The 541,319-nt window shown below is 45.6% G+C and overlaps 7 protein-coding genes, 319 non-coding genes and 18 pseudogenes across 358 annotated transcripts; 269 read left to right on the top strand and 75 right to left on the bottom strand.

The window, feature by feature from the left end:
* Window positions 1-19,932: 19,932 nt before the first annotated feature.
* On the bottom strand, window positions 19,933-436,592 carry LOC125715668 (uncharacterized). The gene is made up of 2 exons (XM_048987478.1): window positions 436,474-436,592; window positions 19,933-22,564 (listed from the first exon to the last, which is right to left on the bottom strand). Exon 2 carries the CDS (start codon window positions 21,702-21,704, stop codon window positions 20,613-20,615), a length of 1,092 nt encoding a protein of 363 aa, XP_048843435.1. The 5' UTR covers window positions 21,705-22,564; window positions 436,474-436,592; the 3' UTR covers window positions 19,933-20,612.
* LOC125715635 (splicing factor U2AF 65 kDa subunit-like) lies at window positions 44,910-54,359 on the bottom strand. 2 transcript variants are annotated; one of them, XM_048987416.1, is made up of 11 exons: window positions 54,225-54,359; window positions 54,001-54,033; window positions 52,078-52,252; window positions 51,627-51,730; window positions 51,227-51,378; window positions 50,760-50,876; window positions 50,534-50,672; window positions 49,217-49,296; window positions 46,154-46,276; window positions 45,976-46,062; window positions 44,910-45,789 (listed from the first exon to the last, which is right to left on the bottom strand). In XM_048987416.1, the coding sequence occupies exons 1-11, from the start codon at window positions 54,271-54,273 to the stop codon at window positions 45,412-45,414; spliced, it is 1,437 nt and encodes a 478-aa protein (XP_048843373.1). In that variant the 5' UTR covers window positions 54,274-54,359; the 3' UTR covers window positions 44,910-45,411. The 2 variants fall into 2 exon arrangements, with proteins under 2 accessions (XP_048843373.1, XP_048843383.1); XM_048987426.1 differs by lacking the exon at window positions 54,001-54,033.
* Window positions 59,802-59,874, bottom strand: trnaf-gaa (transfer RNA phenylalanine (anticodon GAA)). The gene has a single exon. It is a non-coding gene; the product is annotated as a tRNA-Phe (tRNA).
* On the bottom strand, window positions 61,128-61,199 carry trnaq-cug (transfer RNA glutamine (anticodon CUG)). The gene has a single exon. It is a non-coding gene; the product is annotated as a tRNA-Gln (tRNA).
* LOC125715400 (uncharacterized) lies at window positions 66,079-79,258 on the top strand. Of its 7 annotated transcripts, XM_048986896.1 has the most exons (18): window positions 66,079-66,527; window positions 67,651-67,774; window positions 67,918-68,080; window positions 68,220-68,412; window positions 68,589-69,157; window positions 69,427-69,498; window positions 69,708-69,794; window positions 70,064-70,135; window positions 70,345-70,431; window positions 70,701-70,772; window positions 70,982-71,068; window positions 71,338-71,409; window positions 71,619-71,705; window positions 73,143-73,214; window positions 73,357-73,465; window positions 74,703-74,773; window positions 77,292-77,378; window positions 77,500-78,706. In XM_048986896.1, the coding sequence occupies exons 5-17, from the start codon at window positions 69,089-69,091 to the stop codon at window positions 77,304-77,306; spliced, it is 972 nt and encodes a 323-aa protein (XP_048842853.1). In that variant the 5' UTR covers window positions 66,079-66,527; window positions 67,651-67,774; window positions 67,918-68,080; window positions 68,220-68,412; window positions 68,589-69,088; the 3' UTR covers window positions 77,307-77,378; window positions 77,500-78,706. The 7 variants fall into 7 exon arrangements, with proteins under 7 accessions (XP_048842853.1, XP_048842790.1, XP_048842800.1 ...); XM_048986833.1 differs by lacking the exons at window positions 66,079-66,527; window positions 67,651-67,774; window positions 67,918-68,080; ... (6 more) ...; window positions 71,338-71,409; window positions 71,619-71,705 and adding exons at window positions 74,859-77,115; window positions 78,713-79,258 and having other exon boundaries at window positions 69,453-69,498; window positions 77,500-77,562; XM_048986843.1 differs by lacking the exons at window positions 66,079-66,527; window positions 67,651-67,774; window positions 67,918-68,080; ... (6 more) ...; window positions 71,338-71,409; window positions 71,619-71,705 and adding exons at window positions 74,859-77,115; window positions 78,713-79,258 and having other exon boundaries at window positions 69,471-69,498; window positions 77,500-77,562.
* On the top strand, window positions 83,231-83,301 carry trnag-acc (transfer RNA glycine (anticodon ACC)). The gene has a single exon. It is a non-coding gene; the product is annotated as a tRNA-Gly (tRNA).
* On the top strand, window positions 83,864-83,935 carry trnaq-uug (transfer RNA glutamine (anticodon UUG)). The gene has a single exon. It is a non-coding gene; the product is annotated as a tRNA-Gln (tRNA).
* trnag-gcc (transfer RNA glycine (anticodon GCC)) lies at window positions 84,616-84,686 on the top strand. The gene has a single exon. It is a non-coding gene; the product is annotated as a tRNA-Gly (tRNA).
* On the top strand, window positions 85,249-85,320 carry trnaq-uug (transfer RNA glutamine (anticodon UUG)). Its single transcript has one exon. It is a non-coding gene; the product is annotated as a tRNA-Gln (tRNA).
* On the top strand, window positions 86,007-86,077 carry trnag-gcc (transfer RNA glycine (anticodon GCC)). Its single transcript has one exon. It is a non-coding gene; the product is annotated as a tRNA-Gly (tRNA).
* Window positions 86,640-86,711, top strand: trnaq-uug (transfer RNA glutamine (anticodon UUG)). Its single transcript has one exon. It is a non-coding gene; the product is annotated as a tRNA-Gln (tRNA).
* Window positions 99,003-99,073, top strand: trnag-gcc (transfer RNA glycine (anticodon GCC)). Its single transcript has one exon. It is a non-coding gene; the product is annotated as a tRNA-Gly (tRNA).
* On the top strand, window positions 99,636-99,707 carry trnaq-uug (transfer RNA glutamine (anticodon UUG)). Its single transcript has one exon. It is a non-coding gene; the product is annotated as a tRNA-Gln (tRNA).
* On the top strand, window positions 111,999-112,069 carry trnag-gcc (transfer RNA glycine (anticodon GCC)). The gene has a single exon. It is a non-coding gene; the product is annotated as a tRNA-Gly (tRNA).
* Window positions 112,632-112,703, top strand: trnaq-uug (transfer RNA glutamine (anticodon UUG)). The gene has a single exon. It is a non-coding gene; the product is annotated as a tRNA-Gln (tRNA).
* Window positions 113,390-113,460, top strand: trnav-gac (transfer RNA valine (anticodon GAC)). The gene has a single exon. It is a non-coding gene; the product is annotated as a tRNA-Val (tRNA).
* trnaq-uug (transfer RNA glutamine (anticodon UUG)) lies at window positions 114,023-114,094 on the top strand. The gene has a single exon. It is a non-coding gene; the product is annotated as a tRNA-Gln (tRNA).
* Window positions 114,781-114,851, top strand: trnav-gac (transfer RNA valine (anticodon GAC)). The gene has a single exon. It is a non-coding gene; the product is annotated as a tRNA-Val (tRNA).
* On the top strand, window positions 115,414-115,485 carry trnaq-uug (transfer RNA glutamine (anticodon UUG)). Its single transcript has one exon. It is a non-coding gene; the product is annotated as a tRNA-Gln (tRNA).
* On the top strand, window positions 116,172-116,242 carry trnag-gcc (transfer RNA glycine (anticodon GCC)). Its single transcript has one exon. It is a non-coding gene; the product is annotated as a tRNA-Gly (tRNA).
* Window positions 116,805-116,876, top strand: trnaq-uug (transfer RNA glutamine (anticodon UUG)). The gene has a single exon. It is a non-coding gene; the product is annotated as a tRNA-Gln (tRNA).
* Window positions 117,563-117,633, top strand: trnag-gcc (transfer RNA glycine (anticodon GCC)). Its single transcript has one exon. It is a non-coding gene; the product is annotated as a tRNA-Gly (tRNA).
* On the top strand, window positions 118,196-118,267 carry trnaq-uug (transfer RNA glutamine (anticodon UUG)). The gene has a single exon. It is a non-coding gene; the product is annotated as a tRNA-Gln (tRNA).
* On the top strand, window positions 118,954-119,024 carry trnag-gcc (transfer RNA glycine (anticodon GCC)). Its single transcript has one exon. It is a non-coding gene; the product is annotated as a tRNA-Gly (tRNA).
* trnag-gcc (transfer RNA glycine (anticodon GCC)) lies at window positions 120,345-120,415 on the top strand. Its single transcript has one exon. It is a non-coding gene; the product is annotated as a tRNA-Gly (tRNA).
* Window positions 120,978-121,049, top strand: trnaq-uug (transfer RNA glutamine (anticodon UUG)). Its single transcript has one exon. It is a non-coding gene; the product is annotated as a tRNA-Gln (tRNA).
* trnag-gcc (transfer RNA glycine (anticodon GCC)) lies at window positions 121,736-121,806 on the top strand. Its single transcript has one exon. It is a non-coding gene; the product is annotated as a tRNA-Gly (tRNA).
* trnaq-uug (transfer RNA glutamine (anticodon UUG)) lies at window positions 122,369-122,440 on the top strand. The gene has a single exon. It is a non-coding gene; the product is annotated as a tRNA-Gln (tRNA).
* On the top strand, window positions 123,127-123,197 carry trnag-gcc (transfer RNA glycine (anticodon GCC)). Its single transcript has one exon. It is a non-coding gene; the product is annotated as a tRNA-Gly (tRNA).
* trnaq-uug (transfer RNA glutamine (anticodon UUG)) lies at window positions 123,760-123,831 on the top strand. The gene has a single exon. It is a non-coding gene; the product is annotated as a tRNA-Gln (tRNA).
* On the top strand, window positions 124,518-124,588 carry trnag-gcc (transfer RNA glycine (anticodon GCC)). The gene has a single exon. It is a non-coding gene; the product is annotated as a tRNA-Gly (tRNA).
* Window positions 125,909-125,979, top strand: trnag-gcc (transfer RNA glycine (anticodon GCC)). Its single transcript has one exon. It is a non-coding gene; the product is annotated as a tRNA-Gly (tRNA).
* Window positions 126,542-126,613, top strand: trnaq-uug (transfer RNA glutamine (anticodon UUG)). The gene has a single exon. It is a non-coding gene; the product is annotated as a tRNA-Gln (tRNA).
* trnag-gcc (transfer RNA glycine (anticodon GCC)) lies at window positions 127,300-127,370 on the top strand. Its single transcript has one exon. It is a non-coding gene; the product is annotated as a tRNA-Gly (tRNA).
* On the top strand, window positions 127,933-128,004 carry trnaq-uug (transfer RNA glutamine (anticodon UUG)). The gene has a single exon. It is a non-coding gene; the product is annotated as a tRNA-Gln (tRNA).
* On the top strand, window positions 128,691-128,761 carry trnag-gcc (transfer RNA glycine (anticodon GCC)). Its single transcript has one exon. It is a non-coding gene; the product is annotated as a tRNA-Gly (tRNA).
* Window positions 129,324-129,395, top strand: trnaq-uug (transfer RNA glutamine (anticodon UUG)). The gene has a single exon. It is a non-coding gene; the product is annotated as a tRNA-Gln (tRNA).
* trnag-gcc (transfer RNA glycine (anticodon GCC)) lies at window positions 130,082-130,152 on the top strand. The gene has a single exon. It is a non-coding gene; the product is annotated as a tRNA-Gly (tRNA).
* Window positions 130,715-130,786, top strand: trnaq-uug (transfer RNA glutamine (anticodon UUG)). The gene has a single exon. It is a non-coding gene; the product is annotated as a tRNA-Gln (tRNA).
* trnag-gcc (transfer RNA glycine (anticodon GCC)) lies at window positions 131,473-131,543 on the top strand. The gene has a single exon. It is a non-coding gene; the product is annotated as a tRNA-Gly (tRNA).
* Window positions 132,106-132,177, top strand: trnaq-uug (transfer RNA glutamine (anticodon UUG)). The gene has a single exon. It is a non-coding gene; the product is annotated as a tRNA-Gln (tRNA).
* On the top strand, window positions 132,864-132,934 carry trnag-gcc (transfer RNA glycine (anticodon GCC)). The gene has a single exon. It is a non-coding gene; the product is annotated as a tRNA-Gly (tRNA).
* On the top strand, window positions 133,497-133,568 carry trnaq-uug (transfer RNA glutamine (anticodon UUG)). Its single transcript has one exon. It is a non-coding gene; the product is annotated as a tRNA-Gln (tRNA).
* trnag-gcc (transfer RNA glycine (anticodon GCC)) lies at window positions 134,255-134,325 on the top strand. Its single transcript has one exon. It is a non-coding gene; the product is annotated as a tRNA-Gly (tRNA).
* On the top strand, window positions 134,888-134,959 carry trnaq-uug (transfer RNA glutamine (anticodon UUG)). The gene has a single exon. It is a non-coding gene; the product is annotated as a tRNA-Gln (tRNA).
* trnag-gcc (transfer RNA glycine (anticodon GCC)) lies at window positions 135,646-135,716 on the top strand. The gene has a single exon. It is a non-coding gene; the product is annotated as a tRNA-Gly (tRNA).
* Window positions 136,279-136,350, top strand: trnaq-uug (transfer RNA glutamine (anticodon UUG)). The gene has a single exon. It is a non-coding gene; the product is annotated as a tRNA-Gln (tRNA).
* trnag-gcc (transfer RNA glycine (anticodon GCC)) lies at window positions 137,037-137,107 on the top strand. The gene has a single exon. It is a non-coding gene; the product is annotated as a tRNA-Gly (tRNA).
* Window positions 138,428-138,498, top strand: trnag-gcc (transfer RNA glycine (anticodon GCC)). The gene has a single exon. It is a non-coding gene; the product is annotated as a tRNA-Gly (tRNA).
* On the top strand, window positions 139,819-139,889 carry trnag-gcc (transfer RNA glycine (anticodon GCC)). Its single transcript has one exon. It is a non-coding gene; the product is annotated as a tRNA-Gly (tRNA).
* Window positions 140,452-140,523, top strand: trnaq-uug (transfer RNA glutamine (anticodon UUG)). Its single transcript has one exon. It is a non-coding gene; the product is annotated as a tRNA-Gln (tRNA).
* trnag-gcc (transfer RNA glycine (anticodon GCC)) lies at window positions 141,210-141,280 on the top strand. Its single transcript has one exon. It is a non-coding gene; the product is annotated as a tRNA-Gly (tRNA).
* trnag-gcc (transfer RNA glycine (anticodon GCC)) lies at window positions 143,992-144,062 on the top strand. Its single transcript has one exon. It is a non-coding gene; the product is annotated as a tRNA-Gly (tRNA).
* On the top strand, window positions 144,625-144,696 carry trnaq-uug (transfer RNA glutamine (anticodon UUG)). Its single transcript has one exon. It is a non-coding gene; the product is annotated as a tRNA-Gln (tRNA).
* Window positions 146,774-146,844, top strand: trnag-gcc (transfer RNA glycine (anticodon GCC)). Its single transcript has one exon. It is a non-coding gene; the product is annotated as a tRNA-Gly (tRNA).
* Window positions 147,407-147,478, top strand: trnaq-uug (transfer RNA glutamine (anticodon UUG)). The gene has a single exon. It is a non-coding gene; the product is annotated as a tRNA-Gln (tRNA).
* On the top strand, window positions 148,165-148,235 carry trnag-gcc (transfer RNA glycine (anticodon GCC)). The gene has a single exon. It is a non-coding gene; the product is annotated as a tRNA-Gly (tRNA).
* On the top strand, window positions 148,798-148,869 carry trnaq-uug (transfer RNA glutamine (anticodon UUG)). The gene has a single exon. It is a non-coding gene; the product is annotated as a tRNA-Gln (tRNA).
* On the top strand, window positions 149,556-149,626 carry trnag-gcc (transfer RNA glycine (anticodon GCC)). The gene has a single exon. It is a non-coding gene; the product is annotated as a tRNA-Gly (tRNA).
* Window positions 152,338-152,408, top strand: trnag-gcc (transfer RNA glycine (anticodon GCC)). The gene has a single exon. It is a non-coding gene; the product is annotated as a tRNA-Gly (tRNA).
* Window positions 158,880-158,950, top strand: trnag-gcc (transfer RNA glycine (anticodon GCC)). Its single transcript has one exon. It is a non-coding gene; the product is annotated as a tRNA-Gly (tRNA).
* On the top strand, window positions 160,271-160,341 carry trnag-gcc (transfer RNA glycine (anticodon GCC)). The gene has a single exon. It is a non-coding gene; the product is annotated as a tRNA-Gly (tRNA).
* On the top strand, window positions 160,904-160,975 carry trnaq-uug (transfer RNA glutamine (anticodon UUG)). Its single transcript has one exon. It is a non-coding gene; the product is annotated as a tRNA-Gln (tRNA).
* Window positions 161,662-161,732, top strand: trnag-gcc (transfer RNA glycine (anticodon GCC)). Its single transcript has one exon. It is a non-coding gene; the product is annotated as a tRNA-Gly (tRNA).
* On the top strand, window positions 163,053-163,123 carry trnag-gcc (transfer RNA glycine (anticodon GCC)). Its single transcript has one exon. It is a non-coding gene; the product is annotated as a tRNA-Gly (tRNA).
* Window positions 164,444-164,514, top strand: trnag-gcc (transfer RNA glycine (anticodon GCC)). The gene has a single exon. It is a non-coding gene; the product is annotated as a tRNA-Gly (tRNA).
* trnag-gcc (transfer RNA glycine (anticodon GCC)) lies at window positions 165,835-165,905 on the top strand. The gene has a single exon. It is a non-coding gene; the product is annotated as a tRNA-Gly (tRNA).
* trnag-gcc (transfer RNA glycine (anticodon GCC)) lies at window positions 167,226-167,296 on the top strand. Its single transcript has one exon. It is a non-coding gene; the product is annotated as a tRNA-Gly (tRNA).
* trnag-gcc (transfer RNA glycine (anticodon GCC)) lies at window positions 168,617-168,687 on the top strand. The gene has a single exon. It is a non-coding gene; the product is annotated as a tRNA-Gly (tRNA).
* trnaq-uug (transfer RNA glutamine (anticodon UUG)) lies at window positions 169,250-169,321 on the top strand. Its single transcript has one exon. It is a non-coding gene; the product is annotated as a tRNA-Gln (tRNA).
* Window positions 170,641-170,712, top strand: trnaq-uug (transfer RNA glutamine (anticodon UUG)). The gene has a single exon. It is a non-coding gene; the product is annotated as a tRNA-Gln (tRNA).
* trnaq-uug (transfer RNA glutamine (anticodon UUG)) lies at window positions 172,032-172,103 on the top strand. The gene has a single exon. It is a non-coding gene; the product is annotated as a tRNA-Gln (tRNA).
* On the top strand, window positions 172,790-172,860 carry trnag-gcc (transfer RNA glycine (anticodon GCC)). Its single transcript has one exon. It is a non-coding gene; the product is annotated as a tRNA-Gly (tRNA).
* trnag-gcc (transfer RNA glycine (anticodon GCC)) lies at window positions 174,181-174,251 on the top strand. The gene has a single exon. It is a non-coding gene; the product is annotated as a tRNA-Gly (tRNA).
* Window positions 175,572-175,642, top strand: trnag-gcc (transfer RNA glycine (anticodon GCC)). Its single transcript has one exon. It is a non-coding gene; the product is annotated as a tRNA-Gly (tRNA).
* Window positions 176,205-176,276, top strand: trnaq-uug (transfer RNA glutamine (anticodon UUG)). The gene has a single exon. It is a non-coding gene; the product is annotated as a tRNA-Gln (tRNA).
* trnag-gcc (transfer RNA glycine (anticodon GCC)) lies at window positions 176,963-177,033 on the top strand. The gene has a single exon. It is a non-coding gene; the product is annotated as a tRNA-Gly (tRNA).
* Window positions 178,985-179,056, top strand: trnaq-uug (transfer RNA glutamine (anticodon UUG)). Its single transcript has one exon. It is a non-coding gene; the product is annotated as a tRNA-Gln (tRNA).
* trnaq-uug (transfer RNA glutamine (anticodon UUG)) lies at window positions 180,376-180,447 on the top strand. Its single transcript has one exon. It is a non-coding gene; the product is annotated as a tRNA-Gln (tRNA).
* trnag-gcc (transfer RNA glycine (anticodon GCC)) lies at window positions 181,134-181,204 on the top strand. The gene has a single exon. It is a non-coding gene; the product is annotated as a tRNA-Gly (tRNA).
* trnaq-uug (transfer RNA glutamine (anticodon UUG)) lies at window positions 183,156-183,227 on the top strand. The gene has a single exon. It is a non-coding gene; the product is annotated as a tRNA-Gln (tRNA).
* trnaq-uug (transfer RNA glutamine (anticodon UUG)) lies at window positions 184,547-184,618 on the top strand. The gene has a single exon. It is a non-coding gene; the product is annotated as a tRNA-Gln (tRNA).
* trnag-gcc (transfer RNA glycine (anticodon GCC)) lies at window positions 185,305-185,375 on the top strand. Its single transcript has one exon. It is a non-coding gene; the product is annotated as a tRNA-Gly (tRNA).
* On the top strand, window positions 186,694-186,764 carry trnag-gcc (transfer RNA glycine (anticodon GCC)). Its single transcript has one exon. It is a non-coding gene; the product is annotated as a tRNA-Gly (tRNA).
* trnaq-uug (transfer RNA glutamine (anticodon UUG)) lies at window positions 187,327-187,398 on the top strand. Its single transcript has one exon. It is a non-coding gene; the product is annotated as a tRNA-Gln (tRNA).
* Window positions 188,085-188,155, top strand: trnag-gcc (transfer RNA glycine (anticodon GCC)). Its single transcript has one exon. It is a non-coding gene; the product is annotated as a tRNA-Gly (tRNA).
* On the top strand, window positions 189,476-189,546 carry trnag-gcc (transfer RNA glycine (anticodon GCC)). Its single transcript has one exon. It is a non-coding gene; the product is annotated as a tRNA-Gly (tRNA).
* On the top strand, window positions 190,109-190,180 carry trnaq-uug (transfer RNA glutamine (anticodon UUG)). The gene has a single exon. It is a non-coding gene; the product is annotated as a tRNA-Gln (tRNA).
* Window positions 190,867-190,937, top strand: trnag-gcc (transfer RNA glycine (anticodon GCC)). The gene has a single exon. It is a non-coding gene; the product is annotated as a tRNA-Gly (tRNA).
* On the top strand, window positions 191,500-191,571 carry trnaq-uug (transfer RNA glutamine (anticodon UUG)). Its single transcript has one exon. It is a non-coding gene; the product is annotated as a tRNA-Gln (tRNA).
* Window positions 192,258-192,328, top strand: trnag-gcc (transfer RNA glycine (anticodon GCC)). Its single transcript has one exon. It is a non-coding gene; the product is annotated as a tRNA-Gly (tRNA).
* On the top strand, window positions 192,891-192,962 carry trnaq-uug (transfer RNA glutamine (anticodon UUG)). Its single transcript has one exon. It is a non-coding gene; the product is annotated as a tRNA-Gln (tRNA).
* On the top strand, window positions 195,040-195,110 carry trnag-gcc (transfer RNA glycine (anticodon GCC)). Its single transcript has one exon. It is a non-coding gene; the product is annotated as a tRNA-Gly (tRNA).
* trnaq-uug (transfer RNA glutamine (anticodon UUG)) lies at window positions 195,673-195,744 on the top strand. Its single transcript has one exon. It is a non-coding gene; the product is annotated as a tRNA-Gln (tRNA).
* trnag-gcc (transfer RNA glycine (anticodon GCC)) lies at window positions 196,431-196,501 on the top strand. Its single transcript has one exon. It is a non-coding gene; the product is annotated as a tRNA-Gly (tRNA).
* On the top strand, window positions 197,064-197,135 carry trnaq-uug (transfer RNA glutamine (anticodon UUG)). The gene has a single exon. It is a non-coding gene; the product is annotated as a tRNA-Gln (tRNA).
* Window positions 197,822-197,892, top strand: trnag-gcc (transfer RNA glycine (anticodon GCC)). The gene has a single exon. It is a non-coding gene; the product is annotated as a tRNA-Gly (tRNA).
* On the top strand, window positions 198,455-198,526 carry trnaq-uug (transfer RNA glutamine (anticodon UUG)). Its single transcript has one exon. It is a non-coding gene; the product is annotated as a tRNA-Gln (tRNA).
* On the top strand, window positions 199,213-199,283 carry trnag-gcc (transfer RNA glycine (anticodon GCC)). The gene has a single exon. It is a non-coding gene; the product is annotated as a tRNA-Gly (tRNA).
* Window positions 199,846-199,917, top strand: trnaq-uug (transfer RNA glutamine (anticodon UUG)). The gene has a single exon. It is a non-coding gene; the product is annotated as a tRNA-Gln (tRNA).
* On the top strand, window positions 200,604-200,674 carry trnag-gcc (transfer RNA glycine (anticodon GCC)). The gene has a single exon. It is a non-coding gene; the product is annotated as a tRNA-Gly (tRNA).
* On the top strand, window positions 201,995-202,065 carry trnag-gcc (transfer RNA glycine (anticodon GCC)). The gene has a single exon. It is a non-coding gene; the product is annotated as a tRNA-Gly (tRNA).
* On the top strand, window positions 202,628-202,699 carry trnaq-uug (transfer RNA glutamine (anticodon UUG)). The gene has a single exon. It is a non-coding gene; the product is annotated as a tRNA-Gln (tRNA).
* Window positions 203,386-203,456, top strand: trnag-gcc (transfer RNA glycine (anticodon GCC)). Its single transcript has one exon. It is a non-coding gene; the product is annotated as a tRNA-Gly (tRNA).
* On the top strand, window positions 204,777-204,847 carry trnag-gcc (transfer RNA glycine (anticodon GCC)). The gene has a single exon. It is a non-coding gene; the product is annotated as a tRNA-Gly (tRNA).
* trnag-gcc (transfer RNA glycine (anticodon GCC)) lies at window positions 206,167-206,237 on the top strand. Its single transcript has one exon. It is a non-coding gene; the product is annotated as a tRNA-Gly (tRNA).
* trnag-gcc (transfer RNA glycine (anticodon GCC)) lies at window positions 207,556-207,626 on the top strand. The gene has a single exon. It is a non-coding gene; the product is annotated as a tRNA-Gly (tRNA).
* Window positions 208,189-208,260, top strand: trnaq-uug (transfer RNA glutamine (anticodon UUG)). The gene has a single exon. It is a non-coding gene; the product is annotated as a tRNA-Gln (tRNA).
* Window positions 208,947-209,017, top strand: trnag-gcc (transfer RNA glycine (anticodon GCC)). The gene has a single exon. It is a non-coding gene; the product is annotated as a tRNA-Gly (tRNA).
* trnag-gcc (transfer RNA glycine (anticodon GCC)) lies at window positions 210,338-210,408 on the top strand. Its single transcript has one exon. It is a non-coding gene; the product is annotated as a tRNA-Gly (tRNA).
* trnaq-uug (transfer RNA glutamine (anticodon UUG)) lies at window positions 210,971-211,042 on the top strand. The gene has a single exon. It is a non-coding gene; the product is annotated as a tRNA-Gln (tRNA).
* Window positions 211,729-211,799, top strand: trnag-gcc (transfer RNA glycine (anticodon GCC)). The gene has a single exon. It is a non-coding gene; the product is annotated as a tRNA-Gly (tRNA).
* trnag-gcc (transfer RNA glycine (anticodon GCC)) lies at window positions 213,120-213,190 on the top strand. The gene has a single exon. It is a non-coding gene; the product is annotated as a tRNA-Gly (tRNA).
* On the top strand, window positions 214,509-214,579 carry trnag-gcc (transfer RNA glycine (anticodon GCC)). Its single transcript has one exon. It is a non-coding gene; the product is annotated as a tRNA-Gly (tRNA).
* trnag-gcc (transfer RNA glycine (anticodon GCC)) lies at window positions 215,898-215,968 on the top strand. The gene has a single exon. It is a non-coding gene; the product is annotated as a tRNA-Gly (tRNA).
* On the top strand, window positions 217,287-217,357 carry trnag-gcc (transfer RNA glycine (anticodon GCC)). Its single transcript has one exon. It is a non-coding gene; the product is annotated as a tRNA-Gly (tRNA).
* On the top strand, window positions 219,311-219,382 carry trnaq-uug (transfer RNA glutamine (anticodon UUG)). The gene has a single exon. It is a non-coding gene; the product is annotated as a tRNA-Gln (tRNA).
* On the top strand, window positions 220,069-220,139 carry trnag-gcc (transfer RNA glycine (anticodon GCC)). Its single transcript has one exon. It is a non-coding gene; the product is annotated as a tRNA-Gly (tRNA).
* trnaq-uug (transfer RNA glutamine (anticodon UUG)) lies at window positions 220,702-220,773 on the top strand. Its single transcript has one exon. It is a non-coding gene; the product is annotated as a tRNA-Gln (tRNA).
* Window positions 221,460-221,530, top strand: trnag-gcc (transfer RNA glycine (anticodon GCC)). The gene has a single exon. It is a non-coding gene; the product is annotated as a tRNA-Gly (tRNA).
* On the top strand, window positions 221,966-222,038 carry trnaf-gaa (transfer RNA phenylalanine (anticodon GAA)). Its single transcript has one exon. It is a non-coding gene; the product is annotated as a tRNA-Phe (tRNA).
* Window positions 222,093-222,164, top strand: trnaq-uug (transfer RNA glutamine (anticodon UUG)). Its single transcript has one exon. It is a non-coding gene; the product is annotated as a tRNA-Gln (tRNA).
* On the top strand, window positions 222,851-222,921 carry trnag-gcc (transfer RNA glycine (anticodon GCC)). Its single transcript has one exon. It is a non-coding gene; the product is annotated as a tRNA-Gly (tRNA).
* Window positions 223,357-223,429, top strand: trnaf-gaa (transfer RNA phenylalanine (anticodon GAA)). Its single transcript has one exon. It is a non-coding gene; the product is annotated as a tRNA-Phe (tRNA).
* On the top strand, window positions 223,484-223,555 carry trnaq-uug (transfer RNA glutamine (anticodon UUG)). Its single transcript has one exon. It is a non-coding gene; the product is annotated as a tRNA-Gln (tRNA).
* Window positions 224,875-224,946, top strand: trnaq-uug (transfer RNA glutamine (anticodon UUG)). The gene has a single exon. It is a non-coding gene; the product is annotated as a tRNA-Gln (tRNA).
* Window positions 226,266-226,337, top strand: trnaq-uug (transfer RNA glutamine (anticodon UUG)). The gene has a single exon. It is a non-coding gene; the product is annotated as a tRNA-Gln (tRNA).
* Window positions 227,024-227,094, top strand: trnag-gcc (transfer RNA glycine (anticodon GCC)). The gene has a single exon. It is a non-coding gene; the product is annotated as a tRNA-Gly (tRNA).
* Window positions 227,657-227,728, top strand: trnaq-uug (transfer RNA glutamine (anticodon UUG)). Its single transcript has one exon. It is a non-coding gene; the product is annotated as a tRNA-Gln (tRNA).
* Window positions 228,415-228,485, top strand: trnag-gcc (transfer RNA glycine (anticodon GCC)). Its single transcript has one exon. It is a non-coding gene; the product is annotated as a tRNA-Gly (tRNA).
* Window positions 229,048-229,119, top strand: trnaq-uug (transfer RNA glutamine (anticodon UUG)). The gene has a single exon. It is a non-coding gene; the product is annotated as a tRNA-Gln (tRNA).
* trnag-gcc (transfer RNA glycine (anticodon GCC)) lies at window positions 229,806-229,876 on the top strand. The gene has a single exon. It is a non-coding gene; the product is annotated as a tRNA-Gly (tRNA).
* Window positions 230,439-230,510, top strand: trnaq-uug (transfer RNA glutamine (anticodon UUG)). The gene has a single exon. It is a non-coding gene; the product is annotated as a tRNA-Gln (tRNA).
* On the top strand, window positions 231,197-231,267 carry trnag-gcc (transfer RNA glycine (anticodon GCC)). Its single transcript has one exon. It is a non-coding gene; the product is annotated as a tRNA-Gly (tRNA).
* trnaq-uug (transfer RNA glutamine (anticodon UUG)) lies at window positions 231,830-231,901 on the top strand. Its single transcript has one exon. It is a non-coding gene; the product is annotated as a tRNA-Gln (tRNA).
* Window positions 232,588-232,658, top strand: trnag-gcc (transfer RNA glycine (anticodon GCC)). The gene has a single exon. It is a non-coding gene; the product is annotated as a tRNA-Gly (tRNA).
* Window positions 233,221-233,292, top strand: trnaq-uug (transfer RNA glutamine (anticodon UUG)). The gene has a single exon. It is a non-coding gene; the product is annotated as a tRNA-Gln (tRNA).
* Window positions 233,979-234,049, top strand: trnag-gcc (transfer RNA glycine (anticodon GCC)). Its single transcript has one exon. It is a non-coding gene; the product is annotated as a tRNA-Gly (tRNA).
* On the top strand, window positions 234,612-234,683 carry trnaq-uug (transfer RNA glutamine (anticodon UUG)). The gene has a single exon. It is a non-coding gene; the product is annotated as a tRNA-Gln (tRNA).
* Window positions 235,370-235,440, top strand: trnag-gcc (transfer RNA glycine (anticodon GCC)). Its single transcript has one exon. It is a non-coding gene; the product is annotated as a tRNA-Gly (tRNA).
* Window positions 236,003-236,074, top strand: trnaq-uug (transfer RNA glutamine (anticodon UUG)). The gene has a single exon. It is a non-coding gene; the product is annotated as a tRNA-Gln (tRNA).
* Window positions 236,761-236,831, top strand: trnag-gcc (transfer RNA glycine (anticodon GCC)). Its single transcript has one exon. It is a non-coding gene; the product is annotated as a tRNA-Gly (tRNA).
* Window positions 238,152-238,222, top strand: trnag-gcc (transfer RNA glycine (anticodon GCC)). Its single transcript has one exon. It is a non-coding gene; the product is annotated as a tRNA-Gly (tRNA).
* On the top strand, window positions 238,785-238,856 carry trnaq-uug (transfer RNA glutamine (anticodon UUG)). Its single transcript has one exon. It is a non-coding gene; the product is annotated as a tRNA-Gln (tRNA).
* Window positions 239,543-239,613, top strand: trnag-gcc (transfer RNA glycine (anticodon GCC)). The gene has a single exon. It is a non-coding gene; the product is annotated as a tRNA-Gly (tRNA).
* trnaq-uug (transfer RNA glutamine (anticodon UUG)) lies at window positions 240,176-240,247 on the top strand. Its single transcript has one exon. It is a non-coding gene; the product is annotated as a tRNA-Gln (tRNA).
* Window positions 240,934-241,004, top strand: trnag-gcc (transfer RNA glycine (anticodon GCC)). The gene has a single exon. It is a non-coding gene; the product is annotated as a tRNA-Gly (tRNA).
* Window positions 241,566-241,637, top strand: trnaq-uug (transfer RNA glutamine (anticodon UUG)). Its single transcript has one exon. It is a non-coding gene; the product is annotated as a tRNA-Gln (tRNA).
* On the top strand, window positions 242,324-242,394 carry trnag-gcc (transfer RNA glycine (anticodon GCC)). Its single transcript has one exon. It is a non-coding gene; the product is annotated as a tRNA-Gly (tRNA).
* trnaq-uug (transfer RNA glutamine (anticodon UUG)) lies at window positions 242,957-243,028 on the top strand. The gene has a single exon. It is a non-coding gene; the product is annotated as a tRNA-Gln (tRNA).
* Window positions 243,715-243,785, top strand: trnag-gcc (transfer RNA glycine (anticodon GCC)). Its single transcript has one exon. It is a non-coding gene; the product is annotated as a tRNA-Gly (tRNA).
* Window positions 244,347-244,418, top strand: trnaq-uug (transfer RNA glutamine (anticodon UUG)). The gene has a single exon. It is a non-coding gene; the product is annotated as a tRNA-Gln (tRNA).
* trnag-gcc (transfer RNA glycine (anticodon GCC)) lies at window positions 245,105-245,175 on the top strand. Its single transcript has one exon. It is a non-coding gene; the product is annotated as a tRNA-Gly (tRNA).
* trnaq-uug (transfer RNA glutamine (anticodon UUG)) lies at window positions 245,738-245,809 on the top strand. Its single transcript has one exon. It is a non-coding gene; the product is annotated as a tRNA-Gln (tRNA).
* Window positions 246,496-246,566, top strand: trnag-gcc (transfer RNA glycine (anticodon GCC)). Its single transcript has one exon. It is a non-coding gene; the product is annotated as a tRNA-Gly (tRNA).
* trnaq-uug (transfer RNA glutamine (anticodon UUG)) lies at window positions 247,129-247,200 on the top strand. The gene has a single exon. It is a non-coding gene; the product is annotated as a tRNA-Gln (tRNA).
* Window positions 247,887-247,957, top strand: trnag-gcc (transfer RNA glycine (anticodon GCC)). The gene has a single exon. It is a non-coding gene; the product is annotated as a tRNA-Gly (tRNA).
* On the top strand, window positions 248,520-248,591 carry trnaq-uug (transfer RNA glutamine (anticodon UUG)). Its single transcript has one exon. It is a non-coding gene; the product is annotated as a tRNA-Gln (tRNA).
* Window positions 249,278-249,348, top strand: trnag-gcc (transfer RNA glycine (anticodon GCC)). Its single transcript has one exon. It is a non-coding gene; the product is annotated as a tRNA-Gly (tRNA).
* Window positions 249,910-249,981, top strand: trnaq-uug (transfer RNA glutamine (anticodon UUG)). Its single transcript has one exon. It is a non-coding gene; the product is annotated as a tRNA-Gln (tRNA).
* trnag-gcc (transfer RNA glycine (anticodon GCC)) lies at window positions 250,668-250,738 on the top strand. The gene has a single exon. It is a non-coding gene; the product is annotated as a tRNA-Gly (tRNA).
* trnaq-uug (transfer RNA glutamine (anticodon UUG)) lies at window positions 251,301-251,372 on the top strand. The gene has a single exon. It is a non-coding gene; the product is annotated as a tRNA-Gln (tRNA).
* On the top strand, window positions 252,059-252,129 carry trnag-gcc (transfer RNA glycine (anticodon GCC)). The gene has a single exon. It is a non-coding gene; the product is annotated as a tRNA-Gly (tRNA).
* Window positions 252,691-252,762, top strand: trnaq-uug (transfer RNA glutamine (anticodon UUG)). Its single transcript has one exon. It is a non-coding gene; the product is annotated as a tRNA-Gln (tRNA).
* Window positions 253,449-253,519, top strand: trnag-gcc (transfer RNA glycine (anticodon GCC)). Its single transcript has one exon. It is a non-coding gene; the product is annotated as a tRNA-Gly (tRNA).
* trnaq-uug (transfer RNA glutamine (anticodon UUG)) lies at window positions 254,082-254,153 on the top strand. The gene has a single exon. It is a non-coding gene; the product is annotated as a tRNA-Gln (tRNA).
* On the top strand, window positions 254,840-254,910 carry trnag-gcc (transfer RNA glycine (anticodon GCC)). The gene has a single exon. It is a non-coding gene; the product is annotated as a tRNA-Gly (tRNA).
* trnaq-uug (transfer RNA glutamine (anticodon UUG)) lies at window positions 255,473-255,544 on the top strand. Its single transcript has one exon. It is a non-coding gene; the product is annotated as a tRNA-Gln (tRNA).
* trnag-gcc (transfer RNA glycine (anticodon GCC)) lies at window positions 256,231-256,301 on the top strand. The gene has a single exon. It is a non-coding gene; the product is annotated as a tRNA-Gly (tRNA).
* Window positions 256,863-256,934, top strand: trnaq-uug (transfer RNA glutamine (anticodon UUG)). The gene has a single exon. It is a non-coding gene; the product is annotated as a tRNA-Gln (tRNA).
* On the top strand, window positions 257,621-257,691 carry trnag-gcc (transfer RNA glycine (anticodon GCC)). The gene has a single exon. It is a non-coding gene; the product is annotated as a tRNA-Gly (tRNA).
* trnaq-uug (transfer RNA glutamine (anticodon UUG)) lies at window positions 258,254-258,325 on the top strand. The gene has a single exon. It is a non-coding gene; the product is annotated as a tRNA-Gln (tRNA).
* On the top strand, window positions 259,012-259,082 carry trnag-gcc (transfer RNA glycine (anticodon GCC)). Its single transcript has one exon. It is a non-coding gene; the product is annotated as a tRNA-Gly (tRNA).
* Window positions 260,403-260,473, top strand: trnag-gcc (transfer RNA glycine (anticodon GCC)). Its single transcript has one exon. It is a non-coding gene; the product is annotated as a tRNA-Gly (tRNA).
* trnaq-uug (transfer RNA glutamine (anticodon UUG)) lies at window positions 261,036-261,107 on the top strand. Its single transcript has one exon. It is a non-coding gene; the product is annotated as a tRNA-Gln (tRNA).
* Window positions 261,794-261,864, top strand: trnag-gcc (transfer RNA glycine (anticodon GCC)). Its single transcript has one exon. It is a non-coding gene; the product is annotated as a tRNA-Gly (tRNA).
* Window positions 262,427-262,498, top strand: trnaq-uug (transfer RNA glutamine (anticodon UUG)). Its single transcript has one exon. It is a non-coding gene; the product is annotated as a tRNA-Gln (tRNA).
* On the top strand, window positions 263,185-263,255 carry trnag-gcc (transfer RNA glycine (anticodon GCC)). The gene has a single exon. It is a non-coding gene; the product is annotated as a tRNA-Gly (tRNA).
* On the top strand, window positions 263,817-263,888 carry trnaq-uug (transfer RNA glutamine (anticodon UUG)). Its single transcript has one exon. It is a non-coding gene; the product is annotated as a tRNA-Gln (tRNA).
* trnag-gcc (transfer RNA glycine (anticodon GCC)) lies at window positions 264,575-264,645 on the top strand. Its single transcript has one exon. It is a non-coding gene; the product is annotated as a tRNA-Gly (tRNA).
* trnaq-uug (transfer RNA glutamine (anticodon UUG)) lies at window positions 265,208-265,279 on the top strand. Its single transcript has one exon. It is a non-coding gene; the product is annotated as a tRNA-Gln (tRNA).
* Window positions 265,966-266,036, top strand: trnag-gcc (transfer RNA glycine (anticodon GCC)). Its single transcript has one exon. It is a non-coding gene; the product is annotated as a tRNA-Gly (tRNA).
* Window positions 266,599-266,670, top strand: trnaq-uug (transfer RNA glutamine (anticodon UUG)). Its single transcript has one exon. It is a non-coding gene; the product is annotated as a tRNA-Gln (tRNA).
* On the top strand, window positions 267,357-267,427 carry trnag-gcc (transfer RNA glycine (anticodon GCC)). Its single transcript has one exon. It is a non-coding gene; the product is annotated as a tRNA-Gly (tRNA).
* On the top strand, window positions 267,990-268,061 carry trnaq-uug (transfer RNA glutamine (anticodon UUG)). The gene has a single exon. It is a non-coding gene; the product is annotated as a tRNA-Gln (tRNA).
* Window positions 268,748-268,818, top strand: trnag-gcc (transfer RNA glycine (anticodon GCC)). The gene has a single exon. It is a non-coding gene; the product is annotated as a tRNA-Gly (tRNA).
* On the top strand, window positions 269,381-269,452 carry trnaq-uug (transfer RNA glutamine (anticodon UUG)). Its single transcript has one exon. It is a non-coding gene; the product is annotated as a tRNA-Gln (tRNA).
* trnag-gcc (transfer RNA glycine (anticodon GCC)) lies at window positions 270,139-270,209 on the top strand. The gene has a single exon. It is a non-coding gene; the product is annotated as a tRNA-Gly (tRNA).
* trnaq-uug (transfer RNA glutamine (anticodon UUG)) lies at window positions 270,771-270,842 on the top strand. Its single transcript has one exon. It is a non-coding gene; the product is annotated as a tRNA-Gln (tRNA).
* trnag-gcc (transfer RNA glycine (anticodon GCC)) lies at window positions 271,529-271,599 on the top strand. Its single transcript has one exon. It is a non-coding gene; the product is annotated as a tRNA-Gly (tRNA).
* trnaq-uug (transfer RNA glutamine (anticodon UUG)) lies at window positions 272,162-272,233 on the top strand. Its single transcript has one exon. It is a non-coding gene; the product is annotated as a tRNA-Gln (tRNA).
* trnag-gcc (transfer RNA glycine (anticodon GCC)) lies at window positions 272,920-272,990 on the top strand. Its single transcript has one exon. It is a non-coding gene; the product is annotated as a tRNA-Gly (tRNA).
* trnaq-uug (transfer RNA glutamine (anticodon UUG)) lies at window positions 273,553-273,624 on the top strand. The gene has a single exon. It is a non-coding gene; the product is annotated as a tRNA-Gln (tRNA).
* trnag-gcc (transfer RNA glycine (anticodon GCC)) lies at window positions 274,311-274,381 on the top strand. Its single transcript has one exon. It is a non-coding gene; the product is annotated as a tRNA-Gly (tRNA).
* trnaq-uug (transfer RNA glutamine (anticodon UUG)) lies at window positions 274,943-275,014 on the top strand. The gene has a single exon. It is a non-coding gene; the product is annotated as a tRNA-Gln (tRNA).
* trnag-gcc (transfer RNA glycine (anticodon GCC)) lies at window positions 275,701-275,771 on the top strand. Its single transcript has one exon. It is a non-coding gene; the product is annotated as a tRNA-Gly (tRNA).
* On the top strand, window positions 276,334-276,405 carry trnaq-uug (transfer RNA glutamine (anticodon UUG)). The gene has a single exon. It is a non-coding gene; the product is annotated as a tRNA-Gln (tRNA).
* Window positions 277,092-277,162, top strand: trnag-gcc (transfer RNA glycine (anticodon GCC)). The gene has a single exon. It is a non-coding gene; the product is annotated as a tRNA-Gly (tRNA).
* trnag-gcc (transfer RNA glycine (anticodon GCC)) lies at window positions 278,483-278,553 on the top strand. The gene has a single exon. It is a non-coding gene; the product is annotated as a tRNA-Gly (tRNA).
* trnaq-uug (transfer RNA glutamine (anticodon UUG)) lies at window positions 279,116-279,187 on the top strand. The gene has a single exon. It is a non-coding gene; the product is annotated as a tRNA-Gln (tRNA).
* trnag-gcc (transfer RNA glycine (anticodon GCC)) lies at window positions 279,874-279,944 on the top strand. The gene has a single exon. It is a non-coding gene; the product is annotated as a tRNA-Gly (tRNA).
* trnaq-uug (transfer RNA glutamine (anticodon UUG)) lies at window positions 280,507-280,578 on the top strand. Its single transcript has one exon. It is a non-coding gene; the product is annotated as a tRNA-Gln (tRNA).
* On the top strand, window positions 281,265-281,335 carry trnag-gcc (transfer RNA glycine (anticodon GCC)). The gene has a single exon. It is a non-coding gene; the product is annotated as a tRNA-Gly (tRNA).
* On the top strand, window positions 281,898-281,969 carry trnaq-uug (transfer RNA glutamine (anticodon UUG)). Its single transcript has one exon. It is a non-coding gene; the product is annotated as a tRNA-Gln (tRNA).
* trnag-gcc (transfer RNA glycine (anticodon GCC)) lies at window positions 282,656-282,726 on the top strand. Its single transcript has one exon. It is a non-coding gene; the product is annotated as a tRNA-Gly (tRNA).
* On the top strand, window positions 283,289-283,360 carry trnaq-uug (transfer RNA glutamine (anticodon UUG)). The gene has a single exon. It is a non-coding gene; the product is annotated as a tRNA-Gln (tRNA).
* On the top strand, window positions 284,401-284,471 carry trnag-gcc (transfer RNA glycine (anticodon GCC)). Its single transcript has one exon. It is a non-coding gene; the product is annotated as a tRNA-Gly (tRNA).
* Window positions 285,034-285,105, top strand: trnaq-uug (transfer RNA glutamine (anticodon UUG)). The gene has a single exon. It is a non-coding gene; the product is annotated as a tRNA-Gln (tRNA).
* trnag-gcc (transfer RNA glycine (anticodon GCC)) lies at window positions 285,792-285,862 on the top strand. The gene has a single exon. It is a non-coding gene; the product is annotated as a tRNA-Gly (tRNA).
* On the top strand, window positions 286,425-286,496 carry trnaq-uug (transfer RNA glutamine (anticodon UUG)). Its single transcript has one exon. It is a non-coding gene; the product is annotated as a tRNA-Gln (tRNA).
* Window positions 287,183-287,253, top strand: trnag-gcc (transfer RNA glycine (anticodon GCC)). The gene has a single exon. It is a non-coding gene; the product is annotated as a tRNA-Gly (tRNA).
* trnaq-uug (transfer RNA glutamine (anticodon UUG)) lies at window positions 287,816-287,887 on the top strand. The gene has a single exon. It is a non-coding gene; the product is annotated as a tRNA-Gln (tRNA).
* On the top strand, window positions 288,574-288,644 carry trnag-gcc (transfer RNA glycine (anticodon GCC)). The gene has a single exon. It is a non-coding gene; the product is annotated as a tRNA-Gly (tRNA).
* trnaq-uug (transfer RNA glutamine (anticodon UUG)) lies at window positions 289,207-289,278 on the top strand. The gene has a single exon. It is a non-coding gene; the product is annotated as a tRNA-Gln (tRNA).
* On the top strand, window positions 289,965-290,035 carry trnag-gcc (transfer RNA glycine (anticodon GCC)). Its single transcript has one exon. It is a non-coding gene; the product is annotated as a tRNA-Gly (tRNA).
* On the top strand, window positions 290,598-290,669 carry trnaq-uug (transfer RNA glutamine (anticodon UUG)). Its single transcript has one exon. It is a non-coding gene; the product is annotated as a tRNA-Gln (tRNA).
* Window positions 291,356-291,426, top strand: trnag-gcc (transfer RNA glycine (anticodon GCC)). Its single transcript has one exon. It is a non-coding gene; the product is annotated as a tRNA-Gly (tRNA).
* On the top strand, window positions 291,989-292,060 carry trnaq-uug (transfer RNA glutamine (anticodon UUG)). Its single transcript has one exon. It is a non-coding gene; the product is annotated as a tRNA-Gln (tRNA).
* trnag-gcc (transfer RNA glycine (anticodon GCC)) lies at window positions 292,747-292,817 on the top strand. The gene has a single exon. It is a non-coding gene; the product is annotated as a tRNA-Gly (tRNA).
* Window positions 293,380-293,451, top strand: trnaq-uug (transfer RNA glutamine (anticodon UUG)). The gene has a single exon. It is a non-coding gene; the product is annotated as a tRNA-Gln (tRNA).
* trnag-gcc (transfer RNA glycine (anticodon GCC)) lies at window positions 295,529-295,599 on the top strand. The gene has a single exon. It is a non-coding gene; the product is annotated as a tRNA-Gly (tRNA).
* trnaq-uug (transfer RNA glutamine (anticodon UUG)) lies at window positions 296,162-296,233 on the top strand. The gene has a single exon. It is a non-coding gene; the product is annotated as a tRNA-Gln (tRNA).
* On the top strand, window positions 297,553-297,624 carry trnaq-uug (transfer RNA glutamine (anticodon UUG)). The gene has a single exon. It is a non-coding gene; the product is annotated as a tRNA-Gln (tRNA).
* On the top strand, window positions 298,311-298,381 carry trnag-gcc (transfer RNA glycine (anticodon GCC)). The gene has a single exon. It is a non-coding gene; the product is annotated as a tRNA-Gly (tRNA).
* Window positions 298,944-299,015, top strand: trnaq-uug (transfer RNA glutamine (anticodon UUG)). Its single transcript has one exon. It is a non-coding gene; the product is annotated as a tRNA-Gln (tRNA).
* On the top strand, window positions 307,679-307,797 carry LOC125731850 (5S ribosomal RNA; annotated as a pseudogene).
* On the top strand, window positions 308,948-309,066 carry LOC125731641 (5S ribosomal RNA; annotated as a pseudogene).
* On the top strand, window positions 310,140-310,258 carry LOC125736985 (5S ribosomal RNA). The gene has a single exon (XR_007396252.1). It is a non-coding gene; the product is annotated as a 5S ribosomal RNA (ribosomal RNA).
* On the top strand, window positions 311,336-311,454 carry LOC125735689 (5S ribosomal RNA). The gene has a single exon (XR_007394981.1). It is a non-coding gene; the product is annotated as a 5S ribosomal RNA (ribosomal RNA).
* On the top strand, window positions 312,532-312,650 carry LOC125736144 (5S ribosomal RNA). Its single transcript, XR_007395427.1, has one exon. It is a non-coding gene; the product is annotated as a 5S ribosomal RNA (ribosomal RNA).
* LOC125729005 (5S ribosomal RNA) lies at window positions 313,733-313,851 on the top strand. Its single transcript, XR_007389547.1, has one exon. It is a non-coding gene; the product is annotated as a 5S ribosomal RNA (ribosomal RNA).
* On the top strand, window positions 314,933-315,051 carry LOC125733791 (5S ribosomal RNA). The gene has a single exon (XR_007393127.1). It is a non-coding gene; the product is annotated as a 5S ribosomal RNA (ribosomal RNA).
* LOC125731622 (5S ribosomal RNA) lies at window positions 316,125-316,243 on the top strand (annotated as a pseudogene).
* Window positions 317,323-317,441, top strand: LOC125734129 (5S ribosomal RNA). The gene has a single exon (XR_007393453.1). It is a non-coding gene; the product is annotated as a 5S ribosomal RNA (ribosomal RNA).
* Window positions 318,515-318,633, top strand: LOC125731485 (5S ribosomal RNA; annotated as a pseudogene).
* On the top strand, window positions 319,713-319,831 carry LOC125734130 (5S ribosomal RNA). Its single transcript, XR_007393454.1, has one exon. It is a non-coding gene; the product is annotated as a 5S ribosomal RNA (ribosomal RNA).
* LOC125736153 (5S ribosomal RNA) lies at window positions 320,908-321,026 on the top strand. Its single transcript, XR_007395435.1, has one exon. It is a non-coding gene; the product is annotated as a 5S ribosomal RNA (ribosomal RNA).
* On the top strand, window positions 322,100-322,218 carry LOC125731319 (5S ribosomal RNA). Its single transcript, XR_007391604.1, has one exon. It is a non-coding gene; the product is annotated as a 5S ribosomal RNA (ribosomal RNA).
* On the top strand, window positions 323,296-323,414 carry LOC125734118 (5S ribosomal RNA). The gene has a single exon (XR_007393443.1). It is a non-coding gene; the product is annotated as a 5S ribosomal RNA (ribosomal RNA).
* Window positions 324,491-324,609, top strand: LOC125734431 (5S ribosomal RNA). The gene has a single exon (XR_007393743.1). It is a non-coding gene; the product is annotated as a 5S ribosomal RNA (ribosomal RNA).
* LOC125731601 (5S ribosomal RNA) lies at window positions 325,687-325,805 on the top strand (annotated as a pseudogene).
* Window positions 326,883-327,001, top strand: LOC125728976 (5S ribosomal RNA). The gene has a single exon (XR_007389538.1). It is a non-coding gene; the product is annotated as a 5S ribosomal RNA (ribosomal RNA).
* On the top strand, window positions 328,077-328,195 carry LOC125733790 (5S ribosomal RNA). The gene has a single exon (XR_007393126.1). It is a non-coding gene; the product is annotated as a 5S ribosomal RNA (ribosomal RNA).
* On the top strand, window positions 329,276-329,394 carry LOC125734450 (5S ribosomal RNA). The gene has a single exon (XR_007393761.1). It is a non-coding gene; the product is annotated as a 5S ribosomal RNA (ribosomal RNA).
* LOC125737212 (5S ribosomal RNA) lies at window positions 330,472-330,590 on the top strand. Its single transcript, XR_007396479.1, has one exon. It is a non-coding gene; the product is annotated as a 5S ribosomal RNA (ribosomal RNA).
* Window positions 331,667-331,785, top strand: LOC125734634 (5S ribosomal RNA). The gene has a single exon (XR_007393937.1). It is a non-coding gene; the product is annotated as a 5S ribosomal RNA (ribosomal RNA).
* On the top strand, window positions 350,154-354,745 carry LOC125719060 (uncharacterized). The gene is made up of 9 exons (XM_048993510.1): window positions 350,154-350,379; window positions 350,742-350,844; window positions 351,057-351,156; window positions 351,245-351,297; window positions 351,553-351,637; window positions 352,764-352,818; window positions 354,033-354,223; window positions 354,366-354,495; window positions 354,583-354,745. Exons 1-9 carry the CDS (start codon window positions 350,357-350,359, stop codon window positions 354,743-354,745), a joined length of 903 nt encoding a protein of 300 aa, XP_048849467.1. The 5' UTR covers window positions 350,154-350,356.
* LOC125719067 (uncharacterized) lies at window positions 356,269-358,753 on the bottom strand. The gene is made up of 5 exons (XM_048993524.1): window positions 357,886-358,753; window positions 357,560-357,656; window positions 356,992-357,093; window positions 356,634-356,809; window positions 356,269-356,374 (listed from the first exon to the last, which is right to left on the bottom strand). The coding sequence occupies exons 1-5, from the start codon at window positions 358,470-358,472 to the stop codon at window positions 356,269-356,271; spliced, it is 1,068 nt and encodes a 355-aa protein (XP_048849481.1). The 5' UTR covers window positions 358,473-358,753.
* Window positions 360,884-361,002, top strand: LOC125731093 (5S ribosomal RNA). The gene has a single exon (XR_007391380.1). It is a non-coding gene; the product is annotated as a 5S ribosomal RNA (ribosomal RNA).
* On the top strand, window positions 362,082-362,200 carry LOC125734093 (5S ribosomal RNA). Its single transcript, XR_007393418.1, has one exon. It is a non-coding gene; the product is annotated as a 5S ribosomal RNA (ribosomal RNA).
* Window positions 363,280-363,398, top strand: LOC125730456 (5S ribosomal RNA). The gene has a single exon (XR_007390784.1). It is a non-coding gene; the product is annotated as a 5S ribosomal RNA (ribosomal RNA).
* On the top strand, window positions 364,476-364,594 carry LOC125730466 (5S ribosomal RNA). Its single transcript, XR_007390791.1, has one exon. It is a non-coding gene; the product is annotated as a 5S ribosomal RNA (ribosomal RNA).
* On the top strand, window positions 365,670-365,788 carry LOC125735586 (5S ribosomal RNA). The gene has a single exon (XR_007394880.1). It is a non-coding gene; the product is annotated as a 5S ribosomal RNA (ribosomal RNA).
* Window positions 366,863-366,981, top strand: LOC125736093 (5S ribosomal RNA). Its single transcript, XR_007395376.1, has one exon. It is a non-coding gene; the product is annotated as a 5S ribosomal RNA (ribosomal RNA).
* Window positions 368,058-368,176, top strand: LOC125732881 (5S ribosomal RNA). Its single transcript, XR_007392245.1, has one exon. It is a non-coding gene; the product is annotated as a 5S ribosomal RNA (ribosomal RNA).
* On the top strand, window positions 369,257-369,375 carry LOC125734432 (5S ribosomal RNA). The gene has a single exon (XR_007393744.1). It is a non-coding gene; the product is annotated as a 5S ribosomal RNA (ribosomal RNA).
* LOC125734104 (5S ribosomal RNA) lies at window positions 370,451-370,569 on the top strand. Its single transcript, XR_007393429.1, has one exon. It is a non-coding gene; the product is annotated as a 5S ribosomal RNA (ribosomal RNA).
* Window positions 372,826-372,934, top strand: LOC125732312 (5S ribosomal RNA; annotated as a pseudogene).
* On the top strand, window positions 374,013-374,131 carry LOC125731576 (5S ribosomal RNA; annotated as a pseudogene).
* LOC125731941 (5S ribosomal RNA) lies at window positions 375,207-375,325 on the top strand (annotated as a pseudogene).
* Window positions 376,399-376,517, top strand: LOC125734128 (5S ribosomal RNA). Its single transcript, XR_007393452.1, has one exon. It is a non-coding gene; the product is annotated as a 5S ribosomal RNA (ribosomal RNA).
* On the top strand, window positions 377,594-377,712 carry LOC125731982 (5S ribosomal RNA; annotated as a pseudogene).
* Window positions 395,715-395,823, top strand: LOC125732116 (5S ribosomal RNA; annotated as a pseudogene).
* LOC125731649 (5S ribosomal RNA) lies at window positions 396,902-397,010 on the top strand (annotated as a pseudogene).
* On the top strand, window positions 398,090-398,208 carry LOC125736704 (5S ribosomal RNA). The gene has a single exon (XR_007395978.1). It is a non-coding gene; the product is annotated as a 5S ribosomal RNA (ribosomal RNA).
* On the top strand, window positions 399,287-399,405 carry LOC125735404 (5S ribosomal RNA). The gene has a single exon (XR_007394700.1). It is a non-coding gene; the product is annotated as a 5S ribosomal RNA (ribosomal RNA).
* Window positions 402,093-402,211, top strand: LOC125736706 (5S ribosomal RNA). The gene has a single exon (XR_007395980.1). It is a non-coding gene; the product is annotated as a 5S ribosomal RNA (ribosomal RNA).
* Window positions 403,292-403,410, top strand: LOC125736404 (5S ribosomal RNA). Its single transcript, XR_007395683.1, has one exon. It is a non-coding gene; the product is annotated as a 5S ribosomal RNA (ribosomal RNA).
* LOC125736405 (5S ribosomal RNA) lies at window positions 405,681-405,799 on the top strand. The gene has a single exon (XR_007395684.1). It is a non-coding gene; the product is annotated as a 5S ribosomal RNA (ribosomal RNA).
* On the top strand, window positions 408,070-408,188 carry LOC125735479 (5S ribosomal RNA). The gene has a single exon (XR_007394774.1). It is a non-coding gene; the product is annotated as a 5S ribosomal RNA (ribosomal RNA).
* On the top strand, window positions 409,263-409,381 carry LOC125735696 (5S ribosomal RNA). The gene has a single exon (XR_007394988.1). It is a non-coding gene; the product is annotated as a 5S ribosomal RNA (ribosomal RNA).
* On the top strand, window positions 410,462-410,580 carry LOC125736406 (5S ribosomal RNA). The gene has a single exon (XR_007395685.1). It is a non-coding gene; the product is annotated as a 5S ribosomal RNA (ribosomal RNA).
* On the top strand, window positions 411,664-411,782 carry LOC125735221 (5S ribosomal RNA). Its single transcript, XR_007394519.1, has one exon. It is a non-coding gene; the product is annotated as a 5S ribosomal RNA (ribosomal RNA).
* On the top strand, window positions 412,860-412,978 carry LOC125730974 (5S ribosomal RNA). Its single transcript, XR_007391267.1, has one exon. It is a non-coding gene; the product is annotated as a 5S ribosomal RNA (ribosomal RNA).
* LOC125735172 (5S ribosomal RNA) lies at window positions 424,536-424,654 on the bottom strand. The gene has a single exon (XR_007394471.1). It is a non-coding gene; the product is annotated as a 5S ribosomal RNA (ribosomal RNA).
* On the bottom strand, window positions 425,739-425,857 carry LOC125733455 (5S ribosomal RNA). The gene has a single exon (XR_007392800.1). It is a non-coding gene; the product is annotated as a 5S ribosomal RNA (ribosomal RNA).
* On the bottom strand, window positions 426,941-427,059 carry LOC125735635 (5S ribosomal RNA). Its single transcript, XR_007394929.1, has one exon. It is a non-coding gene; the product is annotated as a 5S ribosomal RNA (ribosomal RNA).
* Window positions 428,135-428,253, bottom strand: LOC125732337 (5S ribosomal RNA). The gene has a single exon (XR_007391719.1). It is a non-coding gene; the product is annotated as a 5S ribosomal RNA (ribosomal RNA).
* On the bottom strand, window positions 428,557-436,613 carry LOC125715643 (uncharacterized). Its single transcript, XM_048987438.1, has 2 exons — window positions 436,488-436,613; window positions 428,557-430,695 (listed from the first exon to the last, which is right to left on the bottom strand). Exon 2 carries the CDS (start codon window positions 430,401-430,403, stop codon window positions 428,976-428,978), a length of 1,428 nt encoding a protein of 475 aa, XP_048843395.1. The 5' UTR covers window positions 430,404-430,695; window positions 436,488-436,613; the 3' UTR covers window positions 428,557-428,975.
* Window positions 436,614-437,319: 706 nt separating this feature from the next.
* Window positions 437,320-437,438, bottom strand: LOC125731049 (5S ribosomal RNA). Its single transcript, XR_007391338.1, has one exon. It is a non-coding gene; the product is annotated as a 5S ribosomal RNA (ribosomal RNA).
* Window positions 437,439-438,518: 1,080 nt separating this feature from the next.
* Window positions 438,519-438,637, bottom strand: LOC125736343 (5S ribosomal RNA). The gene has a single exon (XR_007395623.1). It is a non-coding gene; the product is annotated as a 5S ribosomal RNA (ribosomal RNA).
* A 1,080-nt stretch (window positions 438,638-439,717) lies between these two features.
* Window positions 439,718-439,836, bottom strand: LOC125736525 (5S ribosomal RNA). The gene has a single exon (XR_007395803.1). It is a non-coding gene; the product is annotated as a 5S ribosomal RNA (ribosomal RNA).
* Window positions 439,837-440,914: 1,078 nt separating this feature from the next.
* On the bottom strand, window positions 440,915-441,033 carry LOC125734390 (5S ribosomal RNA). The gene has a single exon (XR_007393704.1). It is a non-coding gene; the product is annotated as a 5S ribosomal RNA (ribosomal RNA).
* Window positions 441,034-442,109: 1,076 nt separating this feature from the next.
* Window positions 442,110-442,228, bottom strand: LOC125731071 (5S ribosomal RNA). Its single transcript, XR_007391360.1, has one exon. It is a non-coding gene; the product is annotated as a 5S ribosomal RNA (ribosomal RNA).
* A 1,077-nt stretch (window positions 442,229-443,305) lies between these two features.
* On the bottom strand, window positions 443,306-443,424 carry LOC125734962 (5S ribosomal RNA). The gene has a single exon (XR_007394263.1). It is a non-coding gene; the product is annotated as a 5S ribosomal RNA (ribosomal RNA).
* A 1,081-nt stretch (window positions 443,425-444,505) lies between these two features.
* On the bottom strand, window positions 444,506-444,624 carry LOC125736031 (5S ribosomal RNA). Its single transcript, XR_007395314.1, has one exon. It is a non-coding gene; the product is annotated as a 5S ribosomal RNA (ribosomal RNA).
* Window positions 444,625-445,701: 1,077 nt separating this feature from the next.
* Window positions 445,702-445,820, bottom strand: LOC125737245 (5S ribosomal RNA). The gene has a single exon (XR_007396511.1). It is a non-coding gene; the product is annotated as a 5S ribosomal RNA (ribosomal RNA).
* Window positions 445,821-446,986: 1,166 nt separating this feature from the next.
* Window positions 446,987-447,105, bottom strand: LOC125735147 (5S ribosomal RNA). Its single transcript, XR_007394445.1, has one exon. It is a non-coding gene; the product is annotated as a 5S ribosomal RNA (ribosomal RNA).
* Window positions 447,106-448,180: 1,075 nt separating this feature from the next.
* LOC125733578 (5S ribosomal RNA) lies at window positions 448,181-448,299 on the bottom strand. The gene has a single exon (XR_007392918.1). It is a non-coding gene; the product is annotated as a 5S ribosomal RNA (ribosomal RNA).
* Window positions 448,300-449,378: 1,079 nt separating this feature from the next.
* Window positions 449,379-449,497, bottom strand: LOC125736564 (5S ribosomal RNA). The gene has a single exon (XR_007395842.1). It is a non-coding gene; the product is annotated as a 5S ribosomal RNA (ribosomal RNA).
* A 904-nt stretch (window positions 449,498-450,401) lies between these two features.
* LOC125731812 (5S ribosomal RNA) lies at window positions 450,402-450,520 on the bottom strand (annotated as a pseudogene).
* A 1,075-nt stretch (window positions 450,521-451,595) lies between these two features.
* On the bottom strand, window positions 451,596-451,714 carry LOC125737090 (5S ribosomal RNA). The gene has a single exon (XR_007396356.1). It is a non-coding gene; the product is annotated as a 5S ribosomal RNA (ribosomal RNA).
* Window positions 451,715-452,796: 1,082 nt separating this feature from the next.
* On the bottom strand, window positions 452,797-452,915 carry LOC125736547 (5S ribosomal RNA). The gene has a single exon (XR_007395825.1). It is a non-coding gene; the product is annotated as a 5S ribosomal RNA (ribosomal RNA).
* Window positions 452,916-453,989: 1,074 nt separating this feature from the next.
* LOC125735965 (5S ribosomal RNA) lies at window positions 453,990-454,108 on the bottom strand. Its single transcript, XR_007395250.1, has one exon. It is a non-coding gene; the product is annotated as a 5S ribosomal RNA (ribosomal RNA).
* A 1,078-nt stretch (window positions 454,109-455,186) lies between these two features.
* On the bottom strand, window positions 455,187-455,305 carry LOC125733311 (5S ribosomal RNA). The gene has a single exon (XR_007392659.1). It is a non-coding gene; the product is annotated as a 5S ribosomal RNA (ribosomal RNA).
* Window positions 455,306-456,377: 1,072 nt separating this feature from the next.
* Window positions 456,378-456,496, bottom strand: LOC125733897 (5S ribosomal RNA). Its single transcript, XR_007393229.1, has one exon. It is a non-coding gene; the product is annotated as a 5S ribosomal RNA (ribosomal RNA).
* Window positions 456,497-457,576: 1,080 nt separating this feature from the next.
* LOC125731095 (5S ribosomal RNA) lies at window positions 457,577-457,695 on the bottom strand. Its single transcript, XR_007391382.1, has one exon. It is a non-coding gene; the product is annotated as a 5S ribosomal RNA (ribosomal RNA).
* A 1,080-nt stretch (window positions 457,696-458,775) lies between these two features.
* On the bottom strand, window positions 458,776-458,894 carry LOC125731096 (5S ribosomal RNA). The gene has a single exon (XR_007391383.1). It is a non-coding gene; the product is annotated as a 5S ribosomal RNA (ribosomal RNA).
* A 1,085-nt stretch (window positions 458,895-459,979) lies between these two features.
* On the bottom strand, window positions 459,980-460,098 carry LOC125734706 (5S ribosomal RNA). Its single transcript, XR_007394009.1, has one exon. It is a non-coding gene; the product is annotated as a 5S ribosomal RNA (ribosomal RNA).
* A 1,079-nt stretch (window positions 460,099-461,177) lies between these two features.
* Window positions 461,178-461,296, bottom strand: LOC125731097 (5S ribosomal RNA). Its single transcript, XR_007391384.1, has one exon. It is a non-coding gene; the product is annotated as a 5S ribosomal RNA (ribosomal RNA).
* A 1,080-nt stretch (window positions 461,297-462,376) lies between these two features.
* LOC125731098 (5S ribosomal RNA) lies at window positions 462,377-462,495 on the bottom strand. Its single transcript, XR_007391385.1, has one exon. It is a non-coding gene; the product is annotated as a 5S ribosomal RNA (ribosomal RNA).
* A 1,085-nt stretch (window positions 462,496-463,580) lies between these two features.
* On the bottom strand, window positions 463,581-463,699 carry LOC125731099 (5S ribosomal RNA). The gene has a single exon (XR_007391386.1). It is a non-coding gene; the product is annotated as a 5S ribosomal RNA (ribosomal RNA).
* Window positions 463,700-464,779: 1,080 nt separating this feature from the next.
* On the bottom strand, window positions 464,780-464,898 carry LOC125731100 (5S ribosomal RNA). The gene has a single exon (XR_007391387.1). It is a non-coding gene; the product is annotated as a 5S ribosomal RNA (ribosomal RNA).
* Window positions 464,899-465,973: 1,075 nt separating this feature from the next.
* On the bottom strand, window positions 465,974-466,092 carry LOC125735200 (5S ribosomal RNA). Its single transcript, XR_007394499.1, has one exon. It is a non-coding gene; the product is annotated as a 5S ribosomal RNA (ribosomal RNA).
* An 8,502-nt stretch (window positions 466,093-474,594) lies between these two features.
* LOC125715416 (uncharacterized) lies at window positions 474,595-488,141 on the bottom strand. Of its 26 annotated transcripts, XM_048986925.1 has the most exons (17): window positions 487,701-488,141; window positions 487,427-487,496; window positions 485,744-485,855; window positions 485,158-485,320; window positions 484,848-485,040; window positions 483,670-483,777; window positions 483,193-483,297; window positions 482,597-482,704; window positions 482,120-482,224; window positions 481,524-481,631; window positions 481,047-481,151; window positions 480,451-480,558; window positions 479,609-479,665; window positions 477,246-479,247; window positions 477,082-477,150; window positions 476,376-476,510; window positions 474,595-474,952 (listed from the first exon to the last, which is right to left on the bottom strand). In XM_048986925.1, exons 6-17 carry the CDS (start codon window positions 483,751-483,753, stop codon window positions 474,729-474,731), a joined length of 3,210 nt encoding a protein of 1,069 aa, XP_048842882.1. In that variant the 5' UTR covers window positions 483,754-483,777; window positions 484,848-485,040; window positions 485,158-485,320; window positions 485,744-485,855; window positions 487,427-487,496; window positions 487,701-488,141; the 3' UTR covers window positions 474,595-474,728. The 26 variants fall into 26 exon arrangements, with proteins under 26 accessions (XP_048842882.1, XP_048842873.1, XP_048842864.1 ...); XM_048986916.1 differs by having other exon boundaries at window positions 485,744-485,852; window positions 487,427-488,141; XM_048986907.1 differs by having other exon boundaries at window positions 487,427-488,141.
* Window positions 488,142-489,341: 1,200 nt separating this feature from the next.
* Window positions 489,342-489,460, bottom strand: LOC125734040 (5S ribosomal RNA). Its single transcript, XR_007393368.1, has one exon. It is a non-coding gene; the product is annotated as a 5S ribosomal RNA (ribosomal RNA).
* Window positions 489,461-490,540: 1,080 nt separating this feature from the next.
* LOC125731024 (5S ribosomal RNA) lies at window positions 490,541-490,659 on the bottom strand. Its single transcript, XR_007391314.1, has one exon. It is a non-coding gene; the product is annotated as a 5S ribosomal RNA (ribosomal RNA).
* Window positions 490,660-491,738: 1,079 nt separating this feature from the next.
* On the bottom strand, window positions 491,739-491,857 carry LOC125731625 (5S ribosomal RNA; annotated as a pseudogene).
* Window positions 491,858-492,932: 1,075 nt separating this feature from the next.
* Window positions 492,933-493,051, bottom strand: LOC125734041 (5S ribosomal RNA). The gene has a single exon (XR_007393369.1). It is a non-coding gene; the product is annotated as a 5S ribosomal RNA (ribosomal RNA).
* Window positions 493,052-494,131: 1,080 nt separating this feature from the next.
* LOC125731668 (5S ribosomal RNA) lies at window positions 494,132-494,250 on the bottom strand (annotated as a pseudogene).
* Window positions 494,251-495,325: 1,075 nt separating this feature from the next.
* Window positions 495,326-495,444, bottom strand: LOC125734042 (5S ribosomal RNA). Its single transcript, XR_007393370.1, has one exon. It is a non-coding gene; the product is annotated as a 5S ribosomal RNA (ribosomal RNA).
* A 1,077-nt stretch (window positions 495,445-496,521) lies between these two features.
* On the bottom strand, window positions 496,522-496,640 carry LOC125731025 (5S ribosomal RNA). Its single transcript, XR_007391315.1, has one exon. It is a non-coding gene; the product is annotated as a 5S ribosomal RNA (ribosomal RNA).
* A 1,079-nt stretch (window positions 496,641-497,719) lies between these two features.
* LOC125734536 (5S ribosomal RNA) lies at window positions 497,720-497,838 on the bottom strand. Its single transcript, XR_007393844.1, has one exon. It is a non-coding gene; the product is annotated as a 5S ribosomal RNA (ribosomal RNA).
* A 1,084-nt stretch (window positions 497,839-498,922) lies between these two features.
* On the bottom strand, window positions 498,923-499,041 carry LOC125734505 (5S ribosomal RNA). The gene has a single exon (XR_007393814.1). It is a non-coding gene; the product is annotated as a 5S ribosomal RNA (ribosomal RNA).
* A 1,084-nt stretch (window positions 499,042-500,125) lies between these two features.
* LOC125731356 (5S ribosomal RNA) lies at window positions 500,126-500,244 on the bottom strand (annotated as a pseudogene).
* A 1,075-nt stretch (window positions 500,245-501,319) lies between these two features.
* On the bottom strand, window positions 501,320-501,438 carry LOC125731433 (5S ribosomal RNA; annotated as a pseudogene).
* Window positions 501,439-502,509: 1,071 nt separating this feature from the next.
* Window positions 502,510-502,628, bottom strand: LOC125731175 (5S ribosomal RNA). The gene has a single exon (XR_007391458.1). It is a non-coding gene; the product is annotated as a 5S ribosomal RNA (ribosomal RNA).
* Window positions 502,629-503,705: 1,077 nt separating this feature from the next.
* On the bottom strand, window positions 503,706-503,824 carry LOC125734673 (5S ribosomal RNA). The gene has a single exon (XR_007393976.1). It is a non-coding gene; the product is annotated as a 5S ribosomal RNA (ribosomal RNA).
* A 2,061-nt stretch (window positions 503,825-505,885) lies between these two features.
* LOC125734506 (5S ribosomal RNA) lies at window positions 505,886-506,004 on the bottom strand. The gene has a single exon (XR_007393815.1). It is a non-coding gene; the product is annotated as a 5S ribosomal RNA (ribosomal RNA).
* A 1,084-nt stretch (window positions 506,005-507,088) lies between these two features.
* On the bottom strand, window positions 507,089-507,207 carry LOC125737007 (5S ribosomal RNA). Its single transcript, XR_007396274.1, has one exon. It is a non-coding gene; the product is annotated as a 5S ribosomal RNA (ribosomal RNA).
* Window positions 507,208-508,283: 1,076 nt separating this feature from the next.
* LOC125731434 (5S ribosomal RNA) lies at window positions 508,284-508,402 on the bottom strand (annotated as a pseudogene).
* Window positions 508,403-509,473: 1,071 nt separating this feature from the next.
* LOC125731177 (5S ribosomal RNA) lies at window positions 509,474-509,592 on the bottom strand. Its single transcript, XR_007391460.1, has one exon. It is a non-coding gene; the product is annotated as a 5S ribosomal RNA (ribosomal RNA).
* A 1,073-nt stretch (window positions 509,593-510,665) lies between these two features.
* Window positions 510,666-510,784, bottom strand: LOC125734168 (5S ribosomal RNA). The gene has a single exon (XR_007393492.1). It is a non-coding gene; the product is annotated as a 5S ribosomal RNA (ribosomal RNA).
* A 1,084-nt stretch (window positions 510,785-511,868) lies between these two features.
* Window positions 511,869-511,987, bottom strand: LOC125734728 (5S ribosomal RNA). Its single transcript, XR_007394031.1, has one exon. It is a non-coding gene; the product is annotated as a 5S ribosomal RNA (ribosomal RNA).
* A 1,078-nt stretch (window positions 511,988-513,065) lies between these two features.
* Window positions 513,066-513,184, bottom strand: LOC125733310 (5S ribosomal RNA). Its single transcript, XR_007392658.1, has one exon. It is a non-coding gene; the product is annotated as a 5S ribosomal RNA (ribosomal RNA).
* Window positions 513,185-514,747: 1,563 nt separating this feature from the next.
* Window positions 514,748-514,866, bottom strand: LOC125735677 (5S ribosomal RNA). The gene has a single exon (XR_007394970.1). It is a non-coding gene; the product is annotated as a 5S ribosomal RNA (ribosomal RNA).
* A 1,544-nt stretch (window positions 514,867-516,410) lies between these two features.
* On the bottom strand, window positions 516,411-516,529 carry LOC125733722 (5S ribosomal RNA). Its single transcript, XR_007393059.1, has one exon. It is a non-coding gene; the product is annotated as a 5S ribosomal RNA (ribosomal RNA).
* Window positions 516,530-517,609: 1,080 nt separating this feature from the next.
* Window positions 517,610-517,728, bottom strand: LOC125733723 (5S ribosomal RNA). The gene has a single exon (XR_007393060.1). It is a non-coding gene; the product is annotated as a 5S ribosomal RNA (ribosomal RNA).
* A 1,078-nt stretch (window positions 517,729-518,806) lies between these two features.
* LOC125735131 (5S ribosomal RNA) lies at window positions 518,807-518,925 on the bottom strand. The gene has a single exon (XR_007394430.1). It is a non-coding gene; the product is annotated as a 5S ribosomal RNA (ribosomal RNA).
* A 1,565-nt stretch (window positions 518,926-520,490) lies between these two features.
* Window positions 520,491-520,609, bottom strand: LOC125735678 (5S ribosomal RNA). Its single transcript, XR_007394971.1, has one exon. It is a non-coding gene; the product is annotated as a 5S ribosomal RNA (ribosomal RNA).
* Window positions 520,610-522,177: 1,568 nt separating this feature from the next.
* LOC125735679 (5S ribosomal RNA) lies at window positions 522,178-522,296 on the bottom strand. Its single transcript, XR_007394972.1, has one exon. It is a non-coding gene; the product is annotated as a 5S ribosomal RNA (ribosomal RNA).
* A 1,080-nt stretch (window positions 522,297-523,376) lies between these two features.
* LOC125733724 (5S ribosomal RNA) lies at window positions 523,377-523,495 on the bottom strand. The gene has a single exon (XR_007393061.1). It is a non-coding gene; the product is annotated as a 5S ribosomal RNA (ribosomal RNA).
* A 1,080-nt stretch (window positions 523,496-524,575) lies between these two features.
* Window positions 524,576-524,694, bottom strand: LOC125733725 (5S ribosomal RNA). Its single transcript, XR_007393062.1, has one exon. It is a non-coding gene; the product is annotated as a 5S ribosomal RNA (ribosomal RNA).
* A 1,078-nt stretch (window positions 524,695-525,772) lies between these two features.
* Window positions 525,773-525,891, bottom strand: LOC125736731 (5S ribosomal RNA). The gene has a single exon (XR_007396003.1). It is a non-coding gene; the product is annotated as a 5S ribosomal RNA (ribosomal RNA).
* Window positions 525,892-526,970: 1,079 nt separating this feature from the next.
* Window positions 526,971-527,089, bottom strand: LOC125734657 (5S ribosomal RNA). Its single transcript, XR_007393960.1, has one exon. It is a non-coding gene; the product is annotated as a 5S ribosomal RNA (ribosomal RNA).
* Window positions 527,090-528,166: 1,077 nt separating this feature from the next.
* LOC125736870 (5S ribosomal RNA) lies at window positions 528,167-528,285 on the bottom strand. The gene has a single exon (XR_007396138.1). It is a non-coding gene; the product is annotated as a 5S ribosomal RNA (ribosomal RNA).
* Window positions 528,286-529,362: 1,077 nt separating this feature from the next.
* LOC125731946 (5S ribosomal RNA) lies at window positions 529,363-529,471 on the bottom strand (annotated as a pseudogene).
* A 1,077-nt stretch (window positions 529,472-530,548) lies between these two features.
* Window positions 530,549-530,667, bottom strand: LOC125734584 (5S ribosomal RNA). The gene has a single exon (XR_007393891.1). It is a non-coding gene; the product is annotated as a 5S ribosomal RNA (ribosomal RNA).
* Window positions 530,668-531,734: 1,067 nt separating this feature from the next.
* Window positions 531,735-531,853, bottom strand: LOC125731277 (5S ribosomal RNA). Its single transcript, XR_007391563.1, has one exon. It is a non-coding gene; the product is annotated as a 5S ribosomal RNA (ribosomal RNA).
* A 1,094-nt stretch (window positions 531,854-532,947) lies between these two features.
* LOC125735680 (5S ribosomal RNA) lies at window positions 532,948-533,066 on the bottom strand. Its single transcript, XR_007394973.1, has one exon. It is a non-coding gene; the product is annotated as a 5S ribosomal RNA (ribosomal RNA).
* Window positions 533,067-534,143: 1,077 nt separating this feature from the next.
* On the bottom strand, window positions 534,144-534,262 carry LOC125733726 (5S ribosomal RNA). The gene has a single exon (XR_007393063.1). It is a non-coding gene; the product is annotated as a 5S ribosomal RNA (ribosomal RNA).
* Window positions 534,263-535,336: 1,074 nt separating this feature from the next.
* On the bottom strand, window positions 535,337-535,455 carry LOC125734586 (5S ribosomal RNA). The gene has a single exon (XR_007393892.1). It is a non-coding gene; the product is annotated as a 5S ribosomal RNA (ribosomal RNA).
* Window positions 535,456-536,534: 1,079 nt separating this feature from the next.
* LOC125729108 (5S ribosomal RNA) lies at window positions 536,535-536,653 on the bottom strand. Its single transcript, XR_007389593.1, has one exon. It is a non-coding gene; the product is annotated as a 5S ribosomal RNA (ribosomal RNA).
* A 3,625-nt stretch (window positions 536,654-540,278) lies between these two features.
* On the bottom strand, window positions 540,279-540,397 carry LOC125730888 (5S ribosomal RNA). Its single transcript, XR_007391180.1, has one exon. It is a non-coding gene; the product is annotated as a 5S ribosomal RNA (ribosomal RNA).
* Between the last annotated feature and the right edge of the window lie 922 nt (window positions 540,398-541,319).

Consider the following 541,319-nt stretch of genomic DNA (forward strand, 5'->3'; position numbering starts at 1 on the left):
GGTTTTTATTGCATGAATAGTCTATGTCTAGATTAAGTAATCTACGTGTATTTGTTGATGAGTGCCTCCCTTATGAAACCAGTTTGGTCAGGATGAATTATGAGAGGGGTTAACTTCTCTATTCTTTTTGAGAGAGCTTTGCAGATTATTTTAAGGTCAACGTTTATAAGGGATATTGGACGATAGCTGGTAGATACTGTAGGATCTTTGCCTGGTTTTAGCAAGAGACTAATGTTTGCAGAATTCATATTTGGTGGTAGCCGACCATTTTCCCTGGTTTCTTGCAACATTCTGCAGAATGTTGATGCCAGAATTGTCCAGAATTCTTTATAGAATTCTGCTGGAAATCCATCTGGACCTGGAGCCGTTTTATTGGGCATACCGTTCAGGGCTTCCTGGAGTTCACCTGGTGTCAGCGGAGAATCCAGTGCCATCGCTTGATTGTCTGATAATTTCGGAAGGGTTATACTATCAAGAAACTGATCAATTTCGTCTTTAGATGGGTTTATCTGTGGTGAATATAAAGATTTGTAAAAGTCCCTGAAAGTGCTGTTTTTTCTGTCAGGGTCATATACTGTATCCCCATTTCAGTCTTTAACAGCACATATAGTTGTTTTTGTCCATATTTATTTTTAACTGATCGTATCTAGCCTCGCTTGTCTCCCGTGTCTCCCTTTCCCGAATAAACCCCGATTACCCCGATTCTGCTCGTCAGCCTGGTTTTCTGAACCACCGCCCGCACGATCGCCTGTCCACCCGAACCTTCCCGTGACACATGGTTTCTTCTAAGTCCTGGATACACTTGTTTTCTCTTCTTTTTATGTGATGAGAATGAGATTATTTTACCTCTCATCACAGCTTTGCCTGCTTCCCAGAGAACAGATGCTGATGTTCCAGGCAGGTCATTATAGTCTAAATATAAAGCCCACTCTTTTTTTAAAATAGTTAATAAAATCTCCATCTTTAAGCAATGATGTATTAAATCTCCAGTTTCTACTTGGTGGAATGGCCTTCTTATTTATTAGGGTTAAAGATACAGGAGCATGATCGCTGACAGCTATAGGGTGTATCTCTGTGTCTGAAATGTCACTCAGCAGAGAGCTACTGACTAGGAAATAATCCAGATGAGAGTAAGAGTGATGGACATGTGAGAAGAAAGTATATTCCCTACGGGTGGGGTGAAGAGAACGCCATGCATCGCAAAGTCCATAGTCGCTCATGTGCTGTTTAACTATGTTTGTGGATTCCCAATTGCGCTGAGCAGCTGTACTGAGCCTGTCCATTTCTTTATTTAGTCCAAAGTTGAGGTCGCCCACAAGAACAAGTGCGCAGTCCTGGTGTTCAGAGAGTGCGGTAAAGAAAACGTGGAAGAATGAGGGGTTATCAACATTTGGACCATATATATTAACAATACATAACTTTTTGTTAAGTATAGATAATTTAATGATTATAAATCTACCCTGTGGATCTATAATTGTGTTGAGTACTGTGAAATTGACATTTTTATGTATTAGAATGGGGAGGCATGGTGATGCAGTGGTTAGCACTGTTGCTCCGGACCCCCTGCGGCCCAGTAGGATTAGCAGTTTGGAAAATGGATGGATGGATGGATATTTTTATTAATTTAATTTTGAGTATTATGGTGTTCCATGGGGGCGGCATGGTGGTGCAGTGGTTAGCACTGTTGCCTCACACCTGGGTGACCCAGGTTCGAGTCTCCGCCTGGGTCACGTGTGTGAAGTTTGAATGTTCTCCCCATGTCATCGTGGGGTTTCCTCCGGGTACTCCGGTTTCCCCCCAGTGTCCAAAAACATGCTGAGGCTAATTGGAGTTGCTAAATTGCCCTTAGGTGTGCGTGTGAGAGTGAATAGTGTGTGAGTGTGCCCTGCGATGGGCTGGCCCCCCATCCTGGGTTGTTCTCTGCCACTTGCCCATTGCTTCTGGGACAGGCTACGGACCCCCCACGACCCAGTAGGATAAGCGCTTTGAAAAATGGATGGGTGGATAGATGTATTAGAATTGCTACCCCTCTTTATTATAATAATAATAATAATAATAATAATAATAATAAATAAATAACTTAATTTCCCTACAGGGGATCAATAATCTTTACGCCTCCTCAACTTGCTCTTTGTGGAGTAAGTTGACCACGAAGGGCTGCCACTCATAGTGGCGCCCAGGGAGCTGGGGGTTAAGGGTCTTGCTCAAGGAGCCGCAGACGTGCTGAGGCTGGGTTCGAACCTGCGACCTTCTGATTACAAGGATACAGGCTTAGCCCACTGAGCCACACGCTGCCCCCTAGTGCCCACTTTGCCTAGAGTTATAGCAGGCTGAGAACACATTGGGAAACTCGGGTGTTTTAAGTTCATCCTTTGGCAGGTCTATGAGTCTCTTGTAATAAAACGTCTGCCTGTAGTTTAAGCTGGCTACCAGGGAGTGGTACTGGGGTCGCCGTACAGCTGCCCATCCACGTAGAGCTGGTCTACGGCGATGAGAGCTCGGGAACCCTTCTAAATAAAGTTGCGTCGGATTGGGAACAGAACTTTGCGTCGCTCCAGGATCTCTTTGGGGAACTGGTCGTTTACGACAAAGTCTGTTCCTTTCAGCTCCCAGGCTCTTCACCTGCTCCTTCTGCTTAAAATATCCAAATTTAACCACAATAGGATACGGTCTCAGTGCACCAGGCCTCTTGGCTCCCAGCCGATGGACTCTCTCAAAGCAGATGTTTTTCAGTGTCCTCTGAAAGCTTCAGGTGGTTCTTGATAAAGGTTTTGACGGTAATTCTGGGATGCCTGAAAACACCAGGTTATTTCTCATGCTACAGGCCTGTAGATCGACGACAGTCTCTTTTATTTTTTTATTTTCTTCATTTAGATGGGTCACATTTTCAGTTAGAGACTTAACCGAGTCCCATAGTGAGGTGTTTTCAGCAGCGAGTGTTTCCACCTGCTGCTGGTTGAATTCCAAAGATTCCCTCGGGGATTTGAATTCCTGATGTAGAATCTCGACGAGAGCCAACCTCTCGTCGAAGCTGGACAATCGTTTGTCGATTGAATCCAGGATGTCGGCAAAGTCTTTACCAGTCGGCGATGCTGTGCCAGGGGAGTCTGCCGGGCAACTTCTTTTGGAGGACGGTGTCTCGCTTTTGGCTGGAGAAGATGCATCTGCGTTCTTCTTCATGACTATAATGTTGAAGTACCAGTCGATATATTCCACAAGAGATTCCAAATTCCCCTCGCTGTTCATTCAGATTTTCCGCCAAGTCTCCGGCGTCTGACGTCACCTACAGCATTTCCGCCTCTGACGTGCCCTCCAACGTACTCATACTTGTACTTGCAAGATCTCAATTCTGTATTACAGTAGCGTACATTGTCCTGGAGGATATGGGTGTGAGGCAAGGAACAACCCAGCATGGGCCACCAGCATATCGCAGGGCACAGATACCAGTCACACCTACAGGCAATTTGGTAACTCCAATTAGCCTCAGTATGTTTTTGGACTGGGGGGGGGGGGGAAACCAGAGAACCTGGAGGAAACCCCACAACAACACAGGAAGAACATGCAAACTTTACACACATGGTGTTATGGCCGTGACACAAACCCAGCTCCCAGAAGTGTGAGGCAATAGTGCTAACCATTGCACCACCATGCTGGACCATAAGTGGAAATCCAACAAGTGAAACTGATTTATTAGGGTTAAGCTAACAGACACCCAGAAAAATTAAAATGTAAATCACTGCAGTGCCGTGCAAACCTGTGTGAACAGCCAATCAGATCAGCCTGCTCTGTAGCATGTACCTCCCTGTTTCCGGTCCCTTTGTCAGTTTCTCACTGGCTGATTCAAAACAAGTGGAACCACTATGATGTTCAAACCCTTTGCTCTTCTCATTTTCATTAGTAAGCTCCTGATCACCGTAACCAGTCTGCATTTAAGACATTTTTCCCACACCCCATTCTCACAATAAGCTGATAATAATACTAATAATACTACTGTAATAATAGTATTACAGTAGACTTACTCAGCCAGATGGCAGTGGTCACATACTGATGAATGGTTGGGTAGCCAAGTGCTAGAAAGCTAGAAAGCAAATAAACTGATTCACCATTTACTCTCATGTACATCAATTAAAACTGTTTGCTCCAAGATAAAAGATGAAAAATACAAAAGTCATTTTTTCCGTCTAACCTCTGATTACTGCATGACATTTCTGATAATTGATGAGTAGAAGTCTGTTGTCAAATGTCTGTTGCTTGGTGGTAAGATGTTTCCAAAAGGAGAACCACAAAGAGCACAGTCATTTTCAAGGTTATTTCTCACTGGTCAGTGTGAAAGGCTGCATCATTACTATAACGCCGGGCTCAGCACAGTGACTGCACCTGCGCTGCACTGTAGACCACAAGCCAGGCTGCAGACCATCAGCCCTGAAAGTTAAAATAGGACTCGTATGTGTGTCATGTGTTGTTTAATAAAAATTTACAGGACAGAACATAGTGGATTCAGTTTCCTTTGCTCTTACACTCCCAGTCCAAAGTGTGGCCACAACTGCTGTCAATGCATCTGTCTCTTTTTTCACTGTGTTATTCACCTTAATATCAAAAGGCTCCAAAGCAGTACAGTAATGCAGAACAAATAATGTAACTAACAAGGAAGTGGGGAGGTAATGGACAGAAGTGTTGGTTTTTGGTAACTCCACTCCTCTGACCTCCACTGTAATTTTAGGTTCCTTGGAACAATATTGTAAACCAGTCATCACACACCTAGGGGTTAAAGTCGACACCAACCTTAAGTTTGACACGCAGATAAGATCAGTTGTCAAGTCAAGCTTTTTACAATTGAGGCAGTTGGCCAAAATAAAGCCAATTCTTTCTAGGCAGCACTTTGAGACAGTAATCCACTCTTTTGTCGGTACTAGTTTGGACCACTGTAACGCCCTCTATGTTGGGGTTAGAGGCTCCACTATTGTTCACCTCCAGAAGGTTCAAAATACTGCCGCACATGGAAATATGAGCATGTCTCCCCCATTTTAGACTCACTCCACTGGCTGCCCGTACATTTTAGGATTCATTTTAAAATTCTGTTATTTGCTTTTAAAGCCCTCAAGGGTCTTGCTCCACCTGACCTCTGTGAGCTGCTTCACCCTTACACCCCCACCTGCTCTCTCAGGTCAGCTGATCAGCTGCTCCTGATGGTTCCTAAGACTCAGCGTGAGCTTAGAGGGGATCGAGCTTTTGCATTCGCAGCTCCTAAAATGTGGAATGATTTGCCTTTTCACATTAGAGAGGCCTCTTCTCTTTAAATCTTTAAATCTCTTTTTAAAACTCATCTCTTCTCCTTGGACACCTTGTGAGATATTAACTTTAATAGTAAATTTTATTTCAATCTTAGCCTTTTCTTTATTAATATAAATTTTTATATATTCATAAATAATTATTAATATAATATTTTTATTTTATTAATGGCCATTTACTTACATTTAATGTTTTGGTTTTTATTAAATTTATTTTAATTCGTTTTTAAGTTTGTGAATATTTTTATTTATTCCTTTGTGCAGCACTTTGGTCGATAAGGTTGTTTAAAGTGCTTTTTAAATAAAGCTGGATTGGATTAGATTGGAAGATGGCTCAACAAATCTCTCTCCCAGTATGTAAAATTCGATAGAGGGGCGCAAGGTGACATTCTGTCAGGGGCCCAGAATTTTTAGCTACACCTCTGTGCTACTGTGTTTTTATTTTTACTCTAGCCATCAACAACTCTGGAGCTGCTATATTGCCACCTGGTGGTGAAGAGATCAGACAAAATATGTACACATGTAACCAACAGTGGGGCGGCATGGTGGTGCAGCGGTTAGCACTGTTGCCTCACACTTCTGGGACCCCGGTTTGAGTCTCTGCCTGGGTCACATGTGTGTGGAGTTTGCATGTTCTCTCTTGCTAAATTGGCCGTAGGAGTGCATGTGTGTGTGAATGGTGTGTGAATGGTGTGTGAATGTGCCCTCCGATGGGCTGGCCCCCATCCTGGGTTGTTCCCTGCCTTGTGCCCATTGTTTGCAGGATAGGCTCCGGACCCCCCGCGACCCAGTAGGATAAACGGTTTGGACAATGGATGGATGGATGTATGAGGGTGAGTCACAATGACAACAGCTGCTCTGTTGACTTGGTCCCAGGAGTCGTCAGCGTTGGTCTGCCGGGGCCCCCGTCCTGTCTGTGGAAGCACCCCTCTTGTTGGCTGTTCTCTCTGCCTGGGCCCCCTCTCCTGCTGCCTCACCTTTGGGTTGAAGTGGCTCCCCATTGCCTCTGTAAAGCTCTTTGTGTATCTTAGAAAAGGGCTGTATACATGTAACATTCATTCATTTATTCGAGGTCCCAGCCAGAAGAGTGCAGTCCCACACTGTCCCAACAGCCTGAATCAGCTGGATGTTATAGGATTAAGACACTTCCTGCATTAGGCCATTTACCCTCAGTGTATTTCCACATACCCTGACAGGATGGATGACAATACTGTGGCCCTAATTTTCAATACACAGTTTTCACAGGAGTCTCACCCTCATCCACATTCTCTGCATTCCTTATCTCATGCTTTTTTGCCACCCGCATCTCCTCTGCCTGCTTTGTCTCATTTTCCCACAATTGAAACACCTTCCAATTTGTCTCCGTTTTAGTTCTACCACATTAATACCTGAGCAACCAGTCTGATCCTGTTCCTCTAATTTCAAACGCATCTGGCTTATCTGATTGGGACTGAAGCTGCTGTTTCTAGGAAAACCACATTCGTCCCACTGGGGCAGGTCTGACGCCGCGTCCTTCCCATATTTCTCCCATAATTGTTGTAGAGAATTTCAGCTGGAGATCTTTCCCAGAAGCAAGTCACTTCACTTTAGCACCTGTTATCAGTAAAAGTCAAGTCAAGTAGGTCTTTAATGTTATTTTTAACTTTACACAGTTGAGTATAGTACAGTTACAAAAGAAACTGTTTCCCTCGGACCAAGGTGCTACTTAAATTAACACAAGACTAACACATACCAACCTAGCAACATACTGTATGGTGCATAATGAGCAAAAACTGTGCAAACATTGCAGGACAGTGCAAAAAGAGAGGACAACTGACACCAACGAGCACAAACAGCACAGTAAACCCAATACTGATAAGGTGCAGTTTGGTTGTGCAATGAGGTAGCAATAAAAATAAATAAAAGTAACTGTAAACATGGCTACAATAAGATAAAAAAATAGTAGTTAAATAATAAAGTGTGTTAATGAGTGTATGTGTGTGTGGTATCAGATTAGTCCCTGAGAGTTCAGTAGTCTGACGGCATGGGGGATAAAGCTGTTTGAGTCTGGCTGTGAAGGCCCGAATGCTCCGGGACCTATTTCCAGAAGGCAGGAGGGTGAAACGATAATGTGAGGGGTGGGTGGGGTCATCCACAATGGTGGTGGCTTTGCGGATGCAGTGTGTGGTGTGAATATCCGTGATGGAGGGGAGAGATATGTTAGGGTTATCTTCTTCTGAAGATGCGCTGGAAACAAACCAGTCTCTGAACACAGAACAACACAGACAGCTGTGATGACGTTTTACTTGCTGCAAGGTGTAGGGAATCCACTTGCAGAGTCTCCGCAGTTTCAGCAAAATGATGGTTTATTGAACAGCAAAAATAATACAATGTAATACAGTGTAGAGACACACCGGGTACTGAAAGGCAGCTCAGACACAAATTGAAGACAGTTCTTCACCCCCCTTTATACCCAAAAAGGCCCTCCCCACCAAGGTGTTGTGTGTAGGTGTTGTGAGTGAATTTACATATAAAGAGTGACCCCCTGGAGTGTGAGGATCCTGAGACGGGGACAGGACAGAACAGGGTAGAGACTTTTATGATCATTGTAATTAAATTCTTATCACCTTATCTTATCCTTATCACCCTAGTGGTGCCAACTGGAACCCCCATTCTCTCCCTGGCTTCCCCCATGATCATAAATTCCTAACATTGTCTGCATTCAAATGATCAACCAAGAACCTTGGGGCATTTTTACCACTTTTCCTTACAAAGGGAAGCCCGGTCCTGACCTCGAGGTGTCAGCCTCTCAGTCGAACTCGGCCAACTTCGAAAAAGGAACTCCCCTCGCAGTGTCTTTTATTGAGGTACACAAACAGGATATGCAACTGACATTGAACATTGTTTGTCACCATATATGGGGTGGAAATATTCAAGCGACAGTTCTTGAGACGTGTTATTGCTCAATTAAGATCAAGCTGCGGCAGGGTGTTGTTTCCAAGCGTCTAGCAAAATGATAATAAAAAAAGTACATATTTCTCTAACAAGATACTTGTTGGAGAAAGCGTCAGGCTTTCCACTCCAACTCTGCACACAGGACCAAACTACAGTACAGTATATGTTGGAGAAAGCGACAGGCTTTCCACTCCAACTCTGTACACACCATTAATTACGAGACAACACACTTAGAGTTTTACTTGCACAAGGGTAACCACACTCTCTGCATGCTAGGCTACAAAGGAATGTGTTACCAAGGGTGGTTCCCCTTGGCACCTTTATTTATAGTCAATGGGGGGCAGGGGTCTTGGAGTGAGAACAAAGAAAAGACTGTGAGAGTAAGAAGAAGTTCTGGTTTTACTCAGGTGGACAACTATTTAAACACGTGCTCAGGATACGTGTAAACTAATATAATCTAAAGTATGAAGGTAAAGGAAAACAAAATAATGTATATACATATTTACACTCATTGCTGATTATACAGAAATGATAACAAATGATTACTAACAGTTTCTTCAACCTAACAGTCCCTCCTGTTTATCATGACAGTATGATCAGAAGCATCAGTATTGTACAAATTGCAAAAACACTTTCAGCACAACCGTCATTCAGATCACATCATCATCATTATTAAGAGGGCTAGACAAGGTTAGTAAATCCATTCGTTCTTCTGCAGTGTATAGCAGAAAAACAGAACTAAAAGTATGTTGTATCATGGAACGGAGGCAGGGTATAATACAAATGAAACAACAACATACAAATAATAATGTAACAAGAATGGGGAGTGAGAACTTTAGCAGTAACTGCCACCAGGACCCAGTAAGAAACCAATTCAACCATGAGGGGCCAGCATGAGGGTCTAAGGTCATGATCTTTTGAAGTTCTCGCAGACGGTCCAAGGCTGTAGTCATGTTGGGTGAGTGCACATTATCGGGAATATATGTACAGCAGGTATTATTTAAAAGCACGCACACACCACCTTGTGCAGCAGTAAGTATGTCTAAAACCATTCTATTCTGAATGACCATCTGTTTAATAGCATCTATCTCACCATTCTGTTGCTCATTTATTATGATGGAGTTATTTATGAACAGCCCCAAACGATAATCAATAGTTTCTAATCGTAACGTATTCTTTGCTGTTCCTACTCAGGGAAAAAGAGACATTAATACTTTCTGGTCTGTAGACCAATGTTTGAACTCCTGGGGAACATCTGAACCCCAGACACTGTCATGAGGACGGAGAGAAGCTGTAGTTATGATGGACCGGCGCCTGCGGTTCGCTGGTGTAGACGACAGTGACACCAGGAAAGTATGGTCTGACACAAAGATTGGAGCGCACACACCATACCAGTTATAGGGCAAAACGAAATATGCGCGGGGTCCACATAACCAAGCTACTCCTTGCACCCAGTAGGTGCCATTACTAAATCCACTTATGTTTACCGGGGCACCTTCTCCGTGTACTAGTATTTGGGCACAGTTGGTGGTGTTCCCCATATGATGGGTGCCGTTCATTTGGTCATAACACATTGAGTGATTAAATGTTTTAGGGTCCATGTTCAGGTGGACAGATAAAGGTAAGGATATATTTGACACTTTTATAGCAAAATCGATCCAAAACTGCTGTGCACATACGCCATTATCCAAACCAGCAGTATATGGATCTGTGTCATTTATTTTTATATTATCATGCTGATAGCCTACACCTGCAAAAGAGGCAGCACACTTTGCTTGTGACTTATTCATAGGTTTCCCATATATAGTTAATCCGTCGGCATGAGATGGCATGTGGGTACAGACATAACAATTAGTTAAATTGTCTTTCTTTGCTGAATCATAAACATAACGGTACCAGTAGTTTTGTAGGAAAGGATGGGTCTCATTTGTGGAGATAGGTCTCAGGTGGGAGCCGTCATGTGTCCATCTAGGTGGGCGAAACACCTGCTCTGGTGAGTGCAGAAGCAGACCAACAATTCCCATAAAGAGAATTACACCGAGAGTTACCTTACCACATCCCCACCCAATCAGAGCCATTCTAAATGGAGTGCAGATCAGCTGTTTTCTTCACCGGGTTGAGACGTCAGTATCCTATTGATTGCTGCGCCTTTGTAGCGGACTTCCACTGCTACTCCGAAGGTACAGAGGTCTCTGATAGGCTTGATGGGCTTACAGTGACTCTTATGTATCCAGGAAGGTCGCTCTGCTATTTTCACCGCTGTTGGTGTTGTGAGCAGGACTTGATAAGGTCCGTCCCACCGAGGTGTGCTCCAATCCTTTCGCAACAGGACCTTGACCAGGATCCAATCTCCTGGCTGCAGATTATCCTGTTGAACAGAAACAGAATTTACTGGCAGACTACTGGGGTTATGTTTTTGTTGTGATGATAATAGCTTACGCATCCAATCGGCTAACGTATTTTCTCTGTCTGCTTTTCCTATATCACTCATTTCGGTTGCTAAGGGAAACGGTCTACCATACACTATTTCAAATGGTGTCAATCCTGCAGGAGTGGGAGTTATTCTCATCCATAATTTTACTAGAGACAAACATTCTGGCCACGGTCTTTTTGTCTCTTCCACTGTCTTTCTGAGCCTTGTTTTAATGGTGCCGTTGGTCCTTTCCACCAAGCCTGCGCTCTGGGGGTGATAAGCACAATGATTTTTGATCGTAAACCCGAGTGCTTGTGAGCAAAGGGACATGGTTTGATTTACAAAATGAGTCCCATTGTCCGATCTTATAATATGAGGTATGCCATAGGTAGGGAAATAATGGCCTACCAATCATTTTGCAACGGTCATTGCATCACAGTGTTTTACAGGGTATATTTCTACCCACTTAGAAAAGGTGTCTATAATGACTAGACAGTACTTCTTCCCTTGTGACCAAGATAATTCAATGAAATCCATATGTACAATTTGAAATGGATACTCAGCTGCGGGAAACTGGCCACGTTTTGGCCTTATGTTGCCTTGTGCATTGTGTTTACAGCAAATTAAGCACGCTCGACAAAATTGTTTTGCATAATCAGAAAAATTTATAGTATAAAAGTATTGTTGAATAATATGTACCATCCCTCCTGTTGAGACATGGGTGTTTCCATGGCTCACTAAGGCAGCTGTCTTGTATAAATTTTTTGGTAGGATGGGCTTGTCATTCATATAATAAGTTTTCCCTTGCTGTATTGCTCCTCTCTTAATCCAGCTCTGTATTTCTGTTTTAGGTGCATGAGTCTGTGCATCACATAGTACATCACTATCTATCAACAAGACATCTGTAACATTTAAGGCAGGTTGTTTTTGTGCAGCACTTTTTGCCGTCATGTCCGCAAAACTGTTTCCTTTAGCTATTGTGGAAGCATCAGTTTGGTGTGCCTTACATTTGCATATCGCAAGGCAATTTGGTAATTGCACATGTAAGGGAGAGGATTCCCTTACTATTTTATTGTAATTGATAGTATGTTAGTGATACACTCTTTCTTTATTTTAATAAATAGTATTTTATTTAGCATGGTACTTTACCCAGGGATTTGCATAGGAGAACAGGGGCATACAGGGGTTTGCTGGTTTATTGGATCTTGAAGTCAGTTGGTGGCCTTGGTTTAGATCCTGCGCAGTGGCTCCTCATCAAGGAAGGTGGTGGGGTCTGTGAAAAGGAATGGTGATTGAGGGAGAATGAGTTTACCAGTAAGAACAATTGATGCAAAGAACTGATTGTAAGATGTGGTTACTCACCTTTCTTCTTGTGTTTCTCCAAGGTGTTTGGGCAAATATGTCCCCTGGGTCCAGACACCATTTAAAGGTTCCGGGAGAGACCAGGGCTTAAGGGAGAGTGGGGAATCTGTTGTGCTGGGGATTTTGGGTTTTATAATATGGGGTTTGTGTAAGATTAAAGAGGGAGATATGTATTAATATGAATGTTAAATGTAGTTAAGTATATATGTAGGTTGATGTGTTGTGTATTATGGTGGAAGGGGGGAATTTAAGAAACTACCTGTGAGTGGAAGAATGGTTTAGTCGGTGACAGCTGGAAGTATTTAAGGCTGCCAGTTGTCAGAGGGTTTCTTCTGTTCTTCTGTTGTGCTGTAAAGATGCTAGATGTGAAGTTCTTGTAGGAAAAGCTGCATGGAAAATAAAGATGTGTTGTTCCACTGCATTTGGGGAAGTCTTCTCACTGTAAATCCAGCCGCTGCAGGTCTCCATATGACAAGTGGTGTCAGAAGTGTGTCGTCCATGCCACAGTGAGAGGATGATGACAAGAGGTGGAAGAAAGCCAGGTCAAGAGGAGCAGCCTGATGAAGGAGGTGGAGCTTCATCTGAGCTAGAGGCCATAGCAGCAGCAAGCTCTGAAGACAAATGGGAGGAGCTGACGGGGATGGTGAAATCCCTGGTTAGGTCTCAAGCAGCCAGAGACCAGAGATGGGAGAAAGATTGGTCACGTCAGGAGCAAAGGTGGAAAAGTATACAGCACCAATTTCAGCAAATACAGCTACAAGTTAATGCGGTAATTGATAAGCCGGAGCCATCAGAGGTGCCAGTACCCTGTACAACGTCTGAAGAGCAGGAACAGGCAGTTAATAGTGAAGAGGTGCAAGTGGCCCACGGGTCTAGGTCTTCAATTAAACCTAAACTGTTCCCTCTGTCACCAGAAGAGGATATTGAACATTTTCTGACCACGTTTGAAAGGATGGCAAACGTGTGTCGATGGGCCAGAGATGAGTGGGCTATTCGTTTGGTCCCTTTGTTGACAGGCAAAGCTCGTACAGCTTACATTCTTATGGACTTAATAGATTCTGAGGACTATGATAAAGTGAAGGAAGCAATCTTGGCAAAATATGAGATCACTGCGGACACCTATAGACGCCGCTTCAGATCCCTGAAAGTTGAAGCAGGTGAGACGCCACGTGAACTGTATGTAAGGTTGAAAGACTTGTTTTTAAGATGGATTAAACCTGAAAAATTAACTGTAGAAGAAATATCTGAGCAGATAATTCTGGAGCAGTTTTTGAGAATGGTTAATCCAGAGCTGGAGATCTGGATACGTGAGCGTGACCCGAGGACGGCAAAGGAAGCAGCCAGCCTCGCGGAGGTTTTCACTGCAGCTAGAAAGGGAAGCAGGAGCATCCATTTCAGCCGGGAGACCCACTATGCCCAAACAAGTAAGTCCATTGGGGGTGAACAGGGGTCTGGTCAAATGCAGGCTAGGGATTTTTCTAGCTCTAGGCAGTTTCCTTCCAATAGACCTTATAATGTGAAGAAATCCTTTAAATCTTCAGTTCAGGATATTGAATGTTATCATTGTCATAATTTTGGTCATACACAACAATTTTGTCCGGCCCTTAAGTCAAAACCATCTCTTTTGTGTGCAGTTCCAAGGCCAGCTGTAGAGCCGGTAGGAAAGGAAGCTTGTACTGTCCCTGTGTTAATTAATGGGCGAAAAGAAGAAGCATTGCTTGACTCTGGCTGTTTTCAAACGTTAGTACATTCTAGCATAATTTCAGGAGAAAAGTTAAGTGGGGGGGGGACTACGATAAGGTGTGTGCATGGAGATGAATATAGGTATCCCACTGCGGAGGTGTACCTGACGGTGGGAGGGCAGACCTACTTGTTAGTGGTAGCTGTGGTTCCCAGTCTGCCATATTCAGTAATACTTGGTAATGACATTCCCACTCTTTTTGATCTGATATATCAGTCAGATTATGGCCCTCAGGGGAGTAGTGAGAAAGATATTCAAGGCTCAGGTGATGAAGCTGGAGGTTTACTTCCTCTAGAGGGGACAGTTGATTCACGGAAATCCTGTCATGTAGTCACAAGAGCACAAAGGGCAAAGGAAATGATGCGAGAGCTACCTTTTTTTGAGGACTCTCTGGAGATGGAGCCAGGAAAGATTAGGAAGTCGAGGGCTCAGAAGAGAAGGGAAAAGTTCAAAAGCTCAGGGGAGAAGGGTATAACATTGTTCCCTAAGCCAAATAATCAACTTGAGTTTGACGTTCCCTCAGATTTAGGTGCACTCCAAAGAAGCGACCCGACTCTAAAACCCTGGTATGAGAAGGTAACGGAGGTAGAGGGAGTTAGTCAAGGTCAGGTAAGCTGTCTTGCAGATACTATGTATTTGATTAAGGGAGGCATCTTGTATCAGAGGAAGGGGAAGTGTGAAGCAATGGCACTCCCTCAACAGTTTAGAAACAAAGTTATGGATTTGGGTCATTCAATTCCATGGGCAGGTCATATGGCTTTTTATAAAACACTGAATAGGATCAGTAGCCGGTTTGTTTGGCCAGGGATGTATGTACAGGTTTCTGAGTTCTGTCGTTCTTGTGAAAAATGTCAGTTGACCTCGGGCAAAGGAGTAGCGCCAGCCCAGTTGCAACCATTACCAATTATTGAAACACCTTTTGAGAGGCTAGGCATGGATATTGTGGGTCCTTTAGAGAGGAGTTCCACAGGCCATCGCTATATATTGGTTATATGTGACTATGCTACACGGTTTCCGGAGGCCTTTCCACTCAGATCAATTAAAGCTCGTCATGTTGCTAATTGTCTGCTGCAGCTTTTCTCGAGGGTAGGTATACCAAGAGAAATTTTGACGGATTGTGGCACGAACTTTCTATCCAAGTTGTTGCAGCAAGTTTATAAGCTGTTAGGGATAAAGGGACTTAAGACCACCCCTTATCACCCCCAAACGGACGGGCTAGTGGAGAGATACAACCAGACTCTCAAAAATATGCTGCGCAAGTTTGTTTCTGATACAGGTGCTGACTGGGATCAATGGCTGCCTTACCTTCTGTTTGCCTACCGAGAGGTCCCACAGGTTTCTACTGGCTTCTCACCTTTTGAACTGTTGTATGGTTATCAAGTGAGAGGCCCACTGGATCTGCTTAAGGACTGTTGGGAGGATTCTAAAGCAGAGGGTGAAAACATCGCTGCTTATGTCATCAACATGAGAGAGAGATTGAAGAGAATGGCATCGTTGGTGCAGGACAACATGAAAGCAGCACAAAAACATCAGAAGACATGGTATGATCAGAAGGCGAGGGATAGAGGCTTTGTTCCGGGCCAGAAAGTACTGTTGTTGCTTCCTACCAGTGATAACAAGTTGTTGACAAAATGGCATGGGCCATATGAAATTGTCAGGCAAGTAAGTAAAGTCACTTATGAATTGAATATGCCAGAAAGAGCTAAAAAATATCAGACATTTCATGTGAACTTGTTGAAAGAATTCCACAGCCGACAAGGGCCGGTCCATCAGTTACTGGTGCGTTCAGTTAGGGATGAGGAGGTGACGGAGAGGTTTTTTCCAACTAACACTGCAGATTGTACTTCGGTTGACCTTTCTCATTTGTCCCTTACGGAGCAGGTTGATATAAAACCACTCGTGGATCCACAGCTCTTTCGAGAGACGCCAGGGTTTACATCGCTGGTTCAACATAACATACGGGTGAAGGAGGACGCACCCGGTCGTCAAAATAGTTACAGGATTCCAGAACGGTTGGTGCCAGTGCTGAAGAAGGAGATAAAACTGATGTTGGATCTAGGAATTATTGAGGGGTCGAGTAGTGAGTGGTGCAGTCCGATTGTCTTGGTACCGAAAAAAGATGATACCTTGAGATTCTGTATTGATTTCAGATATTTGAATGCAGTATCCAGGTTTGATCCCTACCCAATGCCCAGGGTAGATGACCTGTTGGAGAGGGTTGGATCAGCAAGGTATATCACGACACTGGATCTGTGTAAGGGTTACTGGCAAGTGGCGTTGGCACCAGAAGCGAAAGAACTGACGGCCTTCAAAACTCCGTTTGGTATGTACCAATTTAAAGTCATGCCATTTGGGCTTCAAGGGGCACCAGCGACGTTCCAACGATTAATGGATCATGTACTGAGGGATGTGTCAGCATTTTCTGCAGCTTATCTGGACGACGTGGTGGTGTACAGTGAGTCCTGGGAAGAGCATGGTATGCATTTACAGAAGGTGCTACATTGCATCAGAATGGCTGGATTGACTATTAACCCCAAGAAGTGTTCCATAGCCCAGAGAGAAGTGGAGTACTTGGGCTTTGTGGTTGGCTCTGGGAAGATAAAGCCACAGGTTGGGAAGATCGAAGCAATCCAGGCTTTCCCTGTTCCGATGACGAAGAGGAAGGTGAGAGGTTTTCTGGGCCTGGTAGGCTGGTACAGGAAATTCATACCTTCTTTTGCAGAGCGATCTGCTGCACTGAATGACCTCACGAAGGGCTCAGCCCCCAACAAAGTACGGTGGACAGAAGAATGTGAGCAAGCATTTAGAGATCTCAAGGAAGCAGTTTGCACATATCCGGTCCTACACAGTCCAGACTTCAATAGGCCATTCATCTTGCAAACGGATGCTTCAGGAGTGGGCCTTGGAGCAGTTCTTCAGCAAGAGGTGGATGGTGAAAGAAGACCTGTGGTGTTTCTGAGTCGGAAACTACTGGACAGGGAGACGAGGTATTCGACGGTGGAGAAAGAGTGTTTGGCCATGAAATGGGCTGTTGAGGCCTTGAGGTATTATCTTCTGGGACGTCATTTCACCCTAGAGACGGATCATCGCGCTCTCCAGTGGTTTAACCGCATGAGGGATGCAAATGTTCGCATTGCAGGATGGTACCTGGCTTTGCAGCCTTATGACTTTACGGTCCAGTATAGGCCAGGGAAGTCAAATGTGGTTGCTGATTGTTTATCTAGGATGACAGAGGACTGAGGTGCTCGCGCTTAAGAGAGGGGGGAGGAAATGTAAGGGAGAGGATTCCCTTACTATTTTATTGTAATTGATAGTATGTTAGTGATACACTCTTTCTTTATTTTAATAAATAGTATTTTATTTAGCATGGTACTTTACCCAGGGATTTGCATAGGAGAACAGGGGCATACAGGGGTTTGCTGGTTTATTGGATCTTGAAGTCAGTTGGTGGCCTTGGTTTAGATCCTGCGCAGTGGCTCCTCATCAAGGAAGGTGGTGGGGTCTGTGAAAAGGAATGGTGATTGAGGGAGAATGAGTTTACCAGTAAGAACAATTGATGCAAAGAACTGATTGTAAGATGTGGTTACTCACCTTTCTTCTTGTGTTTCTCCAAGGTGTTTGGGCAAATATGTCCCCTGGGTCCAGACACCATTTAAAGGTTCCGGGAGAGACCAGGGCTTAAGGGAGAGTGGGGAATCTGTTGTGCTGGGGATTTTGGGTTTTATAATATGGGGTTTGTGTAAGATTAAAGAGGGAGATATGTATTAATATGAATGTTAAATGTAGTTAAGTATATATGTAGGTTGATGTGTTGTGTATTATGGTGGAAGGGGGGAATTTAAGAAACTACCTGTGAGTGGAAGAATGGTTTAGTCGGTGACAGCTGGAAGTATTTAAGGCTGCCAGTTGTCAGAGGGTTTCTTCTGTTCTTCTGTTGTGCTGTAAAGATGCTAGATGTGAAGTTCTTGTAGGAAAAGCTGCATGGAAAATAAAGATGTGTTGTTCCACTGCATTTGGGGAAGTCTTCTCACTGTAAATCCAGCCGCTGCAGGTCTCCATATGACAGCACAACATCTAACAACCTGAGTAATAGGTTCGTATGAGTTAAAGATGTTCCTTGCGATGTCTTGAATCCTCTATTTTTCCACACTCTTGCATGGTGATGAACAGCTCCAAACACATATTGACTATCAGTGTATATTGTAAGTGGCTTGTTTTTGAAGAGCTCGCATGCCCTAATTACAGCATAGAGTTCAGCCACTTGTGCTGAACAAGCAGGGGGAAGTGCATTGGCCTCCAACACTTCAGTAGATGTAACTACAGCATATCCGACCTTGTTCTTCCCCATGTCATTTTTTGATGCTGATCCATCTACAAAAACAACCGTTGAATCTGGTATTGGGGTCTGTAAAATATCTGCTCTTGGTTTGGTTTGTTCTTCCACAACTGCTTTGCACGAATGTGGCTCTCCATCTTCCGCTGTCGGAAGAAGAGTGCTAGGGTTGAGAGGACCACATCGCTGTATTGTGATGTTTGACTGTGAAAGCAGGAGTGAGACTAGGGTCAGATGTCTAACATGTGTGAGGAATGGCAGTGGCGTCTGCAGTAAAACTAAAGAAACTGAATGTGGCACCTTCAAAGTGAGTGGGTGACACAACACTAATTCTGCTGATAATTTCACTGCTTCTGCAGCAGCTGCACATGCCTGCAAACACTGCGGAAAACCAGCTGCCACTGCATCTAATCGTTTAGAATAGAACGCTAATGGCCTCTCTTTTGCGCCGAATGGCTGTGTTAATACTGCCTTCATATACCCTTGATTTGCATCAACACATAGGATAAATGGTTGTTGATAATCTGGCAGAGCAAGTGTCACATTAGTTTGTAACATCATTTTTAAGTTTGTGAATGCCAATTCTCCTTCTTTTGTCCACTGAATTTTATCTTTCAGTGCCATGTCCTTCCCATAAATCAGGGTTTGTAAAGGTTGAACGAGTGCAGCATAATCAGGTAACCATTCCCTGCAATAATTGCAAAGTCCTAAGAAGGACATCATTTGCTGTTTAGTCTTTGGCTTTGGTGCCTCTTGTATTGCCTGTTTTCTAGTTTCTAATAATGATCGACCTTGTTGGGAGAGTTTATGTCCAAGATATATAACTTCCTCTCTGCAATACTGTAATTTTTGTTTTGATGCTTTATGTCCTGTATCATACAAATGCTGTAACACTAACAGTGTGGCTTCTTTGCAATGCTGTTTTGTATCTGAAGCAATTAATATATCATCTACATACAGTAGCACTTGACTATGGGACGGTATTTTACAGGAACTCATTGAATACCGTAGTGCCATTGTATATACATGTGGACTTTCTGAAAACCCTTGAGGGAGTCTAGTGTATGTGTATTTATGTCCTTTATAAGTGAAACCAAATAAGTGTTGTGAATCAGGATGTAGTGGTACTGAGAAAAAGGCATTACTCAGATCCACTACTGAAAAATACTTCTTGTCAGGGGACAAGGAATTTAACAAAAGGTGTGGATTAGGCACATCTGGTGCAGCATGTTGTACTATTTCATTTACTGGCCTTAAATCCTGCACCATGCGCCATTTCCCTGTATGTCCCTTCTGGACGGGGAATATAGGAGTATTGCAAGTGGCCTCAGGAGCCTCTCGCAATATTCCTGATGCCAACATATCCTGCACTACAGGGGCTATACCTTTCTCTGCTTCAGGTTTTAACGGGTATTGTCTAACTACCGGGCGGTGTTCTGATTTCACAATTACTTTGTAAGGTGGAAACCCCTTTACCAGTCCTACATCAGTGGGGGAGGACGACCACAACCCTTCCGGGAGGTGATCTAGATCTGGACATGATCCCTCCTCCAGGGTTGGAAAAATTTGTCAGGTTGGGTCCTGCAAGTGTGTGGTGAGAGTGATTTGAACTCTCCATCCCAAAGGAAACCGCCACACATTGTGTTTTTTGTCATAGCTCCAAAAGGAGCCAGGTACGGGTTGGTAGTCATTGTAACTGTGCATGGAATCTCGTAAGAACATCTCTACGTCCCTCCACTGCATCTGAGGTGGTTTTGATAGAGATACGTGTGGTGTTTCCCCTCTGAACACAGCCTGTTGTTTATTAGATAAGATGACTGAAGCAGCAGAAAAGCCAGTAGTGGAGTTAGCATATATATGTTGTAAGGTGATACAAGTGTCTTGAAGGGCATGAAACGTTTTGTCATAGGCATAATCTGGTCCTGGGGTGCCTTTGTACCACATAGTGACGTGTAAGGCATCGCCAGGCATGAACTGGGTTTGTTTAGGGGACTGCTTTTCTCTAGTTTTTCTCAATATTTCACGTGTCTGTGCTGTCCCCCCCAGATCTAGGGACCAATAATACTGTGGAGCTGACATGCCATGTATCACGAAAGTTTGCTTTTCTACTATAGCCTTTATGCCAGTGGGTGTTGCAATCACACTAATACCCATTTGTATCATAAGATCCCTTCCTAACAGATTGACTGGACATGAATGGCTTATTAGCACTTGGGCATGACATTCTAACTCTGTTTCCTCATCTTTTATGCTAACTGGATTTGTCAATTGATGACTTTCAGCTTGGCCTCCTGCAGTTCGGATATTTATGGAGGACGAAGAAAAGGTGACCCTTGGAGGGCTAGTGGTTAACACTGTTCTACAGGCTCCGGTATCACATAGGCACTCATATATTTTCCCATTTATAATAAGCCTTCGTTTTGGTAGTTCTTCAAGTTGTTTTAGTGCTAGCAGCTGGCAAACTGCTTGCAAATCTATCTCTTCTGTCTCATCCTGTTTTTGCAGCTTATCTGGCTCTTTTGATAGTTCACAGGCTAATTGTCATTGATTCTCTGTGGAATTTGGGTTGTTTATAAACTTGGTTCTACATTGCCTAGCTAAGTGCCCAAGTTTTCCGCATGTCCAGCAAGTGTTATCTTGCTGTAATAAATTTCGCTGATTGCTCCTAAAAGCACCTCTCCCCCTTCCTCGGCCTCGTGACCTTCCTCTGAACCCTCCCCTCCCCGGAGGATTCATATGTATTATTGCAACAGTATCATTAGCAGCAAACACTGCGTCTGATTTCTGTTTTTGTGCTGTATGGGCGTGTTGGGCATATTCTAGGGCTTGCTGTACTGAACCAGTATTCTGATGTACCCAATGTTTATCTATGTATCTCTTCAGTTCAGGTTTTAGCCCTGTGATGAACGCACGTTTTAACTGTTGCTGATAAACTCCTCCATTTTCCTCATTATAAGGAATTCCTGAATTCCCTCTAAACACCACTCTCATCCTATCCATAAAATCCTCTGGCTCTTCTCCATCTTTTTGCTTGCATTGTGCAATTCTGCCATAATCTGCTCGTCTCATAAACACTGTCTCTATCCTTCCATGTAATTGCTGCATACTCTGTTGCAGAGCTTGTGAATTATGTGCAAGTGGTTGATTGTCTGGTCCATGACCAGTAAAGTCTCCTGCTACTTTTCCCCATTTATGATTGAACAGCTGTCTTAAACATTGGAACATTTCTCTACCATTCAGGTGGAAACTGCTCTGTAGTTCCAATATTGCTGTCCAAAATTCTGGTACCCCTTCATCAACAGGAGGTATTCCCTTTAATGCTGCCGTTCTATCTTCAGCTGTCCATGGTCTATAGACTAACATTGTTTCAGGTCGTCCATCTGGCTCTCTATTAGGGTTTGCCACCTCCACTAGGGGGCATTGTAATTCTATTTCTTCCTCTTCACTATCAATATCAATGCCTTCATTTCGCGGATGCCATCGAACCTTAGCAGTAGCTAGATCGCGCACAGGGTATAACGTAGGATCTCTACTCCTAGTTATAATGGGGGAAGAAGGAAGAGCTGATGGCTTCTTTGGTATTGTGCCCATAGCTGATGGTTGTTTTATTTCCCTTCTATCTACGGGTTGCATGGGGGCAGGCAATAGTGGTGGTGTTGGTGGTCTATTTTCTCTATGTTTTATTTTGGCCACCGTCTCATCATCTAAAGTGACTAGAGCGGCTGCAGTTAATTTATCCTTTCTATCATCCTTTTTCTGCTTTCTACGTACATCTCTTAACTTACTTTGTTCCAACCAATTATCTGAATACTTATATTATTTTTTCCTTTTCTCCAATTTTCCTTTCTTCAAGGTTTGTAACATTTCTAGTCTTAAATTTCCTTGTAATTTTAAGATATCTGGAGTGTGGAGTTTCCCTTCAAACCCATGTTTTTTCCTCCACCTCTGATTACTTATTTGTCCTGAACCTGGTTTATATCCTTCCATAAACTTCTCATCTCCCTCTAGTTCAATCCTCTTACTCTGATTCTTTCCCATTTTTTTTTCTTTCCCGTCTCCGCACTACACAGGTCCTGGGTGGAAATTCACTGGTACGAGATATATGGGAGGACACCAATACGGCCTTCTACTACACGCTGTTCGTGCAGCGGTATCGGTTTTCAGGGATGAAACCCGTCCTTGATCCTTCAATCACCAGTATTTCTTTCCCACCAGGCAAAATAAGAAATGGACTGACCAAAGCAACTCTAAGCCTCTATAATAGTCTTAGTCCAGTCATTCACACAATACATGCATGTTCATATTTCGCTTAATTACGGCTAAGCCTAACCCCTTTTCTGCTTAATTACGGCTAAGCCTAACCCCTTTTCTGCTTAATTACGGCTAAGCCTAACCCCTTTTCTGCTTAATTACGGCTAAGCCTAACCCCTTTTCTGCTTAATTACGGCTAAGCCTAACCCACGTCAATTGACCCGGTTATTTCGCTGAATAACCTTTGTTGTCTCACCTGTCCCGTGTGCCTGTGTTCCGCCACCGAGGTCCGTCAGACATCACCAGACGTCGAGCGCAGTTCTAACCACCGGCCTGATGACGAATTCACGTCACAGGTCTTTTTTGCACCCGTCTCCGAGTGGCTGCCGGCAGGCTTCAGTGTCGCTCCTCTCGGCGTGCTGGCGATGTCGTCAGGTGTCCTCGTATCCGGCTCGAAGGACCAAATTATATGTTGGAGAAAGCGTCAGGCTTTCCACTCCAACTCTGTACACACCATTAATTACGAGACAACACACTTAGAGTTTTACTTGCACAAGGGTAACCACACTCTCTGCATGCTAGGCTACAAAGGAATGTGTTACCAAGGGTGGTTCCCCTTGGCACCTTTATTTATAGTCAATGGGGGGCAGGGGTCTTGGAGTGAGAACAAAGAAAAGACTGTGAGAGTAAGAAGAAGTTCTGGTTTTACTCAGGTGGACAACTATTTAAACACGTGCTCAGGATACGTGTAAACTAATATAATCTAAAGTATGAAGGTAAAGGAAAACAAAATAATGTATATACATATTTACACTCATTGCTGATTATACAGAAATGATAACAAATGATTACTAACAGTTTCTTCAACCTAACAATACTCCAATGATTTTCTCACCTGTCATCACTATCTGTTGTAGGGACTTGCGATCTGAGGCGACATAGTTCCCAAAGCAGACTGTGATGCAGCTGCTCAGGGTGCTTTCAACAGTTCCCCAATAGAGTGTGAGGATGGGAGATGGGCTTTTCTGAGCTTCCGTGGAGAGTAGAGGTGCTGCTGTGCTTTCCTTACTATGGAGCTGATGTTGAAGGACCTGGTGAGATTCTCCGCCAGATGGACAACAAGGAATCTGGTACTCTCTACGATCTCCACAGATGAGCCATCGATGTGCAGCAGAGAGTGGTCACTCTGTGCTTTGTGTTCTTCTAAAGTCAACAACCATTTCTTTGGTCAACATTCAGAGACAGGTTGTTGGCTCTGCAGCAGTCCGATAGTCATCACACTTCCTCTTTGTATGCTGAGTCACCGTTTTTATTGACGAGACCCACAGTCTTGTCATCAGCCTGATGTTGATGATGTGATTCGAAATGTGCATTGCTGCTCAGTTGTGAGTCATCGGAGTTAACAGCAGTGGGCTGAGCATAAAGTCCTGGGTTCCTGCTACAGCGTCTGAGCAGCCGCCTTCGTCGCCCGTAGCTCCTGCGCAGCCCGAGCAGCCGCCTCCGCTGCCCCCTGCGGCCCTAGAACCCGAGGCGCTCCCTCTGCCTCAAATGACTGTGCCCCCTGGGGCTCTTGTTCCTGGCCCCACTCCTGTCCCTGACCCAGCTCCAGACTTTCCTGCCCTAGTCCCCGAGGAGGTCCCGGACAGTCCGACCACCGTGTGTGCCACGCCCCCTGATTATCCACGTGTGCTTCCCTGATCGTACCCAGCTGTGTCCGATTATTTTCAATCAGTCCTGTCTATTTGAGTCCATGTCTTACTAGAGTTCAGTGTCCGTCATTGAAGTCCGTCTGCGTGAGATGTTTCCTGCACCCCGTGTTCCTAATAAATCCCCGTATTTCCCCGTATCCTGCCTGCCTTGCCTGTTTCCTGCCCGTCCGCCGCTCCCGTTAAACGGCGATCGTGACACAAGGCACACGCACATCAACAAGTACCAATGCAGCAAATACAGATGAACAATTTAGGAGGAATACTAGTCAAAGGAAGGAAGAAAAGCAGCCCACCCTATCTCATGGTCACGGACACAAACATCAGGGAGTGTTATGAAGAAGACACCACATTTTGCACCATTGGTTTTACGCAGTGAATTACACCAGAGAGAGTTTTTACATTCTAGCTGTGTTACATAACATTCCTCAGCCTTCAGGTTTTTTCCACACAATGCAGGACACGCAGGGGTGCCAAACAAAACAGCGGAACTGCAGTGTAGCCAATTATTTGTTTCAGTAGTTTTAAGAAAACTAGAACATAAAATGTTTGTTTTACTTAGGTAAAAGTCCAGTTGAAACAGACTTTATTTTTAAAAAGTTAGATTGGCTTTAAGTGATGAAACATGTTACTTGTGTTAATATTGCTTAATGAAGTGTAGGTGACATAGAAGCATGCAGTTTGATGTTTGGGGGCTGTAGTTTTTAATGGGACTATTTGAATATGGAGTACTAGTGTTGTACTTTTTAAGGGTACAGCACACGAAAAAAATACAGAGTATTAAAAGTGCCTCTCTTTAAAGGAACTGAGTTATCTTAGTGTATTTTACATCACATACACTCTCGGTCCGCTGGGGGAGTCCATCCCGCTGTAGTTGGAGAATGCTGCCATCAGTCGCTCGGTGTAGCACTCGCAGGATTTACCAGGCTCCTGTTTAAACTGATGCATCATGCCCCAGTCCATGCGCAGGAGGACCAGTCTCTGAAGGGCTGTCGCATGGTGAGGTCTGTTCTGCCTGGGATCCAGCAGGTCACTGGCAATGTCCTTCAACTCCTTCATCTACAGTGTCAGATGAGCAAACCTCATCTCCCCCTTGAGGATTTGGACAAACCAACATAGGGGCAAGAATTTCTGCTACCTCGTCCTGCTGCCTGAGTGTTTCGCCACGGCACTTCATCACCGAGAAGGAGGTAGAGTCGGGTGCTGAATGGTTATGATCCTCGTCTGCAGGGGGGAGAGGGGAAGGGGCAGGGGAACCACTTGCTACTCCTCCCTCGGCGGCATAAGGAGGAAGCTGCTGTTTGGGCAGCAATGCTTGGGCAGGAGCCACACAGTTTATTTCTGGGTATCTAATTAGCGGACACCATTAGGTCCCTTCAGGGGCTCCACAGACAAACTCATTGACATAATAGAATTGTCACAGAAAAATTCTTTGTCACATTCTCAGTCGACATAGACTGTGTGCTGTTTACATATTTTTGGCACAAACGAAATCTCATATGCATATTGACATATCTTTGGCACAAGTGGACCTCCATCACTTTAAAGAGGGTAAACTCTGGTCAGGAAATTTACGACGTCAGAATAAACTGATTTTTAACAGAAGTAACTGACATGCCCTAATAAGGAAATGCATACAATCAGAATACAATATCTGTGGTTTTTAACAGTGGTAACAATCTGATAATGAAAGGAATCAGATCAACATTTCTATAGCATGTAACAGAGCTTGCTCCCCTCCAGAACTATATATATATATAGTATTGTAATAGGGGTGGCATGGTGGTGCAGTGGTTAGCACTGTTGCCTCACACCTCTGGGACCTGGGTTCGAGTCTCCGCCTGGGTCACATGTGTGTGGAGTTTGCATGTTCTCCCCGTGTCGTCGTGGGGTTTCCTCCGGGTACTCCGGTTTCCCCCCACAGTCCAAAAACATGCTGAGGCTAATTGGAATCACTGAATTGCCCATAGGTGTGCATGTGTGAGTGAATGGTGTGTGAGTGTGCCCTGCGATGGGCTGGCCCCCCATCCTGGGTTGTTCCCTGCCTCGTGCCCATTGCTTCCGGGATAGGCTCCGGACCCCCCGCGACCCAGTAGGATAAGCGGTTTGGAAAATGGATGGATGGATGGATGGATAGTATTGTAATACTTGAAACGAGAGGTACTGCCTGCCTTAGTGATCTTTACTATTGTGTAAGTGTATTCCCACCTGTAGGGGGCAGCAATGGTTGTTATTAGAGGTGCTGAGATTACGCGGCTCAGGGCTGAAGGTGCAAAGTGAAACAGTCATTGACCGTATTTGCCGTGTGTGATGGTGTCTGCATATCGACCCTTTCGAGCCAAACAAACCAGTTCAAAGTACTGTGCGTTAATATATCATATGAATAAATCCACTCAAGAACTAAACTCAATATCGTATCCTCATCATTCAACGCGTCTGACTTTTCCACCTCTTACCACAAGGCAGTGGATTACATGGGGAAATTACAAACAAGGAGAATTTAATCTGTTTTTCCTCTACATTGTCGTTATTCAGAATATTACAGACTATGAACAAAAACGGACAATGTAAGAAAATAAAAAAATGTGTATGAAAGCTAGAGTATTTTTGCAGTGGTGAACACTAGCTGGTTTATGTACTAGCTCACACTCAAGAAACAGCATAAATGCTACTCAAACACAGTTGGGGGGCAGGGGTCAGTCCTTGTGCCTGTAATGAGAAGGTCACCAGTTGAAACTAACCCAGCCACAGCACGTCTGTGGGTCCTTGAGCAAGGCCCTTAACCCCCAGCTCCCTGGGCGCCCCAACAGGCAGCTGCACTTCGCGGACAATTTACTCCACAAAGAGTAAGTTGAGGGAGACATAAAAAACAATTTCCCCACAGGGATTAATAAAGTCCATCCATCTATGGAATATTATTTAGCACTATCTAACGTAGAATATAAGAATTATGATTTTATAAAAAGTATGCCAAATATCCATGATATAATCATTACAATGTAAACATTGTAATGTAATCAACACAATGGAACCAACTGAGTATGTATTTGCACCTTTTGTTAGTCTAAGTTTCTGTTAGCTACTTTATGTTAGTCATGAATCTATGAATATTCACTTTTATTAGCGTATATTTCATCATTATGTAAAAGGACAAATATATTATCAACCTTTTAGTGAGACAATGTGTAAACGGCTGAAAATACCAAGGTTTACTACTGAAGGAAGGGATTCACCTGAGTTCACCAGAAGTTCATGGCTGAGTATTTTTAAAAAACCAAGTGGAGCTGCTCGCGCCACTATTATGTTCAACCGAGAGACCAAACGGTAAAAGAAATGACTATCAAACTTATCACCTAGAGGTGAACATAAATCTATACAAATATCACCTGCATGCACATTACTTCTTTTACAATAACCAACTCCTGATCCATACTGTTAGTCGTGAAAAAAATAACTATTGTGTACATAGAGGCCCTGTGTAAAAAGATAACTGCCAAGGAAAAGATCAAAAACATTTATTTCAAGGATTCAAAGTTTTTATGGTCATGTACAGTGTACAGTGCAGTTCTTATTTGATTAACTTGAATGTCTTCACAGACAAGACGATTAAACAAATAAAGCAGCGCAACATTACAGTAACTAACAACAAACAAACAAAGTTCACGAGTACTATTACAGTATTCATATCATTTATTTAAATTTAATTTTACCAAGTAAATTAATTGAAAAGCAGTTACCACTGCTTTACCTGCTTCTCGGGAGAAATAGCAGATATACAAACGTCATGTATGTAACTAAAATCTTAAGCCAATAAGGGCAAAGTTGTGTCGTAATGCCCACGCTCGCCTCTCCTGCTCCTGTTTCTCTCCCTCTTTTCTCCACTTTCCCCGTTGTAACACCCTCGCTTTCACTAGCTCGCGTCCTGCCTCGTCTTTCAGGCCGCTATGCTCCTTTACCTTACGCCATAAAAGTGCTCCTAATGATTGCCTATCCTCCGGTTTGTATCCTGCACATTTCACTGCAATCCCCATACGCTTCCACGCATCTGCCGTCTCTCTCTCTCGGCCCTTTTCCTGAGCTGTTTTTCCCACTGCTATTTTTAACAGCTGTATCTGTTCACACAGAGGCTTCCACCGCCCGCGCACTGGTGGACCCCAGCCCCCGTCATCCAATTCTCTATCAAATTCGTGATCCATGTTTTAGCTTATCTGACCTACACTTCTCCTGATCCAACAACCCCTGTGCCTCAGGGGATGGATTTATCCACCCACACTTAGTACACCTCTTAGTTGTCTCTGAGTGCCCCACTAACAAACACCACCAAAACCTAAACCCACACTCACACACAATCACCGAACCACGCAAAACAGTAAATAGTAAATGGTAAACCCACTCACACTGGAATAGTGAATAGTAAACACGCACTTACACACGCGAAATAGTAAATAGCGCTGTGTACACTTTTTGGTACCTTGGGACCCCACGTCTCGGGACTTTTTAGCCCGATGCTTTGAGTACTCTAATCTCGGGACTTTAACCCAATACTTTGAGGACTTTCACCTCGGGACTTCAACCCGTTTTAAGGAGGATGAACCTTACTCCTCCGACCAATTTAGCTGTTCGGGGGTCCTGAATTTCCCGGGACGCTCAATCCCAGCTGTCCTACTGCTCATCAGCAGTAGGTGGGTTGCCAAACCAAGGACACGACAGTGGACTTAAATCCTCCGCCAATAGGTTCTACTACGGGGTCCCGTACCCTCTGTTCACAGGCCGTCAGAGCTACGCACAACAGGCCCTCGCCACAATATTGGTCGACAGATCCTGAGACACTTCCAGCCACTTTATTTAGCAATCGCCAATATGCAGAATTCGATAAAACAGGCTCTGCTCACCTAATTGCTGGGCGCCCGTGGCTCTCTGCGTCCCCAAGACCTCGTCTCTGGTTCCAATCCAAACAACCTTCTCCTCATCCCGGACGAGCCCCCAAATTGTTGGAGTTAGACTCCACCGAGTCCGTTGATGAGGAAAAGATGCATTCGTGAGGCAAAGGATGGTTGTAAGTCAGCTCTCTTTATTTGTTGTACAGATCGATCCGGGAGCCACTCTCAGATGCACAAAAGTACACACCAAGGGAAGCTCAGCTCCCTGTTGTCTGTGTCTAACTTTTATACCCCGTTTAGGGCGTCTACTGTTCTTGTTGGTATCTTTCCAGTTGACGTAACATATAACTATTGTTTGGACATTGCTGGCGTTAGTCCCCACACCCGTTCCCTTTGATCTTATCTTGTTATGTTGCAATTTAGCAGCGTCAGCGACCCCCTCCCTTGTTATGTCCCCGCAGGTCAAGCGTAAGCTTAATGTCACCACGAGCCTGTCAATGTACCTTCTGCTTTCCGGAATTTACTTACACAACGAGGAGGGCTGGAGCCCCCCTTCTCTTCCTGCCTGTGTTCCAGTTTGTTCCCCTTTCTCAGTGTGACAAAGTTTAGCACGCAACCTAGCCCCCCTTCATTCGCCATTTATATTTTCCGCCGGGCACCCGAAATGCTGCCACACAAAAGATTTAAAAGTGTCTGGGGTATCTACTATAGTAATTTAGTCAGATGCCAACATATTCACAGCAGCTAATTTGCAGCGCATTCGTGAAACCGCTTTTCGCTCCAACGAGAAACTCATGTTGTAATATCGCGAGATCTCGTGACACGCGTTTCACTCCCACTTCTTAGTAACAGTCATGATTTGATAAAGTGACAACCTGCGTAATAATTGGTAATACATAGAGTTTGCTATTGTTCAGGCTAGCAGACTGTTATGGCTTGAGGTTAATGGTGCCTGTTACTTGTGAATTTTCACATTTGCAGGGATCTTCTGCCTCGTGAACGTGAAACGGATAATTATGCTAAAAGAAGAAAAAAGCAGAACTGCAATGTGTGTAAGGCTGGTGCTGATTTTTCAGTCTGAACACAGTAAAATTTATACAAATTACCTGTATTCAAACTTGTATTCTTTATATAGTTTGGTTAATTACTATTTAAAAGTTTTATCTGCGCTCCATTGTATAACTTGTACTGGAGATTTGTATGTACTTTTTGATTGGAAATGGTTAGTTGTATATACATTGAATATTTTTATGATTAATTTCTTTGTTTATTTAATTTGGCAACAGATTTGCACTTTTAGAAGTATTGCTGTTCATTTTTGTGAAAGTTGTTACTAAAAAAAACAAAAGAAGCAGACTTGTGTAAATCCTATATTGGCCGTGTATTCTTCCTGTAGCGTAGTGACAGCTTTTTGTACGGAAGCCGTGAACGGCTGTGCTTGCAAATATATTTTCTTCTGAATAATTAGAAGGATAAGCATATTTTGTCGCCGCCGCGAGATAGTCATGCCATACACAGCTCTGCTCGTTTTTGTACTGTTACTGTGTTACTTAATTTGCGCATCCATGAATTTAACGTTGACATTAAGTCAACATTGACATTGACAACGTTGACATTAAGTGTTGCACCTATCTAGTGTTTTACTGTGAAGGGCATGTTATATCTCGTCTCTAAGTCGCACTATGGTCCAGGGGAATGCTATGTCATATCAGAACATGTGTCGATTATGTGGCAATATAAATATTTTATATTACTGTCAGTTTTAGTTTCAGAAATCCATCATTTGAGAAAAAAGGCCAGTCACGACAAATATATATGGAATATAACAACAGAGTTTAGGCAGCTGTATTTGTTTAAGTGTAAAGATGCACATAGAAACATGCATGAGCTCATCTGAGAATAAACTGAATGCAATGAAGATTTGTGACTCCTGCTGGAAAATGCGAATAGTGGCAGGGTCTTCAAGTAGTACATTTGTCTGAGAGTCAATTAATATTAGGAAAGGCACAGTTTTTTTTCAATGGCGCTAATTATCAAGAAGGAAATGGAGTACCCCAGCACCTGGTTTACGGGCACTGGAAGCTCCAGTATCAGTCAGACTTTCATGTAAGTATATGTGTGTTTAATGACTTAGCAGTTGGTTAAAAAGTAGACTTGTGCATGTTTCATCTTTACCAGGGGCAGAGGGGAAACTCAATAAATAGCCTTCTCTCACACTTCCAGACCTGCAGAACTGAGCATGTCCCCTGGTTTTGTGCATATGTCTGTAGGCTTTGAGTTTTTCCTATGGGGGCTTCAATTTCCTCCCAGAGTACAAATACGTGCAGATCAGTTGCATTGGGGAGTCCATACTGTGATGCTGAGTGGGTGTAGGAGGAGATTGAGAGATGAAACTCCGGATGATTTACTCCCTCGGCTAACTAACCAGAACAGGATCGTACCAATACCAAAATGATAAGTTTATAAATGTTTTTCACTACCCTGATTCATTCAGTTATTTATGTTTGTTAATTCCACCTCCCAAGCAAATACATAAATAAACAAACAAACAAATATTCAGGGGGAATGTGTCATAGGTGATAGAATCAGTGGATGAATCTAAAGAAAAAAAGTTATGATTTCTTTCTCTCCAAAACACAATGCAAAAAACTCTTAAGTTAGGTAAGACATTGAAATTTTATGACAGTAGCATGATGCAGAGGAACAACAGAAGGAAAAATCTAACTAAACCTGAGTCAACTAGGACTAATTACACTAAATTAAGTGGAACACACAAAATACCTAAAACCACTTAATAAACAAGCAAGAAATATTACATTTGATTAACTATACTGATGCCTGAGGGAAGTTCTTGTGCTTAATGCAGCAAGTATGTACAGCTGCAGAGACACTACACATAGTGCAAATAAATTAAAAAGTATACAGTACACACACTGATTCCTGAAAAATCAAAATACCATGGAATACTAATGAAATACTTATCAGGATGATGATGACGATGATGATGATAATAATAGAAATAATAATGAATTAGTTTAGGGTATTATGCAATTGACATGTACAATTAAAAAAGAAATTGCACCAGACATTTCCTGTGGCAAAGAAGGGTTGCTTTGTGCCACGTTACTCAAGTCAATTCACTTTATTTTGTATAGTGCATTTTCACAGCCTTACATAGTCTCAAAGCACTTTACTTTGTCCCTGCCCAATTGTCCCAGTGAGCAATATCAAGCCTGAAAAATTATAAAGCCACATTGGCAAGGATAAACTCAGTCATAGTAAGAAACCTTTGGAGGAACCAGAGTGAAAGGGGGAGCCCATCCTCCACAGGGCAGAAGTCAGGTTAACAAAGTCCTGATCTATATGGTTCAATTAGTTAAGTCCGGATGTAAATACAGAATAACTGGCAGCAGGGCACACAGGAAAGACGTCACAGGCAGGAGGGCAGGCAGGAGGGTGGCACAGGCAGGACGTAATGGGCAGGAGGGCGGGCAGGCAGGGCAGCACAGGCAGAAGGGCTGGCGGGTAGCCAGAACTGTTTTGCCACTGCAGTCTGTTTTACAGTTTCATCTGCATTTGTTCCCACAAGGAATAACAACAGCTAATTTATGAACATGCTGCTTTTCAGAAAAGAAGTTTAATTTCTAGGAACATGACCAGTGCAAACATTTAGTGTTGACGGTTCTTTGTAAAATGGATGTTCTGTACTTTTATTGATCTGTCCGTCCATCCATCCATCCATCCATCCATCCATTTTCTAACTACTTCTGATGAAGTTCCGGGTTATGAGGTATCCTGAAGCCCAGGCAATATGGGACACACACACACACATAGGGTATACCTATCTTCATGGGGCCCGCTCATTCACTTCTATGGGATAAATGCTAACGCTAACTATGACAAGCTTAACCCCCACCCTGCCCTAACCATAACCATAAGTAACCCAGCAAAATACAAGAGGTTTTGCATTTTTAGTTTTTCCATAGCAGTCACAGATTTTTATAAAATAGAGTTTTCCTGGTTTTCGGTTTCGTGGTCCCCATAAGGGAAAAAAAACAGGTATTTATCACGTTATGGGGTAGGATAGGTATACCCGCTCGCACACACACACACACACACACACACATGCACACAAATGGATAGATCAACACAGTTACTATGGATGTCGATCCTGCAATAATGAGACAGAACTATCATACTTAATAGGATCATATCCCTAGTTCTACATATGCATAATTATATTTTAAAAAGATCCCACGCACCCAGCACATGAGATGTTTGAACTTCTGCTCTCTGGTAAACGTTACCGCAGTATGCATTGCAGAACAACCAGATTTAATAAGACCTTCTACCCCAAAGCCATCAGAATACTAAATGCTAATGAACATAAGTTTATGTGAAACCCTACTCTCTCTTCCTCTCTGTGCACTTTATTACCACAACTGGTATTAAGTTTACTTTTTATTTATACAGTATAGTGCAATAATATAATCACGAATGGTGTGTGAGTGTGCCCTGTGATGGGCTGGCCCCCCATCCTGGGTTGTTCCCTGCCTCGTGCCCATTCCACATTCCGGGATAGGCTCCGGACCACCCGCGACCCAGTAGGATAAGCAGTTTGGAAAATGGATGAATGGATATAACTAACATAAGACAGACATTACACCTAACAAACAATAAACACGAAATAAAGGAGTGGACACAAAAAAAATGTAATGCAATGACCAGATTTAACACCTGGATTATGTCCCCCCTTAGTCTCCTTTGCTTGAGGCTAAACAGATTCAGCTCAGCTAACCTCTCCTCATTAGACATTCCTCTAAGACCAGGAATCATTCTCCCAGCTAAGCAAGCCTGAGTCCGGCTTCCACTCCCCCGATTCCCAGCAATGTTAACTTGGAAGGGCGTGTTCTGTATGCACAACTGAGACAACCCAGGTGGAGCTCAGCTTATCGGCTGGCAAAATTGCCTTCAGGTATCACCCACCCTAGTGAGAGTCCAAGCTAGGGCCGTTCTCAGAACTCACCCTAAACGAGGTCCTGCTCAAAAGTTGTAATGACCGCCTGAGGTACCTGTGAGCCTTGCCCGTAATGAGTCAGTGGGTGTAGCCGAGCTGACACGCTTTTGGGCGTCCAATTGCTGAGAACTCCCCTTCGGTTTTGACAAACTGTACGATCGCAAGCAGTGACAGCAGAGCCACAGACAAGCTCAACCAGCAGAGAGCGAATGGTAAGCACCCAACACCCGAAGGGCTCAACTGATCACATCCAAACGACTTCCTGATGGGATTGTGTACGTAACTGGTTTACTGTTGTTAATAGTGGTTGAACTTCTATGCAAGTCCCCTTGTTGGGGGAGAGGGAATGAATGAAAGCATAAGGTGAAATAAAACCTAAAATAAATCAAAAAGGTTAAACAGAAATCAAACCAAATGAATTGTGTTTCTTCTTCAATTGTAAACATAAATTAGTTATGCAACAATAACCTAATTGGATGTTAATGTATTGTGATCAAATTGATTTAGTCCATGAAGTTAATTCCTGCTTTCAGGCAAGAACCTGTGTGTCCAATTATGCGTGTTGTATCACCGCAGTTGACCACCAGAGACCCAACTCAGATGTTGTTAACCTACTATGGCGGACCACTAGAGGTGCAATTTCAATGGAGTGGCACTGCTATGGCTTGCCACTAGAAGCGCAATTTCAAAATGGAGTGGTAGTTCTATGCCTGACCATCAGGGGAGCAATATCGAAATGGGGTCGTAGTTCTATGCCTGACCACTGGAGGCGCGATTTCGAAATGGAGTGGTAGTTCTATGCCTGACCACTAGAGGCGCAATTTCGAACTGGAGTGGTAGTTCTATGCCTGACCACCGGGGGCGCAATATCGAAATGGAGTGGTAGTTCTATGCCTGACCACTAGAGGCGCGATTTCGAAATGGAGTGTTAGTTCTATGCCTGACCACTAGAGGCGCAATTTCGAAATGGAGTGGTAGTTCTATGCCTGACCACCGGGGGCGCAATATCGAAATGGAGTGGTAGTTCTATGCCTGACCACCGGGGGCGCAATATCGAAATGGAGTGGTAGTTCTATGCCTGACCACCGGGGGCGCAATATCGAAATGGAGTGGTAGTTCTATGCCTGACCACCGGGGGCGCAATATCGAAATGGAGTGGTAGTTCTATGCCTGGCCACTGGAGGCGCAATTTCGAAATGGAGTGGAAGTTCTATGCCTGACCACTAGAGGTAACCAAACGGTTGCCGACGCAAGATGAGTGACACACACATTTAATGCATGCGCATGCCGCTTGCGGCCTTCTTCTGTGCCTTGCACAGTATAAACCCCCTTAAAACAATTACTGAAGCGAGACGGCGCTCGCGTTACGGCGACGGATTTAAATTGTGAGTGCACTATAATTTGTCGCAAATGGTGCTTAACCACGGTGGGTCTCAAGCACAGGAGACTCCCAATTTCTAAATGACACACTCACAGCGCAAAGTTGTGTTAAACTTGCTTTGTCTACAGCAGGCACACACATACGAGTATGATCCTGATAGGTAACTAAGCTATCGGTCTTATGTCCAAGCGCAACATAATTTAGGTTAGAACCTCGTAACAAGTATTCCCGTTTGCTAATAGAGAGATCTCTCCCAGGATATATAGAAACGGAGAAACTCCGAATCGAACCTGGAAACAAAGCGCTACATCTGAGAATTTCGTCAGACATATGGTTAAGGTTCACTGCAGTTTAATACGAAAGAACTACAATGAAATAACCGAAAATAAAACAAAATAATATAACTACTAATAATAGAAATAAAAATAACTATAATAAGCCCTTATGATCCCGCTTAAATGCCTTCAGATTGCCATGAGTGCGACTTTGGCAACCAGTTCACAGTAGCGCTTCTTCACTGCACGTTCGGTCATAAAAAATTTAAATTGTGTGCTCAGAATAAGTTTAAACCTTCTGCCTTGTGATTATTAACCAATTGTTATGCCGAATGGTCGGCTCCTCCAAACTCAATTGCGAAACACTGTGAGTCTGTTAATGTGTGACTTAAATGGAACTCATTAATAACCAGTATCGCGTAATAACCTGGGTTAGAATAGAAGGCTCATACAACAAGCTGCGTCACCAGGTAATGTAAACGATCGGTAGCGAAGCTCCCCTCACGGCCAACGAGAGAGAGTCTCGCGATATTTCAGGCGAATTTGAGGTTTCAGAGCGTAGATCGCACAGGCAGGGATTCTTGTGAGCACTCAATGAACAGAGGCTGAAGTTGTGTAAAAGACATGCATTTATTCCTATAACTAACATAAGACAGACATTACACCTAACAAACAATAAACACGAAATAACGGAGTGGACACAAACAATGTAATCATGAAAATGCAATGACCAGATTTAAAATGAGTAACCTTAAAAGGGAAAATACTGTTCTGCAATGCAAGCAATTTTGCAAAAAATCTTATCTAGCTCTGATTTAAAAGAACCCAGGGTTTTAGCTTGTGTTACAATAACAGGAAGACTATTCCATACTCTAACTACACGCTGTGTACAGAAATGCTTCATCAAATTCGTTTTAAAATGTTCTCCAGCTAATTTCCACTTATGGCCACGAGTTCTGGTATTTAAACTAACATTGAAATAGTCATTTGGCTGAAAAGCATCCAGACCTGTTAGAATCTTAAACACCTGGATTATGTCCCCCCTTAGTCTCCTTTGCTCGAGGCTAAACAGATTCAGCTCAGCTAACCTCTCCTCATTAGACATTCCTCTAAGACCAGGAATCATTCTCGTTGCCCTACGTTGCACCTTTTCCAAGGCAGCAATGTCCTTCTTAAGGTATGGTAACCAAACCCGCACACAATATTCTAGGTGGGGTCTTACCAAGGAATTATGTTATCGTAGCATCACTTGCCTTGTCTTAAACTCCACACACCTAGAGATGCAATGTGCCTTCTCGCGTGGTGTTCCTGCAGAGGGAGTCTGTGAGTGCTGGAGATTGGGGGAGGGGGCAGTGTGGCTATGTCTGCTCTGTGTTCCTCCAGACGAGCAAAGAAGCTGTTTAGCTCCTTTGCTAAAAGGGCGTTGCTGTTAACAGTGACGGTGTTGTTGCCTTTGAAGTTTGTAATGTGTTGTATTCCCTGCCACACCCACTGTGGGTTGTTGTATGTGAAGTAGACCTCTATTTTCTGTTTCTCTGCCTGCCTGGCAACCTTGATGTCCCTATTCAGGTTAGCTCTGGCTGCACTCTGTGTTCTTGACTGTCTTGCCTTGACTGTCTTGTCCTGTAGTATTGTATTGTTGCTCTTGTGTTTATCTTGCACTTTCTCCCTCTGTTTGTGCTCCTTTCACTCTGTATAGTTCTATCTTGCCCGCACTTGTGTCATCTTGTGTTGTTTCTGTTTTTCTTCTTTGTCTTGCACCGTGGTCCAGGAGGAACAATGTTTCCTTTCACTGTGTACTGTGTATATTGCTGAAATAACAATAAACCCACTTGACCACCTGCCTCGATTCATCCTGAAGAGTTTTCCAATGTTGTTCAAAGGTCTGTTTGTTTCGGGTGAAGGACACGCCCCTGGACGTGCTGGATAAGGGGACCACAGATCAGTGTCCTCAGTCCTGCTTCTCCCTTCAAAGCTGAGAGGAAGATGACCCGCCTGCTGGTTCTGGTTTTGGCTTATGGAGCTCTGCTTATCTCCACAGAGGCCCAGCAAGATTACCACAGTCTCCCTGCACTCTACAAGACGGCCATTAAACTCGCAGTCGAAAATGCTCATCAAGGAACCCGTCAGCACATGAATTTCTATAACATCCAGGGCCGTCCGAAGGTAACTGCTGAGAAAGTGTTTACAAAAGTGTGAAACTTTCATCATCTGCAAGCTGAACTAATGAGAATCACATTGATTTTGATGTTTTAATTTCAATGCATATGATGCTTAATGTCTCTTCACAATGAAAGTGATGGTTGTATATCTCAGCCCTGGTCAATTTTACCTTCTCACAGTTTCTCTCTGAATCTGCTGCAGTCAAGTCTGTGACAGTTTGCCATTTTTTGGGTGATTATTGTTTGTTATATTGCCTTTAAAACAGTTGTAGGCAATTTTGTATATAACGTGTTTATGTGATTTAGATCAGCAGTGAATACATTGACATTGAGATTCTCTTGAGAGCAACAAAATGTCCAAAGTCAACTGCAACAGACCATCGGGCTGACTGTATTTTCATGGACAAGAGGGTAAGTAAAGAGTCACTGTGACTGTGAGCATTGGACATATCAGTTAGCAAATTAATTTAGGTTCATGTTAACTTTTTTGATGCCCTGCGGAGGAAAGTTAGCCAACAATAAAGTAACAAATAGATAGGTGGCCTCAAACAGCCAGTTCCATCACCTTATTCTCAAATTTTAGTAGGTTTACAGGCTTAAAGGCTGGATTACCAGGCAGTTGAAATCAGCCTTAAATGGCAGTGTGGTGTTTTGTGGTGAAAGGGCAATTAAATCTGGTCAGAGCAGGGTAGATGCGCAGTGTGAATTACCCTTTAAATTTACCTCTTTAAATAGTGAACTACAGGACCACTTAGCTTGATCGGAGGACAGTATTTTAATACAGAGCAGTGTTCAGTTAAACGGGATTTGTTGTTCATACTTTTAGATGAACTTGCTTTGTATAATATAGCCTTAAGGTGACCCTGCTTTGGAAGCTCTTTCCTCTAAAATTGTTCTGTGTCATTAAACCCTGCAGTCCAGCAGCTCTGCCTTAAATCTTTAGATATATCTTTACTACACCTTCTCTCACTGTATTTATTGCCCACCACTCTTTAAATACTGTTTTTGTGTGTCTGTGTGTTTTTGCAGCCATTCATTAACTGTAGAGTTTGCAGCAGACGGTCTGGTAATAATCTTACACATCCATCAATTGACTGTGTACCAAACAAGAAAGTGGATGAAGTAAGTGTAGAGAGTCTTAGCATTATGGAAATGTAACAGGTGTGTGAATTGTGTCTAAACATGTGGTTAAACTTTGATTGTGTTTGTACATGCAAAAATTTGATCAGAGTACTGTTTATTAATGACAAGGTTACTTTTAATCTGAACAACAGTGGCAGCACCAGGGAAAAGCTTGGGGGGGGGGGCTCTAGCTCCTCCTCCAATGACCATAGTACCCCCACAGCACCCCCAAAATATTGGTTTCATTTTTTCTTTAACTATCTGTAAAATCTGTATATTGTGTAAGACATTTTTGCGGTTTTTATAGCATACTTGTAGTGTATTTTTTCTTCAAAGTACACATAGAGGCTCTGTGAGCTAGACGTTAGAATTTCATATTTTATCATATTTTATCCATGCTGTAGCTTATCGTGCTGTGTGCTTCTATACAGCATCTACATAAGCTGAAAAGCTAAAGCACCCGCTCTAAATAATCTCACTCCCCTATAGCACCTGTAGCATTAAGTCACTGGCGCTGCCACTGCTGAATAAACGACTCCAATCTGACTAAACCGCTTAACTTTTCCTCCCCATGTTACATTTCAGGACAAACGACGTAATATGTGTCCTTCTGATAAACCTCCTCTCAGATCTAAAACTGCCTTGGCTTCCAAGGACACTAAAGAAGCTGAAGGAGACTGTCTGGGCTGTTTCTGATGGCTGATGGTCCTGCAATGTGGACCAGAGGAGGAAACTGGAAGGGAAAATGCTTTGCTTTATATCATGCCCACCCAAAGCCCCCAGTGAGTAAGCCATAGGCGCCGATAGCATGGAAAAACTCCCAAGAAGGAAGAAACCTTGGGAGGGACCAAACTCAAAGGGGGAGCCCATCCTCCTGGGGCCGGCAAAGTGTAGGTGCAGGATCACAAAAAACTTAACGAGAGAATTCGACTGTCCCTCACAAAAACTGTAAAGTTTTAGTGGCTAAATTGCTTTTTCTATGCCTTTTCAAACAGGAGGAGATTTGTTTGGCTATATGTAGAAATTTTCTATACAATTTAGACAGCACAGAATCATTAACCTACTTTAATGAATTTATTTATACAACCACATATTTCACACATTTTGACATCAGTCATGCAGTGAAGATACAGTCTCTTTATTTCTTGACGCCAACCCTCCCCATTAATCCGGGCTTGGGACCGACACCTAGTTGAGCTGGCTTGCTCCCTTAAGTGGCTGGGTTAGGCTAAACTATGTACATATTTATAAAGACTACAATAAATTTATAAAGACCTCCCTAAATATGTAGTCTAACAAAACGCAGTTTAAAGAAGGTAGCCTACCTGGTAAACAAAGAAATTAAAAGGCCCACAGCATATAATCGGGCTATATTCCAAGCAGTTTTTAAGAACGTAACCTACATGGCGAAATTGAATTACTTTCTGGACCAACAAACGCAACCAGGCATGAACATTATGCACCTTCCTAGTCTTGATGTAAGTCGTCCTACAGATGAGGACGTTAGGCAGCCTTTAGATCCGACCCATCATGCACTGCAGTTTTTTGCAAATTCCTCAGACGGAAAACCATTAAATACCTCTTCTATTACCTTATATTACCTTATATTCATGTAATAAATATACAAATATCAATTAGTTGGAAATCAGCCAGACAGACGTAATTACTACAAATGGTTTCCACTGTATTTGTGACTCTGAGTGCCGCAGGCTTGGATGCAGTGCCGCACCATTTTGTAAGGCATGCACTGGCCAATCATGTAGCACTTCTCTCAGAAATATTAATGAGACATCACCTACCACCCTGCAAAAAAGAAATTTGCCGCTTGTCCCCCTGCACATGAGCCAACTTGGCTGCGTCAACCAGCGGAGCTCCGGAGCCTCTGGAGAAACACGCGGCAAAAAAGGCTCGCATGCGGTCTTCCAAAGTTTGGGAATACTTCAGTCATGACACCTTTTCTGCGCCTCTACTGTAGCTGGCGTTAATGATGCTGTTTCAGCCATTTTATATTTTCTGTTTACTTATTCTGTCATGTAAGACTGAGACAAATTATCGTTTACGACAATTCTTACACACTGTAGCCTGACTTGCTGACTTAAGTAAGTTTAACTATAAGCTACCTTTGCTAGTGTTTGTGAATAACATGTTTCTCTAGTTATGAAATTATTCCATGTTTTAGCATCTGTTTCAACATTAAAGTCAAATTGGTATACTGAAATATATAAAAACTATTGAACTATTAACTTAAGTCTAACATAGAAAATCCTACTGAATCTCTTAAGATTTTCCTTTTTTGTTAATGCACTAATGTTTAAGAAGTGTCTTAATAAATTGAATTTCAGATTTGTGTGTGGGTGGGAGTGGGTGAATTGTATTAAATTCATACATTCATTCTTTTGGCTCAGACATTACTGACCTAAAACAAATTGAGGCATTGGGTAAGTGCTTAAATTAGCTACTAAATGGCAAAAAATATTCTAAATATCACATTTTCCATTCTTCGGTATAATTTTAACGAATCACCTATGCTGCCAAACATTAACGCATAGATTGTCACAACACTCTATGTTTTAGTTCTTCTTTATGTGTATAGGACGGTGTGATGGTTCTGGTGGTGGGTGTGGCCAACGCTGCTCGCGATGTTTGGCTATGCTGCAGTCCCAGGGACCAAGTTGGAACACATTTCCACCTTCAAGCTTAGGTGGAAAAACGGCACCGAGACCCAGCAGCAGGACAACTTCACTTGTCCAGACAACCAGCCCTGCTTCATCATTGAAGTAAGCCCTGTGAACAGGAGCGAGATGTACTTCTGCAGTGGATGTTATAGCGGAAAGAACATCCCCATCCTCACGTCTGCCGGAGTGCCCCCTCAAGTGGGTGTGTGACTTAACTCGATGGATGAATTGGACAGAATGTACTGTTACTAGAGGTCGACCGATATGGGTTTTTCAATAGCCGATGCCGATATTTAGGAGTCAGGGTCAGGCGATGGCCGATATATGCTGCTGATTTTTTTTGGCCGATAATTGGACGTTTTCCCCTCTATTTGCATGGTAAAATATCACACTAATAATAACAAACGATACACAAAATTTCTCAATTTAGCATTTATTGAATACTCAACTTGGAAACAATAACACATTTATAAACAATAAAAATAGCAGCATCAGAATCTCTGTTAGTGCACAATATAGCAGCAAACTCCTCATGTTTGACGGAAGGAAATTTGTAAACAATACAAAAAGGAATAAGCATGTTATCTTCAGTTGTAATCCCACTTCCAGTCCCTGAGTCTTACTCACCACACTCATACTTCACAGCAATCAGACAGCAGTTAATTAACCAGAAGAGAAAAATGCAAAAACACAACAGAACTTGTAAATAATAACAAACTAATAGACAATAAAAATAGCAGCATCAGAATCTCTATTAGTGCCAAATATAGCAGCAAACTCCTCATGTCTGACGGAAGGAAAATTTGTAAATACACAAAGGAATGAGCACATCTTCAGTTTTAATCCCATTTCCAGTCCCTGAGTCTTCCTCATCCCACAAGCAGGCAAGGCATGTCACCCCGGTTGTGTGACACTTATTTTATATAATAAAATAAGTGCCCCCTGCGGCCCCAGAGCCCGAGCAGCCGTCTCCGCTGCCTGCAGCTACCGCGCCCACGTCCGAGGCGCTTTCCCTGCCTGCAGCTCCCGGGCAGGCGCCCCCTCTGCAGCCTGCAGCTCCAGTCCCTGGCCCCACTCCAGTCCCTTCTCCCCCTGTGACTCTGGTACCCTCACCCCGACGAGCCCGACCCCGGCCACGGGTCCTTATGTCTGTGTCCCATAAGGGGAGAGGACACAGACGCACGGCTGGGGTCCCACCCGCCCAGCCCCCTGGCTCGCCCTCCCTCGCCGGCGCTAGGGCTTGGTCGGCGCCTGCGGGTCCTGGCCCTCCGGGTCGGCTGTCGTCTGCGGGTCCCCCTCCGCGGCCTCGTCGCCCTGCCTCGGTCCCTCCTCCGGCGTCTTATCGGTTGCCTGCGGGCCCCCCGACGGCGGCTCCTCATTCGCCTGCTGGTCCTCCCGCTCTGGCGTGTCGGAGGACGTCGCCGTCTGCTGCGGCTCCCCCTCTCTCCTTGCCCTCGCCAGGGTCCCTTCCAGCTCCTTCGTCCCCTTCCCTGGTCTCCCCTCCGACTCCCTCCTTCGTCCCTGCGTCTGTCCCTCACCCCGTCTCCTCGGCCCCTCCGGCTCCGGCCTCCCGGCCGCCTGCAGCCCTTCCGGCTGCCTCCCGTCGCCCGCTGGGTCTCCCTCGGGCTCCTCTTGGTTCCCCCTCCTTCTCTCCCTGGCCTCCCGTCTTTGTCCCTCCTGCCTCTGCTCCCCCTCGCTTTGTTCCTCCTGTCTCTGTCCCTCCTCTCTTTGTCCCTCGTCCCTCTGGCTTCTGTTCCTTTTTCCCCGATGTTCCCTTCGTTCACTCCCGGTCCTTTTGTCCTGCCTGTTCCCTCCGTGTCCCCCTTTCTGATCTGTTTCTCTGCCTTTCCTGTCTTATGTCAAGTCTTGTCCTGGCTCCTTCCCCTGTGCCAGTTCTGTCTGTCCGTTCTGTTCCCTGTCCCTCATTAATGAGGTTTTATATAGATATACATATATGCCCGGCTTGTCCGCTCCTCGTGTGTGCCACGCCCCCTGATTACCCACGTGTGCTTCCCTGATCGTCTCCTGCTTTGCCCGATTACTTTGATTAGTCATGACCTATTTTAAGTCCTGGTCTTACCTGTTTGCCCTGTCCGTCATTGTAGTTTGTCAATGCCTGCGTTCCGTCCTGCTCTACCCGCTCCGTTTCCCCGATTAAAGACCCGTTTTCACAAACACAAAAAAAACTATATGTATACATATACATACACTGAACAAAAATATAAACGCAACACTTTTGTTTTTGCTCCCATTTTTCATGAGATGGACTTAAAGATCTACAATTCATTCCAGATACACAATATTACCATTTCTCTCAAACATTTCTCACAAATCAGTCTAAATGTGTGATAGTGAGCACTTCTGCTTTGCTGAGATAATCCATCCCACCTCACAGGTGTGCCACATCAAGATGCTGATCTGACATCATGGGTAGTGCACAGGTGTACCTTATACTGCCCACAATAAAAGGCCACCCTGGAATGTGCCATGAAAAATGGGAGCAGAAACAAGAGTGTTGCGTTTATATTTTTGTTCAGTATATATATTTATGGGTGTATCGAGACTAGATGGTCAGTATGGATAACTAAGGTGCACTAAAACTGGGTGAGCAGGCAAGGCATGTCACCCAGGTTGTGTGACAATCTATCTGAACCAATCAGATTGTCCGTCGCCTATCTGAACCAATCAGATTGTCCGTCGACTATCTGAACCAATCAGATTGTCCGTCGCCTATCTGAACCAATCAGATTGTCCGTCGCCTATCTGAACCAATCAGATTGTCCGTCGCCTATCTGAACCAATCAGATTGTCCGTCGCCTATCTGAACCAATCAGATTGTCCGTCGCCTATCTGAACCAATCAGATTGTCCGTCGCCTATCTGAACCAATCAGATTGTCCGTCGCCTATCTGAACCAATCAGATTGTCCGTCGCCTATCTGAACCAATCAGATTGTCCGTCGCCTATCTGAACCAATCAGATTGTCCGTCGCCTATCTGAACCAATCAGATTGTCCGTCGCCTATCTGAACCAATCAGATTGTCCGTCGCCTATCTGAGCCAATCAGATTGTCCGTCGCCTATCTGAACCAATCAGATTGTCCGTCGCCTATCTGAACCAATCAGATTGTCCGTCGCCTATCTGAACCAATCAGATTGTCCGTCGCCTATCTGAACCAATCAGATTGTCCGTCGCCTATCTGAACCAATCAGATTGTCCGTCGCCTATCTGAACCAATCAGATTGTCCGTCGTCTATCTGAACCAATCAGATTGTCCGTCGTCTATCTGAACCAATCAGATTGTCCGTCGCCTATCTGAACCAATCAGATTGTCCGTCGCCTATCTGAACCAATCAGATTGTCCGTCGTCTATCTGAACCAATCAGATTGTCCGTCGTCTATCTGAACCAATCAGATTGTCCGTCGTCTATCTGAACCAATCAGATTGTCCGTCGTCTATCTGAACCAATCAGATTGTCCGTCGTCTATCTGAACCAATCAGATTGTCCGTCGTCTATCTGAACCAATCAGATTGTCCGTCGTCTATCTGAACCAATCAGATTGTCCGTCGTCTATCTGAACCAATCAGATTGTCCGTCGTCTATCTGAACCAATCAGATTGTCCGTCGTCTATCTGAACCAATCAGATTGTCCGTCGTCTATCTGAACCAATCAGATTGTCCGTCGTCTATCTGAACCAATCAGATTGTCCGTCGTCTATCTGAACCAATCAGATTGTCCGTCGTCTATCTGAACCAATCAGATTGTCCGTCGTCTATCTGAACCAATCAGATTGTCCGTCGTCTATCTGAACCAATCAGATTGTCCGTCGTCTATCTGAACCAATCAGATTGTCTGTCTATCTGAACCAATCAGATTGTTTTTCTTACACAAAAAATTATTCCGTTTTCAAAACACTTTTGTGCAAGAAATGCTCCCATGAGCCTGTGTTTAGTGCCTACAGAGGTCTTCTTTTTGCCACTGGTACAGGAGAGTACGGGTCCCACCTTGCCACAGCCAGGCACCTCCACGCCATCGACGGGCCGCGGAATCTCGATGGAGCGCACGTTGCCGTACTTGCAACACTCCTCCCGGATGTCCTCCAGGATCTCCTCGTAGTCCTCGTCGTCCACCAGCTCCTCGGGCATGACCATGTTGAGGAGGCACAGCACCTCCGTGGGCATGCCGGAGCTCTGCAGCCGCTGCAGCCCTGGAACCTGCAGCGTCACCGGCGTCTCGATGATGGCCGTCTGTCCCGGGGGGCGACAAGAGTGTCAGATACCCCCTGATCGTCCAATCGTCTCGAGTAACAGCGAGAAATTTACATGGACCCAAATAAACCCAAGAAATAGGGGCATTAAGCTTCCTGGGAGGCACCCAGGAACCAAGTTGGGTTTAGGACATCAGAAAGGCGGCAGCCGAGGGCAAATACTCACAGCGTTGGCATTCTTAGCCCCCACGCTTGCCCGCTGGACGATGAGCTTCTTGTCTCCGAGCTGCATGCCATTGAGTCCAGCCACGGCCTGCGGGATGCATCCCACACAAGCGTCAGCAATTCCATCCGGAAGCCCCGAGTCACCCCAGACCTTCCAGCTGCTGCCCCACCTCACGCACCTGGTCAGTGGCACTGATGTCCACGTATTCACAGAAAGCATAACCCTTAGACAGTGACGTGGCACTGTCCTTCACAAGGTTGAAGGCCTTAAGAGGTCCGAACGACGTCAAGAGTTCCTTCACCTGGGCAAGAGGAGGAGACGCGGGGGGGCGATTAGCCCGACAGTCCAGGCACGGCGCCTCGCTAGAAATGCTAATCTTAACTGTGGGAGAAGCAGCATGTTAAACTTTGCAAAACGACATGAGGAAACAGTGAAGACATCAGGAAAATGGCTTTATGACAAGTGGCTCGACATTACGGTGCAACACTAGAGCTCAAAGCCCCCTGTGCCCTTTCTGCATGACTTACTTACTGGGAGCGTACAAAAGTAACTATTTTGATTCTTGTCAATGAATGATAACACAGATTCCCCCCCCCCATCCTACAGCATATACAACACAACTGAATTCCTAATCAAGTTCTCTGATAATTCCAACTACGAATTTTGAAATATGGACCGAGTTGCATCTGATTTTAAGGGCCACAATAATTAAGCTAGATGGTATATAAAAAAAAAACTAAATAAAAACAGCTAATTATATGTTAAGTGTTCCATGTATACAATGTGGAGGGGGGGGGGCGACTCGGCAGAACACAAACCCAGCCGAATCACTGACTTCCTGTTCTTAAAACCAAGAACCACATTGGTGCAGTTAATTAGAGGGACAAAGCCTACAGGAGATAAACTCACAGGTAAAGCTAAGAGCCGCCACAGGGTCCTGCTAAAGGGGCCACGGCTTGAAGCCAAACAGGACGAAATAGCTCTGCTAACATCATTCCTCACTTATTCTACAGGAATCTACTATAAAGCCGCATTAACCACTGACTTCAGAAAGGAGTCACCTGGGACACTGGCAGCCACAAGAGGGCGCTACCTCCTACCTTCTCTTAGGGGCAAAAAAAAAAAAAATCAAATTTATACCCTGTGATCAGCATAATAAGTCTCTCCCCAGCCTTCAACCCCCAAAAAAAGGACCCCATATGCTTAAGAGCACTCCAGGACAGAGCCCCCCCACAGGGGCAGGCCGTCGACAGGGAGGATATCCGTGCGAGGGACGGAATGTCTTACTTGCCTTGTGTTACATGTTGGCATGGCAGCAGTAGGTCAGTACTACTGAACAAATTATGAGCGAAGACTTAACGATCTTACAGGCCCCTAGCTGGGGACAAAGTGGGGAACAAAAATGAAAGAGCTGTAAGTATCAAAGCGGTAGCAGGGACTGCAAAAAAAATGTAAACACCAGGATACAAGCAGCGGTTTCCATTTCACCTGTCTATGGCACATTTACTGGCTTTGACGTGAAATACATTAACAGTTCTGCTGGATTCAAACTCTCTCCCCCCAGTGCTGCTTTGGTACAGCCTTCCTCTTGACTTGGATTACATGTGACTCACACTGGATAAGAAAGATTACGATGACAATCCGAAAAGGAGGAAAAAAATCAAAGAAAAACAAACTGACTGCACTTCTCACTTACCTTTCACTGAAACCGCGATCACTATCTTGTGGGCTGAGTCTTGCCATTTTTAACAGTTTAGGCTAAAGTGAGTGGGACACCGGAGCTCAAAATGTTACAATGCAGGGGTGGACGCAAAACGTTTTGCGATTAACTTTTGCAAAATAAATAGGTAAACTATTAAATGCCTGTATGGATTATGTCTATAATGGGCCGATTTCAGTGGGGTGGCGATATAGGAAGAAAAAAAAAAAATCATAAAAGATGCTAATGAGAAGTAGAAAATGTCTAAAATGTGACCCTTTCAACACTTTCAGAGTAAGACGACCTCATCTGTGCATGTTGTTATGGTAATATTATCCATCACTGACGTCATAACAGAATAGGGCATGGGGCACGATGTGAAAACTCCAGTGAAGCTGATAATCGTTCACCGGGAAAAAGGTCCGAAGTATTTTCTGCCTTTCGAGCGACACAGCAATGTAGGGAACGATTCTTCCGCAGCTCCCCATCGCTGTTAACGGGATGTGAAGTCATCGTTCTCAGTGTGCGGACATGGACGTGAGACACGGCACGTCTGCGAATACTGAAGCGTTTGGGGACTTGGTCGATCTCCCCCACATTTCAAGCACAGTCTATGGTAGTGTTTCCCAGCCCAGTCCTCGGGGGTACCCCCCCGGTCAGTCCACGTTTTTGCTTCCTCTCAGCACACCTGTACCAGGTATTCGGTGTTCCTGATTGGCTGGGAGCTAGGAGGGAGCGAAAATGTGGACAGTCGGCGGTTCCCCGAGGACTGGGATTGGGCAAACACAGGTGTACGGCAATGTGGAGGTATTCGTCAGTTAGGTGACGCGCAGATGACTCGATTTTAAATTTTCATGCAGCAAAACGACGCGGCTGATTCATCCGACTAACACTCAGCAATTAACCCGATATACAAATATTCCAGGGTACCCAGCAACAGGCAGCACAGGGACTGGCTACGTGACTGGTTTGGCAAGCCGCCAGCTGTAAGGCACATTTCCCAAAGCCTTTGTTGCTAATAAGGTTATTTGCTAACAACATTAGATAACAACTGAATGGTTCCAACTATGCAAGTCGATAACATGAGGTTTTGGGAAACGTACCTTTTACATTAGCGGGGTCTCAATATCTTCATAATTTACAGCTGGATAAACAATGAGCGTAATGTAACTGTCAACTCATTACCTACATGTCTAATAAATGTTTAATAAATCCCATGAATATCTTTAAAAAAAAAAAAAAAAAACCTCAAATGTGCGGCTATTTTCAGCAGCTAGCTTTAAACATGATGCTGACATTTGACCCCCCAGTATCTTGTAATGAATTTTAAGCGGTGAGGTAACTTTGACAGGCTTTCTTTTCCTACTAATCAGTTACACAGAGACGAGTGTTTATTTTATGTATGTATGTGCGTGCGCGTGCGTGCGTGCGTGCGTGTGCGTGTGTGTGCATGCCTGCTTGAGTTCCACGTGCAGCAGTGGGACAGAAACACAGGAGGGTTGTGGGTCGGCTCCCCGGCGACAGAGACTGAGGGCGGGGTACCTGATCGTCACTGAGATAGTTGGGCAGGCCTCCGACAAAGAGCTTGTGTGGCGAGTCTGGAACCACGGTGGAGACGACCCCTGCAGACAGAGCGGCACGGCGCCCAAAGCCGACCGATCACAGCAAACCGTCAACATGCCGGATAATGACCACGAGCAAACGGCGCGAGTGAAATAAGCCAACTTCAAATCAGTATGACGTCGTTATCTCCTATATAATATCAGATAAATGTAACTCCAGCAAAAAAATACCTAAATACTGGGGCAGTTTGACGACTGTTTTTTGTCTCTCCCATCTTGCTCTCCATGGGAGATGCTGACACATGCAGCACCAGTCAAAAGTATGGACACACCTGCTCTTAATGCATTTGTCTCTATTTTAGCTGTTATTCACCTTATAGTAAAAGGCCTTTGGGCATGGAAGTTATGCATATGAAGTACTGCAAAGACAAAATTTTTGTCTCTTCAAAATAGGAGCCATTGGCTTCGATGACAGCATTGCGGACTCAACCAGCTAACATATGTACCCACCTGGACCGTTTCTCCAACAGTCCTCGAGTTTCCACAAGTTCTGCGCGCAAGCTGGCTACCTTACTCTTACTCTCATCCAACTGATCCCAAACCAGCTCTATAGAGTTTAGGTTGGGGGGCTGTGGGGACCATCTCTTTCCTAGTTCACAAGGTAATAAGCTACTTGCATAACCTTCAAGGTGGGCTTTGGGTCATTATCTTGCTGAAAAACAAGTCATTTTCAGTAGGTGTGTCCAGAATTTTTAACTAGAATAGGAGCCAGCAACCCTAGAACAATTTGGGGGTTAGGGTCCTTGCTCAAGGGCCCAGTGGTGAAATCACTCTGCCAACCCTGGTATTTGAACCAGCAACCTTCTTTTCATGGGCAAACATCACAGAGCCACACAACACCCCTATGTTAACAGTAAGAAGTGAGTGACTGAGCTGTGTGTGTGTGTGTGTGGCTCAGCTGGTTAGGATGCCAGCGTTATCATCAGAAGATCACTGGTTCACATCACTGGTGATCACACCACTGGGCCGGCGAGTTTGCTCTAGGGACAGGCTGACCCTGATTTCTCAAAAAAAAAAAAAAAAAAAAAAAAAACATTCTTCACTTTGGATAAAACTGTCTGCTAAATATTTACAACATTAAGTAAATAAAAGTGAAAGTCTCCCTCTTTATATGACAAGACATCCGCAGCTTGCGAAGGACAGTCAGTCCGTAACGAGTACAAAAAACTGGCCTTGCCGATCGGCTCTTCAAAGGTAAATAAAGATTAAGGTTATGACGGCGACAAGCAAAACGGACCTGGTACGTGGAAGGCGGGCTGCTCTGAGATGCCAGGCAGGGGGCGATAGTCGTGGGGCCGCCTGATTTTTAACGACTGACCCTGGAAAATGATGCCGTCGAAGGCCATTGCCTGCGTGGTCTCATCCATGGACCGAAACTAGGGCAGAACGAAGAACGTCGTTAATCAGGGAAGGCTGCGGTCTCCGCCTGGACACAGCAGCCATTAGGCAGGAAAGACTCTTACTTCAAGGAAGGCAAAGTTCTTGTCCTGGTTTATCTGAACAGCGAGGACGGGATTGGTGGGACCTTGACATAAGCCAGCCAATCGCATCTGGGTATTGAAGAAATCCGCCATGGCCTCCTAAAAAGACAGGCAGACACACTGAATGAAGACAGGCAGACGTCTGAAGACATCAAAACAGGCAAACGAGAAAAAAAATGACTGACAAGTCTAGTACATTTATCTATTTATTTTGCGGACACTTTCATCCAAAGCAACATACATTTCATTGAAGAAGCAGGACCAGACAGTTCCTAGAGCAAATAGTGCTTAAGGGCTGCGCTCGGGGGCCCAATGGTGAAATCACTCTGCTGCCCAAGGGATTTGAACCAACAACCTTCTTGTGACCGGCTCAGTGTCCTAACTCACTGAGCTACACATGACACCAGTATGCATGACAGAAGGCAACGCGGGACTTTGCCTGGACTCACCTCCGTCAGGCCGAAGGGGATGTTGCCGACATAAAGCCGCCTGGCCTGCCGGGTCATCTGGCTGCCGACCATCGGCACCTGGGTGGGCGTCACTGCCACGCCGCTGGTGGTGGATGTTGCCAGTAAAGCTATCGTGGGGATCTGCCCTGCAGCTGTGGGGAGGAGAAAGGGCTTCAAGACCCCAACCAGGGACGGCCAGAACATCCGGATCGTCGCCTTCATTTGCTTCTAACCCCTAGGTTTAAGCTCTCTTCACACTGTCTGAAATCATCCCAAGTGTTATTCCCTCTTTGACCAGCAGGGGGGAGGAGGGCACTCCAGAATAAATGCTTTCATTGCAACCAATATACCATAACCTTGCAATACTGAACTAGCACACATGGAAGCGTCGCATCCAAACCTTGCATTGCCTTGTACTGCATGGGGGTGATGTGCTCGAATCCCGGAGGGGGAACATCCCAGTACTTGTATGTCCTTTTCTTACGGCTTCTCCGAGGAGAGTAGCTGCCCAAACACAAAACAGAAGGTTGTTTTCCCCAAACAATACAGTGTAAACACTCAGAATCTGGCAAAAACAAACAGATGGCAGAATGTTTACATTTAACTTTGGATCGCAGGCAGTTTAAGGTCATGAGGGTGTGACCATGCGCCACTTTTTAGGCTGGCTTTGAGGTCCCATCGCTATGGCGGGGGCTACTTATAAACGCCAGTTAAAATTTAATATGGGTACAGTCCCCCTTCCCACCACGAAGAAACCAATTGGTTGATTGTGAAAGAAACTTGTTAAGAGGCCTCAAACCATGCTAGATATCAGCTTCAGTGCCTGTAACCGGGACCGTGAGGGGGGGTACCTGTGCTTCTTGTGCTCGCGTGAGCTGCTCCGTCGGTCACGACCCTTGCGGTCGCGGCTGCTGCTGCGCTTCTCGTGACTCCGCCCCCTGGAGTCCTTGCTCCAGCGGCGGTGCTTCTCGCCACGGCTCAGAGACCGGCTGCGGCTACGCTTCTTGTGTCGCTCCTTCTCCCGCTCTGGGGGACGACACCGTGGTACCAGTGAGACGGTGGGCGGAGCGACATGACTGCCCCCCTACCATCCATTTCGATAAATCCAAGATGTGTAACTCAGAGGGATTATGAATGTGTGTCCGGATGGTTGTGGGTTTGAAGCCCATGAGTCACAGAGTAATCATATTACCAACTTCCCTGGGGTGCTGGATGCTGACTGACCCAGCGCTATGCCTTAAAAGTCACTTACGGAGACCAAGATGTGGTACGGGGTCTAACTCCCCAGTTTCCTCACCAGAATGAAGCACCTCCATTCAGTTCACATATTCAATCACACCCTCCTGAAACAAACACACCCATCTCTCAATGGCTAATAATTTCAAGGGCACAAGGACATCCCCTTGAATGTCAGTCTGTTGTGAAACAATAAAAACATAACCAGACTAATTAATGATATAGGAGCACAGTGGTGAGTACAGTTGCCTCACGCCTCCGAGTCTGGAGGCCTGAATTTTGCCTCTGCTCTCTGTATGGGGAATTTGCCTGGAATAGGCTCCAGGGGAGCCTGACTAAGATAACTGGTTGGACGATGGATGGGTAATTAATATCGTTTCAATCTGACAGACAGCACTTTATTAAACTAGCAATAAAATATCACCTTTCTATCCCAGCAGGTCCTTCATATAGAAGCTTAAATAAATCCCTGAAGGTGCAGTTTTCAGTGAAGCATTTAAACGCAGGTGCTGCTCGAGGAATCAGCTTCATGCATCAGTTATAACAGCGTTACGGTAATGCACCGCTGCAAAAGTACAGACACGGAGCGGCCAATGCATCTTACGTAAATCGGTAATAACCAATTACCGCAATCGCAGGCATAGTCAGAGCGCAGATATGAATGACTGGAACTGCTAGTTTATCAAACACGGCGGCACTTAGTGCTCGTCTAGCCGAATCAGGTCGTTTCGAATGACATTTTAGTGATTTAGTGATAAGGAGCTGATATGACAAGATTGCCATTTGATAGGTACATAAATCAATCCTACTTTCGACTCCGTTGTAACGCATGTTTTATATTTCATATTTCAGTTGCGTTAGTATGGCTTAAGTTTATTCAGTTTACTGGATTCTCTGCACTTTAATGAAGTTATATGTGTATTGTTATATAACTGTACATCATTGTTAGTTACTGCTATCCGCTGTAAAGGTAGATACAGGTGCAAGACTTTGCAATAACGACCTAAAAGCAGTTGTTATGATTCCAGGGAACGCGGCTGATTTTTAGAGTCTATACATCATGAAGAAACGGCGATCGTGTGAGAAAGACTTATTCTGTACGGATGACAGGGCCAGCATTTCGGACCCAAGGGAAAGGCTATTGTGCATCGGAAAGAGACAAAATCATATCATTATATAGAAAACTCGTCGTAGTATTTAAAAACCAAGTAACTAACACTGTTATTAAGTGCGGACTTTAAATCAAGTGGTCGCGGTCGTTTTTATTTGCATAAAACTTTAAACGTGATCTTGAAAATATAACGCTTGCAACAAACATCCATGCATAGTGTGTTACTGCGAATGAAAATACGCGGGTCGCAATTTATGATCCAAGTGTATAATGGTAAATAATTAAATAAATAAAACCGCAGGCTTTCACATCGAGTGCACCCCAATAACGTTTCATTGAAATGTCCATGTTATGTACGCCGGGCACTGATGGATGCAGGCCTAGCGATCTCTATAACAATGCCAAGCAAAGAATGTCACTGATTTACCAAAGCGGTCAGTTTTCGGGGATCCTGCGGCAGCTGGGAGAAGAAGAATCGGGCAGGTTTCAGAATCGGCGAGCGCTCGGATAAAAGGCACCGATTTCCCAGCCGCGCTTTTCTTTTCGGAACCAGCAGAAGTGCCCTCCGCACCATCCTCGGCGCTAGGACACGCCGGCCACTTTATTACCCTAAAACAGGGAGCATACACCGATCTTCAAAGCCAAACTTACCTTGCCGATTTTCGCTTAACTGCTTCTCAAACTCATCGAAATCGGACATTTTTCAGTCCGTACTAAAGACGTATTGCAAAATAAGCAGAGGTCCAACAGTAGGCCTTTGAATGGGCTACAGGCTGCATTGGGTTCTGCTGCTTTTTCTTCCGAGTCGCCTGCCCCTCCTCCCCCGAAGTAATCGGCTCTTCCTCGGTTGTATCACACACAGGTTCGGAAACATTCGATGCGCATTACCGTCCCCTCCTGCACTGGAAGGTTAAGGACAACGTGATTATATCGAACCAAAATTGAAATGTGCAAGTTGACTTTCCTAGTTATACGTCTTCATTTTTATTCTGGGTTTAACAACCATGAGTTTATGACGTATTTTACATGATTAGTTGGCGACTGGACCTTATTGTTTATATCTCTTATTAAGGATCCATCCATCCATACATCAATTATCAAAACCACACACTTACAATCCGAGTCTAGTTTCATATGCTGCGCTGCTGAGCGACCCGCAGAATATTATGCATGAGTACAAGTCACAAGCCCCGTTTCCACTAACACGGGGCCGGTTCTAGCTTGGTGCCTTTTGAGACCGAGGCAAAAAGATGCAGAAATGTGTTTTTCTTTGGAAAACAAAGAAATTTGCATGTGATCCCAAACTTTTGAGCGGTAATGTATATCTTGGGGGTGGCATGGTGGTGCAGTGGTTAGCACTGTTGCCTCACACCTCTGGGACCCAGGTTTGAGTCGCCGCCTGTGTCACATGTGTGTGGAGTTTGCATGTTCTCCCCATGTCGTCGTGGGGGGTACTCCGGTTTCCCCCCACAGTCCAAAAACATGCTGAGGCTAATTGGAGTTGCTAAATTGCCCATAGGTGTGCATGTGAGAGTGAATGGTGTGTGAGTGTGCCCTGCGATGGGCTGGCCCCCCATCCTGGGTTGTTCCCTGCCTCGTGCCCATTGCTTCCGGGATAGGCTCCGGACCCCCGTGACCCAGTAGAATAAGCGGTTTGGAAAATGGATGGATGGATGGATGTATATCTTATCATACCCCTGAGTATGAGAACCTGAGTACTTGTCTCTTTCTGTGTAAATAGACTCAATAAACAATACATTTTATTCATAACTGTCTATGTCTGTTTAATTACCACAGCGACATAAATAAATAAATAAATAAAATTGTAACCATAGTTTTAAGCTGTTTATTAAATACATCAATATCAAGAAAACGAAGAATAATGGATGAATGTGATTACAAGAAATGGAGAAATTTGTTCATGCTTTTTTGAAAACATGCCTCAAAATGATTAGCATTTCAATCTAACTTGAAATGTATCAGAAAAAAAATCATTAACGGAGATTTTGCAGCGCCGGGGAGGGTCTCTTCGCTTCGCAAAAAAAATCCTTCAATTTCATTGGCTGCCACTGTGTTATGGCTATACGCGACCGGCCCCCGCGCGGGCGGCGAGAATAGTTTAGCTTAACTTCCCTTAACTTTTCCCATTCATTTTCAATGGTAGTGCTTAACAGTACGGATGTAATATTCTTTCGGCCGCTGGTTGATGTTTTGTCGCTGTTTCGATGCCTCCAATGACGTTTTACCCTTATCACTACCGACAGTCGACACAACTGGATTTTGGAAAAGAGCAGCTACTGTGAGTAAAAGAAAAAGAAAAACCTAAAAGAAAAACCGCCCGGTCGAACGGAAAGGACGACTTTCCAAGGTAAACTGAACAGCAATCTCATATTTTCTTAAATATTCCGATGTATTTCACATTCCAAAATCGAACTGGATGCTGTACGTTTTACGGAGCCCCTCGCGAAGCTCTCTGTGTAATGCTGAAGTAGTTATTCACTCGCTCCATAGGTAGCATTGCTTTTGAAATATTTAATAATTAATATTCAATTTTTAATGCACAATTTAAATAAAAACATGTTTGACTTTGGAAATTAAGGCGGGTACCGTTTATAAGAATTCCACTCATCGTGAGGAATCCAAAAGTATCTTTTATTAGTGGCCCGGTAAAGCAGTACATTTATTAAGCTAGACAGTGTCCATTTATGGAAAACGAGTAATTTGCAGTAAAACGAGCATACACTGGTCAAGTAGAATGAGTCTAGGCAGATGAGACAGAATAAACTGGATTACCGTTTATAAACTAACCTTATATATATAGTGTATTATACATATACTAATTCTGCACGTTCCTATATGCAAGGTACTGTGACGGTAACTTTCCTGTAAGTCATTGATATTTAACTACAACTTTTTTTATGCATATTGTTTGCTGGCATTGCCGTTAACTTAGATATTAAAGAATTTCTCACATAATCGTTAAGTATTAAACCTACTAAAGTTGTTCAAACAAACCTTGTTTTAGGTTAAAGCAAGTCAGTTAGAAGCTATTACACTTACTTGTACACTTACCAAATGGCAAAGGTGTCAGATCACAGAATTCTTGTTTATAATTCCATGCCCTTCTGTGTTTCTTTACGCCTGTCAACTACCACCTGTCAAAAGTGAGGATGAGAATTTGGTTGGGTTTGGGGTCTGTGCTGGCAAGACCTGGAAGGATATTTGGGACAGTAGGGATGATGGGTATGCAGCTTTTATCCTCAAACAGCGATGCGTACCAGGCAGCAAAATGTACCGACTACAGCAGTACCTGAGGCTGAAGCACAGCAATCTTCAGATGACACTGGAGGCTTCTGCTCCCTCAAGACCAGCACTTCCAGACACTTCTACTAATCCTTCAGGTTGGCTGACAGTTTCATATATGTGGTTTTGTGCATTGATTATGTCTTTTATTCATATCTGTTTTGTTTTATAGAAATAGAGGAAGATGAGGAATTGGAGAGGTGTGAGGCGACAGTGCTAACCACTGCACCACCATGCCGCCCCCAGGTGGGTTACAATCAGATTGTAAAAATTGCCACTGTTAGGTAGGTTTTCTTAAAGAAGTGGCAAGCATAGTTTTTTTAAAACAAAAAAAGTAAAGATTGTTTTATATTCTTTATAGTTCAGTATTGTTTGAATATACACTTGCAGCATTTTAACATATGGTTAATATGTTCCTTGTTTGTTCCTGATTCTCTAAGGTCATAAATTATCCCTGAGCATCTCTCAAAGTGTGGGGCAGTTACCCCAATGGCAGATCTGGCCTATTAATCATTCCCTATCCACTGGCGAAATCACTCTTGTCTCATCACCACCTCAACCAGTGTGGTGAGTCTAAGAAAGTGTTACAGCGTCAGTCAGGAGTTTTGGGCACACCTACCTATAGAATTGTTTCTTTGTACTATTCTTTACATTTTATAATATTTTTAAAGACATCGTAACTATAAAGTAATACACATGGAATTATGCACTACTCAGAAAAGGTATTTAAAAAAAATAATTTGTTGGGAGGGACAATTCTGTTGGAACTCAGAAGGTTGCCGGTTCAAATCCCAGGGTTGGCCGAGTGATCCCACCATTGGGCCCTTGAGCAAGGCCCTTAACCCCAGCTGCTCCAGGGACTGACTGATCCTGCTTTCTACTTTCTACTAGTTTAATGAGATGGCCCCCTGGAATGCTTTTCCAGCTCTCCTGAAGGAGCCGTCTCATATATGCTGAGCACTCAGCTGATTTTCTTTAACTCTCTGGTCAGACTCCTTGAAAAACATTTCTACTGGGTTTAGCTCAAGTATCCAGGTAATATGATCCAGTCCCTTTGTAGGCAGAGTGGTGTGTCCAAATTACTGACTGGTACTGTATGTCTAACTATCTGACTGTTGTTAAAATGCTGCAGCATCACTGTTAGTATTGTCATAACAATGCTATTTTTAATTATGCTTTTTGTTTTGATTCAGGATTCAATGAGTCATTTGTTAACATGCTACAAAATGCATTAACACTGCTGTTTAACAAAATTAATCATTTCATCTATTTAATATTTGACATACACTACCGTTCAATTATATACCCTGTGACAAGACTTGATTGGGGTCAGTTTTATCCTACAAAAGGATAATGACCCAAACCAAACCTCCAAAATGTGTTAGCAATATTTAAAGAATAAGCAGTCAGACATACCAGGAGATTGATGCAGAGGACTGCCAGTTGCTGATAATAGGCCTCTATATGTAGATGTGGATAAAATTGTTTGTGAATTGCATGAAAATGTGTTTTTCTTTGGAAAACAAAGAAATTTGCATGTGATCCCAAACTTTTGAGCGGTAATGTATATCTTGGGGGCGGCATGGTGGTGCAGTGGTTAGCACTGTTGCCTCACACCTCTGGGACCCGGGTTCAAGTCTCCGCCTGGGTCACATGTGTGTGGAGTTTGCATGTTCTCCCCATGTCGTCGTGGGGTTTCCTTCGGGTACTCCGGTTTCCCCCCACAGTCCAAAAACATGCTGAGGCTAATTGGAGTTGCTAAATTGCCCGTAGGTGTGCATGTGAGAGTGAATGGTGTGTGAGTTTGCCCTGCTATGGGCTGGCCCCCCATCCTGGGTTGTTCCCTGCCTCGTGCCCATTGCTTCCGGGATAGGCTCCGGACCCCCGTGACCCAGTAGAATAAGCGGTTTGGAAAATGGATGGATAGATGGATGGATGTATATCTTATCATACCCCTGAGTATGAGAACCTGAGTACTTGTCTCTTTCTGTGTAAATAGACTCAATAAACAATACATTTTATTCATAACTGTCTATGTCTGTTTAATTAACATATTGATTTAAAAACCACAGCGAAATAAATAAATAAATAAATAAAATTGTAACCATAGTTTAAAGCTGTTTATTAAATACATCAATATCAAGAAAACGAAGAATAATGGATGAATGTGATTACAAGAAATGGAGAAATTTGTTCATGCTTTTTTGAAAACATGCCTCAAAATGATTAGCATTTCAATCTAACTTGAAATGTATCAGAAAAAAAATCATTCACGGAGATTTTGCAGCGCCGGGGAGGGTCTCTTCGCTTCGCAAAAAAAATCCTTCAATTTCATTGGCTGCCACTGTGTTATGGCTATACGCGACCGGCCTTTTACAGTGCGGGTTGGATTTTTCTTCAAGAACTACTACGCTCTTTGAGCAAATTGTGTATGTAGACGTACACTTTGCCAGTCCACTTGCTGCAGAATTGTCAGCCAAGAGAAATGCGTGTATCCTCCATTTCTTTTTCTCACCACGACGCAGGTGAATCTGGCACGACTGTGTTCTTATAATCACGTCGGACACTTTCATTTTCCTTACCACTGATCTCCAAGCACTCCGACCACCGGGAGAAAGAGAAAGCGTGGCCCGTATGGGGATCGAACCCATGACCTTGGCGTTATTAGCACCACGCTCTAACCAGCTGAGCTAACCGGCCAAGCGGCAAAAAACGGTCGGCTACACCACATGCAAAAAGTGCAAAAGAAACGTTTTTGGGCAAGAGTGCGCCTTGGGGCGCAAAACTGAGCCCATGACAGGTCCCACCGAGATTTGAACTCGGATCGCTAGATTCAGAGCCCAGAGCGCTAACCATTACACCATGGAACCAGCGGGTACATCGCAGCCCATGGCGGAGACGAGCTCCAAGACTCACGTCACGTGCTGCCAGAACCCGGGATTGAACCAGGGACCTTTAGATCTTCAGTCTAACGCTCTCCCAACTGAGCTATTCCGGCACAACCATGAGCTCCACTCTTGCCGTTTTCTGCCTCTTTCTTTGGAGCCCATCTCCCCACCTGAGCCACATGCAGTGAATGTCAACCTGGAGCAGCAGCAAGCTATGAGAAGTGTCCGATTTTAAGCCATAGTACGGTACACGAGTCAGGTGAGAGGCTCTTCTCAAGCTAACACGAGACTGTTGCTCAACAAAGACAATATGTCAGACAGTAGAATGTGTGAGAAAGTGCACAGATGCAAGGATGGGCAAGAAGGCGGTCAGAAGTGTGAAGCTGAGATGCCTCTGTGTAGTTTTTAGCTAGGGGAACTGTAATGAGCCAGCCTCAGGGCTCCGCTTGCCAGGGGTTGAGCGGAAATGTGGAGTACCTGTCTTGAGTACCTGTCCTAAATTTCTCATTCGTGGGATAATAAAGGTTTATTCTATTTATTCTATTGAGATAAGACTGAATTAGCTGGAGTTCAGCGCTGAGTGTACAGTTATTAAAAGAGCCGCTTTGCATTGGCCGGGAATCGAACCCGGGCCTCCCGCGTGGCAGGCGAGAATTCTACCACTGAACCACCCATGCAAACACACGAGACCGGCTTTCCGCCGAAAGAGCGGAAAAATTGCTAAAGCAAAAACGGAGTGATGACAGCTCATTTCACACAACTGTTAAGATCAACGGAGTATTTATAAATTGAAGTGCTTGAAGCACAAGAACTCTGGGACCTTCTAGTGGAAGTGCTGCTTCGGGATGCTTGACAACTCCGTCGACTTTTCCAATAAATGCCTCCAAAAAAGCTCGTTCCATCAGAAACTTGTAAACAACACCAGAAGGCAGCATGGTTTTACAGTGCGGGTTGGATTTTTCTTCAAGAACTACTACGCTCTTTGAGCAAATTGTGTATGTAGACGTACACTTTGCCAGTCCACTTGCTGCAGAATTGTCAGCTAAGAGAAATGCGTGTATCCTCCATTTCTTTTTCTCACCACGACGCAGGTGAATCTGGCACGACTGTGTTCTTATCATCACGTCGGACACTTTCATTTTCCTTACCTCTGATCTCCAAGCACTCCGACCACCGGGAGAAAGAGAAAGCGTGGCCCGTATGGGGATCGAACCCATGACCTTGGCGTTATTAGCACCACACTCTAACCAGCTGAGCTAACCAGCCAAGCGGCAGAAAAGGTCGGCTACACCACATGCAAAAAGTGCAAAAGAAACGTTTTTGGGCAAGAGTGCGCCTTGGGGCGCAAAACTGAGCCCATGACAGGTCCCACCGAGATTTGAACTCGGATCGCTGGATTCAGAGCCCAGAGTGCTAACCATTACACCATGGAACCAGCGGGTACATCGCAGCCCAAGGCGGAGACGAGCTCCAAGACTCACGGCACGTGCTGCCAGAACCCGGGATTGAACCCAGGACCTTTAGATCTTCAGTCTAACGCTCTCCCAACTGAGCTATTCCGGCACAACCGTGAGCTCCACTCTTGCCGTTTTCTGCCTCTTTCTTTGGAGCCCATCTCCCCACCTGAGCCACATGCATTAGAGAGAGGATGAATACCGCTTCCATCAAATTGACAGGTCGGGTCAAAAGGTCACTTGTGGGCGGGGCTTGTGTAGGCGGGGTTTGGTTGTGGTGGTACGATGTGACGTCACGGGAGTTGGATTTATTTATTATTTATTTCATTATTTATTTATTAAATTATTTATGTATTAAATGATTTATTATTTATTTTAAATTATTATTTTTAATTATTATTTATTATTATTATAAATTATTTTAAATGATTTATTTAATTATAATTTTATTTTAAAATTATATTGAGGAGAGTGCTATATTGAGGAGAGTGCTTATGAGTGTGTGTGTGTTATTTTAATAAGTTATTATTTTGTCGGGCACAGCCGTGGCCGAGCGGGGGTGGGTTACCTGATGGAGCGTGAGCGTACGGCGTGTCTGGTGTTACGGTACCGCGGTAAGGTCCCGGGCTTTGGAGAATCAGCAAAGGCCTTAGAACCCTGTGTCTGGTGCGGTACTGCGCTAAGGTCCCCGCGGGCTCGGATAATCCTCGGAGAGAGCGATGCCGGAGAGCTGAGAGCCGTGCCGCGGCGCGAGTCTGATGCCGGCGAGCTGAGAGCCGTGCCGCTGCGCGAGTCTGTGACAAACTCTGAGAGACTGAGACTCTGGGAGAAAATGATAAAGTTGGAGCAAAGAATGAGAGGAGGAGGAGGTGGAGGGTCTGTCGTCCAATAAAAACGCTTGGCGGTAGTTTTGACAATGTATGTGTGTTTCTTCCTCACGCAGGCGTTTGTATTACATCAGTGTATGGTGCCACACTTTTGAAGGCCGTCTCTAACGACTTGGGCCATACATCAAGTTGGACACCTTGTCTCCCAGTAAATCCTGTTTTCATACATGACAGTACAGATATGGGTTAACAGAGAAACGATATGACTGCACCTGGTTGATATTGCGGCGAGCGGGGGGGCCTATTCCTCCTAGGGCAGAGGCACAAGTATCTTCGAGGTCTTACCCTTCCTGCCAGCCAAAGAGGTTCATCCAGGCCTTACCCGCTGAGTATATTATTTCTTTTATTCGCGTGATAAAAATGCTAATTAATTAAATTAAATTAAATTAAATTAAAAATAACATTCTAATAATAGGTATTCTCTGTTTTTTCTATGTACAAGATAGAGACTGCGCTGACCGGTCAAGAGAAAATCTACAAGAGACCTGAATCAGCAGTGTTATAAAGCACATAGCCAACGCTAATTAATAAAGAATTTAAGCATAATAGCCCAGACGTACCATGGCCTATAGCTGGTAGAAATGGAGCTATCCTACGGCCTACAAGATAAAAGCATATGGCACCAAATTGGAATCAGTAGTCTTTAAAAGAATAAATGGACTAGCAACTGTCTCTGGGGGAGCAGCCCCGGTTAGGTACTATTAAGCAGCATTTAGTGACATGCATCAAAACACATTTTTTAAAACTTTGACAGAATAAAGTCTTAGTTATTTTAATAAATACGTTTTTCAGTAAATGTTTATTCACGCGCATGCGGACAAACACACACCCCGGAGGTCAAACTAAAAAAAAAGTTGATACAAACGACAGTTGTATCGGACACGCACACAAAAACACAAAAGAGTTTGCTCAATCAAAAAAACACCAAACATATATAGTTCACGTTTTTTATTAAAATGTATAAGGATTGTTTTGATTTAAATTAATATGAGTGGAATATAAGTCATTTAGGCAACAGGATTTGAGGAAGAACCTAAATAGCAGCTAGAAATGACCGACCAGGCAGGCAGAAGTCTGCTTTTCTTATCTCTCAAGTCATGGAAGGGTGGGAGGGGGGCCACATAAGTGTGGGGTAGGAACTGTGGAATCAGGCAGGGGTGTAAGAATTTAGGATATAATCTTGTTATTTTAACACTACGATCCCTGAAGTCAACGAAATTTTTCGGACGCACCTCGGGTGGAGCCCCCCCCTCACTCCCCACACAAGCTGCCCGCCCCCTCATCAGCGCCAATCAACACCTATTGTTTTGCAAATGAAAGTGGAGTTTCACGGTTTCAGCTTCGGGTCTGCACAGAAACGTTTCCTAACAGTGTGGTCTGAGGAATCGTAAAATACATGCGTTAATATATCCTAATTTGAAACACAGTTGAATCCCCATTTCTCTTGATTCGGTAATTTCAGTTTCAAGAAAGTATTTGATGGAATAAATACATGCATTTGCTTACTGCCTGTAGCAATCGGTAATCTGATTTTCAGTTTTAAAGTTCGATCAGGGCTAAATGACAAATTAATTAATGTATGTCATTAAAATTACCCTGGCATGATATTTGCATTCTTAAATGTACCGACAGACAAAGCATTTTTATAGGTAATGAAGAAAAACCTGCAACTTGCAATGTGCAAAGACCGTAATCCCCGTAAGAAGTGCATGCACACAAAAGACTGCTGATTACTATGTCCATTTGTTATGAGAGAGCACAATGCGCTTTGAATGTAAACACTGACGTTGCTACTTGCGAAAAAGATCGCGCAGTTATGAGCGCACAAAAGACTGTAAATTACTGCGGACGTGTGTGCATTTGTGCGTAGGATTATGAGATGCCACGGTGAACTTCACACGGAAACAATTCACATGTTACATGGGAAACATTGCGCAGTTATCAGCGCACAAAAGACTGTAAATTACTCCCGACGTGTGTGCATTTGTGTGTGGGATTATGAGATGCCGCAGTGCACACAAACACTTCGTGATGTACGTATGAAACAGGATGGGCAATTATGAGCACACAAAAGTGCTAATTATTCATAAACAGATTGTGGTCCAGATATATAATTACGGCATAATAAAAAAAAAGACTTTCGCGTGCGTGTGTGTTTCCGTATCACATTCAATCGGTTATTTTTGATATAATAAATACATACAGTTGATGTCTGCAACAATCTGTGTAACCTTATTCAGTTGTAAAAGTTAGCTAAAAGATAAATTGATTTACATATATCGGTAAAAGAACCCTGGCATAACATTAGCGCGATATATGCATTATAAATGAATCACTAAGTAAGAACTCAGGACACTGCAGCTGCGCTTTGCATGAAGGCTAAAGATGGCTCTGTTTGGGAAAAAGAAACTTCTGCGTCGATTTATGCAAGAAAAAGAGATTGAAAAAGAAATGAAGACACAGCTTAGACAAGCTTCTGTTCCTCAGCTTGCCACTGGAAAGAGGACTCAGTGTCAGGTGCTCCGTCACTGTAATAGGAACCACAGTACAGAGAGATGTGTGCAGTGTGACAGGTACACCTGTCGCAAGTGTAGGAAGGAGGGTCCTTGGGTGTGTGATGACTGTTAGTGGATAGAAAAGGTTTTGTATCTTTAGTGTATGTGCTTATTTTGTATAATAAATGTGTATCTTCCACTTGAATGACACAGACTCTCTCTATCATACACACACATGCTCTTTATCTTTATACCATCTGATACTTGAAATTTACACATTCTTTGTCAAAATTCCTGCAGCTTGTACTCATGAATCAATGATGCAACTTTTTCCCATGTGGCACATGAAGTGTTTACATCAGAAATGCACATGCGTGCACATGTATGACATGTTATTTCATCATACATTTACACATATAGTTGTAGACACAGAACATACATCAAAATATATGTATTTGCTATATCAAAATATATTTGTGTAATTGACACCACGGTTACCGTAGTAGATTTGGGGGTTCCACTGTATTTCAAATTATTATGTATCAAAGCATGTGAATCCTTACAATACATCACTAGATAAACTCTTTAGTGCAGACCTGAGTTGAAGAAGTGACTTCAGGCTGGGGGATGACTTCAGCTGAGTGACTGTGATTCATTTGCAAAACAAAAGGTGTTAATGGTGCTGGAGAGGGGGCGGGCAGCTTGTGAGGGGAGTAAGAGGGGGGGCTCCTTGTGAGGAGAGCCTCATTTTTCCAGGAATTCTAGTGTTAAAGAAGGTGTACATCTTACTTTGAAAAACTTTCATGTCACATTTTAAAACATTTGTTCATCTTACTTTGAAAAACTTTCATGTTACATTTTAAAACATCTGTTTATCTGAAAAACGTTCATGTTACGTCTTAAAACATTTGTACATCTTACTTTGAAAAACTTTCATGTCAAATTTTAAAACATTTGTACATCTTACTTTGAAAAACTTTTATGTTACGTTTTAAAACATTTGTACATCTTACTTTGAAAAACTTTCATGTTACATTTTAAAATACTTGTACATCTTACTTTGAAAAACTTTCATGTCACATTTTAAAACATTTGTACATCTTACTTTGAAAAACGTTCATGTTACGTCTTAAAATATTTGTGTAACTAAAAACTATGGTCAAGTTATATTACCATTCTTTAAAGTTTTAAAGTGTATTTGCATTTAATGTGTAAATGCAGCTTACTGGTTGCTATTAAATGTAATTAAATAATCATGTACACCTTCTTTAAAATAACAAGACTATATCCTAAATTCTTACACCCTTGCCTGATTCCACAGTTCCTACCCCTCACTTATATGGCCCCCCTCCCACCCTTCCATGACTTGTGAGATAAGGAAAGCACACTTCCCAACCTTTGGTTGTGCGCTTGTGCGCATGCTTGGGGTTTTGCTGTGTGTGTGTGTGTGTGTGTGTGTGTGTGTGTGTGTCTGTGTGTGTGCGTTGGTTTTTATGATTTATCAGGACTTTTCACCTGATTACGTGCCGACATTATCGGGACATTTGGGATTATGAGGACAGGGACGGTGTCCTCATAATTCCTGTAATACAGATGCATTTATCTAAGTTAGAAAACCCCCCCTGCAAACTTTGGGGCCAAGTCCTCTTACACCACAAAACCACGAAAACCAGTTCACACAGTGTAAACTCTGCATTCAGCATCGCGCCCTCTGTAGGCTGGAGCCGGAGAAACACCAGAATAACACTTGCGTTAAGATTTACGGCTGCTGATTGGCTAGTTCTGGACTAGCCATCTAAGGTTGTGATTGGCTGAGAGGTATGTCATTCACTGCGAATCCTCGTTTCTATCGGTGGACTTCAGCAGGAGACTAAGAGGACACTACAATATCCTGTAATATCCAAGTCGTGGAACAGACTGTAATCAGGTAAGAAAATTGTTTTTATAATAGAATAATAGACTAAGTTTTCTTTTCAAATTGCTGGAGTTAAATGCAAATTCCAAGGGGTGTACCCATACATAAAATGCACGGTTCGATACAAACTTCGGTTTTGGATTCATGGTTCGGTGAAATTTCGGTACAGCAGGGAAAACAGAATATGTTTTTAAATTATTTATTTTTAATACTGAGACCACCAACTCATTTATAAGATTAAAATCTGTCGACGTGTCTGATTAACAAAACCCAAGAGACTTTTATTCGCACATTGTAAAAATAAATATGTAAAATAAATAAAAACATCTAAAATAAAACATCATAACTATAATGAAAAACTTCGGTTTTGGATTCGTGGTTCGGTGCAATTTCTTTACAGCAGGGAAAACACAATCCAATTGTCGCCTACTTCCGAGTATGGCCGCAGTTACGTAGCGATAATTTTTATGCCAGGTTAGAATTTTCTGGCAGAGCTGCTTAAATGCCATACGGAGAATAACTTGCGGAGGTTGTTTCTGCCTTTCTCTGGTCGCACATACACTTGGATGATGTCGTCTCAAATCAGTTAGCATGTCGGATATGTTTCCAGCAACCGAGTTGGGTATAACGGAGCCGGGAGACTGTCTTGGTCTCGCCGATTATACACTCTCCAGTGCTGGTGTACCGAAGTGATGTACCGAACTCTACGTGACGAATACGTGCACCGGCACTGCCTACACATTCCTAATCCCTGTTAATACGGAAGCATTATCTGCATTGCTTCGAAATTTACAATAAATACCAGATTGTCGATCGTATTCTGTTTCAAAGGTGAACACTATGTAGTCATTAAGTGCAGATAAAGCGATTTCATTGTGTAAATATTGCACCGAGGATGATTCGGTGTCGTGCGATAAGTCCTTAGGATAGTATGGCTGTATCTGTGCTCTTTAGGTTAGCTCATATCCAGAATTCATTTGGTAAATTCGATTTCCCAACAAACTTTATTAGTCATTCGTTCTTACTGAATTACATTTGTAGAATAAAAGGGATGTCATGCATTAAATATCTGCTTAAAACATAAACTAAATAATATAAACTGAATATATGAATAAACATCAATCATTCTTCACAGGAGGAGATGGCTTCTTCGAAGTTGAGAAGTAGAAAACTTTCTCCAAAACAAGAGGCTGCATATTTTATATCTGCATGTAAAGACAAAGATGGACTTTATGTGAAATATATAAATTCATATAAAGGTAAATTTAAAGTTTGTGTACGAATATTTGATTTTATCTAGGGTTTTTTTGTGTATTAATGTTATGGTGCTTATTGTTAACAGGGATCATCGTGCAGGAGCATTCGAGGCTGATCTTAATCTAGTGTTTGCTATCTCTTGTAGGCCGTGGGGTATACAGCAGATTCCATTTTGAGAGGGGAGATTTTCTTCTGGAATACAGAGGGCAACTCATCAGCAGGCATGAATGTGAAAGTAGACAGAAAATATATCATGATGCCCTCAAAGTGTTCATGTTTGAATTTTATTTCAATGGAAAATTGTTTTGGTATGTATGACATTGCATGTTCTTTAACATAATATAAGCCTTTGGTGACTGCTGACATACTCATTTTTAAATGTCTTTAGTGCTCTGATATTTACTAGAATATGGTAGTTTTTCTGACTTTTCACTTTATGTGATACAGCATTGATGCTGCCCGAGACGATGGCTCCCTTGGGAGACTGGTGAATGATGACCATGTTAGCCCAAACAGCAAAATGAAAAAAATCACCATATCAGGAAAGCCCCATCTATGTTTATTCGCAACCAGAAGCATTAGTCCTGGAGAAGAAATTACATATAACTACGGTGACTCTGACTGGCCATGGAGATGCAAGGTATTTAGACATGAAAGAACCATTTAGAAATAATCATCCTTCTGCAAAAGAAGGGTGAAATCCAGATATGTTACTTAAGTGATTAAAAGTATTTTCATTAGTTTATATTCTTTTTCTCAAGCCTTTCTCATTGACAATGATTATCGTATATCATAATATATAACTAATATTTACAGGTGGCTACTGAAAAAGACCAACTGCACCCAAAAGAGCAGAGCACATCAAGTGAGGTAGGGAGGACAGGGAAAGTAATTCAGTTAAACTCTTGTATGTGTGATTATTAGGTTTAAGTAGTTGGAGATATAGATGTGTGTTGAATGAGGATATGCAGAGAGAATGCTGGTAATTCTCTGTCCCTGCAAAAGGGAGATCAGCGTGTGAAAGTGTGCTTGACAAAAGCATTGTCTGTGAGGATATGGTGTTGATGAGAACTGCAGAGATTACTGGGATTTTGTGTTTGAACATTGTGTGAAACAATGCTTAGATATTAGAAATGCAGTTCTGTCAATGATAGTTTTATGTAATTTTTTTTGTACTGATTTAGTTGTATAGTTTTGCTTATGTGTGGTAGGAGCATTTAATTGACTGTTAACATTCTGCTCTCTCCAGCATTCCTACCATGTGCAGTATGGAATTATATTTTTATTTGTGTTTCTAGAACATAACCGATGTGGGAATGACTACGAATGTCCAGTTGTTGCCAGAAGGACAGCATGCAGATGTCCTAAGAGAAGAGACAGAAGAGGTAAGTGTGTAAACACAAACCTAGTTTGGCGGTACACTAGGTTTTAAGAGGACCCTGCAAATGTGTTTCGGCGTAGAGTTTTATCAGTTGTGTGTGTATATAGTGTTTGACAGAAACATGGACTCGGGGGTCTTCTTAATATGAAGCTGTAATTTATGTCATAGATGGCCTTTTGCTGTGTTTTTGAGTGGGTTCACCACACTGGAACATAGACCACTTATAGCAAGCAGTGTTTTGCATGAAATATTGTTCTGAAAACTATTTTGTAGGCTGTTTCTGAGGGAGACCCCTGTGCCAATACTCTGATGGATACCTCATCACTTAGCAAAGAAATGGAACAGGTAATTTGCATTATGTGCCATGCATTAGGAGCTTAGATATTAGAAATGCAGTTCTGTCAATGATAGTTTTATGTAATTTTTTTGTACTGATTTAGTTGTATAGTTTTGCTTATGTGTGGTAGGAGCATTTAATTGACTGTTAACATTCTGCTCTCTCCAGCATAACTACTTTGTGCAGTATGGAATTATATTTTTATTTGTGTTTCTAGAACATAACCGATGTGGGAATGACTACGAATGTCCAGTTGTTGCCAGAAGGACAGCATGCAGATGTCCTAAGAGAAGAGACAGAAGAGGTAAGTGTGTAAACACAAACCTAGTTTGGCGGTACACTAGGTTTTAAGAGGACCCTGCAAATGTGTTTCGGCGTAGAGTTTTATCAGCTGTGTGTGTATATAGTGTTTGACAGAAACATGGACTCGGGGGTCTTCTTAATATGAAGCTGTAATTTATGTCATAGATGGCCTTTTGCTGTGTTTTTGAGCGGGTTCACCACACTGGAACATAGACCACTTATAGCAAGCAGTGTTTTGCATGAAATATTGTTCTGAAAACTATTTTGTAGGCTGTTTCTGAGGGAGACCCCTGTGCCAATACTCTGATGGATACCTCATCACTTAGCAAAGAAATGGAACAGGTAATTTGCATTATGTGCCATGCATTAGGAGCTTAGATATTAGAAATGCAGTTCTGTCAATGATAGTTTTATGTAATTTTTTTGTACTGATTTAGTTGTATAGTTTTGCTTATGTGTGGTAGGAGCATTTCATTTACTGTTAACATTCTGCTCTCTCCAGCATAACTACTATGTGCAGTATGGAATTATATTTTTATTTGTGTTTCTAGAACATAACCGATGTGGGAATGACTACGAATGTCCAGTTGTTGCCAGAAGGACAGCATGCAGATGTCCTAAGAGAAGAGACAGAAGAGGTAAGTGTGTAAACACAAACCTAGTTTGGCGGTACACTAGGTTTTAAGAGGACCCTGCAAATGTGTTTCGGCGTAGAGTTTTATCAGCTGTGTGTGTATATAGTGTTTGACAGAAACATGGACTCGGGGGACTTCTTAATATGAAGCTGTAATTTATGTCATAGATGGCCTTTTGCTGTGTTTTTGAGCGGGTTCACCACACTGGAACATAGACCACTTATAGCAAGCAGTGTTTTGCATGAAATATTGTTCTGAAAACTATTTTGTAGGCTGTTTCTGAGGGAGACCCCTGTGCCAATACTCTGATGGATAACTCATCACTTAGCAAAGAAATGGAACAGGTAATTTGCATTATGTGCCATGCATTAGGAGCTTAGATATTAGAAATGCAGTTCTGTCAATGATAGTTTTATGTAATTTTTTTGTACTGATTTAGTTGTATAGTTTTGCTTATGTGTGGTAGGAGCATTTCATTTACTGTTAACATTCTGCTCTCTCCAGCATAACTACTTTGTGCAGTATGGAATTATATTTTTATTTGTGTTTCTAGAACATAACCGATGTGGGAATGACTACGAATGTCCAGTTGTTGCCAGAAGGACAGCATGCAGATGTCCTAAGAGAAGAGACAGAAGAGGTAAGTGTGTAAACACAAACCTAGTTTGGCGGTACACTAGGTTTTAAGAGGACCCTGCAAATGTGTTTCGGCGTAGAGTTTTATCAGCTGTGTGTGTATATAGTGTTTGACAGAAACATGGACTCGGGGGTCTTCTTAATATGAAGCTGTAATTTATGTCATAGATGGCCTTTTGCTGTGTTTTTGAGCGGGTTCACCACACTGGAACATAGACCACTTATAGCAAGCAGTGTTTTGCATGAAATATTGTTCTGAAAACTATTTTGTAGGCTGTTTCTGAGGGAGACCCCTGTGCCAATACTCTGATGGATAACTCATCACTTAGCAAAGAAATGGAACAGGTAATTTGCATTATGTGCCATGCATTAGGAGCTTAGATATTAGAAATGCAGTTCTGTCAATGATAGTTTTATGTAATTTTTTTGTACTGATTTAGTTGTATAGTTTTGCTTATGTGTGGTAGGAGCATTTCATTTACTGTTAACATTCTGCTCTCTCCAGCATAACTACTATGTGCAGTATGGAATTATATTTTTATTTGTGTTTCTAGAACATAACCGATGTGGGAATGACTACGAATGTCCAGTTGTTGCCAGAAGGACAGCATGCAGATGTCCTAAGAGAAGAGACAGAAGAGGTAAGTGTGTAAACACAAACCTAGTTTTGCGGTACACTAGGTTTTAAGAGGACCCTGCAAATGTGTTTCGGCGTAGAGTTTTATCAGTTGTGTGTGTATATAGTGTTTGACAGAAACATGGACTCGGGGGTCTTCTTTATATGAAGCTGTAATTTATGTCATAGATGGCCTTTTGCTGTGTTTTTGAGCGGGTTCACCACACTGGAGCATATACTACTTATAGAAAGTAGTGTTTTGCATGTACATTAGGTTTTAAGAGCATCGTGCAAATGTTTCAGCATGTCATAAATGGTCTTGTACAGTGGTTTTAAATAAGTTCGCAACAATAATGCCATAAGGATGCACTGGATGGTCATGGAGAATACTAGATTACTGATGAGTGACTTTAATTATTAATTCCACTAGTTGCTACTTAGAATATATATAATATTCCTTAGTTTTCTGTAATTAAAATAGCTTTTGATGAGTGGCACAAATTTAAAAATAGAAATAGATCTGCAAGACCTAAGTCTTACAGTACTATTGTTCAACTGATTCAATCACGTGAACTTCAGCTGATTATCTATGGGTCACCAGATCAGCAACCATAAGCATCTACTGTGTTTAGGAATAAGCATCTACTGTGTTTAGCTTATTTAGTTTATTTTAGTTTATTTTGCACTTTGTGTATTGTAGGAGCACAAAACGCCAAACTGATTCTCAGTTGAATTGGGACAGTGGGGAGGTACAGACACCATTTAATTGAAGCTGTTGAACTGTATGTTACATGTTATAGTTTTCTAGTTTTTGTAAACGATTTCATGACCTCTCTATATCTCCTTAATGATTCACTAAGTTTATTTATTCATATACTCCAATGAGTAGAAATATTACTTCAAGAAGCTGGCACATGGGGCGGTATGGTGGTGCAGTGGTTAGCACTGTTGCCTCACACCTCTGGGACCCAGGTTTGAATCTCCACCTGGGTCACATGTGTGCGGAGTTTGCATGTTCTCCCCATGTCGTCGTGGGGTTTCCTCCGGGTACTCCGGTTTCCCCCCACAGTCCAAAAACATACTGAGGCTAATTGGAGTTGCTAAATTGCCCATAGGTGAGCATGAGTGAATGGTGTGTGAATGTGCGCTGCGATGGGCTGGCCCCCCATCCTGGGTTGTTCCCTGCCTCGTGCCCATTGATTCTGGGATAGGCTCCGGGCGACCCAGTAGGATAAGTGGTTTGGAAAATGGATGGAAGCTGGCACAAATAATTGCAAGAGTTGTTTCTGTTCCCATAAGCATGTGTTTTATGCATTGACATTGTCTGAGAGGTCAGTGATCTTGGTCCTAAGCCTGCCCAAATTATGAATTATGACAATGATTCTAGCAGTTTTTATTGACTGCTGGTCTAGATATTATTTTTTGTGTTTATCTGAACTTCTTCATTTAATCTGTTTTGAAGGTAGCCACCAAACTTGATTTTTGCAAGACAGGGGGTCACAGATCATCATTTCCAAATGAGAATGTTGAGAAGGTAATGCAAGGTTTTAATTATACTTGACATGTAGGTGTGCCATCTACAGAATTATAGAGAGATATTGTGATTTTTAGTGTCATTTTTAAAAAGCCTTTAAGAATTCCCACTCAGAATGTAATTTCCTTTTTGTTTTGTTCAGCAGCCCTGTAAGCATGAGGTCATCCATGCAAATTTTTCAAGCATGGACAAATGTTCTGCATGTTTTGGACCTGTGGCGCCACTCAAGTGGATTGGTCTGAGGTGTAAAGGTCAGTAACAGTCCTTGCAAGTATTTAAGATAGTAAGTAATATTATGCAGGTTTTTTTAAAGTGTTTCTTATGCAGTATTTGTCAAATTGTTACTTTGCTAGATTAGTGTCATTGAAGGTGATTTTGGATTGGTGGAGAAAAACTGGAAGGTGTAATTCAGGTAGTAAAGGTAGCATTTGCCCTGTGTTCTCTGACTTTGAATTGGGAATGTTAACACTAAATTAATTAATGATTGCCAAAGTTCAGATTGTCTGATCACCAGTCTCAGTTAGATGATTCATTTCCCATAAACACAAAGTGATATGAAGAGGTTTTATCATTCAAGCCAGGAATGTTTTTACTTGTGTATATGAAGGCACAGTAGTAGGAATATACCACAAGAATGCACCATAATAATACACAGAAACACCTCCAACAATGAAAAAAGGAATGCTGCTTTATCTGACAGTTATGCCATGCATTGCAAAATGTGCAGTGCAGAGTAACATTTGTATGGGTTAATGAGCCCTCAAATACAAGCATAAACAATGTGTTGTTTATATACTTAACTAATTTAACACCATAAACCAGTATACCTTTTCTATCACAAATAATGAAAAACCCCATATCTGAAGTCTCTCTACAGGCTTTTTATATAACCCAGGTTACTGCCAGTTATCTTCTTTGCAGTGCACTTTGTCTTGTAGAGTAGTTGAGTACAAACTTCCCATTCAAATATTTGTTACTTCACAGCATCCTAAAGATAACTCACTATTTGCAAACATGATTGCTGTTAAGACCTGGCATTAGCTATTCATCAAAAAACTTTACTTTTCTGTCTCAAAATTACTTGGTAATATTGAGACAATGTATTGAGAGGTAATATTGAGAGGTAATATTACTTGTGTTTCATGAATCCTAATTGTGAGGAAGTGTATAAGCCCTGGAATCATCGCTTATGACTAAACTGTTTTATATTGTTACATATGTAATTATCATCCATAGACCCAATGTTAAACTGGCACTTTTTTAGCTAGGGCATTCTTTGTTTTTACATTTTTATTTATATAGTGCTTTTACATAAACTCAAAGACGCTTTGGTATTTTGTGTGTGTGTTTTTGTTATGCCTATCAGTTAAGGGTTTATCTAATCATGGCCTAATAGGGGTTGATTGTGGATTAAAGGAATTAGCCACAATTTGTGTCCCTATTTTAAATACATTTGAAATATGAGTACAATTTATTTCTCTCTTATAGTGTGCTCTAAATTTTGGCACAAGAACTGCTTTGCAAAATTTGAAAAGAATGATGAAGAACCACTTTCATGGGTGAGTACAGTATATTTACAGTTTTACTTATGAACCATCTCTCTTCACAAATGCTACATAGTGATTTTCTCTTTTCTGATACTAGGATATAGGATTTTCAAGTTCTGATGAGGAAGTGTCACTCTCAGATGAGGAATATGTCCCAGACTCAGACAGTGAATCGTGCAGTTCAGTGGAGTTAGCAGCAGGATATGTAAACAATGTCCAAAACAAATGTTCCTCAAATGAACAGAACGTGAAAGTTGCCACCTCAGAGTGCACCAAATCTCAGAAAACAAAGTTGAACCAGGAAGGTGTAAGCAAAGGTTCACAGTATTTGAAGGCCAGGAAAGTGTCTTGTTTAAATGAGGATGATTTATTTTGTTGTCTGGAGGAGTTGACAAGTGGAGAATCAGACAATGAGTCAGACAGTTCTGCAGAAGGGACAGATTTACTTTCAAGCACCAGTCAAGTTAAACGCCTTTCAGAGATCAAAAGATCATCAAAAGTTGACGCTTTAATTAATAGATCAGATCGTGTTTCTTTGCCCAGAAAAGACCATAAAACACCTACAAGTGAACAGCAGTTGGAAATAATAGGTGGTACTAGTGCACTTGATTTGCCTGGAGATTATAAGGATGTATCAGTGGCAGGAGCAAAGGGTAACATGGCTGGAGCTGAGAAATGTCTTCAATCATCAGACATTTCTTGTTCTGAAAATAAGAATTACTGTTACATTTGTGGGAAACCACAGTCAAAAATATCTCGTCATTTAAAAACCCATTTGACTGAAGTTGAAGTTGCAGAAGCACTGTCATTTCCAAAACGCTCAAAAGAACGCAAAAGACTACTAGAAAAAATTCGGAACAAGGGGAACTATCGGCATAATTCCAATGTATTAGAGAAAGGAAATGGGTTGCTTAAAGTAAAACGAAGGCCAAACAAAGATTGTGATTCAAAACAGTTTGTGCATTGTATGTACTGCAAAGCAATGTTTGGGCGTAAAGAACTATGGCGACATGTGAGAAGATGTTCCTCAAAGCCAGGTTCAGTAAGTGAACATCAGGGACGGACCAGAGTGTTGGGTTTGGCTGCCATGGCAGAGTCTACATCTTTGCAGCAGATATCTGGAGGAGTTTGGAAGCTCTTGAGTGCAATGAAGCAAGATGACATATCTTCTGTTGTACGCAATGACTTCTGCATTCTTCAGCTAGCGCAGTCATTCTTCAACAAACATGGAAATGACCCTACCAAGTTTGAATATATTCGTCAGAAGCTTCGAGAAATTGGGAGGTTTTTGATAACATTGCGCAGTGAGTCCTCTATATACAGCCTTGAGGAAGCTATAAAACCAGCTAATTTCCAGCATGTTATTGAAGCTGTGAAGAAAGTGTCAGGTCATGACGAAGAAAAAAACTACTACCAAAGGCCAAGCCTAGCATTGAAATTGGGCCACACATTGCAAAAGGTCTGCGAGCTCATCCACTGCAGAGGTCTAATGGCAGAAGATGAAGAGTTAATTAAGTCAACTGAGACATTCAGAAAGCTATATACCACCAAGTGGTCTGAGCTAATATCACACAGGGCTTTAAGCACAATGAATGAAGCAAAATTCAATAAACCGTCAACACTGCCTTTCACTCATGATGTTCAGCTCCTTCATAAACACCTGGAAACTACTGCCAATGCAGCATCTGAAAACCTGAAAAAAACATCATCATCACAAAGTTATGCAGAACTTGCAAAAGCTACCCTTGCAAGGGTAATTATTTTCAATCGTAGGCGTGCCGGTGAAGTATCTAAAATGCAGCTCAAAAGCTTCCAGGAAAGAGAGAACACACTACTTCACGCAGATGTTGCAGTAGGTCTTTCCAAATTTGAGCAGAAACTCTGTAGTCATTTTAGTAGAGTTGAAATCAGAGGTAAAAGAGGTCGAAAGGTTGCTGTCCTCCTCACACCAGATATGGTAGATGCCCTAACACTTCTGGTGAATAAAAGAACAGAGTGTGCGGTTCAGGATAACTGCTTCTTGTTTGCTAGACCCAAATGCCAGAGTCATTACAGAGGTCAAGATTGCTTGCGGCTCTATGCAACTCAGTGTGGTGCTCAAAATCCACAACATCTCAGGTCAACACATTTGCGCAAACACGTGGCCACTCTATCACAAATTCTTAATTTGAAAAACAATGAATTAGATCAAGTTGCTGACTTCTTGGGGCACGATATTCGTGTACACCGTGAGTATTACAGGCTTCCAGAAGCGACAACTCAGCTGGCAAAAATATCCAAACTTCTGCTTGCTATGGAAAAAGGGTGTCTCCCTAACTTTCAAGGCAAATCACTCGATGAAATTGAAATTGAAGGTACGCTTTTGTACAGTATCTACTTCTATGTCCTTTTCATGATAAATATGTGAAATCTGAGCACATTCATCTGGATTGGTTAACTATATGCACCTCAGATACTTTTAAAACATGAGCATAATATGTTTTGTAGCATCATTGTCCCAGTTTAGTTCAATTTGATTTCTTTGTTTAAGATGAGATCAACTTAACTGATGGCAGTGATGGAACTGAACCTGACAGTGATACAGAGGATGCTACCTTGGGCACACCAAGACTGAATGGTATTTTTAAAGTATTTTCATGCATTCTGCAGTGTTAGCAGCATATTCAGTTTATTTTTCTTCCATGTTCTACTAGAATTGTTTGCATGTATACTGACTGAGCAGTTCCATATTCTTACAGAAAGTCAAAGCATTCAGCCAGCTACAGAAGATAATGCTGGAGGCTCAACAGATTCCATCAGTGGTAACTTTCAGTATAATTCCGATTTTTTTATGGAAAGAAGCTTGATTACCGAGACAATAAGTTTGTCCACTGCTAAGTGGTATATTTGGCTGGCGTTGTGGCACATCTTACACGTTGCCATAGATTCTGATGCTTTTGGGACTTGTGGCAACATGAATGGTGTTCCCCAAAGCCATTTGTAGTAAAGGAGTGAGGAAGGGTCTGGGTTTTTGGTTTGCCTGCCAGAATCTCACAGGAGATGTCTCAAGGGGTTCGTATAGCTAGAGAAGACAATGCAACAGTTGTGACGTGTAGGATGGAGACTGGCAGTGGTGAACTCTTGTCTGTAAGATTCTCATCCTTCCTCCAAGGTTTATAGCTGGTATCAGCATCTATATATTAAAGACCAATTTAACTATGCCCAAGTTCTTGTTCAGGCATGCCCTACTAGGAAGTGAATCTATGTTGGGATTTTTTGGCAGGTGATCAGTGGCAAGAAAACCTTGTAGTCTGTACAATCATCATAAGAGTAAAGCAACACAACTGAGTCAGGACTTTTGTCACAGGTCTCTAGGGAGGTCATTTTTCTCAGTGAGTTTTAGTGGTGGGGGACCTTTGCTGAAAAAGAGCCATATGGAGAGCTACTCTGGATCAATCTGGATTTCCCTCTGTCTCCCATCAAGTAACATTCATGTAGTGACATTCATGCTGTTTCTCTTATTTGCAATATTCTATGTGTTGAATTCTTGCCTTATTTAGCCAGTTAATATGTGTAATTAATTTGGGTATGACCTGGGTATGAATCCATCTTTAAACCATTGTGAAGCTCAGCTTTCTAAACCTTGGATAACATAACTTTTAAATGTCTGTGTGCTAATTAAATGGAATAATGTTAAGTTTAACATTACTACAGATTATAGCACAGGAATTCTGGTGTCATTCTTCATAAATGACTATTTTTATATCCTTTGTAATTAATACACAAATTTAGCTTTTCGATACAGGTTGTATGCATTCTTTACTGAAAGAACTGCCCTACACATGCAACTGTAGTAAATTATATCCCAGCTCAACATTATCATTCTCAGCAATCTCATGTATAACTACTTCAGTTATTTGTATGTGTTTGCATCTAAATAATACTGACTGATTTGTTTTTTTTCTGTGACAGTGGGCCAGGTTTTTATAGCAGCAATTAAAACCTCAAAGAAGAAGTCGCGAACACAGTGGTCAAAACAGGAGGTGACAGCTGTATTGAAACATTTTAAAGATCATATAACCAAAGGAAAACTGGCAACAATGGCAGAGTGTCAGCAGTGCAAGTCAGCTGAGGACCCTGTTCTGGCAGGGCGCACTGTACAAAATATAAGAGATTTTGTTAGAAATAGAGGGATCACACTAAAAAGGAAAACCATGTCTAATTGAATATATATTATTTTCTATAGAGGCAAAAATGCCAAGGAGAAAAATATTGTTTATTTCTAATTTTTGGGGAGTAAAGAATTTGCCCTCGTGTCATGCACTCTTAAGTTGCAGAAAGTCTTTTGTTACAAGTTATAATAAAAAATTAATTATTTTAATATTAATATTTTAATTTCACGTTAGTACTTGTGCATAAGTAATCTGCATTTCATTAATCAGGAAAAAAGTCATTTTTGTTTTTGTGCATATTCGAGGTCCAATAAAACATCACTGACCTTCTAGCACAGTGAATGGACATGTTTGTGTGTGTGTTCATTTGATGTCCTGGAAAATCATGTATGACCTCACAAACAATGTTCTCGTCGTAGGAGGGAGTTTCTTGGGAGGTTCCCATATGCTACCATAGTGTCAGGTGGTAATGTAAAGAGCTTCATTTACTTTAGAATTAATATGAAGTGATATTTGTGTTGTGCAAAGCAAAATAATTTTTTTGATGTTTACAGCACTTCTCTAGAGCAAAGGGAAAGGTGGGTCCCCTAAAACCATGTTTCAACTGGTTTGGGAGGCAAAGTCCTCTTAAGACTTAAAAACCCGTATGTGTGTGTGTGTCTGTCTGTGTTTGTGTCTGTGTAGGTTGTTCATCTTGCGTCCAAAGTTAAGGTTATATTTTATACTACTTTAAAATAACACATTTTTGTTTGACTGTTTAACAAACACATCTAAAGTTTTTATACATTTAAACATTAACAAAAGCTGTTAATGTTGTTTTCTTTAAAATTTACAAGTCTATTTTGTGTGGTTTTTCACAATAAGACTCATGAACGACTAAGTTAGTATGTTTTGGGGTCTGTAAACACATGGCGGTCCTATACTTTCACAGACCTAAAGTTAAACTCTATAGCCCCTGACCACCGGTGTGTGTGTGTGTGTGTGTGTGTGTGTGTGTGTGTGTGTTTGTGCACATGAGCATGAATATACATTTACTGAAAAAACATATTTATTAAAATAACTAAGGCTTTATTCTGTCAAAAACAATTTTTAAATAATTCTAGCAGATAAATGGGGTCGTTATAGTGAATCTGTAGTCTCCCTGCATAGTGGATGACTGCTGACACTGTTGAATTTGAACTATGTTTCATTAACTATCAAACAGTCTGCAGCTCCGTTACCGTTGTCAACTTAGCATTGTACTCCAGCAAGCATCTCAGATCAAGCTTGTAGATTATATAAGCTGGGGCCGTGGGCACCTTGTAGGATGTCTTTATTAAAATAACTAAGACCTTATTCTTTAAAGATTTTAATGTGTATTTGCAGCATGGTGCTAAATGCAGCTTACTGGTTCCTATTAAATATAATTAAATAATCATGTACACCTTCTTTAAATATAATTAAATAATCATGTACACCTTCTTTAAAATAACAAGACTATATCCTAAATTCTTACACCCCTGCCTGATTCCACAGTTCCTACCCCACACTTATGTGGCCCCCCTCCCACCCTTCCATGACTTGAGAGATAAGAAAAGCAGACTTCTGCCTGCCTGGTCGGTCATTTCTAGCTGCTATTTAGGTTCTTCCTCAAATCCTGTTGCCTAAATGACTTATATTCCACTCATATTAATTTAAATCAAAACAATCCTTATACATTTTAATAAAAAACGTGAACTATATATGTTTGGTGTTTTTTTGATTGAGCAAACTCTTTTGTGTTTTTGTGTGCGTGTCCGATACAACTGTCGTTTGTATCAACTTTTTTTTTAGTTTGACCTCCGGGGTGTGTGTTTGTCCGCATGCGCGTGAATAAACATTTACTGAAAAACGTATTTATTAAAATAACTAAGACTTTATTCTGTCAAAGTTTTAAAAAATGTGTTTTGATGCATGTCACTAAATGCTGCTTAATAGTACCTAACCGGGGCTGCTCCCCCAGAGACAGTTGCTAGTCCATTTATTCTTTTAAAGACTACTGATTCCAATTTGGTGCCATATGCTTTTATCTTGTAGGCCGTAGGATAGCTCCATTTCTACCAGCTATAGGCCATGGTACGTCTGGGCTATTATGCTTAAATTCTTTATTAATTAGCGTTGGCTATGTGCTTTATAACACTGCTGATTCAGGTCTCTTGTAGATTTTCTCTTGACCGGTCAGCGCAGTCTCTCTCTTGTACATAGAAAAAACAGAGAATACCTATTATTAGAATGTTATTTTTAATTTAATTTAATTTAATTTAATTAATTAGCATTTTTATCACGCGAATAAAAGAAATAATATACTCAGCGGGTAAGGCCTGGATGAACCTCTTTGGCTGGCAGGAAGGGTAAGACCTCGAAGATACTTGTGCCTCTGCCCTAGGAGGAATAGGCCCCCCCGCTCGCCGCAATATCAACCAGGTGCAGTCATATCGTTTCTCTGTTAACCCATATCTGTACTGTCATGTATGAAAACAGGATTTACTGGGAGACAAGGTGTCCAACTTGATGTATGGCCCAAGTCGTTAGAGACGGCCTTCAAAAGTGTGGCACCATACGCTGATGTAATACAAACGCCTGCGTGAGGAAGAAACACACATACATTGTCAAAACTACCGCCAAGCGTTTTTATTGGACGACAGACCCTCCACCTCCTCCTCCTCTCATTCTTTGCTCCAACTTTATCATTTTCTCCCAGAGTCTCAGTCTCTCAGAGTTTGTCACAGACTCGCGCAGCGGCACGGCTCTCAGCTCGCCGGCATCAGACTCGCGCCGCGGCACGGCTCTCAGCTCTCCGGCATCGCTCTCTCCGAGGATTATCCGAGCCCGCGGGGACCTTAGCGCAGTACCGCACCAGACACAGGGTTCTAAGGCCTTTGCTGATTCTCCAAAGCCCGGGACCTTACCGCGGTACCGTAACACCAGACACGCCGTACGCTCACGCTCCATCAGGTAACCCACCCCCGCTCGGCCACGGCTGTGCCCGACAAAATAATAACTTATTAAAATAACACACACACACTCATAAGCACTCTCCTCAATATAGCACTCTCCTCAATATAATTTTAAAATAAAATTATAATTAAATAAATCATTTAAAATAATTTATAATAATAATAAATAATAATTAAAAATAATAATTTAAAATAAATAATAAATCATTTAATACATAAATAATTTAATAAATAAATAATGAAATAAATAATAAATAAATCCAACTCCCGTGACGTCACATCGTACCACCACAACCAAACCCCGCCTACACAAGCCCCGCCCACAAGTGACCTTTTGACCCGACCTGTCAATTTGATGGAAGCGGCATTCATCCTCTCTCTAATGCATGTGGCTCAGGTGGGGAGATGGGCTCCAAAGAAAGAGGCAGAAAACGGCAAGAGTGGAGCTCACGGTTGTGCCGGAATAGCTCAGTTGGGAGAGCGTTAGACTGAAGATCTAAAGGTCCTGGGTTCAATCCCGGGTTCTGGCAGCACGTGCCGTGAGTCTTGGAGCTCGTCTCCGCCTTTGGCTGCGATGTACCCGCTGGTTCCATGGTGTAATGGTTAGCACTCTGGGCTCTGAATCCAGCGATCCGAGTTCAAATCTCGGTGGGACCTGTCATGGGCTCAGTTTTGCGCCCCAAGGCGCACTCTTGCCCAAAAACGTTTCTTTTGCACTTTTTGCATGTGGTGTAGCCGACCTTTTCTGCCGCTTGGCCGGTTAGCTCAGCTGGTTAGAGCGTGGTGCTAATAACGCCAAGGTCATGGGTTCGATCCCCATACGGGCCACGCTTTCTCTTTCTCCCGGTGGTCGGAGTGCTTGGAGATCAGAGGTAAGGAAAATGAAAGTGTCCGACGTGATGATAAGAACACAGTCGTGCCAGATTCACCTGCGTCGTGGTGAGAAAAAGAAATGGAGGATACACGCATTTCTCTTAGCTGACAATTCTGCAGCAAGTGGACTGGCAAAGTGTACGTCTACATACACAATTTGCTCAAAGAGCGTAGTAGTTCTTGAAGAAAAATCCAACCCGCACTGTAAAACCATGCTGCCTTCTGGTGTTGTTTACAAGTTTCTGATGGAACGAGCTTTTTTGGAGGCATTTATTAGAAAAGTCGACGGAGTTGTCAAGCATCCCGAAGCAGCACTTCCACTAGAAGGTCCCAGAGTTCTTGTGCTTCAAGCACTTCAATTTATAAATTCTCCGTTGATCTTAACAGTTGTGTGAAATGAGCTGTCATCACTCCGTTTTTGCTTTAGCAATTTTTCCGCTCTTTCGGCGGAAAGCCGGTCTCGTGTGTTTGCATGGGTGGTTCAGTGGTAGAATTCTCGCCTACCACGCGGGAGGCCCGGGTTCGATTCCCGGCCAATGCAAAGCGGCTCTTTTAATAACTGTACACTCAGCGCTGAACTCCAGCTAATTCAGTCTTATCTCAAGACAAGTACTCCACATTTCCGCTCAACCCCGGGCAAGTGGAGCCCTGAGGCTGGCTCATTACAGTTCCCCTAGCTAAAAACTACACAGAGGCATCTCAGCTTCACACTTCTGACCGCCTTCTTGCCCATCCTTGCATCTCTGCACTTTCTCACACATTCCACTGTCTGACATATTGTCTTTGTTGAGCAACAGTCTCGCGTTAGCTTGAGAAGAGCCTCTCACCTGACTCGTGTACCGTACTATGGCTTAAAATCGGACACTTCTCATAGCTTGCTGCTGCTTAAGGTCGACATTCACTGCATGTGGCTCAGGTGGGGAGATGGGCTCCAAAGAAAGAGGCAGAAAACGGCAAGAGTGGAGCTCACGAATGTGCCGGAATAGCTCAGTTGGGAGAGCGTTAGACTGAAGATCTAAAGGTCCCTGGTTCAATCCCGGGTTTTGGCAGCACGTGACATGCGTTTTGGAGCTCGTCTCCGCCTGGGCTGCAGTGCACCAGCTGGTTCCATGGTGTAATGGTTAGCACTCTGGGCTTTGAATCCAGCGATCCGAGTTCAAATCTCGGTGGGACCTATCATGGGCTCAGTTTTGCGCCCCATGGCGCACTCTGGCTCAAAAACATTTCTTTTGCACTTTTTGCATGTGATGTAGCCGACCATTTCTGCCACTTGGCCAGTTAGCTCAGCTGGTTAGAGCGTGGTGCTAATCACGCCAAGGTCATGGGTTCGATCCCCGTACGGGCCATGCTTTCTCTTTCTCCCGGTGGTGGGAGTGCTTGGAAATCAGAGGTAATGAAAGTGTCAGACGTGATTATAAGAACACAGATATGCCACATTCACCTGTGTCGTGGTGAGCGAAAGAAATGGAGGATACACGCATTTCTCTTAGCTGACAATTCTGCAGCAATTGGACTGGCAAAGTATACGTTGACATACACAATTTGCTCAAAGAGCGTAGTAGTTCTTGAAGAAAAATCCAACCCGCGTTGTAAAACCGTGCTGCCTTCTGATGCTCTTTACAACTTTCTGATGGAACTAGCTTTTTTTGAGGCATTTATTGGAAAAGTCGACGGAGTTGTCAAGTATCCCGAAGCAGCACTTCCACTAGAAGGTCCCAGAGTTCTTGTGCTTCAAGCATTTCAATTTATAAATATTCCGTTGATCTTAACAGTTGTGTGAAATGAGCTGTCATCACTCCGTTTCTGCTTTAGGAATTTTTCCGGTCTTTCGGCGGAAAGTCGGTCTCGTGTGTTTGCATTGGTGGTTCAGTGGTAGAATTCTCGCCTGCCACGCGGGAGGCCTGGGTTCGATTCCCGGCCAATGCAAAGCTGCTCTTTTAACGACTGTACACTCAGCGCTGAACTCCAGCTAATTCAGTCTTATCTCAAGACAGGTACTCCACATTTCCGCTCAACCCCTGGCAAGCGGAGCCCTGAGGCTGGCTCATTACAGTTCCCCTAGCTAAAAACTACACAGAGGCATCTCAGCTTCACACTTCTGACCACCTTCTTGCCCATCCTTGCATCTCTGCACTTTCTCACACATTCCACTGTCTGACATATTGTCTTTGTTGAGCAACAGTCTCGCGTTAGCTTGAGAAGAGCCTCTCACCTGACTCGTGTACCGTACTATGGCTTAAAATCGGACACTTTTCATAGCTTGCTGCTGCTTAAGGTCGACGTTCACGGCATGTGGCTCAGGTGGGGAGATGGGCTCCAAAGAAAGAGGCAGAAAACGGCAAGAGTGGAGCTCACGAATGTGCCGGAATAGCTCAGTTGGGAGAGCGTTAGACTGAAAATCTAAAGGTCCCTGGTTCAATCCGGGGTTTTGGCAGCACGTGACATGCGTTTTGGAGCTCGTCTCCGCCTGGGCTGCAATGCACCAGCTGGTTCCATGGTGTAATGGTTAGCACTCTGGGCTTTGAATCCAGCGATCCGAGTTCAAATCTCGGTGGGACCTATCATGGGCTCAGTTTTGCGCCCCATGGCGCACTCTGGCTCAAAAACATTTCTTTTGCACTTTTTGCATGTGATGTAGCCGACCTTTTCTGCCACTTGGCCGGTTAGCTCAGCTGGTTAGAGCGTGGTGCTAATCACGCCAAGGTCATGGGTTCGATCCCCGTACGGGCCATGCTTTCTCTTTCTCCCGGTGGTGGGAGTGCTTGGAGATCAGAGGTAAAGAAAATGAAAGTGTCAGACGTGATTATAAGAACACAGATATGCCACATTCACCTGTGTCGTGGTGAGCGAAAGAAATGGAGGATACACGCATTTCTCTTAGCTGACAATTCTGCAGCAATTGGACTGGCAAAGTATACGTTGACATACACAATTTGCTCAAAGAGCGTAGTAGTTCTTGAAGAAAAATCCAACCCGCGTTGTAAAACCGTGCTGCCTTCTGATGCTCTTTACAACTTTCTGATGGAACTAGCTTTTTTCGAGGCATTTATTGGAAAAGTCGACGGAGTTGTCAAGTATCCCGAAGCAGCACTTCCACTAGAAGGTCCCAGAGTTCTTGTGCTTCAAGCATTTCAATTTATAAATATTCCGTTGATCTTAACAGTTGTGTGAAATGAGCTGTCATCACTCCGTTTCTGCTTTAGGAATTTTTCCGGTCTTTCGGCGGAAAGTCGGTCTCGTGTGTTTGCATTGGTGGTTCAGTGGTAGAATTCTCGCCTGCCACGCGGGAGGCCCGGGTTCGATTCCCGGCCAATGCAAAGCTGCTCTTTTAACGACTGTACACTCAGCGCTGAACTCCAGCTAATTCAGTCTTATCTCAAGACAGGTACTCCACATTTCCGCTCAACCCCTGGCAAGCGGAGCCCTGAGGCTGGCTCATTACAGTTCCCCTAGCTAAAAACTACACAGAGGCATCTCAGCTTCACACTTCTGACCACCTTCTTGCCCATCCTTGCATCTCTGCACTTTCTCACACATTCCACTGTCTGACATATTGTCTTTGTTGAGCAACAGTCTCGTGTTAGCTTGAGAAGAGCCTCTCACCTGACTCGTGTACCGTACTATGGCTTAAAATCGGACACTTTTCATAGCTTGCTGCTGCTTAAGGTCGACGTTCACGGCATGTGGCTCAGGTGGGGAGATGGGCTCCAAAGAAAGAGGCAGAAAACGGCAAGAGTGGAGCTCACGAATGTGCCGGGATAGCTCAGTTGGGAGAGCGTTAGACTGAAGATCTAAAGGTCCCTGGTTCAATCCCGGGTTTTGGCAGCACGTGACATGCGTTTTGGAGCTCGTCTCCGCCTGGGCTGCAGTGCACCAGCTGGTTCCATGGTGTAATGGTTAGCACTCTGGGCTTTGAATCCAGCGATCCGAGTTCAAATCTCGGTGGGACCTATCATGGGCTCAGTTTTGCGCCCCATGGCGCACTCTGGCTCAAAAACATTTCTTTTGCACTTTTTGCATGTGATGTAGCCGACCTTTTCTGCCACTTGGCCGGTTAGCTCAGCTGGTTAGAGCGTGGTGCTAATCACGCCAAGGTCATGGGTTCGATCCCCGTACGGGCCATGCTTTCTCTTTCTCCCGGTGGTGGGAGTGCTTGGAGATCAGAGGTAAAGAAAATGAAAGTGTCAGACGTGATTATAAGAACACAGATATGCCACATTCACCTGTGTCGTGGTGAGCGAAAGAAATGGAGGATACACGTGTAGGAATTATTAGCTCAGGTAAATTTTTATATCTCCACCAATATGTTTTGAAATTAATTAACTTTTAATTAATTATTAATTAATGCTGATTATTAACCAATTGTTATGCCGAATGGTCGGCTCCTCCAAACTCAATTGCGAATCCCCGATATCTGTTAATGTGAGACTTAAATGGGATTCATTAATAACCAGTATCGCTTAATAACCTGGGTTAGGAGGCTCGTCCAGCGAGCTGCGTCACCAGGTAATGTAAACGATCGGTAGCGAAGCTCCCCTCACGGCCGATGAAAGAGAGTCTCGCGATATTTCAGGCGAGTTTAGAGGTTTCAGAGCGTAGTAGCCAGATCGCACAGAGGCAGGGACTATTGTGAGCACTCAATGAAGGAGGCTGAAGTTGTGTAAAAAGACATGCATTTATTCCTACAACTAACATAAGACAGACATTACACCTAACAAACAATAAACATGAAATAACGGAATAGACACAAACGATGTAATCATGAAAATGCAATGACCAGATTTAAAATGATTAACCTGAAAAGGGAAAAACTGTTCTGCAAAGCAAGCAGTTTGTAAGGATTATAAACCTAAAGGAATATAGCAGGTGAATAGGACAGTTTAGGTTGTTAGAAAGGAAAGGAAGTTGGTTTACTTGGATGCAGGAAAGAAGGAGGTCTTTGCAGTTGGTTGCAGTGGCTGATGAGCTGATGGGTGATGGCTCTCAGGGAGGCGCGGTGTTTGCAGCAGTTGTTGGAGTGGAGTCCTTGGATGCAGGAAAGAAGGAGGTCTTTGCAGTTGGTTGCAGTGGCTGATGAGCTGATGGGTGATGGCTCTCAGGGAGGCGCGGTGTTTGCAGCAGTTGTTGGAGTGGAGTCCCTCCGGTTCTTTCTTCTGGTGAAGCTTGGGCTGAGTTGCAGTTCTTTGGGTCTTCACCGACGGGCTTTAAGAACGCTGCTTGTTTCTCCTTTTTCTTCTCTTTTTCTCCCGATTTTCTCCTTTCGCCTCTTCACCGCTGATTTTCTCCGCCCTTTGTTCTGAGGTGCCAGGTTTTATAGCATAAGGTTCGTGATTAGGAGTGACCAGGAATTTGAGTCCTGGACCAATGGCTGACCATCCATTTGGCGGGCTTCGGAAGGGGGTCGGTATCAGTCTTTTTGGGATTTATGACCAGACTGACTTCTCTGGTAATGGTGATTTTCATTAGGCTGGTGTAACTTTTGATACGTCCACTTTTGTGGTAACCACTGACCAGATTTGGAAACTGGAGTGATTTTCCTTCGGTTTGATACCAAACATGCCGTACCAGCCTAGCGGTTCACACCAAATACCATCTGTGATGATTAATTAATGATTTCTTATATTATGCTATTATGTTATGTTCTATTACTCACACCAGTATATGGTACAGGTGGTTTAGGTTGTACCTCAACAGATATTACCCTTTATACAGACATTATATGACATATTCTCATGTCATAAGCACATCTTACCCTTAGATAGGCATGGTAGAATACAAAGATCAGATAAGGGTTGCCGAGGAATGTGGCAAAGAAAAGGGGGGGAGAAGGTTTGTCAAACAAAGAAAAAGAATCTCCAAAAGTTAAGACACATTCGAACATAACCTGTACATATCTGTATATTAAGACTAGTAGTCAAGAGTAAATACATATACAGATATACAAAAGCCAAACTTAAAAGAAACTTTCTGTGGGGTGCTGGGTGAGTGGTATGTAAGGCAGGACGTCGGGGGATGGGGTTGTGTGCCAAGTCGAGGGGCCCCTGTCCCTGGGGATCCACTCTGCTATCTGTAGGTTGTTAAAGCTTTGGGCAATAAAAGTTGGAGTGCTGGCCTCCCTGGTTATCTATGTGTGTGGGGTCACAAACCCCCCTTTGGGGCCTAGGTCGATGTGTGCCTTCTCGTACCAGGGTAGGCCTTGTCTCAGGCCACCTGGAATTTAAGCTTTGTGATATGTGCATGTGTGATCCTACATATCCCCCCTTTCGGCTGATGATGGCATTGCCATCATTCAGGCGACGGAAGTTGAAACAGGATCATCCACATGCAACGAGGCACATGAAAGTTCCCGTTGTTCGGCACTCTGGGTGGTACAGTGACTGGATGGACAGGGAGGAGGCGCAAGGGCTGGCCCCTGGCTTCTGGGACAGCAAGAAGTGGTGAACTCTCTGTTGAACAGGGTGCTGCAGCTCCCAGCAAGGCGTCCAGGCAGTCGATTGGACTCAGCTTGGTTCACGGTCATTGGGTAACTGCTCCAGCATGTGGGTAGTGTCCACGGCAGCATGATGCATGGCATCCTGGGTCCATCGGACACCTGTCCCACTAGTTTGGCGTCTCTCATGGAGGTAATGGGCTCGGTCGACATCGTCAGACGAATACTCACTGTATGTGGGTACAACAGTTAGTAATCAAGAGACCGGGCTGTTCCCGGAAGACAATGCCTGACGGAGGCCCAGGGAATGCCCTCTTGGACTGGGGCCTCACCCCTCCTGGCTGAGTAACGCTAGTAGCAGGGCAGCGTCATCCTAGTGGTAAGGGGATAGAAAATAAGGACCGGATTAGGAGTGAGGGGGTGAGTCAAGACCGATTCGGAGTGTGGTGCACCCTTGTGCAAAGGGGACAGGAAAAAGATATAGTGGCAACAATTCTCGGCCAGAGGACAATTGTAAAGAAACAAACGTGACAAGAAAATGCAAAACCGGATCCTCTTCAGTAATTCCCCGGGCACGCGTGAGCCACCCCAGGTCCTTACCAAAAACAACAACCAAAGAAAATGAGTTATCAAAACAAACAAACAGATAAACAAAAACATCAAGATCACCCAGATATCAGTAGTCAAGCCCACCACATTGGTCTACCCTATCTGTGACCTTCTCTCCTTCCCTTCCTCTTTGTTCTTCTCTCTTGGGGGTTTTGGGGAGATTTGAACTGGAAAAGTTGTCCTTCTTTTGGTTGGAATTGGCAGCAGACCAGACATCCTTTCACATATTCCGTCACATCCTGTCGCATGTTAGGCCAGTAGGCTACTTGACTAAGTGCCTCATAGGTTGTTTTGGCATTGCGGTGGCCTGCACAGGGTGCGTCGTGGGCGTACAGTAGCATGACCCCCCTTTGTGCCTGAGGGACCACGAGCCGTGGTGAAGTGTGGGCATCAGGGACATGAAGAGGTACGCCCTCGGCAAGATGAAAAGAGGATAAAGCTGTCATCAGGTGATGGAGGTCAGGAAGGGATTCTTGGTCAGTTGTGGAGATCGAGTTCGCAGCAGGGTCGCGGAGGTGATCGCAGACCGTGCTGAGCACAGAATCAGTGGGCTGGAGGGAGACGATGTCAGAGTTGGAAACCTGAGGGGAAAGTTCCAACAGTGAAATCGTTGGCGGTGGGGCAGATGCTCGGCTGTGACTGCGGGTGACGATCTGGACAGCGTGGGTGGGTGGGAGGGGACAAAACTCCCATGAATCACCGTGCAGTGCTCCTGCTTTGGCAAGTGCATCCGTGTGGTCATGGTGTTTGACTGGCTTGTTCCCTGATGTCTTGAAGCCATTCTGTGTCCAGTGAGGGAGATAGCACATGAAGCTGAGACGTGTATAGCTGGAGTCTTTGCAGATCAGCAGGTTCTCTACTCCATGTTCGGAGGCCACCTCCCGGGCGATTAAGATTGTTGCCAGCTTCGCATACTGCGATGTGTGAGGACAGAGCTTGAGCTGTTGTGGTGGGACGAGGTCGTTGTTGAGCCCCAGAATGCTTGCTCTAGCTTTCAGGGTCCCCTTTTGTTTGAATGCGCATCCATCTACATAAATGGTGATCATGTCTTGAGAGACATTCTCATCAACGTAGTGGTGTTGCGATGGTTCCATTGGCGTCGGCGTGTCCAAAATGCTGGGTGCTGCTGGTCCCTCCTGAGAATAGTAGTGGCAGCTGGGTGACTGTACTGTGTCAGGCTGGGCAGTTATAGCATGGATTGTCAGGTGTTGGTCACCAGCAAGCTCCATGTCACATACAGTCCCTTTTGTCACTGGATATTTTTCTATCCCCATGGTCATTGCCACATCTGTGACTTCCATGCCTTGGAGCCATATGCCTTTCCTGATCTTGGGGCTGAAGGATCCTGAGGTAGGGTCCAGCCTACACAGGAAGGAGTCATGGTGCTGGCGTGGGTCTCTCGTGTCACGATTCTGATCTCCAGCTGGGTACTCTCCATGGTGTGGAGTGAGGTCTGAGGATGCAGCCAGGGTTTGACATTCCTGTGTGGCTGCGTCAGGTTTCCACAGTGGCAGTGGTTCTATAACTTGAGCCCAAATTTTCAGACGTTGGAAGTCTAACATTGGCTCGAACCGGTTCAGCAAATCTTTCCCAATGAGGAGAGGAATGGACTCAAGTTGGGAAATGTATACTGGGTGCATTACATTCATGGAACCGATGGACCAATTGAGGGGTATCATGTGATCCATCCTGGTGCCCACTGGTGAATACGCCTGCACGTCCAAAGAGCATTTCCTCGGCTGGAGGGTTTTGTTCTTCTGGGCGGCTAGGTGCTGCACTTGGCAGAAAAGACTGGCTGACATGAGGGTGATGTCTGCTGCAGTGTCGATGAGGGCCTCCAGGGTGAGAACATCTTCCAGGGTGATGGAGAGGTAGAATTTCTTGGCTACCCCCCTTTCCACCAGATCTCCCAGGAGCTGTGGCACAAGGGCCTGGCCAGGAATTGGTGCTGCATCACCACAGTAGGGGTGGTGCTCTTCTGAGCCACGGCACACAACTAGGACAGCGTTGTCAGGTGCTGGTGGGGGCTCATCCTCTTGATCGAGCTCTGTGTTGGTGACGGCAACATCAGGTGCTCTTACCAGACCTGAGTCGGCAGCTCTTTCTAGTTGAGGTGGGACTTCTTCAGTTGTTCCAGTATCTCTGGTAGGGAACGCCGGTGGCTGTTGAGTGTCGCTTGGGGATGACGTCCCAGGGAGTCCGTGGGCATTGTTTGACTTGGATTCTGGTGAGGATGGTGGGGTCTTGCGTGGTTTGTGCTCCCGTCCTAGTCATTTTGGATCTTTCTTCCGAAAGTCCTCTTGACCCTTGAGGGGATGCTGAGCAAAGAAATCACGCAGCAACTGGAGTAGAACCCACTCATCTTTCTCCGTGGTTTGTCCAGGCTTCGAGTCTGGTTCATAACTTTTCCTCCTGTCTTTCCAGTTCCGCGGTTGATTCCGTCGGGAACTTAGTGGAGAGCTTGGATTAGAGAACTGGCTTCCTAGCTGATCTCCCCGCTTATTCCAAGGCTCTGTGGGTCTTGGTTTCCCTTGGTTAAGAGAGCGCTGTGCCTCCCACCGGTCTGGCCGGGTCTTCAACTGCTGTGGAGGCGGACCAGGGTAACGCTCACTGTGGCTTGCTGCACTCCAACCTCGGTCATGGATTGGTGGTTGCGGATGAGGGTGGCCACCTTCCAATGCCAGGTTGGAGTCTGTAATGTCAAGATTTAGCACTGCCGTCGCTTTAGTTGCTTTCTCGGCTGCTGCTCTTTGTTTGTGGTATGCCTTGATTGCAAGGTCTCGTAGTTGTTGACTTGTCATGGTGTGGGGACAAGCCATGAGCCCAAGGTAGTGATTTAAGGTTGGGTGGAGATTCCGAAGGAAGAGAGCCTTGAAGGTTGCATCTTCTTCCATGTCTGCCTCATTTTTGGACCCAAAATATGCCCGACGAAGGCGATTGTAGTAGGCTTGGGGAGTCTCTTGTCTGCTCTGTTTGACATCCAAGGCGACACTGATACTTTGTTCCGACTCAGGATCAGCAAACTCTTGAATCAGTGCTTCGTGTAGCAGCTTGGAGTTGGCCTTGATTCGACTGGGCTGTCGATCCAGGAAGCTGCGGACCTCCAGGCTGGATGTGATCCTGATGAGGTAGACTCTGTCCTCATTGGTCACACTGTCCAGTCTTTGGAGGTGAAAGTCAATGTCTTGGAGGTAGGCATGAATGTCGTGGCCCCCCATGGGGTTAGGTGTAAACATGTCGATATTCCGAGCTACTTTATCAAGCTCCTTTGTGGTAACCCGGTGTTGGTATCGCTTCAGTAGACCTGTTTCATCTGGGGTGCCTTCTTTGAGAGAGACCTTCCAGGCGCTTGGTTCCTCAAGGTCCGGTGATGGGCACGGAGGTACCTTGTCCCGATGAGAGGTCCCTTGAACGCGGTCTGAGTGCCTTGGGGGAAACAGCACTGTTGGAGAGGAAGTCGGTGCCATCACTGAATTGTAGGAGGCTCCAAATTCTGACTTCACCTCATATGCCTGTATTAGTTCTTGTCTCATCCGGTCAATCTCTTCTGTGTCAGCTCGATGTTTCGTTCTGGTATCGGTGAGCTGTTCTTGGGAGCTGATTAGCTGGTGAGTCAGCTTGTGCAGGCTTCTCTGTGCCTCAGCCAGATGGTTTTCCAGGGCCTGGATCCGAGCATCCTTGTTCTTGAGCTCTGTGTGGGCTCTGTCCAACAGTGTTTCGGCCTGGTCCAGTCTGGCTTCGAGGTTCTCTTTGGTGGCTCTGGCTTGCTGTTCTTGCTGGTCAGCTTCAGCTCTGAGCTCTTCCAAAGCCTGTTGAAGCTTTTTGCTTGTTTGAGGAATCGTGTCTTCTTCTGTCTCCTCTTCCTCATGGGACGGAGACCTTCTTTGTTGGAGTTCTTGCTCGAAGTTCTCAATGCGATGTTGGGCCTGGACTGCATCTCTCTGTGTCTCAGCCAGAAGTTGTTGGGTGTCTCTCTCCTGCTGTTGGAGTGCTTGCACCCTTTGCTGGAGACAGGAAGTTTCCTTTTCATTTATCTTCAGCCTGGCTAGAAGTTTGTGTGTGAGGGAGCCGAGTACTTTGGTTAGCCTTTTACTCCCGCATTTCTGAGTGGGTGGCATGGCCATTAGTTCAGCGATGTCGTCCTCAATTTGGTCAGCTGCTTTGGACCGTATGAGATCGGCATGACTGGGCAGGAAGTCGGAAGTCACAACATCAGGCCAGGTACCCAAATCTTTCCACTGGTTGAGGGGGCTTTCCATGTGGATCATTGTGACTCGGTCAACTGCAGGGTGGCCGCAGAAATCTGTTACACTCAGACTGGGGGTTGTCTAGGTGGGTGACCTGACACCTAAATCTGGGTGAACAAATAAAACCAACAAAATAAAATTAAGTAGAACTGGGGCCTGTCACTGGGTAACTGGAAGGGTGTAGTGAACCACGGGAATAGTTACCCACGACAAAATAAACAAACAAAAATTGCTCCCTGGGAGAAGTTGTTGCAGGTTAGAACAGTGTGAGTTACTCTAGGGCTTGAGAGATGCCCTAGTCAGGGGTAAAGAATAAAACCTTATCCTGGAAATTGTCGGTCTGTGACTACTGACAGTGTCAGAAGATGACAGGAGAAGTTGGGAATAGAAAGTGGGAAACAAGAGCTTCAAAAGCAATGGGACTGCATTCAAACTTAGCTTGCTGTTGCAGATCAGCTTACCCCTTGGTTGGGCTCTGTTGAACAACTCCGCTTTGACCAGAAGGGGGACCACTAGCAGGTTCTGCTTTACTTGTCCCTATCCGAATTGTTGCGGTGTTAAGCTAGTGATGCAGGTAGAGAGGTTTGAACACTGTCAGGTGTCCCTCCTGAACAGGGCACGTCCCACAAGCTCAATCCCAGCCAAGCAGGCCTGAGTCCGGCTCCCACTTCCCCGATCCCCAGCAATGTCAACTTGGAAGGGGGTGTTCTGTACGCACAACTGAGACAACCCAGGTGGGGCTCAGATTATCGGCTGCACTACCTGAGACCTGACTCGACCAAGGCTGGCAAAATAGCCTTCAGGTATCACCCACCCTAGTGAGAGTCCAAGCTAGGGCCGTTCTCCGAACTCACCCTAGACGAGGTCCTGCTCAAAAGTTGTAATGACCGCCTGAGGTACCTGTCAGCCTTGCCCTTAATGAGTCAGTGGGTGCAGCCGGGCTGGCACGCTTTTGGGCGTCCAATTGCTGAGAACTCCCCTTCGGTTCTGACAAACTGTATGATCGTAAGCAGTGACAGCAGAGTCACAGACAAGCTCAACCAACAGAGAGCGAATGGTAGGCACCTAGCACAGGAAGAGCTCAACTGATCAGAACCAAACAACTCTCCGATGTGATTGTGTATGTTGACTGTTGTTAATAATGGTTGAACTTCTATGCAAGTACCCTTGTTGGGGGAGAGGGAGTGAATAAAAGCCTAAAGTGAAATAAGACCTAAAATAAATCAAAAAGATAAAACAGAAATCAAACCCAATGAGTTGTGATTCTTATTCAATTGAAAACATCAATTAGTTATGCAGCAATAACCTAATTAGATGTTAATGTGTTGTAATCAAGTTAATTAAAAAGTTGATTAAGGCTTTCAGGCAAGAACCTGTGTGTCCAATTATGCGTGTTGGTATTACCGCAGATGACCACCAGAGGCCCAACTCAGATGTTAACCTACTATGGCTGACCACTAGAGGTGCAATTTCAATGGAGTGGCACTGCTATGGCTTGCCACTAGAAGCGCAATTTCAAAATTGAGTGGTAATTCTATGCCTGACCACTAGAGGCGCAATTTCAAAATTGAGTGGTAGTTCTATGCCTGACCACTAGAGGCGCAATTTCGAAATGGAGTGGTAGTTCTATGACTGACCACTAGAGGCTCAATGGGGCGTTGCTCCCTTTGTGGGGGGTCCCAGGCAAGTGAGCCTAAGGGGTAGGGTCACTGGTGACCAAAAAAAAAACGGCGTCAGGCAGGCCTTCGGGGCTCTGATCTCTAAGTGGTTAGAGTGGCGTTCGCGGACTGCACTCGTAACCAAAGAGATAGCTAGGCGGTTGCCGACGATCAATGAGTGTCACACACGTTTAATGCATGCACATGCCGCTTGCGGCCTTCTGCGCCTTGCGCAGTTTAACCCCTTACAACTATTACTGGAGCGAGGAAGCGCTCGCGTTACGGCGACGGATCTAAATAGTGAGTGCACTATATCACGTCGCAAATGATGCTGAAACCACGGCGGGTCTCAAGAACTGGAGACTCCCAATTTCCAAATTACACACGCACTTGGCTCGCAGCGCAAAGTGGTGTTAAACTTGCTTTGTCTAAAGCAGGCACACACATATGAGTAAGATCCTGATAGGTAGCTAAGCTATCGGTCTTATCTCAGGGAGTCCAAGCGCAACAGAATTCAGGTTAGAACCTCGTAACAAGAATTCCTGTTCGCTAATAGAGAGATCTCTGCCAGGATATATGGAAACGGAGAAACTCGTCCGAATCGATCCTGGAAACAACGCGCTATATCTGAGAATCTCGTCAGACATAGGGTTAAGGTTTACTGCAGTTTTAAAGAAATAAACTAAAATAAAATAACCAAAAATAAAACAAAATAATATAACTACTAATAACAGAAATAAAAATAACTATATTAAGCCCGTATGTTCCCGCTTATATGCCTTCAGATTGCCCTGAGTGCGATTAATCCTCAACTTTTCCAACCAGTTCACTGTAGCGCTTATTCAACTGTACGTTCAGTCGTAAAAAGTTTAAATTGTGTGCTCACAATAAGTTTAAACCTTGTGCCCGCATTCTCCACCAATTATGTAGGAATTATTAGCTCAGGTAAATTTTTATATCTCCACCAATATGTTTTGAAATTAATTAACTTTTAATTAATTATTAATTAATGCTGATTATTAACCAATTGTTATGCCGAATGGTCGGCTCCTCCAAACTCAATTGCGAATCCCCGATATCTGTTAATGTGAGACTTAAATGGGATTCATTAATAACCAGTATCGCTTAATAACCTGGGTTAGGAGGCTCGTCCAGCGAGCTGCGTCACCAGGTAATGTAAACGATCGGTAGCGAAGCTCCCCTCACGGCCGATGAAAGAGAGTCTCGCGATATTTCAGGCGAGTTTAGAGGTTTCAGAGCGTAGTAGCCAGATCGCACAGAGGCAGGGACTATTGTGAGCACTCAATGACGGAGGCTGAAGTTGTGTAAAAAGACATGCATTTATTCCTACAACTAACATAAGACAGACATTACACCTAACAAACAATAAACATGAAATAACGGAATAGACACAAACGATGTAATCATGAAAATGCAATGACCAGATTTAAAATGATTAACCTGAAAAGGGAAAAACTGTTCTGCAAAGCAAGCAGTTTGTAAGGATTATAAACCTAAAGGAATATAGCAGGTGAATAGGACAGTTTAGGTTGTTAGAAAGGAAAGGAAGTTGGTTTACTTGGATGCAGGAAAGAAGGAGGTCTTTGCAGTTGGTTGCAGTGGCTGATGAGCTGATGGGTGATGGCTCTCAGGGAGGCGCGGTGTTTGCAGCAGTTGTTGGAGTGGAGTCCTTGGATGCAGGAAAGAAGGAGGTCTTTGCAGTTGGTTGCAGTGGCTGATGAGCTGATGGGTGATGGCTCTCAGGGAGGCGCGGTGTTTGCAGCAGTTGTTGGAGTGGAGTCCCTCCGGTTCTTTCTTCTGGTGAAGCTTGGGCTGAGTTGCAGTTCTTTGGGTCTTCCCCGACGGGCTTTAAGAACGCTGCTTGTTTCTCCTTTTTCTTCTCTTTTTCTCCCGATTTTCTCCTTTCGCCTCTTCACCGCTGATTTTCTCCGCCCTTTGTTCTGAGGTGCCAGGTTTTATAGCATAAGGTTCGTGATTAGGAGTGACCAGGAATTTGAGTCCTGGACCAATGGCTGACCATCCATTTGGCGGGCTTCGGAAGGGGGTCGGTATCAGTCTTTTTGGGATTTATGACCAGACTGACTTCTCTGGTAATGGTGATTTTCATTAGGCTGGTGTAACTTTTGATACGTCCACTTTTGTGGTAACCACTGACCAGATTTGGAAACTGGAGTGATTTTCCTTCGGTTTGATACCAAACATGCCGTACCAGCCTAGCGGTTCACACCAAATACCATCTGTGATGATTAATTAATGATTTCTTATATTATGCTATTATGTTATGTTCTATTACTCACACCAGTATATGGTACAGGTGGTTTAGGTTGTACCTCAACAGATATTACCCTTTATACAGACATTATATGACATATTCTCATGTCATAAGCACATCTTACCCTTAGATAGGCATGGTAGAATACAAAGATCAGATAAGGGTTGCCGAGGAATGTGGCAAAGAAAAGGGGGGGAGAAGGTTTGTCAAACAAAGAAAAAGAATCTCCAAAAGTTAAGACACATTCGAACATAACCTGTACATATCTGTATATTAAGACTAGTAGTCAAGAGTAAATACATATACAGATATACAAAAGCCAAACTTAAAAGAAACTTTCTGTGGGGTGCTGGGTGAGTGGTATGTAAGGCAGGACGTCGGGGGATGGGGTTGTGTGCCAAGTCGAGGGGCCCCTGTCCCTGGGGATCCACTCTGCTATCTGTAGGTTGTTAAAGCTTTGGGCAATAAAAGTTGGAGTGCTGGCCTCCCTGGTTATCTATGTGTGTGGGGTCACAAACCCCCCTTTGGGGCCTAGGTCGATGTGTGCCTTCTCGTACCAGGGTAGGCCTTGTCTCAGGCCACCTGGAATTTAAGCTTTGTGATATGTGCATGTGTGATCCTACACACGCATTTCTCTTAGCTGACAATTCTGCAGCAATTGGACTGGCAAAGTATACGTTGACATACACAATTTGCTCAAAGAGCGTAGTAGTTCTTGAAGAAAAATCCAACCCGCGTTGTAAAACCGTGCTGCCTTCTGATGCTCTTTACAACTTTCTGATGGAACTAGCTTTTTTCGAGGCATTTATTGGAAAAGTCGACGGAGTTGTCAAGTATCCCGAAGCAGCACTTCCACTAGAAGGTCCCAGAGTTCTTGTGCTTCAAGCATTTCAATTTATAAATATTCCGTTGATCTTAACAGTTGTGTGAAATGAGCTGTCATCACTCCGTTTCTGCTTTAGGAATTTTTCCGGTCTTTCGGCGGAAAGTCGGTCTCGTGTGTTTGCATTGGTGGTTCAGTGGTAGAATTCTCGCCTGCCACGCGGGAGGCCCGGGTTCGATTCCCGGCCAATGCAAAGCTGCTCTTTTAACGACTGTACACTCAGCGCTGAACTCCAGCTAATTCAGTCTTATCTCAAGACAGGTACTCCACATTTCCGCTCAACCCCTGGCAAGCGGAGCCCTGAGGCTGGCTCATTACAGTTCCCCTAGCTAAAAACTACACAGAGGCATCTCAGCTTCACACTTCTGACCACCTTCTTGCCCATCCTTGCATCTCTGCACTTTCTCACACATTCCACTGTCTGACATATTGTCTTTGTTGAGCAACAGTCTCGTGTTAGCTTGAGAAGAGCCTCTCACCTGACTCGTGTACCGTACTATGGCTTAAAATCGGACACTTTTCATAGCTTGCTGCTGCTTAAGGTCGACGTTCACGGCATGTGGCTCAGGTGGGGAGATGGGCTCCAAAGAAAGAGGCAGAAAACGGCAAGAGTGGAGCTCACGAATGTGCCGGGATAGCTCAGTTGGGAGAGCGTTAGACTGAAGATCTAAAGGTCCCTGGTTCAATCCCGGGTTTTGGCAGCACGTGACATGCGTTTTGGAGCTCGTCTCCGCCTGGGCTGCAGTGCACCAGCTGGTTCCATGGTGTAATGGTTAGCACTCTGGGCTTTGAATCCAGCGATCCGAGTTCAAATCTCGGTGGGACCTATCATGGGCTCAGTTTTGCGCCCCATGGCGCACTCTGGCTCAAAAACATTTCTTTTGCACTTTTTGCATGTGATGTAGCCGACCTTTTCTGCCACTTGGCCGGTTAGCTCAGCTGGTTAGAGCGTGGTGCTAATCACGCCAAGGTCATGGGTTCGATCCCCGTACGGGCCATGCTTTCTCTTTCTCCCGGTGGTGGGAGTGCTTGGAGATCAGAGGTAAAGAAAATGAAAGTGTCAGACGTGATTATAAGAACACAGATATGCCACATTCACCTGTGTCGTGGTGAGCGAAAGAAATGGAGGATACACGTGTAGGAATTATTAGCTCAGGTAAATTTTTATATCTCCACCAATATGTTTTGAAATTAATTAACTTTTAATTAATTATTAATTAATGCTGATTATTAACCAATTGTTATGCCGAATGGTCGGCTCCTCCAAACTCAATTGCGAATCCCCGATATCTGTTAATGTGAGACTTAAATGGGATTCATTAATAACCAGTATCGCTTAATAACCTGGGTTAGGAGGCTCGTCCAGCGAGCTGCGTCACCAGGTAATGTAAACGATCGGTAGCGAAGCTCCCCTCACGGCCGATGAAAGAGAGTCTCGCGATATTTCAGGCGAGTTTAGAGGTTTCAGAGCGTAGTAGCCAGATCGCACAGAGGCAGGGACTATTGTGAGCACTCAATGAAGGAGGCTGAAGTTGTGTAAAAAGACATGCATTTATTCCTACAACTAACATAAGACAGACATTACACCTAACAAACAATAAACATGAAATAACGGAATAGACACAAACGATGTAATCATGAAAATGCAATGACCAGATTTAAAATGATTAACCTGAAAAGGGAAAAACTGTTCTGCAAAGCAAGCAGTTTGTAAGGATTATAAACCTAAAGGAATATAGCAGGTGAATAGGACAGTTTAGGTTGTTAGAAAGGAAAGGAAGTTGGTTTACTTGGATGCAGGAAAGAAGGAGGTCTTTGCAGTTGGTTGCAGTGGCTGATGAGCTGATGGGTGATGGCTCTCAGGGAGGCGCGGTGTTTGCAGCAGTTGTTGGAGTGGAGTCCTTGGATGCAGGAAAGAAGGAGGTCTTTGCAGTTGGTTGCAGTGGCTGATGAGCTGATGGGTGATGGCTCTCAGGGAGGCGCGGTGTTTGCAGCAGTTGTTGGAGTGGAGTCCCTCCGGTTCTTTCTTCTGGTGAAGCTTGGGCTGAGTTGCAGTTCTTTGGGTCTTCACCGACGGGCTTTAAGAACGCTGCTTGTTTCTCCTTTTTCTTCTCTTTTTCTCCCGATTTTCTCCTTTCGCCTCTTCACCGCTGATTTTCTCCGCCCTTTGTTCTGAGGTGCCAGGTTTTATAGCATAAGGTTCGTGATTAGGAGTGACCAGGAATTTGAGTCCTGGACCAATGGCTGACCATCCATTTGGCGGGCTTCGGAAGGGGGTCGGTATCAGTCTTTTTGGGATTTATGACCAGACTGACTTCTCTGGTAATGGTGATTTTCATTAGGCTGGTGTAACTTTTGATACGTCCACTTTTGTGGTAACCACTGACCAGATTTGGAAACTGGAGTGATTTTCCTTCGGTTTGATACCAAACATGCCGTACCAGCCTAGCGGTTCACACCAAATACCATCTGTGATGATTAATTAATGATTTCTTATATTATGCTATTATGTTATGTTCTATTACTCACACCAGTATATGGTACAGGTGGTTTAGGTTGTACCTCAACAGATATTACCCTTTATACAGACATTATATGACATATTCTCATGTCATAAGCACATCTTACCCTTAGATAGGCATGGTAGAATACAAAGATCAGATAAGGGTTGCCGAGGAATGTGGCAAAGAAAAGGGGGGGAGAAGGTTTGTCAAACAAAGAAAAAGAATCTCCAAAAGTTAAGACACATTCGAACATAACCTGTACATATCTGTATATTAAGACTAGTAGTCAAGAGTAAATACATATACAGATATACAAAAGCCAAACTTAAAAGAAACTTTCTGTGGGGTGCTGGGTGAGTGGTATGTAAGGCAGGACGTCGGGGGATGGGGTTGTGTGCCAAGTCGAGGGGCCCCTGTCCCTGGGGATCCACTCTGCTATCTGTAGGTTGTTAAAGCTTTGGGCAATAAAAGTTGGAGTGCTGGCCTCCCTGGTTATCTATGTGTGTGGGGTCACAAACCCCCCTTTGGGGCCTAGGTCGATGTGTGCCTTCTCGTACCAGGGTAGGCCTTGTCTCAGGCCACCTGGAATTTAAGCTTTGTGATATGTGCATGTGTGATCCTACATATCCCCCCTTTCGGCTGATGATGGCATTGCCATCATTCAGGCGACGGAAGTTGAAACAGGATCATCCACATGCAACGAGGCACATGAAAGTTCCCGTTGTTCGGCACTCTGGGTGGTACAGTGACTGGATGGACAGGGAGGAGGCGCAAGGGCTGGCCCCTGGCTTCTGGGACAGCAAGAAGTGGTGAACTCTCTGTTGAACAGGGTGCTGCAGCTCCCAGCAAGGCGTCCAGGCAGTCGATTGGACTCAGCTTGGTTCACGGTCATTGGGTAACTGCTCCAGCATGTGGGTAGTGTCCACGGCAGCATGATGCATGGCATCCTGGGTCCATCGGACACCTGTCCCACTAGTTTGGCGTCTCTCATGGAGGTAATGGGCTCGGTCGACATCGTCAGACGAATACTCACTGTATGTGGGTACAACAGTTAGTAATCAAGAGACCGGGCTGTTCCCGGAAGACAATGCCTGACGGAGGCCCAGGGAATGCCCTCTTGGACTGGGGCCTCACCCCTCCTGGCTGAGTAACGCTAGTAGCAGGGCAGCGTCATCCTAGTGGTAAGGGGATAGAAAATAAGGACCGGATTAGGAGTGAGGGGGTGAGTCAAGACCGATTCGGAGTGTGGTGCACCCTTGTGCAAAGGGGACAGGAAAAAGATATAGTGGCAACAATTCTCGGCCAGAGGACAATTGTAAAGAAACAAACGTGACAAGAAAATGCAAAACCGGATCCTCTTCAGTAATTCCCCGGGCACGCGTGAGCCACCCCAGGTCCTTACCAAAAACAACAACCAAAGAAAATGAGTTATCAAAACAAACAAACAGATAAACAAAAACATCAAGATCACCCAGATATCAGTAGTCAAGCCCACCACATTGGTCTACCCTATCTGTGACCTTCTCTCCTTCCCTTCCTCTTTGTTCTTCTCTCTTGGGGGTTTTGGGGAGATTTGAACTGGAAAAGTTGTCCTTCTTTTGGTTGGAATTGGCAGCAGACCAGACATCCTTTCACATATTCCGTCACATCCTGTCGCATGTTAGGCCAGTAGGCTACTTGACTAAGTGCCTCATAGGTTGTTTTGGCATTGCGGTGGCCTGCACAGGGTGCGTCGTGGGCGTACAGTAGCATGACCCCCCTTTGTGCCTGAGGGACCACGAGCCGTGGTGAAGTGTGGGCATCAGGGACATGAAGAGGTACGCCCTCGGCAAGATGAAAAGAGGATAAAGCTGTCATCAGGTGATGGAGGTCAGGAAGGGATTCTTGGTCAGTTGTGGAGATCGAGTTCGCAGCAGGGTCGCGGAGGTGATCGCAGACCGTGCTGAGCACAGAATCAGTGGGCTGGAGGGAGACGATGTCAGAGTTGGAAACCTGAGGGGAAAGTTCCAACAGTGAAATCGTTGGCGGTGGGGCAGATGCTCGGCTGTGACTGCGGGTGACGATCTGGACAGCGTGGGTGGGTGGGAGGGGACAAAACTCCCATGAATCACCGTGCAGTGCTCCTGCTTTGGCAAGTGCATCCGTGTGGTCATGGTGTTTGACTGGCTTGTTCCCTGATGTCTTGAAGCCATTCTGTGTCCAGTGAGGGAGATAGCACATGAAGCTGAGACGTGTATAGCTGGAGTCTTTGCAGATCAGCAGGTTCTCTACTCCATGTTCGGAGGCCACCTCCCGGGCGATTAAGATTGTTGCCAGCTTCGCATACTGCGATGTGTGAGGACAGAGCTTGAGCTGTTGTGGTGGGACGAGGTCGTTGTTGAGCCCCAGAATGCTTGCTCTAGCTTTCAGGGTCCCCTTTTGTTTGAATGCGCATCCATCTACATAAATGGTGATCATGTCTTGAGAGACATTCTCATCAACGTAGTGGTGTTGCGATGGTTCCATTGGCGTCGGCGTGTCCAAAATGCTGGGTGCTGCTGGTCCCTCCTGAGAATAGTAGTGGCAGCTGGGTGACTGTACTGTGTCAGGCTGGGCAGTTATAGCATGGATTGTCAGGTGTTGGTCACCAGCAAGCTCCATGTCACATACAGTCCCTTTTGTCACTGGATATTTTTCTATCCCCATGGTCATTGCCACATCTGTGACTTCCATGCCTTGGAGCCATATGCCTTTCCTGATCTTGGGGCTGAAGGATCCTGAGGTAGGGTCCAGCCTACACAGGAAGGAGTCATGGTGCTGGCGTGGGTCTCTCGTGTCACGATTCTGATCTCCAGCTGGGTACTCTCCATGGTGTGGAGTGAGGTCTGAGGATGCAGCCAGGGTTTGACATTCCTGTGTGGCTGCGTCAGGTTTCCACAGTGGCAGTGGTTCTATAACTTGAGCCCAAATTTTCAGACGTTGGAAGTCTAACATTGGCTCGAACCGGTTCAGCAAATCTTTCCCAATGAGGAGAGGAATGGACTCAAGTTGGGAAATGTATACTGGGTGCATTACATTCATGGAACCGATGGACCAATTGAGGGGTATCATGTGATCCATCCTGGTGCCCACTGGTGAATACGCCTGCACGTCCAAAGAGCATTTCCTCGGCTGGAGGGTTTTGTTCTTCTGGGCGGCTAGGTGCTGCACTTGGCAGAAAAGACTGGCTGACATGAGGGTGATGTCTGCTGCAGTGTCGATGAGGGCCTCCAGGGTGAGAACATCTTCCAGGGTGATGGAGAGGTAGAATTTCTTGGCTACCCCCCTTTCCACCAGATCTCCCAGGAGCTGTGGCACAAGGGCCTGGCCAGGAATTGGTGCTGCATCACCACAGTAGGGGTGGTGCTCTTCTGAGCCACGGCACACAACTAGGACAGCGTTGTCAGGTGCTGGTGGGGGCTCATCCTCTTGATCGAGCTCTGTGTTGGTGACGGCAACATCAGGTGCTCTTACCAGACCTGAGTCGGCAGCTCTTTCTAGTTGAGGTGGGACTTCTTCAGTTGTTCCAGTATCTCTGGTAGGGAACGCCGGTGGCTGTTGAGTGTCGCTTGGGGATGACGTCCCAGGGAGTCCGTGGGCATTGTTTGACTTGGATTCTGGTGAGGATGGTGGGGTCTTGCGTGGTTTGTGCTCCCGTCCTAGTCATTTTGGATCTTTCTTCCGAAAGTCCTCTTGACCCTTGAGGGGATGCTGAGCAAAGAAATCACGCAGCAACTGGAGTAGAACCCACTCATCTTTCTCCGTGGTTTGTCCAGGCTTCGAGTCTGGTTCATAACTTTTCCTCCTGTCTTTCCAGTTCCGCGGTTGATTCCGTCGGGAACTTAGTGGAGAGCTTGGATTAGAGAACTGGCTTCCTAGCTGATCTCCCCGCTTATTCCAAGGCTCTGTGGGTCTTGGTTTCCCTTGGTTAAGAGAGCGCTGTGCCTCCCACCGGTCTGGCCGGGTCTTCAACTGCTGTGGAGGCGGACCAGGGTAACGCTCACTGTGGCTTGCTGCACTCCAACCTCGGTCATGGATTGGTGGTTGCGGATGAGGGTGGCCGCCTTCCAATGCCAGGTTGGAGTCTGTAATGTCAAGATTTAGCACTGCCGTCGCTTTAGTTGCTTTCTCGGCTGCTGCTCTTTGTTTGTGGTATGCCTTGATTGCAAGGTCTCGTAGTTGTTGACTTGTCATGGTGTGGGGACAAGCCATGAGCCCAAGGTAGTGATTTAAGGTTGGGTGGAGATTCCGAAGGAAGAGAGCCTTGAAGGTTGCATCTTCTTCCATGTCTGCCTCATTTTTGGACCCAAAATATGCCCGACGAAGGCGATTGTAGTAGGCTTGGGGAGTCTCTTGTCTGCTCTGTTTGACATCCAAGGCGACACTGATACTTTGTTCCGACTCAGGATCAGCAAACTCTTGAATCAGTGCTTCGTGTAGCAGCTTGGAGTTGGCCTTGATTCGACTGGGCTGTCGATCCAGGAAGCTGCGGACCTCCAGGCTGGATGTGATCCTGATGAGGTAGACTCTGTCCTCATTGGTCACACTGTCCAGTCTTTGGAGGTGAAAGTCAATGTCTTGGAGGTAGGCATGAATGTCGTGGCCCCCCATGGGGTTAGGTGTAAACATGTCGATATTCCGAGCTACTTTATCAAGCTCCTTTGTGGTAACCCGGTGTTGGTATCGCTTCAGTAGACCTGTTTCATCTGGGGTGCCTTCTTTGAGAGAGACCTTCCAGGCGCTTGGTTCCTCAAGGTCCGGTGATGGGCACGGAGGTACCTTGTCCCGATGAGAGGTCCCTTGAACGCGGTCTGAGTGCCTTGGGGGAAACAGCACTGTTGGAGAGGAAGTCGGTGCCATCACTGAATTGTAGGAGGCTCCAAATTCTGACTTCACCTCATATGCCTGTATTAGTTCTTGTCTCATCCGGTCAATCTCTTCTGTGTCAGCTCGATGTTTCGTTCTGGTATCGGTGAGCTGTTCTTGGGAGCTGATTAGCTGGTGAGTCAGCTTGTGCAGGCTTCTCTGTGCCTCAGCCAGATGGTTTTCCAGGGCCTGGATCCGAGCATCCTTGTTCTTGAGCTCTGTGTGGGCTCTGTCCAACAGTGTTTCGGCCTGGTCCAGTCTGGCTTCGAGGTTCTCTTTGGTGGCTCTGGCTTGCTGTTCTTGCTGGTCAGCTTCAGCTCTGAGCTCTTCCAAAGCCTGTTGAAGCTTTTTGCTTGTTTGAGGAATCGTGTCTTCTTCTGTCTCCTCTTCCTCATGGGACGGAGACCTTCTTTGTTGGAGTTCTTGCTCGAAGTTCTCAATGCGATGTTGGGCCTGGACTGCATCTCTCTGTGTCTCAGCCAGAAGTTGTTGGGTGTCTCTCTCCTGCTGTTGGAGTGCTTGCACCCTTTGCTGGAGACAGGAAGTTTCCTTTTCATTTATCTTCAGCCTGGCTAGAAGTTTGTGTGTGAGGGAGCCGAGTACTTTGGTTAGCCTTTTACTCCCGCATTTCTGAGTGGGTGGCATGGCCATTAGTTCAGCGATGTCGTCCTCAATTTGGTCAGCTGCTTTGGACCGTATGAGATCGGCATGACTGGGCAGGAAGTCGGAAGTCACAACATCAGGCCAGGTACCCAAATCTTTCCACTGGTTGAGGGGGCTTTCCATGTGGATCATTGTGACTCGGTCAACTGCAGGGTGGCCGCAGAAATCTGTTACACTCAGACTGGGGGTTGTCTAGGTGGGTGACCTGACACCTAAATCTGGGTGAACAAATAAAACCAACAAAATAAAATTAAGTAGAACTGGGGCCTGTCACTGGGTAACTGGAAGGGTGTAGTGAACCACGGGAATAGTTACCCACGACAAAATAAACAAACAAAAATTGCTCCCTGGGAGAAGTTGTTGCAGGTTAGAACAGTGTGAGTTACTCTAGGGCTTGAGAGATGCCCTAGTCAGGGGTAAAGAATAAAACCTTATCCTGGAAATTGTCGGTCTGTGACTACTGACAGTGTCAGAAGATGACAGGAGAAGTTGGGAATAGAAAGTGGGAAACAAGAGCTTCAAAAGCAATGGGACTGCATTCAAACTTAGCTTGCTGTTGCAGATCAGCTTACCCCTTGGTTGGGCTCTGTTGAACAACTCCGCTTTGACCAGAAGGGGGACCACTAGCAGGTTCTGCTTTACTTGTCCCTATCCGAATTGTTGCGGTGTTAAGCTAGTGATGCAGGTAGAGAGGTTTGAACACTGTCAGGTGTCCCTCCTGAACAGGGCACGTCCCACAAGCTCAATCCCAGCCAAGCAGGCCTGAGTCCGGCTCCCACTTCCCCGATCCCCAGCAATGTCAACTTGGAAGGGGGTGTTCTGTACGCACAACTGAGACAACCCAGGTGGGGCTCAGATTATCGGCTGCACTACCTGAGACCTGACTCGACCAAGGCTGGCAAAATAGCCTTCAGGTATCACCCACCCTAGTGAGAGTCCAAGCTAGGGCCGTTCTCCGAACTCACCCTAGACGAGGTCCTGCTCAAAAGTTGTAATGACCGCCTGAGGTACCTGTCAGCCTTGCCCTTAATGAGTCAGTGGGTGCAGCCGGGCTGGCACGCTTTTGGGCGTCCAATTGCTGAGAACTCCCCTTCGGTTCTGACAAACTGTATGATCGTAAGCAGTGACAGCAGAGTCACAGACAAGCTCAACCAACAGAGAGCGAATGGTAGGCACCTAGCACAGGAAGAGCTCAACTGATCAGAACCAAACAACTCTCCGATGTGATTGTGTATGTTGACTGTTGTTAATAATGGTTGAACTTCTATGCAAGTACCCTTGTTGGGGGAGAGGGAGTGAATAAAAGCCTAAAGTGAAATAAGACCTAAAATAAATCAAAAAGATAAAACAGAAATCAAACCCAATGAGTTGTGATTCTTATTCAATTGAAAACATCAATTAGTTATGCAGCAATAACCTAATTAGATGTTAATGTGTTGTAATCAAGTTAATTAAAAAGTTGATTAAGGCTTTCAGGCAAGAACCTGTGTGTCCAATTATGCGTGTTGGTATTACCGCAGATGACCACCAGAGGCCCAACTCAGATGTTAACCTACTATGGCTGACCACTAGAGGTGCAATTTCAATGGAGTGGCACTGCTATGGCTTGCCACTAGAAGCGCAATTTCAAAATTGAGTGGTAATTCTATGCCTGACCACTAGAGGCGCAATTTCAAAATTGAGTGGTAGTTCTATGCCTGACCACTAGAGGCGCAATTTCGAAATGGAGTGGTAGTTCTATGACTGACCACTAGAGGCTCAATGGGGCGTTGCTCCCTTTGTGGGGGGTCCCAGGCAAGTGAGCCTAAGGGGTAGGGTCACTGGTGACCAAAAAAAAAACGGCGTCAGGCAGGCCTTCGGGGCTCTGATCTCTAAGTGGTTAGAGTGGCGTTCGCGGACTGCACTCGTAACCAAAGAGATAGCTAGGCGGTTGCCGACGATCAATGAGTGTCACACACGTTTAATGCATGCACATGCCGCTTGCGGCCTTCTGCGCCTTGCGCAGTTTAACCCCTTACAACTATTACTGGAGCGAGGAAGCGCTCGCGTTACGGCGACGGATCTAAATAGTGAGTGCACTATATCACGTCGCAAATGATGCTGAAACCACGGCGGGTCTCAAGAACTGGAGACTCCCAATTTCCAAATTACACACGCACTTGGCTCGCAGCGCAAAGTGGTGTTAAACTTGCTTTGTCTAAAGCAGGCACACACATATGAGTAAGATCCTGATAGGTAGCTAAGCTATCGGTCTTATCTCAGGGAGTCCAAGCGCAACAGAATTCAGGTTAGAACCTCGTAACAAGAATTCCTGTTCGCTAATAGAGAGATCTCTGCCAGGATATATGGAAACGGAGAAACTCGTCCGAATCGATCCTGGAAACAACGCGCTATATCTGAGAATCTCGTCAGACATAGGGTTAAGGTTTACTGCAGTTTTAAAGAAATAAACTAAAATAAAATAACCAAAAATAAAACAAAATAATATAACTACTAATAACAGAAATAAAAATAACTATATTAAGCCCGTATGTTCCCGCTTATATGCCTTCAGATTGCCCTGAGTGCGATTAATCCTCAACTTTTCCAACCAGTTCACTGTAGCGCTTATTCAACTGTACGTTCAGTCGTAAAAAGTTTAAATTGTGTGCTCACAATAAGTTTAAACCTTGTGCCCGCATTCTCCACCAATTATGTAGGAATTATTAGCTCAGGTAAATTTTTATATCTCCACCAATATGTTTTGAAATTAATTAACTTTTAATTAATTATTAATTAATGCTGATTATTAACCAATTGTTATGCCGAATGGTCGGCTCCTCCAAACTCAATTGCGAATCCCCGATATCTGTTAATGTGAGACTTAAATGGGATTCATTAATAACCAGTATCGCTTAATAACCTGGGTTAGGAGGCTCGTCCAGCGAGCTGCGTCACCAGGTAATGTAAACGATCGGTAGCGAAGCTCCCCTCACGGCCGATGAAAGAGAGTCTCGCGATATTTCAGGCGAGTTTAGAGGTTTCAGAGCGTAGTAGCCAGATCGCACAGAGGCAGGGACTATTGTGAGCACTCAATGACGGAGGCTGAAGTTGTGTAAAAAGACATGCATTTATTCCTACAACTAACATAAGACAGACATTACACCTAACAAACAATAAACATGAAATAACGGAATAGACACAAACGATGTAATCATGAAAATGCAATGACCAGATTTAAAATGATTAACCTGAAAAGGGAAAAACTGTTCTGCAAAGCAAGCAGTTTGTAAGGATTATAAACCTAAAGGAATATAGCAGGTGAATAGGACAGTTTAGGTTGTTAGAAAGGAAAGGAAGTTGGTTTACTTGGATGCAGGAAAGAAGGAGGTCTTTGCAGTTGGTTGCAGTGGCTGATGAGCTGATGGGTGATGGCTCTCAGGGAGGCGCGGTGTTTGCAGCAGTTGTTGGAGTGGAGTCCTTGGATGCAGGAAAGAAGGAGGTCTTTGCAGTTGGTTGCAGTGGCTGATGAGCTGATGGGTGATGGCTCTCAGGGAGGCGCGGTGTTTGCAGCAGTTGTTGGAGTGGAGTCCCTCCGGTTCTTTCTTCTGGTGAAGCTTGGGCTGAGTTGCAGTTCTTTGGGTCTTCCCCGACGGGCTTTAAGAACGCTGCTTGTTTCTCCTTTTTCTTCTCTTTTTCTCCCGATTTTCTCCTTTCGCCTCTTCACCGCTGATTTTCTCCGCCCTTTGTTCTGAGGTGCCAGGTTTTATAGCATAAGGTTCGTGATTAGGAGTGACCAGGAATTTGAGTCCTGGACCAATGGCTGACCATCCATTTGGCGGGCTTCGGAAGGGGGTCGGTATCAGTCTTTTTGGGATTTATGACCAGACTGACTTCTCTGGTAATGGTGATTTTCATTAGGCTGGTGTAACTTTTGATACGTCCACTTTTGTGGTAACCACTGACCAGATTTGGAAACTGGAGTGATTTTCCTTCGGTTTGATACCAAACATGCCGTACCAGCCTAGCGGTTCACACCAAATACCATCTGTGATGATTAATTAATGATTTCTTATATTATGCTATTATGTTATGTTCTATTACTCACACCAGTATATGGTACAGGTGGTTTAGGTTGTACCTCAACAGATATTACCCTTTATACAGACATTATATGACATATTCTCATGTCATAAGCACATCTTACCCTTAGATAGGCATGGTAGAATACAAAGATCAGATAAGGGTTGCCGAGGAATGTGGCAAAGAAAAGGGGGGGAGAAGGTTTGTCAAACAAAGAAAAAGAATCTCCAAAAGTTAAGACACATTCGAACATAACCTGTACATATCTGTATATTAAGACTAGTAGTCAAGAGTAAATACATATACAGATATACAAAAGCCAAACTTAAAAGAAACTTTCTGTGGGGTGCTGGGTGAGTGGTATGTAAGGCAGGACGTCGGGGGATGGGGTTGTGTGCCAAGTCGAGGGGCCCCTGTCCCTGGGGATCCACTCTGCTATCTGTAGGTTGTTAAAGCTTTGGGCAATAAAAGTTGGAGTGCTGGCCTCCCTGGTTATCTATGTGTGTGGGGTCACAAACCCCCCTTTGGGGCCTAGGTCGATGTGTGCCTTCTCGTACCAGGGTAGGCCTTGTCTCAGGCCACCTGGAATTTAAGCTTTGTGATATGTGCATGTGTGATCCTACACACGCATTTCTCTTAGCTGACAATTCTGCAGCAATTGGACTGGCAAAGTATACGTTGACATACACAATTTGCTCAAAGAGCGTAGTAGTTCTTGAAGAAAAATCCAACCCGCGTTGTAAAACCGTGCTGCCTTCTGATGCTCTTTACAACTTTCTGATGGAACTAGCTTTTTTCGAGGCATTTATTGGAAAAGTCGACGGAGTTGTCAAGTATCCCGAAGCAGCACTTCCACTAGAAGGTCCCAAAGTTCTTGTGCTTCAAGCATTTCAATTTATAAATATTCCGTTGATCTTAACAGTTGTGTGAAATGAGCTGTCATCACTCCGTTTCTGCTTTAGGAATTTTTCCGGTCTTTCGGCGGAAAGCCGGTCTCGTGTGTTTGCATTGGTGGTTCAGTGGTAGAATTCTCGCCTGCCACGCGGGAGGCCCGGGTTCGATTCCCGGCCAATGCAAAGCTGCTCTTTTAACGACTGTACACTCAGCGCTGAACTCCAGCTAATTCAGTCTTATCTCAAGACAGGTACTCCACATTTCCGCTCAACCCCTGGCAAGCGGAGCCCTGAGGCTGGCTCATTACAGTTCCCCTAGCTAAAAACTACACAGAGGCATCTCAGCTTCACACTTCTGACCACCTTCTTGCCCATCCTTGCATCTCTGCACTTTCTCACACATTCCACTGTCTGACATATTGTCTTTGTTGAGCAACAGTCTCGCGTTAGCTTGAGAAGAGCCTCTCACCTGACTCGTGTACCGTACTATGACTTAAAATCGGACACTTTTCATAGCTTGCTGCTGCTTAAGGTCGACGTTCACGGCATGTGGCTCAGGTGGGGAGATGGGCTCCAAAGAAAGAGGCAGAAAACGGCAAGAGTGGAGCTCACGAATGTGCCGGAATAGCTCAGTTGGGAGAGCGTTAGACTGAAGATCTAAAGGTCCCTGGTTCAATCCTGGGTTTTGGCAGCACGTGACATGCGTTTTGGAGCTCGTCTCCGCCTGGGCTGCAACGCACCAGCTGGTTCCATGGTGTAATGGTTAGCACTCTGGGCTTTGAATCCAGCGATCCGAGTTCAAATCTCGGTGGGACCTATCATGGGCTCAGTTTTGCGCCCCATGGCGCACTCTGGCTCAAAAACATTTCTTTTGCACTTTTTGCATGTGATGTAGCCGACCTTTTCTGCCACTTGGCCGGTTAGCTCAGCTGGTTAGAGCGTGGTGCTAATCACGCCAAGGTCATGGGTTCGATCCCCGTACGGGCCATGCTTTCTCTTTCTCCCGGTGGTGGGAGTGCTTGGAGATCAGAGGTAAAGAAAATGAAAGTGTCAGACGTGATTATAAGAACACAGATATGCCACATTCACCTGTGTCGTGGTGAGCGAAAGAAATGGTGGATACACGCATTTCTCTTAGCTGACAATTCTGCAGCAATTGGACTGGCAAAGTATACGTTGACATACACAATTTGCTCAAAGAGCGTAGTAGTTCTTGAAGAAAAATCCAACCCGCGTTGTAAAACCGTGCTGCCTTCTGATGCTCTTTACAACTTTCTGATGGAACTAGCTTTTTTCGAGGCATTTATTGGAAAAGTCGACGGAGTTGTCAAGTATCCCGAAGCAGCACTTCCACTAGAAGGTCCCAGAGTTCTTGTGCTTCAAGCATTTCAATTTATAAATATTCCGTTGATCTTAACAGTTGTGTGAAATGAGCTGTCATCACTCCGTTTCTGCTTTAGGAATTTTTCCGGTCTTTCGGCGGAAAGTCGGTCTCGTGTGTTTGCATTGGTGGTTCAGTGGTAGAATTCTCGCCTGACACGCGGGAGGCCCGGGTTCGATTCCCGGCCAATGCAAAGCTGCTCTTTTAACGACTGTACACTCAGCGCTGAACTCCAGCTAATTCAGTCTTATCTCAAGACAGGTACTCCACATTTCCGCTCAACCCCTGGCAAGCGGAGCCCTGAGGCTGGCTCATTACAGTTCCCCTAGCTAAAAACTACACAGAGGCATCTCAGCTTCACACTTCTGACCACCTTCTTGCCCATCCTTGCATCTCTGCACTTTCTCACACATTCCACTGTCTGACATATTGTCTTTGTTGAGCAACAGTCTCGCGTTAGCTTGAGAAGAGCCTCTCACCTGACTCGTGTACCGTACTATGGCTTAAAATCGGACACTTTTCATAGCTTGCTGCTGCTTAAGGTCGACGTTCACGGCATGTGGCTCAGGTGGGGAGATGGGCTCCAAAGAAAGAGGCAGAAAACGGCAAGAGTGGAGCTCACGAATGTGCCGGAATAGCTCAGTTGGGAGAGCGTTAGACTGAAGATCTAAAGGTCCCTGGTTCAATCCCGGGTTTTGGCAGCACGTGACATGCGTTTTGGAGCTCATCTCCGCCTGGGCTGCAACGCACCAGCTGGTTCCATGGTGTAATGGTTAGCACTCTGGGCTTTGAATCCAGCGATCCGAGTTCAAATCTCGGTGGGACCTATCATGGGCTCAGTTTTGCGCCCCATGGCGCACTCTGGCTCAAAAACATTTCTTTTGCACTTTTTGCATGTGATGTAGCCGACCTTTTCTGCCACTTGGCCGGTTAGCTCAGCTGGTTAGAGCGTGGTGCTAATCACGCCAAGGTCATGGGTTCGATCCCCGTACGGGCCATGCTTTCTCTTTCTCCCGGTGGTGGGAGTGCTTGGAGATCAGAGGTAAAGAAAATGAAAGTGTCAGACGTGATTATAAGAACACAGATATGCCACATTCACCTGTGTCGTGGTGAGCGAAAGAAATGGTGGATACACGCATTTCTCTTAGCTGACAATTCTGCAGCAATTGGACTGGCAAAGTATACGTTGACATACACAATTTGCTCAAAGAGCGTAGTAGTTCTTGAAGAAAAATCCAACCCGCGTTGTAAAACCGTGCTGCCTTCTGATGCTCTTTACAACTTTCTGATGGAACTAGCTTTTTTCGAGGCATTTATTGGAAAAGTCGACGGAGTTGTCAAGTATCCCGAAGCAGCACTTCCACTAGAAGGTCCCAGAGTTCTTGTGCTTCAAGCATTTCAATTTATAAATATTCCGTTGATCTTAACAGTTGTGTGAAATGAGCTGTCATCACTCCGTTTCTGCTTTAGGAATTTTTCCGGTCTTTCGGCGGAAAGTCGGTCTCGTGTGTTTGCATTGGTGGTTCAGTGGTAGAATTCTCGCCTGACACGCGGGAGGCCCGGGTTCGATTCCCGGCCAATGCAAAGCTGCTCTTTTAACGACTGTACACTCAGCGCTGAACTCCAGCTAATTCAGTCTTATCTCAAGACAGGTACTCCACATTTCCGCTCAACCCCTGGCAAGCGGAGCCCTGAGGCTGGCTCATTACAGTTCCCCTAGCTAAAAACTACACAGAGGCATCTCAGCTTCACACTTCTGACCACCTTCTTGCCCATCCTTGCATCTCTGCACTTTCTCACACATTCCACTGTCTGACATATTGTCTTTGTTGAGCAACAGTCTCGCGTTAGCTTGAGAAGAGCCTCTCACCTGACTCGTGTACCGTACTATGGCTTAAAATCGGACACTTTTCATAGCTTGCTGCTGCTTAAGGTCGACGTTCACGGCATGTGGCTCAGGTGGGGAGATGGGCTCCAAAGAAAGAGGCAGAAAAAGGCAAGAGTGGAGCTCACGAATGTGCCGGAATAGCTCAGTTGGGAGAGCGTTAGACTGAAGATCTAAAGGTCCCTGGTTCAATCCCGGGTTTTGGCAGCACGTGACATGCGTTTTGGAGCTCGTCTCCGCCTGGGCTGCAATGCACCAGCTGGTTCCATGGTGTAATGGTTAGCACTCTGGGCTTTGAATCCAGCGATCCGAGTTCAAATCTCGGTGGGACCTATCATGGGCTCAGTTTTGCGCCCCATGGCGCACTCTGGCTCAAAAACATTTCTTTTGCACTTTTTGCATGTGATGTAGCCGACCTTTTCTGCCACTTGGCCGGTTAGCTCAGCTGGTTAGAGCGTGGTGCTAATCACGCCAAGGTCATGGGTTCGATCCCCGTACGGGCCATGCTTTCTCTTTCTCCCGGTGGTGGGAGTGCTTGGAGATCAGAGGTAAAGAAAATGAAAGTGTCAGACGTGATTATAAGAACACAGATATGCCACATTCACCTGTGTCGTGGTGAGCGAAAGAAATGGAGGATACACGCATTTCTCTTAGCTGACAATTCTGCAGCAATTGGACTGGCAAAGTATACGTTGACATACACAATTTGCTCAAAGAGCGTAGTAGTTCTTGAAGAAAAATCCAACCCGCGTTGTAAAACCGTGCTGCCTTCTGATGCTCTTTACAACTTTCTGATGGAACTAGCTTTTTTCGAGGCATTTATTGGAAAAGTCGACGGAGTTGTCAAGTATCCCGAAGCAGCACTTCCACTAGAAGGTCCCAGAGTTCTTGTGCTTCAAGCATTTCAATTTATAAATATTCCGTTGATCTTAACAGTTGTGTGAAATGAGCTGTCATCACTCCGTTTCTGCTTTAGGAATTTTTCCGGTCTTTCGACGGAAAGGCGGTCTCGTGTGTTTGCATTGGTGGTTCAGTGGTAGAATTCTCGCCTGCCACGCGGGAGGCCCGGGTTCGATTCCCGGCCAATGCAAAGCTGCTCTTTTAACGACTGTACACTCAGCGCTGAACTCCAGCTAATTCAGTCTTATCTCAAGACAGGTACTCCACATTTCCGCTCAACCCCTGGCAAGCGGAGCCCTGAGGCTGGCTCATTACAGTTCCCCTAGCTAAAAACTACACAGAGGCATCTCAGCTTCACACTTCTGACCACCTTCTTGCCCATCCTTGCATCTCTGCACTTTCTCACACATTCCACTGTCTGACATATTGTCTTTGTTGAGCAACAGTCTCGCGTTAGCTTGAGAAGAGCCTCTCACCTGACTCGTGTACCGTACTATGGCTTAAAATCGGACACTTTTCATAGCTTGCTGCTGCTTAAGGTCGACGTTCACGGCATGTGGCTCAGGTGGGGAGATGGGCTCCAAAGAAAGAGGCAGAAAACGGCAAGAGTGGAGCTCACGAATGTGCCGGAATAGCTCAGTTGGGAGAGCGTTAGACTGAAGATCTAAAGGTCCCTGGTTCAATCCCGGGTTTTGGCAGCACGTGACATGCGTTTTGGAGCTCGTCTCCGCCTGGGCTGCAACGCACCAGCTGGTTCCATGGTGTAATGGTTAGCACTCTGGGCTTTGAATCCAGCGATCCGAGTTCAAATCTCGGTGGGACCTATCATGGGCTCAGTTTTGCGCCCCATGGCGCACTCTGGCTCAAAAACATTTCTTTTGCACTTTTTGCATGTGATGTAGCCGACCTTTTCTGCCACTTGGCCGGTTAGCTCAGCTGGTTAGAGCGTGGTGCTAATCACGCCAAGGTCATGGGTTCGATCCCCGTACGGGCCATGCTTTCTCTTTCTCCCGGTGGTGGGAGTGCTTGGAGATCAGAGGTAAAGAAAATGAAAGTGTCCGACGTGATTATAAGAACACAGATATGCCACATTCACCTGTGTCGTGGTGAGCGAAAGAAATGGAGGATACACGCATTTCTCTTAGCTGACAATTCTGCAGCAATTGGACTGGCAAAGTATACGTTGACATACACAATTTGCTCAAAGAGCGTAGTAGTTCTTGAAGAAAAATCCAACCCGCGTTGTAAAACCGTGCTGCCTTCTGATGCTCTTTACAACTTTCTGATGGAACTAGCTTTTTTCGAGGCATTTATTGGAAAAGTCGACGGAGTTGTCAAGTATCCCGAAGCAGCACTTCCACTAGAAGGTCCCAGAGTTCTTGTGCTTCAAGCATTTCAATTTATAAATATTCCGTTGATCTTAACAGTTGTGTGAAATGAGCTGTCATCACTCCGTTTCTGCTTTAGGAATTTTTCCGGTCTTTCGGCGGAAAGCCGGTCTCGTGTGTTTGCATTGGTGGTTCAGTGGTAGAATTCTCGCCTGCCACGCGGGAGGCCCGGGTTCGATTCCCGGCCAATGCAAAGCTGCTCTTTTAACGACTGTACACTCAGCGCTGAACTCCAGCTAATTCAGTCTTATCTCAAGACAGGTACTCCACATTTCCGCTCAACCCCTGGCAAGCGGAGCCCTGAGGCTGGCTCATTACAGTTCCCCTAGCTAAAAACTACACAGAGGCATCTCAGCTTCACACTTCTGACCACCTTCTTGCCCATCCTTGCATCTCTGCACTTTCTCACACATTCCACTGTCTGACATATTGTCTTTGTTGAGCAACAGTCTCGCGTTAGCTTGAGAAGAGCCTCTCACCTGACTCGTGTACCGTACTATGGCTTAAAATCGGACACTTTTCATAGCTTGCTGCTGCTTAAGGTCGACGTTCACGGCATGTGGCTCAGGTGGGGAGATGGGCTCCAAAGAAAGAGGCAGAAAACGGCAAGAGTGGAGCTCACGAATGTGCCGGAATAGCTCAGTTGGGAGAGCGTTAAACTGAAGATCTAAAGGTCCCTGGTTCAATCCCGGGTTTTGGCAGCACGTGACATGCGTTTTGGAGCTCGTCTCCGCCTGGGCTGCAACGCACCAGCTGGTTCCATGGTGTAATGGTTAGCACTCTGGGCTTTGAATCCAGCGATCCGAGTTCAAATCTCGGTGGGACCTATCATGGGCTCAGTTTTGCGCCCCATGGCGCACTCTGGCTCAAAAACATTTCTTTTGCACTTTTTGCATGTGATGTAGCCGACCTTTTCTGCCACTTGGCCGGTTAGCTCAGCTGGTTAGAGCGTGGTGCTAATCACGCCAAGGTCATGGGTTCGATCCCCGTACGGGCCATGCTTTCTCTTTCTCCCGGTGGTGGGAGTGCTTGGAGATCAGAGGTAAAGAAAATGAAAGTGTCAGACGTGATTATAAGAACACAGATATGCCACATTCACCTGTGTCATGGTGAGCGAAAGAAATGGAGGATACACGCATTTCTCTTAGCTGACAATTCTGCAGCAATTGGACTGGCAAAGTATACGTTGACATACACAATTTGCTCAAAGAGCGTAGTAGTTCTTGAAGAAAAATCCAACCCGCGTTGTAAAACCGTGCTGCCTTCTGATGCTCTTTACAACTTTCTGATGGAACTAGCTTTTTTCGAGGCATTTATTGGAAAAGTCGACGGAGTTGTCAAGTATCCCGAAGCAGCACTTCCACTAGAAGGTCCCAGAGTTCTTGTGCTTCAAGCATTTCAATTTATAAATATTCCGTTGATCTTAACAGTTGTGTGAAATGAGCTGTCATCACTCCGTTTCTGCTTTAGGAATTTTTCCGGTCTTTCGGCGGAAAGCCGGTCTCGTGTGTTTGCATTGGTGGTTCAGTGGTAGAATTCTCGCCTGCCACGCGGGAGGCCCGGGTTCGATTCCCGGCCAATGCAAAGCTGCTCTTTTAACGACTGTACACTCAGCGCTGAACTCCAGCTAATTCAGTCTTATCTCAAGACAGGTACTCCACATTTCCGCTCAACCCCTGGCAAGCGGAGCCCTGAGGCTGGCTCATTACAGTTCCCCTAGCTAAAAACTACACAGAGGCATCTCAGCTTCACACTTCTGACCACCTTCTTGCCCATCCTTGCATCTCTGCACTTTCTCACACATTCCACTGTCTGACATATTGTCTTTGTTGAGCAACAGTCTCGCGTTAGCTTGAGAAGAGCCTCTCACCTGACTCGTGTACCGTACTATGGCTTAAAATCAGACACTTTTCATAGCTTGCTGCTGCTTAAGGTCGACGTTCACGGCATGTGGCTCAGGTGGGGAGATGGGCTCCAAAGAAAGAGGCAGAAAACGGCAAGAGTGGAGCTCACGAATGTGCCGGAATAGCTCAGTTGGGAGAGCGTTAGACTGAAGATCTAAAGGTCCCTGGTTCAATCCCGGGTTTTGGCAGCACGTGACATGCGTTTTGGAGCTCGTCTCCGCCTGGGCTGCAACGCACCAGCTGGTTCCATGGTGTAATGGTTAGCACTCTGGGCTTTGAATCCAGCGATCCGAGTTAAAATCTCGGTGGGACCTATCATGGGCTCAGTTTTGCGCCCCATGGCGCACTCTGGCTCAAAAACATTTCTTTTGCACTTTTTGCATGTGATGTAGCCGACCTTTTCTGCCACTTGGCCGGTTAGCTCAGCTGGTTAGAGCGTGGTGCTAATCACGCCAAGGTCATGGGTTCGATCCCCGTACGGGCCATGCTTTCTCTTTCTCCCGGTGGTGGGAGTGCTTGGAGATCAGAGGTAAAGAAAATGAAAGTGTCAGACGTGATTATAAGAACACAGATATGCCACATTCACCTGTGTCATGGTGAGCGAAAGAAATGGAGGATACACGCATTTCTCTTAGCTGACAATTCTGCAGCAATTGGACTGGCAAAGTATACGTTGACATACACAATTTGCTCAAAGAGCGTAGTAGTTCTTGAAGAAAAATCCAACCCGCGTTGTAAAACCGTGCTGCCTTCTGATGCTCTTTACAACTTTCTGATGGAACTAGCTTTTTTCGAGGCATTTATTGGAAAAGTCGACGGAGTTGTCAAGTATCCCGAAGCAGCACTTCCACTAGAAGGTCCCAGAGTTCTTGTGCTTCAAGCATTTCAATTTATAAATATTCCGTTGATCTTAACAGTTGTGTGAAATGAGCTGTCATCACTCCGTTTCTGCTTTAGGAATTTTTCCGGTCTTTCGGCGGAAAGCCGGTCTCGTGTGTTTGCATTGGTGGTTCAGTGGTAGAATTCTCGCCTGCCACGCGGGAGGCCCGGGTTCGATTCCCGGCCAATGCAAAGCTGCTCTTTTAACGACTGTACACTCAGCGCTGAACTCCAGCTAATTCAGTCTTATCTCAAGACAGGTACTCCACATTTCCGCTCAACCCCTGGCAAGCGGAGCCCTGAGGCTGGCTCATTACAGTTCCCCTAGCTAAAAACTACACAGAGGCATCTCAGCTTCACACTTCTGACCACCTTCTTGCCCATCCTTGCATCTCTGCACTTTCTCACACATTCCACTGTCTGACATATTGTCTTTGTTGAGCAACAGTCTCGCGTTAGCTTGAGAAGAGCCTCTCACCTGACTCGTGTACCGTACTATGGCTTAAAATCGGACACTTTTCATAGCTTGCTGCTGCTTAAGGTCGACGTTCACGGCATGTGGCTCAGGTGGGGAGATGGGCTCCAAAGAAAGAGGCAGAAAACGGCAAGAGTGGAGCTCACGAATGTGCCGGAATAGCTCAGTTGGGAGAGCGTTAGACTGAAGATCTAAAGGTCCCTGGTTCAATCCCGGGTTTTGGCAGCACGTGACATGCGTTTTGGAGCTCGTCTCCGCCTGGGCTGCAACGCACCAGCTGGTTCCATGGTGTAATGGTTAGCACTCTGGGCTTTGAATCCAGCGATCCGAGTTCAAATCTCGGTGGGACCTATCATGGGCTCAGTTTTGCGCCCCATGGCGCACTCTGGCTCAAAAACATTTCTTTTGCACTTTTTGCATGTGATGTAGCCGACCTTTTCTGCCACTTGGCCGGTTAGCTCAGCTGGTTAGAGCGTGGTGCTAATCACGCCAAGGTCATGGGTTCGATCCCCGTACGGGCCATGCTTTCTCTTTCTCCCGGTGGTGGGAGTGCTTGGAGATCAGAGGTAAAGAAAATGAAAGTGTCAGACGTGATTATAAGAACACAGATATGCCACATTCACCTGTGTCGTGGTGAGCGAAAGAAATGGAGGATACACGCATTTCTCTTAGCTGACAATTCTGCAGCAATTGGACTGGCAAAGTATACGTTGACATACACAATTTGCTCAAAGAGCGTAGTAGTTCTTGAAGAAAAATCCAACCCGCGTTGTAAAACCGTGCTGCCTTCTGATGCTCTTTACAACTTTCTGATGGAACTAGCTTTTTTCGAGGCATTTATTGGAAAAGTCGACGGAGTTGTCAAGTATCCCGAAGCAGCACTTCCACTAGAAGGTCCCAGAGTTCTTGTGCTTCAAGCATTTCAATTTATAAATATTCCGTTGATCTTAACAGTTGTGTGAAATGAGCTGTCATCACTCCGTTTCTGCTTTAGGAATTTTTCCGGTCTTTCGGCGGAAAGTCGGTCTCGTGTGTTTGCATTGGTGGTTCAGTGGTAGAATTCTCGCCTGCCACGCGGGAGGCCCGGGTTCGATTCCCGGCCAATGCAAAGCTGCTCTTTTAACGACTGTACACTCAGCGCTGAACTCCAGCTAATTCAGTCTTATCTCAAGACAGGTACTCCACATTTCCGCTCAACCCCTGGCAAGCGGAGCCCTGAGGCTGGCTCATTACAGTTCCCCTAGCTAAAAACTACACAGAGGCATCTCAGCTTCACACTTCTGACCACCTTCTTGCCCATCCTTGCATCTCTGCACTTTCTCACACATTCCACTGTCTGACATATTGTCTTTGTTGAGCAACAGTCTCGCGTTAGCTTGAGAAGAGCCTCTCACCTGACTCGTGTACCGTACTATGGCTTAAAATCGGACACTTTTCATAGCTTGCTGCTGCTTAAGGTCGACGTTCACGGCATGTGGCTCAGGTGGGGAGATGGGCTCCAAAGAAAGAGGCAGAAAACGGCAAGAGTGGAGCTCACGAATGTGCCGGAATAGCTCAGTTGGGAGAGCGTTAGACTGAAGATCTAAAGGTCCCTGGTTCAATCCGGGGTTTTGGCAGCACGTGACATGCGTTTTGGAGCTCGTCTCCGCCTGGGCTGCAGTGCACCAGCTGGTTCCATGGTGTAATGGTTAGCACTCTGGGCTTTGAATCCAGCGATCCGAGTTCAAATCTCGGTGGGACCTATCATGGGCTCAGTTTTGCGCCCCATGGCGCGCTCTGGCTCAAAAACATTTCTTTTGCACTTTTTGCATGTGATGTAGCCGACCTTTTCTGCCACTTGGCCGGTTAGCTCAGCTGGTTAGAGCGTGGTGCTAATCACGCCAAGGTCATGGGTTCGATCCCCGTACGGGCCATGCTTTCTCTTTCTCCCGGTGGTGGGAGTGCTTGGAGATCAGAGGTAAAGAAAATGAAAGTGTCAGACGTGATTATAAGAACACAGATATGCCACATTCACCTGTGTCGTGGTGAGCGAAAGAAATGGAGGATACACGCATTTCTCTTAGCTGACAATTCTGCAGCAATTGGACTGGCAAAGTATACGTTGACATACACAATTTGCTCAAAGAGCGTAGTAGTTCTTGAAGAAAAATCCAACCCGCGTTGTAAAACCGTGCTGCCTTCTGATGCTCTTTACAACTTTCTGATGGAACTAGCTTTTTTCGAGGCATTTATTGGAAAAGTCGACGGAGTTGTCAAGTATCCCGAAGCAGCACTTCCACTAGAAGGTCCCAGAGTTCTTGTGCTTCAAGCATTTCAATTTATAAATATTCCGTTGATCTTAACAGTTGTGTGAAATGAGCTGTCATCACTCCGTTTCTGCTTTAGGAATTTTTCCGGTCTTTCGGCGGAAAGCCGGTCTCGTGTGTTTGCATTGGTGGTTCAGTGGTAGAATTCTCGCCTGCCACGCGGGAGGCCCGGGTTCGATTCCCGGCCAATGCAAAGCTGCTCTTTTAACGACTGTACACTCAGCGCTGAACTCCAGCTAATTCAGTCTTATCTCAAGACAGGTACTCCACATTTCCGCTCAACCCCTGGCAAGCGGAGCCCTGAGGCTGGCTCATTACAGTTCCCCTAGCTAAAAACTACACAGAGGCATCTCAGCTTCACACTTCTGACCACCTTCTTGCCCATCCTTGCATCTCTGCACTTTCTCACACATTCCACTGTCTGACATATTGTCTTTGTTGAGCAACAGTCTCGCGTTAGCTTGAGAAGAGCCTCTCACCTGACTCGTGTACCGTACTATGGCTTAAAATCGGACACTTTTCATAGCTTGCTGCTGCTTAAGGTCGACGTTCACGGCATGTGGCTCAGGTGGGGAGATGGGCTCCAAAGAAAGAGGCAGAAAACGGCAAGAGTGGAGCTCACGAATGTGCCGGAATAGCTCAGTTGGGAGAGCGTTAGACTGAAGATCTAAAGGTCCCTGGTTCAATCCCGGGTTTTGGCAGCACGTGACATGCGTTTTGGAGCTCGTCTCCGCCTGGGCTGCAACGCACCAGCTGGTTCCATGGTGTAATGGTTAGCACTCTGGGCTTTGAATCCAGCGATCCGAGTTCAAATCTCGGTGGGACCTATCATGGGCTCAGTTTTGCGCCCCATGGCGCACTCTGGCTCAAAAACATTTCTTTTGCACTTTTTGCATGTGATGTAGCCGACCTTTTCTGCCACTTGGCCGGTTAGCTCAGCTGGTTAGAGCGTGGTGCTAATCACGCCAAGGTCATGGGTTCGATCCCCGTACGGGCCATGCTTTCTCTTTCTCCCGGTGGTGGGAGTGCTTGGAGATCAGAGGTAAAGAAAATGAAAGTGTCAGACGTGATTATAAGAACACAGATATGCCACATTCACCTGTGTCATGGTGAGCGAAAGAAATGGAGGATACACGCATTTCTCTTAGCTGACAATTCTGCAGCAATTGGACTGGCAAAGTATACGTTGACATACACAATTTGCTCAAAGAGCGTAGTAGTTCTTGAAGAAAAATCCAACCCGCGTTGTAAAACCGTGCTGCCTTCTGATGCTCTTTACAACTTTCTGATGGAACTAGCTTTTTTCGAGGCATTTATTGGAAAAGTCGACGGAGTTGTCAAGTATCCCGAAGCAGCACTTCCACTAGAAGGTCCCAGAGTTCTTGTGCTTCAAGCATTTCAATTTATAAATATTCCGTTGATCTTAACAGTTGTGTGAAATGAGCTGTCATCACTCCGTTTCTGCTTTAGGAATTTTTCCGGTCTTTCGGCGGAAAGCCGGTCTCGTGTGTTTGCATTGGTGGTTCAGTGGTAGAATTCTCGCCTGCCACGCGGGAGGCCCGGGTTCGATTCCCGGCCAATGCAAAGCTGCTCTTTTAACGACTGTACACTCAGCGCTGAACTCCAGCTAATTCAGTCTTATCTCAAGACAGGTACTCCACATTTCCGCTCAACCCCTGGCAAGCGGAGCCCTGAGGCTGGCTCATTACAGTTCCCCTAGCTAAAAACTACACAGAGGCATCTCAGCTTCACACTTCTGACCACCTTCTTGCCCATCCTTGCATCTCTGCACTTTCTCACACATTCCACTGTCTGACATATTGTCTTTGTAGAGCAACAGTCTCGCGTTAGCTTGAGAAGAGCCTCTCACCTGACTCGTGTACCGTACTATGGCTTAAAATCGGACACTTTTCATAGCTTGCTGCTGCTTAAGGTCGACGTTCACGGCATGTGGCTCAGGTGGGGAGATGGGCTCCAAAGAAAGAGGCAGAAAACGGCAAGAGTGGAGCTCACGAATGTGCCGGAATAGCTCAGTTGGGAGAGCGTTAGACTGAAGATCTAAAGGTCCCTGGTTCAATCCCGGGTTTTGGCAGCACGTGACATGCGTTTTGGAGCTCGTCTCCGCCTGGGCTGCAACGCACCAGCTGGTTCCATGGTGTAATGGTTAGCACTCTGGGCTTTGAATCCAGCGATCCGAGTTCAAATCTCGGTGAGACCTATCATGGGCTCAGTTTTGCGCCCCATGGCGCACTCTGGCTCAAAAACATTTCTTTTGCACTTTTTGCATGTGATGTAGCCGACCTTTTCTGCCACTTGGCCGGTTAGCTCAGCTGGTTAGAGCGTGGTGCTAATCACGCCAAGGTCATGGGTTCGATCCCCGTACGGGCCATGCTTTCTCTTTCTCCCGGTGGTGGGAGTGCTTGGAGATCAGAGGTAAAGAAAATGAAAGTGTCAGACGTGATTATAAGAACACAGATATGCCACATTCACCTGTGTCATGGTGAGCGAAAGAAATGGAGGATACACGCATTTCTCTTAGCTGACAATTCTGCAGCAATTGGACTGGCAAAGTATACGTTGACATACACAATTTGCTCAAAGAGCGTAGTAGTTCTTGAAGAAAAATCCAACCCGCGTTGTAAAACCGTGCTGCCTTCTGATGCTCTTTACAACTTTCTGATGGAACTAGCTTTTTTCGAGGCATTTATTGGAAAAGTCGACGGAGTTGTCAAGTATCCCGAAGCAGCACTTCCACTAGAAGGTCCCAGAGTTCTTGTGCTTCAAGCATTTCAATTTATAAATATTCCGTTGATCTTAACAGTTGTGTGAAATGAGCTGTCATCACTCCGTTTCTGCTTTAGGAATTTTTCCGGTCTTTCGGCGGAAAGCCGGTCTCGTGTGTTTGCATTGGTGGTTCAGTGGTAGAATTCTCGCCTGCCACGCGGGAGGCCCGGGTTCGATTCCCGGCCAATGCAAAGCTGCTCTTTTAACGACTGTACACTCAGCGCTGAACTCCAGCTAATTCAGTCTTATCTCAAGACAGGTACTCCACATTTCCGCTCAACCCCTGGCAAGCGGAGCCCTGAGGCTGGCTCATTACAGTTCCCCTAGCTAAAAACTACACAGAGGCATCTCAGCTTCACACTTCTGACCACCTTCTTGCCCATCCTTGCATCTCTGCACTTTCTCACACATTCCACTGTCTGACATATTGTCTTTGTTGAGCAACAGTCTCGCGTTAGCTTGAGAAGAGCCTCTCACCTGACTCGTGTACCGTACTATGGCTTAAAATCGGACACTTTTCATAGCTTGCTGCTGCTTAAGGTCGACGTTCACGGCATGTGGCTCAGGTGGGGAGATGGGCTCCAAAGAAAGAGGCAGAAAACGGCAAGAGTGGAGCTCACGAATGTGCCGGAATAGCTCAGTTGGGAGAGCGTTAGACTGAAGATCTAAAGGTCCCTGGTTCAATCCCGGGTTTTGGCAGCACGTGACATGCGTTTTGGAGCTCGTCTCCGCCTGGGCTGCAACGCACCAGCTGGTTCCATGGTGTAATGGTTAGCACTCTGGGCTTTGAATCCAGCGATCCGAGTTCAAATCTCGGTGGGACCTATCATGGGCTCAGTTTTGCGCCCCATGGCGCACTCTGGCTCAAAAACATTTCTTTTGCACTTTTTGCATGTGATGTAGCCGACCTTTTCTGCCACTTGGCCGGTTAGCTCAGCTGGTTAGAGCGTGGTGCTAATCACGCCAAGGTCATGGGTTCGATCCCCGTACGGGCCATGCTTTCTCTTTCTCCCGGTGGTGGGAGTGCTTGGAGATCAGAGGTAAAGAAAATGAAAGTGTCAGACGTGATTATAAGAACACAGATATGCCACATTCACCTGTGTCATGGTGAGCGAAAGAAATGGAGGATACACGCATTTCTCTTAGCTGACAATTCTGCAGCAATTGGACTGGCAAAGTATACGTTGACATACACAATTTGCTCAAAGAGCGTAGTAGTTCTTGAAGAAAAATCCAACCCGCGTTGTAAAACCGTGCTGCCTTCTGATGCTCTTTACAACTTTCTGATGGAACTAGCTTTTTTCGAGGCATTTATTGGAAAAGTCGACGGAGTTGTCAAGTATCCCGAAGCAGCACTTCCACTAGAAGGTCCCAGAGTTCTTGTGCTTCAAGCATTTCAATTTATAAATATTCCGTTGATCTTAACAGTTGTGTGAAATGAGCTGTCATCACTCCGTTTCTGCTTTAGGAATTTTTCCGGTCTTTCGGCGGAAAGCCGGTCTCGTGTGTTTGCATTGGTGGTTCAGTGGTAGAATTCTCGCCTGCCACGCGGGAGGCCCGGGTTCGATTCCCGGCCAATGCAAAGCTGCTCTTTTAACGACTGTACACTCAGCGCTGAACTCCAGCTAATTCAGTCTTATCTCAAGACAGGTACTCCACATTTCCGCTCAACCCCTGGCAAGCGGAGCCCTGAGGCTGGCTCATTACAGTTCCCCTAGCTAAAAACTACACAGAGGCATCTCAGCTTCACACTTCTGACCACCTTCTTGCCCATCCTTGCATCTCTGCACTTTCTCACACATTCCACTGTCTGACATATTGTCTTTGTTGAGCAACAGTCTCGCGTTAGCTTGAGAAGAGCCTCTCACCTGACTCGTGTACCGTACTATGGCTTAAAATCGGACACTTTTCATAGCTTGCTGCTGCTTAAGGTCGACGTTCACGGCATGTGGCTCAGGTGGGGAGATGGGCTCCAAAGAAAGAGGCAGAAAACGGCAAGAGTGGAGCTCACGAATGTGCCGGAATAGCTCAGTTGGGAGAGCGTTAGACTGAAGATCTAAAGGTCCCTGGTTCAATCCGGGGTTTTGGCAGCACGTGACATGCGTTTTGGAGCTCGTCTCCGCCTGGGCTGCAGTGCACCAGCTGGTTCCATGGTGTAATGGTTAGCACTCTGGGCTTTGAATCCAGCGATCCGAGTTCAAATCTCGGTGGGACCTATCATGGGCTCAGTTTTGCGCCCCATGGCGCGCTCTGGCTCAAAAACATTTCTTTTGCACTTTTTGCATGTGATGTAGCCGACCTTTTCTGCCACTTGGCCGGTTAGCTCAGCTGGTTAGAGCGTGGTGCTAATCACGCCAAGGTCATGGGTTCGATCCCCGTACGGGCCATGCTTTCTCTTTCTCCCGGTGGTGGGAGTGCTTGGAGATCAGAGGTAAAGAAAATGAAAGTGTCAGACGTGATTATAAGAACACAGATATGCCACATTCACCTGTGTCGTGGTGAGCGAAAGAAATGGAGGATACACGCATTTCTCTTAGCTGACAATTCTGCAGCAATTGGACTGGCAAAGTATACGTTGACATACACAATTTGCTCAAAGAGCGTAGTAGTTCTTGAAGAAAAATCCAACCCGCGTTGTAAAACCGTGCTGCCTTCTGATGCTCTTTACAACTTTCTGATGGAACTAGCTTTTTTCGAGGCATTTATTGGAAAAGTCGACGGAGTTGTCAAGTATCCCGAAGCAGCACTTCCACTAGAAGGTCCCAGAGTTCTTGTGCTTCAAGCATTTCAATTTATAAATATTCCGTTGATCTTAACAGTTGTGTGAAATGAGCTGTCATCACTCCGTTTCTGCTTTAGGAATTTTTCCGGTCTTTCGGCGGAAAGTCGGTCTCGTGTGTTTGCATTGGTGGTTCAGTGGTAGAATTCTCGCCTGCCACGCGGGAGGCCCGGGTTCGATTCCCGGCCAATGCAAAGCTGCTCTTTTAACGACTGTACATTCAGCGCTGAACTCCAGCTAATTCAGTCTTATCTCAAGACAGGTACTCCACATTTCCGCTCAACCCCTGGCAAGCGGAGCCCTGAGGCTGGCTCATTACAGTTCCCCTAGCTAAAAACTACACAGAGGCATCTCAGCTTCACACTTCTGACCACCTTCTTGCCCATCCTTGCATCTCTGCACTTTCTCACACATTCCACTGTCTGACATATTGTCTTTGTTGAGCAACAGTCTCGTGTTAGCTTGAGAAGAGCCTCTCACCTGACTCGTGTACCGTACTATGGCTTAAAATCGGACACTTTTCATAGCTTGCTGCTGCTTAAGGTCGACGTTCACGGCATGTGGCTCAGGTGGGGAGATGGGCTCCAAAGAAAGAGGCAGAAAACGGCAAGAGTGGAGCTCACGAATGTGCCGGAATAGCTCAGTTGGGAGAGCGTTAGACTGAAGATCTAAAGGTCCCTGGTTCAATCCCGGGTTTTGGCAGCACGTGACATGCGTTTTGGAGCTCGTCTCCGCCTGGGCTGCAATGCACCAGCTGGTTCCATGGTGTAATGGTTAGCACTCTGGGCTTTGAATCCAGCGATCCGAGTTCAAATCTCGGTGGGACCTATCATGGGCTCAGTTTTGCGCCCCATGGCGCACTCTGGCTCAAAAACATTTCTTTTGCACTTTTTGCATGTGATGTAGCCGACCTTTTCTGCCACTTGGCCGGTTAGCTCAGCTGGTTAGAGCGTGGTGCTAATCACGCCAAGGTCATGGGTTCGATCCCCGTACGGGCCATGCTTTCTCTTTCTCCCGGTGGTGGGAGTGCTTGGAGATCAGAGGTAAAGAAAATGAAAGTGTCAGACGTGATTATAAGAACACAGATATGCCACATTCACCTGTGTCGTGGTGAGCGAAAGAAATGGAGGATACACGCATTTCTCTTAGCTGACAATTCTGCAGCAATTGGACTGGCAAAGTATACGTTGACATACACAATTTGCTCAAAGAGCGTAGTAGTTCTTGAAGAAAAATCCAACCCGCGTTGTAAAACCGTGCTGCCTTCTGATGCTCTTTACAACTTTCTGATGGAACTAGCTTTTTTCGAGGCATTTATTGGAAAAGTCGACGGAGTTGTCAAGTATCCCGAAGCAGCACTTCCACTAGAAGGTCCCAGAGTTCTTGTGCTTCAAGCATTTCAATTTATAAATATTCCGTTGATCTTAACAGTTGTGTGAAATGAGCTGTCATCACTCCGTTTCTGCTTTAGGAATTTTTCCGGTCTTTCGGCGGAAAGGCGGTCTCGTGTGTTTGCATTGGTGGTTCAGTGGTAGAATTCTCGCCTGCCACGCGGGAGGCCCGGGTTCGATTCCCGGCCAATGCAAAGCTGCTCTTTTAACGACTGTACACTCAGCGCTGAACTCCAGCTAATTCAGTCTTATCTCAAGACAGGTACTCCACATTTCCGCTCAACCCCTGGCAAGCGGAGCCCTGAGGCTGGCTCATTACAGTTCCCCTAGCTAAAAACTACACAGAGGCATCTCAGCTTCACACTTCTGACCACCTTCTTGCCCATCCTTGCATCTCTGCACTTTCTCACACATTCCACTGTCTGACATATTGTCTTTGTTGAGCAACAGTCTCGCGTTAGCTTGAGAAGAGCCTCTCACCTGACTCGTGTACCGTACTATGGCTTAAAATCGGACACTTTTCATAGCTTGCTGCTGCTTAAGGTCGACGTTCACGGCATGTGGCTCAGGTGGGGAGATGGGCTCCAAAGAAAGAGGCAGAAAACGGCAAGAGTGGAGCTCACGAATGTGCCGGAATAGCTCAGTTGGGAGAGCGTTAGACTGAAGATCTAAAGGTCCCTGGTTCAATCCGGGGTTTTGGCAGCACGTGACATGCGTTTTGGAGCTCGTCTCCGCCTGGGCTGCAGTGCACCAGCTGGTTCCATGGTGTAATGGTTAGCACTCTGGGCTTTGAATCCAGCGATCCGAGTTCAAATCTCGGTGGGACCTATCATGGGCTCAGTTTTGCGCCCCATGGCGCGCTCTGGCTCAAAAACATTTCTTTTGCACTTTTTGCATGTGATGTAGCCGACCTTTTCTGCCACTTGGCCGGTTAGCTCAGCTGGTTAGAGCGTGGTGCTAATCACGCCAAGGTCATGGGTTCGATCCCCGTACGGGCCATGCTTTCTCTTTCTCCCGGTGGTGGGAGTGCTTGGAGATCAGAGGTAAAGAAAAGGAAAGTGTCAGACGTGATTATAAGAACACAGATATGCCACATTCACCTGTGTCGTGGTGAGCGAAAGAAATGGAGGATACACGCATTTCTCTTAGCTGACAATTCTGCAGCAATTGGACTGGCAAAGTATACGTTGACATACACAATTTGCTCAAAGAGCGTAGTAGTTCTTGAAGAAAAATCCAACCCGCGTTGTAAAACCGTGCTGCCTTCTGATGCTCTTTACAACTTTCTGATGGAACTAGCTTTTTTCGAGGCATTTATTGGAAAAGTCGACGGAGTTGTCAAGTATCCCGAAGCAGCACTTCCACTAGAAGGTCCCAGAGTTCTTGTGCTTCAAGCATTTCAATTTATAAATATTCCGTTGATCTTAACAGTTGTGTGAAATGAGCTGTCATCACTCCGTTTCTGCTTTAGGAATTTTTCCGGTCTTTCGGCGGAAAGTCGGTCTCGTGTGTTTGCATTGGTGGTTCAGTGGTAGAATTCTCGCCTGCCACGCGGGAGGCCCGGGTTCGATTCCCGGCCAATGCAAAGCTGCTCTTTTAACGACTGTACACTCAGCGCTGAACTCCAGCTAATTCAGTCTTATCTCAAGACAGGTACTCCACATTTCCGCTCAACCCCTGGCAAGCGGAGCCCTGAGGCTGGCTCATTACAGTTCCCCTAGCTAAAAACTACACAGAGGCATCTCAGCTTCACACTTCTGACCACCTTCTTGCCCATCCTTGCATCTCTGCACTTTCTCACACATTCCACTGTCTGACATATTGTCTTTGTTGAGCAACAGTCTCGCGTTAGCTTGAGAAGAGCCTCTCACCTGACTCGTGTACCGTACTATGGCTTAAAATCGGACACTTTTCATAGCTTGCTGCTGCTTAAGGTCGACGTTCACGGCATGTGGCTCAGGTGGGGAGATGGGCTCCAAAGAAAGAGGCAGAAAACGGCAAGAGTGGAGCTCACGAATGTGCCGGAATAGCTCAGTTGGGAGAGCGTTAGACTGAAGATCTAAAGGTCCCTGGTTCAATCCGGGGTTTTGGCAGCACGTGACATGCGTTTTGGAGCTCGTCTCCGCCTGGGCTGCAGTGCACCAGCTGGTTCCATGGTGTAATGGTTAGCACTCTGGGCTTTGAATCCAGCGATCCGAGTTCAAATCTCGGTGGGACCTATCATGGGCTCAGTTTTGCGCCCCATGGCGCGCTCTGGCTCAAAAACATTTCTTTTGCACTTTTTGCATGTGATGTAGCCGACCTTTTCTGCCACTTGGCCGGTTAGCTCAGCTGGTTAGAGCGTGGTGCTAATCACGCCAAGGTCATGGGTTCGATCCCCGTACGGGCCATGCTTTCTCTTTCTCCCGGTGGTGGGAGTGCTTGGAGATCAGAGGTAAAGAAAATGAAAGTGTCAGACGTGATTATAAGAACACAGATATGCCACATTCACCTGTGTCGTGGTGAGCGAAAGAAATGGAGGATACACGCATTTCTCTTAGCTGACAATTCTGCAGCAATTGGACTGGCAAAGTATACGTTGACATACACAATTTGCTCAAAGAGCGTAGTAGTTCTTGAAGAAAAATCCAACCCGCGTTGTAAAACCGTGCTGCCTTCTGATGCTCTTTACAACTTTCTGATGGAACTAGCTTTTTTCGAGGCATTTATTGGAAAAGTCGACGGAGTTGTCAAGTATCCCGAAGCAGCACTTCCACTAGAAGGTCCCAGAGTTCTTGTGCTTCAAGCATTTCAATTTATAAATATTCCGTTGATCTTAACAGTTGTGTGAAATGAGCTGTCATCACTCCGTTTCTGCTTTAGGAATTTTTCCGGTCTTTCGGCGGAAAGCCGGTCTCGTGTGTTTGCATTGGTGGTTCAGTGGTAGAATTCTCGCCTGCCACGCGGGAGGCCCGGGTTCGATTCCCGGCCAATGCAAAGCTGCTCTTTTAACGACTGTACACTCAGCGCTGAACTCCAGCTAATTCAGTCTTATCTCAAGACAGGTACTCCACATTTCCGCTCAACCCCTGGCAAGCGGAGCCCTGAGGCTGGCTCATTACAGTTCCCCTAGCTAAAAACTACACAGAGGCATCTCAGCTTCACACTTCTGACCACCTTCTTGCCCATCCTTGCATCTCTGCACTTTCTCACACATTCCACTGTCTGACATATTGTCTTTGTTGAGCAACAGTCTCGCGTTAGCTTGAGAAGAGCCTCTCACCTGACTCGTGTACCGTACTATGGCTTAAAATCGGACACTTTTCATAGCTTGCTGCTGCTTAAGGTCGACGTTCACGGCATGTGGCTCAGGTGGGGAGATGGGCTCCAAAGAAAGAGGCAGAAAACGGCAAGAGTGGAGCTCACGAATGTGCCGGAATAGCTCAGTTGGGAGAGCGTTAGACTGAAGATCTAAAGGTCCCTGGTTCAATCCCGGGTTTTGGCAGCACGTGACATGCGTTTTGGAGCTCGTCTCCGCCTGGGCTGCAACGCACCAGCTGGTTCCATGGTGTAATGGTTAGCACTCTGGGCTTTGAATCCAGCGATCCGAGTTCAAATCTCGGTGGGACCTATCATGGGCTCAGTTTTGCGCCCCATGGCGCACTCTGGCTCAAAAACATTTCTTTTGCACTTTTTGCATGTGATGTAGCCGACCTTTTCTGCCACTTGGCCGGTTAGCTCAGCTGGTTAGAGCGTGGTGCTAATCACGCCAAGGTCATGGGTTCGATCCCCGTACGGGCCATGCTTTCTCTTTCTCCCGGTGGTGGGAGTGCTTGGAGATCAGAGGTAAAGAAAATGAAAGTGTCAGACGTGATTATAAGAACACAGATATGCCACATTCACCTGTGTCATGGTGAGCGAAAGAAATGGAGGATACACGCATTTCTCTTAGCTGACAATTCTGCAGCAATTGGACTGGCAAAGTATACGTTGACATACACAATTTGCTCAAAGAGCGTAGTAGTTCTTGAAGAAAAATCCAACCCGCGTTGTAAAACCGTGCTGCCTTCTGATGCTCTTTACAACTTTCTGATGGAACTAGCTTTTTTCGAGGCATTTATTGGAAAAGTCGACGGAGTTGTCAAGTATCCCGAAGCAGCACTTCCACTAGAAGGTCCCAGAGTTCTTGTGCTTCAAGCATTTCAATTTATAAATATTCCGTTGATCTTAACAGTTGTGTGAAATGAGCTGTCATCACTCCGTTTCTGCTTTAGGAATTTTTCCGGTCTTTCGGCGGAAAGCCGGTCTCGTGTGTTTGCATTGGTGGTTCAGTGGTAGAATTCTCGCCTGCCACGCGGGAGGCCCGGGTTCGATTCCCGGCCAATGCAAAGCTGCTCTTTTAACGACTGTACACTCAGCGCTGAACTCCAGCTAATTCAGTCTTATCTCAAGACAGGTACTCCACATTTCCGCTCAACCCCTGGCAAGCGGAGCCCTGAGGCTGGCTCATTACAGTTCCCCTAGCTAAAAACTACACAGAGGCATCTCAGCTTCACACTTCTGACCACCTTCTTGCCCATCCTTGCATCTCTGCACTTTCTCACACATTCCACTGTCTGACATATTGTCTTTGTTGAGCAACAGTCTCGTGTTAGCTTGAGAAGAGCCTCTCACCTGACTCGTGTACCGTACTATGGCTTAAAATCGGACACTTTTCATAGCTTGCTGCTGCTTAAGGTCGACGTTCACGGCATGTGGCTCAGGTGGGGAGATGGGCTCCAAAGAAAGAGGCAGAAAACGGCAAGAGTGGAGCTCACGAATGTGCCGGAATAGCTCAGTTGGGAGAGCGTTAGACTGAAGATCTAAAGGTCCCTGGTTCAATCCCGGGTTTTGGCAGCACGTGACATGCGTTTTGGAGCTCGTCTCCGCCTGGGCTGCAACGCACCAGCTGGTTCCATGGTGTAATGGTTAGCACTCTGGGCTTTGAATCCAGCGATCCGAGTTCAAATCTCGGTGGGACCTATCATGGGCTCAGTTTTGCGCCCCATGGCGCACTCTGGCTCAAAAACATTTCTTTTGCACTTTTTGCATGTGATGTAGCCGACCTTTTCTGCCACTTGGCCGGTTAGCTCAGCTGGTTAGAGCGTGGTGCTAATCACGCCAAGGTCATGGGTTCGATCCCCGTACGGGCCATGCTTTCTCTTTCTCCCGGTGGTGGGAGTGCTTGGAGATCAGAGGTAAAGAAAATGAAAGTGTCAGACGTGATTATAAGAACACAGATATGCCACATTCACCTGTGTCGTGGTGAGCGAAAGAAATGGAGGATACACGCATTTCTCTTAGCTGACAATTCTGCAGCAATTGGACTGGCAAAGTATACGTTGACATACACAATTTGCTCAAAGAGCGTAGTAGTTCTTGAAGAAAAATCCAACCCGCGTTGTAAAACCGTGCTGCCTTCTGATGCTCTTTACAACTTTCTGATGGAACTAGCTTTTTTCGAGGCATTTATTGGAAAAGTCGACGGAGTTGTCAAGTATCCCGAAGCAGCACTTCCACTAGAAGGTCCCAGAGTTCTTGTGCTTCAAGCATTTCAATTTATAAATATTCCGTTGATCTTAACAGTTGTGTGAAATGAGCTGTCATCACTCCGTTTCTGCTTTAGGAATTTTTCCGGTCTTTCGGCGGAAAGCCGGTCTCGTGTGTTTGCATTGGTGGTTCAGTGGTAGAATTCTCGCCTGCCACGCGGGAGGCCCGGGTTCGATTCCCGGCCAATGCAAAGCTGCTCTTTTAACGACTGTACACTCAGCGCTGAACTCCAGCTAATTCAGTCTTATCTCAAGACAGGTACTCCACATTTCCGCTCAACCCCTGGCAAGCGGAGCCCTGAGGCTGGCTCATTACAGTTCCCCTAGCTAAAAACTACACAGAGGCATCTCAGCTTCACACTTCTGACCACCTTCTTGCCCATCCTTGCATCTCTGCACTTTCTCACACATTCCACTGTCTGACATATTGTCTTTGTTGAGCAACAGTCTCGCGTTAGCTTGAGAAGAGCCTCTCACCTGACTCGTGTACCGTACTATGGCTTAAAATCGGACACTTTTCATAGCTTGCTGCTGCTTAAGGTCGACGTTCACGGCATGTGGCTCAGGTGGGGAGATGGGCTCCAAAGAAAGAGGCAGAAAACGGCAAGAGTGGAGCTCACGAATGTGCCGGAATAGCTCAGTTGGGAGAGCGTTAGACTGAAGATCTAAAGGTCCCTGGTTCAATCCGGGGTTTTGGCAGCACGTGACATGCGTTTTGGAGCTCGTCTCCGCCTGGGCTGCAGTGCACCAGCTGGTTCCATGGTGTAATGGTTAGCACTCTGGGCTTTGAATCCAGCGATCCGAGTTCAAATCTCGGTGGGACCTATCATGGGCTCAGTTTTGCGCCCCATGGCGCGCTCTGGCTCAAAAACATTTCTTTTGCACTTTTTGCATGTGATGTAGCCGACCTTTTCTGCCACTTGGCCGGTTAGCTCAGCTGGTTAGAGCGTGGTGCTAATCACGCCAAGGTCATGGGTTCGATCCCCGTACGGGCCATGCTTTCTCTTTCTCCCGGTGGTGGGAGTGCTTGGAGATCAGAGGTAAAGAAAATGAAAGTGTCAGACGTGATTATAAGAACACAGATATGCCACATTCACCTGTGTCGTGGTGAGCGAAAGAAATGGAGGATACACGCATTTCTCTTAGCTGACAATTCTGCAGCAATTGGACTGGCAAAGTATACGTTGACATACACAATTTGCTCAAAGAGCGTAGTAGTTCTTGAAGAAAAATCCAACCCGCGTTGTAAAACCGTGCTGCCTTCTGATGCTCTTTACAACTTTCTGATGGAACTAGCTTTTTTCGAGGCATTTATTGGAAAAGTCGACGGAGTTGTCAAGTATCCCGAAGCAGCACTTCCACTAGAAGGTCCCAGAGTTCTTGTGCTTCAAGCATTTCAATTTATAAATATTCCGTTGATCTTAACAGTTGTGTGAAATGAGCTGTCATCACTCCGTTTCTGCTTTAGGAATTTTTCCGGTCTTTCGGCGGAAAGCCGGTCTCGTGTGTTTGCATTGGTGGTTCAGTGGTAGAATTCTCGCCTGCCACGCGGGAGGCCCGGGTTCGATTCCCGGCCAATGCAAAGCTGCTCTTTTAACGACTGTACACTCAGCGCTGAACTCCAGCTAATTCAGTCTTATCTCAAGACAGGTACTCCACATTTCCGCTCAACCCCTGGCAAGCGGAGCCCTGAGGCTGGCTCATTACAGTTCCCCTAGCTAAAAACTACACAGAGGCATCTCAGCTTCACACTTCTGACCACCTTCTTGCCCATCCTTGCATCTCTGCACTTTCTCACACATTCCACTGTCTGACATATTGTCTTTGTTGAGCAACAGTCTCGCGTTAGCTTGAGAAGAGCCTCTCACCTGACTCGTGTACCGTACTATGGCTTAAAATCGGACACTTTTCATAGCTTGCTGCTGCTTAAGGTCGACGTTCACGGCATGTGGCTCAGGTGGGGAGATGGGCTCCAAAGAAAGAGGCAGAAAACGGCAAGAGTGGAGCTCACGAATGTGCCGGAATAGCTCAGTTGGGAGAGCGTTAGACTGAAGATCTAAAGGTCCCTGGTTCAATCACGGGTTTTGGCAGCACGTGACATGCGTTTTGGAGCTCGTCTCCGCCTGGGCTGCAACGCACCAGCTGGTTCCATGGTGTAATGGTTAGCACTCTGGGCTTTGAATCCAGCGATCCGAATTCAAATCTCGGTGGGACCTATCATGGGCTCAGTTTTGCGCCCCATGGCGCACTCTGGCTCAAAAACATTTCTTTTGCACTTTTTGCATGTGATGTAGCCGACCTTTTCTGCCACTTGGCCGGTTAGCTCAGCTGGTTAGAGCGTGGTGCTAATCACGCCAAGGTCATGGGTTCGATCCCCGTACGGGCCATGCTTTCTCTTTCTCCCAGTGGTGGGAGTGCTTGGAGATCAGAGGTAAAGAAAATGAAAGTGTCAGACGTGATTATAAGAACACAGATATGCCACATTCACCTGTGTCGTGGTGAGCGAAAGAAATGGTGGATACACGCATTTCTCTTAGCTGACAATTCTGCAGCAATTGGACTGGCAAAGTATACGTTGACATACACAATTTGCTCAAAGAGCGTAGTAGTTCTTGAAGAAAAATCCAACCCGGGTTGTAAAACCGTGCTGCCTTCTGATGCTCTTTACAACTTTCTGATGGAACTAGCTTTTTTCGAGGCATTTATTGGAAAAGTCGACGGAGTTGTCAAGTATCCCGAAGCAGCACTTCCACTAGAAGGTCCCAGAGTTCTTGTGCTTCAAGCATTTCAATTTATAAATATTCCGTTGATCTTAACAGTTGTGTGAAATGAGCTGTCATCACTCCGTTTCTGCTTTAGGAATTTTTCCGGTCTTTCGGCGGAAAGCCGGTCTCGTGTGTTTGCATTGGTGGTTCAGTGGTAGAATTCTCGCCTGCCACGCGGGAGGCCCGGGTTCGATTCCCGGCCAATGCAAAGCTGCTCTTTTAACAACTGTACACTCAGCGCTGAACTCCAGCTAATTCAGTCTTATCTCAAGACAGGTACTCCACATTTCCGCTCAACCCCTGGCAAGCGGAGCCCTGAGGCTGGCTCATTACAGTTCCCCTAGCTAAAAACTACACAGAGGCATCTCAGCTTCACACTTCTGACCACCTTCTTGCCCATCCTTGCATCTCTGCACTTTCTCACACATTCCACTGTCTGACATATTGTCTTTGTTGAGCAACAGTCTCGCGTTAGCTTGAGAAGAGCCTCTCACCTGACTCGTGTACCGTACTATGGCTTAAAATCGGACACTTTTCATAGCTTGCTGCTGCTTAAGGTCGACGTTCACGGCATGTGGCTCAGGTGGGGAGATGGGCTCCAAAGAAAGAGGCAGAAAACGGCAAGAGTGGAGCTCACGAATGTGCCGGAATAGCTCAGTTGGGAGAGCGTTAGACTGAAGATCTAAAGGTCCCTGGTTCAATCCCGGGTTTTGGCAGCACGTGACATGCGTTTTGGAGCTCGTCTCCGCCTGGGCTGCAGTGCACCAGCTGGTTCCATGGTGTAATGGTTAGCACTCTAGGCTTTGAATCCAGCGATCTGAGTTCAAATCTCGGTGGGACCTATCATGGGCTCAGTTTTGCGCCCCATGGCGCACTCTGGCTCAAAAACATTTCTTTTGCACTTTTTGCATGTGATGTAGCCGACATTTTCTGCCACTTGGCCGGTTAGCTCAGCTGGTTAGAGCGTGGTGCTAATCACGCCAAGGTCATGGGTTCGATCCCCGTACGGGCCATGCTTTCTCTTTCTCCCGGTGGTGGGAGTGCTTGGAGATCAGAGGTAAAGAAAATGAAAGTGTCAGACGTGATTATAAGAACACAGATATGTCACATTCACCTGTGTCGTGGTGAGCGAAAGAAATGGAGGATACACGCATTTCTCTTAGCTGACAATTCTGCAGCAATTGGACTGGCAAAGTATACGTTGACATACACAATTTGCTCAAAGAGCGTAGTAGTTCTTGAAGAAAAATCCAACCCGCGTTGTAAAACCGTGCTGCCTTCTGATGCTCTTTACAACTTTCTGATGGAACTAGCTTTTTTCGAGGCATTTATTGGAAAAGTCGACGGAGTTGTCAAGTATCCCGAAGCAGCACTTCCACTAGAAGGTCCCAGAGTTCTTGTGCTTCAAGCATTTCAATTTATAAATATTCCGTTGATCTTAACAGTTGTGTGAAATGAGCTGTCATCACTCCGTTTCTGCTTTAGGAATTTTTCCGGTCTTTCGGCGGAAAGTCGGTCTCGTGTGTTTGCATTGGTGGTTCAGTGGTAGAGTTCTCGCCTGCCACGCGGGAGGCCCGGGTTCGATTCCCGGCCAATGCAAAGCTGCTCTTTTAACAACTGTACACTCAGCGCTGAACTCCAGCTAATTCAGTCTTATCTCAAGACAGGTACTCCACATTTCCGCTCAACCCCTGGCAAGCGGAGCCCTGAGGCTGGCTCATTACAGTTCCCCTAGCTAAAAACTACACAGAGGCATCTCAGCTTCACACTTCTGACCACCTTCTTGCCCATCCTTGCATCTCTGCACTTTCTCACACATTCCACTGTCTGACATATTGTCTTTGTTGAGCAACAGTCTCGTGTTAGCTTGAGAAGAGCCTCTCACCTGACTCGTGTACCGTACTATGGCTTAAAATCGGACACTTTTCATAGCTTGCTGCTGCTTAAGGTCGACGTTCACGGCATGTGGCTCAGGTGGGGAGATGGGCTCCAAAGAAAGAGGCAGAAAACGGCAAGAGTGGAGCTCACGAATGTGCCGGAATAGCTCAGTTGGGAGAGCGTTAGACTGAAGATCTAAAGGTCCCTGGTTCAATCCCGGGTTTTGGCAGCACGTGACATGCGTTTTGGAGCTCGTCTCTGCCTGGGCTGCAACGCGCCAGCTGGTTCCATGGTGTAATGGTTAGCACTCTGGGCTTTGAATCCAGCGATCCGAGTTCAAATCTCGGTGGGACCTATCATGGGCTCAGTTTTGCGCCCCATGGCGCACTCTGGCTCAAAAACATTTCTTTTGCACTTTTTGCATGTGATGTAGCCGACCTTTTCTGCCGCTTGGCCGGTTAGCTCAGCTGGTTAGAGCGTGGTGCTAATCACGCCAAGGTCATGGGTTCGATCCCCGTACGGGCCATGCTTTCTCTTTCTCCCGGTGGTGGGAGTGCTTGGAGATCAGAGGTAAAGAAAATGAAAGTGTCAGACGTGATTATAAGAACACGGATATGCCACATTCACCTGTGTCGTGGTGAGCGAAAGAAATGGAGGATACACGCATTTCTCTTAGCTGACAATTCTGCAGCAATTGGACTGGCAAAGTATACGTTGACATACACAATTTGCTCAAAGAGCGTAGTAGTTCTTGAAGAAAAATCCAACCCGCGTTGTAAAACCGTGCTGCCTTCTGATGCTCTTTACAACTTTCTGATGGAACTAGCTTTTTTCGAGGCATTTATTGGAAAAGTCGACGGAGTTGTCAAGTATCCCGAAGCAGCACTTCCACTAGAAGGTCCCAGAGTTCTTGTGCTTCAAGCATTTCAATTTATAAATATTCCGTTGATCTTAACAGTTGTGTGAAATGAGCTGTCATCACTCCGTTTCTGCTTTAGGAATTTTTCCGGTCTTTCGGCGGAAAGTCGGTCTCGTGTCTTTGCATTGGTGGTTCAGTGGTAGAATTCTCGCCTGCCACGCGGGAGGCCCGGGTTCGATTCCCGGCCAATGCAAAGCTGCTCTTTTAACAACTGTACACTCAGCGCTGAACTCCAGCTAATTCAGTCTTATCTCAAGACAGGTACTCCACATTTCCGCTCAACCCCTGGCAAGCGGAGCCCTGAGGCTGGCTCATTACAGTTCCCCTAGCTAAAAACTACACAGAGGCATCTCAGTTTCACACTTCTGACCACCTTCTTGCCCATCCTTGCATCTCTGCACTTTCTCACACATTCCACTGTCTGACATATTGTCTTTGTTGAGCAACAGTCTCGTGTTAGCTTGAGAAGAGCCTCTCACCTGACTCGTGTACCGTACTATGGCTTAAAATCGGACACTTTTCATAGCTTGCTGCTGCTTAAGGTCGACGTTCACGGCATGTGGCTCAGGTGGGGAGATGGGCTCCAAAGAAAGAGGCAGAAAACGGCAAGAGTGGAGCTCACGAATGTGCCGGAATAGCTCAGTTGGGAGAGCGTTAGACTGAAGATCTAAAGGTCCCTGGTTCAATCCCGGGTTTTGGCAGCACGTGACATGCGTTTTGGAGCTCGTCGCCACCTGGGCTGCAATGCACTAGCTGGTTCCATGGTGTAATGGTTAGCACTCCGGGCTTTGAATCCAGCGATCCGAGTTCAAATCTCGGTGGGACCTATCATGGGCTCAGTTTTGCGCCCCATGGCGCACTCTGGCTCAAAAACATTTCTTTTGCACTTTTTGCATGTGATGTAGCCGAACTTTTCTGCCGCTTGGCCGGTTAGCTCAGCTGGTTAGAGCGTGGTGCTAATCACGCCAAGGTCATGGGTTCGATCCCCGTACGGGCCATGCTTTCTCTTTCTCCCGGTGGTGGGAGTGCTTGGAGATCAGAGGTAAAGAAAATGAAAGTGTCAGACGTGATTATAAGAACACAGATATGCCACATTCACCTGTGTCGTGGTGAGCGAAAGAAATGGAGGATACACGCATTTCTCTTAGCTGACAATTCTGCAGCAATTGGACTGGCAAAGTATACGTTGACATACACAATTTGCTCAAAGAGCGTAGTAGTTCTTGAAGAAAAATCCAACCCGCGTTGTAAAACCGTGTTGCCTTCTGATGCTCTTTACAACTTTCTGATGGAACTAGCTTTTTTCGAGGCATTTATTGGAAAAGTCGACGGAGTTGTTAAGTATCCCGAAGCAGCACTTCCACTAGAAGGTCCCAGAGTTCTTGTGCTTCAAGCATTTCAATTTATAAATATTCCGTTGATCTTAACAGTTGTGTGAAATGAGCTGTCATCACTCCGTTTCTGCTTTAGGAATTTTTCCGGTCTTTCGGCGGAAAGTCGGTCTCGTGTCTTTGCATTGGTGGTTCAGTGGTAGAATTCTTGCCTGCCCCGCGGGAGGCCCGGGTTCGATTCCCGGCCAATGCAAAGCTGCTCTTTTAACAACTGTACACTCAGCGCTGAACTCCAGCTAATTCAGTCTTATCTCAAGACAGGTACTCCACATTTCCGCTCAACCCCTGGCAAGCGGAGCCCTGAGGCTGGCTCATTACAGTTCCCCTAGCTAAAAACTACACAGAGGCATCTCAGCTTCACACTTCTGACCACCTTCTTGCCCATCCTTGCATCTCTGCACTTTCTCACACATTCCACTGTCTGACATATTGTCTTTGTTGAGCAACAGTCTCGTGTTAGCTTGAGAAGAGCCTCTCACCTGACTCGTGTACCGTACTATGGCTTAAAATCGGACACTTTTCATAGCTTGCTGCTGCTTAAGGTCGACGTTCACGGCATGTGGCTCAGGTGGGGAGATGGGCTCCAAAGAAAGAGGCAGAAAACGGCAAGAGTGGAGCTCACGAATGTGCCGGAATAGCTCAGTTGGGAGAGCGTTAGACTGAAGATCTAAAGGTCCCTGGTTCAATCCCGGGTTTTGGCAGCACGTGACATGCGTTTTGGAGCTCGTATCCGCCTGGGCTGCAATGCACCAGCTGGTTCCATGGTGTAATGGTTAGCACTCTGGGCTTTGAATCCAGCGATCCGAGTTCAAATCTCGGTGAGACCTATCATGGGCTCAGTTTTGCGGCCCATGGCGCACTCTGGCTCAAAAACATTTCTTTTGCACTTTTTGCATGTGATGTAGCCGACCTTTTCTGCCGCTTGGCCGGTTAGCTCAGCTGGTTAGAGCGTGGTGCTAATCACGCCAAGGTCATGGGTTCGATCCCCGTACGGGCCATGCTTTCTCTTTCTCCCGGTGGTGGGAGTGCTTGGAGATCAGAGGTAAAGAAAATGAAAGTGTCAGACGTGATTATAAGAACACGGATATGCCACATTCACCTGTGTCGTGGTGAGCGAAAGAAATGGAGGATACACGCATTTCTCTTAGCTGACAATTCTGCAGCAATTGGACTGGCAAAGTATACGTTGACATACACAATTTGCTCAAAGAGCGTAGTAGTTCTTGAAGAAAAATCCAACCCGCGTTGTAAAACCGTGCTGCCTTCTGATGCTCTTTACAACTTTCTGATGGAACTAGCTTTTTTCGAGGCATTTATTGGAAAAGTCGACGGAGTTGTCAAGTATCCCGAAGCAGCACTTCCACTAGAAGGTCCCAGAGTTCTTGTGCTTCAAGCATTTCAATTTATAAATATTCCGTTGATCTTAACAGTTGTGTGAAATGAGCTGTCATCACTCCGTTTCTGCTTTAGGAATTTTTCCGGTCTTTCGGCGGAAAGTCGGTCTCGTGTCTTTGCATTGGTGGTTCAGTGGTAGAATTCTCGCCTGCCACGCGGGAGGCCCGGGTTCGATTCCCGGCCAATGCAAAGCTGCTCTTTTAACAACTGTACACTCAGCGCTGAACTCCAGCTAATTCAGTCTTATCTCAAGACAGGTACTCCACATTTCCGCTCAACCCCTGGCAAGCGGAGCCCTGAGGCTGGCTCATTACAGTTCCCCTAGCTAAAAACTACACAGAGGCATCTCAGTTTCACACTTCTGACCACCTTCTTGCCCATCCTTGCATCTCTGCACTTTCTCACACATTCCACTGTCTGACATATTGTCTTTGTTGAGCAACAGTCTCGTGTTAGCTTGAGAAGAGCCTCTCACCTGACTCGTGTACCGTACTATGGCTTAAAATCGGACACTTTTCATAGCTTGCTGCTGCTTAAGGTCGACGTTCACGGCATGTGGCTCAGGTGGGGAGATGGGCTCCAAAGAAAGAGGCAGAAAACGGCAAGAGTGGAGCTCACGAATGTGCTGGAATAGCTCAGTTGGGAGAGCGTTAGACTGAAGATCTAAAGGTCCCTGGTTCAATCCCGGGATTTGGCAGCACGTGACATGCGTTTTGGAGCTCGTCTCCGCCTGGGCTGCAATGCACCAGCTGGTTCCATGGTGTAATGGTTAGCACTCTGGGCTTTGAATCCAGCGATCCGAGTTCAAATCTCGGTGGGACCTATCATGGGCTCAGTTTTGCGCCCCATGGCGCACTCTGGCTCAAAAACATTTCTTTTGCACTTTTTGCATGTGATGTAGCCGACCTTTTCTGCCACTTGGCCGGTTAGCTCAGCTGGTTAGAGCGTGGTGCTAATCACGCCAAGGTCATGGGTTCGATCCCCGTACGGGCCATGCTTTCTCTTTCTCCCGGTGGTGGGAGTGCTTGGAGATCAGAGGTAAAGAAAATGAAAGTGTCAGACGTGATTATAAGAACACAGATATGCCACATTCACCTGTGTCGTGGTGAGCGAAAGAAATGGAGGATACACGCATTTCTCTTAGCTGACAATTCTGCAGCAATTGGACTGGCAAAGTATACGTTGACATACACAATTTGCTCAAAGAGCGTAGTAGTTCTTGAAGAAAAATCCAACCCGCGTTGTAAAACCGTGTTGCCTTCTGATGCTCTTTACAACTTTCTGATGGAACTAGCTTTTTTCGAGGCATTTATTGGAAAAGTCGACGGAGTTGTCAAGTATCCCGAAGCAGCACTTCCACTAGAAGGTCCCAGAGTTCTTGTGCTTCAAGCATTTCAATTTATAAATATTCCGTTGATCTTAACAGTTGTGTGAAATGAGCTGTCATCACTCCGTTTCTGCTTTAGGAATTTTTCCGGTCTTTCGGCGGAAAGTCGGTCTCGTGTCTTTGCATTGGTGGTTCAGTGGTAGAATTCTTGCCTGCCCCGCGGGAGGCCCGGGTTCGATTCCCGGCCAATGCAAAGCTGCTCTTTTAACAACTGTACACTCAGCGCTGAACTCCAGCTAATTCAGTCTTATCTCAAGACAGGTACTCCACATTTCCGCTCAACCCCTGGCAAGCGGAGCCCTGAGGCTGGCTCATTACAGTTCCCCTAGCTAAAAACTACACAGAGGCATCTCAGCTTCACACTTCTGACCACCTTCTTGCCCATCCTTGCATCTCTGCACTTTCTCACACATTCCACTGTCTGACATATTGTCTTTGTTGAGCAACAGTCTCGTGTTAGCTTGAGAAGAGCCTCTCACCTGACTCGTGTACCGTACTATGGCTTAAAATCGGACACTTTTCATAGCTTGCTGCTGCTTAAGGTCGACGTTCACGGCATGTGGCTCAGGTGGGGAGATGGGCTCCAAAGAAAGAGGCAGAAAACGGCAAGAGTGGAGCTCACGAATGTGCCGGAATAGCTCAGTTGGGAGAGCGTTAGACTGAAGATCTAAAGGTCCCTGGTTCAATCCCGGGTTTTGGCAGCACGTGACATGCGTTTTGGAGCTCGTCGCCACCTGGGCTGCAATGCACTAGCTGGTTCCATGGTGTAATGGTTAGCACTCCGGGCTTTGAATCCAGCGATCCGAGTTCAAATCTCGGTGGGACCTATCATGGGCTCAGTTTTGCGCCCCATGGCGCACTCTGGCTCAAAAACATTTCTTTTGCACTTTTTGCATGTGATGTAGCCGAACTTTTCTGCCGCTTGGCCGGTTAGCTCAGCTGGTTAGAGCGTGGTGCTAATCACGCCAAGGTCATGGGTTCGATCCCCGTACGGGCCATGCTTTCTCTTTCTCCCGGTGGTGGGAGTGCTTGGAGATCAGAGGTAAAGAAAATGAAAGTGTCAGACGTGATTATAAGAACACAGATATGCCACATTCACCTGTGTCGTGGTGAGCGAAAGAAATGGAGGATACACGCATTTCTCTTAGCTGACAATTCTGCAGCAATTGGACTGGCAAAGTATACGTTGACATACACAATTTGCTCAAAGAGCGTAGTAGTTCTTGAAGAAAAATCCAACCCGCGTTGTAAAACCGTGCTGCCTTCTGATGCTCTTTACAACTTTCTGATGGAACTAGCTTTTTTCGAGGCATTTATTGGAAAAGTCGACGGAGTTGTCAAGTATCCCGAAGCAGCACTTCCACTAGAAGGTCCCAGAGTTCTTGTGCTTCAAGCATTTCAATTTATAAATATTCCGTTGATCTTAACAGTTGTGTGAAATGAGCTGTCATCACTCCGTTTCTGCTTTAGGAATTTTTCCGGTCTTTCGGCGGAAAGTCGGTCTCGTGTGTTTGCATTGGTGATTCAGTGGTAGAATTCTCGCCTGCCGCGCGGGAGGCCCGGGTTCGATTCCCGGCCAATGCAAAGCTGCTCTTTTAACAACTGTACACTCAGCGCTGAACTCCAGCTAATTCAGTCTTATCTCAAGACAGGTACTCCACATTTCCGCTCAACCCCTGGCAAGCGGAGCCCTGAGGCTGGCTCATTACAGTTCCCCTAGCTAAAAACTACACAGAGGCATCTCAGCTTCACACTTCTGACCACCTTCTTGCCCATCCTTGCATCTCTGCACTTTCTCACACATTCCACTGTCTGACATATTGTCTTTGTTGAGCAACAGTCTCGTGTTAGCTTGAGAAGAGCCTCTCACCTGACTCGTGTACCGTACTATGGCTTAAAATCGGACACTTTTCATAGCTTGTTGCTGCTTAAGGTCGACGTTCACGGCATGTGGCTCAGGTGGGGAGATAGGCTCCAAAGAAAGAGGCAGAAAACGGCAAGAGTGGAGCTCACGAATGTGCCGGAATAGCTCAGTTGGGAGAGCGTTAGACTGAAGATCTAAAGGTCCCTGGTTCAATCCCGGGTTTTGGCAGCACGTGACATGCGTTTTGGAGCTCGTCTCCGCCTGGGCTGCAATGCACCAGCTGGTTCCATGGTGTAATGGTTAGCACTCTGGGCTTTGAATCCAGCGATCCGAGTTCAAATCTCGGTGGGACCTATCATGGGCTCAGTTTTGCGCCCCATGGCGCACTCTGGCTCAAAAACATTTCTTTTGCACTTTTTGCATGTGATGTAGCCGACCTTTTCTGCCACTTGGCCGGTTAGCTCAGCTGGTTAGAGCGTGGTGCTAATCACGCCAAGGTCATGGGTTCGATCCCCGTACGGGCCATGCTTTCTCTTTCTCCCAGTGGTGGGAGTGCTTGGAGATCAGAGGTAAAGAAAATGAAAGTGTCAGACGTGATTATAAGAACACAGATATGCCACATTCACCTGTGTCGTGGTGAGCGAAAGAAACGGTGGATACACGCATTTCTCTTAGCTGACAATTCTGCAGCAATTGGACTGGCAAAGTATACGTTGACATACACAATTTGCTCAAAGAGCGTAGTAGTTCTTGAAGAAAAATCCAACCCGCGTTGTAAAACCGTGCTGCCTTCTGATGCTCTTTACAACTTTCTGATGGAACTAGCTTTTTTCGAGGCATTTATTGGAAAAGTCGACGGAGTTGTCAAGTATCCCGAAGCAGCACTTCCACTAGAAGGTCCCAGAGTTCTTGTGCTTCAAGCATTTCAATTTATAAATATTCCGTTGATCTTAACAGTTGTGTGAAATGAGCTGTCATCACTCCGTTTCTGCTTTAGGAATTTTTCCGGTCTTTCGGCGGAAAGCCGGTCTCGTGTGTTTGCATTGGTGGTTCAGTGGTAGAATTCTCGCCTGCCACGCGGGAGGCCCGGGTTCGATTCCCGGCCAATGCAAAGCTGCTCTTTTAACAACTGTACACTCAGCGCTGAACTCCAGCTAATTCAGTCTTATCTCAAGACAGGTACTCCACATTTCCGCTCAACCCCTGGCAAGCGGAGCCCTGAGGCTGGCTCATTACAGTTCCCCTAGCTAAAAACTACACAGAGGCATCTCAGCTTCACACTTCTGACCACCTTCTTGCCCATCCTTGCATCTCTGCACTTTCTCACACATTCCACTGTCTGACATATTGTCTTTGTTGAGCAACAGTCTCGCGTTAGCTTGAGAAGAGCCTCTCACCTGACTCGTGTACCGTACTATGGCTTAAAATCGGACACTTTTCATAGCTTGCTGCTGCTTAAGGTCGACGTTCACGGCATGTGGCTCAGGTGGGGAGATGGGCTCCAAAGAAAGAGGCAGAAAACGGCAAGAGTGGAGCTCACGAATGTGCCGGAATAGCTCAGTTGGGAGAGCGTGAGACTGAAGATCTAAAGGTCCCTGGTTCAATCCCGGGTTTTGGCAGCACGTGACATGCGTTTTGGAGCTCGTCTCCGCCTGGGCTGTAATGCACCAGCTGGTTCCATGGTGTAATGGTTAGCACTCTGGGCTTTGAATCCAGCGATCCGAGTTCAAATCTCGGTGGGACCTATCATGGGCTCAGTTTTGCGCCCCATGGCGCACTCTGGCTCAAAAACATTTCTTTTGCACTTTTTGCATGTGATGTAGCCGACCTTTTCTGCCACTTGGCCGGTTAGCTCAGCTGGTTAGAGCGTGGTGCTAATCACGCCAAGGTCATGGGTTCGATCCCCGTACGGGCCATGCTTTCTCTTTCTCCCAGTGGTGGGAGTGCTTGGAGATCAGAGGTAAAGAAAATGAAAGTGTCAGACGTGATTATAAGAACACAGATATGCCACATTCACCTGTGTCGTGGTGAGCGAAAGAAACGGTGGATACACGCATTTCTCTTAGCTGACAATTCTGCAGCAATTGGACTGGCAAAGTATACGTTGACATACACAATTTGCTCAAAGAGCGTAGTAGTTCTTGAAGAAAAATCCAACCCGCGTTGTAAAACCGTGCTGCCTTCTGATGCTCTTTACAACTTTCTGATGGAACTAGCTTTTTTCGAGGCATTTATTGGAAAAGTCGACGGAGTTGTCAAGTATCCCGAAGCAGCACTTCCACTAGAAGGTCCCAGAGTTCTTGTGCTTCAAGCATTTCAATTTATAAATATTCCGTTGATCTTAACAGTTGTGTGAAATGAGCTGTCATCACTCCGTTTCTGCTTTAGGAATTTTTCCGGTCTTTCGGCGGAAAGCCGGTCTCGTGTGTTTGCATTGGTGGTTCAGTGGTAGAATTCTCGCCTGCCACGCGGGAGGCCCGGGTTCGATTCCCGGCCAATGCAAAGCTGCTCTTTTAACAACTGTACACTCAGCGCTGAACTCCAGCTAATTCAGTCTTATCTCAAGACAGGTACTCCACATTTCCGCTCAACCCCTGGCAAGCGGAGCCCTGAGGCTGGCTCATTACAGTTCCCCTAGCTAAAAACTACACAGAGGCATCTCAGCTTCACACTTCTGACCACCTTCTTGCCCATCCTTGCATCTCTGCACTTTCTCACACATTCCACTGTCTGACATATTGTCTTTGTTGAGCAACAGTCTCGCGTTAGCTTGAGAAGAGCCTCTCACCTGACTCGTGTACCGTACTATGGCTTAAAATCGGACACTTTTCATAGCTTGCTGCTGCTTAAGGTCGACGTTCACGGCATGTGGCTCAGGTGGGGAGATGGGCTCCAAAGAAAGAGGCAGAAAACGGCAAGAGTGGAGCTCACGAATGTGCCGGAATAGCTCAGTTGGGAGAGCGTTAGACTGAAGATCTAAAGGTCCCTGGTTCAATCCCGGGTTTTGGCAGCACGTGACATGCGTTTTGGAGCTCGTCTCCGCCTGGGCTGCAGTGCACCAGCTGGTTCCATGGTGTAATGGTTAGCACTCTAGGCTTTGAATCCAGCGATCTGAGTTCAAATCTCGGTGGGACCTATCATGGGCTCAGTTTTGCGCCCCATGGCGCACTCTGGCTCAAAAACATTTCTTTTGCACTTTTTGCATGTGATGTAGCCGACATTTTCTGCCACTTGGCCGGTTAGCTCAGCTGGTTAGAGCGTGGTGCTAATCACGCCAAGGTCATGGGTTCGATCCCCGTACGGGCCATGCTTTCTCTTTCTCCCGGTGGTGGGAGTGCTTGGAGATCAGAGGTAAAGAAAATGAAAGTGTCAGACGTGATTATAAGAACACAGATATGTCACATTCACCTGTGTCGTGGTGAGCGAAAGAAATGGAGGATACACGCATTTCTCTTAGCTGACAATTCTGCAGCAATTGGACTGGCAAAGTATACGTTGACATACACAATTTGCTCAAAGAGCGTAGTAGTTCTTGAAGAAAAATCCAACCCGCGTTGTAAAACCGTGCTGCCTTCTGATGCTCTTTACAACTTTCTGATGGAACTAGCTTTTTTCGAGGCATTTATTGGAAAAGTCGACGGAGTTGTCAAGTATCCCGAAGCAGCACTTCCACTAGAAGGTCCCAGAGTTCTTGTGCTTCAAGCATTTCAATTTATAAATATTCCGTTGATCTTAACAGTTGTGTGAAATGAGCTGTCATCACTCCGTTTCTGCTTTAGGAATTTTTCCGGTCTTTCGGCGGAAAGTCGGTCTCGTGTGTTTGCATTGGTGGTTCAGTGGTAGAATTCTCACCTGCCACGCGGGAGGCCCGGGTTCGATTCCCGGCCAATGCAAAGCTGCTCTTTTAACAACTGTACACTCAGCGCTGAACTCCAGCTAATTCAGTCTTATCTCAAGACAGGTACTCCACATTTCCGCTCAACCCCTGGCAAGCGGAGCCCTGAGGCTGGCTCATTACAGTTCCCCTAGCTAAAAACTACACAGAGGCATCTCAGCTTCACACTTCTGACCACCTTCTTGCCCATCCTTGCATCTCTGCACTTTCTCACACATTCCACTGTCTGACATATTGTCTTTGTTGAGCAACAGTCTCGTGTTAGCTTGAGAAGAGCCTCTCACCTGACTCGTGTACCGTACTATGGCTTAAAATCGGACACTTTTCATAGCTTGCTGCTGCTTAAGGTCGACGTTCACGGCATGTGGCTCAGGTGGGGAGATGGGCTCCAAAGAAAGAGGCAGAAAACGGCAAGAGTGGAGCTCACGAATGTGCCGGAATAGCTCAGTTGGGAGAGCGTTAGACTGAAGATCTAAAGGTCCCTGGTTCAATCCCGGGTTTTGGCAGCACGTGACATGCGTTTTGGAGCTCGTCTCCGCCTGGGCTGCAGTGCACCAGCTGGTTCCATGGTGTAATGGTTAGCACTCTGGGCTTTGAATCCAGCGATCCGAGTTCACATCTCGGTGGGACCTATCATGGGCTCAGTTTTGCGCCCCATGGCGCACTCTGGCTCAAAAACATTTCTTTTGCACTTTTTGCATGTGATGTAGCCGACCTTTTCTGCCACTTGGCCGGTTAGCTCAGCTGGTTAGAGCGTGGTGCTAATCACGCCAAGGTCATGGGTTCGATCCCCGTACGGGCCATGCTTTCTCTTTCTCCCGGTGGTGGGAGTGCTTGGAGATCAGAGGTAAAGAAAATGAAAGTGTCAGACGTGATTATAAGAACACAGATATGCCACATTCACCTGTGTCGTGGTGAGCGAAAGAAATGGAGGATACACGCATATCTCTTAGCTGACAATTCTGCAGCAATTGGACTGGCAAAGTATACGTTGACATACACAATTTGCTCAAAGAGCGTAGTAGTTCTTGAAGAAAAATCCAACCCGCGTTGTAAAACCGTGCTGCCTTCTGATGCTCTTTACAACTTTCTGATGGAACTAGCTTTTTTCGAGGCATTTATTGGAAAAGTCGACGGAGTTGTCAAGTATCCCGAAGCAGCACTTCCACTAGAAGGTCCCAGAGTTCTTGTGCTTCAAGCATTTCAATTTATAAATATTCCGTTGATCTTAACAGTTGTGTGAAATGAGCTGTCATCACTCCGTTTCTGCTTTAGGAATTTTTCCGGTCTTTCGGCGGAAAGCCGGTCTCGTGTGTTTGCATTGGTGGTTCAGTGGTAGAATTCTCGCCTGCCACGCGGGAGGCCCGGGTTCGATTCCCGGCCAATGCAAAGCTGCTCTTTTAACAACTGTACACTCAGCGCTGAACTCCAGCTAATTCAGTCTTATCTCAAGACAGGTACTCCACATTTCCGCTCAACCCCTGGCAAGCGGAGCCCTGAGGCTGGCTCATTACAGTTCCCCTAGCTAAAAACTACACAGAGGCATCTCAGCTTCACACTTCTGACCACCTTCTTGCCCATCCTTGCATCTCTGCACTTTCTCACACATTCCACTGTCTGACATATTGTCTTTGTTGAGCAACAGTCTCGCGTTAGCTTGAGAAGAGCCTCTCACCTGACTCGTGTACCGTACTATGGCTTAAAATCGGACACTTTTCATAGCTTGCTGCTGCTTAAGGTCGACGTTCACGGCATGTGGCTCAGGTGGGGAGATGGGCTCCAAAGAAAGAGGCAGAAAACGGCAAGAGTGGAGCTCACGAATGTGCCGGAATAGCTCAGTTGGGAGAGCGTTAGACTGAAGATCTAAAGGTCCCTGGTTCAATCCCGGGTTTTGGCAGCACGTGACATGCGTTTTGGAGCTCGTCTCCGCCTGGGCTGCAGTGCACCAGCTGGTTCCATGGTGTAATGGTTAGCACTCTAGGCTTTGAATCCAGCGATCTGAGTTCAAATCTCGGTGGGACCTATCATGGGCTCAGTTTTGCGCCCCATGGCGCACTCTGGCTCAAAAACATTTCTTTTGCACTTTTTGCATGTGATGTAGCCGACATTTTCTGCCACTTGGCCGGTTAGCTCAGCTGGTTAGAGCGTGGTGCTAATCACGCCAAGGTCATGGGTTCGATCCCCGTACGGGCCATGCTTTCTCTTTCTCCCGGTGGTGGGAGTGCTTGGAGATCAGAGGTAAAGAAAATGAAAGTGTCAGACGTGATTATAAGAACACAGATATGTCACATTCACCTGTGTCGTGGTGAGCGAAAGAAATGGAGGATACACGCATTTCTCTTAGCTGACAATTCTGCAGCAATTGGACTGGCAAAGTATACGTTGACATACACAATTTGCTCAAAGAGCGTAGTAGTTCTTGAAGAAAAATCCAACCCGCGTTGTAAAACCGTGCTGCCTTCTGATGCTCTTTACAACTTTCTGATGGAACTAGCTTTTTTCGAGGCATTTATTGGAAAAGTCGACGGAGTTGTCAAGTATCCCGAAGCAGCACTTCCACTAGAAGGTCCCAGAGTTCTTGTGCTTCAAGCATTTCAATTTATAAATATTCCGTTGATCTTAACAGTTGTGTGAAATGAGCTGTCATCACTCCGTTTCTGCTTTAGGAATTTTTCCGGTCTTTCGGCGGAAAGTCGGTCTCGTGTGTTTGCATTGGTGGTTCAGTGGTAGAATTCTCACCTGCCACGCGGGAGGCCCGGGTTCGATTCCCGGCCAATGCAAAGCTGCTCTTTTAACAACTGTACACTCAGCGCTGAACTCCAGCTAATTCAGTCTTATCTCAAGACAGGTACTCCACATTTCCGCTCAACCCCTGGCAAGCGGAGCCCTGAGGCTGGCTCATTACAGTTCCCCTAGCTAAAAACTACACAGAGGCATCTCAGCTTCACACTTCTGACCACCTTCTTGCCCATCCTTGCATCTCTGCACTTTCTCACACATTCCACTGTCTGACATATTGTCTTTGTTGAGCAACAGTCTCGTGTTAGCTTGAGAAGAGCCTCTCACCTGACTCGTGTACCGTACTATGGCTTAAAATCGGACACTTTTCATAGCTTGCTGCTGCTTAACACTAGAACTGCCAAATCTACGCAAATTTGCGTAAATTCCCTGGGCCTAACACCTACTAGCATCCCTGCTGAGAGTTTCTTGGGCCATTGTCCTCCTGCTTTTGTTGTGCAAACACACCCATTACCTGTGAGGCCTGGCACATTTGCATTTTTTTACTCAGAGCAGCTAAAATCCAAGGCAGGCTGTGTGACATGGAAACCTTCACAAAAGTCTGCCATATCTATACCAAATATCCCACATGCTGACTGACCTGCAAATATGAAAGACACACATTCACAAAATATATGGAAGCACAAGTCTGTTTTATTTATAAAAAAAATTGAGTGTTTCAAACTTTGCAGTGTTTGCAGACCCAGTGACCATCATCCCTGCATTTGGCGCAAGTGAATTTGTAACACTTTGCACTGGTAAACCTGCTGCGGTTTCTGTTGCAGTTCTCCTGTACCTGACACTGAGTTGTCCATACAAGTCCTGGCACAGCAGCAGCCTTCCTCTGTCCCCATAGCCTTTTGTGGCATAAATTGGCAATGGAGTTCCTTGGCTAGATGACTCAAAAATAATCTTCTTTTGCCTTCCCACCCTGTACATGCCTTGTACAGAACGTAGGAATTTGCCACCACCAGGTCCAGCATGTTGTAAAATACAGCTACTGGCCACCTGCATGTTGCTGCTCTTACGGAATACATGCGCGCCATTTGGTCCAACACATTTACACCACACTATAACAGCAGAGAGAGAGAGAGTCATGAGTGTATTTGCTTTTTTTCTACCTTCTTTCTATATAGGCCTGTATAGTACATATCAGAAAACATTGTAGCACTGATGTAAAATTATACACACATTCACATACCTTCATGTGGTTATAGTCTGTTATCGTGTTGGGTTTCCTCTTTCTGCCTTCACAGATCGCCACATCTTGGTCCAAGGAACTCAGAACACACACAATCTTGTTTTTTTAGGTGCATAAATTGTCAAGGAGACACTGCCACTTCTAAGCACTGACGCGGAGAATTCCTCTTGCTGTGCAGTGTCCTTTGAAATTGGAGGAAGTTCATACCAAACTTTATTCCCTGTGCTCAGTAGTGTTGTTTTGCGCTGAAGCAGTCTGTGTGACAGTGCCAGTGAGGTGAAGAAATTGTCCGTTGTGACATTTCTCCCGTCATCCAGAAATGGCTCCATCAGACTCATGACCATGTTCTCTGCCAGCCTCTCCCTTTTCTGGTGACTGGGGTCCTTTCCCAAGTTAGGGGACACGTTGCAGACGTATTTGGTCTCCAAATCCGTGGCCATCCAGAACTTGATCCCAAATTTGTCCTGCTTGGATGCGATATACCAAGTGACATGGAATGGATCCACATCTACTCCACGTTGTCTTTCCACCGGTGTCCCTCAGGGCTCGGTTCTTGGCCCTCTCCTATTCTCCCTCTACACTAAATCTCTTGGCGAAGTTATATCCTCACATGGCTTCTCCTACCACTGCTATGCCGATGACACTCAACTCATCCTCTCCTTCCCTCCCTCAGACACTCATGTCTCCACTAAGATCTCTACATGCTTGGCAGACATCTCATCTTGGATGACCACTCACCAGCTAAAACTCAAAACTAGTAAAACTGAGTTGCTTTACATCCCGGCTGACTCATCCCCCCTCCAGGACCTTGCGATCTCCTTTGACAACTCCCTGATCCGTCCTTCGGTTTCTGCTAGAAACCTTGGAGTTACCATAGATGATCGGTTGTCATTTTCCTCACATATCACCAGTCTTTCTCGCTCTTGTCGGTTTCTCCTCTTTAACATCAGGAGGATACGTCCATTTCTTTCCACCCAGGCTACCCAGATACTCGTCCAGTCCCTCGTCATCTCACGCCTTGACTACTGCAACTCGCTTCTAGCGGGTTTACCACTGAGCGCCATCCGTCCCCTCCAACTGATTCAGAATGCAGCTGCTCGTCTTGTTTTCATCCTTCCCAAGTTCTCCCACACCACTCCTTTGCTGCGCTCCCTCCACTGGCTTCCTGTAGCTGCACGCATCAGATTCAAAACACTGATGCTCGCATACAAAGCCAAAAATTCTCTGGCACCATCCTACCTAAAGGACCTCATCACACCCCGCTCTGCACCACGATCTCTCCGATCCTCCAGCACTGCTCGACTGGTCCCACCTCCCCTCAAGGCACAAGGAAGACACGCATCTCGGCTCTTCTCTGTCCTGGCACCTAATTGATGGAATGAACTCCCCCTAGATGTCCGAACAGCTGAATCCTTGAATGTCTTCAAGCGACGACTCAAAACTTTTCTTTTTCAGAAATACCTGACGTAGAACTTCTATATTCTTACTCGACTCTTTTTCTGGTGTGTGTTTTAAAAAAATAAAATAAAATAAAAATTCTGCACTACTCAATGGCGTTCTCAGAGATAGTATTCGTAGCTGGGGTCCTTATTGAGCTAGCATCGGAAATTCATTGCAGAGTCTCAAAGCACTTATGTAAGTCGCTCTGGCTAAGGGCGTCTGCCAAATCCTGTAAATGTAAATGTAAATATACTGCATGGACAATGAACCTTGGTCGAGAACAGCTGTACATCTATGTTCATGTGTTCTCCTGGAGTGAAACTTTCAGCACAGTTCTTGGTGAAGGCTGGCAGAGAACGTGGTCATGAGTCTGATGGAGTCATTTCTGGATGACGGGAGAAATGTCACAATGGACAATTTCTTCACCTCACTGTCACTGTCACACAGACTGCTTCACTTTACTGGGCATGGTGAATAACGTTTGCCGTGAACTTCCTCCATTGGCAAAGGACACTGCACAGGGAGAGGAATTCTCCACGTCAGTGTTTAGAATGGCGCGCATGTATTCAGTACGAGCAGCAACATGCAAGTGGCCAGTAGCTGTGTTTTACAACATGCTGGACTTGGTGGCGGTGAATGCCTACGTTCTGTACAAAGCATCTACAGGGTGGAAAGGAAAAAGAAGATTGTTTCCGATTCTTCTAGCCAAGGAACTCCATTGCCAAATACAGGGATGATGGTCACTGGGTTTTCAAACGCTGCAAACACAGACTTTGAAAGATAGACAGACTGTGTGGGACAGTAACCACTGAGACAAAAGGCAGAAAGATGACGAAGAGATGAACCTGGAACTGAGGCACGGATACATCAATTTTTACATGAACAGCCAAACATGCAAAGCTGGAGAGATCACACAAAAACAAAATTCACTTTTGGTGTTATAATTCAGTGATGGCCAATGAAAATGAAATGACATTTTATTCTGTATGTGTATGAGCATGTCAAAAACCATGGACCATGACTTCACTCAGCTTATGACATTTATATACAAACATGCATTGGAGACTGAAGTGTTAGCATGTTTTCATTTTATTCATTTCATTCTATTAGCAACTTTTCATTCTATTTTCACTCAATTTGTTTTATAAATAACACAGACTTGTGTTTCCATATATTTTGTGAATGTGCGTCTTTCATATTTGCAGGTCAGTCAGCGTGTGGGATATTTGGTATAGATATGGCAGACTTTTGTGAAGGTTTCCATGTCACACACAGAGGTTTAGCCTGCCTTGGATTTGAGCTGCTCTGAGTAAAAAATGCAAATGCGCCAGGCCTCACAGGTAATGGGTGTGTTTGCACAACAAAAGCAGGAGGAGGATGGGGCTGAAGACCTGCGAAAATCACAGCAGGGGTGACAAACACCTTGGGACTCTCAGCAGAGAATAAAAACTCGGTAAATCTAGTGTTAAGGTCGACGTTCACGGCATGTGGCTCAGGTGGGGAGATGGGCTCCAAAGAAAGAGGCAGAAAACGGCAAGAGTGGAGCTCACGAATGTGCCGGAATAGCTCAGTTGGGAGAGCGTTAGACTGAAGATCTAAAGGTCCCTGGTTCAATCCCGGGTTTTGGCAGCACGTGACATGCGTTTTGGAGCTCGTCTCCGCCTGGGCTGCAGTGCACCAGCTGGTTCCATGGTGTAATGGTTAGCACTCTGGGCTTTGAATCCAGCGATCCGAGTTCACATCTCGGTGGGACCTATCATGGGCTCAGTTTTGCGCCCCATGGCGCACTCTGGCTCAAAAACATTTCTTTTGCACTTTTTGCATGTGATGTAGCCGACCTTTTCTGCCACTTGGCCGGTTAGCTCAGCTGGTTAGAGCGTGGTGCTAATCACGCCAAGGTCATGGGTTCGATCCCCGTACGGGCCATGCTTTCTCTTTCTCCCGGTGGTGGGAGTGCTTGGAGATCAGAGGTAAAGAAAATGAAAGTGTCAGACGTGATTATAAGAACACAGATATGCCACATTCACCTGTGTCGTGGTGAGCGAAAGAAATGGAGGATACACGCATATCTCTTAGCTGACAATTCTGCAGCAATTGGACTGGCAAAGTATACGTTGACATACACAATTTGCTCAAAGAGCGTAGTAGTTCTTGAAGAAAAATCCAACCCGCGTTGTAAAACCGTGCTGCCTTCTGATGCTCTTTACAACTTTCTGATGGAACTAGCTTTTTTCGAGGCATTTATTGGAAAAGTCGACGGAGTTGTCAAGTATCCCGAAGCAGCACTTCCACTAGAAGGTCCCAGAGTTCTTGTGCTTCAAGCATTTCAATTTATAAATATTCCGTTGATCTTAACAGTTGTGTGAAATGAGCTGTCATCACTCCGTTTCTGCTTTAGGAATTTTTCCGGTCTTTCGGCGGAAAGTCGGTCTCGTGTGTTTGCATTGGTGGTTCAGTGGTAGAATTCTCGCCTGCCATGCGGGAGGCCCGGGTTCGATTCCCGGCCAATGCAAAGCTGCTCTTTTAACAACTGTACACTCAGCGCTGAACTCCAGCTAATTCAGTCTTATCTCAAGACAGGTACTCCACATTTCCGCTCAACCCCTGGCAAGCGGAGCCCTGAGGCTGGCTCATTACAGTTCCCCTAGCTAAAAACTACACAGAGGCATCTCAGCTTCACACTTCTGACCACCTTCTTGCCCATCCTTGCATCTCTGCACTTTCTCACACATTCCACTGTCTGACATATTGTCTTTGTTGAGCAACAGTCTCGTGTTAGCTTGAGAAGAGCCTCTCACCTGACTCGTGTACCGTACTATGGCTTAAAATCGGACACTTTTCATAGCTTGCTGCTGCTTAAGGTCGACGTTCACGGCATGTGGCTCAGGTGGGGAGATGGGCTCCAAAGAAAGAGGCAGAAAACGGCAAGAGTGGAGCTCACGAATGTGCCGGAATAGCTCAGTTGGGAGAGCGTTAGACTGAAGATCTAAAGGTCCCTGGTTCAATCCCGGGTTTTGGCAGCACGTGACATGCGTTTTGGAGCTCGTCTCCGCCTGGGCTGCAGTGCACCAGCTGGTTCCATGGTGTAATGGTTAGCACTCTGGGCTTTGAATCCAGCGATCCGAGTTCACATCTCGGTGGGACCTATCATGGGCTCAGTTTTGCGCCCCATGGCGCACTCTGGCTCAAAAACATTTCTTTTGCACTTTTTGCATGTGATGTAGCCGACCTTTTCTGCCACTTGGCCGGTTAGCTCAGCTGGTTAGAGCGTGGTGCTAATCACGCCAAGGTCATGGGTTCGATCCCCGTACGGGCCATGCTTTCTCTTTCTCCCGGTGGTGGGAGTGCTTGGAGATCAGAGGTAAAGAAAATGAAAGTGTCAGACGTGATTATAAGAACACAGATATGCCACATTCACCTGTGTCGTGGTGAGCGAAAGAAATGGAGGATACACGCATATCTCTTAGCTGACAATTCTGCAGCAATTGGACTGGCAAAGTATACGTTGACATACACAATTTGCTCAAAGAGCGTAGTAGTTCTTGAAGAAAAATCCAACCCGCGTTGTAAAACCGTGCTGCCTTCTGATGCTCTTTACAACTTTCTGATGGAACTAGCTTTTTTCGAGGCATTTATTGGAAAAGTCGACGGAGTTGTCAAGTATCCCGAAGCAGCACTTCCACTAGAAGGTCCCAGAGTTCTTGTGCTTCAAGCATTTCAATTTATAAATATTCCGTTGATCTTAACAGTTGTGTGAAATGAGCTGTCATCACTCCGTTTCTGCTTTAGGAATTTTTCCGGTCTTTCGGCGGAAAGTCGGTCTCGTGTGTTTGCATTGGTGGTTCAGTGGTAGAATTCTCGCCTGCCACGCGGGAGGCCCGGGTTCGATTCCCGGCCAATGCAAAGCTGCTCTTTTAACAACTGTACACTCAGCGCTGAACTCCAGCTAATTCAGTCTTATCTCAAGACAGGTACTCCACATTTCCGCTCAACCCCTGGCAAGCGGAGCCCTGAGGCTGGCTCATTACAGTTCCCCTAGCTAAAAACTACACAGAGGCATCTCAGCTTCACACTTCTGACCACCTTCTTGCCCATCCTTGCATCTCTGCACTTTCTCACACATTCCACTGTCTGACATATTGTCTTTGTTGAGCAACAGTCTCGTGTTAGCTTGAGAAGAGCCTCTCACCTGACTCGTGTACCGTACTATGGCTTAAAATCGGACACTTTTCATAGCTTGCTGCTGCTTAAGGTCGACGTTCACGGCATGTGGCTCAGGTGGGGAGATGGGCTCCAAAGAAAGAGGCAGAAAACGGCAAGAGTGGAGCTCACGAATGTGCCGGAATAGCTCAGTTGGGAGAGCGTTAGACTGAAGATCTAAAGGTCCCTGGTTCAATCCCGGGTTTTGGCAGCACGTGACATGCGTTTTGGAGCTCGTCTCCGCCTGGGCTGCAGTGCACCAGCTGGTTCCATGGTGTAATGGTTAGCACTCTGGGCTTTGAATCCAGCGATCCGAGTTCAAATCTCGGTGGGACCTATCATGGGCTCAGTTTTGCGCCCCATGGCGCACTCTGGCTCAAAAACATTTCTTTTGCACTTTTTGCATGTGATGTAGCTGACCTTTTCTGCCACTTGGCCGGTTAGCTCAGCTGGTTAGAGCGTGGTGCTAATCACGCCAAGGTCATGGGTTCGATCCACGTACGGGCCATGCTTTCTCTTTCTCCCGGTGGTGGGAGTGCTTGGAGATCAGAGGTAAAGAAAATGAAAGTGTCAGACGTGATTATAAGAACACAGATATGCCACATTCACCTGTGTCGTGGTGAGCGAAAGAAATGGAGGATACACGCATTTCTCTTAGCTGACAATTCTGCAGCAATTGGACTGGCAAAGTATACGTTGACATACACAATTTGCTCAAAGAGCGTAGTAGTTCTTGAAGAAAAATCCAACCCGCGTTGTAAAACCGTGCTGCCTTCTGATGCTCTTTACAACTTTCTGATGGAACTAGCTTTTTTCGAGGCATTTATTGGAAAAGTCGACGGAGTTGTCAAGTATCCCGAAGCAGCACTTCCACTAAAAGGTCCCAGAGTTCTTGTGCTTCCAGCATTTCAATTTATAAATATTCTGTTGATCTTAATAGTTGTGTGAAATGAGCTGTCATCACTCCGTTTCTGCTTTAGGAATTTTTCCGGTCTTTCGGCGGAAAGTCGGTCTCGTGTCTTTGCGTTGGTGGTTCAGTGGTAGAATTCTCGCCTGCCGCGCGGGAGGCCCGGGTTCGATTCCCGGCCAATGCAAAGCTGCTCTTTTAACAACTGTACACTCAGCGCTGAACTCCAGCTAATTCAGTCTTATCTCAAGACAGGTACTCCACATTTCCGCTCAACCCCTGGCAAGCGGAGCCCTGAGGCTGGCTCATTACAGTTCCCCTAGCTAAAAACTACACAGAGGCATCTCAGCTTCACACTTCTGACCACCTTCTTGCCCATCCTTGCATCTCTGCACTTTCTCACACATTCCACTGTCTGACATATTGTCTTTGTTGAGCAACAGTCTCGTGTTAGCTTGAGAAGAGCCTCTCACCTGACTCGTGTACCGTACTATGGCTTAAAATCGGACACTTTTCATAGCTTGCTGCTGCTTAAGGTCGACGTTCACGGCATGTGGCTCAGGTGGGGAGATGGGCTCCAAAGAAAGAGGCAGAAAACGGCAAGAGTGGAGCTCACGAATGTGCCGGAATAGCTCAGTTGGGAGAGCGTTAGACTGAAGATCTAAAGGTCCCTGGTTCAATCCCGGGTTTTGGCAGCACGTGACATGCGTTTTGGAGCTCGTATCCGCCTGGGCTGCAATGCACCAGCTGGTTCCATGGTGTAATGGTTAGCACTCTGGGCTTTGAATCCAGCGATCCGAGTTCAAATCTCGGTGAGACCTATCATGGGCTCAGTTTTGCGCCCCATGGCGCACTCTGGCTCAAAAACATTTCTTTTGCACTTTTTGCATGTGATGTAGCCGACCTTTTCTGCCGCTTGGCCGGTTAGCTCAGCTGGTTAGAGCGTGGTGCTAATCACGCCAAGGTCATGGGTTCGATCCCCGTACGGGCCATGCTTTCTCTTTCTCCCGGTGGTGGGAGTGCTTGGAGATCAGAGGTAAAGAAAATGAAAGTGTCAGACGTGATTATAAGAACACGGATATGCCACATTCACCTGTGTCGTGGTGAGCGAAAGAAATGGAGGATACACGCATTTCTCTTAGCTGACAATTCTGCAGCAATTGGACTGGCAAAGTATACGTTGACATACACAATTTGCTCAAAGAGCGTAGTAGTTCTTGAAGAAAAATCCAACCCGCGTTGTAAAACCGTGCTGCCTTCTGATGCTCTTTACAACTTTCTGATGGAACTAGCTGTTTTCGAGGCATTTATTGGAAAAGTCGACGGAGTTGTCAAGTATCCCGAAGCAGCACTTCCACTAGAAGGTCCCAGAGTTCTTGTGCTTCAAGCATTTCAATTTATAAATATTCCGTTGATCTTAACAGTTGTGTGAAATGAGCTGTCATCACTCCGTTTCTGCTTTAGGAATTTTTCCGGTCTTTCGGCGGAAAGTCGGTCTCGTGTGTTTGCATTGGTGGTTCAGTGGTAGAGTTCTCGCCTGCCACGCGGGAGGCCCGGGTTCGATTCCCGGCCAATGCAAAGCTGCTCTTTTAACAACTGTACACTCAGCGCTGAACTCCAGCTAATTCAGTCTTATCTCAAGACAGGTACTCCACATTTCCGCTCAACCCCTGGCAAGCGGAGCCCTGAGGCTGGCTCATTACAGTTCCCCTAGCTAAAAACTACACAGAGGCATCTCAGCTTCACACTTCTGACCACCTTCTTGCCCATCCTTGCATCTCTGCACTTTCTCACACATTCCACTGTCTGACATATTGTCTTTGTTGAGCAACAGTCTCGTGTTAGCTTGAGAAGAGCCTCTCACCTGACTCGTGTACCGTACTATGGCTTAAAATCGGACACTTTTCATAGCTTGCTGCTGCTTAAGGTCGACGTTCACGGCATGTGGCTCAGGTGGGGAGATGGGCTCCAAAGAAAGAGGCAGAAAACGGCAAGAGTGGAGCTCACGAATGTGCCGGAATAGCTCAGTTGGGAGAGCGTTAGACTGAAGATCTAAAGGTCCCTGGTTCAATCCCGGGTTTTGGCAGCACGTGACATGCGTTTTGGAGCTCGTCTCCGCCTGGGCTGCAGTGCACCAGCTGGTTCCATGGTGTAATGGTTAGCACTCTGGGCTTTGAATCCAGCGATCCGAGTTCACATCTCGGTGGGACCTATCATGGGCTCAGTTTTGCGCCCCATGGCGCACTCTGGCTCAAAAACATTTCTTTTGCACTTTTTGCATGTGATGTAGCCGACCTTTTCTGCCACTTGGCCGGTTAGCTCAGCTGGTTAGAGCGTGGTGCTAATCACGCCAAGGTCATGGGTTCGATCCCCGTACGGGCCATGCTTTCTCTTTCTCCCGGTGGTGGGAGTGCTTGGAGATCAGAGGTAAAGAAAATGAAAGTGTCAGACGTGATTATAAGAACACAGATATGCCACATTCACCTGTGTCGTGGTGAGCGAAAGAAATGGAGGATACACGCATTTCTCTTAGCTGACAATTCTGCAGCAATTGGACTGGCAAAGTATACGTTGACATACACAATTTGCTCAAAGAGCGTAGTAGTTCTTGAAGAAAAATCCAACCCGCGTTGTAAAACCGTGCTGCCTTCTGATGCTCTTTACAACTTTCTGATGGAACTAGCTTTTTTCGAGGCATTTATTGGAAAAGTCGACGGAGTTGTCAAGTATCCCGAAGCAGCACTTCCACTAGAAGGTCCCAGAGTTCTTGTGCTTCAAGCATTTCAATTTATAAATATTCCGTTGATCTTAACAGTTGTGTGAAATGAGCTGTCATCACTCCGTTTCTGCTTTAGGAATTTTTCCGGTCTTTCGGCGGAAAGTCGGTCTCGTGTGTTTGCATTGGTGGTTCAGTGGTAGAATTCTCGCCTGCCACGCGGGAGGCCCGGGTTCGATTCCCGGCCAATGCAAAGCTGCTCTTTTAACAACTGTACACTCAGCGCTGAACTCCAGCTAATTCAGTCTTATCTCAAGACAGGTACTCCACATTTCCGCTCAACCCCTGGCAAGCGGAGCCCTGAGGCTGGCTCATTACAGTTCCCCTAGCTAAAAACTACACAGAGGCATCTCAGCTTCACACTTCTGACCACCTTCTTGCCCATCCTTGCATCTCTGCACTTTCTCACACATTCCACTGTCTGACATATTGTCTTTGTTGAGCAACAGTCTCGTGTTAGCTTGAGAAGAGCCTCTCACCTGACTCGTGTACCGTACTATGGCTTAAAATCGGACACTTTTCATAGCTTGCTGCTGCTTAAGGTCGACGTTCACGGCATGTGGCTCAGGTGGGGAGATGGGCTCCAAAGAAAGAGGCAGAAAACGGCAAGAGTGGAGCTCACGAATGTGCCGGAATAGCTCAGTTGGGAGAGCGTTAGACTGAAGATCTAAAGGTCCCTGGTTCAATCCCGGGTTTTGGCAGCACATGACATGCGTTTTGGAGCTCGTATCCGCCTGGGCTGCAATGCACCAGCTGGTTCCATGGTGTAATGGTTAGCACTCTGGGCTTTGAATCCAGCGATCCGAGTTCAAATCTCGGTGAGACCTATCATGGGCTCAGTTTTGCGCCCCATGGCGCACTCTGGCTCAAAAACATTTCTTTTGCACTTTTTGCATGTGATGTAGCCGACCTTTTCTGCCGCTTGGCCGGTTAGCTCAGCTGGTTAGAGCGTGGTGCTAATCACGCCAAGGTCATGGGTTCGATCCCCGTACGGGCCATGCTTTCTCTTTCTCCCGGTGGTGGGAGTGCTTGGAGATCAGAGGTAAAGAAAATGAAAGTGTCAGACGTGATTATAAGAACACGGATATGCCACATTCACCTGTGTCGTGGTGAGCGAAAGAAATGGAGGATACACGCATTTCTCTTAGCTGACAATTCTGCAGCAATTGGACTGGCAAAGTATACGTTGACATACACAATTTGCTCAAAGAGCGTAGTAGTTCTTGAAGAAAAATCCAACCCGCGTTGTAAAACCGTGCTGCCTTCTGATGCTCTTTACAACTTTCTGATGGAACTAGCTTTTTTCGAGGCATTTATTGGAAAAGTCGACGGAGTTGTCAAGTATCCCGAAGCAGCACTTCCACTAGAAGGTCCCAGAGTTCTTGTGCTTCAAGCATTTCAATTTATAAATATTCCGTTGATCTTAACAGTTGTGTGAAATGAGCTGTCATCACTCCGTTTCTGCTTTAGGAATTTTTCCGGTCTTTCGGCGGAAAGTCGGTCTCGTGTGTTTGCATTGGTGGTTCAGTGGTAGAATTCTCGCCTGCCACGCGGGAGGCCCGGGTTCGATTCCCGGCCAATGCAAAGCTGCTCTTTTAACAACTGTACACTCAGCGCTGAACTCCAGCTAATTCAGTCTTATCTCAAGACAGGTACTCCACATTTCCGCTCAACCCCTGGCAAGCGGAGCCCTGAGGCTGGCTCATTACAGTTCCCCTAGCTAAAAACTACACAGAGGCATCTCAGCTTCACACTTCTGACCACCTTCTTGCCCATCCTTGCATCTCTGCACTTTCTCACACATTCCACTGTCTGACATATTGTCTTTGTTGAGCAACAGTCTCGTGTTAGCTTGAGAAGAGCCTCTCACCTGACTCGTGTACCGTACTATGGCTTAAAATCGGACACTTTTCATAGCTTGCTGCTGCTTAAGGTCGACGTTCACGGCATGTGGCTCAGGTGGGGAGATGGGCTCCAAAGAAAGAGGCAGAAAACGGCAAGAGTGGAGCTCACGAATGTGCCGGAATAGCTCAGTTGGGAGAGCGTTAGACTGAAGATCTAAAGGTCCCTGGTTCAATCCCGGGTTTTGGCAGCACGTGACATGCGTTTTGGAGCTCGTATCCGCCTGGGCTGCAATGCACCAGCTGGTTCCATGGTGTAATGGTTAGCACTCTGGGCTTTGAATCCAGCGATCCGAGTTCAAATCTCGGTGAGACCTATCATGGGCTCAGTTTTGCGCCCCATGGCGCACTCTGGCTCAAAAACATTTCTTTTGCACTTTTTGCATGTGATGTAGCCGACCTTTTCTGCCGCTTGGCCGGTTAGCTCAGCTGGTTAGAGCGTGGTGCTAATCACGCCAAGGTCATGGGTTCGATCCCCGTACGGGCCATGCTTTCTCTTTCTCCCGGTGGTGGGAGTGCTTGGAGATCAGAGGTAAAGAAAATGAAAGTGTCAGACGTGATTATAAGAACACGGATATGCCACATTCACCTGTGTCGTGGTGAGCGAAAGAAATGGAGGATACACGCATTTCTCTTAGCTGACAATTCTGCAGCAATTGGACTGGCAAAGTATACGTTGACATACACAATTTGCTCAAAGAGCGTAGTAGTTCTTGAAGAAAAATCCAACCCGCGTTGTAAAACCGTGCTGCCTTCTGATGCTCTTTACAACTTTCTGATGGAACTAGCTTTTTTCGAGGCATTTATTGGAAAAGTCGACGGAGTTGTCAAGTATCCCGAAGCAGCACTTCCACTAGAAGGTCCCAGAGTTCTTGTGCTTCAAGCATTTCAATTTATAAATATTCCGTTGATCTTAACAGTTGTGTGAAATGAGCTGTCATCACTCCGTTTCTGCTTTAGGAATTTTTCCGGTCTTTCGGCGGAAAGTCGGTCTCGTGTCTTTGCATTGGTGGTTCAGTGGTAGAATTCTCGCCTGCCACGCGGGAGGCCCGGGTTCGATTCCCGGCCAATGCAAAGCTGCTCTTTTAACAACTGTACACTCAGCGCTGAACTCCAGCTAATTCAGTCTTATCTCAAGACAGGTACTCCACATTTCCGCTCAACCCCTGGCAAGCGGAGCCCTGAGGCTGGCTCATTACAGTTCCCCTAGCTAAAAACTACACAGAGGCATCTCAGCTTCACACTTCTGACCACCTTCTTGCCCATCCTTGCATCTCTGCACTTTCTCACACATTCCACTGTCTGACATATTGTCTTTGTTGAGCAACAGTCTCGTGTTAGCTTGAGAAGAGCCTCTCACCTGACTCGTGTACCGTACTATGGCTTAAAATCGGACACTTTTCATAGCTTGCTGCTGCTTAAGGTCGACGTTCACGGCATGTGGCTCAGGTGGGGAGATGGGCTCCAAAGAAAGAGGCAGAAAACGGCAAGAGTGGAGCTCACGAATGTGCCGGAATAGCTCAGTTGGGAGAGCGTTAGACTGAAGATCTAAAGGTCCCTGGTTCAATCCCGGGTTTTGGCAGCACGTGACATGCGTTTTGGAGCTCGTCTCCGCCTGGGCTGCAGTGCACCAGCTGGTTCCATGGTGTAATGGTTAGCACTCTGGGCTTTGAATCCAGCGATCCGAGTTCACATCTCGGTGGGACCTATCATGGGCTCAGTTTTGCGCCCCATGGCGCACTCTGGCTCAAAAACATTTCTTTTGCACTTTTTGCATGTGATGTAGCCGACCTTTTCTGCCACTTGGCCGGTTAGCTCAGCTGGTTAGAGCGTGGTGCTAATCACGCCAAGGTCATGGGTTCGATCCCCGTACGGGCCATGCTTTCTCTTTCTCCCGGTGGTGGGAGTGCTTGGAGATCAGAGGTAAAGAAAATGAAAGTGTCAGACGTGATTATAAGAACACAGATATGCCACATTCACCTGTGTCGTGGTGAGCGAAAGAAATGGAGGATACACGCATTTCTCTTAGCTGACAATTCTGCAGCAATTGGACTGGCAAAGTATACGTTGACATACACAATTTGCTCAAAGAGCGTAGTAGTTCTTGAAGAAAAATCCAACCCGCGTTGTAAAACCGTGCTGCCTTCTGATGCTCTTTACAACTTTCTGATGGAACTAGCTTTTTTCGAGGCATTTATTGGAAAAGTCGACGGAGTTGTCAAGTATCCCGAAGCAGCACTTCCACTAGAAGGTCCCAGAGTTCTTGTGCTTCAAGCATTTCAATTTATAAATATTCCGTTGATCTTAACAGTTGTGTGAAATGAGCTGTCATCACTCCGTTTCTGCTTTAGGAATTTTTCCGGTCTTTCGGCGGAAAGTCGGTCTCGTGTGTTTGCATTGGTGGTTCAGTGGTAGAATTCTCGCCTGCCACGCGGGAGGCCCGGGTTCGATTCCCGGCCAATGCAAAGCTGCTCTTTTAACAACTGTACACTCAGCGCTGAACTCCAGCTAATTCAGTCTTATCTCAAGACAGGTACTCCACATTTCCGCTCAACCCCTGGCAAGCGGAGCCCTGAGGCTGGCTCATTACAGTTCCCCTAGCTAAAAACTACACAGAGGCATCTCAGCTTCACACTTCTGACCACCTTCTTGCCCATCCTTGCGTCTCTGCACTTTCTCACACATTCCACTGTCTGACATATTGTCTTTGTTGAGCAACAGTCTCGTGTTAGCTTGAGAAGAGCCTCTCACCTGACTCGTGTACCGTACTATGGCTTAAAATCGGACACTTTTCATAGCTTGCTGCTGCTTAAGGTCGACGTTCACGGCATGTGGCTCAGGTGGGGAGATGGGCTCCAAAGAAAGAGGCAGAAAACGGCAAGAGTGGAGCTCACGAATGTGCCGGAATAGCTCAGTTGGGAGAGCGTTAGACTGAAGATCTAAAGGTCCCTGGTTCAATCCCGGGTTTTGGCAGCACGTGACATGCGTTTTGGAGCTCGTCTCCGCCTGGGCTGCAGTGCACCAGCTGGTTCCATGGTGTAATGGTTAGCACTCTGGGCTTTGAATCCAGCGATCCGAGTTCAAATCTCGGTGGGACCTATCATGGGCTCAGTTTTGCGCCCCATGGCGCACTCTGGCTCAAAAACATTTCTTTTGCACTTTTTGCATGTGATGTAGCCGACCTTTTCTGCCACTTGGCCGGTTAGCTCAGCTGGTTAGAGCGTGGTGCTAATCACGCCAAGGTCATGGGTTCGATCCCCGTACGGGCCATGCTTTCTCTTTCTCCCGGTGGTGGGAGTGCTTGGAGATCAGAGGTAAAGAAAATGAAAGTGTCAGACGTGATTATAAGAACACAGATATGCCACATTCACCTGTGTCGTGGTGAGCGAAAGAAATGGAGGATACACGCATTTCTCTTAGCTGACAATTCTGCAGCAATTGGACTGGCAAAGTATACGTTGACATACACAATTTGCTCAAAGAGCGTAGTAGTTCTTGAAGAAAAATCCAACCCGCGTTGTAAAACCGTGCTGCCTTCTGATGCTCTTTACAACTTTCTGATGGAACTAGCTTTTTTCGAGGCATTTATTGGAAAAGTCGACGGAGTTGTCAAGTATCCCGAAGCAGCACTTCCACTAGAAGGTCCCAGAGTTCTTGTGCTTCAAGCATTTCAATTTATAAATATTCCGTTGATCTTAACAGTTGTGTGAAATGAGCTGTCATCACTCCGTTTCTGCTTTAGGAATTTTTCCGGTCTTTCGGCGGAAAGTCGGTCTCGTGTCTTTGCATTGGTGGTTCAGTGGTAGAATTCTTGCCTGCCCCGCGGGAGGCCCGGGTTCGATTCCCGGCCAATGCAAAGCTGCTCTTTTAACAACTGTACACTCAGCGCTGAACTCCAGCTAATTCAGTCTTATCTCAAGACAGGTACTCCACATTTCCGCTCAACCCCTGGCAAGCGGAGCCCTGAGGCTGGCTCATTACAGTTCCCCTAGCTAAAAACTACACAGAGGCATCTCAGCTTCACACTTCTGACCACCTTCTTGCCCATCCTTGCATCTCTGCACTTTCTCACACATTCCACTGTCTGACATATTGTCTTTGTTGAGCAACAGTCTCGTGTTAGCTTGAGAAGAGCCTCTCACCTGACTCGTGTACCGTACTATGGCTTAAAATCGGACACTTTTCATAGCTTGCTGCTGCTTAAGGTCGACGTTCACGGCATGTGGCTCAGGTGGGGAGATGGGCTCCAAAGAAAGAGGCAGAAAACGGCAAGAGTGGAGCTCACGAATGTGCCGGAATAGCTCAGTTGGGAGAGCGTTAGACTGAAGATCTAAAGGTCCCTGGTTCAATCCCGGGATTTGGCAGCACGTGACATGCGTTTTGGAGCTCGTCTCCGCCTGGGCTGCAATGCACCAGCTGGTTCCATGGTGTAATGGTTAGCACTCTGGGCTTTGAATCCAGCGATCCGAGTTCAAATCTCGGTGGGACCTATCATGGGCTCAGTTTTGCGCCCCATGGCGCACTCTGGCTCAAAAACATTTCTTTTGCACTTTTTGCATGTGATGTAGCCGACCTTTTCTGCCACTTGGCCGGTTAGCTCAGCTGGTTAGAGCGTGGTGCTAATCACGCCAAGGTCATGGGTTCGATCCCCGTACGGGCCATGCTTTCTCTTTCTCCCGGTGGTGGGAGTGCTTGGAGATCAGAGGTAAAGAAAATGAAAGTGTCAGACGTGATTATAAGAACACAGATATGCCACATTCACCTGTGTCGTGGTGAGCGAAAGAAATGGAGGATACACGCATTTCTCTTAGCTGACAATTCTGCAGCAATTGGACTGGCAAAGTATACGTTGACATACACAATTTGCTCAAAGAGCGTAGTAGTTCTTGAAGAAAAATCCAACCCGCGTTGTAAAACCGTGCTGCCTTCTGATGCTCTTTACAACTTTCTGATGGAACTAGCTTTTTTCGAGGCATTTATTGGAAAAGTCGACGGAGTTGTCAAGTATCCCGAAGCAGCACTTCCACTAGAAGGTCCCAGAGTTCTTGTGCTTCAAGCATTTCAATTTATAAATATTCCGTTGATCTTAACAGTTGTGTGAAATGAGCTGTCATCACTCCGTTTCTGCTTTAGGAATTTTTCCGGTCTTTCGGCGGAAAGTCGGTCTCGTGTCTTTGCATTGGTGGTTCAGTGGTAGAATTCTTGCCTGCCCCGCGGGAGGCCCGGGTTCGATTCCCGGCCAATGCAAAGCTGCTCTTTTAACAACTGTACACTCAGCGCTGAACTCCAGCTAATTCAGTCTTATCTCAAGACAGGTACTCCACATTTCCGCTCAACCCCTGGCAAGCGGAGCCCTGAGGCTGGCTCATTACAGTTCCCCTAGCTAAAAACTACACAGAGGCATCTCAGCTTCACACTTCTGACCACCTTCTTGCCCATCCTTGCATCTCTGCACTTTCTCACACATTCCACTGTCTGACATATTGTCTTTGTTGAGCAACAGTCTCGTGTTAGCTTGAGAAGAGCCTCTCACCTGACTCGTGTACCGTACTATGGCTTAAAATCGGACACTTTTCATAGCTTGCTGCTGCTTAAGGTCGACGTTCACGGCATGTGGCTCAGGTGGGGAGATAGGCTCCAAAGAAAGAGGCAGAAAACGGCAAGAGTGGAGCTCACGAATGTGCCGGAATAGCTCAGTTGGGAGAGCGTTAGACTGAAGATCTAAAGGTCCCTGGTTCAATCCCGGGTTTTGGCAGCACGTGACATGCGTTTTGGAGCTCGTCTCCGCCTGGGCTGCAATGCACCAGCTGGTTCCATGGTGTAATGGTTAGCACTCTGGGCTTTGAATCCAGCGATCCGAGTTCAAATCTCGGTGGGACCTATCATGGGCTCAGTTTTGCGCCCCATGGCGCACTCTGGCTCAAAAACATTTCTTTTGCACTTTTTGCATGTGATGTAGCCGACCTTTTCTGCCACTTGGCCGGTTAGCTCAGCTGGTTAGAGCGTGGTGCTAATCACGCCAAGGTCATGGGTTCGATCCCCGTACGGGCCATGCTTTCTCTTTCTCCCAGTGGTGGGAGTGCTTGGAGATCAGAGGTAAAGAAAATGAAAGTGTCAGACGTGATTATAAGAACACAGATATGCCACATTCACCTGTGTCGTGGTGAGCGAAAGAAATGGTGGATACACGCATTTCTCTTAGCTGACAATTCTGCAGCAATTGGACTGGCAAAGTATACGTTGACATACACAATTTGCTCAAAGAGCGTAGTAGTTCTTGAAGAAAAATCCAACCCGCGTTGTAAAACCGTGCTGCCTTCTGATGCTCTTTACAACTTTCTGATGGAACTAGCTTTTTTCGAGGCATTTATTGGAAAAGTCGACGGAGTTGTCAAGTATCCCGAAGCAGCACTTCCACTAGAAGGTCCCAGAGTTCTTGTGCTTCAAGCATTTCAATTTATAAATATTCCGTTGATCTTAACAGTTGTGTGAAATGAGCTGTCATCACTCCGTTTCTGCTTTAGGAATTTTTCCGGTCTTTCGGCGGAAAGCCGGTCTCGTGTGTTTGCATTGGTGGTTCAGTGGTAGAATTCTCGCCTGCCACGCGGGAGGCCCGGGTTCGATTCCCGGCCAATGCAAAGCTGCTCTTTTAACAACTGTACACTCAGCGCTGAACTCCAGCTAATTCAGTCTTATCTCAAGACAGGTACTCCACATTTCCGCTCAACCCCTGGCAAGCGGAGCCCTGAGGCTGGCTCATTACAGTTCCCCTAGCTAAAAACTACACAGAGGCATCTCAGCTTCACACTTCTGACCACCTTCTTGCCCATCCTTGCATCTCTGCACTTTATCACACATTCCACTGTCTGACATATTGTCTTTGTTGAGCAACAGTCTCGCGTTAGCTTGAGAAGAGCCTCTCACCTGACTCGTGTACCGTACTATGGCTTAAAATCGGACACTTTTCATAGCTTGCTGCTGCTTAAGGTCGACGTTCACGGCATGTGGCTCAGGTGGGGAGATGGGCTCCAAAGAAAGAGGCAGAAAACGGCAAGAGTGGAGCTCACGAATGTGCCGGAATAGCTCAGTTGGGAGAGCCTTAGACTGAAGATCTAAAGGTCCCTGGTTCAATCCCGGGTTTTGGCAGCACGTGACATGCGTTTTGGAGCTCGTCTCCGCCTGGGCTGCAGTGCACCAGCTGGTTCCATGGTGTAATGGTTAGCACTCTAGGCTTTGAATCCAGCGATCTGAGTTCAAATCTCGGTGGGACCTATCATGGGCTCAGTTTTGCGCCCCATGGCGCACTCTGGCTCAAAAACATTTCTTTTGCACTTTTTGCATGTGATGTAGCCGACATTTTCTGCCACTTGGCCGGTTAGCTCAGCTGGTTAGAGCGTGGTGCTAATCACGCCAAGGTCATGGGTTCGATCCCCGTACGGGCCATGCTTTCTCTTTCTCCCGGTGGTGGGAGTGCTTGGAGATCAGAGGTAAAGAAAATGAAAGTGTCAGACGTGATTATAAGAACACAGATATGTCACATTCACCTGTGTCGTGGTGAGCGAAAGAAATGGAGGATACACGCATTTCTCTTAGCTGACAATTCTGCAGCAATTGGACTGGCAAAGTATACGTTGACATACACAATTTGCTCAAAGAGCGTAGTAGTTCTTGAAGAAAAATCCAACCCGCGTTGTAAAACCGTGCTGCCTTCTGATGCTCTTTACAACTTTCTGATGGAACTAGCTTTTTTCGAGGCATTTATTGGAAAAGTCGACGGAGTTGTCAAGTATCCCGAAGCAGCACTTCCACTAGAAGGTCCCAGAGTTCTTGTGCTTCAAGCATTTCAATTTATAAATATTCCGTTGATCTTAACAGTTGTGTGAAATGAGCTGTCATCACTCCGTTTCTGCTTTAGGAATTTTTCCGGTCTTTCGGCGGAAAGTCGGTCTCGTGTGTTTGCATTGGTGGTTCAGTGGTAGAATTCTCGCCTGCCACGCGGGAGGCCCGGGTTCGATTCCCGGCCAATGCAAAGCTGCTCTTTTAACAACTGTACACTCAGCGCTGAACTCCAGCTAATTCAGTCTTATCTCAAGACAGGTACTCCACATTTCCGCTCAACCCCTGGCAAGCGGAGCCCTGAGGCTGGCTCATTACAGTTCCCCTAGCTAAAAACTACACAGAGGCATCTCAGCTTCACACTTCTGACCACCTTCTTGCCCATCCTTGCATCTCTGCACTTTCTCACACATTCCACTGTCTGACATATTGTCTTTGTTGAGCAACAGTCTCGTGTTAGCTTGAGAAGAGCCTCTCACCTGACTCGTGTACCGTACTATGGCTTAAAATCGGACACTTTTCATAGCTTGCTGCTGCTTAAGGTCGACGTTCACGGCATGTGGCTCAGGTGGGGAGATGGGCTCCAAAGAAAGAGGCAGAAAACGGCAAGAGTGGAGCTCACGAATGTGCCGGAATAGCTCAGTTGGGAGAGCGTTAGACTGAAGATCTAAAGGTCCCTGGTTCAATCCCGGGTTTTGGCAGCACGTGACATGCGTTTTGGAGCTCGTCTCCGCCTGGGCTGCAGTGCACCAGCTGGTTCCATGGTGTAATGGTTAGCACTCTGGGCTTTGAATCCAGCGATCCGAGTTCACATCTCGGTGGGACCTATCATGGGCTCAGTTTTGCGCCCCATGGCGCACTCTGGCTCAAAAACATTTCTTTTGCACTTTTTGCATGTGATGTAGCCGACCTTTTCTGCCACTTGGCCGGTTAGCTCAGCTGGTTAGAGCGTGGTGCTAATCACGCCAAGGTCATGGGTTCGATCCCCGTACGGGCCATGCTTTCTCTTTCTCCCGGTGGTGGGAGTGCTTGGAGATCAGAGGTAAAGAAAATGAAAGTGTCAGACGTGATTATAAGAACACAGATATGCCACATTCACCTGTGTCGTGGTGAGCGAAAGAAATGGAGGATACACGCATTTCTCTTAGCTGACAATTCTGCAGCAATTGGACTGGCAAAGTATACGTTGACATACACAATTTGCTCAAAGAGCGTAGTAGTTCTTGAAGAAAAATCCAACCCGCGTTGTAAAACCGTGCTGCCTTCTGATGCTCTTTACAACTTTCTGATGGAACTAGCTTTTTTCGAGGCATTTATTGGAAAAGTCGACGGAGTTGTCAAGTATCCCGAAGCAGCACTTCCACTAGAAGGTCCCAGAGTTCTTGTGCTTCAAGCATTTCAATTTATAAATATTCCGTTGATCTTAACAGTTGTGTGAAATGAGCTGTCATCACTCCGTTTCTGCTTTAGGAATTTTTCCGGTCTTTCGGCGGAAAGTCGGTCTCGTGTGTTTGCATTGGTGGTTCAGTGGTAGAATTCTCGCCTGCCACGTGGGAGGCCCGGGTTCGATTCCCGGCCAATGCAAAGCTGCTCTTTTAACAACTGTACACTCAGCGCTGAACTCCAGCTAATTCAGTCTTATCTCAAGACAGGTACTCCACATTTCCGCTCAACCCCTGGCAAGCGGAGCCCTGAGGCTGGCTCATTACAGTTCCCCTAGCTAAAAACTACACAGATGCATCTCAGCTTCACACTTCTGACCACCTTCTTGCCCATCCTTGCATCTCTGCACTTTCTCACACATTCCACTGTCTGACATATTGTCTTTGTTGAGCAACAGTCTCGTGTTAGCTTGAGAAGAGCCTCTCACCTGACTCGTGTACCGTACTATGGCTTAAAATCGGACACTTTTCATAGCTTGCTGCTGCTTAAGGTCGACGTTCACGGCATGTGGCTCAGGTGGGGAGATGGGCTCCAAAGAAAGAGGCAGAAAACGGCAAGAGTGGAGCTCACGAATGTGCCGGAATAGCTCAGTTGGGAGAGCGTTAGACTGAAGATCTAAAGGTCCCTGGTTCAATCCCGGGTTTTGGCAGCACGTGACATGCGTTTTGGAGCTCGTCTCCGCCTGGGCTGCAGTGCACCAGCTGGTTCCATGGTGTAATGGTTAGCACTCTGGGCTTTGAATCCAGCGATCCGAGTTCAAATCTCGGTGGGACCTATCATGGGCTCAGTTTTGCGCCCCATGGCGCACTCTGGCTCAAAAACATTTCTTTTGCACTTTTTGCATGTGATGTAGCCGACCTTTTCTGCCACTTGGCCGGTTAGCTCAGCTGGTTAGAGCGTGGTGCTAATCACGCCAAGGTCATGGGTTCGATCCACGTACGGGCCATGCTTTCTCTTTCTCCCGGTGGTGGGAGTGCTTGGAGATCAGAGGTAAAGAAAATGAAAGTGTCAGACGTGATTATAAGAACACAGATATGCCACATTCACCTGTGTCGTGGTGAGCGAAAGAAATGGAGGATACACGCATTTCTCTTAGCTGACAATTCTGCAGCAATTGGACTGGCAAAGTATACGTTGACATACACAATTTGCTCAAAGAGCGTAGTAGTTCTTGAAGAAAAATCCAACCCGCGTTGTAAAACCGTGCTGCCTTCTGATGCTCTTTACAACTTTCTGATGGAACTAGCTTTTTTCGAGGCATTTATTGGAAAAGTCGACGGAGTTGTCAAGTATCCCGAAGCAGCACTTCCACTAAAAGGTCCCAGAGTTCTTGTGCTTCCAGCATTTCAATTTATAAATATTCTGTTGATCTTAATAGTTGTGTGAAATGAGCTGTCATCACTCCGTTTCTGCTTTAGGAATTTTTCCGGTCTTTCGGCGGAAAGTCGGTCTCGTGTCTTTGCGTTGGTGGTTCAGTGGTAGAATTCTCGCCTGCCGCGCGGGAGGCCCGGGTTCGATTCCCGGCCAATGCAAAGCTGCTCTTTTAACAACTGTACACTCAGCGCTGAACTCCAGCTAATTCAGTCTTATCTCAAGACAGGTACTCCACATTTCCGCTCAACCCCTGGCAAGCGGAGCCCTGAGGCTGGCTCATTACAGTTCCCCTAGCTAAAAACTACACAGAGGCATCTCAGCTTCACACTTCTGACCACCTTCTTGCCCATCCTTGCATCTCTGCACTTTCTCACACATTCCACTGTCTGACATATTGTCTTTGTTGAGCAACAGTCTCGTGTTAGCTTGAGAAGAGCCTCTCACCTGACTCGTGTACCGTACTATGGCTTAAAATCGGACACTTTTCATAGCTTGCTGCTGCTTAAGGTCGACGTTCACGGCATGTGGCTCAGGTGGGGAGATGGGCTCCAAAGAAAGAGGCAGAAAACGGCGAGTGGAGCTCACGAATGTGCCGGAATAGCTCAGTTGGGAGAGCGTTAGACTGAAGATCTAAAGGTCCCTGGTTCAATCCCGGGTTTTGGCAGCACGTGACATGCGTTTTGGAGCTCGTATCCGCCTGGGCTGCAATGCACCAGCTGGTTCCATGGTGTAATGGTTAGCACTCTGGGCTTTGAATCCAGCGATCCGAGTTCAAATCTCGGTGAGACCTATCATGGGCTCAGTTTTGCGCCCCATGGCGCACTCTGGCTCAAAAACATTTCTTTTGCACTTTTTGCATGTGATGTAGCCGACCTTTTCTGCCGCTTGGCCGGTTAGCTCAGCTGGTTAGAGCGTGGTGCTAATCACGCCAAGGTCATGGGTTCGATCCCCGTACGGGCCATGCTTTCTCTTTCTCCCGGTGGTGGGAGTGCTTGGAGATCAGAGGTAAAGAAAATGAAAGTGTCAGACGTGATTATAAGAACACGGATATGCCACATTCACCTGTGTCGTGGTGAGCGAAAGAAATGGAGGATACACACATTTCTCTTAGCTGACAATTCTGCAGCAATTGGACTGGCAAAGTATACGTTGACATACACAATTTGCTCAAAGAGCGTAGTAGTTCTTGAAGAAAAATCCAACCCGCGTTGTAAAACCGTGCTGCCTTCTGATGCTCTTTACAACTTTCTGATGGAACTAGCTTTTTTCGAGGCATTTATTGGAAAAGTCGACGGAGTTGTCAAGTATCCCGAAGCAGCACTTCCACTAGAAGGTCCCAGAGTTCTTGTGCTTCAAGCATTTCAATTTATAAATATTCCGTTGATCTTAACAGTTGTGTGAAATGAGCTGTCATCACTCCGTTTCTGCTTTAGGAATTTTTCCGGTCTTTCGGCGGAAAGTCGGTCTCGTGTCTTTGCATTGGTGGTTGAGTGGTAGAATTCTCGCCTGCCACGCGGGAGGCCCGGGTTCGATTCCCGGCCAATGCAAAGCTGCTCTTTTAACAACTGTACACTCAGCGCTGAACTCCAGCTAATTCAGTCTTATCTCAAGACAGGTACTCCACATTTCCGCTCAACCCCTGGCAAGCGGAGCCCTGAGGCTGGCTCATTACAGTTCCCCTAGCTAAAAACTACACAGAGGCATCTCAGCTTCACACTTCTGACCACCTTCTTGCCCATCCTTGCATCTCTGCACTTTCTCACACATTCCACTGTCTGACATATTGTCTTTGTTGAGCAACAGTCTCGTGTTAGCTTGAGAAGAGCCTCTCACCTGACTCGTGTACCGTACTATGGCTTAAAATCGGACACTTTTCATAGCTTGCTGCTGCTTAAGGTCGACGTTCACGGCATGTGGCTCAGGTGGGGAGATGGGCTCCAAAGAAAGAGGCAGAAAACGGCAAGAGTGGAGCTCACGAATGTGCCGGAATAGCTCAGTTGGGAGCGCGTTAGACTGAAGATCTAAAGGTCCCTGGTTCAATCCCGGGATTTGGCAGCACGTGACATGCGTTTTGGAGCTCGTCTCCGCCTGGGCTGCAATGCACCAGCTGGTTCCATGGTGTAATGGTTAGCACTCTGGGCTTTGAATCCAGCGATCCGAGTTCAAATCTCGGTGGGACCTATCATGGGCTCAGTTTTGCGCCCCATGGCGCACTCTGGCTCAAAAACATTTCTTTTGCACTTTTTGCATGTGATGTAGCCGACCTTTTCTGCCACTTGGCCGGTTAGCTCAGCTGGTTAGAGCGTGGTGCTAATCACGCCAAGGTCATGGGTTCGATCCCCGTACGGGCCATGCTTTCTCTTTCTCCCGGTGGTGGGAGTGCTTGGAGATCAGAGGTAAAGAAAATGAAAGTGTCAGACGTGATTATAAGAACACAGATATGCCACATTCACCTGTGTCGTGGTGAGCGAAAGAAATGGAGGATACACGCATTTCTCTTAGCTGACAATTCTGCAGCAATTGGACTGGCAAAGTATACGTTGACATACACAATTTGCTCAAAGAGCGTAGTAGTTCTTGAAGAAAAATCCAACCCGCGTTGTAAAACCGTGCTGCCTTCTGATGCTCTTTACAACTTTCTGATGGAACTAGCTTTTTTCGAGGCATTTATTGGAAAAGTCGACGGAGTTGTCAAGTATCCCGAAGCAGCACTTCCACTAGAAGGTCCCAGAGTTCTTGTGCTTCAAGCATTTCAATTTATAAATATTCCGTTGATCTTAACAGTTGTGTGAAATGAGCTGTCATCACTCCGTTTCTGCTTTAGGAATTTTTCCGGTCTTTCGGCGGAAAGTCGGTCTCGTGTCTTTGCATTGGTGGTTCAGTGGTAGAATTCTTGCCTGCCCCGCGGGAGGCCCGGGTTCGATTCCCGGCCAATGCAAAGCTGCTCTTTTAACAACTGTACACTCAGCGCTGAACTCCAGCTAATTCAGTCTTATCTCAAGACAGGTACTCCACATTTCCGCTCAACCCCTGGCAAGCGGAGCCCTGAGGCTGGCTCATTACAGTTCCCCTAGCTAAAAACTACACAGAGGCATCTCAGCTTCACACTTCTGACCACCTTCTTGCCCATCCTTGCATCTCTGCACTTTCTCACACATTCCACTGTCTGACATATTGTCTTTGTTGAGCAACAGTCTCGTGTTAGCTTGAGAAGAGCCTCTCACCTGACTCGTGTACCGTACTATGGCTTAAAATCGGACACTTTTCATAGCTTGCTGCTGCTTAAGGTCGACGTTCACGGCATGTGGCTCAGGTGGGGAGATGGGCTCCAAAGAAAGAGGCAGAAAACGGCAAGAGTGGAGCTCACGAATGTGCCGGAATAGCTCAGTTGGGAGAGCGTTAGACTGAAGATCTAAAGGTCCCTGGTTCAATCCCGGGTTTTGGCAGCACGTGACATGCGTTTTGGAGCTCGTCGCCACCTGGGCTGCAATGCACCAGCTGGTTCCATGGTGTAATGGTTAGCACTCTGGGCTTTGAATCCAGCGATCCGAGTTCAAATCTCGGTGGGACCTATCATGGGCTCAGTTTTGCGCCCCATGGCGCACTCTGGCTCAAAAACATTTCTTTTGCACTTTTTGCATGTGATGTAGCCGAACTTTTCTGCCGCTTGGCCGGTTAGCTCAGCTGGTTAGAGCGTGGTGCTAATCACGCCAAGGTCATGGGTTCGATCCCCGTACGGGCCATGCTTTCTCTTTCTCCCGGTGGTGGGAGTGCTTGGAGATCAGAGGTAAAGAAAATGAAAGTGTCATACGTGATTATAAGAACACAGATATGCCACATTCACCTGTGTCGTGGTGAGCGAAAGAAATGGAGGATACACGCATTTCTCTTAGCTGACAATTCTGCAGCAATTGGACTGGCAAAGTATACGTTGACATACACAATTTGCTCAAAGAGCGTAGTAGTTCTTGAAGAAAAATCCAACCCGCGTTGTAAAACCGTGCTGCCTTCTGATGCTCTTTACAACTTTCTGATGGAACTAGCTTTTTTCGAGGCATTTATTGGAAAAGTCGACGGAGTTGTCAAGTATCCCGAAGCAGCACTTCCACTAGAAGGTCCCAGAGTTCTTGTGCTTCAAGCATTTCAATTTATAAATATTCCGTTGATCTTAACAGTTGTGTGAAATGAGCTGTCATCACTCCGTTTCTGCTTTAGGAATTTTTCCGGTCTTTCGGCGGAAAGTCGGTCTCGTGTGTTTGCATTGGTGATTCAGTGGTAGAATTCTCGCCTGCCGCGCGGGAGGCCCGGGTTCGATTCCCGGCCAATGCAAAGCTGCTCTTTTAACAACTGTACACTCAGCGCTGAACTCCAGCTAATTCAGTCTTATCTCAAGACAGGTACTCCACATTTCCGCTCAACCCCAGGCAAGCGGAGCCCTGAGGCTGGCTCATTACAGTTCCCCTAGCTAAAAACTACACAGAGGCATCTCAGCTTCACACTTCTGACCACCTTCTTGCCCATCCTTGCATCTCTGCACTTTCTCACACATTCCACTGTCTGACATATTGTCTTTGTTGAGCAACAGTCTCGTGTTAGCTTGAGAAGAGCCTCTCACCTGACTCGTGTACCGTACTATGGCTTAAAATCGGACACTTTTCATAGCTTGCTGCTGCTTAAGGTCGACGTTCACGGCATGTGGCTCAGGTGGGGAGATGGGCTCCAAAGAAAGAGGCAGAAAACGGCGAGTGGAGCTCACGAATGTGCCGGAATAGCTCAGTTGGGAGAGCGTTAGACTGAAGATCTAAAGGTCCCTGGTTCAATCCCGGGTTTTGGCAGCACGTGACATGCGTTTTGGAGCTCGTATCCGCCTGGGCTGCAATGCACCAGCTGGTTCCATGGTGTAATGGTTAGCACTCTGGGCTTTGAATCCAGCGATCCGAGTTCAAATCTCGGTGAGACCTATCATGGGCTCAGTTTTGCGCCCCATGGCGCACTCTGGCTCAAAAACATTTCTTTTGCACTTTTTGCATGTGATGTAGCCGACCTTTTCTGCCGCTTGGCCGGTTAGCTCAGCTGGTTAGAGCGTGGTGCTAATCACGCCAAGGTCATGGGTTCGATCCCCGTACGGGCCATGCTTTCTCTTTCTCCCGGTGGTGGGAGTGCTTGGAGATCAGAGGTAAAGAAAATGAAAGTGTCAGACGTGATTATAAGAACACGGATATGCCACATTCACCTGTGTCGTGGTGAGCGAAAGAAATGGAGGATACACGCATTTCTCTTAGCTGACAATTCTGCAGCAATTGGACTGGCAAAGTATACGTTGACATACACAATTTGCTCAAAGAGCGTAGTAGTTCTTGAAGAAAAATCCAACCCGCGTTGTAAAACCGTGCTGCCTTCTGATGCTCTTTACAACTTTCTGATGGAACTAGCTTTTTTCGAGGCATTTATTGGAAAAGTCGACGGAGTTGTCAAGTATCCCGAAGCAGCACTTCCACTAGAAGGTCCCAGAGTTCTTGTGCTTCAAGCATTTCAATTTATAAATATTCCGTTGATCTTAACAGTTGTGTGAAATGAGCTGTCATCACTCCGTTTCTGCTTTAGGAATTTTTCCGGTCTTTCGGCGGAAAGTCGGTCTCGTGTCTTTGCATTGGTGGTTGAGTGGTAGAATTCTCGCCTGCCACGCGGGAGGCCCGGGTTCGATTCCCGGCCAATGCAAAGCTGCTCTTTTAACAACTGTACACTCAGCGCTGAACTCCAGCTAATTCAGTCTTATCTCAAGACAGGTACTCCACATTTCCGCTCAACCCCTGGCAAGCGGAGCCCTGAGGCTGGCTCATTACAGTTCCCCTAGCTAAAAACTACACAGAGGCATCTCAGCTTCACACTTCTGACCACCTTCTTGCCCATCCTTGCATCTCTGCACTTTCTCACACATTCCACTGTCTGACATATTGTCTTTGTTGAGCAACAGTCTCGTGTTAGCTTGAGAAGAGCCTCTCACCTGACTCGTGTACCGTACTATGGCTTAAAATCGGACACTTTTCATAGCTTGCTGCTGCTTAAGGTCGACGTTCACGGCATGTGGCTCAGGTGGGGAGATGGGCTCCAAAGAAAGAGGCAGAAAACGGCAAGAGTGGAGCTCACGAATGTGCCGGAATAGCTCAGTTGGGAGCGCGTTAGACTGAAGATCTAAAGGTCCCTGGTTCAATCCCGGGATTTGGCAGCACGTGACATGCGTTTTGGAGCTCGTCTCCGCCTGGGCTGCAATGCACCAGCTGGTTCCATGGTGTAATGGTTAGCACTCTGGGCTTTGAATCCAGCGATCCGAGTTCAAATCTCGGTGGGACCTATCATGGGCTCAGTTTTGCGCCCCATGGCGCACTCTGGCTCAAAAACATTTCTTTTGCACTTTTTGCATGTGATGTAGCCGACCTTTTCTGCCACTTGGCCGGTTAGCTCAGCTGGTTAGAGCGTGGTGCTAATCACGCCAAGGTCATGGGTTCGATCCCCGTACGGGCCATGCTTTCTCTTTCTCCCGGTGGTGGGAGTGCTTGGAGATCAGAGGTAAAGAAAATGAAAGTGTCAGACGTGATTATAAGAACACAGATATGCCACATTCACCTGTGTCGTGGTGAGCGAAAGAAATGGAGGATACACGCATTTCTCTTAGCTGACAATTCTGCAGCAATTGGACTGGCAAAGTATACGTTGACATACACAATTTGCTCAAAGAGCGTAGTAGTTCTTGAAGAAAAATCCAACCCGCGTTGTAAAACCGTGCTGCCTTCTGATGCTCTTTACAACTTTCTGATGGAACTAGCTTTTTTCGAGGCATTTATTGGAAAAGTCGACGGAGTTGTCAAGTATCCCGAAGCAGCACTTCCACTAGAAGGTCCCAGAGTTCTTGTGCTTCAAGCATTTCAATTTATAAATATTCCGTTGATCTTAACAGTTGTGTGAAATGAGCTGTCATCACTCCGTTTCTGCTTTAGGAATTTTTCCGGTCTTTCGGCGGAAAGTCGGTCTCGTGTCTTTGCATTGGTGGTTCAGTGGTAGAATTCTTGCCTGCCCCGCGGGAGGCCCGGGTTCGATTCCCGGCCAATGCAAAGCTGCTCTTTTAACAACTGTACACTCAGCGCTGAACTCCAGCTAATTCAGTCTTATCTCAAGACAGGTACTCCACATTTCCGCTCAACCCCTGGCAAGCGGAGCCCTGAGGCTGGCTCATTACAGTTCCCCTAGCTAAAAACTACACAGAGGCATCTCAGCTTCACACTTCTGACCACCTTCTTGCCCATCCTTGCATCTCTGCACTTTCTCACACATTCCACTGTCTGACATATTGTCTTTGTTGAGCAACAGTCTCGTGTTAGCTTGAGAAGAGCCTCTCACCTGACTCGTGTACCGTACTATGGCTTAAAATCGGACACTTTTCATAGCTTGCTGCTGCTTAAGGTCGACGTTCACGGCATGTGGCTCAGGTGGGGAGATGGGCTCCAAAGAAAGAGGCAGAAAACGGCAAGAGTGGAGCTCACGAATGTGCCGGAATAGCTCAGTTGGGAGAGCGTTAGACTGAAGATCTAAAGGTCCCTGGTTCAATCCCGGGTTTTGGCAGCACGTGACATGCGTTTTGGAGCTCGTCGCCACCTGGGCTGCAATGCACCAGCTGGTTCCATGGTGTAATGGTTAGCACTCTGGGCTTTGAATCCAGCGATCCGAGTTCAAATCTCGGTGGGACCTATCATGGGCTCAGTTTTGCGCCCCATGGCGCACTCTGGCTCAAAAACATTTCTTTTGCACTTTTTGCATGTGATGTAGCCGAACTTTTCTGCCGCTTGGCCGGTTAGCTCAGCTGGTTAGAGCGTGGTGCTAATCACGCCAAGGTCATGGGTTCGATCCCCGTACGGGCCATGCTTTCTCTTTCTCCCGGTGGTGGGAGTGCTTGGAGATCAGAGGTAAAGAAAATGAAAGTGTCATACGTGATTATAAGAACACAGATATGCCACATTCACCTGTGTCGTGGTGAGCGAAAGAAATGGAGGATACACGCATTTCTCTTAGCTGACAATTCTGCAGCAATTGGACTGGCAAAGTATACGTTGACATACACAATTTGCTCAAAGAGCGTAGTAGTTCTTGAAGAAAAATCCAACACGCGTTGTAAAACCGTGCTGCCTTCTGATGCTCTTTACAACTTTCTGATGGAACTAGCTTTTTTCGAGGCATTTATTGGAAAAGTCGACGGAGTTGTCAAGTATCCCGAAGCAGCACTTCCACTAGAAGGTCCCAGAGTTCTTGTGCTTCAAGCATTTCAATTTATAAATATTCCGTTGATCTTAACAGTTGTGTGAAATGAGCTGTCATCACTCCGTTTCTGCTTTAGGAATTTTTCCGGTCTTTCGGCGGAAAGTCGGTCTCGTGTGTTTGCATTGGTGATTCAGTGGTAGAATTCTCGCCTGCCGCGCGGGAGGCCCGGGTTCGATTCCCGGCCAATGCAAAGCTGCTCTTTTAACAACTGTACACTCAGCGCTGAACTCCAGCTAATTCAGTCTTATCTCAAGACAGGTACTCCACATTTCCGCTCAACCCCTGGCAAGCGGAGCCCTGAGGCTGGCTCATTACAGTTCCCCTAGCTAAAAACTACACAGAGGCATCTCAGCTTCACACTTCTGACCACCTTCTTGCCCATCCTTGCATCTCTGCACTTTCTCACACATTCCACTGTCTGACATATTGTCTTTGTTGAGCAACAGTCTCGTGTTAGCTTGAGAAGAGCCTCTCACCTGACTCGTGTACCGTACTATGGCTTAAAATCGGACACTTTTCATAGCTTGCTGCTGCTTAAGGTCGACGTTCACGGCATGTGGCTCAGGTGGGGAGATGGGCTCCAAAGAAAGAGGCAGAAAACGGCGAGTGGAGCTCACGAATGTGCCGGAATAGCTCAGTTGGGAGAGCGTTAGACTGAAGATCTAAAGGTCCCTGGTTCAATCCCGGGTTTTGGCAGCACGTGACATGCGTTTTGGAGCTCGTATCCGCCTGGGCTGCAATGCACCAGCTGGTTCCATGGTGTAATGGTTAGCACTCTGGGCTTTGAATCCAGCGATCCGAGTTCAAATCTCGGTGAGACCTATCATGGGCTCAGTTTTGCGCCACATGGCGCACTCTGGCTCAAAAACATTTCTTTTGCACTTTTTGCATGTGATGTAGCCGACCTTTTCTGCCGCTTGGCCGGTTAGCTCAGCTGGTTAGAGCGTGGTGCTAATCACGCCAAGGTCATGGGTTCGATCCCCGTACGGGCCATGCTTTCTCTTTCTCCCGGTGGTGGGAGTGCTTGGAGATCAGAGGTAAAGAAAATGAAAGTGTCAGACGTGATTATAAGAACACGGATATGCCACATTCACCTGTGTCGTGGTGAGCGAAAGAAATGGAGGATACACGCATTTCTCTTAGCTGACAATTCTGCAGCAATTGGACTGGCAAAGTATACGTTGACATACACAATTTGCTCAAAGAGCGTAGTAGTTCTTGAAGAAAAATCCAACCCGCGTTGTAAAACCGTGCTGCCTTCTGATGCTCTTTACAACTTTCTGATGGAACTAGCTTTTTTCGAGGCATTTATTGGAAAAGTCGACGGAGTTGTCAAGTATCCCGAAGCAGCACTTCCACTAGAAGGTCCCAGAGTTCTTGTGCTTCAAGCATTTCAATTTATAAATATTCCGTTGATCTTAACAGTTGTGTGAAATGAGCTGTCATCACTCCGTTTCTGCTTTAGGAATTTTTCCGGTCTTTCGGCGGAAAGTCGGTCTCGTGTCTTTGCATTGGTGGTTCAGTGGTAGAATTCTCGCCTGCCACGCGGGAGGCCCGGGTTCGATTCCCGGCCAATGCAAAGCTGCTCTTTTAACAACTGTACACTCAGCGCTGAACTCCAGCTAATTCAGTCTTATCTCAAGACAGGTACTCCACATTTCCGCTCAACCCCTGGCAAGCGGAGCCCTGAGGCTGGCTCATTACAGTTCCCCTAGCTAAAAACTACACAGAGGCATCTCAGCTTCACACTTCTGACCACCTTCTTGCCCATCCTTGCATCTCTGCACTTTCTCACACATTCAACTGTCTGACATATTGTCTTTGTTGAGCAACAGTCTCGTGTTAGCTTGAGAAGAGCCTCTCACCTGACTCGTGTACCGTACTATGGCTTAAAATCGGACACTTTTCATAGCTTGCTGCTGCTTAAGGTCGACGTTCACGGCATGTGGCTCAGGTGGGGAGATGGGCTCCAAAGAAAGAGGCAGAAAACGGCAAGAGTGGAGCTCACGAATGTGCCGGAATAGCTCAGTTGGGAGCGCGTTAGACTGAAGATCTAAAGGTCCCTGGTTCAATCCCGGGATTTGGCAGCACGTGACATGCGTTTTGGAGCTCGTCTCCGCCTGGGCTGCAATGCACCAGCTGGTTCCATGGTGTAATGGTTAGCACTCTGGGCTTTGAATCCAGCGATCCGAGTTCAAATCTCGGTGGGACCTATCATGGGCTCAGTTTTGCGCCCCATGGCGCACTCTGGCTCAAAAACATTTCTTTTGCACTTTTTGCATGTGATGTAGCCGACCTTTTCTGCCACTTGGCCGGTTAGCTCAGCTGGTTAGAGCGTGGTGCTAATCACGCCAAGGTCATGGGTTAGATCCCCGTACGGGCCATGCTTTCTCTTTCTCCCGGTGGTGGGAGTGCTTGGAGATCAGAGGTAAAGAAAATGAAAGTGTCAGACGTGATTATAAGAACACAGATATGCCACATTCACCTGTGTCGTGGTGAGCGAAAGAAATGGAGGATACACGCATTTCTCTTAGCTGACAATTCTGCAGCAATTGGACTGGCAAAGTATACGTTGACATACACAATTTGCTCAAAGAGCGTAGTAGTTCTTGAAGAAAAATCCAACCCGCGTTGTAAAACCGTGCTGCCTTCTGATGCTCTTTACAACTTTCTGATGGAACTAGCTTTTTTCGAGGCATTTATTGGAAAAGTCGACGGAGTTGTCAAGTATCCCGAAGCAGCACTTCCACTAGAAGGTCCCAGAGTTCTTGTGCTTCAAGCATTTCAATTTATAAATATTCCGTTGATCTTAACAGTTGTGTGAAATGAGCTGTCATCACTCCGTTTCTGCTTTAGGAATTTTTCCGGTCTTTCGGCGGAAAGTCGGTCTCGTGTGTTTGCATTGGTGGTTCAGTGGTAGAATTCTCGCCTGCCACGCGGGAGGCCCGGGTTCGATTCCCGGCCAATGCAAAGCTGCTCTTTTAACAACTGTACACTCAGCGCTGAACTCCAGCTAATTCAGTCTTATCTCAAGACAGGTACTCCACATTTCCGCTCAACCCCTGGCAAGCGGAGCCCTGAGGCTGGCTCATTACAGTTCCCCTAGCTAAAAACTACACAGAGGCATCTCAGCTTCACACTTCTGACCACCTTCTTGCCCATCCTTGCATCTCTGCACTTTCTCACACATTCCACTGTCTGACATATTGTCTTTGTTGAGCAACAGTCTCGTGTTAGCTTGAGAAGAGCCTCTCACCTGACTCGTGTACCGTACTATGGCTTAAAATCGGACACTTTTCATAGCTTGCTGCTGCTTAAGGTCGACGTTCACGGCATGTGGCTCAGGTGGGGAGATGGGCTCCAAAGAAAGAGGCAGAAAACGGCAAGAGTGGAGCTCACGAATGTGCCGGAATAGCTCAGTTGGGAGAGCGTTAGACTGAAGATCTAAAGGTCCCTGGTTCAATCCCGGGTTTTGGCAGCACGTGACATGCGTTTTGGAGCTCGTCGCCACCTGGGCTGCAATGCACCAGCTGGTTCCATGGTGTAATGGTTAGCACTCTGGGCTTTGAATCCAGCGATCCGAGTTAAAATCTCGGTGGGACCTATCATGGGCTCAGTTTTGCGCCCCATGGCGCACTCTGGCTCAAAAACATTTCTTTTGCACTTTTTGCATGTGATGTAGCCGAACTTTTCTGCCGCTTGGCCGGTTAGCTCAGCTGGTTAGAGCGTGGTGCTAATCACGCCAAGGTCATGGGTTCGATCCCCGTACGGGCCATGCTTTCTCTTTCTCCCGGTGGTGGGAGTGCTTGGAGATCAGAGGTAAAGAAAATGAAAGTGTCAGACGTGATTATAAGAACACAGATATGCCACATTCACCTGTGTCGTGGTGAGCGAAAGAAATGGAGGATACACGCATTTCTCTTAGCTGACAATTCTGCAGCAATTGGACTGGCAAAGTATACGTTGACATACACAATTTGCTCAAAGAGCGTAGTAGTTCTTGAAGAAAAATCCAACCCGCGTTGTAAAACCGTGCTGCCTTCTGATGCTCTTTACAACTTTCTGATGGAACTAGCTTTTTTCGAGGCATTTATTGGAAAAGTCGACGGAGTTGTCAAGTATCCCGAAGCAGCACTTCCACTAGAAGGTCCCAGAGTTCTTGTGCTTCAAGCATTTCAATTTATAAATATTCCGTTGATCTTAACAGTTGTGTGAAATGAGCTGTCATCACTCCGTTTCTGCTTTAGGAATTTTTCCGGTCTTTCGGCGGAAAGTCGGTCTCGTGTGTTTGCATTGGTGATTCAGTGGTAGAATTCTCGCCTGCCGCGCGGGAGGCCCGGGTTCGATTCCCGGCCAATGCAAAGCTGCTCTTTTAACAACTGTACACTCAGCGCTGAACTCCAGCTAATTCAGTCTTATCTCAAGACAGGTACTCCACATTTCCGCTCAACCCCTGGCAAGCGGAGCCCTGAGGCTGGCTCATTACAGTTCCCCTAGCTAAAAACTACACAGAGGCATCTCAGCTTCACACTTCTGACCACCTTCTTGCCCATCCTTGCATCTCTGCACTTTCTCACACATTCCACTGTCTGACATATTGTCTTTGTTGAGCAACAGTCTCGTGTTAGCTTGAGAAGAGCCTCTCACCTGACTCGTGTACCGTACTATGGCTTAAAATCGGACACTTTTCATAGCTTGCTGCTGCTTAAGGTCGACGTTCACGGCATGTGGCTCAGGTGGGGAGATAGGCTCCAAAGAAAGAGGCAGAAAACGGCAAGAGTGGAGCTCACGAATGTGCCGTAATAGCTCAGTTGGGAGAGCGTTAGACTGAAGATCTAAAGGTCCCTGGTTCAATCCCGGGTTTTGGCAGCACGTGACATGCGTTTTGGAGCTCGTCTCCGCCTGGGCTGCAATGCACCAGCTGGTTCCATGGTGTAATGGTTAGCACTCTGGGCTTTGAATCCAGCGATCCGAGTTCAAATCTCGGTGGGACCTATCATGGGCTCAGTTTTGCGCCCCATGGCGCACTCTGGCTCAAAAACATTTCTTTTGCACTTTTTGCATGTGATGTAGCCGACCTTTTCTGCCGCTTGGCCGGTTAGCTCAGCTGGTTAGAGCGTGGTGCTAATCACGCCAAGGTCATGGGTTCGATCCCCGTACGGGCCATGCTTTCTCTTTCTCCCGGTGGTGGGAGTGCTTGGAGATCAGAGGTAAAGAAAATGAAAGTGTCAGACGTGATTATAAGAACACAGATATGCCACATTCACCTGTGTCGTGGTGAGCGAAAGAAATGGAGGATACACGCATTTCTCTTAGCTGACAATTCTGCAGCAATTGGACTGGCAAAGTATACGTTGACATAAACAATTTGCTCAAAGAGCGTAGTAGTTCTTGAAGAAAAATCCAACCCGCGTTGTAAAACCGTGCTGCCTTCTGATGCTCTTTACAACTTTCTGATGGAACTAGCTTTTTTCGAGGCATTTATTGGAAAAGTCGACGGAGTTGTCAAGTATCCCGAAGCAGCACTTCCACTAGAAGGTCCCAGAGTTCTTGTGCTTCAAGCATTTCAATTTATAAATATTCCGTTGATCTTAACAGTTGTGTGAAATGAGCTGTCATCACTCCGTTTCTGCTTTAGGAATTTTTCCGGTCTTTCGGCGGAAAGTCGGTCTCGTGTCTTTGCATTGGTGGTTCAGTGGTAGAATTCTCGCCTGCCACGCGGGAGGCCCGGGTTCGATTCCCGGCCAATGCAAAGCTGCTCTTTTAACAACTGTACACTCAGCGCTGAACTCCAGCTAATTCAGTCTTATCTCAAGACAGGTACTCCACATTTCCGCTCAACCCCTGGCAAGCGGAGCCCTGAGGCTGGCTCATTACAGTTCCCCTAGCTAAAAACTACACAGAGGCATCTCAGCTTCACACTTCTGACCACCTTCTTGCCCATCCTTGCATCTCTGCACTTTCTCACACATTCCACTGTCTGACATATTGTCTTTGTTGAGCAACAGTCTCGTGTTAGCTTGAGAAGAGCCTCTCACCTGACTCGTGTACCGTACTATGGCTTAAAATCGGACACTTTTCATAGCTTGCTGCTGCTTAAGGTCGACGTTCACGGCATGTGGCTCAGGTGGGGAGATGGGCTCCAAAGAAAGAGGCAGAAAACGGCAAGAGTGGAGCTCACGAATGTGCCGGAATAGCTCAGTTGGGAGAGCGTTAGACTGAAGATCTAAAGGTCCCTGGTTCAATCCCGGGTTTTGGCAGCACGTGACATGCGTTTTGGAGCTCGTCTCCGCCTGGGCTGCAATGCACCAGCTGGTTCCATGGTGTAATGGTTAGCACTCTGGGCTTTGAATCCAGCGATCCGAGTTCAAATCTCGGTGGGACCTATCATGGGCTCAGTTTTGCGCCCCATGGCGCACTCTGGCTCAAAAACATTTCTTTTGCACTTTTTGCATGTGATGTAGCCGACCTTTTCTGCCGCTTGGCCGGTTAGCTCAGCTGGTTAGAGCGTGGTGCTAATCACGCCAAGGTCATGGGTTCGATCCCCGTACGGGCCATGCTTTCTCTTTCTCCCGGTGGTGGGAGTGCTTGGAGATCAGAGGTAAAGAAAATGAAAGTGTCAGACGTGATTATAAGAACACAGATATGCCACATTCACCTGTGTCATGGTGAGCGAAAGAAATGGAGGATACATGCATTTCTCTTAGCTGACAATTCTGCAGCAATTGGACTGGCAAAGTATACGTTGACATACACAATTTGCTCAAAGAGCGTAGTAGTTCTTGAAGAAAAATCCAACCCGCGTTGTAAAACCGTGCTGCCTTCTGATGCTCTTTACAACTTTCTGATGGAACTAGCTTTTTTCGAGGCATTTATTGGAAAAGTCGACGGAGTTGTCAAGTATCCCGAAGCAGCACTTCCACTAGAAGGTCCCAGAGTTCTTGTGCTTCAAGCATTTCAATTTATAAATATTCCGTTGATCTTAACAGTTGTGTGAAATGAGCTGTCATCACTCCGTTTCTGCTTTAGGAATTTTTCCGGTCTTTCGGCGGAAAGTCGGTCTCGTGTCTTTGCATTGGTGGTTCAGTGGTAGAATTCTCGCCTGCCACGCGGGAGGCCCGGGTTCGATTCCCGGCCAATGCAAAGCTGCTCTTTTAACAACTGTACACTCAGCGCTGAACTCCAGCTAATTCAGTCTTATCTCAAGACAGGTACTCCACATTTCCGCTCAACCCCTGGCAAGCGGAGCCCTGAGGCTGGCTCATTACAGTTCCCCTAGCTAAAAACTACACAGAGGCATCTCAGCTTCACACTTCTGACCACCTTCTTGCCCATCCTTGCATCTCTGCACTTTCTCACACATTCCACTGTCTGACATATTGTCTTTGTTGAGCAACAGTCTCGTGTTAGCTTGAGAAGAGCCTCTCACCTGACTCGTGTACCGTACTATGGCTTAAAATCGGACACTTTTCATAGCTTGCTGCTGCTTAAGGTCGACGTTCACGGCATGTGGCTCAGGTGGGGAGATGGGCTCCAAAGAAAGAGGCAGAAAACGGCAAGAGTGGAGCTCACGAATGTGCCGGAATAGCTCAGTTGGGAGCGCGTTAGACTGAAGATCTAAAGGTCCCTGGTTCAATCCCGGGATTTGGCAGCACGTGACATGCGTTTTGGAGCTCGTCTCCGCCTGGGCTGCAATGCACCAGCTGGTTCCATGGTGTAATGGTTAGCACTCTGGGCTTTGAATCCAGCGATCCGAGTTCAAATCTCGGTGGGACCTATCATGGGCTCAGTTTTGCGCCCCATGGCGCACTCTGGCTCAAAAACATTTCTTTTGCACTTTTTGCATGTGATGTAGCCGACCTTTTCTGCCACTTGGCCGGTTAGCTCAGCTGGTTAGAGCGTGGTGCTAATCACGCCAAGGTCATGGGTTAGATCCCCGTACGGGCCATGCTTTCTCTTTCTCCCGGTGGTGGGAGTGCTTGGAGATCAGAGGTAAAGAAAATGAAAGTGTCAGACGTGATTATAAGAACACAGATATGCCACATTCACCTGTGTCGTGGTGAGCGAAAGAAATGGAGGATACACGCATTTCTCTTAGCTGACAATTCTGCAGCAATTGGACTGGCAAAGTATACGTTGACATACACAATTTGCTCAAAGAGCGTAGTAGTTCTTGAAGAAAAATCCAACCCGCGTTGTAAAACCGTGCTGCCTTCTGATGCTCTTTACAACTTTCTGATGGAACTAGCTTTTTTCGAGGCATTTATTGGAAAAGTCGACGGAGTTGTCAAGTATCCCGAAGCAGCACTTCCACTAGAAGGTCCCAGAGTTCTTGTGCTTCAAGCATTTCAATTTATAAATATTCCGTTGATCTTAACAGTTGTGTGAAATGAGCTGTCATCACTCCGTTTCTGCTTTAGGAATTTTTCCGGTCTTTCGGCGGAAAGTCGGTCTCGTGTCTTTGCATTGGTGGTTCAGTGGTAGAATTCTTGCCTGCCCCGCGGGAGGCCCGGGTTCGATTCCCGGCCAATGCAAAGCTGCTCTTTTAACAACTGTACACTCAGCGCTGAACTCCAGCTAATTCAGTCTTATCTCAAGACAGGTACTCCACATTTCCGCTCAACCCCTGGCAAGCGGAGCCCTGAGGCTGGCTCATTACAGTTCCCCTAGCTAAAAACTACACAGAGGCATCTCAGCTTCACACTTCTGACCACCTTCTTGCCCATCCTTGCATCTCTGCACTTTCTCACACATTCCACTGTCTGACATATTGTCTTTGTTGAGCAACAGTCTCGTGTTAGCTTGAGAAGAGCCTCTCACCTGACTCGTGTACCGTACTATGGCTTAAAATCGGACACTTTTCATAGCTTGCTGCTGCTTAAGGTCGACGTTCACGGCATGTGGCTCAGGTGGGGAGATGGGCTCCAAAGAAAGAGGCAGAAAACGGCAAGAGTGGAGCTCACGAATGTGCCGGAATAGCTCAGTTGGGAGAGCGTTAGACTGAAGATCTAAAGGTCCCTGGTTCAATCCCGGGTTTTGGCAGCACGTGACATGCGTTTTGGAGCTCGTCGCCACCTGGGCTGCAATGCACCAGCTGGTTCCATGGTGTAATGGTTAGCACTCTGGGCTTTGAATCCAGCGATCCGAGTTAAAATCTCGGTGGGACCTATCATGGGCTCAGTTTTGCGCCCCATGGCGCACTCTGGCTCAAAAACATTTCTTTTGCACTTTTTGCATGTGATGTAGCCGAACTTTTCTGCCGCTTGGCCGGTTAGCTCAGCTGGTTAGAGCGTGGTGCTAATCACGCCAAGGTCATGGGTTCGATCCCCGTACGGGCCATGCTTTCTCTTTCTCCCGGTGGTGGGAGTGCTTGGAGATCAGAGGTAAAGAAAATGAAAGTGTCAGACGTGATTATAAGAACACAGATATGCCACATTCACCTGTGTCGTGGTGAGCGAAAGAAATGGAGGATACACGCATTTCTCTTAGCTGACAATTCTGCAGCAATTGGACTGGCAAAGTATACGTTGACATACACAATTTGCTCAAAGAGCGTAGTAGTTCTTGAAGAAAAATCCAACCCGCGTTGTAAAACCGTGCTGCCTTCTGATGCTCTTTACAACTTTCTGATGGAACTAGCTTTTTTCGAGGCATTTATTGGAAAAGTCGACGGAGTTGTCAAGTATCCCGAAGCAGCACTTCCACTAGAAGGTCCCAGAGTTCTTGTGCTTCAAGCATTTCAATTTATAAATATTCCGTTGATCTTAACAGTTGTGTGAAATGAGCTGTCATCACTCCGTTTCTGCTTTAGGAATTTTTCCGGTCTTTCGGCGGAAAGTCGGTCTCGTGTGTTTGCATTGGTGATTCAGTGGTAGAATTCTCGCCTGCCGCGCGGGAGGCCCGGGTTCGATTCCCGGCCAATGCAAAGCTGCTCTTTTAACAACTGTACACTCAGCGCTGAACTCCAGCTAATTCAGTCTTATCTCAAGACAGGTACTCCACATTTCCGCTCAACCCCTGGCAAGCGGAGCCCTGAGGCTGGCTCATTACAGTTCCCCTAGCTAAAAACTACACAGAGGCATCTCAGCTTCACACTTCTGACCACCTTCTTGCCCATCCTTGCATCTCTGCACTTTCTCACACATTCCACTGTCTGACATATTGTCTTTGTTGAGCAACAGTCTCGTGTTAGCTTGAGAAGAGCCTCTCACCTGACTCGTGTACCGTACTATGGCTTAAAATCGGACACTTTTCATAGCTTGCTGCTGCTTAAGGTCGACGTTCACGGCATGTGGCTCAGGTGGGGAGATAGGCTCCAAAGAAAGAGGCAGAAAACGGCAAGAGTGGAGCTCACGAATGTGCCGTAATAGCTCAGTTGGGAGAGCGTTAGACTGAAGATCTAAAGGTCCCTGGTTCAATCCCGGGTTTTGGCAGCACGTGACATGCGTTTTGGAGCTCGTCTCCGCCTGGGCTGCAATGCACCAGCTGGTTCCATGGTGTAATGGTTAGCACTCTGGGCTTTGAATCCAGCGATCCGAGTTCAAATCTCGGTGGGACCTATCATGGGCTCAGTTTTGCGCCCCATGGCGCACTCTGGCTCAAAAACATTTCTTTTGCACTTTTTGCATGTGATGTAGCCGACCTTTTCTGCCGCTTGGCCGGTTAGCTCAGCTGGTTAGAGCGTGGTGCTAATCACGCCAAGGTCATGGGTTCGATCCCCGTACGGGCCATGCTTTCTCTTTCTCCCGGTGGTGGGAGTGCTTGGAGATCAGAGGTAAAGAAAATGAAAGTGTCAGACGTGATTATAAGAACACAGATATGCCACATTCACCTGTGTCGTGGTGAGCGAAAGAAATGGAGGATACACGCATTTCTCTTAGCTGACAATTCTGCAGCAATTGGACTGGCAAAGTATACGTTGACATAAACAATTTGCTCAAAGAGCGTAGTAGTTCTTGAAGAAAAATCCAACCCGCGTTGTAAAACCGTGCTGCCTTCTGATGCTCTTTACAACTTTCTGATGGAACTAGCTTTTTTCGAGGCATTTATTGGAAAAGTCGACGGAGTTGTCAAGTATCCCGAAGCAGCACTTCCACTAGAAGGTCCCAGAGTTCTTGTGCTTCAAGCATTTCAATTTATAAATATTCCGTTGATCTTAACAGTTGTGTGAAATGAGCTGTCATCACTCCGTTTCTGCTTTAGGAATTTTTCCGGTCTTTCGGCGGAAAGTCGGTCTCGTGTCGTTGCATTGGTGGTTCAGTGGTAGAATTCTCGCCTGCCACGCGGGAGGCCCGGGTTCGATTCCCGGCCAATGCAAAGCTGCTCTTTTAACAACTGTACACTCAGCGCTGAACTCCAGCTAATTCAGTCTTATCTCAAGACAGGTACTCCACATTTCCGCTCAACCCCTGGCAAGCGGAGCCCTGAGGCTGGCTCATTACAGTTCCCCTAGCTAAAAACTACACAGAGGCATCTCAGCTTCACACTTCTGACCACCTTCTTGCCCATCCTTGCATCTCTGCACTTTCTCACACATTCCACTGTCTGACATATTGTCTTTGTTGAGCAACAGTCTCGTGTTAGCTTGAGAAGAGCCTCTCACCTGACTCGTGTACCGTACTATGGCTTAAAATCGGACACTTTTCATAGCTTGCTGCTGCTTAAGGTCGACGTTCACGGCATGTGGCTCAGGTGGGGAGATGGGCTCCAAAGAAAGAGGCAGAAAACGGCAAGAGTGGAGCTCACGAATGTGCCGGAATAGCTCAGTTGGGAGAGCGTTAGACTGAAGATCTAAAGGTCCCTGGTTCAATCCCGGGTTTTGGCAGCACGTGACATGCGTTTTGGAGCTCGTCTCCGCCTGGGCTGCAATGCACCAGCTGGTTCCATGGTGTAATGGTTAGCACTCTGGGCTTTGAATCCAGCGATCCGAGTTCAAATCTCGGTGGGACCTATCATGGGCTCAGTTTTGCGCCCCATGGCGCACTCTGGCTCAAAAACATTTCTTTTGCACTTTTTGCATGTGATGTAGCCGACCTTTTCTGCCGCTTGGCCGGTTAGCTCAGCTGGTTAGAGCGTGGTGCTAATCACGCCAAGGTCATGGGTTCGATCCCCGTACGGGCCATGCTTTCTCTTTCTCCCGGTGGTGGGAGTGCTTGGAGATCAGAGGTAAAGAAAATGAAAGTGTCAGACGTGATTATAAGAACACAGATATGCCACATTCACCTGTGTCATGGTGAGCGAAAGAAATGGAGGATACATGCATTTCTCTTAGCTGACAATTCTGCAGCAATTGGACTGGCAAAGTATACGTTGACATACACAATTTGCTCAAAGAGCGTAGTAGTTCTTGAAGAAAAATCCAACCCGCGTTGTAAAACCGTGCTGCCTTCTGATGCTCTTTACAACTTTCTGATGGAACTAGCTTTTTTCGAGGCATTTATTGGAAAAGTCGACGGAGTTGTCAAGTATCCCGAAGCAGCACTTCCACTAGAAGGTCCCAGAGTTCTTGTGCTTCAAGCATTTCAATTTATAAATATTCCGTTGATCTTAACAGTTGTGTGAAATGAGCTGTCATCACTCCGTTTCTGCTTTAGGAATTTTTCCGGTCTTTCGGCGGAAAGTCGGTCTCGTGTCTTTGCATTGGTGGTTCAGTGGTAGAATTCTCGCCTGCCACGCGGGAGGCCCGGGTTCGATTCCCGGCCAATGCAAAGCTGCTCTTTTAACAACTGTACACTCAGCGCTGAACTCCAGCTAATTCAGTCTTATCTCAAGACAGGTACTCCACATTTCCGCTCAACCCCTGGCAAGCGGAGCCCTGAGGCTGGCTCATTACAGTTCCCCTAGCTAAAAACTACACAGAGGCATCTCAGCTTCACACTTCTGACCACCTTCTTGCCCATCCTTGCATCTCTGCACTTTCTCACACATTCCACTGTCTGACATATTGTCTTTGTTGAGCAACAGTCTCGTGTTAGCTTGAGAAGAGCCTCTCACCTGACTCGTGTACCGTACTATGGCTTAAAATCGGACACTTTTCATAGCTTGCTGCTGCTTAAGGTCGACGTTCACGGCATGTGGCTCAGGTGGGGAGATGGGCTCCAAAGAAAGAGGCAGAAAACGGCAAGAGTGGAGCTCACGAATGTGCCGGAATAGCTCAGTTGGGAGCGCGTTAGACTGAAGATCTAAAGGTCCCTGGTTCAATCCCGGGATTTGGCAGCACGTGACATGCGTTTTGGAGCTCGTCTCCGCCTGGGCTGCAATGCACCAGCTGGTTCCATGGTGTAATGGTTAGCACTCTGGGCTTTGAATCCAGCGATCCGAGTTCAAATCTCGGTGGGACCTATCATGGGCTCAGTTTTGCGCCCCATGGCGCACTCTGGCTCAAAAACATTTCTTTTGCACTTTTTGCATGTGATGTAGCCGACCTTTTCTGCCACTTGGCCGGTTAGCTCAGCTGGTTAGAGCGTGGTGCTAATCACGCCAAGGTCATGGGTTCGATCCCCGTACGGGCCATGCTTTCTCTTTCTCCCGGTGGTGGGAGTGCTTGGAGATCAGAGGTAAAGAAAATGAAAGTGTCAGACGTGATTATAAGAACACAGATATGCCACATTCACCTGTGTCGTGGTGAGCGAAAGAAATGGAGGATACACGCATTTCTCTTAGCTGACAATTCTGCAGCAATTGGACTGGCAAAGTATACGTTGACATACACAATTTGCTCAAAGAGCGTAGTAGTTCTTGAAGAAAAATCCAACCCGCGTTGTAAAACCGTGCTGCCTTCTGATGCTCTTTACAACTTTCTGATGGAACTAGCTTTTTTCGAGGCATTTATTGGAAAAGTCGACGGAGTTGTCAAGTATCCCGAAGCAGCACTTCCACTAGAAGGTCCCAGAGTTCTTGTGCTTCAAGCATTTCAATTTATAAATATTCCGTTGATCTTAACAGTTGTGTGAAATGAGCTGTCATCACTCCGTTTCTGCTTTAGGAATTTTTCCGGTCTTTCGGCGGAAAGTCGGTCTCGTGTCTTTGCATTGGTGGTTCAGTGGTAGAATTCTCGCCTGCCACGCGGGAGGCCCGGGTTCGATTCCCGGCCAATGCAAAGCTGCTCTTTTAACAACTGTACACTCAGCGCTGAACTCCAGCTAATTCAGTCTTATCTCAAGACAGGTACTCCACATTTCCGCTCAACCCCTGGCAAGCGGAGCCCTGAGGCTGGCTCATTACAGTTCCCCTAGCTAAAAACTACACAGAGGCATCTCAGCTTCACACTTCTGACCACCTTCTTGCCCATCCTTGCATCTCTGCACTTTCTCACACATTCCACTGTCTGACATATTGTCTTTGTTGAGCAACAGTCTCGTGTTAGCTTGAGAAGAGCCTCTCACCTGACTCGTGTACCGTACTATGGCTTAAAATCGGACACTTTTCATAGCTTGCTGCTGCTTAAGGTCGACGTTCACGGCATGTGGCTCAGGTGGGGAGATGGGCTCCAAAGAAAGAGGCAGAAAACGGCAAGAGTGGAGCTCACGAATGTGCCGGAATAGCTCAGTTGGGAGAGCGTTAGACTGAAGATCTAAAGGTCCCTGGTTCAATCCCGGGTTTTGGCAGCACGTGACATGCGTTTTGGAGCTCGTCTCCGCCTGGGCTGCAGTGCACCAGCTGGTTCCATGGTGTAATGGTTAGCACTCTGGGCTTTGAATCCAGCGATCCGAGTTCAAATCTCGGTGGGACCTATCATGGGCTCAGTTTTGCGCCCCATGGCGCACTCTGGCTCAAAAACATTTCTTTTGCACTTTTTGCATGTGATGTAGCCGACCTTTTCTGCCACTTGGCCGGTTAGCTCAGCTGGTTAGAGCGTGGTGCTAATCACGCCAAGGTCATGGGTTCGATCCCCGTACGGGCCATGCTTTCTCTTTCTCCCGGTGGTGGGAGTGCTTGGAGATCAGAGGTAAAGAAAATGAAAGTGTCAGACGTGATTATAAGAACACAGATATGCCACATTCACCTGTGTCGTGGTGAGCGAAAGAAATGGAGGATACACGCATTTCTCTTAGCTGACAATTCTGCAGCAATTGGACTGGCAAAGTATACGTTGACATACACAATTTGCTCAAAGAGCGTAGTAGTTCTTGAAGAAAAATCCAACCCGCGTTGTAAAACCGTGCTGCCTTCTGATGCTCTTTACAACTTTCTGATGGAACTAGTTTTTTTCGAGGCATTTATTGGAAAAGTCGACGGAGTTGTCAAGTATCCCGAAGCAGCACTTCCACTAGAAGGTCCCAGAGTTCTTGTGCTTCAAGCATTTCAATTTATAAATATTCCGTTGATCTTAACAGTTGTGTGAAATGAGCTGTCATCACTCCGTTTCTGCTTTAGGAATTTTTCCGGTCTTTCGGCGGAAAGTCGGTCTCGTGTCTTTGCATTGGTGGTTCAGTGGTAGAATTCTCGCCTGCCGCGCGGGAGGCCCGGGTTCGATTCCCGGCCAATGCAAAGCTGCTCTTTTAACAACTGTACACTCAGCGCTGAACTCCAGCTAATTCAGTCTTATCTCAAGACAGGTACTCCACATTTCCGCTCAACCCCTGGCAAGCGGAGCCCTGAGGCTGGCTCATTACAGTTCCCCTAGCTAAAAACTACACAGAGGCATCTCAGCTTCACACTTCTGACCACCTTCTTGCCCATCCTTGCATCTCTGCACTTTCTCACACATTCCACTGTCTGACATATTGTCTTTGTTGAGCAACAGTCTCGTGTTAGCTTGAGAAGAGCCTCTCACCTGACTCGTGTACCGTACTATGGCTTAAAATCGGACACTTTTCATAGCTTGCTGCTGCTTAAGGTCGACGTTCACGGCATGTGGCTCAGGTGGGGAGATGGGCTCCAAAGAAAGAGGCAGAAAACGGCAAGAGTGGAGCTCACGAATGTGCCGGAATAGCTCAGTTGGGAGAGCGTTAGACTGAAGATCTAAAGGTCCCTGGTTCAATCCCGGGTTTTGGCAGCACGTGACATGCGTTTTGGAGCTCGTCTCCGCCTGTGCTGCAATGCACCAGCTGGTTCCATGGTGTAATGGTTAGCACTCTGGGCTTTGAATCCAGCGATCCGAGTTAAAATCTCGGTGGGACCTATCATGGGCTCAGTTTTGCGCCCCATGGCGCACTCTGGCTCAAAAACATTTCTTTTGCACTTTTTGCATGTGATGTAGCCGACCTTTTCTGCCGCTTGGCCGGTTAACTCAGCTGGTTAGAGCGTGGTGCTAATCACGCCAAGGTCATGGGTTCGATCCCCGTACGGGCCATGCTTTCTCTTTCTCCCGGTGGTGGGAGTGCTTGGAGATCAGAGGTAAAGAAAATGAAAGTGTCAGACGTGATTATAAGAACACAGATATGCCACATTCACCTGTGTCGTGGTGAGCGAAAGAAATGGAGGATACACGCATTTCTCTTAGCTGACAATTCTGCAGCAATTGGACTGGCAAAGTATACGTTGACATACACAATTTGCTCAAAGAGCGTAGTAGTTCTTGAAGAAAAATCCAACCCGCGTTGTAAAACCGTGCTGCCTTCTGATGCTCTTTACAACTTTCTGATGGAACTAGCTTTTTTCGAGGCATTTATTGGAAAAGTCGACGGAGTTGTCAAGTATCCCGAAGCAGCACTTCCACTAGAAGGTCCCAGAGTTCTTGTGCTTCAAGCATTTCAATTTATAAATATTCCGTTGATCTTAACAGTTGTGTGAAATGAGCTGTCATCACTCCGTTTCTGCTTTAGGAATTTTTCCGGTCTTTCGGCGGAAAGTCGGTCTCGTGTCTTTGCATTGGTGGTTCAGTGGTAGAATTCTCGCCTGCCACGCGGGAGGCCCGGGTTCGATTCCCGGCCAATGCAAAGCTGCTCTTTTAACAACTGTACACTCAGCGCTGAACTCCAGCTAATTCAGTCTTATCTCAAGACAGGTACTCCACATTTCCGCTCAACCCCTGGCAAGCGGAGCCCTGAGGCTGGCTCATTACAGTTCCCCTAGCTAAAAACTACACAGAGGCATCTCAGCTTCACACTTCTGACCACCTTCTTGCCCATCCTTGCATCTCTGCACTTTCTCACACATTCCACTGTCTGACATATTGTCTTTGTTGAGCAACAGTCTCGTGTTAGCTTGAGAAGAGCCTCTCACCTGACTCGTGTACCGTACTATGGCTTAAAATCGGACACTTTTCATAGCTTGCTGCTGCTTAAGGTCGACGTTCACGGCATGTGGCTCAGGTGGGGAGATGGGCTCCAAAGAAAGAGGCAGAAAACGGCAAGAGTGGAGCTCACGAATGTGCCGGAATAGCTCAGTTGGGAGAGCGTTAGACTGAAGATCTAAAGGTCCCTGGTTCAATCCCGGGTTTTGGCAGCACGTGACATGCGTTTTGGAGCTCGTCTCCGCCTGGGCTGCAGTGCACCAGCTGGTTCCATGGTGTAATGGTTAGCACTCTGGGCTTTGAATCCAGCGATCCGAGTTCAAATCTCGGTGGGACCTATCATGGGCTCAGTTTTGCGCCCCATGGCGCACTCTGGCTCAAAAACATTTCTTTTGCACTTTTTGCATGTGATGTAGCCGACCTTTTCTGCCACTTGGCCGGTTAGCTCAGCTGGTTAGAGCGTGGTGCTAATCACGCCAAGGTCATGGGTTCGATCCCCGTACGGGCCATGCTTTCTCTTTCTCCCGGTGGTGGGAGTGCTTGGAGATCAGAGGTAAAGAAAATGAAAGTGTCAGACGTGATTATAAGAACACAGATATGCCACATTCACCTGTGTCGTGGTGAGCGAAAGAAATGGAGGATACACGCATTTCTCTTAGCTGACAATTCTGCAGCAATTGGACTGGCAAAGTATACGTTGACATACACAATTTGCTCAAAGAGCGTAGTAGTTCTTGAAGAAAAATCCAACCCGCGTTGTAAAACCGTGCTGCCTTCTGATGCTCTTTACAACTTTCTGATGGAACTAGCTTTTTTCGAGGCATTTATTGGAAAAGTCGACGGAGTTGTCAAGTATCCCGAAGCAGCACTTCCACTAGAAGGTCCCAGAGTTCTTGTGCTTCAAGCATTTCAATTTATAAATATTCCGTTGATCTTAACAGTTGTGTGAAATGAGCTGTCATCACTCCGTTTCTGCTTTAGGAATTTTTCCGGTCTTTCGGCGGAAAGTCGGTCTCGTGTCTTTGCATTGGTGGTTCAGTGGTAGAATTCTCGCCTGCCGCGCGGGAGGCCCGGGTTCGATTCCCGGCCAATGCAAAGCTGCTCTTTTAACAACTGTACACTCAGCGCTGAACTCCAGCTAATTCAGTCTTATCTCAAGACAGGTACTCCACATTTCCGCTCAACCCCTGGCAAGCGGAGCCCTGAGGCTGGCTCATTACAGTTCCCCTAGCTAAAAACTACACAGAGGCATCTCAGCTTCACACTTCTGACCACCTTCTTGCCCATCCTTGCATCTCTGCACTTTCTCACACATTCCACTGTCTGACATATTGTCTTTGTTGAGCAACAGTCTCGTGTTAGCTTGAGAAGAGCCTCTCACCTGACTCGTGTACCGTACTATGGCTTAAAATCGGACACTTTTCATAGCTTGCTGCTGCTTAAGGTCGACGTTCACGGCATGTGGCTCAGGTGGGGAGATGGGCTCCAAAGAAAGAGGCAAAAAACGGCAAGAGTGGAGCTCACGAATGTGCCGGAATAGCTCAGTTGGGAGAGCGTTAGACTGAAGATCTAAAGGTCCCTGGTTCAATCCCGGGTTTTGGCAGCACGTGACATGCGTTTTGGAGCTCGTCTCCGCCTGTGCTGCAATGCACCAGCTGGTTCCATGGTGTAATGGTTAGCACTCTGGGCTTTGAATCCAGCGATCCGAGTTAAAATCTCGGTGGGACCTATCATGGGCTCAGTTTTGCGCCCCATGGCGCACTCTGGCTCAAAAACATTTCTTTTGCACTTTTTGCATGTGATGTAGCCGACCTTTTCTGCCACTTGGCCGGTTAGCTCAGCTGGTTAGAGCGTGGTGCTAATCACGCCAAGGTCATGGGTTCGATCCCCGTACGGGCCATGCTTTCTCTTTCTCCCGGTGGTGGGAGTGCTTGGAGATCAGAGGTAAAGAAAATGAAAGTGTCAGACGTGATTATAAGAACACAGATATGCCACATTCACCTGTGTCGTGGTGAGCGAAAGAAATGGAGGATACACGCATTTCTCTTAGCTGACAATTCTGCAGCAATTGGACTGGCAAAGTATACGTTGACATACACAATTTGCTCAAAGAGCGTAGTAGTTCTTGAAGAAAAATCCAACCCGCGTTGTAAAACCGTGCTGCCTTCTGATGCTCTTTACAACTTTCTGATGGAACTAGTTTTTTTCGAGGCATTTATTGGAAAAGTCGACGGAGTTGTCAAGTATCCCGAAGCAGCACTTCCACTAGAAGGTCCCAGAGTTCTTGTGCTTCAAGCATTTCAATTTATAAATATTCCGTTGATCTTAACAGTTGTGTGAAATGAGCTGTCATCACTCCGTTTCTGCTTTAGGAATTTTTCCGGTCTTTCGGCGGAAAGTCGGTCTCGTGTCTTTGCATTGGTGGTTCAGTGGTAGAATTCTCGCCTGCCGCGCGGGAGGCCCGGGTTCGATTCCCGGCCAATGCAAAGCTGCTCTTTTAACAACTGTACACTCAGCGCTGAACTCCAGCTAATTCAGTCTTATCTCAAGACAGGTACTCCACATTTCCGCTCAACCCCTGGCAAGCGGAGCCCTGAGGCTGGCTCATTACAGTTCCCCTAGCTAAAAACTACACAGAGGCATCTCAGCTTCACACTTCTGACCACCTTCTTGCCCATCCTTGCATCTCTGCACTTTCTCACACATTCCACTGTCTGACATATTGTCTTTGTTGAGCAACAGTCTCGTGTTAGCTTGAGAAGAGCCTCTCACCTGACTCGTGTACCGTACTATGGCTTAAAATCGGACACTTTTCATAGCTTGCTGCTGCTTAAGGTCGACGTTCACGGCATGTGGCTCAGGTGGGGAGATGGGCTCCAAAGAAAGAGGCAGAAAACGGCAAGAGTGGAGCTCACGAATGTGCCGGAATAGCTCAGTTGGGAGAGCGTTAGACTGAAGATCTAAAGGTCCCTGGTTCAATCCCGGGTTTTGGCAGCACGTGACATGCGTTTTGGAGCTCGTCTCCGCCTGTGCTGCAATGCACCAGCTGGTTCCATGGTGTAATGGTTAGCACTCTGGGCTTTGAATCCAGCGATCCGAGTTAAAATCTCGGTGGGACCTATCATGGGCTCAGTTTTTGCCCCATGGCGCACTCTGGCTCAAAAACATTTCTTTTGCACTTTTTGCATGTGATGTAGCCGACCTTTTCTGCCGCTTGGCCGGTTAACTCAGCTGGTTAGAGCGTGGTGCTAATCACGCCAAGGTCATGGGTTCGATCCCCGTACGGGCCATGCTTTCTCTTTCTCCCGGTGGTGGGAGTGCTTGGAGATCAGAGGTAAAGAAAATGAAAGTGTCAGACGTGATTATAAGAACACAGATATGCCACATTCACCTGTGTCGTGGTGAGCGAAAGAAATGGAGGATACACGCATTTCTCCTAGCTGACAATTCTGCAGCAATTGGACTGGCAAAGTATACGTTGACATACACAATTTGCTCAAAGAGCGTAGTAGTTCTTGAAGAAAAATCCAACCCGCGTTGTAAAACCGTGCTGCCTTCTGATGCTCTTTACAACTTTCTGATGGAACTAGCTTTTTTCGAGGCATTTATTGGAAAAGTCGACGGAGTTGTCAAGTATCCCGAAGCAGCATTTCCACTAGAAGGTCCCAGAGTTCTTGTGCTTCAAGCATTTCAATTTATAAATATTCCGTTGATCTTAACAGTTGTGTGAAATGAGCTGTCATCACTCCGTTTCTGCTTTAGGAATTTTTCCGGTCTTTCGGCGGAAAGTCGGTCTCGTGTCTTTGCATTGGTGGTTCAGTGGTAGAATTCTCGCCTGCCACGCGGGAGGCCCGGGTTCGATTCCCGGCCAATGCAAAGCTGCTCTTTTAACAACTGTACACTCAGCGCTGAACTCCAGCTAATTCAGTCTTATCTCAAGACAGGTACTCCACATTTCCGCTCAACCCCTGGCAAGCGGAGCCCTGAGGCTGGCTCATTACAGTTCCCCTAGCTAAAAACTACACAGAGGCATCTCAGCTTCACACTTCTGACCACCTTCTTGCCCATCCTTGCATCTCTGCACTTTCTCACACATTCCACTGTCTGACATATTGTCTTTGTTGAGCAACAGTCTCGTGTTAGCTTGAGAAGAGCCTCTCACCTGACTCGTGTACCGTACTATGGCTTAAAATCTGACACTTTTCATAGCTTGCTGCTGCTTAAGGTCGACGTTCATGGCATGTGGCTCAGGTGGGGAGATGGGCTCCAAAGAAAGAGGCAGAAAACGGCGAGTGGAGCTCACGAATGTGCCGGAATAGCTCAGTTGGGAGAGCGTTAGAATGAAGATCTAAAGGTCCCTGGTTCAATCCCGGGTTTTGGCAGCACGTGACATGCGTTTTGGAGCTCGTATCCGCCTGGGCTGCAATGCACCAGCTGGTTCCATGGTGTAATGGTTAGCACTCTGGGCTTTGAATCCAGCGATCCGAGTTAAAATCTCGGTGGGACCTATCATGGGCTCAGTTTTGCGCCCCATGGCGCACTCTGGCTCAAAAACATTTCTTTTGCACTTTTTGCATGTGATGTAGCCGACCTTTTCTGCCGCTTGGCAGGTTAGCTCAGCTGGTTAGAGCGTGGTGCTAATCACGCCAAGGTCATGGGTTCGATCCCCGTACGGGCCATGCTTTCTCTTTCTCCCGGTGGTGGGAGTGCTTGGAGATCAGAGGTAAAGAAAATGAAAGTGTCAGACGTGATTATAAGAACACGGATATGCCACATTCACCTGTGTCGTGGTGAGCGAAAGAAATGGAGGATACACGCATTTCTCTTAGCTGACAATTCTGCAGCAATTGGACTGGCAAAGTATACGTTGACATACACAATTTGCTCAAAGAGCGTAGTAGTTCTTGAAGAAAAATCCAACCCGCGTTGTAAAACCGTGCTGCCTTCTGATGCTCTTTACAACTTTCTGATGGAACTAGCTTTTTTCGAGGCATTTATTGGAAAAGTCGACGGAGTTGTCAAGTATCCCGAAGCAGCACTTCCACTAGAAGGTCCCAGAGTTCTTGTGCTTCAAGCATTTCAATTTATAAATATTCCGTTGATCTTAACAGTTGTGTGAAATGAGCTGTCATCACTCCGTTTCTGCTTTAGGAATTTTTCCGGTCTTTCGGCGGAAAGTCGGTCTCGTGTCTTTGCATTGGTGGTTCAGTGGTAGAATTCTCGCCTGCCACGCGGGAGGCCCGGGTTCGATTCCCGGCCAATGCAAAGCTGCTCTTTTAACAACTGTACACTCAGCGCTGAACTCCAGCTAATTCAGTCTTATCTCAAGACAGGTACTCCACATTTCCGCTCAACCCCTGGCAAGCGGAGCCCTGAGGCTGGCTCATTACAGTTCCCCTAGCTAAAAACTACACAGAGGCATCTCAGCTTCACACTTCTGACCACCTTCTTGCCCATCCTTGCATCTCTGCACTTTCTCACACATTCCACTGTCTGACATATTGTCTTTGTTGAGCAACAGTCTCGTGTTAGCTTGAGAAGAGCCTCTCACCTGACTCGTGTACCGTACTATGGCTTAAAATCGGACACTTTTCATAGCTTGCTGCTGCTTAAGGTCGACGTTCACGGCATGTGGCTCAGGTGGGGAGATGGGCTCCAAAGAAAGAGGCAGAAAACGGCAAGAGTGGAGCTCACGAATGTGCCGGAATAGCTCAGTTGGGAGAGCGTTAGACTGAAGATCTAAAGGTCCCTGGTTCAATCCCGGGTTTTGGCAGCACGTGACATGCGTTTTGGAGCTCGTCTCCGCCTGGGCTGCAGTGCACCAGCTGGTTCCATGGTGTAATGGTTAGCACTCTGGGCTTTGAATCCAGCGATCCGAGTTCAAATCTCGGTGGGACCTATCATGGGCTCAGTTTTGCGCCCCATGGCGCACTCTGGCTCAAAAACATTTCTTTTGCACTTTTTGCATGTGATGTAGCCGACCTTTTCTGCCACTTGGCCGGTTAGCTCAGCTGGTTAGAGCGTGGTGCTAATCACGCCAAGGTCATGGGTTCGATCCCCGTACGGGCCATGCTTTCTCTTTCTCCCGGTGGTGGGAGTGCTTGGAGATCAGAGGTAAAGAAAATGAAAGTGTCAGACGTGATTATAAGAACACAGATATGCCACATTCACCTGTGTCGTGGTGAGCGAAAGAAATGGAGGATACACGCATTTCTCTTAGCTGACAATTCTGCAGCAATTGGACTGGCAAAGTATACGTTGACATACACAATTTGCTCAAAGAGCGTAGTAGTTCTTGAAGAAAAATCCAACCCGCGTTGTAAAACCGTGCTGCCTTCTGATGCTCTTTACAACTTTCTGATGGAACTAGTTTTTTTCGAGGCATTTATTGGAAAAGTCGACGGAGTTGTCAAGTATCCCGAAGCAGCACTTCCACTAGAAGGTCCCAGAGTTCTTGTGCTTCAAGCATTTCAATTTATAAATATTCCGTTGATCTTAACAGTTGTGTGAAATGAGCTGTCATCACTCCGTTTCTGCTTTAGGAATTTTTCCGGTCTTTCGGCGGAAAGTCGGTCTCGTGTCTTTGCATTGGTGGTTCAGTGGTAGAATTCTCGCCTGCCGCGCGGGAGGCCCGGGTTCGATTCCCGGCCAATGCAAAGCTGCTCTTTTAACAACTGTACACTCAGCGCTGAACTCCAGCTAATTCAGTCTTATCTCAAGACAGGTACTCCACATTTCCGCTCAACCCCTGGCAAGCGGAGCCCTGAGGCTGGCTCATTACAGTTCCCCTAGCTAAAAACTACACAGAGGCATCTCAGCTTCACACTTCTGACCACCTTCTTGCCCATCCTTGCATCTCTGCACTTTCTCACACATTCCACTGTCTGACATATTGTCTTTGTTGAGCAACAGTCTCGTGTTAGCTTGAGAAGAGCCTCTCACCTGACTCGTGTACCGTACTATGGCTTAAAATCGGACACTTTTCATAGCTTGCTGCTGCTTAAGGTCGACGTTCACGGCATGTGGCTCAGGTGGGGAGATGGGCTCCAAAGAAAGAGGCAGAAAACGGCAAGAGTGGAGCTCACGAATGTGCCGGAATAGCTCAGTTGGGAGAGCGTTAGACTGAAGATCTAAAGGTCCCTGGTTCAATCCCGGGTTTTGGCAGCACGTGACATGCGTTTTGGAGCTCGTCTCCGCCTGTGCTGCAATGCACCAGCTGGTTCCATGGTGTAATGGTTAGCACTCTGGGCTTTGAATCCAGCGATCCGAGTTAAAATCTCGGTGGGACCTATCATGGGCTCAGTTTTGCGCCCCATGGCGCACTCTGGCTCAAAAACATTTCTTTTGCACTTTTTGCATGTGATGTAGCCGACCTTTTCTGCCGCTTGGCCGGTTAACTCAGCTGGTTAGAGCGTGGTGCTAATCACGCCAAGGTCATGGGTTCGATCCCCGTACGGGCCATGCTTTCTCTTTCTCCCGGTGGTGGGAGTGCTTGGAGATCAGAGGTAAAGAAAATGAAAGTGTCAGACGTGATTATAAGAACACAGATATGCCACATTCACCTGTGTCGTGGTGAGCGAAAGAAATGGAGGATACACGCATTTCTCTTAGCTGACAATTCTGCAGCAATTGGACTGGCAAAGTATACGTTGACATACACAATTTGCTCAAAGAGCGTAGTAGTTCTTGAAGAAAAATCCAACCCGCGTTGTAAAACCGTGCTGCCTTCTGATGCTCTTTACAACTTTCTGATGGAACTAGCTTTTTTCGAGGCATTTATTGGAAAAGTCGACGGAGTTGTCAAGTATCCCGAAGCAGCACTTCCACTAGAAGGTCCCAGAGTTCTTGTGCTTCAAGCATTTCAATTTATAAATATTCCGTTGATCTTAACAGTTGTGTGAAATGAGCTGTCATCACTCCGTTTCTGCTTTAGGAATTTTTCCGGTCTTTCGGCGGAAAGTCGGTCTCGTGTCTTTGCATTGGTGGTTCAGTGGTAGAATTCTCGCCTGCCACGCGGGAGGCCCGGGTTCGATTCCCGGCCAATGCAAAGCTGCTCTTTTAACAACTGTACACTCAGCGCTGAACTCCAGCTAATTCAGTCTTATCTCAAGACAGGTACTCCACATTTCCGCTCAACCCCTGGCAAGCGGAGCCCTGAGGCTGGCTCATTACAGTTCCCCTAGCTAAAAACTACACAGAGGCATCTCAGCTTCACACTTCTGACCACCTTCTTGCCCATCCTTGCATCTCTGCACTTTCTCACACATTCCACTGTCTGACATATTGTCTTTGTTGAGCAACAGTCTCGTGTTAGCTTGAGAAGAGCCTCTCACCTGACTCGTGTACCGTACTATGGCTTAAAATCGGACACTTTTCATAGCTTGCTGCTGCTTAAGGTCGACGTTCACGGCATGTGGCTCAGGTGGGGAGATGGGCTCCAAAGAAAGAGGCAGAAAACGGCAAGAGTGGAGCTCACGAATGTGCCGGAATAGCTCAGTTGGGAGAGCGTTAGACTGAAGATCTAAAGGTCCCTGGTTCAATCCCGGGTTTTGGCAGCACGTGACATGCGTTTTGGAGCTCGTCTCCGCCTGGGCTGCAGTGCACCAGCTGGTTCCATGGTGTAATGGTTAGCACTCTGGGCTTTGAATCCAGCGATCCGAGTTCAAATCTCGGTGGGACCTATCATGGGCTCAGTTTTGCGCCCCATGGCGCACTCTGGCTCAAAAACATTTCTTTTGCACTTTTTGCATGTGATGTAGCCGACCTTTTCTGCCACTTGGCCGGTTAGCTCAGCTGGTTAGAGCGTGGTGCTAATCACGCCAAGGTCATGGGTTCGATCCCCGTACGGGCCATGCTTTCTCTTTCTCCCGGTGGTGGGAGTGCTTGGAGATCAGAGGTAAAGAAAATGAAAGTGTCAGACGTGATTATAAGAACACAGATATGCCACATTCACCTGTGTCGTGGTGAGCGAAAGAAATGGAGGATACACGCATTTCTCTTAGCTGACAATTCTGCAGCAATTGGACTGGCAAAGTATACGTTGACATACACAATTTGCTCAAAGAGCGTAGTAGTTCTTGAAGAAAAATCCAACCCGCGTTGTAAAACCGTGCTGCCTTCTGATGCTCTTTACAACTTTCTGATGGAACTAGTTTTTTTCGAGGCATTTATTGGAAAAGTCGACGGAGTTGTCAAGTATCCCGAAGCAGCACTTCCACTAGAAGGTCCCAGAGTTCTTGTGCTTCAAGCATTTCAATTTATAAATATTCCGTTGATCTTAACAGTTGTGTGAAATGAGCTGTCATCACTCCGTTTCTGCTTTAGGAATTTTTCCGGTCTTTCGGCGGAAAGTCGGTCTCGTGTCTTTGCATTGGTGGTTCAGTGGTAGAATTCTCGCCTGCCGCGCGGGAGGCCCGGGTTCGATTCCCGGCCAATGCAAAGCTGCTCTTTTAACAACTGTACACTCAGCGCTGAACTCCAGCTAATTCAGTCTTATCTCAAGACAGGTACTCCACATTTCCGCTCAACCCCTGGCAAGCGGAGCCCTGAGGCTGGCTCATTACAGTTCCCCTAGCTAAAAACTACACAGAGGCATCTCAGCTTCACACTTCTGACCACCTTCTTGCCCATCCTTGCATCTCTGCACTTTCTCACACATTCCACTGTCTGACATATTGTCTTTGTTGAGCAACAGTCTCGTGTTAGCTTGAGAAGAGCCTCTCACCTGACTCGTGTACCGTACTATGGCTTAAAATCGGACACTTTTCATAGCTTGCTGCTGCTTAAGGTCGACGTTCACGGCATGTGGCTCAGGTGGGGAGATGGGCTCCAAAGAAAGAGGCAGAAAACGGCAAGAGTGGAGCTCACGAATGTGCCGGAATAGCTCAGTTGGGAGAGCGTTAGACTGAAGATCTAAAGGTCCCTGGTTCAATCCCGGGTTTTGGCAGCACGTGACATGCGTTTTGGAGCTCGTCTCCGCCTGTGCTGCAATGCACCAGCTGGTTCCATGGTGTAATGGTTAGCACTCTGGGCTTTGAATCCAGCGATCCGAGTTAAAATCTCGGTGGGACCTATCATGGGCTCAGTTTTGCGCCCCATGGCGCACTCTGGCTCAAAAACATTTCTTTTGCACTTTTTGCATGTGATGTAGCCGACCTTTTCTGCCGCTTGGCCGGTTAACTCAGCTGGTTAGAGCGTGGTGCTAATCACGCCAAGGTCATGGGTTCGATCCCCGTACGGGCCATGCTTTCTCTTTCTCCCGGTGGTGGGAGTGCTTGGAGATCAGAGGTAAAGAAAATGAAAGTGTCAGACGTGATTATAAGAACACAGATATGCCACATTCACCTGTGTCGTGGTGAGCGAAAGAAATGGAGGATACACGCATTTCTCCTAGCTGACAATTCTGCAGCAATTGGACTGGCAAAGTATACGTTGACATACACAATTTGCTCAAAGAGCGTAGTAGTTCTTGAAGAAAAATCCAACCCGCGTTGTAAAACCGTGCTGCCTTCTGATGCTCTTTACAACTTTCTGATGGAACTAGCTTTTTTCGAGGCATTTATTGGAAAAGTCGACGGAGTTGTCAAGTATCCCGAAGCAGCATTTCCACTAGAAGGTCCCAGAGTTCTTGTGCTTCAAGCATTTCAATTTATAAATATTCCGTTGATCTTAACAGTTGTGTGAAATGAGCTGTCATCACTCCGTTTCTGCTTTAGGAATTTTTCCGGTCTTTCGGCGGAAAGTCGGTCTCGTGTCTTTGCATTGGTGGTTCAGTGGTAGAATTCTCGCCTGCCACGCGGGAGGCCCGGGTTCGATTCCCGGCCAATGCAAAGCTGCTCTTTTAACAACTGTACACTCAGCGCTGAACTCCAGCTAATTCAGTCTTATCTCAAGACAGGTACTCCACATTTCCGCTCAACCCCTGGCAAGCGGAGCCCTGAGGCTGGCTCATTACAGTTCCCCTAGCTAAAAACTACACAGAGGCATCTCAGCTTCACACTTCTGACCACCTTCTTGCCCATCCTTGCATCTCTGCACTTTCTCACACATTCCACTGTCTGACATATTGTCTTTGTTGAGCAACAGTCTCGTGTTAGCTTGAGAAGAGCCTCTCACCTGACTCGTGTACCGTACTATGGCTTAAAATCGGACACTTTTCATAGCTTGCTGCTGCTTAAGGTCGACGTTCATGGCATGTGGCTCAGGTGGGGAGATGGGCTCCAAAGAAAGAGGCAGAAAACGGCGAGTGGAGCTCACGAATGTGCCGGAATAGCTCAGTTGGGAGAGCGTTAGAATGAAGATCTAAAGGTCCCTGGTTCAATCCCGGGTTTTGGCAGCACGTGACATGCGTTTTGGAGCTCGTATCCGCCTGGGCTGCAATGCACCAGCTGGTTCCATGGTGTAATGGTTAGCACTCTGGGCTTTGAATCCAGCGATCCGAGTTAAAATCTCGGTGGGACCTATCATGGGCTCAGTTTTGCGCCCCATGGCGCACTCTGGCTCAAAAACATTTCTTTTGCACTTTTTGCATGTGATGTAGCCGACCTTTTCTGCCGCTTGGCAGGTTAGCTCAGCTGGTTAGAGCGTGGTGCTAATCACGCCAAGGTCATGGGTTCGATCCCCGTACGGGCCATGCTTTCTCTTTCTCCCGGTGGTGGGAGTGCTTGGAGATCAGAGGTAAAGAAAATGAAAGTGTCAGACGTGATTATAAGAACACGGATATGCCACATTCACCTGTGTTGTGGTGAGCGAAAGAAATGGAGGATACACGCATTTCTCTTAGCTGACAATTCTGCAGCAATTGGACTGGCAAAGTATACGTTGACATACACAATTTGCTCAAAGAGCGTAGTAGTTCTTGAAGAAAAATCCAACCCGCGTTGTAAAACCGTGCTGCCTTCTGATGCTCTTTACAACTTTCTGATGGAACTAGCTTTTTTCGAGGCATTTATTGGAAAAGTCGACGGAGTTGTCAAGTATCCCGAAGCAGCACTTCCACTAGAAGGTCCCAGAGTTCTTGTGCTTCAAGCATTTCAATTTATAAATATTCCGTTGATCTTAACAGTTGTGTGAAATGAGCTGTCATCACTCCGTTTCTGCTTTAGGAATTTTTCCGGTCTTTCGGCGGAAAGTCGGTCTCGTGTCTTTGCATTGGTGGTTCAGTGGTAGAATTCTCGCCTGCCACGCGGGAGGCCCGGGTTCGATTCCCGGCCAATGCAAAGCTGCTCTTTTAACAACTGTACACTCAGCGCTGAACTCCAGCTAATTCAGTCTTATCTCAAGACAGGTACTCCACATTTCCGCTCAACCCCTGGCAAGCGGAGCCCTGAGGCTGGCTCATTACAGTTCCCCTAGCTAAAAACTACACAGAGGCATCTCAGCTTCACACTTCTGACCACCTTCTTGCCCATCCTTGCATCTCTGCACTTTCTCACACATTCCACTGTCTGACATATTGTCTTTGTTGAGCAACAGTCTCGTGTTAGCTTGAGAAGAGCCTCTCACCTGACTCGTGTACCGTACTATGGCTTAAAATCGGACACTTTTCATAGCTTGCTGCTGCTTAAGGTCGACGTTCATGGCATGTGGCTCAGGTGGGGAGATGGGCTCCAAAGAAAGAGGCAGAAAACGGCGAGTGGAGCTCACGAATGTGCCGGAATAGCTCAGTTGGGAGAGCGTTAGAATGAAGATCTAAAGGTCCCTGGTTCAATCCCGGGTTTTGGCAGCACGTGACATGCGTTTTGGAGCTCGTATCCGCCTGGGCTGCAATGCACCAGCTGGTTCCATGGTGTAATGGTTAGCACTCTGGGCTTTGAATCCAGCGATCCGAGTTAAAATCTCGGTGGGACCTATCATGGGCTCAGTTTTGCGCCCCATGGCGCACTCTGGCTCAAAAACATTTCTTTTGCACTTTTTGAATGTGATGTAGCCGACCTTTTCTGCCGCTTGGCAGGTTAGCTCAGCTGGTTAGAGCGTGGTGCTAATCACGCCAAGGTCATGGGTTCGATCCCCGTACGGGCCATGCTTTCTCTTTCTCCCGGTGGTGGGAGTGCTTGGAGATCAGAGGTAAAGAAAATGAAAGTGTCAGACGTGATTATAAGAACACGGATATGCCACATTCACCTGTGTCGTGGTGAGCGAAAGAAATGGAGGATACACGCATTTCTCTTAGCTGACAATTCTGCAGCAATTGGACTGGCAAAGTATACGTTGACATACACAATTTGCTCAAAGAGCGTAGTAGTTCTTGAAGAAAAATCCAACCCGCGTTGTAAAACCGTGCTGCCTTCTGATGCTCTTTACAACTTTCTGATGGAACTAGCTTTTTTCGAGGCATTTATTGGAAAAGTCGACGGAGTTGTCAAGTATCCCGAAGCAGCACTTCCACTAGAAGGTCCCAGAGTTCTTGTGCTTCAAGCATTTCAATTTATAAATATTCCGTTGATCTTAACAGTTGTGTGAAATGAGCTGTCATCACTCCGTTTCTGCTTTAGGAATTTTTCCGGTCTTTCGGCGGAAAGTCGGTCTCGTGTCTTTGCATTGGTGGTTCAGTGGTAGAATTCTCGCCTGCCACGCGGGAGGCCCGGGTTCGATTCCCGGCCAATGCAAAGCTGCTCTTTTAACAACTGTACACTCAGCGCTGAACTCCAGCTAATTCAGTCTTATCTCAAGACAGGTACTCCACATTTCCGCTCAACCCCTGGCAAGCGGAGCCCTGAGGCTGGCTCATTACAGTTCCCCTAGCTAAAAACTACACAGAGGCATCTCAGCTTCACACTTCTGACCACCTTCTTGCCCATCCTTGCATCTCTGCACTTTCTCACACATTCCACTGTCTGACATATTGTCTTTGTTGAGCAACAGTCTCGTGTTAGCTTGAGAAGAGCCTCTCACCTGACTCGTGTACCGTACTATGGCTTAAAATCGGACACTTTTCATAGCTTGCTGCTGCTTAAGGTCGACGTTCACGGCATGTGGCTCAGGTGGGGAGATGGGCTCCAAAGAAAGAGGCAGAAAACGGCGAGTGGAGCACACGAATGTGCCGGAATAGCTCAGTTGGGAGAGCGTTAGACTGAAGATCTAAAGGTCCCTGGTTCAATCCCGGGTTTTGGCAGCACGTGACATGCGTTTTGGAGCTCGTATCCGCCTGGGCTGCAATGCACCAGCTGGTTCCATGCTGTAATGGTTAGCACTCTGGGCTTTGAATCCAGCGATCCGAGTTCAAATCTCGGTGGGACCTATCATGGGCTCAGTTCTGCGCCCCATGGCGCACTCTGGCTCAAAAACATTTCTTTTGCACTTTTTGCATGTGATGTAGCCGACCTTTTCTGCCGCTTGGCCGGTTAGCTCAGCTGGTTAGAGCGTGGTGCTAATCACGCCAAGGTCATGGGTTCGATCCCCGTACGGGCCATGCTTTCTCTTTCTCCCGGTGGTGGGAGTGCTTGGAGATCAGAGGTAAAGAAAATGAAAGTGTCAGACGTGATTATAAGAACACGGATATGCCACATTCACCTGTGTCGTGGTGAGCGAAAGAAATGGAGGATACACGCATTTCTCTTAGCTGACAATTCTGCAGCAATTGGACTGGCAAAGTATACGTTGACATACACAATTTGCTCAAAGAGCGTAGTAGTTCTTGAAGAAAAATCCAACCCGCGTTGTAAAACCGTGCTGCCTTCTGATGCTCTTTACAACTTTCTGATGGAACTAGCTTTTTTCGAGGCATTTATTGGAAAAGTCGACGGAGTTGTCAAGTATCCCGAAGCAGCACTTCCACTAGAAGGTCCCAGAGTTCTTGTGCTTCAAGCATTTCAATTTATAAATATTCCGTTGATCTTAACAGTTGTGTGAAATGAGCTGTCATCACTCCGTTTCTGCTTTAGGAATTTTTCCGGTCTTTCGGCGGAAAGTCGGTCTCGTGTCTTTGCATTGGTGGTTCAGTGGTAGAATTCTCGCCTGCCACGCGGGAGGCCCGGGTTCGATTCCCGGCCAATGCAAAGCTGCTCTTTTAACAACTGTACACTCAGCGCTGAACTCCAGCTAATTCAGTCTTATCTCAAGACAGGTACTCCACATTTCCGCTCAACCCCTGGCAAGCGGAGCCCTGAGGCTGGCTCATTACAGTTCCCCTAGCTAAAAACTACACAGAGGCATCTCAGCTTCACACTTCTGACCACCTTCTTGCCCATCCTTGCATCTCTGCACTTTCTCACACATTCCACTGTCTGACATATTGTCTTTGTTGAGCAACAGTCTCGTGTTAGCTTGAGAAGAGCCTCTCACCTGACTCGTGTACCGTACTATGGCTTAAAATCGGACACTTTTCATAGCTTGCTGCTGCTTAAGGTCGACGTTCACGGCATGTGGCTCAGGTGGGGAGATGGGCTCCAAAGAAAGAGGCAGAAAACGGCAAGAGTGGAGCTCACGAATGTGCCGGAATAGCTCAGTTGGGAGAGCGTTAGACTGAACATCTAAAGGTCCCTGGTTCAATCCCGGGTTTTGGCAGCACGTGACATGCGTTTTGGAGCTCGTCTCCGCCTGGGCTGCAATGCACCAGCTGGTTCCATGGTGTAATGGTTAGCACTCTGGGCTTTGAATCCAGCGATCCGAGTTAAAATCTCGGTGGGACCTATCATGGGCTCAGTTTTGCGCCCCATGGCGCACTCTGGCTCAAAAACATTTCTTTTGCACTTTTTGCATGTGATGTAGCCGACCTTTTCTGCCGCTTGGCCGGTTAGCTCAGCTGGTTAGAGCGTGGTGCTAATCACGCCAAGGTCATGGGTTCGATCCCCGTACGGGCCATGCTTTCTCTTTCTCCCGGTGGTGGGAGTGCTTGGAGATCAGAGGTAAAGAAAATGAAAGTGTCAGACGTGATTATAAGAACACAGATATGCCACATTCACCTGTGTCGTGGTGAGCGAAAGAAATGGAGGATACACGCATTTCTCCTAGCTGACAATTCTGCAGCAATTGGACTGTCAAAGTATACATTGGCATACACAATTTGCTCAAAGAGCGTAGTAGTTCTTGAAGAAAAATCCAACCCGCGTTGTAAAACCGTGCTGCCTTCTGATGCTCTTTACAACTTTCTGATGGAACTAGCTTTTTTCGAGGCATTTATTGGAAAAGTCGACGGAGTTGTCAAGTATCCCGAAGCAGCACTTCCACTAGAATGTCCCAGAGTTCTTGTGCTTCAAGCATTTCAATTTATAAATATTCCGTTGATCTTAACAGTTGTGTGAAATGAGCTGTCATCACTCCGTTTCTGCTTTAGGAATTTTTCCGGTCTTTCGGCGGAAAGTCGGTCTCGTGTCTTTGCAGTGGTGGTTCAGTGGTAGAATTCTCGCCTGCCACGCGGGAGACCCGGGTTCGATTCCCGGCCAATGCAAAGCTGCTCTTTTAACAACTGTACACTCAGCGCTGAACTCCAGCTAATTCAGTCTTATCTCAAGACAGGTACTCCACATTTCCGCTCAACCCCTGGCAAGCGGAGCCCTGAGGCTGGCTCATTACAGTTCCCCTAGCTAAAAACTACACAGAGGCATCTCAGCTTCACACTTCTGACCACCTTCTTGCCCATCCTTGCATCTCTGCACTTTCTCACACATTCCACTGTCTGACATATTGTCTTTGTTGAGCAACAGTCTCGTGTTAGCTTGAGAAGAGCCTCTCACCTGACTCGTGTACCGTACTATGGCTTAAAATCGGACACTTTTCATAGCTTGCTGCTGCTTAAGGTCGACGTTCACGGCATGTGGCTCAGGTGGGGAGATGGGCTCCAAAGAAAGAGGCAGAAAACGGCAAGAGTGGAGCTCACGAATGTGCCGGAATAGCTCAGTTGGGAGAGCGTTAGACTGAAGATCTAAAGGTCCCTGGTTCAATCTCGGGTTTTGGCAGCACGTGACATGCTTTTTGGAGCTCGTCTCCGCCTGGGCTGCAATGCACCAGCTGGTTCCATGGTGTAATGGTTAGCACTCTGGGCTTTGAATCCAGCGATCCGAGTTCAAATCTCGGTGGGACCTATCATGGGCTCAGTTTTGCGCCCCATGGCGCACTCTGGCTCAAAAACATTTCTTTTGCACTTTTTGCATGTGATGTAGCCGACCTTTTCTGCCGCTTGGCCGGTTAGCTCAGCTGGTTAGAGCGTGGTGCTAATCACGCCAAGGTCATGGGTTCGATCCCCGTACGGGCTGTGCTTTCTCTTTCTCCCGGTGGTGGGAGTGCTTGGAGATCAGAGGTAAAGAAAATGAAAGTGTCAGACGTGATTATAAGAACACAGATATGCCACATTCACCTGTGTCGTGGTGAGCGAAAGAAATGGAGGATACACGCATTTCTCTTAGCTGACAATTCTGCAGCAATTGGACTGGCAAAGTATACGTTGACATACACAATTTGCTCAAAGAGCGTAGTAGTTCTTGAAGAAAAATCCAACCCGCGTTGTAAAACCGTGCTGCCTTCTGATGCTCTTTACAACTTTCTGATGGAACTAGCTTTTTTCGAGGCATTTATTGGAAAAGTCGACGGAGTTGTCAAGTATCCCGAAGCAGCACTTCCACTAGAAGGTCCCAGAGTTCTTGTGCTTCAAGCATTTCAATTTATAAATATTCCGTTGATCTTAACAGTTGTGTGAAATGAGCTGTCATCACTCCGTTTCTGCTTTAGGAATTTTTCCGGTCTTTCGGCGGAAAGTCGGTCTCGTGTCTTTGCATTGGTGGTTCAGTGGTAGAATTCTCGCCTGCCACGCGGGAAGCCCGGGTTCGATTCCCGGCCAATGCAAAGCTGCTCTTTTAACAACTGTACACTCAGCGCTGAACTCCAGCTAATTCAGTCTTATCTCAAGACAGGTACTCCACATTTCCGCTCAACCCCTGGCAAGCGGAGCCCTGAGGCTGGCTCATTACAGTTCCCCTAGCTAAAAACTACACAGAGGCATCTCAGCTTCACACTTCTGACCACCTTCTTGCCCATCCTTGCATCTCTGCACTTTCTCACACATTCCACTGTCTGACATATTGTCTTTGTTGAGCACCAGTCTCGTGTTAGCTTGAGAAGAGCCTCTCACCTGACTCGTGTACCGTACTATGGCTTAAAATCGGACACTTTTCATAGCTTGCTGCTGCTTAAGGTCGACGTTCACGGCATGTGGCTCAGGTGGGGAGATGGGCTCCAAAGAAAGAGGCAGAAAACGGCAAGAGTGGAGCTCACGAATGTGCCGGAATAACTCAGTTGGGAGAGCGTTCGACTGAAGATCTAAAGGTCCCTGGTTCAATCCCGGATTTTGGCAGCACGTGACATGCGTTTTGGAGCTCGTCTCCGCCTGGGTTGCAATGCACCAGCTGGTTCCATGGTGTAATGGTTAGCACTCTGGGCTTTGAATCCAGCGATCCGAGTTCAAATCTCGGTGGGACCTATCATGGGCTCAGTTTTGCGCCCCATGGCGCACTCTGGCTCAAAAACATTTCTTTTGCACATTTTGCATGTGATGTAGCCGACCTTTTCTGCCGCTTGGCCGGTTAGCTCAGCTGGTTAGAGCGTGGTGCTAATCACGCCAAGGTCATGGGTTCGATCCCCGTACGGGCCATGCTTTCTCTTTCTCCCGGTGGTGGGAGTGCTTGGAGATCAGAGGTAAAGAAAATGAAAGTGTCAGACATGATTATAAGAACACAGATATGCCACATTCACCTGTGTCGTGGTGAGCGAAAGAAATGGAGGATACACGCATTTCTCCTAGCTGACAATTCTGCAGCAATTGGACTGGCAAAGTATACGTTGACATACACAATTTGCTCAAAGAGCGTAGTAGTTCTTGAAGAAAAATCCAACCCGCGTTGTAAAACCGTGCTGCCTTCTGATGCTCTTTACAACTTTCTGATGGAACTAGCTTTTTTCGAGGCATTTATTGGAAAAGTCGACGGAGTTGTCAAGTATCCCGAAGCAGCACTTCCACTAGAAGGTCCCAGAGTTCTTGTGCTTCAAGCATTTCAATTTATAAATATTCCGTTGATCTTAACAGTTGTGTGAAATGAACTGTCATCACTCCGTTTCTGCTTTAGGAATTTTTCCGGTCTTTCGGCGGAAAGTCGGTCTCGTGTCTTTGCATTGGTGGTTCAGTGGTAGAATTCTCGCCTGCCACGCGGGAAGCCCGGGTTCGATTCCCGGCCAATGCAAAGCTGCTCTTTTAACAACTGTACACTCAGCGCTGAACTCCAGCTAATTCAGTCTTATCTCAAGACAGGTACTCCACATTTCCGCTCAACCCCTGGCAAGCGGAGCCCTGAGGCTGGCTCATTACAGTTCCCCTAGCTAAAAACTACACAGAGGCATCTCAGCTTCACACTTCTGACCACCTTCTTGCCCATCCTTGCATCTCTGCACTTTCTCACACATTCCACTGTCTGACATATTGTCTTTGTTGAGCAACAGTCTCGTGTTAGCTTGAGAAGAGCCTCTCACCTGACTCGTGTACCGTACTATGGCTTAAAATCGGACACTTTTCATAGCTTGCTGCTGCTTAAGGTCGACGTTCACGGCATGTGGCTCAGGTGGGGAGATGGGCTCCAAAGAAAGAGGCAGAAAACGGCAAGAGTGGAGCTCACGAATGTGCCGGAATAGCTCAGTTGGGAGAGCGTTAGACTGAAAATCTAAAGGTCCCTGGTTCAATCCCGGGTTTTGGCAGCACGTGACATGCGTTTTGGAGCTCGTCTCCGCCTGGGCTGCAATTCACCAGCTGGTTCCATGGTGTAATGGTTAGCACTCTGGGCTTTGAATCCAGCGATCCGAGTTCAAATCTCGGTGGGACCTATCATGGGCTCAGTTTTGCGCCCCATGGCGCACTCTGGCTCAAAAACATTTCTTTTGCACATTTTGCATGTGATGTAGCCGACCTTTTCTGCCGCTTGGCCGGTTAGCTCAGCTGGTTAGAGCGTGGTGCTAATCACGCCAAGGTCATGGGTTCGATCCCCGTACGGGCCATGCTTTCTCTTTCTCCCGGTGGTGGGAGTGCTTGGAGATCAGAGGTAAAGAAAATGAAAGTGTCAGACGTGATTATAAGAACACAGATATGCCACATTCACCTGTGTCGTGGTGAGCGAAAGAAATGGAGGATACACGCATTTCTCTTAGCTGACAATTCTGCAGCAATTGGACTGGCAAAGTATACGTTGACATACACAATTTGCTCAAAGAGCGTAGTAGTTCTTGAAGAAAAATCCAACCCGCGTTGTAAAACCGTGCTGCCTTCTGATGCTCTTTACAACTTTCTCATGGAACTAGCTTTTTTCGAGGCATTTATTGGAAAAGTCGACGGAGTTGTCAAGTATCCCGAAGCAGCACTTCCACTAGAAGGTCCCAGAGTTCTTGTGCTTCAAGCATTTCAATTTATAAATATTCCGTTGATCTTAACAGTTGTGTGAAATGAACTGTCATCACTCCGTTTCTGCTTTAGGAATTTTTCCGGTCTTTCGGCGGAAAGTCGGTCTCGTGTCTTTGCATTGGTGGTTCAGTGGTAGAATTCTCGCCTGCCACGCGGGAAGCCCGGGTTCGATTCCCGGCCAATGCAAAGCTGCTCTTTTAACAACTGTACACTCAGCGCTGAACTCCAGCTAATTCAGTCTTATCTCAAGACAGGTACTCCACATTTCCGCTCAACCCCTGGCAAGCGGAGCCCTGAGGCTGGCTCATTACAGTTCCCCTAGCTAAAAACTACACAGAGGCATCTCAGCTTCACACTTCTGACCACCTTCTTGCCCATCCTTGCATCTCTGCACTTTCTCACACATTCCACTGTCTGACATATTGTCTTTGTTGAGCAACAGTCTCGTGTTAGCTTGAGAAGAGCCTCTCACCTGACTCGTGTACCGTACTATGGCTTAAAATCGGACACTTTTCATAGCTTGCTGCTGCTTAAGGTCGACGTTCACGGCATGTGGCTCAGGTGGGGAGATGGGCTCCAAAGAAAGAGGCAGAAAACGGCAAGAGTGGAGCTCACGAATGTGCCGGAATAGCTCAGTTGGGAGAGCGTTAGACTGAAAATCTAAAGGTCCCTGGTTCAATCCCGGGTTTTGGCAGCACGTGACATGCGTTTTGGAGCTCGTCTCCGCCTGGGCTGCAATGCACCAGCTGGTTCCATGGTGTAATGGTTAGCACTCTGGGCTTTGAATCCAGCGATCCGAGTTCAAATCTCGGTGGGACCTATCATGGGCTCAGTTTTGCGCCCCATGGCGCACTCTGGCTCAAAAACATTTCTTTTGCACTTTTTGCATGTGATGTAGCCGACCTTTTCTGCCGCTTGGCCGGTTAGCTCAGCTGGTTAGAGCGTGGTGCTAATCACGCCAAGGTCATGGGTTCGATCCCCGTACGGGCCATGCTTTCTCTTTCTCCCGGTGGTGGGAGTGCTTGGAGATCAGAGGTAAAGAAAATGAAAGTGTCAGACGTGATTATAAGAACACAGATATGCCACATTCACCTGTGTCGTGGTGAGCGAAAGAAATGGAGGATACACGCATTTCTCTTAGCTGACAATTCTGCAGCAATTGGACTGGCAAAGTATACGTTGACATACACAATTTGCTCAAAGAGTGTAGTAGTTCTTGAAGAAAAATCCAACCCGCGTTGTAAAACCGTGCTGCCTTCTGATGCTCTTTACAACTTTCTCATGGAACTAGCTTTTTTCGAGGCATTTATTGGAAAAGTCGACGGAGTTGTCAAGTATCCCGAAGCAGCACTTCCACTAGAAGGTCCCAGAGTTCTTGTGCTTCAAGCATTTCAATTTATAAATATTCCGTTGATCTTAACAGTTGTGTGAAATGAGCTGTCATCACTCCGTTTCTGCTTTAGGAATTTTTCCGGTCTTTCGGCGGAAAGTCGGTCTCGTGTGTTTGCATTGGTGGTTCAGTGGTAGAATTCTCACCTGCCACGCGGGAGGCCCGGGTTCGATTCCCGGCCAATGCAAAGCTGCTCTTTTAACCACTGTACACTCAGCGCTGAACTCCAGCTAATTCAGTCTTATCTCAAGACAGGTACTCCACATTTCCGCTCAACCCCTGGCAAGCGGAGCCCTGAGGCTGGCTCATTACAGTTCCCCTAGCTAAAAACTACACAGAGGCATCTCAGCTTCACACTTCTGACCACCTTCTTGCCCATCCTTGCATCTCTGCACTTTCTCACACATTCCACTGTCTGACATATTGTCTTTGTTGAGCAACAGTCTCGTGTTAGCTTGAGAAGAGCCTCTCACCTGACTCGTGTTCCGTACTATGGCTTAAAATCGGACACTTTTCATAGCTTGCTGCTGCTTAAGGTCGACGTTCACGGCATGTGGCTCAGGTGGGGAGATGGGCTCCAAAGAAAGAGGCAGAAAACGGCAAGAGTGGAGCTCACGAATGTGCCGGAATAGCTCAGTTGGGAGAGCGTTAGACTGAAGATCTAAAGGTCCCTGGTTCAATCCTGGGTTTTGGCAGCACGTGACATGCGTTTTGGAGCTCGTCTCCGCCTGGGCTGCAATGCACCAGCTGGTTCCATGGTGTAATGGTTAGCACTCTGGGCTTTGAATCCAGCGATCCGAGTTCAAATCTCGGTGGGACCTATCATGGGCTCAGTTTTGCGCCCCATGGCGCACTCTGGCTCAAAAACATTTCTTTTGCACTTTTTGCATGTGATGTAGCCGACCTTTTCTGCCGCTTGGCCGGTTAGCTCAGCTGGTTAGAGCGTGGTGCTAATCACGCCAAGGTCATGGGTTCGATCCCCGTACGGGCCATGCTTTCTCTTTCTCCCGGTGGTGGGAGTGCTTGGAGATCAGAGGTAAAGAAAATGAAAGTGTCAGACGTGATTATAAGAACACAGATATGCCACATTCACCTGTGTCGTGGTGAGCGAAAGAAATGGAGGATACACGCATTTCTCTTAGCTGACAATTCTGCAGCAATTGGACTGGCAAAGTATACGTTGACATACACAATTTGCTCAAAGAGCGTAGTAGTTCTTGAAGAAAAATCCAACCCGCGTTGTAAAACCGTGCTGCCTTCTGATGCTCTTTACAACTTTCTGATGGAACTAGCTTTTTTCAAGGCATTTATTGGAAAAGTCGACGGAGTTGTCAAGTATCCCGAAGCAGCACTTCCACTAGAAGGTCCCAGAGTTCTTGTGCTTCAAGCATTTCAATTTATAAATATTCCGTTGATCTTAACAGTTGTGTGAAATGAGCTGTCATCACTCCGTTTCTGCTTTAGGAATTTTTCCGGTCTTTCGGCGGAAAGTCGGTCTCGTGTGTTTGCATTGGTGGTTCAGTGGTAGAATTCTCACCTGCCACGCGGGAGGCCCGGGTTCGATTCCCGGCAAATGCAAAGCTGCTCTTTTAACCACTGTACACTCAGCGCTGAACTCCAGCTAATTCAGTCTTATCTCAAGACAGGTACTCCACATTTCCGCTCAACCCCTGGCAAGCGGAGCCCTGAGGCTGGCTCATTACAGTTCCCCTAGCTAAAAACTACACAGAGGCATCTCAGCTTCACACTTCTGACCACCTTCTTGCCCATCCTTGCATCTCTGCACTTTCTCACACATTCCACTGTCTGACATATTGTCTTTGTTGAGCAGCAGTCTCGTGTTAGCTTGAGAAGAGCCTCTCACCTGACTCGTGTACCGTACTATGGCTTAAAATCGGACACTTTTCATAGCTTGCTGCTGCTTAAGGTCGACGTTCACGGCATGTGGCTCAGGTGGGGAGATGGGCTCCAAAGAAAGAGGCAGAAAACGGCAAGAGTGGAGCTCACGAATGTGCCGGAATAGCTCAGTTGGGAGAGCGTTAGACTGAAGATCTAAAGGTCCCTGGTTCAATCCCGGGTTTTGGCAGCACGTGACATGCGTTTTGGAGCTCGTCTCCGCCTGGGCTGCAATGCACCAGCTGGTTCCATGGTGTAATGGTTAGCACTCTGGGCTTTGAATCCAGCGATCCGAGTTCAAATCTCGGTGGGACCTATCATGGGCTCAGTTTTGCGCCCCATGGCGCACTCTGGCTCAAAAACATTTCTTTTGCACTTTTTGCATGTGATGTAGCCGACCTTTTCTGCCGCTTGGCCGGTTAGCTCAGCTGGTTAGAGCGTGGTGCTAATCACGCCAAGGTCATGGGTTCGATCCCCGTACGGGCCGTGCTTTCTCTTTCTCCCGGTGGTGGGAGTGCTTGGAGATCAGAGGTAAAGAAAATGAAAGTGTCAGACGTGATTATAAGAACACAGATATGCCACATTCACCTGTGTCGTGGTGAGCGAAAGAAATGGAGGATACACGCATTTCTCTTAGCTGACAATTCTGCAGCAATTGGACTGGCAAAGTATACGTTGACATACACAATTTGCTCAAAGAGCGTAGTAGTTCTTGAAGAAAAATCCAACCCGCGTTGTAAAACCGTGCTGCCTTCTGATGCTCTTTACAACTTTCTGATGGAACTAGTTTTTTTCGAGGCATTTATTGGAAAAGTCGACGGAGTTGTCAAGTATCCCGAAGCAGCACTTCCACTAGAAGGTCCCAGAGTTCTTGTGCTTCAAGCATTTCAATTTATAAATATTCCGTTGATCTTAACAGTTGTGTGAAATGAGCTGTCATCACTCCGTTTCTGCTTTAGGAATTTTTCCGGTCTTTCGGCGGAAAGTCGGTCTCGTGTGTTTGCATTGGTGGTTCAGTGGTAGAATTCTCGCCTGCCACGCGGGAGGCCCGGGTTCGATTCCCGGCCAATGCAAAGCTGCTCTTTTAACCACTGTACACTCAGCGCTGAACTCCAGCTAATTCAGTCTTATCTCAAGACAGGTACTCCACATTTCCGCTCAACCCCTGGCAAGCGGAGCCCTGAGGCTGGCTCATTACAGTTCCCCTAGCTAAAAACTACACAGAGGCATCTCAGCTTCACACTTCTGACCACCTTCTTGCCCATCCTTGCATCTCTGCACTTTCTCACACATTCCACTGTCTGACATATTGTCTTTGTTGAGCAACAGTCTCGTGTTAGCTTGAGAAGAGCCTCTCACCTGACTCGTGTACCGTACTATGGCTTAAAATCGGACACTTTTCATAGCTTGCTGCTGCTTAAGGTCGACGTTCACGGCATGTGGCTCAGGTGGGGAGATGGGCTCCAAAGAAAGAGGCAGAAAACGGCAAGAGTGGAGCTCACGAATGTGCCGGAATAGCTCAGTTGGGAGAGCGTTAGACTGAAGATCTAAAGGTCCCTGGTTCAATCCCGGGTTTTGGCAGCACGTGACATGCGTTTTGGAGCTCGTCTCCGCCTGGGCTGCAATGCACCAGCTGGTTCCATGGTGTAATGGTTAGCACTCTGGGCTTTGAATCCAGCGATCCGAGTTCAAATCTCGGTGGGACCTATCATGGGCTCAGTTTTGCGCCCCATGGCGCACTCTGGCTCAAAAACATTTCTTTTGCACTTTTTGCATGTGATGTAGCCGACCTTTTCTGCCGCTTGGCCGGTTAGCTCAGCTGGTTAGAGCGTGGTGCTAATCACGCCAAGGTCATGGGTTCGATCCCCGTACGGGCCGTGCTTTCTCTTTCTCCCGGTGGTGGGAGTGCTTGGAGATCAGAGGTAAAGAAAATGAAAGTGTCAGACGTGATTATAAGAACACAGATATGCCACATTCACCTGTGTCGTGGTGAGCGAAAGAAATGGAGGATACACGCATTTCTCTTAGCTGACAATTCTGCAGCAATTGGACTGGCAAAGTATACGTTGACATACACAATTTGCTCAAAGAGCGTAGTAGTTCTTGAAGAAAAATCCAACCCGCGTTGTAAAACCGTGCTGCCTTCTGATGCTCTTTACAACTTTCTGATGGAACTAGCTTTTTTCGAGGCATTTATTGGAAAAGTCGACGGAGTTGTCAAGTATCCCGAAGCAGCACTTCCACTAGAAGGTCCCAGAGTTCTTGTGCTTCAAGCATTTCAATTTATAAATATTCCGTTGATCTTAACAGTTGTGTGAAATGAGCTGTCATCACTCCGTTTCTGCTTTAGGAATTTTTCCGGTCTTTCGGCGGAAAGTCGGTCTCGTGTGTTTGCATTGGTGGTTCAGTGGTAGAATTCTCGCCTGCCACGCGGGAGGCCCGGGTTCGATTCCCGGCCAATGCAAAGCTGCTCTTTTAACCACTGTACACTCAGCGCTGAACTCCAGCTAATTCAGTCTTATCTCAAGACAGGTACTCCACATTTCCGCTCAACCCCTGGCAAGCGGAGCCCTGAGGCTGGCTCATTACAGTTCCCCTAGCTAAAAACTACACAGAGGCATCTCAGCTTCACACTTCTGACCACCTTCTTGCCCATCCTTGCATCTCTGCACTTTCTCACACATTCCACTGTCTGACATATTGTCTTTGTTGAGCAACAGTCTCGTGTTAGCTTGAGAAGAGCCTCTCACCTGACTCGTGTACCGTACTATGGCTTAAAATCGGACACTTTTCATAGCTTGCTGCTGCTTAAGGTCGACGTTCACGGCATGTGGCTCAGGTGGGGAGATGGGCTCCAAAGAAAGAGGCAGAAAACGGCAAGAGTGGAGCTCACGAATGTGCCGGAATAGCTCAGTTGGGAGAGCGTTAGACTGAAGATCTAAAGGTCCCTGGTTCAATCCCGGGTTTTGGCAGCACGTGACATGCGTTTTGGAGCTCGTCTCCGCCTGGGCTGCAATGCACCAGCTGGTTCCATGGTGTAATGGTTAGCACTCTGGGCTTTGAATCCAGCGATCCGAGTTCAAATCTCGGTGGGACCTATCATGGGCTCAGTTTTGCGCCCCATGGCGCACTCTGGCTCAAAAACATTTCTTTTGCACTTTTTGCATGTGATGTAGCCGACCTTTTCTGCCGCTTGGCCGGATAGCTCAGCTGGTTAGAGCGTGGTGCTAATCACGCCAAGGTCATGGGTTCGATCCCCGTACGGGCCGTGCTTTCTCTTTCTCCCGGTGGTGGGAGTGCTTGGAGATCAGAGGTAAAGAAAATGAAAGTGTCAGACGTGATTATAAGAACACAGATATGCCACATTCACCTGTGTCGTGGTGAGCGAAAGAAATGGAGGATACACACATTTCTCTTAGTTGACAATTCTGCAGCAATTGGACTGGCAAAGTATACGTTGACATACACAATTTGCTCAAAGAGCGTAGTAGTTCTTGAAGAAAAATCCAACCCGCGTTGTAAAACCGTGCTGCCTTCTGATGCTCTTTACAACTTTCTGATGGAACTAGCTTTTTTCGAGGCATTTATTGGAAAAGTCGACGGAGTTGTCAAGTATCCCGAAGCAGCACTTCCACTAGAAGGTCCCAGAGTTCTTGTGCTTCAAGCATTTCAATTTATAAATATTCCGTTGATCTTAACAGTTGTGTGAAATGAGCTGTCATCACTCCGTTTCTGCTTTAGGAATTTTTCCGGTCTTTCGGCGGAAAGTCGGTCTCGTGTGTTTGCATTGGTGGTTCAGTGGTAGAATTCTCGCCTGCCACGCGGGAGGCCCGGGTTCGATTCCCGGCCAATGCAAAGCTGCTCTTTTAACCACTGTACACTCAGCGCTGAACTCCAGCTAATTCAGTCTTATCTCAAGACAGGTACTCCACATTTCCGCTCAACCCCTGGCAAGCGGAGCCCTGAGGCTGGCTCATTACAGTTCCCCTAGCTAAAAACTACACAGAGGCATCTCAGCTTCACACTTCTGACCACCTTCTTGCCCATCCTTGCATCTCTGCACTTTCTCACACATTCCACTGTCTGACATATTGTCTTTGTTGAGCAACAGTCTCGTGTTAGCTTGAGAAGAGCCTCTCACCTGACTCGTGTACCGTACTATGGCTTAAAATCGGACACTTTTCATAGCTTGCTGCTGCTTAAGGTCGACGTTCACGGCATGTGGCTCAGGTGGGGAGATGGGCTCCAAAGAAAGAGGCAGAAAACGGCAAGAGTGGAGCTCACGAATGTGCCGGAATAGCTCAGTTGGGAGAGCGTTAGACTGAAGATCTAAAGGTCCCTGGTTCAATCCCGGGTTTTGGCAGCACGTGACATGCGTTTTGGAGCTCGTCTCCGCCTGGGTTGCAATGCACCAGCTGGTTCCATGGTGTAATGGTTAGCACTCTGGGCTTTGAATCCAGCGATCCGAGTTCAAATCTCGGTGGGACCTATCATGGGCTCAGTTTTGCGCCCCATGGCGCACTCTGGCTCAAAAACATTTCTTTTGCACTTTTTGCATGTGATGTAGCCGACCTTTTCTGCCGCTTGGCCGGTTAGCTCAGCTGGTTAGAGCGTGGTGCTAATCACGCCAAGGTCATGGGTTCGATCCCCGTACGGGCCGTGCTTTCTCTTTCTCCCGGTGGTGGGAGTGCTTGGAGATCAGAGGTAAAGAAAATGAAAGTGTCAGACGTGATTATAAGAACACAGATATGCCACATTCACCTGTGTCGTGGTGAGCGAAAGAAATGGAGGATACACGCATTTCTCTTAGCTGACAATTCTGCAGCAATTGGACTGGCAAAGTATACGTTGACATACACAATTTGCTCAAAGAGCGTAGTAGTTCTTGAAGAAAAATCCAACCCGCGTTGTAAAACCGTGCTGCCTTCTGATGCTCTTTACAACTTTCTGATGGAACTAGCTTTTTTCGAGGCATTTATTGGAAAAGTCGACGGAGTTGTCAAGTATCCCGAAGCAGCACTTCCACTAGAAGGTCCCAGAGTTCTTGTGCTTCAAGCATTTCAATTCATAAATATTCCGTTGATCTTAACAGTTGTGTGAAATGAGCTGTCATCACTCCGTTTCTGCTTTAGGAATTTTTCCGGTCTTTCGGCGGAAAGTCGGTCTCGTGTGTTTGCATTGGTGGTTCAGTGGTAGAATTCTCGCCTGCCACGCGGGAGGCCCGGGTTCGATTCCCGGCCAATGCAAAGCTGCTCTTTTAACGACTGTACACTCAGCGCTGAACTCCAGCTAATTCAGTCTTATCTCAAGACAGGTACTCCACATTTCCGCTCAACCCCTGGCAAGCGGAGCCCTGAGGCTGGCTCATTACAGTTCCCCTAGCTAAAAACTACACAGAGGCATCTCAGCTTCACACTTCTGACCACCTTCTTGCCCATCCTTGCATCTCTGCACGTTCTCACACATTCCACTGTCTGACATATTGTCTTTGTTGAGCAACAGTCTCGTGTTAGCTTGAGAAGAGCCTCTCACCTGACTCGTGTACCGTACTATGGCTTAAAATCGGACACTTTTCATAGCTTGCTGCTGCTTAAGGTCGACGTTCACGGCATGTGGCTCAGGTGGGGAGATGGGCTCCAAAGAAAGAGGCAGAAAACGGCAAGAGTGGAGCTCACGAATGTGCCGGAATAGCTCAGTTGGGAGAGCGTTAGACTGAAGATCTAAAGGTCCCTGGTTCAATCCCGGGTTTTGGCAGCACGTGACATGCGTTTTGGAGCTCGTCTCCGCCTGGGCTGCAATGCACCAGCTGGTTCCATGGTGTAATGGTTAGCACTCTGGGCTTTGAATCCAGCGATCCGAGTTCAAATCTCGGTGGGACCTATCATGGGCTCAGTTTTGCGCCCCATGGCGCACTCTGGCTCAAAAACATTTCTTTTGCACTTTTTGCATGTGATGTAGCCGACCTTTTCTGCCGCTTGGCCGGTTAGCCCAGCTGGTTAGAGCGTGGTGCTAATCACGCCAAGGTCATGGGTTCGATCCCCGTACGGGCCGTGCTTTCTCTTTCTCCCGGTGGTGGGAGTGCTTGGAGATCAGAGGTAAAGAAAATGAAAGTGTCAGACGTGATTATAAGAACACAGATATGCCACATTCACCTGTGTCGTGGTGAGCGAAAGAAATGGAGGATACACGCATTTCTCTTAGCTGACAATTCTGCAGCAATTGGACTGGCAAAGTATACGTTGACATACACAATTTGCTCAAAGAGCGTAGTAGTTCTTGAAGAAAAATCCAACCCGCGTTGTAAAACCGTGCTGCCTTCTGATGCTCTTTACAACTTTCTGATGGAACTAGCTTTTTTCGAGGCATTTATTGGAAAAGTCGACGGAGTTGTCAAGTATCCCGAAGCAGCACTTCCACTAGAAGGTCCCAGAGTTCTTGTGCTTCAAGCATTTCAATTTATAAATATTCCGTTGATCTTAACAGTTGTGTGAAATGAGCTGTCATCACTCCGTTTCTGCTTTAGGAATTTTTCCGGTCTTTCGGCGGAAAGTCGGTCTCGTGTGTTTGCATTGGTGGTTCAGTGGTAGAATTCTCGCCTGCCACGCGGGAGGCCCGGGTTCGATTCCCGGCCAATGCAAAGCTGCTCTTTTAACCACTGTACACTCAGCGCTGAACTCCAGCTAATTCAGTCTTATCTCAAGACAGGTACTCCACATTTCCGCTCAACCCCTGGCAAGCGGAGCCCTGAGGCTGGCTCATTACAGTTCCCCTAGCTAAAAACTACACAGAGGCATCTCAGCTTCACACTTCTGACCACCTTCTTGCCCATCCTTGCATCTCTGCACTTTCTCACACATTCCACTGTCTGACATATTGTCTTTGTTGAGCAACAGTCTCGTGTTAGCTTGAGAAGAGCCTCTCACCTGACTCGTGTACCGTACTATGGCTTAAAATCGGACACTTTTCATAGCTTGCTGCTGCTTAAGGTCGACGTTCACGGCATGTGGCTCAGGTGGGGAGATGGGCTCCAAAGAAAGAGGCAGAAAACGGCAAGAGTGGAGCTCACGAATGTGCCGGAATAGCTCAGTTGGGAGAGCGTTAGACTGAAGATCTAAAGGTCCCTGGTTCAATCCCGGGTTTTGGCAGCACGTGACATGCGTTTTGGAGCTCGTCTCCGCCTGGGCTGCAATGCACCAGCTGGTTCCATGGTGTAATGGTTAGCACTCTGGGCTTTGAATCCAGCGATCCGAGTTCAAATCTCGGTGGGACCTATCATGGGCTCAGTTTTGCGCCCCATGGCGCACTCTGGCTCAAAAACATTTCTTTTGCACTTTTTGCATGTGATGTAGCCGACCTTTTCTGCCGCTTGGCCGGATAGCTCAGCTGGTTAGAGCGTGGTGCTAATCACGCCAAGGTCATGGGTTCGATCCCCGTACGGGCCGTGCTTTCTCTTTCTCCCGGTGGTGGGAGTGCTTGGAGATCAGAGGTAAAGAAAATGAAAGTGTCAGACGTGATTATAAGAACACAGATATGCCACATTCACCTGTGTCGTGGTGAGCGAAAGAAATGGAGGATACACACATTTCTCTTAGCTGACAATTCTGCAGCAATTGGACTGGCAAAGTATACGTTGACATACACAATTTGCTCAAAGAGCGTAGTAGTTCTTGAAGAAAAATCCAACCCGCGTTGTAAAACCGTGCTGCCTTCTGATGCTCTTTACAACTTTCTGATGGAACTAGCTTTTTTCGAGGCATTTATTGGAAAAGTCGACGGAGTTGTCAAGTATCCCGAAGCAGCACTTCCACTAGAAGGTCCCAGAGTTCTTGTGCTTCAAGCATTTCAATTTATAAATATTCCGTTGATCTTAACAGTTGTGTGAAATGAGCTGTCATCACTCCGTTTCTGCTTTAGGAATTTTTCCGGTCTTTCGGCGGAAAGTCGGTCTCGTGTCTTTGCATTGGTGGTTCAGTGGTAGAATTCTCGCCTGCCACGCGGGAGGCCCGGGTTCGATTCCCGGCCAATGCAAAGCTGCTCTTTTAACCACTGTACACTCAGCGCTGAACTCCAGCTAATTCAGTCTTATCTCAAGACAGGTACTCCACATTTCCGCTCAACCCCTGGCAAGCGGAGCCCTGAGGCTGGCTCATTACAGTTCCCCTAGCTAAAAACTACACAGAGGCATCTCAGCTTCACACTTCTGACCACCTTCTTGCCCATCCTTGCATCTCTGCACTTTCTCACACATTCCACTGTCTGACATATTGTCTTTGTTGAGCAACAGTCTCGTGTTAGCTTGAGAAGAGCCTCTCACCTGACTCGTGTACCGTACTATGGCTTAAAATCGGACACTTTTCATAGCTTGCTGCTGCTTAAGGTCGACGTTCACGGCATGTGGCTCAGGTGGGGAGATGGGCTCCAAAGAAAGAGGCAGAAAACGGCAAGAGTGGAGCTCACGAATGTGCCGGAATAGCTCAGTTGGGAGAGCGTTAGACTGAAGATCTAAAGGTCCCTGGTTCAATCCCGGGTTTTGGCAGCACGTGACATGCGTTTTGGAGCTCGTCTCCGCCTGGGTTGCAATGCACCAGCTGGTTCCATGGTGTAATGGTTAGCACTCTGGGCTTTGAATCCAGCGATCCGAGTTCAAATCTCGGTGGGACCTATCATGGGCTCAGTTTTGCGCCCCATGGCGCACTCTGGCTCAAAAACATTTCTTTTGCACTTTTTGCATGTGATGTAGCCGACCTTTTCTGCCGCTTGGCCGGTTAGCTCAGCTGGTTAGAGCGTGGTGCTAATCACGCCAAGGTCATGGGTTCGATCCCCGTACGGGCCGTGCTTTCTCTTTCTCCCGGTGGTGGGAGTGCTTGGAGATCAGAGGTAAAGAAAATGAAAGTGTCAGACGTGATTATAAGAACACAGATATGCCACATTCACCTGTGTCGTGGTGAGCGAAAGAAATGGAGGATACACGCATTTCTCTTAGCTGACAATTCTGCAGCAATTGGACTGGCAAAGTATACGTTGACATACACAATTTGCTCAAAGAGCGTAGTAGTTCTTGAAGAAAAATCCAACCCGCGTTGTAAAACCGTGCTGCCTTCTGATGCTCGTTACAACTTTCTGATGGAACTAGCTTTTTTCGAGGCATTTATTGGAAAAGTCGACGGAGTTGTCAAGTATCCCGAAGCAGCACTTCCACTAGAAGGTCCCAGAGTTCTTGTGCTTCAAGCATTTCAATTCATAAATATTCCGTTGATCTTAACAGTTGTGTGAAATGAGCTGTCATCACTCCGTTTCTGCTTTAGGAATTTTTCCGGTCTTTCGGCGGAAAGTCGGTCTCGTGTGTTTGCATTGGTGGTTCAGTGGTAGAATTCTCGCCTGCCACGCGGGAGGCCCGGGTTCGATTCCCGGCCAATGCAAATCTGCTCTTTTAACGACTGTACACTCAGCGCTGAACTCCAGCTAATTCAGTCTTATCTCAAGACAGGTACTCCACATTTCCGCTCAACCCCTGGCAAGCGGAGCTCTGAGGCTGGCTCATTACAGTTCCCCTAGCTAAAAACTACACAGAGGCATCTCAGCTTCACACTTCTGACCACCTTCTTGCCCATCCTTGCATCTCTGCACTTTCTCACACATTCCACTGTCTGACATATTGTCTTTGTTGAGCAACAGTCTCGTGTTAGCTTGAGAATAGCCTCTCACCTGACTCGTGTACCGTACTATGGCTTAAAATCGGACACTTTTCATAGCTTGCTGCTGCTTAAGGTCGACGTTCACGGCATGTGGCTCAGGTGGGGAGATGGGCTCCAAAGAAAGAGGCAGAAAACGGCAAGAGTGGAGCTCACGAATGTGCCGGAATAGCTCAGTTGGGAGAGCGTTAGACTGAAGATCTAAAGGTCCCTGGTTCAATCCCGGGTTTTGGCAGCACGTGACATGCGTTTTGGAGCTCGTCTCCGCCTGGGCTGCAATGCACCAGCTGGTTCCATGGTGTAATGGTTAGCACTCTGGGCTTTGAATCCAGCGATCCGAGTTCAAATCTCGGTGGGACCTATCATGGGCTCAGTTTTGCGCCCCATGGCGCACTCTGGCTCAAAAACATTTCTTTTGCACTTTTTGCATGTGATGTAGCCGACCTTTTCTGCCGCTTGGCCGGTTAGCCCAGCTGGTTAGAGCGTGGTGCTAATCACGCCAAGGTCATGGGTTCGATCCCCGTACGGGCCGTGCTTTCTCTTTCTCCCGGTGGTGGGAGTGCTTGGAGATCAGAGGTAAAGAAAATGAAAGTGTCAGACGTGATTATAAGAACACAGATATGCCACATTCACCTGTGTCGTGGTGAGCGAAAGAAATGGAGGATACACGCATTTCTCTTAGCTGACAATTCTGCAGCAATTGGACTGGCAAAGTATACGTTGACATACACAATTTGCTCAAAGAGCGTAGTAGTTCTTGAAGAAAAATCCAACCCGCGTTGTAAAACCGTGCTGCCTTCTGATGCTCTTTACAACTTTCTGATGGAACTAGCTTTTTTCGAGGCATTTATTGGAAAAGTCGACGGAGTTGTCAAGTATCCCGAAGCAGCACTTCCACTAGAAGGTCCCAGAGTTCTTGTGCTTCAAGCATTTCAATACATAAATATTCCGTTGATCTTAACAGTTGTGTGAAATGAGCTGTCATCACTCCGTTTCTGCTTTAGGAATTTTTCCGGTCTTTCGGCGGAATGTCGGTCTCGTGTGTTTGCATTGGTGGTTCAGTGGTAGAATTCTCGCCTGCCACGCGGGAGGCCCGGGTTCGATTCCCGGCCAATGCAAAGCTGCTCTTTTAACGACTGTACACTCAGCGCTGAACTCCAGCTAATTCAGTCTTATCTCAAGACAGGTACTCCACATTTCCGCTCAACCCCTGGCAAGCGGAGCCCTGAGGCTGGCTCATTACAGTTCCCCTAGCTAAAAACTACACAGAGGCATCTCAGCTTCACACTTCTGACCACCTTCTTGCCCATCCTTGCATCTCTGCACTTTCTCACACATTCCACTGTCTGACATATTGTCTTTGTTGAGCAACAGTCTCGTGTTAGCTTGAGAAGAGCCTCTCACCTGACTCGTGTACCGTACTATGGCTTAAAATCGGACACTTTTCATAGCTTGCTGCTGCTTAAGGTCGACATTCACGGCATGTGGCTCAGGTGGGGAGATGGGCTCCAAAGAAAGAGGCAGAAAACGGCAAGAGTGGAGCTCACGAATGTGCCGGAATAGCTCAGTTGGGAGAGCGTTAGACTGAAGATCTAAAGGTCCCTGGTTCAATCCCGGGTTTTGGCAGCACGTGACATGCGTTTTGGAGCTCGTCTCCGCCTGGGCTGCAATGCACCAGCTGGTTCCATGGTGTAATGGTTAGCACTCTGGGCTTTGAATCCAGCGATCCGAGTTAAAATCTCGGTGGGACCTATCATGGGCTCAGTTTTGCGCCCCATGGCGCACTCTGGCTCAAAAACATTTCTTTTGCACTTTTTGCATGTGATGTAGCCGACCTTTTCTGCCGCTTGGCCGGTTAGCCCAGCTGGTTAGAGCGTGGTGCTAATCACGCCAAGGTCATGGGTTCGATCCCCGTACGGGCCGTGCTTTCTCTTTCTCCCGGTGGTGGGAGTGCTTGGAGATCAGAGGTAAAGAAAATGAAAGTGTCAGACGTGATTATAAGAACACAGATATGCCACATTCACCTGTGTCGTGGTGAGCGAAAGAAATGGAGGATACACGCATTTCTCTTAGCTGACAATTCTGCAGCAATTGGACTGGCAAAGTATACGTTGACATACACAATTTGCTCAAAGAGCGTAGTAGTTCTTGAAGAAAAATCCAACCCGCGTTGTAAAACCGTGCTGCCTTCTGATGCTCTTTACAACTTTCTGATGGAACTAGCTTTTTTCGAGGCATTTATTGGAAAAGTCGACGGAGTTGTCAAGTATCCCGAAGCAGCACTTCCACTAGAAGGTCCCAGAGTTCTTGTGCTTCAAGCATTTCAATTCATAAATATTCCGTTGATCTTAACAGTTGTGTGAAATGAGCTGTCATCACTCCGTTTCTGCTTTAGGAATTTTTCCGGTCTTTCGGCGGAAAGTCGGTCTCGTGTGTTTGCATTGGTGGTTCAGTGGTAGAATTCTCGCCTGCCACGCGGGAGGCCCGGGTTCGATTCCCGGCCAATGCAAAGCTGCTCTTTTAACGACTGTACACTCAGCGCTGAACTCCAGCTAATTCAGTCTTATCTCAAGACAGGTACTCCACATTTCCGCTCAACCCCTGGCAAGCGGAGCCCTGAGGCTGGCTCATTACAGTTCCCCTAGCTAAAAACTACACAGAGGCATCTGAGCTTCACACTTCTGACCACCTTCTTGCCCATCCTTGCATCTCTGCACTTTCTCACACATTCCACTGTCTGACATATTGTCTTTGTTGAGCAACAGTCTCGTGTTAGCTTGAGAAGAGCCTCTCACCTGACTCGTGTACCGTACTATGGCTTAAAATCGGACACTTTTCATAGCTTGCTGCTGCTTAAGGTCGACATTCACGGCATGTGGCTCAGGTGGGGAGATGGGCTCCAAAGAAAGAGGCAGAAAACGGCAAGAGTGGAGCTCACGAATGTGCCGGAATAGCTCAGTTGGGAGAGCGTTAGACTGAAGATCTAAAGGTCCCTGGTTCAATCCCGGGTTTTGGCAGCACGTGACATGCGTTTTGGAGCTCGTCTCCGCCTGGGCTGCAATGCACCAGCTGGTTCCATGGTGTAATGGTTAGCACTCTGGGCTTTGAATCCAGCGATCCGAGTTCAAATCTCGGTGGGACCTATCATGGGCTCAGTTTTGCGCCCCATGGTGCACTCTGGCTCAAAAACATTTCTTTTGCACTTTTTGCATGTGATGTAGCCGACCTTTTCTGCCGCTTGGCCGGTTAGCCCAGCTGGTTAGAGCGTGGTGCTAATCACGCCAAGGTCATGGGTTCGATCCCCGTACGGGCCGTGCTTTCTCTTTCTCCCGGTGGTGGGAGTGCTTGGAGATCAGAGGTAAAGAAAATGAAAGTGTCAGACGTGATTATAAGAACACAGATATGCCACATTCACCTGTGTCGTGGTGAGCGAAAGAAATGGAGGATACACGCATTTCTCTTAGCTGACAATTCTGCAGCAATTGGACTGGCAAAGTATACGTTGACATACACAATTTGCTCAAAGAGCGTAGTAGTTCTTGAAGAAAAATCCAACCCGCGTTGTAAAACCGTGCTGCCTTCTGATGCTCTTTACAACTTTCTGATGGAACTAGCTTTTTTCGAGGCATTTATTGGAAAAGTCGACGGAGTTGTCAAGTATCCCGAAGCAGCACTTCCACTAGAAGGTCCCAGAGTTCTTGTGCTTCAAGCATTTCAATTCATAAATATTCCGTTGATCTTAACAGTTGTGTGAAATGAGCTGTCATCACTCCGTTTCTGCTTTAGGAATTTTTCCGGTCTTTCGGCGGAAAGTCGGTCTCGTGTGTTTGCATTGGTGGTTCAGTGGTAGAATTCTCGCCTGCCACGCGGGAGGCCCGGGTTCGATTCCCGGCCAATGCAAAGCTGCTCTTTTAACGACTGTACACTCAGCGCTGAACTCCAGCTAATTCAGTCTTATCTCAAGACAGGTACTCCACATTTCCGCTCAACCCCTGGCAAGCGGAGCCCTGAGGCTGGCTCATTACAGTTCCCCTAGCTAAAAACTACACAGAGGCATCTCAGCTTCACACTTCTGACCACCTTCTTGCCCATCCTTGCATCTCTGCACTTTCTCACACATTCCACTGTCTGACATATTGTCTTTGTTGAGCAACAGTCTCGTGTTAGCTTGAGAAGAGCCTCTCACCTGACTCGTGTACCGTACTATGGCTTAAAATCGGACACTTTTCATAGCTTGCTGCTGCTTAAGGTCGACATTCACGGCATGTGGCTCAGGTGGGGAGATGGGCTCCAAAGAAAGAGGCAGAAAACGGCAAGAGTGGAGCTCACGAATGTGCCGGAATAGCTCAGTTGGGAGAGCGTTAGACTGAAGATCTAAAGGTCCCTGGTTCAATCCCGGGTTTTGGCAGCACGTGACATGCGTTTTGGAGCTCGTCTCCGCCTGGGCTGCAATGCACCAGCTGGTTCCATGGTGTAATGGTTAGCACTCTGGGCTTTGAATCCAGCGATCCGAGTTCAAATCTCGGTGGGACCTATCATGGGCTCAGTTTTGCGCCCCATGGCGCACTCTGGCTCAAAAACATTTCTTTTGCACTTTTTGCATGTGATGTAGCCGACCTTTTCTGCCGCTTGGCCGGTTAGCCCAGCTGGTTAGAGCGTGGTGCTAATCACGCCAAGGTCATGGGTTCGATCCCCGTACGGGCCGTGCTTTCTCTTTCTCCCGGTGGTGGGAGTGCTTGGAGATCAGAGGTAAAGAAAATGAAAGTGTCAGACGTGATTATAAGAACACAGATATGCCACATTCACCTGTGTCGTGGTGAGCGAAAGAAATGGAGGATACACGCATTTCTCTTAGCTGACAATTCTGCAGCAATTGGACTGGCAAAGTATACGTTGACATACACAATTTGCTCAAAGAGCGTAGTAGTTCTTGAAGAAAAATCCAACCCGCGTTGTAAAACCGTGCTGCCTTCTGATGCTCTTTACAACTTTCTGATGGAACTAGCTTTTTTCGAGGCATTTATTGGAAAAGTCGACGGAGTTGTCAAGTATCCCGAAGCAGCACTTCCACTAGAAGGTCCCAGAGTTCTTGTGCTTCAAGCATTTCAATTTATAAATATTCCGTTGATCTTAACAGTTGTGTGAAATGAGGTGTCATCACTCCGTTTCTGCTTTAGGAATTTTTCCGGTCTTTCGGCGGAAAGTCGGTCTCGTGTGTTTGCATTGGTGGTTCAGTGGTAGAGTTCTCGCCTGCCACGCGGGAGGCCCGGGTTCGATTCCCGGCCAATGCAAAGCTGCTCTTTTAACCACTGTACACTCAGCGCTGAACTCCAGCTAATTCAGTCTTATCTCAAGACAGGTACTCCACATTTCCGCTCAAACCCTGGCAAGCGGAGCCCTGAGGCTGGCTCATTACAGTTCCCCTAGCTAAAAACTACACAGAGGCATCTCAGCTTCACACTTCTGACCACCTTCTTGCCCATCCTTGCATCTCTGCACTTTCTCACACATTCCACTGTCTGACATATTGTCTTTGTTGAGCAACAGTCTCGTGTTAGCTTGAGAAGAGCCTCTCACCTGACTCGTGTACCGTACTATGGCTTAAAATCGGACACTTTTCATAGCTTGCTGCTGCTTAAGGTCGACGTTCACGGCATGTGGCTCAGGTGGGGAGATGGGCTCCAAAGAAAGAGGCAGAAAACGGCAAGAGTGGAGCTCACGAATGTGCCGGAATAGCTCAGTTGGGAGAGCGTTAGACTGAAGATCTAAAGGTCCCTGGTTCAATCCCGGTTTTGGCAGCACGTGACATGCGTTTTGGAGCTCGTCTCCGCCTGGGTTGCAATGCACCAGCTGGTTCCATGGTGTAATGGTTAGCACTCTGGGCTTTGAATCCAGCGATCCGAGTTCAAATCTCGGTGGGACCTATCATGGGCTCAGTTTTGCGCCCCATGGCGCACTCTGGCTCAAAAACATTTCTTTTGCACTTTTTGCATGTGATGTAGCCGACCTTTTCTGCCGCTTGGCCGGTTAGCCCTGCTGGTTAGAGCGTGGTGCTAATCACGCCAAGGTCATGGGTTCGATCCCCGTACGGGCCGTGCTTTCTCTTTCTCCCGGTGGTGGGAGTGCTTGGAGATCAGAGGTAAAGAAAATGAAAGTGTCAGACGTGATTATAAGAACACAGATATGCCACATTCACCTGTGTCGTGGTGAGCGAAAGAAATGGAGGATACACGCATTTCTCTTAGCTGACAATTCTGCAGCAATTGGACTGGCAAAGTATATGTTGACATACACAATTTGCTCAAAGAGCGTAGTAGTTCTTGAAGAAAAATCCAACCCACGTTGTAAAACCGTGCTGCCTTCTGATGCTCTTTACAACTTTCTGATGGAACTAGCTTTTTTCGAGGCATTTATTGGAAAAGTCGACGGAGTTGTCAAGTATCCCGAAGCAGCACTTCCACTAGAAGGTCCCAGAGTTCTTGTGCTTCAAGCATTTCAATTTATAAATATTCCGTTGATCTTAACAGTTGTGTGAAATGAGCTGTCATCACTCCGTTTCTGCTTTAGGAATTTTTCCGGTCTTTCGGCGGAAAGTCGGTCTCGTGTGTTTGCATTGGTGGTTCAGTGGTAGAATTCTCGCCTGCCACGCGGGAGGCCCGGGTTCGATTCCCGGCCAATGCAAAGCTGCTCTTTTAACGACTGTACACTCAGCGCTGAACTCCAGCTAATTCAGTCTTATCTCAAGACAGGTACTCCACATTTCCGCTCAACCCCTGGCAAGCGGAGCCCTGAGGCTGGCTCATTACAGTTCCCCTAGCTAAAAACTACACAGAGGCATCTCAGCTTCACACTTCTGACCACCTTCTTGCCCATCCTTGCATCTCTGCACTTTCTCACACATTCCACTGTCTGACATATTGTCTTTGTTGAGCAACAGTCTCGTGTTAGCTTGAGAAGAGCCTCTCACCTGACTCGTGTACCGTACTATGGCTTAAAATCGGACACTTTTCATAGCTTGCTGCTGCTTAAGGTCGACATTCACGGCATGTGGCTCAGGTGGGGAGATGGGCTCCAAAGAAAGAGGCAGAAAACGGCAAGAGTGGAGCTCACGAATGTGCTGGAATAGCTCAGTTGGGAGAGCGTTAGACTGAAGATCTAAAGGTCCCTGGTTCAATCCCGGGTTTTGGCAGCACGTGACATGCGTTTTGGAGCTCGTCTCCGCCTGGGCTGCAATGCACCAGCTGGTTCCATGGTGTAATGGTTAGCACTCTGGGCTTTGAATCCAGCGATCCGAGTTCAAATCTCGGTGGGACCTATCATGGGCTCAGTTTTGCGCCCCATGGCGCACTCTGGCTCAAAAACATTTCTTTTGCACTTTTTGCATGTGATGTAGCCGACCTTTTCTGCCGCTTGGCCGGTTAGCCCAGCTGGTTAGAGCGTGGTGCTAATCACGCCAAGGTCATGGGTTCGATCCCCGTACGGGCCGTGCTTTCTCTTTCTCCCGGTGGTGGGAGTGCTTGGAGATCAGAGGTAAAGAAAATGAAAGTGTCAGACGTGATTATAAGAACACAGATATGCCACATTCACCTGTGTCGTGGTGAGCGAAAGAAATGGAGGATACACGCATTTCTCTTAGCTGACAATTCTGCAGCAATTGGACTGGCAAAGTATACGTTGACATACACAATTTGCTCAAAGAGCGTAGTAGTTCTTGAAGAAAAATCCAACCCGCGTTGTAAAACCGTGCTGCCTTCTGATGCTCTTTACAACTTTCTGATGGAACTAGCTTTTTTCGAGGCATTTATTGGAAAAGTCGACGGAGTTGTCAAGTATCCCGAAGCAGCACTTCCACTAGAAGGTCCCAGAGTTCTTGTGCTTCAAGCATTTCAATTTATAAATATTCCGTTGATCTTAACAGTTGTGTGAAATGAGGTGTCATCACTCCGTTTCTGCTTTAGGAATTTTTCCGGTCTTTCGGCGGAAAGTCGGTCTCGTGTGTTTGCATTGGTGGTTCAGTGGTAGAATTCTCGCCTGCCACGCGGGAGGCCCGGGTTCGATTCCCGGCCAATGCAAAGCTGCTCTTTTAACCACTGTACACTCAGCGCTGAACTCCAGCTAATTCAGTCTTATCTCAAGACAGGTACTCCACATTTCCGCTCAAACCCTGGCAAGCGGAGCCCTGAGGCTGGCTCATTACAGTTCCCCTAGCTAAAAACTACACAGAGGCATCTCAGCTTCACACTTCTGACCACCTTCTTGCCCATCCTTGCATCTCTGCACTTTCTCACACATTCCACTGTCTGACATATTGTCTTTGTTGAGCAACAGTCTCGTGTTAGCTTGAGAAGAGCCTCTCACCTGACTCGTGTACCGTACTATGGCTTAAAATCGGACACTTTTCATAGCTTGCTGCTGCTTAAGGTCGACGTTCACGGCATGTGGCTCAGGTGGGGAGATGGGCTCCAAAGAAAGAGGCAGAAAACGGCAAGAGTGGAGCTCACGAATGTGCCGGAATAGCTCAGTTGGGAGAGCGTTAGACTGAAGATCTAAAGGTCCCTGGTTCAATCCCGGTTTTGGCAGCACGTGACATGCGTTTTGGAGCTCGTCTCCGCCTGGGTTGCAATGCACCAGCTGGTTCCATGGTGTAATGGTTAGCACTCTGGGCTTTGAATCCAGCGATCCGAGTTCAAATCTCGGTGGGACCTATCATGGGCTCAGTTTTGCGCCCCATGGCGCACTCTGGCTCAAAAACATTTCTTTTGCACTTTTTGCATGTGATGTAGCCGACCTTTTCTGCCGCTTGGCCGGTTAGCCCTGCTGGTTAGAGCGTGGTGCTAATCACGCCAAGGTCATGGGTTCGATCCCCGTACGGGCCGTGCTTTCTCTATCTCCCGGTGGTGGGAGTGCTTGGAGATCAGAGGTAAAGAAAATGAAAGTGTCAGACGTGATTATAAGAACACAGATATGCCACATTCACCTGTGTCGTGGTGAGCGAAAGAAATGGAGGATACACGCATTTCTCTTAGCTGACAATTCTGCAGCAATTGGACTGGCAAAGTATATGTTGACATACACAATTTGCTCAAAGAGCGTAGTAGTTCTTGAAGAAAAATCCAACCCACGTTGTAAAACCGTGCTGCCTTCTGATGCTCTTTACAACTTTCTGATGGAACTAGCTTTTTTCGAGGCATTTATTGGAAAAGTCGACGGAGTTGTCAAGTATCCCGAAGCAGCACTTCCACTAGAAGGTCCCAGAGTTCTTGTGCTTCAAGCATTTCAATTTATAAATATTCCGTTGATCTTAACAGTTGTGTGAAATGAGCTGTCATCACTCCGTTTCTGCTTTAGGAATTTTTCCGGTCTTTCGGCGGAAAGTCGGTCTCGTGTCTTTGCATTGGTGGTTCAGTGGTAGAATTCTCGCCTGCCACGCGGGAGGCCCGGGTTCGATTCCCGGCCAATGCAAAGCTGCTCTTTTAACAACTGTACACTCAGCGCTGAACTCCAGCTGATTCAGTCTTATCTCAAGACAGGTACTCCACATTTCCGCTCAACCCCTGGCAAGCGGATCCCTGAGGCTGGCTCATTACAGTTCCCCTAGCTAAAAACTACACAGAGGCATCTCAGCTTCACACTTCTGACCACCTTCTTGCCCATCCTTGCATCTCTGCACTTTCTCACACATTCCACTGTCTGACATATTGTCTTTGTTGAGCAACAGTCTCGTGTTAGCTTGAGAAGAGCCTCTCACCTGACTCGTGTACCGTACTATGGCTTAAAATCGGACACTTTTCATAGCTTGCTGCTGCTTAAGGTCGACATTCACGGCATGTGGCTCAGGTGGGGAGATGGGCTCCAAAGAAAGAGGCAGAAAACGGCAAGAGTGGAGCTCACGAATGTGCCGGAATAGCTCAGTTGGGAGAGCGTTAGACTGAAGATCTAAAGGTCCCTGGTTCAATCCCGGGTTTTGGCAGCACGTGACATGCGTTTTGGAGCTCGTCTCCGCCTGGGCTGCAATGCACCAGCTGGTTCCATGGTGTAATGGTTAGCACTCTGGGCTTTGAATCCAGCGATCCGAGTTCAAATCTCGGTGGGACCTATCATGGGCTCAGTTTTGCGCCCCATGGCGCACTCTGGCTCAAAAACATTTCTTTTGCACTTTTTGCATGTGATGTAGCCGACCTTTTCTGCCGTTTGGCCGGTTAGCTCAGCTGGTTAGAGCGTGGTGCTAATCACGCCAAGGTCATGGGTTCGATCCCCGTACGGGCCATGCTTTCTCTTTCTCCCGGTGGTGGGAGTGCTTGGAGATCAGAGGTAAAGAAAATGAAAGTGTCAGACGTGATTATAAGAACACAGATATGCCACATTCACCTGTGTCGTGGTGAGCGAAAGAAATGGAGGATACACGCATTTCTCTTAGCTGACAATTCTGCAGCAATTGGACTGGCAAAGTATACGTTGACATACACAATTTGCTCAAAGAGCGTAGTAGTTCTTGAAGAAAAATCCAACCCGCGTTGTAAAACCGTGCTGCCTTCTGATGCTCTTTACAACTTTCTGATGGAACTAGCTTTTTTCGAGGCATTTATTGGAAAAGTCGACGGAGTTGTCAAGTATCCCGAAGCAGCACTTCCACTAGAAGGTCCCAGAGTTCTTGTGCTTCAAGCATTTCAATTTATAAATATTCCGTTGATCTTAACAGTTGTGTGAAATGAGCTGTCATCACTCCGTTTCTGCTTTAGGAATTTTTCCGGTCTTTCGGCGGAATGTCGGTCGCGTGTGTTTGCATTGGTGGTTCAGTGGTAGAATTCTCGCCTGCCACGCGGGAGGCCCGGGTTCGATTCCCGGCCAATGCAAAGCTGCTCTTTTAACGACTGTACACTCAGCGCTGAACTCCAGCTAATTCAGTCTTATCTCAAGACAGGTACTCCACATTTCCGCTCAACCCCTGGCAAGCGGAGCCCTGAGGCTGGCTCATTACAGTTCCCCTAGCTAAAAACTACACAGAGGCATCTCAGCTTCACACTTCTGACCACCTTCTTGCCCATCCTTGCATCTCTGCACTTTCTCACACATTCCACTGTCTGACATATTGTCTTTGTTGAGCAACAGTCTCGTGTTAGCTTGAGAAGAGCCTCTCACCTGACTCGTGTACCGTACTATGGCTTAAAATCGGACACTTTTCATAGCTTGCTGCTGCTTAAGGTCGACATTCACGGCATGTGGCTCAGGTGGGGAGATGGGCTCCAAAGAAAGAGGCAGAAAACGGCAAGAGTGGAGCTCACGAATGTGCCGGAATAGCTCAGTTGGGAGAGCGTTAGACTGAAGATCTAAAGGTCCCTGGTTCAATCCCGGGTTTTGGCAGCACGTGACATGCGTTTTGGAGCTCGTCTCCGCCTGGGCTGCAATGCACCAGCTGGTTCCATGGTGTAATGGTTAGCACTCTGGGCTTTGAATCCAGCGATCCGAGTTCAAATCTCGGTGGGACCTATCATGGGCTCAGTTTTGCGCCCCATGGCGCACTCTGGCTCAAAAACATTTCTTTTGCACTTTTTGCATGTGATGTAGCCGACCTTTTCTGCCGCTTGGCCGGTTAGCCCAGCTGGTTAGAGCGTGGTGCTAATCACGCCAAGGTCATGGGTTCGATCCCCGTACGGGCCGTGCTTTCTCTTTCTCCCGGTGGTGGGAGTGCTTGGAGATCAGAGGTAAAGAAAATGAAAGTGTCAGACGTGATTATAAGAACACAGATATGCCACATTCACCTGTGTCGTGGTGAGCGAAAGAAATGGAGGATACACGCATTTCTCTTAGCTGACAATTCTGCAGCAATTGGACTGGCAAAGTATACGTTGACATACACAATTTGCTCAAAGAGCGTAGTAGTTCTTGAAGAAAAATCCAACCCGCGTTGTAAAACCGTGCTGCCTTCTGATGCTCTTTACAACTTTCTGATGGAACTAGCTTTTTTCGAGGCATTTATTGGAAAAGTCGACGGAGTTGTCAAGTATCCCGAAGCAGCACTTCCACTAGAAGGTCCCAGAGTTCTTGTGCTTCAAGCATTTCAATTCATAAATATTCCGTTGATCTTAACAGTTGTGTGAAATGAGCTGTCATCACTCCGTTTCTGCTTTAGGAATTTTTCCGGTCTTTCGGCGGAAAGTCGGTCTCGTGTGTTTGCATTGGTGGTTCAGTGGTAGAATTCTCGCCTGCCACGCGGGAGGCCCGGGTTCGATTCCCGGCCAATGCAAAGCTGCTCTTTTAACGACTGTACACTCAGCGCTGAACTCCAGCTAATTCAGTCTTATCTCAAGACAGGTACTCCACATTTCCGCTCAACCCCTGGCAAGCGGAGCCCTGAGGCTGGCTCATTACAGTTCCCCTAGCTAAAAACTACACAGAGGCATCTCAGCTTCACACTTCTGACCACCTTCTTGCCCATCCTTGCATCTCTGCACTTTCTCACACATTCCACTGTCTGACATATTGTCTTTGTTGAGCAACAGTCTCGTGTTAGCTTGAGAAGAGCCTCTCACCTGACTCGTGTACCGTACTATGGCTTAAAATCGGACACTTTTCATAGCTTGCTGCTGCTTAAGGTCGACATTCACGGCATGTGGCTCAGGTGGGGAGATGGGCTCCAAAGAAAGAGGCAGAAAACGGCAAGAGTGGAGCTCACGAATGTGCCGGAATAGCTCAGTTGGGAGAGCGTTAGACTGAAGATCTAAAGGTCCCTGGTTCAATCCCGGGTTTTGGCAGCACGTGACATGCGTTTTGGAGCTCGTCTCCGCCTGGGCTGCAATGCACCAGCTGGTTCCATGGTGTAATGGTTAGCACTCTGGGCTTTGAATCCAGCGATCCGAGTTCAAATCTCGGTGGGACCTATCATGGGCTCAGTTTTGCGCCCCATGGCGCACTCTGGCTCAAAAACATTTCTTTTGCACTTTTTGCATGTGATGTAGCCGACCTTTTCTGCCGCTTGGCCGGTTAGCCCAGCTGGTTAGAGCGTGGTGCTAATCACGCCAAGGTCATGGGTTCGATCCCCGTACGGGCCGTGCTTTCTCTTTCTCCCGGTGGTGGGAGTGCTTGGAGATCAGAGGTAAAGAAAATGAAAGTGTCAGACGTGATTATAAGAACACAGATATGCCACATTCACCTGTGTCGTGGTGAGCGAAAGAAATGGAGGATACACGCATTTCTCTTAGCTGACAATTCTGCAGCAATTGGACTGGCAAAGTATACGTTGACATACACAATTTGCTCAAAGAGCGTAGTAGTTCTTGAAGAAAAATCCAACCCGCGTTGTAAAACCGTGCTGCCTTCTGATGCTCTTTACAACTTTCTGATGGAACTAGCTTTTTTCGAGGCATTTATTGGAAAAGTCGACGGAGTTGTCAAGTATCCCGAAGCAGCACTTCCACTAGAAGGTCCCAGAGTTCTTGTGCTTCAAGCATTTCAATTTATAAATATTCCGTTGATCTTAACAGTTGTGTGAAATGAGGTGTCATCACTCCGTTTCTGCTTTAGGAATTTTTCCGGTCTTTCGGCGGAAAGTCGGTCTCGTGTGTTTGCATTGGTGGTTCAGTGGTAGAGTTCTCGCCTGCCACGCGGGAGGCCCGGGTTCGATTCCCGGCCAATGCAAAGCTGCTCTTTTAACCACTGTACACTCAGCGCTGAACTCCAGCTAATTCAGTCTTATCTCAAGACAGGTACTCCACATTTCCGCTCAAACCCTGGCAAGCGGAGCCCTGAGGCTGGCTCATTACAGTTCCCCTAGCTAAAAACTACACAGAGGCATCTCAGCTTCACACTTCTGACCACCTTCTTGCCCATCCTTGCATCTCTGCACTTTCTCACACATTCCACTGTCTGACATATTGTCTTTGTTGAGCAACAGTCTCGTGTTAGCTTGAGAAGAGCCTCTCACCTGACTCGTGTACCGTACTATGGCTTAAAATCGGACACTTTTCATAGCTTGCTGCTGCTTAAGGTCGACGTTCACGGCATGTGGCTCAGGTGGGGAGATGGGCTCCAAAGAAAGAGGCAGAAAACGGCAAGAGTGGAGCTCACGAATGTGCCGGAATAGCTCAGTTGGGAGAGCGTTAGACTGAAGATCTAAAGGTCCCTGGTTCAATCCCGGTTTTGGCAGCACGTGACATGCGTTTTGGAGCTCGTCTCCGCCTGGGTTGCAATGCACCAGCTGGTTCCATGGTGTAATGGTTAGCACTCTGGGCTTTGAATCCAGCGATCCGAGTTCAAATCTCGGTGGGACCTATCATGGGCTCAGTTTTGCGCCCCATGGCGCACTCTGGCTCAAAAACATTTCTTTTGCACTTTTTGCATGTGATGTAGCCGACCTTTTCTGCCGCTTGGCCGGTTAGCCCTGCTGGTTAGAGCGTGGTGCTAATCACGCCAAGGTCATGGGTTCGATCCCCGTACGGGCCGTGCTTTCTCTTTCTCCCGGTGGTGGGAGTGCTTGGAGATCAGAGGTAAAGAAAATGAAAGTGTCAGACGTGATTATAAGAACACAGATATGCCACATTCACCTGTGTCGTGGTGAGCGAAAGAAATGGAGGATACACGCATTTCTCTTAGCTGACAATTCTGCAGCAATTGGACTGGCAAAGTATATGTTGACATACACAATTTGCTCAAAGAGCGTAGTAGTTCTTGAAGAAAAATCCAACCCACGTTGTAAAACCGTGCTGCCTTCTGATGCTCTTTACAACTTTCTGATGGAACTAGCTTTTTTCGAGGCATTTATTGGAAAAGTCGACGGAGTTGTCAAGTATCCCGAAGCAGCACTTCCACTAGAAGGTCCCAGAGTTCTTGTGCTTCAAGCATTTCAATTTATAAATATTCCGTTGATCTTAACAGTTGTGTGAAATGAGCTGTCATCACTCCGTTTCTGCTTTAGGAATTTTTCCGGTCTTTCGGCGGAAAGTCGGTCTCGTGTGTTTGCATTGGTGGTTCAGTGGTAGAATTCTCGCCTGCCACGCGGGAGGCCCGGGTTCGATTCCCGGCCAATGCAAAGCTGCTCTTTTAACGACTGTACACTCAGCGCTGAACTCCAGCTAATTCAGTCTTATCTCAAGACAGGTACTCCACATTTCCGCTCAACCCCTGGCAAGCGGAGCCCTGAGGCTGGCTCATTACAGTTCCCCTAGCTAAAAACTACACAGAGGCATCTCAGCTTCACACTTCTGACCACCTTCTTGCCCATCCTTGCATCTCTGCACTTTCTCACACATTCCACTGTCTGACATATTGTCTTTGTTGAGCAACAGTCTCGTGTTAGCTTGAGAAGAGCCTCTCACCTGACTCGTGTACCGTACTATGGCTTAAAATCGGACACTTTTCATAGCTTGCTGCTGCTTAAGGTCGACATTCACGGCATGTGGCTCAGGTGGGGAGATGGGCTCCAAAGAAAGAGGCAGAAAACGGCAAGAGTGGAGCTCACGAATGTGCCGGAATAGCTCAGTTGGGAGAGCGTTAGACTGAAGATCTAAAGGTCCCTGGTTCAATCCCGGGTTTTGGCAGCACGTGACATGCGTTTTGGAGCTCGTCTCCGCCTGGGCTGCAATGCACCAGCTGGTTCCATGGTGTAATGGTTAGCACTCTGGGCTTTGAATCCAGCGATCCGAGTTCAAATCTCGGTGGGACCTATCATGGGCTCAGTTTTGCGCCCCATGGCGCACTCTGGCTCAAAAACATTTCTTTTGCACTTTTTGCATGTGATGTAGCCGACCTTTTCTGCCGCTTGGCCGGTTAGCCCAGCTGGTTAGAGCGTGGTGCTAATCACGCCAAGGTCATGGGTTCGATCCCCGTACGGGCCGTGCTTTCTCTTTCTCCCGGTGGTGGGAGTGCTTGGAGATCAGAGGTAAAGAAAATGAAAGTGTGAGACGTGATTATAAGAACACAGATATGCCACATTCACCTGTGTCGTGGTGAGCGAAAGAAATGGAGGATACACGCATTTCTCTTAGCTGACAATTCTGCAGCAATTGGACTGGCAAAGTATACGTTGACATACACAATTTGCTCAAAGAGCGTAGTAGTTCTTGAAGAAAAATCCAACCCGCGTTGTAAAACCGTGCTGCCTTCTGATGCTCTTTACAACTTTCTGATGGAACTAGCTTTTTTCGAGGCATTTATTGGAAAAGTCGACGGAGTTGTCAAGTATCCCGAAGCAGCACTTCCACTAGAAGGTCCCAGAGTTCTTGTGCTTCAAGCATTTCAATTTATAAATATTCCGTTGATCTTAACAGTTGTGTGAAATGAGGTGTCATCACTCCGTTTCTGCTTTAGGAATTTTTCCGGTCTTTCGGCGGAAAGTCGGTCTCGTGTGTTTGCATTGGTGGTTCAGTGGTAGAATTCTCGCCTGCCACGCGGGAGGCCCGGGTTCGATTCCCGGCCAATGCAAAGCTGCTCTTTTAACCACTGTACACTCAGCGCTGAACTCCAGCTAATTCAGTCTTATCTCAAGACAGGTACTCCACATTTCCGCTCAAACCCTGGCAAGCGGAGCCCTGAGGCTGGCTCATTACAGTTCCCCTAGCTAAAAACTACACAGAGGCATCTCAGCTTCACACTTCTGACCACCTTCTTGCCCATCCTTGCATCTCTGCACTTTCTCACACATTCCACTGTCTGACATATTGTCTTTGTTGAGCAACAGTCTCGTGTTAGCTTGAGAAGAGCCTCTCACCTGACTCGTGTACCGTACTATGGCTTAAAATCGGACACTTTTCATAGCTTGCTGCTGCTTAAGGTCGACGTTCACGGCATGTGGCTCAGGTGGGGAGATGGGCTCCAAAGAAAGAGGCAGAAAACGGCAAGAGTGGAGCTCACGAATGTGCCGGAATAGCTCAGTTGGGAGAGCGTTAGACTGAAGATCTAAAGGTCCCTGGTTCAATCCCGGTTTTGGCAGCACGTGACATGCGTTTTGGAGCTCGTCTCCGCCTGGGTTGCAATGCACCAGCTGGTTCCATGGTGTAATGGTTAGCACTCTGGGCTTTGAATCCAGCGATCCGAGTTCAAATCTCGGTGGGACCTATCATGGGCTCAGTTTTGCGCCCCATGGCGCACTCTGGCTCAAAAACATTTCTTTTGCACTTTTTGCATGTGATGTAGCCGACCTTTTCTGCCGCTTGGCCGGTTAGCCCTGCTGGTTAGAGCGTGGTGCTAATCACGCCAAGGTCATGGGTTCGATCCCCGTACGGGCCGTGCTTTCTCTATCTCCCGGTGGTGGGAGTGCTTGGAGATCAGAGGTAAAGAAAATGAAAGTGTCAGACGTGATTATAAGAACACAGATATGCCACATTCACCTGTGTCGTGGTGAGCGAAAGAAATGGAGGATACACGCATTTCTCTTAGCTGACAATTCTGCAGCAATTGGACTGGCAAAGTATATGTTGACATACACAATTTGCTCAAAGAGCGTAGTAGTTCTTGAAGAAAAATCCAACCCACGTTGTAAAACCGTGCTGCCTTCTGATGCTCTTTACAACTTTCTGATGGAACTAGCTTTTTTCGAGGCATTTATTGGAAAAGTCGACGGAGTTGTCAAGTATCCCGAAGCAGCACTTCCACTAGAAGGTCCCAGAGTTCTTGTGCTTCAAGCATTTCAATTTATAAATATTCCGTTGATCTTAACAGTTGTGTGAAATGAGCTGTCATCACTCCGTTTCTGCTTTAGGAATTTTTCCGGTCTTTCGGCGGAAAGTCGGTCTCGTGTCTTTGCATTGGTGGTTCAGTGGTAGAATTCTCGCCTGCCACGCGGGAGGCCCGGGTTCGATTCCCGGCCAATGCAAAGCTGCTCTTTTAACAACTGTACACTCAGCGCTGAACTCCAGCTGATTCAGTCTTATCTCAAGACAGGTACTCCACATTTCCGCTCAACCCCTGGCAAGCGGATCCCTGAGGCTGGCTCATTACAGTTCCCCTAGCTAAAAACTACACAGAGGCATCTCAGCTTCACACTTCTGACCACCTTCTTGCCCATCCTTGCATCTCTGCACTTTCTCACACATTCCACTGTCTGACATATTGTCTTTGTTGAGCAACAGTCTCGTGTTAGCTTGAGAAGAGCCTCTCACCTGACTCGTGTACCGTACTATGGCTTAAAATCGGACACTTTTCATAGCTTGCTGCTGCTTAAGGTCGACATTCACGGCATGTGGCTCAGGTGGGGAGATGGGCTCCAAAGAAAGAGGCAGAAAACGGCAAGAGTGGAGCTCACGAATGTGCCGGAATAGCTCAGTTGGGAGAGCGTTAGACTGAAGATCTAAAGGTCCCTGGTTCAATCCCGGGTTTTGGCAGCACGTGACATGCGTTTTGGAGCTCGTCTCCGCCTGGGCTGCAATGCACCAGCTGGTTCCATGGTGTAATGGTTAGCACTCTGGGCTTTGAATCCAGCGATCCGAGTTCAAATCTCGGTGGGACCTATCATGGGCTCAGTTTTGCGCCCCATGGCGCACTCTGGCTCAAAAACATTTCTTTTGCACTTTTTGCATGTGATGTAGCCGACCTTTTCTGCCGTTTGGCCGGTTAGCTCAGCTGGTTAGAGCGTGGTGCTAATCACGCCAAGGTCATGGGTTCGATCCCCGTACGGGCCATGCTTTCTCTTTCTCCCGGTGGTGGGAGTGCTTGGAGATCAGAGGTAAAGAAAATGAAAGTGTCAGACGTGATTATAAGAACACAGATATGCCACATTCACCTGTGTCGTGGTGAGCGAAAGAAATGGAGGATACACGCATTTCTCTTAGCTGACAATTCTGCAGCAATTGGACTGGCAAAGTATACGTTGACATACACAATTTGCTCAAAGAGCGTAGTAGTTCTTGAAGAAAAATCCAACCCGCGTTGTAAAACCGTGCTGCCTTCTGATGCTCTTTACAACTTTCTGATGGAACTAGCTTTTTTCGAGGCATTTATTGGAAAAGTCGACGGAGTTGTCAAGTATCCCGAAGCAGCACTTCCACTAGAAGGTCCCAGAGTTCTTGTGCTTCAAGCATTTCAATTTATAAATATTCCGTTGATCTTAACAGTTGTGTGAAATGAGCTGTCATCACTCCGTTTCTGCTTTAGGAATTTTTCCGGTCTTTCGGCGGAATGTCGGTCGCGTGTGTTTGCATTGGTGGTTCAGTGGTAGAATTCTCGCCTGCCACGCGGGAGGCCCGGGTTCGATTCCCGGCCAATGCAAAGCTGCTCTTTTAACGACTGTACACTCAGCGCTGAACTCCAGCTAATTCAGTCTTATCTCAAGACAGGTACTCCACATTTCCGCTCAACCCCTGGCAAGCGGAGCCCTGAGGCTGGCTCATTACAGTTCCCCTAGCTAAAAACTACACAGAGGCATCTCAGCTTCACACTTCTGACCACCTTCTTGCCCATCCTTGCATCTCTGCACTTTCTCACACATTCCACTGTCTGACATATTGTCTTTGTTGAGCAACAGTCTCGTGTTAGCTTGAGAAGAGCCTCTCACCTGACTCGTGTACCGTACTATGGCTTAAAATCGGACACTTTTCATAGCTTGCTGCTGCTTAAGGTCGACATTCACGGCATGTGGCTCAGGTGGGGAGATGGGCTCCAAAGAAAGAGGCAGAAAACGGCAAGAGTGGAGCTCACGAATGTGCCGGAATAGCTCAGTTGGGAGAGCGTTAGACTGAAGATCTAAAGGTCCCTGGTTCAATCCCGGGTTTTGGCAGCACGTGACATGCGTTTTGGAGCTCGTCTCCGCCTGGGCTGCAATGCACCAGCTGGTTCCATGGTGTAATGGTTAGCACTCTGGGCTTTGAATCCAGCGATCCGAGTTCAAATCTCGGTGGGACCTATCATGGGCTCAGTTTTGCGCCCCATGGCGCACTCTGGCTCAAAAACATTTCTTTTGCACTTTTTGCATGTGATGTAGCCGACCTTTTCTGCCGCTTGGCCGGTTAGCCCAGCTGGTTAGAGCGTGGTGCTAATCACGCCAAGGTCATGGGTTCGATCCCCGTACGGGCCGTGCTTTCTCTTTCTCCCGGTGGTGGGAGTGCTTGGAGATCAGAGGTAAAGAAAATGAAAGTGTCAGACGTGATTATAAGAACACAGATATGCCACATTCACCTGTGTCGTGGTGAGCGAAAGAAATGGAGGATACACGCATTTCTCTTAGCTGACAATTCTGCAGCAATTGGACTGGCAAAGTATACGTTGACATACACAATTTGCTCAAAGAGCGTAGTAGTTCTTGAAGAAAAATCCAACCCGCGTTGTAAAACCGTGCTGCCTTCTGATGCTCTTTACAACTTTCTGATGGAACTAGCTTTTTTCGAGGCATTTATTGGAAAAGTCGACGGAGTTGTCAAGTATCCCGAAGCAGCACTTCCACTAGAAGGTCCCAGAGTTCTTGTGCTTCAAGCATTTCAATTTATAAATATTCCGTTGATCTTAACAGTTGTGTGAAATGAGGTGTCATCACTCCGTTTCTGCTTTAGGAATTTTTCCGGTCTTTCGGCGGAAAGTCGGTCTCGTGTGTTTGCATTGGTGGTTCAGTGGTAGAATTCTCGCCTGCCACGCGGGAGGCCCGGGTTCGATTCCCGGCCAATGCAAAGCTGCTCTTTTAACCACTGTACACTCAGCGCTGAACTCCAGCTAATTCAGTCTTATCTCAAGACAGGTACTCCACATTTCCGCTCAAACCCTGGCAAGCGGAGCCCTGAGGCTGGCTCATTACAGTTCCCCTAGCTAAAAACTACACAGAGGCATCTCAGCTTCACACTTCTGACCACCTTCTTGCCCATCCTTGCATCTCTGCACTTTCTCACACATTCCACTGTCTGACATATTGTCTTTGTTGAGCAACAGTCTCGTGTTAGCTTGAGAAGAGCCTCTCACCTGACTCGTGTACCGTACTATGGCTTAAAATCGGACACTTTTCATAGCTTGCTGCTGCTTAAGGTCGACGTTCACGGCATGTGGCTCAGGTGGGGAGATGGGCTCCAAAGAAAGAGGCAGAAAACGGCAAGAGTGGAGCTCACGAATGTGCCGGAATAGCTCAGTTGGGAGAGCGTTAGACTGAAGATCTAAAGGTCCCTGGTTCAATCCCGGTTTTGGCAGCACGTGACATGCGTTTTGGAGCTCGTCTCCGCCTGGGTTGCAATGCACCAGCTGGTTCCATGGTGTAATGGTTAGCACTCTGGGCTTTGAATCCAGCGATCCGAGTTCAAATCTCGGTGGGACCTATCATGGGCTCAGTTTTGCGCCCCATGGCGCACTCTGGCTCAAAAACATTTCTTTTGCACTTTTTGCATGTGATGTAGCCGACCTTTTCTGCCGCTTGGCCGGTTAGCCCTGCTGGTTAGAGCGTAGTGCTAATCACGCCAAGGTCATGGGTTCGATCCCCGTACGGGCCGTGCTTTCTCTTTCTCCCGGTTGTGGGAGTGCTTGGAGATCAGAGGTAAAGAAAATGAAAGTGTCAGACGTGATTATAAGAACACAGATATGCCACATTCACCTGTGTCGTGGTGAGCGAAAGAAATGGAGGATACACGCATTTCTCTTAGCTGACAATTCTGCAGCAATTGGACTGGCAAAGTATATGTTGACATACACAATTTGCTCAAAGAGCGTAGTAGTTCTTGAAGAAAAATCCAACCCACGTTGTAAAACCGTGCTGCCTTCTGATGCTCTTTACAACTTTCTGATGGAACTAGCTTTTTTCGAGGCATTTATTGGAAAAGTCGACGGAGTTGTCAAGTATCCCGAAGCAGCACTTCCACTAGAAGGTCCCAGAGTTCTTGTGCTTCAAGCATTTCAATTTATAAATATTCCGTTGATCTTAACAGTTGTGTGAAATGAGCTGTCATCACTCCGTTTCTGCTTTAGGAATTTTTCCGGTCTTTCGGCGGAAAGTCGGTCTCGTGTGTTTGCATTGGTGGTTCAGTGGTAGAATTCTCGCCTGCCACGCGGGAGGCCCGGGTTCGATTCCCGGCCAATGCAAAGCTGCTCTTTTAACAACTGTACACTCAGCGCTGAACTCTAGCTAATTCAGTCTTATCTCAAGACAGGTACTCCACATTTCCGCTCAACCCCTGGCAAGCGGATCCCTGAGGCTGGCTCATTACAGTTCCCCTAGCTAAAAACTACACAGAGGCATCTCAGCTTCACACTTCTGACCACCTTCTTGCCCATCCTTGCATCTCTGCACTTTCTCACACATTCCACTGTCTGACATATTGTCTTTGTTGAGCAACAGTCTCGTGTTAGCTTGAGAAGAGCCTCTCACCTGACTCGTGTACCGTACTATGGCTTAAAATCGGACACTTTTCATAGCTTGCTGCTGCTTAAGGTCGACATTCACGGCATGTGGCTCAGGTGGGGAGATGGGCTCCAAAGAAAGAGGCAGAAAACGGCAAGAGTGGAGCTCACGAATGTGCCGGAATAGCTCAGTTGGGAGAGCGTTAGACTGAAGATCTAAAGGTCCCTGGTTCAATCCCGGGTTTTGGCAGCACGTGACATGCGTTTTGGAGCTCGTCTCCGCCTGGGCTGCAATGCACCAGCTGGTTCCATGGTGTAATGGTTAGCACTCTGGGCTTTGAATCCAGCGATCCGAGTTCAAATCTCGGTGGGACCTATCATGGGCTCAGTTTTGCGCCCCATGGCGCACTCTGGCTCAAAAACATTTCTTTTGCACTTTTTGCATGTGATGTAGCCGACCTTTTCTGCCGCTTGGCCGGTTAGCTCAGCTGGTTAGAGCGTGGTGCTAATCACGCCAAGGTCATGGGTTCGATCCCCGTACGGGCCATGCTTTCTCTTTCTCCCGGTGGTGGGAGTGCTTGGAGATCAGAGGTAAAGAAAATGAAAGTGTCAGACGTGATTATAAGAACACAGATATGCCACATTCACCTGTGTCGTGGTGAGCGAAAGAAATGGAGGATACACGCATTTCTCTTAGCTGACAATTCTGCAGCAATTGGACTGGCAAAGTATACGTTGACATACACAATTTGCTCAAAGAGCGTAGTAGTTCTTGAAGAAAAATCCAACCCGCGTTGTAAAACCGTGCTGCCTTCTGATGCTCTTTACAACTTTCTGATGGAACTAGCTTTTTTCGAGGCATTTATTGGAAAAGTCGACGGAGTTGTCAAGTATCCCGAAGCAGCACTTCCACTAGAAGGTCCCAGAGTTCTTGTGCTTCAAGCATTTCTATTTATAAATATTCCGTTGATCTTAACAGTTGTGTGAAATGAGCTGTCATCACTCCGTTTCTGCTTTAGGAATTTTTCCGGTCTTTCGGCGGAAAGTCGGTCTCGTGTGTTTGCATTGGTGGTTCAGTGGTAGAATTCTCGCCTGCCACGCGGGAGGCCCGGGTTCGATTCCCGGCCAATGCAAAGCTGCTCTTTTAACAACTGTACACTCAGCGCTGAACTCCAGCTAATTCAGTCTTATCTCAAGACAGGTACTCCACATTTCCGCTCAACCCCTGGCAAGCGGAGCCCTGAGGCTGGCTCATTACAGTTCCCCTAGCTAAAAACTACACAGAGGCATCTCAGCTTCACACTTCTGACCACCTTCTTGCCCATCCTTGCATCTCTGCACTTTCTCACACATTCCACTGTCTGACATATTGTCTTTGTTGAGCAACAGTCTCGTGTTAGCTTGAGAAGAGCCTCTCACCTGACTCGTGTACCGTACTATGGCTTAAAATCGGACACTTTTCATAGCTTGCTGCTGCTTAAGGTCGACGTTCACGGCATGTGGCTCAGGTGGGGAGATGGGCTCCAAAGAAAGAGGCAGAAAACGGCAAGAGTGGAGCTCACGAATGTGCCGGAATAGCTCAGTTGGGAGAGCGTTAGACTGAAGATCTAAAGGTCCCTGGTTCAATCCCGGGTTTTGGCAGCACGTGACATGCGTTTTGGAGCTCGTCTCCGCCTGGGCTGCAATGCACCAGCTGGTTCCATGGTGTAATGGTTAGCACTCTGGGCTTTAAATCCAGCGATCCGAGTTCAAATCTCGGTGGGACCTATCATAGGCTCAGTTTTGCGCCCCATGGCGCACTCTGGCTCAAAAACATTTCTTTTGCACTTTTTGCATGTGATGTAGCCAACCTTTTCTGCCGCTTGGCCGGTTAGCTCAGCTGGTTGGAGCGTGGTGCTAATCACGCCAAGGTCATGGGTTCGATCCCCGTACGGGCCATGCTTTCTCTTTCTCCCGGTGGTGGGAGTGCTTGGAGATCAGAGGTAAAGAAAATGAAAGTGTCAGACGTGATTATAAGAACACAGATATGCCACATTCACCTGTGTCGTGGTGAGTGAAAGAAATGGAGGATACACACATTTCTCTTAGCTGACAATTCTGCAGCAATTGGACTGGCAAAGTATACGTTGACATACACAATTTGCTCAAAGAGCGTAGTAGTTCTTGAAGAAAAATCCAACCCGCGTTGTAAAACCGTGCTGCCTTCTGATGCTCTTTACAACTTTCTGATGGAACTAGCTTTTTTCGAGGCATTTATTGGAAAAGTCGACGGAGTTGTCAAGTATCCCGAAGCAGCACTTCCACTAGAAGGTCCCAGAGTTCTTGTGCTTCAAGCATTTCAATTTATAAATATTCCGTTGATCTTAACAGTTGTGTGAAATGAGCTGTCATCACTCCGTTTCTGCTTTAGGAATTTTTCCGGTCTTTCGGCGGAATGTCGGTCTCGTGTGTTTGCATTGGTGGTTCAGTGGTAGAATTCTCGCCTGCCATGCGGGAGGCCCGGGTTCGATTCCCGGCCAATGCAAAGCTGCTCTTTTAACAACTGTACACTCAGCGCTGAACTCCAGCTGATTCAGTCTTATCTCAAGACAGGTACTCCACATTTCCGCTCAACCCCTGGCAAGCGGATCCCTGAGGCTGGCTCATTACAGTTCCCCTAGCTAAAAACTACACAGAGGCATCTCAGCTTCACACTTCTGACCACCTTCTTGCCCATCCTTGCATCTCTGCACTTTCTCACACATTCCACTGTCTGACATATTGTCTTTGTTGAGCAACAGTCTCGTGTTAGCTTGAGAAGAGCCTCTCACCTGACTCGTGTACCGTACTATGGCTTAAAATCGGACACTTTTCATAGCTTGCTGCTGCTTAAGGTCGACATTCACGGCATGTGGCTCAGGTGGGGAGATGGGCTCCAAAGAAAGAGGCAGAAAACGGCAAGAGTGGAGCTCACGAATGTGCCGGAATAGCTCAGTTGGGAGAGCGTTAGACTGAAGATCTAAAGGTCCCTGGTTCAATCCCGGGTTTTGGCAGCACGTGACATGCGTTTTGGAGCTCGTCTCCGCCTGGGCTGCAATGCACCAGCTGGTTCCATGGTGTAATGGTTAGCACTCTGGGCTTTGAATCCAGCGATCCGAGTTCAAATCTCGGTGGGACCTATCATGGGCTCAGTTTTGCGCCCCATGGCGCACTCTGGCTCAAAAACATTTCTTTTGCACTTTTTGCATGTGATGTAGCCGACCTTTTCTGCCGTTTGGCCGGTTAGCTCAGCTGGTTAGAGCGTGGTGCTAATCACGCCAAGGTCATGGGTTCGATCCCCGTACGGGCCATGCTTTCTCTTTCTCCCGGTGGTGGGAGTGCTTGGAGATCAGAGGTAAAGAAAATGAAAGTGTCAGACGTGATTATAAGAACACAGATATGCCACATTCACCTGTGTCGTGGTGAGCGAAAGAAATGGAGGATACACGCATTTCTCTTAGCTGACAATTCTGCAGCAATTGGACTGGCAAAGTATACGTTGACATACACAATTTGCTCAAAGAGCGTAGTAGTTCTTGAAGAAAAATCCAACCCGCGTTGTAAAACCGTGCTGCCTTCTGATGCTCTTTACAACTTTCTGATGGAACTAGCTTTTTTCGAGGCATTTATTGGAAAAGTCGACGGAGTTGTCAAGTATCCCGAAGCAGCACTTCCACTAGAAGGTCCCAGAGTTCTTGTGCTTCAAGCATTTCAATTTATAAATATTCCGTTGATCTTAACAGTTGTGTGAAATGAGCTGTCATCACTCCGTTTCTGCTTTAGGAATTTTTCCGGTCTTTCGGCGGAATGTCGGTCGCGTGTGTTTGCATTGGTGGTTCAGTGGTAGAATTCTCGCCTGCCACGCGGGAGGCCCGGGTTCGATTCCCGGCCAATGCAAAGCTGCTCTTTTAACCACTGTACACTCAGCGCTGAACTCCAGCTAATTCAGTCTTATCTCAAGACAGGTACTCCACATTTCCGCTCAAACCCTGGCAAGCGGAGCCCTGAGGCTGGCTCATTACAGTTCCCCTAGCTAAAAACTACACAGAGGCATCTCAGCTTCACACTTCTGACCACCTTCTTGCCCATCCTTGCATCTCTGCACTTTCTCACACATTCCACTGTCTGACATATTGTCTTTGTTGAGCAACAGTCTCGTGTTAGCTTGAGAAGAGCCTCTCACCTGACTCGTGTACCGTACTATGGCTTAAAATCGGACACTTTTCATAGCTTGCTGCTGCTTAAGGTCGACATTCACGGCATGTGGCTCAGGTGGGGAGATGGGCTCCAAAGAAAGAGGCAGAAAACGGCAAGAGTGGAGCTCACGAATGTGCCGGAATAGCTCAGTTGGGAGAGCGTTAGACTGAAGATCTAAAGGTCCCTGGTTCAATCCCGGGTTTTGGCAGCACGTGACATGCGTTTTGGAGCTCGTCTCCGCCTGGGCTGCAATGCACCAGCTGGTTCCATGGTGTAATGGTTAGCACTCTGGGCTTTGAATCCAGCGATCCGAGTTCAAATCTCGGTGGGACCTATCATGGGCTCAGTTTTGCGCCCCATGGCGCACTCTGGCTCAAAAACATTTCTTTTGCACTTTTTGCATGTGATGTAGCCGACCTTTTCTGCCGCTTGGCCGGTTAGCCCAGCTGGTTAGAGCGTGGTGCTAATCACGCCAAGGTCATGGGTTCGATCCCCGTACGGGCCGTGCTTTCTCTTTCTCCCGGTGGTGGGAGTGCTTGGAGATCAGAGGTAAAGAAAATGAAAGTGTCAGACGTGATTATAAGAACACAGATATGCCACATTCACCTGTGTCGTGGTGAGCGAAAGAAATGGAGGATACACGCATTTCTCTTAGCTGACAATTCTGCAGCAATTGGACTGGCAAAGTATACGTTGACATACACAATTTGCTCAAAGAGCGTAGTAGTTCTTGAAGAAAAATCCAACCCGCGTTGTAAAACCGTGCTGCCTTCTGATGCTCTTTACAACTTTCTGATGGAACTAGCTTTTTTCGAGGCATTTATTGGAAAAGTCGACGGAGTTGTCAAGTATCCCGAAGCAGCACTTCCACTAGAAGGTCCCAGAGTTCTTGTGCTTCAAGCATTTCAATTTATAAATATTCCGTTGATCTTAACAGTTGTGTGAAATGAGGTGTCATCACTCCGTTTCTGCTTTAGGAATTTTTCCGGTCTTTCGGCGGAAAGTCGGTCTCGTGTGTTTGCATTGGTGGTTCAGTGGTAGAATTCTCGCCTGCCACGCGGGAGGCCCGGGTTCGATTCCCGGCCAATGCAAAGCTGCTCTTTTAACCACTGTACACTCAGCGCTGAACTCCAGCTAATTCAGTCTTATCTCAAGACAGGTACTCCACATTTCCGCTCAAACCCTGGCAAGCGGAGCCCTGAGGCTGGCTCATTACAGTTCCCCTAGCTAAAAACTACACAGAGGCATCTCAGCTTCACACTTCTGACCACCTTCTTGCCCATCCTTGCATCTCTGCACTTTCTCACACATTCCACTGTCTGACATATTGTCTTTGTTGAGCAACAGTCTCGTGTTAGCTTGAGAAGAGCCTCTCACCTGACTCGTGTACCGTACTATGGCTTAAAATCGGACACTTTTCATAGCTTGCTGCTGCTTAAGGTCGACGTTCACGGCATGTGGCTCAGGTGGGGAGATGGGCTCCAAAGAAAGAGGCAGAAAACGGCAAGAGTGGAGCTCACGAATGTGCCGGAATAGCTCAGTTGGGAGAGCGTTAGACTGAAGATCTAAAGGTCCCTGGTTCAATCCCGGTTTTGGCAGCACGTGACATGCGTTTTGGAGCTCGTCTCCGCCTGGGTTGCAATGCACCAGCTGGTTCCATGGTGTAATGGTTAGCACTCTGGGCTTTGAATCCAGCGATCCGAGTTCAAATCTCGGTGGGACCTATCATGGGCTCAGTTTTGCGCCCCATGGCGCACTCTGGCTCAAAAACATTTCTTTTGCACTTTTTGCATGTGATGTAGCCGACCTTTTCTGCCGCTTGGCCGGTTAGCCCTGCTGGTTAGAGCGTAGTGCTAATCACGCCAAGGTCATGGGTTTGATCCCCGTACGGGCCGTGCTTTCTCTTTCTCCCGGTTGTGGGAGTGCTTGGAGATCAGAGGTAAAGAAAATGAAAGTGTCAGACGTGATTATAAGAACACAGATATGCCACATTCACCTGTGTCGTGGTGAGCGAAAGAAATGGAGGATACACACATTTCTCTTAGCTGACAATTCTGCAGCAATTGGACTGGCAAAGTATACGTTGACATACACAATTTGCTCAAAGAGCGTAGTAGTTCTTGAAGAAAAATCCAACCCGCGTTGTAAAACCGTGCTGCCTTCTGATGCTCTTTACAACTTTCTGATGGAACTAGCTTTTTTCGAGGCATTTATTGGAAAAGTCGACGGAGTTGTCAAGTATCCCGAAGCAGCACTTCCACTAGAAGGTCCCAGAGTTCTTGTGCTTCAAGCATTTCAATTTATAAATATTCCGTTGATCTTAACAGTTGTGTGAAATGAGCTGTCATCACTCCGTTTCTGCTTTAGGAATTTTTCCGGTCTTTCGGCGGAATGTCGGTCTCGTGTGTTTGCATTGGTGGTTCAGTGGTAGAATTCTCGCCTGCCATGCGGGAGGCCCGGGTTCGATTCCCGGCCAATGCAAAGCTGCTCTTTTAACAACTGTACACTCAGCGCTGAACTCCAGCTGATTCAGTCTTATCTCAAGACAGGTACTCCACATTTCCGCTCAACCCCTGGCAAGCGGATCCCTGAGGCTGGCTCATTACAGTTCCCCTAGCTAAAAACTACACAGAGGCATCTCAGCTTCACACTTCTGACCACCTTCTTGCCCATCCTTGCATCTCTGCACTTTCTCACACATTCCACTGTCTGACATATTGTCTTTGTTGAGCAACAGTCTCGTGTTAGCTTGAGAAGAGCCTCTCACCTGACTCGTGTACCGTACTATGGCTTAAAATCGGACACTTTTCATAGCTTGCTGCTGCTTAAGGTCGACATTCACGGCATGTGGCTCAGGTGGGGAGATGGGCTCCAAAGAAAGAGGCAGAAAACGGCAAGAGTGGAGCTCACGAATGTGCCGGAATAGCTCAGTTGGGAGAGCGTTAGACTGAAGATCTAAAGGTCCCTGGTTCAATCCCGGGTTTTGGCAGCACGTGACATGCGTTTTGGAGCTCGTCTCCGCCTGGGCTGCAATGCACCAGCTGGTTCCATGGTGTAATGGTTAGCACTCTGGGCTTTGAATCCAGCGATCCGAGTTCAAATCTCGGTGGGACCTATCATGGGCTCAGTTTTGCGCCCCATGGCGCACTCTGGCTCAAAAACATTTCTTTTGCACTTTTTGCATGTGATGTAGCCGACCTTTTCTGCCGTTTGGCCGGTTAGCTCAGCTGGTTAGAGCGTGGTGCTAATCACGCCAAGGTCATGGGTTCGATCCCCGTACGGGCCATGCTTTCTCTTTCTCCCGGTGGTGGGAGTGCTTGGAGATCAGAGGTAAAGAAAATGAAAGTGTCAGACGTGATTATAAGAACACAGATATGCCACATTCACCTGTGTCGTGGTGAGCGAAAGAAATGGAGGATACACGCATTTCTCTTAGCTGACAATTCTGCAGCAATTGGACTGGCAAAGTATACGTTGACATACACAATTTGCTCAAAGAGCGTAGTAGTTCTTGAAGAAAAATCCAACCCGCGTTGTAAAACCGTGCTGCCTTCTGATGCTCTTTACAACTTTCTGATGGAACTAGCTTTTTTCGAGGCATTTATTGGAAAAGTCGACGGAGTTGTCAAGTATCCCGAAGCAGCACTTCCACTAGAAGGTCCCAGAGTTCTTGTGCTTCAAGCATTTCAATTTATAAATATTCCGTTGATCTTAACAGTTGTGTGAAATGAGCTGTCATCACTCCGTTTCTGCTTTAGGAATTTTTCCGGTCTTTCGGCGGAATGTCGGTCGCGTGTGTTTGCATTGGTGGTTCAGTGGTAGAATTCTCGCCTGCCACGCGGGAGGCCCGGGTTCGATTCCCGGCCAATGCAAAGCTGCTCTTTTAACCACTGTACACTCAGCGCTGAACTCCAGCTAATTCAGTCTTATCTCAAGACAGGTACTCCACATTTCCGCTCAAACCCTGGCAAGCGGAGCCCTGAGGCTGGCTCATTACAGTTCCCCTAGCTAAAAACTACACAGAGGCATCTCAGCTTCACACTTCTGACCACCTTCTTGCCCATCCTTGCATCTCTGCACTTTCTCACACATTCCACTGTCTGACATATTGTCTTTGTTGAGCAACAGTCTCGTGTTAGCTTGAGAAGAGCCTCTCACCTGACTCGTGTACCGTACTATGGCTTAAAATCGGACACTTTTCATAGCTTGCTGCTGCTTAAGGTCGACATTCACGGCATGTGGCTCAGGTGGGGAGATGGGCTCCAAAGAAAGAGGCAGAAAACGGCAAGAGTGGAGCTCACGAATGTGCCGGAATAGCTCAGTTGGGAGAGCGTTAGACTGAAGATCTAAAGGTCCCTGGTTCAATCCCGGGTTTTGGCAGCACGTGACATGCGTTTTGGAGCTCGTCTCCGCCTGGGCTGCAATGCACCAGCTGGTTCCATGGTGTAATGGTTAGCACTCTGGGCTTTGAATCCAGCGATCCGAGTTCAAATCTCGGTGGGACCTATCATGGGCTCAGTTTTGCGCCCCATGGCGCACTCTGGCTCAAAAACATTTCTTTTGCACTTTTTGCATGTGATGTAGCCGACCTTTTCTGCCGCTTGGCCGGTTAGCCCAGCTGGTTAGAGCGTGGTGCTAATCACGCCAAGGTCATGGGTTCGATCCCCGTACGGGCCGTGCTTTCTCTTTCTCCCGGTGGTGGGAGTGCTTGGAGATCAGAGGTAAAGAAAATGAAAGTGTCAGACGTGATTATAAGAACACAGATATGCCACATTCACCTGTGTCGTGGTGAGCGAAAGAAATGGAGGATACACGCATTTCTCTTAGCTGACAATTCTGCAGCAATTGGACTGGCAAAGTATACGTTGACATACACAATTTGCTCAAAGAGCGTAGTAGTTCTTGAAGAAAAATCCAACCCGCGTTGTAAAACCGTGCTGCCTTCTGATGCTCTTTACAACTTTCTGATGGAACTAGCTTTTTTCGAGGCATTTATTGGAAAAGTCGACGGAGTTGTCAAGTATCCCGAAGCAGCACTTCCACTAGAAGGTCCCAGAGTTCTTGTGCTTCAAGCATTTCAATTTATAAATATTCCGTTGATCTTAACAGTTGTGTGAAATGAGGTGTCATCACTCCGTTTCTGCTTTAGGAATTTTTCCGGTCTTTCGGCGGAAAGTCGGTCTCGTGTGTTTGCATTGGTGGTTCAGTGGTAGAATTCTCGCCTGCCACGCGGGAGGCCCGGGTTCGATTCCCGGCCAATGCAAAGCTGCTCTTTTAACCACTGTACACTCAGCGCTGAACTCCAGCTAATTCAGTCTTATCTCAAGACAGGTACTCCACATTTCCGCTCAAACCCTGGCAAGCGGAGCCCTGAGGCTGGCTCATTACAGTTCCCCTAGCTAAAAACTACACAGAGGCATCTCAGCTTCACACTTCTGACCACCTTCTTGCCCATCCTTGCATCTCTGCACTTTCTCACACATTCCACTGTCTGACATATTGTCTTTGTTGAGCAACAGTCTCGTGTTAGCTTGAGAAGAGCCTCTCACCTGACTCGTGTACCGTACTATGGCTTAAAATCGGACACTTTTCATAGCTTGCTGCTGCTTAAGGTCGACGTTCACGGCATGTGGCTCAGGTGGGGAGATGGGCTCCAAAGAAAGAGGCAGAAAACGGCAAGAGTGGAGCTCACGAATGTGCCGGAATAGCTCAGTTGGGAGAGCGTTAGACTGAAGATCTAAAGGTCCCTGGTTCAATCCCGGGTTTTGGCAGCACGTGACATGCGTTTTGGAGCTCGTCGCCACCTGGGCTGCAATGCACCAGCTGGTTCCATGGTGTAATGGTTAGCACTCTGGGCTTTGAATCCAGCGATCCGAGTTCAAATCTCGGTGGGACCTATCATGGGCTCAGTTTTGCGCCCCGTGGCGCACTCTGGCTCAAAAACATTTCTTTTGCACTTTTTGCATGTGATGTAGCCGACCTTTTCTGCCGTTTGGCCGGTTAGCTCAGCTGGTTAGAGCGTGGTGCTAATCACGCCAAGGTCATGGGTTCGATCCCCGTACGGGCCATGCTTTCTCTTTCTCCCGGTGGTGGGAGTGCTTGGAGATCAGAGGTAAAGAAAATGAAAGTGTCAGACGTGATTATAAGAACACAGATATGCCACATTCACCTGTGTCGTGGTGAGCGAAAGAAATGGAGGATACACGCATTTCTCTTAGCTGACAATTCTGCAGCAATTGGACTGGCAAAGTATACGTTGACATACACAATTTGCTCAAAGAGCGTAGTAGTTCTTGAAGAAAAATCCAACCCGCGTTGTAAAACCGTGCTGCCTTCTGATGCTCTTTACAACTTTCTGATGGAACTAGCTTTTTTCGAGGCATTTATTGGAAAAGTCGACGGAGTTGTCAAGTATCCCGAAGCAGCACTTCCACTAGAAGGTCCCAGAGTTCTTGTGCTTCAAGCATTTCAATTTATAAATATTCCGTTGATCTTAACAGTTGTGTGAAATGAGCTGTCATCACTCCGTTTCTGCTTTAGGAATTTTTCCGGTCTTTCGGCGGAATGTCGGTCGCGTGTGTTTGCATTGGTGGTTCAGTGGTAGAATTCTCGCCTGCCACGCGGGAGGCCCGGGTTCGATTCCCGGCCAATGCAAAGCTGCTCTTTTAACCACTGTACACTCAGCGCTGAACTCCAGCTAATTCAGTCTTATCTCAAGACAGGTACTCCACATTTCCGCTCAAACCCTGGCAAGCGGAGCCCTGAGGCTGGCTCATTACAGTTCCCCTAGCTAAAAACTACACAGAGGCATCTCAGCTTCACACTTCTGACCACCTTCTTGCCCATCCTTGCATCTCTGCACTTTCTCACACATTCCACTGTCTGACATATTGTCTTTGTTGAGCAACAGTCTCGTGTTAGCTTGAGAAGAGCCTCTCACCTGACTCGTGTACCGTACTATGGCTTAAAATCGGACACTTTTCATAGCTTGCTGCTGCTTAAGGTCGACATTCACGGCATGTGGCTCAGGTGGGGAGATGGGCTCCAAAGAAAGAGGCAGAAAACGGCAAGAGTGGAGCTCACGAATGTGCCGGAATAGCTCAGTTGGGAGAGCGTTAGACTGAAGATCTAAAGGTCCCTGGTTCAATCCCGGGTTTTGGCAGCACGTGACATGCGTTTTGGAGCTCGTCTCCGCCTGGGCTGCAATGCACCAGCTGGTTCCATGGTGTAATGGTTAGCACTCTGGGCTTTGAATCCAGCGATCCGAGTTCAAATCTCGGTGGGACCTATCATGGGCTCAGTTTTGCGCCCCATGGCGCACTCTGGCTCAAAAACATTTCTTTTGCACTTTTTGCATGTGATGTAGCCGACCTTTTCTGCCGCTTGGCCGGTTAGCCCAGCTGGTTAGAGCGTGGTGCTAATCACGCCAAGGTCATGGGTTCGATCCCCGTACGGGCCGTGCTTTCTCTTTCTCCCGGTGGTGGGAGTGCTTGGAGATCAGAGGTAAAGAAAATGAAAGTGTCAGACGTGATTATAAGAACACAGATATGCCACATTCACCTGTGTCGTGGTGAGCGAAAGAAATGGAGGATACACGCATTTCTCTTAGCTGACAATTCTGCAGCAATTGGACTGGCAAAGTATACGTTGACATACACAATTTGCTCAAAGAGCGTAGTAGTTCTTGAAGAAAAATCCAACCCGCGTTGTAAAACCGTGCTGCCTTCTGATGCTCTTTACAACTTTCTGATGGAACTAGCTTTTTTCGAGGCATTTATTGGAAAAGTCGACGGAGTTGTCAAGTATCCCGAAGCAGCACTTCCACTAGAAGGTCCCAGAGTTCTTGTGCTTCAAGCATTTCAATTTATAAATATTCCGTTGATCTTAACAGTTGTGTGAAATGAGGTGTCATCACTCCGTTTCTGCTTTAGGAATTTTTCCGGTCTTTCGGCGGAAAGTCGGTCTCGTGTGTTTGCATTGGTGGTTCAGTGGTAGAATTCTCGCCTGCCACGCGGGAGGCCCGGGTTCGATTCCCGGCCAATGCAAAGCTGCTCTTTTAACCACTGTACACTCAGCGCTGAACTCCAGCTAATTCAGTCTTATCTCAAGACAGGTACTCCACATTTCCGCTCAAACCCTGGCAAGCGGAGCCCTGAGGCTGGCTCATTACAGTTCCCCTAGCTAAAAACTACACAGAGGCATCTCAGCTTCACACTTCTGACCACCTTCTTGCCCATCCTTGCATCTCTGCACTTTCTCACACATTCCACTGTCTGACATATTGTCTTTGTTGAGCAACAGTCTCGTGTTAGCTTGAGAAGAGCCTCTCACCTGACTCGTGTACCGTACTATGGCTTAAAATCGGACACTTTTCATAGCTTGCTGCTGCTTAAGGTCGACGTTCACGGCATGTGGCTCAGGTGGGGAGATGGGCTCCAAAGAAAGAGGCAGAAAACGGCAAGAGTGGAGCTCACGAATGTGCCGGAATAGCTCAGTTGGGAGAGCGTTAGACTGAAGATCTAAAGGTCCCTGGTTCAATCCCGGTTTTGGCAGCACGTGACATGCGTTTTGGAGCTCGTCTCCGCCTGGGTTGCAATGCACCAGCTGGTTCCATGGTGTAATGGTTAGCACTCTGGGCTTTGAATCCAGCGATCCGAGTTCAAATCTCGGTGGGACCTATCATGGGCTCAGTTTTGCGCCCCATGGCGCACTCTGGCTCAAAAACATTTCTTTTGCACTTTTTGCATGTGATGTAGCCGACCTTTTCTGCCGCTTGGCCGGTTAGCCCTGCTGGTTAGAGCGTAGTGCTAATCACGCCAAGGTCATGGGTTCGATCCCCGTACGGGCCGTGCTTTCTCTTTCTCCCGGTTGTGGGAGTGCTTGGAGATCAGAGGTAAAGAAAATGAAAGTGTCAGACGTGATTATAAGAACACAGATATGCCACATTCACCTGTGTCGTGGTGAGCGAAAGAAATGGAGGATACACGCATTTCTCTTAGCTGACAATTCTGCAGCAATTGGACTGGCAAAGTATATGTTGACATACACAATTTGCTCAAAGAGCGTAGTAGTTCTTGAAGAAAAATCCAACCCACGTTGTAAAACCGTGCTGCCTTCTGATGCTCTTTACAACTTTCTGATGGAACTAGCTTTTTTCGAGGCATTTATTGGAAAAGTCGACGGAGTTGTCAAGTATCCCGAAGCAGCACTTCCACTAGAAGGTCCCAGAGTTCTTGTGCTTCAAGCATTTCAATTTATAAATATTCCGTTGATCTTAACAGTTGTGTGAAATGAGCTGTCATCACTCCGTTTCTGCTTTAGGAATTTTTCCGGTCTTTCGGCGGAAAGTCGGTCTCGTGTGTTTGCATTGGTGGTTCAGTGGTAGAATTCTCGCCTGCCACGCGGGAGGCCCGGGTTCGATTCCCGGCCAATGCAAAGCTGCTCTTTTAACAACTGTACACTCAGCGCTGAACTCTAGCTAATTCAGTCTTATCTCAAGACAGGTACTCCACATTTCCGCTCAACCCCTGGCAAGCGGATCCCTGAGGCTGGCTCATTACAGTTCCCCTAGCTAAAAACTACACAGAGGCATCTCAGCTTCACACTTCTGACCACCTTCTTGCCCATCCTTGCATCTCTGCACTTTCTCACACATTCCACTGTCTGACATATTGTCTTTGTTGAGCAACAGTCTCGTGTTAGCTTGAGAAGAGCCTCTCACCTGACTCGTGTACCGTACTATGGCTTAAAATCGGACACTTTTCATAGCTTGCTGCTGCTTAAGGTCGACATTCACGGCATGTGGCTCAGGTGGGGAGATGGGCTCCAAAGAAAGAGGCAGAAAACGGCAAGAGTGGAGCTCACGAATGTGCCGGAATAGCTCAGTTGGGAGAGCGTTAGACTGAAGATCTAAAGGTCCCTGGTTCAATCCCGGGTTTTGGCAGCACGTGACATGCGTTTTGGAGCTCGTCTCCGCCTGGGCTGCAATGCACCAGCTGGTTCCATGGTGTAATGGTTAGCACTCTGGGCTTTGAATCCAGCGATCCGAGTTCAAATCTCGGTGGGACCTATCATGGGCTCAGTTTTGCGCCCCATGGCGCACTCTGGCTCAAAAACATTTCTTTTGCACTTTTTGCATGTGATGTAGCCGACCTTTTCTGCCGCTTGGCCGGTTAGCTCAGCTGGTTAGAGCGTGGTGCTAATCACGCCAAGGTCATGGGTTCGATCCCCGTACGGGCCATGCTTTCTCTTTCTCCCGGTGGTGGGAGTGCTTGGAGATCAGAGGTAAAGAAAATGAAAGTGTCAGACGTGATTATAAGAACACAGATATGCCACATTCACCTGTGTCGTGGTGAGCGAAAGAAATGGAGGATACACGCATTTCTCTTAGCTGACAATTCTGCAGCAATTGGACTGGCAAAGTATACGTTGACATACACAATTTGCTCAAAGAGCGTAGTAGTTCTTGAAGAAAAATCCAACCCGCGTTGTAAAACCGTGCTGCCTTCTGATGCTCTTTACAACTTTCTGATGGAACTAGCTTTTTTCGAGGCATTTATTGGAAAAGTCGACGGAGTTGTCAAGTATCCCGAAGCAGCACTTCCACTAGAAGGTCCCAGAGTTCTTGTGCTTCAAGCATTTCAATTTATAAATATTCCGTTGATCTTAACAGTTGTGTGAAATGAGCTGTCATCACTCCGTTTCTGCTTTAGGAATTTTTCCGGTCTTTCGGCGGAATGTCGGTCTCGTGTGTTTGCATTGGTGGTTCAGTGGTAGAATTCTCGCCTGCCATGCGGGAGGCCCGGGTTCGATTCCCGGCCAATGCAAAGCTGCTCTTTTAACAACTGTACACTCAGCGCTGAACTCCAGCTGATTCAGTCTTATCTCAAGACAGGTACTCCACATTTCCGCTCAACCCCTGGCAAGCGGATCCCTGAGGCTGGCTCATTACAGTTCCCCTAGCTAAAAACTACACAGAGGCATCTCAGCTTCACACTTCTGACCACCTTCTTGCCCATCCTTGCATCTCTGCACTTTCTCACACATTCCACTGTCTGACATATTGTCTTTGTTGAGCAACAGTCTCGTGTTAGCTTGAGAAGAGCCTCTCACCTGACTCGTGTACCGTACTATGGCTTAAAATCGGACACTTTTCATAGCTTGCTGCTGCTTAAGGTCGACATTCACGGCATGTGGCTCAGGTGGGGAGATGGGCTCCAAAGAAAGAGGCAGAAAACGGCAAGAGTGGAGCTCACGAATGTGCCGGAATAGCTCAGTTGGGAGAGCGTTAGACTGAAGATCTAAAGGTCCCTGGTTCAATCCCGGGTTTTGGCAGCACGTGACATGCGTTTTGGAGCTCGTCTCCGCCTGGGCTGCAATGCACCAGCTGGTTCCATGGTGTAATGGTTAGCACTCTGGGCTTTGAATCCAGCGATCCGAGTTCAAATCTCGGTGGGACCTATCATGGGCTCAGTTTTGCGCCCCATGGCGCACTCTGGCTCAAAAACATTTCTTTTGCACTTTTTGCATGTGATGTAGCCGACCTTTTCTGCCGTTTGGCCGGTTAGCTCAGCTGGTTAGAGCGTGGTGCTAATCACGCCAAGGTCATGGGTTCGATCCCCGTACGGGCCATGCTTTCTCTTTCTCCCGGTGGTGGGAGTGCTTGGAGATCAGAGGTAAAGAAAATGAAAGTGTCAGACGTGATTATAAGAACACAGATATGCCACATTCACCTGTGTCGTGGTGAGCGAAAGAAATGGAGGATACACGCATTTCTCTTAGCTGACAATTCTGCAGCAATTGGACTGGCAAAGTATACGTTGACATACACAATTTGCTCAAAGAGCGTAGTAGTTCTTGAAGAAAAATCCAACCCGCGTTGTAAAACCGTGCTGCCTTCTGATGCTCTTTACAACTTTCTGATGGAACTAGCTTTTTTCGAGGCATTTATTGGAAAAGTCGACGGAGTTGTCAAGTATCCCGAAGCAGCACTTCCACTAGAAGGTCCCAGAGTTCTTGTGCTTCAAGCATTTCAATTTATAAATATTCCGTTGATCTTAACAGTTGTGTGAAATGAGCTGTCATCACTCCGTTTCTGCTTTAGGAATTTTTCCGGTCTTTCGGCGGAATGTCGGTCGCGTGTGTTTGCATTGGTGGTTCAGTGGTAGAATTCTCGCCTGCCACGCGGGAGGCCCGGGTTCGATTCCCGGCCAATGCAAAGCTGCTCTTTTAACCACTGTACACTCAGCGCTGAACTCCAGCTAATTCAGTCTTATCTCAAGACAGGTACTCCACATTTCCGCTCAAACCCTGGCAAGCGGAGCCCTGAGGCTGGCTCATTACAGTTCCCCTAGCTAAAAACTACACAGAGGCATCTCAGCTTCACACTTCTGACCACCTTCTTGCCCATCCTTGCATCTCTGCACTTTCTCACACATTCCACTGTCTGACATATTGTCTTTGTTGAGCAACAGTCTCGTGTTAGCTTGAGAAGAGCCTCTCACCTGACTCGTGTACCGTACTATGGCTTAAAATCGGACACTTTTCATAGCTTGCTGCTGCTTAAGGTCGACGTTCACGGCATGTGGCTCAGGTGGGGAGATGGGCTCCAAAGAAAGAGGCAGAAAACGGCAAGAGTGGAGCTCACGAATGTGCCGGAATAGCTCAGTTGGGAGAGCGTTAGACTGAAGATCTAAAGGTCCCTGGTTCAATCCCGGTTTTGGCAGCACGTGACATGCGTTTTGGAGCTCGTCTCCGCCTGGGTTGCAATGCACCAGCTGGTTCCATGGTGTAATGGTTAGCACTCTGGGCTTTGAATCCAGCGATCCGAGTTCAAATCTCGGTGGGACCTATCATGGGCTCAGTTTTGCGCCCCATGGCGCACTCTGGCTCAAAAACATTTCTTTTGCACTTTTTGCATGTGATGTAGCCGACCTTTTCTGCCGCTTGGCCGGTTAGCCCTGCTGGTTAGAGCGTAGTGCTAATCACGCCAAGGTCATGGGTTCGATCCCCGTACGGGCCGTGCTTTCTCTTTCTCCCGGTTGTGGGAGTGCTTGGAGATCAGAGGTAAAGAAAATGAAAGTGTCAGACGTGATTATAAGAACACAGATATGCCACATTCACCTGTGTCGTGGTGAGCGAAAGAAATGGAGGATACACGCATTTCTCTTAGCTGACAATTCTGCAGCAATTGGACTGGCAAAGTATATGTTGACATACACAATTTGCTCAAAGAGCGTAGTAGTTCTTGAAGAAAAATCCAACCCACGTTGTAAAACCGTGCTGCCTTCTGATGCTCTTTACAACTTTCTGATGGAACTAGCTTTTTTCGAGGCATTTATTGGAAAAGTCGACGGAGTTGTCAAGTATCCCGAAGCAGCACTTCCACTAGAAGGTCCCAGAGTTCTTGTGCTTCAAGCATTTCAATTTATAAATATTCCGTTGATCTTAACAGTTGTGTGAAATGAGCTGTCATCACTCCGTTTCTGCTTTAGGAATTTTTCCGGTCTTTCGGCGGAAAGTCGGTCTCGTGTGTTTGCATTGGTGGTTCAGTGGTAGAATTCTCGCCTGCCACGCGGGAGGCCCGGGTTCGATTCCCGGCCAATGCAAAGCTGCTCTTTTAACAACTGTACACTCAGCGCTGAACTCTAGCTAATTCAGTCTTATCTCAAGACAGGTACTCCACATTTCCGCTCAACCCCTGGCAAGCGGATCCCTGAGGCTGGCTCATTACAGTTCCCCTAGCTAAAAACTACACAGAGGCATCTCAGCTTCACACTTCTGACCACCTTCTTGCCCATCCTTGCATCTCTGCACTTTCTCACACATTCCACTGTCTGACATATTGTCTTTGTTGAGCAACAGTCTCGTGTTAGCTTGAGAAGAGCCTCTCACCTGACTCGTGTACCGTACTATGGCTTAAAATCGGACACTTTTCATAGCTTGCTGCTGCTTAAGGTCGACATTCACGGCATGTGGCTCAGGTGGGGAGATGGGCTCCAAAGAAAGAGGCAGAAAACGGCAAGAGTGGAGCTCACGAATGTGCCGGAATAGCTCAGTTGGGAGAGCGTTAGACTGAAGATCTAAAGGTCCCTGGTTCAATCCCGGGTTTTGGCAGCACGTGACATGCGTTTTGGAGCTCGTCTCCGCCTGGGCTGCAATGCACCAGCTGGTTCCATGGTGTAATGGTTAGCACTCTGGGCTTTGAATCCAGCGATCCGAGTTCAAATCTCGGTGGGACCTATCATGGGCTCAGTTTTGCGCCCCATGGCGCACTCTGGCTCAAAAACATTTCTTTTGCACTTTTTGCATGTGATGTAGCCGACCTTTTCTGCCGCTTGGCCGGTTAGCTCAGCTGGTTAGAGCGTGGTGCTAATCACGCCAAGGTCATGGGTTCGATCCCCGTACGGGCCATGCTTTCTCTTTCTCCCGGTGGTGGGAGTGCTTGGAGATCAGAGGTAAAGAAAATGAAAGTGTCAGACGTGATTATAAGAACACAGATATGCCACATTCACCTGTGTCGTGGTGAGCGAAAGAAATGGAGGATACACGCATTTCTCTTAGCTGACAATTCTGCAGCAATTGGACTGGCAAAGTATACGTTGACATACACAATTTGCTCAAAGAGCGTAGTAGTTCTTGAAGAAAAATCCAACCCGCGTTGTAAAACCGTGCTGCCTTCTGATGCTCTTTACAACTTTCTGATGGAACTAGCTTTTTTCGAGGCATTTATTGGAAAAGTCGACGGAGTTGTCAAGTATCCCGAAGCAGCACTTCCACTAGAAGGTCCCAGAGTTCTTGTGCTTCAAGCATTTCTATTTATAAATATTCCGTTGATCTTAACAGTTGTGTGAAATGAGCTGTCATCACTCCGTTTCTGCTTTAGGAATTTTTCCGGTCTTTCGGCGGAAAGTCGGTCTCGTGTGTTTGCATTGGTGGTTCAGTGGTAGAATTCTCGCCTGCCACGCGGGAGGCCCGGGTTCGATTCCCGGCCAATGCAAAGCTGCTCTTTTAACAACTGTACACTCAGCGCTGAACTCCAGCTAATTCAGTCTTATCTCAAGACAGGTACTCCACATTTCCGCTCAACCCCTGGCAAGCGGAGCCCTGAGGCTGGCTCATTACAGTTCCCCTAGCTAAAAACTACACAGAGGCATCTCAGCTTCACACTTCTGACCACCTTCTTGCCCATCCTTGCATCTCTGCACTTTCTCACACATTCCACTGTCTGACATATTGTCTTTGTTGAGCAACAGTCTCGTGTTAGCTTGAGAAGAGCCTCTCACCTGACTCGTGTACCGTACTATGGCTTAAAATCGGACACTTTTCATAGCTTGCTGCTGCTTAAGGTCGACGTTCACGGCATGTGGCTCAGGTGGGGAGATGGGCTCCAAAGAAAGAGGCAGAAAACGGCAAGAGTGGAGCTCACGAATGTGCCGGAATAGCTCAGTTGGGAGAGCGTTAGACTGAAGATCTAAAGGTCCCTGGTTCAATCCCGGGTTTTGGCAGCACGTGACATGCGTTTTGGAGCTCGTCTCCGCCTGGGCTGCAATGCACCAGCTGGTTCCATGGTGTAATGGTTAGCACTCTGGGCTTTAAATCCAGCGATCCGAGTTCAAATCTCGGTGGGACCTATCATAGGCTCAGTTTTGCGCCCCATGGCGCACTCTGGCTCAAAAACATTTCTTTTGCACTTTTTGCATGTGATGTAGCCAACCTTTTCTGCCGCTTGGCCGGTTAGCTCAGCTGGTTGGAGCGTGGTGCTAATCACGCCAAGGTCATGGGTTCGATCCCCGTACGGGCCATGCTTTCTCTTTCTCCCGGTGGTGGGAGTGCTTGGAGATCAGAGGTAAAGAAAATGAAAGTGTCAGACGTGATTATAAGAACACAGATATGCCACATTCACCTGTGTCGTGGTGAGTGAAAGAAATGGAGGATACACACATTTCTCTTAGCTGACAATTCTGCAGCAATTGGACTGGCAAAGTATACGTTGACATACACAATTTGCTCAAAGAGCGTAGTAGTTCTTGAAGAAAAATCCAACCCGCGTTGTAAAACCGTGCTGCCTTCTGATGCTCTTTACAACTTTCTGATGGAACTAGCTTTTTTCGAGGCATTTATTGGAAAAGTCGACGGAGTTGTCAAGTATCCCGAAGCAGCACTTCCACTAGAAGGTCCCAGAGTTCTTGTGCTTCAAGCATTTCAATTTATAAATATTCCGTTGATCTTAACAGTTGTGTGAAATGAGCTGTCATCACTCCGTTTCTGCTTTAGGAATTTTTCCGGTCTTTCGGCGGAATGTCGGTCTCGTGTGTTTGCATTGGTGGTTCAGTGGTAGAATTCTCGCCTGCCATGCGGGAGGCCCGGGTTCGATTCCCGGCCAATGCAAAGCTGCTCTTTTAACGACTGTACACTCAGCGCTGAACTCCAGCTAATTCAGTCTTATCTCAAGACAGGTACTCCACATTTCCGCTCAACCCCTGGCAAGCGGATCCCTGAGGCTGGCTCATTACAGTTCCCCTAGCTAAAAACTACACAGAGGCATCTCAGCTTCACACTTCTGACCACCTTCTTGCCCATCCTTGCATCTCTGCACTTTCTCACACATTCCACTGTCTGACATATTGTCTTTGTTGAGCAACAGTCTCGTGTTAGCTTGAGAAGAGCCTCTCACCTGACTCGTGTACCGTACTATGGCTTAAAATCGGACACTTTTCATAGCTTGCTGCTGCTTAAGGTCGACGTTCACGGCATGTGGCTCAGGTGGGGAGATGGGCTCCAAAGAAAGAGGCAGAAAACGGCAAGAGTGGAGCTCACGAATGTGCCGGAATAGCTCAGTTGGGAGAGCGTTAGACTGAAGATCTAAAGGTCCCTGGTTCAATCCCGCGTTTTGGCAGCACGTGACATGCGTTTTGGAGCTCGTCTCCGCCTGGGCTGCAATGCACCAGCTGGTTCCATGGTGTAATGGTTAGCACTCTGGGCTTTGAATCCAGCGATCCGAGTTCAAATCTCGGTGGGACCTATCATGGGCTCAGTTTTGCGCCCCATGGCGCACTCTGGCTCAAAAACATTTCTTTTGCACTTTTTGCATGTGATGTAGCCGACCTTTTCTGCCGCTTGGCCGGTTAGCCCAGCTGGTTAGAGCGTGGTGCTAATCACGCCAAGGTCATGGGTTCGATCCCCGTACGGGCCGTGCTTTCTCTTTCTCCCGGTGGTGGGAGTGCTTGGAGATCAGAGGTAAAGAAAATGAAAGTGTCAGACGTGATTATAAGAACACAGATATGCCACATTCACCTGTGTCGTGGTGAGCGAAAGAAATGGAGGATACACGCATTTCTCTTAGCTGACAATTCTGCAGCAATTGGACTGGCAAAGTATACGTTGACATACACAATTTGCTCAAAGAGCGTAGTAGTTCTTGAAGAAAAATCCAACCCGCGTTGTAAAACCGTGCTGCCTTCTGATGCTCTTTACAACTTTCTGATGGAACTAGCTTTTTTCGAGGCATTTATTGGAAAAGTCGACGGAGTTGTCAAGTATCCCGAAGCAGCACTTCCACTAGAAGGTCCCAGAGTTCTTGTGCTTCAAGCATTTCAATTTATAAATATTCCGTTGATCTTAACAGTTGTGTGAAATGAGGTGTCATCACTCCGTTTCTGCTTTAGGAATTTTTCCGGTCTTTCGGCGGAAAGTCGGTCTCGTGTGTTTGCATTGGTGGTTCAGTGGTAGAATTCTCGCCTGCCACGCGGGAGGCCCGGGTTCGATTCCCGGCCAATGCAAAGCTGCTCTTTTAACCACTGTACACTCAGCGCTGAACTCCAGCTAATTCAGTCTTATCTCAAGACAGGTACTCCACATTTCCGCTCAAACCCTGGCAAGCGGAGCCCTGAGGCTGGCTCATTACAGTTCCCCTAGCTAAAAACTACACAGAGGCATCTCAGCTTCACACTTCTGACCACCTTCTTGCCCATCCTTGCATCTCTGCACTTTCTCACACATTCCACTGTCTGACATATTGTCTTTGTTGAGCAACAGTCTCGTGTTAGCTTGAGAAGAGCCTCTCACCTGACTCGTGTACCGTACTATGGCTTAAAATCGGACACTTTTCATAGCTTGCTGCTGCTTAAGGTCGACGTTCACGGCATGTGGCTCAGGTGGGGAGATGGGCTCCAAAGAAAGAGGCAGAAAACGGCAAGAGTGGAGCTCACGAATGTGCCGGAATAGCTCAGTTGGGAGAGCGTTAGACTGAAGATCTAAAGGTCCCTGGTTCAATCCCGCGTTTTGGCAGCACGTGACATGCGTTTTGGAGCTCGTCTCCGCCTGGGCTGCAATGCACCAGCTGGTTCCATGGTGTAATGGTTAGCACTCTGGGCTTTGAATCCAGCGATCCGAGTTCAAATCTCGGTGGGACCTATCATGGGCTCAGTTTTGCGCCCCATGGCGCACTCTGGCTCAAAAACATTTCTTTTGCACTTTTTGCATGTGATGTAGCCGACCTTTTCTGCCGCTTGGCCGGTTAGCTCAGCTGGTTAGAGCGTGGTGCTAATCACGCCAAGGTCATGGGTTCGATCCCCGTACGGGCCATGCTTTCTCTTTCTCCCGGTGGTGGGAGTGCTTGGAGATCAGAGGTAAAGAAAATGAAAGTGTCAGACGTGATTATAAGAACACAGATATGCCACATTCACCTGTGTCGTGGTGAGCGAAAGAAATGGAGGATACACGCATTTCTCTTAGCTGACAATTCTGCAGCAATTGGACTGGCAAAGTATACGTTGACATACACAATTTGCTCAAAGAGCGTAGTAGTTCTTGAAGAAAAATCCAACCCGCGTTGTAAAACCGTGCTGCCTTCTGATGCTCTTTACAACTTTCTGATGGAACTAGCTTTTTTCGAGGCATTTATTGGAAAAGTCGACGGAGTTGTCAAGTATCCCGAAGCAGCACTTCCACTAGAAGGTCCCAGAGTTCTTGTGCTTCAAGCATTTCAATTTATAAATATTCCGTTGATCTTAACAGTTGTGTGAAATGAGCTGTCATCACTCCGTTTCTGCTTTAGGAATTTTTCCGGTCTTTCGGCGGAATGTCGGTCTCGTGTGTTTGCATTGGTGGTTCAGTGGTAGAATTCTCGCCTGCCACGCGGGAGGCCCGGGTTCGATTCCCGGCCAATGCAAAGCTGCTCTTTTAACGACTGTACACTCAGCGCTGAACTCCAGCTAATTCAGTCTTATCTCAAGACAGGTACTCCACATTTCCGCTCAACCCCTGGCAAGCGGATCCCTGAGGCTGGCTCATTACAGTTCCCCTAGCTAAAAACTACACAGAGGCATCTCAGCTTCACACTTCTGACCACCTTCTTGCCCATCCTTGCATCTCTGCACTTTCTCACACATTCCACTGTCTGACATATTGTCTTTGTTGAGCAACAGTCTCGTGTTAGCTTGAGAAGAGCCTCTCACCTGACTCGTGTACCGTACTATGGCTTAAAATCGGACACTTTTCATAGCTTGCTGCTGCTTAAGGTCGACGTTCACGGCATGTGGCTCAGGTGGGGAGATGGGCTCCAAAGAAAGAGGCAGAAAACGGCAAGAGTGGAGCTCACGAATGTGCCGGAATAGCTCAGTTGGGAGAGCGTTAGACTGAAGATCTAAAGGTCCCTGGTTCAATCCCGGGTTTTGGCAGCACGTGACATGCGTTTTGGAGCTCGTCTCCGCCTGGGCTGCAATGCACCAGCTGGTTCCATGGTGTAATGGTTAGCACTCTGGGCTTTGAATCCAGCGATCCGAGTTCAAATCTCGGTGGGACCTATCATGGGCTCAGTTTTGCGCCCCATGGCGCACTCTGGCTCAAAAACATTTCTTTTGCACTTTTTGCATGTGATGTAGCCGACCTTTTCTGCCGCTTGGCCGGTTAGCTCAGCTGGTTAGAGCGTGGTGCTAATCACGCCAAGGTCATGGGTTCGATCCCCGTACGGGCCATGCTTTCTCTTTCTCCCGGTGGTGGGAGTGCTTGGAGATCAGAGGTAAAGAAAATGAAAGTGTCAGACGTGATTATAAGAACACAGATATGCCACATTCACCTGTGTCGTGGTGAGCGAAAGAAATGGAGGATACACGCATTTCTCCTAGCTGACAATTCTGCAGCAATTGGACTGGCAAAGTATACGTTGACATACACAATTTGCTCAAAGAGCGTAGTAGTTCTTGAAGAAAAATCCAACCCGCGTTGTAAAACCGTGCTGCCTTCTGATGCTCTTTACAACTTTCTGATGGAACTAGCTTTTTTCGAGGCATTTATTGGAAAAGTCGACGGAGTTGTCAAGTATCCCGAAGCAGCACTTCCACTAGAAGGTCCCAGAGTTCTTGTGCTTCAAGCATTTCAATTTATAAATATTCCGTTGATCTTAACAGTTGTGTGAAATGAGCTGTCATCACTCCGTTTCTGCTTTAGGAATTTTTCCGGTCTTTCGGCGGAAAGTCGGTCTCGTGTGTTTGCATTGGTGGTTCAGTGGTAGAATTCTCGCCTGCCACGCGGGAGGCCCGGGTTCGATTCCCGGCCAATGCAAAGCTGCTCTTTTAACGACTGTACACTCAGCGCTGAACTCCAGCTAATTCAGTCTTATCTCAAGACAGGTACTCCACATTTCCGCTCAACCCCTGGCAAGCGGAGCCCTGAGGCTGGCTCATTACAGTTCCCCTAGCTAAAAACTACACAGAGGCATCTCAGCTTCACACTTCTGACCACCTTCTTGCCCATCCTTGCATCTCTGCACTTTCTCACACATTCCACTGTCTGACATATTGTCTTTGTTGAGCAACAGTCTCGTGTTAGCTTGAGAAGAGCCTCTCACCTGACTCGTGTACCGTACTATGGCTTAAAATCGGACACTTTTCATAGCTTGCTGCTGCTTAAGGTCGACATTCACGGCATGTGGCTCAGGTGGGGAGATGGGCTCCAAAGAAAGAGGCAGAAAACGGCAAGAGTGGAGCTCACGAATGTGCCGGAATAGCTCAGTTGGGAGAGCGTTAGACTGAAGATCTAAAGGTCCCTGGTTCAATCCCGGGTTTTGGCAGCACGTGACATGCGTTTTGGATCTCGTCTCCACCTGGGCTGCAATGCAACAGCTGGTTCCATGGTGTAATGGTTAGCACTCTGGGCTTTGAATCCAGCGATCCGAGTTCAAATCTCGGTGGGACCTATCATGGGCTCAGTTTTGCGCCCCATGGCGCACTCTGGCTCAAAAACATTTCTTTTGCACTTTTTGCATGTGATGTAGCCGACCTTTTCTGCCGCTTGGCCGGTTAGCTCAGCTGGTTAGAGCGTGGTGCTAATCACGCCAAGGTCATGGGTTCGATCCCCGTACGGGCCATGCTTTCTCTTTCTCCCGGTGGTGGGAGTGCTTGGAGATCAGAGGTAAAGAAAATGAAAGTGTCAGACGTGATTATAAGAACACAGATATGCCACATTCACCTGTGTCGTGGTGAGCGAAAGAAATGGAGGATACACGCATTTCTCTTAGCTGACAATTCTGCAGCAATTGGACTGGCAAAGTATACGTTGACATACACAATTTGCTCAAAGAGCGTAGTAGTTCTTGAAGAAAAATCCAACCCGCGTTGTAAAACCGTGCTGCCTTCTGATGCTCTTTACAACTTTCTGATGGAACTAGCTTTTTTCGAGGCATTTATTGGAAAAGTCGACGGAGTTGTCAAGTATCCCGAAGCAGAACTTCCACTAGAAGGTCCCAGAGTTCTTGTGCTTCAAGCATTTCAATTTATAAATATTCCGTTGATCTTAACAGTGGGGCGGCATGGTGGTGCAGTGGTTAGCACTGTTGCCTCACACCTCTGGGACCCGGGTTCACGTCTCCGCCTGGGTCACATGTGTGTGGAGTTTGCATGTTCTCCCCATGTCGTCGTGGGGTTTCCTCCGGGTACTCCGGTTTCCCCCCACAGTCCAAAGACATGCTGAGGCTGATTGGAGTTACTACATTGCCCGTAGGTGTGTTTGTGTGAGTGTGCCCTGCGATGGGCTGGCCCCCCATCCTGGGTTGTTCACTGCCTCGTGCCCATTGCTTCCGGGATAGGCTCCAGACCCCCCGCGACCCAGTAGGATAAGCGGTTTGGAAAATGGATGGATGGATGGATCTTAACAGTTGTGTGAAATGAGCTGTCATCACTCTGTTTCTGCTTTAGGAATTTTTCCGGTCTTTCGGCGGAAAGTTGGTCTCGTGTGTTTGCATTGGTGGTTTAGTGGTAGAATTCTCGCCTGCCACGCGGGAGGCCCGGGTTCGATTCCCGGCCAATGCAAAGCTGCTCTTTTAACGACTGTACACTCAGCGCTGAACTCCAGCTAATTCAGTCTTATCTCAAGACAGGTACTCCACATTTCCGCTCAACCCCTGGCAAGCGGAGCCCTGAGGCTGGCTCATTACAGTTCCCCTAGCTAAAAACTACACAGAGGCATCTCAGCTTCACACTTCTGACCACCTTCTTGCCCATCCTTGCATCTCTGCACTTTCTCACACATTCCACTGTCTGACATATTGTCTTTGTTGAGCAACAGTCTCGTGTTAGCTTGAGAAGAGCCTCTCACCTGACTCGTGTACCGTACTATGGCTTAAAATCGGACACTTTTCATAGCTTGCTGCTGCTTAAGGTCGACATTCACGGCATGTGGCTCAGGTGGGGAGATGGGCTCCAAAGAAAGAGGCAGAAAACGGCAAGAGTGGAGCTCACGAATGTGCCGGAATAGCTCAGTTGGGAGAGCGTTAGACTGAAGATCTAAAGGTCCCTGGTTCAATCCCGGGTTTTGGCAGCACGTTACATGCGTTTTGGAGCTCGTCTCCGCCTGGGCTGCAATGCACCAGCTGGTTCCATGGTGTAATGGTTAGCACTCTGGGCTTTGAATCCAGCGATCCGAGTTCAAATCTCGGTGGGACCTATCATGGGCTCAGTTTTGCGCCCCATGGCGCACTCTGGCTCAAAAACATTTCTTTTGCACTTTTTGCATGTGATGTAGCCGACCTTTTCTGCCGCTTGGCCGGTTAGCTCAGCTGGTTAGAGCGTGGTGCTAATCACGCCAAGGTCATGGGTTCGATCCCCGTACGGGCCATGCTTTCTCTTTCTCCCGGTGGTGGGAGTGCTTGGAGATCAGAGGTAAAGAAAATGAAAGCGTCAGACGTGATTATAAGAACACAGATATGCCACATTCACCTGTGTCGTGGTGAGCGAAAGAAATGGAGGATACACGCATTTCTCTTAGCTGACAATTCTGCAGCAATTGGACTGGCAAAGTATACGTTGACATACACAATTTGCTCAAAGAGCGTAGTAGTTCTTGAAGAAAAATCCAACCCGCGTTGTAAAACCGTGCTGCCTTCTGATGCTCTTTACAACTTTCTGATGGAACTAGCTTTTTTCGAGGCATTTATTGGAAAAGTCGACGGAGTTGTCAAGTATCCCGAAGCAGCACTTCCACTAGAAGGTCCCAGAGTTCTTGTGCTTCAAGCATTTCAATTTATAAATATTCCGTTGATCTTAACAGTTGTGTGAAATGAGCTGTCATCACTCCGTTTCTGCTTTAGGAATTTTTCCGGTCTTTCGGCGGAAAGTCGGTCTCGTGTGTTTGCATTGGTGGTTCAGTGGTAGAATTCTCGCCTGCCACGCGGGAGGCCCGGGTTCGATTCCCGGCCAATGCAAAGCTGCTCTTTTAACGACTGTACACTCAGCGCTGAACTCCAGCTAATTCAGTCTTATCTCAAGACAGGTACTCCACATTTCCGCTCAACCCCTGGCAAGCGGAGCCCTGAGGCTGGCTCATTACAGTTCCCCTAGCTAAAAACTACACAGAGGCATCTCAGCTTCACACTTCTGACCACCTTCTTGCCCATCCTTGCATCTCTGCACTTTCTCACACATTCCACTGTCTGACATATTGTCTTTGTTGAGCAACAGTCTCGTGTTAGCTTGAGAAGAGCCTCTCACCTGACTCGTGTACCGTACTATGGCTTAAAATCGGACACTTTTCATAGCTTGCTGCTGCTTAAGGTCGACATTCACGGCATGTGGCTCAGGTGGGGAGATGGGCTCCAAAGAAAGAGGCAGAAAACGGCAAGAGTGGAGCTCACGAATGTGCCGGAATAGCTCAGTTGGGAGAGCGTTAGACTGAAGATCTAAAGGTCCCTGGTTCAATCCCGGGTTTTGGCAGCACGTGACATGCGTTTTGGAGCTCGTCTCCGCCTGGGCTGCAATGCACCAGCTGGTTCCATGGTGTAATGGTAAGCACTCTGGGCTTTGAATCCAGCGATCCGAGTTCAAATCTCGGTGGGACCTATCATGGGCTCAGTTTTGCGCCCCATGGCGCACTCTGGCTCAAAAACATTTCTTTTGCACTTTTTGCATGTGATGTAGCCGACCTTTTCTGCCGCTTGGCCGGTTAGCTCAGCTGGTTAGAGCGTGGTGCTAATCACGCCAAGGTCATGGGTTCGATCCCCGTACGGGCCATGCTTTCTCTTTCTCCCGGTGGTGGGAGTGCTTGGAGATCAGAGGTAAAGAAAATGAAAGCGTCAGACGTGATTATAAGAACACAGATATGCCACATTCACCTGTGTCGTGGTGAGCGAAAGAAATGGAGGATACACGCATTTCTCTTAGCTGACAATTCTGCAGCAATTGGACTGGCAAAGTATACGTTGACATACACAATTTGCTCAAAGAGCGTAGTAGTTCTTGAAGAAAAATCCAACCCGCGTTGTAAAACCGTGCTGCCTTCTGATGCTCTTTACAACTTTCTGATGGAACTAGCTTTTTTCGAGGCATTTATTGGAAAAGTCGACGGAGTTGTCAAGTATCCCGAAGCAGCACTTCCACTAGAAGGTCCCAGAGTTCTTGTGCTTCAAGCATTTCAATTTATAAATATTCCGTTGATCTTAACAGTTGTGTGAAATGAGCTGTCATCACTCCGTTTCTGCTTTAGGAATTTTTCCGGTCTTTCGGCGGAAAGTCGGTCTCGTGTGTTTGCATTGGTGGTTCAGTGGTAGAATTCTCGCCTGCCACGCGGGAGGCCCGGGTTCGATTCCCGGCCAATGCAAAGCTGCTCTTTTAACGACTGTACACTCAGCGCTGAACTCCAGCTAATTCAGTCTTATCTCAAGACAGGTACTCCACATTTCCGCTCAACCCCTGGCAAGCGGAGCCCTGAGGCTGGCTCATTACAGTTCCCCTAGCTAAAAACTACACAGAGGCATCTCAGCTTCACACTTCTGACCACCTTCTTGCCCATCCTTGCATCTCTGCACTTTCTCACACATTCCACTGTCTGACATATTGTCTTTGTTGAGCAACAGTCTCGTGTTAGCTTGAGAAGAGCCTCTCACCTGACTCGTGTACCGTACTATGGCTTAAAATCGGACACTTTTCATAGCTTGCTGCTGCTTAAGGTCGACATTCACGGCATGTGGCTCAGGTGGGGAGATGGGCTCCAAAGAAAGAGGCATAAAACGGCAAGAGTGGAGCTCACGAATGTGCCGGAATAGCTCAGTTGGGAGAGCGTTAGACTGAAGATCTAAAGGTCCCTGGTTCAATCCCGGGTTTTGGCAGCACGTGACATGCGTTTTGGAGCTCGTCTCCGCCTGGGCTGCAATGCACCAGCTGGTTCCATGGTGTAATGGTTAGCACTCTGGGCTTTGAATCCAGCGATCCGAGTTCAAATCTCGGTGGGACCTATCATGGGCTCAGTTTTGCGCCCCATGGCGCACTCTGGCTCAAAAACATTTCTTTTGCACTTTTTGCATGTGATGTAGCCGACCTTTTCTGCCGCTTGGCCGGTTAGCTCAGCTGGTTAGAGCGTGGTGCTAATCACGCCAAGGTCATGGGTTCGATCCCCGTACGGGCCATGCTTTCTCTTTCTCCCGGTGGTGGGAGTGCTTGGAGATCAGAGGTAAAGAAAATGAAAGTGTCAGACGTGATTATAAGAACACAGATATGCCACATTCACCTGTGTCGTGGTGAGCGAAAGAAATGGAGGATACACGCATTTCTCTTAGCTGACAATTCTGCAGCAATTGGACTGGCAAAGTATACGTTGACATACACAATTTGCTCAAAGAGCGTAGTAGTTCTTGAAGAAAAATCCAACCCGCGTTGTAAAACCGTGCTGCCTTCTGATGCTCTTTACAACTTTCTGATGGAACTAGCTTTTTTCGAGGCATTTATTGGAAAAGTCGACGGAGTTGTCAAGTATCCCGAAGCAGCACTTCCACTAGAAGGTCCCAGAGTTCTTGTGCTTCAAGCATTTCAATTTATAAATATTCCGTTGATCTTAACAGTTGTGTGAAATGAGCTGTCATCACTCCGTTTCTGCTTTAGGAATTTTTCCGGTCTTTCGGCGGAAAGTCGGTCTCGTGTGTTTGCATTGGTGGTTCAGTGGTAGAATTCTCGCCTGCCACGCGGGAGGCCCGGGTTCGATTCCCGGCCAATGCAAAGCTGCTCTTTTAACGACTGTACACTCAGCGCTGAACTCCAGCTAATTCAGTCTTATCTCAAGACAGGTACTCCACATTTCCGCTCAACCCCTGGCAAGCGGAGCCCTGAGGCTGGCTCATTACAGTTCCCCTAGCTAAAAACTACACAAAGGCATCTCAGCTTCACACTTCTGACCACCTTCTTGCCCATCCTTGCATCTCTGCACTTTCTCACACATTCCACTGTCTGACATATTGTCTTTGTTGAGCAACAGTCTCGTGTTAGCTTGAGAAGAGCCTCTCACCTGACTCGTGTACCGTACTATGGCTTAAAATCGGACACTTTTCATAGCTTGCTGCTGCTTAAGGTCGACATTCACGGCATGTGGCTCAGGTGGGGAGATGGGCTCCAAAGAAAGAGGCAGAAAACGGCAAGAGTGGAGCTCACGAATGTGCCGGAATAGCTCAGTTGGGAGAGCGTTAGACTGAAGATCTAAAGGTCCCTGGTTCAATCCCGGGTTTTGGCAGCACGTGACATGCGTTTTGGAGCTCGTCTCCGCCTGGGCTGCAATGCACCAGCTGGTTCCATGGTGTAATGGTTAGCACTCTGGGCTTTGAATCCAGCGATCCGAGTTCAAATCTCGGTGGGACCTATCATGGGCTCAGTTTTGCGCCCCATGGCGCACTCTGGCTCAAAAACATTTCTTTTGCACTTTTTGCATGTGATGTAGCCGACCTTTTCTGCCGCTTGGCCGGTTAGCTCAGCTGGTTAGAGCGTGGTGCTAATCACGCCAAGGTCATGGGTTCGATCCCCGTACGGGTCATGCTTTCTCTTTCTCCCGGTGGTGGGAGTGCTTGGAGATCAGAGGTAAAGAAAATGAAAGTGTCAGACGTGATTATAAGAACACAGATATGCCACATTCACCTGTGTCGTGGTGAGCGAAAGAAATGGAGGATACACGCATTTCTCTTAGCTGACAATTCTACAGCAATTGGACTGGCAAAGTATACGTTGACATACACAATTTGCTCAAAGAGCGTAGTAGTTCTTGAAGAAAAATCCAACCCGCGTTGTAAAACCGTGCTGCCTTCTGATGCTCTTTACAACTTTCTGATGGAACTAGCTTTTTTCGAGGCATTTATTGGAAAAGTCGACGGAGTTGTCAAGTATCCCGAAGCAGCACTTCCACTAGAAGGTCCCAGAGTTCTTGTGCTTCAAGCATTTCAATTTATAAATATTCCGTTGATCTTAACAGTTGTGTGAAATGAGCTGTCATCACTCCGTTTCTGCTTTAGGAATTTTTCCGGTCTTTCGGCGGAAAGTCGGTCTCGTGTGTTTGCATTGGTGGTTCAGTGGTAGAATTCTCGCCTGCCACGCGGGAGGCCCGGGTTCGATTCCCGGCCAATGCAAAGCTGCTCTTTTAACGACTGTACACTCAGCGCTGAACTCCAGCTAATTCAGTCTTATCTCAAGACAGGTACTCCACATTTCCGCTCAACCCCTGGCAAGCGGAGCCCTGAGGCTGGCTCATTACAGTTCCCCTAGCTAAAAACTACACAGAGGCATCTCAGCTTCATACTTCTGACCACCTTCTTGCCCATCCTTGCATCTCTGCACTTTCTCACACATTCCACTGTCTGACATATTGTCTTTGTTGAGCAACAGTCTCGTGTTAGCTTGAGAAGAGCCTCTCACCTGACTCGTGTACCGTACTATGGCTTAAAATCGGACACTTTTCATAGCTTGCTGCTGCTTAAGGTCGACATTCACGGCATGTGGCTCAGGTGGGGAGATGGGCTCCAAAGAAAGAGGCAGAAAACGGCAAGAGTGGAGCTCACGAATGTGCCGGAATAGCTCAGTTGGGAGAGCGTTAGACTGAAGATCTAAAGGTCCCTGGTTCAATCCCGGGTTTTGGCAGCACGTGACATGCGTTTTGGAGCTCGTCTCCGCCTGGGCTGCAATGCACCAGCTGGTTCCATGGTGTAATGGTTAGCACTCTGGGCTTTGAATCCAGCGATCCGAGTTCAAATCTCGGTGGGACCTATCATGGGCTCAGTTTTGCGCCCCATGGCGCACTCTGGCTCAAAAACATTTCTTTTGCACTTTTTGCATGTGATGTAGCCGACCTTTTCTGCCGCTTGGCCGGTTAGCTCAGCTGGTTAGAGCGTGGTGCTAATCACGCCAAGGTCATGGGTTCGATCCCCGTACGGGTCATGCTTTCTCTTTCTCCCGGTGGTGGGAGTGCTTGGAGATCAGAGGTAAAGAAAATGAAAGTGTCAGACGTGATTATAAGAACACAGATATGCCACATTCACCTGTGTCGTGGTGAGCGAAAGAAATGGAGGATACACGCATTTCTCTTAGCTGACAATTCTACAGCAATTGGACTGGCAAAGTATACGTTGACATACACAATTTGCTCAAAGAGCGTAGTAGTTCTTGAAGAAAAATCCAACCCGCGTTGTAAAACCGTGCTGCCTTCTGATGCTCTTTACAACTTTCTGATGGAACTAGCTTTTTTCGAGGCATTTATTGGAAAAGTCGACGGAGTTGTCAAGTATCCCGAAGCAGCACTTCCACTAGAAGGTCCCAGAGTTCTTGTGCTTCAAGCATTTCAATTTATAAATATTCCGTTGATCTTAACAGTTGTGTGAAATGAGCTGTCATCACTCCGTTTCTGCTTTAGGAATTTTTCCGGTCTTTCGGCGGAAAGTCGGTCTCGTGTGTTTGCATTGGTGGTTCAGTGGTAGAATTCTCGCCTGCCACGCGGGAGGCCCGGGTTCGATTCCCGGCCAATGCAAAGCTGCTCTTTTAACGACTGTACACTCAGCGCTGAACTCCAGCTAATTCAGTCTTATCTCAAGACAGGTACTCCACATTTCCGCTCAACCCCTGGCAAGCGGAGCCCTGAGGCTGGCTCATTACAGTTCCCCTAGCTAAAAACTACACAGAGGCATCTCAGCTTCATACTTCTGACCACCTTCTTGCCCATCCTTGCATCTCTGCACTTTCTCACACATTCCACTGTCTGACATATTGTCTTTGTTGAGCAACAGTCTCGTGTTAGCTTGAGAAGAGCCTCTCACCTGACTCGTGTACCGTACTATGGCTTAAAATCGGACACTTTTCATAGCTTGCTGCTGCTTAAGGTCGACATTCACGGCATGTGGCTCAGGTGGGGAGATGGGCTCCAAAGAAAGAGGCAGAAAACGGCAAGAGTGGAGCTCACGAATGTGCCGGAATAGCTCAGTTGGGAGAGCGTTAGACTGAAGATCTAAAGGTCCCTGGTTCAATCCCGGGTTTTGGCAGCACGTGACATGCGTTTTGGAGCTCGTCTCCGCCTGTGCTGCAATGCACCAGCTGGTTCCATGGTGTAATGGTTAGCACTCTGGGCTTTGAATCCAGCGATCCGAGTTCAAATCTCGGTGGGACCTATCATGGGCTCAGTTTTGCGCCCCATGGCGCACTCTGGCTCAAAAACATTTCTTTTGCACTTTTTGCATGTGATGTAGCCGACCTTTTCTGCCGCTTGGCCGGTTAGCTCAGCTGGTTAGAGCGTGGTGCTAATCACGCCAAGGTCATGGGTTCGATCCCCGTACGGGTCATGCTTTCTCTTTCTCCCGGTGGTGGGAGTGCTTGGAGATCAGAGGTAAAGAAAATGAAAGTGTCAGACGTGATTATAAGAACACAGATATGCCACATTCACCTGTGTCGTGGTGAGCGAAAGAAATGGAGGATACACGCATTTCTCTTAGCTGACAATTCTACAGCAATTGGACTGGCAAAGTATACGTTGACATACACAATTTGCTCAAAGAGCGTAGTAGTTCTTGAAGAAAAATCCAACCCGCGTTGTAAAACCGTGCTGCCTTCTGATGCTCTTTACAACTTTCTGATGGAACTAGCTTTTTTCGAGGCATTTATTGGAAAAGTCGACGGAGTTGTCAAGTATCCCGAAGCAGCACTTCCACTAGAAGGTCCCAGAGTTCTTGTGCTTCAAGCATTTCAATTTATAAATATTCCGTTGATCTTAACAGTTGTGTGAAATGAGCTGTCATCACTCCGTTTCTGCTTTAGGAATTTTTCCGGTCTTTCGGCGGAAAGTCGGTCACGTGTGTTTGCATTGGTGGTTCAGTGGTAGAATTCTCGCCTGCCACGCGGGAGGCCCGGGTTCGATTCCCGGCCAATGCAAAGCTGCTCTTTTAACGACTGTACACTCAGCGCTGAACTCCAGCTAATTCAGTCTTATCTCAAGACAGGTACTCCACATTTCCGCTCAACCCCTGGCAAGCGGAGCCCTGAGGCTGGCTCATTACAGTTCCCCTAGCTAAAAACTACACAGAGGCATCTCAGCTTCATACTTCTGACCACCTTCTTGCCCATCCTTGCATCTCTGCACTTTCTCACACATTCCACTGTCTGACATATTGTCTTTGTTGAGCAACAGTCTCGTGTTAGCTTGAGAAGAGCCTCTCACCTGACTCGTGTACCGTACTATGGCTTAAAATCGGACACTTTTCATAGCTTGCTGCTGCTTAAGGTCGACATTCACGGCATGTGGCTCAGGTGGGGAGATGGGCTCCAAAGAAAGAGGCAGAAAACGGCAAGAGTGGAGCTCACGAATGTGCCGGAATAGCTCAGTTGGGAGAGCGTTAGACTGAAGATCTAAAGGTCCCTGGTTCAATCCCGGGTTTTGGCAGCACGTGACATGCGTTTTGCAGCTCGTCTCCGCCTGTGCTGCAATGCACCAGCTGGTTCCATGGTGTAATGGTTAGCACTCTGGGCTTTGAATCCAGCGATCCGAGTTCAAATCTCGGTGGGACCTATCATGGGCTCAGTTTTGCGCCCCATGGCGCACTCTGGCTCAAAAACATTTCTTTTGCACTTTTTGCATGTGATGTAGCCGACCTTTTCTGCCGCTTGGCCGGTTAGCTCAGCTGGTTAGAGCGTGGTGCTAATCACGCCAAGGTCATGGGTTCGATCCCCGTACGGGTCATGCTTTCTCTTTCTCCCGGTGGTGGGAGTGCTTGGAGATCAGAGGTAAAGAAAATGAAAGTGTCAGACGTGATTATAAGAACACAGATATGCCACATTCACCTGTGTCGTGGTGAGCGAAAGAAATGGAGGATACACGCATTTCTCTTAGCTGACAATTCTACAGCAATTGGACTGGCAAAGTATACGTTGACATACACAATTTGCTCAAAGAGCGTAGTAGTTCTTGAAGAAAAATCCAACCCGCGTTGTAAAACCGTGCTGCCTTCTGATGCTCTTTACAACTTTCTGATGGAACTAGCTTTTTTCGAGGCATTTATTGGAAAAGTCGACGGAGTTGTCAAGTATCCCGAAGCAGCACTTCCACTAGAAGGTCCCAGAGTTCTTGTGCTTCAAGCATTTCAATTTATAAATATTCCGTTGATCTTAACAGTTGTGTGAAATGAGCTGTCATCACTCCGTTTCTGCTTTAGGAATTTTTCCGGTCTTTCGGCGGAAAGGCGGTCTCGTGTGTTTGCATTGGTGGTTCACTGGTAGAATTCTCGCCTGCCACGCGGGAGGCCCGGGTTCGATTCCCGGCCAATGCAAAGCTGCTCTTTTAACGACTGTACACTCAGCGCTGAACTCCAGCTAATTCAGTCTTATCTCAAGACAGGTACTCCACATTTCCGCTCAACCCCTGGCAAGCGGAGCCCTGAGGCTGGCTCATTACAGTTCCCCTAGCTAAAAACTACACAGAGGCATCTCAGCTTCACACTTCTGACCACCTTCTTGCCCATCCTTGCATCTCTGCACTTTCTCACACATTCCACTGTCTGACATATTGTCTTTGTTGAGCAACAGTCTCGTGTTAGCTTGAGAAGAGCCTCTCACCTGACTCGTGTACCGTACTATGGCTTAAAATCGGACACTTTTCATAGCTTGCTGCTGCTTAAGGTCGACATTCACGGCATGTGGCTCAGGTGGGGAGATGGGCTCCAAAGAAAGAGGCAGAAAACGGCAAGAGTGGAGCTCACGAATGTGCCGGAATAGCTCAGTTGGGAGAGCGTTAGACTGAAGATCTAAAGGTCCCTGGTTCAATCCCGGGTTTTGGCAGCACGTGACATGCGTTTTGGAGCTCGTCTCCGCCTGGGCTGCAATGCACCAGCTGGTTCCATGGTGTAATGGTTAGCACTCTGGGCTTTGAATCCAGCGATCCGAGTTAAAATCTCGGTGGGACCTATCATGGGCTCAGTTTTGCGCCCCATGGCGCACTCTGGCTCAAAAACATTTCTTTTGCACTTTTTGCATGTGATGTAGCTGACCTTTTCTGCCGCTTGGCCGGTTAGCTCAGCTGGTTAGAGCGTGGTGCTAATCACGCCAAGGTCATGGGTTTGATCCCCGTACGGGCCATGCTTTCTCTTTCTCCCAGTGGTGGGAGTGCTTGGAGATCAGAGGTAAAGAAAATGAAACTGTCAGACGTGATTATAAGAACACAGATATGCCACATTCACCTGTGTCGTGGTGAGCGAAAGAAATGGAGGATACACGCATTTCTCTTAGCTGACAATTCTGCAGCAATTGGACTGGCAAAGTATACGTTGACATACACAATTTGCTCAAAGAGCGTAGTAGTTCTTGAAGAAAAATCCAACCCGCGTTGTAAAACCGTGCTGCCTTCTGATGCTCTTTACAACTTTCTGATGGAACTAGCTTTTTTCGAGGCATTTATTGGAAAAGTCGACGGAGTTGTCAAGTATCCCGAAGCAGCACTTCCACTAGAAGGTCCCAGAGTTCTTGTGCTTCAAGCATTTCAATTTATAAATATTCCGTTGATCTTAACAGTTGTGTGAAATGAGCTGTCATCACTCCGTTTCTGCTTTAGGAATTTTTCCGGTCTTTCGGCGGAAAGTCGGTCTCGTGTGTTTGCATTGGTGGTTCAGTGGTAGAATTCTCGCCTGCCACGCGGGAGGCCCGGGTTCGATTCCCGGCCAATGCAGAGCTGCTCTTTTAACGACTGTACACTCAGCGCTGAACTCCAGCTAATTCAGTCTTATCTCAAGACAGGTACTCCACATTTCCGCTCAACCCCTGGCAAGCGGAGCCCTGAGGCTGGCTCATTACAGTTCCCCTAGCTAAAAACTACACAGAGGCATCTCAGCTTCACACTTCTGACCACCTTCTTGCCCATCCTTGCATCTCTGCACTTTCTCACACATTCCACTGTCTGACATATTGTCTTTGTTGAGCAACAGTCTCGCGTTAGCTTGAGAAGAGCCTCTCACCTGACTCGTGTACCGTACTATGGCTTAAAATCGGACACTTTTCATAGCTTGCTGCTGCTTAAGGTCGACGTTCACGGCATGTGGCTCAGGTGGGGAGATGGGCTCCAAAGAAAGAGGCAGAAAACGGCAAGAGTGGAGCTCACGAATGTGCCGGAATAGCTCAGTTGGGAGAGCGTTAGACTGAAGATCTAAAGGTCCCTGGTTCAATCCCGGGTTTTGGCAGCACGTGACATGCGTTTTGGAGCTCGTCTCCGCCTGGGCTGCAATGCACCAGCTGGTTCCATGGTGTAATGGTTAGCACTCTGGGCTTTGAATCCAGCGATCCGAGTTCAAATCTCGGTGGGACCTATCATGGGCTCAGTTTTGCGCCCCATGGCGCACTCTGGCTCAAAAACATTTCTTTTGCACTTTTTGCATGTGATGTAGCCGACCTTTTCTGCCGCTTGGCCGGTTAGCTCAGCTGGTTAGAGCGTGGTGCTAATCACGCCAAGGTCATGGGTTTGATCCCCGTACGGGCCATGCTTTCTCTTTCTCCCGGTGGTGGGAGTGCTTGGAGATCAGAGGTAAAGAAAATGAAAGTGTCAGACGTGATTATAAGAACACAGATATGCCACATTCACCTGTGTCGTGGTGAGCGAAAGAAATGGAGGATACACGCATTTCTCTTAGCTGACAATTCTGCAGCAATTGGACTGGCAAAGTATACGTTGACATACACAATTTGCTCAAAGAGCGTAGTAGTTCTTGAAGAAAAATCCAACCCGCGTTGTAAAACCGTGCTGCCTTCTGATGCTCTTTACAACTTTCTGATGGAACTAGCTTTTTTCGAGGCATTTATTGGAAAAGTCGACGGAGTTGTCAAGTATCCCGAAGCAGCACTTCCACTAGAAGGTCCCAGAGTTCTTGTGCTTCAAGCATTTCAATTTATAAATATTCCGTTGATCTTAACAGTTGTGTGAAATGAGCTGTCATCACTCCGTTTCTGCTTTAGGAATTTTTCCGGTCTTTCGGCGGAAAGTCGGTCTCGTGTGTTTGCATTGGTGGTTCAGTGGTAGAATTCTCGCCTGCCACGCTGGAGGCCCGGGTTCGATTCCCGGCCAATGCAAAGCTGCTCTTTTAACGACTGTACACTCAGCGCTGAACTCCAGCTAATTCAGTCTTATCTCAAGACAGGTACTCCACATTTCCGCTCAACCCCTGGCAAGCGGAGCCCTGAGGCTGGCTCATTACAGTTCCCCTAGCTAAAAACTACACAGAGGCATCTCAGCTTCACACTTCTGACCACCTTCTTGCCCATCCTTGCATCTCTGCACTTTCTCACACATTCCACTGTCTGACATATTGTCTTTGTTGAGCAACAGTCTCGCGTTAGCTTGAGAAGAGCCTCTCACCTGACTCGTGTACCGTACTATGGCTTAAAATCGGACACTTTTCATAGCTTGCTGCTGCTTAAGGTCGACGTTCACGGCATGTGGCTCAGGTGGGGAGATGGGCTCCAAAGAAAGAGGCAGAAAACGGCAAGAGTGGAGCTCACGAATGTGCCGGAATAGCTCAGTTGGGAGAGCGTTAGACTGAAGATCTAAAGGTCCCTGGTTCAATCCCGGGTTTTGGCAGCACGTGACATGCGTTTTGGAGCTCGTCTCCGCCTGGGCTGCAATGCACCAGCTGGTTCCATGGTGTAATGGTTAGCACTCTGGGCTTTGAATCCAGCGATCCGAGTTCAAATCTCGGTGGGACCTATCATGGGCTCAGTTTTGCGCCCCATGGCGCACTCTGGCTCAAAAACATTTCTTTTGCACTTTTTGCATGTGATGTAGCCGACCTTTTCTGCCGCTTGGCCGGTTAGCTCAGCTGGTTAGAGCGTGGTGCTAATCACGCCAAGGTCATGGGTTTGATCCCCGTACGGGCCATGCTTTCTCTTTCTCCCGGTGGTGGGAGTGCTTGGAGATCAGAGGTAAAGAAAATGAAAGTGTCAGACGTGATTATAAGAACACAGATATGCCACATTCACCTGTGTCGTGGTGAGCGAAAGAAATGGAGGATACACGCATTTCTCTTAGCTGACAATTCTGCAGCAATTGGACTGGCAAAGTATACGTTGACATACACAATTTGCTCAAAGAGCGTAGTAGTTCTTGAAGAAAAATCCAACCCGCGTTGTAAAACCGTGCTGCCTTCTGATGCTCTTTACAACTTTCTGATGGAACTAGCTTTTTTCGAGGCATTTATTGGAAAAGTCGACGGAGTTGTCAAGTATCCCGAAGCAGCACTTCCACTAGAAGGTCCCAGAGTTCTTGTGCTTCAAGCATTTCAATTTATAAATATTCCGTTGATCTTAACAGTTGTGTGAAATGAGCTGTCATCACTCCGTTTCTGCTTTAGGAATTTTTCCGGTCTTTCGGCGGAAAGTCGGTCTCGTGTGTTTGCATTGGTGGTTCAGTGGTAGAATTCTCGCCTGCCACGCGGGAGGCCCGGGTTCGATTCCCGGCCAATGCAAAGCTGCTCTTTTAATGACTGTACACTCAGCGCTGAACTCCAGCTAATTCAGTCTTATCTCAAGACAGGTACTCCACATTTCCGCTCAACCCCTGGCAAGCGGAGCCCTGAGGCTGGCTCATTACAGTTCCCCTAGCTAAAAACTACACAGAGGCATCTCAGCTTCACACTTCTGACCACCTTCTTGCCCATCCTTGCATCTCTGCACTTTCTCACACATTCCACTGTCTGACATATTGTCTTTGTTGAGCAACAGTCTCGTGTTAGCTTGAGAAGAGCCTCTCACCTGACTCGTGTACCGTACTATGGCTTAAAATCGGACACTTTTCATAGCTTGCTGCTGCTTAAGGTCGACGTTCACGGCATGTGGCTCAGGTGGGGAGATGGGCTCCAAAGAAAGAGGCAGAAAACGGCAAGAGTGGAGCTCACGAATGTGCCGGAATAGCTCAGTTGGGAGAGCGTTAGACTGAAGATCTAAAGGTCCCTGGTTCAATCCCGGGTTTTGGCAGCACGTGACATGCGTTTTGGAGCTCGTCTCCGCCTGGGCTGCAATGCACCAGCTGGTTCCATGGCGTAATGGTTAGCACTCTGGACTTTGAATCCAGCGATCCGAGTTCAAATCTCGGTGGGACCTATCATGGGCTCAGTTTTGCGCCCCATGGCGCACTCTGGCTCAAAAACATTTCTTTTGCACTTTTTGCATGTGATGTAGCCGACCTTTTCTGCCGCTTGGCCGGTTAGCTCAGCTAGTTAGAGCGTGGTGCTAATCACGCCAAGGTCATGGGTTCGATCCCCGTACGGGTCATGCTTTCTCTTTCTCCCGGTGGTGGGAGTGCTTGGAGATCAGAGGTAAAGAAAATGAAAGTGTCAGACGTGATTATAAGAACACAGATATGCCACATTCACCTGTGTCGTGGTGAGCGAAAGAAATGGAGGATACACGCATTTCTCTTAGCTGACAATTCTGCAGCAATTGGACTGGCAAAGTCGACGGAGTTGTCAGGTATCCTGAAGCAGCACCTCCACTAGAAGGTCCCAGAGTTCATTTCAATTTTTCAATTCCGCTGATGTTACGAGTTGTGTGAAATGAGTCATCACTGCGTTTTTGTTTAAGGAATTTTTCCCTGCTTTCGGTTTATAGCTCGTCTCATGTATTTGCATCACATAACTGTTAAGACCATCCATCCATCCATCCATCCATCATCTCCCGCTTAATCCGGAGTCGGGTCGCGGGGCCACCAGCCTCAGCAGGGAGACCCAGACTTCCCTCTCCCCGGCCACTTCGTCCAGCTCCTCTGGGGGGACCCCGAGGCGTTCCCAGGCCAGCCGAGAGACATAGTCTCTCTAGCGTGTCCTGGGTCTTCCCCGGGGTCTCCTCCCAGTGGGACATGCCCGGAATACCTCCCCAGGGAGGCGTCCCCGAGGCATCCTGATCAGATGCCCGAGCCACCTCATCTGGCTCCTCTCGATGCGGAGGAGCAGCGGCTCTACTCTGAGTCCCTCCCGAATGACTGAGCTCCTCACCCTATCTCTAAGGGAGAGCCCAGCCACCCTGCAGAGGAAACTCATTTCGGCCGCTTGTACCCGCGATCTCGTTCTTTCGGTCACTACCCAAAGCTCATGACCATAGGTGAGGGTAGGAACGTAGATCGACTGGTAAATCGAGAGCTTCGCCTTTTGGCTCAGCTCTCTCTTCACCATGACAGACCGATGCAGCGCCCGCATGACTGCTGACGCCGCACCGATCCGCCTGTCGATCTCTCGCTCCATCGTTCCCCCACTCGTGAACAAGATCCCGAGATACTTAAACTCCTCCACTTGGGGGAGGACCCCATCCCCAACCCGGAGAGAGCACTCTACCCTTTTCCGGCTGAGAACCATGGTCTCGGATTTTGAGGTGCTGATTCTCATCCCAGCCGCTTCGCACTCGGCTGCGAACTGCTCCAGTGAGAGCTGAAGGTCACGGCTCGATGAGGCCAACAGAACCACATCATCCGCAAAAAGCAGAGACCTAATCCTGAGGTCACCGAACCGGACGCCTTCAACGCCCTGGCTGCGCCTAGAAATTCTGTCCATAAAAACTATGAACAGAATCGGTGACAAAGGGCAGCCCTGACGGAGTCCAACCCTCACCAGAAACGAGTCTGACTTATTGCCGCCCATGCGGACCAAACTCTGGCACCGGTCATACAGGGACCAAACCGCCCTTAAAAGGGAGCCCGATACCCCATACTCCCGGAGCACTCCCCACAGGACCCCACGAGGGACACGGTCGAATGCCTTTTCCAAGTCCACAAAACACATGTAGACTGGTCGGGCAAACTCCCATGAACCCTCCAGAACCCTGCTGAGAGTATAGAGCTGGTCCACTGTTCCACGGCCAGGGCGAAAACCACACTGCTCCTCCTGGATCCGAGGTTCGACAATCCGGCGGACCCTCCTTTCCAGGACCCCCGAATAGACCTTGCCAGGGAGGCTGAGGAGTGTGATCCCCCTGTAGTTGGAACACACCCTCCGGTCCCCCTTCTTAAAGAGGGGGACCACCACCCCGGTCTGCCAATCCAGAGGCACTGCCCCCGATGTCCACGCGATGCCGCAGATGCGTGTCAGCCAGGACAGCCCCGCAGCATCCAGAGCCTTGAGGAACTCTGGGCGAATCTCGTCCATCCCCGGGGCCCGGCCACCGAGGAGCTTTTTGACCACCTCAGCGACGTCCACCCCCGAGATAGGCGAGTCCACCCCCAAGTCCCCACATCGGAAGGCGTGTCGGTGGGATTGAGGAGGTCTTCGAAGTACTCCCTCCACCGACCCAAAACGTCCCGAGCTGAAGTCAGCAGCGCACCATCCCCACCATAAATAGTGTTGATGCTGCACCGCTTTCCCGCCCGGAGCCGCCGGATGGTGGACCAGAATCTCCTCGAAGCCGTCCGGAAGTCGTTCTCCATGGCCTCACCAAACTCCTCCCACACCCGAGTTTTTGCCTCAGCGACCGCCAAAGCCGCATTCCGCTTGGCCTGCCGGTAGCTGTCGGCTGCGTCTGGAGTCGCACAGGCCAGAAAGGCCCGATAAGACTCCTTCTTCAGCTTGACGGCATCCCTTACCACCGGTGTCCACCAGCACCTGGTGAACATGGTGTTCATTATGGACAGTCCGTGACGAGCACAGAAGTCCAATAACAAAACACCGCTCGGGTTCAGATCGGGGGGGCCGTTCCTCCCAATCACGCCCCTCCAGGTCTCACTGTCGCTGTCCACGTGAGCATTGAAGTCCCCCAGCAGAACAAGGGAGTCCCCAGGAGGAGCACTCTCCAACATCCCTTCCAAGGACTCCAAAAAGGGTGGGTATTCTGAACTGCTGTTTGGCGCATAAGCGCAAACAACAGTCAGGACCCGTCCCCCCACCCGAAGGCGGAGGGAGGCTACCCTCTCGTCCACTGCGGTAAACCCCAATGTACAGGCACCCAGCCTGGGGGCAATAAGTATGCCCATGCCCGCTCGGCGCCTCTCCCCGCGGGCAACTCCAGAGTGGAAAAGGGTCCAACCCCCCTCAAGGAGACTGGTTCCAGAGCCCAAGCCGTGCGTCGAGGTGAGTCCGACTATATCTAGCCGGAACTTCGCAACCTCGCGCACCAGCTCAGGCTCTTTCCCCATCAGAGAGGTGACATTCCATGTCCCTAGAGCTAGCTTCTGCAGCCGAGGATCGGACCGCCAGGGTCCCCGCCTTTGGCTGCCGCCCAGATCGCCTCGCACCCGACCCCTATGGCCCCTCCCATGGAGGGGGGACCCACGTGCCTTGTTCGGGCTGCGCCTGACCAGGCCCCATGGGTATAGGCCTGGCCACCAAGCGCTCGCCATTGAGCCCCACCCCCAGGCCTGGCTCCAGGGGCGGGCCCCGGTGACCCGCGTCCGGGCAAGGGAAAACGTGGTTCCAATATTTTCATCATCATAAGGGGTTTTTGAGCCGCGCTTCATCTGGTTCCTCACCCAGGACCTGTTTGCCTTGGGTGACCCTACCAGGGGCATAAAGCCCCAGACAACATAGCTCCTGGGATCATTGTAACACGCAAACCCCTCCACCACGATAAGGTGTCGGCTCCAGGAGGGGTGGGACTATTCCGTTTCGAGTTAAAGGGATGAAAATGTATTATTCGCTCCCGAGTGAAATGTCATGTCATAAATGAGTAAATATTATTATTTAATATTTAATTAATAATAATTTTATTGTATTACTGTGTTGATTATGTTCTTTTGTGTAAAGTGATGTATGTATTTCTGTTTGGGCTTTAAAAAGAATGGATAGGGGACCATAAATATCATAAGTACAGAGGGAAAAGAATTCAAGGTAGCTCCCGTGTTACTTTTAATGCACAAAAGGGTGCTACATAAATTGGAGGCACCGCTGGGATCTGATTAGGGTCCTTAGCTAAATAGATATTGAGTTACTTCACAACCGGGAAAATAAAGTTTACTGGTGAACATGATGCATGCAGCTGAGTTAGTAGCAAAGCTGAAAGGTTGGTGTCATGGTGAGGGTCTGTCTGAGGCTCATACGCTTATGGTGATCATCCCTGATGACGCGGACATCAGCGAGATTGAGGATACTCTCCAGACTGTGAAATGTTTGGGTCATGTTCGTGTCCGAGGTAGGACTTTTGATGTGAAGCACAGTCAGCTGATGGCTTTGTGTGAATGCAAGGAGAACCTCAAGGAGGCAAATGTTCCAAAGGAAGTGCTGTCTATTGGTGGAGGAGAGCCCTGGCTTATTGTAGTAGTAGGTGAAACTCTGCCAGATGATACTGATGATTTTGGCCACAAGCTCGTAGGGTTCCTACAGAAAGAGGGGAAGACCTTAGAGGAACTTCGTACTCTCTTCTCTGCTCCTGACCATTCCACTGATCCCACAGAGGCCATACTTCGTGCTGTTAGTGACCTGTTAGAAAAGCCCAGACCTTCCGTTGAGCCTGGTGGCTATCGCCGCCTACGTCTTTTCTCTGTTGCCCACCCCAGCAGGTGAGGAGCCATTTGAGGTCTGGATGGAGCAGGCGTGACTCATGGTGGAGGAGTGTGATTGCTCTGGAAAGGAGAAGAGACAGAGGTTAATGGAAAGCCTTAAGGGGCCGGCGCTAGGGATAATTAAAGCTGTGAGAGCGAGTAACCCTGATGTCCATGCAGGTGAATGTTTGGATGCTTTGGAAGATGCATTTGGGTCAGTAGAGACTGGAGACGACCTGTATTTTGCCTTTCGCTTATTGCAGCAGCAATCAGGCGAGAAGCTGTCCGACTTCCTATGTCGCTTAGACCGGTCGTTGGAAAAGGTTAAGAAGGGTGGTGTTCCAGTTGGCTCAGCTGATAGAGCGAGGGTAGAGCAACTGTTAAGGGGCGCTGTTGCTTCGGACCTAATGCTGATGCATCTCCGTTTAAGACAAAGAAAAGCAGATCCACCCACTTTTCATCAGCTATTGAAGGAGATTCGGGAGGAAGAGGAATATGAGGCTTCAAGGAAGAACCTTAGCTCATCGATGTAAAGTGTACTAACCAAATCTAAGGTAGACTCAAAGTATGCTGAGATTCAGACCTTGAAATCGGAAATAAAGGAGCTTAAAACCTTGATTGTGGGCACAGTGACCCGACCAGTTCCCGGTAAGCCGGAGAGTACTGAGCAAGTACTGGTGAACGCAGCAGGTCATTATGAGGTCCAACATAATTCGGAATTAGCTGCTGTAAAAAAAAACAATTGAAGCGGTTTCAACAGAAGGTTAACAGAAAGAATACTGCGGCCGAAGCTTTAACCATAGTCACAAATGTGGAAGCGGCAAATTCGGCCTCTAACTCTTCTTGGAGGCAATTAAAAGGCTCCAAAGAGCAGTTCTGCTATCGTTGTGGAGAGGATGGGCATTTCGCTGTGAAGTGCCAGAACCCTGAATACCAGGGTAAGGTGATTAAGAAGCTAATTCAGGCATTACGGGTCTCAAAGAACCCACGGCTCGGCAACAGCAGGGCTGGTGAGCATAATTGTGAGGTCAAAAACAGTGCTGCTACCAAGCAGGGGACGGCATTTGTCCCGGAAGGCTTGGTGGGGCCGCGTAGCCTTGTACCGCTGAAAGTCAATGGACACTCATGCACTGCGTTGCTTGATAGTGGTTCGCAGGTTACCATTATTTTTGAGTTCTGGTACCAGAAGTATTTATCTGATGTTCCCATCCAGCCAGTGTCTGGGTTCGTTATCTGGGGTTTGAGCGAATCTACTGTCAGTTACCCCTTCTTAGGTTATATTGTGGTTGATCTAGAATACCCAGCTGAGATTGTGGGTACAAGTCAGGCCGTGACTATACTTGCCCTTATTTGTCCTAGTCCTAAGACGTCCGACCAGATACCAGTAATTGTGGGGACTAATGCTACCTATGTTAGACAGTTAGTGAGGCAGTGTAAAGAAAGTGGAGTGGATATTGCTCAGACACTAGGCATAAAGTTTTGTGATGCTGATGACCGGGATGTGCGCAGTACCACCGACTCCATAGCTGATGACAGAGATGAGGTTGGCTGTGTGAGGTGGCAGGGTCCAGGCCCTTGAACTTGTCTCTGGGTGGAGAGATGCAAGCTGTTTGCTGGGTTGAGTTAAAGCATGCAGTTGACCAGGGGATTCTGATGGTGGATGCCTCCCCAGTGACTCCACTTCCTGCTGGTGTGTTCATCTTCCTGTGGACATGTTCATCTTGTAGATTCTATCGCTACTTTTCCTTCCAAGGATTCAGTGTGATCCAGGTTTTATGCTAATCTGATTAACTTTGGGGACTCTCCTGTCTCCGAAGAATGGAAAGATCGAATGCGTCAGAAACTGGCTCAAAGAGCTCATGTTTTTTCCATGCATGAATGGGATTTTGGGTTGACGAAACGGGTGGAGCACAGAATCAGACTGTCTGACTCAAGACCCTTCCGCCAGCACTCACGCCAGCTGTCACCTGCAGATATTGAAGATGTGAGGAAACATCTGCAGGAACTCCAGCAGGCTGGTATAATAAAAGAATCTCGTAGCCCCTATGCCTCCCCAATAGTTGTTGTGAGGAAGAAAAATGGGACCATAAGAATTTGTATAGATTACAGACTCCTGAACAGTTGGACCATCACAGACTAATACACAACACCTTGCATAGATGATGCATTGAATGCCTTGTCAGGTAGCCGTTGGTTCTCTGTTCTTGACCTGAGAAGCGACTATTACCAGACAGCCATGGATGAGGAAGACAAAGAAAAAACTGCTTTTATTTGTCCAATAGGCTTCTTTCAATTCGAACGGATGCCACAGGGGAAATCAGGAGCTCCAGCCACCTTCCAAAGATTAATGGAAAAGGCTGTGGGTGATATGAACTTACTGGAGGTCCTGGTATATTTAGATGACTTGATTGTCTTTGGTAGGACTCTCGAGGAGCATGAAGAGAGGTTGCTCAAAGTTCTTGACCGCATTGGAGAAGTAGGGCTGAAAATCTCTGTAGATAAGTGCCAAATTTGCTTGACACAGGTGAAGTATTTGCCAATGGTGTCTCTACTGATCCAGCTAAGATTGAGGCAGTGACCAACTGGCTTCAGCCGACAAACTTGAAAACTTTGCAGTCATTCTTAGGATTCTGTGGTTATTATAGCCGGTTTATAGCAAATTATTCTGCCATCGTTCGTCCACTGACAGAGCTCACCAAAGGGTATGCTCCGGTTCAGAAGGGCAAGAAAAATGCCATAGATCTGTCTAAACAGTACATGAGAGAATCTGAACCCTTTGGTGAGAGATGGGATGACTCTTATGTAGATGCTTTCCATCAGATTATTAATTGCCTCACACATGCTGCAGTATTGGCGTTTGCTGATCCCCAAAAGCCATACATTTTGCATGTTGATGCTAGTTTAAAAGGGCTGGGTGCAGTACTATATCAAGAGCATCCAGAGGGCTTGCCCCCAGTTGCTTTTGCAAGCAGAAAATTGAAACCATCTGAGAAGAATTATCCGATCCACCAATTGGAGTTCTTGTCTTTGAAGTGGGCTGTCGTTGATAAGTTCCACGAGTACTTGTATGGAGCTAAATTCACAGTACGTACAGATAACAATCCCCTCACCTACGTGTTCACGTCAGCAAAGCTTAATGCTGTCGGGCACAGGTGGTTAGCTGCATTGTCTGTGTATGAGTTTGATGTGCAGTACCGGCCAGGCCGTCACAATATCGATGCTGACTTACTATCTAGAAACATTCCTGAAGAATACAGGGGGCGCTCCACTTCACGATTAATTTAAATCTATCACTCCCCTTCCATTTTACTATTTTATATATATATATATTTCTCTCATTCATAAAGGCAGCTTTTACACACCGTTTTATTCTAAATACTTCCTGGTAATTCTAGGTGCTGTAAGCTGTTCGTGCCTTTATTCCACCAGGGCGCGATCTTCTCACAAACTTGAAGACTGTCACTCTCCATTCACGTTTTACAACTTATTGTTAATGATAAAGAGACAGCTTTTTACACACAGTTTTAAACAAAGTACTGATATTATTCCTCTTCAACTGACCGCTTTGTTTTCTATGCAAAAACCACTTCGCCACAGAAGACTCGATATTATTGGCATAGCAAGTTCTGCTCTCCTTCTTTCAAAACTTGCTAAAAGCTGTATTTAAAAGAACAGATTGGCCGGGGTAATTCACACCCTTCAATGCCAGCTTAATGTTTAGGTTAGTGGGAATCACAGAGGAATTAGGGATGGAAACTTCTTTGCTGGTGGTAGAAGCGGTCTGGTGAATTTTTAGAGAGAAGAGGCCGTCGATGTTTGAATGTAGAAAATTGTTCTGGCTGCAGCCTGCAGTATGGACTTGTTGGTGTGTGTAGCTCCCAGTGTTCTGACAGCGCGACGTTTTGGGGAAGCATGTGATTCAGCAGCTACCAGTGGGCTTCGTGCGACGGAGATTTTGTGGCTGTTAGCGGAGTTGATAACAGAGGGTCGTTAAGAGAAGCCTGCATGCAGCAGGCAAAGGAGTAATGTTTGCCGGCGGGGGACGTGCGGCGATTAACCTGTGCGGTAGTGAAAAGGAGTTAAAAAGAAGGAAGTGTGCGGATGCGGAAAGAATGGAATAATTGTGGTAGGCTGCCGGCTGAGTAGTTTGGTGAATGTTTGGTGTGGGTCCGGCGCTGCCGATTGGATGGTGGTGCTGCAGTGTGAGTCAGATAAAAAAAAAAAAAACAGGAGTAGGATCCAATGGGACTAACTGGCATGTATAGACGCGTGTAATGCAAAAGGGCTGTTTTTGGTCGCGTCTCTCGCTTATGGCCATACCACCCTGAACACGCCCGATCTCATCCGATTTATGTAGCCAAGCAGTGTAGGGTCTGGTTAGTACTTGGATGGGAGACCTCCTGGGAATACCAGGTGCTGTAAGCTTTTCTCACTTTTACTTTATACAGGGGGCGCTCCACTTCACGATTAATTTAAATCTATCACTCCCCTTCCATTTTACTATTTTATATATATATATATATATATATATATATATATATATATATATATATATATATATATATATATATATATATATTTTTTTTTTTTTTTTTTTCTCTCATTCATAAAGGCAGCTTTTACACACGTTTTACTCTAAATACTGCCTGGTAATTCTAGGTGCTGTAAGCTGTTCGTGCCTTTATTCCACCAGGGCACGATCTTCTCACAAACTTGAAGACTGTCACTCCCCATTCACGTTTTACAACTTATTGTTAATAATAAAGAGACAGCTTTTTACACACAGTTTTAAACAAAGTACTGATATAATTCCTCTTCAACTCACCGCTTTGTTTTCTATGCAAAAACCACTTCGCCACAGAAGACTTGATATTGTTGGCATAGCAAGGTCTGCTCTTCTCCTCCTTTCAAAACTTGCTAAAAGCTGTATTTAAAAGAGCAGGTTGGCCGGGGTAATTCACACCCTTCAATGCCAGATTAATGTTTAGGTTAGTGGGAATCACAGAGGAATTAGGGATGGAAACTTCTTTGCTGGTGGTAGAAGCGGTCTGGTGAATTTTTAGAGAGAAGAGGCCGTCGATGTTTCAATATAGAAAATTGTTCTGGCTGCAGCCTGCAGTATGGACTTGTTGGCGTGTGTAGCTCCCAGTGTTCTGACAGCGTGACATTTTGGGGAAGCATGTGATTCAACAGCAACCAGTGGGCTTCGTGCGGCGGAGATTTTGTGGCTGTTAGCGGAGTTGATAACAGAGGGTCTTTAAGAGAAGCCTGCATGCGGTAGGCAAATGAGTAATGTTTGCCGGCGGGGGACGTGCGGCGATTAACCTGTTCGGTAGTGAAAAGGACTTAAAGAGAAGGAAGTGTGCGGATGCGGAAAGAATGGAATAATTGTGGTAGGCTGCCGGCTGAGTAGTTTGGTGAATGTTTGGTGTAGGTGCGGCGCTGCCGATTGGATGGTGGTGCTGCAGTGTGAGTCAGATAAAAAAAAAAAAAAAACAGGAGTAGGATCCAATGGGACTAACTGGCATGTATAGAGGCGTGTAATGCAAAAGGGCTGTTTTTGTTCGCGGCTCACTCTTATGGCCATACCACCCTGAACACGCCCGATCTCGTCTGATCTCGGAAGCTAAGTGGGGTAGGGTCTGTTTAGTACTTGGATGGGAGACTGCCTGGGAATACCACGTGCTGTAAGCTTTTCTCACTTTTACTTTATACAGGGGGCGCTCCACTTCACGATTAATTTAAATCTATCACTCCCCTTCCATTTTACTATTTTATATATATATTTTTTTTCTCTCATTCATAAAGGCAGCCTTTACACACCGTTTTACTCTAAATACTTCCTGGTAATTCTAGGTGCTGTAAGCTGTTCGTGCCTTTATTCCACCAGGGCGCGATCTTCTCACAAACTTGAAGACTGTCACTCCCCATTCACGTTTTACAACTTATTGTTAATGATAAAGAGACAGCTTTTTACACACAGTTTTAAACAAAGTACTGATATTATTCCTCTTCAACTGACCGTTTTGTTTTCTATGCAAAAACCACTTCGCCACAGAATATTCGATATTATTGGCATATTATCTGCTCTTCTCCTCCTTTCAAAACTTGCTAAAAGCTGTATTTAAAAGAGCAGGTTGGCCGGGGTAATTCACACCCTTCAATGCCAGCTTAATGTTTAGGTTAGTGGGAATCACAGAAGAATTAGGGATGGAAACTTCTTTGCTGGTGGTAGAAGCGGTCTGGTGAATTTTTAGAGAGAAGAGGCTGTCGATGTTTGAATGTAGAAAATTGTTCTGGCTGCAGCCTGCAGTATGGACTTGTTAGTGTGTGTAGCTCCCAGTGTTCTGACATCGCGACGTTTTGGGGAAGCATGTGATTCAACAGCTACCAGTGGGCTTCGTGCGGCAGAGATTTTGTGGCTGTTAGCGGAGTTGATAACAGAGGGTCGTTAAGAGAAGCCTGCATGCAGTAGGCAAAGGAGTAATGTTTGCCGGCGGGGGACGTGCGGCGATTAACCTGTGCGGTAGTGAAAAGGAGTTAAAGAGAAGGAAGTGTGCGGATGCGGAAAGAATGGAATAATTGTGGTAGGCTGCCGGCTGAGTAGTTTGGTGAATGTTTGGTGTGGGTGCGGCGCTGCCGATTGGATGGTGGTGCTGCAGTGTGAGTCAGATAAAAAAAAAAAAAACAGGAGTAGGATCCAATGGGACTAACTGGCATGTATAGAGTCGTGTAATGCAAAAGGGCTGTTTTTGTTTGCGGCTCTTGCTTATGGCCATACCACCCTGAACGCGCCCGATCTCGTCTGATCTCGGAAGCTAAGCGGGGTAGGGTCTGATTAGTACTTGGATGGGAGACTGCCTGGGAATACCACGTGCTGTAAGCTTTTCTCACTTTTACTTTATACAGGGGGCACTCCACCTCACGATTAATTTAAATCTATCACTCCCCTTCCATTTTACTATTTTATATATATATATATTTTTCTCTCATTCATAAAGGCAGCTTTTACACACCGTTTTACTCTAAATACTTCCTGGTAATTCTAGGTGCTGTAAGCTGTTCGTGCCTTTATTGCACCAGGGCGCGATCTTCTCACAAACTTGAAGACTGTCACTCCCCATTCACGTTTTACAACTTATTGTTAATGATAAAGAGACAGCTTTTTACACACAGTTTTAAACAAAGTACTGATATTATTCCTCTTCAACTGACCGTTTTGTTTTCTATGCAAAAACCACTTCGCCACAGAAGACTCGATATTATTGGCATAGCAAGTTCTGCTCTTCTCCTTTCAAAACTTGCTAAAAGCTGTATTTAAAAGAACAGATTGGCCGGGGTAATTCACACCCTTCAATGCCAGCTTAATGTTTAGGTTAGTGGGAATCACAGAGGAATTAGGGATGGAAACTTCTTTGCTGGTGGTAGAAGCGGTCTGGTGAATTTTTAGAGAGAAGAGGCCGTCGATGTTTGAATGTAGAAAATTGTTCTGGCTGCAGCCTGCAGTATGGACTTGTTGGTGTGTGTAGCTCCCAGTGTTCTGACAGCGCGACGTTTTGGGGAAGCATGTGATTCAGCAGCTACCAGTGGGCTTCGTGCGGCGGAGATTTTGTGGCTGTTAGCGGAGTTGATAACAGAGGGTCGTTAAGAGAAGCCTGCATGCAGTAGGCAAAGGAGTAATGTTTGCCGGCGGGGGACGTGCGGCGATTAACCTGTGCGGTAGTGAAAAGGAGTTAAAAAGAAGGAAGTGTGCGGATGCGGAAAGAATGGAATAATTGTGGTAGGCTGCCGGCTGAGTAGTTTGGTGAATGTTTGGTGTGGGTCCGGCGCTGCCGATTGGATGGTGGTGCTGCAGTGTGAGTCAGATAAAAAAAAAAAAAAAACCAGGAGTAGGATCCAATGGGACTAACTGGCATGTATAGACGCGTGTAATGCAAAAGGGCTGTTTTTGGTCGCGTCTCTCGCTTATGGCCATTCCACCCTGAACACGCTCGATCTCATCCGATCTCGGAAGCCAAGCAGGGTAGGGTCTGGTTAGTACTTGGATGGGAGACCTCCTGGGAATACCAGGTGCTGTAAGTTTTTCTCACTTTTACTTTATACAGGGGGCGCTCCACTTCACGATTAATTTAAATCTATCACTCCCCTTCCATTTTACTATTTTATATATATATTTTTTTTTTCTCTCATTCATAAAGGCAGCTTTTACACACCGTTTTACTCTAAATACTGCCTGGTAATTCTAGGTGCTGTAAGCTGTTCGTGCCTTTATTCCACCAGGGCGCGATCTTCTCACAAACTTGAAGACTGTCACTCCACATTCACGTTTTACAACTTATTGTTAATAATAAAGAGACAGCTTCTTACACACAGTTTTAAACAAAGTACTGATATAATTCCTCGTCAACTCACCGCTTTGTTTTCTATGCAAAAACCACTTCGCCACAGAATATTCGATATTATTGGCATATTATCTGCTCTTCTCCTCCTTTCAAAACTTGCTAAAAGCTGTATTTAAAAGAGCAGGTTGGCCGGGGTAATTCACACCCTTCAATGCCAGCTTAATGTTTAGGTTAGTGGGAATCACAGAAGAATTAGGGATGGAAACTTCTTTGCTGGTGGTAGAAGCGGTCTGGTGAATTTTTAGAGAGAAGAGGCCGTCGATGTTTGAATGTAGAAAATTGTTCTGGCTGCAGCCTGCAGTATGGACTTGTTGCTGTGTGTAGCTCCCAGTGTTCTGACAGCGCGACGTTTTGGGGAAGCATGTGATTCAACAGCTACCAGTGGGCTTCGTGCGGCAGAGATTTTGTGGCTGTTAGCGGAGTTGATAACAGAGGGTTGTTAAGAGAAGCCTGCATGAGGTAGGCAAAGGAGTAATGTTTGCCGGCGGGGGACGTGCGGCAATTAACCTGTGCGGTAGTGAAAAGGAGTTAAAGAGAAGGAAGTGTGCGGATGCGGAAAGAATGGAATAATTGTGGTAGGCTGCCGGATGAGTAGTATGGTGAATGTTTGGTGTGGGTCCGGTGCTGCCGATTGGATGGTGGTGCTGCAGTGTGAGTCAGATAAAAAAAAAAAAAAAACAGGAGTAGGATCCAATGGGAATAACTGGCATGTATAGACGCGTGTAATGCAAAAGGGCTATTTTTGGTAGTGTCTCTCGCTTACGGCCATACCACCCTGAACGCGCCCGATCTCGTCTGATCTTGGAAGCTAAGCAGGCTAGGGTCTGTTTAGTACTTGGATGGGAGACCACCTGGGAATACCAGGTGCTGTAAGCTTTTCTCACTTTTACTTTATAGAGGGGGCACTCCACTTCACGATTAATTTAAATCTATCACTCCCCTTCCGTTTTACTATTTTATATATATATTTTTTTTCTTTCATTCATAAAGGCAGCTTTTACACACCGTTTTACTCTAAATACTGCCTGGTAATTCTAGGTGCTGTAATCTGTTCGTGCCTTTATTCCACCAGGGCGCAATCTTCTCACAAACTTGAAGACTGTCACTCCCCATTCACGTTTTACAACTTATTGTTAATAATAAAGAGACAGCTTTTTACACACAGTTTTAAACGAAGTACTAATATAATTCCTCGTCAACTCACCGCTTTGTTTTCTATGCAAAAACGACTTCACCACAGAAGACTCGTTATTATTGGCATAGCAAGGTCTTCGCTTTCCTCCTTTCAAAACTTGCTAAAAGCTGTATTTAAAAGAGCAGGTTGGCCGGGGTAATTCACACCCTTCAATGCCAGCTTAATGTTTAGGTTAGTGGGAATCACAGAGGAATTAGGGATGGAAACTTCTTTGCTGGTGGTAGAAGCGGTCTGGTGAATTTTTAGAGAGAAGAGGCCGTTTATGTTTGAATGTAGAAAATTGTTCTGGCTGCAGCCTGCAGTATGGACTTGTTGGTGTGTGTAGCTCCCAGTGTTCTGACAGCGCGACGTTTTGGGGAAGCATGTGATTCAGCAGCTACCAGTGGGCTTCGTGCGGCGGAGATTTTGTGGCTGTTAGCGGAGTTGATAACAGAAGGTCATTAAGAGAAGCCTGCATGCGGTAGGCAAAGGAGTAATGTTTGCCGGCGGGGGACGTGCGGCGATTAACCTGTGCGGTAGTGAAAAGGAGTTAAAGAGAAGGAAGTGTGCGGATGCGGAAAGAATGGAATAATTGTGGTAGGCTGCCGGCTGAGTAGTTTGGTGAATGTTTGGTGTGGTTCCGGCACTGCCGATTGGATGGTGGGGCTGCAGTGTGAGTCAGATAAAAAAAAAAAAAAAAAAAAACAAGAGTAGGATCCAATGGGACTAACTGGCATGTATAGAGGCGTGTAATGCAAAAGGGCTGTTTTTGGTAGTTTTTCTCGCTCACGGCCATACCACCCTGAACACGCCCGATCTCGTCCGATCTCAGAAGCCAAGCAGGATAGGGTCTGGTTAGTACTTGGATGGGAGACCTCCTGGGAATACCAGGTGCTGTAAGCTTTTCTCACTTTTACTTTATACAGGGGGCACTCCACTTCACGATTAATTTAAATCTATCACTCCCCTTCCGTTTTACTATTTTATATATATATTTTTTTTCTTTCATTCATAAAGGCAGCTTTTACACACCGTTTTACTCTAAATTCTGCCTGGTAATTCTAGGTGCTGTAAGCTGTTCGTGCCTTTATTCCAACAGGGCGCGATCTTCTCACAAACTTGAAGACTGTCACTCCCCATTCACGTTTTACAACTTATTGTTAATAATAAAGAGACAGCTTTTTACACACAGTTTTAAACAAAGTACTGATATAATTCCTCTTCAACTCACCGGTTTGTTTTCTATGCAAAAACCACTTGACCACAGAAGACTCGATATTATTGGCATAGCAAGGTCTGCTCTTCTCCTCCTTTCAAAACTCGCTAAAAGCTGTATTTAAAAGAGCAGGTTGGCCGGGGTAATTCACACCCTTCAATGCCAACTTAATGTTTAGGTTAGTGGGAATCACAGAGGAATTAGGGATGGAAACTTCTTTGCTGGTGGTAGAAGTGGTCTGGTGAATTTTTAGAGAGAAGAGGCCGTCGATGTTTGAATGTAGAAAATTGTTCTGGCTGCAGCCTGCAGTATGGACTTGTTGGTGTGTGTAGCTCCCAGTGTTCTGACAGCGCGACGTTTTGGGGAAGCATGTGATTCAGCAGCTACCAGTGGGCTTCGTGCGGCGGAGATTTTGTGGCTGTTAGCGGAGTTGATAACAGAAGGTCATTAAGAGAAGCCTGCATGCGGTAGGCAAAGGAGTAATGTTTTCCGGCGGGGGACGTGCGGCGATTAACCTGTGCGGGAGTGAAAAGGAGTTAAAGAGAAGGAAGTGTGCGGATGCGGAAAGAATGGAATAATTGTGGTAGGCTGCCGGCTGAGTAGTTTGGTGAATGTTTGGTGTGGGTCCGGCGCTGCCGATTGGATGGTGGGGCTGCAGTGTGAGTCAGATAAAAAAAAAAAAAAAAAAACATTAGTAGGATCCAATGGGACCAACTGGCATGTATAGAGGCGTGTAATGCAAAAGGGCTGTTTTTGGTAGCGTCTCTCGCTTATGGCCATGCCACCCTGAACACGCCCGATCTCATCCGATCTCGGAAGCCAAGCAGGGTAGGGTCTGGTTAGTACTTGGATGGGAGACCTCCTGGGAATACCAGGTGCTGTAAGCTTTTCTCACTTTTACTTTATACAGGGGGCACTCCACTTCACGATTAATTTAAATCTATCACTGCCCTTACGTTTTACTATTTTATATACATATTTTTTTTTTCTCATTCATAAAGGCAGCTTTTACACACCGTTTTACTCTAAATACTGCCTGGTAATTCTAGGTGCTGTAAGCTGTTCGTGCATTTATTCCACCAGGGCGCGATCTTCTCACAAACTTGAAGACTGTCACTCCCCATTCACGTTTTACAACTTATTGTTAATGATAAAGAGACAGCTTTTTACACACAGTTTTAAACAAAGTACTGATATTATTCCTCTTCAACTGACCGCTTTGTTTTCTATGCAAAAAGCACTTCGCCACAGAAGACTCGATATTATTGGCATAGCAAGTTCTGCTCTTCTCCTTTCAAAACTTGCTAAAAGCTGTATTTAAAAGAACAGATTGGCCAGGGTAATTCACACCCTTTAATGCCAGCTTAATGTTTAGGTTAGTGGGAATCACAGAGGAATTAGGGATGGAAACTTCTTTGCTGGTGGTAGAAGCGGTCTGGTGAATTTTTAGAGAGAAGAGGACGTCGATGTTTAAATGTAGAAAATTGTTCTGGCTGCAGCCTGCAGTATGGACTTGTTGGTGTGTGTAGCTCCCAGTGTTCTGACAGCGCGACGTTTTGGGGAAGCATGTGATTCAACAGCTACCAGTGGGCTTCGTGCGGCGGAGATTTTGTGGCTGTTAGCGGAGTTGATAACAGAGGGTCGTTAAGAGAAGCCTGCATGCAGTAGGCAAAGGAATAATGTTTGCTGGCGGTGGACGTGCGGCGATTAACCTGTGCGGTAGTGAAAAGGAGTTAAAGAGAAGGAAGTGTGCGGATGCGGAAAGAATGGAATAATTGTGGTAGGCTGCCGGCTGAGTAGTTTGGTGAATGTTTGGTGTGGGTCCGGCGCTGCCGATTGGATGATGGGGCTGCAGTGTGAGTCAGATAAAAAAAAAAAAAACATTAGTAGGATCCAATGGGACCAACTGGCATGTATAGGCGCGTGTAATGCAAAAGGGCTGTTTTTGGTAGCGTCTCTCGCTTATGGCCATGCCTGCCTGAACACGCCCGATCTCATCCGATCTCGGAAGCCAATCAGGGTAGGGTCTGGCTAGTACTTGGATGGGAGACCTCCTGGAAATACCAGGTGCTGTAAGTCTTTCTCACTTTTAATTTATACAGGGGGCACTCCACTTCACGATTAATTTAAATCGATCACTCCCCTTACGTTTTACTATTTTATATATATATATTTTTTCTTTCATTCATAAAGGCAGCTTTTACACACCGTTTTACTCTAAATACTGCCTGGTAATTATAGCTGCTGTAAGCTGTTCGTGCCTTTATTCCACCAGGGCGCGATCTTCTCACAGACTTGAAGACTGTCACTCCCCATTCACGTTTTACAACTTATTGTTAATGATAAAGAGACAGCTTTTTACACACAGTTTTAAACAAAGTACTAATATAATTCCTCTTCAACTCACCGCTTTGTTTTCTATGCAAAAACCACTTCACCACAAAAGACTCGATATTATTGGCATAGCAAGGTCTGCTCTTCTCCTCCTTTCAAAACTTGCTAAAAGCTGTATTTAAAAGAGCAGGTTGGCCATGGTAATTCACACACTTCAATGCCAGCTTAATGTTTAGGTTAGTGGGAATCACAGAGGAATTAGGGATGGAAACTTCTTTGCTGGTGGTAGAAGCGGTCTGGTGAATTTTTAGAGAGAAGAGGCCGTCGATGTTTGAATGTAGAAAATTGTTCTGGCTGCAGCCTGCAGTATGGACTTGTTGGTGTGTGTAGCTCCCAGTGTTCTGACAGCGCGACGTTTTGGGGAAGCATGTGATTCAGCAGCTACCAGTGGGCTTCGTGCGGCGGAGATTTTGTGGCTGTTAGCTGAGTTGATAGCAGTGGGTCGTTAAGAGAAGCCTGCATGCGGTAGGCAAATGAGTAATGTTTGCCGGCGGGGGACGTGCGGCGATTAACCTGTGAGGTAGTGAAAAGGACTTAAAGAGAAGGAAGTGTGCGGATGCGGAAAGAATGGAATAATTGTGGTAGGCTGCCGGCTGAGTAGTTTGGTGAATGTTTGGTGTGGGTCCGGCGCTGCCGATTGGATGCTGGGGCTGCAGTGTGAGTCAGATAAAAAAAAAAAAAAGAACATTAGTAGGATCCAATGGGACCAACTGGCATGTATAGAGGCGTGTAATGCAAAAGGGCTGTTTTTGGTAGCATCTCTCGCTTACGGCCATACCACCCTGAACGCGCCCGATTTCGTCTGATCTCGGAAGCTAAGCAGGGTAGGGTCTGGTTAGTATTTGGATGGGAGACCTCCTGGGAATACCAGGTGCTGTAAGCTTTTCTCACTTTTACTTTATACAGGGGGCGCTCCACTTCACGAATAATTTAAATCTAGCACTCCCCTTCCATTTTACTATTTTATATATATATATTTTTTCTCTCTTTCATAAAGCCAGCTTTTAGAAACCGTTTTACTCTAAATACTTCCTGGTAATTCTAGGTGCTGTAAGCTCTTCGTGCCTTTATTCCACCAGGGCGCGATCTTCTCACAAACTTGAAGACTGTCACTCCCCATTCACGTTTTACAACTTATTGTTAATGATAAAGAGACAGCTTTTTACACACAGTTTTAAACAAAGTACTGATATTATTCCTCTTCAACTGACCGCTTTGTTTTCTATGCAAAAAGCACTTCGCCACAGAAGACTCGATATTATTGGCATAGCAAGTTCTGCTCTTCTCCTTTCAAAACTTGCTAAAAGCTGTATTTAAAAGAACAGATTGGCCGGGGTAATTCACACCCTTTAATGCCAGCTTAATGTTTAGGTTAGTGGGAATCACAGAGGAATTAGGGATGGAAACTTCTTTGCTGGTGGTAGAAGCGGTCTGGTGAATTTTTAGAGAGAAGAGGACGTCGATGTTTAAATGTAGAAAATTGTTCTGGCTGCAGCCTGCAGTATGGACTTGTTGGTGTGTGTAGCTCCCAGTGTTCTGACAGCGCGACGTTTTGGGGAAGCATGTGATTCAACAGCTACCAGTGGGCTTCGTGCGGCGGAGATTTTGTGGCTGTTAGCGGAGTTGATAACAGAGGGTCGTTAAGAGAAGCCTGCATGCAGTAGGCAAAGGAATAATGTTTGCTGGCGGTGGACGTGCGGCGATTAACCTGTGCGGTAGTGAAAAGGAGTTAAAGAGAAGGAAGTGTGCGGATGCGGAAAGAATGGAATAATTGTGGTAGGCTGCCGGCTGAGTAGTTTGGTGAATGTTTGGTGTGGGTCCGGCGCTGCCGATTGGATGATGGGGCTGCAGTGTGAGTCAGATAAAAAAAAAAAAAACATTAGTAGGATCCAATGGGACCAACTGGCATGTATAGGGGCGTGTAATGCAAAAGGGCTGTTTTTGGTAGCGTCTCTCGCTTATGGCCATGCCTGCCTGAACACGCCCGATCTCATCCGATCTCGGAAGCCAATCAGGGTAGGGTCTGGTTAGTACTTGGATGGGAGACCTCCTGGAAATACCAGGTGCTGTAAGTCTTTCTCACTTTTAATTTATACAGGGGGCATTCCACTTCACGATTAATTTAAATCGATCACTCCCCTTACGTTTTACTATTTTATATATATATATTTTTTCTTTCATTCATAAAGGCAGCTTTTACACACCGTTTTACTCTAAATACTGCCTGGTAATTATAGCTGCTGTAAGCTGTTCGTGCCTTTATTCCACCAGGGCGCGATCTTCTCACAGACTTGAAGACTGTCACTCCCCATTCACGTTTTACAACTTATTGTTAATGATAAAGAGACAGCTTTTTACACACAGTTTTAAACAAAGTACTAATATAATTCCTCTTCAACTCACCGCTTTGTTTTCTATGCAAAAACCACTTCACCACAAAAGACTCGATATTATTGGCATAGCAAGGTCTGCTCTTCTCCTCCTTTCAAAACTTGCTAAAAGCTGTATTTAAAAGAGCAGGTTGGCCATGGTAATTCACACCCTTCAATGCCAGCTTAATGTTTAGGTTAGTGGGAATCACAGAGGAATTAGGGATGGAAACTTCTTTGCTGGTGGTAGAAGCGGTCTGGTGAATTTTTAGAGAGAAGAGGCCGTCGATGTTTGAATGTAGAAAATTGTTCTGGCTGCAGCCTGCAGTATGGACTTGTTGGTGTGTGTAGCTCCCAGTGTTCTGACAGCGCGACGTTTTGGGGAAGCATGTGATTCAGCAGCTACCAGTGGGCTTTGTGCGGCGGAGATTTTGTGGCTGTTAGCTGAGTTGATAGCAGTGGGTCGTTAAGAGAAGCCTGCATGCGGTAGGCAAATGAGTAATGTTTGCCGGCGGGGGACGTGCGGCGATTAACCTGTGAGGTAGTGAAAAGGACTTAAAGAGAAGGAAGTGTGCGGATGCGGAAAGAATGGAATAATTGTGGTAGGCTGCCGGCTGAGTAGTTTGGTGAATGTTTGGTGTGGGTCCGGCGCTGCCGATTGGATGGTGGGGCTGCAGTGTGAGTCAGATAAAAAAAAAAAAAAGAACATTAGTAGGATCCAATGGGACCAACTGGCATGTATAGAGGCGTGTAATGCAAAAGGGCTGTTTTTGGTAGCATCTCTCGCTTACGGCCATACCACCCTGAACGCGCCCGATTTCGTCTGATCTCGGAAGCTAAGCAGGGTAGGGTCTGGTTAGTATTTGGATGGGAGACCTCCTGGGAATACCAGGTGCTGTAAGCTTTTCTCACTTTTACTTTATACAGGGGGCGCTCCACTTCACGAATAATTTAAATCTAGCACTCCCCTTCCATTTTACTATTTTATATATATATATTTTTTCTCTCTTTCATAAAGCCAGCTTTTAGAAACCGTTTTACTCTAAATACTTCCTGGTAATTCTAGGTGCTGTAAGCTCTTCGTGCCTTTATTCCACCAGGGCGCGATCTTCTCACAAACTTGAAGACTGACACTCCCCATTCACGTTTTACAACTTATTGTTAATGATAAAGAGACAGCTTTTTACACACAGTTTTAAACAAAGTACTGATATTATTCCTCTTCAACTCACCGCTTTGTTTTCTATGCAAAAACCACTTCGCCACAGAAGACTCGATATTATTGGCATAGCAAGTTCTGCTCTTCTCCTTTCAAAACTTGCTAAAAGCTGTATTTAAAAGAACAGATTGGCCGGGGTAATTCACACCCTTTAATTTCAGCTTAATGTTTAGGTTAGTGGGAATCACAGAGGAATTAGGGATGGAAACTTCTTTGCTGGTGGTAGAAGCGGTCTGGTGAATTTTTAGAGAGAAGAGGCCGTCGATGTTTGAATGTAGAAAATTGTTCTGGCTGCAGCCTGCAGTATGGACTTGTTGGTGTGTGTAGCTCCCAGTGTTCTGACAGCGCAACGTTTTGGGGAAGCATGTGATTCAGCAGCTACCAGTGGGCTTCGTGCGGCGGAGATTTTGTGGCTGTTAGCGGAGTTGATAACAGAGGGTCGTTAAGAGAAGCCTGCATGCAGTAGGCAAAGGAGTAATGTTTGCTGGCGGTGGACGTGCGGCGATTAACCTGTGCGGTAGTGAAAAGGAGTTAAAGAGAAGGAAGTGTGCGGATGCGGAAAGAATGGAATAATTGTGGTAGGCTGCCGGCTGAGTAGTTTGGTGAATGTTTGGTGTGGGTCCGGCGCTGCCGATTGGATGGTGGGGCTGCAGTGTGAGTCAGATTAAAAAAAAAAAAAAAACATTAGTAGGATCCAATGGGACCAACTGGCATGTATAGAGGCGTGTAATGCAAAAGGGCTGTTTTTGGTGGCGTCTCTCGCTTATGGCCGTACCACCCTGAACACGCCCGATCTCGTCTGATCTTGGAAGCTAAGCAGGGTAGGGTCTGGTTAGTACTTCGATGGGTGACCACCTGGGAGTACCAGGTGCTGTAAGCTTTTCTCACTTTTACTTTATACAGGGGGCGCTCCACTTCACGATTAATTTAAATCTAGCACTCCCCTTCCATTTTACTATTTTAAATATATATTTTTTTTCTCTCTTTCATAAAGCCAGCTTTTAGAAACCGTTTTACTCTAAATACTTCCTGGTAATTCTAGGTGCTGTAAGCTGTTCGTGCCTTTATTCCACCAGGGCGCGATATTCTCACAAACATGAAGACTGTCACTCCCCATTCACGTTTTACAACTTATTGTTAATGATAAAGAGACAGCTTTTTACACACAGTGTTAAACAAAGTACTGATATTATTCCTCTTCAACTGACCGCTTTGTTTTCTATGCAAAAACCACTTCGCCACAGAAGACTCGATATTATTGGCATAGCAAGTTCTGCTCTTCTCCTTTCAAAACTTGATGAAAGCTGTATTTAAAAGAACAGATTGGCCGGGGTAATTCACACCCTTTAATGCCAGCTTAATGTTTAGGTTAGTGGGAATCACAGAGGAATTAGGGATGGAAACTTCTTTGCTGGTGGTAGAAGCGGTCTGGTGAATTTTTAGAGAGAAGAGGCCGTCGATGGTTGAATGTAGAAAATTGTTCTGGCTGCAGCCTGCAGTATGGACTTGTTGGTGTGTGTAGCTCCCAGTGTTCTGACAGCGCAACGTTTTGGGGAAGCATGTGATTCAGCAGCTACCAGTGGGCTTCGTGCGGCGGAGATTTTGTGGCTGTTAGCGGAGTTGATAACAGAGGGTCGTTAAGAGAAGCCTGCATGCAGTAGGCAAAGGAGTAATGTTTGCTGGCGGTGGACGTGCGGCGATTAACCTGTGCGGTAGTGAAAAGGAGTTAAAGAGAAGGAAGTGTGCGGATGCGGAAAGAATGGAATAATTGTGGTAGGCTGCCGGCTGAGTAGTTTGGTGAATGTTTGGTGTGGGTCCGGCGCTGCCGATTGGATGGTGGGGCTGCAGTGTGAGTCAGATAAAAAAAAAAAAAACATTAGTAGGATCCAATGGGACCTACTGGCATGTATAGAGGCGTGTAATGCAAAAGGGCTGTTTTTGGTAGCGTCTCTCGCTTATGGCCATGCCAGCCTGAACACGCCCAATCTCATCCGATCTCGGAAGCCAATCAGGGTAGGGTCTGGTTAGTACTTGGATGGGAGACCTCCTGGGAATACCAGGTGCTGTAAGCTTTTCTCACTTTTACTTTATACAGGGGGCGCTCCACTTCACGATTAATTTAAATCTATCACTCCCCTTCCATTTTACTATTTTATATATATATTTTTTTTTCTCTCATTCATAAAGGCAGCTTTTACACACCGTTTTACTCTAAATACTTCCTGGTAATTCTAGGTGCTGTAAGCTGTTCGTGCCTTTATTCCACCAGGGCGCGATCTTCTCACAAACTTGAAGACTGTCACTCCCCATTCACGTTTTACAACTTATTGTTAATGATAAAGAGACAGCTTTTTACACACAGTTTTAAACAAAGTACTGATATTATTCCTCTTCAACTCACCGCTTTGTTTTCTATGCAAAAACCACTTCGCCACAGAAGACTCGATATTATTGGCATAGCAAGTTCTGCTCTTCTCCTTTCAAAACTTGCTAAAAGCTGTATTTAAAAGAACAGATTGGCCGGGGTAATTCACACCCTTCAATGCCAGCTTAATGTTTAGGTTAGTGGGAATCACAGAGGAATTAGGGATGGAAACTTCTTTCCTGGTGGTAGAAGCGGTCTGGTGAATTTTTAGAGAGAAGAGGCCGTCGATGTTTGAATGTAGAAAATTGTTCTGGCTGCAGCCTGCAGTATGGACTTGTTGGTGTGTGTAGCTCCCAGTGTTCTGACAGCGCGACGTTTTGGGGAAGCATGTGATTCAGCAGCTACCAGTGGGCTTCGTGCGGCGGAGATTTTGTGGCTGTTAGTGGAGTTGATAACAGAGGGTCGTTAAGAGAAGCCTGCATGCAGTAGGCAAAGGAGTAAAGTTTGCCGGTGGGGGACGTGCAGCGATTAACCTGTGCGGTAGTGAAAAGGAGTTAAAGAGAAGGAAGTTTGCGGATGCGGAAAGAATGGAATAATTGTGGTAGGCTGCCGGCTGAGTAGTTTGGTGAATGTTTGGTGTGGGTCCGGCGCTGCCGATTGGATGGTGGGGCTGCAGTGTGAGTCAGATAAAAAAAAAAAAAAGAACATTAGTAGGATCCAATGGGACCAACTGGCATGTATAGATGCGTGTAATGCAAAAGGGCTGTTTTTGGCAGCGTCTCTTGCTTATGGCCATACCTCCCTGAACACGCCTGATCTCGTCTGATCTCGGAAGCTAAGCAGGGTAGGGTCTGGTTAGTACTTGGATGGGAGACCACCTGGGAATACCAGGTGCTGTAAGCTTTTCTCACTTTTACTTTATACAGGGGGCGCTCCACTTCACAATTAATTTAAATCTAGCACTCCCCTTCCATTTTACTATTTTATATATATATTTTTTTTCTCTCTTTCATAAAGCCAGCTTTTAGAAACCGTTTTACTCTAAATACTTCCTGGTAATTCTAGGTGCTGTAAGCTGTTCGTGCCTTTATTCCACCAGGGCGCGATCTTCTCACAAACTTGAAGACTGTCACTCCCCATTCACGTTTTACAACTTATTGTTAATGATAAAGAGACAGCTTTTTACACACAGTTTTAAACAAAGTACTGATATTATTCCTCTTCAACTCACCGCTTTGTTTTCTATGCAAAAACCACTTTGCCACAGAAGACTCGATATTATTGGCATAGCAAGTTCTGCTCTTCTCCTTTCAAAACTTGCTAAAAGCTGTATTTAAAAGAACAGATTGGCCGGGGTAATTCACACCCTTCAATGCCAGCTTAATGTTTAGGTTAGTGGGAATCACAGAGGAATTAGGGATGGAAACTTCTTTGCTGGTGGTAGAAGCGGTCTGGTGAATTTTTAGAGAGAAGAGGCCGTCGATGTTTGAATGTAGAAAATTGTTCTGGCTGCAGCCTGCAGTATGGACTTGTTGGTGTGTGTAGCTCCCAGTGTTCTGACAGCGCGACGTTTTAGGGAAGCATGTGATTCAGCAGCTACCAGTGGGCTTCGTGCGGCGGAGATTTTGTGGCTGTTAGCGGAGTTGATAACAGAGGGTCGTTAAGAGAAGCCTGCATGCAGTAGGCAAAGGAGTAATGTTTGCCGGCGGGGGACGTGCGGCGATTAACCTGTGCGGTAGTGAAAAGGAGTTAAAAAGAAGGAAGTGTGCGGATGCGGAAAGAATGGAATAATTGTGGTAGGCTGCCGGCTGAGTAGTTTGGTGAATGTTTGGTGTGGGTCCGGCGCTGCCGATTGGATGGTGGGGCTGCAGTGTGAGTCAGATAAAAAAAAAAAAAAGAACATTAGTAGGATCCAATGGGACCAACTGGCATGTATAGACGCGTGTAATGCAAAAGGGCTGTTTTTGGTAGCGTCTCTCGCTTACGGCCATACCACCCTGAACACGCCTGATCTCATCCGATCTCGGAAGCCAATCAGGGTAGGGTCTGGTTAGTACTTGGATGGGAGACCTCCTGGGAATACCAGGTGCTGTAAGCTTTTCTCACTTTTACTTTATACAGGGGGCACTCCACTTCACGATTAATTTAAATCTATCACTCCCCTTACATTTTACTATTTTATATATTTTTTTTTTTTCTCTCATTCATAAAGGTAGCTTTTAGAAACCGTTTTACTCTAAATACTTCCTGGTAATTCTAGGTGCTGTAAGCTGTTCGTGCCTTTATTCCACCAGGGCGCGATCTTCTCACAAACTTGAAGACTGTCACTCCCCATTCACGTTTTACAACTTATTGTTAATGATAAAGAGACAGATTTTTACACACAGTTTTAAACAAAGTACTGATATTATTCCTCTTCAACTCACCGCTTTGTTTTCTATGCAAAAACCACTTCGCCACAGAATACTCGATATTATTGGCATAGCAAGTTCTGCTCTTCTCCTTTCAAAACTTGCTAAAAGCTGTATTTAAAAGAACAGATTGGCCGGGGTAATTCACACCCTTCAATGCCAGCTTAATGTTTAGGTTAGTGGGAATCACAGAGGAATTAGGGATGGAAACTTCTTTGCTGGTGGTAGAAGCGGTCTGGTGAATTTTTAGAGAGAAGAGGCCGTCGATGTTTGAATGTAGAAAATTGTTCTGGCTGCAGCCTGCAGTATGGACTTGTTGGTGTGTGTAGCTCCCAGTGTTCTGACAGCGCAACGTTTTGGGGAAGCATGTGATTCAGCAGCTACCAGTGGGCTTCGTGCGGCGGAGATTTTGTGGCTGTTAGTGGAGTTGATAACAGAGGGTCGTTAAGAGAAGCCTGCATGCAGTAGGCAAAGGAGTAATGTTTGCCGGCGGAGGACGTGCGGCGATTAACCTGTGCGGTAGTGAAAAGGAGTTAAAAAGAAGGAAGTGTGCGGATGCAGAAAGAATGGAATAATTGTGGTAGGCTGCCGGCTGAGTAGTTTGGTGAATGTTTGGTGTGGGTCCGGCGCTGCCGATTGGATGGTGGGGCTGCAGTGTGAGTCAGATAAAAAAAAAAAAAAAAAACAGGAGTAGGATCCAATGGGACTAACTGGCATGTATAGACGCGTGTAATGCAAAAGGGCTGTTTTTGGTAGCATCTTTCGCTTACGGCCATACCACCCTGAACATGCCTGATCCAGTCTGAACCTTGAAGCTAAGCAGGGTAGGGTCTGGTTAGTACTTGGATGGGAGACTACCTGGGAATACCAGGTGCTGTAAGCTTTTCTCACTTTTACTTTATACAGGGGGCGCTCCACTTCACAATTAATTTAAATCTAGCACTCCCCTTCCATTTTACTATTTTATATATATATTTTTTTTCTCTCTTTCATAAAGCCAGCTTTTAGAAACCGTTTTACTCTAAATACTTCCTGGTAATTCTAGGTGCTGTAAGCTGTTCGTGCCTTTATTCCACCAGGGCGCGATCTTCTCACAAACTTGAAGACTGTCACTCCCCATTCACGTTTTACAACTTATTGTTAATGATAAAGAGACAGCTTTTTACACACAGTTTTAAACAAAGTACTGATATTATTCCTCTTCAACTCACCGCTTTGTTTTCTATGCAAAAACCACTTCGCCACAGAAGACTCGATATTATTGGCATAGCAAGTTCTGCTCTTCTCCTTTCAAAACTTGCTAAAAGCTGTATTTAAAAGAACAGATTGGCCGGGGTAATTCACACCCTTCAATGCCAGCTTAATGTTTAGGTTAGTGGGAATCACAGAGGAATTAGGGATGGAAACTTCTTTGCTGGTGGTAGAAGCGGTCTGGTGAATTTTTAGAGAGAAGAGGCCGTCGATGTTTGAATGTAGAAAATTGTTCTGGCTGCAGCCTGCAGTATGGACTTGTTGGTGTGTGTAGCTCCCAGTGTTCTGACAGCGCAACGTTTTGGGGAAGCATGTGATTCAGCAGCTACCAGTGGGCTTCGTGCGGCGGAGATTTTGTGGCTGTTAGTGGAGATGATAACAGAGGGTCGTTAAGAGAAGCCTGCATGCAGTAGGCAAAGGAGTAATGTTTGCCGGCGGGGGACGTGCGGCGATTAACCTGTGCGGTAGTGAAAAGGAGTTAAAAAGAAGGAAGTGTGCGGATGCGGAAAGAATGGAATAATTGTGGTAGGCTGCCGGCTGAGTAGTTTGGTGAATGTTTGGTGTGGGTCCGGCGCTGCCGATTGGATGGTGGGGCTGCAGTGTGAGTCAGATAAAAAAAAAAAAAAAGAACATTAGTAGGATCCAATGGGACCAACTGACATGTATAGATGCGTGTAATGCAAAAGGGCTGTTTTTGGCAGCGTCTCTCACTTACGGCCATACCACCCTGAACACGCCTGATCTCGTCTGATCTTGGAAGCTAAGCAGCGTAGGGTCTGGTTAGTACTTGGATGGGAGACCACCTGGGAATACCAGGTGCTGTAAGCTTTTCTCACTTTTACTTTATACAGGGGGCGCTCCACTTCACAATTAATTTAAATCTAGCACTCCCCTTCCATTTTACTATTTTATATATATATTTTTTTTCTCTCTTTCATAAAGCCAGCTTTTAGAAACCGTTTTACTCTAAATACTTCCTGGTAATTCTAGGTGCTGTAAGCTGTTCGTGCCTTTATTCCACCAGGGCGCGATCTTCTCACAAACTTGAAGACTGTCACTCCCCATTCACGTTTTACAACTTATTGTTAATGATAAAGAGACAGCTTTTTACACACAGTTTTAAACAAAGTACTGATATTATTCCTCTTCAACTCACCGCTTTGTTTTCTATGCAAAAACCACTTCGCCACAGAAGACTCGATATTATTGGCATAGCAAGTTCTGCTCTTCTCCTTTCAAAACTTGCTAAAAGCTGTATTTAAAAGAACAGATTGGCCGGGGTAATTCACACCCTTCAATGCCAGCTTAATGTTTAGGTTAGTGGGAATCACAGAGGAATTAGGGATGGAAACTTCTTTGCTGGTGGTAGAAGCGGTCTGGTGAATTTTTAGAGAGAAGAGGCCGTCGATGTTTGAATGTAGAAAATTGTTCTGGCTGCAGCCTGCAGTATGGACTTGTTGGTGTGTGTAGCTCCCAGTGTTCTGACAGCGCGACGTTTTGGGGAAGCATGTGATTCAGCAGCTACCAGTGGGCTTCGTGCGGCGGAGATTTTGTGGCTGTTAGCGGAGTTGATAACAGAGGGTCGTTAAGAGAAGCCTGCATGCAGTAGGCAAAGGAGTAATGTTTGCCGGCGGGGGACGTGCGGCGATTAACCTGTGCGGTAGTGAAAAGGAGTTAAAAAGAAGGAAGTGTGCGGATGCGGAAAGAATGGAATAATTGTGGTAGGCTGCCGGCTGAGTAGTTTGGTGAATGTTTGGTGTGGGTCCGGCGCTGCCGATTGGATGGTGGGGCTGCAGTGTGAGTCAGATAAAAAAAAAAAAAGAACATTAGTAGGATCCAATGGGACCAACTGGCATGTATAGAGGCGTGTAATGCAAAAGGGCTGTTTTTGGTAGCATCTCTCGCTTACAGCCATACCACCCTGAACACGCCCGATCTCGTCTGATCTCGGAAGCCAAGCAGGGTAGGGTCTGGTTAGTACTTGGATGGGAGACCTCCTGGGAATGCCAGGTGCTGTAAGCTTTTCTCACTTTTACTTTATACAGGGGGCGCTCCACTTCACGATTAATTTAAATCTATCACTCCCCTTACATTTTACTGTTTTATATATATATATATTTTTTTCTCTCATTCATAAAGGCAGCTTTTACACACCGTTTTACTCTAAATACTTCCTGGTAATTCTAGGTGCTGTAAGCTGTTCGTGCCTTTATTCCACCAGGGCGCGATCTTCTCACAAACTTGAAAACTGTCACTCCCCATTCACGTTTTACAACTTATTGTTAATGATAAAGAGACAGCTTTTTACACACAGTTTTAAACAAAGTACTGATATTATTCCTCTTCAACTGACCGCTTTGTTTTCAATGCAAAAACCACTTCGCCACAGAAGACTCGATATTATTGGCATAGCAAGTTCTGCTCTTCTCCTTTCAAAACTTGCTAAAAGCTGTATTTAAAAGAACAAATTGGCCGGGGTAATTCACACCCTTCAATGCCAGCTTAATGTTTAGGTTAGTGGGAATCACAGAGGAATTAGGGATGGAAACTTCTTTGCTGGTGGTAGAAGCGGTCTGGTGAATTTTTAGAGAGAAGAGGCCGTCGATGTTTGAATGTAGAAAATTGTTCTGGCTGCAGCCTGCAGTATGGACTTGTTGGTGTGTGTAGCTCCCAGTGTTCTGACAGCGCGACGTTTTGGGGAAGTATGTGATTCAGCAGCTACCAGTGGGCTTCGTGCGGCGGAGATTTTGTGGCTGTTAGTGGAGTTGATAACAGAGGGTCGTTAAGAGAAGCCTGCATGCAGTAGGCAAAGGAGTAATGTTTGCCGGCGGGGGACGTGCGGCGATTAACCTGTGCGGTAGTGAAAAGGAGTTAAAGAGAAGGAAGTGTGCGGATGCGGAAAGAATGGAATAATTGTGGTAGGCTGCCGGCTGAGTAGTTTGGTGAATGTTTGGTGTGGGTCCGGCGCTGCCGATTAGATGGTGGGGCTGCAGTGTGAGTCAGATAAAATAAAAAAAAAAGAACATTAGTAGGATCCAATGGGACCAACTGGCATGTATAGACGCGTGTAATGCAAAAGGGCTGTTTTTGGTAGCGTCTCTCGCTTACGGCCATACCACCCTGGACACGCCTGATCTCATCCGATCTCGGAAGCCAATCAGGGTAGGGTCTGGTTAGTACTTGGATGGGAGACCTCCTGGGAATACCAGGTGCTGTAAGCTTTTCTCACTTTTACTTTATACAGGGGGCACTCCACTTCACGATTAATTTAAATCTATCACTCCCCTTACATTTTACTATTTTATATATATTTTTTTTTTCTCTCATTCATAAAGGCAGCTTTTAGAAACCGTTTTACTCTAAATACTTCCTGGTAATTCTAGGTGCTGTAAGCTGTTCGTGCCTTTATTCCACCAGGGCGCGATCTTCTCACAAACTTGAAGACTGTCACTCCCCATTCACGTTTTACAACTTATTGTTAATGATAAAGAGACAGCTTTTTACACACAGTTTTAAACAAAGTACTGATATTATTCCTCTTCAACTGACCGCTTTGTTTTCTATGCAAAAACCACTTCGCCACAGAAGACTCGATATTATTGGCATAGCAAGTTCTGCTCTTCTCCTTTCAAAACTTGCTAAAAGCTGTATTTAAAAGAACAGATTGGCCGGGGTAATTCACACCCTTCAATGCCAGCTTAATGTTTAGGTTAGTGGGAATCACAGAGGAATTAGGGATGGAAACTTCTTTGCTGGTGGTAGAAGCGGTCTGGTGAATTTTTAGAGAGAAGAGGCCGTCGATGTTTGAATGTAGAAAATTGTTCTGGCTGCAGCCTGCAGTATGGACTTGTTGGTGTGTGTAGCTCCCAGTGTTCTGACAGCGCGACGTTTTGGGGAAGTATGTGATTCAGCAGCTACCAGTGGGCTTCGTGCGGCGGAGATTTTGTGGCTGTTAGTGGAGTTGATAACAGAGGGTCGTTAAGAGAAGCCTGCATGCAGTAGGCAAAGGAGTAATGTTTGCCGGCGGGGGACGTGCGGCGATTAACCTGTGCGGTAGTGAAAAGGAGTTAAAGAGAAGGAAGTGTGCGGATGCGGAAAGAATGGAATAATTGTGGTAGGCTGCCGGCTGAGTAGTTTGGTGAATGTTTGGTGTGGGTCCGGCGCTGCCGATTAGATGGTGGGGCTGCAGTGTGAGTCAGATAAAATAAAAAAAAAAGAACATTAGTAGGATCCAATGGGACCAACTGGCATGTATAGACGCGTGTAATGCAAAAGGGCTGTTTTTGGTAGCGTCTCTCGCTTACGGCCGTACCACCCTGGACACGCCTGATCTCATCCGATCTCGGAAGCCAATCAGGGTAGGGTCTGGTTAGTACTTGGATAGGAGACCTCCTGGGAATACCAGGTGCTGTAAGCTTTTCTCACTTTTACTTTATACAGGGGGCGCTCCACTTCACAATTAATTTAAATCTAGCACTCCCCTTCCATTTTACTATTTTATATATATATTTTTTTTCTCTCTTTCATAAAGCCAGCTTTTAGAAACCGTTTTACTCTAAATACTTCCTGGTAATTCTAGGTGCTGTAAGCTGTTCGTGCCTTTATTCCACCAGGGCGCGATCTTCTCACAAACTTGAAGACTGTCACTCCCCATTCACGTTTTACAACTTATTGTTAATGATAAAGAGACAGCTTTTTACACACAGTTTTAAACAAAGTACTGATATTATTCCTCTTCAACTCACCGCTTTGTTTTCTATGCAAAAACCACTTCGCCACAGAAGACTCGATATTATTGGCATAGCAAGTTCTGCTCTTCTCCTTTCAAAACTTGCTAAAAGCTGTATTTAAAAGAACAGATTGGCCGGGGTAATTCACACCCTTCAATGCCAGCTTAATGTTTAGGTTAGTGGGAATCACAGAGGAATTAGGGATGGAAACTTCTTTGCTGGTGGTAGAAGCGGTCTGGTGAATTTTTAGAGAGAAGAGGCCGTCGATGTTTGAATGTAGAAAATTGTTCTGGCTGCAGCCTGCAGTATGGACTTGTTGGTGTGTGTAGCTCCCAGTGTTCTGACAGCGCGATGTTTTGGGGAAGCATGTGATTCAGCAGCTACCAGTGGGCTTCGTGCGGCGGAGATTTTGTGGCTGTTAGCGGAGTTGATAACAGAGGGTCGTTAAGAGAAGCCTGCATGCAGTAGGCAAAGGAGTAATGTTTGCCGGCGGGGGACGTGCGGCGATTAACCTGTGCGGTAGTGAAAAGGAGTTAAAAAGAAGGAAGTGTGCGGATGCGGAAAGAATGGAATAATTGTGGTAGGCTGCCGGCTGAGTAGTTTGGTGAATGTTTGGTGTGGGTCCGGCGCTGCCGATTGGATGGTGGGGCTGCAGTGTGAGTCAGATAAAAAAAAAAAAAAGAACATTAGTAGGATCCAATGGGACCAACTGGCATGTATAGATGCGTGTAATGCAAAAGGGCTGTTTTTGGCAGCGTCTCTTGCTTATGGCCATACCACCCTGAACACGCCTGATCTTGTCTGATCTCAGAAGCTAAGCAGGGTAGGGTCTGGTTAGTACTTGGATGGGAGACCACCTGGGAATACCAGGTGCTGTAAGCTTTTCTCACTTTTACTTTATACAGGGGGCGCTCCACTTCACAATTAATTTAAATCTAGCACTCCCCTTCCATTTTACTATTTTATATATATATTTTTTTTCTCTCTTTCATAAAGCCAGCTTTTAGAAACCGTTTTACTCTAAATACTTCCTGGTAATTCTAGGTGCTGTAAGCTGTTCGTGCCTTTATTCCACCAGGGCGCGATCTTCTCACAAACTTGAAGACTGTCACTCCCCATTCACGTTTTACAACTTATTGTTAATGATAAAGAGACAGCTTTTTACACACAGTTTTAAACAAAGTACTGATATTATTCCTCTTCAACTCACCGCTTTGTTTTCTATGCAAAAACCACTTCGCCACAGAAGACTCGATATTATTGGCATAGCAAGTTCTGCTCTTCTCCTTTCAAAACTTGCTAAAAGCTGTATTTAAAAGAACAGATTGGCCGGGGTAATTCACACCCTTCAATGCCAGCTTAATGTTTAGGTTAGTGGGAATCACAGAGGAATTAGGGATGGAAACTTCTTTGCTGGTGGTAGAAGCGGTCTGGTGAATTTTTAGAGAGAAGAGGCCGTCGATGTTTGAATGTAGAAAATTGTTCTGGCTGCAGCCTGCAGTATGGACTTGTTGGTGTGTGTAGCTCCCAGTGTTCTGACAGCGCGACGTTTTGGGGAAGCATGTGATTCAGCAGCTACCAGTGGGCTTCGTGCGGCGGAGATTTTGTGGCTGTTAGCGGAGTTGATAACAGAGGGTCGTTAAGAGAAGCCTGCATGCAGTAGGCAAAGGAGTAATGTTTGCCGGCGGGGGACGTGCGGCGATTAACCTGTGCGGTAGTGAAAAGGAGTTAAAAAGAAGGAAGTGTGCAGATGCGGAAAGAATGGAATAATTGTGGTAGGCTGCCGGCTGAGTAGTTTGGTGAATGTTTGGTGTGGGTCCGGCGCTGCCGATTGGATGGTGGGGCTGCAGTGTGAGTCAGATAAAAAAAAAAAAAGAACATTAGTAGGATCCAATGGGACCAACTGGCATGTATAGAGGCGATATATATATTAGGTGGTACCTTGGGCGGAGCTTAATTCTCCGCTTCTGACGTCATAAGAGGAAGTAGCGTATCCTTGATTCTGATTGGTCGAGAGTTTATGCCCATATATGGTATCAATACATGCTTATGCCACGTTTTGCCGATAGGGGGCGATATGGTTTTGGGAGATTGCCGTTATGCCCATATATGGTATCAATACATGCTTATGCCACGTGTTGCCGATAGGGGGGTTTGGGAGATTAAACTTTAATAGAATAAAAATACATTACATGTATTTTATTAATGTGCTTTTTGTATTACGTTTTTAAAGAATAATAAAACATAGAGCAGGATGAAGGCAAGCTAGCGCATACACGTTCAGCGGGGGCGTCCGTCCGGCCGCGGGTTGTTAGTAAGCGCCGCGGCGTATTTTAAAAGAAAGTACCCAAATGTTTTAAAGAAGAAAGCCCCAAAAGAAGGAAAACTTTAGTGTTATTTTAAAAGAAAGGCAGGGTGAATTTAAACAAACATGCCTGAAAGAAGCAGCAGAAGAGCAAATTTAAACAAGCGAAACCAACAAACATACACCCCGTCGTTTTAAAAGAAGCGAGCACTCATTACATTTAACCAACACGAAAGACTTTATTTATATTTACCAGGTTGGAGAAAGCATGCAAGCGGCAAACTTTTAGAAGAAATAGGACGAAACGATCCCGGAGCTCCGACACATGCGACTACTCTGTTTGAACAACGCGGGGCGGAATGGCCGATCGATAGTCCGGCGTTTGGCGCATGCGCACCCACGCCGCCTCCCCTTTCAAAATGGTGACGCCGGCGGAGCGCCTGTTTTAGCAAATAAAACACCTATAGCCGTAATGTTTTTAAGGAATGAAGCACTTTTCTGCCAATGTGAATAATAAAGTAAAGCGGTCTGAGCATTTTCGACAGCAATAATCAAAGAATAACGCGGTTAATTCTTGTTTAAGCGAGCGCATGCGCGTAGAGCACACAGCATTTCCTTTATTGAGCTAGCTCGTTGCGTCAAGCAACTGTCAAATGGCGAACAATTGTCGCTGGACCAAGAATTCATGCATCTACCTTTGCAATGCAACTACCTTTTTTTCGGGTCGACAGGCAATACTTGGCAATACCGTTAAGCAGGGGTTAGCTCATCAGAACAGCAGGATGTTGTGTAGGAACGGCTGAAACTTAGGCAGCAACAAATTCTTTCGTTATAGCGTTATTTTAAATTTGTATGGGTGTGATATATGCCATTTATGCAATGAGGTGGAATTAAACAACAGGGTATCCGACTGGTTCCACAAACAGCCGCACCACTAATGTGTTAAACAAAGAATAAAAAACCATTAATTACACATGCTTACGTATAAAATATATAAAAGTTTAAGGAATAAAGAACACGACAAACAGCCGCACCACTAAACAAGGAATAAAAAACGATCATTACCACAAATTATGATATTTAAGTATAAAAATAAATAAGTTGAGGACTAAAGCAGTCGACAAACTACCCCGTAAACAAGGATTAATTAATAAAATTATTTCAATGTGGCTAAAGTAGACGTAGGCGATTATTTAATAGGGGGGCAAAAGCACATTTTAAAAATTGGCAATAACTCGAACGGCGGTAAAGACGGGTCGCTAGCGCCACCCTGTGTCCACCGCATGTGGCCCCCACAGCGGGGAAGGGGCGGTCCAGCCCCCCCCCCAAAAAAAAAAAAAGTTTCCCCTATATTAAGGGCGACGCTGTCGACCAAAAATACAGAAGAACTTGAAACGTTATCGACGATCAGCTCACGACGCCAAAGATGGAAATGACAAACTGGAGGTATGTTAAATTTCTTTCGCCATACTTTAAAATTGTTTGAATTGTCGCTATTGTGAAAACATTTGCGATTACTTTTGACCAAGAATTTTCCACGGTGTCAAGCCCGAGTAAGCCCCGTGAAGCAGAGGATTGGAATAGCGGTAAGTTAATATCAATGATAAGCACATCAATGGATTTACTGTTTTAAAAAATTGTGGAAAGACTGAAAGTTTTATGTTCACTGTCGCAGATAAGGACGCCGACCTGTTAAGCACGCCGACGGTTATTTTCAGAGATAATCGTGAAGGGACTGTCCACGGACAACATAAGCGGAAAAGAACGGAGAGTTTTAACGGTACGTGGAACAATACCCGCATCGTGGATTTTTGTGTATGAAATGCTTAAAGACTGATTTTTGTCCTTCTCTTCCCCCCAAGACACTGCCGATGATGAATTGTTGATCGCTGCGGCTGAAAAAATTGAAGCGGGTCTAGCGACGGCAGAAACTTCAACCGGCGGCGCACAGAGCAAACCTGAAGAACAGTTGGAATCTACGCCGCCGGGTACTCCTACTACAGGGGTTGTGACCCCGGACCAAGGGTTCCCAGCAAGCGGTGATCCAGCTACCACATCCCGGGCCTTATCGGGACCCCTGCAGAGGACGCAAGATTGGGATATTGACCAATTAACACCTTGGCAGTGGCCGGTTGCAAGCTCCCTGGACGGCGCTGTATCCCGGACCGGGAGGCTGAAGGGGCTCAAGGTAGCTTTTTTCCTTTTTCAGGATCAAATGTGTGATTTTTTGGCGGATTTGTCTGATCAGATATAAAGAATAAGCACAGACATGGCAGAAAACTGGAGGCAGTGGAGTTTTGACGGGGGTCGAAGCATGCATATAAATGATGACGACGATGGTGAAACGCCGCTGAACCCCGATCTGCTTCGGCTGATTGATGAACTGAATGACGGACCACCGGCTGAAATTAACCCCTACATGCTCGCCTTAATAAATGATTTAAATGAGAATGGTGCTCATGAAGCTGTTGAGGATATGGACTATGTTAATATGGGTGACGCTATAGACAATGTAGACGGGTGGCTACCAAATGCTCATGTGTCTATGAATGTGGAAATGGCTGACGACCACGCGGCTGACAGCGGACCAGACAACGATGTGCAAATGCTTGACGCTGATGACGGATCGGCCATGTACGCTGAACTGCATCAGATGATTGCTGAACTGAATGGTGAGCATCCGGGTGAATTTAACCCCATTTTACAAAACTTCTTAAATGATTTAAATGATGATGAAGATGGAGCGGCGGGGGACCCTGAAATTATGGACGTTGATAATGGGGAACAACAACAACATGGTGGGGGTGCAGCTGATGGTGATGTTAATGTAATACGCAGGCCACAGTTTAACAACACCGAAATAAGGCAACGCTTTCATTTTGACGGAATTGAGCATGATGACATAGTAGATGTCTACAGGTCTGTTATACAGACATTCCAAAATTTGGTAGACAGAGTTAACGCTTTAGCGGGGCCTGGGGATATCATACAGGTGGAACTGCAGGGGGATTCAATAACCAATAACACAGCTATACATGTTCGAGGGGAGATTGATCTAAATGATCTGCTGTCGATGGTAGACAATCTTTCACAGAGTAGTGCCGAGGTTTTTAGCGATGAAACACTGGAGCTGGTCGTGCAGATTATTCATAATCGAAATGGTGGTGCGGCCAAACGACAGAAATTAACAAAGCTTTTAAAATCAGAAATTTTGCAAAAGAAGCTCAGGTGCCTTATTGTTTCTGAAAACTCTGGCAATAATCTGTGCTTTGCTTACTGTGTAGTCCGTCTCTTAAACCCTGACATGTCACATGAGATTGCTGAGATAGAAGCTAAACGTTTGCAGGAATCAGTCGGTCTAACTGTGGCCGACATGGTTTCATTCTCAAACATAGCAGAGTTTGAGCGAATGATAGGGGTCAAAATTGTGGTGTGGTACCGCTGTGACAAGTCTGACATTTTTAAGAAATTTCAGACGAACCCCGAACCTCGTAATAAAACAATCTTTCTGTACCTTCAAGATCAGCATTATTTCGGTATAAAAAGCTTGAGTGCGTTTTTTGGTGAATCATACGTCTGTGATTACTGTTATGCCTCATACAGTGTTAAAGCACACCACAAATGTGAGTATTACTGTAACGTGTGTCTCAGCCCCGAATGCCATAAGCACAGCAGACAGTACATACATTGTGATGACTGTGGGTCGTTCTGTCGATCGCGGTATTGCTTCGAGCAGCACAAAATCGCAAAACAGCAACCAGGCGGGGGCAGTGTACACAGCTTATGTGACACTGTCAAGTATTGTGACAAGTGTTGCCGATGGTACCCCGTCACTAAAAATAATCGAAAGGCTCATAAGTGTAAACCAAATACCAGATGCGCTTTTTGTAAGGAGGACTTGACCCCTGACTGTGCGCATCAGTGTTTTATCGAGCCAGTAAAGACTGAGGACTTGACAGACCGCTATCTACTTTGAATGTAGACAAGATGAGGGGACGCACATTGCTAATTACATCTGCTGCATCGACTTTGCGGGCAATTGTTGGACCGCTAAGGGGGATGGTTGTGTGGCAGAATTTTTCAAAAAGTACCGCAACCGTAAATACAAGGGGTACACATTCATAGCGCACAACTCTAAAGGCTATGACAGTTACCTGCTCATGAAATATTTAGTTGAAAATGGAGTCACTCCCCACATTATCACACAGGGCAGCAAACTGCTCTGTGTGACAGACGAGGACTTTAGCCAAAGATACATTGACTCCCTCTGCTTTCTGCCCATGAAGCTGAGCGCATTCCCAGCCGCTTTGGGTTTTGAGAGCGAAAAGAAGGGCTATTTCCCACATTTTTGGAACACCGTAGAAAATCAAACTTATGTCGGACCCTACCCGCCAACAGAGGCATACGGGTTGCAAACCATGATGGAGAAGGAAAAGAGAGAGTTTATGGAGTGGTACGGTACTGTTGCGGGAGAGGTGTTTGACTTTAGAAAAGAAATGGCAGAGTACTGTAAAAATGATGTTGTCATCTTGAGAGAGGGCTGTCTCAGGTTCAGGGGTGAGATTATAAACAGTTGTAATCTAGACCCCTTTCAATGTGTCACCATTGCCTCAGTGTGCATGAAGCAGTTTTGCATGAGTTTTTTGCCTGAAAATACCGTCGCTCTAACCACTCCAGATAATTACATCAAGCGACAAAAGGCATACTCCACGCCATCTATCCAGTGGCTGGAATACATCGCACATAGCGAAAAACTAGAGATACAACACGCGCTCTGTAGAGGGGAGGTGAAAATGGGTCCCTACTACCTCGACGGCTATGCCGAAATCGACGGGGTTCGTACGGCGTACGAATTTGCTGGGTGTTTTTTTCACGGGTGCCCAGAATGCTTTGATTCTAACACACTTAACCCCGTAACAAAACTTCGTTTTGGGGACATGCATCAGCAGTTTCAGGATAAAATATTTGCCCTTAAACACACGTACAACCTCAATGTACATGTTATTTGGGAACACCAGTGGGACAAAATGAAGGCTGAAAATGCAAGTGTACAGGCGTTCATGAGGGAATTTGACTTTCCAGAGCGCATCGACCCTCGGGACGCTCTGTTTGGCGGCAGAACTAACGCCTTGCAATTGCACTACAAAGCAGAGGGCGACGAGCGTATAGATTACTACGACTTCACGAGCCTTTATCCCTCTGTCAACAAGTTTAAGGAGTACCCGGTAGGACACCCCGTGGTCATTTACCGCGATTTTGACAGTGTGGAAAACTATTTTGGGTTGATCAAAGCCAAGGTTTACCCACCGAGAGGTCTTTACCTGCCGGTTCTGCCTTACAGGGCCGGTGGTAAACTCATGTTCACACTTTGCAGAACATGCTGTGAAACTGAGACGCAGGGGGTCTGCAATCATACAGATGAGCAGAGAGCTCTGATCGGTACGTGATGCAGTATCGAAATCAACAGGGCTGTTGAAAAGGGCTACAAAATTGCCAAGATTTACGAGGTCTGGCATTTCCCCGACAGGACAGACACACTCTTTGCTGATTATATTAACACCCATTTAAAGGGAAAACAGGAGGCTTCGGGCTATCCCTCTTGGGTAAAGAGTGCTGAGGATAAAGAGAGATACATTCAGACCTACTTTGAGAAGGAGGGCATCCGCTTGAACCCCGAAAACATCGGTGTGAACAAAGTAAAACGCCAAATTTCCAAATTGTTTTTAAACAGTCTTTGGGGAAAATTTGGTCAGAGGATAAATCAGGCAAGTACGACGCTCATCAAAGACCCCGATGAGTTTCTCATGTTCGTTTTTTCAAAGCTGGTCAATGTGTCTCACTTTTCCTTTTTGAATGACAACGTGGCAATGGTACAATGGCGGAACATAAAAGGGTTCCCTAACACGCCGCGGCACGTCAACACGTTTATTGCGGCGTTCACTACCGCGTATGCGAGGCTCGAGCTGTACAACCTCATGGATCGCTTGGGGCGGCGTACGCTGTACCATGATACAGACTCTGTCATTTTTGTCAGCAAGCCGGGGGACTGGATGCCACCTTTGGGTGACTTTCTCGGTGAGCTGACAAGCGAGTTGGAACCAGATGACCACATTGTGGAATTTGTATCAGGGGGTCCCAAAACTTATGGGAACAGAACCGCAAAAAGTAAAACAAACTTGAAAGTTAAGGGCATAACGCTGCACAACACCAATTCGAAGGTTGTCAACATCGCATCCCTCACAGAGTTAGTTCACGATTTTGTGAGTAACCCACGTGACCCCCCTCGAGAGATCAGGACATCCACGCAGCAAATCTTGAGGGATAAAAGGGGGTTCCTTTTGAAAAATAAGACAGTCAACAAGTGTTTCAAGGTTGTGTACACCAAGCGGCAGCTACTGCCTGACTATTCCACACTGCCTTATGGATTCTAGTGACGGGTTCGACAATAGACTTCAGCACCCATTCTCGTGCATTATATCGGGACCGAGCAACTGTGGCAAGTCTTATTTCATTAAAAGACTGCTTGAGAATGTGGATTGTACATTGTCCAGAGTGCCTGAAAATGTCGTATGGTGCTATTCTTGCTGGCAGCCATTGTATGATGATTTGTTGTGCAAAATAAAAAATATTAAATTTGTGGAAGGAATCCCAGAGTCTCTGTGTGACGACGAACTTTTACCATCAAATAAAATTAATTTGATCATCATTGACGACCTTATGGAAAAAGCCAGCGATAACGGCGAGGTGGAAAAAGCTTTTACCAAGTACACGCATCACAGAAATCTAAGCGTCATATATCTGGTGCAGAATCTTTTCTTCCAAGGTAAGAAGAGCCGGACCATCAATCTCAACGCTAATTATATCGTATTATTTAAAAACCCCCGAGATAAATTACAGACGAGTGTATTGGCAAGGCAGATGTACCCGCGGCATTCAAAATTTTTTCTAGAAGCTTTCGACGACGCTACAAAAGTCCCTTACGGATATCTGTTGGTGGATTTAAAAGCCGTGACACCCGAGGACTGTAGGCTCAGAACAGGAATGCTTCCACCCGAGTGGCCGGCTGCTTACGTGCTCAAGAAAAAATAATAATGTCGGCTCGTATAAAAAGAAACTGGAGTGACCTGAAAGCTTTATTTGACAGTAACGCCAGACAGAGAAAGAAAATTTTAAAGACGGCATCTCCGGGTTTGCTGAACACTCTTTGTGAAATAGCTTTGAACGTGCTGTGCGGCAAGATCCCGCTAACCAAAGCCCAGATTGTACAACTAAAAAAGCAAAAGAGCGGCATTAAACTATTGGCAAACAAACGGACATCGTTTAAAAAAAAGAAGAAGGCTATTATACAGACCGGTGGGGGATTCATTCTACCCCTGCTAAGTGTCGCCATACCGTTTCTCACCAGTCTTTTTCAACGGAGCTAAGTAAATGGAACACGCTAGGAAAATGTATCTAGTTCCTAAGGCACAGCTTGAAAAACTGCATAATGCCACATCTCCTAAAGACACGATAAGACAGACTGCCGAAAGCGAATTGGACATTGCAATACGCAACATTTTATCAAGAACGGATGTTGCTGACCACGAAAAGGTCCGCTTGTACACAGAGGTGCTACAGAGATATTTGACTTTGGCCAGGCAAGGTGATAATGAGCCCTTATCTTTAACACTTCCTCCTGAAGACCCCATAATAGATAATGCTGTGGCGGCACGTGCTACCGTTGCTGGGGATTCCATTATGGATGAAGTCATTAAAAATGTTGCTTCGCGTAACAAGAAAAAGGCTGAATATATAATGGGTAAAATGCATGAAAACTCTGCCGTCACTGCGTGGAATCCGCGCGGGGAGTTTGTTTTTAATGGTACAACTATCTCTGGATCCCACATGCTCGATTTGCTTAAAAACATTACCAACCCGCATAACGTGAACGAGGGGAGAAGGCCTGTGGGGTGGGGAGAATTTCTACAAGGCCTGGCTAGACTCAACATGCCTTGCACCCTCATACCTAACCAAGATGTTGGACGTCTCATAGAGTCGATCAAGAACAAGCCCCGCACCGAGGAGCGGCGTGACGGTACACCCCGAGATGGTCGGTCACCGTGAACCCCACGGAAATTCTTAAGACCCGACTGGCTTGTGTTTTAAAATGCTTTTGTACTTACTTAATTAAAACACTCAAACGTGATATTTTGTCTTTGTGTTTTTTTATTTGTCATGCACAATCTTTTTCAAAGCCTTACAACATCTCACCATCTGCATTTTGGTAAACATATTTTTCACACGATTGATATATTTAAATTTAGAAACAAAAGGAGAAACCATAGCATCGTTCTTTTTTAAATCATTGCTATAAAACGATAGAATTTTGCAAAAAGAAAAGCCTCTACAGCGGTTAATTAAATAAAAAATGCAATGTTGTCCACACGTCACACTGAGATCGCTTTGAAGCTGCTTCGCGTTGCAAACGAGACGGTCACAGTGCCTTGTCATAAAAGCGTTTATGGTCCTCGGAAAGCTGGGGTGATCAGGAGGATTTCCGTACGAGTCGAAAAACTCTGCGGTGCTGTCAGTACCGATGAAAAGCGCCAGCCAGTGTTCACCGGGTGCCCAACTCGGATGTGTGTTGACGATGAAGATTGCGGGTAATTTTTCAAGTTTTACAGCCTCCAGCTCGTCACAAGCCAACACCCCATAAAAATGTCTAGCAGTCCAGCGGTTTCTGCCAAGGATGTTGGATAGCTCCAATGTGTTCATGACTAGTAGTAATCGTACAATACATTTCTCCTTTGGTTAATCTCGATTATATTGTCGAATGATGCGTAAACTATCAATGTCGCAGTCCTGGCCAGCGGCTGTCGAAACCTCATCTCCAGGCGCATATTTCCGCTTTTAACCATGGAGAGATGCTGATTACATCCCTCGTCGGGTGACAAGTTAAAGGCGTACAAAGTGTAGCCATTTATGTACTCGTTTCTGTCAACAGCGAAAGGCTCGTTTTTCAAATGTCTCCCCGTAGCCAAAATCAAACTGTAATATTCACGGGCCACGTTTCCTCGGATAAAATCTGGTTGAAAGGGTTTAGAGGGATACTGCTGGCCATCTACGTAAAGCGCTACAAATTCAGCGTCGTAATGTTGAAAATTGAAGGGGTTTCGATCGTACGCACCCATAAAACCCATATTATCTACAATCCCGATAACTACGGTTTTAGGCAGCTGACCTAGAAACAAATTTTCTTGAGCGCAGACACGGCTACCCGCGGCCACGCTAAAAGTTTTCATACATACTCTCTCGATCGGGTATTTCGCGTTGGCTGTCAGCAATGCGCTCGCGTGCCCCAGTTTGACAGCCGTCGATACAGAAACTTTTTTAACAAAGAGGGATGCCGATACTATTTTGAGCGAGTACTGCTCAGCTGCATCACCGCTCATGAGGCAAAACTCATCTTTGTTTCGGACCATTTTAATTTTGACGTCGACCCCATTTAGCATTAGCCGCTCCTGAAAAAATATGTCAGAGTGTATTGGGCCCATCAAATCGAAAACGCTGCTTCTTGCCGAAAATGCGGCTCTTTTCTCTAGCCCCGCGTTAAGGCCTTGCGGGTCTGTCTCATTCATTCCTGTACTGCTGTCTTTGAAAAACAACCCGCAGGTAAACTGTCTGGAGAGCGTACCGACGCTATAATTAAGCAGGCACTCTATCATCGCTCTGTAAGGGTAAGTGTTGCTAGATTGGCTCACTAGCCGGTCACCCAGGGATACGTCCACTTGTGAGAAAATCGAGGCGATCGGGTAATTTATGACTCCCACATTTGCACCGGCGTCAATGTTTGTACCGTTAGCTCTTGTGATCCGACACCGGAGATGCAGTAGCGTGTTGTTGAGATCTAGGTAATCTTCCCCATTACCGGCGATAAAAAACTCCAGGGGGCCGTTATCAGTTAAGGCTGAGAGTGGTGGCACTTCCACGTATATATTCTTATCAATGCTTGCTTGCGTGTATGGTATCGCAAAAATATCCAATTCTGATTTCATACACTCTTCCGACATGTTGTGAATGAGGGCCATAGTTTTAGAAAATGTATCTTCTTCTCTGTGCTTTTTTGGCAACCTTCTTCTCGCGCTTCTTTTTGACTACTGTGACTCTCTTGGGTATTGCTTTGCGTTTTTTAGCGGTGGTAATTCGATCCCCAGGGGGTCTACGACGCTTGCCTCGAGCAAGCACCATGAGCCCCGAGCCCTCTTGTGGCTGTGTTGTCAATTGACCCGTCATGGCTCCTGTTACTACGTCTTTAACGATATTTTGGGCGGCCGATTTTAAATGCGGTTTCGCCATATTGAAAGTCCTTTTCAGAAATGGCACCGCCATTCTGAGGAGTCCTCGAAAAAGCCCTCCCAGACCCCCACCGTACATAACGGGGGCTCCATTGTATCCGGGTAGACCGTTACCCGCTTGGTTTCTGTAGTATTCCACATATCTATGTGGATCTGAAAAGCCGTCGGCGCTGTACATTATTGGGGGTAGTACTGCTTAACCGGTCTGAAATGCAGTTTTACGAGCGTTTTCCCGTATCGGAAGGGTATCGCCTTGTTCTGGTCAGACTTTAACTCGATGGCAATGTTATCAATGTGATTCTTGCAGAGCGATACGTAATGAATCCTGTCGTAAGATATTGTGACCATCGAGTTGTGTTCCCCCGCTATATGTACGCTCCGTAAAAGAGGCACGTGGCTGTCACCAACTCTTTGATGCTCGACAATGTCTGAATACACGTAAATCGTGTAAAAACCGGCGCTTATGTCGGCGGGGTACGGTGCCGCTGGTCTATCACCAATCTTCTGAAATACATCAGGCACAAACCCTAGCATCCGTGCAAGGTTACCTTTCGCTTTAAAGGCAACGTGCGGTGGTCCGATCATATACACTTTGTTTTTTATCACGCTATAGTCAAATTTTAGTTTTGACCCTCCTAGAACCGCATTCGTCTCACTGATTAGTTTTTCAATATCTCTGTAATATCCTGCCTTTAGCTTGTACTGTAGGGTCGACGGTATCGACATCCATCCTGTCACGTAAAATAAGGTGTCTTCTTCTTCTACCAGCGTATCCCATGTACGCGGGTAATGGATTTCGGCTAGGCCTACTTCCCATTTACCATTCAGTTCAATCGGCTTGGCTAGTTTTGTCGTGTAGCTTGATATGGTATTGTGTGGGAAAACATCCATAGACGCATTGCTTGGGAGCGTGACATAAAAGCCGCTTTCCTCCATGGCCGCTTTTGGTGGAACTGAACACTACAAACACGGCCCGTCGCACTTATATGTCAACTACTTGTTTAGCAGGAACCCAGCTGTTAAATTTGTCTGGCCATCCTTGCCATTTCACTAAAAACATTTTTTTACCACGCTGCGTTTTTTCCGCAACGATTTTCTCAACTTTGAAGTTTTTGTCTTTGTCTAGTCTGATCTTTTGTAGCTCTTCGGTGTAAAATGTCCCCTCTATGATTTCGCCGTCATAATCTTTTAACCTATACACCGGCGGTGCTCTAGGTAGATGTTCGGCGACGGTAAAGTACTCGTCCGTAAAAGTTTGCTCGTATCCTTTGGTGAATTTTCCCCGTGCTTTAGACACCCTGACCACATCTCCAATTTTAAACTTATAACGGTGCTTTTTAGATGTACTCGGCATCAAACCATAAATGTTGTTGAAGACATGGGCAGCATTCTGTGCATTTACCTCAACCGGTTTCATTTTAATGGTACTGTGGTGGGTGTTATTGTACGCTCTCGCTAGGTCTTGTACAATGTCCACATACCTTCTTGTATTATAAGCTGTAAAATAACGCCACATTCGTGTCTTTAATGTTCGGTTAAACCTTTCCACTACAGACGCTTTGACATCGTTACCAGTGGCGAAATGTATTATTCCATGTTTCTCGGTAAGCTTATGAAACGACGCGTTAAAAAACTCTGTCCCGTGGTCGGTTTGTAGCTTTTTAGGGGTCCTGCCTTCAGAGAGAATGTTTTCAAACACTTTCTTTACCTCTGCACCCGTCTTGCTTTTAAGACATCGAACCCATGCGTATTTTGATAGAATGTCTATACACGTTAACATGTATTTAAAATCGTCATTCTGTTCCGCGTAAGCCGACATGTCCACCAAGTCAGCTTGCCATTGAGAATCGATATTAGTCACAAAGACTCTGTTCCTTTTAAAGTTAAACCTGATCGGTTTATGTAATGTGTACGCATCTTCACCAGATAGCCATGTAGCAACTTGTTTCTTATTTATATTACACGCACCTTCTTCTTCATCTATCAGAGATCTGTATAATCTATCGGGGCCTCCAAAAGACCCAGGGTTTGATGGTGTATAATAGACACGTTTCAAGCGCTTGTCATCCATCGTGGACCTCTAGCAATAATGACAAAGTGTTTTTGAGTCAACTCATTTTATTTAGAACGCATGCAAAAATTGTCAGAAACACATAGTTCAGCGTTTACACATCAGCCTGGGGTTGTTTGTATGCGTGCAAAATACAGAATTCATTAAATGCGTCATCTATAGCCCCCTCGTAATCTGCCCCTTCACCTTCACGTTTCAACTCGCGCAATTTCTCCCGCACGTTTATTTCATCTTTAAGATCACACATGACTGCCTCAACAGCGCCCTGTACTTTCACTGGGGAGGGGTGGGGATTGAACACCGACACCGCTTTCGTGATGATGTGTTTAAACCATGGTCTATACAGCTTTTTGACCAACTTTTCAAAATTGTGAAAGAAGTAAAATGGCTCGGGGTCGTACAGGCACGTGTGCCGACGCTGGCTAGGATGCATCACAGAGCAACCTACACAGTCCTCCTTCAAGTCCTCCTCGATCACATGATCCAGAATGCAGGCAAGTGCCCCTTTGATAATTTTCATGGCAGAGTCAGTGATGCTCCCATCCACAACATCTTCAGACAATGACAGCGCAGCAAAACGCTCGCAGAGTTCGTCGATCGTCGGTGACGGGGACCGTGGTGCTCCCAAGAATACATGAGGGGTCGCCGCTGCAGCCTCAAACATCGATGACGGCCATTGCGCCCATGTTGGGCTCGAAGGGGGTGCCGATGAAAGGCACGGGTCGCCATACGGCCCCCATGATGCGGCCTGCTGAAGGTCAAAAGGCTCTGGTGAGTTGTCAAGTCGCAGCCCAAAAGTCGATTGCGGTATCGGTGGCAGCCGAGGACGGGTTTCAGCGTTGTTCAGCCGCAGTCCAAAAGTATTCTCTTTATCAGTGGCAGCGTGATCGTTTCAGGAGATGGCGGGATAGTCGAAGTTGTCTGTTTGCACGCCATTGCAAGCTGGGGAGTTGTGTCTCGTTGTCTTTGAGTGCTGGCTCACAGGAGCGATGGGTATTAATACGTTTTTCACCATGGTTAAGTACAGCCTTCTCTCATCTTATTGGTTGCTACTGCCACAAATGGGGAGGGGCTAATGATCCCCCCGTCGATCTCACTTTGTTCAAACTTTTTCTCGAGTTTTATACAGATACATTCTTTATACGAGAATATGCTGCACAGAGCCCCATGCTTGCGTTGTCTCCACGGCTTGCGGGGTGCCCATGTTGGGTTTAGCGGCACTAAGTCACGGTTATGGAGCGTCGCTGGTGTCATCAAACTCATGGCTGGTACTGTCTGTATGGGACAATTTGACAATTGCTCGCCATTTGACAGCTGCTTCACGCAACGAGCTGGCTCAATAAAGGAAATACTGTGTGGATCTACGCGCGTGCGCCACACAAGAGTGAGAGCATGCATTCGCTTAAACAAGAATTAACCGCGTTATTCTTTGATTATTGCTGTCGAAAATGCACAGACCGCTTTACTTTATTATTCACATTGGCAGAAAAGTGCTTCATTCCTTAAAAACATTACGGCTATAGGGGTTTTATTTGCTAAAACAGGCGCTCCGCCGGCGTCGCCATTTTGAAAGGGGAGGCGGCGTGGGTGCGCATGCGCCAAACGCCGGACTAGCGATCGTCCATTCCGACCCGCGTTGTTCAAACAGAATAGTCGCATGTGGCGGGTCTCCGGAGCGTTTCGTCCTATTTCTTCTAAAAGTTTGCCGCTTGCATGCTTTCTTCAACCTGGTAAATATAACTAAAGTCTTTCGTGTTGGTTAAATGTAATGAGTGATAGCTTCTTTTAAAACGACGGGCTTGTTTGTTGTTTTCGCTTGTTTAAATTTGCTCTTCTGCTGCTTCTTTCGGGCTCGTGGGAGTTTTACTTACTCAAAAACGTTCTGAGGGCAGAACGAAAGATGATTGGTTCAGAGAAATAACCAATCAAATCATAGAGGAGGCGGGTCTAAAGAAACGGAGGAGGCGGGACCAAGAAACTGAACGTTAGGTGGGAGTTTGAAAAAAATGTGTCGGCAGCATTATCGGTGAAGCGATCCGGCGCAAAAAAGAAAACTTTCGGAAGATTTTTCGCTGCACTTATTCCAAAGGTAAGATTGTTTAACATTTATTTGGTTAACAGAATTTATTTTGATAAACTAGTTTGAGGCAATGAGCATGTTGTTATTCTTTTGCTAAGAGCTGGTTTGCATTAGCTTAAAAAGTTAACGATGTAAATGCTGATAAAATTATGATTGCATGTGATGGATTACTTATATTTGCGTATTTTATAACCACTTATAAAACTATATTATATTATATTAACTGTCTAAAAGGAGATTTTTTTTTCCATTTTGCCAGCAGCCATGACTTGAGGTCAGGTTTGGTATTTTAACTGGCTATTTTTCTACATTAATACGATTTTTTGTTAGTGGTGTAGGGTTCTGAAGGTCCAAGGGAAGGAAGACTGTGTTGCAAGCAATATTTAGTATTAGTAATGTAGGGTAATGCTGCTGCCCTTGGGGCAGGAAAGCTGTGCTGTCAGCATTATTATTGCTAGTGGTTAGGATTAGTAACGCAGTAATGCTTCTGCCCTTGGGGCAGGAAAGCTCTGCTGTCAGCATTGTTATTGCAACTGGTTAGGATTAGTAATGCAGTAATGCTGCTGCCCTTGGGGCAAGAAAGCTCTAATGTCAGCACTATTATTGCTAGTGGTTAGGATTAGTAATGCAGTAATGCTGCTACCCTTGGGGCAGGAAAGCTCTGCTGTCAGCATTATTATTGCTAGTGCTTGGCATTAGAAATGCAGTAATGCTGCTGCCCTTGGGGCAGGAAAGCTCTAATGTCAGCACTATTATTGCTAGTGGTTAGGATTAGTAATGCAGTAATGCTGCTGCCCTTGGGGCAGGAAAGCTCTGCTGTCAGCATTATTATTGCTAGTGGTTAGGATTAGTAACGCAGTAATGCTGCTGCCCTTGGGGCAAGAAAGCTCTACTGTGAGCATTATTATTGCTAGTGCTTGGCATTAGAAATGCAGTAATGCTGCTGCCCTTGGGGCAGGAAAGCTCTGCTGTCAGCATTATTATTGCTAGTGGTTAGGATTACTAACGCAGTAATGCTGCTGCCCTTGGGGCAGGAAAGCTCTGCTGTCAGCATTGTTATTGCTAGTGGTTAGGATTAGTAACGCAGTAATGCTGCTGCCCTTGGGGCAGGAAAGCTCTGCTGTCAGCATTGTTATTGCTAGTGGTTAAGATTAGTAATGCAGTAATGCTGCTGCCCTTGGGGCAGGATAGCTCTGCTGTCAGCATTTTTATTGGTAGTCCTTGGCATTAGAAATGCAGTTTGTCTTTTAATTAAAATAAGTTTGTAATTACTTTTAAGGGATGTCATTCTTTTATGTTATTTGCATAACATGTAATATTTTAGTTACACAAACACAGTGATTTAACATGGAATGTTTGTACTTTGCCAATTTCTCCCTGTTTGTCTTTAAGCAATATTTCTACAGAGAAACATGAGTGGTAAGCATAAAACATTTTTGTGCCTATGCTTTTAATTGATATTACCTGAGACCTTCAGTTAAAATAATTGTTTAAAAAAACACATAAAAAGAGGCAGCTAAATGATTCATGTTACTAATGCAGTCTTACAGGCTATGCGGTCCAGGGGATTGCAAAGAAGACATGCCAAAATTGGATGCGTAGGACCCTACCCACTTCACATGGAAAGTTTTGAATCCCTTGTAGAGAGCAACAAAGTGTCTGATGAGGTAACATTTTCTATGTGTTTTAAAGTAAACATTTCTTTGTATGTCTGCAGATAAAGAATATAACAGTATAACAATACAAGCTACATTGGATAAAATTTTCAAAGAAATTCAAATTTTACACATCCAGAATTCTGCTCAAGTTTTTCATGTACTCCCTCATTTCACAGTTAATTATTTCTCATCAGAAACACTACTTTGAAAGCCCTACCCAAACTCACAACATTCTTATGTCAATACAGGTTTATTGGCACGATAGATGTGTTTTTACAGGATTAGGCCTGGGAACAGCTAAAGTTGCTTAGTGACCTTGTCAGTTGTTAAAACAGCTATATGAACACATTTGAATTTAGCTATTAGTATAGGTATTTCAGTGCTTTTTCTCTGACTCTTAATTTTCCTTTGTTCTTTGGCTGATGCCTCCACAGACCATGGATGCCTTGTTCCATCTGTTCAGCATGGTAATAGATTAACTAAACTACTTTGAACATTTTGACTTCCTTGACTAGGGTCATTCTACATGTGTGTGTTAACACAAATTGATCATGTGTCTTATTTTAAAATGACCTTAGGTATTTGGATATTGAATATACTCTGCCTAAATGTGAGATTCAGAGAGTTTCAATTTACTTGACTCTGTTCAATAAGTGAAGTTCGGAGCATTTAAGGGTTGTCTACCTAATTTCTGGTGTCTTTTGTAGAGGCGACCAGATGTTGTGGCAATTAACACCCATACCCTGACCCATATTCTGGAAGGGAACGCAAGAGCAAAGAGCCGTTATTTTATCAAGGCAAATTACCATGACAAAACTTTAATTGTTAGTACTTGCTAGTTACAGGTAGAACCAATACAACCAATATCAATATAGTTGTTAGTTTGCTAGGAAAAAACATACAAATTATTTGAATTATTTTATTTTCAATTTTTAAAATTTCAATTCTTTTTGTAGAAGAACATCTTTGAACATAAAAGGGAGGTTGTTGGTCCCTATTTGGAGCATGGGAATCATTGGACATTTTTTGTAAGTCACTCACACTAAACATTTTTGTAGTTTTTTACGTACTAGGTAAAACCGAGTGCTTCTTTCAGTACTGATGTACCATGATCTAAAAGTATTTCTAAAAATATTGCCTCCCAGAGCTGTTGACATAGAATCAAATATTTATTTTAATTTTTTGTTTTTTCTAGCATAGTAATATTGTGGACCGGAGTATAACGTACCTAAACTCACTAGGGGAACAGGATGAGCAGTACTCTAAAATAGAAAAGAATTGGAGGTAAAATATACTATATTTTGTGTATACTGTATATATAAGATTACTGATTTACATTTGCAGTTACATTCACATCATTTGACAGAGCAAATCTTCACCTGCATTTCAGTGCCTTTGCTGCATCAAAAGGCTACCTGGGGCCATGGAAAAGGATAAAGCGGGAACATACCCTTCAGACTGATAGTATTTCATGTGGCATTTTCACAGCTGTGGTAATTTTTTATTTTTTTGTTGTTGTTGTTATTAATTAGAAATAGATCTATGGCAAACTTTATGAATTTTAGATATAATAGTCTTTTACGGTTTTACTATGAATGCATATTTGGTTAAGGAACACATTCTAAGAACAGTTTAAGTGAGGCTAAACTAGAGTAATTTTGCTACTGTGATATTAAATGTATCATTCTGTTTGGGTCCCCATTAGTTTGCTGAGATCTTTCTAGAAGGCAAGGAGGAGTATCTTGCTTGCCCATCTGTAGAGCAAGAGAGGGAACGACTAGGGTTACTTCTTTTCAATTCACTTGGTAAGTATATTTATATTTAGAGTTTTTTATTGATTGTCCCATCTATAAAGAGTAATAATGGAGCAAATATGTTTCCTGTATTTTTTAGATAAGTCTGGTATTTGTGGTATCTGTCACCAGAGTGTGTCTGTGAAGAACAAGGCAAGTGACACAGATATTTTAATTTTTAATTAAATTTAATGTTACATGGTTTTAAATCTAAAAATAAAGAACCTAAACAGATGATGATTTAAATAAAATCCTTTAAATTCCAGTTTACTTCGTGCCTTTTAGGCTAATTTGCCATGTACAACTTGCTAATTGGGTAGTAAAATTGCATTTTAAAATACAATAAAAAAGCTCCTCTGAAATTGGATAACCTTGACTTTCCATGTCTTGTGCATATGATCGATCTAGGGAAGATGCTCTTCTTGTTTTGCAAATATTCATACAAAATGTCTACCTGGGAGTCAAGAGGACAGCAGGTGTCTTTTTTGCAAAGGTAGTGAATTTTGGGACTGAAAGTGTATTTATTAAATATGCTTTGAAAACTGAGCTTGTATGACAAAATCTGATTTGGCACACATCCATTACATCAATAAGCAATAATGGTTTCAAAATATAACTAAACCTCAAGTAAATGCCAATGCTAGCCTATGTCATTAACTTTACACATTTTTCCCCACAGGTGCCTTCACGATCACAATAGCATTCAGGCCTAAAACCATTGAGTTGTGCATTATGACAGTAGTGGTTGACACATGTACAGTTAAAGTAACACCTTCGGATGTTGCATTTTATAGCAGTAAGACTATTGTAAAATGCCACTAATAGACATTCTGTTAACGTTGATATTATTTCTAAAATTATTAATTCTGAGAGAAGACAGGTCAGGAGAAAGTCACCAAAACAATAGAGGAGTTGAGGCAGAAGACAGGTCAGGAGAAAGTCACCAAAACAACAGAGGAGTTGAGGCAGAAGACAGGTCAGGAGAAAGTCACCAAAACAACAGAGGAGTTGAGGCAGAAGACAGGTCAGGAGAAAGTCACCAAAACAGAGGAGTTGAGACAGAAGACAGGTCAGGAGAAAGTCACCAAAACAGAGGAGTTGAGGCAGAAGACAGTTCAGGAGAAAGTCACCAAAACAGAGGAGTTGAGACAGAAGACAGTTCAGGAGAAAGTCACCAAAACAGAGGAGTTGAGACAGAAGACAGGTCAGGAGAAAGTCACCAAAACAACAGAGGAGTTGAGACAGAAGACAGGTCAGGAGAAAGTCACCAAAACAACAGAGGAGTTGAGGCAGAAGACAGGTCAGGAGAAAGTCACCAAAACAACAGAGGAGTTGAGACAGAAGACAGGTCAGGAGAAAGTCACCAAAACAACAGAGGAGTTGAGACAGAAGACAGTTCAGGAGAAAGTCACCAAAATAAAGACAATGCTGGACAAAGCCAAGAAGATCAAAGAGGTAAAAGAAGTGTGTGTGTGTGTGTGTGTGTGTGTGTGTGTGTGTGTGTGTGTGTGTGTGTGTGTGTGTGTATATATATATATTATGTATGTATGTATGTATGTATGTATAGGTACTTTAACTTTATTGGTACTTTAACCTTTTTTGGTCCTCCACCCTTACAGGGGGATTTCTGGTGGAAAGTGCTCTAAAAGTTTCAGACTTTCACCAAGCGAAGAGGTAAAGACTATGATCTCATAAAATGTTGTTGTTTTGTATAATAGCAAATTATGATATAGATCAGTTTCATTATATTTTAAAAAATCATTGTACAAGAGAGATGGAGGGTGAGGCGCCTTTAAGACTTTCCGTCCACTAAAGCAGGTCACGCGATCTCTCGGCAAATCGGAGCGCGGAGCTTCAGAGCTGTGAACTACACTAAACAACCCAGACGTGCTGGTTTCTGAAGATTTATTTTATTTAGTTTATTTAGTTGTGAAGTCTTCCTTAATTCCCCATGTGTCTAACTTGATATGAAATAAGTTTCCGATATCTAACTTGTTTCCGTTAGTTAGTTATAGAAAGAAAGCACATTTAGTTTCTCACTTGCCACAGAGTCGTGAAGTAATTGTGTATTGACGGCCGTATTGCCGTGTTACAGTATATTAGGTTACAATCTCTGTAATTGTGTTAGGAGTAAGCAGCAGTAAAGTTTATTATTTGTTGGTAATTTGTGATTCTTAGTGCACAGGCTGTACTTTAAAGGGGAAAGTCCCTTTAAGTATTTATATTGTTTGTTTCAGACCACACATATCCAACAGTATACAGGCCGGTGCCGAGTCATACCTTAAGTTTTATGGAAGTTAATAAATCCTCACCAAAGAGCAAGCATCTGTCGTGCCCTGTCCTAAGTGTTCTTATCGACACCCCATGGCGACAACAAACTCCACCTGAACTAGTGCAGAGCCTCACCTACAATCATACTATCATAGCCATTCTTACATAACATCTACAGTGGGGGAAATAATTATTTGATCCACTGCTGAATTTAAGTTTCCTGACTTACAAAAAAACGAACAGTCTCTAGTTTATGAGGTAGTTTCATTTTTATGGAGACAGAATATCAACCAAAAATCAAGAAAAAACATGTTACATAAAAGTTATAAATTGATTTTCATGCCATTGACTGAAAAGTTTTTGATCCTCTACAACCCAGCCAGACTTCTGGCTCCCACAGACTGGCTGTGTGGCCATCTTGCACACAGATTACAATCTATCAGTTACAGATACTCCTGATTTTCAGTTTATATTCTGTCTCTCTCCATTATATTATATCCAAATAATTAATTAAATAAATAGTGTTTAACAAATAATTATTTCCCCTACTGTATGTATTCAAAGAAGGGCTTTTTAAGTTATTTTTATTAATGATTCATTGTACGTTGATATTTCAGATATCAGGTCACTTCAGAAGAACTACGGAGGAGATGCTCTCCACCAGAGAGCTACTCTGTGAACACTGTGGTGGCTTATCTGCGGAAGGCCAAAGGACAAAAAAAAAAAATTGAAGAGAAGTTGACAGAGATGGAGGTGAAGCCATCAAAGCGCACAAAGTTGACTTCACAGTGTTCCAAACTTTGTGAAGGTAATAATGGAATGGGAGAATAAAGGGTACCAAATCTTTGTCCTGTATCACAAAACTGTTACAAAACCCATAATATTGTTACAATTATTTATTTTTTACATTTTATATGAAGTTTCACATTATTACAAATTACTGTGTGTAGATGAATGCAGTGATCTGGCTGGGGATATAATGTACCTGGCAGCAAAATTCATCCCAAAGGAAAAAGTGGGTCAAGCCTTGTTGGAGGATGGGAATGTCCATGCGGCCATGGCCAAAACAGAAGACTGCAGGTCATTAATTAATTAATACACTTAAAGGTAACAGAATAATACAATTTAACTGGAAAGCTAAATAACTGATGGTCTTTTCAATTGTAGGAAGACACTGGAAGCTGTGAAGAATACTTTAGAAAGTAACTGGGAAACATTTGACCTGGCTACACATGGTCTTGGGCCTGCAGTTATGAAAGGCACTTTTGCTTTAATTGATTCTTGTCTTAAAGAGAAAATGAGAGCACTGAAATCAAGACTCCAAAAATGAGTCATTTTTTTTCTTGCCATTTTATGTTCATTGTGTTCAGCTGAATTAAAAAAGTAATATGTGCAATACAAATAAAAACAAAGTATTTCAAGGTTTATTTTGGCCTGCTTACATTTATTCATTGTTTAAAACATCACCATGCTTACTTAGTGTTACCTGTTATACAATTGTTTTTCCTAGGTCTGCAAAACATATTCATAATTAGTTGAACTCATTTACAAATCATTTACACAGCTTATATCTAAACTAAAAAGAAATACAAATTTAAGTTTACAATGAAAACTGTTCAATTTCACATTTCAACTACACATTCATATTCTAGTGCATGCAGATTATAAACAAATAAGAAGCAAGTGGTTTATAAATTTATAGATTTAAGATTTGTATCAGAAGTTTTACATTTTACATGCCATGTATGATGCCAAGGAAGAATTCTAAAACATTACAATGGTGTTCTTACTACTGTATTAATCTAATTTATGCTTTGTGTAGATCTCAAAAGTACTGGAGAATGTAGTTTTCATGTATGTGCACCACTCACTGTAAAGTACTCACAAAGCACATTAATATTCAAAGCACCTAAAATTATTGAATTTTTTTTAAAGAATTCTAATAATGAATGATTTGTCAGTTTATTTTTGCCGCATTTTCCTTCTTTTTCGCCTAGTAGGGTAATTCATGGTGAGTACATGTTTCGCCTTTTTTAACCGTTGGCGATAGGCGTGCAGTACAGTTATTTTTCTTTTTCTTGACCGAATATTAAAACGTGAAAAAACTAGTTTGTATGCCCTCTCTACCATCTTGTAAAGCTCCTTATTTTCAGTGTACTTCTCTGATTGGCTCCATTCCATGAGGTCTGTTAACATGGAGTTCAGGTCAGCTTTTGGCTTTATGTTTGTTTTCTGGCAATCTGATTGATTAGAGATTACCTCACAAGGTGTCAGTGGAGGATAAAGGATGCTGTGAACCAAAATACAGACACATGTTTCATTATGACTATTTACTATACATGTACAGAATTTTGGACTTTTGTGATTTATAGTTCCTACACTCCCATCACTGTAAAAGACTGTGAGGTTTTCATCATCTGAGTTATAGGAGTGACAATCAATGATTTTTTTAGCAAGAGCACTCCTGATGTCTTGAATAACTAGTCCTTGTTGCTGTGCAACTGTTCTTGAGAAAACAATATGTTTACAAAGAGAACCACTTTTGGATGTTCTGCAGTCACATTTGACCATCACCAAATCAACTGAGTGAGGCTGAGAGCTTGTATGAGATGGAACAAAACATATTCCCTCTTCATTAAATTTAACATTTGAATCCAACCCCATCTCAATCATAGACTTGACAGCATTGGAGAAGTTGTCAGCATCTACTCCCTTGATTCGTCCGCTTTCTGCCAGGTCATCCATGTAACTTACAATTACAAGCAATCAGTCAGTAGAAATAGTCATAGTATCAAGAAATAATTTATAATGACATTAAAAATTAGCATGAATTATAAATTTGGATTTGTAAATTTACCAGTAATATTTGTGAACATCACCACAGAGCAGTTTAAGGAGTTGGTCAATCCGTCTGTTGGTGTTCCCTTTCAGGAACTGATATTTCATCGTGAGGAAGAATCTATGTGAGAAAGATTTCTTGTCAGTCAATATATTAAAAATTATTGTTTTAAGGGATTTTTGATATGTTAGGTTTTTGCAGAAAGTTTGCAGTTTTGACTTTTTTGTTACAGAAGACATGCAGTACGTATTTACAAAAAATGTATACCTATACTTAGCACTGCAAATATATACATTAGCATAAGTATACATTTACAAAAAAACATGCCTAACAAAATTCACACTAACAGTTTTTGATAATCATATAAAAGGTCCTATACCTCTCTGCTTTGTTGTTGGTTTCACTGTTTTCATGATTGAATGACCTGCCAAAATTAGACCACAGCTCTCCACAGGAAATCCACTGATTCTTCAGGTAAGTAGATACGTGTTTACTTCCAAGGTAGGAATCCAGCTCTTTACATTTTGTGGCAGACGTGTTGTCAAACTCATCTTCCTGAGGAGGAACACAAACACTTTATTTTTTAATTTATTTTTTTACTTTACAATAGTTTGAAAAGCAGAAGCTGAAGCACTTGGGAGTAAAAGAATCTATGTTGAAGACTAACATTTGACAAAGCTTCAACTAAATAGAAAAACAATTGTTTGACAGTATTGTGAAACGTGAAAAAGACTTACTGTTAAACACATCTTCATTGACACCATTGCTTGAATCACCATGTTTCTCTTGACCACTGGCAGGTTTCCTCCATCTCGTTTCACCAACCACCTATGCACAGCCTACATTTAAAAGGAAATAAAAATTGAGTGTTTCGTGAATTATTGTCACATGGTGCGAGCAGGCAAGGGAGTCGAGAGCAGCCAGATTGACGGAGGAATGGGGTTTATTAGGGTCGAACAGACAGGACTGATACTCACACGGGATTGACGATACAGATCTAGGGGAAACTAACAGATGCGGACTACTGTAAATACACAAGACAAGCTGAGTTTAACGAGCAACAGGTGAGAACAATCAGGCAGGAACACGAGGTAACGAGGTGGGCGTGGCACACACGAGGATCGGACGGAGCTGGGCGTGACATATTTTAACTCAGATTTTAGAATAGACAGATACTGTTGTTTACAAGGGATCTGTGACTTATTAGCAAGAATTACATACATTGTAATACATTACTATTTTTGCAGTGGCTTCAAAAGTCAATTAAAAAGGATTTACATTTGCCTGAACGATTCTGAGCTTTACCTGCAGCACGTGAAACCAGCAAACAAGGACCTTTGCTGATGGAAATATCTCTCTTACTGCATTTAGCTCTTTTAGGTCTCTGTCAATCATCACTGACCTATGCAGAAATAAAAGAGAATATGCATGAAAATAATGACTGTGTTTTGCTAAACAATATAGAGGACAAAAGGGCTCCTGTCTTATTTTCAAAAGTTTTACAGCCCCTGCCCACTATTAGAATTTGAATAAGCTATTTTTAAAATTTCAGGAAAATACTATTTTCTGTGACATGGCCTATTTAAAGTCAAATGTTCATCTCAAAAGTAGCTTAAGTACACTTTACAGACCGAGGAAGAAAGCCAGGATTAGAAATAGAAAGTTTTTGCAGGCAGAGAGAGAGTGTAGATGTTGATTCCTGACTGATAATGAAGTATGCAAATGGGTATCCTCTTCCAATCCTGCTTCTCAGAAGCAATGCATAAAATGCATAGCCATATGAGGTCATGCCTTTGTAGGTGGCATCCATAAACATCATGGGATGTGGATGTTCTTTAAGTAGTTGTTTTTGCCAGGATGTCTGTACTACAATAATCAGTGGTTGGTCATCACTTAATGGCTGATAAAAACAAATGTTCTCCTTTAGCTCTGATGTGCATAGTTTGTCCACACTGATACTGTCTTTCACATCAGGAAAAATGAGAGCATTTATGCTCTTCTTGGTCATCCTAATATCCTCTGGTGTAACATAGTATCGACGATTGCATCTATCTGTATGTCCATGGCGCTGTGCCCAATCGACACTCTTCAAAAGTGTTTCTGAGACCGATAGTCCTTGCTCAAGCCACATATCTATAAAAGCCAGTAGTTCTGGGTCAACACGGTTTTTTACACCCTCTTCTTGAATGTTAATATCATGTCCACTGTGTTTCAGCATTTTGTGCACAATAGCACCTGTAAATCCAGCATCCTTGATTATACTGAAAGACACATAGGCCCTGCAAGAATTAGCCCTGGTTTTGTTTGGTTCTCCTTTGCTATATCCTGTTGCTTTGTTTGATCGCTCACATGCGTAATAGTAATAGTTCTTGCGAGGACAGACATGAGATGTAAAATAGCTGTGAGTTTCCTCTTCTAGCTTCTTGATATAGGAATGTATGAAATCCTCCTCCTCCTCTTCAAAAACAACAACTTCTTGGATGACCTCAGGATCTTTAACCTTCTTCATTCTTCGTCTGACACCTTCAATCCAAATGTTCTCAATTTTCTGAAAAAGTAAACAAAAATTATGATTGTATTCTACCATATTCTCAAAACAATCTTTTTAAGTTAAAAATACACAAAAAATGGACAGTATCTTTGATACTAAGTCCAGGGTATTACTAAGCAAGGGAAACAGCATTACTAATGCCAAGGACTAGCAATAAAAATGCTGACAGCAGAGCTTTCCTGCCCCAAGGGCAGCAGCATTACTGCTTTACTAATCCTAACCACTAGCAATAAAAATGCTGACAGCACAGTTTTCCTGCCCCAAGGGCAGCAGCATTACTGCATTACTAATCCTAACCACTAGCAATAATAGTGCTGACATTAGAGCTTTCCTGCCCCAAGGGCAGCAGCATTACTGCATTACTAATCTTAACCACTAGCAATAACAATGCTGACAGCAGAGCTTTCCTGCCCCAAGGGCAGCAGCATTACTGCATTACTAATCTTAACCACTAGCAATAACAATGCTGACAGCAGAGCTTTCCTGCCCCAAGGGCAGCAGCATTACTGCGTTACTAATCCTAACCACTAGCAATAAAAATGCTGACAGCACAGTTTTCCTGCCCCAAGGGCAGCAGCATTACTGCATTACTAATCCTAACCACTAGCAATAATAGTGCTGACATTAGAGCTTTCCTGCCCCAAGGGCAGCAGCATTACTGCATTTCTAATGCCAAGGACTAGCAATAAAAATGCTGACAGCAGAGCTTTCCTGCCCCAAGGGCAGCAGCATTACTGCATTACTAATCTTAACCACTAGCAATAACAATGCTGACAGCAGAGCTTTCCTGCCCCAAGGGCAGCAGCATTACTGCGTTACTAATCCTAACCACTAGCAATAATAATGCTGACAGCAGAGCTTTCCTGCCCCAAGGGTAGCAGCATTACTGCGTTACTAATCCTAACCACTAGCAATAATAATGCTGACAGCACAGCTTTCCTGCCCCAAGGGTAGCAGCATTACCCTACATTACTAATACTAAATATTGCTTGCAACACAGTCTCCCTTCCCTTGGACCTTCAGAACCCTACACCACTAACAAAAAATCGTATTAATGTAGAAAAATAGCCAGTTAAAATACCAAACCTGACCACAAGTCATGGCTGCTGGCAAAATGGAAAAAAAATCTCCTTTTAGACAGTTAATATAATATAATATAGTTTTATAAGTGGTTATAAAATACGCAAATATAAGTAATCCATCACATGCAATCATCATTTTATCAGCATTTACATCGTTAACTTTTTAAGCTAATGCAAACCAGCTCTTAGCAAAAGAATAACAACATGCTCATTGCCTCAAACTAGTTTATCAAAATAAATTCTGTTAACCAAATAAATGTTAAACAATCTTACCTTTGGAATAAGTGCAGCGAAAAATCTTCCGAAAGTCTTCTTTTTTGCGCCGGATCGCTTCACCGATAATGCTGCCGACACATTTTTTTCAAACTCCCGCCTAACGTTCAGTTTCTTGGTCCCGCCTCCTCCGTTTCTTTAGACCCGCCTCCTCTATGATTTGATTGGTTATTTCTCTGAACCAATCATCTTTCGTTCTGCCCTCAGAACGTTTTTGAGTAAGTAAAACTCCCACGAGCTTCTTTCGGGCATGTTTGTTTAAATTCACCCTGCCTTTCTTTTAAAATAACACTAAAGTTTTCCTTCTTTTGGGGCTTTCTTCTTTAAAACATTTGGGTACTTTCTTTTAAAATACGCCGCGGCGCTTACTAACAACCCGCGGCCGGACGGACGCCCCCGCTGAACGTGTATGCGCTAGCTTGCCTTCATCCTGCTCTGTTTTATTATTCTTTAAAAACGTAATACAAAAAGCACATTAATAAAATACATGTAATGTATTTTTATTCTATTAAAGTTTAATCTCCCAAACCCCCCTATCGGCAACACGTGGCATAAGCATGTATTGATACCATATATGGGCATAAACTCTCGACCAATCAGAATCAAGGATACGCTACTTCCTCTTATGACGTCAGAAGCGGAGAATTAAGCTCCGCCCAAGGTACCACCTAATATATATATGAGGCGTGTAATGCAAAAGGGCTGTTTTTGGTAGCATCTCTCGCTTACGGCCATACCACCCTGAACACGCCCGATCTCGTCTGATCTCGGAAGCCAAGCAGGGTAGGGTCTTCTTAGTTCTTGGATGGGAGACCTCCTGGGAATACCAGGTGCTGTAAGCTTTTCTCACTTTTACTTTATACAGGGGGCGCTCCACTTCACGATTAATTTAAATCTATCACTCCCCTTCCATTTTACTATTTTATATATATATATTTTTTTCTCTCATTCATAAAGGCAGCTTTTACACACCGTTTTACTCTAAATACTTCCTGGTAATTCTAGGTGCTGTAAGCTGTTCGTGCCTTTATTCCACCAGGGCGCGATCTTCTCACAAACTTGAAGACTGTCACTCCCCATTCACGTTTTACAACTTATTGTTAATGATAAAGAGACAGCTTTTTACACACAGTTTTAAACAAAGTACTGATATTATTCCTCTTCAACTGACCGCTTTGTTTTCTATGCAAAAACCACTTCGCCACAGAAGACTCGATATTATTGGCATAGCAAGTTCTGCTCTTCTCCTTTCAAAACTTGCTAAAAGTTGTATTTAAAAGAACAGATTGGCCGGGGTAATTCACACCCTTCAATGCCAGCTTAATGTTTAGGTTAGTGGGAATCACAGAGGAATTAGGGATGGAAACTTCTTTGCTGGTGGTAGAAGCGGTCTGGTGAATTTTTAGAGAGAAGAGGCCGTCGATGTTTGAATGTAGAAAATTGTTCTGGCTGCAGCCTGCAGTATGGACTTGTTGGTGTGTGTAGCTCCCAGTGTTCTGACAGCGCGACGTTTTGGGGAAGCATGTGATTCAGCAGCTACCAGTGGGCTTCGTGCGGCGGAGATTTTGTGGCTGTTAGCGGAGTTGATAACAGAGGGTCGTTAAGAGAAGCCTGCATGCAGTAGGCAAAGGAGTAATGTTTGCCGGCGGGGGGACGTGCGGCGATTAACCTGTGCGGTAGTGAAAAGGAGTTAAAAAGAAGGAAGTGTGCGGATGCGGAAAGAATGGAATAATTGTGGTAGGCTGCCGGCTGAGTAGTTTGGTGAATGTTTGGTGTGGGTCCGGCGCTGCCGATTGGATGGTGGGGCTGCAGTGTGAGTCAGATAAAAAAAAAAAAAAAGAACATTAGTAGGATCCAATGGGACCAACTGGCATGTATAGAGGCGTGTAATGCAAAAGGGCTGTTTTTGGTAGCATCTCTCGCTTACGGCCATACCACCCTGAACACGCCCGATCTCGTCTGATCTCGGAAGCCAAGCAGGGTAGGGTCTGGTTGGTACTTGGATGGGAGACCTCCTGGGAATACCAGGTGCTGTAAGCTTTTCTCACTTTTACTTTATACAGGGGGCGCTCCACTTCACGATTAATTTAAATCTATCACTCCCCTTCCATTTTACTATTTTATATATATATATATATTTTTCTCTCATTCATAAAGGCAGCTTTTACACACCGTTTTACTCTAAATACTTCCTGGTAATTCTAGGTGCTGTAAGCTGTTCGTGCCTTTATTCCACCAGGGCGCGATCTTCTCACAAACTTGAAGACTGTCACTCCCCATTCACGTTTTACAACTTATTGTTAATGATAAAGAGACAGCTTTTTACACACAGTTTTAAACAAAGTACTGATATTATTCCTCTTCAACTGACCGCTTTGTTTTCTATGCAAAAACCACTTCGCCACAGAAGACTCGATATTATTGGCATAGCAAGTTCTGCTCTTCTCCTTTCAAAACTTGCTAAAAGCTGTATTTAAAAGAACAGATTGGCCGGGGTAATTCACACCCTTCAATGCCAGCTTAATGTTTAGGTTAGTGGGAATCACAGAGGAATTAGGGATGGAAACTTCTTTGCTGGTGGTAGAAGCGGTCTGGTGAATTTTTAGAGAGAAGAGGCCGTCGATGTTTGAATGTAGAAAATTGTTCTGGCTGCAGCCTGCAGTATGGACTTGTTGGTGTGTGTAGCTCCCAGTGTTCTGACAGCGCGACGTTTTGGGGAAGCATGTGATTCAGCAGCTACCAGTGGGCTTCGTGCGGCGGAGATTTTGTGGCTGTTAGCGGAGTTGATAACAGAGGGTCGTTAAGAGAAGCCTGCATGCAGTAGGCAAAGGAGTAATGTTTGCCGGCGGGGGACGTGCGGCGATTAACCTGTGCGGTAGTGAAAAGGAGTTAAAAAGAAGGAAGTGTGCGGATGCGGAAAGAATGGAATAATTGTGGTAGGCTGCCGGCTGAGTAGTTTGGTGAATGTTTGGTGTGGGTCCGGCGCTGCCGATTGGATGGTGGGGCTGCAGTGTGAGTCAGATAAAAAAAAAAAAAAGAACATTAGTAGGATCCAATGGGACCAACTGGCATGTATAGAGGCGTGTAATGCAAAAGGGCTGTTTTTGGTAGCATCTCTCGCTTACGGCCATACCACCCTGAACACGCCCGATCTCGTCTGATCTCAGAAGCCAAGCAGGCTAGGGTCTGGTTGGTACTTGGATGGGAGACCTCCTGGGAATACCAGGTGCTGTAAGCTTTTCTCACTTTTACTTTATACAGGGGGCGCTCCACTTCACGATTAATTTAAATCTATCACTCCCCTTCCATTTTACTATTTTATATATATATATATTTTTCTCTCATTCATAAAGGCAGCTTTTACACACCGTTTTACTCTAAATACTTCCTGGTAATTCTAGGTGCTGTAAGCTGTTCGTGCCTTTATTCCACCAGGGCGCGATCTTCTCACAAACTTGAAGACTGTCACTCCCCATTCACGTTTTACAACTCATTGTTAATGATAAAGAGACAGCTTTTTACACACAGTTTTAAACAAAGTACTGATATTATTCCTCTTCAACTGACCGCTTTGTTTTCTATGCAAAAACCACTTCGCCACAGAAGACTCGATATTATTGGCATAGCAAGTTCTGCTCTTCTCCTTTCAAAACTTGCTAAAAGCTGTATTTAAAAGAACAGATTGGCCGGGGTAATTCACACCCTTCAATGCCAGCTTAATGTTTAGGTTAGTGGGAATCACAGAGGAATTAGGGATGGAAACTTCTTTGCTGGTGGTAGAAGCGGTCTGGTGAATTTTTAGAGAGAAGAGGCCGTCGATGTTTGAATGTAGAAAATTGTTCTGGCTGCAGCCTGCAGTATGGACTTGTTGGTGTGTGTAGCTCCCAGTGTTCTGACAGCGCGACGTTTTGGGGAAGCATGTGATTCAGCAGCTACCAGTGGGCTTCGTGCGGCGGAGATTTTGTGGCTGTTAGCGGAGTTGATAACAGAGGGTCGTTAAGAGAAGCCTGCATGCAGTAGGCAAAGGAGTAATGTTTGCCGGCGGGGGACGTGCGGCGATTAACCTGTGCGGTAGTGAAAAGGAGTTAAAAAGAAGGAAGTGTGCGGATGCGGAAAGAATGGAATAATTGTGGTAGGCTGCCGGCTGAGTAGTTTGGTGAATGTTTGGTGTGGGTCCGGCGCTGCCGATTGGATGGTGGGGCTGCAGTGTGAGTCAGATAAAAAAAAAAAAAAGAACATTAGTAGGATCCAATGGGACCAACTGGCATGTATAGAGGCGTGTAATGCAAAAGGGCTGTTTTTGGTAGCATCTCTCGCTTACGGCCATACCACCCTGAACACGCCCGATCTCGTCTGATCTCAGAAGCCAAGCAGGCTAGGGTCTGGTTGGTACTTGGATGGGAGACCTCCTGGGAATACCAGGTGCTGTAAGCTTTTCTCACTTTTACTTTATACAGGGGGCGCTCCACTTCACGATTAATTTAAATCTATCACTCCCCTTCCATTTTACTATTTTATATATATATATATTTTTCTCTCATTCATAAAGGCAGCTTTTACACACCGTTTTACTCTAAATACTTCCTGGTAATTCTAGGTGCTGTAAGCTGTTCGTGCCTTTATTCCACCAGGGCGCGATCTTCTCACAAACTTGAAGACTGTCACTCCCCATTCACGTTTTACAACTCATTGTTAATGATAAAGAGACAGCTTTTTACACACAGTTTTAAACAAAGTACTGATATTATTCCTCTTCAACTGACCGCTTTGTTTTCTATGCAAAAACCACTTCGCCACAGAAGACTCGATATTATTGGCATAGCAAGTTCTGCTCTTCTCCTTTCAAAACTTGCTAAAAGCTGTATTTAAAAGAACAGATTGGCCGGGGTAATTCACACCCTTCAATGCCAGCTTAATGTTTAGGTTAGTGGGAATCACAGAGGAATTAGGGATGGAAACTTCTTTGCTGGTGGTAGAAGCGGTCTGGTGAATTTTTAGAGAGAAGAGGCCGTCGATGTTTGAATGTAGAAAATTGTTCTGGCTGCAGCCTGCAGTATGGACTTGTTGGTGTGTGTAGCTCCCAGTGTTCTGACAGCGCGACGTTTTGGGGAAGCATGTGATTCAGCAGCTACCAGTGGGCTTCGTGCGGCGGAGATTTTGTGGCTGTTAGCGGAGTTGATAACAGAGGGTCGTTAAGAGAAGCCTGCATGCAGTAGGCAAAGGAGTAATGTTTGCCGGCGGGGGACGTGCGGCGATTAACCTGTGCGGTAGTGAAAAGGAGTTAAAAAGAAGGAAGTGTGCGGATGCGGAAAGAATGGAATAATTGTGGTAGGCTGCCGGCTGAGTAGTTTGGTGAATGTTTGGTGTGGGTCCGGCGCTGCCGATTGGATGGTGGGGCTGCAGTGTGAGTCAGATAAAAAAAAAAAAAACCAGGAGTAGGATCCAATGGGACTAACTGGCTTGTATAGACGCGTGTAATGCAAAAGGGCTGTTTTTGGTAGCATCTCTCGCTTACGGCCATACCACCCTGAACACGCCCGATCTCGTCTGATCTTGGAAGCTAAGCAGGGTAGAGTCTGGTTAGTACTTGGATGGGAGACCACCTGGGAATACCAGGTGCTGTAAGCTTTTCTCACTTTTACTTTATACAGGGGGCGCTCCACTTCACGATTAATTTAAATCTATCACTCCCCTTCCATTTTACTATTTTATATATATATATTTTTTTATCTCTCATTCATAAAGGCAGCTTTTAGAAACCGTTTTACTCTAAATACTTCCTGGTAATTCTAGGTGCTGTAAGCTGTTCGTGCCTTTATTCCACCAGGGCGCGATCTTCTCACAAACTTGAAGACTGTCACTCCCCATTCACGTTTTACAACTTATTGTTAATGATAAAGAGACAGCTTTTTACACACAGTTTTAAACAAAGTACTGATATTATTCCTCTTCAACTGACCGCTTTGTTTTCTATGCAAAAACCACTTCGCCACAGAAGACTCGATATTATTGGCATAGCAAGTTCTGCTCTTCTCCTTTCAAAACTTACTAAAAGCTGTATTTAAAAGAACAGATTGGCCGGGGTAATTCACACCCTTCAATGCCAGCTTAATGTTTAGGTTAGTGGGAATCACAGAGGAATTAGGGATGGAAACTTCTTTGCTGGTGGTAGAAGCGGTCTGGTGAATTTTTAGAGAGAAGAGGCCGTCGATGTTTGAATGTAGAAAATTGTTCTGGCTGCAGCCTGCAGTATGGACTTGTTGGTGTGTGTAGCTCCCAGTGTTCTGACAGCGCGACGTTTTGGGGAAGCATGTGATTCAGCAGCTACCAGTGGGCTTCGTGCGGCGGAGATTTTCTGGCTGTTAGCGGAGTTGATAACAGAGGGTCGTTGAGAGAAGCCTGCATGCAGTAGGCAAAGGAGTAATGTTTGCCGGTGGGGACGTGCGGCGATTAACCTGTGCGGTAGTGAAAAGGAGTTAAAAAGAAGGAAGTGTGCGGATGCGGAAAGAATGGAATAATTGTGGTAGGCTGCCAGCTGAGTAGTTTGGTGAATGTTTGGTGTGGGTCCGGAGCTACCGATTGGATGGTGGGGCTGCAGTGTGAGTCAGATAAAAAAAAAAAACCAGGAGTAGGATCCAATGGGACTAACTGGCATGTATAGACGCGTGTAATGCAAAAGGGCTGTTTTTGGTAGCATCTCTCGCTTATGGCCATACCACCCTGAACACGCCCGATCTCGTCTGATCTTGGAAACTAAGCAGGGTAGGGTCTGGTTAGTACTTGGATGGGAGACCACCTGGGAATACCAGGTGCTGTAAGCTTTTCTCACTTTTACTTTATACAGGGGGCGCTCCACTTCACGATTAATTTAAATCTATCACTCCCCTTCCATTTTACTATTTTATATATATATATTTTTTTATCTCTCATTCATAAAGGCAGCTTTTAGAAACCGTTTTACTCTAAATACTTCCTGGTAATTCTAGGTGCTGTAAGCTGTTCGTGCCTTTATTCCACCAGGGCGCGATCTTCTCACAAACTTGAAGACTGTCACTCCCCATTCACATTTTACAACTTATTGTTAATGATAAAGAGACAGCTTTTTACACACAGTTTTAAACAAAGTACTGATATTATTCCTCTTCAACTGACCGCTTTGTTTTCTATGCAAAAACCACTTCGCCACAGAAGACTCGATATTATTGGCATAGCAAGTTCTGCTCTTCTCCTTTCAAAACTTACTAAAAGCTGTATTTAAAAGAACAGATTGGCCGGGGTAATTCACACCCTTCAATGCCAGCTTAATGTTTAGGTTAGTGGGAATCACAGAGGAATTAGGGATGGAAACTTCTTTGCTGGTGGTAGAAGCGGTCTGGTGAATTTTTAGAGAGAAAAGGCCGTCGATGTTTGAATGTAGAAAATTGTTCTGGCTGCAGCCTGCAGTATGGACTTGTTGGTGTGTGTAGCTCCCAGTGTTCTGACAGCGCGACGTTTTGGGGAAGCATGTGATTCAGCAGCTACCAGTGGGCTTCGTGCGGCGGAGATTTTGTGGCTGTTAGCGGAGTTGATAACAGAGGGTCGTTAAGAGAAGCCTGCATGCAGTAGGCAAAGGAGTAATGTTTGCCGGCGGGGGACGTGCGGCGATTAACCTGTGTGGTAGTGAAAAGGAGTTAAAAAGAAGGAAGTGTGCGGATGCGGAAAGAATGGAATAATTGTGGTAGGCTGCCGGCTGAGTAGTTTGGTGAATGTTTGGTGTGGGTCCGGCGCTGCCGATTGGATGGTGGGGCTGCAGTGTGAGTCAGATAAAAAAAAAAAGAACATTAGTAGGATCCAATGGGACCAACTGGCATGTATAGAGGCATGTAATGCAAAAGGGCTGTTTTTGGTAGCATCGCTCGCTTACGGCCATACCACCCTGAACACGCCCGATCTCGTCTGATCTCGGAAGCCAAGCAGGGTAGGGTCTGGTTAGTACTTGGATGGGAGACCTCCTGGGAATACCAGGTGCTGTAAGCTTTTCTCACTTTTACTTTATACAGGGGGCGCTCCACTTCACGATTAATTTAAATCTATCACTCCCCTTCCATTTTACTATTTTATATATATATATTTTTTTTTTCTCTCATTCATAAAGGCAGCTTTTAGAAACCGTTTTACTCTAAATACTTCCTGGTAATTCTAGGTGCTGTAAGCTGTTCGTGCCTTTATTCCACCAGGGCGCGATCTTCTCACAAACTTGAAGACTGTCACTCCCCATTCACGTTTTACAACTTATTGTTAATGATAAAGAGACAGCTTTTTACACACAGTTTTAAACAAAGTACTGATATTATTCCTCTTCAACTGACCGCTTTGTTTTCTATGCAAAAACCACTTCGCCACAGAAGACTCGATATTATTGGCATAGCAAGTTCTGCTCTTCTCCTTTCAAAACTTGCTAAAAGCTGTATTTAAAAGAACAGATTGGCCGGGGTAATTCACACCCTTCAATGCCAGCTTAATGTTTAGGTTAGTGGGAATCACAGAGGAATTAGGGATGGAAACTTCTTTGCTGGTGGTAGAAGCGGTCTGGTGAATTTTTAGAGAGAAGAGGCCGTCGATGTTTGAATGTAGAAAATTGTTCTGGCTGCAGCCTGCAGTATGGACTTGTTGGTGTGTGTAGCTCCCAGTGTTCTGACAGCGCGACGTTTTGGGGAAGCATGTGATTCAGCAGCTACCAGTGGGCTTCGTGCGGCGGAGATTTTGTGGCTGTTAGCGGAGTTGATAACAGAGGGTCGTTAAGAGAAGCCTGCATGCAGTAGGCAAAGGAGTAATGTTTGCCGGCGGGGGACGTGCGGCGATTAACCTGTGCGGTAGTGAAAAGGAGTTAAAAAGAAGGAAGTGTGCTGATGCGGAAAGAATGGAATAATTGTGGTAGGCTGCCGGCTGAGTAGTTTGGTGAATGTTTGGTGTGGGTCCGGCGCTGCCGATTGGATGGTGGGGCTGCAGTGTGAGTCAGATAAAAAAAAAAAAAAGAACATTAGTAGGATCCAATGGGACCAACTGGCATGTATAGACGCGTGTAATGCAAAAGGGCTGTTTTTGGTAGCGTCTCTCGCTTACGGCCATACCACCCTGAACACGCCTGATCTCATCCGATCTCGGAAGCCAATCAGGGTAGGGTCTGGTTAGTACTTGGATGGGAGACCTCCTGGGAATACCAGGTGCTGTAAGCTTTTCTCACTTTTACTTTATACAGGGGGCACTCCACTTCACGATTAATTTAAATCTATCACTCCCCTTACATTTTACTATTTTATATATATATTTTTTTCTCTCATTCATAAAGGCAGCTTTTAGAAACCGTTTTACTCTAAATACTTCCTGGTAATTCTAGGTGCTGTAAGCTGTTCGTGCCTTTATTCCACCAGGGCGCGATCTTCTCACAAACTTGAAGACTGTCACTCCCCATTCACGTTTTACAACTTATTGTTAATGATAAAGAGACAGCTTTTTACACACAGTTTTAAACAAAGTACTGATATTATTCCTCTTCAACTCACCGCTTTGTTTTCTATGCAAAAACCAGTTCGCCACAGAAGACTCGATATTATTGGCATAGCAAGTTCTGCTCTTCTCCTTTCAAAACTTGCTAAAAGCTGTATTTAAAAGAACAGATTGGCCGGGGTAATTCACACCCTTCAATGCCAGCTTAATGTTTAGGTTAGTGGGAATCACAGAGGAATTAGGGATGGAAACTTCTTTGCTGGTGGTAGAAGCGGTCTGGTGAATTTTTAGAGAGAAGAGGCCATCGATGTTTGAATGTAGAAAATTGTTCTGGCTGCAGCCTGCAGTATGGACTTGTTGGTGTGTGTAGCTCCCAGTGTTCTGACAGCGCGACGTTTTGGGGAAGCATGTGATTCAGCAGCTACCAGTGGGCTTCGTGCGGCGGAGATTTTGTGGCTGTTAGCGGAGTTGATAACAGAGGGTCGTTAAGAGAAGCCTGCATGCAGTAGGCAAAGGAGTAATGTTTGCCGGCGGGGGACGTGCGGCGATTAACCTGTGCGGTAGTGAAAAGGAGTTAAAAAGAAGGAAGTGTGCTGATGCGGAAAGAATGGAATAATTGTGGTAGGCTGCCGGCTGAGTAGTTTGGTGAATGTTTGGTGTGGGTCCGGCGCTGCCGATTGGATGGTGGGGCTGCAGTGTGAGTCAGATAAAAAAAAAAAAAAGAACATTAGTAGGATCCAATGGGACCAACTGGCATGTATAGACGCGTGTAATGCAAAAGGGCTGTTTTTGGTAGCGTCTCTCGCTTACGGCCATACCACCCTGAACGCGCCTGATCTCATCCGATCTCGGAAGCCAATCAGGGTAGGGTCTGGTTAGTACTTGGATGGGAGACCTCCTGGGAATACCAGGTGCTGTAAGCTTTTCTCACTTTTACTTTATACAGGGGGCACTCCACTTCACGATTAATTTAAATCTATCACTCCCCTTACATTTTACTATTTTATATATATTTTTTTTTCTCTCATTCATAAAGGCAGCTTTTAGAAACCGTTTTACTCTAAATACTTCCTGGTAATTCTAGGTGCTGTAAGCTGTTCGTGCCTTTATTCCACCAGGGCGCGATCTTCTCACAAACTTGAAGACTGTCACTCCCCATTCACGTTTTACAACTTATTGTTAATGATAAAGAGACAGCTTTTTACACACAGTTTTAAACAAAGTACTGATATTATTCCTCTTCAACTCACCGCTTTGTTTTCTATGCAAAAACCACTTCGCCACAGAAGACTCGATATTATTGGCATATTGTCTGCTCTTCTCCTCCTTTCAAAACTTGCTAAAAGCTGTATTTAAAAGAGCAGGTTGGCCGGGGTAATTCACACCCTTCAATGCCAGATTAATGTTTAGGTTAGTGGGAATCACAGAGGAATTAGGGATGGAAACTTCTTTGCTGATGGTAGAAGCGGTCTGGTGAATTTTTAGAGAGAAGAGGCCGTCGATGTTTGAATGTAGAAAATTGTTCTGGCTGCAGCCTGCAGTATGGACTTGTTGGCGTGTATAGCTCCCAGTGTTCTGACAGCGTAACGTTTTGGGGAAGCATGTGATTCAACAGCTACCAGTGGGCTTCGTGCGGCAGAGATTTTGTGGCTGTTAGCGGATTTGATAACAGAGGGTCGTTAAGAGAAGCCTGCATGAGGTAGGCAAAGGAGTAATGTTTGCCGGCGGGGGATGTGCGGCGATTAACCTGTGTGGTAGTGAAAAGGACTTAAAGAGAAGGAAGTGTGCGGATGCGGAAAGAATGGAATAATTGTGGTAGGCTGCCGGCTGAGTAGTTTGGTGAATGTTTGGTGTGGGTGCGGCGCTGCCGATTGGATGGTGGTGCTGCAGTGTGAGTCAGATAAAAAAAAAAAAAAACAGGAGTAGGATCCAATGGGACTAACTGGCATGTATAGAGGCGTGTAATGCAAAAGGGCTGTTTTTGTTACCATCTCTCGCCAACGGCCATACCACCCTGAACAGGCCTGATCTCGGAAGCTAAGAGGGGTAGGGTCTGGTTAGTACTTGGATGGGAGACTGCCTGGGAATACCGCGTGCTGTAAGCTTTTCTCACTTTTACTTTATACAGGGGGCGCTCCACTTCACAATAAATTTAAATCTATCACTCCCCTTCCATTTTACTATTTTATATATATATTTTTTTTCTCTCATTCATAAAGGCAGCCTTTACACACCGTTTTACTCTAAATACTGCCTGGTAATTCTACGTGCTGTAAGCTGTTCGTGCCTTTATTCCACCAGGGCGCGATCTTCTGACAAACTTGAAGACTGTCACTCCACATTCACGTTTTACAACTTATTGTTAATAATAAAGAGACAGCTTTTTACACACAGTTTTAAACAAAGTACTGATATAATTCCTCTTAAACTCACCGCTTTGTTTTCTATGCAAAAACCACTTCGCCACAGAATATTCGTTATTATTGGCATATTATCTGCTCTTCTCCTCCTTTCAAAACTTGCTAAAAGCTGTATTTAAAAGAGCAGGTTGGCCGGGGTAATTCACACCCTTCAATGCCAGCTTAATGTTTAGGTTAGTGGGAATCACAGAGGAATTAGGGATGGAAACTTCTTTGCTGGTGGTAGAAGCGGTCTGGTGAATTTTTAGAGAGAAGAGGCCGTCGATGTTTGAATGTAGAAAATTGTTCTGGCTGCAGCCTGCAGTATGGACTTGTTGGTGTGTGTAGCTCCCAGTGTTCTGACAGCGCGACGTTTTGGGGAAGCATGTGATTCAGCAGCTACCAGTGGGCTTCGTGCGGTGGAGATTTTGTGTCTGTTAGTGGAGTTGATAACAGAAGGTCATTAAGAGAAGCCTGCATGCGGTAGGCAAAGGAGTAATGTTTGCCGGCGGGGGACGTGCGGCGATTAACCTGTGCGGTAGTGAAAAGGAGTTAAAGAGAAGGAAGTGTGAGGATGCGGAAAGAATGGAATAATTGTGGTAGGCTGCCGGCTGAGTAGTTTGGTGAATGTTTGGTGTGGGTGCGGCGCTGCCGATTGGATGGTGGTGCTGCAGTGTGAGTCAGATAAAAAAAAAAAAAAACAGGAGTAGGATCCAATGGGACTAACTGGCATGTATAGAGGCGTGTAATGCAAAAGGGCTGTTTTTGTTACCATCTCTCGCCAACGGCCATACCACCCTGAACACGCCTGATCTCGGAAGCTAAGAGGGGTAGGGTCTGGTTAGTACTTGGATGGGAGACTGCCTGGGAATACCGCGTGCTGTAAGCTTTTCTCACTTTTACTTTATACAGGGGGCGCTCCACTTCACGATAAATTTAAATCTATCACTCCCCTTCCATTTTACTATTTTATATATATATTTTTTTTCTCTCATTCATAAAGGCAGCCTTTACACACCGTTTTACTCTAAATACTGCCTGGTAATTCTACGTGCTGTAAGCTGTTCGTGCCTTTATTCCACCAGGGCGCGATCTTCTGACAAACTTGAAGACTGTCACTCCACATTCACGTTTTACAACTTATTGTTAATAATAAAGAGACAGCTTTTTACACACAGTTTTAAACAAAGTACTGATATAATTCCTCTTAAACTCACCGCTTTGTTTTCTATGCAAAAACCACTTCGCCACAGAATATTCGTTATTATTGGCATATTATCTGCTCTTCTCCTCCTTTCAAAACTTGCTAAAAGCTGTATTTAAAAGAGCAGGTTGGCCGGGGTAATTCACACCCTTCAATGCCAGCTTAATGTTTAGGTTAGTGGGAATCACAGAGGAATTAGGGATGGAAACTTCTTTGCTGGTGGTAGAAGCGGTCTGGTGAATTTTTAGAGAGAAGAGGCCGTCGATGTTTGAATGTAGAAAATTGTTCTGGCTGCAGCCTGCAGTATGGACTTGTTGGTGTGTGTAGCTCCCAGTGTTCTGACAGCGCGACGTTTTGGGGAAGCATGTGATTCAACAGCTACCAGTGGGCTTCGTGCGGCAGAGGTTTTGTGGCTGTTAGCGGAGTTGATAACAGAGTGTTGTTAAGAGAAGCCTGCATGAGGTAGACAAAGGAGTAATGTTTGCCGGCGGGGGACGTGCGGCAATTAACCTGTGCGGTAGTGAAAAGGAGTTAAAGAGAAGGAACTGTGCGGATGCGGAAAGAATGGAATAATTGTGGTAGGCTGCCGGATGAGTAGTTTGGTGAATGTTTGGTGTGGGTCCGGTTCTGCCGATTGGATGGTGGGGCTGCAGTGTGAGTCAGATAAAAAAAAAAAAAAAAAACCAGGAGTAGGATCCAATGGGACCAACTGGCATGTATAGAGGCGTGTAATGCAAAAGGGCTGTTTTTGTTCGCTGCTCTCGCTTATGGCCATACCACCCTGAACACGCCAGATCTCGTCTGATCTTGGAAGCTAAGCGGGGTAGGGTCTGGTTAGTACTTGGATGGGAGACTGCCTGGGAATACCATGTGCTGTAAGCTTTTCTCACTTTTACTTTATACAGGGGGCACTCCACCTCACGATTAATTTAAATCTATCACTCCCCTTCCATCTTACTATTTTATATATTTCTTTTTTCTCTCATTCATAAAGGCAGCTTTTACACACGTTTTACTCTAAATACTGCCTGGTAATTCTAGGTGCTGTAAGCTGTTCGTGCCTTTATTCCACCAGGGCACGATCTTCTCACAAACTTGAAGACTGTCACTCCCCATTCACGTTTTACAACTTATTGTTAATAATAAAGAGACAGCTTTTTACACACAGTTTTAAACAAAGTACTGATATAATTCCTCTTCAACTCACCGCTTTGTTTTCTATGCAAAAACCACTTCGCCACAGAAGACTTGATATTGTTGGCATAGCAAGGTCTGCTCTTCTCCTCCTTTCAAAATTTGCTAAAAGCTGTATTTAAAAGAACAGATTGGCCGGGGTAATTCACACCCTTCAATGCCAGATTAATGTTTAGGTTAGTGGGAATCACAGAGGAATTAGGGATGGAAACTTCTTTGCTGATGGTAGAAGCGGTCTGGTGAATTTTTAGAGAGAAGAGGCCGTCGATGTTTCAATGTAGAAAATTGTTCTGGCTGCAGCCTGCAGTATGGACTTGTTGGCGTGTGTAGCTCCCAGTGTTCTGACAGCGTAACGTTTTGGGGAAGCATGTGATTCAACAGCTACCAGTGGGCTTCGTGCGGCAGAGATTTTGTGGCTGTTAGCGGAGTTGATAACAGAGGGTCGTTAAGAGAAGCCTGCATGAGGTAGGCAAAGGAGTAATGTTTGCCGGCGGGGGACGTGCGGCGATTAACCTGTGCGGTAGTGAAAAGGACTTAAAGAGAAGGAAGTGTGCGGATGCGGAAAGAATGGAATAATTGTGGTAGGCTGCCGGCTGAGTAGTTTGGTGAATGTTTGGTGTGGGTGCGGCGCTGCAGATTGGATGGTGGTGCTGCAGTGTGAGTCAGATAAAAAAAAAAAAAAAACAGGAGTAGGATCCAATCTGACTAACTGGCATGTATAGAGGCGTGTAATGCAAAAGGGCTGTTTTTGGTAGTGTCTCTCGCTTATGGCCATACCACCCTGAACACGCCTGATCTCGTCTGATCTCGGAAGCTAAGTGGGGTAGGGTCTGGTTTGTACTTGGATGGGAGACTGCCTGGGAATACCACGTGCTAAAAGCTTTTCTCACTTTTACTTTATACAAGGGGCGCTCCACTTCACGATTAATTTAAATCAATCACTCCCCTTCCATTTTACTATTTTATATATATATTTTTTTTCTCTCATTCATAAAGGCAGCCTTTACACACCGTTTTACTCTAAATACTGCCTAGTAATTCTAGGTGCTGTGAGCTGTTCGTGCCTTTATTCCACCAGGGCGCGATCTTCTGACAAACTTGAAGACTGTCACTCCACATTCACGTTTTACAACTTATTGTTAATAATAAAGAGACAGCTTTTTACACACAGTTTTAAACAAAGTACTGATATAATTCCTCTTAAACTCACCGCTTTGTTTTCTATGCAAAAACCACTTCGCCACAGAATATTCGATATTATTGGCATATTATCTGCTCTTCTCCTCCTTTCAAAACTTGCTAAAAGCTGTATTTAAAAGAGCAGTTTGGCCGGGGTAATTCACACCCTTCAATGCCAGCTTAATGTTTAGGTTAGTGGGAATCACAGAGGAATTAGGGATGGAAACTTCTTTGCTGGTGGTAGAAGCGGTCTGGTGAATTTTTAGAGAGAAGAGGCCGTCGATGTTTGAATGTAGAAAATTGTTCTGGCTGCAGCCTGCAGTATGGACTTGTTGGCGTGTGTAGCTCCCAGTGTTCTGACAGCGTGACATTTTGGGGAAGCATGTGATTCAACAGCAACCAGTGGGCTTCGTGCGGCGGAGATTTTGTGGCTGTTAGCGGAGTTGATAACAGAGGGTCTTTAAGAGAAGCCTGCATGCGGTAGGCAAATGAGTAATGTTTGCCGGCGGGGGACGTGCGGCGATTAACCTGTGCGGTAGTGAAAAGGAGTTAAAGAGAAGGAAGTGTGCGGATGCGGAAAGAATGGAATAATTGTGGTAGGCTGCCGGCTGAGTAGTTTGGTGAATGTTTGGTGTGGGTCCGGCGCTGCCGATTGGATGGTGGTGCTGCAGTGTGAGTCAGATAAAAAAAAAAAAAACAGGAGTAGGATCCAATGGGAATAACTGGCATGTATAGACGCGTGTAATGCAAAAGGGCTATTTTTGGTAGCGTCTCTCGCTTACGGCCGTACCACCCTGAACACGCCCGATCTCGTCTGATCTCGGAAGCCAAGCAGGGTAGGGTCTGGTTAGTACTTGGATGGGAGACCTCCTGGGAATACCAGGTGCTGTAAGCTTTTCTCACTTTTACTTTATACAGGGGGCGCTCCACTTCACGATTAATTTAAATCTATCACTCCCCTTCCATTTTACTATTTTATATATATATATATATATTTTTCTCTCATTCATAAAGGCAGCTTTTACACACCGTTTTACTCTAAATACTTCCTGGTAATTCTAGCTGCTGTAAGCTGTTCGTGCCTTTATTCCACCAGGGCGCGATCTTCTCACAAACTTGAAAACTGTCACTCCCCATTCACGTTTTACAACTTATTGTTAATGATAAAGAGACAGCTTTTTACACACAGTTTTAAACAAAGTACTGATATTATTCCTCTTCAACTGACCGCTTTGTTTTCTATGCAAAAACCACTTCGCCACAGAAGACTCGATATTATTGGCATAGCAAGTTCTGCTCTTCTCCTTTCAAAACTTGCTAAAAGCTGTATTTAAAAGAACAGATTGGCCGGGGTAATTCACACCCTTCAATGCCAGCTTAATGTTTAGGTTAGTGGGAATCACAGAGGAATTAGGGATGGAAACTTCTTTGCTGGTGGTAGAAGCGGTCTGGTGAATTTTTAGAGAGAAGAGGCCGTCGATGTTTGAATGTAAAAAATTGTTCTGGCTGCAGCCTGCAGTATGGACTTGTTGGTGTGTGTAGCTCCCAGTGTTCTGACAGCGCGACATTTTGGGGAAGCATGTGATTCAGCAGCTACCAGTGGGCTTCGTGCGGCGGAGATTTTGTGGCTGTTAGCGGAGTTGATAACAGAGGGTCGTTAAGAGAAGCCTGCATGCGGTAGGCAAAGGAGTAATGTTTGCCGGCGGGGGATGTGCGGCGATTAACCTGTGCGGTAGTGAAAAGGAGTTAAAAAGAAGGAAGTGTGCGGATGCGGAAAGAATGGAATAATTGTGGTAGGCTGCCGGCTGAGTAATTTGGTGAATGTTTGGTGTGGGTCCGGTGCTGTCGATTGGATGGTGGTGCTGCAGTGTGAGTCAGATAAAAAAAAAAAACAGGAGTAGGATCCAATGGGACTAACTGGCATGTATAGACCCGTGTAATGCAAAAGGGCTGTTTTTGGAAGCGTCTCTCGCGTACGGCCATACCACCCTGAACACGCCTGATCTCGTCTGGTCTCGGAAGCTAAGCAGGCTAGTGCATGTTTAGTATTTGGATGGGAGACCTCCTGGGAATACCAGGTGCTGTAAGCTTTTCTCACTTTTACTTTATACAGGGGGCGCTCCACTTCACGATTAGTTTAAATCTATCACTCCCCTTCCATTTTACTATTTTATATATTTCTTTTTTCTCTCATTCATAAAGGCAGGTTTTAGAAACCGTTTTACTCTAAATACTGCCTGGTAATTCTAGGTGCTGTAAGCTGTTCGTGCCTTTATTCCACCAGGGCGCGATCTTCTCACAAACTTGAAAACTGTCACTCCCCATTCACGTTTTACAACTTACTGTTAATAATAAAGAGACAGCTTGTTACACACAGTTTTAAACAAAGTACTGATATAATTCCTCTTCAACTCACCGCTTTGTTTTCTGTGCAAAAACCACTTCACCACAAAAGACTCGATATGGCATAGCAAGGTCTGCTCTTCTCCTCCTTTCAAAACTTGCTAAAAGCTGTATTTAAAAGAGCAGGTTGGCCGGGGTAATTCACAATATATTGTTCGGTGGTACATTGGGCGGAGCTTAATTCTCCGCTTCTGACGTCATAAGAGGAAGTGGCTAATCCTTGATTCTGATTGGTCGAGGGTTTATGCCCATATATGGTATCAATACATGCTTATGCCACGTTTTGCCGATAGGGGGCGATATGGTTTTGGGATATTGCCGTTATGCCCATATATGGTATCAATACATGCTTATGCCACGTGTTGCCGATAGGGTGGTTTGGGAGATTAAACTTTAATAGAATAAAAATACATTACATGTATTTTATTAATGTGGTTTTTTGATTACGTTTTTAAGGAATAATAAAACATAGAGCAGGATAATGGCAAGCTAGCGCATACACGTTCAGCGGGGGGCGTCCGTCCGGCCCCGTGTTGTTAGTAAGTGTCACGGGTCAAGGTGAGCGATCGCGAGCAGAGCGGCGATCGTGCGGGTAAGGAGCAGGCAGGCAAGCGGGATACGGGGAAAACGGGGTTTTAATCAGGATAAGCGGGTCAGGGAACACTGGACGGCAACAGACATCAGGAAACATCAATGACGGACGAAGGACTCAGGTAAGACACGGACTGAAATAGACAGGACTGAGCAAATGAACTGGATACAGCTGGGTACAATCGGGAGAAAACACGTGGGTAATCAGGGGGCGTGGCACACAGGAGGAGCGGACGAGCCGGGCATGACAGAACCCCCCCCCAAAGGCGCGCTTCTCCGGGCGCGCCAAGGAAGGGGGCGACGGACGGGACACGGGAACCGGGACCTGGAGCAAAAAAACAGAACCATCAACGAGAGACGGGAAACAGGACCGAGGCACAGAACAGGGCAAGAGACAGGACATGAGATAGGAGCTGACAAAGGGACGGGAAGGCAGAGAGACAGATCTGGAAGGGAGACACAGCGGGAACAGGAGGAACAAAAGGACCAGGAGTGAACGAAGGGAACAGAGGAGGACTAGGAGCAGAGACGGGAGGAACAAAGCGAGGGGGAGCAGAGACAGGTGGGACAAAGAAAGGGGAAGCAAACGAAGGAGGGACCAGGGCAGGAGAGAAGGGAGAGAAGGCAGGGGAACAAAGGGGAGCCCGTGGGAGCCCCAGCGGGCGACGGGCGGCAGCCGGAGGGGCCGCAGACGGCCGGGAGGCCGGAGCCGGAGGGGACCGAGAAGGGGCCGAGGAGACAGGGCGAGGGACCCGCGGAGGGGCCAGGGAGGGAGCAGGAGGGAGCACTGGGGAAGGGGACGAGGGAGCAGGAGGGGCCCACGGCGAAGGCCCGGAGGAGGGGGGAGCCGCAGCAGGCGGCGACGTCCGGTGGAGGGCCGGAGGTAGGGGCCCCGCAGGCAACCGAGGAGCCGCCGTCGGGGATCCCGCAGGCGGCCGACCAGGCACCGGAGGGGGGAGCGAGGCAGGGCGACGAGGCACCGGAGAGGGACCCGCAGGCGACAGCCGACCCGGAGGGCCAGGAACCGCAGGTGCCAACCGAGCCCCAGCGCAGGCGAGGCAGGGCGAGCCAGGGGGCAGGGCGGGCGGGACCCCAGCCCTGCGTCTGTGTCCCCTCCCCTTGCGGGACACAGACAGGCTGACCCTAGGTCGGGGTCGATGTCGCCGGGGCGAGGGACAAGGGGTTACGAGTTCTGTCCCCGAGGGGTCCCATTCCAGCTCCTCCACCTCCAGAGAGGGAGGAGCTGCGGTGGAGTCTTCGGGGACCTCCTCGGGAACCGGGGTCAAGGGACTTAGAGCGGGAGTAGGAACGGGGCCAGGAAGTAAAGTCATTCGGGGCGCCTCGGGAGCTGCTGCAGGCGGAGGGGGCGCCTCGGGAGCTGCTGCAGGCGGAGGGGGCGCCGGGTCAGGAACAGGAGCTTGCTGCAGTGGGGGCGCCTGCCCAGGAGCTGCAGGTTGCTACAGTGGGGGCGCCTGCCCGGGAGCTGCAGCAGGCGAAGGGGGCGCCGGGACAGGAACAGGAGCGCGGTCAGGAACAGGAGCGCGGTCAGGAACAGGAGCTTGCTGCAGTGGGGGCGCCTGCCCGGGAGCTGCAGGTTGCTGCAGTGGGGGCGCCTGCCCGGGAGCTGCAGCAGGCGAAGGGGGCGCCGGGACAGGAACAGGAGCGCGGTCAGGAACAGGAGCGCGGTCAGGAACAGGAGCGCGGTCAGGAACAGGAGCGCGGTCAGGAACAGGAGCTGGCTGCAGTGGGGGCGCCTGCCCGGGAGCTGCAGGTTGCTGCAGTGGGGGCGCCTGCCCGGGAGCTGCAGGTTGCTGCAGTGGGGGCGCCTGCCCGGGAGCTGCAGGTTGCTGCAGTGGGGGCGCCTGCCCTGGAGCTGCAGCAGGCGAAGGGGGCAGCGAAGGCGGCTGCGCAGGCGGCGGCGGCTGCACGGGAGCGGGGTCCGCCGGCAATGGCGGCTGCACGGGAGCGGGGTCCGCCGGCAATGGCGGCTGCACGGGAGCGGGGTCCGCAGGCAGCGGCGGCAGCGAAGGCGGCTGCGCAGGCAGCGGCGGCAGCGAAGGCGGCTGCGCAGGCAGCGGCGGCCGCACGGGAGCGGGGTCCGCCGGCAGCGGCGGCCGCACGGGAGCGGGGTCCGCCGGCAGCGGCGGCCGCACGGGAGCGGGGTCCGCCGGCAGCAACGGAGGGAGGTCCTCTGTACCGGCGATCGCCGGTTTCCTTCTTCTCCTTCGCTGGCGCCTAGCGGTGGCGGGAGGCGGCGCGACGTCCGTAAAAACGGACGTCGGAAGAAAGGCCTCCGGCTCCGGGTAAGGGTAGAGGAAGGGCTCCTCGTCCTCGTCCTCACTGGAGAACCAGTACTTCCACACGGGATCGGGGTCGCGTGTGGTCAGCCTCCGGGCTGGAGGTAGGGCGGGTACTTCCCTCTCGTCCCCTGTTGGGAGCCAAAGCCTGGAGAGCGAGCAGGCGCCGATACGGATCGTCTCCTGCGGGACTCTCTTCCTCCCTCTCCGCTTCTTTTTGAGGTCCGTCATTCTGTCACGGGTCAAGGTGAGCGATCGCGAGCAGAGCGGCGATCGTGCGGGTAAGGAGCAGGCAGGCAAGCGGGATACGGGGAAAACGGGGTTTTAATCAGGATAAGCGGGTCAGGGAACACTGGACGGCAACAGACATCAGGAAACATCAATGACGGACGAAGGACTCAGGTAAGACACGGACTGAAATAGACAGGACTGAGCAAATGAACTGGATACAGCTGGGTACAATCGGGAGAAAACACGTGGGTAATCAGGGGGCGTGGCACACAGGAGGAGCGGACGAGCCGGGCATGACAGTAAGCGCCGCGGCGTATTTTAAAAGAAAGCACCCAAATGTTTTAAAAGAAGAAAGACCCAAAAGAAGAAAACCCTTAGTGCTATTTTAAAAGAAAAGCAGTGTGAATTTAAACAAACATGCCCGAAAGAAGCAGCAGAAGAACAAATTTAAACAAGCGCAAACGATAGCGTCACAACCAAACCAAACCAATAAACATACAGCCCGTCGTTTTAAAAGAAGCGATCACTCATTACATTTACCCAACACGAAAGACTTTAGTTATATTTACCAGGCTGGAGAAAGCATGTAAGCGGCAAACTTTTAGAAGAAATAGGACGAAACGATCCCGGAGCTCCGACACATGCGACTACTCTGTTTGAACAACGCGGGGCGGAATGGCCGATCGCTAGTCCGGCGTTTGGCGCATGCGCAACCACGCCGCCTCCCCTTTCAAAATGGCGACGCCGGCAGAGCGCCTGTTTTAGCAAAGGAAACCCCTATAGCCGTAATGTTTTTAAGGAATGAAGCACTTTTCTGCCAATGTGAATAATAAAGTAAAGCGGTCTGTGCATTTTCGACAGCAATAATCAAAGAATAACGCAGTTAATTCTTGTTTAAACGAGCGCATGCGCGTAGATCCACGCTGCATTTCCTTTGTTGAGCCAGCTAGTTGCGTCAAGCAACTGTCAAATGGCGAGCAATTGTCAAATTGTCTCATATAGACAGGGCCGGCCATGTGTTTGTGAGCCAACTCGTTGCGTCAAGCAACTGTCAAATGGCGAACTATTGTCGCTGGACCAAGAATTCATGCATCTACCTTTGCAATGCAACGACCTTTTTTTTCGGGTCGACCGGCAATACTTGGCAATGTCGTTAGGCAGGGGTTAGCTCATCAGAACGGCAGGATGTTGTGTAGGAACGGCTGAAATTTAGGCAGCAACAAATTCTTTCGTTATAGCATTATTTTAAATTTGTATGGGTGTGATATATGCCATTTATGCAATGTGGCGGAATTAAACAACAGGGTATCCGCCTGGTGCCACAAACAGCCGTACCACTAATGTGTTAAACAAAGAATAAAAACCATTAATTACACATGCTTACGTATAAAATATATAAAAGTTTAAGGAATAAAGCACACAACAAACAGCCGCTCCACTAAACAAGGTGTAAAAACCGATCATTACCACAAATTATGATATTTAAGTATAAAAATAAATAAGTTGAGGACTAAAGCAGTAGACAAACTACCCCGTAAACAAGGATTAATGAATAAAATTATTTCAATGTGGCTAAAGTAGACGTACGCGACTATTTAATAGGGGGGCAAAAGCACATTTTAAAAACTGGCAATAACTCGAACGGCGGTAAAGACGGGTCGCTAGCGCCACCATGTGTCCACAGCATGTGCCCCCACAGCGGGGAAGGGGCGGTCCAGCCCCCCCCCCCCCCCCCCAGAAAAAAAAAAAGTTTCCCCTATATTAAGGGCGACGCTGTCGACCAAAAATACAGAAGAACTTGAAACGCTATCGACGCCAAAGATGGAAATGCCAAACTGGAGGTATGTTAAATTTCTTTCGCCATAGTTTAAAATTGTTTGAATTGTCGCTATTGTGAAAACATTTGCGATTACTTTTGACCAAGAATTTTCCACGGTGTCAAGCCCGAGTATGCCCCGTGAAGTAGAGGATTGGAATAGCGGTAAGTTAATATCAATGATAAGCATATCAATGGATTTACTGTTTTAAAAAATTGTGGAAAGACTGAAAGTTTTATGTTCACTGTCGCAGATAAGGACGCCGACCTGTTAAGCACGCCGACGGTTATTTTCAGAGATAATCGTGAAGGGACTGTCCAAAGACAACATAAGCGGAAAAGAACGGATAGTTTTAACGGTACGTGGAACAATACCCGCATCGTGGATTTTTCTGTATGAAATGCTTAAAGACTGATTTTGTCCTTCTCGTCCCCCCAAGACACTGCCGATGATGAATTGTTGATCGCTGCGGCTGAAAAAATTTAAGCGGGTATAGCGACGGCAGAAACTTCAACCGAGCGAACCTGAAGAACAGTTGGAATCTACGCCGCCGGGTACTCCTACTACAGGGGTTGTGACCCCGGACCAAGGGTTCCCAGCAAGCGGTGATCCAGCTACCACATCCCGGGCCTTATCGGGACCCCTGCAGAGGACGCAAGATTGGGATATTGACCAATTAACACCTTGGCAGTGGCCGGTTGCAAGCTCCCTGGACGGCGCTGTATCCCGGGCCGGGAGGCTGAAGGGGCTCAAGGTAGCTTTTTTCCTTTTTCAGGATCAAATGTGTGATTTTTTGGCGGATTTGTCTGATCAGATATAAAGAATAAGCACAGACATGGCAGAAAACTGGAGGCAGTGGAGTTTTGATGGGGGTAGAAGCATGCATATAAATGATGACGACGATGGTGAAACGCCGCTGAACCCCGATCTGCTTCGGCTGATTGATGAACTGAATGACGGACCACCGGCTGAAATTAACCCCTACATGCTCGCCTTAATAAATGATTTAAATGAGAATGGTGCTCATGAAGCGGTTGAGGCTATGGACTATGTTAATATGGGTGACGCTATAGGCGATGTAGACGGGTGGCTACCAAATGCTGATGTGTCTATGAATGTGGAAATGGCTGACGACCACGCGGCTGACAGCGGACCAGACAACGATGTGCAAATGCTTGACGCTGATGACGGATCGGCCACGTACGCTGAACTGCATCAGATGATAGCTGAACTGAATGGTGAGCAACCGGGTGAATTTAACCCCATTTTACAAAACTTCTTAAATGATTTAAATGATGAAGATGGAGCGGCGGTGGAACCAGAAATTATGGACATTGATAATGTGGTACAACAACATGGTGGGGGTGCAGCTGATGTTGATGTTAATGTAATACGCAGACCACTGTTTAACAACACCGAGATAAGGCAACGCTTTCACTTTGAGGGGACTGAGCATGATGACATAGTAGATGTCTACAGGGCCGTTATACAGACATTCCAAAATTTGGTTGACAGAGTGAACGCTTTAGCGGGTCCGGGGGATATCATACAGGTGGAACTGCAGGGGAATTCAGTGACTAATAACACAGCTATACATGTTAGAGGCGAGATCGATCTAAATGATCTGCTATCGATGGTAGACAACCTTACACAGAGTAATGCCGAGGTTTTCAGCGATGAAACGCTGGAGCTGGTCGTGCAGATTATTCATAATCGAAATGGTGGCGCGGCCAAACGACAGAAATTAACAAAACTTTTAAAATCTGACATTTTGCAAAAGAAGCTCAGGTGCCTTATTGTTTCTGAAAACTCGGGCAGTAATCTGTGCTTTGCTTACTGCGTAGTCCACCTCTTAAACCCTGACATGTCACATGAGATTGCGGAGATAGAAGCTAAACGTTTACAGGAATCAGTCGGTCTAACTGTTGCTGACATAGTTTCATTCTCAAACATAGCAGAGTTTGAGCGAATGCTTGGGGTCAAAATCGTTGTATGGTACCGATGTGACAAGTCTGACATTTTTAAGAAATTTCAGACAAACCCCGAGCCTCGTAATAAAACAATCTTTCTGTACCTTCAAGATCAGCATTATTTCGGTATAAAAAGCTTGACGTCGTTTTTTGGGGAATCTTACGTCTGTGATTATTGTTATGCCTCATTCAGTATTAAAACAGGGCACAAATGTGAGTATTACTGCAACGTTTGTCTCAGTCCCGAGTGCCATAAGCATCGCACAGCATACATACATTGTGAGGACTGCGGGTCGTTCTGTCGATCGCGGTATTGTTTCGAGCAGCACAAAATGTCAAAACAGCAACCAGGCGGCACTGGTGTACGCAGCTTGTGCGACACAGTCAAGTATTGTGACAAGTGTAACAATCGGTACACCGTCACAAAAAATAACCAAAAGGGTCAGAAGTGTAAGCCAAATACCAGATGCGCTTTTTGTAAAGAGGACTTGACCCCTGACTGTGAGCATCAGTGTTTTATCGAGCCAGTAAAAACTGAGGCCTTGACAGACCGCTATGTATTTTACGACTTTGAATGTAGACAAGATGAGGGGACGCACATTGCTAATTACATCTGCTGCATTGACTTTGAGGGCAATTGTTGGACCGCTAAGGGGGATGGCTGTGTGGCGGAATTTTTCAAAAAGTACCGCAACCGTAAATACAAGGGGTACACATTTATAGCGCACAACTCTAAAGGCTATGATAGTTACCTTCTCATGAAATATTTAGTTGAAAATGGCATCACACCCCACATTATCACACAGGGCAGCAAACTGCTCTGTGTGTCAGACGAGGACTTTAGCCAAAGATACATTGACTCCTTCTGCTTTCTGCCCATGAAGCTGAGCGCATTCCCCGCCGCTTTGGGTTTTGAGAGCGAAAAGAAGGGCTATTTCCCACATTTTTGGAACACCGTAGAAAATCAAAATTACGTCGGTCCCTACCCGCCAACAGAGGCATACGGTGTGCAAACCATGATGGAGAAGGAAAAGAGAGAGTTTATGGAGTGGTACGGTACTGTTGCGGGAGAGGTGTTTGACTTTAGAAAAGAAATGGCAGAGTACTGTAAAAATGATGTTGTCATCTTGAGAGAGGGTTGTCTCAGGTTCAGGGGTGAGATTATAAACAGTTGTAATCTAGACCCCTTTCAATGTGTCACCATTGCCTCAGTGTGCATGAAGCAGTTTTGCATGAGTTTTTTGCCTGAAAATACCGTCGCTCTAACCACTCCAGATAATTACATCAAGCGACAAAAGGCATACTCCACGCCATCTATTCAGTGGCTGGAATACATCGCGCATAGCGAAAAACTAGAGATTCAGCACGCGCTCTGTAGAGGGGAGGTGAAAATGGGTCCCTACTACCTCGACGGCTATGCCGAAATCGACGGGGTTCGTACGGCGTACGAATTTGCGGGGTGTTTTTTTCACGGGTGCCCAGAATGCTTTGATTCAAACGCACTGAATCCTGTAACAAAACTGCGTTTTGGGGACATGCATCAGCAGTTTCAGGATAAAATATTTGCCCTTAAACACACGTACAACCTCAATGTACATGTTATTTGGGAACACCAGTGGGGCAAAATGAAGGCTGAAAATGCAAATGTACAGGCATTCTTGAGGGAATTTGACTTTCCAGAGCGCATCGACCCTCGGGACGCTCTGTTTGGCGGCAGAACTAACGCCTTGCAATTGCACTACAAAGCAGAGGGCAACGAGCGTATACATTACTACGACTTCACGAGCCTTTACCCCTCTGTCAACAAGTTTAAGGAGTACCCGGTAGGCCACCCCGTAATCATTTACCGCGATTTCGACAGTGTGGAAAACTATTTTGGGTTGATCAAAGCCAAGGTTTACCCACCGAGAGGTCTTTACCTGCCGGTTCTGCCTTACAGGTCCGGCGGTAAACTCATGTTCACACTTTGCCGAACATGCTGTGAAACTGAGACGCAAGGGGTCTGCAATCATTCAGATGAGCAGAGAGCTCTGAGCGGTACGTGGTGCAGTATCGAAATCAACAAGGCTGTTGAAAAGGGCTACAAAATTGCCAAGATTTACGAGGTCTGGCATTTCCCCGATAGGACAGACACACTCTTTGCTGACTATATTAACACCCATTTAAAGGGAAAACAGGAGGCTTCGGGTTATCCCTCTTGGGTAAAGAGTGCTGAGGATAAAGAGAGATACATACAGACCTACTTTGAGAAGGAGGGCATCCGCTTGAACCCCGAAAACATCGGGGTGAACAAAGTGAAACGCCAAATTTCCAAATTGTTTTTAAACAGTCTTTGGGGAAAATTTGGTCAGAGGATAAATCAGGCAAGTACGACGCTCATCAAAGACCCCGATGAGTTTCTCATGTTCATTTTTTCAAAGTTGGTCAATGTGTCTCACTTTTCCTTTTTGAATGACAATGTGGCAATGGTCCAATGGCGGAACATAAAGGTGTTCCCTAACACGCCGCGGCACGTCAACACGTTTATTGCGGCGTTCACTACCGCGTATGCAAGGCTCGAGCTGTACAACCTCATGGATCGCTTGGGGCGGCGTACGCTGTACCATGATACAGACTCTGTCATTTTTGTCAGCAAGCCGGGGGACTGGATGCCACCTTTGGGTGACTTTCTCGGTGAGCTGACAAGCGAGTTGGACCCAGATGATCACATTGTGGAATTTGTTTCAGGGGGCCCCAAAACTTATGGGTACAGAACCGCAAAAAGTAAAACAAACTTGAAAGTTAAGGGAATAACGCTGCACAACACCAATTCGAAAGTTGTCAACATCGCATCCCTCACAGAGTTAGTTCACGATTTTGTGAGTAACCCACGTGACCCCCCTCGAGAGATCAGGACATCTACGCAGCAAATCTTGAGGGATAAAAGGGGGTTCCTTTTGAAAAATAAGACAGTCAACAAGTGTTTCAAGGTTGTGTACACCAAGCGGCAGCTACTGCCTGACTATTCCACACTGCCTTATGGATTCTAGTGACGGGTTCGACAATAGACTTCAGCACCCATTCTCGTGCATTATATCGGGACCGAGCAACTGTGGCAAGTCTTATTTCATTAAAAGACTGCTTGAGAATGTGGATTGTACATTGTCCAGAGTGCCTGAAAACGTCGTATGGTGCTATTCTTGCTGGCAACCATTGTATGATGATTTGTTGTGCAAAATAAAAAATATTAAATTTGTGGAAGGAATCCCAGAGTCTCTGTGTGACGACGAACTTTTACCATCAAATAAAATTAATTTGATCATCATTGACGACCTTATGGAAAAAGCCAGCGATAACGGCGAGGTGGAAAAAGCTTTTACCAAGTACACGCATCACAGAAATCTAAGCGTCATATATCTGGTGCAGAATCTTTTCTTCCAAGGTAAGAAGAGCCGGACCATCAATCTCAACGCTAATTATATCGTATTATTTAAAAACCCCCGAGATAAATTACAGACGAGTGTATTGGCAAGGCAGATGTACCCGCGGCATTCAAAATTTTTTCTAGAAGCTTTCGAAGACGCTACAAAAGTCCCTTACGGATATCTATTGGTGGATTTAAAAGCCGTGACACCCGAGGACTGTAGGCTCAGAACAGGAATGCTTCCACCCGAGTGGCCGGCTGCTTACGTGCTCAAGAAAAAATAATAATGTCGGCTCGTATAAAAAGAAATTGGAGTGACCTGAAAGCTTTATTTGACAGTAACGCCAGACAGAGAAAGAAAATTTTAAAGACGGCATCTCCGGGTTTGCTGAACACTCTTTGTGAAATAGCTTTGAACGTGCTGTGCGGCAAGATCCCGTTAACCAAAGCCCAGATTGTACAACTAAAAAAGCAAAACAGCGGCATTAAACTATTGGCAAACAAACGGGCATCGTTTAAAAAAAAGAAGAAGGCTATTATACAGACCGGTGGGGGATTCATTCTACCACTGCTAAGTGTCGCCATACCGTTTCTCACCAGTCTTTTTCAACGGAGCTAAGTAAATGGAACATGCTAGGAAAATGTATCTGGTCCCTAAGGCACAGCTTGAAAAACTGCATAATGCCACATCTCCTAAAGATACGATAAGACAGACTGCCGAAAGCGAATTGGACATTGCAATACGCAACATTTTATCAAGAACGGATGTTGCTGACCACGAAAAGGTCCGCTTGTACACAGAGGTGCTACAGAGATATTTGACTTTGGCCAAGCAAGGTGATAATGAGCCCTTATCATTAACACTTCCTCCTGAAGACCCTATAATAGATAATGCTGTGGCGGCACGTGCCACCGTTGCTGGGGATTCCATTATGGATGAAGTCATTAAAAATGTTGCTTCGCGTAACAAGAAAAAGGCTGAATATATAATGGGTAAAATGCTTGAAAACTCTGCCGTCACTGCGTGGAATCCGCGCGGGGAGTTTGTTTTTAATGGTACAACTATCGCTGGATCCCACATGCTCGATTTGCTTAAAAACATTACCAACCCGCATAACGTGAACGAGGGGAGAAGGCCTGTGGGGTGGGGAGAATTTCTACAAGGCCTGGCTAGACTCAACATGCCTTGCACCCTCATACCTAACCAAGATGTTGGACGTCTCATAGAGTCAATCAAGAACAAGCCCCGCACCGAGGAGCGGCGTGACGGGACACCCCGAGATGGTCGGTCACCGCGAACCCCCCGGAAATTCTTAAGACCCGACTGGCTTGTGTTTTAAAATGCTTTTGTACTTACTTAATTAAAACACTCAAACGTGATATTTTGTCTTTGTGTTTTTTATTTGTCATGCACAATCTTTTTCAAAGCCTTACAACATCTCACCATCTGCATTTTGGTAAACATATTTTTCACACGATTGATATATTTAAATTTAGAAACAAAATGAGAAACCATAGCATCGTTCTTTTTTAAATCATTGCTATAAAACGATAGAATTTTGCAAAAAGAAAAGCCTCTACAGCGGTTAATTAAATAAAAAATGCAATGTTGTCCACACGTCACACTGAGATCGCTTTGAAGCTGCTTCGCGTTGCAAACGAGACGGTCACAGTGCCTTGTCATAAAAGCGTTTATGGCCCTCGGAAAGCTGGGGTGATCCGGAGGATTTCCGTACGAGTCGAAAAACTCTGCGGTGCTGTCAGTACCGATGAAAAGCGCCAGCCAGTGCTCACCGGGTGCCCAACTCGGATGTGTGTTGACGATGAAGATTGCGGGTAATTTTTCAAGTTTTACAGCCTCCAGCTCGTCACAAGCCAACACCCCATAAAAATGTCGAGCAGTCCAGCGGTTTCTGCCAAGGATGTTGGATAGCTCCAATGTGTTCATGACTAGTAGTAATCGTACAATACATTTCTCCTTTGGTTAATCTCGATTATATTGTCGAATGATGCGTAAACTATCAATGTCGCAGTCCTGGCCAGCGGCTGTCGGAACCTCATCTCCAGGCGCATATTTCCGCTTTTAACCATGGAGAGATGCTGATTACATCCCTCGTCGGGTGACAAGTTAAAGGCGTACAAAGTGTAGCCATTTATGTACTCGTTTCTGTCAACAGCGAAAGGCTCGTTTTTCAAATGTCTCCCCGTAGCCAAAATCAAACTGTAATATTCACGGGCCACGTTTCCTCGGATAAAATCTGGTTGAAAGGGTTTAGAGGGATACTGCTGGCCATCTACGTAAAGCGCTACAAATTCAGCGTCGTAATGTTGAAAATTGAAGGGGTTTCGATCGTACGCGCCCATAAAACCCATATTATCTACAAGCCCGATAACTACGGTTTTAGGCAGCTGACCTAGAAACAAATTTTCTTGAGCGCAGACACGGCTACCCGCGGCCACAATAAAAGTTTTCATACATACTCTCTCGATCGGGTATTTCGCGTTGGCTGCCAGCAATGCGCTCGCGTGCCCCAGTTTGACAGCCGTCGATACAGAAACTTTTTTAACAAAGAGGGATGCAGATACTATTTTGAGCGAGTACTGCTCAGCTGCATCACCGCTCATGAGGCAAAACTCATCTTTGTTTCGGACCATTTTAATTTTGACGTCGACCCCATTTAGCATTAGCAGCTCCTGAAAAAATATGTCAGAGTGTATTGGGCCCATCAAATCGAAAACGCTGCTTCTTGCCGAAAATGCGGCTCTTTTCTCTAGCCCCGCGTTAAGGCCTTGCGGGTCTGTCTCATTCATTCCTGTACTGCTGTCTTTGAAAAACAACCCGCAGGTAAACTGTCTGGAGAGCGTACCGACGCTATAATTAAGCAGGCACTCTATCATCGCTCTGTAAGGGTAAGTGTTGCTAGATTGGCTCACTAGCCGGTCACCCAGGGATACGTCCACTTGTGAGAAAATGGAGGCGATCGGGTAATTTATGACTCCCACATTTGCCCCTGCGTCAATGTTTGTACCGTTAGCTCTTGTGATCCGACACCGGAGATGCAGTAGCGTGTTGTTGAGATCTAGGTAATCTTCCCCATTACCGGCGATAAAAAACTCCAGGGGGCCATTATCAGTTAAGGCTGAGAGTGGTGGCACCTCCACGTATATATTCTTATCAATGCTTGCTTGCGTGTATGGTAATGCAAAAATATCCAATTCTGATTTCATACACTCTTCCGACATGTTGTGAATGAGGGCCATAGTTTAAGAAAATGTATCTTCTTCTCTGTGCTGTTTTGGCCACCTTCTTCTCGCGCTTCTTTTTGACTACTGTGACTCTCTTGGGTATTGCTTTGCGTTTTTTAGCGGAGGTAATTCGATCCCCAGGGGGTCTATGACGCTTGCCGCGAGCAAGCACCATGAGCCCCGAGCCCTCTTGCGGCTGTGCTGTCAATTGACCCGTCATGGCTCCTGTTACTACGTCTTTAACGATATTTTGGGCGGCCGATTTTAAATGTGGTTTCGCCATATTGAAAGTCCTTTTCAGAAATGGCACAGCCATTCTGAGGAGTCCTCGAAAAAGCCCTCCCAGACCCCCACCGTACATAACGGGGGCTCCATTGTATCCGGGTAGCCCGTTACCCGCTTCGTTTCTATAGTATTCCACATATCTATGTGGATCTGAAAAGCCGTCGGCGCTGTACATTATTGGGGGTAGTACTGCTTAACCGGTCTGAAATGCAGTTTTACGAGCGTTTTCCCGTATCGGAAGGGTATCGCCTTGTTCTGGTCAGACTTTAACTCGATGACAATGTTATCAATGTGATTCTTGCAGAGCGACACGTAATGAATCCTGTCGTAAGATATTGTGACCATCGAGTTGTGTTCCCCCGCTATATGTACGCTCCGTAAAAGAGGCACGTGGCTGTCACCCACTCTTTGATGCTCGACAATGTCTGAATACACGTAAATCGTGTAAAAACCGGCGCTTATGTCGGCGGGGTACGGTGCCGCTGGTCTATCACCAATCTTCTGAAATACATCAGGCACAAACCCCAGCATCCGTGCAAGGTTACCTTTCACTTTAAAGGCAACGTGCGGTGGTCCGATCATATACACTTTGTTTTTTATCACGCTATAGTCAAATTTTAGTTTTGACACTCCTAGAACTGCATTCGTCTCACTGATTAGTTTTTCAATATCTCGGTAATACCCCGCCTTTAGCTTGTACTGTAGGGTCGACGGTATCGACATCCATCCTGTCACGTAAAATAAGGTGTCTTCTTCTTCTACCAGCGTATCCCATGTACACGGGTAATGGATTTCAGCTAGGCCTACTTCCCATTTACCATTCAGTTTAATCGGCTTGGCTAGTTTTGTAGTGTAGCTCGATATGGTATTGTGTGGGAAAACATCCATAGACGCATTGCTTGGGAGCGTGACATAAAAGCCGCTTTCTTCCATGGCCGCTTTTGGTGGAACTGAACACTACAAACACGCCCCGTCGCACTTATATGTCAACTACTTGTTTAGCAGGAACCCAGCTGTTAAATTTGTCTGGCCATCCCTGCCATTTCACTAAAAACATTTTTTTACCACGCTGCGTTTTTTCCGCAACGATTTTCTCAACTTTGAAGTTTTTGTCTTTGTCTAGTCTGATCTTTTGTAGCTCTTTGGCGTAAAATGTCCCCTCTATGATTTCGCCATCATAATCTTTTAACCTATACACCGGCGGTGCTCTAGGTAGATGTTCGGCGACAGTAAAGTACTCGTCCGTAAAAGTTTGCTCGTATCCTTTGGTGGATTTTCCCCGTGCTTTAGACACCCTGACCACATCTCCAATTTTAAACTTATAGCGGCGCTTTTTAGATGTACTCGGCATCAAACCATAAATGTTGTTGAAGACTTGGGCCGCATTCTGTGCATTTACCTCAACCGGTTTCATTTTAATGGTACTGTGGTGGGTGTTATTGTACGCTCTCGCTAGGTCTTGTACAATGTCCACATACCTTCTTGTATTATAAGCTGTAAAATAACGCCACATTCGTGTCTTTAATGTTCGGTTAAACCTTTCCACTACAGACGCTTTGACATCGTTACCAGTGGCGAAATGTATTATTCCATGTTTCTCTGTAAGCTTATGAAACGACGCGTTAAAAAACTCTGTCCCGTGGTCGGTTTGTAGCTTTTTAGGGGTCCTGCCTTCAGAGAGAATGTTTTCAAACACTTTCTTTACCTCTGCACCCGTCTTGCTTTTAAGACATCGAACCCATGCGTATTTTGATAGAATGTCTATACATGTTAACATGTATTTAAAATCGTCATTCTGTTCCATGTAAGCCGACATGTCCACCAAGTCAGCTTGCCATTGAGAATCGATATTAGTCACAAAGACTCTGTTCCTTTTAAAGTTAAACCTGATCGGTTTATGTAATGTGTACGCATCTTCACCAGATAGCCATGTACCAACTTGTTTCTTATTTATATTACACGCACCTTCTTCTTCATCTATCAGAGATCTGTATAATCTATCGGGACCTCCAAAAGACCCAGGGTTTGATGGTGTATAATAGACACGTTTCAAGCGCTTGTCATCCATCGTGGACCTCTAGCAATAATGACAAAGTGTTTTTGAGTCAACTCATTTTATTTAGAACGCATGCAAAAATTGTCAGAAACATTTTGATCACATAGTTCAGCGTTTACACATCAGCCTGGGGTTGTTTGTATGCGTGCAAAATACAGAATTCATTATATGCGTCATCTATAGCCCCCTCGTAATCTGCCCCTTCAACTTCACGTTTCAACTCGCGCAATTTCTCCCGCACGTTTATTTCATCTTTAAGATCACACATGACAGCCTCAACAGCGCCCTGTACTTTCACTGGTGAGGGGTGGGGATTGAACACCGACACCGCTTTCGTGATGATGTGTTTAAACCATGGTCTATACAGCTTTTTGACCAACTTTTCAAAATTGTGAAAGAAGTAAAATGGCTCGGGGTCGTACAGGCACGTGTGCCGACGCTGGCTAGGATGCATCACAGAGCAACCTACACAGTCCTCCTTCAAGTCCTCCTCGATCACATGATCCAGAATGCAGGCAAGTGCCCCTTTGATAATTTTCATGGCCGAGTCAGTGATGCTCCCATCCACAACATCTTCAGACAATGACAGCGCAGCAAAACGCTCGCAGAGTTCGTCGATCGTCAGTGACGGGGACCGTGGTGTTCCCAAGAATACATGAGGGGTCGCCGCTGCAGCCTCAACCATCGATGACGGCCATTGCGCCCATGTTGGGCTCGAAGGGGGTGCTGATGAAAGGCACGGGTCGCCATACGATCCCCATGATGCGGCCTGCTGAAGGTCAAAAGGCTCTGGTGAGTTGTCAAGTCGCAGCCCAAAAGTCGATTGCGGTATCGGTGGCCGCCGAGGGCAGGTTTCAGCGTTGTTCAGCAGCAGTCCAAAAGTATTCTCTTCTATCAGTGGCAGCGTGATCGTTTCAGGAGATGGCGGGATAGTCGAAGTTGTCTGTTTGCACGCCATTGCAAGCTGGGGAGTTGTGTCTCGTTGTCTTTGAGTGCTGGCTCACAGGAGCGATGGGTATTAATACATTTTTCACCATGGTTAAGTACAGCCTTCTCTCATCTTATTGGTTGCTACTGCCACAAATGGGGAGGGGCTAATGATCCCCCCGTCGATCTCACTTTGTTCAAACTTTTTCTCGAGTTTTATACAGATACATTCTTTATACGAGAATATGCTGCACAGAGCCCCATGCTTGCGCTGTCTCCACGGCTTGCGGGGTGCCCATGTTGGGTTTAGCGGCACTAAGTCACGGTTATGGAGCGTCGCTGGTGTCATCAAACTCATGGCTGGCACTGTCTGTATGAGACAATTTGACAATTGCTCGCCATTTGACAGTTGCTTGACGCAACGAGCTGGCTCAATAAAGGAAATGCACCAACAGCGCGACGTTTTGGGGAAGCATGTGATTCAGCAGCTACCAGTGGGCTTCGTGCGACGGAGATTTTGTGGCTGTTAGCGGAGTTGATAACAGAGGGTCGTTAAGAGAAGCCTGCATGCGGTAGGCAAAGGAGTAATGTTTGCTGGCGGGGGACGTGCGGCGATTAACCTGTGCGGTAGTGAAAAGGAGTTAAAGAGAAGGAAGTGTGCGGATGCGGAAAGAATGGAATAATTGTGGTCGGCTGCCGGCTGAGTAGTTTGGTGAATGTTTGGTGTGGGTCCGGTGCTGCCGATTGGATGGTGGTGCTGCAGTGTGAGTCAGATAAAAAAAAAAAACAGGAGTAGGATCCAATGGGACAAACTGGCATGTATAGACGCGTGTAATGCAAAAGGGCTATTTTTGGTAGCGTCTCTCGCGTACGGCCATACCACCCTGAACACGCGTGATCTCGGAAGTTAAGCAGGGTCGGGTCTGGTTAGTACTTGGATGTGAGACCTCTTGGGAATACCAGGTGCTGTAAGCTTTTCTCACTTTTACTTTATACAGGGGGTGCTCCACTTCACGATTAATTTAAATCTATCACTCCCCTTACATTTTACTATTTTATATATATATATTTTTTTCTTTCATTCATAAAGGCAGCTTTTAGAAACCGTTTTACTCTAAATACTGCCTGGTAATTCTAGGTGCTGTAAGCTGTTCATGCCTTTATTCCACCAGGGCGCGATCTTCTCACAAACTTGAAGACTGTCACTCCCCATTCACGTTTTACAATTTATTGTTAATAATAAAGAGACAGCTTTTTACACTCATTTTTAAACAAAGTACTGATATAATTCCTCTTCAACTCACCGCTTTGTTTTCTATGCAAAAACCACTTCACCACAGAAGACTCGATATTATTGGCATAGCAAGGTCTGCTCTTCTCCTCCTTTCAAAACTCGCTAAAAGCTGTATTTAATAGAGCAGGTTGGCCGGGGTAATTCACACCCTTCAATGCCAACTTAATGTTTAGGTTAGTGGGAATCACAGAGTAAATAGGGATGGAAACTTCTTTGCTGGTGGTAGAAGCGGTCTGGTGAAATTTTAGAGAGAAGAGGCCCTCGATGTTTGAATGTAGAAAATTGTTCTGGCTGCAGCCTGCAGTATGGACTTGTTGGTGTGTGTAGCTCCCAGTGTTCTGACAGCACGATGTTTTGGGGAAGCATGTGATTCAGCAGCTACCAGTGGGCTTCGTGCGGCAGAGATTTTGTGGCTGTTAGCAGAGTTGATAACAGAGGGTCGTTAAGAGAAGCCTGCATGCGGTAGGCAAAGGAGTAATGTTTGCCGGCGGGGGACGTGCGGCGATTAACCTGTGCGGTAGTGAAAAGGAGTTAAAGAGAAGGAAGTGTGCGGATGCGGAAAGAATGGAATAATTGTGGTAGGCTGCCGGCTGAGTAGTTTGGTGAATGTTTGGTGTGGGTCCGGCACTGCCGATTGGATGGTGGTGCTGCAGTGTGAGTCAGATAAAAAACAAAAAAAACAGGAGTAGGATCCAATGGGACTAACTGGCATGTATAGAGGCGTTTAATGCAAAAGGGCTGTTTTTGGTAGCATCTCTTGCTTACAGCCATACCACCCTGAACACGCCTGATTTCGGAAGTTAAGCAGGGTAGGGTCTGGTTAGTACTTGGATGGGAGACCTCCTGGGAATACCAGGTGCTGTAAGCTTTTCTCACTTTTACTTTATACAGGGGGCGCTCCACTTCACGATTAGTTTAAATCTATCACTCCCCTTCCATTTTACTATTTTATATATATATATATATTTTTTTCTCTCATTCATAAAGGCAGCTTTTACACACCGTTTTACTCTAAATACTGCCTGGTAATTCTAGGTGCTGTAAGCTGTTCGTGCCTTTATTCCACCAGGGCACGATCTTCTCACAAACTTGAAGACTGTCACTCCCCATTCACGTTTTACAACTTATTGTTAATAATAAAGAGACAGCTTTTTACACACAGTTTTAAACAAAGTACTGATATTATTCCTCTTCAACTCACCGCTTTGTTTTCTATGCAAAAACCATTTCGCCACAGAAGACTCGATATTATTGGCATATTGTCTGCTCTTCTCCTCCTTTCAAAACTTGCTAAAAGCTGTATTTAAAAGAGCAGGTTGGCCGGGGTAATTCACACCCTTCAATGCCAGATTAATGTTTAGGTTAGTGGGAATCACAGAGGAATTAGGGATGGAAACTTCTTTGCTGGTGGTAGAAGCGGTCTGGTGAAATTTTAGAGAGAAGAGGCCCTCGATGTTTGAATGTAGAAAATTGTTCTGGCTGCAGCCTGCAGTATGGACTTGTTGGTGTGTGTAGCTCCCAGTGTTCTGACAGCGCGATGTTTTGGGGAAGCATGTGATTCAGCAGCTACCAGTGGGCTTCGTGCGGCAGAGATTTTGTGGCTGTTAGCGGAGTTGATAGCAGAGGGTCGTTAAGAGAAGCCTGCATGCGGTAGGCAAAGGAGTAATGTTTGCCGGCGGGGGACGTGCGGCGATTAACCTGTGCGGTAGTGAAAAGGAGTTAAAAAGAAGGAAGTGTGCGGATGCGGAAAGAATGGAATAATTGTGGTAGGCTGCCGGCTGAGTAGTTTGGTGATTGTTTGGTGTGGGTCCGGCGCTGCCGATTGGATGGTGGGGCTGCAGTGTGTGTCAGATAAAAAAAAAAAAAAACAGGAGTAGGATCCAATGGGACCAACTGGCATGTATAGAGGCGTGTAATGCAAAAGGGCTGTTTTTGGTAGCATCTCTCACTTATGGCCATACCACCCTGAACACGCCCGATCTCGTCTGATCTCGGAAGCTAAGCAGGGTAGCGTCTGGTTAGTACTTGGGTGGGAGACCACCTGGGAATACCAGGTGCTGTAAGCTTTTCTCACTTTTACTTTATACAGGGGGCGCTCCACTTCACGATTAGTTTAAATCTATCACTCCCCTTCCATTTTACTGTTTTATATATATATATATATTCTTTCATTCATAAAGGCAGCTTTTACACACCGTTTTACTCTAAATACTGCCTGGTAATTCTAGGTGCTGTAAGCTGTTCGTGCCTTTATTCCACCAGGGCGCGATCTTCTCACAAATTTGAAGACTGTCACTCCCCATTCACGTTTTACAACTTATTGTTAATAATAAAGAGACAGCTTTTTACACACAGTTTTAAACAACGTACTGATATTATTCCTCTTCAACTCACCGCTTTGTTTTCTATGCAAAAACCACTTCACCACAGAAGACTCGATATTATTGGCATAGCAAGGTCTGCTCTTCTCCTCTTTTCAAAACTCGCTAAAAGCTGTATTTAAAAGAGCAGGTTGGCCGGGGTAATTCACACCCTTCAATGCCAACTTAATGTTTAGGTTAGTGGGAATCACAGAGGAATTAGGGATGGAAACTTCTTTGCTGGTGGTAGAAGCGGTCTGGTGAATTTTTAGAGAGAAGAGGCCGTCGATGTTTGAATGTAGAAAATTGTTCTGGCTGCAGCCTGCAGTATGGACTTGTTGGTGTGTGTAGCTCCCAGTGTTCTGACAGCGTGACGTTTTGGGGAAGCATGTGATTCAGCAGCTACCAGTGGGCTTCGTGCGGCGAAGATTTTGTGGCTGTTAGCGGAGTTGATAACAGAGGGTCGTTAAGAGAAGCCTGCATGCGGTAGGCAAAGGAGTAATGTTTGCCGGCGGGGGACGTGCGGCGATTAACCTGTGCGGTAGTGAAAAGGAGTTAAAGAGAAGGAAGTGTGCGGATGCGGAAAGAATGGAATAATTGTGGTAGGCTGCCGGCTGAGTAGTTTGGTGAATGTTTGGTGTGGGTCCGGCGCTGCCGATTGGATGGTGGTGCTGCAGTGTGAGTCAGATAAAAAAAAAAAAAAACCAGGAGTAGGATCCAATGGGACTAACTGGCATGTATAGACGCGTGTAATGCAATAGGGCTGTTTTTGGTCACATCTCTCGCTTACGGCCGTACCACCCTGAACACGCCCGATCTCGTCTGATCTCGGAAGCCAAGCAGGGTAGGGTCTGGTTAGTACTTGCATGGGAGACCTCCTGGGAATACCAGGTGCTGTAAGCTTTTCTCACTTCTACTTTATTCAGGGGGCGCTCCACTGCACTATTAATTTAAATCTATCACTCCCCTTCAATTTTACTATTTTATATATATATTTTTTCTCTCTCTCTTTCATAAAGTCAGCTTTTGGAAACCGTTTTACTCTTAATACTGCCTGGTAATTCTAGGTGCTGTATGCTGTTCGTGCCTTTATTCCACCAGGGCGCGATCTTCTCACAAACTTGAAGACTGTCACTCCCCATTCACGTTTTACAACTTATTGTTAATGATAAAGACACAGCTTTTTAAACACAGTTTTAAACAAAGTACTGATATAATTCCTCTTGAACTCACCGCTTTGTTTTCTATGCAAAAACCACTTCACCACAGAAAACTCGATATTATTGGCATAGCAAGGTCTGCTCTTCTCCTATGGGGCGCCGTTTGTAAAGATAGCAAACATTTTTGTACTTGCCACTTTTTCAACATTTAGTGCAATTTTCTGACATTTAGCTAGAAGTCAATGGTGTTGTGGATCATCAGGTTTTTTTGCTGTGTAAATTATGTTCAAAATTGTTCAACATATGTAAATATAAATGGCTTGTCTATATATAAATATTAAATGTAAATGTTAAATATAAATGTTAAATGTAAATATAAATATAAATGTTAAATATAAAACTTAAATGTAAATGTAAATATAAATGTTAAATATAAATGTTAAATGTAAATGTAAATATAAATGTTAAATATAAAACTTAAATGTAAATGTAAATATAAATGTTAAATATAAATGTTAAATGTAAATATAAATATAAATGTTAAATATAAAACTTAAATATAAATCTAAATGTTAAATGTTAAATCTAAATGTTAAATGTAGACTCTAAATGTTGAGAACGTATGCAAATTAGCCACGCCCATTTGCGTAAAATGGGCAGTACCGACGAGAGCGCAGGTTAGGGCTGATGCATATTGGTCAATACTGACACGCGAACGTGCTATCTTTCATGTGATGTGTTTAGTGATTTTCATCTGACAAACAGAAAAAGTATGCAGTAATAATAATGGAATGAAGGGGAAACATTAATGCAACAGTCTTCATGTGCAAATGAAAAATCATATTGTCTAGCCAACAGGAAGCTACCATACACATAAATAAAAAATATATGTATACCTATATGTATTCGTTACATTTTACAAAAATACTCTGCAGACTGATGTTGCTACCTATCTGTTAGCTGTCACTAAAGTCAGAACTTACTGATATCGGTGATGTAGGGGCATTAATACTGGATGTGCATGAGTGCACTGCCGTTATTGAAATGTGACCGATAACCACGATCCCCCTCCCGCCCCAAAATACATTCATAGCTTTCCGATGTCACAGTGGAAGGTGTACATGATGTTGCTCCCGGCTGTGTAGCAATACCATGTAACGCAGCGCGAACAACTGCCAAAACTGCACATTCTATGGCCTCTAAGTGAGCGGAATTCGCCATATTGTCCTGCATCAGCCCTAACCTGCGCTCTCGTCGGTACCGCCCATTTTACGCAAATGGACGTGGCTAATTTGCATACGTTCTCAACATTTAGAGTCTACATTTAACATTTAGATTTAACATTTAACATTTAGATTTAACATTTAACATTTAGATTTATATTTAAGTTTTATATTTAACATTTATATTTACATTTACATTTAAGTTTTATATTTAACATTTATATTTACATTTACATTTAACATTTATATTTAACATTTATATTTACATTTACATTTAAGTTTTATATTTAACATTTATATTTATATTTACATTTAACATTTATATTTAACATTTACATTTAATATTTATATATAGACAAGCCATTTATATTTACATATGTTGAACAATTTTGAACATAATTTACACAGCAAAAAAACCTGATGATCCACAACACCATTGACTTCTAGCTAAATGTCAGAAAATTGCACTAAATGTTGAAAAAGTGGCAAGTACAAAAATGTTTGCTATCTTTACAAACGGCGCCCCATATTCTCCTCCTTTCAAAACTTGCTAAAAGCTGTATTTAAAAGAGCAGGTTGGCCGGGGTAATTCACACCCTTCAATGCCAGCTTAATGTTTAGGTTAGTGGGAATCACAGAGGAATTAGGGATGGAAACTTCTTTGCTGGTGGTAGAAGCGGTCTGGTGAATTTTTAGAGAGAAGAGGCCGTCGATGTTTGAATGTAGAAAATTGTTCTGGCTGCAGCCTGCAGTATGGACTTGTTGGTGTGTGTAGCTCCCAGTGTTCTGACAGCGCGACGTTTTGGGGAAGCATGTGATTCAGCAGCTACCAGTGGGCTTCGTGCGGCGGAGATTTTGTGGCTGTTAGCGGAGTTGATAACAGAAGGTCATTAAGAGAAGCCTGCATGCGGTAGGCAAAGGAGTAATGTTTGCCGGCGGGGGACGTGCGGCGATTAACCTGTGCGGTAATGTAAAGGAGTTAAAGAGAAGGAAGTGTGCGGATGCGGAAAGAATGGAATAATTGTGGTAGGCTGCCGGCTGAGTAGTTTGGTGAATGTTTGGTGTGGGTCCGGTGCTGCCGATTGGATGGTGGGGCTGCAGTGTGTGTCAGATAAAAAAAAAAAAAAACAGGAGTAGGATCCAATGGGACCAACTGGCATGTATAGAGGCGTGTAATGCAAAAGGGCTGTTTTTGGTAGCATCTCTCACTTATGGCCATACCACCCTGAACACGCCCGATCTCGTCTGATCTCGGAAGCTAAGCAGGGTAGCGTCTGGTTAGTACTTGGGTGGGAGACCACCTGGGAATACCAGGTGCTGTAAGCTTTTCTCACTTTTACTTTATACAGGGGGCGCTCCACTGCACTATTAATTTAAATCTATCACTCCCCTTCAATTTTACTATTTTATATATATATTTTTTCTCTCTCTCTTTCATAAAGTCAGCTTTTGGAAACCGTTTTACTCTTAATACTGCCTGGTAATTCTAGGTGCTGTATGCTGTTCGTGCCTTTATTCCACCAGGGCGCGATCTTCTCACAAACTTGAAGACTGTCACTCCCCATTCACGTTTTACAACTTATTGTTAATGATAAAGACACAGCTTTTTAAACACAGTTTTAAACAAAGTACTGATATAATTCCTCTTGAACTCACCGCTTTGTTTTCTATGCAAAAACCACTTCACCACAGAAAACTCGATATTATTGGCATAGCAAGGTCTGCTCTTCTCCTCCTTTCAAAACTTGCTAAAAGCTGTATTTAAAAGAGCAGGTTGGCCGGGGTAATTCACACCCTTCAATGCCAGCTTAATGTTTAGGTTAGTGGGAATCACAGAGGAATTAGGGATGGAAACTTCTTTGCTGGTGGTAGAAGCGGTCTGGTGAATTTTTAGAGAGAAGAGGCCGTCGATGTTTGAATGTAGAAAATTGTTCTGGCTGCAGCCTGCAGTATGGACTTGTTGGTGTGTGTAGCTCCCAGTGTTCTGACAGCGCGACGTTTTGGGGAAGCATGTGATTCAGCAGCTACCAGTGGGCTTCGTGCGGCGGAGATTTTGTGGCTGTTAGCGGAGTTGATAACAGAAGGTCATTAAGAGAAGCCTGCATGCGGTAGGCAAAGGAGTAATGTTTGCCGGCGGGGGACGTGCGGCGATTAACCTGTGCGGTAATGTAAAGGAGTTAAAGAGAAGGAAGTGTGCGGATGCGGAAAGAATGGAATAATTGTGGTAGGCTGCCGGCTGAGTAGTTTGGTGAATGTTTGGTGTGGGTCCGGCGCTGCCGATTGGATGGTGGGGCTGCAGTGTGAGTCAGATAAAAAAAAAAAAAAAACATTAGTAGGATCCAATGGGACCAACTGGCATGTATAGAGGCGTGTAATGCAAAAGGGCTGTTTTTGGTAGCATGTCTCGCTTACGGCCATACCACCCTGAACACGCCCGATCTCGTCTGATCTCGGAAGCCAAGCAGAGTAGGGTCTGGTTAGTACTTGGATGGGAGACCACCTGGGAATACCAGGTGCAGTAAGCTTTTCTCACTTTTACTTTATACAGGGGGCGCTCCACTTCACGATTAATTTAAATCTATCACTCCCCTTCTATTTTACTATTTTATATATATATATTTTTTTTTTTTTCTCTCATTCATAAAGGCAGCTTTTACACACCGTTTTACTCTAAATACTGCCTGGTAATTCTAGGTGCTGTAAGCTGTTCGTGCCTTTATTCCACCAGGGCGCGATCTTCTCACAAACTTGAAAACTGTCACTCCCCATTCACGTTTTACAACTTATTGTTAATAATAAAGAGACAGCTTTTTACACACAGTTTTAAACAAAGTACTGATATAATTCTTCTTTAACTCACCGCTTTGTTTTCTATGCAAAAACCACTTCACCACAGAATATTCGATATTATTGGCATAGCAAGTTCTGCTCTTCTCCTTTCAAAACTTGCTAAAAGCTGTATTTAAAAGAACAGGTTGGCCGGGGTAATTCACACCCTTCAATGCCAGATTAATGTTTAGGTTAGTGGGAATCACAGAGGAATTAGGGATGGAAACTTCTTTGCTGGTGGTAGAAGCGGTCTGGTGAATTTTTAGAGGGAAGAGGCCGTCGATGTTTGAATGTAGAAAATTGTTCTGGCTGCAGCCTGCAGTATGGACTTGTTGGTGTGTGTAGCTCCCAGTGTTCTGACAGCGCGACGTTTTGGGGAAGCATGTGATTCAGCAGCTACCAGTGGGCTTCGTGCGACGGAGATTTTGTGGCTGTTAGCGGAATTGATAACAGAGGGTCGTTAAGAGAAGCCTGCATGCGGTAGGCAAAGGAGTAATGTTTGCCGGCGGGGGACGTGCGGCGATTAACCTGTGCGGTAGTGAAAAGGAGTTAAAAAGAAGGAAGTGTGCGGATGCGGAAAGAATGGAATAATTGTGGTAGGCTGCCGGCTGAGTAGTTTGGTGAATGTTTGGTGTGGGTCCTGTGCTGCCGATTGGATGGTGGTGCTGCAGTGTGAGTCAGATAAAAAAAAAAAAAACAGGTGTAGGATCCAATGGGACTAACTGGCATGTATAGAGGCGTGTAATGCAAAAGGGCTGTTTTTGTTAGCAGCTCTCGCTCACGGCCATACCACCCTGAACACGCCCGATCTTCTCCGATTTCGGAAGCCTTGTAGGGTCTGGTTAGTACTTGAATGGGAGACCTCCTGGGATTACCCGGTGCTGTAAGCTTTTCTCACTTTAACTTTATACAGGGGGCGCTCCACTTCACGATTAATTTAAATCTATCACTCCCCTTCCATTTTACTATTTTATATATTTCTTTTTTCTCTCATTCATAAAGGCAGCTTTTACACACCGTTTTACTCTAAATACTGCCTGGTAATTCTAGGTGCTGTAAGCTGTTCGTGCCTTTATTCCACCAGGGAGCGATCTTCTCACAAACTTGAAGACTGTCACTCCCCATTCACGTTTTACAACTTATTGTTAATAATAAAGAGACAGCTTTTTACACACAGTTTTAAACAAAGTACTGATATAATTGCTCTTCAACTCACCGCTTTGTTTTCTATGCAAAAACCACTTCGCCACAGAAGACTTGATATTGTTGGCATAGCAAGGTCTGCTCTTCTCCTCCTTTCAAAACTTCCTAAAAGCTGTATTTAAAAGAGCAGATAGGCCGGGGTAATTCACACCCTTCAATGCCAGATTACTGTTTAGGTTAGTGGGAATCACAGAGGAATTAGGGATGGAAACTTCTTTGCTGATGGTAGAAGCGGTCTGGTGAATTTTTAGAGAGAAGAGGCCGTCGATGTTTCAATGTAGAAAATTGTTCTGGCTGCAGGCTGCAGTATGGACTTGTTGGCGTGTGTAGCTCCCAGTGTTCTGACAGCGTAACGTTTTGGGGAAGCATGTGATTCAACAGCTACCAGTGGGCTTCGTGCGGCAGAGATTTTGTGGCTGTTAGCGGAGTTGATAACAGAGGGTCGTTAAGAGAAGCCTGCATGAGGTAGGCAAAGGAGTAATGTTTGCCGGCGGGAGACGTGCGGCGATTAACCTGTGCGGTAGTGAAAAGGAGTTAAAGAGAAGGAAGTGTGCGGATGCGGAAAGAATGGAATAATTGTGGTAGGCTGCCGGCTGAGTAGTTTGGTGAATGTTTGGTGTGGGTGCGGCGCTGCCGATTGGATGGTGGTGCTGCAGTGTGAGTCAGATAAAAAAAAAAAAAAAACAGGAGTAGGATCCAATGGGACCAACTGGCATGTATAGAGGCGTGTAATGCAAAAGGGCTGTTTTTGGTAGCATGTCTCGCTTACGGCCATACCACCCTGAACACGCCCGATCTCGTCTGATCTCGGAAGCCAAGCAGAGTAGGGTCTGGTTAGTACTTGGATGGGAGACCACCTGGGAATACCAGGTGCAGTAAGCTTTTCTCACTTTTACTTTATACAGGGGGCGCTCCACTTCACGATTAATTTAAATCTATCACTCCCCTTCTATTTTACTATTTTATATATATATATATTTTTTTTTTTCTCTCATTCATAAAGGCAGCTTTTACACACCGTTTTACTCTAAATACTGCCTGGTAATTCTAGGTGCTGTAAGCTGTTCGTGCCTTTATTCCACCAGGGCGCGATCTTCTCACAAACTTGAAAACTGTCACTCCCCATTCACGTTTTACAACTTATTGTTAATAATAAAGAGACAGCTTTTTACACACAGTTTTAAACAAAGTACTGATATAATTCTTCTTTAACTCACCGCTTTGTTTTCTATGCAAAAACCACTTCACCACAGAATATTCGATATTATTGGCATAGCAAGTTCTGCTCTTCTCCTTTCAAAACTTGCTAAAAGCTGTATTTAAAAGAACAGGTTGGCCGGGGTAATTCACACCCTTCAATGCCAGATTAATGTTTAGGTTAGTGGGAATCACAGAGGAATTAGGGATGGAAACTTCTTTGCTGGTGGTAGAAGCGGTCTGGTGAATTTTTAGAGGGAAGAGGCCGTCGATGTTTGAATGTAGAAAATTGTTCTGGCTGCAGCCTGCAGTATGGACTTGTTGGTGTGTGTAGCTCCCAGTGTTCTGACAGCGCGACGTTTTGGGGAAGCATGTGATTCAGCAGCTACCAGTGGGCTTCGTGCGACGGAGATTTTGTGGCTGTTAGCGGAATTGATAACAGAGGGTCGTTAAGAGAAGCCTGCATGCGGTAGGCAAAGGAGTAATGTTTGCCGGCGGGGGACGTGCGGCGATTAACCTGTGCGGTAGTGAAAAGGAGTTAAAAAGAAGGAAGTGTGCGGATGCGGAAAGAATGGAATAATTGTGGTAGGCTGCCGGCTGAGTAGTTTGGTGAATGTTTGGTGTGGGTCCTGTGCTGCCGATTGGATGGTGGTGCTGCAGTGTGAGTCAGATAAAAAAAAAAAAAACAGGTGTAGGATCCAATGGGACTAACTGGCATGTATAGAGGCGTGTAATGCAAAAGGGCTGTTTTTGTTAGCAGCTCTCGCTCACGGCCATACCACCCTGAACACGCCCGATCTTCTCCGATTTCGGAAGCCTTGTAGGGTCTGGTTAGTACTTGAATGGGAGACCTCCTGGGATTACCCGGTGCTGTAAGCTTTTCTCACTTTAACTTTATACAGGGGGCGCTCCACTTCACGATTAATTTAAATCTATCACTCCCCTTCCATTTTACTATTTTATATATTTCTTTTTTCTCTCATTCATAAAGGCAGCTTTTACACACCGTTTTACTCTAAATACTGCCTGGTAATTCTAGGTGCTGTAAGCTGTTCGTGCCTTTATTCCACCAGGGAGCGATCTTCTCACAAACTTGAAGACTGTCACTCCCCATTCACGTTTTACAACTTATTGTTAATAATAAAGAGACAGCTTTTTACACACAGTTTTAAACAAAGTACTGATATAATTGCTCTTCAACTCACCGCTTTGTTTTCTATGCAAAAACCACTTCGCCACAGAAGACTTGATATTGTTGGCATAGCAAGGTCTGCTCTTCTCCTCCTTTCAAAACTTCCTAAAAGCTGTATTTAAAAGAGCAGATAGGCCGGGGTAATTCACACCCTTCAATGCCAGATTACTGTTTAGGTTAGTGGGAATCACAGAGGAATTAGGGATGGAAACTTCTTTGCTGATGGTAGAAGCGGTCTGGTGAATTTTTAGAGAGAAGAGGCCGTCGATGTTTCAATGTAGAAAATTGTTCTGGCTGCAGGCTGCAGTATGGACTTGTTGGCGTGTGTAGCTCCCAGTGTTCTGACAGCGTAACGTTTTGGGGAAGCATGTGATTCAACAGCTACCAGTGGGCTTCGTGCGGCAGAGATTTTGTGGCTGTTAGCGGAGTTGATAACAGAGGGTCGTTAAGAGAAGCCTGCATGAGGTAGGCAAAGGAGTAATGTTTGCCGGCGGGAGACGTGCGGCGATTAACCTGTGCGGTAGTGAAAAGGAGTTAAAGAGAAGGAAGTGTGCGGATGCGGAAAGAATGGAATAATTGTGGTAGGCTGCCGGCTGAGTAGTTTGGTGAATGTTTGGTGTGGGTGCGGCGCTGCCGATTGGATGGTGGTGCTGCAGTGTGAGTCAGATAAAAAAAAAAAAAAAACAGGAGTAGGATCCAATGGGACTAACTGGCATGTATAGAGGCGTATAATGCAAAAGGGCTGTTTTTGTTCGCGGCTCTCTCTTATGGCCATACCACCCTGAACGCGCCCGATCTCGTCTGATCTCGGAAGCTAAGCAGGCTAGGGTCTGGTTAGTACTTGGATGGGAGACCACCTGGGAATACCTGGTGCTGTAAGCTTTTCTCACTTTTACTTTATACAGGGGGCGCTCCACTTCACGATTAATTTAAATCTATCACTCCCCTTCCATTTTACTATTTTATATATTTCTTTTTTCTCTCATTCATAAAGGCAGCTTTTACACACCGTTTTACTCTAAATACTGCCTGGTAATTATAGCTGCTGTAAGCTGTTCGTGCCTTTATTCCACCAGGGCGCGATCTTCTCACGAACTTGAAGACTGTCACTCCCCATTCACGTTTTACAACTTATTGTTAATAATAAAGAGACAGCTTTTTACACACAATTTTAAACAAAGTACTGATATAATTCCTCTTAAACTCACCGCTTTGTTTTCTATGCAAAAACCACTTCGCCACAGAAGACTCGATATTATTGGCAAAGCAAAGTCTGCTCTTCTCCTCCCTTCAAAACTTGCTAAAAGCTGTATTTAAAAGAACAGGTTGGCCGGGGTAATTCACACACTTCAATGCCAGATTAATGTTTAGGTTAGTGGGAATCACAGAGGAATTAGGGATGGAAACTTCTTTGCTGGTGGTAGAAGCGGTCTGGTGAATTTTTAGAGAGAAGAGGCCGTCGATGTTTGAATGTAGAAAATTGTTCTGGCTGCAGCCTGCAGTATGGACTTGTTGGTGTGTGTAGCTCCCAGTGTTCTGACAGCGCGACGTTTTGGGGAAGCATGTGATTCAGCAGCTACCAGTGGGCTTCGTGCGGCGGAGATTTTGTGGCTGTTAGCAGAGTTGATAACAGAGGGTTGTTAAGAGAAGCCTGCATGAGGTAGGTAAAGGAGTAATGTTTGCCGGCGGGGGACGTGCGGCGATTAACCTGTCCGGTAGTGAAAAGGAGTTAAAGAGAAGGAAGTGTGAGGATGCGGAAAGAATGGAATAATTGTGGTAGGCTGCCGGATGAGTAGTTTGGTGAATGTTTGGTGTGGGTCCGGTGCTGCCGATTGGATGGTGGTGCTGCAGTGTGAGTCAGATAAAAAAAAAAAAAACAGGAGTAGGATCCAATGGGACTAACTGGCATGTATAGACGCGTGTAATGCAAAAGGGCTATTTTTGGTAGCGTCTCTCGCTTATGGCCATACCACCCTGAACACGCCCGATCTCGTCTGATCTCGGAAGCTAAGCAGGGTAGCGTCTGGTTAGTACTTGGGTGGGAGACCACCTGGGAATACCAGGTGCTGTAAGCTTTTCTCACTTTTACTTTATACAGGGGGCGCTCCACTGCACTATTAATTTAAATCTATCACTCCCCTTCAATTTTACTATTTTATATATATATTTTTTCTCTCTCTCTTTCATAAAGTCAGCTTTTGGAAACCGTTTTACTCTTAATACTGCCTGGTAATTCTAGGTGCTGTATGCTGTTCGTGCCTTTATTCCACCAGGGCGCGATCTTCTCACAAACTTGAAGACTGTCACTCCCCATTCACGTTTTACAACTTATTGTTAATGATAAAGACACAGCTTTTTAAACACAGTTTTAAACAAAGTACTGATATAATTCCTCTTGAACTCACCGCTTTGTTTTCTATGCAAAAACCACTTCACCACAGAAAACTCGATATTATTGGCATAGCAAGGTCTGCTCTTCTCCTCCTTTCAAAACTTGCTAAAAGCTGTATTTAAAAGAGCAGGTTGGCCGGGGTAATTCACACCCTTCAATGCCAGCTTAATGTTTAGGTTAGTGGGAATCACAGAGGAATTAGGGATGGAAACTTCTTTGCTGGTGGTAGAAGCGGTCTGGTGAATTTTTAGAGAGAAGAGGCCGTCGATGTTTGAATGTAGAAAATTGTTCTGGCTGCAGCCTGCAGTATGGACTTGTTGGTGTGTGTAGCTCCCAGTGTTCTGACAGCGCGACGTTTTGGGGAAGCATGTGATTCAGCAGCTACCAGTGGGCTTCGTGCGGCGGAGATTTTGTGGCTGTTAGCGGAGTTGATAACAGAAGGTCATTAAGAGAAGCCTGCATGCGGTAGGCAAAGGAGTAATGTTTGCCGGCGGGGGACGTGCGGCGATTAACCTGTGCGGTAATGTAAAGGAGTTAAAGAGAAGGAAGTGTGCGGATGCGGAAAGAATGGAATAATTGTGGTAGGCTGCCGGCTGAGTAGTTTGGTGAATGTTTGGTGTGGGTCCGGCGCTGCCGATTGGATGGTGGGGCTGCAGTGTGAGTCAGATAAAAAAAAAAAAAAAACATTAGTAGGATCCAATGGGACCAACTGGCATGTATAGAGGCGTGTAATGCAAAAGGGCTGTTTTTGGTAGCATGTCTCGCTTACGGCCATACCACCCTGAACACGCCCGATCTCGTCTGATCTCGGAAGCCAAGCAGAGTAGGGTCTGGTTAGTACTTGGATGGGAGACCACCTGGGAATACCAGGTGCAGTAAGCTTTTCTCACTTTTACTTTATACAGGGGGCGCTCCACTTCACGATTAATTTAAATCTATCACTCCCCTTCTATTTTACTATTTTATATATATATATATATTTTTTTTTCTCTCATTCATAAAGGCAGCTTTTACACACCGTTTTACTCTAAATACTGCCTGGTAATTCTAGGTGCTGTAAGCTGTTCGTGCCTTTATTCCACCAGGGCGCGATCTTCTCACAAACTTGAAAACTGTCACTCCCCATTCACGTTTTACAACTTATTGTTAATAATAAAGAGACAGCTTTTTACACACAGTTTTAAACAAAGTACTGATATAATTCTTCTTTAACTCACCGCTTTGTTTTCTATGCAAAAACCACTTCACCACAGAATATTCGATATTATTGGCATAGCAAGTTCTGCTCTTCTCCTCCCTTCAAAACTTGCTAAAAGCTGTATTTAAAAGAGCAGGTTGGCCGGGGTAATTCACACACTTCAATGCCAGATTAATGTTTAGGTTAGTGGGAATCACAGAGGAATTAGGGATGGAAACTTCTTTGCTGGTGGTAGAAGCGGTCTGGTGAATTTTTAGAGAGAAGAGGCCGTCGATGTTTGAATGTAGAAAATTGTTCTGGCTGCAGCCTGCAGTATGGACTTGTTGGTGTGTGTAGCTCCCAGTGTTCTGACAGCGCGACGTTTTGGGGAAGCATGTGATTCAGCAGCTACCAGTGGGCTTCGTGCGGCGGAGATTTTGTGGCTGTTAGCAGAGTTGATAACAGAGGGTTGTTAAGAGAAGCCTGCATGAGGTAGGTAAAGGAGTAATGTTTGCCGGCGGGGGACGTGCGGCGATTAACCTGTCCGGTAGTGAAAAGGAGTTAAAGAGAAGGAAGTGTGCGGATGCGGAAAGAATGGAATAATTGTGGTAGGCTGCCGGATGAGTAGTTTGGTGAATGTTTGGTGTGGGTCCGGTGCTGCCGATTGGATGGTGGTGCTGCAGTGTGAGTCAGATAAAAAAAAAAAAAACAGGAGTAGGATCCAATGGGACTAACTGGCATGTATAGACGCGTGTAATGCAAAAGGGCTATTTTTGGTAGCGTCTCTCGCTTATGGCCATACCACCCTGAACGTGCCCGATCTCGTCTGATCTCGGAAGCTAAGCAGGCTAGGGTCTGGTTAGTACTTGGATGGGAGACCACCTGGGAATACCAGGTGCTGTAAGCTTTTCTCACTTTTACTTTATACAGGGGGCGCTCCACTTCACGATTAATTTAAATCTATCACTCCCCTTCCATTTTACTATTTTATATATTTCTTTTTTCTCTCATTCATAAAGGCAGCTTTTACACACCGTTTTACTCTAAATACTGCCTGGTAATTATAGCTGCTGTAAGCTGTTCGTGCCTTTATTCCACCAGGGTGCGATCTTCTCACAAACTTGAAGACTGTCACTCCCCATTCACGTTTTACAACTTATTGTTAATAATAAAGAGACAGCTTTTTACACACAGTTTTAAACAAAGTACTAATATAATTTCTCTTCAACTCACCGCTTTGTTTTCTATGCAAAAACGACTTCACCACAGAAGACTCGTTATTATTGGCATAGCAAGGTCTGCTCTTCTCCTCCTTTCAAAACTTGCTAAAAGCTGTATTTAAAAGAGCAGGTTGGCCATGGTAATTCACACACTTCAATGCCAGCTTAATGTTTAGGTTAGTGGGAATCACAGAGGAATTAGGGATGGAAACTTCTTTGCTGGTGGTAGAAGCGGTCTGGTGAATTTTTAGAGAGAAGAGGCCGTCGATGTTTGAATGTAGAAAATTGTTCTGGCTGCAGCCTGCAGTATGGACTTGTTGGTGTGTGTAGCTCCCAGTGTTCTGACAGCGCGACGTTTTGCGGGAAGCATGTGATTCAGCAGCTACCAGTGGGCTTCGTGCGGCGGAGATTTTGTGGCTGTTAGCTGAGTTGATAGCAGAGGGTCGTTAAGAGAAGCCTGCATGCGGTAGGCAAATGAGTAATGTTTGCCGGCAGGGGACGTGCGGCGATTAACCTGTGAGGTAGTGAAAAGGACTTAAAGAGAAGGAAGTGTGCGGATGCGGAAAGAATGGAATAATTGTGGTAGTCTGCCGGCTGAGTAGTTTGGTGAATGTTTGGTGTGGGTCCGGCGCTGCCGATTGGATGGTGGTGCTGCAGTGTGAGTCAGATAAAAAAAAAAAAAAACCAGGAGTAGGATCCAATGGGACTAACTGGCATGTATAGACGCGTGTAATGCAAAAGGGCTGTTTTTGGTCGTATCTCTCGCTTACGGCCATACCATCCTGCACACGCCCGATCTCGTCTGATCTTAGAAGCTAAGCAAGGTAGGGTCTGGTTAGTACTTGGATGGGAGACCACCTGGGAATACCAGGTGCTGTAAGCTTTTCTCACTTTTACTTTATACAGGGGGCGCTCCACTTCACGAATAATTTAAATCTAGCACTCCCCTTCCATTTTACTATTTTATATATATATATATATTTTCTCTCTTTCATAAAGCCAGCTTTTAGAAACCGTTTTACTCTAAATACTTCCTGGTAATTCTAGGTGCTGTAAACTGTTCGTGCCTTTATTCCACCAGGGCGCGATCTTCTCACAAACTTGAAGACTGTCACTCCCCATTCACGTTTTACAACTTATTGTTAATGATAAAGAGACAGCTTTTTACACACAGTTTTAAACAAAGTACTGATATTATTCCTCTTCAACTGACCGCTTTGTTTTCTATGCAAAAACCACTTCGCCACAGAAGACTCGATATTATTGGCATAGCAAGTTCTGCTCTTCTCCTTTCAAAACTTGCTAAAAGCTGTATTTAAAAGAACAGATTGGCCGGGGTAATTCACACCCTTCAATGCCAGCTTAATGTTTAGGTTAGTGGGAATCACAGAGGAATTAGGGATGGAAACTTCTTTGCTGGTGGTAGAAGCGGTCTGGTGAATTTTTAGAGAGAAGAGGCCGTCGATGTTTGAATGTAGAAAATTGTTCTGGCTAGAGCCTGCAGTATGGACTTGTTGGTGTGTGTAGCTCCCAGTATTCTGACAGCGCGACGTTTTGGGGAAGCATGTGATTCAGCAGCTACCAGTGGGCTTCGTGCGGCGGAGATTTTGTGGCTGTTAGCGGAGTTGATAACAGAGGGTCGTTAAGAGAAGCCTGCATGCAGTAGGCAAAGGAGTAATGTTTGCCGGCGGGGGACGTGCGGCGATTAACCTGTGCGGTAGTGAAAAGGAGTTAAAAAGAAGGAAGTGTGCGGATGCGGAACGAATGGAATAATTGTGGTAGGCTGCCGGCTGAGTAGTTTGGTGAATGTTTGGTGTGGGTCCGGCGCTGCCGATTGGATGGTGGAAGGTCATTAAGAGAAGCCTGCATGCGGTAGGCAAAGGAGTAATGTTTGCCGGCGGGGGATGTGCGGCGATTAACCTGTGCGAAAAAATATTATGTGGTACCTTGGGCGGAGCTTAATTCTCCGCTTCTGACGTCATAAGAGGAAGTGGCTTATCCTTGATTCTAATTGGTCGAGGGTTTATGCCCATATATGGTATCAATACATGCTTATGCCACGTTTTGCCGATAGGGGGCGATATGGTTTTGGGATATTGCCGTTATGCCCATATATGGTATCAATACATGCTTATGCCACGTGTTGCCGATAGGGTGGTTTGGGAGATTAAACTTTAATAGAATAAAAATACATTACATGTATTTTATTAATGTGTTTTTTTGATTACGTTTTTAAGGAATAATAAAACATAGAGCAGGATAATGGCAAGCTAGCGCATACACGTTCAGCGGGGGGCGTCCGTCCGGCCCCGTGTTGTTAGTAAGCGCCGCGGCGTATTTTAAAAGAAAGCACCCAAATGTTTTAAAAGAAGAAAGACCCAAAAGAAGAAAACCCTTAGTGCTATTTTAAAAGAAAAGCAGTGTGAATTTAAACAAACATGCCCGAAAGAAGCAGCAGAAGAACAAATTTAAACAAGCGCAAACGATAGCGTCACAACCAAACCAAACCAATAAACATACAGCCCGTCGTTTTAAAAGAAGCGATCACTCATTACATTTACCCAACACGAAAGACTTTAGTTATATTTACCAGGCTGGAGAAAGCATGTAAGCGGCAAACTTTTAGAAGAAATAGGACGAAACGATCCCGGAGCTCCGACACATGCGACTACTCTGTTTGAACAACGCGGGGCGGAATGGCCGATCGCTAGTCCGGCGTTTGGCGCATGCGCAACCACGCCGCCTCCCCTTTCAAAATGGCGACGCCGGCAGAGCGCCTGTTTTAGCAAAGAAAACCCCTATAGCCGTAATGTTTTTAAGGAATGAAGCACTTTTCTGCCAATGTGAATAATAAAGTAAAGCGGTCTGTGCATTTTCGACAGCAATAATCAAAGAATAACGCGGTTAATTCTTGTTTAAACGAGCGCATGCGCGTAGATCCACGCTGCATTTCCTTTGTTGAGCCAGCTAGTTGCGTCAAGCAACTGTCAAATGGCGAGCAATTGTCAAATTGTCTCATATAGACAGGGCCGGCCATGTGTTTGTGAGCCAACTCGTTGCGTCAAGCAACTGTCAAATGGCGAACTATTGTCGCTGGACCAAGAATTCATGCATCTACCTTTGCAATGCAACGACCTTTTTTTTCGGGTCGACCGGCAATACTTGGCAATGTCGTTAGGCAGGGGTTAGCTCATCAGAACGGCAGGATGTTGTGTAGGAACGGCTGAAATTTAGGCAGCAACAAATTCTTTCGTTATAGCATTATTTTAAATTTGTATGGGTGTGATATATGCCATTTATGCAATGTGGCGGAATTAAACAACAGGGTATCCGCCTGGTGCCACAAACAGCCGTACCACTAATGTGTTAAACAAAGAATAAAAACCATTAATTACACATGCTTACGTATAAAATATATAAAAGTTTAAGGAATAAAGCACACGACAAACAGCCGCTCCACTAAACAAGGTGTAAAAACCGATCATTACCACAAATTATGATATTTAAGTATAAAAATAAATAAGTTGAGGACTAAAGCAGTTGACAAACTACCCCGTAAACAAGGATTAATGAATAAAATTATTTCAATGTGGCTAAAGTAGACGTACGCGACTATTTAATAGGGGGGCAAAAGCACATTTTAAAAACTGGCAATAACTCGAACGGCGGTAAAGACGGGTCGCTAGCGCCACCATGTGTCCACAGCATGTGCCCCCACAGCGGGGAAGGGGCGGTCCAGCCCCCCCCCCCCCCCCCCAGAAAAAAAAAAAGTTTCCCCTATATTAAGGGCGACGCTGTCGACCAAAAATACAGAAGAACTTGAAACGCTATCGACGCCAAAGATGGAAATGCCAAACTGGAGGTATGTTAAATTTCTTTCGCCATACTTTAAAATTGTTTGAATTGTCGCTATTGTGAAAACATTTGCGATTACTTTTGACCAAGAATTTTCCACGGTGTCAAGCCCGAGTAAGCCCCGTGAAGTAGAGGATTGGAATAGCGGTAAGTTAATATCAATGATAAGCATATCAATGGATTTACTGTTTTAAAAAATTGTGGAAAGACTGAGAGTTTTATGTTCACTGTCGCAGATAAGGACGCCGACCTGTTAAGCACGCCGACGGTTATTTTCAGAGATAATCGTGAAGGGACTGTCCAAAGACAACATAAGCGGAAAAGAACGGATAGTTTTAACGGTACGTGGAACAATACCCGCATCGTGGATTTTTCTGTATGAAATGCTTAAAGACTGATTTTGTCCTTCTCGTCCCCCCAAGACACTGCCGATGATGAATTGTTGATCGCTGCGGCTGAAAAAATTGAAGCGGGTATAGCGACGGCAGAAACTTCAACCGACGGCGCACAGAGCGAACCTGAAGAACAGTTGGAATCTACGCCGCCGGGTACTCCTACTACAGGGGTTGTGACCCCGGACCAAGGGTTCCCAGCAAGCGGTGATCCAGCGACCACATCCCGGGCCTTATCGGGACCCCTGCAGAGGACGCAAGATTGGGATATTGACCAATTAACACCTTGGCAGTGGCCGGTTGCGAGCTCCCTGGACGGCGCTGTATCCCGGGCAGGGAGGCTGAAGGGGCTCAAGGTAGCTTTTTTCCTTTTTCAGGATCAAATGTGTGATTTTTTGGCGGATTTGTCTGATCAGATATAAAGAATAAGCACAGACATGGCAGAAAACTGGAGGCAGTGGAGTTTTGACGGGGGTAGAAGCATGCATATAAATGATGACGACGATGGTGAAACGCCGCTGAACCCCGATCTGCTTCGGCTGATTGATGAACTGAATGACGGACCACCGGCTGAAATTAACCCCTACATGCTCGCCTTAATAAATGATTTAAATGAGAATGGTGCTCATGAAGCGGTTGAGGCTATGGACTATGTTAATATGGGTGACGCTATAGGCGATGTAGACGGGTGGCTACCAAATGCTGATGTGTCTATGAATGTGGAAATGGCTGACGACCACGCGGCTGACAGCGGACCGGACAACGATGTGCAAATGCTTGACGCTGATGACGGATCGGCCATGTATGCTGAAATGCATCAGATGATAGCTGAACTGAATGGTGAGCAACCGGGTGAATTTAACCCCATTTTACAAAACTTCTTAAATGATTTAAATGATGAAGATGGAGCGGCGGTGGAACCAGAAATTATGGACATTGATAATGTGGTACAACAACATGGTGGGGGTGCAGCTGATGTTGATGTTAATGTAATACGCAGACCACTGTTTAACAACACCGAGATAAGGCAACGCTTTCACTTTGAGGGGATTGAGCATGATGACATAGTAGATGTCTACAGGGCCGTTATACAGACATTCCAAAATTTGGTTGACAGAGTGAACGCTTTAGCGGGTCCGGGGGATATCATACAGGTGGAACTGCAGGGGAATTCAGTGACTAATAACACAGCTATACATGTTAGAGGCGAGATCGATCTAAATGATCTGCTATCGATGGTAGACAACCTTACACAGAGTAATGCCGAGGTTTTCAGCGAAAGAAGCTCAGGTGCCTTATTGTTTCTGAAAACTCGGGCAATAATCTGTGCTTTGCTTACTGCGTAGTCCACCTCTTAAACCCTGACATGTCACATGAGATTGCGGAGATAGAAGCTAAACGTTTACAGGAATCAGTCGGTCTAACTGTTGCTGACATGGTTTCATTCTCAAACATAGCAGAGTTTGAGCGAATGCTTGGGGTCAAAATCGTTGTATGGTACCGATGTGACAAGTCTGACATTTTTAAGAAATTTCAGACAAACCCCGAGCCTCGTAATAAAACAATCTTTCTGTACCTTCAAGATCAGCATTATTTCGGTATAAAAAGCTTGACGTCGTTTTTTGGGGAATCTTACGTCTGTGATTACTGTTATGCCTCATTCAGTATTAAAACAGGGCACAAATGTGAGTATTACTGCAACGTTTGTCTCAGTCCCGAGTGCCATAAGCATCGCACAGCATACATACATTGTGAGGACTGCGGGTCGTTCTGTCGATCGCGGTATTGTTTCGAGCAGCACAAAATGTCAAAACAGCAACCAGGCGGCACTGGTGTACGCAGCTTGTGCGACACAGTCAAGTATCGTGACAAGTGTAACAATCGGTACACCGTCACAAAAAATAACCAAAAGGGTCAGAAGTGTAAGCCAAATACCAGATGCGCTTTTTGTAAAGAGGACTTGACCCCTGACTGTGAGCATCAGTGATGGAGAAGGAAAAGAGAGAGTTTATGGAGTGGTACGGTACTGTTGCGGGAGAGGTGTTTGACTTTAGAAAAGAAATGGCAGAGTACTGTAAAAATGATGTTGTCATCTTGAGAGAGGGTTGTCTCAGGTTCAGGGGTGAGATTATAAACAGTTGTAATCTAGACCCCTTTCAATGTGTCACCATTGCCTCAGTGTGCATGAAGCAGTTTTGCATGAGTTTTTTGCCTGAAAATACCATCGCTCTAACCACTCCAGATAATTACATCAAGCGACAAAAGGCATACTCCACGCCATCTATTCAGTGGCTGGAATACATCGCGCATAGCGAAAAACTAGAGATTCAGCACGCGTTCTGTAGAGGGGAGGTGAAAATGGGTCCCTACTACCTCGACGGCTATGCCGAAATCGACGGGGTTCGTACGGCGTACGAATTTGCGGGGTGTTTTTTTCACGGGTGCCCAGAATGCTTTGATTCAAACGCACTGAATCCTGTAACAAAACTGCGTTTTGGGGACATGCATCAGCAGTTTCAGGATAAAATATTTGCCCTTAAACACACGTACAACCTCAATGTACATGTTATTTGGGAACACCAGTGGGGCAAAATGAAGGCTGAAAATGCAAATGTACAGGCATTCTTGAGGGAATTTGACTTTCCAGAGCGCATCGACCCTCGGGACGCTCTGTTTGGCGGCAGAACTAACGCCTTGCAATTGCACTACAAAGCAGAGGGCAACGAGCGTATACATTACTACGACTTCACGAGCCTTTACCCCTCTGTCAACAAGTTTAAGGAGTACCCGGTAGGCCACCCCGTAATCATTTACCGCGATTTCGACAATGTGGAAAACTATTTTGGGTTGATCAAAGCCAAGGTTTACCCACCGAGAGGTCTGCCGGTTCTGCCTTACAGGTCCGGCGGTAAACTCATGTTCACACTTTGCCGAACATGCTGTGAAACTGAGACGCAAGGGGTCTGCAATCATTCAGATGAGCAGAGGGCTCTGAGCGGTACGTGGTGCAGTATCGAAATCAACAAGGCTGTTGAAAAGGGCTACAAAATTGCCAAGATTTACGAGGTCTGGCATTTCCCCGATAGGACAGACACACTCTTTGCTGACTATATTAACACCCATTTAAAGGGAAAACAGGAGGCTTCGGGTTATCCCTCTTGGGTAAAGAGTGCTGAGGATAAAGAGAGATACATACAGACCTACTTTGAGAAGGAGGGCATCCGCTTGAACCCCGAAAACATCGGGGTGAACAAAGTGAAACGCCAAATTTCCAAATTGTTTTTAAACAGTCTTTGGGGAAAATTTGGTCAGAGGATAAATCAGGCAAGTACGACGCTCATCAAAGACCCCGATGAGTTTCTCATGTTCATTTTTTCAAAGCTGGTCAATGTGTCTCACTTTTCCTTTTTGAATGACAATGTGGCAATGGTCCAATGGCGGAACATAAAGGTGTTCCCTAACACGCCGCGGCACGTCAACACGTTTATTGCGGCGTTCACTACCGCGTATGCAAGGCTCGAGCTGTACAACCTCATGGATCGCTTGGGGCGGCGTACGCTGTACCATGATACAGACTCCACCTTTGGGTGACTTTCTCGGTGAGCTGACAAGCGAGTTGGACCCAGATGATCACATTGTGGAATTTGTTTCAGGGGGCCCCAAAACTTATGGGTACAGAACCGCAAAAAGTAAAACAAACTTGAAAGTTAAGGGAATAACGCTGCACAACACTAATTCGAAAGTTGTCAACATCGCATCCCTCACAGAGTTAGTTCACGATTTTGTGAGTAACCCACGTGACCCCCCTCGAGAGATCAGGACATCTACGCAGCAAATCTTGAGGGATAAAAGGGGGTTCCTTTTGAAAAATAAGACAGTCAACAAGTGTTTCAAGGTTGTGTACACCAAGCGGCAGCTACTGCCTGACTATTCCACACTGCCTTATGGATTCTAGTGACGGGTTCGACAATAGACTTCAGCACCCATTCTCGTGCATTATATCCGGACCGAGCAACTGTGGCAAGTCTTATTTCATTAAAAGACTGCTTGAGAATGTGGATTGTACATTGTCCAGAGTGCCTGAAAACGTCGTATGGTGCTATTCTTGCTGGCAACCATTGTATGATGATTTGTTGTGCAAAATAAAAAATATTAAATTTGTGGAAGGAATCCCAGAGTCTCTGTGTGACGACGAACTTTTACCATCAAATAAAATTAATTTGATCATCATTGACGACCTTATGGAAAAAGCCAGCGATAATGGCGAGGTGGAAAAAGCTTTTACCAAGTACACGCATCACAGAAATCTAAGCGTCATATATCTGGTGCAGAATCTTTTCTTCCAAGGTAAGAAGAGCCGGACCATCAATCTCAACGCTAATTATATCGTATTATTTAAAAACCCCCGAGATAAATTACAGACGAGTGTATTGGCAAGGCAGATGTACCCGCGGCATTCAAAATTTTTTCTAGAAGCTTTCGAAGACGATACAAAAGTCCCTTACGGATATCTATTGGTGGATTTAAAAACCGTGACACCCGAGGACTGTAGGCTCAGAACAGGAATGCTTCCACCCGAGTGGCCGGCTGCTTACGTGCTCAAGAAAAAATAATAATGTCGGCTCGTATAAAAAGAAACTGGAGTGACCTGAAAGCTTTATTTGACAGTAACGCCAGATAGAGAAAGAAAATTTTAAAGACGGCATCTCCGGGTTTGCTGAACACTCTTTGTGAAATAGCTTTGAACGTGCTGTGCGGCAAGATCCCGTTAACCAAAGCCCAGATTGTACAACTAAAAAAGCAAAAGAGCGGCATTAAACTATTGGCAAACAAACGGGCATCGTTTAAAAAAAAGAAGAAGGCTATTATACAGACCGGTGGGGGATTCATTCTACCACTGCTAAGTGTCGCCATACCGTTTCTCACCAGTCTTTTTCAACGGAGCTAAGTAAATGGAACACGCTAGGAAAATGTATCTGGTCCCTAAGGCACAGCTTGAAAAACTGCATAATGCCACATCTCCTAAAGATACGATAAGACAGACTGCCGAAAGCGAATTGGACATTGCAATACGCAACATTTTATCAAGAACGGATGTTGCTGACCACGAAAAGGTCCGCTTGTACACAGAGGTGCTACAGAGATATTTGACTTTGGCCAGGCAAGGTGATAATGAGCCCTTATCTTTAACACTTCCTCCTGAAGACCCCATAATAGATAATGCTGTGGCGGCACGTGCCACCGTTGCTGGGGATTCCATTATGGATGAAGTCATTAAAAATGTTGCTTCGCGTAACAAGAAAAAGGCTGAATATATAATGGGTAAAATGCATGAAAACTCTGCCGTCACTGCGTGGAATCCGCGCGGGGAGTTTGTTTTTAATGGTACAACTATCTCTGGATCCCACATGCTCGATTTGCTTAAAAACATTACCAACCCGCATAACGTGAACGAGGGGAGAAGGCCTGTGGGGTGGGGAGAATTTCTACAAGGCCTGGCTAGACTCAACATGCCTTGCACCCTCATACCTAACCAAGATGTTGGACGTCTCATAGAGTCGATCAAGAACAAGCCCCGCACCGAGGAGCGGCGTGACGGTACACCCCGAGATGGTCGGTCACCGCGAACCCCACGGAAATTCTTAAGACCCGACTGGCTTGTGTTTTAAAATGCTTTTGTACTTACTTAATTAAAACACTCAAACGTGATATTTTGTCTTTGTGTTTTTTTATTTGTCATGCACAATCTTTTTCAAAGCCTTACAACATCTCACCATCTGCATTTTGGTAAACATATTTTTCACACGATTGATATATTTAAATTTAGAAACAAAATGAGAAACCATAGCATCGTTCTTTTTTAAATCATTGCTATAAAACGATAGAATTTTGCAAAAAGAAAAGCCTCTACAGCGGTTAATTAAATAAAAAATGCAATGTTGTCCACACGTCACACTGAGATCGCTTTGAAGCTGCTTCGCGTTGCAAACGAGACGGTCACAGTGCCTTGTCATAAAAGCGTTTATGGCCCTCGGAAAGCTGGGGTGATCCGGAGGATTTCCGTACGAGTCGAAAAACTCTGCGGTGCTGTCAGTACCGATGAAAAGCGCCAGCCAGTGCTCACCGGGTGCCCAACTCGGATGTGTGTTGACGATGAAGATTGCGGGTAATTTTTCAAGTTTTACAGCCTCCAGCTCGTCACAAGCCAACACCCCATAAAAATGTCGAGCAGTCCAGCGGTTTCTGCCAAGGATGTTGGATAGCTCCAATGTGTTCATGACTAGTAGTAATCGTACAATACATTTCTCCTTTGGTTAATCTCGATTATATTGTCGAATGATGCGTAAACTATCAATGTCGCAGTCCTGGCCAGCGGCTGTCGGAACCTCATCTCCAGGCGCATATTTCCGCTTTTAACCATGGAGAGATGCTGATTACATCCCTCGTCGGGTGACAAGTTAAAGGCGTACAAAGTGTAGCCATTTATGTACTCGTTTCTGTCAACAGCGAAAGGCTCGTTTTTCAAATGTCTCCCCGTAGCCAAAATCAAACTGTAATATTCACGGGCCACGTTTCCTCGGATAAAATCTGGTTGAAAGGGTTTAGAGGGATACTGCTGGCCATCTACGTAAAGCGCTACAAATTCAGCGTCGTAATGTTGAAAATTGAAGGGGTTTCGATCGTACGCGCCCATAAAACCCATATTATCTACAAGCCCGATAACTACGGTTTTAGGCAGCTGACCTAGAAACAAATTTTCTTGAGCGCAGACACGGCTACCCGCGGCCACAATAAAAGTTTTCATACATACTCTCTCGATCGGGTATTTCGCGTTGGCTGTCAGCAATGCGCTCGCGTGCCCCAGTTTGACAGCCGTCGATACAGAAACTTTTTTAACAAAGAGGGATGCAGATACTATTTTGAGCGAGTACTGCTCAGCTGCATCACCGCTCATGAGGCAAAACTCATCTTTGTTTCGGACCATTTTAATTTTGACGTCGACCCCATTTAGCATTAGCAGCTCCTGAAAAAATATGTCAGAGTGTATTGGGCCCATCAAATCGAAAACGCTACAATGCGTGTTCAGGGTGGTATGGCCGTAAGCAAGAACCGCTAACAAAAACAGCCCTTTTGCATTACACGCCTCTATACATGCCAGTTAGTCCCATTGGATCCTACTCCTGGTTTTTTTTTTTTTTTTTTTATCTGACTGACACTGCAGCACCACCATCCAATCGGCAGCGCCGGACCCACACCAAACATTCACCAAACTACTCAGCCGGCAGCCTACCACAATTATTCCATTCTTTCCGCATCCGCACACGTCCTTCTTTTTAACTCCTTTTCACTACCGCACAGGTTAATCGCCGCACGTCCCCCGCCGGCAAACATTACTCCTTTGCCTACTGCATGCAGGCTTCTCTTAACGACCCTCTGTTATCAACTCCGCTAACAGCCACAAAATCTCCGCCGCACGAAGCCCACTGGTAGCTGCTGAATCACATGCTTCCCCAAAACGTCGCACTGTCAGAACACTGGGAGCTACACACACCAACAAGTCCATACTGCAGGCTGCAGCCAGAACTATTTTCTACATTCAAACATCGACGGCCTCTTCTCTCTAAAAATTCACCAGACCGCTTCTACCACCAGCAAAGAAGTTTCCATCCCTAATTCCTATGTGATTCCCACTAACCTAAACATTAAGCTGGCATTGAAGGGTGTGAATTACCCCGGCCAATCTGTTCTTTTAAATACAGCTTTTAGCAAGTTTTGAAAGGAGAAGAGCAGAACTTGCTATGCCAATAATATCGAGTCTTCTGTGGCGAAGTGGTTTTTGCATAGAAAACAAAGCGGTCAGTTGAAGAGGAATAATATCAGTACTTTGTTTAAAACTGTGTGTAAAAAGCTGTCTCTTTATCATTAACAATAAGTTGTAAAACGTGAATGGGGAGTGACAGTCTTCAAGTTTGTGAGAAGATCGCGCCCTGGTGGAATAAAGGCACGAACAGCTTACAGCACCTAGAATTACCAGGAAGTATTTAGAGTAAAACGGTGTGTAAAAGCTGCCTTTATGAATGAGAGAAAAAGAAAAAAATATATATATATATAAAATAGTAAAATGGAAGGGGAGTGATAGATTTAAATTAATCGTGAAGTGGAGCGCCCCCTGTATAAAGTAAAAGTGAGAAAAGCTTACAGCACCTGGTATTCCCAGGAGGTCTCCCATCCAAGTACTGACCAGACCCTACCCTGCTTGGCTTCCGAGATCGGATGAGATTGGGCGTGTTCAGGGTGGTATGGCCGTAAGCGAGAGACGTGACCAAAAACAGCCCTTTTGCATTACACGCGTCTATACATGCCAGTTAGTCCCATTGGATCCTACTCCTGTTTTTTTTTTTTTTATCTGACTCATTCTGCAGCACCACCATCCAATCGGCAGCGCCGGACCCACACCAAACATTCACCAAACTACTCAGCCGGCAGCCTACCACAATTATTCCATTCTTTCCGCATCCGCACACTTCCTTCTTTTTAACTCCTTTTCACTACCGCACAGGTTAATCGCCGCACGTCCCCCGCCGGCAAACATTACTCCTTTGCCTACTGCATGCAGGCTTCTCTTAACGACCCTCTGTTATCAACTCCGCTAACAGCCACAAAATCTCCGCCGCACGAAACCCACTGGTAGCTGCTGAATCACATGCTTCCCCAAAACGTCACGCTGTCAGAACACTGGGAGCTACACACACCAACAAGTCTATACTGCAGGCTGCAGCCAGAACAATTTTCTACATTCAAACATCGACGGCCTCTTCTCTCTAAAAATTCACCAGACCGCTTCTACCACCAGCAAAGAAGTTTCCATCCCTAATTCCTCTGTGACTCCCACTAACCTAAACATTAAGCTGGCATTGAAGGGTGTGAATTACCCCGGCCAATCTGTTCTTTTAAATACAGCTTTTAGCAAGTTTTGAAAGGAGAAGAGCAGAACTTGCTATGCCAATAAAATCGAGTCTTCTGTGGCGAAGTGGTTTTTGCATAGAAAACAAAGCGGTCAGTTGAAGAGGAATAATATCAGTACTTTGTTTAAAACTGTGTGTAAAAAGCTGTCTCTTTATCATTAACAATAAGTTGTAAAACGTGAATGGGGAGTGACAGTCTTCAAGTTTGTGAGAAGATCGCGCCCTGGTGGAATAAAGGCACGAACAGCTTACAGCACCTAGAATTACCAGGAAGTATTTAGAGTAAAACGGTTTCTAAAAGCTGCCTTTATGAATGAGAGAAATATATATATATATATATATATATATAAAATAGTAAAATGGAAGGGGAGTGATAGATTTAAATTAATCGTGAAGTGGAGCGCCCCCTGTATAAAGTAAAAGTGAGAAAAGTTTACAGCACCAGGTATTCCCAGGTGGTCTCCCATCCAAGTACTAACCAGACCCTACCCTGCTTAGCTTCCGAGATCAGACGAGATCGGGCGTGTTCAGGGTGGTATGGCCGTAAGCGAGAGATGCTACCAAAAACAGCCCTTTTGCATTACACGCGTCTATACATGCCAGTTAGTCCCATTGGATCCTACTCCTGGTTTTTTTTTTTTTTTTTATCTGACTCACACTGCAGCCCCACCATCCAATCGGCAGCGCCGGACCCACACCAAACATTTACCAAACTACTCAGCCGGCAGCCTACCACAATTATTCCATTCTTTCCGCATCCGCACACTTCCTTCTCTTTAAGTCCTTTTCACTACCGCACAGGTTAATCGCCGCATGTCCCCCGCCGGCAAACATTACTCCTTTGCCTACCTCATGCAGGCTTCTCTTAACGACCCTCTGTTATCAACTCCGCTAACAGCCACAAAATCTCTGCCGCTTGAAGCCCACTGGTAGCTGTTGAATCACATGCTTCCCCAAAACGTTACGCTGTCAGAACACTGGGAGCTACACACGCCAACAAGTCCATACTGCACGCTGCAGCCAGAACAATTTTCTACATTGAAACATCGACGGCCTCTTCTCTCTAAAAATTCACCAGACCGCTTCTACCATCAGCAAAGAAGTTTCCATCCCTAATTCCTCTGTGATTCCCACTAACCTAAACATTAATCTGGCATTGAAGGGTGTGAATTACCCCGGCCAACCTGCTCTTTTAAATACAGCTTTTAGCAAGTTTTGAAAGGAGGAGAAGAGCAGACCTTGCTATGCCAACAATATCAAGTCTTCTGTGGCGAAGTGGTTTTTGCATAGAAAACAAAGCGGTGAGTTGAAGAGGAATTATATCAGTACTTTGTTTAAAACTGTGTGTAAAAAGCTGTCTCTTTATTATTAACAATAAGTTGTAAAACGTGAATGGGGAGTGACAGTCTTCAAGTTTGTGAGAAGATCGCGCCCTGGTGGAATAAAGGCACGAACAGCTTACAGCACCTAGAATTACCAGGAAGTATTTAGAGTAAAACGGTGTGTAAAAGCTGCCTTTATGAATGAGAGAAAAATATATATATATATATAAAATAGTAAAATGGAAGGGGAGTGATAGATTTAAATTAATCGTGAAGTGGAGCGCCCCCTGTATAAAGTAAAAGTGAGAAAAGCTTACAGCACCTGGTATTCCCAGGAGGTCTCCCATCCAAGTACTAACTAGACCCTACCCTGCTTGGCTTCCGAGATCGGATGAGATCGGGCGTGTTCAGGGTGGTTTGGCCATAAGCGAGAGACGTGACCAAAAACAGCCCTTTTGCATTACACGCGTCTATACATGCCAGTTAGTCCCATTGGATCCTACTCCTGGTTTTTTTTTTTTTTTTTATCTGACTCACACTGCAGCACCACCATCCAATCGGCAGCGCCGGACCCACACCAAACATTCACCAAACTACTCAGCCGGCAGCCTACCACAATTATTCCATTCTTTCCGCATCCGCACACTTCCTTCTTTTTAACTCCTTTTCACTACCGCACAGGTTAATCGCCGCACGTGCCCCGCCGGCAAACATTACTCCTTTGCCTACTGCATGCAGGCTTCTCTTAACGACCCTCTGTTATCAACTCCGCTAACAGCCACAAAATCTCCGCCGCACGAAGCCCACTGGTAGCTGTTGAATCACATGCTTCCCCAAAACGTCGCGCTGTCAGAACACTGGGAGCTACACACACCAACAAGTCCATACTGCAGGCTGCAGCCAGAACAATTTTCTACATTCAAACATCGACGGCCTCTTCTCTCTAAAAATTCACCAGACCGCTTCTACCACCAGCAAAGAAGTTTCCATCCCTAATTCCTCTGTGATTCCCACTAACCTAAACATTAAGCTGGCATTGAAGGGTGTGAATTACCGGCCAATCTGTTCTTTTAAATACAGCTTTTAGTAAGTTTTGAAAGGAGAAGAGCAGAACTTGCTATGCCAATAATATCGAGTCTTCTGTGGCGAAGTGGTTTTTGCATAGAAAACAAAGCGGTCAGTTGAAGAGGAATAATATCAGTACTTTGTTTAAAACTGTGTGTAAAAAGCTGTCTCTTTATCATTAACAATAAGTTGTAAAACGTGAATGGGGAGTGACAGTCTTCAAGTTTGTGAGAAGATCGCGCCCTGGTGGAATAAAGGCACGAACAGCTTACAGCACCTAGAATTACCAGGAAGTATTTCGAGTAAAACGGTTTCTAAAAGCTGCCTTTATGAAAGAGAGAAAAAATATATATATATAAAATAGTAAAATGGAAGGGGAGTGCTAGATTTAAATTAATCGTGAAGTGGAGCGCCCCCTGTATAAAGTAAAAGTGAGAAAAGCTTACAGCACCTGGTATTCCCAGGTGGTCTCCCATCCAAGTACTAATCAGACCCTACCCTGCTTAGCTTCCGAGATCAGATGAGATCGGGCGTGTTCAGGGTGGTATGGCCGCAAGCGAGAGACGCTACCAAAAACAGCCCTTTTGCATTACACGCCTCTATACATGCCAGTTGGTCCCATTGCATCCTACTAATGTTTTTTTTTTTTTTTTTATCTGACTCACACTGCAGCCCCACCATCCAATCGGCAGCGTCGGACCCACACCAAACATTCACCAAACTACTCAGTGTTGGAGAAAGCGTCAGGCTTTCCACTCCAACCCTGCACACAGGACCAAACTACAATACAGTATATGTTGGAGAAAGCGACAGGCTTTCCACTCCAACTCTGTACACACCATTAATCACGAGACAACACACTTAGAGTTTTACTTGCACAAGGGTAACCACACTCTCTGCATGCTAGGCTACAAAGGAATGTGTTACAAAGGGTGGTTCCCCTTGGCACCTTTATTTATAGTCAATGGGAGGCAGGGGTCTTGGAGTGAGAACAAAGAAAAGACTGTGAGAGAAGAAGAAGTTCTGGTTTTACTCAGGTGGACAACTATTTAAACACGTGCTCAGGATACGTGTAAACTAATATAATCTAAAGTATGAAGGTAAAGAAAAACAAAATAATGTATATACATATTTACACTCATTGCTGATTATACAGAAATGATAACAAATGATTAATAACAGTTTCTTCAACCTAACAGTCCCTCCTGTTTATCATGACAGTATGATCAGAAGCATCAGTATTGTACAAATTGCAAAAACACTTTCAGCACAACCGTCATTCAGATCACATCATCATCATTATTAAGAGGGCTAGACAAGGTTAGTAAATCCATTCGTTCTTCTGCAGTGTATAGCAGAAAAACAGAACTAAAAGTATGTTGTATCATGGAACGGAGGCAGGGTATAATACAAATGAAACAACAACATACAAATAATAATGTAACAAGAATGGGGAGTGAGAACTTTAGCAGTAACTGCCACCAGGACCCAGTAAGAAACCAATTCAACCATGAGGGGCCAGCATGAGGGTCTAAGGTCATGATCTTTTGAAGTTCTCGCAGACGGTCCAAGGCTGTAGTCATGTTGGGTGAGTGCACATTATCGGGAATATATGTACAGCAGGTATTATTTAAGAGCACGCACACACCACCTTGTGCAGCAGTAAGTATGTCTAAAACCATTCTATTCTGAATGACCATCTGTTTAATAGCATCTATCTCTCCATTCTGTTGCTCATTTATTATGATGGAGTTATTTATGAACAGCCCCAAACGATAATCAATAGTTTCTAATCGTAACGTATTCTTTGCTGTTCCTACCCAGGGAAAAAGAGACATTAATACTTTCTGGTCTGTAGACCAATGTTTGAACTCCTGGGGAACATCTGAACCCCAGACACTGTCATGAGGACGGAGAGAAGCTGTAGTTATGATGGACCGGCGCCTGCGGTTCGCTGGTGTAGACGACAGTGACACCAGGAAAGTATGGTCTGACACAAAGATTGGAGCGCACACACCATACCAGTTATAGGGCAAAACGAAATATGCGCGGGGTCCACATAACCAAGCTACTCCTTGCACCCAGTAGGTGCCATTACTAAATCCACTTATGTTTACCGGGGCACCTTCTCCGTGTACTAGTATTTGGGCACAGTTGGTGGTGTTCCCCATATGGTGGGTGCCGTTCATTTGGTCATAACACATTGAGTGATTAAATGTTTTAGGGTCCATGTTCAGGTGGACAGATAAAGGTAAGGATATATTTGACACTTTTATAGCAAAATCGATCCAAAACTGCTGTACACATACGCCATTATCCAAACCAGCAGTATATGGATCTGTGTCATTTATTTTTATATTATCATGCTGATAGCCTACACCTGCAAAAGAGGCAGCACACTTTGCTTGTGACTTATTCATAGGTTTCCCATATATAGTTAATCCATCGGCATGAGATGGCATGTGGGTACAGACATAACAATTAGTTAAATTGTCTTTCTTTGCTGAATCATAAACATAACAGTACCAGTAATTTTGTAGGAAAGGATGGGTCTCATTTGTGGAGATAGGTCTCAGGTGGGAACCATCATGTGTCCATCTAGGTGGGCGAAACACCTGCTCTGGTGAGTGCAGAAGCAGACCAACAATTCCCATAAAGAGAATTACACCGAGAGTTACCTTACCACATCCCCACCCAATCAGAGCCATTCTAAATGGAGTGCAGATCAGCTGTTTTCTTCACCGGGTTGAGACGTCAGTATCCTATTGATTGCTGCGCCTTTGTAGCGGACTTCCACTGCTACTCCGAAGGTACAGAGGTCTCTGATACGGGCTTGATGGGCTTACAGTGACTCTTATGTATCCAGGAAGGTCGCTCTGCTATTTTCACCGCTGTTGGTGTTGTGAGCAGGACTTGATAGGGTCCGTCCCACCGGGGTGTGCTCCAATCCTTTCGCAACAGGACCTTGACCAGGATCCAATCTCCTGGCTGCAGATTATCCTGTTGAACAGAAACAGAATTTACTGGCAGACTACTGGGGTTATGTTTTTGTTGTGATGATAATAGCTTACGCATCCAATCGGCTAACGTATTTTCTCTGTCTGCTTTTCCTATATCACTCATTTCGGTTGCTAAGGGAAACGGTCTACCATACACTATTTCAAATGGTGTCAATCCTGCAGGAGTGGGAGTTATTCTCATCCATAATTTTACTAGAGACAAACATTCTGGCCACGGTCTTTTTGTCTCTTCCACTGTCTTTCTGAGTCTTGTTTTAATGGTGCCGTTGGTCCTTTCCACTAAGCCTGCGCTCTGGGGGTGATAAGCGCAATGATTTTTGATCGTAAACCCGAGTGCTTGTGAGCAAAGGGACATGGTTTGATTCACAAAATGAGTCCCATTGTCCGATCTTATAATATGAGGTATGCCATAGGTAGGGAAATAATGGCCTACCAAACATTTTGCAACGGTCATTGCATCACAGTGTTTTACAGGGTATATTTCTACCCACTTAGAAAAGGTGTCTATAATGACTAGACAGTACTTCTTCCCTTGTGACCAAGATAATTCAATGAAATCCATATGTACAATTTGAAATGGATATTCAGCTGCGGGAAACTGGCCACGTTTTGGCCTTATGTTGCCTTGTGCATTGTGTTTACAGCAAATTAAGCACGCTCGACAAAATTGTTTTGCATAATCAGAAAAATTTATAGTATAAAAGTATTGTTGGATAATATGTACCATCCCTCCTGTTGAGACATGGGTGTGTCCATGGCTCACTAAGGCAGCTGTCTTGTATAAATTTTTTGGTAGGATGGGCTTGTCATTCATATAATAAGTTTTCCCTTGTTGTATTGCTCCTCTCTTAATCCAGCTCTGTATTTCTGTTTTAGGTGCATGAGTCTGTGCATCACATAGTACATCACTATCTATCAACAAGACATCTGTAACATTTAAGGCAGGTTGTTTTTGTGCAGCACTTTTTGCCGTCATGTCCGCAAAACTGTTTCCTTTAGCTATTGCGGAAGCATCAGTTTGGTGTGCCTTACATTTGCATATCGCAAGGCAATATGGTAATTGCACAACATCTAACAACCTGAGTAATAGGTTCGTATGAGTTAAAGATGTTCCTTGCGATGTCTTGAATCCTCTATTTTTCCACACTCTTGCATGGTGATGAACAGCTCCAAACACATATTGACTATCAGTGTATATTGTAAGTGGCTTGTTTTTGAAGAGCTCGCATGCCCTAATTACAGCATAGAGTTCAGCCACTTGTGCTGAACAAGCAGGGGGAAGTGCATTGGCCTCCAACACTTCAGTAGATGTAACTACAGCATATCCGACCTTGTTCTTCCCCATGTCATTTTTTGATGCTGATCCATCTACAAAAACAACCGTTGAATCTGGTATTGGGGTCTGTAAAATATCTGCTCTTGGTTTGGTTTGTTCTTCCACAACTGCTTTGCACGAATGTGGCTCTCCATCTTCCGCTGTCGGAAGAAGAGTGCTAGGGTTGAGAGGACCACATCGCTGTATTGTGATGTTTGACTGTGAAAGCAGGAGTGAGACTAGGGTCAGATGTCTAACATGTGTGAGGAATGGCAGTGGCGTCTGCAGTAAAACTAAAGAAACTGAATGTGGCACCTTCAAAGTGAGTGGGTGACACAACACTAATTCTGCTGATAATTTCACTGCTTCTGCAGCAGCTGCACATGCCTGCAAACACTGCGGAAAACCAGCTGCCACTGCATCTAATCGTTTAGAATAGAACGCTAATGGCCTCTCTTTTGCGCCGAATGGCTGTGTTAATACTGCCTTCATATACCCTTGATTTGCATCAACACATAGGGTAAATGGTTGTTGATAATCTGGCAGAGCAAGTGTCACATTAGTTTGTAACATCATTTTTAGATTTGTGAATGCCAATTCTCCTTCTTTTGTCCACTGAATTTTATCTTTCAGTGCCATGTCCTTCCCATAAATCAGGGTTTGTAAAGGTTGAACGAGTGCAGCATAATCAGGTAACCATTCCCTGCAATAATTGCAAAGTCCTAAGAAGGACATCATTTGCTGTTTAGTCTTTGGCTTTGGTGCCTCTTGTATTGCCTGTTTTCTAGTTTCTAATAACGATCGACCTTTTTGGGAGAGTTTATGTCCAAGATATATAACTTCCTCTCTGCAATACTGTAATTTTTGTTTTGATGCCTTATGTCCTGTATCATACAAATGCTGTAACACTAACAGTGTGGCTTCTTTGCAATGCTGTTTTGTATCTGAAGCAATTAATATATCATCTACATACAATAGCACTTGACTATGGGACGGTATTTTACAGGAACTCATTGAATAGCGTAGTGCCATTGTATATACATGTGGACTTTCTGAAAACCCTTGAGGGAGTCTAGTGTATGTGTATTTATGTCCTTTATAAGTGAAACCAAATAAGTGTTGTGAATCAGGATGTAGTGGTACTGAGAAAAAGGCATTACTCAGATCCACTACTGAAAAATACTTCTTGTCAGGGGACAAGGAATTTAACAAAAGGTGTGGATTAGGCACATCTGGTGCAGCATGTTGTACTATTTCATTTACTGGTCTTAAATCCTGCACCATGCGCCATTTCCCTGTATGTCCCTTCTGGACGGGGAAGATAGGAGTATTGCAAGTGGCCTCAGGAGCCTCTCGCAATATTCCTGATGCCAACATATCCTGCACTACAGGGGCTATACCTTTCTCTGCTTCAGGTTTTAACGGGTATTGTCTAACTACCGGACGGTGTTCTGATTTCACAATTACTTTGTAAGGTGGAAACCCCTTTACCAGTCCTACATCAGTGGGGGAGGACGACCACAACCCTTCCGGGAGGCGATCTAGATCTGGACATGATCCCTCCTCCAGGGTTGGAAAAATTTGTCAGGTTGGGTCCTGCAAGTGTGTGGTGAGAGTGGTTTGAACTCTCCATCCCAAAGGAAACCGCCACACATTGTGTTTTTTGTCATAGCTCCAAAAGGAGCCAGGTATGGGTTGGTAGTCATTGTAACTGTGCATGGAATCTCGTAAGAACATCTCTACATCCTTCCACTGCATCTGAGGTGGTTTTGATAGAGATACGTGTGGTGTTCCCCCTCTGAACACAGCCTGTTGTTTATTAGATAAGATGACTGAAGCAGCAGAAAAGCCAGTAGTGGAGTTAACATATATATGTTGTAAGGTGATACAAGTGTCTTGAAGGGCATGAAACGTTTTGTCATAGGCATAATCTGGTCCTGGGGTGCCTTTGTACCACATAGTGACGTGTAAGGCATCGTCAGGCATGAACTGGGTTTGTTTAGGGGACTGCTTTTCTCTAGTTTTTCTCAATATTTCACGTGTCTGTGCTGTCCCCCCCAGATCTAGGGACCAATAATACTGTGGAGCTGACATGCCATGTATCACGAAAGTTTGCTTTTCTACTATAGCCTTCATGCCAGTGGGTGTTGCAATCACACTAATACCCATTTGTATCATAAGATCCCTTCCTAACAGATTGACTGGACATGAAGGGCTTATTAGCACTTGGGCGTGACATTCTAACTCTGTTTCCTCATCTTTTATGCTAACTGGATTTGTCAATTGATGACTTTTGGCTTGGCCTCCTGCAGTTCGGATATTTATGGAGGACGAGGAAAAGGTGACCCTTGGAGGGCTAGTGGTTAACACTGTTCTACAGGCTCCGGTATCACATAGGCACTCATATATTTTCCCATTTATAATAAGCCTTCGTTTTGGTAGTTCTTCAAGTTGTTTTAGTGCTAGCAGTTGGCAAACTGCTTGCAAATCTATCTCTTCTGTCTCATCCTGTTTTTGCAGCTTATCTGGCTCTTTTGATAGTTCACAGGCTAATTGTCATTGATTCTCTGTGGAATTTGGGTTGTTTATAAACTTGGTTCTACATTGCCTAGCTAAGTGCCCAAGTTTTCCGCATGTCCAGCAAGTGTTATCTTGCTGTAATAAATTTCGCTGATTGCTCCTAAAAGCACCTCTCCCCCTTCCTCGGCCTCGTGACCTTCCTCTGAACCCTCCCCTCCCCGGAGGATTCATATGTATTATTGCAACAGTATCATTAGCAGCAAACACTGCGTCTGATTTCTGTTTTTGTGCTGTATGGGCGTGTTGGGCATATTCTAGGGCTTGCTGCACTGAACCAGTATTCTGATCTACCCAATGTTTATCTATGTATCTCTTCAGTTCAGGTTTCAGCCCTGTGATGAACGCACGTTTTAACTGTTGCTGATAAACTCCTCCATTTTCCTCATTATGAGGAATTCCTGAATTCCCTCTAAACACCACTCTCATCCTATCCATAAAATCCTCTGGCTCTTCTCCATCTTTTTGCTTGCATTGTGCAATTCTGCCATAATCTGCTCGTCTCATAAACACTGTCTCTATCCTTCCATGTAATTGCTGCATACTCTGTTGCAGAGCTTGTGAATTATGTGCAAGTGGTTGATTGTCTGGTCCATGACCAGTAAAGTCTCCTGCTACTCTTCCCCATTTATGATTGAACAGCTGTCTTAAACATTGGAACATTTCTCTACCATTCAGGTGGAAACTGCTCTGTAGTTCCAATATTGCTGTCCAAAATTCTGGTACCCCTTCATCAACAGGAGGTATTCCCTTTAATGCTGCCGTTCTATCTTCAGCTGTCCATGGTCTATAGACTAACATTGTTTCAGGTCCTCCATCTGGCTCTCTATTAGGGTTTGCCACCTCCACTAGGGGGCATTGTAATTCTATTTCTTCCTCTTCACTATCAATATCAATGCCTTCATTTCGCGGATGCCATCGAACCTTAGCAGTAGCTAGATCGCGCACAGGGTATAACGTAGGATCTCTACTCCTAGTTATAATGGGGGAAGAAGGAAGAGCTGATGGCTTCTTTGGTATTGTGCCCATAGCTGATGGTTGTTTTATTTCCCTTCTATCTACGGGTTGCATGGGGGCAGGCAATAGTGGCGGTGCTGGTGGTCTATTTTCTCTATGTTTTATTTTGGCCACCGTCTCATCATCTAAAGTGACTAGAGCGGCTGCAGTTAATTTATCCTTTCTATCATCCTTTTTCTGCTTTCTACGTACATCTCTTAACTTACTTTGTTCCAACCAATTATCTGAATACTTATATTCTTTTTTCCTTTTCTCCAATTTTCCTTTCTTCAAGGTTTGTAACATTTCTAGTCTTAAATTTCCTTGTAATTTTAAGATATCTGGAGTGTGGAGTTTCCCTTCAAACCCATGTTTTTTTCTCCACCTCTGATTACTTATTTGTCCTGAACCTGGTTTATATCCTTCCATAAACTTCTCATCTCCCTCTAGTTCAATCCTCTTACTCTGATTCTTTCCCATTTTTTTTCTTTCCCGTCTCCGCACTACACAGGTCCTGGGTGGAATTTCACTGGTACGAGATATATGGGAGGACACCAATACGGCCTTCTACTGCACGCTGTTCGTGCAGCGGTATCGGTTTTCAGGGATGAAACCCGTCCTTGATCCTTCAATCACCAGTACTTCTTTCCCACCAGGCAAAATAAGAAATGGACTGACCAAAGCAACTCTAAGCCTCTATAATAGTCTTAGTCCAGTCATTCACACAATACATGCATGTTCATATTTCGCTTAATTACGGCTAAGCCTAACCCCTTTTCTGCTTAATTACGGCTAAGCCTAACCCCTTTTCTGCTTAATTACGGCTAAGCCTAACCCACGTCAATTGACCCGGTTATTTAGCTGAATAACCTTTGTTGTCTCACCTGTCCTGTGTGCCTGTGTTCCGCCACCGAGGTCCGTCAGACATCACCAGACGTCGAGCGCAGTTCTAACCACCGGCCTGATGACGAATTCACGTCACAGGTCTTTCTTGCACCCGTCTCCGAGTGGCTGTCGACAGACTTCGGTGTCGCTCCTCTCGGTGCGCTGGCGATGTCGTCAGGTGTCCTCGGATCCGGCTCGAAGGACCAAATAATATGTTGGAGAAAGCGTCAGGCTTTCCACTCCAACCCTGCACACAGGACCAAACTACAATACAGTATATGTTGGAGAAAGCGACAGGCTTTCCACTCCAACTCTGTACACACCATTAATTACGAGACAACACACTTAGAGTTTTACTTGCACAAGGGTAACCACACTCTCTGCATGCTAGGCTACAAAGGAATGTGTTACAAAGGGTGGTTCCCCTTGGCACCTTTATTTATAGTCAATGGGGGGCAGGGGTCTTGGAGTGAGAACAAAGAAAAGACTGTGAGAGAAGAAGAAGTTCTGGTTTTACTCAGGTGGACAACTATTTAAACACGTGCTCAGGATACTGCTGTCTCTTTATCATTAACAATAAGTTGTAAAACGTGAATGGGGAGTGACAGTCTTCAAGTTTGTGAGAAGATCGCGCCCTGGTGGAATAAAGGCACGAACAGCTTACAGCACCTAGAATTACCAGGAAGTATTTAGAGTAAAACAGTTTCTAAAAGCTGCCTTTATGAATGAGAGAAAAAAAATATATATATAAAATAGTAAAATGGAAGGGGAGTGCTAGATTTAAATTAATTGTGAAGTGGAGCGCCCCCTGTATAAAGTAAAAGTGAGAAAAGCTTACAGCACCTGGTATTCCCAGGTGGTCTCCCATCCAAGTACTAACCAGTCCCTACACTGCTTAGTTTCCAAGATCAGATGAGATCGGGCGTGTTCAGGGTGGTATGGCCGCAAGCAAGAGATGCTACCAAAAACATCCCTTTTGCATTACACGCCTCTATACATGCCAGTTGGTCCCATTGGATCCTACTAATGTTTTTTTTTTTTTTTTATCTGACTCACACTGCAGCCCCACCATCCAATCGGCAGCGCCGGACCCACACCAAACATTCACCAAACTACTCAGCCGGCAGCCTACCACAATTATTCCATTCTTTCCGCATCCGCACACTTCCTTCTTTTTAACTCCTTTTCACTACCGCACAGGTTAATCGCCGCACGTCCCCCGCCGGCAAACATTACTCCTTTGCCTACTGCATGCAGGCTTCTCTTAACGACCCTCTGTTATCAACTCCGCTAACAGCCACAAAATCTCCGCCGCACGAAGCCCACTGGTAGCTGCTGAATCACATGCTTCCCCAAAACGTCACGCTGTCAGAACACTGGGAGCTACACACACCAACAAGTCCATACTGCAGGCTGCAGCCAGAACAATTTTCTACATTCAAACATTGACGGCCTCTTCTCTCTAAAAATTCACCAGAACGCTTCTACCACCAGCAAAGAAGTTTCCATCCCTAATTCCTCTGTGATTCCCACTAACCTAAACATTAAGCTGGCATTGAAGGGTGTGAATTACCCCGGCCAACCTGCTCTTTTAAATACAGCTTTTAGCAAGTTTTGAAAGGAGGAGAAGAGCAGACCTTGCTATGCCAATAATATCGAGTCTTCTGTGGTCAAGTGGTTTTTGCATAGAAAACAAACCGGTGAGTTGAAGAGGAATTATATCAGTACTTTGTTTAAAACTGTGTGTAAAAAGCTGTCTCTTTATTATTAACAATAAGTTGTAAAACGTGAATGGGGAGTGACAGTCTTCAAGTTTGTGAGAAGATCGCGCCCTGGTGCAATAAAGGCACGAACAGCTTACAGCACCTAGAATTACCAGGAAGTATTTAGAGTAAAACGGTTTCTAAAAGCTGGCTTTATGAAAGAGAGAAAAAATATATATATATATAAAATAGTAAAATGGAAGGGGAGTGCTAGATTTAAATTATTCGTGAAGTGGAGCGCCCCCTGTATAAAGTAAAAGTGAGAAAAGCTTACAGCACCTGGTATTCCCAGGAGGTCTCCCATCCAAGTACTAACCAGACCCTACCTTGCTTATCTTCCAAGATCAGACGAGATCAGGCGTGTTCAGGGTGGTATGGCCGTAAGCGAGAGATGCGACCAAAAACAGCCCTTTTGCATTACACGCGTCTATATATGCCAGTTAGTCCCATTGGATCCTACTACTGGTTTTTTTTTTTTTTTTATCTGACTCACACTGCAGCACCACCATCCAATCGGCAGCGCCGGACCCACACCAAACATTCACCAAACTACTCAGCCGGCAGCCTACCACAATTATTCCATTCTTTCCGCATCCGCACACTTCCTTCTTTTTAACTCCTTTTCACTACCGCACAGGTTAATCGCCGCACGTCCCCCGCCGGCAAACATTACTCCTTTGCCTACTGCATGTAGGCTTCTCTTAACGACCCTCTGATATCAACTCCGCTAACAGCCACAAAATCTCCGCCGCACGAAGCCCACTGGTAGCTGCTGAATCACATGCTTCCCCAAAACGTCACGCTGTCAGAACACTGGGAGCTACACACACCAACAAGTCCATACTGCAGGCTGCAGCCAGAACAATTTTCTACATCCAAACATCGACGGCCTCTTCTCTCTAAAAATTCACCAGACCGCTTCTACCACCAGCAAAGAAGTTTCCATCCCTAATTCCTCTGTGATTCCCACTAACCTAAACATTAAGCTGGCATTGAAGGGTGTGAATTACCCCGGCCAATCTGTTCTTTTAAATACAGCTTTTAGCAAGTTTTGAAAGGAGAAGAGCAGAACTTGCTATGCCAATAATATCGAGTCTTCTGTGGCGAAGTGGTTTTTGCATAGAAAACAAAGCGATCAGTTGAAGAGGAATAATATCAGTACTTTGTTTAAAACTGTGTGTAAAAAGCTGTCTCTTTATCATTAACAATAAGTTGTAAAACGTGAATGGGGAGTGACAGTCTTCAAGTTTGTGAGAAGATCGCGCCCTGGTGGAATAAAGGCACGAACAGCTTACAGCACCTAGAATTACCAGGAAGTATTTAGAGTAAAACGGTTTCTAAAAGCTGCCTTTAGGAATGAGAGAAAAAATATATATATATATATAAAATAGTAAAATGGAAGGGGAGTGATAGATTTAAATTAATCGTGAAGTGGAGCGCCCCCTGTATAAAGTAAAAGTGAGAAAAGCTTACAGCACCTGGTATTCCCAGGTGGTCTCCCATCCAAGTACTATCCAGACCCTACGCTGCTTAGCTTCCGAGATCAGACAAGATCGGGCGTGTTCAGGGTGGTATGGCCATAAGCGAGAGACGCTACCAAAAACAGCCCTTTTGCATTACACGCCTCTATACATGCCAGTTGGTCCCATTGGATCCTACTCCTGTTTTTTTTTTTTTTTTTTATGTGACTCACACTGCAGCCCCACCATCCAATCGGCAACGCCGGACCCACACCAAACATTCACCAAACTACTCAGCCGGCAGCCTACCACAATTATTCCATTCTTTCCGCATCCGCACACTTCCTTCTCTTTAACTCCTTTTCACTACCGCACAGGTTAATCGCCGCACGTCCCCCGCCAGCAAACATTACTCCTTTGCCTACTGCATGCAGGCTTCTCTTAACGACCCTCTGTTATCAACTCCGCTAACAGCCACAAAATCTCCGCCGCACCAAGCCCACTGGTAGCTGCTGAATCAGATGCTTCCCCAAAACATCGCGCTGTCAGAACACTGGGAGCTACACACACGAACAAGTCCATACTGCAGGCTGCAGCCAGAACAATTTTCTACATTCAAACATCGACGGCCTCTTCTCTCTAAAAATTCACCAGACCGCTTCTACCACCAGCAAAGAAGTTTCCATCCCTAATTCCTCTGTGATTCCCACTAACCTAAACATTAAGCTGGCATTGAAGGGTGTGAATTAGCCCGGCCAATCTGTTCTTTTAAATACAGCTTTTAGCAAGTTTTGAAAGGAGAAGAGCAGAACTTGCTATGCCAATAATATCGAGTCTTCTGTGGCGAAGTGGTTTTTGCATAGAAAACAAAGCGGTCAGTTGAAGAGGAATAATATCAGTACTTTGTTTAAAACTGTGTGTAAAAAGCTGTCTCTTTATCATTAACAATAAGTTGTAAAACGTGAATGGGGAGTGATAGTCTTCAAGTTTGTGAGAAGATCGCGCCCTGGTGGAATAAAGGCACGAACAGCTTACAGCACCTAGAATTACCAGGAAGTATTTAGAGTAAAACGGTTTCTAAAAGCTGCCTTTTTGAATGAGAGAAAAATATATATATATATAAAATAGTAAAATGGAAGGGGAGTGATAGATTTAAATTAATCGTGAAGTGGAGCGCCCCCTGTATAAAGTAAAAGTGAGAAAAGCTTACAGCACCTGGTATTCCCAGGAGGTCTCCCATCCAAGTACTGACCAGACCCTACCCTGCTTGGCTTCCGAGATCGGATGAGATCGGGCGTGTTTAGGGTGGTATGGCCGTAAGCGAGAGACGTGACCAAAAACACCCCTTTTGCATTACACGCGTCTATACATGCCAGTTAGTCCCATTGGATCCTACTCCTGGTTTTTTTTTTTTTTATCTGACTCACACTGCAGCCCCACCATCCAATCGGCAGCGCCGGACCCACACCAAACATTCACCAAACTACTCAGCCGGCAGCCTACCACAATTATTCCATTCTTTCCGCATCCGCACACTTCCTTCTTTTTAACTCCTTTTCACTACCGCACAGGTTAATCGCCGCACGTCCCCCGCCGGCAATCATTACTCCTTTGCCTACTGCATGCAGGCTTCTCTTAACGACCCTCTGTTATCAACTCCGCTAACAGCCACAAAATCTCCGCCGCACGAAGCCCACTGGTAGCTGCTGAATCACATGCTTCCCCAAAACGTCGCGCTGTCAGAACACTGGGAGCTACACACACGAACAAGTCCATACTGCAGGCTGCAGCCAGAACAATTTTCTACATTCAAACATCGACGGCCTCTTCTCTCTAAAAATTCACCAGACCGCTTCTACCACCAGCAAAGAAGTTTCCATCCCTAATTCCTCTGTGATTCCCACTAACCTAAACATTAAGCTGGCATTGAAGGGTGTGAATTACCCCGGCCAATCTGTTCTTTTAAATACAGCTTTTAGCAAGTTTTGAAAGGAGAAGAGCAGAACTTGCTATGCCAATAATATCGAGTCTTCTGTGGCGAAGTGGTTTTTGCATAGAAAACAAAGCGGTCAGTTGAAGAGGAATAATATCAGTACTTTGTTTAAAACTGTGTGTAAAAACTGTCTCTTTATCATTAACAATAAGTTGTAAAACGTGAATGGGGAGTGACAGTCTTCAAGTTTGTGAGAAGATCGCGCCCTGGTGGAATAAAGGCACGAACAGCTTACAGCACCTAGAATTACCAGGAAGTATTTAGAGTAAAATGGTGTGTAAAAGCTGCCTTTATGAATGAGAGAAAAATATATAGATATATATAAAATAGTAAAATGGAAGGGGAGTGATAGATTTAAATTAATCGTGAAGTGGAGCGCCCCCTGTATAAAGTAAAAGTGAGAAAAGCTTACAGCACCTGGTATTCCCAGGAGGTCTCCCATCCAAGTACTGACCAGACCCTACCCTGCTTGGCTTCCGAGATCGGATGAGATCGGGTGTGTTCAGGGTGGTATGGCCGTAAGCGAGAGACGTGACCAAAAACAGCCCTTTTGCATTACACGCGTCTATACATGCCAGTTAGTCCCATTGGATACTACTAATGTTCTTTTTTTTTTTTTTTATCTGACTCACACTGCAGCCCCACCATCCAATCGGCAGCGCTGGACCCACACCAAACATTCACCAAACTACTCAGCCGGCAGCCTACCACAATTATTCCATTCTTTCCGCATCCGCACACTTCCTTCTTTTTAACTCCTTTTCACTACCGCACAGGTTAATCGCCGCACGTCCCCCGCCGGCAAACATTACTCCTTTGCCTACTGCATGCAGGCTTCTATTAACGACCCTCTGTTATCAACTCCGCTAACAGCCACAAAATCTCCGCCGCACCAAGCCCACTGGTAGCTGCTGAATCAGATGCTTCCCCAAAACATCGCGCTGATAGAACACTGGGAGCTACACACACCAACAAGTCCATACTGCAGGCTGCAGCCAGAACAATTTTCTACATTCAAACATCGACGGCCTCTTCTCTCTAAAAATTCACCAGACCGCTTCTACCACCAGCAAAGAAGTTTCCATCCCTAATTCCTCTGTGATTCCCACTAGCCTAAACATTAAGCTGGCATTGAAGGGTGTGAATTACCCCGGCCAATCTGTTCTTTTAAATACAGCTTTTAGCAAGTTTTGAAAGGAGAAGAGCAGAACTTGCTATGCCAATAATATCGAGTCTTCTGTGGCGAAGTGGTTTTTGCATAGAAAACAAAGCGGTCAGTTGAAGAGGAATAATATCAGTACTTTGTTTAAAACTGTGTGTAAAAAGCTGTCTCTTTATCATTAACAATAAGTTGTAAAACGTGAATGGGGAGTGACAGTCTTCAAGTTTGTGAGAAGATCGCGCCCTGGTGGAATAAAGGCACGAACAGCTTACAGCACCTAGAATTACCAGGAAGTATTTAGAGTAAAACGGTTTCTAAAAGCTGGCTTTATGAAAGAGAGAAAAAATATATATATATAAAATAGTAAAATGGAAGGGGAGTGATAGATTTAAATTAATCGTGAAGTGGAGCGCCCCCTGTATAAAGTAAAAGTGAGAAAAGCTTACAGCACCTGGTATTCCCAGGAGGTCTCCCATCCAAGTACTGACCAGACCCTACGCTGCTTGGCTTCCGAGATCGGATGAGATCGGGCGTGTTCAGGGTGGTATGGCCGTAAGCGAGAGACGTGACCAAAAACAGCCCTTTTGCATTACACGCGTCTATACATGCCAGTTAGTCCCATTGGATACTACTAATGTTCTTTTTTTTTTTTTTTTATCTGACTCACACTGCAGCCCCACCATCCAATCGGCAGCGCCGGACCCACACCAAACATTCACCAAACTACTCAGCCGGCAGCCTACCACAATTATTCCATTCTTTCCGCATCCGCACACTTCCTTCTCTTTAACTCCTTTTCACTACCGCACAGGTTAATCGCCGCACGTCCCCCGCCAGCAAACATTACTCCTTTGCCTACTGCATGCAGGCTTCTCTTAACGACCCTCTGTTATCAACTCCGCTAACAGCCACAAAATCTCCGCCGCACGAAGCCCACTGGTAGCTGCTGAATCACATGATTCCCCAAAACGTTGCGCTGTCAGAACACTGGGAGCTACACACACGAACAAGTCCATACTGCAGGCTGCAGCCAGAACAATTTTCTACATTCAAACATCGACGGCCTCTTCTCTCTAAAAATTCACCAGACCGCTTCTACCACCAGCAAAGAAGTTTCCATCCCTAATTCCTCTGTGATTCCCACTAACCTAAACATTAAGCTGGCATTGAAGGGTGTGAATTACCCCGGCCAATCTGTTATTTTAAATACAGCTTTTAGCAAGTTTTGAAAGGAGAAGAGCAGAACTTGCTATGCCAATAATATCGAGTCTTCTGTGGCGAAGTGGTTTTTGCATAGAAAACAAAGCGGTCAGTTGAAGAGGAATAATATCAGTACTTTGTTTAAAACTGTGTGTAAAAAGCTGTCTCTTTATCATTAACAATAAGTTGTAAAAGTGAATGGGGAGTGACAGTCTTCAAGTTTGTGAGAAGATCGCGCCCTGGTGGAATAAAGGCACGAACAGCTTACAGCACCTAGAATTACCAGGAAGTATTTAGAGTAAAACGGTTTCTAAAAGCTGCCTTTAGGAATGAGAGAAAAAAAATATATATATATATAAAATAGTAAAATGGAAGGGGAGTGATAGATTTAAATTAATCGTGAAGTGGAGCGCCCCCTGTATAAAGTAAAAGTGAGAAAAGCTTACAGCACCTGGTATTCCCAGGTGGTCTCCCATCCAAGTACTATCCAGACCCTACGCTGCTTAGCTTCCGAGATCAGACAAGATCGGGCGTGTTCAGGGTGGTATGGCCGTAAGCGAGAGACGTGACCAAAAACAGCCCTTTTGCATTACACGCGTCTATACATGCCAGTTAGTCCCATTGGATACTACTAATGTTCTTTTTTTTTTTTTTATCTGACTCACACTGCAGCCCCACCATCCAATCGGCAGCGCCGGACCCACACCAAACATTCACCAAACTACTCAGCCGGCAGCCTACCACAATTATTCCATTCTTTCCGCATCCGCACACTTCCTTCTTTTTAACTCCTTTTCACTACCGCACAGGTTAATCGCCGCACGTCCCCCGCCGGCAAACATTACTCCTTTGCCTACTGCATGCAGGCTTCTATTAACGACCCTCTGTTATCAACTCCGCTAACAGCCACAAAATCTCCGCCGCACCAAGCCCACTGGTAGCTGCTGAATCAGATGCTTCCCCAAAACATCGCGCTGTCAGAACACTGGGAGCTACACACACCAACAAGTCCATACTGCAGGCTGCAGCCAGAACAATTTTCTGCATTCAAACATCGACGGCCTCTTCTCTCTAAAAATTCACCAGACCGCTTCTACCACCAGCAAAGAAGTTTCCATCCCTAATTCCTCTGTGATTCCCACTAACCTAAACATTAAGCTGGCATTGAAGGGTGTGAATTACCCCGGCCAATCTGTTCTTTTAAATACAGCTTTTAGCAAGTTTTGAAAGGAGAAGAGCAGAACTTGCTATGCCAATAATATCGAGTCTTCTGTGGCGAAGTGGTTTTTGCATAGAAAACAAAGCGGTCAGTTGAAGAGGAATAATATCAGTACTTTGTTTAAAACTGTGTGTAAAAAGCTGTCTCTTTATCATTAACAATAAGTTGTAAAACGTGAATGGGGAGTGACAGTCTTCAAGTTTGTGAGAAGATCGCGCCCTGGTGGAATAAAGGCACGAACAGCTTACAGCACCTAGAATTACCAGGAAGTATTTAGAGTAAAACGGTTTCTAAAAGCTGCCTTTTTGAATGAGAGAAAAATATATATATATATAAAATAGTAAAATGGAAGGGGAGTGATAGATTTAAATTAATCGTGAAGTGGAGCGCCCCCTGTATAAAGTAAAAGTGAGAAAAGCTTACAGCACCTGGTATTCCCAGGAGGTCTCCCATTGAAGTACTGACCAGACCCTACCCTGCTTGGTTTCCGAGATCGGATGAGATCGGGCGTGTTTAGGGTGGTATGGCCGTAAGCGAGAGACGTGACCAAAAACACCCCTTTTGCATTACACGCGTCTATACATGCCAGTTAGTCCCATTGGATCCTACTCCTGGTTTTTTTTTTTTTTATCTGACTCACACTGCAGCCCCACCATCCAATCGGCAGCGCCGGACCCACACCAAACATTCACCAAACTACTCAGCCGGCAGCCTACCACAATTATTCCATTCTGTCCGCATCCGCATACTTCCTTCTTTTTAACTCCTTTTCACTACAGCACAGGTTAATCGCCGCACGTCCCCCGCCGGCAAACATTACTCCTTTGCCTACTGCATGCAGGCTTCTCTTAACGACCCTCTGTTATCAACTCCGCTAACAGCCACAAAATCTCCGCCGCACGAAGCCCACTGGTAGCTGCTGAATCACATGCTTCCCCAAAACGTCGCGCTGTCAGAACACTGGGAGCTACACACACCAACAAGTCCATACTGCAGGCTGCAGCCAGAACAATTTTCTACATTCAAACATCGACGGCCTCTTTTCTCTAAAAATTCACCAGACCGCTTCTACCACCAGCAAAGAAGTTTCCATCCCTAATTCCTCTGTGATTCCCACTAACCTAAACATTAAGCTGGCATTGAAGGGCCAATCTGTTCTTTTAAATACAGCTTTTAGCAAGTTTTGAAAGGAGAAGAGCAGAACTTGCTATGCCAATAATATCGAGTCTTCTGTGGCGAAGTGGTTTTTGCATAGAAAACAAAGCGGTCAGTTGAAGAGGAATAATATCAGTACTTTGTTTAAAACTGTGTGTAAAAAGCTGTCTCTTTATCATTAACAATAAGTTGTAAAACGTGAATGGGGAGTGACAGTTTTCAAGTTTGTGAGAAGATCGCGCCCTGGTGGAATAAAGGCACGAACAGCTTACAGCACCTAGAATTACCAGGAAGTATTTAGAGTAAAACGGTGTGTAAAAGCTACCTTTATGAATGAGAGAAAAAAAAAAAAAAAAATATATATATATATATATATATATATATATATATATATATATATATATACATATATATATATATATATATATATATATATATATATATATATATATATATATATATATAAAATAGTAAAATGGAAGGGGAGTGATAGATTTAAATTAATCGTGAAGTGGAGCGCCCCCTGTATAAAGTAAAAGTGAGAAAAGCTTACAGCACCTGGTATTCCCAGGAGGTCTCCCATCCAAGTACTGACCAGACCCTACCCTGCTTGGCTTCCGAGATCGGATGAGATCGGGCGTGTTTAGGGTGGTATGGCCATAAGCGAGAGACGTGACCAAAAACACCCCTTTTGCATTACACGCGTCTAAACATGCCAGTTAGTCCCATTGGATCCTACTCCTGGTTTTTTTTTTTTTTATGTGACTCACACTGCAGCCCCACCATCCAATCGGCATCGCCGGACCCACACCAAACATTCACCAAACTACTCAGCCGGCAGCCTACCACAATTATTCCATTCTTTCCGCATCCGCACACTTCCTTCTTTTTAACTCCTTTTCACTACCGCACAGGTTAATCGCCGCACGTCCCCCGCCGGCAAACATTACTCCTTTGCCTACTGCATGCAGGCTTCTATTAACGACCCTCTGTTATCAACTCCGCTAACAGCCACAAAATCTCCGCCGCACGAAGCCCACTGGTAGCTGCTGAATCAGATGCTTCCCCAAAACATCGCGCTGTCAGAACACTGGGAGCTACACACACCAACAAGTCCATACTGCAGGCTGCAGCCAGAACAATTTTCTACATTCAAACATCGACGGCCTCTTCTCTCTAAAAATTCACCAGACCACTTCTACCACCAGCAAAGAAGTTTCCATCCCTAATTCCTCTGTGATTCCCACTAACCTAAACATTAAGCTGGCATTGAAGGGTGTGAATTACCCCGGCCAATCTGTTCTTTTAAATACAGCTTTTAGCAAGTTTTGAAAGGAGAAGAGCAGAACTTGCTATGCCAATAATATCGAGTCTTCTGTGGCGAAGTGGTTTTTGCATAGAAAACAAAGCGGTCAGTTGAAGAGGAATAATATCAGTACTTTGTTTAAAACTGTGTGTAAAAAGCTGTCTCTTTATCATTAACAATAAGTTGTAAAACGTGAATGGGGAGTGACAGTCTTCAAGTTTGTGAGAAGATCGCGCCCTGGTGGAATAAAGGCACGAACAGCTTACAGCACCTAGAATTACCAGGAAGTATTTAGAGTAAAACGGTGTGTAAAAGCTGCCTTTATGAATGAGAGAAAAATATATATATATATAAAATAGTAAAATGGAAGGGGAGTGATAGATTTAAATTAATCGTGAAGTGGAGCGCCCCCTGTATGAAGTAAAAGTGAGAAAAGCTTACAGCACCTGGAATTCCCAGGTGGTCTCCCATCCAAGTACTAACCAGACCCTACCCTGCTTAGCTTCCAAGATCAGACGAGATCGGGCGTGTTCAGGGTGGTATGGCCGTAAGCGAGAGATGCAACCAAAAACAGCCCTTTTGCATTACACGCCTCTATACATGCCAGTTGGTCCCATTGGATCCTACTAATGTTCTTTTTTTTTTTTTTATCTGACTCACACTGCAGCCCCACCATCCAATCGGCAGCGCCGGACCCACACCAAACATTCACCAAACTACTCAGCCAGCAGCCTACCACAATTATTCCATTCTTTCCGCATCCGCACACTTCCTTCTTTTTAACTCCTTTTCACTACCGCACAGGTTAATCGCCGCACGTCCCCCGCCGGCAAACATTACTCCTTTCCCTACTGCATGCAGGCTTCTCTTAACGACCCTCTGTTATCAACTCCGCTAACAGCCACAAAATCTCCGCCGCACGAAGCCCACTGGTAGCTGCTGAATCACATGCTTCCCCAAAACGTCGCGCTGTCAGAACACTGGGAGCTACACACACCAACAAGTCCATACTGCAGGCTGCAACCAGAACAATTTTCTACATTCAAACATCGACGGCCTCTTCTCTCTAAAAATTCACCAGACCGCTTCTACCACCAGCAAAGAAGTTTCCATCCCTAATTCCTCTGTGATTCCCACTAACCTAAACATTAAGCTGGCATTGAAGGGTGTGAATTACCCCGGCCAATCTGTTCTTTTAAATACAGCTTTTAGCAAGTTTTGAAAGGAGAAGAGCAGAACTTGCTATGCCAATAATATCGAGTCTTCTGTGGCGAAGTGGTTTTTGCATAGAAAACAAAGCGGTCAGTTGAAGAGGAATAATATCAGTATTTTGTTTAAAACTGTGTGTAAAAAGCTGTCTCTTTATCATTAACAATAAGTTGTAAAACGTGAATGGGGAGTGACAGTCTTCAAGTTTGTGAGAAGATCGCGCCCTGGTGGAATAAAGGCACGAACAGCTTAGAGCACCTTGAATTACCAGGAAGTATTTAGAGTAAAACGGTGTGTAAAAGCTACCTTTATGAATCAGAGAAAAATATATATATATATATAAAATAGTAAAATGGAAGGGGAGTGATAGATTTAAATTAATCGTGAAGTGGAGCGCCCCCTGTATAAAGTAAAAGTGAGAAAAGCTTACAGCACCTGGTATTCCCAGGAGGTCTCCCATCCAAGTACTAACCAGACCCTACCCTGCTTGGCTTCCGAGATCGGATGAGATCTGGCATGTTCAGGGTGGTATGGCCATAAGTGAGAGACGCTACCAAAAACAGCCCTTTTGCATTACACGCGTCTATACATGCCAGTTAGTCCCATTGGATCCTACTCCTGGTTTTTTTTTTTTTTTTTTATCTGACTCACACTGCAGCACCACCATCCAATCGGCAGCGCCGGACCCACACCAAACATTCACCAAACTACTCAGCCGGCAGCCTACCACAATTATTCCATTCTTTCCGCAGCCAGAACAATTTTTTACATTCAAACATCGACGGCCTCTTCTCTCTAAAAATTCACCAGACCGCTTCTACCACCAGCAAAGAAGTTTCCATCCCTAATTCCTCTGTGATTCCCACTAACCTAAACATTAAGCTGGCATTGAAGGGCCAATCTGTTCTTTTAAATACAGCTTTTAGCAAGTTTTGAAAGGAGAAGAGCAGAACTTGCTATGCCAATAATATCGAGTCTTCTGTGGCGAAGTGGTTTTTGCATAGAAAACAAAGCGGTCAGTTGAAGAGGAATAATATCAGTACTTTGTTTAAAACTGTGTGTAAAAAGCTGTCTCTTTATCATTAACAATAAGTTGTAAAACGTGAATGGGGAGTGACAGTTTTCAAGTTTGTGAGAAGATCGCGCCCTGGTGGAATAAAGGCACGAACAGCTTACAGCACCTAGAATTACCAGGAAGTATTTAGAGTAAAACGGTGTGTAAAAGCTACCTTTATGAATGAGAGAAAAAAAAAAAAAAAAAAATATATATATATATATATATATATATATATATTTATATATTTATATATAAATATTATATATAATATATTATATATATATATATTATATATATATATATATATAAAATAGTAAAATGGAAGGGGAGTGATAGATTTAAATTAATCGTGAAGTGGAGCGCCCCCTGCATAAAGTAAAAGTGAGAAAAGCTTACAGCAACAGGTATTCCCAGCTGGTCTCCCATCCAAGTACAAACCAGACTCTACCCTGCTTAGCTTCTGAGATCAGACAAGATCGGGCGTGTTCAGGGTGGTATGGCCATAAGCGAGAGACACTACCAAAAACAGCCCTTTTGCATTACACGCCTCTATACATGCCAGTTGGTCCCATTGGATCCTACTCCTGTTTTTTTTTTTTTTTTTATCTGACTCTCAATGCAGCCCCACCATCCAATCGGCAACGCCGGAACCACACCAAACATTCACCAAACTACTCAGCCGGCAGCCTACCACAATTATTCCATTCTTTCCGCATCCGCACACTTCCTTCTCTTTAACTCCTTTTCACTACCGCACAGGTTAATCGCCGCACATCCCCCGCCAGCAAACATTACTCCTTTGCCTACTGCATGCAGGCTTCTCTTAAAGACCCTCTGTTATCAACTCCGCTAACAGCCACAAAATCTCCGCCGCACGAAGCCCACTGGTAGCTGCTGAATCACATGCTTCCCCAAAACGTTGCGCTGTCAGAACACTGGGAGCTACATACACCAAGTCCATACTGCAGGCTGCAGCCAGAACAATTTTCTACATTCAAACATCGACGGCCTCTTCTCTCTAAAAATTCACCAGACCGCTTCTACCACCAGCAAAGAAGTTTCCATCCCTAATTCCTCTGTGATTCCCACTAACCTAAACATTAAGCTGGCATTGAAGGGTGTGAATTACCCCGGCCAATCTGTTCTTTTAAATACAGCTTTTAGCAAGTTTTGAAAGGAGAAGAGCAGAACTTGCTATGCCAATAATATCGAGTCTTCTGTGGCGAAGTGGTTTTTGCATAGAAAACAAAGCGGTCAGTTGAAGAGGAATAATATCAGTACTTTGTTTAAAACTGTGTGTAAAAAGCTGTCTCTTTATCATTAACAATAAGTTGTAAAACGTGAATGGGGAGTGACAGTCTTCAAGTTTGTGAGAAGATCGCGCCCTGGTGGAATAAAGGCACGAACAGCTTACAGCACCTAGAATTACCAGGAAGTATTTAGAGTAAAACGGTTTCTAAAAGCTGGCTTTATGAAAGAGAGAAAAAATATATATATATATAAAATAGTAAAATAGAAGGGGAGTGCTAGATTTAAATTAATCGTTAAGTGGAGCGCCCCCTGTATAAAGTAAAAGTGAGAAAAGCTTACAGCACCTGGTATTCCCAGGTGGTCACCTATCCAAGTACTGACCAGACCCTACCCTGCTTAGCTTCCAAGATCAGATGAGATCGGGCGTGTTCAGGGTGGTACAGCTGTAAGCGAAAGATGCGACCAAAAACAGCCCTTTTGCATTACACGCGTCTATACATGCCAGTTAGTCCCATTGGATCCTACTCCTGGTTTTTTTTTTTTTTTTTTTATCTGACTCACACTGCAGCACCACCATCCAATCGGCAGCGCCGGACCCACACCAAACATTCACCAAACTACTCAGCCGGCAGCCTACCACAATTATTCCATTCTTTCCGCATCCGCACACTTCCTTGTCTTTAACTCCTTTTCACTACCGCACAGGTTAATCGCCGCACGTCCCCCGACGGCAAACATTACTCCTTTGCCTACTGCATGCAGGCTTCTCTTAACGACCCTCTGTTATCAACTCCGCTAACAGCCACAAAATCTCCGCCGCACGAAGCCCACTGGTAGCTGCTGAATCACATGCTTCCCCAAAACGTTGCGCTGTCAGAACACTGGGAGCTACACACACCAACAAGTCCATACTGCAGGCTGCAGCCAGAACAATTTTCTACATTCAAACATCGACGGCCTCTTCTCTCTAAAAATTCACCAGACCGCTTCTACCACCAGCAAAGAAGTTTCCATCCCTAATTCCTCTGTGATTCCCACTAACCTAAACATTAAGCTGGCATTGAAGGGTGTGAATTACCCCGGCCAATCTGTTCTTTTAAATACAGCTTTTAGCAAGTTTTGAAAGGAGAAGAGCAGAACTTGCTATGCCAATAATATCGAGACTTCTGTGGCGAAGTGGTTTTTGCATAGAAAACAAAGCGGTCAGTTGAAGAGGAATAATATCAGTACTTTGTTTAAAACTGTGTGTAAAAAGCTGTCTCTTAATCATTAACAATAAGTTGTAAAACGTGAATGGGGAGTGACAGTCTTCAAGTTTGTGAGAAGATCGCGCCCTGGTGGAATAAAGGCACGAACAGCTTACAGCACCTAGAATTACCAGGAAGTATTTTGAGTAAAACGGTGCGTAAAAGCTGCCTTTATGAATGAGAGAAAAAAAAAAAAATATATATAAAATAGTAAAATGGAAGGGGAGTGATAGATTTAAATTAATCGTGAAGTGGAGCGCCCCCTGTATAAAGTAAAAGTGAGAAAAGCTTACAGGACCTGGTATTCCCAGGTGGTCTCCCATCCAAGTACTAACCAGACCCTACCCTGCTTAGCTTCCGAGATCAGACAAGATCGGGCGTGTTCAGGGTGGTATGGCCATAAGCGAGAGACACTACCAAAAACAGCCCTTTTGCATTACACGCCTCTATACATGCCAGTTGGTCCCATTGGATCCTACTCCTGGTTTTTTTTTTTTTTTTTATCTGACTCTCAATGCAGCCCCACCATCCAATCGGCAACGCCGGAACCACACCAAACATTCACCAAACTACTCAGCCGGCAGCCTACCACAATTATTCCATTCTTTCCGCATCCGCACACTTCCTTCTCTTTAACTCCTTTTCACTACCGCACAGGTTAATCGCCGCACATCCCCCGCCAGCAAACATTACTCCTTTGCCTACTGCATGCAGGCTTCTCTTAAAGACCCTCTGTTATCAACTCCGCTAACAGCCACAAAATCTCCGCCGCACGAAGCCCACTGGTAGCTGCTGAATCACATGCTTCCCCAAAACGTTGCGCTGTCAGAACACTGGGAGCTACACACACCAAGTCCATACTGCAGGCTGCAGCCAGAACAATTTTCTACATTCAAACATCGACGGCCTCTTCTCTCTAAAAATTCACCAGACCGCTTCTACCACCAGCAAAGAAGTTTCCATCCCTAATTCCTCTGTGATTCCCACTAACCTAAACATTAAGCTGGCATTGAAGGGTGTGAATTACCCCGGCCAATCTGTTCTTTTAAATACAGCTTTTAGCAAGTTTTGAAAGGAGAAGAGCAGAACTTGCTATGCCAATAATATCGAGTCTTCTGTGGCGAAGTGGTTTTTGCATAGAAAACAAAGCGGTCAGTTGAAGAGGAATAATATCAGTACTTTGTTTAAAACTGTGTGTAAAAAGCTGTCTCTTTATCATTAACAATAAGTTGTAAAACGTGAATGGGGAGTGACAGTCTTCAAGTTTGTGAGAAGATCGCGCCCTGGTGGAATAAAGGCACGAACAGCTTACAGCACCTAGAATTACCAGGAAGTATTTAGAGTAAAACGGTTTCTAAAAGCTGGCTTTATGAAAGAGAGAAAAAAAATATATATATAAAATAGTAAAATGGAAGGGGAGTGCTAGATTTAAATTAATCGTGAAGTGGAGCGCCCCCTGTATAAAGTAAAAGTGAGAAAAGCTTACAGCACCTGGTATTCCCAGGTGGTCACCTATCCAAGTACTGACCAGACCCTACCCTGCTTAGCTTCCAAGATCAGATGAGATTGGGCGTGTTCAGGGTGGTACGGCCGTAAGCCAGAGATGCGACCAAAAACAGCCCTTTTGCATTACACGCGTCTATTCATGCCAGTTAGTCCCATTGGATCCTACTCCTGGTTATTTTTTTATTTTTTATCTGACTCACACTGCAGCACCACCATCCAATCGGCAGCGCCGGACCCACACCAAACATTCACCAAACTACTCAGCCGGCAGCCTACCACAATTATTCCATTCTTTCCGCATCCGCACACTTCCTTCTCTTTAACTCCTTTTCACTTCCGCACAGGTTAATCGCCGCACGTCCCCCGCCGGCAAACATTACTCCTTTGCCTACTGCATGCAGGCTTCTCTTAACGACCCTCTGTTATCAACTCCGCTAACAGCCACAAAATCTCCGCCGCACGAAGCCCACTGGTAGCTGCTGAATCACATGCTTCCCCAAAACGTTGCGCTGTCAGAACACTGGGAGCTACACACACCAACAAGTCCATACTGCAGGCTGCAGCCAGAACAATTTTCTACATTCAAACATCGACGGCCTCTTCTCTCTAAAAATTCACCAGACCGCTTCTACCACCAGCAAAGAAGTTTCCATCCCTAATTCCTCTGTGATTCCCACTAACCTAAACATTAAGCTGGCATTGAAGGGTGTGAATTACCCCGGCCAATCTGTTCTTTTAAATACAGCTTTTAGCAAGTTTTGAAAGGAGAAGAGCAGAACTTGCTATGCCAATAATATAGAGTCTTCTGTGGTGAAGTGGTTTTTGCATAGAAAACAAAGCGGTCAGTTGAAGAGGAATAATATCAGTACTTTGTTTAAAACTGTGTGTAAAAAGCTGTCTCTTTATTATTAACAATAAGTTGTAAAACGTGAATGGGGAGTGACAGTCTTCAAGTTTGTGAGAAGATCGTGCCCTGGTGGAATAAAGGCACGAACAGCTTACAGCACCTAGAATTACCAGGCAGTATTTAGAGTAAAACGTGTGTAAAAGCTGCCTTTATGAAAGAGAGAAAATAAATATATATATATAAAATAGTAAAATGGAAGGGGAGTGATAGATTTAAATTAATCGTGAAGTGGAGCGCCCCCTGTATAAAGTAAAAGTGAGAAAAGCTTACAGCACCTGGTATTCCCAGGTGGTCTCCCATCCAAGTACTAACCAGACCCTACCCCGCTTAGCTTCCGAGATCAGACGAGATCGGGCGTGTTCAGGGTGGTATGGCCATAAGCGAGAGCCGCGAACAAAAACAGCCCTTTTGCATTACACGCCTCTATACATGCCAGTTAGTCCCATTGGATCCTACTCCTGTTTTTTTTTTTTTTTATCTGACTCACACTGCAGCACCACCATCCAATCGGCAGCGCCGGACCCACACCAAACATTCACCAAACTACTCAGCCGGCAGCCTACCACAATTATTCCATTCTTTCCGCATCCGCACACTTCCTTCTCTTTAAGTCCTTTTCACTACCGAACAGGTTAATCGCCGCACGTCCCCCGCCGGCAAACATTACTCATTTGCCTACCGCATGCAGGCTTCTCTTAAAGACCCTCTGTTATCAACTCCGCTAACAGCCACAAAATCTCCACCGCACGAAGCCCACTGGTTGCTGTTGAATCACATGCTTCACCAAAATGTCACGCTGTCAGAACACTGGGAGCTACACACGCCAACAAATCCATACTGCAGGCTGCAGCCAGAACAATTTTCTACATTGAAACATCGACGGCCTCTTCTCTCTAAAAATTCACCAGACCGCTTCTACCACCAGCAAAGAAGTTTCCATCCATAATTCCTCTGTGATTCCCACTAACCTAAACATTAAGCTGGCATTGAAGGGTGTGAATTACCCCGGCCAACCTGCTCTTTTAAATACAGCTTTTAGCAAGTTTTGAAAGGAGGAGAAGAGCAGATAATATGCCAATAATATCGAATATTCTGTGGCGAAGTGGTTTTTGCATAGAAAACAAAGCGGTGAGTTGAAGAGGAATTATATTAGTACTTTGTTTAAAACTGTGTGTAAAAAGCTGTCTCTTTATTATTAACAATAAGTTGTAAAACGTGAATGGGGAGTGACAGTCTTCAAGTTTGTGAGAAGATCGCGCCCTGGTGGAATAAAGGCACGAACAGCTTACAGCAGCTATAATTATCAGGCAGTATTTAGAGTAAAACGGTGTGTAAAAGCTACCTTTATGAATGAGAGAAAAAAGAAATATATAAAATAGTAAAATGGATGGGGAGTGATAGATTTAAATTAATCGTGAAGTGGAGCGCATCCTGTATAAAGTAAAAGTGAGAAAAGCTTACAGCACCTGGTATTCCCAGGTGGTCTCCCATCCAAGTACTAACCAGACCCTACCCTGCTTAGCTTACGAGATCGGATGAGATCGGGCGTGTTCAGGGTGGTATGGCCATAAGCGAGTGACGCTACCAAAAACAGCCCTTTTGCATTACACGCCTCTATACATGCCAGTTGGTCTCATTGGATCCTACTAATGTTCTTTTTTTTTTTTTTTATCTGACTCACACTGCAGCCCCACCATCCAATCGGCAGCGCCGGACCCACACCAAACATTCACCAAACTACTCAGCCAGCAGCCTACCACAATTATTCCATTCTTTCCGCATCTGCACACTTCCTTCTTTTTAACTCCTTTTCACTACCGCATAGGTTAATCGCCGCACGTCCCCCGCCGGCAAACATTACTCCTTTGCCTACTGCATGCAGGCTTCTCTTAACGACCCTCTGTTATCAACTCCGCTAACAGCCACAAAATCTCTGCCGCACGAAGCCCACTGGTAGCTGCTGAATCACATGCTTCCCCAAAACGTCGCGCTGTCAGAACACTGGGAGCTACACACACCAACAAGTCCATACTGCAGGCTGCAGCCAGAACAATTTTCTACATTCAAACATCGACGGCCTCTTCTCTCTAAAAATTCACCAGACCGCTTCTACCACCAGCAAAGAAGTTTCCATCCCTAATTCCTCTGTGACTCCCACTAACCTAAACATTAAGCTGGCATTGAAGGGTGTGAATTACCCCGGCCAATCTGTTCTTTTAAATACAGCTTTTAGCAAGTTTTGAAAGGAGAAGAGCAGAACTTGCTATGCCAATAATATCGAGTCTTCTGTGGCGAAGTGGTTTTTGCATAGAAAACAAAGCGGTCAGTTGAAGAGGAATAATATCAGTACTTTGTTTAAAACTGTGTGTAAAAAGCTGTCTCTTTATCATTAACAATAAGTTGTAAAACGTGAATGGGGAGTGACAGTCTTCAAGTTTGTGAGAAGATCGCGCCCTGGTGGAATAAAGGCACGAACAGCTTAGAGCACCTTGAATTACCAGGAAGTATTTAGAGTAAAACGGTGTGTAAAAGCTACCTTTATGAATGAGAGAAAAATATATATATATATATAAAATAGTAAAATGGAAGGGGAGTGATAGATTTAAATTAATCGTGAAGTGGAGCGCCCCCTGTATAAAGTAAAAGTGAGAAAAGCTTACAGCACCTGGTTTTCCCAGGAGGTCTCCCATCCAAGTACTAACCAGACCCTATCCTGCTTAGCTTATGAGATCAGATGAGATCGGGCGTGTTCAGGGTGGTATCGCCATAAGCGAGAGACGCTACCAAAAACAGCCCTTTTGCATTACACGCCTCTATACATGCCAGTTGGTCCCATTGGATCCTACTAATGTTCTTTTTTTTTTTTTTTATCTGACTCACACTGCAGCCCCACCATCCAATCGGCAGCGCCGGACCCACACCAAACATTCACCAAACTACTCAGCCGGCAGCCTACCACAATTATTCCATTCTTTCCGCATCCGCACACTTCCTTCTTTTTAACTCCTTTTCACTACCGCACAGGTTAATCGCCGCACGTCCCCCGCCGGCAAACATTACTCCTTTGCCTACTGCATGCAGGCTTCTCTTAACGACCCTCTGTTATCAACTCCGCTAACAGCCACAAAATCTCCGCCGCTCGAAGCCCACTGGTAGCTGCTGAATCACATGCTTCCCCAAAACGTCGCGCTGTCAGAACACTGGGAGCTACACACACCAACAAGTCCATACTGCAGGCTGCAGCCAGAACAATTTTCTACATTCAAACATCGACGGCCTCTTCTCTCTAAAAATTCACCAGACCGCTTCTACCACCAGCAAAGAAGTTTCCATCCCTAATTCCTCTGTGACTCCCACTAACCTAAACATTAAGCTGGCATTGAAGGGTGTGAATTACCCCGGCCAATCTGTTCTTTTAAATACAGCTTTTAGCAAGTTTTGAAAGGAGAAGAGCAGAACTTGCTATGCCAATAATATCGAGTCTTCTGTGGCGAAGTGGTTTTTGCATAGAAAACAAAGCGGTCAGTTGAAGAGGAATAATATCAGTACTTTGTTTAAAACTGTGTGTAAAAAGCTGTCTCTTTATCATTAACAATAAGTTGTAAAACGTGAATGGGGAGTGACAGTCTTCAAGTTTGTGAGAAGATCGCGCCCTGGTGGAATAAAGGCACGAACAGCTTAGAGCACCTTGAATTACCAGGAAGTATTTAGAGTAAAACGGTGTGTAAAAGCTACCTTTATGAATGAGAGAAAAATATATATATATATATAAAATAGTAAAATGGAAGGGGAGTGATAGATTTAAATTAATCGTGAAGTGGAGCGCCCCCTGTATAAAGTAAAAGTGAGAAAAGCTTACAGCACCTGGTTTTCCCAGGAGGTCTCCCATCCAAGTACTAACCAGACCCTATCCTGCTTAGCTTATGAGATCAGATGAGATCGGGCGTGTTCAGGGTGGTATCGCCATAAGCGAGAGACGCTACCAAAAACAGCCCTTTTGCATTACACGCCTCTATACATGCCAGTTGGTCCCATTGGATCCTACTAATGTTCTTTTTTTTATCTGACTCACACTGCAGCCCCACCATCCAATCGGCAGCGCCGGACCCACACCAAACATTCACAAAACTACTCAGCCAGCAGCCTACCACAATTATTCCATTCTTTCCGCATCCGCACACTTCCTTCTTTTTAACTCCTTTTCACTACCGCACAGGTTAATCGCCGCACGTCCCCCGCCGGTAAACATTACTCCTTTGCCTACTGCATGCAGGCTTCTCTTAACGACCCTCTGTTATCAACTCCGCTAACAGCCACAAAATCTCCGCCGCACGAAGCCCACTGGTAGCTGCTGAATCACATGCTTCCCCAAAACGTCGCGCTGTCAGAACACTGGGAGCTACACACACCAACAAGTCCATACTGCAGGCTGCAGCCAGAACAATTTTCTACATTCAAACATCGACGGCCTCTTCTCTCTAAAAATTCACCAGACCGCTTCTACCACCAGCAAAGAAGTTTCCATCCCTAATTCCTCTGTGATTCCCACTAACCTAAACATTAAGCTGGCATTGAAGGGTGTGAATTACCCCGGCCAATCTGTTCTTTTAAATACAGCTTTTAGCAAGTTTTGAAAGGAGAAGAGCAGAGCTTGCTATGCCAATAATATCGAGTCTTCTGTGGCGAAGTGGTTTTTGCATAGAAAACAAAGCGGTCAGTTGAAGAGGAATAATATCAGTTCTTTGTTTAAAACTGTGTGTAAAAAGCTGTCTCTTTATCATTAACAATAAGTTGTAAAACGTGAATGGGGAGTGACAGTCTTCAAGTTTGTGAGAAGATCGCGCCCTGTTGGAATAAAGGCACGATCAGCTTACAGCACCTAGAATTACCAGGAAGTATTTAGAGTAAAATGGTGTGTAAAAGCTGCCTTTATGAATGAGAGAAAAAAAAATATATATATATATATATATATATAAAATAGTAAAATGGAAGGGGAGTGATAGATTTAAATTAATCGTGAAGTGGAGCGCCCCATGTATAAAGTAAAAGTGAGAAAAGCTTACAGCACCTGGTTTTCCCAGGAGGTCTCCCATCCAAGTACTAACCAGACCCTATCCTGCTTAGCTTCCGAGATCAGACGAGATCGGGCATGTTCAGGGTGGTATGGCCGTAAGCGAGAGATGCTACCAAAAACAGCCCTTTTGCATTACACGCCTCTATACATGCCAGTTGGTCCCATTGGATCCTACTAATGTTCTTTTTTTTTTTTTTATCTGACTCACACTGCAGCCCCACCATCCAATCGGCAGCGCCGGACCCACACCAAACATTCACCAAACTACTCAGCCAGCAGCCTACCACAATTATTCCATTCTTTCCGCATCTGCACACTTCCTTCTTTTTAACTCCTTTTCACTACCGCATAGGTTAATCGCCGCACGTCCCCCGCCGGCAAACATTACTCCTTTGCCTACTGCATGCAGGCTTCTCTTAACGACCCTCTGTTATCAACTCCGCTAACAGCCACAAAATCTCTGCCGCACGAAGCCCACTGGTAGCTGCTGAATCACATGCTTCCCCAAAACGTCGCGCTGTCAGAACACTGGGAGCTACACACACCAACAAGTCCATACTGCAGGCTGCAGCCAGAACAATTTTCTACATTCAAACATCGACGGCCTCTTCTCTCTAAAAATTCACCAGACCGCTTCTACCACCAGCAAAGAAGTTTCCATCCCTAATTCCTCTGTGACTCCCACTAACCTAAACATTAAGCTGGCATTGAAGGGTGTGAATTACCCCGGCCAATCTGTTCTTTTAAATACAGCTTTTAGCAAGTTTTGAAAGGAGAAGAGCAGAACTTGCTATGCCAATAATATCGAGTCTTCTGTGGCGAAGTGGTTTTTGCATAGAAAACAAAGCGGTCAGTTGAAGAGGAATAATATCAGTACTTTGTTTAAAACTGTGTGTAAAAAGCTGTCTCTTTATCATTAACAATAAGTTGTAAAACGTGAATGGGGAGTGACAGTCTTCAAGTTTGTGAGAAGATCGCGCCCTGGTGGAATAAAGGCACGAACAGCTTAGAGCACCTTGAATTACCAGGAAGTATTTAGAGTAAAACGGTGTGTAAAAGCTACCTTTATGAATGAGAGAAAAATATATATATATATATAAAATAGTAAAATGGAAGGGGAGTGATAGATTTAAATTAATCGTGAAGTGGAGCGCCCCCTGTATAAAGTAAAAGTGAGAAAAGCTTACAGCACCTGGTTTTCCCAGGAGGTCTCCCATCCAAGTACTAACCAGACCCTATCCTGCTTAGCTTATGAGATCAGATGAGATCGGGCGTGTTCAGGGTGGTATCGCCATAAGCGAGAGACGCTACCAAAAACAGCCCTTTTGCATTACACGCCTCTATACATGCCAGTTGGTCCCATTGGATCCTACTAATGTTCTTTTTTTTTTTTTTTATCTGACTCACACTGCAGCCCCACCATCCAATCGGCAGCGCCGGACCCACACCAAACATTCACCAAACTACTCAGCCGGCAGCCTACCACAATTATTCCATTCTTTCCGCATCCGCACACTTCCTTCATTTTAACTCCTTTTCACTACCGCACAGGTTAATCGCCGCACGTCCCCCGCCGGCAAACATTACTCCTTTGCCTACTGCATGCAGGCTTCTCTTAACGACCCTCTGTTATCAACTCCGCTAACAGCCACAAAATCTCCGCCGCACGAAGCCCACTGGTAGCTGCTGAATCACATGCTTCCCCAAAACGTCGCGCTGTCAGAACACTGGGAGCTACACACACCAACAAGTCCATACTGCAGGCTGCAGCCAGAACAATTTTCTACATTCAAACATCGACGGCCTCTTCTCTCTAAAAATTCACCAGACCGCTTCTACCACCAGCAAAGAAGTTTCCATCCCTAATTCCTCTGTGACTCCCACTAACCTAAACATTAAGCTGGCATTGAAGGGTGTGAATTACCCCGGCCAATCTGTTCTTTTAAATACAGCTTTTAGCAAGTTTTGAAAGGAGAAGAGCAGAACTTGCTATGCCAATAATATCGAGTCTTCTGTGGCGAAGTGGTTTTTGCATAGAAAACAAAGCGGTCAGTTGAAGAGGAATAATATCAGTACTTTGTTTAAAACTGTGTGTAAAAAGCTGTCTCTTTATCATTAACAATAAGTTGTAAAACGTGAATGGGGAGTGACAGTCTTCAAGTTTGTGAGAAGATCGCGCCCTGGTGGAATAAAGGCACGAACAGCTTAGAGCACCTTGAATTACCAGGAAGTATTTAGAGTAAAACGGTGTGTAAAAGCTACCTTTATGAATGAGAGAAAAATATATATATATATATAAAATAGTAAAATGGAAGGGGAGTGATAGATTTAAATTAATCGTGAAGTGGAGCGCCCCCTGTATAAAGTAAAAGTGAGAAAAGCTTACAGCACCTGGTTTTCCCAGGAGGTCTCCCATCCAAGTACTAACCAGACCCTATCCTGCTTAGCTTATGAGATCAGATGAGATCGGGCGTGTTCAGGGTGGTATCGCCATAAGCGAGAGACGCTACCAAAAACAGCCCTTTTGCATTACACGCCTCTATACATGCCAGTTGGTCCCATTGGATCCTACTAATGTTCTTTTTTTTATCTGACTCACACTGCAGCCCCACCATCCAATCGGCAGCGCCGGACCCACACCAAACATTCACCAAACTACTCAGCCAGCAGCCTACCACAATTATTCCATTCTTTCCGCATCCGCACACTTCCTTCTTTTTAACTCCTTTTCACTACCGCACAGGTTAATCGCCGCACGTCCCCCGCCGGTAAACATTACTCCTTTGCCTACTGCATGCAGGCTTCTCTTAACGACCCTCTGTTATCAACTCCGCTAACAGCCACAAAATCTCCGCCGCACGAAGCCCACTGGTAGCTGCTGAATCACATGCTTCCCCAAAACGTCGCGCTGTCAGAACACTGGGAGCTACACACACCAACAAGTCCATACTGCAGGCTGCAGCCAGAACAATTTTCTACATTCAAACATCGACGGCCTCTTCTCTCTAAAAATTCACCAGACCGCTTCTACCACCAGCAAAGAAGTTTCCATCCCTAATTCCTCTGTGATTCCCACTAACCTAAACATTAAGCTGGCATTGAAGGGTGTGAATTACCCCGGCCAATCTGTTCTTTTAAATACAGCTTTTAGCAAGTTTTGAAAGGAGAAGAGCAGAGCTTGCTATGCCAATAATATCGAGTCTTCTGTGGCGAAGTGGTTTTTGCATAGAAAACAAAGCGGTCAGTTGAAGAGGAATAATATCAGTTCTTTGTTTAAAACTGTGTGTAAAAAGCTGTCTCTTTATCATTAACAATAAGTTGTAAAACGTGAATGGGGAGTGACAGTCTTCAAGTTTGTGAGAAGATCGCGCCCTGTTGGAATAAAGGCACGATCAGCTTACAGCACCTAGAATTACCAGGAAGTATTTAGAGTAAAATGGTGTGTAAAAGCTGCCTTTATGAATGAGAGAAAAATATATATATATATATATATATATATATAAAATAGTAAAATGGAAGGGGAGTGATAGATTTAAATTAATCGTGAAGTGGAGCGCCCCATGTATAAAGTAAAAGTGAGAAAAGCTTACAGCACCTGGTTTTCCCAGGAGGTCTCCCATCCAAGTACTAACCAGACCCTATCCTGCTTAGCTTATGAGATCAGATGAGATCGGGCGTGTTCAGGGTGGTATCGCCATAAGCGAGAGACGCTACCAAAAACAGCCCTTTTGCATTACACGCCTCTATACATGCCAGTTGGTCCCATTGGATCCTACTAATGTTCTTTTTTTTTTTTTTTATCTGACTCACACTGCAGCCCCACCATCCAATCGGCAGCGCCGGACCCACACCAAACATTCACCAAACTACTCAGCCAGCAGCCTACCACAATTATTCCATTCTTTCCGCATCCGCACACTTCCTTCTTTTTAACTCCTTTTCACTACCGCACAGGTTAATCGCCGCACGTCCCCCGCCGGCAAACATTACTCCTTTGCCTACTGCATGCAGGCTTCTCTTAACGACCCTCTGTTATCAACTCCGCTAACAGCCACAAAATCTCCGCCGCACGAAGCCCACTGGTAGCTGCTGAATCACATGCTTCCCCAAAACGTCGCGCTGTCAGAACACTGGGAGCTACACACACCAACAAGTCCATACTGCAGGCTGCAGCCAGAACAATTTTCTACATTCAAACATCGACGGCCTCTTCTCTCTAAAAATTCACCAGACCGCTTCTACCACCAGCAAAGAAGTTTCCATCCCTAATTCCTCTGTGACTCCCACTAACCTAAACATTAAGCTGGCATTGAAGGGTGTGAATTACCCCGGCCAATCTGTTCTTTTAAATACAGCTTTTAGCAAGTTTTGAAAGGAGAAGAGCAGAACTTGCTATGCCAATAATATCGAGTCTTCTGTGGCGAAGTGGTTTTTGCATAGAAAACAAAGCGGTCAGTTGAAGAGGAATAATATCAGTACTTTGTTTAAAACTGTGTGTAAAAAGCTGTCTCTTTATCATTAACAATAAGTTGTAAAACGTGAATGGGGAGTGACAGTCTTCAAGTTTGTGAGAAGATCGCGCCCTGGTGGAATAAAGGCACGAACAGCTTAGAGCACCTTGAATTACCAGGAAGTATTTAGAGTAAAACGGTGTGTAAAAGCTACCTTTATGAATGAGAGAAAAATATATATATATATATAAAATAGTAAAATGGAAGGGGAGTGATAGATTTAAATTAATCGTGAAGTGGAGCGCCCCCTGTATAAAGTAAAAGTGAGAAAAGCTTACAGCACCTGGTTTTCCCAGGAGGTCTCCCATCCAAGTACTAACCAGACCCTATCCTGCTTAGCTTATGAGATCAGATGAGATCGGGCGTGTTCAGGGTGGTATCGCCATAAGCGAGAGACGCTACCAAAAACAGCCCTTTTGCATTACACGCCTCTATACATGCCAGTTGGTCCCATTGGATCCTACTAATGTTCTTTTTTTTATCTGACTCACACTGCAGCCCCACCATCCAATCGGCAGCGCCGGACCCACACCAAACATTCACCAAACTACTCAGCCAGCAGCCTACCACAATTATTCCATTCTTTCCGCATCCGCACACTTCCTTCTTTTTAACTCCTTTTCACTACCGCACAGGTTAATCGCCGCACGTCCCCCGCCGGTAAACATTACTCCTTTGCCTACTGCATGCAGGCTTCTCTTAACGACCCTCTGTTATCAACTCCGCTAACAGCCACAAAATCTCCGCCGCACGAAGCCCACTGGTAGCTGCTGAATCACATGCTTCCCCAAAACGTCGCGCTGTCAGAACACTGGGAGCTACACACACCAACAAGTCCATACTGCAGGCTGCAGCCAGAACAATTTTCTACATTCAAACATCGACGGCCTCTTCTCTCTAAAAATTCACCAGACCGCTTCTACCACCAGCAAAGAAGTTTCCATCCCTAATTCCTCTGTGACTCCCACTAACCTAAACATTAAGCTGGCATTGAAGGGTGTGAATTACCCCGGCCAATCTGTTCTTTTAAATACAGCTTTTAGCAAGTTTTGAAAGGAGAAGAGCAGAACTTGCTATGCCAATAATATCGAGTCTTCTGTGGCGAAGTGGTTTTTGCATAGAAAACAAAGCGGTCAGTTGAAGAGGAATAATATCAGTACTTTGTTTAAAACTGTGTGTAAAAAGCTGTCTCTTTATCATTAACAATAAGTTGTAAAATGTGAATGGGGAGTGACAGTCTTCAAGTTTGTGAGAAGATCGCGCCCTGGTGGAATAAAGGCACGAACAGCTTACAGCACCTAGAATTACCAGGAAGTATTTAGAGTAAAACGGTTTCTAAAAGCTGCCTTTATGAATGAGAGAAAAAAAAATATATATATATATAAAATAGTAAAATGGAAGGGGAGTGATAGATTTAAATTAATCGTGAAGTGGAGCGCCCCCTGTATAAAGTAAAAGTGAGAAAAGCTTACAGCACCTGGTATTCCCAGGTGGTCTCCCATCCAAGTACTAACCAGACCCTACCCTGCTTAGCTTCCGAGATCAGACGAGATCGGGCGTGTTCAGGGTGGTATGGCCGTAAGCGAGAGATGCTATCAAAAACAGCCCTTTTGCATTACACGCCTCTATACATGCCAGTTGGTCTCATTGGATCCTAGAGAGAGATGGAATACCGCTTCCATCAAATTGACAGGTCAGGTCAAAAGGTCACTTGTGGGCGGGGCTTGTGTAGGCGGGGCTTGGTTGTGGTGGTACGATGTGACGTCACGGGAGTTGTATTTATTATTTATTTATTATTTATTTCATTATTTATTTATTAAATTATTTATTTATTAAATGATTTATTATTTATTTTAAATTATTATTTTAAATTAAATTATTATTTATTATTATTATAAATTATTTTAAATGATTTATTTAATTATTTTATTTTTAAATTATATTGAGGAGAGTGCTATATTGAGGAGAGTGCTTATGAGTGTGTGTGTGTGTTATTTTAATAAGTTATTATTTTGTCGGGCACAGCCGGGGCCGAGCGGGGGTGGGTTACCTGATGGAGCGTGAGCGTACGGCGTGTCTGGTGTTACGGTACCGCGGTAAGGTCCCGGGCTTTGGAGAATCAGCAAAGGCCTTAGAACCCTGTGTCTGGTGCGGTACTGCGCTAAGGTCCCCGCGGGCTCGGATAATCCTCGGAGAGAGCGATGCCGGAGAGCTGAGAGCCCTCCCGCTGCGCGAGTCTGAGAGAAACTCTGAGAGACTGAGACTCTGGGAGAAAATTATAAAGTTGGAGCAAAGAATGAGAGGAGGAGGAGGTGGAGGGTCTGTCGTCCAATAAAAACGCTTGGCGCTAGTTTTGACAATGTATGTGTGTTTCTTCCTCACGCAGGCGTTTGTATTACATCAGCGTATGGGGCCACACTTTTGAAGGCCGTCTCTAACGACTTGGGCCATACATCAAGTTGGACACCTTGTCTCCCAGTAAATCCTGTTTTCATACATGACAGTACAGATATGGGTTAACAGAGAAACGATATGACTGCACCTGGTTGATATTGCGGCGAGCGGGGGGGCCTATTCCTCCTAGGGCAGAGGCACAAGTATCTTCGAGGTCTTACCCTTCCTGCCAGCCAAAGAGGTTCATCCAGGCCTTACCCGGTGAGTATATTATTTCTTTTATTCGCGTGATAAAAATGCTAATTAATTAAATTAAATTAAATTAAATTAAAAATAACATTCTAATAATAGGTATTCTCTGTTTTTTCTATGTACAAGAGAGAGACTGCGCTGACCAGTCAAGAGAAAATCTACAAGAGACCTGAATCAGCAGTGTTATAAAGCACATAGCCAACGCTAATTAATAAAGAATTTAAGCATAATAGCCCAGACGTACCATGGCCTATAGCTGGTAGAAATGGAGCTATCCTACGGCCTACAAGATAAAAGCATATGGCACCAAATTGGAATCAGTAGTCTTTAAAAGAATAAATGGACTAGCAACTGTCTCTGGGGGAGCAGCCCCGGTTAGGTACTATTAAGCAGCATTTAGTGACATGCATCAAAACACATTTTTTAAAACTTTGACAGAATAAAGTCTTAGTTATTTTAATAAATAAGTTTTTCAGTAAATGTTTATTCACGCGCATGCGGACAAACACACACCCCGGAGGTCAAACTAAAAAAAAAGTTGATACAAACTACAGTTGTATCGGACACGCACACAAAAACACAAAAGAGTTTGCTCAATCAAAAAAACACCAAACATATATAGTTCACGTTTTTTATTAAAATGTATAAGGATTGTTTTGATTTAAATTAATATGAGTGGAATATAAGTCATTTAGGCAACAGGATTTGAGGAAGAACCTAAATAGCAGCTAGAAATGACCGACCAGGCAGGCAGAAGTCTGCTTTTCTTATCTCACAAGTCATGGAAGGGTGGGAGGGGGGCCACATAAGTGTGGGGTAGGAACTGTGGAATCAGGCAGGGGTGTAAGAATTTAGGATATAGTCTTGTTATTTTAAAGAAGGTGTACATGATTATTTAATTATATTTAAAGAAGGTGTACATGATTATTTAATTACATTTAATAGCAACCAGTAAGCTGCATTTAGCACCATGCTGCAAATACACATTAAAAACTTTAAAGAATAAGGTCTTAGTTATTTTAATAAAGACATCCTACAAGGTGCCCACGGCCCCAGCTTATATAATCTACAAGCTTGATCTGAGATGCTTGCTGGAGTACAATGCTAAGTTGACAACGGTAACGGAGCTGCAGACTGTTTGATAGTTAATGAAACATAGTTCAAATTCAACAGTGTCAGCAGTCATCCACTATGCAGGGAGACTACAGATTCACTATAACGACCCCATTTATCTGCTAGAATTATTTAAAAATTGTTTTTGACAGAATAAAGCCTTAGTTATTTTAATAAATATGTTTTTTCAGTAAATGTATATTCATGCTCATGTGCACAAACACACACACACACACACACACACCGGTGGTCAGGGGCTATAGAGTTTAACTTTAGGTCTGTGAAAGTATAGGACCGCCATGTGTTTACAGACCCCAAAACATACTAACTTAGTCGTTCATGAGTCTTATTGTGAAAAACCACACAAAATAGACTTGTAAATTTTAAAGAAAACAACATTAACAGCTTTTGTTAATGTTTAAATGTATAAAAACTTTAGATGTGTTTGTTAAACAGTCAAACAAAAATGTGTTATTTTAAAGTAGTATAAAATATAACCTTAACTTTGGACGCAAGATGAACAACCTACACAGACACAAACACAGACAGACAGACACACACACAGACACACACACACACACACACACAGCAAAACCCCAAGCATGCGCACAAGCGCACAACCAAAGGTTGGGAAGTGTGCTTTCCTTATCTCACAAGTCATGGAAGGGTGGGAGGGGGGCCATATAAGTGAGGGGTAGGAACTGTGGAATCAGGCAAGGGTGTAAGAATTTAGGATATAGTCTTGTTATTTTAAAGAAGGTGTACATGATTATTTAATTACATTTAATAGCAACCAGTAAGCTGCATTTACACATTAAATGCAAATACACTTTAAAACTTTAAAGAATGGTAATATAACTTGACCATAGTTTTTAGTTACACAAATATTTTAAGACGTAACATGAACGTTTTTCAAAGTAAGATGTACAAATGTTTTAAAATGTGACATGAAAGTTTTTCAAAGTAAGATGTACAAGTATTTTAAAATGTAACATGAAAGTTTTTCAAAGTAAGATGTACAAATGTTTTAAAATGTAACATTAAAGTTTTTCAAAGTAAGATGTACAGATGTTTTAAGATGTAAGATGTTTCGGTGTTTTACAAAAACATTTTGTTATATGTTTGCAGCCCAAACGTATTTTTAAAATGTACAAAGTTTTATGCATTCATTTTGTGAATTAGTTTTGAAATCTAATACGAACATGGCTTTTATTTTACAAAAGCAAAGTTGTAAAAAGTTTGTAGGGATTTTATCAAAGGAGATTTTGTTAATGTAATATGAAGTTTTTTTATTTTCAAAGTTGCACAAGTGTTTTAAAATGTATCATGTATACGTGTGTTTTATTTTTCAAGCTTGTGTACATTTATCAAATGAGTTTTTAAAATGTACCATGACCGGGTGTTTTATTATTCAAAATAAAAGTTGTGCATATGTTTTGTTATATGTATGTAGCACGGTTGTGTTTTTAAAATGTACTAATTTTGTGGGGTGGTGGGAATAAACCGTATTTAAAGGGGTACCTCTCATGGAATCTACCAATCTTTAACAGCTGATGAACCCTGAGCCACACGGGGACTGGGAGTTTTAACCGTGAGACTCGACACCTAGGCATTAGATCCTTATGTCAGCAATGCTCCCCATGCATGTACCCAGTGTAGGGTCAGGTCCAGAGAAAGCTGTAACTACGAGTGCAGCTGATTAATAGCATTTAATTTATAACAGTAGGAGCTAGTAAACTACATTTAGCAGTCGCAATAAAACACGTTAAAGACTTTAAAGAATAAAGGCTTAGTTATTTTTTAATAAAGATGGCTTTTCAGTAAATGTTGACTTCCCTACAAGGTGACCCCCAAGGCCTATGCTTATAGCATCCGGGTGCCTGATTTGAGATGCTTACTGAGGATGCCATGTTAACACCGGTAACTGAGCTGCACCATCTGTCACACTTAATGAAACTTAGTCCTAATTCAACAGAACCAGTCATCATCCACTTTGCAGTGAGATTTCTGAGCGAAAAGTGAGCGAAGTTTCATTTTCTTACTTTACCACCTATCGGGGGCTCTGACGTTTTTACTATCTAACTATCCCCGAGACACTTTAGCCAGGTTCGTGTACATTTGCTCTTAATGCTGCTGTCAACGCCAGGAGGGAGCTGGCTAGCAATAACATCTTTAGCTGGTCTTAAAGCTTGCTGTATTTTTCATTCAGTAAATACACGGTTTAGAAGAAAACCTAATCGACATTTAAATAAATAAAAAATAAACGTACAAAACTATTGAAATCCAGAAGAAGCATGTGCATATTTTTCTGGTTTGCATGTTATGTGTGGTTGTCTAAGCACCGTCGGCCTAGTGTTTGATAGGTGATGGAGAAGCATACGGTCGTAAACTGCATGCGCTTATGCCAACAGGTGTTTAACATACAAACATAGACGCTTTTCTTTAACGTAAAACATTTAAAGGCTCATTCTGTTTTGTCGACATTCTTTAATTTTATTCAAGTAGCCTCTAATCACCTTACACTTGTTCTATTTTACTGTAGAGTATTTTAAAACAATGTCACTGTAATGTCACCACATGTCAAAGCTAACAAGGTAACATGATTGTATCAGCGGAACAAAAAGCCGTCGCCTGGATATGTATAGACAGATCATGTATTGCTCAGCAAATCGACCGCATTATGAAATCTATTTGTATTTAGACAAATATATTGGGAATGAAGCGTCGCGTTTTAAGAGGCAGACATTGAGGCCGAATTTAAGTTGGTCACAAATGTATTTTTCTTCTGCAGCTAGAAGCGTCGTCTGAGCCTGATTTTAACTGGCATGACGGTGTGGGATTCTTGTAGTAGAAGTTAAGTGAATTGCGGTACTCTGAAATTAAGTGATATATGTATTAGAATCGTGAAGTGTCATCTTCCTTTTGTTTTAGGTTCGCCCCGGGCATTTTTATGAACTGTATTGCAATATCAGACAGTGTGTCATGAATTTCTGAAGGCATGTTATATATGACCGTTCCTTGGATACGTCTCTTGTACAGTAGTTGCAGTTTGTCAGGACAAGACTGTTTGCCTAATGTGACATGGTGAACAAGTCCTGTGATTAAAGCATGTCTGCTGCTTAAAACATTGTGTTGTATGATGAAGGTTTCTTGCCGGTACATGTTGAATTACATTAGAATATTCAAGTATTATTTTTTAAATCATTTAATGAAATAGGTATTTATCTCATCATTGATGATGACTGTGGTCCACCTGTATGACAAGTAACCTGTCCCGGACAGAGGTTTCTTCAAGGCCTGTTGTAGGAACCCCATGGTGTAGCATTATGAGAAAGTATACAGGGAGTAGTACAAATGAGCAGTCGCCCTGCCCCTCTTTTACTCATTTTGGATGCTTAAATTACTAAATTGTGTCTTTAATGCTATTCTGTATGATTCTATGGTCTGAGTGAGTCTCCAGTACTACATGAATGGTAAACTTAAAAACTCTACTTCTCTTAGCTTAATAATATTTTCTTTCTTGAGTTGAATTAGTTTGTGTCTAATTTTCATTTTATTGATTTTCTGCACACTTGGATTATTTATTTGCCCCCTTGTCTTAAAGGCTAGAGGGGGTCTGTGCTTGTGACCTGGCAATTATTTTCGGTGTTTGTCACTAAACTTGCAATATAAAATTTGAAGACAGGTCTGTGACCTGTGCTTGCAACAAAAAACGTCTAAGTGGTAGTAGGCAAAGCACAGCACTGCCTATACTTTCTGAAAAGGCTAATCTTTTATGGCACAGACAGGAAAAGGTGATGATCCACTAGCAGCTCCAAGACGAAAATGGGGTTTATTAAAGAAAAACAGAGCACCCTGGGGTAAAATACTAAACAAAAAGGCCGTGAGGGGTCCGAAACTAGCTGGGAGAAATAAGATTGAACTAAAGAAATCATTAAGTAACACAACTAAGGAACTAGGCTAAACAGAGAGCAGGACTAAAAAACCAAGCACACAGTTCACAACTAACACTGACCACAGACAGACGGACGGACAAACGAATGCATGTGCCACACACACACACACACACACACACACACATACTGGTTTCCATGTTGTATGGGGACCAGCTTTTTGATCATCACTTGCGGGGACCACCCTTTCTACAGGTTCTAGAAATAAGAAAAAAATCAGGCATACTAACCATAGCTTTGTTAGCTTATACACGACTTCAAATATCTGAATTGATGAAGTAATGTTTTGACCAAACTCTATGGGGACTTATGAAAAATCTGGTGAATATCACTAATGGGGACCTCGTTTACATAGTATTTGCATTATTCACACAAATTCCAATATATTTAGTGGGGACCTGATTTGCATAATTCACACAAATTCCTCCTTGATTAGTGGGGACATTGCAACTATAATTGTTACTAATTGATGAGCACCTATATGAAGGCAATCCTCAGATAAATTATTATATTATATATGCATATGCATTCAACACACATCACAATGTTTTTCTCCTTTCACTCTACAGTCAATTGTTATATGTTTCCAGCCATGTATTTTATACATACTGAAATTAAACGCCAAATGTTTGTGGTAAGTAAACCGTGTTCCTCCAACACATCAGCATAGACAAAGTTTTCCTCAGTCTCGTGTAACCCTGAAGTTTCCTCTGAGTGATTAATCATATTAAATAACTGTCCAAAATAATAGTTAAGACATTTAGTTATGACTGAAAACCTAGGGTTGTTAAGAATATCAGTGTGATTGAAGTGAACATTAATAGGTGAAGCAGTTAAAGGCTACATTCACTTACAAAGGATCAGACCCAAAGAAGTCAAACCTTTAAACCTTTACTTTCCAGTTTTACAGCCATTCTAAATATTTTTTAACCAGTCAACCATCCAGCATCAGCTATCTACTACTCAATCACAGTACTGTGAAATATTTTAGCTACTCATAGTAAGAAATTATAAATACTTAATTGCTATGTTTCTCTAACAAATGAGGAGTTCTTTTGTGTCCTCTGTCCTATTGTTTAACTGTAGGCAATTAAAAATATTTATACTACGGGACCGTTGAATGCTTGAATCTGATTGGCTGACGAACGTTCTGAGGTGTGCAATTATTTTCAGATAAACGAACGGCGAATGTAGTTCCAGGTAGCTCTCTTGACCGCATTACAGTTCCATATCACTTCGCATAGTTAACTGTAATAACGGAAATTAGCATACAGTACCTATACAGCACACAGGACTAACAAAAACAACAACATGACAGATGCGGAAGAAATAATCCTACTCACAATAGCGATTTAAGTAGAAAAACCGGACGAATCCCTTGAAATATATCATCTGATCGATGTCTTGAGGTGTGGCAACCGTAGTATAAGCGGAATAATTGACTCCGGACCGTTGAATTATTAGAAAATAATGCACACCCAAGGTGGTAATGCGGCCACGACGCGAAGCGGAGAAATTATTTTCTAATAATTCAACAATTCAATAATTCATAATTCAGTCAATTATTCCTTACATATTCTAAATCTAACAAGTGTAAAAGTCAATGATTTAGCAAAACTCAATGGCAGGGTAAACACATCTGCATGGTTATTAACATACATCCCCCCAACCCCCCAGGCTCAAAAAACTCTCTTTTGAAGGTCCCCATTATTGAATACAACATGTTGGTTTATTACATATTGTTGGGTGTAGAGAAGATTGGACTTCTGGTGGTAAATTCCACCACACTTCCATTATAATAAGACACAGATTGAACTCCACACAACACGACACTGAACGCGACATTAACATTGCAAAATCTGCAACTTTTAATGAGTTCACCTTCACAAACAAACTCATCAAATTAAGTCAAATGAATCTAAAGCAATCAAATTCCTGTTGCCTGATTTTTCAGATAGGCTTTCCTAATATAAAACAGAAACCTGTCAAAATCATTGCCATTTTTGGCTATTATTTATATATATATATATATATATATATATATATATATATATATATATATATATATATATATATATATATATATATATATATATATATAAAATAATAGCCAAAAATTATTCCTGTTCCTGTTTTAAAACTCAGTCAACAGGAATTTATTTGCTTTTAGATTCATTTGACTTCATTTGGTGAGTTTGTGAAGTTGAATTCCTAAAAAGTTGCAAATTTTGTAGTTTAAATTTAAGCTTAATGTCATGGCAGTTCTTGACCGTTTGATGTTATATATATATATATATATATAACGTCAAACGGTCAAGAACTGCCATTTAAATTTAAACTACAAAATTTGCAACTTTTTAGGAATTCAACTTCACAAACTCACCAAATGAAGTCAAATGAATCTAAAAGCAAATAAATTCCTGTTGACTGAGTTTTAAAACAGGAACTTTTCCAAATCACTGGCAAACGGAAACAAAAAGCCATACCAGAGAATTCGTAACTTTAACCCTATTTACGTTGAATTTCCCTTTTGTAGGCCGTGATGCGATTATACACATAGAATTTCAAGTTCTCCCAGTTTCTTTGCTTAAGAGCTTCTGGTTCCGCTCTTAAACACCTCTCGCAATCGCTCTTTGCTGGCACAATACCAGATATGATGAACCGATTCATGTGCCTCTCCACTGCCTGCACCTCTGTCTGCTGCCAGGGTCTCTTCTTTTGGGTCACTTTACCTTAAAGTGGTAAGAAAAACTAATTAGTAATGCTGTAAATCAGATATAATTTGCTAAATTCTATATCAGCATACATGCAGCAAGTAAAATTCTTTGCATTTACCTAGGAATAGAATTATATTGTCAAATTTTAAGAAGAAACAACAGTATGTATCTTCTTATGAACATTAAAGATCCACTAGATAAATCCATCTAGTATAGTATTAGTATTGTATATAGTGTGTATAGTAATTATATAAGACATTACAACCCTGATTTCAAAAAACTGGGATGCTGTGTAAAACATAAATAAAAACAGAATGCAACCGACATTCAACTGAATACAAAAGAAAGGCTCAGTTCTTCACAAGCAAGGATAGCACAGTGGTTACCACTTGGTGTGTTAGCACTCATGGCATGTGAAAGTACCTTTAATGTTGAATGCAAAATATGCCGCCATCCATATGTCTTTTTCAGAGACGTTATTGCTTATTCCAGCAAGACAATGCCAAGCCATATTCTGCACGTGTTACAACAGTGTGGCTTGCTGGTAAAAGAGCGCTGGATCTAAACTGGCCTGCCTGCAGACCACACCTGTCACCCTTTGAAAATGTGTGAAAATTATGAAACCCAAAATACAACAACAGAGACCTTAGTTTGTTGAGCAACTGAAGTCATGTATCAAGTATGAATAGGAAAGAATTTCTTGTTCAAAACTTCAACAATTCCCAAAGGCTCACTGAGTGTTGGTAAAAGAAAAGGTGATGTAATACAAAGGTAAACATGCCCCTGTCCCAACTTTTTTTAAGCATTTTGCAGGTATCAAAATCAGGTTCATCAGTATAAACACTAAATATTTTGTGTTTGTATTGTATTCAATTGAACATAGGTTGAGATTTGCAAATTATTGTATTCTGTTATTTATGGTTTACACAGAATTATAATGTTTTTGGTATACTGTACAACCATCATACAAGTACTAATATGTACCGCTTTAGCTATATTAGCTTTGGTAACAAGAAAATTATATTAAAGCTACTTGAAGTTGAGTTGCTTCTACATTATGAGTAATGCTGTAAGTTATCCAGTCATTCACACTGAATTGCTCCAGCACCCTGTGAACAGCCAGGACAGGTGGTTGATATAGGGGCTAGTTATTACTAATGTTTCATTTATTAGAACAGTTACTGTTACTAGTCCCACTTCAAGCAGCTTATAGAGTCGAGCAACAACCAATTAGCCCCATCAAATGGTACAGAGGGATTTCTGAGAATTGTGATTTTCAGACAGGGCAGAATAATGTAGAGCTGCTTGGGACAACAACAGTTTGGCAGCAAAGCATTCATTTAAAGCAATTTGGCTGCTACAACATTTAGCCATTTCTAGTTTAATTCAGACACTGACAGTACCTCCGCAAATACAAACAAAAGAGTAGAGAGTTCACCTTTGGATGAAGGCCTCACAGTACTGACTACTGACGGTGATGTATCATCTAATGGTAGTGGTTTATGTCTCTTGGACGGTGGTGGCGGCATTTCATTCCTTTCGGTAGGAGGAAGTATCTCCTCTGCTGATGGTTCTGTGGAAAATAATCAACATTCAGAGCAGATGCTGGAGGTGGATGCAAATGCAGTAAACTATTATTTTATTAAATATGCAGAAAAATCCAAAATATACAGCTGAATCATAGTCAGTAAACAGGCAGAGGCAGGCAAATCTCAAGAAACCAGAACCATGATTAAAACCAGAGTGACAGGCTTGGTATCATTAGGTGCAAGATGCTAAGCATATACACCGATCAGGTATAACATTATGATCACTGACAGGTGAAGTGAACAACACTGATTATCTCTTCATCATGGCACCTGATAGTGGATGGGATTTATTAGGCAGCAAGAGAACATTTTGTCCTCAAAGTTGATGTGTCAGAAGTAGGAAAAAAATGGGCAAGTTCAATGATTAGAGTGAGTTTGACAAGGGCCAATTCGTGATGTTATGTTTGATTATTATTATTTTTTTTATAATTGTAGCTTTCAAGTCCCAATTAATACGTCCATATGCCCCTGGCATTAGTTAGCTAAATAACAAATTCAATTAAAGCAATACTCTAATAAACTTATTTACTGACTTAAACTAGTGACAAAACATACCATCTATAATTGATGAATCTGCCTGACATTTCTCCTGGAAGTCTTCCTCATCACTGTCCAGAACTTTTTCTGTGGAAGTCATACGAAGTACAGCTTAACAATGTGATTAAACAAAAAGAATAGATAGCAAGCAGAAAAATAAACAAAAAAGTCAAATAACATACCATCTGGATCTATCTGAATTTCATCCAAGTTCTTGCCATGAAACTCAGCTAATCTTCCCTGCTCGAGTGCCATTAGAACTTTGCTGATCTTTGCAAGTTGCAGGGTCTTCTCAGGGAGTCTATAGAACTCACGATGGATTCTAATGTCATGTCCAAGAAAGGTGGCCAGCTGGTCCATCTCTGTGTCTGTCATGTTCAGCACAGTTGAAAGGGTTGCAGCATGCTTTCGCAGTCTGGTAGATGTCAGTGATTCAGGACATTTTGCACCACACACCTTGGCAAATCCACGGATGCAATCAGAACCTCGGAAATGTGTCATAGCTTCTGGTCTCGCAAACATATACTGATTGTCCTTTAGTACCCCACAGGCCCCTCTCTGCTTAGCAAGGAGTTCTAATGCACACAGCATTTTTGGAGTCAATAGAATTGGAACTGGGCGACCACGTTTCCCCCTGGTGACAATCCGTGTAAAGTGTCTGTAAAGTTTTCTTTCCACTTCAGACAGAGCCCAGTCCACATCCTGATGTGGATCAGAGGTGTCTCTCGATAAAAATGCAGATAAGGGCATGCTTGCCACCTCTCCTTCCCTGCGCCGGTTAAAGAGAATGATCTGGGTCATACACACCTTTGTAAGCTCAATCCAGGCTTTTACAGAGGGATTTTCATAGAGCGATTTGTACCAGTTATCCTGCATTTCATTGAGATATGCATGCATTTTTTGGACATCTTCAGTAAAGGGCATGAGAGTGGGCACATTCCACTTTGCTTCACTGATGTTCCTCAATGCAGTAGCTGAGATCATCTCATTCCACTTTTGCTGATGGACATCTAGAAACTTACTGGCATTCTCAACAAGCTCTTTGTTGTTTGAGATTAAACCCTGAGCTTTTAAAAGTTTACTTACTTTAACCAAGGCATTTCCAAGTTTGTTTGCCAGTGATGGAATTAAGAACTTGTTTGTTTCACTGTCATACCCACATGTAAACTTGACAGCTTTGACAGTGTCCATGTAGTTCTTTGGATTTATGAAATCTTCCAATTTTTTTAAGGTGGTCACTTTGCTGGCATTGTAAATCAGCCTTCCGATTTCTCTCATCTTCTCTCGAACATACTGTTGATTCTTGCGTGATGGTCCACCTTTGTTTAACAAGTGCTGTCCAAGAGCAATAATGACTTGGTCATTTTTGATTATATCTGTGACTGGGTCAGGATTCATGGCACCGATTACTCCCCACAGTTGTTTACTTACGTGTGAAGGCACAGGCCCTGTGTATGTACACATGGACTGAACACGGTTCTTTCCTGGTTTGGAGGTGACTGATCCGGGTTTAAGTTTACAATTATGCATATGCCGCCAAAGAACCTTTCTTGTAAAAAGACCTTGACAATATGCACAGTGCATGAATTCCTTTCCCTGCACTTCTTTATGAGGTCGCCTAAATGGCACTAGTTCCCCCTTTCCTGACTCCATTACAGCAGCATTGTGAGCATAATTTCCTCTGTTACGAATATAATCTAGCTGTTTTTTCCTCTCCTTGGAACCCTTTGGAAAGCTTAGAGCTTTAGCTACATCAGGTTTATTTTCATGTGCACCTTCTAGATGCCTTGCGATCTTAGAATATGGTTTAGAGCAATACAAGCAATAGTGTTTCTTGTTGTAAATTCTATTCCCTCCTCTTTTTTTTAATGCCTTAACAACCATGATGTCATTTACATTCTGACTTGAAGAGGGTTCTTCTTCTTCTGCTCCAGTGACTTCAGATGCAAGGTTGTGGTCATCATAAGTCATTTTGTCTGGGGTTGTCGAGTCACAGACTTGGGAACTCACTGAACCAGAGACATCAAGCAAATCAAAAGACTGATTCTTGGTCCTTAGGTTTTGTTTAAAGCTGTATTCACTTCCACTGTCACTTTCACAAGTGGTATCTGGAATATAATCATCATTACTCCCTGATGTGGAATCATAAAGTTCATCAGAATTGTCAGGAACAGCGTCTTTCATCTAAAAATACAACAAAGTAATAATTATTCGATCAGTAAATTGTGAGAAATGAATTCAGCTATTTTGATAATAAATTAATCATTGATTCAGTTTAATTTTTGCAGGTTTTGTAAGTGTGATAACGTTTCTTTTCACCATATTATTTTGGATTTTGGACAGCTGATTTAACAAAGACATCTGATGACATCTTAGGTTCAAAGAAAAAGTGATGCACATTTTTCACTTCTCTCTGGTATTTTATAGACCAAATAATTTATCAATTAAGAATATAATCCAATGAATAATTGATACTGAAAATAACTGTTGACTGAAACAAAGTCCCAGTTTAGTAAACATTTTTTTTTTTGGAAAGAGAACTTACTTCAATACTTTTAGTCCGTCTGAGTCTTGGTACAAAAACCTCATCTTCATTGGCAATCTGTAAATACAAGCAACCATATAAACAATATTTGAAATAGTAGTTTCAATTACAAAGTATCCTCTAGGAATCTGTGGGGAAAAAAAGTCATCTGGGAACACAGTCTTTGGCACTATAATTAGTGAAATTAAAAATAAAGAAAAGTCTGGAAAAAGAAACTTTTCTAAAATGCAATTTAAAATATGCAATTAAGAAAATTGAACTGAGAATTGTTATGGCCAAAATATGTTGGCTGACCAACTTGATTGCATTATATAAATATAAACAAACTTTGAATTTGTTGCCTGCAAAACACACAAAAAAGGCTGACAAAGATGGGTCATGTTTAACCACTTTGTGAAAGACTAACGTTAGAGATTTATCAAAAAGTACTGTGCAAAAAGAACATTTTTCAAAACAAGATAGCACAATACAGAGCCCCTAGAGAATTGTATGCTTCCAACTTTGTTTAAGGAAGAACCATATATTAGTGTGATTTTCAAGTGTTGACAAAAAAAAAAACTTTTCTCCATATACTGTATGTTTAATGCATCATATGCTTTCTGGGGACATTCCACACACAGTGTTACTGTTCCTTATGGGGACCAGTTCTGCCCAATTTATCACAAACATTTTGAAGTCACACACCAACTGCAGGTGTGTTGTGGGGACGTCGTGAGTGCCTAGAATACAGTACTTATTACCAAAGATAATGATCCCAGTGAAAGCTAAAAGCTAACCCCTAAAGTAGAGAAACATAAAAAGAGACACTAGAATTCAATCTGAAGCGATGGACATGAATGTACCTGTTGAGGTGTGTTGTTTGGTTCAGTAGCATCATATATCGGAGTCTTTGAGAGGAGGGAAGGTCGAGAGTCGTCCGACCCCATGGCATTAGCTGTAATGCTGGTCGTCTGAAAACACATTTATAATGACAAATTCAGATAATGAAAACACTGAAAACAAATTGTCAATTTCAAGTAAATATTCCATAACATGCAGACAGACAGACTGCGTGTACAGACAAAATCTACAAGAAAAGATGAGATGCATGCCGACAATCATCAGAGGAAAGAAAAAATCAAATTCATTGTAAAATATCTTTTTCTGCCCAGTCCAGCTCTGTCAGTGTTCACACATCTTGAATGAAAGACGCTTTGTGGGGACATTCCACACACAGTGTTACTGTTCCTTATGGGGACCAGTTCTGCCCAATTTATCACAAACATTTTGTAGTCACACACCAACTGCAGGTGTGTTGTGGGGACGTCGTGAGTGCCTAGAATACAGTACTTATTACCAAAGATAACGATCCCAGTGAAAGCTAAAATCTCACCCCTAAAGTAGAGAAACATAAAAAGAGACACTAGAATTCAATCTGAAGCGATGGACATGAATGTACCTGTTGAGGTGTGTTGTTTGGTCCAGTAGCATCATATATCGGAGTCTTTGAGAGGAGGGAAGGTCGAGAGTCGTCCGGCCCCATGGCATTAGCAAAAGACAAAATCTACAAGAAAAGATGAGATGCATGCCGACAATCATCAGAGGAAAGAAAAAATCAAATTCACTGTAAAATATCTTTTCCTGCCCAGTCCAGCTCTGTCAGTGTTCACACATCTTGAATGAAAGACGCTTTGTGGGGACATTCCACACACAGTGTTACTGTTCCTTATGGGGACCAGTTCTGCCCAATTTATCACAAACATTTTGTAGTCACACACCAACTGCAGGTGTGTTGTGGGGACGTCGTGAGTGCCTAGAATACAGTACTTATTACCAAAGATAATGATCCCAGTGAAAGCTAAAAGCTAACCCCTAAAGTAGAGAAACATAAAAAGAGACACTAGAATTCAATCTGAAGCGATGGACATGAATGTACCTGTTGAGGTGTGTTGTTTGGTTCAGTAGCATCATATATCGGAGTCTTTGAGAGGAGGGAAGGTCGAGAGTCGTCCGACCCCATGGCATTAGCTGTAATGCTGGTCGTCTGAAAACACATTTATAATGACAAATTCAGATAATGAAAACACTGAAAACAAATTGTCAATTTCAAGTAAATATTCCATAACATGCAGACAGACAGACTGCGTGTACAGACAAAATCTACAAGAAAAGATGAGATGCATGCCGACAATCATCAGAGGAAAGAAAAAATCAAATTCATTGTAAAATATCTTTTTCTGCCCAGTCCAGCTCTGTCAGTGTTCACACATCTTGAATGAAAGACGCTTTGTGGGGACATTCCACACACAGTGTTACTGTTCCTTATGGGGACCAGTTCTGCCCAATTTATCACAAACATTTTGTAGTCACACACCAACTGCAGGTGTGTTGTGGGGACGTCGTGAGTGCCTAGAATACAGTACTTATTACCAAAGATAACGATCCCAGTGAAAGCTAAAATCTCACCCCTAAAGTAGAGAAACATAAAAAGAGACACTAGAATTCAATCTGAAGCGATGGACATGAATGTACCTGTTGAGGTGTGTTGTTTGGTCCAGTAGCATCATATATCGGAGTCTTTGAGAGGAGGGAAGGTCGAGAGTCGTCCGGCCCCATGGCATTAGCAAAAGACAAAATCTACAAGAAAAGATGAGATGCATGCCGACAATCATCAGAGGAAAGAAAAAATCAAATTCACTGTAAAATATCTTTTCCTGCCCAGTCCAGCTCTGTCAGTGTTCACACATCTTGAATGAAAGACGCTTTGTGGGGACATTCCACACACAGTGTTACTGTTCCTTATGGGGACCAGTTCTGCCCAATTTATCACAAACATTTTGTAGTCACACACCAACTGCAGGTGTGTTGTGGGGACGTCGTGAGTGCCTAGAATACAGTACTTATTACCAAAGATAATGATCCCAGTGAAAGCTAAAAGCTAACCCCTAAAGTAGAGAAACATAAAAAGAGACACTAGAATTCAATCTGAAGCGATGGACATGAATGTACCTGTTGAGGTGTGTTGTTTGGTTCAGTAGCATCATATATCGGAGTCTTTGAGAGGAGGGAAGGTCGAGAGTCGTCCGACCCCATGGCATTAGCTGTAATGCTGGTCGTCTGAAAACACATTTATAATGACAAATTCAGATAATGAAAACACTGAAAACAAATTGTCAATTTCAAGTAAATATTCCATAACATGCAGACAGACAGACTGCGTGTACAGACAAAATCTACAAGAAAAGATGAGATGCATGCCGACAATCATCAGAGGAAAGAAAAAATCAAATTCATTGTAAAATATCTTTTTCTGCCCAGTCCAGCTCTGTCAGTGTTCACACATCTTGAATGAAAGACGCTTTGTGGGGACATTCCACACACAGTGTTACTGTTCCTTATGGGGACCAGTTCTGCCCAATTTATCACAAACATTTTGTAGTCACACACCAACTGCAGGTGTGTTGTGGGGACGTCGTGAGTGCCTAGAATACAGTACTTATTACCAAAGATAACGATCCCAGTGAAAGCTAAAATCTCACCCCTAAAGTAGAGAAACATAAAAAGAGACACTAGAATTCAATCTGAAGCGATGGACATGAATGTACCTGTTGAGGTGTGTTGTTTGGTCCAGTAGCATCATATATCGGAGTCTTTGAGAGGAGGGAAGGTCGAGAGTCGTCCGGCCCCATGGCATTAGCAAAAGACAAAATCTACAAGAAAAGATGAGATGCATGCCGACAATCATCAGAGGAAAGAAAAAATCAAATTCACTGTAAAATATCTTTTCCTGCCCAGTCCAGCTCTGTCAGTGTTCACACATCTTGAATGAAATACGCTTTGTGGGGACATTCCACACACAGTGTTACTGTTCCTTATGGGGACCAGTTCTGCCCAATTTATCACAAACATTTTGTAGTCACACACCAACTGCAGGTGTGTTGTGGGGACGTCGTGAGTGCCTAGAATACAGTACTTATTACCAAAGATAACGATCCCAGTGAAAGCTAAAATCTCACCCCTAAAGTAGAGAAACATAAAAAGAGACACTAGAATTCAATCTGAAGCGATGGACATGAATGTACCTGTTGAGGTGTGTTGTTTGGTCCAGTAGCATCATATATCGGAGTCTTTGACAAGAGGGAAGGTTGAGAGTCGTCCGGCCCCATGGCATTAGCTGTAATGCTGGTCGCCTGAAAACACATTTATAATCCATCCATCCATCCATTTTCCAAACCGCTTATCCTATTGGGTCGCGGGGGATCCGGAGCCTATCCCGGAAGCAATGGGCACGAGGCAGGGAACAACCCAGGATGGGGGGCCAGCCCATCGCAGGGCACACTCACACCATTCACTCACACATACACACCTATGGGCAATTTTGCAACTCCAATTAGCCTCAGCATGTTTTTGGACTGTGGGGGGAAACCGGAGTACCCGGAGGAAACCCCACGACGACATGGGGAGAACATGCAAACTCCACACACATGTGACCCAGGCGGAGATTCGAACCCAGGTACCAGAGGTGTGAGGCAACAGTGCTAACCACTGCACCACCATGCCGCCCCCACATTTATAATGACAAATAAAAAAAATTGAGATTTCACTATTCCAAATACATAATACAAAACTAAGTATTTGATACTTAACCAGGTGACTGGTTGGACACAATGGACCTGCTGGTGATTTTTTGTACTTTGCTCATTCATCTACGCCTTTAAATGGACTGAATGGACTCCTCTAAATTTATATTAGCAGCTGTTTTTTCAACCAAATGTAACATTTTTATTAAATAATTAGGACTTGCATTTACTTCATTAGCTGTAATCTAGGCTGAAAATATTTTTCATATGACTATCAACATCACTACCTTTATTCAGATTGTAGGTAAATTTTCATAAATAAAGGAACTAAACATTGGCCATATTTATTACTGGGTTCTTAAACACTGATCTTATCTAACAGCTTCTGAGAACATTAGCAACTTTGATTTGATTTTCTAGTGCCTCTTCCTCTGTTAGAAGATTGTCATTTATCTTAGAGGTTGATCATGGATTGCAGCTTCAGGTGATGCTAAGATAATTCTGATACTACTTGACTGATTTTGTTTCTTTATGTATGTTCATTTTCATTCTTATTTTACCACGTCAGTTTTTTTTATTTAAATAGTGATAAATTTGATTAATATATACTCCATTCAATCATAAGCCTTTCTCAAACATTCTGCAACACTACAATATATTCTGTACACTGTGTGACATACTTGTTTTCTTCATGGGCAGTCGTCACCTCCATAGTCATAGGAAATCTCTTCTCCTTCATTAATGTCATTTAGTGCAAACAGACAAAGGTGCGGGTTTCCATTCACATCAATTTTTTTCATCCTACAGTTTGGATGCCTGTGGTCATCATTAACTAGCCGCCCAAAGGATCCATCTTCTTTAGAGGCATCAATACTTAAAAAGATGGTAACATGAGAAAACAGGAAATAAAAATATAACAATATATCACCACAAGATCAGAGTTTCTATTAATTTAGTATAAGGAGTATTATTTGCAAATTGAAGTCTTACCAATACATTTTCCCTCTCCACTTGAACGCAAACATAAATGCAGTACATGATGGGTGGTAAAGTTTTCTTCTTCTCTGGGATTCCGCATTGTTTATCATTTCTCCCCTATATTCAACAACAAAATCTCCTTTGCAAATCAAACCCTTTGCAAATATACCACGGCCTGTAATAGACAACAAAACCATTTTTAATAAAATAGGAAAACCTATGCATTCTACCATTATCCAATTAGCCCTGGTCATGTGTTCAGGTCTGGGAAACCCGTTTTTAATGTTTTGTAAAAGAATCAATTATAATTTCAACCTAACACTCGCTGGCCTTGGTGAGTGTGTAAAATGTATATAAATGGGCTCATCGGTCATATACATGAACCTATTATGTGTATAAATTACCAAATCTTGCAGATAATTCATGCCAATTACACAAAAACTGACCTTGACAGATGGTACCTCATGATACCCTAAAGTTTGCATTAGATGCTGATCAGATAATGATACAATCATTATCTGATCAGCATCTAGTGCAAAGCTTCAGTTTTGCATGCAAGTAATTATTAACTGAAAAATCATGTCAGACATCACCTTACCTTTCTCTGCATTGATGTACTTCACATCTAATTTCCATGTTTTGTCAGTCTTTGAAGCAACGTAATGAATGGCATCCTTAAGTGGGCTGATTCGTGGTGGCATTTCAAACTGCTAGGAAATTATTAAAAATTAGTTTGACAGATCTCGAATCGTAACTGAAAAGTTATTAACTAAATAGTATTTTTTTATTAGTTCTTATGTTCAGATACATCAAAAGCATACTTTCAAGATTTATCACTCTCTCAGGCTACCACTTCTGAAAATCCTTTAAATAACTGACGAAACTCAACTGTAAACCAAAATGGGGAACCTGATATTGTGTGGTACTAAAAAAAATGTCACTGTAGCCTAAATGTCTTATGGGGTTGTTTACCTTGCAGAATGGTAAATATATACCTTCGCCTTGAGGAATAGATATGTTCCCCGTTTTCCTGTACTCTGTCCTTTACTGCTAGTATAACCCAGCTCCTCTCTTACCATGCGCAAAGTTAGATGAGACCCTATCTTTCCAATACCCATCCATCCATCCATTACCATAATCTGCACTGGAGTCGCAGGGGGGACACAGACGGGGACCAACCCTGGGTGGGCGCCAACACACCACACAACTACAGGGCCAATTTAGACGCACCAACCAGCCTACCCTGCACGCCTTTGGACTGTGGGAGAAAACCGGAGCCCCTAGATAACCCAAGCAAACATGGGGAGAGCGTGCGTGCTCCACACAGAACGGACCCGGAATCGAACCCAGGACCTTCTTGCTGCAAGGCAGCAGCACTAAACACTGCACCCTCTTTCCAACATATAGAAGTGAAATAAACTATATGTTTATTTCTTAAACATATACCTTCTATATATATTCTATACCTTCTTTTTTAGATGCAACATTAATTATGAACCTGACTGGTTCATAACACAGGACAGGCAACTGCAGGATTTTTCTTTTAAAACCGCATTGCATCGATCTTCTATACCAGTACATACACTGTCCATCTTCTATTCGAGCTCGTATAGCGTCCATCATATGTCTACATTATATTATACTGAGTAACTGCGTGATGCAGACGTGCAGTAAGCAAGGGGTTGCAGAACATATCTTCTTTATTCTGCTCAATTTACATACCGGTTTAAGAACATACTATGCGTGCATGCTAATGACTGTTCTAATAAACCGTTCTACAGACTTATCACGTCTCAGCCGAAGTGTTTCGAGAATCAGATTAAAAGGAGCATCGATACATCAAACCACCGTGAAGCGCTTTAAAGATTACCAGTAGTACTACTACTACTATTACTACTACTAATAATAATAGGAACTAGGGAACTGTGCTTGGCCCAGGAAACTGTGCACCAATATCCTCCAAAGAGGCTGAACCCGTCACTCACACCGATGACAATTTTCGCTCGATTTTTTTGGGAAACCGAAAATGGCTATCAGCTAACTACATTACATGAAGCTAGTTAGATATGTGGGTATTACACTAAGCATTCACACGCCAGCTACAGGACCCAATTTAATATATTAGTTTCGTCTTATTAACTTAACCAATCTAGCACACTAGTAAATCTGATAAGGTGTATGTAAACTCAGCTGGCTAGTCAGCTAGCATTGTTATATATTATAAATAAGTATTAATTATAAATAACGTATTAAAACACAAGAAATATAATCACAAACTTACCTTTCACTGTATTTGGTCGTGTAAAAGCAGTAGAATCTTCCTTTCGTCTATGTTTCTACTTCCCGTGGTGCTGAAAACTCATTAATGGTCAGATAAAACTACACTTCGCCATAACGCAGCTCTCGTTTCACCATTTTAACAATTTTTTGAAAATATTAACATAGCAGCCACTTTTTTACACACCTACATTTATTGTTTATTTAATCTTATTTATTTTACTCGAAAGATAAGTATTATAATTGCTTAATAGAACAAAACTTTACGGTGCTCTTACCTCTCAAAGCTATTGCACATGCGCAAATCACGCAAACACCTCCGTTAAGTGGGCGGTACCGTGATTTGCATAAATTAGGCTTGCAAAATGTGTGTAAGGCTCGGCCAAGCCCCACCCCCAAAAAGTTCCGGTTCCTGACTACAGGTGGCAACATAGAGAATCCGTGTGAACCGTGTGATCCGATGAGGTCGTTCGTTATGGGCCTAAGCTAAAACTTTGTAAGGCACATATATACAGTCTCCCCAATATGTTTTAATGGTTTCCCTTATGGGGACCTAGATTTTTGTCCCCATAACGTTTTTGGTCCCCATAAGGTGACTGTGTATACAGATCAATGTCCCCATAAAGATAGGAATACCAACGCACACACACACACACACACACACACACACACACACACACACACACACACACACACACACACACACACACACACACACACACACACACACACACACACGCAGACCGGTGGTGAGGGGCTTTAGAGTTTAACTTTAGGTCTGTGAAAGTATAGGACCGCGATGTGTATACAGACCCCAAAACATACTAACTTAGTCGTTCATGAGTCTTATTGTGAAAAACCACACAAAATAGACTTGTAAATTTTAAAGAAAACACATTAACAGCTTTTGTTAATGTTTAAATGTATAAAAACTTTAGATGTGTTTGTTAAACAGTCAAACAAAAATGTGTTATTTTAAAGTAGTATAAAATATAACCTTAATTTTGGACGCAAGATGAACAACCTACACACACACGCACACACACACACACACACACACACACACACAGCAAAACCCCAAGCATGCGCACAACCAAAGGTTGGGAAGTGTGCTTTCCTTATCTCACAAGTCATGGAAGGGTGGGAGGGGGGCCATATAAGTTGGGGGTAGGAACTGTGGAATCAGGCAAGGGTGTAAGAATCTCCGCCGCACGAAGCCCACTGGAAGCTGCTGAGTCACATGCTTCCCCAAAACGTCGCGCTGTCAGAACACTGGGAGCTACACACACCAACAAGTCCATACTGCAGGCTGCAGCCAGAACAATTTTCTACATTCAAACATCGACGGCCTCTTCTCTCTAAAAATTCACCAGACCGCTTCTACCACCAGCAAAGAAGTTTCCATCCCTAATTCCTCTGTGACTCCCACTAACCTAAACATTAAGCTGGCATTGAAGGGTGTGAATTACCCCGGCCAATCTGTTCTTTTAAATACAGCTTTTAGCAAGTTTTGAAAGGAGAAGAGCAGAACTTGCTATGCCAATAATATCGAGTCTTCTGTGGCGAAGTGGTTTTTGCATAGAAAACAAAGCGGTCAGTTGAAGAGGAATAATATCAGTACTTTGTTTAAAACTGTGTGTAAAAAGCTGTCTCTTTATCATTAACAATAAGTTGTAAAACGTGAATGGGGAGTGACAGTCTTCAAGTTTGTGAGAAGATCGCGCCCTGGTGGAATAAAGGCACGAACAGCTTAGAGCACCTTGAATTACCAGGAAGTATTTAGAGTAAAACGGTGTGTAAAAGCTGCCTTTATGAATGAGAGAAAAAAGAAATATATAAAATAGTAAAATGGAAGGGGAGTGATAGATTTAAATTAATCGTGAAGTGGAGCGCCCCCTGTATAAAGTAAAAGTGAGAAAAGCTTACAGCACCTGGTGTTCCCAGGTGGTCTCCCAACCAAGTACTAACCAGACCCTACCCTGCTTAGCTTCCGAGATCAGACGAGATCAGGCGTGTTCAGGGTGGTATGGCCGTAAGCGAGAGATGCTACCAAAAACAGCCCTTTTGCATTACACGCCTCTATACATGCCAGTTGGTCCCATTGGATACTACTAATGTTCTTTTTTTTTTTTTTATCTGACTCACACTGCAGCACCACCATCCAATCGGCAGCGCCGGACCCACACCAAACATTCACCAAACTACTCAGCCGGCAGCCTACCACAATTATTCCATTCTTTCCGCATCCGCACACTTCCTTCTTTTTAACTCCTTTTAACTACCGCACAGGTTTATCGCCGCATGTCCCCCGCCGGCAAACATTACTCCTTTGCCTACTGCATGCAGGCTTCTCTTAACGACCCCCTGTTATCAACTCCGCTAACAGCCACAAAATCTCCGCCGCACGAAGCCCACTGGTAGCTGCTGAATCACATGCTTCCCCAAAACGTCGCGCTGTCAGAACACTGGGAGCTACACACACCAACAAGTCCATACTGCAGGCTGCAGCCAGAACAATTTTCTACATTCAAACATCGACGGCCTCTTCTCTCTAAAAATTCAGCAGACCGCTTCTACCACCAGCAAAGAAGTTTCCATCCCTAATTCCTCTGTGATTCCCACTAACCTAAACATTAAGCTGGCATTGAAGGGTATGAATTACCCCGGCCAATCTGTTCTTTTAAATACAGCTTTTAGCAAGTTTTGAAAGGAGAAGAGCAGAACTTGCTATGCCAATAATATCGAGTCTTCTGTGGCGAAGTGGTTTTTGCATAGAAAACAAAGCGGTCAGTTGAAGAGGAATAATATCAGTACTTTGTTTAAAACTGTGTGTAAAAAGCTGTCTCTTTATCATTAACAATAAGTTGTAAAACGTGAATGGGGAGTGACAGTCTTCAAGTTTGTGAGAAGATCGCGCCCTGGTGGAATAAAGGCACGAACAGCTTACAGCACCTAGAATTACCAGGAAGTATTTAGAGTAAAACGGTTTCTAAAAGCTGCCTTTATGAATGAGAGAAAAAAAAAAAATATATATATAAAATAGTAAAATGGAAGGGGAGTGATAGATTTAAATTAATCCTGAAGTGGAGCGCCCCCTGTATAAAGTAAAAGTGAGTAAAGCTTACAGCACCTGGTGTTCCCAGGTGGTCTCCCAACCAAGTACTAACCAGACCCTACCCTGCTTAGCTTCCGAGATCAGACAAGGTCGGGCCTGTTCAGGGTGGTATGGCCGTAAGCGAGAGATGCTACCAAAAACAACCCTTTTGCATTACACGCGTCTATACATGCCAGTTAGTCCCATTGGATCCTACTCCTGGTTTTTTTTTTTTTTTATCTGACTCACACTGCAGCCCTACCATCCAATCGGCAGCGCAGGACCCACACCAAACATTCACCAAACTACTCAGCCGGCAGCCTACCACAATTATTCCATTCTTTCCGCATCCGCACACTTCCTTCTTTTTAACTCCTTTTAACTACCGCACAGGTTTATCGCCGCATGTCCCCCGCCGGCAAACATTACTCCTTTGCCTACTGCATGCAGGCTTCTCTTAACGACCCCCTGTTATCAACTCCGCTAACAGCCACAAAATCTCCGCCGCACGAAGCCCACTGGTAGCTGCTGAATCACATGCTTCCCCAAAACGTCGCGCTGTCAGAACACTGGGAGCTACACACACCAACAAGTCCATACTGCAGGCTGCAGCCAGAACAATTTTCTACATTCAAACATCGACGGCCTCTTCTCTCTAAAAATTCAGCAGACCGCTTCTACCACCAGCAAAGAAGTTTCCATCCCTAATTCCTCTGTGATTCCCACTAACCTAAACATTAAGCTGGCATTGAAGGGTGTGAATTACCCCGGCCAATCTGTTCTTTTAAATACAGCTTTTAGCAAGTTTTGAAAGGAGAAGAGCAGAACTTGCTATGCCAATAATATCGAGTCTTCTGTGGCGAAGTGGTTTTTGCATAGAAAACAAAGCGGTCAGTTGAAGAGGAATAATATCAGTACTTTGTTTAAAACTGTGTGTAAAAAGCTGTCTCTTTATCATTAACAATAAGTTGTAAAACGTGAATGGGGAGTGACAGTCTTCAAGTTTGTGAGAAGATCGCGCCCTGGTGGAATAAAGGCACGAACAGCTTACAGCACCTAGAATTACCAGGAAGTATTTAGAGTAAAACGGTTTCTAAAAGCTGCCTTTATGAATGAGAGAAAAAAAATATATATATATATAAAATAGTAAAATGGAAGGGGAGTGATAGATTTAAATTAATCGTGAAGTGGAGCGCCCCCTGTATAAAGTAAAAGTGAGAAAAGCTTACAGCACCTGGTGTTCCCAGGTGGTCTCCCAACCAAGTACTAACTAGACCCTACCCTGCTTAGCTTCCGAGATCAGACAAGGTCGGGCCTGTTCAGGGTGGTATGGCCGTAAGCGAGAGATGCTACCAAAAACAGCCCTTTTGCATTACACGCGTCTATACATGCCAGTTAGTCCCATTGGATCCTACTCCTGTTTTTTTTTTTTTTTATCTGACTCACACTGCAGCCCCACCATCCAATCGGCAGCGCCGGACCCACACCAAACATTCACCAAACTACTCAGCCGGCAGCCTACCACAATTATTCCATTCTTTCCGCATCCGCACACTTCCTTCTTTTTAACTCCTTTTCACTACCGCACAGGTTAATCGCCGCACGTCCCCCGCCGGCAAACATTACTCCTTTGCCTACTGCATGCAGGCTTCTCTTAACGACCCTCTGTTATCAACTCCGCTAACAGCCACAAAATCTCCGCCGCACGAAGCCCACTGGTAGCTGCTGAATCACATGCTTCCCCAAAACGTCGCGCTGTCAGAACACTGGGAGCTACACACACCAACAAGTCCATACTGCAGGCTGCAGCCAGAACAATTTTCTACATTCAAACATCGACGGCCTCTTCTCTCTAAAAATTCACCGGACCGCTTCTACCACCAGCAAAGAAGTTTCCATCCCTAATTCCTCTGTGATTCCCACTAACCTAAACATTAAGCTGGCATTGAAGGGTGTGAATTACCCCGGCCAACCTGCTCTTTTAAATACAGCTTTTAGCAAGTTTTGAAAGGAGGAGAAGAGCAGACCTTGCTATGCCAATAATATCGAGTCTTCTGTGGTGAAGTGGTTTTTGCATAGAAAACAAAGCGATGAGTTGAAGAGGAATTATATCAGTACTTTGTTTAAAACTGTGTGTAAAAAGCTGTCTCTTTGTTATTAACAATAAGTTGTAAAACTTGAATGGGGAGTGACAGTCTTCAAGTTTGTGAGAAGATCGCGCCCTGGTGGAATAAAGGCACGAACAGCTTACAGCAGCTAGAATTACCAGGCAGTATTTAGAGTAAAACGGTGTGTAAAAGCTGCCTTTATGAATGAGAGAAAAAAGAAATATATAAAATAGTAAAATGGAAGGGGAGTGATAGATTTAAATTAATCGTGAAGTGGAGCGCCCCCTGTATAAAGTAAAAGTGAGAAAAGCTTACAGCACCTGGTGTTCCCAGGTGGTCTCCCAACCAAGTACTAACCAGACCCTACCCTGCTTAGCTTCCGAGATCAGACGAGATCAGGCGTGTTCAGGGTGGTATGGCCGTAAGCGAGAGATGCTACCAAAAACAGCCCTTTTGCATTACACGCCTCTATACATGCCAGTTGGTCCCATTGGATACCACTAATGTTCTTTTTTTTTTTTTTATCTGACTCACACTGCAGCACCACCATCCAATCGGCAGCGCCGGACCCACACCAAACATTCACCAAACTACTCAGCCGGCAGCCTACCACAATTATTCCATTCTTTCCGCATCCGCACACTTCCTTCTTTTTAACTCCTTTTAACTACCGCACAGGTTTATCGCCGCATGTCCCCCGCCGGCAAACATTACTCCTTTGCCTACTGCATGCAGGCTTCTCTTAACGACCCCCTGTTATCAACTCCGCTAACAGCCACAAAATCTCCGCCGCACGAAGCCCACTGGTAGCTGCTGAATCACATGCTTCCCCAAAACGTCGCGCTGTCAGAACACTGGGAGCTACACACACCAACAAGTCCATACTGCAGGCTGCAGCCAGAACAATTTTCTACATTCAAACATCGACGGCCTCTTCTCTCTAAAAATTCAGCAGACCGCTTCTACCACCAGCAAAGAAGTTTCCATCCCTAATTCCTCTGTGATTCCCACTAACCTAAACATTAAGCTGGCATTGAAGGGTGTGAATTACCCCGGCCAATCTGTTCTTTTAAATACAGCTTTTAGCAAGTTTTGAAAGGAGAAGAGCAGAACTTGCTATGCCAATAATATCGAGTCTTCTGTGGCGAAGTGGTTTTTGCATAGAAAACAAAGCGGTCAGTTGAAGAGGAATAATATCAGTACTTTGTTTAAAACTGTGTGTAAAAAGCTGTCTCTTTATCATTAACAATAAGTTGTAAAACGTGAATGGGGAGTGACAGTCTTCAAGTTTGTGAGAAGATCGCGCCCTGGTGGAATAAAGGCACGAACAGCTTACAGCACCTAGAATTACCAGGAAGTATTTAGAGTAAAACGGTTTCTAAAAGCTGCCTTTATGAATGAGAGAAAAAAAATATATATATATATAAAATAGTAAAATGGAAGGGGAGTGATAGATTTAAATTAATCGTGAAGTGGAGCGCCCCCTGTATAAAGTAAAAGTGAGAAAAGCTTACAGCACCTGGTGTTCCCAGGTGGTCTCCAATCCAAGTACTAACCAGACCCTACCCTGCTTAGCTTCCGAGATCAGACAAGGTCGGGCCTGTTCAGGGTGGTATGGCCGTAAGCGAGAGATGCTACCAAAAACAGCCCTTTTGCATTACACGCGTCTATACATGCCAGTTAGTCCCATTGGATCCTACTCCTGTTTTTTTTTTTTTTTATCTGACTCACACTGCAGCCCCACCATCCAATCGGCAGCGCCGGACCCACACCAAACATTCACCAAACTACTCAGCCGGCAGCCTACCACAATTATTCCATTCTTTCCGCATCCGCACACTTCCTTCTTTTTAACTCCTTTTCACTACCGCACAGGTTAATCGCCGCATGTCCCCCGCCGGCAAACATTACTCCTTTGCCTACTGCATGCAGGCTTCTCTTAACGACCCTCTGTTATCAACTCCGCTAACAGCCACAAAATCTCCGCCGCACGAAGCCCACTGGTAGCTGCTGAATCACATGCTTCCCCAAAACGTCGCGCTGTCAGAACACTGGGAGCTACACACACCAACAAGTCCATACTGCAGGCTGCAGCCAGAACAATTTTCTACATTCAAACATCGACGGCCTCTTCTCTCTAAAAATTCAGCAGACCGCTTCTACCACCAGCAAAGAAGTTTCCATCCCTAATTCCTCTGTGATTCCCACTAACCTAAACATTAAGCTGGCATTGAAGGGTGTGAATTACCCCGGCCAACCTGCTCTTTTAAATACAGCTTTTAGCAAGTTTTGAAAGGAGGAGAAGAGCAGACCTTGCTATGCCAATAATATCGAGTCTTCTGTGGTGAAGTGGTTTTTGCATAGAAAACAAAGCGATGAGTTGAAGAGGAATTATATCAGTACTTTGTTTAAAACTGTGTGTAAAAAGCTGTCTCTTTGTTATTAACAATAAGTTGTAAAACTTGAATGGGGAGTGACAGTCTTCAAGTTTGTGAGAAGATCGCGCCCTGGTGGAATAAAGGCACGAACAGCTTACAGCAGCTAGAATTACCAGGCAGTATTTAGAGTAAAACGGTGTGTAAAAGCTGCCTTTATGAATGAGAGAAAAAAGAAATATATAAAATAGTAAAATGGAAGGGGAGTGATAGATTTAAATTAATCGTGAAGTGGAGCGCCCCCTGTATAAAGTAAAAGTGAGAAAAGCTTACAGCACCTGGTGTTCCCAGGTGGTCTCCCAACCAAGTACTAACCAGACCCTACCCTGCTTAGCTTCCGAGATCAGACGAGATCAGGCGTGTTCAGGGTGGTATGGCCGTAAGCGAGAGATGCTACCAAAAACAGCCCTTTTGCATTACACGCCTCTATACATGCCAGTTGGTCCCATTGGATACTACTAATGTTCTTTTTTTTTTTATCTGACTCACACTGCAGCCCCACCATCCAATCGGCAGCGCCGGACCCACACCAAACATTCACCAAACTACTCAGCCGGCAGCCTACCACAATTATTCCATTCTTTCCGCATCCGCACACTTCCTTCTTTTTAACTCCTTTTAACTACCGCACAGGTTTATCGCCGCATGTCCCCCGCCGGCAAACATTACTCCTTTGCCTACTGCATGCAGGCTTCTCTTAACGACCCCCTGTTATCAACTCCGCTAACAGCCACAAAATCTCCGCCGCACGAAGCCCACTGGTAGCTGCTGAATCACATGCTTCCCCAAAACGTCGCGCTGTCAGAACACTGGGAGCTACACACACCAACAAGTCCATACTGCAGGCTGCAGCCAGAACAATTTTCTACATTCAAACATCGACGGCCTCTTCTCTCTAAAAATTCAGCAGACCGCTTCTACCACCAGCAAAGAAGTTTCCATCCCTAATTCCTCTGTGATTCCCACTAACCTAAACATTAAGCTGGCATTGAAGGGTATGAATTACCCCGGCCAATCTGTTCTTTTAAATACAGCTTTTAGCAAGTTTTGAAAGGAGAAGAGCAGAACTTGCTATGCCAATAATATCGAGTCTTCTGTGGCGAAGTGGTTTTTGCATAGAAAACAAAGCGGTCAGTTGAAGAGGAATAATATCAGTACTTTGTTTAAAACTGTGTGTAAAAAGCTGTCTCTTTATCATTAACAATAAGTTGTAAAACGTGAATGGGGAGTGACAGTCTTCAAGTTTGTGAGAAGATCGCGCCCTGGTGGAATAAAGGCACGAACAGCTTACAGCACCTAGAATTACCAGGAAGTATTTAGAGTAAAACGGTTTCTAAAAGCTGCCTTTATGAATGAGAGAAAAAAAAAATATATATATATAAAATAGTAAAATGGAAGGGGAGTGATAGATTTAAATTAATCCTGAAGTGGAGCGCCCCCTGTATAAAGTAAAAGTGAGTAAAGCTTACAGCACCTGGTGTTCCCAGGTGGTCTCCCAACCAAGTACTAACCAGACCCTACCCTGCTTAGCTTCCGAGATCAGACAAGGTCGGGCCTGTTCAGGGTGGTATGGCCGTAAGCGAGAGATGCTACCAAAAACAACCCTTTTGCATTACACGCGTCTATACATGCCAGTTAGTCCCATTGGATCCTACTCCTGGTTTTTTTTTTTTTTTATCTGACTCACACTGCAGCCCTACCATCCAATCGGCAGCGCAGGACCCACACCAAACATTCACCAAACTACTCAGCCGGCAGCCTACCACAATTATTCCATTCTTTCCGCATCCGCACACTTCCTTCTTTTTAACTCCTTTTAACTACCGCACAGGTTTATCGCCGCATGTCCCCCGCCGGCAAACATTACTCCTTTGCCTACTGCATGCAGGCTTCTCTTAACGACCCTCTGTTATCAACTCCGCTAACAGCCACAAAATCTCCGCCGCACGAAGCCCACTGGTAGCTGCTGAATCACATGCTTCCCCAAAACGTCGCGCTGTCAGAACACTGGGAGCTACACACACCAACAAGTCCATACTGCAGGCTGCAGCCAGAACAATTTTCTACATTCAAACATCGACGGCCTCTTCTCTCTAAAAATTCAGCAGACCGCTTCTACCACCAGCAAAGAAGTTTCCATCCCTAATTCCTCTGTGATTCCCACTAACCTAAACATTAAGCTGGCATTGAAGGGTGTGAATTACCCCGGCCAATCTGTTCTTTTAAATACAGCTTTTAGCAAGTTTTGAAAGGAGAAGAGCAGAACTTGCTATGCCAATAATATCGAGTCTTCTGTGGCGAAGTGGTTTTTGCATAGAAAACAAAGCGGTCAGTTGAAGAGGAATAATATCAGTACTTTGTTTAAAACTGTGTGTAAAAAGCTGTCTCTTTATCATTAACAATAAGTTGAAAAACGTGAATGGGGAGTGACAGTCTTCAAGTTTGTGAGAAGATCACGCCCTGGTGGAATAAAGGCACGAACAGCTTACAGCACCTAGAATTACCAGGAAGTATTTAAAGTAAAACGGTGTGTAAAAGCTGCCTTTATGAAAGAGAGAAAATAAATATATATATATATAAAATAGTAAAATGGAAGGGGAGTGATAGATTTAAATTAATCGTGAAGTGGAGCGCCCCCTGTATAAAGTAAAAGTGAGAAAAGCTTACAGCACCTGGTATTCCCAGGTGGTCTCCCATCCAAGTACTAACCAGACCCTACCCTGCTTAGCTTCCGAGATCAGACGAGATCAGACGTGTTCAGGGTGGTATGGCCGTAAGCGAGAGATGCTACCAAAAACAGCCCTTTTGCATTACACGCGTCTATACATGCCAGTTAGTCCCATTGGATCCTACTCCTGGTTTTTTTTTTTTTTTATCTGACTCACACTGCAGCCCCACCATCCAATCGGCAGCGCCGGACCCACACCAAACATTCACCAAACTACTCAGACGGCAGCCTACCACAATTATTCAATTCTTTCCGCATCCGCACACTTCCTTCTTTTTAACTCCTTTTCACTACCGCACAGGTTAATCGCCGCACGTCCCCCGCCGGCAAACATTACTCCTTTGCCTACTGCATGTAGGCTTCTCTTAACGACCCTCTGTTATCAACTCCGCTAACAGCCACAAAATCTCCGCCGCACGAAGCCCACTGGTAGCTGCTGAATCACATGCTTCCCCAAAACGTCGCGCTGTCAGAACACTGGGAGCTACACACACCAACAAGTCCATACTGCAGGCTGCAGCCAGATCAATTTTCTACATTCAAACATCGACGGCCTCTTCTCTCTAAAAATTCACCAGACCGCTTCTACCAGCAGCAAAGAAGTTTCCATCCCTAATTCCTCTGTGATTCCCACTAACCTAAACATTAAGCTGGCATTGAAGGGTGTGAATTACCCCGGCCAATCTGTTCTTTTAAATACAGCTTTTAGCAAGTTTTGAAAGGAGAAGAGCAGAACTTGCTATGCCAATAATATCGAGTCTTCTGTGGCGAAGTGGTTTTTGCATAGAAAACAAAGCGGTCAGTTGAAGAGGAATAATATCAGTACTTTGTTTAAAACTGTGTGTAAAAAGCTGTCTCTTTATCATTAACAATAAGTTGTAAAACGTGAATGGGGAGTGACAGTCTTCAAGTTTGTGAGAAGATCGCGCCCTGGTGGAATAAAGGCACGAACAGCTTACAGCACCTAGAATTACCAGGAAGTATTTAGAGTAAAACGGTTTCTAAAAGCTGCCTTTATGAATGAGAGAAAAAAAAAAATATATATATATATATAAAATAGTAAAATGGAAGGGGAGTGATAGATTTAAATTAATCGTGAAGTGGAGCGCCCCCTGTATAAAGTAAAAGTAAGAAAGGCTTACAGCACCTGGTATTCCCAGGAGGTCTCCCATCCAAGTACTAACCAGACCCTACACTGCTTGGCTTCCGAGATCAGACGAGATCGGGCGTGTTCAGGGTGGTATGGCCGTAAGCGAGAGATGCTACCAAAAACAGCCCTTTTGCATTACACGCGTCTATACATGCCAGTTAGTCCCATTGGATCCTACTCCTGGTTTTTTTTTTTTTTTTATCTGACTCACACTGCAGCCCCACCATCCAATCGGCAGCGCCGGACCCACACCAAACATTCACCAAACTACTCAGCCGGCAGCCTACCACAATTATTCCATTCTTTCCGCATCCGCACACTTCCTTCTTTTTAACTCCTTTTCACTACCGCACAGGTTTATCGCCGCATGTCCCCCGCCGGCAAACATTACTCCTTTGCCTACTGCATGCAGGCTTCTCTTAACGACCCTCTGTTATCAACTCCGCTAACAGCCACAAAATCTCCGCCGCACGAAGCCCACTGGTAGCTGCTGAATCACATGCTTCCCCAAAACGTCGCGCTGTCAGAACACTGGGAGCTACACACACCAACAAGTCCATACTGCAGGCTGCAGCCAGAACAATTTTCTACATTCAAACATCGACGGCCTCTTCTCTCTAAAAATTCACCAGACCGCTTCTACCACCAGCAAAGAAGTTTCCATCCCTAATTCCTCTGTGATTCCCACTAACCTAAACATTAAGCTGGCATTGAAGGGTCTGAATTACCCCGGCCAATCTGTTCTTTTAAATACAGCTTTTAGCAAGTTTTGAAAGGAGAAGAGCAGAACTTGCTATGCCAATAATATCGAGTCTTCTGTGGCGAAGTGGTTTTTGCATAGAAAACAAAGCGGTCAGTTGAAGAGGAATAATATCAGTACTTTGTTTAAAACTGTGTGTAAAAAGCTGTCTCTTTATCATTAACAATAAGTTGTAAAACGTGAATGGGGAGTGACAGTCTTCAAGTTTGTGAGAAGATCGCGCCCTGGTGGAATAAAGGCACGAACAGCTTACAGCACCTAGAATTACCAGGAAGTATTTAGAGTAAAACGGTTTCTAAAAGCTGCCTTTATGAATGAGAGAAAAAATATATATATATATATATATAAAATAGTAAAATGGAAGGGGAGTGATAGATTTAAATTAATCGTGAAGTGGAGCGCCCCCTGTATAAAGTAAAAGTGAGAAAAGCTTACAGCACCTGGTATTCCCAGGAGGTCTCCCATCCAAGTACTAACAAGACCCTACCCTGATTGGCTTCCGAGATCGGATGAGATCGGGCGTGTTCAGGCTGGCATGGCCATAAGCGAGAGACGCTACCAAAAACAGCCCTTTTGCATTACACGCCTCTATACATGCCAGTTGGTCCCATTGGATCCTACTAATGTTTTTTTTTTTTTATCTGACTCACACTGCAGCCCCACCATCCAATCGGCAGCGCCGGACCCACACCAAACATTCACCAAACTACTCAGCCGGCAGCCTACCACAATTATTCCATTCTTTCCGCATCCGCACACTTCCTTCTCTTTAACTCCTTTTCACTACTGCACAGGTTAATCGCCGCACGTCCCCCGCCAGCAAACATTACTCCTTTGCCTACTGCATGCAGGCTTCTCTTAACGACCCTCTGTTATCAACTCCGCTAACAGCCACAAAATCTCCGCCGCACGAAGCCCACTGGTAGCTGCTGAATCACATGCTTCCCCAAAACGTTGCGCTGTCAGAACACTGGGAGCTACACACACCAACAAGTCCATACTGCAGGCTGCAGCCAGAACAATTTTCTACATTCAAACATCGACGGCCTCTTCTCTCTAAAAATTCACCAGACCGCTTCTACCACCAGCAAAGAAGTTTCCATCCCTAATTCCTCTGTGATTCCCACTAACCTAAACATTAAGCTGGCATTGAAGGGTGTGAATTACCCCGGCCAATCTGTTCTTTTAAATACAGCTTTTAGCAAGTTTTGAAAGGAGGAGAAGAGCAGACCTTGCTATGCCAATAATATCGAGTCTTTTGTGGTGAAGTGGTTTTTGCATAGAAAACAAAGCGGTGAGTTGAAGAGGAATTATATCAGTACTTTGTTTAAAACTGTGTGTAAAAAGCTGTCTCTTTATCATTAACAATAAGTTGTAAAACGTGAATGGGGAGTGACAGTCTTCAAGTTTGTGAGAAGATCGCGCCCTGGTGGAATAAAGGCACGAACAGCTTACAGCACCTAGAATTACCAGGCAGTATTTAGAGTAAAACGGTGTGTAAAAGCTGCCTTTATGAATGAGAGAAAAAAAATATATATATAAAATAGTAAAATGGAAGGGGAGTGCTAGATTTAAATTAATCGTGAAGTGGAGCGCCCCCTGTATAAAGTAAAACTGAGAAATGCTTACAGCACCTGGTATTCCCAGGCTGTCTCCCATCCAAGTACTAACCAGACCCTACCCGGCTTAGCTTCCGAGATAAGACGAGATCGGGCGCGTTCAGGGTGGTATGGCCGTAAGCGAGAGACGCTACCAAAAATAGCCCTTTTGCATTACACGCGTCTATACATGCCAGTTATTCCCATTGGATCCTACACCTGTTTTTTTTTTTTTTTATCTGACTCACACTGCAGCACCACCATCCAATCGGCAGCACCGGACCCACACCAAACATTCACCAAACTACTCATCCGGCAGCCTACCACAATTATTCCATTCATTCCGCATCCGCACACTTCCTTCTCTTTAACTCCTTTTCACTACCGCACAGGTTAATTGCCGCACGTCCCCCGCCGGCAAACATTACTCCTTTGCCTACCTCATGCAGGCTTCTCTTAACAACCCTCTGTTATCAACTCCGCTAACAGCCACAAAATCTCTGCCGCACGAAGCCCACTGGTAGCTGTTGAATCACATGCTTCCCCAAAACGTCGCGCTGTCAGAACACTGGGAGCTACACACACCAACAAGTCCATACTGCAGGCTGCAGCCAGAACAATTTTCTACATTCAAACATCGACGGCCTCTTCTCTCTAAAAATTCACCAGACCGCTTCTACCACCAGCAAAGAAGTTTTCATCCCTAATTCTTCTGTGATTCCCACTAACCTAAACATTGAGCTGGCATTGAAGGGTGTGAATTACCCCGGCCAACCTGCTCTTTTAAATACAGCTTTTAGCAAGTTTTGAAAGGAGGAGAAGAGCAGATAATATGCCAATAATATCGAATATTCTGTGGCGAAGTGGTTTTTGCATAGAAAACAAAGCGGTGAGTTTAAGAGGAATTATATCAGTACTTTGTTTAAAACTGTGTGTAAAAAGCTGTCTCTTTATTATTAACAATAAGTTGTAAAACGTGAATGGGGAGTGACAGTCTTCAAGTTTGTGAGAAGATCGCGCCCTGGTGGAATAAAGGCACGAACAGCTTACAGCAGCTATAATTACCAGGCAGTATTTAGAGTAAAACGTGTGTAAAAGCTGCCTTTATGAATGAGAGAAAAAAGAAATATATAAAATAGTAAAATGGAAGGGGAGTGATAGATTTAAATTAATCGTGAAGTGGAGCGCCCCCTGTATAAAGTAAAAGTGAGAAAAGCTTACAGCACCTGGTATTCCCAGTAGGTCTCCCTTCCAAGTACTAACCAGACCTTACCCTGCTTAGCTTCCGAGATCGGACGATATCGGGTGTGTTCAGGGTGGTACGGCCGTAAGCGAGATACACTACCAAAAACAGCTCTTTTGCATTACACGCGTCTATACATGCCAGTTAGTCCCATTGGATCCTACACCTGTTTTTTTTTTTTTAATCTGACTCACACTGCAGCACCACCATCCAATCGGCAGCGCCGCACCCACACCAAACATTCACCAAACTACTCAGCCGGCAGCCTACCACAATTATTCCATTCTTTCCGCATCCGCACACTTCCTTCTCTTTAAGTCCGTTTCATTACCGAACAGGTTAATCGCCGCACGTCCCCCGCCGGCAAACATTACTCATTTGCCTACCGCATGCAGGCTTCTCTTAAAGACCCTCTGTTATCAACTCCGCTAACAGCCACAAAATCTCCGCCGCACGAAGCCCACTGGTAGCTGCTGAATCACATGCTTCGCCAAAACGTCGCGCTGTCAGAACACTGGGAGCTACACACACCAACAAGTCCATACTGCAGGCTGCAGCCAGAACAATTTTCTACATTCAAACATCGACGGCCTCTTCTCTCTAAAAATTCACCAGACCGCTTCTACCACCAGCAAAGAAGTTTCCATCCCTAATTCCTCTGTGATTCCCACTAACCTAAACATTAAGCTGGCATTGAAGGGTGTGAATTACCCCGGCCAATCTCTTCTTTTAAATACAGCTTTTAGCAAGTTTTGAAAGGAGAAGAGCAGAACTTGCTATGCCAATAATATCGAGTCTTCTGTGGCGAAGTGGTTTTTGCATAGAAAACAAAGCGGTCAGTTGAAGAGGAATAATATCAGTACTTTGTTTAAAACTGTGTGTAAAAAGCTGTCTCTTTATCATTAACAATAAGTTGTAAAACGTGAATGGGGAGTGACAGTCTTCAAGTTTGTGAGAAGATCACGCCCTGGTGGAATAAAGGCACGAACAGCTTACAGCACCTAGAATTACCAGGAAGTATTTAAAGTAAAACGGTGTGTAAAAGCTGCCTTTATGAAAGAGAGAAAATAAATATATATATATATAAAATAGTAAAATGGAAGGGGAGTGATAGATTTAAATTAATCGTGAAGTGGAGCGCCCCCTGTATAAAATAAAAGTGAGAAAGGCTTACAGCACCTGGTATTCCCAGGAGGTCTCCCATCCAAGTACTAACCAGACCCTACGCTGCTTGGCTTCCGAGATCAGACGAGATCGGGCGTGTTCAGGGTGGTATGGCCGTAAGCGAGAGATGCTACCAAAAACAGCCCTTTTGCATTACACGTGTCTATACATGCCAGTTAGTCCCATTGGATCCTACTCCTGGTTTTTTTTTTTTTTTTATCTGACTCACACTGCAGCCCTACCATCCAATCGGCAGCGCCGGACCCACACCAAACATTCACCAAACTACTCAGCCGGCAGCCTACCACAATTATTCCATTCTTTCCGCATCCGCACACTTCCTTCTTTTTAACTCCTTTTAACTACCGCACAGGTTTATCGCCGCATGTCCCCCGCCGGCAAACATTACTCCTTTGCCTACTGCATGCAGGCTTCTCTTAACGACCCCCTGTTATCAACTCCGCTAACAGCCACAAAATCTCCGCCGCACGAAGCCCACTGGTAGCTGCTGAATCACATGCTTCCCCAAAACGTCGCGCTGTCAGAACACTGGGAGCTACACACACCAACAAGTCCATACTGCAGGCTGCAGCCAGAACAATTTTCTACATTCAAACATCGACGGCCTCTTCTCTCTAAAAATTCACCAGACCGCTTCTACCACCAGCAAAGAAGTTTCCATCCCTAATTCCTCTGTGATTCCCACTAACCTAAACATTAAGCTGGCATTGAAGGGTGTGAATTACCCCGGCCAATCTGTTCTTTTAAATACAGCTTTTAGCAAGTTTTGAAAGGAGAAGAGCAGAACTTGCTATGCCAATAATATCGAGTCTTCTGTGGCGAAGTGGTTTTTGCATAGAAAACAAAGCGGTCAGTTGAAGAGGAATAATATCAGTACTTTGTTTAAAACTGTGTGTAAAAAGCTGTCTCTTTATCATTAACAATAAGTTGTAAAACGTGAATGGGGAGTGACAGTCTTCAAGTTTGTGAGAAGATCGCGCCCTGGTGGAATAAAGGCACGAACAGCTTACAGCACCTAGAATTACCAGGAAGTATTTAGAGTAAAACGGTTTCTAAAAGCTGCCTTTATGAATGAGAGAAAAAAAAAAAAATATATATATATATATATTACACGCGTCTATACATGCCAGTTAGTCCCATTGGATCCTACTCCTGGTTTTTTTTTTTTTTTATCTGACTCACACTGCAGCCCCACCATCCAATCGGCAGCGCCGGACCCACACCAAACATTCACCAAACTACTCAGACGGCAGCCTACCACAATTATTCAATTCTTTCCGCATCCGCACACTTCCTTCTTTTTAACTCCTTTTCACTACCGCACAGGTTAATCGCCGCACGTCCCCCGCCGGCAAACATTACTCCTTTGCCTACTGCATGTAGGCTTCTCTTAACGACCCTCTGTTATCAACTCCGCTAACAGCCACAAAATCTCCGCCGCACGAAGCCCACTGGTAGCTGCTGAATCACATGCTTCCCCAAAACGTCGCGCTGTCAGAACACTGGGAGCTACACACACCAACAAGTCCATACTGCAGGCTGCAGCCAGATCAATTTTCTACATTCAAACATCGACGGCCTCTTCTCTCTAAAAATTCACCAGACCGCTTCTACCAGCAGCAAAGAAGTTTCCATCCCTAATTCCTCTGTGATTCCCACTAACCTAAACATTAAGCTGGCATTGAAGGGTGTGAATTACCCCGGCCAATCTGTTCTTTTAAATACAGCTTTTAGCAAGTTTTGAAAGGAGAAGAGCAGAACTTGCTATGCCAATAATATCGAGTCTTCTGTGGCGAAGTGGTTTTTGCATAGAAAACAAAGCGGTCAGTTGAAGAGGAATAATATCAGTACTTTGTTTAAAACTGTGTGTAAAAAGCTGTCTCTTTATCATTAACAATAAGTTGTAAAACGTGAATGGGGAGTGACAGTCTTCAAGTTTGTGAGAAGATCGCGCCCTGGTGGAATAAAGGCACGAACAGCTTACAGCACCTAGAATTACCAGGAAGTATTTAGAGTAAAACGGTTTCTAAAAGCTGCCTTTATGAATGAGAGAGAAAAAAAAATATATATATATATATATAAAATAGTAAAATGGAAGGGGAGTGATAGATTTAAATTAATCGTGAAGTGGAGCGCCCCCTGTATAAAGTAAAAGTAAGAAAGGCTTACAGCACCTGGTATTCCCAGGAGGTCTCCCATCCAAGTACTAACCAGACCCTACACTGCTTGGCTTCCGAGATCAGACGAGATCGGGCGTGTTCAGGGTGGTATGGCCGTAAGCGAGAGATGCTACCAAAAACAGCCCTTTTGCATTACACGCGTCTATACATGCCAGTTAGTCCCATTGGATCCTACTCCTGGTTTTTTTTTTTTTTTTATCTGACTCACACTGCAGCCCCACCATCCAATCGGCAGCGCCGGACCCACACCAAACATTCACCAAACTACTCAGCCGGCAGCCTACCACAATTATTCCATTCTTTCCGCATCCGCACACTTCCTTCTTTTTAACTCCTTTTCACTACCGCACAGGTTTATCGCCGCATGTCCCCCGCCGGCAAACATTACTCCTTTGCCTACTGCATGCAGGCTTCTCTTAACGACCCTCTGTTATCAACTCCGCTAACAGCCACAAAATCTCCGCCGCACGAAGCCCACTGGTAGCTGCTGAATCACATGCTTCCCCAAAACGTCGCGCTGTCAGAACACTGGGAGCTACACACACCAACAAGTCCATACTGCAGGCTGCAGCCAGAACAATTTTCTACATTCAAACATCGACGGCCTCTTCTCTCTAAAAATTCACCAGACCGCTTCTACCACCAGCAAAGAAGTTTCCATCCCTAATTCCTCTGTGATTCCCACTAACCTAAACATTAAGCTGGCATTGAAGGGTCTGAATTACCCCGGCCAATCTGTTCTTTTAAATACAGCTTTTAGCAAGTTTTGAAAGGAGAAGAGCAGAACTTGCTATGCCAATAATATCGAGTCTTCTGTGGCGAAGTGGTTTTTGCATAGAAAACAAAGCGGTCAGTTGAAGAGGAATAATATCAGTACTTTGTTTAAAACTGTGTGTAAAAAGCTGTCTCTTTATCATTAACAATAAGTTGTAAAACGTGAATGGGGAGTGACAGTCTTCAAGTTTGTGAGAAGATCGCGCCCTGGTGGAATAAAGGCACGAACAGCTTACAGCACCTAGAATTACCAGGAAGTATTTAGAGTAAAACGGTTTCTAAAAGCTGCCTTTATGAATGAGAGAAAAAATATATATATATATATATATAAAATAGTAAAATGGAAGGGGAGTGATAGATTTAAATTAATCGTGAAGTGGAGCGCCCCCTGTATAAAGTAAAAGTGAGAAAAGCTTACAGCACCTGGTATTCCCAGGAGGTCTCCCATCCAAGTACTAACCAGACCCTACCCTGATTGGCTTCCGAGATCGGATGAGATCGGGCGTGTTCAGGCTGGCATGGCCATAAGCGAGAGACGCTACCAAAAACAGCCCTTTTGCATTACACGCCTCTATACATGCCAGTTGGTCCCATTGGATCCTACTAATGTTTTTTTTTTTTTTATCTGACTCACACTGCAGCCCCACCATCCAATCGGCAGCGCCGGACCCACACCAAACATTCACCAAACTACTCAGCCGGCAGCCTACCACAATTATTCCATTCTTTCCGCATCCGCACACTTCCTTCTCTTTAACTCCTTTTCACTACTGCACAGGTTAATCGCCGCACGTCCCCCGCCAGCAAACATTACTCCTTTGCCTACTGCATGCAGGCTTCTCTTAACGACCCTCTGTTATCAACTCCGCTAACAGCCACAAAATCTCCGCCGCACGAAGCCCACTGGTAGCTGCTGAATCACATGCTTCCTCAAAACGTTGCGCTGTCAGAACACTGGGAGCTACACACACCAACAAGTCCATACTGCAGGCTGCAGCCAGAACAATTTTCTACATTCAAACATCGACGGCCTCTTCTCTCTAAAAATTCACCAGACCGCTTCTACCACCAGCAAAGAAGTTTCCATCCCTAATTCCTCTGTGATTCCCACTAACCTAAACATTAAGCTGGCATTGAAGGGTGTGAATTACCCCGGCCAATCTGTTCTTTTAAATACAGCTTTTAGCAAGTTTTGAAAGGAGGAGAAGAGCAGACCTTGCTATGCCAATAATATCGAGTCTTTTGTGGTGAAGTGGTTTTTGCATAGAAAACAAAGCGGTGAGTTGAAGAGGAATTATATCAGTACTTTGTTTAAAACTGTGTGTAAAAAGCTGTCTCTTTATCATTAACAATAAGTTGTAAAACGTGAATGGGGAGTGACAGTCTTCAAGTTTGTGAGAAGATCGCGCCCTGGTGGAATAAAGGCACGAACAGCTTACAGCACCTAGAATTACCAGGCAGTATTTAGAGTAAAACGGTGTGTAAAAGCTGCCTTTATGAATGAGAGAAAAAAAATATATATATAAAATAGTAAAATGGAAGGGGAGTGCTAGATTTAAATTAATCGTGAAGTGGAGCGCCCCCTGTATAAAGTAAAACTGAGAAATGCTTACAGCACCTGGTATTCCCAGGCTGTCTCCCATCCAAGTACTAACCAGACCCTACCCGGCTTAGCTTCCGAGATAAGACGAGATCGGGCGCGTTCAGGGTGGTATGGCCGTAAGCGAGAGACGCTACCAAAAATAGCCCTTTTGCATTACACGCGTCTATACATGCCAGTTATTCCCATTGGATCCTACACCTGTTTTATTTTTTTTTTATCTGACTCACACTGCAGCACCACCATCCAATCGGCAGCACCGGACCCACACCAAACATTCACCAAACTACTCATCCGGCAGCCTACCACAATTATTCCATTCATTCCGCATCCGCACACTTCCTTCTCTTTAACTCCTTTTCACTACCGCACAGGATAATTGCCGCACGTCCCCCGCCGGCAAACATTACTCCTTTGCCTACCTCATGCAGGCTTCTCTTAACAACCCTCTGTTATCAACTCCGCTAACAGCCACAAAATCTCTGCCGCACGAAGCCCACTGGTAGCTGTTGAATCACATGCTTCCCCAAAACGTCGCGCTGTCAGAACACTGGGAGCTACACACACCAACAAGTCCATACTGCAGGCTGCAGCCAGAACAATTTTCTACATTCAAACATCGACGGCCTCTTCTCTCTAAAAATTCACCAGACCGCTTCTACCACCAGCAAAGAAGTTTTCATCCCTAATTCTTCTGTGATTCCCACTAACCTAAACATTGAGCTGGCATTGAAGGGTGTGAATTACCCCGGCCAACCTGCTCTTTTAAATACAGCTTTTAGCAAGTTTTGAAAGGAGGAGAAGAGCAGATAATATGCCAATAATATCGAATATTCTGTGGCGAAGTGGTTTTTGCATAGAAAACAAAGCGGTGAGTTTAAGAGGAATTATATCAGTACTTTGTTTAAAACTGTGTGTAAAAAGCTGTCTCTTTATTATTAACAATAAGTTGTAAAACGTGAATGGGGAGTGACAGTCTTCAAGTTTGTGAGAAGATCGCGCCCTGGTGGAATAAAGGCACGAACAGCTTACAGCAGCTATAATTACCAGGCAGTATTTAGAGTAAAACGTGTGTAAAAGCTGCCTTTATGAATGAGAGAAAAAAGAAATATATAAAATAGTAAAATGGAAGGGGAGTGATAGATTTAAATTAATCGTGAAGTGGAGCGCCCCCTGTATAAAGTAAAAGTGAGAAAAGCTTACAGCACCTGGTATTCCCAGTAGGTCTCCCTTCCAAGTACTAACCAGACCTTACCCTGCTTAGCTTCCGAGATCGGACGATATCGGGTGTGTTCAGGGTGGTACGGCCGTAAGCGAGATACACTACCAAAAACAGCTCTTTTGCATTACACGCGTCTATACATGCCAGTTAGTCCCATTGGATCCTACACCTGTTTTTTTTTTTTTAATCTGACTCACACTGCAGCACCACCATCCAATCGGCAGCGCCGCACCCACACCAAACATTCACCAAACTACTCAGCCGGCAGCCTACCACAATTATTCCATTCTTTCCGCATCCGCACACTTCCTTCTCTTTAAGTCCGTTTCATTACCGAACAGGTTAATCGCCGCACGTCCCCCGCCGGCAAACATTACTCATTTGCCTACCGCATGCAGGCTTCTCTTAAAGACCCTCTGTTATCAACTCCGCTAACAGCCACAAAATCTCCGCCGCACGAAGCCCACTGGTTGCTGTTGAATCACATGCTTCCCCAAAATGTCACGCTGTCAGAACACTGGGAGCTACACACGCCAACAAGTCCATACTGCAGGCTGCAGCCAGAACAATTTTCTACATTGAAACATCGACAGCCTCTTCTCTCTAAAAATTCACCAGACCGCTTCTACCACCAGCAAAGAAGTTTCCATCCCTAATTCCTCTGTGATTCCCACTAACCTAAACATTAAGCTGGCATTGAAGGGTGTGAATTACCCCGGCCAACCTGCTCTTTTAAATACAGCTTTTAGCAAGTTTTGAAAGGAGGAGAAGAGCAGATAATATGCCAATAATATCGAATATTTTGTGGCGAAGTGGTTTTTGCATAGAAAACAAAGCGGTGAGTTGAAGAGGAATTATATCAGTACTTTGTTTAAAACTGTGTGTAAAAAGCTGTCTCTTTATTATTAACAATAAGTTGTAAAACGTGAATGGGGAGTGACAGTCTTCAAGTTTGTGAGAAGATCGTGCCCTGGTGGAATAAAGGCACGAACAGCTTACAGCACCTAGAATTACCAGGCAATATTTAGAGTAAAACGTGTGTAAAAGCTGCCTTTATGAATGAGAGAAAAATATATATATATATAAATTAGTAAAATGGAAGGGGAGTGATAGATTTAAATTAATCGTGAAGTGGAGCGCCCCCTGTATAAAGTAAAAGTGAGAAAAGCTTACAGCACCTGGTATTCCCAGGAGGTCTCCCATCCAAGTACTAACCAGACCCTACCCCACTTAGCTTCCGAGATCAGACGAGATCGGGCGTGTTCAGGGTGGTATGGCCATAAGCAAGAGACACTACCAAAAACAGCCCTTTTGCATTACACGCCTCTATACATGCCAGTTAGTCCCATTGGATCCTACTCCTGTTTTTTTTTTTTTTTTTATCTGACTCACACTGCAGCACCACCATCCAATCGGCAGCGCCGCACCCACACCAAACATTCACCAAACTACTCAGCCGGCAGCCTACCACAATTATTCCATTCTTTCCGCATCCGCACACTTCCTTCTCTTTAAGTCGTTTTCACTACCGCACAGGTTAATCGCCGCACGTCCCCCGCCGGCAAACATTACTCCTTTGCCTACCTCATGCAGGCTTCTCTTAACGACCCTCTGTTATCAACTCCTCTAACAGCCACAAAATCTCTGCCGCACGAAGCCCACTGGTAGCTGTTGAATCACATGCTTCCCCAAAACGTTACGCTGTCAGAACACTGGGAGCTACACACGCCAACAAGTCCATACTGCAGGCTGCAGCCAGAACAATTTTCTACATTGAAACATCGACGGCCTCTTCTCTCTAAAAATTCACCAGACCGCTTCTACCATCAGCAAAGAAGTTTCCATCCCTAATTCCTCTGTGATTCCCACTAACCTAAACATTAATCTGGCATTGAAGGGTGTGAATTACCCCGGCCAACCTGCTCTTTTAAATACAGCTTTTAGCAAGTTTTGAAAGGAGGAGAAGAGCAGACCTTGCTATGCCAACAATATCAAGTCTTCTGTGGCGAAGTGGTTTTTGCATAGAAAACAAAGCGGTGAGTTGAAGAGGAATTATATCAGTACTTTGTTTAAAACTGTGTGTAAAAAGCTGTCTCTTTCTTATTAACAATAAGTTGTAAAACGTGAATGGGGAGTGACAGTCTTCAAGTTTGTGAGAAGATCGTGCCCTGGTGGAATAAAGGCACGAACAGCTTACAGCACCTAGAATTACCAGGAAGTATTTAGAGTAAAATGGTGTGTAAAAGCTGCCTTTATGAATGAGAGAAAAAAAAAAATATATATATATAAAATAGTAAAATGGAAGGGGAGTGATAGATTTAAATTAATCGTGAAGTGGAGCGCCCCCTGTATAAAGTAAAAGTGAGAAAAGCTTACAGCACCTGGTATTCCCAGGAGGTCTCCCATCCAAGTACTAACCAGACCCTAACCTGCTTGGCTTCCGAGATCGGATGAGATCGGGCGTGTTCAGGGTGGTATGGCCATAAGCGAGAGACGTGACCAAAAACAGCCCTTTTGCATTACACGCGTCTATACATGCCAGTTAGTCCCATTGGATCATACTCCTGGTTTTTTTTTTTTTTTATCTGACTCACACTGCAGCACCACCATCCAATCGGCAGCGCCGGACCCACACCAAACATTCACCAAACTACTCAGCCGGCAGCCTACCACAATTATTCCATTCTTTCCGCATCCGCACACTTCCTTCTTTTTAACTCCTTTTCACTACCGCACAGGTTAATCGCCGCACGTCCCCCGCCGGCAAACATTACTCCTTTGCCTACTGCATGCAGGCTTCTCTTAACGACCCTCTGTTATCAACTCCGCTAACAGCCACAAAATCTCCGCCGCACGAAGCCCACTGGTAGCTGCTGAATCACATGCTTCCCCAAAACGTCGCGCTGTCAGAACAATGGGAGCTACACACACCAACAAGTCCATACTGCAGGCTGCAGCCAGAACTATTTTCTACATTCAAACATAGACGGCCTCTTCTCTCTAAAAATTCACCAGACCGCTTCTACCACCAGCAAAGAAGTTTCCATCCCTAATTCCTCTGTGATTCCCACTAACCTAAACATTAAGCTGGCATTGAAGGGTGTGAATTACCCCGGCCAATCTGTTCTTTTAAATACAGCTTTTAGCAAGTTTTGAAAGGAGAAGAGCAGAACTTGCTATGCCAATAATATCGAATCTTCTGTGGCGAAGTGGTTTTTGCATAGAAAACAAAGCGGTCAGTTGAAGAGGAATAATATCAGTACTTTGTTTAAAACTGTGTGTAAAAAGCTGTCTCTTTATCATTAACAATAAGTTGTAAAACGTGAATGGGGAGTGACAGTCTTCAAGTTTGTGAGAAGATCGCGCCCTGGTGGAATAAAGGCACGAACAGCTTACAGCACCTAGAATTACCAGGAAGTATTTAGAGTAAAACGGTTTCTAAAAGCTGCCTTTATGAATGAGAGAAAAAAAAAAATATATATATAAAATAGTAAAATGGAAGGGGAGTGATAGATTTAAATTAATCGTGAAGTGGAGCGCCCCCTGTATAAAGTAAAAATGAGAAAAGCTTACAGCACCTGGTATTCCCAGGTGGTCTCCCATCCAACTACTAACCAGACCCTACCCTGCTTAGCTTCCGAGATCGGATGAGATCGGGCGTGTTCAGGGTGGTATGGCCATAAGCGAGAGACACGACCAAAAACAGCCCTTTTGCATTACACGCGTCTATACATGCCAGTTAGTCCCATTGGATCCTACTCCTGGTTTTTTTTTTTTATCTGACTCACACTGCAGCCCCACCATCCAATCGGCAGCGCCGGACCCACACCAAACATTCACCAAACTACTCAGCCGGCAGCCTACCACAATTATTCCATTCTTTCCGCATCCGCACACTTCCTTCTTTTTAACTCCTTTTCACTACCGCACAGGTTAATCGCCGCACGTCCCCCGCCGGCAAACATTACTCCTTTGCCTACCGCATGCAGGCTTCTCTTAACGACCCTCTGTTATCAACTCCGCTAACAGCCACAAAATCTCCGCCGCACGAAGCCCACTGGTAGCTGCTGAATCACATGCTTCTCCAAAACGTCGCGCTGTCAGAACACTGGGAGCTACACACACCAACAAGTCCATACTGCAGGCTGCAGCCAGAACTATTTTCTACATTCAAACATCGACGGCCTCTTCTCTCTAAAAATTCACCAGACCGCTTCTACCACCAGCAAAGAAGTTTCCATCCCTAATTCCTCTGTGATTCCCACTAACCTAAACATTAAGCTGGCATTGAAGGGTGTGAATTACCCCGGCCAATCTGTTCTTTTAAATACAGCTTTTAGCAAGTTTTGAAAGGAGAAGAGCAGAACTTGCTATGCCAATAATATCGAGTCTTCTGTGGCGAAGTGGTTTTTGCATAGAAAACAAAGCGGTCAGTTGAAGAGGAATAATATCAGTAATTTGTTTAAAGACCCTCTGTTATCAACTCCGCTAACAGCCACAAAATCTCCGCCGCACGAAGCCCACTGGTTGCTGTTGAATCACATGCTTCCCCAAAATGTCATGCTGTCAGAACACTGGGAGCTACACACGCCAACAAGTCCATACTGCAGGCTGCAGCCAGAACAATTTTCTACATTCAAACATCGACGGCCTCTTCTCTCTAAAAATTCACCAGACCGCTTCTACCACCAGCAAAGAAGTTTCCATCCCTAATTCCTCTGTGATTCCCACTAACCTAAACATTAAGCTGGCATTGAAGGGTGTGAATTACCCCGGCCAATCTGTTCTTTTAAATACAGCTTTTAACAAGTTTTGAAAGGAGAAGAGCAGAACTTGCTATGCCAATAATATCGAGTCTTCTGTGGTGAAGTGGTTTTTGCATAGAAAACAAAGCGGTCAGTTGAAGAGGAATAATATCAGTACTTTGTTTAAAACTGTGTGTAAAAAGCTGTCTCTTTATCATTAACAATAAGTTGTAAAACGTGAATGGGGAGTGACAGTCTTCAAGTTTGTGAGAATATTGCGCCCTGGTGGAATAAAGGCACGAACAGCTTACAGCACCTAGAATTACCAGGAAGTATTTAGAGTAAAACGGTTTCTAAAAGCTGCCTTTATGAATGAGAGAAAAAAAAATATATATATATATATATATATATATATATATATAAAATAGTAAAATGGAAGGGGAGTGATAGATTTAAATTAATCGTGAAGTGGAGCGCCCCCTGTATAAAGTAAAAGTGAGAAAAGCTTACAGCACCTGGTATTCCCAGGTGGTCTCCCATCCAAGTACTAACCAGACCCTAGCCTGCTTAGCTTCCGAGATCAGACGAGATCGGGCGCGTTCAGGGTGGTATGGCCAAAAGCGAGTGACGCTACCAAAAATAGTCCTTTTGCATTACACGCGTCTATACATGCCAGTTAGTCCCATTGGATCCTACTCCTGTTTTTTTTTTTTTTTTTATTTGACTCACACTGCAGCCCCACCATCCAATCGGCAGTGCCGGAACCACACCAAACATTCACCAAACTACTCAGCCGGCAGCCTACCACAATTATTCCATTCTTTCCGCATCCGCACACTTCCTTCTTTTTAACTCCTTTTCACTACCGCACAGGTTAATCGCCGCACGTCCCCCGCCGGCAAACATTACTCCTTTGCCTACCGCATGCAGGCTTCTCTTAACGACCCTCTGTTATCAACTCCGCTAACAGCCACAAAATCTCCGCCGCACGAAGCCCACTGGTAGCTGCTGAATCACATGCTTCCCCAAAACGTCGCGCTGTCAGAACACTGGGAGCTACACACACCAACAAGTCCATACTGCAGGCTGCAGCCAGAACTATTTTCTACATTCAAACATCGACGGCCTCTTCTCTCTAAAAATTCACCAGACCGCTTCTACCACCAGCAAAGAAGTTTCCATCCCTAATTCCTCTGTGATTCCCACTAACCTAAACATTAAGCTGGCATTGAAGGGTGTGAATTACCCCGGCCAATCTGTTCTTTTAAATACAGCTTTTAGCAAGTTTTGAAAGGAGAAGAGCAGAACTTGCTATGCCAATAATATCGAGTCTTCTGTGGCGAAGTGGTTTTTGCATAGAAAACAAAGCGGTCAGTTGAAGAGGAATAATATCAGTAATTTGTTTAAAGACCCTCTGTTATCAACTCCGCTAACAGCCACAAAATCTCCGCCGCACGAAGCCCACTGGTTGCTGTTGAATCACATGCTTCCCCAAAATGTCATGCTGTCAGATCACTGGGAGCTACACACGCCAACAAGTCCATACTGCAGGCTGCAGCCAGAACAATTTTCTACATTGAAACATCGACGGCCTCTTCTCTCTAAAAATTCACCAGACCGCTTCTACCACCAGCAAAGAAGTTTCCATCCCTAATTCCTCTGTGATTCCCACTAACCTAAACATTAAGCTGGCATTGAAGGGTGTGAATTACCCCGGCCAATCTGTTCTTTTAAATACAGCTTTTAGCAAGTTTTGAAAGGAGAAGAGCAGAACTTGCTATGCCAATAATATCGAGTCTTCTGTGGCGAAGTGGTTTTTGCATAGAAAACAAAGCGGTGAGTTGAAGAGGAATTATATCAGTACTTTGTTTAAAACTGTGTGTAAAAAGCTGTCTCTTTATTATTAACAATAAGTTGTAAAACGTGAATGGGGAGTGACAGTCTTCAAGATTGTGAGAAGATCGTGCCCTGGTGGAATAAAGGCACGAACAGCTTACAGCACCTAGAATTACCAGGAAGTATTTAGAGTAAAACGGTGTGTAAAAGCTGCCTTTATGAATGAGAGAAAAAAAATATATATATATAAAATAGTAAAATGGAAGGGGAGTGATAGATTTAAATTAATCGTGAAGTGGAGCGCCCCCTGTATAAAGTAAAAGTGAGAAAAGCTTACAGCACCTGGTATTCCCAAGTGGTCTCCCATCCAACTACTAACCAGACCCTACCCTGCTTAGCTTCCGAGATCAGACGAGATCGGGCGTGTTCAGGGTGGTATGGCCGTAAGCGAGAGATGCTACCAAAAACAGCCCTTTTGCATTACACGCGTCTATACATGCCAGTTAGTCCCATTGGATCCAACTCCTGGTTTTTTATTTTTTTTATCTGACTCACACTGCAGCCCCACCATCCAATCGGCAGCGCCGGACCCACACCAAACATTCACCAAACTACTCAGCCGGCAGCCTACCACAATTATTCCATTCTTTCCGCATCCGCACACTTCCTTCTCTTTAACTCCTTTTCACTACCGCACAGGTTAATCGCCGCACGTCCCCCGCCGGCAAACATTACTCCTTTGCCTACTGCATGCAGGCTTCTCTTAACGACCCTCTGTTATCAACTCCGCTAACAGCCACAAAATCTCCGCCGCACGAAGCCCACTGGTAGCTGCTGAATCACATGCTTCCCCAAAACGTCGCGCTGTCAGAACACTGGGAGCTACACACACCAACAAGTCCATACTGCAGGCTGCAGCCAGAACTATTTTCTACATTCAAACATCGACGGCCTCTTCTCTCTAAAAATTCACCAGACCGCTTCTACCACCAGCAAAGAAGTTTCCATCCCTAATTCCTCTGTGATTCCCACTAACCTAAACATTAATCTGGCATTGAAGGGTGTGAATTACCCCGGCCAACCTGCTCTTTTAAATACAGCTTTTAGCAAGATTTGAAAGGAGGAGAAGAGCAGACCTTGCTATGCCAAAAATATCAAGTCTTCTGTGGCGAAGTGGTTTTTGCATAGAAAACAAAGCGGTGAGTTGAAGAGGAATTATATCAGTACTTTGTTTAAAACTGTGTGTAAAAAGCTGTCTCTTTATTATTAACAATAAGTTGTAAAACGTGAATGGGGAGTGACAGTCTTCAAGATTGTGAGAAGATCGTGCCCTGGTGGAATAAAGGCACGAACAGCTTACAGCACCTAGAATTACCAGGAAGTATTTAGAGTAAAACGGTGTGTAAAAGCTGCCTTTATGAATGAGAGAAAAAAAAAATTTATATATAAAATAGTAAAATGGAAGGGGAGTGATAGATTTAAATTAATCGTGAAGTGGAGCGCCCCCTGTATAAAGTAAAAGTGAGAAAAGCTTACAGCACCTGGTATTCCCAAGTGGTCTCCCATCCAACTACTAACCAGACCCTACCCTGCTTAGCTTCCGAGATCAGACGAGATCGGGCGTGTTCAGGGTGGTATGGCCGTAAGCGAGAGATGCTACCAAAAACAGCCCTTTTGCATTACACGCGTCTATACATGCCAGTTAGTCCCATTGGATCCAACTCCTGGTTTTTTATTTTTTTTATCTGACTCACACTGCAGCCCCACCATCCAATCGGCAGCGCCGGACCCACACCAAACATTCACCAAACTACTCAGCCGGCAGCCTACCACAATTATTCCATTCTTTCCGCATCCGCACACTTCCTTCTCTTTAACTCCATTTCACTACCGCACAGGTTAATCGCCGCACGTCCCCCGCCGGCAAACATTACTCCTTTGCCTACCGCATGCAGGCTTCTCTTAAAGACCCTCTGTTATCAACTCCGCTAACAGCCACAAAATCTCCGCCGCACGAAGCCCACTGGTAGCTGCTGAATCACATGCTTCCCCAAAACGTCGCGCTGTCAGAACACTGGGAGCTACACACACCAACAAGTCCATACTGCAGGCTGCAGCCAGAACTATTTTCTACATTCAAACATCGACGGCCTCTTCTCTCTAAAAATTCACCAGACCGCTTCTACCACCAGCAAAGAAGTTTCCATCCCTAATTCCTCTGTGATTCCCACTAACCTAAACATTAAGCTGGCATTGAAGGGTGTGAATTACCCCGGCCAATCTGTTCTTTTAAATACAGCTTTTAGCAAGTTTTGAAAGGAGAAGAGCAGAACTTGCTATGCCAATAATATCGAATCTTCTGTGGCGAAGTGGTTTTTGCATAGAAAACAAAGCGGTCAGTTGAAGAGGAATAATATCAGTACTTTGTTTAAAACTGTGTGTAAAAAGCTGTCTCTTTATCATTAACAATAAGTTGTAAAACGTGAATGGGGAGTGACAGTCTTCAAGTTTGTGAGAAGATCGCGCCCTGGTGGAATAAAGGCACGAACAGCTTACAGCACCTAGAATTACCAGGAAGTATTTAGAGTAAAACGGTTTCTAAAAGCTGCCTTTATGAATGAGAGAAAAAAAAATATATATATATAAAATAGTAAAATGGAAGGGGAGTGATAGATTTAAATTAATCGTGAAGTGGAGCGCCCCCTGTATAAAGTAAAAATGAGAAAAGCTTACAGCACCTGGTATTCCCAGGTGGTCTCCCATCCAACTACTAACCAGACCCTACCCTGCTTAGCTTCTGAGATCGGATGAGATCGGGCGTGTTCAGGGTGGTATGGCCATAAGCGAGAGACACGACCAAAAACAGCCCTTTTGCATTACACGCGTCTATACATGCCAGTTAGTCCCATTGGATCCTACTCCTGGTTTTTTTTTTTTATCTGACTCACACTGCAGCCCCACCATCCAATCGGCAGCGCCGGACCCACACCAAACATTCACCAAACTACTCAGCCGGCAGCCTACCACAATTATTCCATTCTTTCCGCATCCGCACACTTCCTTCTTTTTAACTCCTTTTCACTACCGCACAGGTTAATCGCCGCACGTCCCCCGCCGGCAAACATTACTCCTTTGCCTACCGCATGCAGGCTTCTCTTAACGACCCTCTGTTATCAACTCCGCTAACAGCCACAAAATCTCCGCCGCACGAAGCCCACTGGTAGCTGCTGAATCACATGCTTCTCCAAAACGTCGCGCTGTCAGAACACTGGGAGCTACACACACCAACAAGTCCATACTGCAGGCTGCAGCCAGAACTATTTTCTACATTCAAACATCGACGGCCTCTTCTCTCTAAAAATTCACCAGACCGCTTCTACCACCAGCAAAGAAGTTTCCATCCCTAATTCCTCTGTGATTCCCACTAACCTAAACATTAAGCTGGCATTGAAGGGTGTGAATTACCCCGGCCAATCTGTTCTTTTAAATACAGCTTTTAGCAAGTTTTGAAAGGAGAAGAGCAGAACTTGCTATGCCAATAATATCGAGTCTTCTGTGGCGAAGTGGTTTTTGCATAGAAAACAAAGCGGTCAGTTGAAGAGGAATAATATCAGTAATTTGTTTAAAGACCCTCTGTTATCAACTCCGCTAACAGCCACAAAATCTCCGCCGCACGAAGCCCACTGGTTGCTGTTGAATCACATGCTTCCCCAAAATGTCATGCTGTCAGAACACTGGGAGCTACACACGCCAACAAGTCCATACTGCAGGCTGCAGCCAGAACAATTTTCTACATTCAAACATCGACGGCCTCTTCTCTCTAAAAATTCACCAGACCGCTTCTACCACCAGCAAAGAAGTTTCCATCCCTAATTCCTCTGTGATTCCCACTAACCTAAACATTAAGCTGGCATTGAAGGGTGTGAATTACCCCGGCCAATCTGTTCTTTTAAATACAGCTTTTAACAAGTTTTGAAAGGAGAAGAGCAGAACTTGCTATGCCAATAATATCGAGTCTTCTGTGGTGAAGTGGTTTTTGCATAGAAAACAAAGCGGTCAGTTGAAGAGGAATAATATCAGTACTTTGTTTAAAACTGTGTGTAAAAAGCTGTCTCTTTATCATTAACAATAAGTTGTAAAACGTGAATGGGGAGTGACAGTCTTCAAGTTTGTGAGAATATTGCGCCCTGGTGGAATAAAGGCACGAACAGCTTACAGCACCTAGAATTACCAGGAAGTATTTAGAGTAAAACGGTTTCTAAAAGCTGCCTTTATGAATGAGAGAAAAAAAAAAATATATATATATATATATATATATATATATATATAAAATAGTAAAATGGAAGGGGAGTGATAGATTTAAATTAATCGTGAAGTGGAGCGCCCCCTGTATAAAGTAAAAGTGAGAAAAGCTTACAGCACCTGGTATTCCCAGGTGGTCTCCCATCCAAGTACTAACCAGACCCTAGCCTGCTTAGCTTCCGAGATCAGACGAGATCGGGCGCGTTCAGGGTGGTATGGCCAAAAGCGAGTGACGCTACCAAAAATAGTCCTTTTGCATTACACGCGTCTATACATGCCAGTTAGTCCCATTGGATCCTACTCCTGTTTTTTTTTTTTTTTTTATTTGACTCACACTGCAGCCCCACCATCCAATCGGCAGTGCCGGAACCACACCAAACATTCACCAAACTACTCAGCCGGCAGCCTACCACAATTATTCCATTCTTTCCGCATCCGCACACTTCCTTCTTTTTAACTCCTTTTCACTACCGCACAGGTTAATCGCCGCACGTCCCCCGCCGGCAAACATTACTCCTTTGCCTACCGCATGCAGGCTTCTCTTAACGACCCTCTGTTATCAACTCCGCTAACAGCCACAAAATCTCCGCCGCACGAAGCCCACTGGTAGCTGCTGAATCACATGCTTCCCCAAAACGTCGCGCTGTCAGAACACTGGGAGCTACACACACCAACAAGTCCATACTGCAGGCTGCAGCCAGAACTATTTTCTACATTCAAACATCGACGGCCTCTTCTCTCTAAAAATTCACCAGACCGCTTCTACCACCAGCAAAGAAGTTTCCATCCCTAATTCCTCTGTGATTCCCACTAACCTAAACATTAAGCTGGCATTGAAGGGTGTGAATTACCCCGGCCAATCTGTTCTTTTAAATACAGCTTTTAGCAAGTTTTGAAAGGAGAAGAGCAGAACTTGCTATGCCAATAATATCGAGTCTTCTGTGGCGAAGTGGTTTTTGCATAGAAAACAAAGCGGTCAGTTGAAGAGGAATAATATCAGTAATTTGTTTAAAGACCCTCTGTTATCAACTCCGCTAACAGCCACAAAATCTCCGCCGCACGAAGCCCACTGGTTGCTGTTGAATCACATGCTTCCCCAAAATGTCATGCTGTCAGATCACTGGGAGCTACACACGCCAACAAGTCCATACTGCAGGCTGCAGCCAGAACAATTTTCTACATTGAAACATCGACGGCCTCTTCTCTCTAAAAATTCACCAGACCGCTTCTACCACCAGCAAAGAAGTTTCCATCCCTAATTCCTCTGTGATTCCCACTAACCTAAACATTAAGCTGGCATTGAAGGGTGTGAATTACCCCGGCCAATCTGTTCTTTTAAATACAGCTTTTAGCAAGTTTTGAAAGGAGAAGAGCAGAACTTGCTATGCCAATAATATCGAGTCTTCTGTGGTGAAGTGGTTTTTGCATAGAAAACAAAGCGGTCAGTTGAAGAGGAATAATATCAGTACTTTGTTTAAAACTGTGTGTAAAAAGCTGTCTCTTTATCATTAACAATAAGTTGTAAAACGTGAATGGGGAGTGACAGTCTTCAAGTTTGTGAGAATATTGCGCCCTGGTGGAATAAAGGCACGAACAGCTTACAGCACCTAGAATTACCAGGAAGTATTTAGAGTAAAACGGTTTCTAAAAGCTGCCTTTATGAATGAGAAAAAAAAAAAAAATATATATATATATATATATATATATATATATAATATAGTAAAATGGAAGGGGAGTGATAGATTTAAATTAATCGTGAAGTGGAGCGCCCCCTGTATAAAGTAAAAGTGAGAAAAGCTTACAGCACCTGGTATTCCCAGGTGGTCTCCCATCCAAGTACTAACCAGACCCTAGCCTGCTTAGCTTCCGAGATCAGACGAGATCGGGCGCGTTCAGGGTGGTATGGCCAAAAGCGAGTGACGCTACCAAAAATAGTCCTTTTGCATTACACGCGTCTATACATGCCAGTTAGTCCCATTGGATCCTACTCCTGTTTTTTTTTTTTTTTTTATCTGACTCACACTGCAGCCCCACCATCCAATCGGCAGTGCCGGAACCACACCAAACATTCACCAAACTACTCAGCCGGCAGCCTACCACAATTATTCCATTCTTTCCGCATCCGCACACTTCCTTCTCTTTAACTCCTTTTCACTACCGCACAGGTTAATCGCCGCACGTCCCCCGCCGGCAAACATTACTCCTTTGCCTACCGCATGCAGGCTTCTCTTAACGACCCTCTGTAATCAACTCCGCTAACAGCCACAAAATCTCTGCCGCACGAAGCCCACTGGTAGCTGTTGAATCACATGCTTCCCCAAAATGTCATGCTGTCAGAACACTGGGAGCTACACACGCCAACAAGTCCATACTGCAGGCTGCAGCCAGAACAATTTTCTACATTGAAACATCGACGGCCTCTTCTCTCTAAAAATTCACCAGACCGCTTCTACCACCAGCAAAGAAGTTTCCATCCCTAATTCCTCTGTGATTCCCACTAACCTAAACATTAATCTGGCATTGAAGGGTGTGAATTACCCCGGCCAACCTGCTCTTTTAAATACAGCTTTTAGCAAGTTTTGAAAGGAGGAGAAGAGCAGACCTTGCTATGCCAAAAATATCAAGTCTTCTGTGGCGAAGTGGTTTTTGCATAGAAAACAAAGCGGTGAGTTGAAGAGGAATTATATCAGTACTTTGTTTAAAACTGTGTGTAAAAAGCTGTCTCTTTATTATTAACAATAAGTTGTAAAACGTGAATGGGGAGTGACAGTCTTCAAGATTGTGAGAAGATCGTGCCCTGGTGGAATAAAGGCACGAACAGCTTACAGCACCTAGAATTACCAGGAAGTATTTAGAGTAAAACGGTGTGTAAAAGCTGCCTTTATGAATGAGAGAAAAAAAATATATATATATAATTAGTAAAATGGAAGGGGAGTGATAGATTTAAATTAATCGTGAAGTGGAGCGCCCCCTGTATAAAGTAAAAGTGAGAAAAGCTTACAGCACCTGGTATTCCCAAGTGGTCTCCCATCCAACTACTAACCAGACCCTACCCTGCTTAGCTTCCGAGATCAGACGAGATCGGGCGTGTTCAGGGTGGTATGGCCGTAAGCGAGAGATGCTACCAAAAACAGCCCTTTTGCATTACACGCGTCTATACATGCCAGTTAGTCCCATTGGATCCAACTCCTGGTTTTTTATTTTTTTTATCTGACTCACACTGCAGCCCCACCATCCAATCGGCAGCGCCGGACCCACACCAAACATTCACCAAACTACTCAGCCGGCAGCCTACCACAATTATTCCATTCTTTCCGCATCCGCACACTTCCTTCTCTTTAACTCCTTTTCACTACCGCACAGGTTAATCGCCGCACGTCCCCCGCCGGCAAACATTACTCCTTTGCCTACTGCATGCAGGCTTCTCTTAACGACCCTCTGTTATCAACTCCGCTAACAGCCACAAAATCTCCGCCGCACGAAGCCCACTGGTAGCTGCTGAATCACATGCTTCCCCAAAACGTCGCGCTGTCAGAACACTGGGAGCTACACACACCAACAAGTCCATACTGCAGGCTGCAGCCAGAACTATTTTCTACATTCAAACATCGACGGCCTCTTCTCTCTAAAAATTCACCAGACCGCTTCTACCACCAGCAAAGAAGTTTCCATCCCTAATTCCTCTGTGATTCCCACTAACCTAAACATTAATCTGGCATTGAAGGGTGTGAATTACCCCGGCCAACCTGCTCTTTTAAATACAGCTTTTAGCAAGATTTGAAAGGAGGAGAAGAGCAGACCTTGCTATGCCAAAAATATCAAGTCTTCTGTGGCGAAGTGGTTTTTGCATAGAAAACAAAGCGGTGAGTTGAAGAGGAATTATATCAGTACTTTGTTTAAAACTGTGTGTAAAAAGCTGTCTCTTTATTATTAACAATAAGTTGTAAAACGTGAATGGGGAGTGACAGTCTTCAAGATTGTGAGAAGATCGTGCCCTGGTGGAATAAAGGCACGAACAGCTTACAGCACCTAGAATTACCAGGAAGTATTTAGAGTAAAACGGTGTGTAAAAGCTGCCTTTATGAATGAGAGAAAAAAAAAATTTATATATAAAATAGTAAAATGGAAGGGGAGTGATAGATTTAAATTAATCGTGAAGTGGAGCGCCCCCTGTATAAAGTAAAAGTGAGAAAAGCTTACAGCACCTGGTATTCCCAAGTGGTCTCCCATCCAACTACTAACCAGACCCTACCCTGCTTAGCTTCCGAGATCAGACGAGATCGGGCGTGTTCAGGGTGGTATGGCCGTAAGCGAGAGATGCTACCAAAAACAGCCCTTTTGCATTACACGCGTCTATACATGCCAGTTAGTCCCATTGGATCCAACTCCTGGTTTTTTATTTTTTTTATCTGACTCACACTGCAGCCCCACCATCCAATCGGCAGCGCCGGACCCACACCAAACATTCACCAAACTACTCAGCCGGCAGCCTACCACAATTATTCCATTCTTTCCGCATCCGCACACTTCCTTCTCTTTAACTCCATTTCACTACCGCACAGGTTAATCGCCGCACGTCCCCCGCCGGCAAACATTACTCCTTTGCCTACTGCATGCAGGCTTCTCTTAACGACCCTCTGTTATCAACTCCGCTAACAGCCACAAAATCTCCGCCGCACGAAGCCCACTGGTAGCTGCTGAATCACATGCTTCCCCAAAACGTCGCGCTGTCAGAACACTGGGAGCTACACACACCAACAAGTCCATACTGCAGGCTGCAGCCAGAACTATTTTCTACATTCAAACATCGACGGCCTCTTCTCTCTAAAAATTCAGCAGACCGCTTCTACCACTAGCAAAGAAGTTTCCATCCCTAATTCCTCTGTGATTCCCACTAACCTAAACATTAAGCTGGCATTGAAGGGTGTGAATTACCCCGGCCAATCTGTTCTTTTAAATACAGCTTTTAGCAAGTTTTGAAAGGAGAAGAGCAGAACTTGCTATGCCAATAATATCGAGTCTTCTGTGGCGAAGTGGTTTTTGCATAGAAAACAAAGCGGTCAGTTGAAGAGGAATAATATCAGTACTTTGTTTAAAACTGTGTGTAAAAAGCTGTCTCTTTATCATTAACAATAAGTTGTAAAACGTGAATGGGGAGTGACAGTCTTCAAGTTTGTGAGAAGATCGCGCCCTGGTGGAATAAAGGCACGAACAGCTTACAGCACCTAGAATTACCAGGAAGTATTTAGAGTAAAACGGTTTCTAAAAGTTGCCTTAATGAATGAGAGAAAAAAATATATATATATATAAAATAGTAAAATGGAAGGGGAGTGATAGATTTAAATTAATCGTGAAGTGGAGCGCCCCCTGTATAAAGTAAAAGTGAGAAAAGCTTACAGCACCTGGTATTCCCAGGTGGTCTCCCATCCAAGTACTAACCAGACCCTAGCCTGCTTAGCTTCCGAGATCAGACGAGATCGGGCGCGTTCAGGGTGGTACGGCCAAAAGCGAGTGACGCTACCAAAAATAGTCCTTTTGCATTACACGCGTCTATACATGCCAGTTAGTCCCATTGGATCCTACTCCTGTTTTTTTTTTTTTTTTATCTGACTCACACTGCAGCCCCACCATCCAATCGGCAGTGCCGGAACCACACCAAACATTCACCAAACTACTCAGCCGGCAGCCTACCACAATTATTCCATTCTTTCCGCATCCGCACACTTCCTTCTCTTTAACTCCTTTTCACTACCGCACAGGTTAATCGCCGCACGTCCCCCGCCGGCAAACATTACTCCTTTGCCTACCGCATACAGGCTTCTCTTAACGACCCTCTGTAATCAACTCCGCTAACAGCCACAAAATCTCTGCCGCACGAAGCCCACTGGTAGCTGTTGAATCACATGCTTCCCCAAAATGTCATGCTGTCAGAACACTGGGAGCTACACACGCCAACAAGTCCATACTGCAGGCTGCAGCCAGAACAATTTTCTACATTGAAACATCGACGGCCTCTTCTCTCTAAAAATTCACCAGACCGCTTCTACCACCAGCAAAGAAGTTTCCATCCCTAATTCCTCTGTGATTCCCACTAACCTAAACATTAATCTGGCATTGAAGGGTGTGAATTACCCCGGCCAACCTGCTCTTTTAAATACAGCTTTTAGCAAGTTTTGAAAGGAGGAGAAGAGCAGACCTTGCTATGCCAAAAATATCAAGTCTTCTGTGGCGAAGTGGTTTTTGCATAGAAAACAAAGCGGTGAGTTGAAGAGGAATTATATCAGTACTTTGTTTAAAACTGTGTGTAAAAAGCTGTCTCTTTATTATTAACAATAAGTTGTAAAACGTGAATGGGGAGTGACAGTCTTCAAGATTGTGAGAAGATCGTGCCCTGGTGGAATAAAGGCACGAACAGCTTACAGCACCTAGAATTACCAGGAAGTATTTAGAGTAAAACGGTGTGTAAAAGCTGCCTTTATGAATGAGAGAAAAAAAAAAATATATATAAAATAGTAAAATGGAAGGAGAGTGATAGATTTAAATTAATCGTGAAGTGGAGCGCCCCCTGTATAAAGTAAAAGTGAGAAAAGCTTACAGCACCTGGTATTCCCAAGTGGTCTCCCATCCAACTACTAACCAGACCCTACCCTGCTTAGCTTCCGAGATCAGACGAGATCGGGCGTGTTCAGGATGGTATGGCCGTAAGCGAGAGATGCTACCAAAAACAGCCCTTTTGCATTACACGCGTCTATACATGCCAGTTAGTCCCATTGGATCCAACTCCTGGTTTTTTATTTTTTTTATCTGACTCACACTGCAGCCCCACCATCCAATCGGCAGCGCCGGACCCACACCAAACATTCACCAAACTACTCAGCCGGCAGCCTACCACAATTATTCCATTCTTTCCGCATCCGCACACTTCCTTCTCTTTAACCCCTTTTCACTACCGCACAGGTTAATCGCCGCACGTCCCCCGCCGGCAAACATTACTCCTTTGCCTACTGCATGCAGGCTTCTCTTAACGACCCTCTGTTATCAACTCCGCTAACAGCCACAAAATCTCCGCCGCACGAAGCCCACTGGTAGCTGCTGAATCACATGCTTCCCCAAAACGTCGCGCTGTCAGAACACTGGGAGCTACACACACCAACAAGTCCATACTGCAGGCTGCAGCCAGAACTATTTTCTACATTCAAACATCGACGGCCTCTTCTCTCTAAAAATTCAGCAGACCGCTTCTACCACTAGCAAAGAAGTTTCCATCCCTAATTCCTCTGTGATTCCCACTAACCTAAACATTAAGCTGGCATTGAAGGGTGTGAATTACCCCGGCCAATCTGTTCTTTTAAATACAGCTTTTAGCAAGTTTTGAAAGGAGAAGAGCAGAACTTGCTATGCCAATAATATCGAGTCTTCTGTGGCGAAGTGGTTTTTGCATAGAAAACAAAGCGGTCAGTTGAAGAGGAATAATATCAGTACTTTGTTTAAAACTGTGTGTAAAAAGCTGTCTCTTTATCATTAACAATAAGTTGTAAAACGTGAATGGGGAGTGACAGTCTTCAAGTTTGTGAGAAGATCGCGCCCTGGTGGAATAAAGGCACGAACAGCTTACAGCACCTAGAATTACCAGGAAGTATTTAGAGTAAAACGGTTTCTAAAAGCTGCCTTTATGAATGAGAGAAAAAAAATATATATATATAAAATAGTAAAATGGAAGGGGAGTGATAGATTTAAATTAATCGTGAAGTGGAGCGCCCCCTGTATAAAGTAAAAGTGAGAAAAGCTTACAGCACCTGGTATTCCCAAGTGGTCTCCCATCCAACTACTAACCAGACCCTACCCTGCTTAGCTTCCGGGATCGGATGAGATCGGGCGTGTTCAGGGTGGTATGGCCAAAAGCGAGAGACACGACCAAAAACAGCCCTTTTGCATTACACGCGTCTATACATGCCAGTTAGTCCCATTGAATCCAACTCCTGGTATTTTATTTTTTTTATCTGACTCACACTGCAGCCCCACCATCCAATCGGCAGCGCCGGACCCACACCAAACATTCACCAAACTACTCAGCCGGCAGCCTACCACAATTATTCCATTCTTTCCGCATCCGCACACTTCCTTCTTTTTAACTCCTTTTCACTACCGCACAGGTTAATCGCCGCACGTCCCCCGCCGGCAAACATTACTCCTTTGCCTACTGCATGCAGGCTTCTCTTAACGACCCTCTGTTATCAACTCCGCTAACAGCCACAAAATCTCCGCCGCACGAAGCCCACTGGTAGCTGCTGAATCACATGCTTCCCCAAAACGTCGCGCTGTCAGAACACTGGGAGCTACACACACCAATAAGTCCATACTGCAGGCTGCAGCCAGAACAATTTTCTACATTCAAACATCGACGGCCTCTTCTCTCTAAAAATTCAGCAGACCGCTTCTACCACCAGCAAAGAAGTTTCCATCCCTAATTCCTCTGTGATTCCCACTAACCTAAACATTAAGCTGGCATTGAAGGGTGTGAATTACCCCGGCCAATCTGTTCTTTTAAATACAGCTTTTAGCAAGTTTTGAAAGGAGAAGAGCAGAACTTGCTATGCCAATAATATCGAGTCTTCTGTGGCGAAGTGGTTTTTGCATAGAAAACAAAGCGGTCAGTTGAAGAGGAATAATATCAGTACTTTGTTTAAAACTGTGTGTAAAAAGCTGTCTCTTTATCATTAACAATAAGTTGTAAAACGTGAATGGGGAGTGACAGTCTTCAAGTTTGTGAGAAGATCGCGCCCTGGTGGAATAAAGGCACGAACAGATTACAGCACCTAGAATTACCAGGAAGTATTTAGAGTAAAACGGTTTCTAAAAGCTGCCTTTATGAATGAGAGAAAAAAAATATATATATATAAAATAGTAAAATGGAAGGGGAGTGATAGATTTAAATTAATCGTGAAGTGGAGCGTCCCCTGTATAAAGTAAAAGTGAGAAAAGCTTACAGCACCTGGTATTCCCAGGAGGTCTCCCATGCAAGTACTAACCAGACCCTACCCTGCTTAGCTTCCAAGATCAGGCGTGTTCAGGGTGGTATGGCCGTAAGCGAGAGATGCTACCAAAAACAGCCCTTTTGCATTACACGCCTCTATACATGCCAGTTGGTCCCATTGGATCCTACTAATGTTCTTTTTTTTTTTTTTTATCTGACTCACACTGCAGCCCCACCATCCAATCGGCAGCGCCGGACCCACACCAAACATTCACCAAACTACTCAGCCGGCAGCCTACCACAATTATTCCATTCTTTCCGCATCCGCACACTTCCTTCTTTTTAACTCCTTTTCACTACCGCACAGGTTAATCGCCGCACGTCCCCCGCCGGCAAACATTACTCCTTTGCCTACTGCATGCAGGCTTCTCTTAACGACCCTCTGTTATCAACTCCGCTAACAGCCACAAAATCTCCGCTGCACGAAGCCCACTGGTAGCTGCTGAATCACATGCTTCCCCAAAACGTCGCGCTGTCAGAACACTGGGAGCTACACACACCAACAAGTCCATACTGCAGGCTGCAGCCAGAACAATTTTCTACATTCAAACATCGACGGCCTCTTCTCTCTAAAAATTCACCAGACCACTTCTACCACCAGCAAAGAAGTTTCCATCCCTAATTCCTCTGTGATTCCCACTAACCTAAACATTAAGCTGGCATTGAAGGGTGTGAATTACCCCGGCCAATCTGTTCTTTTAAATACAGCTTTTAGCAAGTTTTGAAAGGAGAAGAGCAGACCTTGCTATGCCAATAATATCGAGTCTTCTGTGGCGAAGTGTTTTTTGCATAGAAAACAAAGCGGTCAGTTGAAGAGGAATAATATCAGTACTTTGTTTAAAACTGTGTGTAAAAAGCTGTCTCTTTATCATTAACAATAAGTTGTAAAACGTGAATGGGGAGTGACAGTCTTCAAGTTTGTGAAAAGATCGCGCCCTGGTGGAATAAAGGCACGAACAGCTTACAGCACCTAGAATTACCAGGAAGTATTTAGAGTAAAACGGTTTCTAAAAGCTGGCTTTATGAAAGAGAGAAAAAAAATATATATATAAAATAGTAAAATGGAAGGGGAGTGCTAGATTTAAATTAATCGTGAAGTGGAGCGCCCCCTGTATAAAGTAAAAGTGAGAAAAGCTTACAGCACCTGGTATTCCCAGGAGGTCTCCCATCCAAGTACTAACCAGACCCTACCTTGCTTGGCTTCCGAGATCAGATGAGATCGGGCGTGTTCAGGGTGGTATGGCCATAAGCGTGAGAAGCTACCAAAAACAGCCCTTTTGCATTACACGCGTCTATACATGCCAGTTAGTCCCATTGGATTCTACTCCTGGTTTTTTTTTTTTTTATCTGACTCACACTGCAGCACCACCATCCAATCGGCAGCGCCGGACCCACACCAAACATTCACCAAACTACTCAGCCGGCAGCCTACCACAATTATTCCATTCTTTCCGCATCCGCACACTTCCTTCTCTTTAACTCCTTTTCACTACCGCACAGGTTAATCGCCGCACGTCCCCCGCCGGCAAACATTACTCCTTTGCCTACTGCATGCAGGCTTCTCTTAACGACCCTCTGTAATCAACTCCGCTAACAGCCACAAAATCTCTGCCGCGCGAAGCCCACTGGTAGCTGTTGAATCACATGCTTCCCCAAAACGTTACGCTGTCAGAACACTGGGAGCTACACACACCAACAAGTCCATACTGCAGGCTGCAGCCAGAACAATTTTCTACATTGAAACATCGACGGCCTCTTCTCTCTAAAAATTCACCAGACCGCTTCTACCATCAGCAAAGAAGTTTCCATCCCTAATTCCTCTGTGATTCCCACTAACCTAAACATTAATCTGGCATTGAAGGGTGTGAATTACCCCGGCCAACCTGCTCTTTTAAATACAGCTTTTAGCAAGTTTTGAAAGGAGGAGAAGAGCAGACCTTGCTATGCCAAAAATATCAAGTCTTCTGTGGCGAAGTGGTTTTTGCATAGAAATCAAAGCGGTGAGTTGAAGAGGAATTATATCAGTACTTTGTTTAAAACTGTGTGTAAAAAGCTGTCTCTTTATTATTAACAATAAGTTGTAAAATGTGAATGGGGAGTGACAGTCTTCAAGATTGTGAGAAGATCGTGCCCTGGTGGAATAAAGGCACGACCAGCTTACAGCACCTAGAATTACCAGGCAGTATTTAGAGTAAAACGTGTGTAAAAGCTGCCTTTATGAATGAGAGAAAAAAGAAATATATAAAATAGTTAGGGGAGTGACAGATTTAAATTAATCGTGAGGTGGAGTGCCCCCTGTATAAAGTAAAAGTGAGAAAAGCTTACAGCACGTGGTATTCCCAGGCAGTCTCCCATCCAAGTACTAACCAGACCCTACCCCACTTAGCTTCCGAGATCAGACGAGATCGGGCGTGTTCAGGGTGGTATGGCCATAAGAGAGAGCCGCGAACAAAAACAGCCCTTTTGCATTATACGCCTCTATACATGCCAGTTAGTCCCATTGGATCCTACTCCTGTTTTTTTTTTTTTTTTATCTGACTCACACTGCAGCACCACCATCCAATCGGCAGCGCCGCACCCACACCAAACATTCACCAAACTACTCAGCCGGCAGCCTACCACAATTATTCCATTCTTTCCGCATCCGCACACTTCCTTCTCTTTAAGTCCTTTTCACTACCGCACAGGTTAATCGCTGCACATCCCCCGCCGGCAAACATTACTCATTTGCCTACCGCATGCAGGCTTCTCTTAAAGACCCTCTGTTATCAACTCCGCTAACAGCCACAAAATCTCCGCCGCACGAAGCCCACTGGTTGCTGTTGAATCACATGCTTCCCCAAAATGTCATGCTGTCAGAACACTGGGAGCTACACACGCCAACAAGTCCATACTGCAGGCTGCAGCCAGAACAATTTTCTACATTGAAACATCGACGGCCTCTTCTCTCTAAAAATTCACCAGACCGCTTCTAGCACCAGCAAAGAAGTTTCCATCCCTAATTCCTCTGTGATTCCCACTAACCTAAACATTAAGCTGGCATTGAAGGGTGTGAATTACCCCGGCCAATCTGTTCTTTTAAATACAGCTTTTAGCAAGTTTTGAAAGGAGAAGAGCAGAACTTGCTATGCCAATAATATCGAGTCTTCTGTGGTGAAGTGGTTTTTGCATAGAAAACAAAGCGGTCAGTTGAAGAGGAATAATATCAGTACTTTGTTTAAAACTGTGTGTAAAAAGCTGTCTCTTTATCATTAACAATAAGTTGTAAAACGTGAATGGGGAGTGACAGTCTTCAAGTTTGTGAGAATATTGCGCCCTGGTGGAATAAAGGCACGAACAGCTTACAGCACCTAGAATTACCAGGAAGTATTTAGAGTAAAACGGTTTCTAAAAGCTGCCTTTATGAATGAGAGAAAAATATATATATATATATATATATATATATATATAAAATAGTAAAATGGAAGGGGAGTGATAGATTAAAATTAATCGTGAAGTGGAGCGCCCCCTGTATAAAGTAAAAGTGAGAAAAGCTTACAGCACCTGGTATTCCCAGGTGGTCTCCCATCCAAGTACTAACCAGACCCTAGCCTGCTTAGCTTCCGAGATCAGACGAGATCGGGCGCGTTCAGGGTGGTATGGCCAAAAGCGAGTGACGCTACCAAAAATAGTCCTTTTGCATTATACGCGTCTATACATGCCAGTTAGTCCCATTGGATCCTACTCCTGTTTTTTTTTTTTTTTTTATCTGACTCACACTGCAGCCCCACCATCCAATCGGCAGTGCCGGAACCACACCAAACATTCACCAAACTACTCAGCCGGCAGCCTACCACAATTATTCCATTCTTTCCGCATCCGCACACTTCCTTCTCTTTAACTCCTTTTCACTACCGCACAGGTTAATCGCCGCACGTCCCCCGCCGGCAAACATTACTCCTTTGCCTACCGCATGCAGGCTTCTCTTAACGACCCTCTGTAATCAACTCCGCTAACAGCCACAAAATCTCTGCCGCACGAAGCCCACTGGTAGCTGTTGAATCACATGCTTCCCCAAAATGTCATGCTGTCAGAACACTGGGAGCTACACACGCCAACAAGTCCATACTGCAGGCTGCAGCCAGAACAATTTTCTACATTGAAACATCGACGGCCTCTTCTCTCTAAAAATTCACCAGACCGCTTCTACCACCAGCAAAGAAGTTTCCATCCCTAATTCCTCTGTGATTCCCACTAACCTAAACATTAATCTGGCATTGAAGGGTGTGAATTACCCCGGCCAACCTGCTCTTTTAAATACAGCTTTTAGCAAGTTTTGAAAGGAGGAGAAGAGCAGACCTTGCTATGCCAAAAATATCAAGTCTTCTGTGGCGAAGTGGTTTTTGCATAGAAAACAAAGCGGTGAGTTGAAGAGGAATTATATCAGTACTTTGTTTAAAACTGTGTGTAAAAAGCTGTCTCTTTATTATTAACAATAAGTTGTAAAACGTGAATGGGGAGTGACAGTCTTCAAGATTGTGAGAAGATCGTGCCCTGGTGGAATAAAGGCACGAACAGCTTACAGCACCTAGAATTACCAGGCAGTATTTAGAGTAAAACGGTGTGTAAAAGCTGCCTTTATGAATGACAGAAAAAAGAAATATATAAAATAGTAAAATGGAAGGGGAGTGATAGATTTAAATTAATCGTGAAGTGGAGCGCCCCCTGTATAAAGTAAAAGTGAGAAAAGCTTACAGCACCTGGTATTCCCAGGTGGTCTCCCATCCAAGTACTAACCAGACCCTACCCTGCTTAGCTTCCGAGATCAGACAAGATCGGGCGTGTTCAGGGTGGTATGGCCGTAAGCGAGAGATGCTACCAAAAACAGCCCTTTTGCATTACACGCGTCTATACATGCCAGTTAGTCCCATTGGATCCTACTCCTGTTTTTTTTTTTTTTTATCTGACTCACACTGCAGCCCCACCATCCAATCGGCAGCGCCGGACCCACACCAAACATTCACCAAACTACTCAGCCGGCAGCCTACCACAATTATTCCATTCTTTCCGCATCCGCACACTTCCTTCTTTTTAACTCCTTTTCACTACCGCACAGGTTAATCGCCGCACGTCCCCCGCCGGCAAACATTACTCCTTTGCCTACTGCATGCAGGCTTCTCTTAACGACCCTCTGTTATCAACTCCGCTAACAGCCACAAAATCTCCGCCGCACGAAGCCCACTGGTAGCTGCTGAATCACATGCTTCCCCAAAACGTCGCGCTGTCAGAACACTGGGAGCTACACACACCAACAAGTCCATACTGCAGGCTGCAGCCAGAACAATTTTCTACATTCAAACATCGACGGCCTCTTCTCTCTAAAAATTCACCAGACCGCTTCTACCACCAGCAAAGAAGTTTCCATCCCTAATTCCTCTGTGATTCCCACTAACCTAAACATTAAGCTGGCATTGAAGGGTGTGAATTACCCCGGCCAATCTGTTCTTTTAAATACAGCTTTTAGCAAGTTTTGAAAGGAGAAGAGCAGAACTTGCTATGCCAATAATATCGAGTCTTCTGTGGCGAAGTGGTTTTTGCATAGAAAACAAAGCGGTCAGTTGAAGAGGAATAATATCAGTACTTTGTTTAAAACTGTGTGTAAAAAGCTGTCTCTTTATCATTAACAATAAGTTGTAAAACGTGAATGGGGAGTGACAGTCTTCAAGTTTGTGAAAAGATCGCGCCCTGGTGGAATAAAGGCACGAACAGCTTACAGCACCTAGAATTACCAGGAAGTATTTAGAGTAAAACGGTTTCTAAAAGCTGGCTTTATGAAAGAGAGAAAAAAAATATATATATAAAATAGTAAAATGGAAGGGGAGTGCTAGATTTAAATTAATCGTGAAGTGGAGCGCCCCCTGTATAAAGTAAAAGTGAGAAAAGCTTACAGCACCTGGTATTCCCAGGAGGTCTCCCATCCAAGTACTAACCAGACCCTACCTTGCTTGGCTTCCGAGATCAGATGAGATCGGGCGTGTTCAGGGTGGTATGGCCATAAGCGTGAGACGCTACCAAAAACAGCCCTTTTGCATTACACGCGTCTATACATGCCAGTTAGTCCCATTGGATTCTACTCCTGGTTTTTTTTTTTTTTATCTGACTCACACTGCAGCACCACCATCCAATCGGCAGCGCCGGACCCACACCAAACATTCACCAAACTACTCAGCCGGCAGCCTACCACAATTATTCCATTCTTTCCGCATCCGCACACTTCCTTCTCTTTAACTCCTTTTCACTACCGCACAGGTTAATCGCCGCACGTCCCCCGCCGGCAAACATTACTCCTTTGCCGACCGCATGCAGGCTTCTCTTAACGACCCTCTGTAATCAACTCCGCTAACAGCCACAAAATCTCTGCCGCGCGAAGACCACTGGTAGCTGTTGAATCACATGCTTCCCCAAAACGTTACGCTGTCAGAACACTGGGAGCTACACACACCAACAAGTCCATACTGCAGGCTGCAGCCAGAACAATTTTCTACATTGAAACATCGACGGCCTCTTCTCTCTAAAAATTCACCAGACCGCTTCTACCATCAGCAAAGAAGTTTCCATCCCTAATTCCTCTGTGATTCCCACTAACCTAAACATTAATCTGGCATTGAAGGGTGTGAATTACCCCGGCCAACCTGCTCTTTTAAATACAGCTTTTAGCAAGTTTTGAAAGGAGGAGAAGAGCAGACCTTGCTATGCCAAAAATATCAAGTCTTCTGTGGCGAAGTGGTTTTTGCATAGAAAACAAAGCGGTGAGTTGAAGAGGAATTATATCAGTACTTTGTTTAAAACTGTGTGTAAAAAGCTGTCTCTTTATTATTAATAATAAGTTGTAAAACGTGAATGGGGAGTGACAGTCTTCAAGATTGTGAGAAGATCGTGCCCTGGTGGAATAAAGGCACGACCAGCTTACAGCACCTAGAATTACCAGGAAGTATTTAAAGTAAAACGGTGTGTAAAAGCTGCCTTTATGAAAGAGAGAAAATAAAAATATATATATAAAATAGTAAAATGGAAGGGGAGTGATAGATTTAAATTAATCGTGAAGTGGAGCGCCCCCTGTATAAAGTAAAAGTGAGAAAAGCTTACATCACCTGGTATTCCCAGGAGGTCTCCCATCAAAGTACTAACCAGACCCTACCCTGCTTGGCTTCCGAGATCGGATGAGATCGGGCGTGTTCAGGGATGTATGGCCATAAGCGAGAGACGTGACCAAAAACAGCCCTTTTGCATTACACGCGTCTATACATGCCAGTTAGTCCCATTGGATCCTACTCCTGGTTTTTTTTTTTTAATCTGACTCACACTGCAGCACCACCATCCAATCGGCAGCGCCGGACCCACACCAAACATTCACCAAACTACTCAGCCGGCAGCCTACCACAATTATTCCATTCTTTCCGCATCCGCACACTTCCTTCTTTTTAACTCCTTTTCACTACCGCACAGGTTAATCGCCGCACGTCCCCCGCCGGCAAACATTACTCCTTTGCCTACTGCATGCAGGCTTCTCTTAACGACCCTCTGTTATCAACTCCGCTAACAGCCACAAAATCTCCGCCGCACGAAGCCCACTGGTAGCTGCTGAATCACATGCTTCCCCAAAACGTCGCGCTGTCAGAACACTGGGAGCTACACACACCAACAAGTCCATACTGCAGGCTGTCACGGGTCGAGGTGCGCGAGCGCGGCGGAGAGCGGCGATTGTGCGGAAGGAGGAAGCAGGCAGGCAGGATACGGGACGAACGGGGTTTATTCGGGAATACGGGGATCTCACGCAAACAAACATCCATGAACATCAATGACGGACACAGGACTCGGGTAAGACACGGACTGAAATACACAGGACTGATTGAAAATAATCAGACACAGCTGGGTACAATCCGGGAAACACACGTGGGTAGGCAGGGGGCGTGGCACACAGGAGGAGCCGACGAGCAGGGCATGACAGAACCCCCCCCCCAAAGGCGCGCTTCACCGGGCGCGCCAGGGAGGAGGCGACAGACGGGACACGGGAACCGGGACCTGGAGCAAAAAAACAGAATCAACAAGAGACGGGAAACAGGACCGAGGCACAAAACAGGGCAAGCGACAGGACGTGCGACAGGAGCTGACAAAGGGACGGGAAGGCAGACAGACAAATCAGGAAGGGAGAAACAGAGGGAACAGGCGGAACAAAAGGAGCGGGAGTGACGGGAGGGAACGACGGGAAACCAGGAACAGAGCGGGGCAGAACAAAGGGACCAGGAACAGAGGACGGCGGGACAAAGGCAGGAGGAGGAACAAAGACAGGCGGGACAGAGACAGGAAAGAAGGGAGAGAAGGCGGGGGAACAAAGGGGAGCCCGTGGGAGCCCCAGCGGGCGACGGGAGGCAGCCGGAGGGGACCACGGAGGGGCAGAGGAGACAGGGCGAGGGACCCGCGGAGGGGCCAGGGAGGGAGCAGGAGGGAGCACCAGGGAAGGGGACGAGGGAGCTGGAAGGGGCCAGGGCGAAGGCAAGGCGAGGGGGGGAGCCGCTGCAGGCGGCGACGTCCTCCGACGGGCCGCAGGTAGGGGCCCCGCAGGCGACCAAGGAGCCGCCGTCGGGGAACCCCCAGGCGACCGACCAGGCACCGAAGGGGGGAGCGAGGCAGGGCGACGAGGCACCGGAGAGGGACCCGCAGGCGACAGCCGACCCGGAGGGCCAGGACCCGCAGGCGCCAACCGAGCCCCAGCGCAGGCGACGCAGGGCGAGCCAGGGGGCAGGGCGGGCGGGACCCCAGCCCTGCGTCTGTGTCCCCTCCCTTTACGGGACACAGACATGACCCCCGGTCGGGGTCGAGTTCGCCGGGGCGAGGGAGAAACAGTCACAGGGGGAGAAGGAACAGGAGCGCGGTCAGGACTTGGAGCGCGGTCAGGACTTGGAGGTGGCTGCAGTGGGGGCGCCGGCCCGGGAGCTGCAGGTGGTTGCAGTGGGGGCGCCGGGACAGGAACAGGAGCGCGGTCAGGAACAGGAGCGCAGTCAGGAACAGGAGCGCGGTCAGGAACAGGAGCGCGGTCAGGAACAGGAGCTTGCTGCAGTGGGGGCGCCTGCCCGGGAGCTGCAGGTGGTTGCAGTGGGGGCGCCGGCCCGGGAGCTGCAGCAGGCAGCGAATGCGGCTGCGCAGGCGGCGGCGACGGCGAAGGCGGCTGCGCAGGCGGCGGCAGCGGCGAAGGCGGCTGCACGGGAGCGGGGTCCGCCGGCAATGGCGGCTGCACGGGAGCGGGGTCCGCCGGCAATGGCGGCTGCACGGGAGCGGGGTCCGCCGGCAATGGCGGCTGCACGGGAGCGGGGTCCGCAGCCCTCTGGAGCTGGAGGAGCTGCCGAACTCCCTCTGCCATTTTCTCCAGATCCCCCCGGTCGGAGGCGGGAGTGAACGCGGCAAAGTCTTTCTGGAGCCGCGTTACAATGTCCTCTGCCTCCGGACTCACTGGAGTGCCCAGTCCCTCCCAGATCCTCCAGAATAGCCCCTGGAGGGCGAAGAACTGGGAGATGCAGTCGGCCGTCTTCCCTGGTTGAGGCGCGGACGGCGCCTCCGGGGTGGCTGCTGCAGGGGGGATGAGCAGTGGGTCCGGGTATTCGATGGACCCCTCCTTGCTCTTCTGGCGCCTGGTGGCAGCGGGAGGTGGCGCGATGTCTGCAAACACAGACGGCGAAAACACCGGCTCCCGCTCCTGGTAAGGGAAGAGGAAGGGCTCCTCCTCCTCCTCCTCACTCGAGGGCCAGAACATGGAGACAGGGCAGGTACCTCGCTGGAGCGGCCCCCGGGCTGGAGACCGGACGGGTACCTCTTCCTCCGGAGCGATCCATATCCTGGAGAGCGAGCAGGCTCCCAGGCGGATCGGCTCCTACGGGATCCTCCTTCTCCGCTTATTTTTCTTTTTCGGGTCCGTCATTCTGTCACGGGTCGAGGTGCGCGAGCGCGGCGGAGAGCGGCGATTGTGCGGAAGGAGGAAGCAGGCAGGCAGGATACGGGACGAACGGGGTTTATTCAGGAATACGGGGATCTCACACAAACAAACATCCATGAACATCAATGACGGACACAGGACTCGGGTAAGACACGGACTGAAATACACAGGACTGATTGAAAATAATCAGACACAGCTGGGTACAATCCGGGAAACACACGTGGGTAGGCAGGGGGCGTGGCACACAGGAGGAGCCGACGAGCAGGGCATGACACAGGCTGCAGCCAGAACAATTTTCTACATTCAAACATCGACGGCCTCTTCTCTCTAAAAATTCACCAGACCGCTTCTACCACCAGCAAAGAAGTTTCCATCCCTAATTCCTCTGTGATTCCCACTAACCTAAACATTAAGCTGGCATTGAAGTGTGTGAATTACCCCTGCCAATCTGCTCTTTTAAATACAGCTTTTAGCAAGTTTTGAAAGGAGGAGAAGAGCAGACCTTGCTATGCCAATAATATCGAGTCTTTTGTGGTGAAGTGGTTTTTGCATAGAAAACAAAGCGGTCAGTTGAAGAGGAATAATATCAGTACTTTGTTTAAAACTGTGTGTAAAAAGCTGTCTCTTTATCATTAACAATAAGTTGTAAAACGTGAATGGGGAGTGACAGTCTTCAAGTTTGTGAGAAGATCGTGCCCTGGTGGAATAAAGGCACGAACAGCTTACAGCACCTAGAATTACCAGGAAGTATTTAGAGTAAAACGGTGTGTAAAAGCTGCCTTTATGAATGAGAGAAAAAAAAAATATATATATAAAATAGTAAAATGGAAGGGGAGTGATAGATTTAAATTAATCGTGAAGTGGAGCGCCCCCTGTATAAAGTAAAAGTGAGAAAAGCTTACAGCACCTGGTATTCCCAGGAGGTCTCCCATCCAAGTACTAACCAGACCCTACCCTGCTTGGCTTCCGAGATCGGATGAGATCGGGCGTGTTCAGGGTGGTATGGCCGTAAGCGAGAGATGCTACCAAAAACAGCCCTTTTGCATTACACGCCTCTATACATGCCAGTTGGTCCCATTGGATCCTACTAATGTTTTTTTTTTTTTTTTATCTGACTCACACTGCAGCACCACCATCCAATCGGCAGCGCCGGACCCACACCAAACATTCACCAAACTACTCAGCCGGCAGCCTACCACAATTATCCCATTCTTTCCGCATCCGCACACTTCCTTCTCTTTAACTCCTTTACACTACCGCACAGGTTAATCGCCGGACGTCCCCCACCAGCAAACATTCCTCCTTTGCCTACCGCATGCAGGCTTCTCTTAATGACTTTCTGTTATCAACTCCGCTAACAGCCACAAAATCTCCGCCGCACGAAGCCCACTGGTAGCTGTTGAATCACATGCTTCCCCAAAACGTCGCGCTGTCAGAACACTGGGAGCTACACACGCCAACAAGTCCATACTGCAGGCTGCAGCCAGAACAATTTTCTACATTCAAACATCGACGGCCTCTTCTCTCTAAAAATTCACCAGACCACTTCTACCACCAGCAAAGAAGTTTCCATCCCTAATTCCTCTGTGATTCCCACTAACCTAAACATTAAGTTGGCATTGAAGGGTGTGAATTACCCCGGCCAACCTGCTCTTTTAAATACAGCTTTTAGCGAGTTTTGAAAGGAGGAGAAGAGCAGACCATGCTATGCCAATAATATCGAGTCTTCTGTGGTGAAGTGTTTTTTGCATAGAAAACAAACCGGTGAGTTGAAGAGGAATTATATCAGTACTTTGTTTAAAACTGTGTGTAAAAAGCTGCCTCTTTATTATTAACAATAAGTTGTAAAACGTGAATGGGGAGTGACAGTCTTCAAGTTTGTCAGAAGATCGCGCCCTGGTGGAATAAAGGCACAAACAGCTTACAGTAGCTATAA

The sequence above is a fragment of the Brienomyrus brachyistius genome, chromosome 2 (genome assembly GCF_023856365.1).
Source record: "Brienomyrus brachyistius isolate T26 chromosome 2, BBRACH_0.4, whole genome shotgun sequence".
NCBI lineage: Eukaryota > Metazoa > Chordata > Actinopteri > Osteoglossiformes > Mormyridae > Brienomyrus > Brienomyrus brachyistius.

Bases quoted from the DNA above. Each gene is read 5' to 3' on its own strand.
- LOC125715668 (XM_048987478.1), bottom strand. From the start codon at position 21,704: ATGCAACCCGTAGATAGAAGGGAAATAAAACAACCATCAGCTATGGGC.
- LOC125715635 (XM_048987416.1), bottom strand. From the start codon at position 54,273: ATGTCCGATTTCGATGAGTTTGAGAAGCAGTTAAGCGAAAATCGGCAA. The intron at 54,034-54,224 runs GTAAGTTTGGCT...TTCTTCTCCCAG, and splicing joins GTTAAGCGAAAATCGGCAAG to CTGCCGCAGGATCCCCGAAA. The intron at 45,790-45,975 runs GTGAGTATTTGC...CCCCCGGGACAG, and splicing joins GGGCTAAGAATGCCAACGCT to ACGGCCATCATCGAGACGCC.
- LOC125715400 (XM_048986833.1), top strand. From the start codon at position 69,463: ATGGATACCTCATCACTTAGCAAAGAAATGGAACAG. The intron at 69,499-70,344 runs GTAATTTGCATT...TTGTGTTTCTAG, and splicing joins TTAGCAAAGAAATGGAACAG to AACATAACCGATGTGGGAAT. The intron at 70,432-73,142 runs GTAAGTGTGTAA...TCTGTTTTGAAG, and splicing joins TAAGAGAAGAGACAGAAGAG to GTAGCCACCAAACTTGATTT.
- LOC125719060 (XM_048993510.1), top strand. From the start codon at position 350,357: ATGGGAATCATTGGACATTTTTT. The intron at 351,638-352,763 runs GTAGTGAATTTT...CCACCCTTACAG, and splicing joins CAGGTGTCTTTTTTGCAAAG to GGGGATTTCTGGTGGAAAGT. The intron at 354,496-354,582 runs GTCATTAATTAA...TTTCAATTGTAG, and splicing joins GCCAAAACAGAAGACTGCAG to GAAGACACTGGAAGCTGTGA.
- LOC125719067 (XM_048993524.1), bottom strand. From the start codon at position 358,472: ATGCTGAAACACAGTGGACATGATATTAACATTCAAGAAGAGGGTGTA. The intron at 356,810-356,991 runs GTAAGTCTTTTT...GTTCCTCCTCAG, and splicing joins CAATGAAGATGTGTTTAACA to GAAGATGAGTTTGACAACAC. The intron at 356,375-356,633 runs GTATAGGACCTT...TTTCTCACATAG, and splicing joins ACCAACAACAAAGCAGAGAG to ATTCTTCCTCACGATGAAAT.
- LOC125715643 (XM_048987438.1), bottom strand. From the start codon at position 430,403: ATGGCTCTGATTGGGTGGGGATGTGGTAAGGTAACTCTCGGTGTAATT.
- LOC125715416 (XM_048986925.1), bottom strand. From the start codon at position 483,753: ATGGGGCCGGACGACTCTCAACCTTCCCTCTTGTCAAAGACTCCGATA. The intron at 482,705-483,192 runs GTACATTCATGT...ATGTGTTTTCAG, and splicing joins CAAACAACACACCTCAACAG to ACGACCAGCATTACAGCTAA. The intron at 479,666-480,450 runs GTACATTCATGT...TTGTATTTACAG, and splicing joins CAAACAACACACCTCAACAG to ATTGCCAATGAAGATGAGGT.